Source organism: Caretta caretta, chromosome 3 (genome assembly GCF_965140235.1).
Source record: "Caretta caretta isolate rCarCar2 chromosome 3, rCarCar1.hap1, whole genome shotgun sequence".
NCBI classification, from domain to species: domain Eukaryota; kingdom Metazoa; phylum Chordata; order Testudines; family Cheloniidae; genus Caretta; species Caretta caretta.
In genome coordinates, this window is record NC_134208.1 from 150,708,084 (window position 1) to 151,251,981 (window position 543,898).

A 543,898-nucleotide genomic window follows, 5' to 3' on the forward strand; every position below is an offset into this window, starting at 1 on the left:
AATTAACCCCATTTTCCAAATGGGAAAACTGCAACCTAGAGCAGTTCAATCATTTGACTGCGGCCACTTTATGAACCAATGAAAGAGCCAGGAATATGAACTGAGTGAGTTCTGAAGGAATTTAAGAATGAAGTAGCTGAGCTGCTACCAAAAGGATCCAGTCTCATTTATATCAGCTACTATACCAGAGGATTGGAGTGCAGCAAACCCATCTTTAAAAAAATAAAAGTGCTGAGAGTGATCCTGGGAGTAACAGCTAGTGAGCCTTGCTTTCATACTAGGAAAACTGGTTGAAGTGATAACAGAATTATAAAATACCTAGATGAGGATATGGAAGGGACTAACCAATACAGCTGCTGCAAAAGAAAACCATTCCTCTCCAATCTACTAGAATTCTTTAAGCATGTCAGCAAATAGCAGATAAAGGAAAACTGGTTGATATAATTTATTTGGACACTTAATGACTTTGACAAGGCCCTCACAAGAGACAATTAAATTAAATAGATCTGGAGTGAAAGTTCTGTCATGGATTCAAAACTGGCTAAGAGACAGACTAAATAAATAAATAAATGAGGAATAAATGCTCAATTTTCAACATGGCAAAAGGTTAGCAGTGAAGTGCCCCAAGGTTCAATGCAGAGATCGGTGTTTTTTTGTATATTATCTATCTGGGAAAGGGAAATGAACAGTGAGTGGCAAAGTTTGCCTACGGTACAATATTATTTAAGTCAAGACTAGAGAAGACTACAAAGAAGTAGCCAAACTAGGGAAATGGGCAACACAATGGCAGATTACATTTATTGTTAAATGCACATTGGAAGGTATAATCATTTGAACTACATACACATTGCTAATTCTAAATAAAACCAACTATTCAGGAAAAAGAACTGAGCATTCTTGGAGACAACTCAGTGGAAACATCAGTTCAGTGTTCATCTGTGGTCAATAAAGCAAATAAAACATGGGCATGTATAAGAGGATTAGGCTAGAAAATGCCCAAATATTGTGATACCATTATCTATCTAAGTCCCTGGTGCACCCTCACCTGGAACACTGTTAGGCTCTGGTCATTCTCTCAAAAAAATGATATAGCAGAAATGGAAAGGCTCCAGAGATAAGCAATAAAAATTATTAGAGGCATGGAAAGACTGTCAACATTTCAGTCTCTTCCCATATGGGACTATTTACTTTATAATGATTATTGTGCCCCCTTTTATTCATAAAGGTGTGCAATAAATGCTAGAGAAAGGTACATTGGATGCTCCTATTTACCCTCTGTCATGGAATATCCCTTTGTTCTTAGATTATGAAAGTGAGAGACTAGATTTAAAAGTGATAAAAGGAAATGCCTTCTTACACACAACACCATTAACCTGTGGAACTCACTGCCACAATATTTCATTAAGGCCAAGAGCTTAGCAGAATTCACGAAAGGATGAGACACGTGTGGATAATGACAACATCCACTTTTGTAATATAGAATTGTTTCATATAATGCATATAAAATTGCATGATACAGGGGATAAGATACTTCCCCTGTGGACAGGTGTTACACTAATAGAAATGATGCCAACAGGATCTTGTAAGAGGGACAGGGCAAATTGCCACGTTTACTGTAAATACAACAAAATATTCCTATATGCAATTTCTATATAGACCCATTCACACACACAGACATTCACACACAGGTTCTACATAAAGGTTGTTATAGTTACCAGCCTAGATGTTGCTCGTGCCAAGTCACTGGCCAGGTGGCCTGGACACGAGAGTGGAGCCGAGTCGTTGTCAGATGCGCATCCGATACTCCTGGAGGGTGGTCGTAGAACCAGACTCAAAGAACACAGTCCCTGGACCCAATTTTTATAGGTCTCTGGTTCAATACAAGTCTATGGAAGTTGCTTCATCATGCTAAATTTATAACTGAGATGACTATCAATCAGCTCAATCAGCAGGTGGTACATCCATGACGGCTCCATGATGGCTAGGTGTTATCTTCTTGTTCTTCCTGGATGCGTTTTGGGTGGATTCCGGTTCTCCCTCCGGGGGTCATCCGGTTATCTCCACTTTGCATATTCTTCGGCCCATCGATATCAAGGTTGAAATTCTTAGGATTAGGCTGGCACCATTTACTAACCAATTATTTCCCTGCTTCAGGCTCTCAATTCCATGCACTCATCATTCATTCTTTTACTGAACAACACAATCTATGACTCTTGATTCATTTAACAAGTTTTATCCCACTATCTATTTTTCCCTCTTTGGGGAAAATGTAGGCATGACAAGTGGCCCCCGTGGGCGAAGAGCTTCAGGGGTTGTTTTAGAGAACAGCATTGTTTCCTCAAAGTTCTTATCACTTTCCAGCAAAAACTCTTTGTCCTGTACCGGCCTGAAATAATTAGCACTTTGGCCTTGCATTTGTTACAGAGTGAAATTCCACAGCATGGAACCGATGTTCATACCTTTTTACAATATCTATATACTCTTTTGTCTCTCTTTATTTCTACTACTACATAATTATAATTCTATCATACTTATATAGCTTTGAGGGTGACCCAACACAGGTTATTCCATAACCGTGCCCTGCAAGGTCTCTTGCACCTTTCTCTGTAGCTTCTGGTACTGGCCACTCAGAGACAGGGTACTATACTGGATGGACCACTGACCTGATCTCAGATGGCAATTCCTATGTCCCTGCATCTCTCGACTCCCAGTCCTGTCTTTTTACCACAAGGCCACCCTTCCCCTCATGTAAATTGTATGTAGGCACCCCCCAAATGACTGAATATTTCTATCAGCATTTTCTTCGCTCTACTGAGCAATTGAACTTGTGTTGCCCAGCACGATGCATGCTGCCAATTTTTACTTGCCCTGGTCACGATTTTGTGAGCACCACCGGTGCCAGAGCTATGGCTGGAATGGAAATTTTAATGATGTTCATAAATAAAAATCTAAGCTGTGCTTCCTGCACCTGGACAGCTAAAAGTGCATACTTAATTACTTGCCAACATGCCTCTTGGCTTCATTCTATTTGCCCCAGGCAAGCAGTTAACTGAGGTTTTTCTCCTTTCATCAAGATTATTTTTGAGTGAATTTTGTGCTAGTGAAAGGTGTTGGATTGACAGCTCTGGAGACAGAAGTCCTCTATTATGGGATAGATTTTGTGAAAAAAATCTTTAACGTTTTTTATTAGGTCACCTCGTTCATCCTTCTGACAATGCAGGATTGTTCTCTATAAAATATTCTTGAGTGATTCCCCACCCCCACTTGCTCTGCAATATAAATCCGCAGGTCTCTCCCATTTCTAAATTATATGGTTCTGATCCTCATCTTCCCCTTCCATCCTGAAAGGACAGGGAAACTCTGTGTGGGTGTCTCCCCATCACTGGAGAAGTTGATCAGGGAAGGAGAGGGTGATGCTGGAATCTGGAGTCAGCAGGGAAGTTATATTTTGTATTTTCACAATTCAGCTTCAGACACTGTGGGCCACGCTTTTCTTGGGTGACATTCGAACTTGTTCTGAAGTCTCCCTCCAAAGTGCTCTTTTCTATTTTGAACTCTAACACATTCTACACATTGATGGTGGGCTTTTCTCTGACCACCATCTTAGTATCCGAGCACTTCCTGAATTTAGCATCACACACCACTCTTATGGACAGTAAATATCATTACCTCTGTTTTAGAGATGTGACTTACCAAGGTCACATAGCAAATCTGCGGTAGAACCAGGAAAAAAAAATCCACATTTGATGCTTCCCAGTTCAGTTACCTTCACCACAAGACCATCCATCTTCTAGGGGATGGCACATCCAAATTCAAACACTAGCAAGTCCCAGGCTGGGGGGGGGCGGGGTACCCGAAGGGTAGCTGCATGGTGAAGTTGTTGACCAAGAAGATCCCTGAGCACCAAGACCTCTGTGGAATGTGAGGAGAAGGCCAGACACTCCTCCACTTAGCCTGTCAGCTGAGTCTAGTAATGGGCTCCTGGAGCTCTGAGGTCCTCTTAGCTCCTTCCCCTTCCACCCATCCCCAGAGTACAGGTTCTTCTGTGCTGACATCCTAACAATGTTTTCTCTGGGATAGGGTTCACCTTCATGTTGAAATTTAATCCAGAATTTGGGGTCCACTTGTCCTTAATTCTAGGAATAATCTGGAGGCCATTACAAGTTGCATATGAATAAGAATGCAAGCAGAGAAACTACACTAGAAATGAAAAAACAATGAGGAGTCCTTGTGGCACCTTAGAGACTAACAAATTTATTTGGGCATAAGCTTTCATGGGCGAAAACCCACTTCATCAGATGCATGGAGTGGAAAAGTCAGTAGGCAGTATAAATACACAGCACATGAAAAGATGGGAGTTGCCTTACCAAGTGGGGGATCAGTGCTAATGACCCAATTCAATTAAGGTGGAAGTGGCCTATTCTCAACAGTTGACAAGAAGGGGTGAATACCAAGGGAGGGAAAAATCACTTTTGTAGTGCTAATGAGGCCAATGCAATCAAGGTGGCCCATTTCAAACAATTGACGAGAAGGTGTGAGTATCAGCAGAGGAAAATTAGCTTTTGTAGTGACCCAGCCACTCCCAGTCTTTATTCAGGCCTAATTTGATGGTGTCCAGTTTGCAATTAATTCCAGTTCTGCAGTTTCTCATTGGAGTCTGTTTTTGAAGTTTTTTTGTTGAAGAATTGCCACTTTTAAGTCTGTTGTTGAGTGTCCAGGGAGACTGAAGTATTCTCCTACCGGTTTTTGAATGTTATAATTCTTGACATCTGATTTTTGTCCATTTATTCTTTTGCGTAGAGACTGTCCGGTTTGGCCAATGTACATGGCAGAGGGACATTGCTGGCACATGATGGCATATATCACATTGGTAGATGTGCAGGTGAATGAGCCCCTGATGGTGGGGTGATGTGATTAGGTCCTATGATGGTGTCCCTTGAATAGATATGCAGGCAGAGTTGGCAACGGGGTTTGTTGCAGGGATTGTTTCCTGGGTTAGTGTTTTTGTTGTGTGGTAAGTAGTTGCTGGTGAGTATTTGCTTCAGGTTGGAGGGCTGTCTGTAAACGAGGACTGGCCTGTCTCCCAAGGTCTGTGAGAGTGAGGGATTGTCCTTCAGGATAGATTGTAGATCCTTGATGTGCTGGAGAGGTTTTAGCTGGGGGCTGTAGGTGACGGCTAGTGGCGTTCTGTTATTTTCTTTGTTGGGCCTGTCCTGTAGGTGGTGACTTCTGGGTACTCTTCTGGCTCTGTCAATCTCTTTTTTCACTTCAGCAGGTAGGTATTGTAGTTTTAAGAACACTTGATAGAGATCTTGTAGGTGTCTGTCTGAGGGAGTGGACCAAATGTGGGTGTATCTTAGAGATTGGCTATAGACAATGGATTGTGTGATGTAGTCTGGATGAAAGCTGGAGGCACATAGGTAAGTATAGCGGTCAGCAGGTTTTCAGTATAGGGTGGTGTTTATGTGACCATCGCTTATTTGCACTGTAGTGTCCAGGAAGTGGATCTCTTGTGTGGATTGGTCCAGGCTGAGGTTGATGGTGGGGTGGAAATTGTTGAAAGCATGGTGGAATTCCTCAAGGGCCTCCTTCCCATGGGTCCAGATGATGAAAATGTCATCAATGTAGCGCAAGTAGAGTAGGGGCCACTTCCACCTTAATTGAATTGGCTTGTTAGCACTGATCCCCCACTTGGTAAGGCAACTCCCATCTTTTCATGTGCTGTGTATTTATATGTGCCTACTCTATTTTCTACTCCATGCATCTGATGAAGTGGGTTTTCGCCCATGAAAGCTTATGCCCAAATAAATTTGTTAGTCTCTAAGGTGCCACAAGGACTCCTCATTGTTTTTGCTGATACAGACTAACATGGCTGCCCCTCTGAAACCTGTACACTAGAAATGGACAGCTTCCAAGGTGCATTTTATCCCCATTATTAAGACCAGTATTGTCTGCCTTATTCTGACTGCCTGAATGAGTTGCCCTGCATGCTGGTCCTCCTGTTTTCTCCCATCTTCCTTGCTACTTATTCATATACTATTATGAAAGTGGACTACAGAGCTCCCCACCTAACGAGGTGACCAGTATGGCATACAGCATCCAAAGGGTTCCTATCACTAGGAAATACAGCTACAACAACTATGCAGAGTTTCCAGTTATAAGTCTGATTCAGGTTTGAGGGTCTGATATTTAACTCCATGTGCTGCATTTGTAAGGAAGTTTTGGCTGGCAGTTGAAAATTATGGGCCAAGTGTGCTCCCCAGGGGAATCCTAGTTCATCTATCCCATACTCCCTGGTAGTGCCTGTGTGCAGATTCTTTGCAGAGTATTCAAAACACAAGACTATATGCTGCTCTCAGTTACACCAGTGTACATTCAGAGTCATTAGCTGAAATCAATAGTTACTCCAGATTTACCCCCATTGCAATGGAACAGAATTCGGCTATTGTTTGCAAAAGAGAAGATAGTTATGAGAGGACTGGATAGACAATCTTGACAGTTCCAGAGAAAGCATTTGAGAGAGAAACAGGCTCAAGAACGAGAGAGCATGAACAGAGGCTAAGAAAGGAATCAGGTATTGAAGCAATTCTCAGTAGTGTCTTCATTATGCAAGAAGACGAAGACCATGTGGTGTAGATTCATAAGCCAGGACAAAAATACAAGCTGTGTCAGGTGAATGGACCAAGCCCAGCCACACGGCCTCCTTCTGTCGGATATTGTTACTCTGTGATTAACAGGACATGGCTTGGCTAGCCGCAGATACCAGGAGACTGTCCAGACCTGGAATTCTTTTAATCTCCACATTACATAGCAGCCTAGGAGAAGAGATGAGGTGTCTACCTGGGGTTCCATCCACATCATACGCACGGTGCTAGATCATGTACCCATTGCATTGTAACTTGGCACATTTCATACAGTTTCTAAGTGAACGATTTCCAGTGAAGTAACACAAATGATTCATTCCATCTGACAGTCTTTTGCATGTAAATATTTTATATTCCTATTGAATATTTTTGGATGATTATGAATTCTTGATGTGATGAGGGCCTTGCTATGTATGAGATGCAGGCAGCAGCAAGGACTCAGCAAGGAGGAAAAGCATCCAAGAATAAGAAATATGATATCATTTCGAAGTACAGATAAAAAGGAGCTTGGGTGAAAACACAGCACTCCCTTGCTCTCCCTTTCCCCTCTCCTTAACAGTTGAGCTTCAACTCTTGTGGACTCTGACTGGAACACATTGGAAGCAGCTTTGGACATGGATGGACTTACAGCTGTCCTGTTTTAGTGGCTTTAGTACTAGTGAAATGTATTGGATTAACAGCAGTGGAGACTGAAGATTTCTATATTATGGAGTGACAGTAGTTGCTCTATAGTTAAGTTTGCAGCTGAGTTTGCATTATATATCTAATTTAATGACCACCTCTAGAATACCTTGAAAGAGGCAGATTGGCCTCAGAAGTCAGTGAGTTAGGTCTGGGCCTAATGTAGATTTCTTCTGCAAAATTTGAAATGATTTGGACAAGAGATTTCCCATTTAGGACATACCCACAGAAAAAGCAGAGCTGAGACTGTGGCAGCTCCAGGTTCCTCATGCTACCTTCCCATGTGCCTTACTCTTGACCTGGAGGGACCACCTCAAGAGTGTCACAGACTGACACCAAAATGACTGAAGGTGTGAATTAGAACAGATATAGATATTTCTATTCCAGTTTCTGTGTAGACAACTTCTGAATCTCTCTGCTGTGACTGTCAAGAGTCAGGAGGACATCTACCTGCTAGGAAGTGGACTGAAATGGGTTGGCCATTTCAGAGAGTCCATTGATCCATAAGCTAATTGTTAATGACTGTGGGTGACCTCTGAGTTGGACCAGATTTAGACTTGTTGGCCTAGATCTGAAAGGCTATATATATCCCATTCCCAATCCCTTGCACATCCCGTCCCCAGGTCTGAGTTTCTGGTGCCCCAAGCAAGACTGAGAGGTATATGCATTATAGCGGAGTCTTTATAGCTCTGATTGTCCCTTGCACCTGATCACAGCAACCTGTAGCCTTAGAGGTGAAGTGGCACAGGAGCCACGCTCCTACCCAGACAAGCAAAATCCCCAGACTTATCCCCAGAGACTAGGGATCTCTTAGGCCCTGCTGATAATGTGGCAGAAACCAAGCTAGCAGCACATATGTGCAAGACAGTCATCTAATTTGAACAGGGCCTAAACCAACACAGGTTACACAGAAACTACAACTGTCCAGCTGGTTAGGTGAGTTCCAGCTGACTTCATGTAAAGTTTGCAAGCCCCTCACTCTCTGCCGGGGTAAGACCCGAACATCCCCACTCCGCCTCCTTATTCCACTTCTTTTAAAGAAAGAGTGCACCTTGGAGAAACAGCTAAATTGTTGCTGCTTCTCCAAGTCAAAGCTTTGGAGGATAGATTCACCCACCACCACTCAGAGAGCACTGAGAGCCAAGCCAGTGTCCATGGAGCACCCCAACAGCCACCACCTTTATCCAGCCTCCTGTACTTCAAAGGCAAGTTATCAAACTGCACACCTGGATTCATGGACCAGCAGCATCCAATGGGGAGCTCTAATATCACCATCACAGCTGAATGGGGCCAGATAAGGATTGCACAGGGGACTCTCGCTAACTTGCATCCATAATGTTGGCATCAACCCCCTGCACAGAACACTAAGCCTTCCGAATGTCTCCATGGTGCAGTACGGTGACTTTGTAGTTTAAGACTGATGAATTCACAGGTTATAAATCAATTGCCAGCATCCGGGCTCCCCTCTTGATGAGGGCTATTAACATAATGAAACTGAAGGGCTGTGAAGTCAGATAACAGACATCCGAGTCTTTATTTACCCAGAGATTTAAGGAGACCTTTCTTAGCTGATCTATGACTTTGTTCTGAGGTGTGTAAATAACACCCAGCAACCTCATACTGCCTGCTGGCACTGCCCACTGGGCATTATTTCCTTTCACATACACTCAGAAGTGTTGCACAGTAGCACAAGCAGAAAGGCTTCTTTAAAAATAGAGATTATATTGAAACTGTTCTCATGGCAAACACACACCTCAAGCCAGACCTCCTAAAACGCAGTCATAACGTAAATTGGACACTTCTGAAGGGATTTGCTACAAGTCACTGGTAGGACCAGGAACAGAACTTCAGATTGCCTTGGTTCAGCACTTGGACAACACTGCTTCTCAACAAACACTTCAAAGGGACTAAGCAGAACAGCTCTCCAGCCATACAATATGGGATTTATTTGCTATCCCCTGCTCCCCATCACAGGGGGTTAATTCATGTGGCGTAGCACTTGCATGCCTATTCCAGGGATAAATGTTGTCCCTCTCAACTACTATCTGAAGTGGTTCCACTAATAAACTCAAACCTTATGCTTCCTGCCTTTCCCTCTGCTTAAATACAGTTAAAGTGACAGGCTACATTGTCCTAATGCTCCAGTGGCTGCATAGAAGGCAGCAGGGGACTGGCCATCTGGCCTACCGCTTTAGTGCTTTAAAGAGCAAGCAGAGAGTGTCAGAGTTAGAGACCAGCACACTGGAGCTATTATAATCCCTGGACCCTCTGTCACACAGGAGCAGTTTCACAGTCCCATTGCATAGTGCTCCAGTGCCACTGGCAACACCAGTTAGAAATCAAAGATGACAGAGAAATGGGTGGAAGGCAATGCAAGTCAGCCAAACACCAGGTCCTCACGGCCAGTTCTAAGAGAGAAGCACTAGGAAATAAGGCTGCATGAGCTCAGAGATACCGATTGTACTGCACCCAGGCGACTATGCTGAGATCCGGACAGATCTCACGAGCCAAGCAGGTTCGGGGCCGGTGAGTACTTGGATTGGAGAATTTGAAAAACAAAAAATGGTACTGCAGGAGAGGACCAGGGACAGTGATATCCATCAAGGTTAAGACAGTCTCCTAAGATGCCTGGACGCTCAAGACATTTAACTGCACTGTAAGGAAAAATCTTGCACTAGGGTGACCAGATGTCCCAATTTTATAGGGACAGTCCTGATACTTGGGTCTTTGTCTTATATAGGTGCCTATTACACCCCACTCCCTGTCCTGATGTTTCACACATGCTATCTGGTCACCCTATCTTGAACGGACCACCAAGGGGTGGATTTGATGACTGAATTGTTCTCCTCTCTCTCTAACTTTTAGTATAGTTTCTGGGTATATATGCCTTGCATATAAACACCATTTCATGTACAACATAAGGCACAACATGAAAAGCTCTTTGGAGACCACACTCCCCTGGGAAGGTGTATCGCTAAGCAAAAAACTCTAGCAAGTCACCGAGGTACCTTGGGTATATATGCTGTAGCGCTCCTTCCAACATTAAACAAAAGATTCTCAGACACATGAGAACAGAGGATTTAAGTGTCAAAATAATGGAGGGATATTAGGGAATTTACTTGGGCTGAATGCCATATGTTTCATTTTGCATGAGGCTCAAGAATATTCCATTTAAGCTCTTACACAGATGGTTTTTACTCCACCCCACGTTGATACAGCCAGCTTTGTAGATTCCCCTCTGTGGGGTGGGAATGCTACCGGGGGCCATTTTCTGAAACTGACCCTCAATCTAGCTCTCTTGGAAAGAAAAAGCAGCTAAAATTGCTCTTTTTAAACATTTCTCCCGAAGTTCCGCTCTTATCAATATTTCATGTTGTGTCTTTCTAAGTCTCTGGTGCAATATTTGTTGTTTTGAAGCAGGAGAACTCAGTCTACCATCTGCAAAAATTTGGGACCAAGTTCTTTCTGGTACTTACTGTGTGGCGAACTTTCTGTCAAAGATTCATAGGTTCATACACTTTAAAGCTAGAAAAGACCACTATGATCATCTAGTCTGACCTCCTGCCCAACACAGCCCACAGAATTTCACCTAGTAATTCACTCTTCCCTACTATACATATCCTGAAGTCCAAACAAAGATGTGGATGGTTCTTTTAGCTCTTATTTCTATATTGCTGCTATCTATACAAGTTCTGATTGGGATTTTGAGCTAACTAAACCTAGTCGTCTATGCTGCAACGCTGGGACAGCGGACTGGCTGTCTGGACTGTGGGGTTCTAGTCTTAACTTGCTGAATGAGTGGTCTCAGGCAAATTACTAACTTCCACTGAAATCAGTGGAAGTTAAGAGCCTAAATACCTTTGAGGATTTGGACTTTAATCTGTGCTTCATTTTGGCCATCCGTAAAAGGAGGATGACAATGCTTACAGACTTTTATCAAACACTGAGGAAGAGGAAGAGCACTAGATAAAATGACCCAAATTCTCAGCTGTACTTGAGCTCTGCTCTGCAGAGCAGAGAGGAAAGTCTATCAGAAAACTGGTTGTGGGCTGCCTGATTCTTCAGTCAGTTCTTCACTGGCCCCAGGCATGATTCTAGCAGAAGTCAGGGTAAGCTGGGTACTACTCTGATGTATGGTAGCTGGCAATGGCCCCCATGAGACTGTCTGCCACCTGGGGAGAGCCAAAGCAGTGTGGTTCCTTCACACCTCCTTCCATGTTTGAACATTAAAAGAGAGGACACTCCAAGGGGGGGATTTGCTCCCGCCCCTGGCCCCACCCCAACTCCACCCCTTCCCCAAAGTCCCTGCCCCAACTCCACCCCCTCCCTGCCCCAATGGACCCTTTCCCCAAATCCTCGCCCTGGCCCCGCCTCCTCCCCTAAGCGCACCGCATTCCCCCTCCTCCCCACTCCCTTCCAGCCACGTGAAACAGCTGTTTCGTGGCGCAAGTGCTGGGAGCTAGGGGGGAAAAGTGGGCACTCTCTCTAGTGATCAACATTCACTTTCTTTCTCGAATGATCAACTCTTCTTTGGGGAAAAATAATAATGGCAAAATCCTGGACGTTTTTAGATATTTAAAAATCCCTCCCGGACGGCGATTTAAGAACCAAAAAGCCAGTCATGTGCAGGAAAATACAGACGTATGGTAACCCTACACATGCCCAGTATGCCAGGGATGGGAGCTGGTGTAGGAGCTAGCTATGTGCCAACTGAATACTAGGGGAGTCCTCAGCAGAGGCGATCTGGCCAGTTTCCATCCCCTTTGCACAGCCAGATAGGTACAAAGAGGATTAAGAAGGGTTAAGAATGTGGCCTAGTAGTAGTAGTACCCTTTCATTTACCTATGTGCCATTTTACTGTCATCCTTAACTAGGGTCTGCTTCATAATTAACTGCTTCATCCCCACATTGGAAATAAGGAGCCCGGCCATAATGGATAAGAAAATGGGCAGTACATGGCTGCAGACTACATTACAAAACTGCCCAGCAGAGAGAGAAAGGAGCTCACCTTATAAAAAGTCTGTCATCGAAGATACACTGGGGCAGTATAGCAATGCAATTAGTGAACTTTGCGTAAAGAAGAATGAAAGCATATTCCAGGATGTTACATATATCTAAGGTCCTAGAAAAAGCCTGGATGATATTATGGAGCAGCACTACAGCAAAGGTTGAAGTTAGCTTCCTATTTTACCATGAATCCAATTTTCAATCCCACCTCCCTTTTAGTTCCCCTAAAACAAACCCAATCTCCCATAAATTCCACATAGTACATCTAATCCCATGAAAGATTTTTTTCTGGGATTACTAAAAACCCTATGAAAAGGAACTTTGAAATGTTGGCGTTTTAAACACCCCCCTCTGGTTCAGTTTTAAACCTTTTTCTAGCCATTTTTAGCTCATCACATCTCCAAAATGGCTTGGCCAACAGCCTCCAACTACGTTGTCTTTCTGTGTTGGCCTTGCTGAAAAGAGCATTTTAGTCCTTTTTTCTGGGAGAAAGATCAGGTTAGTGCGGGAATTGCAAAGGACATACAGAACTGGTTTTACTTGTACAATGTAAATAAAGATTTATAAATATTAAGTGGTCTGCTACTGACTCTGCAGTTTTTGATTCTACAGCCACTGGGCTGAGCCAGGGCTAGGGGGCATGGATGGGGAGCATGAGAGCAGGGGGAAATACAGAGACACAGAAGTCCAGCAGAGGGCATGGAGGTGACTAAGAGGGACTCAAATGGCGGAGGAGACTAGAAGCACATGGAAGGCTGCAATGGAGCTATGCTTCCTGGTCTCAGGATGAGGGACTCTGGAAAAGGGAAGAAAAGGGGGCACATGGAGGAGGGCAGCAAACAAGTGGTGATTGAGGAGTGGCGTGAAGAGGATGGAGGGAATCTGGAGGAAAACATATGGACAGGGGACAAAGGGCACAGAGTGGAGCATGAAGCAGAGAACAGGAAAGGCATAAAAGGTTTGTGCATACATTGGACTGGGGGAGGCATGAGGGTCCAGGGGATGAAGGTGTGGCACTGAGGGAGACTGAGAACAGGGGGTGGGGGAGGGGATACTGGAGGAAATAGAAGGGTGCATGGAATGGGGTAGGAGATGAGTGTAGTAGTGGGAGGCTGAAAGGGAGTTTAGCATACTGGGAGGCATAGAAAAGAGCTGGGGATAGGCAACATGATGGTAGGGATGAGAGGCCAATGAAGGCATGGATGGGGTCGTGCAGCATTGCTCATGAAGGGCAGGAGCTGGGGCCTCTGAGGCATGGAGGGGTGTACAGAATATCAGGGGAGTCTTATCCATATTAAAAACCAGAAAGTCTCTAAATTTTCTGTGGACTCAAAACCTCCATTCTATCCTTGCTCAGTCTCCTCCACCTACAACTTTACCCAACGCCCACTGAGGCATAACTGAACTCCCTCTATCATGTCTGCAGGAGGGAAGCTCTGATTAGGTAGGCCTCATAAGATTGCTCAGTAGAGGGTTCCTCTCTTGCAGACCTTATACAGCAACCTGATTTAAACATCTAACCCTTATTAAGACCGGGATACTCACAAACAACATACCCCTCCCCGACGATAATCCACACATTCCATAGCACCAAGCAGATCAATCACTTCATTTCATAACAATATTCTTCTTCTCCACAAACACACACTCTGTGAGAAAAGTCTATGGAACTCTGTCATGATAACGTACCATGGGACTAGAATCCTTTTGGAACCTTTACTTCTCATTTAAAAAACACTATATGAAATCACTATGTCCATCCGTAATCTGGTGGTACCCACCTCTAGCAAGAGCCTCCTTGTTCACGTGTTTGTCAACACCTCTTTCAGTCTGTGGTGATCCCTTCTGGCAGTTTCTAGTGACACAGCCCTCCGGCCAAGTCTCACACAGCCTGTATGGAACACAACTCAAACAGACCCCTTCTGGGCCATTAGTCCAACAAAGTCTTTAAGTGCTCCTGGTGTTAGTAGGGAGCTGTGCCTCCAGGGCTTCCTCCTTGGTGACTCTTCGCCCACTCTGGTCTGTTCTGGCCCCAGCTCTCCAGCTGGGCCTCTTAACAGTTCATTTCTCTTCTGGGGGTTTATCACTGTCCAGTTGTAGGCCACTTTCCCAGTAGTTTATGGGGAGGCTCTGGGCTTGCTCACTACGCCAGATCCCAACCCAAGGACCCTGAAAATAGCAGCCATGCACCACCATGTCCCTTTAACCAAACTGCTTGCAGTTCCCCAGCCTTCCCCAATGCTTGACCCTTAGTTTAGGGACCTTCTGTGTTCAGGCCCAGCAGCCATCCCGGAATGTTTTCTCTCCTCCTGGTCCCTGCCAGCACTGAGCTGTCTGTGGTTCTGCAGTCCTCCAGCCCACTAGGAGCACCACCTTCACTTCTCAGGCTCCAAGCAGCAACTGAGCCTAGACTATACTGCAGCTCCTTTTATAATAACCTGCAACCCTCTGATTCGCTAGCCCCTTGCAGCCTCCCCCGATTGGCTGCATCCCACTCAGCCTATCTATGAAGCTTAGAGGACTCCTCTACTACTCTTTTTCTGGGATGGGTGTGACAGGACCCTGAGGCCTCCAGGGGGTCTCTGGGCCTAGTCCACCCCATTACACCATCTAATAGCGCATGTCTATTGCAGAACAAAACAAGGGGGCAATGTTATGTTTGGGTGCATAGCACAAATTGAGCAGGGTGAGAGTAAGTGATGAAGGATGATATGGCATAAGAGAAGTGGCTGCATCACTTAGCTGTTCATTTCCAGACTTTTAAATGTCTCGGTTTGTTTTGGAGTTGTAGCAGTATGGTAAAGAAAGGGTAATTTTAAAAAAAAAAGTATTCCGTTGACATGAACTTGCAGACTTAACTGTGTTGTAACCAAGGTTTTGTTTGTGAGAGTAATATTTGAGAAATATTATGTGGCGATGTAATTGCTCTTACCCAGAACTCATCCTTTGGTCAGCTCAAAACAGAGGTCTCCTAAACAGCAATCCTGACTGGATATTGGTAGCTTCAAACACTCCTACATGGTCACTGTAACAGTCCTCTAATCCTTAGGGGGTATTACTGCATGATGACCTGGCTTCACCACAACTTTTATTCTGAACTCCCACATAGTCACCTTGTAGGCACAGTAGAGGAACCTATATGGCTCCACATATTGCCCCTCCCCCCCCCCCACCCCAAGATCCATACTTCCTCCTTCTCATATCCAGCAAGTACATCCGAATACTGTCCAGGGACAAGTTCATTCTATTAATAGCCCATGAGTTCTTGTGATGCCCTCTGATGAAATCCACTCCCACTACGACAGCATTAGAAATATTGGTCATGACATCAGAAGTCCATTTAATATGTAGAGACCCCAAGGTCAGTGGGAGCTGGATTTCTTCTGTTATCTGTAGTGGCTGATGATAAATAGTCTCCTTTAGTACAATTTTTTTTCCTTTCAGCACTGGTGTTCTCCATGGATCAGCAAGCCAATCCTAAGTATATCGGGGAATCACTATCCTTTCAGGCATCTTCTCTCAGCACTGGGGGAAAGACCTTCTTCTTCAGGACTTGCACCAAGTGAAGGGCTGTTATTGTCAAATCAGAGAAAGCATATCCACTCTCCAGAGATGCAACATCCCCAATGTTATAAACCCTACTTCTATCCTGGTCCACAGCCACAGTGGCTGGTCTCTTCTAATACAGCCCATAAGCCAGGCTTCCTCTCAAACTAGTGGGTGTCAATCCAGTCTGCACGTTCCCTCACCACCCCTCCTCACTCTCTTTTCTAAAAACACGTGACCAGTGCAGATAAAATATGATTCCTCCCAAACTCAGACTGAAGCCACCCTTCCCAACCCCAGCCCAAACTTGGAGGCTCAGGATGGTTTAGATGTCATTACACATCTCTGTGTTTCCAGGATATTCTGGAAATGCCCCAAATAAGCTTGTGCGGATGAGATTTTTCAGCAAAGCCAGAGCTGAGGAAGCATCCAAACTTCTGGATGCCTGTCTGAGCCATTTCAAGCTTTGCCCAATCCCCTACCCGTTCCTTCCTCACTATCCCCCAGAGCGGAACTAGATGGAGGTCACACAGCTGAGCTGACCCCTGCCATGTGTTTAGTCTTTTCATTGTGTCATAACTGGATTAACCCTTCAGCTCAGCTGGACAAGCTGATTAGTTAAAGAACTTGTTTCATCCCTCTCTAGGGGTTTATTTTTCATCCATCATTTCCCCTCTTTAGTCCCACGGTAAATGTCAGTTTGTTTATCACTCTCCCCACTGCCACCCACAGTCCTTTTCATCTTCTCGTGGCTTCACTGACCTTCTTCCAATAGGGTTAGTTGCTGCAGAATGTGACTGTTCTGTTTGCACCTCTTCCAATATGCTCACTTTCCTTTCATCTCCAATCTCCAGACAATCCCTTCTGCTTGAGTTAATCTCTCAGCACTTTAGCTGCTTTCATGTTTCCTTCTGTTGCATCTCTCTCTAGTTATTGTGGCTCCATGCGCATGCACACACACATCTTAAGCCTGGTGTTTCAGCCGGCAAAATGGAGATAAGAGCCTTATCCGAGCACACCCCTCTTCAAACTCCCTGTTACCTCCTCTAGCCATGTGGTTGTGTTCATGAAGAGGGGGCGTGAGTGTCACATAACAAACACTTGCAGGAGTGCCCTCTTCTGGTGTGAACAAGGACTGCAGCTTTGAACAACAACCACTGAGGGCAGGTCAACACTACAGCGGGGATGGACGCTCTGAGATCGAACCACCGGTGGTCGATTTAGAGGGTCTAGTAAAGACTCCCCAAATCGACAGCAGATCGCTCTCCAGTCGACCCCTGTACTCTACCTCCTATGAGAAGAGTAAGATAAGTCAATGGGAGATTTTCTCCTGTCGACCCTCCGTGGTGTAGGACCCCCTGGTAACTCGACCTAAGGTACATCGACTCCAGCTATGTTATTCAAATTGCTGGAGTTACGTAGCGTAGGTCGACTTACCGCGGTAGTGTAGACATAGCCTGAGATTGGAGGGGTCAAGTCAAGTCCTTCCAGCCTCCCACTGTCCCTCATCCCCAGAGCCTGAGGGACCTGCCCAGGGCAATCTTTCTTTTCCCTTCCAGGTGGGTAGCAACAGCAGCAGCAGGGAAGCCTTTTCATGCTCCTGCTGGCATCATTCACTCAGCTCTGAAATTCGGACTCTCAGATCTATTTTTCCTTGCTCAGTGTATTGCCATTGATTGATGGTTTCCTGCATTCTGCCCACTCCCCTGCAATTGCCCTCCACTGTCCAGCCTCATCCCCCACATCACCAGTTCTCATTCACTTCCCCTCCCTTCTGTTCTTTCCCTTGTATGCCTTCTACCCCTTTAGGTTTCCTCTTCCTTTACCCAGGCCCCTCTCTTACTCCTCGCATCCCTCCCTTTCCCAATTCCAACCCTGAGTGCTCCCCAAAGAACAAAAGACACCCCCCCTCAGAACTACGGAGAAGTGAAACAGATGAACTCATTTTTTTAAAAAGGCATGGAACTAAGTTGCCTTGTGACTGCAATCACCCAGGTGACTTTGATTGTATGGTGGATCCTTTTCCACCACTACTCTGATGTTTTTCTTTGTAGATTGTGAGTTCTCTAGGGAAGCACTCATGTTTTCCGGTGTTTGTACAATACCCAGCACAATGTAGACTGGGGCCTATTTCCACAATATAAATAATAATAATAATAATGAAGAGTCACAACTGCAGCCAGCGTCACAGCTGCTCTTCGGGAATGAAACAAGAAAATCAAGGGAAGGATTTTAAAACAAACCAAATGAAGCATGTAAGGGAATGAATATTTAATGCTCATTTGCATGACTTCATCTTCTCTTATAATCTTGTATGTTTCTATAGCAGCATTCAGAAGGGAGAAATGGACACAGCTGGGGTGCTGCATATATATATTATACCCAAGGATCACTTCACCAACCACAGAAAGCATATAATTACTGCTGGATGGGAGGGAGCCCCCTTTGGTAGCCATGGCTGCGACCCGGCTGAGGCATGTCAAAAGCATTTACCCCTCCCCAGAACTAGTTACTGTCATGGGTTCTGCTCTTATCTCCATTGAGCATTTTGTCATTGACTTGAACGACAGCAGGAGCAGGGTCTTGGAGACAAGGTTTGGCTCACTGGAGAAAATGTACTAAATTCAGCACTGGTGTAAGCAGGTGTAACCTGCAGTGGAGTGGGGCCTGCTTAAACTGAACCTGAATTTGGCCCATAGCTTTTGTACTTATATTTAGTGGTATAACCATTTGGGTGGAGTTTATTTTTTTCTACTACCTGTGTGTACAACACCAGTACAGTGGGGATCTGATCTGGATTGGGCAATAGGCCACCTACAATATAAATATGACTCTCCTTTCTCTAGGCACCATCTCGATAAGGTTTTCCTGTTGGTATTTTGGTGCCACTTGCAAGTAGTCAAGGGGAGGGGAGAGAGTTGCTACAAGTACAGCAACCTTGTCCTCCTAGCATCAGACAGGCATCAAACATATTGGAGTGAATGGAAACTCAGCTGTCTGGGAAGCAGCTGTTATACAATACCTTATATTGGGGCCCATAACTGCAGCTGGGATCAGAGGGAATGGAGGTTCTCCAGAGGTTAGCTAGAGGGGCTGCTGTGCTGTATTTCCATTTGAGAGCCTTCCTCACTCTGAAAAACCATTTGTTATTTAGTAGGAAAATCAGATGTAAAGGGCGACTCTACCACGGGGCTCTCTCTGTGATAGTGGGCTCAGGAAAGATGCTCTTTGTGTTTCTCCAGCTCTGTTTCAGGTGGGCTGGAGCTCCCCAGGGCGTGGACAGACAGCCCTCTCATTATGCTATAATGATAGAAGCATAGGGGTGGAAAGGACCTGGAGAGGTCATCTAGTCCAGCCTCCTGCACTAAGACAGGACCTAGTAAACCTAGGCCATCCCTGACAGGTGTTTGTCTAACCTGTTCTTAATAACCTCCCGTGATGTGGATTTCACAGCATCCCTGGGAAGCATATTCCAGAGCTTAACTACACTTATTGTTAGAAAGTTTTTCTTAATATCTAACCTAAAACCTTCCTTGCTGCAGATTAACTAGACTACTTCCTGTTCTACCTTCAGTGGACATGGAGAACAATTGATCACTGTCCTCTTTATAACAGCCCATAACATATTTGAAGACTGTTATTAGTCTATATAATCTAAGCAAGATGCTTAGTTTGCCTAATTGCAGGCAATGTACATTTCTCCCTGTATTTACCACATTGTGTAATTCTGGTCCAACACCCAAATCCCTCTGCAAGGTCTATGGAAGAAAGGGAGAAGACCAAGCCTAGCAGGGAAACTTACCAGTGGTAAGTAAAAGCCCTACCAGTGCCCTACCAGTGACCATTTTGAGAGGGGGAAAGGGCCTAACTCTCTGAGAACTGGCTCTTGCAGATTTAGGAAATGAAGTCCCAGCGGAGAAGAGGAAGTTGGCTATTTTAGAAAGGTAACTTCCATTGGCCGAAGCACACTAGGAAATGGGGCAAAGCACTGGGCAGTTTAATAAAAAAGGACCCCTTTCCCATAGTGTGGCTGGATGTAAGTTGTGTATGGGCTGCCGGTAAACCAGCCTTGGGGGAGGCTAGCCCACAGGCCCCTCACCTTCTGCCTGAGGCCCTGCCCCTCTCTCTCCCCTTCTGCCTCTCCTCCACTGCAGGAGCCCAGAGCACTGCGAGCGCAGCCCCGGCTCCAGCCCAGGCCTCCTGAGTGCCCCAGCCCTGGAGCGCTGGGGGGCGTGGTCCCAGCACCACAAGCACCGGCCAGGCAGCGCCGCCCCTGGCTCAGGCCCAGCTGACCCGAGTCCCAGCGGCAAGCCAGCCCCCCCCCCCCCCCCCCCCCGCCCAAGCCCCCACCAGCCTGGGCCACCGAAGAGTAGGAAGTTAGGAACTGCAGGAGGGGATCTGGGGCGGAGTGTGGTTGGGGACATGCCAGGCTGTTTGGTGAGGCACAGCCTCCCCTGGCCTATGATACCCCCACCCATGAAGTTGTGCCTTATTCAGGGAGTCTACTACGGCTCCACTGAGCTTGGGGGTGGGGATTAGAGGAGTGCCTGACATGTCTTCAGCCATGCTTTGCTATTTGTTGTCTTGGAAGAATTAGACTTTAATCTGTGAATGTCAGACAAATTCTTGTTCTACTCAAAAACAAATGGACAAAAATTCAAATAATTTATAATTGAAATTTACAGAGAGGAAAAACTTAAATGTTTAAAATAATATGTGAGAGCAAATTAGTGTGTGTGAGGGGCTGCGTGAGTGGATGAGTGTGTGGGTGTTAGTGAGCTAGAAGAGAATTTTTGATGATACTTAAAATAAAAACATTAAGAAGCTAACATTATGAAATATGATTATTATCAAGCATGAATTTATGTTTGAACCGGGTATGAAGCTCAGCCTCTGCAGTCATTACACTTTGAATTAAGAGCAATTAGTATCTAAGTTCTTTCTTAAAGTTCCGGCTAGCAGAAAAATGTAAGTCAATTTTAAAATAAAATTACTTGGAAAGGAATGTCAATATTATATGTCAAAATTCAAAAAAATAAAAATAAAATCCTTTCGTTAAACTTCTGGATTTTGCTTTACCTCATCGGCATTAACAGATGTATGTTGACAATGTACTCATTTTCATTGTATGTGGTGTCGATAAATGTCTCCCTTTAAATTTCTCAGCTTCAAATTCAAGGTTCTTTTCACCATCTGCAAACTCCTCTTGGGAGATGAGTATCAAGCAGGGTTTTTCCTTCTCCCTATGCTATTCATTCCCTTTGAAGCATCTGGCACTGGCCACTGTCAGAAGACAGGATACTGGGCTAGATGACCATTGGTCTGATCCAGTGTGGCCATCCTTATGTTCTTCTTGTGCATCACCACCAGTAACAAAAGCTCTGTGGGTCAAATTCTGCCATCAGTGACACCTGTGCAACCCCAGTGTCTTCAAATTCTGCCCTTGGAGGCCCTTGTGCCGACTCATTGCCCTCAGTGGGTTTTCACAGGTATAAGTAATTGGAATTTGGCAAACAATTTTGTTAAGACTGCACAAGAAGAAATAGAATCCAACTCACTCCCCTGGAGTTATACTGGTCCTATAAGGATAACAGAAGGGATACAACTAATAAAAAAAATTATTTTAATCATCAAAGTAGCCAGATCTAACTCTGATACACATACAGGGGGTGGATCTGCTGAGTATGAAGGGCCCATTTTCAGAGTGAAGCCACACTGAGATCCTCACATAAATACCTTCCCTGTTCTGATCCCTCACCTTCCCCTGGCATCTGTAATAACTGGTTATATGAATAGCTAGGAAGACAAGATGAATCACCTAACAAAGAAAGGCATATAGGAGCTATGCAGCATGCAGATTGGTCTTCAAATGGTCAAACCCTAAGATCCTTTGAAAGCCCTAAGAGATTCTGGGGTTGAGCTCCAGCTAGCAGGAAGCCTCACTGCTTGGAGACTAATTCAAGATTCCTCTTTGAAAGAGAAGCAGCTCCACCGATCACCTAGAAGTCTTGCACCAGTCTGAGACTCCTGGATCTGATCCCTCCCCCTGCCAAGGAGGATTATGCCCAACAGTGTACAGTCCACTGCTTTGTCCTAGCTCTTTTTAAATGTCCTATGGAAGTGTGCTAACCTTGGGATTTTATTCTACAACCTAATACATTTCATAGTCATGAATTTCCCTTGGATATTCAGTTCTGGGCTAAATAATGTAATTTGCTGCTGTTCTGTGCTTTTACCTATTGTCCTTAATTTTTACCACTGTATTGGATACAAGTTGGGATCTTAGCAATGTTTGGATAGTCCTTGGCGAATCACCCTCAAACCGGGGAGAACAATCCCTTCCCCTCTCCTCACTCCCACCATCCAACCTTCCTATTACCCTCCGCTGCTCAGCCCTGCAGTGGTGAATATGTAAGCAGGAGATTTCCTGGAAAGCTCCTCTGTGCAACTGAAATGCCTTCCTCTGGAGTTTTCTGCTCCATTGTTCCGGGGGCACAGCCACGACCAGTGTTTTCAAAGTGCCGACGTGGCAGGAGGAGACTGGCAGATGTGCCCCTAGAAACATGGAGCTAAGTGGCATTATTGAATCTGTAATTTGCTGCCATTAGCAGGGGTCACTTTCAACTGCTTCCCAGTTGAAGCACTCACCATTCATTCCAGTTATTCCATTCATCTGGAGAGCTGGAGCAGCAGAGATGCCCTGGGATGATATCTGCCTGGGGACACAGCATGGAGTCTAGTGCTTTCCTCATGTGCCTCAGGCTCCCATCAGTGGATCCCCCGGCCCTCAAAGTATTAATTCAACTTTTTGGTCGTTGTGAGGTTTTTTTTGTTGCTTTTTCCCTGTGCCATGCCCACCGTTCCAAAGAGCGGAGTGAATATTTGATTGCAGTAATTAGTTAATCAGTAACTGGCATAATTTTTCCCTGATTAATGCCTTGAGTAATCATTGCAGCCTTGTCTGTAGGCAGTTCTGTTATCAGAGGCACTTTGAAAATAGCTTTGAAAAGATAGATCTGCACCCTCACAGATAAAATTAGAGAGGTCAGATGCTCCACCCTCTGGAAAACTGCTCCTTCATTTATTTTGATAGGGAGAAAAGGAGATCTAAGAATGTATTCCCCTCTCCCAATTCCCTGATCTTCTGTTCCCTATCAGTCAGTACCATGATGGAAGAACCTGGAAGAGAAGTCCCATCCACAGTCAGTCTTTCCGGCTCACAGGAGAATTGCTGACATGCGATGGGGCAGTCCTGGAAACCTGGGGCTGCACCAATGAGAAAACATTGACTGCAAAGGCTAATGCATTCATCTCCTTTGCATGTACCCCCTGAGGATTTTATCTGACTATCATTGACTGAGGACATCCACAGTGATCTAGCCCAGTCTGTATAAAACCTGGGGTGGATGCATCAGAAGCTGTGTAGACTTTAGTTCTTCCAAAGTCTTGGTCAGCAACATGGAGCGTATTTTCCCAGGAGGCATTTTGGTTCATGTAACAGTATGACTTAATGTCTTATCAGACAATATAGGCTACTGACCTAGTGATCCTTGGTGGGCTTATTACCATTAGCTCGATAAACAGATCACAACCTGCTTGAAGTTTCTACCATACGGGAAGGTCCGAAAGACATTCATCAGCATGTGGAGAGAGCCCGAGGCCAATGTCTCCTCTTTTCCTAGGGTTACCTAGGGAAGGGAGAGGTGGTTTGGATAAAGGAAGGACCAACCCAAGCTCCCCCGTGCACACACATACCAAACTCAAACTGAAGCCCAGTTCATAACCAGTGACCAGCTAATGGCACTGGAAAACTAGCTAAATTAGACAGAAACAACAGGGGAATTTCAGCTTTTGTGCACATAAAGAGGGGAAGGGAGAAAAGGAAGGCTCAAAGACAGCACGTGTGCTGCAGTGTCCAGAAGAGCTGGAGTCAGCTATACCCTAGAAGTTACTCCATGGCAGAGAGAATAGTATTATTCACTTCCCAATATATAGGATCCAAGAGCAATACAGAAACCAAACGGGGAACTTCTTTGTCATTTGCTGGAACATGGGGAAGGGGACTACACCTGGTAATAAAGGAACCGCCAGACGGTGACTGGATGTGACCCTCAAGCTGTCCTTCCCTTTTCTAGGCATGGAAGAACTAGGTCACTATGGCAGTAAATTCAGCAATAAGATGAACATTTATGACATATCAGTGAATTTCATTTTTGCTTACATGATTTCAGAAATGGCTCATGTCCTTAAAGCAGGGTTTCTGCATTAGAGATTCCTAGTACATATTCCAGCCATGTACAAGAGCTGGAGGCATCTGCAGAGGGAAAGATACAATATCTCATTGGCCTATTGCTCCCACACTCCTGAGGGAGCAGGGAATCATGCACCAGAGGCAGGGAATCATGGATTACTGTGCCCAAATATTCCACCTGAAAAAGATCTGCTTATAACTGCCCAGTGAACTAAGACTCCAATGAAGGATGGAGTTAGTGGATGGAGAATGCGGATTGCTGTCCAATCCCTTCTAAGGGCAATTTTGTATCATTTTGGGGACCTAACTTCACTGATATGGGAGGGACAGGGAGCAGTGTTAAATTTGAGGATATTTATTTCTGGCGTCTAGGGGGTAGGTCTGATGCACATCCTCCAGAACCCCATTCCTGGTCTGCCCTCTCAGATTGTAAGACATTCACAGGCTCTGGGGTATGGTTCCACAGAGATTGAAGATCCCTGTATCTGTGCAGTAAATAGAAAATCCATGCGCAGATCTTGGAGAAGAAGAACAATCCTACTCCACTGCCATTTTAAAAAAAAATATTTCTTGATGTTAATAACACCAGATCATATAAATTTAATCTGTGGGGAATAAAAATAATAAATAAATAACCTTTCATTTTGTATAAAGTTGTTTTCACAAAACCTGCGCTGTGGGTCAAGCTAGATCTGACCATGTTCACACACTCACTTCACTGACCTTGGCGCCACCAGGAAACAAATGTTGCTGTGTATGCCTGATGCTGGGTAGAGCTATGCTCATTCTTCTGAAGTTCCTTGCTCCTGTGACTCAGCTATCTATTGATTGTGCCTGTCTAACTCTGGCTGACAGAACGAGTGAAGTGAAAACATCTTGAGGTGGTATCTTTCAGATGGGAGGTACTACAGAACCAAAGGCCAGTCATGATTATTGTTGCTATTGTTGTTAGTTCCACGTTCTGCCCAAATTCCAGTTCAAGGAATTGCATTCTGCTGTCTTAAATTTACCATGTAGTTTCAGTTGGCTGATGATTCTTGTTCACTTCCTGTCCTGTCCTGTGCACTGGGCAGCAGCTGCTGTGTCCCACATTAGAGGAAACTTCATTTCAGTGGTGAGTGAAGCAATACCAGTCTGCATCATTTATGATCAGTTTGTTGAAGCCATAGAAATCTTTGGGTGGAAGTTGCTATAAAATGTCAGCCATCACTCCTTGTTTTACAGACCCTGGACTATATCCCCTCACACTGGAACACAGAAGTTGTCATAATTCCTCAGACCGCTAGTTCGAGACGTCTGATATTCTACATCCAGTAGTGGCCAATACCTGATGATTCAGAGGAAGGTGAAAATCTCCATAATGTACTTGTCTAATGCTACATATGGGTGTATGTGGATGGGGGAATTCCTTCCTGACCCTTAAAGGCAATCAGGTGATGCCCTGAAAAATGAGTTGATTGTTTTTACCCTGGGTTCCTTACATTAAGCAGCACATTAGTCCTAACCTGTGTAGCCTGGTGCCTTGATTTATGGGGCAGAGCCATGGTGTAACTCTACCTTGCCCAGAAAGCCACCAATATGTTTAATTCAGCCTCCTCAGCTAACCCGTAGTCCTTCCATACTTTCAGTGACTGTATCAGCATTCATCACAGAGAGTTCTCATTTAATTTTATTTATTGAGGGACTGATTTGCACAGCAGGGCTCTGCTTTGTTTATTCTCTGCTATTATCGTTGTTACCTTTAATGAAGACAATGAAGAATTTAAAATAATAATTAAAAAAAATTCCCCTCAGTTACCTTGGCAACAAGCTGGAGATTTTTAGTGCTGCCACAAATTCCATCTGTTTCTTTCTTTTAAATGACAAAACCACTTCCTCCCATTTCAGCACCAGAAGGAGGAGGTGAGGATCTCAAAGAGAGGCCAAGTTAAACTTCAGCTACCGAACAACTCACATGAATGACCTTTAAGGGAAACTCCTATCCAATCAACAATGGGACTAGGTGTCTTACCTCCAGAGCTCTGGGGTGAGGTTTTCTATAGCTAGAGATTCAGCACAAGCCTCAGTGATCAGGCCTCTGAGAGTTCTCTCCCTCACCAGCCTTCTGTCTCCAGGGCAAAGTGGGGGTCACAGTGCTAAAATGGCTGCACACTTTATCTCTGCTCAAACTAAACCAGACCCTTGCATCTGAACCCCTTGAACTTTGAGGTAGGCTGGACAGGGATCTGAATCCAAACTCAGTGGTCTGGCTGATTTTTGAAGATGATGGATGCAAGGGCAGGGAGCTCTTGTGGTAGGTGAGAGACAGAAGCTATATCACAACAAACTACTTTTATGGGCCTCTGTAAGGGTGGATTAGGCTAAATAGAGCATTGATCCACTAATATTTTATAATGCCAAAACTTCGCTCACTTCTATTTCCCGCAGGCCCAATGGATAGATTCTTGTTCCGGCCCCCTCTTCCCCAGACTCTTCCGCGCAGTCTGTCAGCACTCCTTCCTCTGTTTCCAGAAGCCTCTTTCACCTTCTTCCTTAGAGCCCAAGCTCTCCAGCGAGGCAGATTTTTCCACCTTGTACCCCAAAATGGACACATTTTCTTCCTTCTCAAGTCCTTAAGCATCTTGGCAACAAAAGCAGCCTAACTCACCCTTACAGATGACTGGCTGCAACCAGTCAGATGACCTGTCTACTGCTTTGCCTCTGACTCACAACTTAATCTGGAACCCCTTGGACTATGGGGTTCATATCCCAAGAATCTGTGGATTCTGCCTTAACCCACCCTGTGTCCATAGAAGTGCAGCAAGTTAACACTAGTGATGGGTCATCCTGAAAAGATTTGTGTTGGAAAGGCAGCTACAGATTTGGATGCTGTTTATTTGAACATATCCCCAGCCTCTTTGGATTTGAAATCCCCTGAGGAAAGGCTCTCTTGGGAGATTTGTCATGCTACCTCCTCCCAGCCAGGCTGAAAACACCAGTCCTGGTGTAACTGTTCTATGGACTTCAGTGGAGTTGGACCAAGGAAGAATATAATTCCACATGAATGGCCTCTCTCAAAATACTTAATTTCTTCCAATGCCAGCTGGAATCAGATCACTCAGAGGCAGCCCGAGACTATTTAATTAAAAAGTAAGTTAAGCGGTGTGATGCATGAACCTCTTAGTGCCAACTGACAAGGCGTACAGAGGGGATGCATAGGGGTTACTGCCGGGATGTCGTGGGTCTGGTATGCACATTCTAGTTCACCAAAGGGTGTGATATGAGGGCTCAAATAAAAGTGAGTATCACACTGGTCATCAATATCATTGTGAAATGCATGTACGGATGTTGTGTAAGGAGTTATGCATCAACACTGAAAATCATGTTCTTAAGGTCTATGTCTAGTGACTGGTCACCAGCAAAGGGGAAGAAACAGATTTTCTGGCAGACAAGAAATGATTATCTATCTGGCTGTTTACATGTAAATTAAGCATTGTATAGTTCACAATGGCCCTCTTCTTGCCAGTCTGAACTGAATGCTAATGAAGGATTGTGAAAACTTCAAAGGAAAAAAAAGTAGCAGGAAGAAGTAAACTGTGGGAGTATGGGGACGAACCCTATCTTCGGGTATATTTGGGGGACAGAGAAGACACCCTGGTATCCTTCACCTAGGAAGTAAACGGACAATGAGTTTGCTTCTTAGAAGAGGGGTTTCAGACAGGCTTGGTTGAAAACACTGGAGAGAACTTTGGGTAAGATAAGTTTCTTTAGACAAGAGGATAACTGGTTAGTTAAGATTAGTCTCTAGAAAGTATGTTATGATTTTGTTTAATATGTAACCATTTGTTTCCAATATCCTTACTCCCTATCACTTGAATCTCTTTTCTTTGATAATATACTTACTTTTGTTCTCACTATAAATATATCTCAGTTCTGTGTATTTAATAGAGCTATGTTCTAAGTGTAACTAACAAACTGTGCTGCACTGTTTCTTTGCGAACAGCAGGCCTGGAAATGCTGTGAATGTTCAGTAGATAAGGGGCTATGCAAAGCAGGGAACTCTGGGAAAAGGAGCCAGGGGCTGATGTGTGTCTTTCATTAACCTGTACAGCGAGAGCAAGACCTGGAAGGTGCTTGCACTGCCAGAGGCTGGACAGTATAGGGAGCTGATCCACAGCAGGCCTAGGCAAAACTTCCTCATGCTAAGGACAGGTGATAGTGAGGTTGCATGTGGACTGTTCCAACCCTCAGAATAGTTTGGTTTTTTTACATTAGTTTGCCTGTCCCTACTCAGTTAATTGGTTTCACCTTCACCTCTGCAGAAAGGAGCAAGTTTGAGGGTTTTTTTAGTGTTTTATTATGAGGTCTAAAATTCATTAAAATCCATCTAAAATATATATTAAGAAAATAATCTCACTTCCCCCCAGATCACCAATGGAAAAAACAGGGGCAAATTCTTCTCTCTTTTACACTGGTGTAAATCTGGAGTAAATCCACTGAGGTCCAGTGAGTTACTCTGGATTTCTACTGATGTTACAGTTCTCCCATAGATGTGCCTTTTGGTTTTGCAGCTGACGGTCAAATGAAGGATGGATCAGCAGGGCTCAATACTGGATGCTTAAGAGTAGGGCTAAAATCTCCTCAATAAACCTGCTTAATTGTTTGACGGTATATATGGATGGGGGCAGGAGAGTGGAGGGAGGAGCAAGTGAGGGAATTCTTTCATGGGCAGTCAGTTGATGGTCTGAAGCTCTGATGGCTCTTCTGATCTCTCCAAGGTTAATTCCCCCAGACCCCATGCCCTTTATTTCTTGCAGGTGAAGGAAGGAGAGAGAACTGGGCTAGATACTGATGAGCCAGACTGGAATCTGTACAGCATTATAAATAGCCACTTCCCTGCAAAAGGTGAGTTGAAGGCCCACGAAAACAACCAGGAAGCCAAACATAGCCAAAGGCAATCCCACAGAAAACACTAAGTATCTCCAGCATCCAAGAGGATCCTGGCCTTTTTCTTTCCCTTCAGCTCTGGCACTTTCATAGGAGTAGCTGTGCCTCTTCTGCAATCTCTTACCACCCTGGATTTTTCTGCCCTGCAATAGTGTTTGTTTTTTCTTACTCCTTTCACTTTCTTCCCCAACATTTTTCCCATATTGCAGTCCCTGCCCTCTGGAATTCTCTCTCGCACAGGCTATTTACTGTCTGGCCCTTTGCTTGTGCTCATGTAGAAGCGTTATCTATTCCCTTTGCCCTTTCAGCAAGGTAATGGGTTATAGCTGAAAACAATCCTATGCCTGTTTCATTCTGCCCAGCAGCCTCGGAGTTCACCCAGAGATTAGGAAACAATTCTAAGCAAATATGAAGTGAGATGCCACCAGGGCATCAGTGGTTAATATACCAATCTTTCACCTCCATTGATATCCTGACTACAGTTACAAATGAAATTAGTTTGGCGGACTCTCATCCTAGCCCTTATTAATGGTTAGCATAAAATCACTCTGACAGTAGTCTCTGCCAAGGAGAGGGCCAGGCATGGAACAGCAGGGAATGCTGCAGATTAGCATGAAGTTCCTTTGGAACAACAACATAAGGACTTGACAGTGTGATAGAAGGTGGTGGTGTAGATCAGGAATGAGGTACATCAGGACTGGAATAGCCGGGGAGGCTACAGGGTAGGGTTGAGATGCGTGGGTAGATGTGGTGTAAGGTGGAAGCTTGCACAGTGCTTACCCACTCTGTGCTAAACTTCATCCATTGGCATCACCCTCAGTTTACAAGCACCAACATTGTGGGGACAGTTGGGGTGTATGAGCCTCCTGCAGTGACATGGGAGTTTTCTGTGATATTTGTATGAATCCCAGGCATGCCTCAGTTGCCCTTTGTTCGTTGCACTTCTACCCAGCGGGTGCAAATGAGTTAACACTGCTCCTGAAACAGTGCAGGAGGCAGGCAGGGGAGGAGGGTATCACCTAGCTATCGGGATGGAATGAACAGTCAGTGAAGAACTGGCTGAAAACAACTCAAATCACCAGAGGGTCCCCCAAGACAAAGAGACATGCCAATGTCCAAACAAATCAACACCTAACAGCAGGAAACCCCAGCAGAGGAGCCCTGTGAACTGAGCTGGAGAACAAAGTGTCAGGTGACTGGAATAAGGACTGCCCTTTTGGAGGGACTCCAGAGTTCTGACCTGGAGGGAGAAGGGGAATAGGGGAAAGAGCCACAGATGAAGTCCATTACAGTTTGGGTGGCTCATCAAGGCACTATCTTGACCAGGCTGGACTATGGCTTAACCTCCCCCTCTTTTTGCTAATTTAAGAATTTTCAGATTCTGTGCGCCAGGTGACTAATAAGTTACCACCTTGTTTTTGAAAAAGGTGCCTGAGTCATTGTGAATACTCACCGAGAGCACTACACCGTGAAGGGGCACAGGACAAGCCTCCCACTGGAGTCTGGCCTGGCTGCATTTACTGCACAGAGCCACAGACAGGGATTGCAGGTGCCAAAGACCCAGACTTGGAGGCCACAGGCCTGCCCCGGTGGTACAGTGTGGATCCTGGCACACTAACGTGGGTCACTCCTGAGAGACCAGTTACAAGCTGGGGCATAGACCAGACCCTGGCACTCCATGACAGTTCCCCTTTGCCGAATGATTGTATCACTTGTGCTGCCAGCAGCTTGAGGAGCTGCTGCCAGAAAGCAGCTGGCAGACAGTGCAAGTTCCTCTCAGATTGGCAAACAGTTCCAAACCCCTCCCCTGCACACACCCGGGAGGTGAGATGGCATGTTTCTATTGGTCTCCTGGGGTTAAACTTTGGCCAGTCCCACACCACCTGATGAGCTGGATGGTCATGAAACATGACTGGGAATGTAAGGAATCTCACTGTTTATTACCCTGCCATTTTTCGTAACGACCCGACAGAGGCAGTGGATGACATATGGTTTACAGTAGAATATCCATCTCTGCAGATTTGTTTTACATTGTTATTTACCAAATTTGTCCTTCTCTAACAGCACCGCCACCGCTTATACAGAGTGTGAGGGGGGAAGCAATAAAGCTGAAGTGCAGCACAGTGATGTTCTTGCCTCTGACACAGGAATTGCCAGTGGCAAATCTGGCTCAGGCTCCTGATTCCTACAACGGCCGCTTACAGATCTGTCAGAGGAAGGCATAAAACCCATAATGGACAATTGTGCAATAACATGTTCATGGGGGAGGTGTACAGGAGAAAGGATATTTCCATCTCTTCATTGGTACCTTAGGGAATTATGAGATTGGGACTGGAGGTAAATTCAAAACAAACAGCCCCAAGTCACTGTTTTCCCACATGAGACAGAAGAACCTGCTCACATCAAAATTTCATCAGGTGTCATTATAGCCCAGAAAGAGCAAACAGCTTCTTCTAAAGAACCCTGATGCATCTTTAGAAGTTCAGAAAGTTTCCCATCACTTTTTACCCCTGCCATAATAAAACAGCCAGTGTGTCAGGGCCATGGCTAGTGGTTAGCAACCTAGTTCAGAGGTGTTATATTCAGGTTACCAGGAGCCTGTCGAACCAGTCCGAACAGGGTCAGGTACTAATCAGGTCACCAGGAGTCAAGCCAAAGTCAGAATATCAGGACTCAAGTAGGTCAGAGTTTGTAGCACCAGAGAAAGGATCCAAACAGCAGCTAGATAGTGCCTAGTTATGCTAACAACTGCCTGTGACTCTTTGGGTTTAAATAGGAAGTCCTGACCAATCAGAAGTATAGGTGTTCCTCCAATCAGGGACCAAGGGAAGCCTCCCTGATGTAGCTTCAGGTTTCATAGTCTCTACACCCAGTAAGTTGGTGGTACGAGCAAAGTCGTGCCAGTTAACTAGAAATCCCAAAGACCCCAGTTTGAAATCCGTGTGTCCTACTAGTCCGTGTGTGAGAGAGAGATTATTACTCTCTATAGAATCAAAGCTGCTCAACAGTTTATCAGCCCTATGCTGTCAACAAAGGTCCTCCTTTAACTCAAGAATTAGAAATTGAGGTTTTGCAGCAGGAAGATCTGAGTTCTGTCCCTGTTGCCCCTGTGAAATGCTAAGTGGCCATGGCAAGCTGCTTGGTGTCAGTTGTGCAGTCCTAGCTGATCACAGATTCAATACATGTATTTTTCATGATTTCCAGAAATGCAGAAATTGCATGAGAAAAAGATCCACTTTCCAAAAATTTCCATCTCAGTTTTGCAGACCTAAGAGGTTATAATAGTTTGGGGGAAAGCACCTAGACTTTTGAGTTATTCTGCAACCCTCCAAATGAAACCCATCTACCAAGTGGTTAACAGCAGCAAGAGGGGCTCCGTTCAATATATCTAGGGTCCTTCTTGGCAAATAACTAAAATGACTTGAGCCCCCATCCAGAAACCTGGGAAAATTAAAGGCACCCACCTGGGGTGCCTTTAAAAGACCAAGAAGCACTCTGAGACTCTGTAGAAACACAGAAATCTTTATTAGGGAAAAGGGAACACAGTCATAAACTTGGGAAAACACACAACAAAATATACATGCCATTACCTTACTCCTCCAGTAACTCTGGCAGTAACTGTCTGTCAGTAGTTTGAGTATTCCATAGGTAATAGTCCCCACACCATCTCAGCTGTCCACCAAACTCCACTCACAGTTGGGATCAATGAATAGCTGCAGTCCAAGTGTCTCTGTGTAAGTCTGTCTGCAGTCTCGTGGGAACTGCTTGGTTGGTCTGACTGGAGGCTCCACCTATAGGCATGCAGCAATTCCCCCAAAAGGGACATATTATTGGAGTTTAATGTCCCCACCCTACATACACCCACGTCATATATCGTTTGAAAGCTTTTTTTAGGCAAGGTGAAACAATGGTATCCAAAATGAGAAAGTGTCATTCGTGTGCACAGTTCCAAAAACACTGCAACACGACTCTGACTATAGTTTTTACTGTTTACGTTAATTTCAACATCTTAAACATGATGTTCATTTGTCAAAACTACAAAACGACAATGTATTAAAAGATTTGTATTGGTTTTGCATGGGCATGTATTATGTTTTCAGAAATGACGATGCTGTTTAGCGTGTGGCAAAAATGGCAAATATCAACATTTTGCAATACACCAACATGGAATGTGTTCACATTACATATTCTTAATTGTCAAACTATCTCACAAGTGATTATAATAGTTTTCTCTATTTTCAATGGAAATTTGCGGACCAGATCAGTCTCACACTGAAGTTTGTGCACCAGTAGCAGTAGATATCATGCTCACAGTTTGCTCTTCATAGTGGATAGTTATAAATGTACATGAATCCTTAATGGAATGCTTCTCCATTTTTAAGCTTCTGTACATACAGCGTAGCATCTAGTCTGCCTGGTAGAAGGTTTTAATTTGTAGCTGCCTATGCATGCAGTACTAGCCTTTGAAATATACTAGAAACTAGCTTTTTAGTTCTGTGATACTTATGCACAGGTCAGTTTTAGTGTTAGAGATGACAATACACAGCTTCAGACCGGGCTTCAGTCAACATGCTCACTAAACAAAAATGGCAATTTGATACTAAAATATGGATCGTAAATATAGTCTGTATACTTGTACAAAACAAAAAATGGTGGTATGGTAATTGCAGAAAGGAGGTGCGGCCTCCCGCCCTGTCAGAAGGGGAGAGACCTGAGATCACCCTCTGGTGGGCAGAACCAGGCTACCCGCGGCTGCTCCGCCAGAAGCAGAGGTGCAGGACAGGAAGCTGGACTCTAAAAGGCCAGCCTCCTAGCTCTGAAGGGGGAGAGCTGCCAAAGGAGCAGGACGTCTCTTCCTTGCTGCCGGAGCCCGGAGCTGAAGGAGACAGCTGCCCGACCAGAGGAGTTACCTGAATTGCCGGAGACTAGCAACACCGACGAACTGCCGGGGCTGCCATTGCCTGTTTACCCCGGGGAGAAGGAGGACGACCCCGGAACCCAGGTGCCCCAAACTGGGGAGGGTAGGAAGGAGTCCAGGGACACCAAATAGGGTTTGGCTGTGGAATAATTGTGAACTGGCCAGCGTGTTGTGGGCAGATCCCCGCTGACCTAGTGGCAAACTACCCCGCCACTAATAGGGCCCTGGGCTGGGACGCAGTGGAGCGAGAGGGCCTGCGTCCCCCTATCCCGGGCACCCCACATGTGGAGAGTGGCCACCTCCCCACTAAGAGGCTGGGAGGCCTGAATTGGTCTGGCGCCCACCACAGCTAGGGCACCAGGCGCATTAGCTGTCGCTCCCAGTTGAGAGCTAATTCCCCACCCTGAACCAAGGGGCTGTATCACACAGACTCAGCCTGAGCTACAAACTGTGAATTTCCCTGATTGAGGAACTGGGGCGGAGAGACTAATTAAGGCCTGGCTGATTACTGGCCAGGCCTGCTAACTGCTCACTGCCCTGATTGAGGTATTGGACAGAGGGACTAACTGCTACTTGGACTAATCACCAGGTGGACTCACTAGCTTTGAGCTGCGCCCTGCTGGAAAAACAGTAAGGAGGTGCGGCCTCCCACCCTACCAGAACTGGAGAGACACGCACCCCTCCTTATAGTAATGCTAACAATATACTTTGGGAATTTTACTTCTGCAGGGAAGTTACAGGACATAAAGGCATGGAGGCTATAAGCCCCTTAAAGCTTACATCGAAGAGAAAAACACTCTCCATAAACTTTGAAAAATGTATTAATTTGTCAAGAAAATCAAATGAATGAAATACTGTCAAAAGCCACCAGTGCTCCACAGAATTCTGTGATGCTGGCAGCAGAGGCCAGGGGAGATGAATTGTACTGGCGACTACTGGATGAGTTTTCTAGTTTAGATGATGTGCCATCAATACTCTATCACAGGGGTTGCTCGCAGAAATACACAAGCAAGACAAATTTGGCACATGTCAGAGTTGTATTGAACGCAGGAAAGAAAACAAACTCTGAATCTGATCGGTGAGCATCATGTTCACCCACTTCTATAGCCCCCACAGCAAGCACGTCCGCCAGTGATTGGTCCTGTTGCAGTGTTTGCTTGAGCAAAACACGTAAGAAGGACAAGAAACTTCATAAAATAGAAACATCTGAGAAAGCAACCAATCTAAGGGAGGCAGCACTTCAAAGAGGAGATGATGACATGTTGCACAGACTATCTGTGGAAGACTTGATTGCTAAGGATGCAGTTTATCACTCAACATGCCTTTCTTCCTACTTGAGTAAAACAAATCTTAAAGCAAAACCACCTAGTTACACTGCAACAATACAGTCATCATATGACATTGCATTTTATCAGCTGATTGAAGAGACAATGATCTTATGTACAACAAGAAGGCTCTTCTCCTGTCCACGCTGCTACAAAGATATAAAGCCCTACTTCCCTTACATGGAGAAATTCCAAGCTATTTCAGTAGTAAATTACAGGCAAGATTAGAAAAACCCTGTGGTTCTGTAATGTCATCCCATGCACAGCTGGGTGAGGCAAGTGACAGTCTATCATTGTTCTATGCGGCACAATAACATTAGCTGATGCTGTCCAAGCTGCTAGTAATCTGAAGCAGGAATTTAAGTCATCCAAATGTTTTATGGATGTTCTTCTGGCGAGTGAGCCTGATGAACAGCTTTTGAATGAAGAAGTGGCTTCATATAATTTCAATCCTTCTGTCTGAAATAGCCCAAATGAAAGCCCCAGAATATTATCCAAAACCAGGTGATTGTAGTTTACAGAGGCCAGCTATTTTTGTGTCCTAATTGGTGCAGGAGTTTGTCCTTTGGTTGATAAAGAGGCATATAATTCAGCCAGCAATGAATATCCTCCTTCAGAAGACATTCCGAGAAAGTGCTTTTCAACTGCATAGTATTTCACAGTTCCAAAATTATCATACCTATGCCCATAAGCCTTGCTGCACAGCTACACCATGAGTTTGGGTCTCATAATTTAATTGACATATGACACCTTCATGGATTCTGCATCTCTTAGTATGAACTGAGGCAGTTCATCACTAGTGCTGCAAGAACTGAAGTAGAAAGACTCCAGGGAGGTCTGTTCATTCCACATGGAATTGTACCACTTCATACCGGTGTAAATCTCATCCAGGAGGGAGCTGATGATATAGACATCTACAGAGAGACCGCTGGTGGAAAGAATACCTTCCATTCAATGGCTACAGTGGTATTTCAAGAATAGTCTGCCGATAGTCCCAGCACCACAAGAAATATCACTGAAGCACGGGAAAGAAAAGTCACTTACTTTCACAGGCAATCAGAGTCTCTTATGCAGTGTGCAGCATTTGAACACATCCAGAACCAGCTTGCCATGAAAAAGGACTCGAGAAAATCAACTGTGACGGTAATCAGAACAATCTGCTCTTCACAGAACTGTGTACATGCCAAGGCAACAAAGACTGTGGTAACCCACGTGCTCTTGACAGAGATCATGAGGAACAAGATGATGATAATGGTGTTGACTAGAAATGTCATCAGTGCTATTACATTTCAATTACACCTGTGCACATTTATTATTAGATTTTGTTTTACCCTTTCGATGATTGTTGTGATGCTTTGAAGTCACAAAGAAATCCAATTTTATGTTTTGAAATAAAACAGAGTAATTAAACTAACAGAAACAAATGCAAATATTTCAAAGTGGTCATTTTAATGTGTTGATGGTATCGTTGTTTATCCCCATTTTTATGATACTGGCACCACTTTACAGCTCCACATAACACTTCCTCTTAAAGTAGACATACTAAGCTTTCGAATGATGTATGATATGTTTAAAGAGGGCTTGGTAAGTCAACACTCGCCTACTAACCCCTTTTCAGCTTAGTGATTCAGCTTTATCAAGGCAGCACGTAGCCAGGACCTTACCAGAGCCCACTCAGCTCTAGTGCTGTTCTCTGTGAAAGCTCTCACAGTGAAGCCCTCACTCTGTTTTCTCTCACAGTGAACTTCTTTATCTACAGCAAAGTCCCCATGGAAGGGGAACCAAGAGCACTTAAGACCCTTGAGCATAAGAACATAAGAAAGGCCACACTAGGTCAGATCAAAGGTCCATCTAGCCCAGTATCCCATCTTCTGACAGTAGCCAATGCCAGGTGCCCCAGAGGGAATGAACAGAACAGGTAATGATCAAGTGAGCCATCCCCTGTCACCCATTCCCAGCTTCTGAGCAGAGTCCTGGTTGCTTCAGAATAAGCTCCTTGTCCCAAGGTAAAAGCTTTTTCCCTCTTTGAGCCCACTACCCCCCAAAATCCATGTTCGTGTATAGTCACGGTGACTGCCCAAGTGTCACTAGAGGAAGTGAGCAACCAGAGCCAGAGGGAGACTATGCAAATGAAGCTTTGTAGGGCAGCACTTTTCCCTTTTCACAGATAGCGGAAGTAGAGAGCTCTTTCCCCTCTGAGGCTTCTGGCCATGGGGCTTACACAGAGGTTGGGGGCTTCTCCCTGCAGTAGTAACCATGGCTCTAAATCAGATTTGTTATTGTTGCTCTACCTCAGCATGAAACATCCCAGGAGAGAAGGAGTGTGAACCGGTGACCTCAGGGTGGCCCTGCAAGTGGCCACTTGCCTCAGATTTCCTCTTAGCTCCTAAATAAACCCAGTACAGCTTTTGGAGTTTATGAATAGCCCTTTTTGCAGGCTTAATTTATTATCTAAAGTCCCACTACCATAAACCACAATGCCCCCAGACAGTACATTTGTCCCAACAGTACAACACCAAGTACAGCTCCAGCGTCTTGCCCCACCTCTCAGGCCTGTCTCCAGCGTCACTCACCACACCTTACCCCAGCCCCTCTAGCTGCAGTGCTTCTCTGCCCTATCTCCTTCCCAGGTATAATTCCAGCACTTGCCCAGAGACCTCAGCTGGCTCACTCCTCCATCATTCCTCAGCCTTCAGTCCTCCCTGGCCTTCTGGCTTCAGCTCCAAGAGCCAACAGGCATCTCCTTCTGCTGCTGTCAGCCATAGCTCTCTGGCCTGGGGAAATTTGCAGGTGACCCCTCGATGGCCTTCCAGCCTTCTGCTTTCACTGGCTCCACTGTCCCCCATCCAAGCTCTAAGCCCTCCCTGCTTATGAGTTCCCACTCTGGGCTCCTCTTTCTCAGGATTCTGGACTCCAAGGGACAGCCCTACACTCCTCATTATATCAAAGTAGGGCGCACCTGAACGGGAACCGGAAAGCTGGGCCTGACTTCATTTAAGGGGCCAGCTACCCTGTTACAAGGAGCTCCTGAAATCCTTCCTTATCTGAGGATCACCTTATTCTAGCTGATAAGAACAACAGGAGGATCAGCTTCCCTCTGAGTCCTCTTGTTGTCTGAGCCATGTCTCAAGTTGGGCTGAGAGGAGGAACTAAGAGTTGCAGAGGGGTGAAAATCCAGGCCTGGAATTCCTGTATCTTTTAATGCTATAAGCACAAGGTGAGCAGCAGCAGCAATGTGCCATTCTGGAGCCCACTGGGGTCTCTCCTGTATCAATCAGCTGAAAGAAATGGATCAGCCTACCTGAGACAGAGATCTTTTTGGCAAAAGTTTTCTCCTGTTGCTTTAGCTCCCCCAGTGGTAGTAATGGCAACAGTGAATGCTCTAGCGTAGACACTGGTCAGTGTTTTCAGCTGCGTTGTTTACATCTGCTTTGATCTGGTCTGGACTCACTATGTGGATATTATGTAAAGCCAAGTCCCATTATCTCTGTTCCCTGATATGGCTAGGAGCACACACGTCAGTGTCTCATAGCTTCTCTCTTCTCTATACACTTATTTCCAGTTTGTTAATCACTAGAATGGATGGATGGGAGGTGTCCTCATGTGCAGTGTTTAGCGGGAACGGCCCTGAGGAATTGTTTACACATAAGTAGGCATTTCCAGGTCTGCTCACCTTCTTTCGTCTGTTATAGACGGAACTTGTTAGCAGGTTTAGGAGTCCACAGCGGGTGTTGCACTAGGGTGACCAGATGTCCCGATTTTATAGAGACAGTCCCGATATTCAGGGCTTTGTCTTATATAGGCGCCTATCACCCCCCCCCCCCCCGCACCCCCATCCCGATTTTTCACACTTGCTATCTGGTCACCCTATATGGAGCCAGCATGGGATGGGAAACCGGTTACCTAGTGTGGTAGTTACCGATCTGTGTGGCGGGCTGGTTATTTCCATTCTCACTTAGGGTATGTCTACACTGCGGCCAGGGCTTGGGATTTGCTGCTCATGTAGCCACACCCTCAGTAGCTGCACTCTAGCTATCTTGCTAAACATAGTAGTGAGGCTGCTATGGCATGGGCTTCAGCACTGCCTGCACACGCGAGCATCTACCAGTGGGGGCCAGGGGCCACTGAAGCCCACACCAGAGCATCCTCACTGTTATTTTTAGCAAGACAGCTAGAGTACAGCTACTGTGGATATGTCTACTAGCGGCAAATAACAACCACAGCTGCAGTGTAGACATGCCTTGAAAGTCATAGTGGTAAATGAGGATACAGTTCTTCCTGGGACATTCAGGGACGAATTTTCAAAAGCTCAAGTGCCTGGAGCTGTGCACAATTGTGTATCAAATTTGCACACATAATCACTGTGACTGCATGCACCAGTCAGCTATTTGCAAACATCCATTTGCACACACAAATACCCAATTTGCACAGGCAATTTGTGTAACTGAAACTGCAAATTACACATACACACATCTGTACACATGACCTAAAGGTCCCCAAAAGGTCCCCCTGGCTCCTCTTATGATAGAAGGAAAGTGTGATCCTTTTGGAATAATTTACAAGTATGTAGATGAATATTTCAAGAAATCCATTTAACTGACACAGATCCCAAGGCACTCATGAGGAGCTGGGTTCAGCAGGATTAATTGACAGTCTAAAATTCATTTGCCATGTATTCATTCAGATATGTTTTTAAATCCATACATGATAGCACCTTGGATTGGTGTCATCAAGAAAGCAGATGGGTTTTGCTAGCATGCACCCTGGCTTCTTTGGCGTTTGGAGCCTGCTTCATTCTGTTGACAGGGGAATGTAGTTTCCAGTGTCCGGATGGGCTTCTATCGATTCACAAATGCAATAGCTCCCGCCCCAATTCTCAGGCACTAGACAGATCAGAGAGAAGAATTGTATTACCCAAAGGAAAATATAACTTGCAAGTTCTGAAACTTAGCAAAGGGCACCATTGAGAACAGGAAAGGAACTTTTCCCCCAGTCATAATTTATACTAATGTTTAGAGATCTCTAGTCATTTAATACTGGAGGCTGGATTGTCCCTACTGCTTTTCCAAGCAGAAAGGACTCAGATCCAGTGGATATCTTGGGAGAAGGAATCACAGAAAAGGGGGAGCAGCAGCTCCACAGCGTGTTCTTCTCCTGTCTGGGTCTCTGCAGAAGCTCCTCTGGTGGAGTTGCTGCTCTCCTAGACTGCGGGGATAACTCAGGATAGAGAAAGTCAAGATACAAGTATAATTCCTGGATGACCTGGCACGTTGCCATGTGGAAATATGCATGGGAGTTAATGTTCTTTGAAGCAGCACTGACTCATTAAATCAATGGGATGTGTGCTCCTTAATCCCATAGGCACCTTTGAAAATCTTCCCTTAAGTAATGTTTTGGTGGGAGTCACTGGTGGTGCTGTTACACGTAGTCATACAAGTTCTTTTTCTTAGCATGCAAATAATATACAGTTTTGGAAGAAATGATGTATTGTTGTTTGTTTCGTGATGTGCAGGCTTTGCAGGGGTGTGGCGGGAGGAGGGGGGGATTGTGGTTGTAAACAGCAAAAGAGTTTGCTCTCTGCCTTAATCTTTTTAACTAGAGTCTATTTTGGAAGCAGAGATGCTTCCTGGGAACTGGGCAGATATTCCCAAAAGCAGGGATTGCCAGCATGCTGCTTGCTCACCTCTGTCACAGGATTGTAGTATATAGAGTCAATAACGCAAGCTATATTAAGGAAGTAGCTAGACTCTGTGTCACTGATCTCCCCTCCAATGGGAAACCAACCCGCAAAGTCCCCAAATCTGCTTCCTCTCAGCAGAGGCGTGATAGTAATTCCCAAAAATATTTATTAATTTAACAAACACTCATTTGACTTGGTCTTAACAATTAACATACAGTAATTATTTTCTCATTTAAGAAATCTGGACACCCCTGTTTCTGGCCTGTTTCTCTTGACAGCTTCCTTCAGTTTCGGAGCTCACCATAATGAATCTGTGGGTCCGTAGCTCTTTCACATTTGTCAAAATGCTACACACTGCAATCATCTGAAAGTTCATGGCAATAGCAGGACTAGAACTCAGATTCCTCTGCTCCAGAGCATAGGCCCCTTACCATTTGAGCTAAAGGAGACGCTCTATGAATTAGTAATGGCATAGGGCTTATAACACAGTTTAAGAGTTCTGATTCCCTCCACCCAAGGTAGACATGCATATTTTCAGGTTCATTAAATTACTTTACACTTGGTGCCAGAAGCAACCACTAGCACTATAGAACTTTTGGTCCTCCTTCGCTGCTGGTCTGAAGACATCAGTAGTCTGTAATTGTGCAGATAACCTGGGCATATTACAGCTGTACTGAAACAGTCTCCTCTGCTACGATTTTCCTCATGAACAAATAAGGTAAAAAATCTGATGAGCTGGAGGGGGCCTGCGGGGACTTGCATGTGCCCCTTGTTAACAGATCTGGACTTAGGCCCTCTACAGGAGAATCTCAGCTCTCCTGTACAGTAAGTTTCTTGCCTTTGCTCTTGAGAAGATAACCTTGAAAATGTAACCGCTACAAACCAAAAACTAGGGTCAAAAGGAACAAGCAGTTATAGGGCTCTATGTATGCAGCAGGAGGAGGGAGTGGGACCTAAAGATCCCATTTCCTACATATACATTTTTAAAGTAAAATGAGTCCATTATGTTTAGGGTGCATCACAAAGAACCATCTCACTGACCCTCCCCGAAACCCATGTGCCAACCTGTGCACGAGAGGTGTGTGATCATAGCGGCTCGGTGACGGTTTTCTCTGGGGATGAGACTGACTAAAAATGCTAACGCCAGATCTACTGATTGAACTATTCAGCCCTTGTTGAGGTTGGGTCTGAGCCTGCTGCTCAGCTAACATGATATTACTATAGTAGCTGCTGTAAAGGAAGCTCTCCCCCCTGTGTTCCCCAGCGAATGGAGATCTTCCTTCGGCTCGCGACTGCAGGCCTGGGTTTGCATTCTGCCCGGTGCCTCTTTGAAGCCCTCAGTGGCCATAGTATTAACTATGAATACCTAAAATCTCAGCAGTTTTGTTATCTTAATATTTTACACTTCCCTAGTGCCTTTATTTTTAAAAGATCCCAATGCCCCTGACAATTCAAAAGCCAAACCCTGAGAGGTGCTGAGCAGCTACACTTCCCACTGAAATCAGTGGGAATTGCAAGTATTCAGTGCTACGGCTGGGAATTTGGCTTTATGTAACATGTAACTCCCCCCAACACTGAAATCAAGCCCTTCTAGAGAGAAACATGGAAGCTGTTTAGCAGTGCACAGGAATGTGAGCTTAGGACAGGAAGTGAGGAGCAGTACTGCATCCAACCGAAAGTTCAGGGAGGCTTTAAGGAGGCAGATTGTAATTACCCAGACAGGAATTTGGCCAGGAAATTCTGCCTACTGCCCCAATCTCTTTGGGGAACAGACTATGTCTTCCTGTATGTGGTAACAGTGCATAGTACCTTGTGGATGCTACCAGAATATGAATAATGCCACCATTCATGTGTTTCTATGGGGCACCATTGGTGCAAAGAGATAGGCAGTTGCATGCCATGCAGGGCCCATTGTCCTTGGTTCTTAAAAGCTCAGGAACTTTGCATTTTGTCTATCACATAGAATATAGAAGCTGGCTATAAACTGCTTCTTAGAGAGTTCCTGCACTTTGTACAAATGGCTATTTATGATATGCCGTCAATATTACTCCACAGAGACGAGTGTGTTGGGGATTGATGGAGCGCAGAGCCTAATTCATCAGTCTCTAAACAATCTCTAAACAGATTTTAATTGTGAGGCCAGATTTACTCCAGTCATCTGCATAGCAAACATGTCTCCTCGCTGAAATAGAAAGAGACTTGATTCAGGATGCTCTTCTGCAATGTATATATTGTATCAATGTCGATAAAATATTTGTCACCGCAAAATGTAAGCCTGTCTCCTGTATAACGTAAAGCTCCTGTGAAAGGCAATGCTACCAGATTTAACACTGTCTGAACTTCTCAATTTAAAATGAAATGAACGGGACCTGAAACAGCCACGCAATTAAAGGCACAAGGCTACAAATCCTTGCCTCTCTTCTTCCCTTCTTTATTGGAATGAGCTCAGTGCTGGTGAAAGTTGCTGAATTGACAGTTCTAATGACCTAAAGCCTTTATTTATCCACAGAACAGGGGCTGCACAGGCAGGGACACTGCAAGCTTCCTCCCCCCTCGCTCCCCCCATGCTGCCCTGCCAATGTGCTGCAGTCTAGAGGCAGATGGAGACGAGTTCACTCTCTGTGACCTATTCAGTCCTTGGCCTCTCTGCTGAGACTGCCAACATGGGAGCCAATTAGGACTAGCAGTGGTGGTGGCTTGAAGATATTGATGACTGTGCACAGAGATCCATCAACTCATTTCAAATAGCCCCAGAACAGCTTTTAGTCACTGCCTAGCTTAGCTGGATTCAGACCAGTGTACTGTGGTGTTTCCCTGCGCTATCCTGTCTTTTATCCCCATCAAATGTCTATTCTGATTGAACTTCCTGTTTACTACAAGAAATCATTTGCTTATTCCTGTCCACATTGACAACAATGACAGAATTGCTAGTGAAGACCCCTATATTTGGTGACTTTTATGGCAACACACCCTTGCTCACAATAGGGCCAGATCTTCAGAGGTATTTAGGCACCCAATTCCCATTGAAAACAATGCAATTTGGGTGCCTAAATACCTTTGCAGATCTGGACCATACAGTCACCTAAACTCTCCAGAACAGCCCTGCACTGTCACAATACTTGAGACTCAATACCTGGTCCTGCCACACTTCTCTCTCTCTCTCATGCACACACACATTGTTTCTCTCTCTCTCTGTCTGGTACGCACTCCCCCCCACCACCACCACACACACTCACCTCTGATTCTTTATGAGAGTATCCTCAGACCCAGCTTCCAAAGACTCTTTGCAGCTCTGTATCCCATTTTAACCCAGTTAGAGCAGTTTTGCTTTACAGTGCCTAAGGCACTTCCTAATAATATTTAGCTCAGGTTAAGAGTGTCCAATACAGCTTGACAGCTTGTTTACACTGGGGAGGTTCAGTTCCAGAACTCCCAGTATCCCTGCTCAGGTGAGAAATTCATTCTCTGGAATCAATTGCCTGGCATTTACAGGCACCATAGTTATTGTCTGTGAAAGTGTAAAGCTCTAACAGACCCATTTGGATTCAAATTTGCATATTTCTCCAGCGGCAGTATGTGTACCATTTGCAAATTTGTTGGGGGTTTTAGTTATCTGGACAGCTGATCTTGCAAAAAATTAAAGTAATAGTCCCTGTTAACTAATGGACACTGCCAGGTTAAAAATCTTATGTTCTCTCTGTTACAAATAACACCTCATAATCATGACAATGAAAGAGTTTTCAAAATCTAATTTTATTTTCACTCTTTCTGGTATGTGCTTGTTTTTAGCCTCTCTCTCCAATGGCCCATGAAAGCTCACTGATCAGTTTCACTTTAGCTTCTAGTCAATTTCACTTTTTGACTTTCATGCACTAACACAGCACAAGGCAGCAAGGGAGGATTAGGCTAGACATTAGGAAAGCTTCCTAACTGTAAGGGTAGCTAAGCACTGGAACAAATTACCTAGGGAGGTTGGGGGATCTCTATCAATGGAGGTTTTTAAGAACACGTTAGACAAATACCTATCAGGGATGGTCTAGATAATACTTAGTCCTGTCTCAGTGCAGGTGACTGGACTAGATGACTTATTGAGGTCCCTTCCAGTCCTATATTTCTATGAGAATAGAAATTGGGGAATGTTAGTTTATTTTAACGGAACTGTTTTCTTGGAATTTTTACAAGCAAATCAATGGGAGCATCTGTATTGGTCTCCAGCTTTTTGTTTGTTTGTTGGGACAGTAAGCTTACGTTTTACAGAAATCTAACTTTGGGGTCAAATTTGAGCTGATAGTATCCTTTTAAATGGCAGCCTCTAGATAGCAGCTAGGTGAATCTGAATCATTTAGCAAAGGACTCTTGTGCCTATAAAGGGAAGAAAAGATACGGACACCCCCTCATCTCTATTTCTGGCCAGTATTCTGGCTAGCAGGGCTGACTAGTTGAAACAATTTGAGGTGACTCTTGAGCCACTGGGCCAGTGAGGAGTTCTGCACAGTGTGAAACAGAGAGATCAGTCAGAAAAATAGAACAGAAGATCACTGTCAATCTTTCTGTGTCAATGTGGAAAGGGTTGTTACACAGGAAAGAGTGGGTTTCCTGGGTGATAGTGGACAGCCCAGGAATGACTTCCAACTCCTTGGTTTACCTGTCAATAGCCTTGCGGTGCCTTACTCGCTCTTCCCATTAATGGAGAAGTTAAACAACAATAATATGGGCATAAAAAAGAGAAGGTAGCTCAGCAACACAGGCTATAGTCTGGCAGTTAAATTCACCATCAAAACACCCTAATGTATTCTAGAGGCATTTTAAGTGCATTGCATTAAACACAACTGGTAATATAAAAGCAGAGCAGAAATATGGCTTTGATTTCCACGTTTGTGTTTTATTGCTCTGTTCTGAGTATGATAAAACATATGGACATTTGCATGCAAGATGGAGTATTTGGTGGCAGTGCAATGCAACTAGTAACACTCTTGCCTCCAGAAAGGAAAATTTAGGGACTCAGGGTTCTTCACCAAGTTCCTACTGACTGCATTCTAAGCTCTGGAGAGGAGCGTGCTCTAGGAGGACAGACATTTCTGCCCGCTCCCTCCAAGCATGACTCTTTCTGCCTAATCCCCTTCAACCTGTCTCTGTCCCAGTCCTGTCTCTTTCCCACCCCATAAATCCTTGTCCTAGTCCATTCTCTTCTGCTAGGCCATCCTGGTCTCCACTCCTCAGGCTTCTCATCCCAGTCCCAGTCTCCTTGACCACCAAGTCTTAGTCTCACCCATCCAGACTCCCCGTCCCAGATTTCTTGCCCAGCCATTCCCATCCTCTCTCACCCCAGCTCCCTAACTCCCATCTCTTTGCCCAGCCAGTCCCAGTTCACACCCCCTGGTTTCCTATCTCATCTATCTCCCCTACCTTGGCGTCCAGGTGCCCCCCTGCCCATGTTCTCTGTCTCAGTCCCAATTTCCCCACCACAGATTCTTTGTCTAGTTTCAGAGTCCCCACCTCCCCCCACCTCAGCTAACTGTACCAGTCTCCTTGCTCAGCCAGTCCCAGTTCTCATTAGATCCATTTTCATTCCTCCCTTCTCCCCACTGTTTCTCAACGCCAGTCTCCTTTAAAAAAAACAGGCTGAGTATGAAAAATTTCAGCCCAAATATTTAAAATTTGGCAAAGTTATAAGCAACTGAAAACAGGGTCTTATAAATGGGACATGTCAGGGAACCTTACTAATAGGCAGTTGTACCAACCCTGCCTACAACACAAAATAGTAAAGCTGAGGCACTCTCAAGGATTGATATGTCAGAAGAAGAGATGCTAGAAGAAAGTGATTAATTAAGTAGCAATATATCACCGGGCCCAAGAGTTCTGAAGGAGCGTAAGAATGAAGCTGTTGAGCTTCTAACAAAACCATACAATAAAACCAACTTCTAAACTGGAGGACTGAAGGGTAGCAAATTTTGAACTTATTTTTTCAGAAGACACTAGGAGTGATCCAGGGAATTATAGACCCAGCCTTACTCAGGAACCTGGTAACTCATTGTAACGATAATTTAACATATAATCATAAAACACATGATCAGGATACGACAGGGACCAACCAGCATGGATTTTTGCACAGGGAAATCATGTCTCACCAATCAATTCGAATTCTTTGACCTTTTCAGTAAAATGGTAAAGGAGAAGTAGTTGATGTAATTTGTTTGGACTGCTAAAAAGCCTTTCATCGAATCATAGAAATGTAGAACTGGAAAGGACCTCAATAAGTCACCTAGTCCAGTCCCCCGCAGTGAGGCAGGCCTAAGTGTTATCTGGAACATCCCTGACAGGTGTTTGTCTAACCTGTTCTTAAAAACCTCCAGCGACCAAGATTCCACGGCCTCCCTAGGCAATTTGTTCTAGTGCTTAACTACCCTTACAATCAGGATGTTTTTCCTAATGTCTAAGCTAAATCTGTCTAGCTGCAATTTAAGTCCATTATTTCTTGGGCACAATTTATCACTTTCCGCTTTATAACAACCTTTTACATATTCAAAGATTGTTATCATGGCCCCCCTCAGTCTTCTCTTCTCCAGATTCAACAAACCCTTTTTTTTTCAATCTTTCCTTGTAGGTCATGTTTTCTAGACCTTTAATTATTTTTGTTGCTCTCCTCTGGACTTCCTCCAAATTCCATCTTTTCCCCTGTGTGGTACTCAGAACTGGACACAATACTCCAGTTGAGGCCTTATCGGTGTTGAGTAGAGTGGAAGAATTATTTCTCGTGTCTTGCTTACAACACTTCTGCTAATACATCTCAGAATGAACTTCGCTTTTTTTGCAATAGTATTACACTGTTGACTCATATTTAGTTTGTTAGCTACTATGACCCCCAGATCCTTTGCTGCAGTGCTCCTTCCTAGGCAGTCATTTCCCATTTTGTATGTGTCCAATTGTTATTCCTTCCTAAGTATAGTACTTTGCATTTGTCCTTTTTTTGAATTTCATCCTATTTATTTCAGACCATTTCTCCAGTTTGTCAAGATCATTTTGAATTCTAATCCTGTCCTCCAAAATGCTTGCAACCTCTCCCAGCTTGGTATTGTCTGCAAATTTTATAAGTGCATGCTCTATGCCATTATCCAATCATTTATGAAGATATTGAATAGAACCAGACCCAAGATAGATCCCTGCGGGACCCCACTCAATATGCCCTTCAAGCTCGATTGTGGCCCATTGATAACTACTCTCTGAGTACAGTTTTCCATTCAGTTGTGCACCCACCTTATAGTAGGTTCACCTAGGCTATATTTCTCTAGTTTGTTTATGAGAATGTTTAGAACACAGCAAATCTGCTGCTTTGGTGATGTGAATCCAGAATCTATTGTGCCTGCAGCGTGGGAAAAATTCCCGTGGATGACAGTGGTGGGCAAAGTGAATGATGCAATGGAAACTGATGTCAACCCTGGTGACCAGAAAAGTCTTGAGCCGTGCTGCCAAGGTCTCCTGGAAGTGAGACTATCAAAAGCCTTTCTAGAGTTGAAATATATCACATCCACTGCTTCCCCATCTAGCCACAAGGCTTGATACCCTATCAGAGAAGGGTACTAGGCTGGTTTCACACAATTTGTTCTTGGCAAATCCATGCTGACTGCTATTTATTACCTTGTTTTCTTCTGGGTGCTTACAGATTGATTGTTTGATTATTTGCTCCATTATCTTTCCTGGTACCAAAGTTAAGCTGACTGGTGAATAAATCCCTGGGTTGTCCTTATTCCCCTTTTTATGGATAGGTACTCTATTTGCCATTTTCCTGTTCTCTGGCGGCCTCCATGAGTTCTCAAAGATAATCACTAATGGCTCAGAGATCTCTTCAGCCTTAAGTATTCTCGGCTGAATTTCATCAGACCATGCTGACTTGAAAATATCTAACTTGTCTAAGTAATTCTTAACTTGTTCATTTCCTATTTTAGCCTCAGATCCTACCCTATTTACACTGATGTTCACTATGTTAACCGTCCAATCACTGCTAACTTTTTTGATGAAAACTGAAACAAAACCAGCATTTAATACTTCAACCATTGCTGCATTTTCTGTTATTGTCTTTCCCTCCTCATTGAATAATGGGCCTACCCTCTCCTTGGTTTTCCTCTTGCTTCTCATGTATTTGTAAAATGTTTGGGATTTTTTTTGTTACCCTTTAAGTCCCTAGCTAGTTTAATCTCATTTTTTGCCTGGGCCTTTCTACTTTTGTCCCTACATGCTTGTGGGGTTTTTTATATTCATCCTTTGTAATTTGATCTATTTTCCACTTTTTCCCACTTTGACTAAGTGTCTCACCAGCGAATATTTAGACAACTAAGTAGCCATAGAGTGAGAGGCCAAGTACTGTCACGGATCAAACACTGGCTAAGAGAAAGAAAAAAAGAATAGGAAAAAAAATGATTAATTTTTATCCTGGCAAAAGACCATCAGTGAGCTGCAACAAGGTTTTGTACTAGGATTTATGTTTAATATAGTTATTAGTGATCAGGAAAATGGAGTGAATAGCAAGGTGGCAAAAACTGCAGATGACACAGATTTATTTAGGTTAGTCAAGACTGGATGAGACCATGAGATCTGGTGTGTGCTCTGGAGCTGCTCTAATTTACACCAGGGGCCACACTGGTCTCCAGAGCAAGGCAAACTCCTGAAGGTGCAAAAGTACTGTAAAGCCATCTTGGCCCTACCTCCTCCTGGTCTGCATGTGTTGTGCCACATCTCTGAGGCATAAGCGATTAAAGGTACAGCTGGACCCTGGGTATACATTTTCTCAAAATCACAAATATTACATTATGGACCCAGGTTCATCCCAGGTGTAAGACCACTGAAGTCAGTGGAGTTTCATCAGAGATTACTTTGGTCCAATATTTATGAAGGGCTCAGCCTTGCAAGGTCCCTCAATTGCCATTGCGACCCTTATATAGCACCTGTCAGATTAAAGTGTTAAAAGGAGAGTTAACTATACATTTCAAAATACATCTCCCCCAGCAAACTCTTCCCTGTGAAACATTCAGGCTCCAAATACTAGTCAACTCTAATTTTGCCTTATTGTAGAGGACAAAACACTGGAGCAGGACACAGGAGACTCAGGCTCCACTCCTGGCTCTGGCCTCTTCCCACCTTGGAAAAGTCACTTCATCTCTCTAGGACTTAGTTTCCCCATCTGTAAAATGGGGATAATGATACTGACCTAATTTGTAAAGGGCTTTGAGATCTACAGTTGAAAAGTGCTATATAAGAGCTGGGGATTATTACTAGGCTGGACCCTTTGCATGCAAGCTCTTTGGCTCCAGGACTTTGATCAGCCTATTTGCACATAGTACAGAACCAGGTATATTTACGGTGCAATATAAATTATAATTTTTTTTATCAGTGGTCACCTCAGTTCAGGCCCTTTGTCCCTACCCATTTTTGAGGGTGGTTCCTTAAATTTCCTATGGGGAGAGGAAAATTCAGAGAGGCTCAGACCAAGCTGCTCAGGAGGTTAATAGTTTTATTATCTCTGGTACCAGTGCTTTTGAACTCCCACACTAGCACAGCCATGGACGGGGCATCTCCTTCCCCAGCAGCTGGCAACAACAGGATGAAGCTGGGCTCATATGCATAGATCACAGCTCCCAACCTGTCAGACTTGCCCCCAGGTTTAACTGCTCCACAAACAGATAATTGATGGTGGGTTTCGGAATCCAGCAGGGCTCTCCGCACAGTGGATGACAAATACTCCCTGCCCGCCCATGAATATTTCATTGCAGAAAGCAGTGAGCAGACAATTAGAGGCAATTTTCCTGGCCCTCAAAGTGTTTGGTTTCCTTTCTTGGGATTATCCTCTATGTTCCAGTAAAAAGGGATGAGAGCATCACGCAGATTCCCAGGAGAACGTCCTCCTGCGGAGCAGCCCCAAAGGGGTGGGTGGAAAAGAAGGGAGAAGAGGCAACATGAAGAACGAGCAGCGTAGATCCGCAGGGCGGTAGGGCCAGAGGAAAGGCGTGTCCAAAATCTAACTTGCAATGAGATTTATAAAGCGCCACAGTTGTTTCAGAGGCTATGGCCACGTTAAAGATCTGCTGAGCCACTGCAAAGAGATGGCCTGGGATTCAATCCCCTGCACTGCCCAGCTGCAGCATGAAAACTGCACTTCCAGTTGCCCCTCATCTCCTGGACGCATCATTTATGGAACAGGGGCTGCTGCCAAAACCACCCAGATGAGTCTGCACATTGAGCAGCTGCTACTTTCCCTCTCCTCCATGTCATTCTCCTCCCCTGCCCACACACATTGTCCCAAGGGGATTGCAGATACAGCAGAACGTGGGGACGTGTTTGCTCAAAATCCCTTATGTTGCAAAATTCATGCCATTCCCCCTCTCCTGACTACTTGGCTGGCTCCTTTCTTGGCCATATATATGCCACCCCATGTTCTCCCCAGACTGGGGCCACACAACCCCGTGCTTCAATTTGGTAGGCCACATTCCCATATGAAAGTGCTGCCCTTTCATGTCCCACTGCCATCCTTTTGGAACTGAAGCTATGAACAGACGAATCCCAGCCCCCCTCCAACTCTCCCTCCCAACAAGTGAGCACCAAAGAAGGATCCCTTCTACTCTACAGTGACCGGTTGTCAGAGGGGAGAGGGATTATCCCCTCGCTGGCTATTTATAAAAGTTAACTGAAGCTGGAGCAGGGAGCATAGCACCCATTCACAAGGAAAGCCCTGGCTGCACTTTTCCCCACACTTGTTCATTTTTGCACATCCTATCCGTGGCCCCACGAAGTCACGAGACCTCCTCGGCAACCTCCTCCTGGCTCTGGCCAAAGTCTCCATCTACAATACCAGGAGGAGGATGTTGGACGAGGGGGTGCTCTGCGACTGTGGGGCCTATTTCCGTTCCTCCCTAGTTTCACGCGTCCGGGCAGAGTTCCACTGGGCAGCATCCGCTGGCTCCCTCGACAGCTTTGAGGAGCAGTGGGCCCTGTCCAGGGTTCTCTGCTTGGTGTCCCCATCCGCTATCCTCATTTTGAACCTTTGACCCTCACTCCGGTCCCTGTTTTTTCATTAGTTGTCCCCCGTAATCAGTTGGTCCCTGGGTCCAGTGGTCCCTCCCGCTAGGCTGGGGGAGGGGCCTTTAGCAGTGGGTGGGCTTGCACCCACCCACTTCCCGGGTTTTCCAATACAACAAGGAAAGCAGGAGGGTGGCTCAGAGACCACCTACTGCCCTATGCCATGGGTCCCTGTTACACGTTGAGTCAAGCTGCCCCTGCGAGAGTGCTGCATGACGATCCAACCACTGAATCCCCATGTGCTGTACGCCTCTGGAGTCTGAACAGAGTATAGACACTGACCCTAGCTTTAAGTCCCTAGACTTGCTCTCATGCTGCAGATTCTCTGTGTAGCACCTCCTCCCGAGAGCTGAGAGCCCATGGTCCCACTATCTAGCCCACGTGACCAGTACTAACCCCTAGATTCTCCCGTGCTTAAACACATCCTCTCCCAAAATTCCAATTGTGTGGGCTCTCTTGGGTCACAGAGTAACTCTTCAAGGGCACACAATAGGTGTAACACAATATACAAACCATCAGACCTTGCCCATGAGTCTAGAACAGTGGTTCTCAACCAGGAGTATGTGTACCCCTGGGGGTACACAGAGGTCTTCCAGGGGGTACATCAACTCATCTAGATATTTGCCTAGTTTTACAACAGGCTACAGAAAAAGCACCACCGAAGTCAGTACAAACTAAAATTTCATACAGACCATGAGTTGTTTACATTGCTCTATATACTATACACCAAAATGTAAGTACAATATTTATATTCCAATTGATTTATTTTATAATGATACGGTAAACAATGAGAAAGTAAGACATTTTTCAGTAATCGTGTGCTGGGACACTTTTGTATTTTGATGTCTGATTTTGTAGTTTTTAAGTAGTTTTTAAATTAGGCGAAACTTGGGATACGCAAGACTAATCAGACTCCTGACAGGGGTCCAGTAGTCTGGAAAGGGTGAGAGCCACTGGTCTAGAACACCATTGCTCTTCGATTTAAGAACACAAGAAATATATAGATATATAGAACAATTATAAACTCTACACATGTTTCCCTGCCTCTGTTTCCTCACCACTCTGGAGTTTTCTTTGGGCCTGGGGCTGAGCAGGAACGGCCACAGACATTTTGCTCACCAGGGCAGAAAACTTTTCACCGCGAGGACCCAGAACAGCTGAGCAAACAGGGCAAGCCACCAATCAGGGAAGAAAAAAAAAAGCCAGACTGTATAGCAGGACGTTGGCACCCAGGTCAACCCCCTGCTCACCCAGCCCTGGGTCTGAGTTCTCTAGGGCTCCCAGGATCCTTCTGTTGCAGCTTTTAGTTTGACTTCTCCCTAAGTCAGCTTCCTTTCTCTGACTTTGGTTAGTCCCACAGCTAAACTAGGCCCACCCTACTACAAAAGCCTGCTCATCTCTTCCCCCCTCCTGCCCAAAAGTCCCTGTGTAGCTCTCTTTGTGCGTTTTCCCCCGGCCCGTAAAGATGCTGTGGATTTTAAATGCCAGCAACAACACTTTGTTTTCTTGGTGCCACACTTGGGAATTTTCCATTCTCCAAATGCCTCACCAACCCACGGCAAGCAGGAGGAGAAAACTGGTTCTCCTGGGCTTCCTTCAGCTAACCCATTCTCCTAAGATGCCTCCATCAGATTAGGCAGTCGCTGAGTTCTTATGACCCCCTCTTCCCACTGCACCTGGTCTGGGAGGGACGTGACATAGCCCTTGTCAAGCAGAGAAGCCACATACACATCAATACTTGTGAGTGGGGTTGCAAAACATCCAGGTCAGGCTGGGTCTCCGGAGCTCTCCCCTACCCCTCACCTCTGCCTTTCCATTCCCCCCCCCCAAGCTCCAAGCAGGTCAAGATCAGATCACCAAGACTGCAGTGGGCAAGCACTAGAGAGTCCCAGCTTGCAACAATGGAGGAGTTTGGAGTCAGACAGGCTGACATTTTGTCACTGATTCTTTTCTCTGGTGCCAGGAGCAGCGGTGACAGGCTGTTTGGAGAATTGCACCTCGGAAGCAAGATGAAGATTTGGGGTCACAGTTCGACAACACCGTTGAAAAGATTGAAATGCAGCAATAAAGGGTGGCCAGATGGGCATGGCCTCAGGTGACAACTTCTTCCCCTCCCCCAATTAATATTATGCCGTGTTCAGGCTGGAAGAAGAAACCTACCTTTAGACCCTCCGGCATGCCTCACTAATGAGGCAGGACACAGAGAGGGGTTATCCCATCTCGACTGCTACCCTACAAGAAAAGCATCCCCTCCAAGCAAGGGACTAAAGGTCAAGGCATCTGGACTGCTCTGGGGCACAGTGCAAATGGATCTCTCAGGGTATGTCTATACTGCAATTAAAAACCCATGGCTGGCCCTTGTCAGCTGATACGGGCTGGCAGAGTTTGGGCTACACATTCGAGCTCAGGCAGGAGTCTAGGCTCAGTGACCCCCTGAGCGGGGAGACTCCCAGAGCTCAGGCTCCTGCCCATGACTGAACACCTACACTGCCATTGAACAGCCCCTTAGCCCAAGCCCCACAGGCTCAAGTCAGCTGACACGGGCCAGCCACGGGTATTTAACTGCAGTGTAGACATGCCCTCAGTGAATGATATTCTTGCTGTCCTGCTGGATTCTGCTGAGCATGTATGGTGAAGGAAGTCTGCCTTGAAAAGAGACCGAGGATAGCATATAACAAGGGTGGCCAAACTTACTGACTGCATACAATAATCTTCAGAAGTTCGAGAGCCGCAAGACATGCACAACCTGCCGAAAGGGCAGCACCTGCTGAGATGCGGGGCTTCTGCTCTGATGCCTCCCTGTGGGGCTTAAGCCCCGAGAACCCTCCCTGCAGAGCAGAATCCCCTAGCCCCACAACTCTGCCACAAGGTCTACAAGACTGGGGACTGCCTACTAAGAAAAGCAGACAGGCCTGTCACCAAAGCTGATCCGGAGAACAGAAGGGTGTGCTGTGTGCCAGGAGCTAAGATACAGGATGTGGATCAGAGGCTGAAGAGGATCCTAAGGGGAGTGGAAGAGAATCCACTCACTGGCCTTCATGTGGGAACAAATGATACTGCTAGATTCTTGCTGGGACACATTATGGAAAATTATGCCAGGCTGGTGAAGACATTTAAAGAAATGGAGATGTTGGTGATAGTCAGTGAAATTCTACTTGTCCCTAAAGGAGGAGAGTGAAGGCGAGACAAGATTAGGGTAATCAATAGATAGCTTAGGCAATGGTGCTATCAGGAGACCTTTGGGGTGTTCAACCACTGATAGTCCTTCACAGACAGGACTGTTCTTATGGGGCAGACGTCACCTGAGTAGAGAGGGAAACAGACCTCTGGGATGGAGGTTGGCACAATTGATTTAAAGAGCTTTAAACTAGGGACTTAGGGGAGATGGTTGGGAGATGCTCATGTAATCTCCATGCCTGATTCTACTATTGAGTGGGAAGAAAATAAAGTAGGAGAGGATACAGCAATGGAAAAAGGACCAACAGAGGGTAGGAGAATGGACAACATAAGAACGGCCACACTGGGTCAGACCAATGGTCCATCTAGCCCAGTATCCTGTGTTTCAGAAATGGGCAATGCCAAGAGGAAAGATATTGTCAATACCACTGACAGTAACAGTCAGGTAGGCAACACTGGCAGTAAAATGACTGTACCTAGTTGGGTGAGGAATCTGGGTGAAGCCAAGCAGAAACAATTAAGATGTCTATACACTAGTGCAAGGAGCCTGGGTAATGAAGTGGAGGAACTAGAATTATTGGTGCAGGAAGTGAAATCAGATACTATAGGAATAACAGAAATATAGTGGCATGGTAGTCATGACTTAAATACAGGTATTGAAAGGTACGTGCTGTTCAGGAAAAACAGAAATAAAGGTAAAGGTGGCGGAGAAGCATTATATATTAAGGACAAGGTAGAGTGTAAAGCAACTAGAACTGATGGGATGGATAAAATAGAATCTGTTTGGGTCGAAATCGCTTTGGGGAAGAAGGGTAACAAAGGCTCCACTGGGATAGTGCTTGGGGCCTCTAATAGTGGTAGGGCCCAGATATTCCTGGATATGATAGCTGAGAGATTTTTTCACCAAATAGTCACTGAGCCCACAAGAAGTGATGTCATTTTGATTTAGTATTGGGAAATATTATGTTCTTCTGTACCAGACATGTACTGATCACAGAGCTTGCAATATACACCAGATGTGTTCATCATAAGATCCTTTAATGCTCTGCCAGGTATGGCTGGAGTTCATTGAAAATCGGGATTTTACACATAGCACCACCCAACGGCTGAACAGTCTAATATCGTTTATCATTCCATTACAGTAAGCAGTGAGCACCTCATAGAAGAAATGGTTGTAGAGGACAATCTTGGTTCAAGTGATCACGAATTAATTCAGTTTAAACTAAATGGAAGGATAAACAAAAACAGGAACGCAACTAGGGTCCTTGATTTCAAAAAGGCAAACTTAAAAAAATTAAGAGAATTAGTGAGGGAAGTGAATTGGACTGAAGAATGGATGGATCTGAATGTGGAGGAGGTTTGGATTTACTTGTGTGTGTGTGTTCTTTGTGTTCTGTCCCAGCTCTGCACAGATAGTTGGCACAGCAAACCTCAGCAGAACTGTCCAATGACCACAAGACTTGGTTTAGTGGCAAAGGCGCCCGGCCAGGTTTATTGTTGACAAAGCACAGTAATAGCACCTGGCAGACTCTACGAGGATACTAAGGCATATATACCCATGACAATGGACGCAGCTCAGGCTGGGTGAATGGCTAAGGCAAATGTTCCAACATTTATAGGCTGAGACAACAGTCTAGGATAAACAGATTACGTATCACCGTACGCGTTTCATTACTTTTGTTACCTCCCCTCCTACTTTCTTCCTGATGTTTCAGCCAAAACATTCCTATTCACCACCTGTCTTTGTACTTCCCTGCTTGATGTTTCGGACAGAATATCACTATTCATCACTTTTGTCAAGTCATATTATCGTGTGCTAGGTTGGGGTGTTCTTGCGCTGGCCTGCTGGAATGTGGTCACGTATTCAGTGTGTTTTACCGGTGCTGGCAATACTGTGCTGAGTTCGTGTTCCAGACGCTGGCTTGCAGGCAAGCAGCTGCTTTTGGCAGGGCCTGACTGTTGCTCATAGCATAACTTTTGCTGACTTTGGTTCGGGCCTCAGGCCTTGTACCGGGCCCATGCTTCAGGCTCTTTCTTTCTACTACAGTACTCTATGACTGTAGAATGGCAAATGCAGTACCTATATTTAAGAAAGGAAAAGAACTGATCTGAAAAACTACAGGCCTGTTAGTTTGACCTCAATTGTATTCAAGATCTTAGTAAAATTTTGTACGAGAAAGTAGTTACGTATATAGAGGTAAATGAGAATTGGGATAAAATACAACATGGTTTTACAACAAGTAGATCATGCCAGACCAACCTGATCTCTTTTTTTCTGAGAAGATAGCTGATTTTCTAGACAAAGGAAATGCAGTAGATCTAATCTACCTGGATCGGAGTAAAGTATTTGGTACATTTCCACGCTGGAAATTATTAATTAAATTTGAGAAGATGGGGATTAATACAAGAATCAAAAAGTGGGTAAAGAACTGGTTAAAGGGGAGACTATAACGGGTCATATTGAAAGGTGAACTGTCAGGCTGGAGAGAGGTTACTCATGGAGTTCCTCAGGAATCAGTCTTGGGACCAATCTTATTTATTATTTTCATTAATGACCTTGGCACAAAAGGTGGGAGCGCACTAATAAAATTTGCAGATGACACAAAGTTAGGAGGTATTGCCAGAATATCATATAAGAAGATTTGGATGACCTTGAAAACTGGAGTGATAGAAATGGGATGAAATTTAATAGTGTAAAGTGCCTGGTCTTGTATTTAGGGACGAACAAGAATATTTGTTATAAGCTGAGGTCGTATCAGTTAGAAGTGACAGAGGAGGAGGAAAACCTGCGTGTATTGGATGATCACAGGATGACTATGAGTAGGGTCCTACCAAATTCACGGCCATGAAAAATATGTTATGGACCGTGAAATCTGGTCTGTTGTGTGCTTTTAATCTATACTGTAGAGATTTCCTGAGGAGACCAGTGTTTCGCAAATTGGGGGTCCTGACCCAAAAGGAAGTTGCAAGGGGGTCGCAAGGTTATTTTAGCTTACTTCTGCACTGCCTTCAGAGCTGGGCGGCTGGAGCAGGGCCATCCCTAGCCATTTTGGTTCCCTACGCAGTCCCCCCACGGGGGGCTCTGTGTGGGGCCCCAGGCCTTTGTGGGGGGGCCTAGGAGGGAAACCGCTCCCCAGCACAAGTCGGCGGAGCAGGTGGGGCCAGATCGCTCCACTTCCTGCCGCCTGGTGAGTGCATGGCAGCCAGGCCAACCCGCACTCAGGGGCAGTGGGAAGTGGAGTGACCCAGACCCAGCCCGCTCCGCTCTGCTCCCCTGGCTCCCAGCCTTGGGACTTGGGGGGAAGGGGGGAACAGCCCTCCAACACTCACCAGCAGCGCAGCTGGGAGCCAGGGGAGCCGAGCAGGCTGGGGTCAGGTCGCTCTACTTACAGCCACCCAATCCCTGTTGCAGTCCTCAAGGGAGTGGGGGCAGGGCTGGGGCGGAGCAGGGGCGGGGTCCATGGGGAAGAGGCGGAGCAGGGGATGGAGCAGCACACAGCTGCGTAGGGCACCAGGAAATTTGGTGCCCCAAATTTCCTGGTGCCCTACACAGCTGTTTACTTTGCGTATGGGTAGAGACGGCCCTGGTCTGGAGAGTGGCAGCTGTTGGCCGGGTGCCCAGCTCTGAAGGCAGCACCCTGCCAGCAGCAGCGCAGAAGTAAGGGTGGCATGGTATTGTATTGCCACCCTTACTTCTGTGCTACTGCTGGCAGCAGCTTTGCCTTCAGAGTGGGGCTCCAGGCCAGCAGATGCCGCTCTCCAGCTGCCCAGCTCTGAAAGACGGAGCTTGATAAGTTGTTTTAAGATGGAGCTTGATGAGATTGCCTACAAAGGCAGATGGCCCATCTGTGAGTGCTATTAGCAAATATCTCCAATGGCTGGAGATGGGACACTAGCTGGGGAGGGCTCTGAGTTACTACAGCAAATTCTTTCCCAGGTATCTGGCTGTTGGGTCTCATTCACATGCTCAGAGTCTAACTGGTTGCCATATATGGGGTTGGGAAGGAATTTTCTCCCACTTCAGATTGGCAGGGACCCTGGGGGGTAGGGGGGTCATCTTCCTCTGAAGCATGGGGCATGGGTCACTTGCTGGTTTGATCTAGAGTAAACGGGTGGATTTTTTGTAACTTAAAGCCTTTAAATCAAGATTTGAGGACATCAGTAACTCAGCCAGAGGTTAGGGGTCTGTTACAGGAGTGGGTGGATGAGGTTCTGTGACCGGCAATGTGCGGGAGGTCAGACTAAATGATCATGATGGTCCCTTCTGACCTTAATGTCTATGAGTAAGAGGAGACTCTTTCTGCACAGCTGATCATTTTATTAGTCAGGATCCACTGTAAGTTCCAGGCAAGTTCCAAGCTAGCACAGCAAGTACCCACTATATATATATAAGCAGGAGTATCCGGAGACATACAGGTAATGCACCTAGGGAGCCCAGGGCCGTGAGGCACCTTGCTACCACCTGCCCCTAGCGTGAGGAAGCCTAACTTAGTGTGTGCAAGTAAGCTCCCCAACTTCACCAGCTACAGATAACACACACATTCTCCTCCAGGCCTGCGCAGGCCCCGCTCTCTCTCTACAGGTTAGCAATAGGCACTTCCAGCCCCCAAGCATCTGCCTGGGGTGTCCAGCCCCAGTTCCACTGGACACTCACAGTAGTTACAGATCCTCTGTTCCCAGAAAAGCACTACACCCCAGCTTACCAGTTACACCTCCGTTCACTGCTTCACTTCACTCACAGCACTTAGAAATGTGTATAGTGAAAGCAAGTAAAAGTTTACTGAACACAGTATAGAGATTCTAATGGTAAAAGTAGAAGTATTGGAAATAAATGGTTACATAGACAATAAAATCATAGCACGTATTCTAGAACCAAGACTTACTTTACGAGTTATTGTTATGTCTTATAGAGCAAAACCTCCCCCCAAACCCTTCCAGCACATTTCAGACAGGCTTGGCTGTGATTCTCTGTTCATGTGACCAGCCCTGCTGTCAGCTTGCCTCCTCCACGGAAACGATCCAAAGTGTCTCGCTGTACCCTCACTTATACTGCCCCCCACAATCCATTGTTTTTACTTGTAAACAAGACACCCCCTGCTGAGTGTTTTTCCCTGTGCCTCTTTTTCTTGTCAATTTCACAATCTCTTGATTAGCATTTGGCTCAGGCCTTCCTTATGAAGTGGAAAATGCACAATAAGCACATGGCCAACCAGAGAGACAAGCGCCACTTCCTTACTCTCTGACAGGAGCATGTTTATCACCTTAACACATATACCTTAAGAATATAATTTTTAGTACTGATACATAATTCCTTAACCATTATCCATCCATCCAAACATTTTGCAATGATTTTGAAAATCAGAGGGCTATTGACTGTTGATAGAGACCTCACACACCGCCCTTTAGTAAACTTAATATGCATGCCTCTGACCCAGGGGATCCCTGTAAAACTCTATGCATGCCCTGTGCCCTCTGCCAGTTTGGACCAAGAGGTTTGTGGGTCATACATACAGGTCATGCAGCTTGCAGAATGTCAGGATGGCTCGGCCCCCTAATGGGTACAGCTAAGAAGAGCATCTGCTCGCTCCTAAGCATAGATCCCTTGGGTAACTGTACATGATTAAGCATGTGTCTGTGATTATTTCACTGTTATGCATATTGTACATCATTAGTGACGTTGGCCTTTTTCTCGGCCCCTATCCCAAGGAGCTCACAATTTAAAGTGGACAGTTAACACAACAAGGAGTGACTGACTCCAGGTATACAGAAAGGTGATATGTGAAAGGGAAGGAGAAGAAACCAAAGAGAACAAGGGGATATGGAATTCCACTCCTTCACTCTTGGGAGAGCATAGTTGGATTTGTTATTGTGGTCCTTTATTTGGGGGAGGGTATCTTTATTCATTTACTTGTTTGGGTGATTGGGAGAGTTGGTCAGAAAATGAGTTTATTTTTCCCCACAGAAATTTTTGACCTTCCATCAAAAAACCAAAAAGTTAAAAAAAATCCAGTTTTTGAACAAAATATTTTTAGTTTTTGGGTGTCTGGTTTTCTGAAAAGAAAAAAAAATTCAAGGAAAGCTGACATTCTGTAAACATTTTCATTTAATCAAGACCCAATTTTTCATCTAAAAAAAAGTTTATATGGAAAATGTTTGACCAGCCCTAATGATCAGATGCAGGAGCAGAAGCAGATACTGTCATAGCAGAGAATGTGTCTGTCTCTGACTGTATATCTCTCTGTGCGATTGGATGAATATTACGTGTCTACTCAAGTGACACCAAATCATTTGCATGTTGGCAAAACTGCTTGTGGCTTTCTTCCTTGCTTTCTAGGGATCAGAGCTGTGCCTTTTGATAGCCTGACACTATCCTCCCTCTGTGCAGAGCAATCTCACCAGATAGAGAAAACCCAAGGTTTGAGCATGACCTGCACTATCCTTTACTCTGACTGAATTCCATGCCAGGAGAACACATAGGGCCAAACTGAGAGGTGGTGAACAAGGTGGCATCAATTAGACTCCTCTCCATTCAGCTAGATTCCCTTAGACCTTCTCACCCACTCTTTAGATGGATAAGGCAGTCTAAATTGATGTAACTTACCTGCTGCGGGGCTGGAAGACGGTGTAAGTTTTTAAAGGGCAGAGATGCTTTTGCTTGCACGTTTTTGCACCCTCCCATTAATTGCTTCCTCTGCTACAGTCCTTGCTGCTACATCAGCTCCTCAGAGTGAGTTATACCAATTTTAACTCCCTTGGGATGTGTCTACATGTTTTTTTATACTATTGTCACTATATTGGTTTATAAATCAAAAGAAGCGGTACAACCCCCTTCCTGTGGACATATTTATACTTTCTAAAGGTTCTTATTCTGCTCTAGTTTAAAAAGCAGCGTGAGCACATTTAGATTAGTATAACTGTATTCACACTAGGGGTTCTACTGCTTTCACTAGAATGGTATAAAATCAAACCCTGAACTGAAATAGTTAAATCGGTACAAAGATTGTATGTAGCCCAGACCTTGGACTCAGTGGGCCAGTTTAAGAGGTAATATCTCAGGAGTTAGGGTGAAAGAATCTGGAGAGAGTCTAATTTGAAGTAACATTCCATACACCCTGAAGAGCCCGGATGATGATGGAAGTTATACCAACTCAGAGGCTTTCTGAACTCACCTGGGAATTAGGGTCACAGACCCTAACTGCTTGGAGCCACGTTGCAGGTTTAGAGGATAGTCTTTGACTATCTCCTCCTAGAAACACCTCTAAAAAGCAATTTGTGATTAAAAAACATTCTCTGCCTCCTGTCCCTCTGCTTTTGCTCTCACCTCTTCCTTTGGACTCTCCAACAGCCCCACTCTGTATCACCCCCTCTAGAGTGGAAGTAGCCAGCTGCTCCCCAGAGCTGGTGAGAGTCCCTGAAGCCACTGCATTCGCACTATCCCGCCACACCAAACAAAATGCAACATAATTTCATCTTTGTCACTTCACAGGCTCCTTCCCAGCCACCCTGATTTGTGATTTCTATTTCAGGTGCTCTGCACAGGAGCGTCGCTGATTAATTCCCCCTGTAAGAACTAAAAGTAGCTGTAATCCCAGGGCGGGAGGGAGGAGTGGGGGGAAGGGAACTTAAACATCCACTGTGGAAATAGACAGTATTAATTCTGGCATAGAAATCATGGCACTTGGCCTGGCTGCAGAATGACTTGATTTGTTTTTTAATGGACGTGATGCTTTGCTGATAAAAGCCCTGACGTACATTTTAAAAAAAAATTTTAAATGATTATTCGGTCATTACCTGTTGGAGGTTTCATTTGTAATGTTTATGCTCAGGCTTAGGATACAAGGAGATTAACCAACACATTCACACACTCAGCACTTTGTTAACTCTGAGGTCTGGGGAGGGGAAGGGAAGAACCAGTAAACTGGAGGGTCTCTAACCCAGCGAGAAGCCCTATGGGGCAAGGGAGGAAAACTAGAGAGCCAGGAGTCCGTGTTCAGTGAGAGCTCCAGAGCCAGGCGTAAGAGATACAGGGATGTGTGATAAGGCTTTTTTGGAATTAGAGATGAGCCCGATCCAAACCGCTGGATCTCAACACCCCTGCGCTTTGTGGGAATTCAGATCCAGGAGCATAAACCACCACTAGCTGAGGAGGCAGGCTGTTCCCCAGAATGCCAAACACCTCCAACTGGGACACAAACCAGGTAGTGATACAAACCACTGGGCCACCCCCACAGATGACATCTAGGGTGGTCAGGTGCCTGGTTTTGACCAAAAAGTGGACCTGACAGTCTCTGGTCAGATCTACTGACCAAAGTCCAGTTACTGTGGGCAGGGGAGGCGGGGAGGCACTGATTAATCAGCCGCGCTAACACCTAGTCTAGCCGGGGCTGCCTCCTACCTGTGTTGGGCAGCTGCATCTCCCAGCCCTGGCTCCACAGGCAAGTCCCTCCCAACCCAGGCAGAGATGGGGGAGAGAGGGGAAAGCAGCCTGTGATAGGGAGAGGGGGGAAAGAGGAGTGAATGGGGGAGGGGCCTCAGGGGGAAGAGGCGGGGCAGGGGTGGGTCCTCAGGGGAAGGGGCGGGAAAGGGGAGGTTCTGACACTCCTGCCGGAGTGTCTGGTTTTTAAATATTACAACGTTGGCAACCCTAATGACATCTTAATATAAGGGAAATAGCCATGCCTGCTAAGGGAAGATATTTCTAGGGTCTGGAAGGAAGGGAGCGTTAGGCCTGGGGATGAGGACAGGGAAGAGCTGTTCAGATGATATTTGAAATCAGGGATCAGAATATCATCCAAATAGTAGGAAACTAAATTATCACCCAACTCCAAATACCAGCCTAGTCGCCCATTCAGGTTATTTCATAATTGTCCACCATGGTGTTTCTGAATATGTGATGCTGACCATTGTCACAGACATGATACTGGAACACTGGTTTAATCTGATATGACAGTGCCTGTTTCCCCTAGTGCATAGTGAATATTAAACAACTTGAGTCCCCAGCATTGCTGTCCAGACCCAGCATCCATTTCCTCGTACCCAGAAGTGTCAGGAGCTGCTGCCCAAACTCACTGCCACCTTCTCTATTACCTTGAAGTTGCTAGGGAATTGCCAGCCCAAGCACTGTATTCTCTGTCTCAGGCAGAGAGTTTATGGTACACATTTTTCAAGTGCTGTATCTGTGGGATTTTGTTGCCTTGGTTTTGCTCTTGCCCATCCATTCCTGCAGGTTATCAGATCACTTTTTTTCTGCTTGTCCTTATTTTAAATTAAGTGTTCTGTTTTTGTTTTGCTGGAATATTTTTTGCTGTTTATTCACCTCCCTGCTGTATGGTAAAGAAGGGTAGGAGCATGTTTCCTACTGGACTCCATCCCTCTCTGCTGCCCAGACATTTACGTTAAAGGGAATCAGAGGAGGAGGGGATTGCGACCCAGAAAAAAAGGAAACCCCCTTTGAAGGAAGTAGAAAAGGAAGTTAATGAAACCTGGGCAAATAGCATGGTGAAAGTCAAATTACCCAAATGATCAAAAGTCCCACTTCAGTTCAAGTCAGGGAAACCTTTGGGCAATCAGAGGAAAATCTAGTGTGTCTGCAGAAAAGACAAAAGAAATCTAAAGGAGGAGATTAAAAGAGCCTGCAGATGCTGAAGGAATAAGTGAGCTACTCAAAAGTGATGTGCAAGAAGCAGACTACATTAATATAGTTATTACAAAGCAAAGAGCCCAGATGCAATCATCAAAGATTATGATGTTTCAGCGAGAGAGGGATAGGTCTCCGGATTGAAAATTTAGGTGGAATCCGAGATCAATATCTAGGATCTGGAGTTCAAGTCCTCTTAGCAACTCAGCCCAAATGTAGTCATGTATTCTGATTATGGGTGCCAATACTCAATAAATAGATAGATTCCAAAGCTAAGTGAAAGTAGCAGAGGAGCCAGGCCTAAAAGATTGGAACCCAAGGAGCAAAAATTAGGATCTAAGAAGATTTAGAAGGATGAGTAAAGATCCTGATGAAGATCTAGGCAATAGAGGGCAATGCAGCAAAATAATATGATTAGCTACTAAAAATAAAGGTCTCTGAGTCATACTGTTGTTGATCCAGAGGCTTCAGGAGGAAATGAAAACCCCAATGAACACATACAGTGATGAGATCCAGAGACGAAACACTGAGAGCCAAGAAGATGAAGGGGTCAGAGCTGGGGGCAGAGCATACATGCTGTCATGTTTTGATACCCTTTTCTCCTGATGACTCAGTGAGGTCCCAGTAATGGTGGGAGCTGCGTATCTTCCTACCCATCAGAAAGCAGGAGGGGGGAGTACGACACACTCAGCTACACCAAAGTCAGCAGAGTGCGTAGGACAGAGGGAGATGAGGTGTGATGATTTTAGCCCCCCCTCCCACTCTTACTCAGACTGGCTGGCAACGGTCCAGTGAGAAGTCCCCTTGACATAGTTTTGGGTATGTAGAAAACCCAACTGGCTTCCCTGGGCTCTCCCTCCTCCAACCTAGCAGTGCTCAAATGAATAATGATTCTCCTGGAAGGGGGAAATCCCGCCCCTGAACATCCAGGGCCAGAGCCTGATTCCACTTCCACCAGGGTCAATCCAGAGTTAACTTCAGTAGAGCATCTCCAGATCTACATCAGTGTCACTGAGATCAGAATCAGGCCCTCAGTAATCTCCTGAGAAGTGGAATGTTATTCCTTCCTCCTCCTCTTCTGTATTTTTCTGAAGTTGGTAATGCCATTTACTAAATATATTACCATGTGCTATTTACCTCAGCCTGCCACTTTGCGACCTTTGCGTGCCTTCCCTCCCTGCCCTTCCCCCCATCCCATCCCAGTGCGGAAATTTTACAAATCACTGCTGATTAGACTCACCTAACATAGGAACATGCATCATCTAGATACCCTCTTCACAAACTGCCTTTCACCTCAAGGACACACACACAAAAAGAGGCTCCTGCCGGCTGGTCTGCTTCTCACCGTGCACAAAGGATGTGTGAGAAAAACTCCAGACCCAGCAGTATATTGATCTAAATTAAACACACACACAAAATCTAATTGAACTGACAAGGAACTGGTGGTTAAAGGCAGAAAATTAGGTCTGTTAATATAATAATGAACAGTTGTGCTTACTGTCTGTGCCTCTGACATTTCATATTGTCATCCCACCAGTTAATCACCACCTCTCCCCCTTTTGTGGGAGCTAATGGGTTTTCATCCATTCGCCCAACGAGGTAGCTCTCCCACTGTTTGACAGTTACTAATATATTCTACCTGTTAATGAGACACCAGGCTGGAGCAGCACAGGTGATGGAGTTAATAAGTGTATCTCTCTCCACAACAATCATTGTCGGGCCAGGCATTGCATGCTGCATGCCAGTTTGCTGTAGGCTTGTCCGCTCTTCTTTTAGGTGTATTTAGACCCACATACTTGGCCTGATCCTCCTCTCACATGGTGTAAATCAGGAGTTATGCCATTGAAACCAGAAGAGCTCCAAGACTGCTTCAAAACAGAAGAGGAGAATCGAGTCCACTGTCCATCATGTGTGAACTGGTGGATAGAGCACAGGACTGCCGCTCAAGACTCCTGGATCCTATTCCTGCTGACTTCTGTGTGATCTTGTCCAGTACCTGCCATATAGCAGCTGCAGAGACAGTGCAGTACACTATGCTAGAATGTTACATCGTTCTGTCTGACATCCATTTACTGCACTAGGTCTTGAAGTTTTATGGGCATTGAGTAAAATACGAGGCTTAGGTTTTTTCAGAGGTGCTATGCACTTGCAGCTTCCACTGTCTTCAGTGGTAACTGCAGGCGCTCAGTGCCTCCAACAATCAGGTCCCTCAGACGTTTTTTTAATGCACGGCAGGACTCATGAGATTGCTGACCAGCTGACACTTGTCAGCTAAACAAGAAGTGATATAATACAATCCTAATAATTAATACTTGGATCATACAGTCTTTTTCATTCGAGGATCTCAAAGCACTCAAAAGTAAGTAAATATTATCCCCATTTTATAGATGGTGGCACTGAGGTACTCAGAAAATAAGTGACCTGTCCATGGTCACACAGTGAGTCAGTGGCAGAGTTGGGACTAACACCCATAAGTCCTACTTCCCAGTTTCCTGTTGTAACAGTTCTTGTTTTCACTAATAGAGGCAGTGTGGAGAGACTGGGTTTCCGACTCATGGGGATTTGTTTGTTCTATCCATCTTCCATGCTAACTTGTGCACAGGTTGCCTCCGCTGCTTTTCCGATAAACTTGGTTAAATCGCTTGAATGGATTCTTGACAGCAATAGTGTAACAGAAAGGGCAGTATCATTTCATAGGGCAGCTCCCCTGAGATCTTTCACTGACTCAGAGCCTTTGAAATAAATGTTCCATTATCCAGAGCAAATCCCACAATGAACTACCCGCCAGCAATATATACACAGTGCATACCTACTTTGTCACCAGCAGCAAGGTGTGTGTGTACCAAAGTGATTGTTCCTGCATCCGCTCACCACCAACACCCAAGATGGGACAGGACAGTCGCACTTCTGGCTTCACAGTCAGGTTCCGCAGAGTTGATTGATCTCCATTGTCTATGTGGAGAGGAGGCAATTCAGAGACGGAAGAGAAGAGCAGAAGTCCTGGCAGCTACCATGAAAAACAAAGCACAAGGAACTGGATCACTGGGGAAAAGGAATTGGCTGTGGAGTGGCCTAGATTGCTGGTTTGAATCCAGCACAGGCTGGTAGAAAGTACAAAATACACACTGTTACCATGAAGATAAGAGCAGCCATACTGGCTCAGACCAAAGGTTCATCTAACCCAGTATCTTGTCTTCCAACTGTGGCCAATGCCAGGTGCTTCAGTGGGAATGAACAGAACAGATAATCATCAGTTGATTCATCCCCCATTGCCCATTCCCAGGTTCTGGCAAACAGCGGCTAGGGATACCACCCCTTCCCATCCTGGCTAATAGCCATTGATGAACCTATCCTCCATGAACTTATCTAGCTCTTTTTTGAACCCTTTTATAGTCTTGGCCTTCACAACATCCTCTGGCAAGGAGTTCCACAGTTTGATTGTGCATTGTGTGAAGAAATACTTTCGTTTGTTTTAAACCTACTGCCTATTAATTTCATTGGGTGACCCCTAGTTCTTGTGTTATAAGGAGTAAATAACTCTTCCTTATTTAGTTTCTCCACACCAGTCATGATTTTATAGACCTTTATCATATCCCCCCTTAGTCGTCTCTTTTCCAAGATGAAAAGTCCCAGTTTTATTAATCTCTTCTCATATGGAAGCTGTTCCATAGCCCTAATCATTTTTGTTGCCCTTTTCTGTACCTTTTCCAGTTCCAATATATCTTTTTTTGAGATGAGGCGTCTACATCTGCATGCAGTATTCAAGATGTGGGCATACCATGGATTTATGTCACGGCAATATGATATTTTCTGTCCTATTATCTATCCCTTTCTTAATGATCCCCAACGTTCTGTTCACTTTGTTGACTGCCACTGTACACTGAGTGGATGTTTTCAGAGAACTATCCATAATGACTCCAAGATCTCTTTCTTGAGTGGTAATAGCTAAATTAGACCTCATCATTTTATATGTATATTGGGATTATGTTTTCCAATGTACATTACTTTGCATTTATCAACATTGAATTTTGTCTGCCATTTGTTGTCCAGTCACCCAGTTTTGAGAGATCCTTTTGTAGCTCTTCACAGTCTGCTTTGGATGTAACTATCTTGAGTACTTTTATATCATCTGCAAATTTTGCCACCTCATTGTTTACCCCTTTTTCCAGGTCATTTATGAGTATGTTAAACAGTACTGGCCCCAGTACAGACCTCTGGGGGACACCACTATTTATCTCTTTCCAGTCTCAAACTGACCATTTATTCCAACCCTTTGTTTCCTATTTTTTATTTTTTAACCAGTTACTGATCCATGAGAGGACCTTCCCTCTTATCCCAGGACAGCTTAAGACTTTGTTTAAGAGCCTTTGGTGAGGGACCTTGTCAAAGGCTTTCTGTAAATATAAGTACACTACACGGCTGTTCAGTATTTTGTGTGAAGTGACTCTGTGGCTCTCAGTCCATTCTATGAATACTTCTTCCACCACCACCATGGGCACTAGTTCTCCAGTCTTAGCCGAGAGGCCAAGGACTGCCACAGAGACTGATCATCCTCTAGGGGTAAGTGGGAAGATCAGTCTCTGTGGCAGTCAATGCTAAACCACAGTGGAAGGAGAATTTGCACTGATGCTGCATGTGCTGTAATTATTGTGGGAATAAAAAGAAGACCTCAGTCCCAAGAGCTGTCAAGCCATTAACAAAAATGATCAGATACTACCAAATCTGCCCATCTCAGACTTATCTGAGCAGATGTCTATTATAGCAACACAGTTGACCTTGCCAGGAGACATGGCTGAGTGGCAGGAAATGCCAGGGAAAGCAGGCTCAGCAGGAGGAGAACTTTTCACTTTGCCATTCATATTTCACTGTATTTATTGCCAACATAAACAAAACTCACTTATTTTCTTGTGTTCATACCCTAAAGCTTCCTGATCTTCAAGCCAGGTTCACCTTAGGAAATAAGCGTTGCTGTATTGCATCAGGGCTCCATCTAGCCCAGTATCCTGGCTGTGACAATGGACAGCTGCAGATGCTTCAGAAGGAGGTGCAAGAAACCCTGCAGTAGATACATATACAATAACCTGCCTGCACATAGAGGACCTTTCTTCCTATCACTTGTGAGAAGTTGGCTTACGCCACGAAGTAAGAGGATTTATATTCCTTTTCATGTAATTGTGGATGTTGCGGTTGTCCATATTTTGGTCCAATCTTTCTTTCTTAATCCTGCTTAGCTCTTGGCCTCAGTGATATCTAGTGCTAATGAGTTCTGCAGAATATTTATACATTGTATAAGAAAAAGATTTCTTTAGACCAGTTTTTAACGTGTTGCTTTTCAGTTTAATTCATTGCCTCCTTATTATTCTATAATGAGAGGAAGTAAATAGGAACATCCAATCTTCCCTCCCTAGACCACTCATTATTTTGTATCTGACTATCACTTCCCCTCTTATTCACCTCTATAGAAACAATACCAGTCTTTTCAGTCTTTCTTCATTCAGAAGTCTGTCCTGGACTTTGATCACTCTTGTCACCTTTCTCTGAATCCCTGTATTTCTGCTAGATCCTTTTTGAGATAGACTGTCTAGAACTGAACCCAGCATTCCAGGTGAGGGCATACCAGCTATTTCTATAATAGCATTCTCATATTCTCTGTATTGTTTTTTGTCCCATTTCTAATGGATCCTAGCACTTTGCTTATTTTGTTTTACCATCACAACACATTACATACAGGGTTTCATTGAGCCTTTTCTTCAATTAAAGAAGAACACAGAAATGTGAATGAATAGTTTAAATGACCTTGTTCCTGGTTGATGATGGCTCCATAATCCTTTACAGACAATTTGCTTTGTTTAGGTTACTGATCTCCCATTCTGTGTCCCTCCAGTTGCCTGTCAAATACACTTCCAACTTCCACTGTCTATTTCTGAGGATGTTTGAATTCCCCAGAAGCTCAGCCTGACCTCGTCAGTTCCTTTGCACGCTGATTTTGAAAGCATGGGTACTTTGCTCCAGTTTATATACACATACATGCCACCAGCTGCAGCTCAAAGTTGGAGCGTTCTTAGCTTTCCCCACTGTAATTTTCAGTAAACCCTCTGACGCAGGCTGGGGCTGCTGAAACCTAGTTTCTAAGCCAAACCTTCCTGCAGCCAGAGACAGGCTGTTTGCTTCAGACCTAAAGACAAAATAAATCTCTCTCCCCTGAGAGAGGAGCAATATTAGTGGGTGACATTCAGTCTCCTGCAGGGAGGAGAAATCAGTCAAATAGCCAGCTGCAGCTGCCCTGGCAGCTTGAGCTGGTCAGGTTTCGCTTCAGTGACTTGGACTGATAAAATCCAGAGGACAGTCAGCAAAGGCCACCGAACAAGCAGGGACAGCAGAAATATTGTTTGAGAGAGAGAGAGAGAGAGAGGACAGCAAGGTGTGTGCGCGGCGGGGGGAGGCGGCAAGGCAGGAAAGAGTGCTGACTCAGCAGCCCTGGGGTGACAGCACCACAGACAGCATTAGCACACCGCTCCTGGGGGATAGCCTGTCTAGAGAGACGTTTTAATAATATGCTCCCTTCATCACATGCAGGCTGTGTCCCTTGGCCCGCACGCCCTATGAACTGCTCCTGGGCTGGAGTCAAGGGTTAGGAGGATCAATATATCTGAGATGGGATGAGTTTAGGGGCGAATTAGCTGCTTTGTCAGTCAACCACCTTGTTTCAGGGCTGTAGTCCTGACTCTGTGGAATGGAAGGAGTGGTGGGGTCTGTGGAATCACAGACCCCCTCAGGGGACAACTGGTCCCTTCCTTTCCCATCATGTCAAGACTGATCTCAGTATCCCCAAATCAGGTCTCAGCCTGCAATAGCCCCAGTAAGGGCAATATTACCAACTTCCAGAGCAACTACTTCTTCACCTGAAGCATTCAGAGACAGGCAGCTTTTCTTGGGCCCTTCCAGGACTAGAAATGAGTGCAGCCTTGGCCCCCACTGGGAAGCTGGTAATTTCTCCTTCCTGGTGGGTACAACTCCCTTTCCGAGCTTTACAGGAATGTGAGCTAACCGTCTTTAAAGCTTCAGGGCTTGATTCTCATTCAGTGCCTGTGCTAGATCATTGGGGCCCTACTCAGGAATATACTGGGGGGCCTCCCACACAACACATACTAATAATTAATAGGGGGCTGCCTTGAGCTGCTGGGGGCCCTAAGCAATTGTTTAGTCTGCTTATGCCTAGCACCAGCTCTGTTCTCGTTTACACTAAGGTCCCTTTAAAGGACCATGACAAAGTAAAGGGGCCTTTCAACAGGAGTAACTGATGTGACCTTTAAGGCCTATTTACACTGTCAAAATGGTATAAAGGGAGCATAGTGTAAATGAGAATCAATCTCATGACAATTTTATATACAGGACACCAGTTACTGTCCCGGCCCAAATTCTAATCCACCCAAGGCTTTGAGCAGGGGTAATTTAAAGGAGAAGAGAAAGGAGAAATTCCACATTTGGGGGGAAAAAAGAAGGAAATATTACTCTGACAGGTTGATTTTAAAAATATCACAAAAAACAGTGGCTGTTTGAAGCTGCTGAGGGGTTTGGAGTGTTAGAATAAGTCACAGGGAGAGGACTGGGTGGGCCGGTGATGTGGTTCTAGATGGGTTCTAAATTCCACCAGGGCATACCATAAAGATATCATTTGGATACTGATTCCAGATATAAGGCATCTTTATAGCCCGGTTTTTTAGAAAATCTTTTTGAATTTGTATGAAGCAGCACAGAGACCCAGTGGATTACTGATCATCAAGAGTTATCCTTCCAGGATAAGATAATCAGATTCATAGACAGTGTAAGCAAATATGTCAAGCAATTACTTGGTACAGCCCGCTGTAGCAATTGGTCACATTAGGGATTTAGGTATTAACTGTGCTAGCTCAAACGTCGGCTCAGTTTGGATAATTTGGGGAGTATTTATGTATTTATTTATTTTACTGCGAGAGCAGGTGCTGCAAGGAGGGCAAGGCTGTGAGCAGTGTTGTGATTTTGCTACTTTAGGTTCCTGATAGGTACTCAAGGCACCAAACTGAACATCTAACCTGTCAGGTCTGGAGATATCCTTGTGTTGTGTGTGTGTGTGCTACACAACTTTCTGTCACCTGCTCACTGCCACTGGCAGCAACTCTTCTCTGACGTCCCCTCTTACACATGCAGGGGCAAATCAATAGATACAACTTCTGTGTTCGCAGGACTAGGTAGTGGATTCACTCAGTGCCATAGAGCAGCAGCTGTTCTGTAACAAAACAATTCTGTAGCCTCCAGACTACAGATCTCTCTCTTTCTTTGCCTGTCAATTGCCCCACTCTGTGGGCCTCTCAAAATGAAATACATATGGATTGCGAGAAGTTTGTCACCAATTGTCTAATTTTTGAGGGACAGGGATGGATCACCAAAATACTAACCCAGATATACTAATGCTGACCAGAGTACAAGACTGTGGTCTGTGCATGCTGTGTTGAACTGACCTATTCAGAGACACCACCAGTAAGTAGATGTCTCAGGTGCAGTGGTATGAGACTTTTCAAAAGATGAATGTGGGGAATGGGAAGAGAAGTGCAGGAGGGAGAAGTTCACTTAGACAATTAGTGGTCACTTGTACTGACCATTCTCCTCCCTACCATCCATCTCACTGGTATCTCCAATGCTCCATTCACCGGCTCCTTTATCAGCAATGAAAGCAGCTGGGACACAAGTGGATCAGCAAAGCGGTAGCATCACCTCATAATTAACTAAATCATCTCTCACCTGTAGCTCTAGGAAAGGGTTGAGAGAGACGTGGCAGCTTGGGGTCAAATTCCAGATGCTAGGTAGGTGACTTTCTGCAGCTTAGAATTCGGCTCATTAGTGAGGGAAAGGAGATGGGAGTGGGGTGTCCTCTAATAAGGGAGAAAGGAGGATCTGCAGCATGATTCCCAGCCAAGCTCAGGACTGCTGAGGAGGGCGCCAGTGGGATTTTGGCTCATCTTGCAGAACTGCTGTTGCCTTTGGACCATGAGGGCCCCAGTTAGAATCTTAGCAGCAGTGAAGGGCAGGACAACTCCTGGCTACTAGGGGACTCTTTTGTGGTTAAGTCCTCTCTGTGTCAAGTCACCATCAAGCAGTGAGGAAAGAAAGGGATTTGTTAATTCCACTATCTGGGTAATGGGACATGAACCCACACAAACTGTCTCCTTCCCTGGCTTTCTGTCTCAAACAAACTGGCTGGGAGAGCAGGGCGCTTCAGGCTCCCTGTTAGCAAAGCTGCTTATCAGCTCTAACCAATATTATTTGCTTTGTATAGGGTCCCTGATATCAAAGAACCCCAAAGCATTTTATAAACAATATACAGAAGTCCCTTCACTCATCGTACAGTCATCTCTAGGGATGGGGATTAGGTATAGTAGCTGTTCAACAACATACAGCAGCTTAACATCAGAAACGAAGAATGAAACTACCAGAAGAATGTAAGTAGTAGAGTGAACTGCCTGAGTTAGAATTAGACCAGAATACCAATATCCTTAACTCTTGAGAGGAGTGCTTGGGGATCTGTAATGAACTGAAGAGGTCAGTGTTTTTTCTCTCTCTCCTCCAGAAAATGATGCCTTTAACAGCACAGCACCCTCATGCTGTCATGCTGAGACATGCGTTTGGTAGTGACTCAAAGGGAAGAGCACACAATGCATAGACTGAATTATCACCACCATTTCCTGCAGCACCTGGGGTTTTTCTTAGGGATCTCCCATCCAAGTACTCATGCAGAAAAATGCTGCTTGGCTTGTGTGGTGGGATGAAAGCAGAGCCCAAAGGGGCATAGGTGCTACTACACAGATCATAGAGCACTCAGGTGCTACCGTGGTGATCGCCACAAGAATGTCGACAAAGAAATAGTCTGTCTTCTCTCCTGTAGCCTCTTCCCTTCCCAGCTGGCACTGGCCACAAGTATCTCCTGGTCCCTGAACCTACCTGCCCCAAGCAGCCAGATTGTTGTTCTCTACCTGCAGTAGCCCTGACTTTAAAACATTCTGCAAGTCAACTGGTCCTGTTCTAATTGTGCAAGAACTTGGAAAGGTCACCAGAGATGAGCCAGTGAGGTCAGCCGTCCAGAGTTCATTCTTGAAAGGTCCCTGGGCAAAAAGCTGAGGATTGATACCCATTATCCAGGGTTTTTTTCCCCAGCTGAGTTCTCCACCAGTTTGGGAAACCTCCTTGCAGTCTCAGAGCTGCCACTTTGCTATTGCTATTTCCCAAGTCATACCTGACTAGCTAAAAGTTTTATCAGCCACAGCCATAAATTACCATGACAGCTTCTAGAGATACTCAGCCCTTTCATCTCCTGCTCATTTCCTCTCTGTCCCTCGCCATTGATCAAACCTGCAGAGTTTCAGACTGTTCAAAAGCAAGAACAAAGAGAACTCCAACCCCATCTAATTGAGACATGGAGAACGTTAAGAAGCATTTGCAGCGTGTGTACTCCCCGTAATTAAATCAACTCCTTGATATTTCTGATAATTTTGCTGTCTTGTTTTTTTTTAACCAGCATTATGATTAATATCTGCAGCGGTGTGCTGCCATTTCAACATTGCAAATATCCCAAACCTCCCTTACAAGACTTAGGCTCAAGTTTCTGCTTGAAAGGAGCGAGAAGACCACAAGATGTACTATTAATCAATGGGTAATTCAGTCAGTCTTTGGGGGGGATCTCAGAGCCTGGCTTGCTGCAAATATGATATCCCCCATGGAATGTAATAAATATTTGTATTGTATGTGCTTTGTACCTGAGAGCAGAGCAGAAAGGCTGAGTGGGAGGGGGACAGAGGCCTGAAATGGTATCATTATACTGCCTGAAGGTCATTGAGTGTGTCTGATGAGGAGAAAAGGCAATGAAAGCCCATGCTCTTCCGATGTGTGGCTCAAGGGCTGTAACAGGCACTGAAAAGCTGATACTGGAGAGCAAAGGTTGTGTTTCAACCCATTAAACCCTGGCCCGACTTCCAATGTCAAAGAGGAGATGGATGATGCCTCGCATTCAGAGATTTCTGGGGCAAAAATTCAGAGGCCTCTAGGTGAGCTTTGAACTGGAGGATTGTACCCTAATTGAGGCTTCCCTCCATACTATCATACATTTCTTGAGCATCTTTCATCCCAAAGGATGCCAAAGTCCTTTATAAATTTAATTATAGGAATCACTGCATTGATCAAAGAAATGCAGCCACTTCTGGAGGGACACACTACAGCTGATTAACAGCAACGCTACACCATTTACAACACAAGGTGAAGAAGAAGCCTATAATTCATTTGAAACAGTAGGAAGAGTTGAGACAGGCAGAATGCAATTACCCAAGTTATAAATTAGCAAGGACTCCAAGGCTAAATCCCTAACTGTTGTGAATGTTTGCCAAAGGGTCTCTAATTCCCGGGAATGGTTAGGGCCTCAGTCTTCAGAGTAGCAGCCGTGTTAGTCTGTATCCGCAAAAAGAAAAGGAGTACTTGTGGTACTTAGAGATTAACCAATTTATTTGAGCATAAGCTTTCGTGAGCTACAGCTCACTTCATCGGATGCATTCAGTGGAAAATACAGTGAGGACATTTATATACACACAGAACATGAAAAAATGGGTGTTATCATACACACTGTAAGGAGAGTGATCACTTAAGATCAGCTATTACCAGCAGGAGAGCGGCAGGGGGGGAAGGGGGAAGAAAACCTTTTGTAGTGATAATCAAGGTGGGCCATTTCCACCAGTTAACGAGAACATCTGAGGAACAGTTGGGGGGGGAAATAAACATGGGGAAATAGTTTTACTTTGTGTAATGACTCATCCACTCCCAGTCTCTATTCAAGCCTGAGTTAATTGTATCCAGTTTGCAAATTAATTCCAATTCAGCAGTCTCTCGTTAGAGTCTGTTTCTGAAGTCTTTTTGTTGAAGAATTGCAACTTTTAGGTCAGAGATCGAGTGACCAGAGAGATGGAAGTGTTCTCCAACTGGTTTATGAATGTTATAATTCTTGACATCTGATTTGTGTCCATTTAGTCTTTTACGTAGAGACTGTCCAGTTTGACCAATGTACATGGCAGAGGGGCATGGCTGGCACATGATGGCATATATCACATTGGTAGATGTGCAGGTGAACGAGCCTCTGATAGTGTGGCTGATGTGATTAGGCCCTATGATGGTGTCCCCTTGATAGATATGTGGACACAGTTGGCAACGGGCTTTGTTGCAAGGATAGGTTCCTGGGTTAGTGGTTCTGTTGTGTGGTATGTGGTTTCTGGTGAGTATTTGCTTCAGGTTTGGGGGCTGTCTGTAGGCAAGGACTGGCCTGTCTCCCAAGATTTGTGAGAGTGATGGGTCGTCCTTCAGGATAGGTTGTAGATCCTTGATGATGCGTTGGAGAGATTTTAGTTGGGGGCTGAAGGTGATGGATAGTGGCGTTCTGCTATTTTCTTTGTTGGGCCTGTTCTGTAGTAGGTGACTTCTGGGTACTCTTCTGGTTCTGTCAACCTGTTTCTTCACTTCAGCAGGTGGGTATTGTAGTTGTAAGAATGCTTGATAAAGATCTTGTAGGTGTTTGTCTCTGTCTGAGGGGTTGGAGCAAATGCGGTCGTATTGTAGAGCTTGGCTGTAGACGATGGATCGTGTGGTGTGGTCTGGGTGAAAGCTGGAGGCATGTAGGTAGGAATAGCGGTCAGTAGGTTTCCGGTATAGGGTGGTGTTTATGTGACCATCGCTTATTAGCACCGTAGTGTCCAGGAAGTGGATCTCTTGTGTGGACTGGTCCAGGCTGAGGTTGATGGTGGGATGGAAATTGTTGAAATCATGGTGGAGTTCCTCAAGGGCTTCTTTTCCATGGTTCCAGATGATGAAGATGTCATCAATATAGCGCAAGTAGAGTAGGGGCATTAGGGGACGAGAGCTGAGGAAGCATTGTTCTAAGTCAGCCATAAAAATGTTGGCATACTGTGGGGCCATGCGGGTACCCATAGCAGTGCCGCTGATTTGAAGGTATACATTGTCCCCAAATGTGAACTAGTTATGGGTGAGGACAAAGTCACAAAGTTCAGCCACCAGGTTTGCCGTGACATTATTGGGGATACTGTTCCTGACGGCTTGTAGTCCATCTTTGTGTGGAATGTTGGTGTAGAGGGCTTCTACATCCATAGTGACTAGGATGGTGTTTTCAGGAAGATCACCGATGGATTGTAGTTTCCTCAGGAAGTCAGTGGTGTCTCAAAGATAGCTGGGAGTGCAGGTAGCGTAGGGCCTGAGGAGGGAGTCTACATAGCCAGACAATCCTGCTGTCAGGGTGCCAATGCCTGAGATGATGGGGCATCCAGGATTTCCAGGTTTATGGATCTTGGGTAGCAAATGCTGTAGTTTCTTTTGGTAACCCTCAGTGGGATCAGAGGGTAATGACTTGTAGAAAATGGTGTTGGAGAGCTGCCGAGAAGCCTCTTGTTCATATTCCGACCTATTCATGATGACGACGGCACCTCCTTTATCAGCCTTTTTGATTGACTCTCACCTCTGCTGGGTCACTCGTTCCACAATTTATGAGATTAAACAAGGGCCCAGCCAGAGGTGGATAAAAGGGGCAGTCAGTATGAGTTTGCATGGCCCAGAGGCACAGCCCTAGGAGTCAGGAATCCTGGGTTCCTTCCAGTCACAGCTCAGCAAGTCATGTAGACCAACATTTCCAAAACTTAGTGCCTAGACAAATGTAGGCACCTGAAGCAGTAGCCTGATTGTCAGAGGTGCTGAGCAACGTCAGTGGGATCAGAGTCAGTCCTATTGTAACTGAGACAACAAGACTGATAGAGCCTTTGCTGTCTTCAGGCTTTTATTCTTCACCAGCTGGGTCTAGTATTGGTAGAACAACCCAGCAGACTCTAGCCAGCCCACACAGAACAACAACAAGTCCAGGAGAGCAGCTGCAAACACCACCTGCTGCATTGTCTGGGGACTATGCTTCTGTTTGGTTGCTGGAGGTGAAGCTCCTGATCACAGCAGCAGGAGGGAGTTCTCTGGGGGAGATCAGGCCACCTGCAATCACCCCGTCACTTAAATGAGCTAGGGATAAAAAGATGACATGCTTGGTCTGTTCAAAGGACATACAAAGCACCCATGCTCAGTCTGTGGAGTAGTGCTGTAATTAGCTGTTGAAGAGACCAGGTTATGGTTTGGGTGGCAAAGCAATGAGGCAAAAGCCCAGCCTGCTCGTCACCTCTCCCTTTTTCCTCCCAGGCATCTCTAGACCTACACAGCAGCAAGAAAAGAACCTCTTGTTAGGAGACTATTGTTCAAACCTTCCAGTCTTCCCACCAGGCTCTCAAGGCAAGCCAAGTGAGTAATCTCAACAAGTGTGTTGAATTGAACAGCCCTGACCTACTGCAGTAAGGGCCATAAGGATAGAAAGTCTTGCAGAAGCCTAACACAAGAGTATTTTACCAGGCTCTACACATTGACCCCAGGCACTGCAATGAAAAGGCCACACTTTGCCCCTTTTTGATTCCAAAAGTATTAAGGGCCAAAGGCTTACGCCAAGTAAAGAGATTTAGAAATAAAACACAGCAGCCTGGGCAGTTCCATACAAGGCTGCAGTTTCATCCTTCAACCCAAGTCATCCTCCTCCTCCTCTGCAGAATAATTCAGAGCTTCGGGTTTTTTATCTGCTGTAATCTGGGTTTGCATGAACCAGCCCAGCCATTAAGTAACACAAGGGAGATAAAGAACAACAAGGCATCTTTGTGCAGATAAAGCCTCGGTGGATTAGAAACATCTCTTCTCTGTGCTACCATGCTATGTAAATGGAGAAGTGGCAGGTGCCCTCCTTTCTCACACATATGCATCTCACTGTCCCCTTTAAAGGCTTCCCAGAAGACACAGTATGGCTAGCCTGGCATTCACCTGGATGAGGAAAGCCATGCTGTGTCAACACAACACTGGATAAAAACTGAGCTCCAGAATAGACTTTTCATGACATTTACTAAACCTTTTAGAAGTTTTCCCTCTTTCTGCACTAAATATCAGTGGCTTAAGATAATCTGTGAACCTGTAGAACGGCCATTAGGCACTCCCCAGTGGCTGGGTTAATTCACAGTAAATTACAGTCACTACCAAAGAGATTGCAGGGAGGCTGGGAGGAGATTAGAAGCGGCAGGCAGTAAACCACTGTAGCATTTACCAAAATAAGAAAACAGAACAATAATCAAACCTGTCTTTCTTTTAAGGAACAATGGAGCTGGGAATATAGTCATTTCCAAGCTCTAGGGCAGCAGTTCCCTAGAGGCCACTCCATCAGCAGATGGGGTCAGGGCAATCCCAAGTGTGCAGAGGACACTATTTTACAAACTGGCATCCTCTGCATGGCATGACCTTCTACATATGGTGTGTGCGAGGTGACACCATGCAAAAGATGACATTTTAAAATGGTGTCCTCCATGTTGTCTGGGGTCAGGGGAAGCAACCAATCTGAAAATGGGGACATGCAAGGGAAAAATTTAGGAATCGCTGCCCCAGGGGATACTACTAAGATAGGGGATCAGCTCATGGATCAGCATTCATGTTGCACTCCCCGACAGTACCTGGCCCGGGCCGGCGAAGCTAATGATCCAACCATTGGACCAAATTCAGTGATGAATCCCGGTCATCTGCTACCTGAGGCATTTTGCGCATTTGCTAAGAAGGAGGGGATCAGCTTTGTGGAAGTTCCTGAATGATAGTCCAGGGTCATCACGCAAATAAAAGAAAAGTGAAAGGAGAGCCAGGCATCGGCCAGCCCCACTCCATCAACAACCTCCCTGGCATCTCCCTTCCTTCTTTTTTCTCCCTCTCCTCATTCTTTCCACCACATCTTTTCTGCACTCCCTTTTCTTTCTTTTCCCCTCCATCCTCTTCCTCCCCTAACTTTCCCCATGTGTCCAATCTTTCATTCTTCATCAGGAAGGAAATGAAGCTTTTCACCTCTCAAACCATTGTCTTTCTGCCCAGCCAAAATTCTAGGCAAAGCCCAAGCCTGGTGGAATTGCAGGGGCCTCGCCACAGAAACCTTTCTCGAGGGTGTAACACTGCCGTGCTGTGGCGCAGGTGAAAGAAGCTTTGTGTCACCCCTTCAGTCCCTCCTTGTAGCCAGAAGTCCCTGGAAGTTCCCTTGAAACTGAATGAGGCCTTATGGGCTGGAACCACACACCAGATTTCATGGAGCCCACTGTATTTGGTTCTGAAGCCAGCCCTCAGCTGCTGGATATGTAGTGAATTCCCATCCATGCAGTCAAAGGCCAGATGGATGCTGTACTAGATCTGCAGGGACCTGGGAAAGGGATACCTTGCAGGATATTGTAGGACCTGGGTGGGGACCATTACCAATCAGATGGGGTACAAGGTTCTCCCAGGAAGCACAAAGCCACACCAAAATTTGGGGCCTACTTTTAGGAAAACATTCTACAGCTTTCTTCATTAATGAGCCACATCCCCAGAGCTTACGCTCAGGGTCTGGGGCTGTTACTATAGTATCTTTATAAAGGCAGATTTGTAAGGTTTCACTTAGCTACCAGGGAACTTCTAGGGGAAGGGGATGGGATTCAGACCTAGGTGGTTGAGCTAGTACCCTAACCAACTCCACGGCGGGGAGTCACTGTGAGTGCTTTGGTAGTGTACCAGGTGAACCACCAGCTTGGAGACAAGCACTGCAGGCACTAGTTCTTCAGGTTCTAGTCTTCGGTGAGTTCCCAAAGACATTCACACACTTAGAACGGTAAAGAAGATCCCTTCACTAGGGCTGCCAGAAATAAACCCTGCAAAGTTCCTAGGCACACTTGTGTAATGGCCACCACAACCACACACAAAAAAGAAAGAACTTCAGCAGGGAGACCAGTCCAGAGACACGAAGGTAACAGCATCCTAGTGCAACCCTTCCACACTGCTGCTACTAGCTCCTTGCCCACACCTGGGTGCACCCCATCCAGTTCTCAGGCTTCCTACCCCAGCTCACAGGCTGCTCCCTCACTGCCAACCTTTCGCCCACAGCCAACTCCACGGCTAATGGCTACAGCCAGCTCCTCCTTGAGCCAGGTCCATTCTGACCTCTGGGTGTACTTTCTTTCCCTGTGCTGTGGAAGTTACAGAGTCCTCTACTGGCTGGATGTTGAGCTGGGAGTTAACACAATGTTCAGTGATGACCTGCAACAGGTTCATTACAATCCTGTTAGCCCAGTGATACCCGGACCTCCGTGGTTCAGGATTCAAATTAGCGATCAACATTCCCCAAAAGAGCCACAATACTGTGAATGACAGGGAAAACATTTAGTTTTTATATTATATATTGTTCTCACAGTAAATAAGTTAATAACTTAGTGCAAGTTGATAACAATTGGTAAATAACATAGTAAAAGCATCCTGATGGGTTAATAATTAAATCACATTGTGTTTTAATAGCATGCGGTGCAAAGAGCTGCAGGAGGCACATTAAAGAGCCACTTGTGGCTCGCGAGCCTCAGTCTGAGTTTCACTGTGTTAGACCCTCCATAGAAGTTAAATACCTGCTGAATTCACATCTCAGACATCCATCCCAGCAAGAGCACAAGCAGGCAGCTGCTTAGAAGGGTAACCCCCTGACTCCTGCTCCATCTGAGAAATCAATGCAAGGCAGCCACCTAGAATGTGGCCCCATGGAAATTCAGGCCCACCACCACCCGGCCTCTGGGCTTCCAGCTGTTTTCATCTGCATTCTCCATTCTGCAGCTACTCAAATTTAACTGCATCAAAAACTAATTTGTGCTGCCTTGTTTTCTTCCTGAAAATATACATGTTAACCTATTGGGAAGGCTTCCTTTCTGCTGCCAACCGGTATCAACAGTCAATCACAATCTGTCAACATAGCAATTTTATCATCTCAGACTCAGGTAGCAATGCAATCACCATGGGAACCAAAATAGTAACTATGGAATAGCTACCTTAGTAACAACAACAAATATGCCGGTATAAAATGGCAGTTGTAGTAAATTTTGGTTAACACTTTAGAAATTAAACAGTAGCTATGTGAAACCTGGAGTTTATAAATTCAAGAGACCTCTCTGGAGAAAAGGGCTTTTTAAAGTGTTGCAAAGTTCTAATCTTGATGCTGACCAACCGTACTTCGGGCTGAAAGAGGTAGATGCAGAGAGAAATTGGTCTTTGCTTTGACAATGGGTTCATTTGTTTTCTATATAATATGTGTTTGTGGACGTATAGGCTCTGTAGTGCCTAAAGAGGCAACTTGCCTTCCTGGCATATAGATTTCAATTGTGATGTTTAAATGCAGGGAGGGTGAGGGGAGGCTATTTGTTTCAGAGAAATTAGCCACAACACCTCCTTTAGTCTGTGTGAAGATCCAAACGAACTTGAACTCCTGGTGAACACCAGGAATGAAAACACAGAAATTGCTATACGAGAATAGGCTACTGGTCCATTTAGTCCAGTATTCAGTCTCAGGTAATAGCTCATATCTGATGCTTCACAGGAAGGAGTAACACACACACACCCCATAATGCACCTCTCCAAATATGCAATGCTGTATTTTGGAGGAGAGGGATTTTTCCCTGACTTTGTTGTATGATGACTTTGTTCCCCAAAGCAGGATAACAGAGTCCAAAAAGACCAGGCGTGTTTAAGAAGAGTAAGTGTTTAGTTTGTCATTTTAGGAGCATTGGCACACTCAAAATCTTTGTCCCTCCAGGCCTTTGGCCTCCATTCGGAGGCTCTGAAATGAAAAAATAAATAAATCTGGGTTTTCCTAAACATGTGTGGTCTCTACGGTCTCGGTCAGTTCTCCTAATGCTGTTCAGCACAAGAGGAACGTGACCCCTTTTACAGTAAGAGAAGATGAAATGGTTAATTTCCAGGACTCCTTTTTCAGTACTGCATTGAGGAGATGGCCTACTAAGCTAAGCATCAAGACTCCCTAGAGCTAGAGGTTCAAATCCCAGCATGGTCCTCTCTGCCCTTCATCTTTCCAATGTAGATAAATAGAGTTCCATGCAATTAGAGTCACTAAGACACTTTGAAAATCAGGCCATAGGATTATGCAAGAGCATTGAAGATCCCATGATACTTTTTGCCACTGTTGTTCTTGTGCCCCAGTCCGTTAGCTTCTGGCCTCCATCCCATGAATGGCTTCATTTCATTGGTGCTGTAGCGCTTATATCAAATTTGTGAAGCCCTTTGGACTAAAGGGGACAAGAATAATTGTTAATATTATCACTGTTTCTTTCTTTCTAAAGTAAGAGGTCAATGATTCATGTGCCTCAAGATTAGGATCCACTGAATTCAGCAGTTAGCAAACAAACACATGTCACATTCCTAGAGCTGTGGTTATTGAGACAGTCACTTTGTGACAAAGGCCAGTGGACCAAACATCAACCTCCTGTTCTAATGAATGATCCCCACAAGTCAAAAATAATCATTTGGAGTAGTACAAACAATTTATGTGACCTTCAGTATAGAACAGTTTGTTCTAGCAAATTGTTACCTAGAGAGAGAACATCTAGAGAAGTATAATATTCAGGAAGGCTGGAAAGATTTTCACACCTCACACGTCCCAAATCTTGGGTTATAAACCGAAATGTACATGGACCGTACTATTGCAACATACTTGGAAACTACAGCTAGTGCAGAATGTGGTCACCCCCCTGATTAATGGTGTTTGCTACAGGGAAAAAATTACATTGGCTCTCCAGCAACTGTCTGGCTATTTATTCACTTCTAGGGGCAACTCAGCATGTTGCCTATGATTTACAAAGCACTACATGGCGTGCATCCTTCCTCTCATTCTAGGTATCACCATAGTAGATAAGATTCATGGAAGTTAAAGCTACCTATATTCAAGAGTCTGGGGATAGGGTGTTCCCAATGGAGAACCCATGCCTGGAATCTGCTTCCCCTGTTGGTTCTACAGAGCCTGAATGAAAGGTGAATAGGGAAAGGCCATAGTAAAAGTTGCATGTGTTTATTTTTGAGCATGTGTCTTGACACTTGTCCCTCTTGCCCATAAAAAACTTTGTGCAATATATCGATATATTTGCTCTACACATATTCTCCCTCCCTCCCACACACAAGAAAAGCTACTCATTTGTGCCCACTCACCCAGCACAATGAGGTTCCAATGCTGTCTGGAGCCTCCAGACACAAGCATCATACAAATTGACGATAGAGGAGCATTTCTTGTCTCCTCCCAGGCAGCTACCTTTTCCCTAGACTTTGCCAGCTGAAGGTGACTGTTTTGAATGCTCAAGAATTCTTTGCATCTGTGCCTCTTAAGACAGCTTGACATTAGATAGACTAGCCACAAGGAATTGTAAAAGACTAATTAACCTCAGTCAGTGTTTTCCGCAGTGCTGGCCTTACCATGAGGCGAACTGAGGCGGCCGCCTCAGGTGCCAAACTGTGGGAGCGCCACTGGGACCCAGAGTGTAGAAAATGGTGTCTGCTGCTGGTGCATATGTATTCTCTCTGCTCTAGATGCACGGAGATGGTGGAGCGCTGTGCTGGAGGAAGGAGGGCACAAGAGACATAACAGGCAGGCAGGAGAAAAGGTGAGAGGGAATAACAGAAAGCAGCAGGAGCTACAGGGAGAGAGAGGAGGAGAAGGAGCCTCTTATGTACCCCTCTAGTACTCCCAGGAGCCTGGACTGATTAACACCAGGTTCTCAAGGAGCTTCCTGTTTCCTGCTGCTTCCCTGAACCCACTTGAGGAGAACAGGCAGTCAGCCGAAGTAGTAGGAGCCAGTTAGGCCCTTAAGACACTGATCTCTTCCCTCACTCAGCCCCTGCTACCACCCTGCTTATTTGTCCCCTTCAACTGAGTGTTGAGAGCCATTATAGCTGGCACAGAACAGCAGCCATGAGTGAAGGAAGAAAATGCCCCTCTTGGGCAGCATTCAGAAAAAGAAAGAAAGCTTTTCTACCTAAGCAGGAAGGAGCTCTCCTGAGATACATAGACACAAATGTTCACGGTGAGCCTTCCAGCCCCAGTGAGGATGTGATGGGTGAGGAGATACCTGATCTTCCAGTTAGTCAGAGTGCAGGTGACCTGGCAGCAATCCCTATCTCCATCTCAAATGGCTCTAACCATACACATTCCTGAAGAAAAGTGGTGGAGGCACAAGAAACAGCTGCTGCTGAGTTTAGTTCCTTAAGTCTAGATGATCCAGGACTGTGGACCCCCTTGAGCAGTAGCCTGAGGGACTTCCTTGTACTGCATGGGCCACAGCAAGTGAAAAACTTCATGTTCCCCAAAGACAATGAAAATAGAAGTTTCCATCTGACACATTACTGGCATGAAATCCCCAATGGTGACAAAGTGGAGAGGCCATGGCTTATGTACTCAAAACCCCAGAATGCTGCGTACTGTTTGTGTTGCTAACTCTTCCAGTCTAATGTTCCAGCCACATTGGGTTCTACAGGAACAAAGGACTGGAAAAATCTGGCTAAAAATCAGGCATGCCATGAGAAGGCAGCAAATCACCAAAGAGCATTCCATAGGTGGAAAGAGCTTGAGATAAGACTAAGGTTAAAAGCTACCATAGATGATCAGCATCAAGAGAAGATTGCATCAGAGTCTCTTTACTGGCAAAATGTTCTGAAAACGCTCATTGCCATTGTGAGAATGCTTGCTAACCAAAACCTAGCACTGTGTGGCACTTCAGATCAGCTGTATGTGCCAAACAATGGAGATTTCCTTAAAACTGTGGAGCTGATGGCTGAGTTTGATGCTGTATTCCAGGAGCATCTAAGAAGAGTCACCACTCAAGAAATGTACACACACCACTACCTTGGAAAAACAATTTAAAATGAGATCATATAGTTACTGGCAACAAAAATCAAACAGAAGATTGTGGCAGATCTGAAGTCAGCAAACTATTACTCTGTTATTCTGGACTGCAAACCTGACATCAGCCATACAGAACAAATGACTTTAATGGTGCATTTTGTAATAACAACAGAATCTAGTGAAAATGTCCCTGCAATGGTGACTGTCAGAGAGCATTTTCTAGAATTTATTGACATTGATGATACTACAGGAGCTGATATGACAAATGTGCTTCTTAAAAAGCTGGAAGATACGGGAATTGCGATAGCTGACATGAGAGGTCAGGGCTACGATAATGGTGCCAACATGAGAGGAAAGAACAGAGGAGTGCAGACACGGATCTGAGAGTTAAACCCTCAAGCTTTTTTTGTCCCATGCAGTTCTCATTCATTGAACTTGGTGGTCAGTGATGCAGCATCAGCTTCTAGTGAGGCTGCTGAATTTTTTAATGTAATTCAAAACATTTATGTATTTTTCTCTGCATCGACTCATCGGTGGAAAATTTTGAAGCAACATCTTTCTGACACTGAAGCCACTGAGTGCCACGTGATGGGAAAGTCGAGTGGAGACAATAAAGCCTATCAAACACCAAATTGAGAAGATAAATGATGCCATAGTTGCCATTATGGAAGATAATGCTATGACAAGAACTGTTCATGGGGGAACAGTGGCAGAGGGAAATGGAATCAGCAGAAACATACATAACTTCAAATTTCTGTGTGGCTTAGTGTTGTGGCATGACATACTGTTTGAAATAAATGTTGTAAGCAAGAGACTCCAAGGTGTTGGCCTTGATGTATCTGGAGCAATGGAAAAACTGGACAAATCAAAGTCATACCTACAGTCTTACCGGTCAGATACGGGATTTCAAAACGTTCTGAAGAGTACACAGAAGTTGGCAGAGGAACTTCACACTGAAGCTATTTTCCACCCATTCAAGAATACAAGAGTCACCGAAGAAGACAACATTTGGATTATGAGGCACAGGATAATCCCATAAGAGACCCCCAAACAACAATTCAAAGTTGAATTCTTTAACCAGGTGCTACATTGTGCAATATAGTCAGTTGAAGAACGTTTCATGCAGCTCAAGGAACACAGCAGTATATTTGGGATGTTGTATGATATTCCAAAACTCCTCACTATACCTGAAGAAGACCTACACCAGCAATGCAAGGCACTAGAGACAGTGTTGACACGTAATGACATGTGCAATATTGATGCAAGTGATTTAGGTGATGAACTGAAAGCCCTTTCAAGATACATTTCAGCAGGATCAACTCCAAAGGCTGTTCTGGAATATATGTGCACAAATAAGATGACCACCTTCTTTCCAAATGCTTTTGTTGCTCCGGGCATACTTCTAACACTTCCTGTAACAGTTGCCAGTGGAGAACACAGCTTCTCCAAGCTGAAGTTAATAAAAACACATCTATGCTCCACAATGACCCAGGAGAGGCTGGTTGGCCTTGCAACCATCTCAACAGAGCATGAGCTGGCCCAGACTGTGGACCTTCAGCAGGAAGCAGTTCAAATCTTTGCAACCAAGAAGGCACGGAAAGCACCACTTTGATTATTCAAACAGATAAAAATGCCAGTGTTTACTATGCAGACAAGAAAAGTTACATTTGCTGTTCAGGCGTTGGAAAGTTAAGTGTTACTTAACATTTTTGAACAAGGCATTTTAAGTTCTTAGATCTCCTTTATTGGGGTAGGTAGCAGAGCAGTACCATGAAAGGAATAGAACAGGAAGAAGGCAGAATTGAGACCTTTCAAAGTTTTGGCCCAAGTAAAATGGGGGCATCATTTGAGTTTCCCACCTCAGGTGCCAAAATGTTGTGGGCCAGCCCTGTGTTTTCCTTTTTTCTTATATATTTCCCCATGTAAATGCACCACCACATATTCAACCTCCCTAATCCCCTGGTAGGTTACATCTACAATTTTTAATTGTATTAAGGAACTTTTTTTTCGCCATCTTGGTTTCCTTAAGTTGTACTTCACCTTCCATATTGCATTCCCCCTTCATGTTCTCCCTTTGTCTATAATCTGCCTAGCAGCAGCATTTTGGCAGGAAGTATTGGCACCTTTTGTACATTTGGGTGGGAAAGGGTCAGGTGACCTAGAGAAGCCTGCCTGGCGACTAAAGGTGATAAAAGGTTACAGGCGCCCTGTGATGGCAGCTGTCCATCAGAGAGGCAGCCCAGTGCTAAGGTCTATTCCCTGCTGAAACAGCATGGCAAGTTGAGAAGGAAGAAGCTAGAAGATTGTTTACCTGATCCTGTCCTGAGTATCCTGGTGTTCGTGGTTCCTGTCCCTTAATGTTCTGTGGTCCTGGTGGTGTCCTGAGTTCCAGTGTGTCCAGGGTCCTGTGTAAACAACAAGAAGAATGGTGATGTGTTAATCCCTTTAATTTGTCTTACCCACCCCTGGTGTTGTATGGTTTTGAGGCCTTGGCTTAACACCTGAGTGGTTTTCCTCTTTGCTTACTCAGTATAGTTGTTGGGGGTCCTTTAATAAACTATTATTTGTTTTGCACCTAATCCTGCCTCTTTGGTTTCTTAGGAATAAATCATTAAGTGATGATAGATGCGGGAGGAGGACGGGTTTGCAGTCAGGGGGTTTGGTCTTAATTAGGGTTTCCAGCTCTCTTAATAGTTAACAACAGTATAGTGAAGTGAGAGAATTCTGGATGTTTGGGGGAAAGGGGTTGAGCCCGATAATAAGAGGGGTGGTTTCCTACAGCCCATGTTCCTCTTACCTAATCCTAAAATTTCTTGCCTGCTCCACATCTGCCTATATTTGAAAACTACACACAGAGAGATTTGGGGAGGAAAAAAGACAGTGGTGGGGGTGAGAACATTCCATATATCCCCCTTAAAATCTACTGAATTGGGGAAGGGCAGAGTGGAACAATGATAGCTATTCTGGGAAAGGAATAGGACCCCTTAGCCTTACCTAAGGGTCATTGGAGTGCAGAGTAATGTAGCGCATAAGAAAGAGAGTCCATCTCTGTATCAGGAAGGCCATACTGGCCATGGGAACTGGCAAGAAAAGGCTCAGATCCATTCTGAAATGCTGTGAGCACCATGGGAAAGATGCATTCAGTAAGTGGCCATTTACCTTTGACATCTCACAGAAAACATTTCTGAAGTCACACCCGGGTCTGTTACTTACTCCTGCAGTTATAGCGCAGTGTTGTTTGTGACAAAAAAAGTGACTAATTGTTGCTAATTTTTTCACTCTCACAACATCTGTTCAAAATAAAGAGCCAAATTAGAAAGACAATATATGCATCAGTCTGGAAGCATTATACTGCATATGCTGACTGCAGTCAGTCAGCCCTGGGTGTTACTTGCTAATGCTTACCAGCTGCAGCTAGGTATTATGGACATTTGCCAGCTCTGCACAGAGGGCAAAGCTGGTTACAACCTGCTCCATGCTGGGCTCATGGGCTGCGGTAGGCAGGCACCCTAATTCCACACTAGTGGGGCAGGGAGTGCTGGGCATACAACCCACTACATGCAGGAGACATGAGGGGGGCAGGAGTGTGCTTCAGCTGCATGCAGGTGGGCACAGGGCGTGGCAACCAAGTGACCTAGTGTCACAGACCAGGGTGTGGGTAGTCAGGCCTAGCAGTCAGAGCAGTGGTGGTCGGACACCAGAAACAGCACCAAGAGGTCAGAGCCAAGGGTCAGGCCCGGAACAAGGCAGACAGAGAAGCAGTTGTAGCTGCAGGCATAAATGTTGAGCTACTGCTGCTTACCTTAAATGCAGACCTGTCGGCTCCTTGTACCCAATCACGTCATGCTGCTGCAGTGCAGCTGGGCTCATTAACCAGCCTGAGGGCTGAGCCAGCTAGCCCCAGGCCCAGGTCAAGGAATGCAGACCCATAGTTCCTGCAGATGGAAGGCAGTGTTGTCTATATACCATACTGAACAGCAGAGAAAATTCAGAGCTGCCAGTTTTGTGCAGTGCCATGTGTGACATTTTATGCATATTATATGATGAACTAATTTACATTTTTACAAACTAATTTACCCAGAACCATAAATTTCAGCTTTAAATAAATTGTGTGGATTTAGCGCTGGTGAAAGCATTTGCTTGACAGCCTTGATGAATGAAATTCTCCCTTTATTTATGAGACAGACGTAGGGCAAGCTCCACTCACACACTGCCCTGCCAGCATGTTGCAGCCTTGATCTGGTAGACAGAGGCACAACTTCTTCTAGGAGTAACAGGGATAGTTCAGTCTCCATGGCCCATACAGTTCTTTGTCTCTCTATAGCTAATCAGTGCAGAGCACGGTGGTAAGTTTGTGAAGAGGGCACTGGAATTGAGCCCACCAAACTCATCATGCTTGAATTTTCCTTGAATTTAGCACAATTAATAGATTGTCACAGAAGCTAGAAATGAAGGTTGTCAGAAACATGACAACTAAGCAGCTGTGAACTGCAACAGATGAATAGCTCCTAGAAGATGCACCTTCCCAGTGCCATGCACAGTGCCTGCCAGCACTTCTGTTATTTAGAGGGTGCTTTCTAGAAGGTGTGCATTTCTGTTTACAGATACAAAACTAAGGCAAGGTCCTTGATGTGCTGTTTGAGTTCTAATCAATTGAACGGTCCTATTATGTTGACTTCTTGGAAGCTCCACCTCACACACCACCCATTCGTGTCTTTCTTGTAAGTTCAGTAGTGTAGGAGAACGGGGTGCATATGTGCCTGTCCTCAGGTGGATGGAATCAGACATATTCAGCTGTGTAGCATAGGCTCCATACTGCTAACAGCTAATGGATGTTCTCCTTCCGCAAAAGTGATAGGGGCTCATGCTTTTGGAGAAGCGGGGTCTGGGTCCTCTCCCTGCTTTGTTTGTGATGGTCTGAGAGGCCAGGGTGTGTAACCTAGAGACCCCCATTGTCTTGGATTTGTTAAAGTCCTCTAAACGAATCGTGGTCAGGCACAGGAGTGGCAAATGAGAGATGCATGATGGAAAGTTAACCAAAAGGGAGAGGATTTCAAGGTGTTGTGTAAAAATAAAACACTACCCTACATAACCCCATGCCACCTACAAGAACACACTGAATTGTAGGTGCACCTGTGCAAGCCAGTTGGCTCTAGTCTGCTCTTATTATTCTATGCAACCTTTCAACATGACTCTTGACAGAAAAATTACCAACTTTAATGCACTTATGACTTACACAGTTCATTTGCACCTGTATCTAATTTCAGACTTGCTGGAATAACAGAGCAACTCTGTAATCAAAATATGAAAGAAAGAAAAAAAAACAGAGCTGCCAGTCACTAGCAGCTGCAGAGGAAAAAAGCTTTACTTTACAGTGTGAGATGTAGGGAAATCTTTTCAAGCTGGAGAGACAGTCGATTCCAGAGAGTTGCAACAGGACGCAGTTATTTCTTTTGGAAGAGACGTAAACCTAAGATCATGGCCCTTTGTGCTCAGTGAAGATCCCATGGCACTTTTTCATCAGAGTTGGGATGGCAGTCCCATACTCCTGGCCAAATTCCAGTGCAGATAATTACTCTCTAAATGCCCCTGCAGATTCATTTGGAGAGGTTGTTCTAAACTGTCAAAGTTGCTGTGCACTATTTAAAGGCTACTACCTTTCATGCACCAAAGGTTGTGGCATTTAGATAATGGGTGAAGTGACCCCTAAAGAGTATATAAATCAGTTTATAGAGCACTTTGAGATTTTGGTATGAAAGGTGCTATATAAATGTTAGCCTATCGTTATTCTCAATCTTAATAATGTGTGTGTGTGAGTCAGAGAGGTGTACAATTAAGCAGAGGACTGGGAATCAGGAAGTCCTGCATTCTAATCCCAGCTTTGTCACCAACTCCCATCTCTGTAATCTTGGACATGTCACTGAATGCCTTTGCCTCCATTTCCAGTGCATAGAATGGGGATAATTCTTATTGACCTGCCTTACACGGCTATTGTGAGTTTTAATTAGTTAGTGCCTGTGGCTTGTTTTAAACATGAAGGGAATCACATAAATTCTACGTATTATTAATATCTTCAGTACATACTGCCCTACAGCAGTGGATACATACTAGAATAATGCTCCCTCACTGAACCAAGCCTTGCTTCCCATAGTCTTGCATATCACTCATTTGCAAAGACTTGCTTTAGAAATGTGTTGGTGGGATGCCTGTCCATTACAACTGAAATTAAAAGATTAAGCCATGAGGGGGAAAAGGCCAGCCTCCACCACTGGATGCTCATGCAGCCCAAAGGCAGCATATTCATTACACGAAGGGTTGTCTCAATACTAGACTGCAGTCCCAGGAGAGTGTTATTCACTCACAGAGGAACATTGATGCAACGGGTGACTGGAGGCCAACACAGATCTCCCCATCTTGCTGAAATTCCCCCCCACTGATATCAAAATGCTCTTGCTTCAGGGTTAGAGTAGCAGAGTCGCGGGGAGGGCTGTGCACTTCAACCCTCAAAGCTAGTGCTGGAACCAACACCCTTGGAGCGACCCAGAGGTGGAATGTCGGCAGCTCAGAACAGAGTGTTGCGCTATTTACACAGGAGCTACTCAAGGGAGCAAGGTTTGCCACATGCTGCAGAGCACTGGCACTCTGCTGCCTTCAATTAGCTCACCCAACCTTCGAAAGGAGATTCAAAAGGACTGGTTCATAGCAGGGACCCACAGCACTTGAGCACTGACTCTGTTCCTCCTCATGGTTTCTCTGCCAGATAGTCCTTATATATTCCTGATGTCACTAGAACAGGCAGATAGCACTGAGATGGATCCCTCTGAGCTACGGTGGCTCGTAGTTAGGCAATAATTACCTACGGTCCATATTCTTGAGGGACAGGCACCCATGTTCACTGATCCTTGTCATGGGATCTCACTCCAGAGCAAGCCCCCACATGTGCTGCCCCAGGGCTGCTGCTCCAACACAACTCCTGTGTTGTAGTCTCCTCTAGCTCGCACTGGCTCTCACTGATTTTGGTTTGTAGCACGAGGTTTTAGGCCTGGAAACTATCAAGGGAGGTGGCCTTCTCTTCTAATTCACCCGGAGTCAATCACTGTGTGGGTCTGCTGTGTAGTTGTTCAGGCTACTTCCAGTACTGCAGCATTTATCTTGAAGCCCATCTCAGTGAGTATACTTCGGAATACACAGCCTGTTGTTGAACCACCAGCAATCCCATCAGAATGGTCTTCCTTGAGATCTGAAGTGTTAGTCAGCTCACTTGTTTTGATACCAGCCCCTCGTTATGGGCTATCTTATTGCATATCTCCACAAATGTTCCCGTGCCCTGGCCATGCACTCAATATGACTCTGGATTTGCTTTCTCCATAACCCAGGTTCTTCTGCCGAGGGGCCCAGCGCAACTGCTTCATTGGATCACCCCTTGAGCTCACTGGCCTTAGTCTCCCACTCCCTTTCCAGGGTAAGCTTGAGCTTCTCTAGCTCCTAAACTTTGGCTACAGCCCATTCCCACTTGTCCTTGTCATGGGAGTAGCAGTTCTTCTCCAAAACTAGTAGATACTCTGCCTCCTTTTTTCTGCCTTCTAGGAAGGCAATCTTATTCTCAAAGCCTCAATTCAGTTTGGCTCCTTCACATGCTGCTCTTTGAAGTGGTTATTCTCAGCCTGCACCTGCTTCACCTGGCTCTGCAGCCTTAATTCCTGGTGCATCTCTTCTTGTAACACTCCTGTAGTCAGGCCTCAGGTCTATCACAGCATCAGCAGGTGTAAAAGACTTGCTTTCCACCTGGTTCAGCCTTCCTGAGCTGCTATTCAAACTGAGTGGCAGTTCTATTACTTGTCTCCATATGTGCAGAATGTTTTCATTGCCAAATAGAAGCTTCTTAAATTCACTGGCCAGTATAGAATAGTCACTTTCCCATGCCACGCCCTTTCCAGATCTGCTTCTACCTGCTTTGTTCATTTGTGCTGTGCCATCAATGCTTCCGGGATTGCTTTTCTTTAATTCTAGGATTTACTCTTCCCGCACCTTTATCTGACCATCCAGGTTCTAAGTAGAAATCCTTCATCTGGGCCTGCAGTTTATGAAATTGTTTGACAACACCAACCTTGTAGCCAGCACTTCCTCGACTCCCCAGAAACCTGAAGTCAGTTTCCAGCTGGGTGCCCTCTGCCATGTAACCCTGCTGTCCTTTACACCTGGTTTCCATAACAAGATAGTCAAAGTCCCCCAGTTCTTACCGACTGGGGCTGAGAATGGAGTCGGGGTACCTTCCATAAGCAACAGGGAAGTTGAACCCTCAGGACAACTTCCCCCATTTAAGTTTACACCTCAGGGTCTGTTTCCTTGAATACTCACTATGGGCCTATTCCAGCAGACTCTAGTCTCCCCATAGGTACAGTTCATCCACCCAAAAGACCAGCTTTTAGTAAGGAGCGATCTTTCTACATGCCCCAGTTTCTCAAACTAAAACTGATGGTCCCTAGGGTCTCATGCTTTCTTGCCCCAGAATGGGTCCTCGCAGTTCTTTGTTTAGACTGTAGTAGTCTGTGTCCCACTGGTTTGGGGCATGACATCTCTAATAGTCAGAAACGCCCCAGTTCTCTTAGTACTCTGGGCATCTGGGAAGGCCTCACAGCTATTGCTCCCATAGGGACAGACCCACTTTACATGCCCTGCCTGCCTGTAGTCAGCATGTGATCAGACGAGCCCCACATCTTCCTCCTTGTCGTCTCATCCCCATTGCCTCAAAAAATTAGGAGGTGCCCTCCCACAACTGTTGCTGGCCCCCCTTATATAGATCTGGGAGGGAAATGTTTCACCACCAGGAAAGGTGTTTGTGTCTCGCTGCTCAGATATCCCTCCTTGATGAAAGGAGGACTGACAGCCAACGTCTAGTATCATTCTGGGGCCCCACCTCAAAACAAGCCCCCAAATATGGCAAAGTTGCTGCTTCAACATACCCTCTACTGGCAGAATGTGATATTGCAGCACATTTTGCCTCAGTTTCCCCCCACCTTCTTTTGACCTACTCTGACCATAGACGTGTCCTGGCCCTCCAGCCAGACCACTTTGCAGAGTCCAGCCCCTTCTAAGGCCACTGAGTCCTGTATCAAAGTTTGACAGAAATATATAAAAACCAAACCTTTATCCCAAGTGGGCTCAGCAGGTCGCCTTTTCTTCACAGCTGCACCTTGACCACTTTAGTCTGTTCCCCATGCCTCGTCCCATGCGCCCATGCCTCCAACAACCTCACTGTTCAGGGACTGCCACAGTTGCCTTGCTGGCAGTCTCAACTGAGAGGCCAAATACTGAATGGTCCATGGAGACTGAATGTCCCCTAATCACTACAAGCAGTCCCTGCAGGACAAGGCTGAGCCACATTAATGATACAGGGTGTAGGAGGAGTTCCTTGTACCTCCATAGCCAGAGCTAACAACCCAACATTACAGTCTGAGATGCAAAATCTTTAAATAGGTTTTGCAGCACTTGCTGCCACCATTGACAGAGGTGGATGTGACTGTCACTCGAGATTTGTAAGATTATTTCCTTTAACTTCCCAAACAATTAGTACCGTTGATGGAGCAGCATAGTTTCTGAAATCTGGAAAGGGAGGAATGCCTTTGTTTTGTTTGTGGGGGGGAGGAGTTTGCCCTCCCACCTACTCTATCAAATGAAAGTGATTTAGGGACCATTTTGTGCACACACAAAACCCACACCCTTTTGCATCTCAGCTGACAACCTACATGCTTTTTTAATTAAAATTTTATTGGCTTTTCCATAAAAAATGAAATACCTACAATAAGTGAGCACAGTACAGTTCAGATAACAAGCAGTTTGTTTAGTTATCTTGCAGGAGATTATTTCTGTTATCATTGGCAAGTTGATTATTGTAATTATTGAAAAAGAGAGGGCTGAGAAAAAGAGATCGTGTGAAAGGAAAACGGGGGAATTAAAAGATGGCAGTAAAAGATAATAATAGTCTCCTTTGTTCTTATTTTTTTCCTCTTGACAACCTACTGTACATGCTAAATCCCAGTTGAATGTTAGAGTCCCCTCCTGTTGCTAGCAAACACCCCATCCCCCAATAACAGTAGGTCTTTAAACCCCTGGGTGCCTGCAATTAACTTTTATACTGAAGAACACTAGGAATTGTCTCTCCAGTTAATATTACAATCCTTTGAATATCACAGAATGTTTCCTTTCACCTCTTGATTCTGAGCCCACTTAAGATTTTTAAAGAGCTATAGAAAATCTGTGACTTATATGTACATAAAATTATATAGATATATGAGAGGGAGGGAAAGACTATATACTGCACAGGGAAGCAAGGCTGCCATCACTTCTGGGGCACCATTATCTAGTGACCAAAGTGTGAGACTGAGAGCCAGGAACTCCTAGGTTTTAATCCCAACACTGGCAGTGACTTGCTATGTTATCGTAGTCAAGTCACAAGGGGTCTATTTTTCAGAAGTGATGAGCATCCACAACTCCAGTGAAGACAAGCGCTCTGTAGCTCTGAAAACAAGGCCAGCATGAAGTCTTCACCACCATATGGCATCTCTTCCTAGAAGAAGAAAAGGATCTCTGTCTGAGATTACATTTCAATGGTTTACTGGACTATAAAGACACATTTATCACAAATGATAAATAAGTGAATCAACTGATTCTATGCAATAGTTCTGTATTATAAAAGTGTATTGAATAAGGTCTTTTATGAAAGCCTGCAACACACTGGTGATTAATATCATTGTGAAATGTGTGCATTAACACTATATGAGGCATTATGGATACTCACTGATATTATGCTTTAAAGTCTGTGACCAAACACAGGGCGAAACATGTTTTCTCCCAGACAGGAGGAAAGGCAGCCAGCTACTTGTTTCCTATGTAAAGTAAGCATTCTGGAATCAAAACAATGAAAGCACCATATATATATGAATCAGCAGGAGAAGGAGAAGTCAACGGGAAGGAAAGAACAGCATGAGGCCATCCTGCCTCTTAAAACAGGATCAATGAACTCTGAGAGCGATAAGGGGAGACAGAGCCATTTGGGCATCATTCACCTAGGAAGACAAGGGAAACCAGTCCCTTGTACTTCTGTGGAAGGTCCTGACTGACAGAAAATCAGCCACGGCTGGAGAGGAAAAAAAATGGTAATAAATCTACTTTGAACCAAGACCATAGCCTGTTAAGTCCTAGTCCTAGAAGCGTATTTTACTTTTATTTGCTTGTAACTATTTTGTCTTTATTTCTTTGAGTTGAACTCATTTCAAACCCCTCTCCTTTTGCTAATAAACTTGTTTTAATTTTAATGCAAAGTAACCCAGTGCTATATTTGAATTGAAGTGATTGTTAAGTCCAGTTAAAGTGATAAGCTGTGCTTTTGTCTCTTTAAAGGAGCGAATGAACCTTATTACTTCTCTGAATGTTCCAGAAGAGGACTGGACATTTCAGGGCAGATGGTTTGGGGGAAATTCAGGACTGGGGTTGTGTGGGGGTCACCCTGCAAGTAATAACCAAGACTAGAGAAGATCAGGGTGAGGCTGTTGTGTTGTGGCAGGCTGCTGGGGTCAGAGTGCTGAACCAGGGCTGCACAGCACATAGACCCTCAGGGAACTGCATGCTTGTCTGCTGGCTGTTGGTTTCTGGGCTATGAGCTACAGGAGCGCAGCATTTAAAGCACCCACGGTTACAGGGAAGGCAGTGACACAGACTCTCACGGGTCTGTGTTGAACCCCAAAACATCACAGTGGCTTTAAGGCACCTTTGCATCCTCCTGATCCTTGTCTGTTCTGGGAGCTGGTGAGGCCCTGGTGTAACTGAGATGGCTCTGGTGGCCTAAGTTACAGTAGCCTCCCATAATTGCCCGGTGTGTCACAAAACTGCCTGGAATTTCTGCAGTGCTATGTCCTTCCCCAGCTCCACTCCTGACAAGCTTCTTCCTCCCACCAGGGCTTGTAAGGGCATCTTCTGCAATGTCTTCACTGGGGGGGGATCCATGCCCATCTGCTCTGAGCCTTTTATGAGAAGTAAAAGGGCCAGAGTGGGTTTGAGGCGCTCACCCCTTATGTTTCAGTTTCCATATCAGTACAAAGGGGATAATACTTACCTACCTGACAGGTGTGAGGTTTAATTAGTTAGTGTTTATCCTATGCTGGGAAGATAGAATGTGCAACAGATAGTGTGTTTGGTATTTTAGTATGTGGCTGAACTGTGGTTCCAATGGAATAAATAAAAGCCCGTTTATCTGGGGAAAAAACTATTATCCTTCACAAACGATAGGGTTTTCTTTCTTTATTTTTGCTTTTTAATAAACCCATTAAAACAGCTAAGTGTACTCCTCACACAGCCTGTCCTAATCTATACAGGTTCTTCTACAACACATCACCATAGTATCTGAGAACTTTCCAGTAGAGCTGTAAGCAATGTAACTAACCTCTGCCACGTGTGGCTTGTTCTCTCATCCTCTCCCTGGGGGCAGATTTTGGATGTACAGTGGAGTGTTTTGTTTTGGTTAGGGCTTTTTATTATTATTTTATGTACATGTTCTTTGGCTTGGACAAAGCAAGTCCAAGAAGTACCCCTGGCATTTGCAATAAAAGGTGATGAGGTTTGTGATGGCCCTTGCCTCCTGTGTGTGTTTATTCCACAGTCTCACACTGGCCCCTGAGAAAGTTCTGACTCCCACACAGACGAGCTTCATCCTTATTGTAAAAATTTTCACTGTGCCAGAGGAACAGAGTTAATGACCATGGCCTTCACGCCAGAGCTTTAGATGGTGTTTTAGATATCCTGGGCCAATACCATTGAGTGTCTTGAAGATAAGAACTGAGATCTTAAACTTGACTGGCTACTCTGTGGGAATTGGGAAATCAGTGTTAGGGGCAGAAGATGGGTTTGATGTGCTCACTGTAGCCCATGTGGGTGAGGAGATGCCCTGCAGCATTCTCTACTAGTTGGAATTTCCTAAGCGTTGATGGCTTCACGCCCAGGTATATTGCATTGCTGTGCAGAAAAGTGTTACAAAGGCATGCATAACTGAGGCCACCCCATCATCCACAAGGATGGGATGGAGTTTCCTAGCCAATCAGGGAGGGTAGAAAGCATTACTCATGGATGCTGCCACATGAGAGCTTGACATCAGCGAGAAATCCAGGAGCATACCTAAGCTACAGATTGAATTGACCAATTGTGTGTGTGTGTGTACCTTCAACCAAAGGAAACTGGACTGTGGCTGCAAGCCCTTCACAGACCTTTGCCCACCAGCATCACCTGTCTTGTGTGGTTTCTGCTTCAGCCAACTGTTTTTCATCCATCATTCATTCATCTCATTTAAGCACCCATCTTGATAGTAGCGGTGTGCTCATATGTGATGACGGATAGGTGCAGCTGTGTCTCATCTGCATATTGCTAGCACTTGAGTCCATGTCGTCTGATCAATTAAGTTAGAGGCTGAATGTAGATATTGAATAGGACCAGCGAAAAAACTGATGCTTGAAGGACTCCCACAAGTGACAGGTCTAGTGGTGGAGATGCATTTTCCCCATTACTACTCAATGGGTGTGTCCCTCCAGGAAGAACTCAGACATTCTAATATATTACCCTGGACCCCTGACACCTCTCTCAGGCGAGACAGCAGTATCTCATGGCTGACAATGTCAAATACTTCAGAATGGATGTCTTCCCTCTATCCATTGACAGCAGAACATCATCCATCAGTACCAATAAAGCAGTTTCAGTTCCATATCCTGGCCAGATTCCAGATTGAGCCTTTGTATTATTCCAGGAATGCTGGTAAGAGGCAAACCTCAAATAGGTCCAAGGGTCATTTCAAAAGCAGCTAGACAGGCAGATGCATCTCTGAAAATTCTCCCGGCAGTCCAAACCTCAAGAAGCTGACCCACAGAGCAAAAACAAGAAATCAATGCTATGCCCTTTACTGCTCCGTTGTGGTAGATAAATACAGCACTGCAGACCTTGCTCCCTAATAAAAGGGTTTTTTTTCCTTTTGGAATATTTGATCTTTGCTTCCCTCTCACTGCTGGATGACCTGAATAGCGATGTCATATAAAGCTCTAAACTGAGCTGCAACTTTCCATTCCTTCCAATGGAAAGGGACTCTTAACAATCTACATCCCTTCAGCTACCTGAGCTCCAGAAAGCAAAAGCTACAGCCCAGTTACAGCCTTTTATGACATCATTATTCCTGTCCTCCAAAGTTCTTGCCAAGGACTTCCAGCTAAGAGAGGAAAGTGAAGATTTCACATTCCTAACGTAAAAACACAACAGACAAACACAAGAAAAGTTCTTTTTAGAGGAAAAACCAACACTTTAAGCTAATCTTTATGCATAATAAAGCAGAAAGCAAAACAACTTGTTCTTGTTTTGGAGGTGGAAATCTGGTAAAACTGGACTTTCTTGTGAGACTTAGGGTACTTTTTGCTTCAGATCAGGATGTGATTAGCGCAAGAAATAATCCTTCTCACATTATTTCACTGTGCTTCTTCCTCTGGCCCCAGCCTGAAGCTGGACGCACAGAAATGAGAGAAAATGGAAAATATTTCAAAGCTCAAAAAAAAAATTTTTTTTTGAAGTTCAGCTCACGCTTTGGATGCATGATCATGTCACTTTTTATATTTGTGAACTGATTTGCTTGTGTGTTTCTTGCCATTTTTATATTTTGTCCATGAAAATATTGTAAAAACAAACTAATAAGAGTGAAAAATAGTAAGTTTTATGTATATTGCAGGAACTTGTATATGATGCAATTTGTTAGGATCTTTGTCATTCCTGCAGCAGCGTGTCAGGTTCATCTTCCACTCAGTCATCGAGTTACAGTTTTATGGCCCCGATTTATAGTGTTGTAAGTTTAATATAGTGGTGTATTGTAAAAGGGCTTTTTTTTTAATTAATATTTTAGACCCCAGAAAAATACCACAAAGGCACATGGCAAAAAGCGTGATATGATTTATAGGGTACTTAGAATATGGTCTGTGGAGTCTGTTCCCAGTGAGGATTCTGGAAGTGATTTTGGCCCCATCTGCCTTTGGCACCATCCACACTGACAGGGACTGAGCATCAGCAGCCCAAACAAAAGAAGGGGATACAGCAATGCAAAAGAAAAGCTTTTGAGGAATGTGGAGAGAAAGCACAGTCCATACAGGAATCATCCCCTCCTCTGGGACTCTGCTAAGGCCTCTCAATTCCAACTTGGAGCAACCCTGCTATTTTAGTCCTGGGCCCCAATCCAACTTTGCCAGTGTACCTCAATCCTGCACCTCTACCAGTTCCTGCTATCCTAGTCCGAGCTCAGCTAGTACACCTTAATCTTGACTTACAGCACACCTTGCTAGTCCTGCCCCCAACCCCAGCTTTGCTAATACATCTAATCTCTGATCTGCAGCACCTGCTACTCTTTTATCTTTGCCTCCTCATTAAATCTGCCATTGCCCCGAGTCTTGTCCTACAACACAGCCTCCCCTCCGCTATTCCAGTCCTGGGTTCTCCGCACACAGCTCTGACTATCTCAGCACTATTCAAGCCCCTAAGACTAGCTGGCCAAGCATACTGAACCATGTTGAATTATGCAGTGATTATGTGATGGGGCAAACGTCCACTAGGGATTTATCAGAGGCAATTTCTTTCTAATCCAAAGTTATGTAGGATAAATCCAGTTATTCTACGGCCTCTTTCCTTCACCTTCACCAGCACAGCACATTGGAGGGGATGCTAGGGAGTATGATATGTTCTGCATACATTAGAAGGAGCCTGCGGCTAATTGTAGGCCTAAAGGGACTGCAAATCATATTAGAAAAAAAGAAGTGATGTGGAAAATAGACAAACAGTACATTAACCTTAAGGATCTAATTTATACCGACAGCAGTGAGTTACTCTGCCCTTAATTCTTTGTTTGCCTAGACACTGAGGGAGTCTCACAACAGTAAAGAATTTTCATACCAGAAGAACTTCAGTGCCTAGGCACGTAAGGGTGTGGTTCTAATGAAGTGACCGGTGTATGTGAGCGGCACTGTCCTCTGCTGGCTGCAATATGTCAGACTGGCTCAAGTTTACATAGGCTGTCTGCACCGCCTGAACTGGCGGAGCTGCTTCTTTCACTTGCCAGGTAGAGGGGCGAGCAGTCACGGGTGCTGTAGTCCCTGATGCCTTCTTGGATTGGCTGATGGCTGGGGCGTTTGCATGTGTGTGGCCATATGCTGACTCACACTGAACCTCAAATACTCTATGTTGATCACAAGCTCCGCTTCAGCTGGCGGGGGGAGGCCCTGTAACACAGCGGTACGGGTACGTTCACCCCAGACCTCTTCCCTCTGCTGGCTGTGCTAGCTGAGATGCTCACTGGGTAACAATCCATCTTCTGAGAACAGAAGGCCCTGCCGTCCCATCCCGATTCCATATACCAAACATCAGGGCTCACACATTTGGCAGCACCTGTCATGCCTGCCCATATCTGCATTATATTCACCCACTTTGGAAGGATGCAAGGATTGAAGAAGCAGGGGCTGAAGGGGGAAGAGGAAGGGCAGAATGGGGAAGGTTCCCCTAGCTAGTTTGCTCCAGTCTCTGGGCCCTTCAAACAACTCACACAAGCAGATTCTACTTGTCCAAACCCCAGGATCCCTCAGCACTTCCTCCCCTCTGGCATCCTACCCCTAGAAACTGGGAGCCCCAGGCAATCTACTGACTCTACCAGCCTCCAGAGTCACCATTGCTTCTCCTCACTTCCTGCTCCTGGGACACACAAAAACTAGTCTCCTGCCTTCCCCCACATCTTCTCCTACTGCTTAGGGAAACCCTGAGGGAGTAGGCAGACATTTTTTTCTCACCAGTAAGACATGAAGCTGCACAAGAGCTGGCAGATGTCCATGAGGCTAGCTAATTACTATGGTGTCTGCATAGCCATTGGATGTAGCCCCCCCTCCTGCCCCCCCCATCGCTTACCAGTTAGAAAAGCAGCCTGGGCTTCATCTTAGTGTGGGCTGAAATTTGGCATTTCTGCATTTAATTTCCTCTGTTTTCTAACTGTAGCAAAAAAAAGTTATAAATAAATGGAAAAAAATAGAAGTGCACATCCCTGGGGTCTGGTAGTAAAAGTGCATTGACTAGCTGGCAAGGGATCTCCTGCACACATCTGGGACATATCTGGCACACCTGGGACACATCTAGGATTGCTGTACACACTTGGTACACATCTGTGACTCCAGAGCCCATCTGGTCTGGGACTTACCTCGGACTTCTGAGTTCTGCCAGGACTCACCTGAGACACCTGAGAACATCTAGGAAACTCCAGAAAGACCTGCAACGTTTCCAGTGCTTTCAGCCTTCCAATTTTCTATTCTCTAATGACTCATTTTTCCCACAGCCTTTCAGGATCTGACAATGCTGCCTGCAAAACCAAAACTTGCCTGACATTGGAGACGGTGTCACAGAAGCAAACTGTAAAAACAAATCATCAGGAAAGTGCATCTGGGACAGGGAAAGAAGTACAGCTTTTGCACAACAATACACTCCCTTGATTCATTCTGAACACCTGCTCACCCAAACAGTAGCCCACCATGCCTACACACCAGCCATTTCTCCCTCATTGAATTCCACTCCAGCTCTACTCCCTGAACCTCTCTGTCAGCTTCATCTCCTTGCCTCGCAGACCAATTTGTCTGACTGCTTGTAATTAACTGTTGATTATTGTGCAAAGCACCAGCAAGAATGTCCAAAGCAGATCATTAAAAACAGTTAGACCAACAGCAATGGAAAACAGCTTGCTGCCAGGGAAGGGAAAGCCGTGCGTGGCAGGCAGATGATCTTTGTTTAATGAGGACTGAGGCAGGTTGCTCACTACCAGCAGGGGGCACCCTGCACTGGGGGAAGAGTCTGACCTAAAAAGGTTTGATGATCATGAGTGACACTGTTACAAGTCTAGGGAAGAAAGACACCCAAGAGTTTATTCTCCAGTTGGATAAAGCTAATGAGAGCCACATGGCTAAAATGGTGTGTGATACCTTGGGAACATGAGTGGGGGCTTAGGTTCAGAATTTATACATTCACCAAGAAACAGGAGAAGACCCTGGTTTTCAGTGCAGGCTATCAACATACCTCATCCTCACCGCTGTCTTTCTACAAAGAATTCTAATAAGCTTTGGGACTGATCCACTGCTTTATAATTTCCAAGGACTGTGCAGAGAAGAGGTTCAAGATAGCCGTTGCCATCCCATCATTTTTAAAGGTCGGCTGATCAGGTGAACTTCTTCACCTGTGCACAGTCCCATGAATGAAAATATAAACAAGAGTTGAGCAAGCTCCAAGTTAAGTCTTCAGGTGAGAGCAGAGTGTACACCTGTGTCTGGGCAACAACTCAGAACAAAATGGCAGCTCTCTCTGCTGCTACACCACCCCCTCCTAGCTACCAGCACTAGAGGTGTGGCCAGGGAGAGAGGGCATGGCCAAGCATGTCAGGACCCAGCTAATCTCTGGGGGTCATGTAGGTAGATTGAAGCAGGATGCTCTAATTAACACCAAGGACCGGACTGGTACCCAGATAGTCCCAGGACTGGGATGGAAGGAAGCGAGCAAAGCAAAGGTAAAGCAAATTTTCCTCACGGGCACCTCATACGGTGCTGGTACTGGTACCAGGGCTGGTGGTGCCACTCGTACTGTACAGCCCGACCCTCATGGCCCTTCAAACCTCGTTCTGCCGTTTCCCAGTAACTTTGCTGGGTGCATTTAAGGAATCCAGCTTTCTGCCTTTGATAAAAATAGCCACCTCAGTGTCTCTTTTTAGACAAATTGTCAGTGGAAACCTTTTAAGAAACCATCTTGCTGTGAAATACACTTCTGTTGCTTGAAATAAAGCATCCAGGCAAATGCTGGAGCGGATAATACAAAGTGCCTCCTCAGTTCTGTGTCAACACAGATCATTTTTACACCATAGCAATAGACAACACAGGGCGCGGGGCAGGAAGGGGAGAGAGCCTAAACAGAAACCAACTAACTACTTATGATAAATGTGAACCTTGGAGACCAAAACACTGGAGATGGGTTTTGTTCTCCCTGATTACACAAAAAGAATTGCCAAGCTCAGGATTTATACATGCTATGAATTTAGCTCTGTCCTCAGACTCCCAAGTGGCTGGGAGCTCATGTCATGGAGGTTTCAGAGTAACAGCCATGTTAGTCTGTATTTGCAAAAAGAAAAGGAGTACTTGTGGCACCTTAGTCTCTAAGGTGCCACAAGTACTCCTTTTCTTTATGTCATGGAGGGGTTTTCAGTTGCATCAAGGCTGGGCACCAGTGGGAGGGTGACCACATTCAGACTGAAAACAAGTTTCAATCTGTCCCTAGTACCAAGTGGAAAATAAGGAAAATAATTTTCCTCTTCAAAAAATGAACCATTTAACATGAACAGTCTGGTAGTTAATCCCTTCACTACTGAGCTTGCTCCATGGGAAGTCATGAGGGCAGAACTGGGACGAGCCAGGGTTCCACAGGAATGCTGGCGAGGCACCAGGATGGCCTACGACACTAGGGTTGCCAATTCTCCAGGATTGTCCTGAAGTCTCCAGGAATTAAAGATTAATCTTTAATTAAGGATAATGTCATGTGATGAAACCTCCAGGAATACATCCAACCAAAACTGGCAACCCTATATGGCACTTGAGGCAGCAATGAAATTTCATTTGGCCTCACATCCCCGGGCAGAGGCAGCACCAAAATGCATAAACTCCCTTTAACTCTGGATGGAACCAAAGTACAGTTCTGCACATTTGGCTGCTGTGTAAACCAGCAGCAGATGAGTCAGAAATGTCCTTTTTACTAGAGATTTTTGTCAAAGCTGTCCAGCACTGGACGAGGAGGTGAGCCACGCAATGGCAGGAACCCCTGAAGATATGGAGCATGGTTCTAGTCTCACAACACTGGTTTTACAACATTGTACCTCCACTGACTTAATTGGAGTTACTCCTGATTTCCACCAGTGTCAGTGAGAGGGGCATCTGTCCCTCGGAGACAGAAGTTTGGTTGAGATTATGAGTCAGAAAGTTGGATTGTTTCTCTAACTCTCTTTGGCTTAGAAATAGAGCAGGAAATCTCATGAGAGCAAGAGGCAGGCACATGAGGAAGAGGAAATCTCATGATGAAATATATTCACCGTGATCCTGAGCTGGGACACACTCTTGGATTATTAAAGGATCATCAGTGCCCGTGGCAGGGAGGCAGATGCTGGCAATGGGACAGAGGCGGGGAGAGAAGGAGGAGGCTTAGTAGCGGATTGCTACTGCCTGCTGCTAATAGACCCTAAATTAATTTAGTCCCAAGGGAGTGGCATGCTCCTCCCTCCTCAAAACTGCCTCCTTGTGAGGGAAGTGGGGTGATGTCTCACACCTGATTGCTACTGTTAAGTTTGGAATGCAAATGGATTCCCATAAAAACGATTCACCATCTGCAGCTCTGTAATACCACCCTTCTCCATTGTGTTTCTACTGAAAATGCAGTCATCAAATGCCTGCTGCCATTCCATAGCCTTCTTAGGAAGACTGATATTCCTGCTATGCACAGCCACACAGAATGCCAAGATGTAACAGCTGCCAGCCACTTACTGGATCCTGCAGAAGAGTCAAGAAAAGGAGCCACAAATGAGAGCTGAGGCAATCCACGTGATCTACGAGCAACCAAAGGAGAGGATGACAGGCTATGGCAGCTAGCCAGTCCTCATATGTGTCTGCAACAAGGTCACTATTAAATGTAATGGCCCATCAGTTGTCTTTTCCTGGGTGGTGCAAGGCTAGGTGCTTGGAGCTAGTCTCATCTGGCTGGGAGACAGCCCCTCCCTGTCTGACCGACCACCTCCCTGTTGTGAGATTTGGAGCTGAATGTTGCAGCCAAATTATGAGCATAGTGTTATATCTACACAGATACGTAAATTCATAACCACAGTCTGTATACATATCTCACAGTGGCCATCAAGTTCAGAACATTACAAGCTTTCACAAAAGACCTTATACACAATAACATTGTTTACAACCAGTTAGAAAAACCTGAAATGTGTCCTGGACTGAACTCTGATGATGTTTTTAAAGGTACATTGATAGAATTCTGCAGCTTGAAGACATGATGCTAGATGCCACAGGAAAATAACTATCCCATGAAGCCTATTGCTTTGAAGGAAGCAAGGCTTAAAATCACATTAGATGTTTGTTTAAGGACTAATGCATTTAGCAATTGTAAAACCTAACTGTAATGTCTTGTTGTTTGTCCACTAAATCACATTAGGCTCTAGCAGTGGGATGTACTTTCTGCTTTCCCCTGCTGTTTCTGCTTCATAACGCTGAGTTTCTCACACATCTTTGCCTCCGGCTTTATACAGTTTGTATTTTAGACCTTGTATTTGTCTGGGTCTGGTTCAGGGGGACCAGAAAGATGTCTTTGAAAGATCTGTTCACCACTAGTCACTCAGGAGCAAAAAAGTCAGGGTGTAGATTCAGGTAGATCAGGAAAAGAGAATAGTATTTCCCTAGTTAAAATTAAAAAGGCAAAGTGGGATAATCAATAACCACCATCTAGGCCAGAGGTGGGCAAACTACAGCCCACAGGTCACATCCAGCCTGCGGGAGCATCCTGGCCAGCCCTTGAGCTCCTGGTGGGGAAGGCTAGCCCCTCGCCAGCAGCCTCAGCTTGCCATGCCGCCAGGGCTCTGGGCGATGGGGCCGCGAGCTCCTGCCGGGCAGTGCAGCTGCGAGAGCCGCCGGCCTGCCCCGGTGCTCTAGACTGGGCACCAGCATGGCTGGCTCCAGCTGGGCGGTGCAGCTGCCAGTCCTGCTGCTCTGAGCGTCATGGTAAGGGGGCGGGGAGTGGGGGGGGTTGGATAAGGGGTAGGGAGTCCTGTGGAGCAGTCAGGGGACGGGGAGTGGTTGGATAGACATGGGTGTCCCGGGGGGCCTGTCAGGGAGTGGGGCAGTCGGGGACAGGGGGGGTTGGATAGGGGTGGGATCCCAGGGGTCGGTTAGGGGTGGGAGGTGCTGGGAGTGGGCAGTCAGGGGACAAAGAGCGGGGGGGGGGGGGTTGGATAGATCAGGGATTCTGAGGGGGGCAGTCAGGGAGTGGGAAGTGGCAGATAGGGGGAGGGGCCAGGCTGTTTGGGGAGGCACAACCTTCCCTACCTGGCCCTCTATACAGTTTCAGAACCCCGGTGTGGTCCTCAGGCCAAAAAGTTTGCCCACCCTGATCTAGGCACTGTCTGTAAAGAAAATATATGGTTTTAATATATAAAAAGCTTTATATAAAAAGCTCACAGTTTCAGTTTATGTTGTAGTCTCTTGAACCACACTGTCACTGGGGAAAAGAGGCCACTGTTAGCCCTTTTGTATAAGTTAATCCCTGACAGTGAAAACAGATGGATAGCTTGCTTATGGAGTCTGCTGTAGGGTGGACTGAACCTATGGCCAGAGGTAGGAGCTCCCATAATTTATTATAGTGTGACATTATGCTCCAGAGTCTTCATAGAAATATTATGATATGAATGTGGCATAACTAAGATATGTTTTATGCAAGATGGGTCATGTGAGGTATCATTAGAAAGGTTATGATTTACTGAATGTGATTATCCAATTTGTATGCATGAATCATTTCTGTATCTGAAGTTAGGAATATTGACTATGTAACAATTACAACTGTGTGTGTACTTGGGGAACGCCCACCAGACAGTATGCAATCAGCCTGGATCGGCCATTACGAAGGACAATAGGACCTTGAAGATACTAATCTCCCTCCTTCCTGAGAATTTTCCTGGGATGCTGCTTTGACACTGCAGGGTCATGTGATCATGTCACTTGGTATAGAATACCATCTTGAAATGTTGGTACTTTTCCACGGGAAGGGGATGAGGGTCAAAACTGGGAAACAAAAGATTCCCGCCATATGCAAATCCTATTTAAGGCTGGGGAGTGAGTTAATCTTGGCTCTTCTCCTCCACCTCTCCACCCAAGAAGGAAGACTGCTGAAAACACCTGAAGAAACAAAGGAACTAAACTGAGGGAGGTAGCGGTTGAGCTCGAGCAAGACAGATCAGCCTGTAAAAGGAATCCCTGGAGATTTAAGCTGCAAGCCATGCACGTTTACCTTCAAGAAACTCTGCAACCTGTTTGAAACAACATTTAGGGTGAGAAATTATTATTTGTAGTCAGTATTCCTTAGTGTATTAAGCTTAGTTTGCATGTTTTGTTTTATTTGCTCAATAATCTTCTTGGTTTTGTTTGCTATCCCTTATGATCACTTAAAATTTACCTTTTGTAGTTAATAAACTTTTTTTTTGTTTACTCCAAAACCCAGTTTGTACAATTCATAACTGGGGGGGAAGCTGAGCGTATCTTCCTCCACATTGAGGGAGGGAGCAATTTCATGAGTTTACGCTGTATAGATCTCTATATAGCACAAGACAATACAGTTTTGGGTTTATACTCCAAAGGGTGTGTGCACCAAAGTGCTGGACAATTCCCCGAGCTGAGTCCTCCTACTCAGAGTTGATTGCAAATTCTGTGTGATTCCACAGTTGGGTGTGTCCCTACCTGTGTGTGTGCTGGAAAGGGCCTGAGAGCCTGTCACAGCAGCATAGAATAAGGGGAACCCAGGCTGTTGGGACAGGCAGGCTCAGCGGGACCCCAGCACATCAGGTGGCACCCCGGAAGAGAGGGTCTAACCCATCACACATAGTACTGCTAAACTGGGGAAGAATGACACCCTGAAGACTCAAAACCTCTTATTTATCTTCAGGGCAAGCTTCCCAAACACACCACTACCTGCCAACATGCCTTAACCCTCCCCTGGAGCAGCCACTTCTAATGGGGAGAGAGTGGTTCATGACTCTTCATGACTCAAGCAGGTAGCCTGTAGCTTATCTGCTAAGCGTGGCAACCAGCTGGCAATTATGAGGCAGTTTCTATTTTGTGGCCATGTCTAGTAGGAACTGGCCTGAGAACTCCAGATGGACAGATCCTAGTGTTCAAAAATCCTGAGACTGGTCCCAAGAAATCATGAGACTGGCTTAAAAATTGACGTTTTTTTAAAAAATTAATTCAGGGTTCTTTTTATTGGCCTTCTGATTTTATTTGCCTTGAGTGATATTTGCTCCACAACCAGGAGGGCTAGAAATTTACTTTTTAGAAAGACAGAATGGACAAAAAAATGAGGAGTACTTGTGACACCTTAGAGACTAACACATTTATTTGGGCATAAGCTTTCATGGGCTGAAATGCACTTCATCGGATGCATGCAGTGGAAAATACAGTAGGAAGATATATATACACAGAGAACATGAAAAAAATGGGTGTTGCCATACCAATTGTAATGAGACTAATCAATTAAGGTGGGCTATTTTCTGCAGGAGAAGAAAACTTTTGTAGTGATGATCAGGATGGCCCATTTCAAACAGTTGACAAGAAGATGCAGTTGACAAGAAGGTGTGAGTAACAGTAGGGGGAAAATTAGCATGGGGAAATAGTTTTTACTTTGTGTAATGACCCATCCACTCCCAGTCTTTATTCAATCCTAATTTAATGGTGTCCAGTTTGCAAATTAATTCCAATTCTGCAGTTTCTCGTTGAAGGCTGTTTCTGAAGTTTTTTTGTTGGAGAATTGTGACTTTTAGGTCTGAAATTGAGTGACCAGGGAGGTTGAAGTGTTCTCCGACTGGTTTTTGAATGTTATAATTCTTGACGTCTGATTTGTGTCCATTTATTCTTCTGCGTAGAGATTGTCCAGTTTGGCCAATGTGTACATGGCAGAGGGGCATTGTATACATTGGCCAAACTGGACAATCTCTACGACAATTTTCAACCTCCCTGGTCACTCAATTTCAGACCTAAAAGTCACAATTCTCCAACAAAAAAACTTCAAAAACAGACTTCAACGAGAAACTGCAGAATTGGAATTAATTTGCAAACTGGACACCATTAAATTAAGATTGAATAAAGACTGGGAATGGATGGGTCATTACACAAAGTAAAAACTATTTCCCTATGCTAATTTTCCTGGAAGAATCTGGCTCCCAACATCTAACCTTTATCTCAATGGGAAAAGATATTTAACTTTGAAGTCTACTGACAACCTCTCAAATGCCATTGTTAACCATTTCACTGCTAATCACCATATCCAGAACATCCAGCTAATGCATTTATCCAGGGCAACTGATGCCTGGCTTTAAATGAGAGTCAGGCCAAGCAGAAGAGAAGAGAAGAAAAACACCAATAGAAATTCCACAAATTTGGGGTCTTCTCCTCACTGCACCTGCCAATTTGAAATAAATGCTTCAGAGATCCAAGGTAGAAGCTCCCTACAGATATCTCCAAATCTCTCACTGATTTCAGCTGCCCTCTGTAATATATTTGAATGACATGGGGGAGCTGACAGATTCCCCATCACAAGGCATCCAACATTTGACTAATGAGCAGCATCAGGAAGCATGCCCTGGGCCAGGGAAAGAGCTTCCCAGGGTCTTTTTTGGAAAATCCTGCCTGCCAGCTGTTAATGGATGGGGTTGAATTACTCGATGAATGTTAATGAGCCTATTATGAAAAGCACTTCATCATGTGACAAAGGTGTATTTAATAGTGCTGAAAGGTTTCCCAGAGTAAATTTTAAAAGGTCCTAATAGTGCAATGAAGACTCCATTAGTGTATTAATTACAATGCATCCAGATTTCAGCTCGGCTGCTTCAGGAATGCAGGATTCAAAACGCCCAGCAAAGCCAGAGGATGAGACCGAAATCACCAAGAGTCTGAGGAGGACAGAGATGTAAGCATTCATACCAGGAGGCAAGAGTGATCCTCAGGGCTAGATAAAGAGGCTGGGCTATATAAAGGGAATAGGGAGGCACATCATGGCCTCCCAAAATGGGATTGTAGTACTATGGCGGAGCAGACTAGCCATGGTACTTAAAGTTTCTCTCTGTCCTGTTCTGTAGAGATTCATAGAGTTTAGGGCCAGAAGGGACCATTAGATCATCTAGCCTGGCATCCTGCATAACCAGAGCATTACATCTCCCCCCAGCTTACTGTGTTCTGCCAGTAACTCCAGCCCTGGGCACCGCCTTGATTTTCTTCATTCACACCTGCCGCCTATGTGTCTTCTTCCCGCTGTGCATGGAAAAATCATCTCTCCCTACTTGCCAAGCCACAGCCCACGCCTCATTCAAATCCCTCCTCAAACCTCAGTTCTGCCCTGGCATCTAGAGACCGTGAATTCATTCACAACAGACTGAGATATCTAAAGAATCCTCATGAGCTGAATATACCCAAGGCCAAGTAACCATGTGCTGCTATTGTTGTAAGCCTTGTACTTCTTCACCCAATGCCACTCTGTTCATTGCCCTCATTTGTGGCATCGAGTTTAAAATGAGACTGCAAAGCTCTTTGGGGCAGGAACCTGGTCTTTGAACTGAGAGCCCTGTAAAAATAATAATTGCCGTTCAATACCATGTTTCAATCTTTTTCAGTGAGAACAGGTGCAAAGAGAGTCGCCACCCCCTGTAAATGGCTTTTTGGGTGCTGGGCTCTCCCGTATGCAGTGCTTGCTGTGGGAAGGGGAAGTGATGGTCTGTACAAGATGTTATTGTACAAGTCAAGAAGGTTACTAGGCTTTGCTAAGCAGTGGAGGGGAAGGGGGTCTGTTTAGGGAAGAGAGGGGAATTGAAATAGTCTCCTTTAACACCACCCAGGCTCTCAGCTGGGATGTAGTTATCTTCACAGCCTCTAATAATTTCAAGGAGTGCCATTCACATTCTGAATAACAAATACAATACTTCTGTCTCCCTATAGCACCTTCCATCAAAGCACTTGGCAGACTTCCCAAATCAATCCTCATAACACCTCATTGCTGCCTTTTTGCAACTGGGGAAACGGAGGCACAGGAAGGTGAAGAGACTTGCCTCCGGCTATACAGCAAGTCAACGGCAGAGATGGAAATCCATCTCCTTGGTCCTGACTCCTTTCCTTTCTCTAATGGCAAACCACACTTCATCAGCGATTAGCTATCCTGCATAAACAGTGCACTGAGCGTGTCCCTGCTCTGCAAGCCCTGTTTCCTGGTGGGTGTATCTCATGACAGATTCCAAATCTCCCCCTCCCCTCCCAGTCTACAGAATGTTAACTCTGGATCTAAAATTCCAATAGCTACTACTTGCCATTCTATCAAATGGGAGGGGAAAGCAGATTCATCCCAGCTCTGCCTTACAGTGAATGGAGAACTGCCCTGAACACAGGCAGAGCCCCACTCAGGTCCTTTTGGCTCATCCCCTGACCCTCACGCCATCAGAGTCACATAGAGTAAACTCCAAGCTTATTAGTAAACAGCACCAGTGAACATTAGAGCAACGGTTCTCAAACTGTGGGTCGGGACCCCAAAGTGGGTCACAACCCTGTGTTAATGGAGTCACCAGGGCTGCCTTAGACTTGCTGGGGCCCGGGGCCGAAGCTGAAGCCCAAACACCACCACCTGTGGCCAAAGCCCAAGGGCTTTAGCCCTGGGTGTCGGGACTCAGATTACAAGCCCCTGTCAGGGACTGAATCCCTTGGGCTTTGACTTTGCCCCACCCTACCCCAGGGCTCAGACTGGCTCAGGCTTCAGTCCCCCCTCCTGGGGTCATGTAGTAACTTTTATTTTTGAAAGGGGGTCACGATGCAATGAAGTTTGAGAACCCATGCACTAGAGAAAGAGGTTCCAGTCGACCAAAAATTCCACCTACTTGTAGCTAACAGCAGGCCAACGACAGCTCCAGGAACCTCTGTTTTATACTCCGGTTCCAGTTGTAAATCATAGGAACCCTGACAGATTTCATGGGGGAAACAATAAGCTTCCTGCTGTTTGTCATGGGTGACCAGAGAAGCACATAAAACCACAAATAAAGCCATTTGTATTGCTAAATGAGTCTTGAGTGGGGTAGGTTTTTCGACAAAATATAAATAATAGAAATTAATTTGTCAGTCTGCGTGCGGGGCCTAGCCTGCTCCATGGCAAAACGCTGAGGAAAGCTGGTTGAAATAATTATTCTCGACTTAAGCAATCATTCTTTTTATTTCTGAAGGCTAATGGAGTGAAAATGCGGCTTTTCAGACCTTTGCTAATGACAGAGTCAGAAATAATGATCGGGGACCCTTATGTTCCTCTCATAATGAGGAAAGCAACATGAAATGATAGGGATTCGAGCCCTGAACAATCGCTCGCTCTTTATTTAAAAGGCAAATGGAGCATTCAGATGAGTTCTTTAGGTTAATGGAGCCACAAATAGGGTTTTGGGGCATGGATTTTTCATAGATAATGCAGCATGGGCAATATCTTCTCTGGAGGACAGAAATATTTACAGATGTTGGGATTTCACTGACACAGAGAGCAAAGGTAATAGAAGCTGAGATGAATTCTTCATTTCCTTCTCACTTCCCCAGCATGGGGGTACGCACGGTCACATGGCACAGAGCCACTAAGACAGTCTGCTGTGCGTGCCTGTCACGCTGCAAACAGTGGGGAGACAGGGCAGATGCAGTCCACAAAATATTATCTAGGGCTATGCTATGCGGGCCAGTGAGGGGCAGCCATAGAGAGAAGAAAGAGTGTTTGGGAGGAATTGCAGGTGACATTACAAGCATAGCTCCCCACCATGCCCTTTATTTAACATATACTGGAAGCTGTTCAGGTGAGGGGAAGACGAAGTGTGGGCCTGGAAAACCTCTCACCCGTCACCTTCCCTTTTACAAAAAGGGTGCTCGTATCTGTTACCTTGTAGGTACAGAAGGAAGCTGGATACCGGCTCTCTCGTAAGACTCAGACAGATGCACTGTTCTGGTGCAGGTCTCTGTTTAATTGCCACAGCGCTCAGGGGAACAAGTTCATGTTTCATACATGGTTCTTTTCATGACCCTCAGTTCTCTTGTCAGGTGGTCCTCAAATAACATATCCTGGGGCTTCATGTCTGCACTTGTCCAAGAGAGTGGGCCCAACTCCTCTCTCACTTACACAAGCTTTACACTAGTTTACTATTGATTTCAAGGGAGGTACTTTTGATTTACAAGGGTGTAAGCAAGAGGATAATCAGGCTCAGGGACAATCTCTGCCTCACCATCCTGACTCCGCACACACATATAGAGAGTACTAAGGGAGATCAATGCCATAATCTTAGCTCCCTACAATGGCAGAGTCATTACAGTACTTCACATTATGATCCCTTAATTTCAAGTGCTTTAGTAGAGGGTTAAAAATACAAACACTAGTACATCCATTTAATTGATTATACAAAAGTAGGAGACAATGAATAAGTTCTGAAAGAGACAATTAGTACAATTAACAATCTCAGGCAATATATTAGTCCATTCAATTCTAGACCACAGGAGTTAAAAAGAGTGCTTTAAACAGTCAGTAGGCTATTTGTAACTCGGTATGTATCATGATCCGATCTCCTGGAAAGAAATAGATAATGGTTCAAAGATATATTTAGTTTTATCAAAGCCAGTTTGGTGTTTATATAAGAAAAAGGAAATTTAATTCCATTGATCTGTCTGGGTTAATGCCAAAAGAAACTAATTTGAGAAATTGGTTCAGTTCTAGGGTACCTATTTTAATAAAGCTAACTGCTTTCCTTGCACTGGGAGCTCATCAGCTTTCACAAGCTCAGCACCATGGGTCTTATAGAATCATAGAAATGTAGGGCTGGAGGAACCTTGAGAGGTCATCAAGTCCCGCCACCTGTACTGAGGCAGGACCAAATAAACCTAGACTATCCCTGACAGGTGTTTTCCAATCTGTTCTTAAAAACCTCCAATGATGGGAATTCCACAGCCTCTCTTGGAAGCCTATTCCAGTGCTTAACTACCCTTGTATTTAGAAAATTATTCCTAACAACTAACAAAGCTCCCTTGCTCGCAGATTAAGTGCATTACTTCTTGTCCTACCTTCAGTGGACATGGAGAACAATTGATCACTGTCCTCTTTATAACAGCCCTTGACATATCTGAAGACTTATCAGGTCCTCCCCCCCACCGTCACCTTTTCTCAAGACTAAATATGCCCAGTTTTTTTAATCTTTCCTCACAGGTTTTGTCAGTGAATGGAGGGGAGATCACTAAGGCACACACACACTTAATAACTTCATGTCATACGTATTCCAGGAACCAGCACAATGTTAAAACTTCCATGGATACGTGTCAACCAAGCCAGCGTGATTCCTTGCTCCTAGATGTATGACCTTGTTCTGGACTGTATTAAAACATGTTTTCTTTGAATGGGCCTGTGATGGAGTCCACTGACCACGATGGCATCTCCTGCTGGCCATCACAGAGATTAGCTCTGCCAGCCAGTGCACCCTCTCCTGGTGGTGCCTTTCCTGTCATCTTCTCCACCTGCAGACCCACCTCAGCCCAAGTACCACAACTTCCTCTTCATGACTCGGCCCTCTGGCTGTGTCACAATCTGAGTTTCCCCCATCTGGGGGTGGATATCACTGTCTACCAGTCAATCCAGTTCCCCAGTGGCAAATGGGGGGGGGGGCAGGGCAGGGAATCCAGGCCTGCCCACTACTTTAAGGTGCCAACCCAGGGACCATATAGATAGCAGCCTCCTTCATTTCCCTGGGCTACTTCCCCATGGCCCCAGCACCGTCTTTGCCCTTTTCTCAGGGCATTCAGCCAGCAGCCAGCCAGGAGCTCCTTGCTCCCCCTGTCCCTGTCAGCAACTGCTCCATCTGAGGTGCTACCCTTGCTACAGCCTACTAGGAACACAGTCCTCACTCCTTGAGCTCCCCACAGCAATTGACCCTGCTCTGCCCTGCAGCTCCTTTTGTACTAAACCTCTAGGCCCTGACTGGCTGCTTTGTGCAGCCTCTCTCCAATTGATTGCTTCCTGAGCAGCCTCCTTAGGCTGAAAGGAGGACTTACACACACACACACACACACAACCTTTCTGGGATGGAGTATGGCAGGTCCCCAAGGTCTCCATTAACCCCTTCCACTTGGGTGTGGGGTGAACACCTTATCATAAGGCCCAACTCATCCAGCAATCCAGATCACTCTGTATGTCTGCCCTGACTTCATCATTATGTACCATTGTACTAACCTTTGTGTCATGTAATTTTTTTTTTAAATCAGCAGTGATTTTATATTTACTTTGAACAGCAGCAGACCTAATACTGATTGCTGTGGAACCCCACTCAAAACATCCCCACTCAGTGATGACTCCCCACTGACAACTGTTTTGTGAGATCAGTCAGCCAGTTCTTAATCCATGTAACATGTGTTTTGTTGTATTGCTGGTGGAGTAATCAGGACATTGTGAAGTACTACATCTTACAAAGCCCTACAAAAGTATATCACACCTACACAGTCACTTTATCAACCAAATTTGTAATCTCATTAAAAAAAATGAAATTAAATTTGTTTGGCAAGACTTATTTTCCATAACACTGTATTAAATGGCATTAATTATATTCCCATTCTTTATTGATTGAATATATCAACTTTTCATTTATTTTGCTCGTAACTTATATCATGCTAATTGGCCTATAATTAGCAAGGTCATCCCATTTACCCTGTTTTAATTTTGGCAAAGCATTAGCACTCTTCCAATCTTCTGAAATTCCTGGATATTCCAAGATTTATTAAAAAATTAATATCAGCAGGCCAGAGTCTCCTCAGGCAACTCTTTTAGGACTGTTGGGTAAAAATTATCCAGGCCTGATGATTTTAAAATGTTTATACCTAGTAGATGTTATCTAACATGCTCCTTAGTTACTAATGGGCTGGGATATAGTTCATCATCCTCATTTGAACTGAGTAGATCCTCCTGCTTCTTTCAAACTATAGAACAGAAATACCTTCTAAACACTGCTCCCTTTTCTGCATCATCAATAAATTTACCATCTCCATCTAGTAATGGGTCTATGCCATTTTATTCCAGATATACTTTAAAAACTCCTTGTTGTTATCCTTGATATGGTCAGATCTTGGCTTTTTCCCTTTAGCTTTCCTTTTGCTATCAGATTCATCCTCTTCTCCACCCTCAAACAAAAAAGCTGCAGAGAATTTGCAAATAATGTTACTCTGCCTCCCCCTTCACAGACAGAACCCCCTCCCAAAGGGATGGGGGCAGCAGAAAACCTGAGGGAAGGAGAGTCCAGGAAATAGGGCAGAGGTAGAGATCTCCCAACCAGTGTCCTCAGATCCACAAGATTTTTGCCGCTTTCAGCACATCTACAGGTTAGGAGAATCCGACAGAGAGGGGGCAAACTGTAACAGGAGAAAAATTCATAAGTTTCAACTCTCACCAGTTCCATGGCCAGTTCTCACAGTTCTCTCCCATCCACAGGGGAAAATGCAGGCTAGAGAGGTGAAGGGACCTGCTGACTGTCACATAGTAAACCAATGATAGAGGCAGGACCAGACCCCACAGCTCCCAACTACCACTCCTGTGCCTTCTTTACAAATCATCCTCCCCTGCTTACCGTTCCTCATTCCAGACCACCTACCCTATCTTGTCTGCACCTCCACACTTGCATCTAAATGAAAAGCTTTCCAACACTTAAAATAAATATCTGCTATGAGAAGCTTGTTACAGTAATAACACATTCACTGCACACTCACCACATCCTAATAACTAGAGTCTCACAGAGAAATCCTCCTAAACCAAAAAAAATACCACAAGAAGTAATGACAATGTTCAACAAAACCCTCTGTAGCAAACAGGAAAATAGAAAGATTGCTTGACCTTTAAATACTGTAAATACATCTATGGTGCCCAAGGAACTGCTACATCCCAGAGCCTCCTGAGCAAATAGCTGATCCCCCAATAAAGCTATCGTCCTACATGTCTCTGTGTAACAGCCCCGTGGCAGAACTCAGCTCCTGCCAATGAGAGAGACAGGGTTAGTTGGAGTAGTGGTCTCCAATCTTTTTGAGTGTGCTAAGTCACTAAGCGAAGTCCTCAACTGGAGCAGCCCATCTCCTTCACCTCTGCTTCTGCTGTGGTCACTAGCCTGCTATGAAGGTTCAGCTATTCCACAGCTCAAGCTTGAGCCCCATGACGGGTTACCGTATGTACGGAGTAACGGGATAGATTGTGGCTGTGTGCCAGGGCCCAGCACACTAAGGCAGGAAGTGGGAGCCTGGCTGACCAGCCACAAAAGCCTAAAGAACTAGCCCTATTACATGTAGCTATGGTTAGAAACCACTCACTGAAAGGTGAAAAGAGTTAACGTCCTGATTATTGAGGTCCCACGCTCTCAGAGCCAACAGACACTAGGAGTGCTACAGAAGTGATGATCACGCTAGGGAAAGGTATCCGGCAGTGCTCTCCAACATTTACCCCACAAGGACCAGGGGTCACTCAATGAAATGAGCAGGCAGCAAGTTTAAACCAAACAAAAGTGGAATTTGTTGCCAGGGAATGTTGTGGAGGCCAAAAGTATAACTGGGTTCAAAAAAGAATTAGATAAGTTCCTAGAGGATAGGTCCATCAATGGCTGTTAGCCAAGATCATCTGGGATGCAAACACATATGCTAGATGTCCCTAACCTCCAACTACCAGAAGCTGGGACTGGATAACAGTGGATGGATCACTCAGTAATTGCCCTGTTCTGAAGCCCTCTGGAACCCACTGAAGCATCTGGCATTGGCCTCTGTGGGAAGACAAGATACTGGGCTGGATGGACAATTCGTCTGACCCAGTATGGCCATGCTTATGTTCTTAATAGCTCCTTGTGGTTGATGCTGGGAGCATCATTCACAGATTTCAGGCTTTACCACAGGAGTTAAAGATTTATACTCTGTGGTAGTATTATTGCAAATATATACTCTTTCCAAAACTCTGGCACAGGGTTGGGCAAACTACAGCCTGTGGGCTGGATCCAGCCCGCCAGCCATTTTAAGCCAGCCCTCAAGCTCCCACTCAGGAGCAGGTGGGGCACAGGGTTGGGGGCCGCTCCACACGGCTCCCAGAAGCAGCGGCATGGTCCCGCTCTGGCTCCTACATGCTCCAATGGCCCTGCTCCTCCAGCGCTCCAATGGGAGCTGCAGGGGCGGTGCCTGTGGACGGGGCAGCGTTCAGAGCCGCTTGGCTGCGCCTTCGCGTAGAAGCTGGAGAAAGGACATGCCGCTGCTTCTGGGAGCCGCTTGAGGCAAGTGCCACCCGGAGCCTGCACCCCTGAGCCTCTCCCCACACCCCAATCCCCTGCCCTAATCCCCCTCCCATCCTCTGAACCCCTCAATCCCAGCCCAGAGCACCCTCCTACACCCCAAACCCCTCATCCCCAGCCCCATCCCAGAGCCTGCACCCCCAGCCGGAGCCCTCACCCACTCCCCCTGCACCCTACTCTGCCACCCCAGCCCAGAGCCCCCTCCCGCACCCTGAACTCCTCATTTCAGGCCCCACCCTGGAGTCTGCACCCCCCAACCAGAGCCTTCAGCCCCTCCCACACCCCAACCCCAATTTTGTGAGCATTCATGGCCCACCATACAATTTCCATTCCCAGACGTGGCCCTCGGGCCAAAAAGTTTGCCCACCCCTGCTCTGGCACTTCCATTCAGCAGATGGCAATGGGGAACATGGTTGCTCAATCAATGTCAATCTTTTCTCCAGGCCAGGAGGCCCTGGGTGGGCTGTGGAGGCAGCATGCTCAGCACTGGGGCAGAGGGGAAAGGGTGCTTGGAGTCAGCAGTTTCACCTGTGGCCAATTTTAGGAGCCATTTGGCTAGGCTGAAAACATTTCCATCCAGTAGTCCTTAAAAACACAACAACAAAACACCTGGAAGATGATAATCTGAGCAAGTCTAACCAACACTATTTCTGCAGAGGAAAATTGTATCTTTCTAATTTCTCAGAATTCTTTGAATACATCAGTAAAACAGTGGATAAAGGAGAACCAGTTTACATAATTAAGACTTCCAAAAGGCTTTAGACAACGTCCCGCACAAGAAGCTACTAAAGCAGTGGTTCTCAACGAGGAGTACATGTACCCCTGGGGGTATGAAGGGGTCTTCCAGGGGGTACATCAACTCATCTAGGTATTTGTCTAGTTTTACAATAGGCTACAGAAAAAGCACCAGCAAAGTCAGTACAAACTAAAATGTCATGCAATGACTTATTTATACTGTTATATAGACCATACACTGAAATGTAAGTACAATATTTATATTCCAGTTGATTTATTTTATAATTATATGGTAAAAATAAGAAAGTAAGACCTTTTCCAGTAATAGTGTGCTGTGACACTTTTGTATTTTGATGTCTGATTCTGTAAGCAGATAGTTTTTAAGTGAGCTGAAACTTGGGATACATAAAACAAATGAGACTCCTGCAAGGGGTGCAGTAGTCTGGAAAGGTTGAGAGCCACTGAACCTAAGTCACCATGCGGTGAGAGGCAAATTATTGTCTGGATCAAACCCTGGGTAGGAGACAGAAAGCAAAGCGGTCAAATTTTCATCATGGCAAAAAGGTGATTAGTAGGTGCAGCTAGGTTCCATCTTAGATCCTGTGTTGTTTAATATGTTCATTAATAATCTGGGAAGGGGGTGTGGGTAATGAAGGAGCAACATTTGCAGATAACATGAAGTTATTGAGGTGAGTCAGGACCTGAGAGGACCATGAGAAACTTCAGAGGGACTTAAACAGACTAGGTGAATGGGCAACACAACAGCAAATGAAATGCAATGTTGATAAATGCAGAGTAATGCACATCGGAGGGAAAACTTTAAACTACCGGGACACTTTCCAGGTAGAGGTGGACAGGCATTTTGTAATACAAAATACTGATTGATTAGATGAGTAAAGAGCATTTCATGGCACGGACGGACGGACACCCCCTGGTGGTCAGGGCACACCCTTACAATGCCAGAGACCCAGGTTCTAGTCTCCCATCTGCCCGACTCAAGTATCTTGGTTCTGCCTTGATGCAGAACCAGACATCTTTTGAAATCTCAAAGTTTTTTGGAATGGGAAAACCATTTCCAGCCCTGTGCTACTTACAGGGTTCTAAATTAACTGTATCAGCTCCAGACACGAACCTGGTCATCACTGTAGACAGCTCAATGTGCAGCTGAGGTACCAAAAAAGGCAAGCCGAACAAGGCATCAGGGTGTAAGCATGAAATAGTGAACCATATGCCACTATGTAAATCAATGGTGGAGCCTCGTCTGAAACAGTACAGGCAACGCCTGTCATACATCTCAAAAAGTATATTGCAGAACTAGAGGCATTTCAGAGAAGGGCAACAGGAATGATCAAGGACCTGGAAAAAACTCTTATCGGACAGAAGCTTGAAAAGATTGGGCTTGTTCCTTTAGTCAAAGGAGATTAAGAAAAGGGGACATGATAAAAGCAGATAAAATAATGACTGGTCTAGAGAAGATAGATCAGGAGCTCCTGTTCTCCCTGCCTCATAACACCAGGAAACATGCAAGGAAATTAAAAGGTGGAAAACTCAAAACTGATCAAAAAACATTTTCACACAACTTGTAATTAGAAGGTGGAATTAATTGCCATGGGAAGTTGTTGAGGCCAGAACTTAACATGATTCAGAAAAGGACTGGATATTGATATGGAGATCAAGAACTCCAGAGCTGTCATAATTAATTTTAACAAACACTGCAAAAGGGACATAAAACCTCATACTTCAGAGTTTTAGCAAATCTCCAATTATTAGAGACCATGATGAGACCTAATGTGGGGGGCAGATTATCCCACATCTGCCTATTGTGGCAGCCTAACACCTTCCTCTGAAGCATCAGAGACAGGGTATTGGACTAAATGAACCTAAATGATCCAGCTGTTCATGTTCCTTCTTGGCTACAAGTTTTGCTGCAGCGAGGCAGAGAATTGAGTGTGTGTTCATCTGTGTAATCCTTACATTGCCTTGAGGAACAGCACAGCCCCTGAGAAACTAAACACTCTAGGGAAAGAAGCTTACCTGAAGCTATGAGTAAACCCAGCTGTCAAACCTCTGGCACAAATTTTGTCTGTTTCCTCTTCCAAACAGTCCAAGGTTTGGGTGCCTTTGTTCCCAGACCTGTACCTGAAAGATAAAAGAATTAGCAGGACTTCTTTAATCTCTGTGTTCTCCCAGATAAGTATATTAGAGGAATTCGATAGGTTAGAAAATATTTATTTTGTATTTAAAATGAAAGCGCATCACACTGTGTATTCCTGTATCTTGGCAGAGACAAGACTGAGCCACACTGTCCCCTACACCTGACTGCAGGGATGAGTGTGTCATTCACTGTGTCCAACTTGGGTAAATGTTAACGAAGACACTGGCCTGTACTTTAAGCACAGTTTATGTCAGATGTTCTATAGAATACGTGAGTTCTGAAAATTCCCTACAGAGCTGTGGTTAATTTCCAAAATCGTTTCAGGAACTGGCCTGCAGTTCAGCATGCAGGGAACCCGCATTCAAAGTCTGAGTGTTACCCAGCTACTGATTGAGGGGACAGATCTTTGCAATGCACTCCTCTGATGAGTGCCAGGTTTGGCCTCGATGAGCTTTTCTTCAGCCACCTCCAGCCTCCACTTACTCTCAACTGGAGGGAAGGTCATGTAGTGCCTGAGGCAGAAGGAAGTGAAAAGGGGTGGGGTGGGGGGCTGCGAGAGGGGGGGATGAGTTATTTCCAAATTCAAATAAAACATGGGTAAGAGTTGGGATCAGTGCACATCTCCACTGCAGGCTATGTGGCTACTGTGGGCTAAGAAGCTTCCTCTCTAAAGGCTGAATAGAGTTTCCACAGTTTCTCTTCCATAGGACCCCTTGTAAAGATCTAAGTGCCAGGTGTACCCACAGCCAAAGTCCCAGGTGAGTCCACATGGACTCCCCATGCCCAAAGGAAATAGACTTCCAGAGAAGGAGGCTGCCGATCCTGAAAGGAATCTCTGCATGGACTATTCTTATGACTAAGCAGAGGTGGGAGATGCAGTTTGTGCTCTTCACATCTCAGCAACACGGGGTTTCTGTGTTCACCACTCCCTTGTGCAAGGGGTGGAACATGTCAGCCCACCTAAAGAGCAACTACAGCCCCAGGGCCAAATTCTTTCCTCAGCTACACCTGCACAATCCCACTGACTTCAGTGAAGTGACCGCACTGTAAGGGAGAGGATACTTTGGCCCAGTCAGGATTTAGGGGATTGAAATGATATTAAGCCCATTGTTTCAAGAACTATGTTTAAACACTGTTTTATAGAAGGGACTGGCATATTTTCAGATCCTAGTGCAGAGCATCTCTTGTGCCTCAGTTTTCCCCCTCACCCTTTAACTATCTTATCTATTTAGACCATATGCTCTTTGGAGCAAGGACTGTCTCTTACTACAAGTTTGTACAGTGGCCAGCCAATAGTGCTACCATAATGTAAAGAATAAATAAGGCTTTATACATGCTTATTGTAATAAACAGATATCTTAAGAATGGAGCTTCCCACTGAGTCACTTCCAGAGAGGTCTGCACTAGAGTGAAAAAGCTGCATTTGCCAAAGCAGACATCCTCCAAGATGTCACCATTCAAACTGTCCCTCCAGACTTCCACAGTCCCTCTGCCCTATGGGAGGAAACACCATCCTAAAGTACAGGCACCCTATCAATTTGACAACAGGGGCAGAGGGCTACATCAGTTTAGATAAAAGCACTGATCTCAAGCCAAGCTTAAAAGGTGGGTTATTGAATTAACTGCCTCCCACCATTTGTCTATCACTTTCACTTGTCTCCACACTCCCCGGTTACAAGGATGAATAAGCAAGTTACCCAACCCTAGAAACCTCTGTCCGGTAAGCCCTCCCAGTGACTGAACATCACACGCTCTGCCAGGGCACCTTCACCAACTGCTTTTCTTTTCTTTTCTTGCCTTATTCTCCCAGTACAACACAGCAGAGAACAGGAAGAGCACCCCAGCTCCCTGGCTCAGACTTTTATACTGCTTGCTATCTTTTCCCAGCTGTCCAGTTGGTCAGCTAATTACCTGGCTAGCTCATCAGCCTCTCTACGGGTGCAAATGATCCCCACTAAACATCCAAACCCAATCAGATTATCTAACTCCCTCCTGTTCTAACTGCACCCAGTGCCCTGTGAATTCTTCAAAGTGGCTCCCAAAGGGGCTCTATTTGTAGCTGCTAACAGCACCCCCTGTCACAGGATGTAGCATCTCAACAGAGATCAGGACAAAAGACAAGAGATAGAACATAAAGGGATCTAAATACTTACAAGCAGGAAGGGAGTAAGGCTCAGCCTGAAGCAATAGCAGTCAAAGGCAAAATGACCACTATAGGGCTGTGCTTGGTTGTCCCCCTTAGATTTAAAGTACCAGCTAGCAGGAGAACCTGGTTGGAAAGTCTCCGGTCAAAGAGTAAATTCGAATAGGGAGTTGGTTGATAGTTGGTTGCTATACACCAAAGATCACAAAATATTCAGGTTGCTTTTAGGCCCAAGAGACCAGTCACTTACCCCAGGTCAATTTGTACCTTAGATCTCTTACCAAAAGCCACTAGTCTTGTAATACACTCACTGAAGGTTTATTAACTAGGAAAAAGAAGTGAGAGAAGGTTAAAGCAGGCAAACATACATACACAAATGAGTTACAGGTTATGGTTTTAAAGGGTGACAGAGTTGTAGTAATCTGTCAGCTCTGAATGTCTTTTAGGGTTTACGCAAGTTGACTCTGGGGATCTCAGCTTCTGTTTCATACCTCTGACCCTGTGAGAGTCCAAACAGCAAGAAAAAGATGAAAAATTTTCTTGTCAGCTATTTTTATTTCCTTCTTCCAGAAATCAAGCTGATAGGACGAGCCCTCAGTGTGAAAGGGCAATTAATAAAGTCTTTGTATTGTTATGTCCCACAACGGCCTATTTAGTTTTGATAGGCCTTCTTATAGGCCTTTTTGATAAGCAAAAGATGAATGCTTCTGATTGAGTTCACAGTTTCAGACCAAACATTTATAAAGCAAATATCTAAATATTACCTTATAGCACCTGATAAAGATGTTATAAGTGAGCTTAACACCTGGAGCAACTTACAAGCATTTGATAACCTCTAACCGATAAACACATTGTTATAAGTTTAATACCATCTTCACCATCCTAACACACAGGTGAAACAGACTAGTTTCCAGCAATGAATTTGTCAGTGCTGAGCTGAGGCGTAAAGCCTGGCCAAGAGTTGGCACCTGGGGTCTGCCAGCATCACACCCACTTTCAAAGCATTTGGGCTTGTCTCATTGGCCAAAACTCCACCTGCAGCCTCCTGAATTCTGTTCAGCCTGAGTGGGTTGGGTTTCCTTTAACAAATCGACCCTTCTTGCCTCTGGTTCAGCATTAATTGATTGGAGATGCTTTTAACTGTTCCTTTTGGGTGTATTAATTTTTTACAGATCAGGTTTAGTTTGATGAGGCAGGAAACCTGAAACTGTTCCTGGCATCTCTTATGTACTTAGAATAACTGCTCTAATGCATCCAGAGGAGCACACAGCAGCAGAACTGGTAATGGATAGGGCTTGGGAGGGGGAGCAGTTGGTGGAAAAGGGGGGAGGGGGCCCATCGGTGGTCACCTATCCATTTCCAAAAAAGACAGCAGTAAGTGATTGCTTACCTGCGTTGTCTTTTATATTAAACAATTTTCCCAGCAATGCGAGCTTTTCGATCAGGCTGAGCTGCTGGCATTAACAGATATTAAATACACTCAGGAGAAATATGATCAAATGTTTGAAGTGTCTAGTAAATGTGCTGTTAGCCATCCTCCCAGGGAGGCTTAGTGCAAGCTATTGTGTTTTGCTGAATGAAAGAAAGGCTGGAATATTAGGCAGGGAATCCAAAGGCAATTTTATAGGCAGTGTTATGAGGGTCTGGAACACATTGCTAAAGGATTGGAAGTGTTTCTATTAGAGCCATCAAATTACTTGCTATTCTTAAACATTGAAATGGCATTTTACATTTTAAAACCTCCTGGCTGGTACCTGAAGAGAATAAGAGGCAAAAGTTCCATCCTTTACGACAAAAACCTCCTCACCCCTACTCAAAGTTGAACTGTGACCTGCTATTAGATCAGGCAAAGGATTCCTGCTCACTTCACACCCAGAGAGTAGCAACAGATACGTTGCTCTCTCAGACATAACTCTATTGAAGTTGGTGGAGTTACACCAAGGATCAGATTGGATGATTGTCAGTCCTCTCATGCTCTCAGGAAGATGGCCTGGATCATCTAATGGGCCTTTTCCTTCTGTGATTTGTTCCTCCAATAGGATTTGCCACCTTTTTAGTTCTGGAAGTGATGGATCACTAGCAAACCACCATCATCAGAACAAAACTATTTTATGGGAAGGCAATCAGTAGAAGAGAAGCAGGATAGGCTGGAGTGAAAATGAAGTGAAAGGGTGTCCAAAAAAAGGCAGAGAAGCTACCCATTGAAGGTGTATGGACTGATTGTGTCTGTTTCACATCCCATCTGCAGCTCTAAGGTCCATGAGAAGGAATCTGGGGCCACTTCCTCTTGTTGATACGCCAGGAAGCGATCTATGTCTGGGCTTTTGGAAATGTTTGTACTGGGCAATGTAAAAATGCCCTCACAGAAGCATTCATATCTTACAAATGGCCTCTCTATCCCTTCAGGACTGTTCCACCAAGTCATCAAAAATAAAAAAAACAAAACAAAAATGTCATGGGGTGGGGAGAGAGTTTCCAAATTTCTCTGGGGGAGGATGGCTGTTGTTTACACAAGAGATCCCTTGTGTCAGTAACAAATATCTTACTTTTCTGTAGTGTTTTTTTTTTATCTTGAACGAGCCCAAAGTTCTTTATAAACTATTCCATATACAAGAATCAATTCACTCAAGAGCAGCCATCACAGGGCTGGACACAGCAGCTATTTAACAGAGCACAGCATTGCTGTGGAGTATTTTAGGACTGGAATTGAAGAATTTTATGCCAAGCTGAACCTGCATGTGGAGTTTAGAGACAGACTTAAATTGCTCAAGTTGGAATTTTACCTGAACCCTGGGCTAACACACATCTACTCTGGGGGAGGGAAAGTTTCCAGAGCTAGCATACTTTCTTCTGTAGGAGGAGACAGTATTCCAGGGTCTCCAATGGCCACAAGTCAGACCCTCAGTTTTATGTCTGACTTAAAGGACTTAGGGCCTCCTATAGATTACACCCGTTTTACACCAATGACTCCACTGATTTCAGTGGAGTTACTCCTCCTTTATGTCAGTGTGAGAGCAAAAATAGGGAGGAAGGATGATGTCTTGAAGTCATTGGCTTGATACTTTAGTAATCTGGGCACAGTTCCTGATTCTGTGAGTGATTTCCAGTGTGACCTCGGATAAGCCACTCAATTGCTCTAGATCCCCATGTGTAAAATGGGAATAATGATATTTACCAATCTCACAGGGGGTTGTGAGGATAAATTCATTAATGTGTCCAAGATGCTCAGCTACTATCATGATGGTGGGCTATTTATGTAGCTAAAGTGAAGAGATATATAGAATCCAGCCCTGGGAGTACGGCACCATTATTCTCCTCTGCCTTGTGTAGTTCTTTACGCCAATATAAAATGCTACCAAATCCAAATTCTTCATTCCCTTATGCCAGTGGTAGCATTTTACACACTCCCTGTCAGGTCTGTGCTGAGTGCAGCTTACCCTACCACACACACAACTGGTTAGGTGCATTGTGGAGGATTTTAAACCACTCCCAGAAGCAGGATATCCAAGCAGATGGACAATTGTCTGATCCAGCCAGCAAACCCTATGGCCCCGTGTTTGTGGTAGTTCTAATTGCAACCCCCTTCCATTCTCAACCTCTTTTCTTTCACTCAGAATGTGACAGATCTGGATAGATTTGAATCATAGGCGTCGACTCCGTGGGTGTTCTGGGGATGGAGCACCCAGGGGAAAAAAAATAGTAGGTGCTAGGCACCCACTGGCAGCCCCCACCCCATCAGCTCCTCCCGCAGTGTCTCCCGCCCGCCAGCAGGTCCCACAGATCACCTCCTTCCCCTCCTCCTCCCAGCACCTCCCACCCCAGCTGTTCAGTGGCATGCAGGAGGCACTGGGGGTAGAAGGGGGTGGAGCAAGGGCTAGGTGCACTTGGAGGAGGGGGCAGAACGGGGGAGAAAGAGGCAGGGCTCTGGTAGAGCAGGGATGCGAAGAGGTGGGGTGGGGGCTCGAGGGAAGGGGTGGAGGGGGGCAGGGCCTGGGGCAGAGAGGGGGTCAAGCATGCACGCACGTTCACACCCCCAGCAACTCAGAGAGATTTGAATTAGGGGCTGTGATGGGATGTAATCCCCACACTGGCCCTGAGAGGGTATATTAAGCCCAATTAACTACCCAGGCTGCACCTGGAGGAGGAGCCAGGGAGCAGGAATTGATTAATTAAACATGAGGATCAGCTGGGCAGGGAAAAGCTTATATAAACCAGGAAGCTGGTAACAAAAGGGGGCTGTAAGAAGTCAGGCTGGAGTCACTCACTGGGAGGCTGGCAAATCCAAAGAGAAAGAGTAGGTAGAAGAAGGCTTAGGGGAATGGCAGCAAGGAATAGCAGTACAGGCCTTAGCTGCTAACCAGAGGACCCCTGTACAGGATCCTGGAGTGGAGGACAGGTTTGGGTTCCCCTGTTGACTACTAGGGAAGTGGCATCAGCAGTAGAGTGAACTAGAAGAGTGCCTGGGTCATTGTAGGAATGACAGAGACTTTGAATGACTATACCCCAGAAAGGGGGAACATGTATGGTGACCTGGCTGGAGGGCCGAGTCAAGAAAAGGAGGCTGCAGTTGCTGAAACAAGAGGGACTGTAAGGTGAGATAGGACAGGATAGACACCACCAGGAGAGGGTGCAATGCCTGACTAGAGCCAATCCCCAGGACAGCCAGCAGGAGGTGGCTACTAGCGTTGTGTGAACCCTATGACAGCTGCCATATGTTATATATTTTCCTGACCATTATCTCCTATAGCAAATGTACTTGGGTCTGATGATCGCCATACAAATGATAGTAAAGGGGTCTTAAGTTCTTACATCACTTAGGCACTCTTGAAAATTTTACTCACTGTTCCTGTTGAGCTTTCATTTCTAGAGCTGAGCAGGAAACCATTTTCCTGTCCCTCAGAGTTTTGCGAGTTTGACATTTTCTTCCTCCACCCCCTTAAATTGGGATGAAAAATCAATCTTGAAGTTTGCAGGAACTGGAGAAAAAAACTTTAAACATTCAGTATGTTGTGGGTTTTTTCAATTTTTCCCTTTTTTTAAAAAGCCTTTTATTTAGTCATTTTAAAACTTAGGTTTCAAAATGAAAAGTCATTTCAAAATGAAAAACCAGAATTTTTCACTCTGAAAATGTTGTCATAATGAAATATTTAGACTTTTTTTTTTTTAAGTTCAGCATGTTTTCAAGTTGGGAGATTTGTGGAAATCGATCCTGATTGGTGAACTGTTTCTGTTTTGACTAATTAGCATTTCTGATGGAAAAATTGTTTCATTGAAAAATTCCCGACCAGCTCTATTTGTTTCTCTTTACTCACCTCCCTATTACAGTTATACGTCTCTCTGTGCCTCTGACACTTACCTCAAACCCTGCGAGACCAACCAGCACAGAGCATTTAGGAAAGCGAGGATCATGAATGCCTAACACAGAGTACCCTGAGCAGTAGACCAGGAGGGAGGGAATGTCATGAAACAGAAACCATGTAGGTCTTGCAGCCCTGGGGAGAGACAGCACAGAAACCTGGGACTGGAATATAGGCATTTGAGTCACTTCAACACTTGCTGTTTTCTTAATGATTTTCTGACAGGACCGCATCATGCAGGCAGACAATGCAATGGCTCATTTCTCAACAGCCAGCTCCTAGGAGTCTTTGTTGCAAGTATCTTCCTCTTAATAAGTAAACCCTAATAGCATCTTAGACATTTCCCATACCCTCTGGGGGGAGTTCCTGAGTGGCCTCTTACCCAAATGGAAGAAGCCTTGATGGTCTGGAAACGGTCTATTCCCATAGACCCATCCAGCTGAGTACACAAAATACTACCACCTTAAATGGAGTAAGTGGTTTGGTGGCATGGTTCATCCAGGGGTTTCACTTTATAGTTTGAAAAAGAAATTGGAGGAGAGGGAAAAGTGCTTTTGGAAACCTCTGGAGAAGAAGCACTGGAGCAGGGAGAACAAAATCTGCTCTGCAAGACTTAGTGCAATGCCATGTTTCCATTGCAGTGAAATGGAGGGCAGCTCCTTCAAGACTGGACAGGTCAAATCCATTCCAAAAATCAGGTCTGTTCTGGAGAAATCAGGATAAGCAGCATTGTGCAACTTGAGGTGCCATCTTTCAGATCAGAGGTAAAACCAAGGCCCTACCCCCTTGGTAAAGATCACATGGCACTTTCTTCAAGACACAGGGTGTTAGACCCTGGGATCCTAGCCAAATCCCCAGTGAAATCTAACATAAGCCAAAGCGGAGCAAGTAAGAAAAGAATTAGCTCTCCTCCTCAGGAACAAGACTAACAGACTAAAATTAAGCAGCACATTACAGGCAACTAAAAAAGATCTTGCTTCCTCCATTCTCCTCTACTGCTTTCAGGTGTTTTTGGATGCCCTCACCCTGCTGAACAGCTCATAAAATGAAGGAGAGTGTTTGATTAGAAACCTTTGCAAGGTTAGAGAAAACACCTTTCCCTTTAATGAAGAACAGTCTCTATCTGTTTAGCATCCCTCTCGTGTGTCTGTAACAGATACAAGCAGAATTGATTTTCTTCCCTTCAGAGCTGCTAATTGAAGGCCCGCTCTGATGTAATGGTACCAGTAAAATTTCCACTTGTCATCTCTGTTTTTTCCCATTGGTGCATGCCGCTCCAGTACAGAGACCCCTAAGGGAAGGGGGGGAGGCTTAGGGGAGAAGTAGTGAGAAGGGCTGATTAGTCAAAAATCGGTATAAAGAAACTGAATATCTAAGGTCGTACTGCAGGCAGGCATTTAACAGCCTGACAAATAGCTTAGTAAGTAGTGTTTCTAGTAGTCCCTGCCATCTTGAGCTGTGGTCCCATCAGAACACCCAAGCAAAGCAGCACTGGCTTTGGTCAGAATGTGGGTGGAAGATTCCCAAGGAAAACCCTGGATGCTGCAGATTGAGATGGATGTTGCTAGAAAAATACAAGATATGATTATCAGCCTGATCTGGTTCAGAATGGTGTTTGGTGAGCTATGCTGGTAATTGGGTGACCAGCTAGCAAGTGTGAAATCGAGACTTGAACACATTTACTATTCAGGCCTGGTCTACACTTAAAACTTAGGTCAACATAGCTAAAGTGCTCAGGGGCGTGAAAAATCCATACCCAAGAGCTATATTGTTACACCGACCTAACCCCTAACAAAGCATTCTTCCGTTAACCTAGCTACCATTGCTCCGGGAGGTGGCATCCCTCTAGCAATGGAAAACCCCTTTCTGTCACTGTAGTCTGTCTCTGCACCAGGATGTTACAATGGCCTAGCTATGGCAGCATAGATATGCCACTACAGCACCCATAGCAGATACAAGGCCTAAATCTTTGACTAAAGAACATGTAGTAATGAGATCAACCACAAAGCACCTCAAGAGCAAGACCCAGTCTTAGATGAAAACTGTTGTGGTTCCCTGTTGCACCTGCAGGCCCTGAATCTGTAGACACTTCTACTGACCGTCATTAGGAGTCTCATTGGACTCTATGGGGATGCTTACATGAGTAAAGTTACTCCTATGTGCAAGTGTTTGCAGGACTGAGCCCTTTGAGTAAGACCATTCCTGGGAGATTCTGAGCCCCTGCTACTCCTGGTGAAGTTCCTGGGAGTTGCAGGGGCTCTCTCAAGATTTGCCCTGCGCTCTTCATAAAAACAGAATTTCCAAAGTCTTTAGAAAGACTTACTACTGCTCATCTATCTTCATGGCTGTGCAGGACTCTCAGTAGAAGTTGCCATTGCACTGATGCTTCTCAGGCAGGAGCTCCAGCATGGGGAATGTAGAGATAGGACTCCAAGAATGCAGAACCCCTTTGAATGCACAGGGAGAGCTAGGATTTTTTCAAAGCTGCAGTAAGATAAATTAAGTTTATTAGTTAAAACAAATTAAGTTAGCTGAAAATGTTGAAAAAGCAATAACTTCTGTTTTTCTATGCATTCATATAGAAGCTGCCATATCAGTCCTGTCCTACACTGCACCAGGCTATAAAGGCAGCAACTTCCTAGCTAAGTTTTTGTTTTAAATATATATTTTGAACATTTTTTAAACTTTGTGATTCACTCTTTGGAGCTAGCTGTAGTGATTAGACCAACCAGTTGGAGTGATTAGGGAGAATTGCAGATGTTTCTCTTTCTCCCACCCCCACCCCATGAGTAATTACACCACTAACCAGGCTTAAGACTAAAATTTTCAGAACTGACGTTCCCAACCCTTTAAAATCAACTTTTCTGGGTCACTCACCTGTTAGCTACACAGTGCTTGGCTCAGAAGTGCAATATAAATAAATAAAAGATAATGTAAGTAATTCAATTCCAATTCAAGCAAAATGAACCTGAAAGAAATGAGATTTTCTTGTCAAAATCATTCCACTTTTCAAGCCCTCATTTTCCTAACAATGCTTTAATAACTGTGTTATTGGAATGACTAGCTTAGCAGGAGACATTAGAACTTGTCAAGGTTTCAGGGTAGGAGGGAAATGAGGTGGAGTGATTGCAGGTTGTGGCCACGCTGGGCTTTACACCAGTGAAAATAACAATGTATCAATTTAGGACTATTCCCCGCCTCAACTCTATTTACTGGAAAGGAACAATGAAGACTGCTGGCAAATTAATCTTGCTGGAAGTCTGTCTATAGGGCTCTGACAGAACAGAGGCTCCTAGTGCTGCCTACTGTACATCTTTGACCATTAAGTGTCAGTGCTATTGACCCTGGGGAGCACTTAATGGTGCCATTTATTTTAATTTCATATCACTTTGCACCAGTTCTTTAGAAACACAATTGCAGGAATTGCTTTACGTTGAGTCAATACTAGCTAGACAGCTTGAAGGCAGCATACAGGTTTCTTAAAAACAACATGCCCAAAATGTGGGGCAAATCTTATTTTTTAAATTATGTTGGTTTGCAAACTCTGGAATTTTTGGTGGGCTTTTTCCTCAAATAAGTTTTCCCAAAAAGTGCTATTTCCTTTTCTTAAATTAATTGGTGCCCGTTAACCAATATCAGATTTACTATGTAAAACGTATACAATGCCTACACCCAGCTACCCCAAGGCTAATGGACTTTCACCAGCACTAAAGTTCAAGTTGGTTTACAAATAGAAAATAACAGGAAAAGTAGGCCCCTGCTACCTGGTGTGCTCACCTGGGGATAGCATCTCAAGATACTGCATTCAACTATGAGCATCTCAAGTCCAGAATACATGTCTGCTTGTTTAAAATCCTAACTCTAGAAGACACTCAGGCACCTAAATATCTTTACGCATATGGGCCAAACTCCAAATATCTTTGAGGATCTGGGCCTAAGACACCATGATGACCGGGCATAGAATAACCAAATAGAAGACCGGAAATATCTTGACAAACTGAAGGAATCTAGAAAAAACATTAAAAGTGACTGAGGGCAATGGCTTTTGTGGGAGCATAGAGAGGCTTTCATGTGTGTGGGGGGGGGAGAGTTTGTGGGGGCAGGTATTGTGTGTACCACTGCCCTTTAATGGGTGAAATCAGAATGGCACAAGTATATGTCAGCTGGGCACGTCTATAATAAATAATTTACTCAGTGAATTTCACTTTTTTTCTGTTTATAAATAGCACATGGACCACTTTTTTTTTTCTCAAAAGTATTTTAAATTTGCCAAAAAGTTCTTGATCTGTAGTCCATTTACAAACAGTCTGTTGTGAAAATTGAATATCCGACATTTCAGCTGTTTTGATTGCCCCCATAGGTGACACAGTATGGTTGTGTTCTCTGATTGAATGAATATAATTCTTAGTATCAGGTTTCCAGGGCAAATACATTTACAAATTAAAAATTCACCTTCTGTCACTATTCCACAATATACCATTAAAATTCCTGCCAGTGAACTAATTCCCTTGAATCCTATCTACCAACGTCCAGAGGAGGGATATAAAGTTAACAAAGACACAAAGAAGGACACACCAATGTTATTTCTGCTGGAGATACACTGCTGTGGGAGTCATTCCTGTAGTGTAAACACCTCTTTCTACAACTACACTTTCATGGATCTATGTTTCTGATGTTAAGTCATTTTCAACAGTAAAAGCAAGGGGACACGACATTTGTGTGAAATGCAGATAGTTTTGAGATCCCAGTGAGTGATGTGTCTCAAACATTTCTGAGTGATGCCTAGGTTATTTGTGGAGAGCCAAACCAACAGGGGTGCAAACAGAGTGTGACCTACTATACCTTGGGGAAGTGTCTTGTATGCCCCATATTCCTAATTTTTATATAATTGTGATCTTACCTTACAAGGCATGCTTTATATGTATCAGGGGAAAGGTTATGATCTGTTGAAAGTTATTTCTCCATCCATATACAGTATGTGCATCATTAATGCGTATGAAGTTATGAGAATTGTGTTGTATGGTTGTAACTAAAACATGCTGTAAGTTGGGGAATCAGCCAGATATTAGCTCCCCAGAGGCAACAGCAGGGAAAGTAACCAATACCCGGGAAGGGTGTTAAACAACCCATCAACAACCATTGTCCAGCAAGGGAGCTACAATTCAATGACTCACCTGCATGAGGCCACACCAGGGGAATTGCTCAACCTTGTCTGGAGACTCAACAATGCTACCAGACATGCCAGGACTTGTGCTCCCCAAGCACATAGGACTGAGGGTAGAAAACAGACACTGTGGCCACATGCTGGGCCTTTCTCCTTCACCCACCTATGCTGCAAGCAACAAGGACACTCTGAAGTCTCCAACTGAGGGGACTGGCCCAGATTTCAAGGGTGAAACCTGTGTGCTATGAACTGCAATGTCCAGTGGGGTGAGAAAAACTGCTCAGTCTAGTTGTTGCCCAGTCTAATAGGGTTGAGAGTTAGACTAGACTAGGTGCTTGTATTTTATTTCTGTTGGTAACTAACTCTGACTTTTTTCCTATCACAGATTTTAAGTGATATTAAATCTTTTGTAGTCAATACATTTGTTTTACTGTTTATCTTTACCAGTGAGTTCGTATGAAGTGTGTGTCAAAAGTGCTCAGGTTTTACAAAGGCTAGTGTACATCCACTTTCTATTGATTAAGTGGTGAAGCAATTAATACATTTGCATTGCTCGTCTTGAGCAGTGCAAGACAGTATATTCCTAGGGTACAGAGCTGGGGGGATTTGGCTGGTGCCTTTCCCTGTGTGGTTCACGAGTGGCTCTCGGCGCATTCATGCAATCTAGCTGGGTGTTGGTCTTCACATGTGGTTGTGCTGAGTGATAACAGCACCTGGAGGGGTTTGCTGCTGGTCACTAGCAAGGCATTGTGAGAGGCAGCCCAGGCTGGAGAGAGTTCAGGGGGCACTGTGGTCCCACAGTCCCAGGCTCCATCTGGGAGGATCCCATCACACAGAGTCCCAGCAAATTCATTTAAAAATGCAAACAAATATTGGTGGTAACTTGGTGACAGTAGCCTTTCTCGTCACAGGCCCTACTGGGCTAGCAGCTCATGACAATTCTCTGGTTAGCTCCGGTGGTAGGGGGGTCTGGTTTCCATTCCTGCTGATGCTGTGGAAATCTGAATGCCCAGGCTGCACAGCACAGGGATAACCATTCAATTCCCTACAATTGGTGACCACAGATTGGTTACAGTATGTAGCACTGGGCTGTCTCCAAATACTTGAAGGAGGGGGATTGTGTAGGATGGCACAGGGATCTATAGCTAAGGCTCTTCTACACTAGTGAAACAACTGACTCAAGGGTCCCATCTGCAACACATTTGGGGCCCATTCACACTACTTATTTTAACTAAGTTTTAAATGGGTTCCCCTGACTGACCTGCTTTTGAAGTGTGGATGGGCCCTGATAATAAAGAGATGAAATTGTACAAAGAATATTTTAGGCTGGATATCAAGAAAAAATAACTCTCTAATGGTGATATCTGTCGAGCTGTGGAACAGACTCCCAAGGGAAGGGTTGGAAGCTCCCTCACTGGGGGCACTTTAACTAAATGGTTCAAACTTGGGGAAGAGAGGGGTGGATGGATAGACACCCTCGTAAGTCTTTTCCTCTGTTATCTGTGATTTTTGTTTATAGCACCTAGTGCAGTTCTAGAGGATGCACCTTCTCTCCTCAAAGTGAGGAAATATACAGCTGCCCCTTTCCATTCCGTTACACCACTGCCTCCACCCATATATGGCAAGCTGTGGAACCCACACCTGTCTGCACCCCTCTCAGAAAACAGCATCCCACCCCACAACCCACTCTGTGCCAAGTGACTTGCTTCAGCAACCCCCTGTGCTCATGGTTTCCAATGATGATCCTACCTCCTACACCGTTCCTCCAACTGGATGGTTAGAGTATGAGCCTGGAGGTCTCCGCAGAGCTGCAAACCCACAAAAGGATCGTTGACACAAATGAAAAATTTTAAATGAAAATCCGCTCTTCCTCCTCACTAAGAAATGATTCAGGGAAAACACAAACCTTGTCATATCAGAAGGATGGCTTAGTACTATACTCCTAAATGGGAGATGATTGAGTCTTAATCCCACTGAGTGAAACTTGACTAGTTCCTATTAATAGTTTATTATTTCTGATAGCGTCCTCTCATCCAAATCCTTTGTACATCATTTATATGGGACTGTTAAGTGGCAAAGCAAAACCCACTTGAAGAGGCATTTTCCCATTTTAATAACATTTTCACACACTTCCACTAAGCTAGTCACTGATGCAAACCCAGTGTCCCTCTTTTGCACCAATCAAAATTAAAAAGTAGCTGATCTTCAGGGGATGTTGCAGACTGAACCAAACACAGCAGTCTCCTGTGGTGGACACCAAAGCTCCTGGCTAATCACTGCCATTCACTTATCAATGTGCTTTGTTGTAATTTAATATCAGATCATTATGCAAATCACAGGATCTGAGTATAACTATTACGGCTAGTTGTGTTTACAAGTCACAAAGCAATCCTCTTTTGGACTTAAGAACATAAATTCAGCCATACTGGGTCATAGAATCATAAAATATCAGGGTTGGAAGGGACCTCAGGAGGTCATCTAGTCCAACCCCCTGCTCAAAGCAGGACCAATCCCCAACTAAATCATCCCAGCCAGGGCTTTGTCAAGCCTGACCTTAAAAACCTCTAAGGTCAGACCAATGGTCCATCTAGCCCAGTGTCCTGTCTTCTGATGGTGGCCAATGTCAGATGCTTCAGAGGGTGTGGCATGCTGTACTTCAAAGTAGCACCGTGGAACTCCCATATTCCCCACTGTCATATGATATGTTTTGTACAATGCATTCACATCATAGCAAGGATCTTTCTAGCAGCTAGAAGACAGAATAAAAGTCAGTGACATCATCACTTGGCCTCACACACACCCTCCATCTCAACACCTGGAAGATTGTCCAGAAGACAGACTTTGAACTAGGGAGATTAGTCCCAGGCTGGAAGGGAGTCCAGTCTGTGTATTTAGGAACTGTAAGCTGCTTATACCATCTGTTAGAGTGAGAAACTGTTTGATTCAAATCTTGCTTAGTCTGTTTAAGTTAAAATTTAGATTGCAAATTTATTATTATTTCTTAGGTAACCAGCTTTGATCTCTATGCCTGAGACTTATAATCATTTAAACTCTACCTTTCTGTAATTAATAAATATTTTATATTTCATCTAACACAGTCTGCTTTTGGTTGAAGTGCTTGGGGAATCTCAGCTCAGGTTAACAAGGACTGTTGTACATCCACTACCCTTTGAGTGGCAAATTAAATTTTGAGCTTACACTGGTCAGGCTTCTGACCAGTGTAAGACGGTACAGTTCTGGGGTGTAGGGCTGGAGCTGGGGGGAATTGGCTAGAGCCTCTCTATTGTTGGTTTATGAGTGGCTGGGAGATCATTCATGTAAATCAGTTGGTTGTGTCCCTGCCTGTGGATGGCTGTGTAAGTGCAGTGCCTGTCAGAGGCTTGTAGCTTGACATCAGCATCACAGTGTGAAGGGCAGCCCAGGCTGGTGGGTTTGGAGGACTCAGTGGTCCCACAGTCCAGGTTGCATCTGGGGACCCTTCGCAGAGGGAAGGAAAAGGGCAATTTATTGAGTGAGCCATCCCCTGCCATCCTGTCCCAGCTTCTGGCAGTCAGAGGTTTAGGGACATCCACAGCACGGGGTTGTGTCCCTGACCATCTTGGCTAATAGCCATTGAGGGATCTATCCTCCATGAACTTATCTAATTCTTTTTTAAACCCAGTTAAACTTTTGGTGTTCACAACATCCCATGGCAAAGAGGTCCATAGGTTGACTGAGTGTGAAGAACTATGTGCTTAGGTTTATTTTAATCCTGCTGCCTATTAATTTCATTGGGTGACTCCTGGTTCTTGTGTTATATGAAGGGGTAAATTACACTTCCTCATTCACTTTCTCCATGACATTTGTCAAGGTTCCTCCCCCACTCTGAACTCTAGGGTACAGATGTGGGGACCTGCATGAAAAACCTCCTAAGCTTATCTTTACCAGCTTAGGTCAAAACTTCCCCAAGGTACAAAATATTACACCCGTTATCCTTGGAATGGCCGCTACCACCACCAAACTAATACTGGTTACTGGGGAAGAGCTGTTTGGACGCGTCTTTCCCCCCAAAATACTTCCCAAAACCTTGCACCCCACTTCCTGGACAAGGTTTGGTAAAAAGCCTCACCAATTTGCCTAGGTGACTACAGACCCAGACCCTTGGATCTTAAGAACAATGAACAATCCTCCCAACACTTGCACCCCCCCTTTCCTGGGAAATGTTGGATAAAAAGCCTCACCAATTTGCATAGGTGACCACAGACCCAAACCCTTGGATCTGAGAACAATGAAAAAGCATTCAGTTTTTACAAGAAGACTTTTAATAAAAAATAGAAGTAAATAGAAATAAAGAAATCCCCCCTGTAAAATCAGGATGGTAGATATCTTACAGGGTAATTAGATTCAAAAACATAGAGAACCCCTCTAGGCAAAACCTTAAGTTACAAAAAAGATGCACAGACAGAAATAGTTATTCTATTCAGCACAATGCTTTTCTCAGCCATTTAAAGGAATCATAATCTAACACATACCTAGCTAGATTACTTACTAAAAGTTCTAAGACTCCATTCCTGTTCTGTCTCTGGCAAGAGCAGCACACAGACAGACCCAAACCCTTTGTTTGTCTCCCTCCTCCCAGCTTTTGAAAGTATCTTGTCTCCTCATTGGTCATTTTGGTCAGGTGCCAGCGAGGTTACCTTTAGCTTCTTAACCCTTTACAGGTGAGAGGAGCTTTCCCCTGGCCAGGAGGGATTTCAAAGGGGTTTACCCTTCCCTTTATATTTATGACACGCCCCCCAAATCTCAGCTAGGGTGAAACACTGGCTGGGATTTCTTCCTGGAGCTCTAGGAAAAACAGAGTTAATAAGACACATGCATCTCTAAATATACTACCAAGTACATAAAGACTAACAATATTTTCCACATCTCAAGGACGATTTTAACCAGTTGACTCTGGGAAACTTTCACGGGAGAGTGCATCAGCCACTTTGTTAGAAGCTCCTGAGATGTGTTGGATGTCGAAATCAAAATCTTGGAGAGCTAAACTCCACCGAAGAAGTTTTTTGTTAGTTTCTTTGACGGTGTGAAGCCACTTCAGTGCAGCATGGTCGGTTTGCAGGTGGAAACGCCGTCCCCAAACATATGGGCGTAGCTTTTCCAGAGCGTAGACAATGGCGTAACATTCTTTTTCAGTGACTGACCAGTTGCTTTCCCTCTCAGACAGTTTTTTGCTGAGAAACACTACAGGGTGGAATTCTTGATCAGGTCCTTTCTGCATTAAAACTGCTCCCACACCATGCTCGGACGCATCTGTGGTTACTAGGAACGGTTTGTCAAAGTCTGGGGCCCTTAGTACAGGGTCAGACATGAGTGTCGCTTTAAGCTTGTTAAAGGCCTTCTGACACTTTCCGGTCCACTGAACAGCATTTGGCTGTTTCTTTTTGGTTAGGTCTGTCAGTGGGGCAGCGATTTGGCTGTAGTGCGGTACAAAGCGTCTGTAATAACCGGCCAAGCCTAAGAAGGATTGAACCTGTTTCTTTGACTTTGGGACAGGCCACTTTTGGATAGCGTCCACTTTGGCCTGTAGGGGGCTGATAGTTCCTTGACCCACCTGGTGTCCAAGGTAAGTCACTCTGTTTAGGCCTATTTGACACTTCTTAGCCTTAACAGTTAGTCCTGCCTCCCTTATGCGCTCAAGGACTTTTTGTAGATGTTCCAGGTGGTCTGCCCAGGAATCCGAAAATATGGCCACGTCGTCAAGGTAGGCGACTGCATATTCTCCTAATCCTGCTAGGAGACCATCTACAAGTCTTTGGAAAGTGGCGGGTGCATTTCGCAGCCCGAAAGGGAGTACATTAAATTCATACAGCCCGAGATGTGTGATGAAGGCTGACCTTTCCTTGGCAGATTCATCTAGCGGTACCTGCCAGTACCCCTTGGTTAAGTCCAAGGTAGAGATGAACTGGGCCCGTCCCAGTTTCTCTAATAGTTCATCTGTGCGTGGCATTGGATAGTTGTCTGGGCGAGTTACAGCATTTAGCTTACGGTAGTCCACGCAAAAACGTATTTCCCCATCTGGTTTGGGAACTAGAACCACTGGAGATGCCCATGCGCTGCCAGAGGGGCGGATTACCCCCATCTGTAACATATCCTGGATCTCCCGTTCTATAGCAGTTTTAGCTTGAGGAGACACCCGGTAAGGTTGGACCCTAATTGGGTGAGCATTACCTGTGTCAATGGAGTGGTATGCCCGTTCAGTCAGTCCTGGGGTGGCTGAGAACGTTGGCGCGTAGCTAGTGCACAGCTCCTGGATCTGCTGTCGCTGCATACGCCCAAGGGTCATGGAGAGGTTCACCTCTTCCACACCACCACCACATTTCCCTTCGTAGTAGACACCTTTGGGCCACTCAGCGTCGTCTCTTCCGTGGGCTGTAAACTGACAAACCTTTAGTTCTCTGGAATAAAAGGGCTTTAGAGAATTAATATGGTACACCTTAGGCCTTCGGTTGGAGGTGGGGAATGCTATGAGATAATTAACAGCTCCCAGGCGCTCCTGGACCGTGAATGGCCCTTCCCACGATGCTTCCATTTTATGGGCCTGGAGCGCCTTTAAGACCATGACCTGGTCTCCTACTTTGAAGGAATGCTCTCTGGCATGTTTATCATACCAGGCTTTTTGCTCTTTTTGAGCATCCTGTAAGTTTTCTCTAGCAAGGGCTAAAGAGGTTCGGAGGGTGTTCTGTAGGTTGGTTACAAAGTCCAGAATGTTAGTTCCTGGAGAAGGTGTAAATCCCTCCCATTGCTGCTTCACCAACTGCAATGGCCCCTTAACCTCACGGCCATATACAAGTTCAAATGGGGAAAACCCTAAACTGGGATGTGGTACAGCTCTGTAGGCAAAGAGCAACTGCTGCAACACTAGGTCCCAATCATTGGAGTGCTCATTTACAAATTTACGTATCATGGCCCCCAAAGTTCCATTAAACTTCTCCACCATGCCATTTGTTTGATGGTGGTAAGGAGTGGCAACCAAGTGATTTACCCCATGAGCTTCCCAAAGGTTTTTCATAGTTCCTGCCAGGAAATTAGTCCCTGCATCTGTGAGGATGTCGGAGGGCCAACCTACCCTGGCAAAAATGTCTGCTAGTGCCTGACACACACTTTTAGCCCTGGTGTTGCTTAGAGCTACTGCTTCCGGCCATCGGGTGGCAAAATCCATGAAAGTCAGTATGTACTGCTTTCCTCTGGGTGTCTTTTTCGGAAAAGGACCCAGAATATCCACAGCTACTCGCTGAAATGGAACTTCAATGATGGGGAGTGGCTGGAGAGGGGCTTTGACCTGGTCTTGGGGTTTTCCCACTCTTTGGCACACCTCACAAGACTGGACATAGGTAGAAACATCCTTGCCCATTCCCTCCCAGTGGAATGACCCCCCCAAACGGTCTTTGGTCCTGTTCACCCCAGAATGGCCACTAGGGTGATCATGGGCTAAGCTCAAGAGCTTGGCCCGGTATTTAGTTGGAACTACCAACTGTCTCTGAGGATGCCAGTCTTCCTGGTGTCCACCAGAAAGAGTTTCCTTGTATAAAAGTCCTCTTTCTATAACAAACCTGGATCGATTAGAAGAGCTGAGAGGCGGTGGGTTGCTCCGTGCCGCCGTCCAAGCTCTCTGGAGGCTTTCATCTGCTTCCTGTTCGGTCTGGAACTGTTCCCTTGATGCTGGAGACATCAGTTCCTCATGGGATTGTGGACCTAGGCTTGGTCCCTCTGGAAGCGATATAGGGGATGGAGCTGTTTCTGTTGACTGTGAACCGCTCTCCGCTGGTGCACTATGTTGGGATTCAGGCTCCGGCTGAGCCTCTTGGGTCGGGTTATCGGCTGCTGCAAGTTCAGGTTCGGTGGGGCCCTCTGTTGTTGAGGTTGCAAGTACTGGATTCAGTGCTGACACGGGGTCTGGTGTTGGTTGTTCGGCTGGTTCCGGTTCTGGGACTGGTTCCGTCTGGGTCTCTGGGACTGGATCCACTACTGCTGTTGCAGACGTTGGCCTGGGGTCCAGGTCCATCACCTCTGACTGGGTCCTGATAGAAGTTTCCGGAACAGAGCTAGGCCTCACGGCTTGTTTAGCCTGGCTGCGGGTGACCATTCCCACCCTCTTGGCCTGCTTCACATGATTGGCCAAGTCTTCCCCCAACAGCATGGGGATGGGATAATCATCATAGACTGCAAAAGTCCACATTCCTGACCAGCCCTTGTACTGGACAGGCAACTTGGCTGTAGGCAAATTGAAAGAGTTGGACTTGAAGGGTTGAATCGTCACTTGGATCTCTGGGTTGATTAAATTGGGGTCCACTAAGGAAGCATGGATAGCTGACACTTGTGCTCCGGTGTCCCTCCACGCGGTGACCTTCTTCCCGCCCACACTCACAGTTTCCCTCCGCTCCAAGGGTATCTGGGAGGTATCTGGGCCTGTGGACCTCTGGTGTGATTCCGGTGCAATGAACTGTAATCTGTTGGGGTTCTTGGGGCAGTTGGCCTTTACATGCCCCAGCTCGTTACACTTAAAACATCGTCCAGCTGACGGGTCACTGGGGCGAGGAGGGTTGCTGGAGAACGGGGTGGTGGGACGATAAGGGGTCTGGAGGGTTCTTTGGGAGGTAGGTGGGGCTTTGGGCGGCCTCCGGTAATAGGGTGTGGTCTGGGGTGGTCCCTTCTGGTCTCCACTCCAACTGCGACCAGTTTTCTTCTTCTCTGCCACCTCCACCCATCTGGCTCCAATCTCTCCTGCCTCGATTACAGTTTTGGGCTTCCCGTCTAGGATGTATCTTTCTATTTCCTCAGGAACACCCTCTAAGAATTGTTCCATTTGCATTAGGAAGGGCAAATTTACTGGAGATTCAACACTTGCCCCTGATATCCAGGCATCCCAATGTTTCACAATGTGGTAGGCATGTCGGGTAAATGACATGTCTGGTTTCCACCTTAGGGCTCTGAACCTCCGACGAGACTGCTCGGGTGTTATCCCCATTCTGACTCTCGCCTTGGATTTAAACAGTTCATACTTGTTCATGTGTTCTTTAGGCATTTCAGCTGCCACCTCAGCTAAGGGTCCACTGAGCTGCGGCCTCAGCTCTACCATGTATTGGTCAGTAGAGATGTTGTACCCAAGGCAGGCCCTTTCGAAGTTTTCTAAGAAGGCCTCAGTATCATCACCTGCCTTGTAGGTGGGGAACTTTCTGGGATGGGAAGTGGTACCTGGAGAAGGATTGCTAGGGTTTGTTGGTATATTCTGCTGGGCCTTTATCCTCTCCACCTCCTCCACATGCTTCCTCTCTTTTTCCTTCTCCTCCTCCACATGCTTCCTCTCTTTTTCCTTCTCCTCCTCCACATGCTTCCTCTCTTTTTCCTTCTCCTCCTCCACATGCTTCCTTGCCTCCATTTCCCTCTTGTGGGCAGCCTCCTGTACCTCCTTCTCCAGCCGCATGAGTTCTATCTGTCTTTCATGTTCCCTTTGTCTTTCCTCAGCCTGAAATTTGGCTAATTCCAGCTGTAGTTGAGCTGAGGATTTGGTCATTCTAACCTCTCTGTTTTTAACTAACTTTACACCTGAGGTTTAGAAATAAACAAACAAAACTTGGCTGTAAAATTTTGCTGTGCTGCAATAGAATACCTATTCTCTGATAGTGATTGTCAGCCTACAGAAAAAGACAATTCCCTTGTCTCTGCTCTGGGCCCAAATTAAAGCAAAAAACCTCCAACTGCTTGGAAACCTGCTTACCCAGCCCAAAGAAAAAGCAAATGGGTAGAACACACACCCCCTATTTACTTTTAGGAAGAAAAGAAAAAAAAACCTCTGGATTGGAAGATTTCCCTGCAGGAGTTAAGTACCCTGCCTCCAGGCAAAAAAAAACCTGCAATTCACAAGATAATCCCCTTTTGTCTCTGCTTGGCCACAAAGCAGAGAGAAACCAAGCTGCTTTCAGTTTCAAAGCTGCTTTCTGGACTTTCTTTCCAAAGAAAAAAAAATTTTCCTTTTTAAAATCTGTATTTCTAGTTCAAAAAATCTCAACTGGATCTCAAATGATTTCAGGTTAATCCCACCACTGTGCCACCATGTCAAGGTTCCTCCCCCACTCTGAACTCTAGGGTACAGATGTGGGGACCTGCATGAAAAACCTCCTAAGCTTATCTTTACCAGCTTAGGTCAAAACTTCCCCAAGGTACAAAATATTACACCCGTTATCCTTGGAATGGCCGCTACCACCACCAAACTAATACTGGTTACTGGGGAAGAGCTGTTTGGACGCGTCTTTCCCCCCAAAATACTTCCCAAAACCTTGCACCCCACTTCCTGGACAAGGTTTGGTAAAAAGCCTCACCAATTTGCCTAGGTGACTACAGACCCAGACCCTTGGATCTTAAGAACAATGAACAATCCTCCCAACACTTGCACCCCCCCTTTCCTGGGAAATGTTGGATAAAAAGCCTCACCAATTTGCATAGGTGACCACAGACCCAAACCCTTGGATCTGAGAACAATGAAAAAGCATTCAGTTTTTACAAGAAGACTTTTAATAAAAAATAGAAGTAAATAGAAATAAAGAAATCCCCCCTGTAAAATCAGGATGGTAGATATCTTACAGGGTAATTAGATTCAAAAACATAGAGAACCCCTCTAGGCAAAACCTTAAGTTACAAAAAAGATGCACAGACAGAAATAGTTATTCTATTCAGCACAATGCTTTTCTCAGCCATTTAAAGGAATCATAATCTAACACATACCTAGCTAGATTACTTACTAAAAGTTCTAAGACTCCATTCCTGTTCTGTCTCTGGCAAGAGCAGCACACAGACAGACCCAAACCCTTTGTTTGTCTCCCTCCTCCCAGCTTTTGAAAGTATCTTGTCTCCTCATTGGTCATTTTGGTCAGGTGCCAGCGAGGTTACCTTTAGCTTCTTAACCCTTTACAGGTGAGAGGAGCTTTCCCCTGGCCAGGAGGGATTTCAAAGGGGTTTACCCTTCCCTTTATATTTATGACAACATTCATGATAGTTGCCCTTCTCTGAACTTTTTCCAATTCCAATGTACCGTTTTTGAGATGATGTGACCAGAACTGTTCACAATATTCAAGGTGGGGTGTACCATGGATTTATATCATGGCATTACAATATTTTCTGTCTTATTTTCTATCCCTTTCCTAATGGTTCATAACATTGTTAGCTTTTTTGACTGCCACTGTATATTGAGCAGATGTTTTCAGAGAACAATCCACAATGACTCCATGATCTCCTTCTTGAGTTGTAACAGCTACTTTAGACCACATTTTATATGTATAGTTGGGATTGTGTTTTCCAATGTGTATTACTCTGCATTTATCAGCACTGAATTTCACCTGCACTTGTGTTGCCCATTCACCCAGTTTTGTGAGATCCCTTTGTAACTCTTCACTCTTCTGCTTTGACTTAACTATCTTGAATAATTTTGTATCATCTGCAAACTTTGCCACCTCATTGTTTACCCTCTTTTCCAGATCATTTATGAATATGTGGAACAGCACTGGTCCCTGTAAAGGTCCTTGGGGGACCCCACTATTTACCTCTCTCCATTGTGAAAACTGACCATTTATTCCTATCCTTTGTTTCCTGGCTTTAACTAGTTACTGATCCATGATAGGACCTTCCCTCTTATTCCAGGACTCCTTACTTTGCTTAAGAATCTTTGCTGAGGGACCTTGTCACAGGCTTTCTGAAACTCTAAGTACACTATATCCACTGGATCACCATTATCCACATGTTTGTTTGACTCCCTCAAAGAATTCTAATAGATTGGTAAGGCATGATTTTCCTTTACAAAAGCCCTGGTGATTCTTCCTCAACATATCACATTCATCTATACATCCAATAATTCTGTTCTTGACTATAGTTTCAAACAGTTTGCTGAAGTTAGACCTACTGGCCTGTAACTGCCAGGATCACCTCTGGAGTGTTTTTTCAAAATTGGCATTACATTAGCTATCCACCTGTAATCTGGTAGAGAGGCTGATTTAAACAATAGGTTACATATCACAGTTAGTAGTTCTACAGTTTCATATTTTAGTTCCTTCAGAAATTTTGGGTGACTATCTTCTGGTCTTGATGACTTACTATCATTTAATTATCAGTTTATTTCAAAACCTCATAGATTTTAAGGCCAGAAGGGACCTTCATGATCAACTAGTCTGACCTCCTGCACATTGCAGGCAACAGAACCTCAACCACCCACTCCTGTAATAGACCCCTATTGGCTGAGTTACTGAAGTCTTCAAATCATGATTTAAAGACTTCAGGTTACAGAGAATCAGCCACCCTCATTACCACTACAAAAGTGATTTTTCCTCCCTTAGTATTCGACTGTTAATTGATTTGTCTCATTAGCACTGACCCCCCCACTTGGTAAGGCAACTCCCATCTTTTCATGTGCTGTGTATTTATACCTGCTACTGTATTTTCCACTCCATGCATCTGATGAAGTGGGTTCTAGCCAACAAAAGCTTATGCCCAAATAAATGTGTTAGTCTCTAAGGTGCCACAAGGACTCCTCGTTGTTTTTGCTGATACAGACTAACACGGCTACCACTCTGAAACCTGTAACTATTTAAACTAGTTTAAACCAGGAAGTGATCCATGCCCCATGCTGCAGAGGAAGGCAAAAAAAAATCCCAGGGTCTTTGCCAACCTGACTCAGGGAAAAATTCCTTCCTGATCCCATATATAGCAATCAATTAGATCCTAAGAATGTGGGCAGGACCCAACAGCCAGACAGCTGGGAAAGAATTCCCTGTAGTATCTGTCAGCCATTCCTCCCTCACAACTAGCGTCCCATCACTGGCCATTGGATATATTTGCTGCTAGCAGTCACAAGTCAACTATATACCATTGTAGGCAGTCTCACCATACCATCCCTGCCATTAGCTTATCAAACTCAGTCCTGAAGCAACTTAGGTTTTTTGCCCCCTCTGCTCCCCTTGGAAGGCTGTTCCAGAACTTCATTCCTCTGGTGGTTACAAACCTTCATCTAATTTCAAGCCTGAACTTGTTGAAGGCCAGTTTATATTCATTTCTTCTTGTGTCAACATTGGCACCTTAACTTGAATAACTCCTCTTTCTCCTTGGTATTTATCCCTCTTATGTATTTATAGAGAGCAATCATACCTCCCCTTTGTTTGGTAAACAACCCAAGCTCTTTGAGTCTCCTCTTGTAATGTAGGTTTTCCATTCCTCTGATCATCCTTGTAACCCTTCTCTGTACCTGATCCACTTTGAGTTCATCTTCCTTAAACATGAGAGACCAGAACTGCACAAAGTATTCCAAATGATGTTTTACCAGTGCCTTGTATAATAGTACTAACACTTCCCTATCTCTACTGGAAATATCTTGCCTGATGCATCCTAGGATTGCACTAGCCTTTTCCACAGCCACATCACATTGGTGGCTCATAGTCAACCTGTGGTCAACCAAAACACTGAGGTCTTTCTCCTCCTCTGTCACTTCCAATTGATAATAAGTTTATAGCAAAAAGTCTTGTTGTTAGTCCCTAAATGCACTTTGCACTATTAAATTTTATCCCATTTACACAATTAAATTAGGCTTGAATAAAGACTGGGAGTGGCTGGGTCATTACACAAAGTAAAAATTATTTCCCCATGCTAATTTTCCCCCTACTGTTACTCACCCCTTTTTGTCAACTGTTTGAAATGGGCCATCCTGATTATCACTACAAAAGGTTTTTTCCTCCTGCTGATAATAGCCCACCTTAATTAATTCAGACAGCTGCAGCAGCACAGGAGCCAGCAAACAGAGCTGTAAACAGGGGAGCTTGAGTGGGAGTTTGTAAGGGGAGTTTGTCTTGTGGTGCTTGTTTGGGGTTTGTTTTTGCTGTGGGTGGTGGTGTTTTGGTGTGGTTTGTGTTTCCCAGATTAACAGGATTTAGGTGGGAAGGCTAAGACAGATACAGAGGCAGCAGTGGGAGTGACTCATGTCATGGAAGACACAATGAAGATGACTGGATGTGGAAGCTGCGGTATGTACATGATCCTGGAGGGGGCACCTGGTAAGAGTTTTGTCTGCATGAAATGCCGTCTGATAGAGCTGATGGAGGAAAAGATCCAAGGTTTGGAGATGCAGGTGGAAAGTCTGGTTGAGTTTAAGAAGGGGTTTGAGCAGATTATGGAGCAAAGACATGAGGTATCTGAAGGGAAAAGCTCAGACTTGCAGATGGAAGCAGGACTGGGGAATTCTGTGGGGAGACTGGGAGAGGAAAGTGGTCAGTGGAAGCATGTGACTAAAAGAACCAGGCAGATGAAAAGACAGGCTAGTGAAGGAGAAATAGAGCTCCTGAACAGGTTTTCAAAGTTTGAAAATGAAGAAGGGGCTCAACAGGTGGTCACTGAAGGTGGAAGGGCAAGGAAGAAGAGAAGAGCGGCTAGTCCTATGGGAAAAGGGGAAGAGTCAATGGAGACTATCCCAAATATGAGCCCCAGGAGGATACAGGATGGGTTGAAGAGGATTACAAGGGAGAATAGGAATGGAAAAAACTTGCAGCCAGAGAGAACAGGGGATAGACTGGAGAATAGCAGAGTCACCAGGAAAAGGCAGGTCTATATGATCGGGGACTCTTTACTGAGAAGAATAGACAGGCCTGTAACCAGAGCTGATCCAGAGAATAGAAGGGTATGCGGTCTTCCAGGTGCTAAGATATGGGATGTAGACCTGAGGTTGAAAAGGAACCTAAAGGGAGCAGGAAAGAATCCCCTAATTATCCTTCATGTGGGAACAAATGATACAGCTAGATTCTTGCTGGAAGGTATTAAGGGAGACTATGCTAGGCTGGGGAAGACGCTTAAGGAAATCGAGGCTCAGGTAATCTTTAGTGGGATTCTGCCTGTTCCTAGAGAAGGGCAACAAAGGTGTGACACGATTATGACTATCAACAGATGGCTTAGGCAGTGGTGCTAAAAGGAGGGCTTTGGGATGTATGGCCATTGGGAGGCATTCATGGACAGAGGACAGTTCTCTCGAGATGGACTTCATCTGAGTAGGGAAGGAAATAGACTTCTAGGATGGAGGCTGGCACAACTGATTAAGAGAGCTTTAAACTATGAATTTGGGGGAGATGGCTGGGAGATGTCCAGATAATCTCCACGCCGGATTTTAGCATTGAGAGGGAAGAAAATGAAGTAAGAAAGGATACAGCCATGGGTAGGAGAATGTATATAAGGAGGAAGGGCAGTGTGGATACCAGACTAATAGGTTATACTGGCTGTAGAATGACCGTGTCTAATAGGGTACAGAATGTGAGCGAGGCCAAACAGCAAAAATTAAGATGTTTGTACACCAGTGCGAGGAGCCTAGGTAACAAAATGGAGGAACTAGAGCTACTGGTGCAGGAATTGAAACCAGATATTACAGGGATAACAGAAACATGGTGGAATAGTAGTCATGACTGGACTACAGGTATTAAGGGGTATGTGCTGATTAGGAAAGACAGAAATAAAGGTAAAGGTGGTAGAGTAGCATTGTATATCAATGATGAAGTAGAATGTAAAGAAATAAGAAGCGATGGAATGGATAAGACAGAGTCCGTCTGGGCAAAAATTACATTGGGGAAGAAAACTATTAGAGCCTCCCCTGGGATAGTGCTTGGGGCATGCTATAGACCACCGGGACCTAATTTGGATATGGATAGAGCCCTTTTTAATGTTTTTAATAAAGTAAATACTAATGGAAACAGCATGATCATGGGAGACTTTAACTTCCCAGCTATAGACTGGAGGATGAGTGCTAGTAACAATAATAGGGCTCAGATTTTCCTAGATGCGATAGCTGATGGATTCCTTCATCAAGTAGTTGTTGAACCGACCAGAGGGGATGCCATTTTAGATTTGGTTTTGGTGAGTAGTGAGGACCTCATAGAAGAAATGGTTGTAGGGGATAATCTTGGTTCAAGTGATCATGAGCTAATCCAGTTCAAACTGAACGGAAGGATTAACAAAAATAAATCTGCAACTAAGGTTTTTGATTTCAAAAGGGCTGACTTTCCAAAATTAAGGAAATTAGTTACGGAAGTGGACTGGACTGAAAACTTATGGATCTAAAGGCAGAGGAGGCCTGGGATTACTTTAAATCAAAGCTGAAGAAGCTATCGGAAGCCTGTATCCCAAGAAAGGGGAAAAAATTCATAGGCAGGAGTTGTAAACCAAGCTGGATGAGCAAGCATCTCAGAGAGGTGATTAAGAAAAAGCAGAAAGCATACAGGGAGTGGAAGATGGGAGGGATCAGCAAGGAAAGCTACCTTATTGAGGTCAGAACATGTAGGGATAAAGTGAGACAGGCTAAAAGTCAAGTAGAGTTGGATCTTGCAAAGGGAATTAAAACCAATAGTAAAAGCTAAACACTGAGGATGGAGTGGAGGTCAAGGATAATGTAGGCATGGCCCAATATCTAAACAAATACTTTGCCTCAGTATTTAATAAGGCTAAAATGGATCTTAGGGATAATGGTAGCATGACAAATGGGAATGAGGATATGGAGGTAGATATTACCATATCTGAGGTAGAAGCGAAACTCAAACACCTTAATGGGACTAAATCGGGGGGGCCCAGATAATCTTCATCCAAGAATATTAAAGGAATTGGCACCTGAAATTGCAAGCCCATTAGCAAGAATTTTTAATGAATCTGTAAACTCAGGGGTTGTACCATATGATTGAAGAATTGCTAACATAGTTCCTATTTTTAAGAAAGGGGAAAAAAGTGATCCGGATAACTATAGGCCTGTTAGTTTGACATCTGTAGTATGCAAGGTCTTGGAAAAAATTTTGAAGGAGAAAGTAGTTAAGGACATTGAAGTCAATGGTAAATGGGACAAAATACAACATGGTTTTACAAAAGGTAGATTGTGCCAAACCAACCTGATCTCCTTCTTTGAGAAAGTAACAGATTTTTTAGACAAAGAAAATGCAGTGGATCTAATTTACCTAGATTTCAGTAAGGCGTTTGATACCATGCCACATGGGGAATTATTAGTTAAATTGGAAAAGATGGGGCTCAATATGAAAATTGAAAGGTGGATAAGCAATTGGTTAAAGGGGAGACTACAACGGGTCCTACTGAAAGGTGAACTGTCAGGCTGGAGGGAGGTTACCAGTGGAGTTCCTCAAGGATCAGTTTTGGGACCAATCTTATTTAATCTTTTTTTTACTGACCTCGGCACAAAAAGTGGGAGTGTGCTAATAAAGTTTGCGGATGATACAAAGCTGGGAGGTATTGCCAATTTAGAGAAGGACCGGGATATCATACAGGAGGATCTGGATGACCTTGTAAACTGGAGTAATAGTAATAGGATGAAATTTAATAGTGAGAAGTGTAAGGTTATGCATTTAGGGATTAATAACAAGAATTTTAGTTATAAGCTGGGGACGCATCAATTAGAAGTAACGGTGGAGGAGAAGGACCTTGGAATATTGGTTGATCACAGGATGATGATGAGCCGCCAATGTGATATGGCCGTGAAAAAAGCTAATGCGGTCTTGGGATGCATCAGGCGAGGTATTTCCAGTAGAGATAAGGAGGTTTTAGTACCGTTATACAAGGCACTGGTGAGACCTCACCTGGAATACTGTGTGCAGTTCTGGTCTCCCATGTTTAAGAAGGATGAATTCAAACTGGAACAGGTACAGAGAAAGGCTACTAGGATGATATGAGGAATGGAAAACTTGTCTTATGAAAGGAGACTCAAGAAGCTTGGCTTGTTTAGCCTAACTAAAAGAAGGTTGAGGGGAGATATGCTTGCTCTCTATAAATATATCAGAGGGATAAATACTGGAGAGGGAGAGGAATTAGTTAAGCTCAGTACCAATGTGGACACAAGAACAAATGGATATAAACTGGTCATTGGGAAGTTTAGATTAGAAATTAGATGAAGGTTTCTAACCATCAGAGGAGTGAAGTTTTGGAATAGCCTTCCAAGGGAAGCATTGGGGGCAAAAGATCTATCTGGCTTCAAGATTAAACTCGATAAGTTTATGGAGGAGATGGTATGATGGGATAACATGATTTTGGTAACTAATTGGTCTTTAAATATTCATGGTAAATAGGCCTAATGGCCTGTGATGGGATGTTAGATGGGGTGGGATCTGAGTTATCCAGGAAAGAATTTTCTGTAGTATCTGGCTGGTGAATCTTGCCCATATGCTCAGGGTTTAGCTGATCACCATATTTGGGGTCGGGAAGGAATTTTCCTCCAGGGCAGATTGGAAGAGGCCCTGGAGGTTTTTCATCTTCCTCTGTAGCATGGGGCACGGGTCACTTGCTGGAGGATTCTCTGCTCCTTCAAGTCTTTAAACCACAATTTGAGGACTTCAATAGCTCAGACATAGGTGAGAGGTTTTTCGCACGAGTGGATGGGTGAGATTCTGTGGCCTGCGTTGTGCAGGAGGTTGGACTAGATGGTCATAATGGTCCCTTCTGCCTTAGTATCTATGAATCTATGAATTCGTCTTGTTACAGTTGGTATGGCAACACCCATTTTTTCATGTTCTCTGTCAGTGTATATATACAAATTTTATTAGCCTCCTCTGTGGACATCTCAATCTAGGACAATTCCTTAGATTTCTCTCCTAAAAAGAATGGCTTATGTGTGGGAATCACCTTCATATCCTCTGCAGTGAAGATGGATGCAAAGAATTCATTTAGCTTCTCTACAATGGCTTTGTCTTCCTTGAATGGTCCTTCAGTACCTTGGTTATCCAGTGGCCGCACCAATTGTTTGTTTGGCAGACTTCCTGCTTCTGATGTATTTAAAAAAAATTTTACTTCTTCATCGCCCACCCCTTTCTCTATTCAGATGGGAGCAGCTACAGTTGAAACACCAGGTTTAAGTGAAGGTCTGGCTCTAAAGTTGACAACCCATGAGTGAGTCAGAGATGAGGGAGCCTGAAGAACACGTAAATTTTAACACTTCTCTGCAGCGTTTGTTGTTATTGTGGACAAGATCATCCAAGCAACTTCTGCTTCTCAGATGGTAGAAGAATATGCCCCAGCTTGTAAACACAGATATATATATCTATTGTGAGGAACAACCGGGGATTAATGGATTCAAAGACTAATTAGTTCTCTTTAACCTCCCGAACGGGCTATGTGGTTTGGTGGAGCCCTCATTCCTGATGCTAAAGAAATGGACTTCAGACACAACTTTTCCAACTGATAAACTTTATTAATACCCCTCAAATTAATAATAAAATACATCATTAAATACCTATCTCTAAATTTAATATAAAATGTCCTTTCCATCTTAGAATAACATAATCAGTTCAACTGAATTTATATTTATCAGGTTAATGTCAAATAAACAAATAGTTCCGGATTCTCCACCCCACCCAAGCAAACTTCATCTACAGTGAAGGGCCAAAATCAGCTCCCTGATCCACTGCTGGTCAAACCTGGCAGAAGTTAGGGAACTTATGCTAGTGGAGAACTGGCATAGCCGTGATCTGCTCTGCTCTGCTCTGTCATTCCCCCGACCCCCCTTCACTCCCCTGAGACACCTCATCTACAGGGCAGGAATACAGGCTCTGCTTCATCCATCTACACCAGCCTTATACTATGGGAGTGTTTCCTGTGCTACCCAACTAACAAAAGCTGAACGCCTCCTCAGGAGAGCAAAGCCTATTGTACCCCCCTTGAACTTCACCATGTGTTGCTGAAGGCCCACACATCTTAACGTATTCACCTTCTCCCCACCCCCATTAGCCTTTTGTCCTTCCCCAAGGGGGCAACCCACACTTTGGGAAGCACTGCCCTTTTCAAAGAGAATTCTTTACTGACCATTTCTGCCTTGAACCTGTAGACTCTGCACCACATGAGCAGCAAGTAATCCATTCCATAATCTCAATAGAAATCCTATCTGTCTAATAAAGTGGAAGGCAAACTCCGTTTGTACAACTATAAGTCCTCCAGCGAACAGACTTTATTAGTGACAATTGACTAAGCCTCTACACCAGGCAAAAGGCTTCAGTAAAGGAAGCACTGACTAGCATATAAATAGATATATTAATATGTATTATCCGTGCCCTGTATATAAATATGCATTAAGCACCAAAAACATTAAGTACAAATATTGTAACAGTGATATAACCTAAACTGGCCTATACCTTAATCCTGTTCACTTATGCTAAGTACCCCATAACACCATTTTTTTCTTAAGTAAGCATTTGGCACAGAGAGGAAACTTGACGAAAATCAAGATACTGTCATTCTATATTTTAGTACAAGCTAGGGAAGTACCTTCACGGATCGGTATGTGGAATGCTAGTATCCAAAAGAAAGATAAGGAAGGAACAGAACACGTTAGAGAACTGGAACAAACTGATGGGTTGGATTTTAGTGATGTGTAAAGAAATGTGTAACCTGTAAAATCAGATAAATAGTCCCAGCTGAAATGTGTAACTTGGGGGCACACCTTCTGCGTAAGGGAAATGTGTCGTCACTGCATGGAACTGCTCTGCGGAGACTGATATCATATAGAACTTTTTTCCTGTACCATCTTAATAAATCTGACTGGTTAATTTGTCTCTTGAGTATATTTCATAATGAACCGTAAGAGTGGTCTAGCAATTGACTATACAATTTATCAGTAGAAGGACAAATCAGTCCGAAGTTTAAGGCCACTAACATTTGAGCTGCTCTTCTGATAAGGCTCTGGTTCCATATATAACTGATCCCAGCTCCCTCACCATCACACCCACAATGGAGTTTCTGGGCGAGGGGTCACTGAAGCAGTAGGGGACATCCCTGGGAAGAGACTGAAGTACAACACCTACCTTTTCTGGGTCCGTACATCATGAGGCAGAGAAAGAAGTCAACAGGCAAGGAAGAGAAAGGCTCAGAGAAGGAAGTGCCCTTGCCCTTCTAACATCCTCTGTGAACTTCAGAGGAACTTCCTCAATCTGAGGCACAGTTCATACAGAGGTGCAAGCTACCCCCCGCAGCCTTCTATTTGACACTTCCGTGATGAGCAGAAGGGAGAGAAAGAGAAGTTGACCCACAAGAGTCATGCACTCTGTGTAGTAATCAAGATCAGAACTGCACTTGGCATCCATGACTTTTGCTCCTTTCAAAGACCCATTAGGGACACTACTGGCATCAACCAGCCCTCTGCCCCTGTGTGCCTAGGATACTTCCTAAACGCTGACAGGTTTCAGAGTGGTAGCCTGTATCAGCAAAAAGAACGAGGAGTACTTGTGGCACCTTAGAGACTAATAAATTTATTTGAGCATAAGCTTTCGTGGGCTAAAACCCACTTCATCCATCCAGTGAAGTGGGTTTTAGCACATGAAAGCTTATGCTCAAATAAATGTGTTAGTCTCTAAGGTGCCACAAGTACTCCTCGTTCTTTTTCCGAAACGCTGTGAGCTGCAGGGTTACAGACCTCATTCTCTTTCCTATAGATAGGCACATGCAGCACCAAGTTGTTTCAGAATCCTATTCCATGGAGAACATCCCATCTGTACTGAGCATTATAGAGGGCACATACATACTCCTCTGAGGGAACCAAGGGGAGCTGATGCAGCCTATGAATATATGAAATATACCTATTCCATGAATACAATGGCTGTAGGTGAAGCAAATATGGTATTCACAGCTATGGTGGCTAGACACCCAAGATCCTGCCACAACTTCCACATCCTGCCATTCTCCCACATAGCATTTACCCAATTTACAGTGTGAGCCCCCAGCCTCTGCAGTTCAGTGGCAGTGAGGGCTCGAACATTTGCCTAGCAAATTCATTCTTGAAGGGGAAGAAGGGTCACTAAGGTGTCAATTACTATTTAGTAGGATCCTACACAATTTAGAAATGGAATACTTAGGGCTCTTTGTTTACTGAAAGTATTTCTCTCTGTCTGAAACATAAAAAGAAAGTAAATACCTAGTCTTGGATATAAAAAGCCTTTTAATTGTAGGTGCATATAAAAGTGTTTTGTCTCTATATTGAACTGGTGCTGTAGTTGATTGAAGGACATAAGAACATAATTGAGGAAACAGTCTTGCAGGTTATAATCCCTTTATGGGCCCAGGTTTTGAAAAATTTATTTCTGTTTGCAGGTTGAAATTGAGCAAATCCTCAGAAGGCGATATTTTAGATTCAGCAGCTTTCTCAGTTTATGCCAGTTTTGCAGGGTGAGGGTTATACTCCGATTGTTTTTAGCCATATCAGGTAATTCTTGTTTTCGACAGGAGGCTGAAGAAATCAGGCTCACAGGAGACATTCTATTCTGGTCACGCCTTTGCACAGTTAACACTTGTCAGCTGGAACCGTAGGGCCTGATCCTCCTCTGCCTTGTACCTTGTGTAGTCTTTTGCACCTACACAGAGAGGATATTAAATGCTGCTCCTTGGAACTGGCAGCCACTTAGCACAAGGCATAAATTATAACTCAAGAGGCAAGGAAGTGGTGAATCGGGCCCATTTTGCCATAGCTCAGATTGCTTCACTGTCTTGCTAATACCACTGCAGGTTTCAAAAGTGGAAGACTAGGCGTTGAGGGCACTCAGTACTTTGCAGGTTTAACTCCTTGGCTCTTTACTCTAGAGAACATGTAAAAGATCTAAAGTGAATGAAATTCCCAGGACATAGAGCAGTGATTCTTTTGGAAAAAGACTTGCATGGTTGTGCTTAACAGGCCATCACCTGACCACAGGAAGCAGCGGAGGGGGGAAGGGAACCTTCTTCCTTTTTTGGCCCTCTCCGTTGAAAATACTCATTTTGCCTTAATCCCCACAGAATCATTACCTCATTACAAGGAAAGAAATCCTGCCATGATGAGAGTGGTCCCTCAATCCCTGCTAGATACCCTCTTCTGTCCCCAGGAGGAAAATTGCTTTCTTATACATTTTGAACCAAATGTACTGAAATGACAAGCAATAGAATAATTACTAGAGCTGTCCAAAGGATAACATAGTCTGTTTTACAGCAACTGTAGGGGTTTTGAAAACTGTTTTTTTCAGCATTGGAATCAAAACCAAAGACAGTGTGTGTTTACTTACGGAGAGCAATAGATTCAGCCATAAAGTTATCTTTAAACTTCACTTGTTTGGTTCTGAATTTTAGCAATTACAGAAGCTAGAGTGTGAATTCATTGGCACAATGGAGGTTGCCCTGGGGGTCAATGGTTCCAGTGTAGCAAGATCAATGGGTCCTCCCCTTTTTTGAAAGATATAATGCAGGGCACTTTACTCTCACACACTTATAAAAGCTCAACACAGAAATCTGACAATGCCTCTCACTCTGGACCTGCAGCAGCCCCTGCTATTCCAGTCCTATGCTCTCCATGTAGTTCTGTCAATCCCTCTTGATCCTGACCTGTAGCCCCTCCCCACTGTATTCCAGTGCCACCCACTTACAGTTCTGCTAGTGCTCCTCAGATCCAGTGCTGCAGCCTCTTTGCTATTTCAGTCCTGGACGCCCTTCTAAGGCAAAGTCTACACTTAAAATGCTGCATCGGCACAGCTGCACTGATGCAGCTGTGCCACTGTAGCTCTTTAATGAAGATGCTCTATGCCAACAGGAGAGGCGATAGCTATTTCAAAGGGAGAAGCTCTCCCACCAACTTAGCACTGTTTACACCAGGGGGTAGGTTAGTATAACTACATCACTCAGATCAGGGGTGTGGATTTTTCACACATAGTTATACCTCTGGAAGGCCATGTCTACATGAGCGAGCTTACAGCGGCACAGCTGTACTGATGCAGCTGTTCTGCTGTAAAATCACTTGTGTAGCCGCTCTGTGCAGACGGAAAAGAGTTCTCTGGTCAACATAATAAAACCACTTCCACGAGCAGCGGTAGCTATGGCAGTGGGAGAAGCTCTCCCACCAACATAGTGCTGTGCACACTGGCACGTCTGTTGGTGTAACTTATGTTGCTTAGGGGGGTAGGTTTTTTCACACCCCTGAGTGACAGAAGTTATACTCACAAAAGTGGTAGTGTAGACAAACCCTTAGTCTGTACTGTAGACCTCAGACTACCTCATGAAACTCTGGTTCCCTCATGGAAGTTTAAGTGTATCTCCACACAATTTGGTATAATTGGCATTCTCCGAAGCCGTACCACATGAAACTTAAGGAGCTGAGGCAAGCCTACCAGAAAACCAGAGAGGCAAACGGCCGCTCCGGGTCAGAGCCCAAAACATGCCGCTTCTATGATGAGCTGCATGCCATTTTAGGCGGTTCAGCCACCACTACCCCAACTGTGTTGTTTGACTCCTTCAGTGGAGATGGAGGCAACACAGAAGCAGGTTTTGGGGATGAGGAAGATGATGATGATGAGGTTGTAGATAGCTCACAGCAAGCAAGTGGAGAAACCGGTTTTCCTGACAGCCAGGAACTATTTCTCACCCTGGACCTGGAGCCAGTATGCCCCGAACCCACCCAAGGCTGCCTCCCGGACCCGCCAGGCGGAGAAGGGACCTCTGGTGAGTGTACCTTTTTAAATAGTATACATGGTTTAAAAGCAAGTGTGTGTAATAATTCATTTGCCCTGGCATTCGCGGCCAGTACAGCTACTGGAAAAGTCTGTTAATGTGTCTGGGGATGGAGCAGAAATCCTCCAGTGACATCTCCATAAAGCTCTCCTAGATGTACTCCCAAAGCCTTTGCAAAAGGTTTCTGGGGAAGGCAGCCTTACTCTGTCCACCATGGTAGGACACTTTACCATGCAAGGCCAGTAGCACGTAGTCGGGAATCATTGCAGAACAAAGCATTGCAGTGTATGTTTGCTGGCATTCAAACAACATCTGTTCTTTATCTCTCTGTGTTATCCTCAGGAGAGTGATATCATGGTTACCTGGTTGAAATAGGGTGCTTTTCTTAAGGGGACATTCAGAGGTGGCCGTTCCTGCTGGGCTGTTTGCCTGTGGCTGAACAGAAATGTTCCCCGCTGTTAGCCACGGGAAGGGGCGAAGGGGGAGGGGCTAGCCACGTGGTGGGGAGAGGCAGAATGCGACCTTGTAACGAAAGCACATGTACTATGTATGTAATGTTAACAGCAAGGTTTACTGTGAAAGAGTGTACCCATTGTTCTATAAAATGTGTCTTTTTAAATACCACTGGCCCTTTTTTTTTTCTCCACCAGCTGCATGTGTTTCAAGGATCACAGGATCTTCTCCTTCCCAGAGGCTAGCAAAGATTAGAAGGCAAAAGAAACGCACTTGCAATGAAATGTTCTCTGAGCTCATGCTGTCCTCCCACACTGACAGAGCACAGATGAATGCGTGGAGGCAGACAATGTCAGAGTGCAGGAAAGCACAAAATGACTGGGAGGAGAGCTGGCGGGCTGAAGAGAGGGCTGAAGCTGAAAGGTGGCAGCAGCGTGATGAGAGGAGGCAGGATTCAATGCTGAGACTGCTGGAGGATCAAACTAATATGCTCCAGCGTATGGTTGAGCTGCAGGAAAGGCAGCTGGAGCACAGACCGCTGCTACAGCCCCTGTGTAACCAACCGCCCTCCTCCCCAAGTTCCATAGCCTCCTCACCCAGACACCCAAGAACGCGGTGGGGGGGCCTCCATCCACCCAGCCACTCCACCCCAGAGGATTGCCCAAGCAACAGAAGGCTGGCATTCAATAAGTTTTAAACTTTTAAAGTGCTGTGTGGCCTTGTCCTTCCCTCCTCCACCACCCTTCCCGGGCTACCTTGGCAGTTATCCCCCTATTTGTGTGATGGATTAATAAAGAATGCATGAATGTGAAGCAACAATGACTTTATTGCCTCTGCAAGCGGTGATCGAAAGGAGGAGGGGAGAGTGGTTAGCTTACAGGGAAGTAGAGTGAACCAAGGGGGGGGTTTCCATCAAGGAGAAACAAACAGAACTTTCACACCGTAGCCTGGCCAGACATGAAACTGGTTTTCAAAGCTTCTCTGATGCGCACCGTGCCCTCCTGTGCTCTTCTAACTGCCCTGGTGTCTGGCTGCGCCTAACCAGTGGCCAGGCGATTTGCCTCAACCTCCCACCCCGCATAAACGTCTCCCCCTTACTCTCACAGATATTGTGGAGCGCACAGCAAGCAGTAATAACAGTGGGAATATTGGTTTCGCTGAGGTCTAAGCGAGTCAGTAAACTGCGCCAGCACGCTTTTAAACGTCCAAATACACATTCTACCACCATTCTGCACTTGCTCAGCCTGTAGTTGAACAGCTCCTGACTACTGTCCAGGCTGCCTGTGTATGACTTCATGAGCCATGGCATTAAGGGGTAGGCTGGGTCCCCAAGGATAACTATAGGCATTTCAACATCCCTAACGGTTATTTTCTGGTCTGGGAATAAAGTCCCTTCCTGCAGCTTTTGAAACAGACCAGAGTTCCTGAAAATGTGAGTGTCATGTACCTTTCCTGGCCATCCCACATTGATGTTGGTGAAACGTCCCTTGTGATCCACCAGAGCTTGCAGCACTATTGAAAAGTACCCCTTGCGGTTTATGTACTCGCCGGCTTGGTGCTCCGGTGCCAAGACAGGGATAGGGGTTCCGTCTATGGCCCCACCACAGTTAGGGAATCCCATTGCAGCAAAGCTATCCACTATGACCTGCACATTTCCCAGGGTCACTACCCTCGATATCAGTAGATCTTTGATTGCGTTCGCTACTTGGATCACAGCAGCCCCCACAGTAGATTTGCCCACTCCAAATTGATTCCCGACTGACCGGTAGCTGTCTTGCATTGCAAGCTTCCACAGGGCTATTGCCACTCACTTCTCAACTATGAGGGCTGCTCTCATCTTGGTATTCTTGCACCTCAGGGCAGGGGAAAGCAAGTCACAAAGTTCCATGAAAGTGCCCTTACGCATGCGAAAGTTTCGCAGCCACTGGGAATCATCCCAGACCTGCAACACTATGCGGTCCCACCAGTCTGTGCTTGTTTCCCAGGCCCAGAATCAGCGTTCCACCGCATTAGCACCATTAGCACCATGATGCCCACATTGCCAGGGCCTGTGCTTTGAGAGAAGTCTGTGTCCATGTCCTCATCACTCTCGTCACAATGCTGACATCACCTACTCGCCCGGTTTTGCTTTGCCATGTTCTGGTGCTGCATATACTTCTGGATAATGCACGTGGTGTTTAATGTGCGCCTAATTGCCAAAGTGATCTGAGCAAAGGCTCCATGCTTATCGTGGTATGGCGTCTGCACAGAAAAAAGGCATGGAACAATTGTCTGCCATTGCTCTGACGGAGGGAGGGGCGACTGACGACATGGCTTACAGGGTTGGCTTACAGGGACTTAAAATCAGCGAAGGGGGTGGCTTTACATCAAGGAGAAACAAAAACAACTGTCACACAGAATGGCCCCCTCAAGGATTGAACTCAAAACCCTGGGTTTAGCAGGCCAATGCTCAGCCCAATGCTCAACCCACTGAACTATCCCTCTCCCTGGTATTTCAGGCAGGACTGAATCTCCATTAAACTTTTCAAGGTGCCCCTGACAGACCTCACAGAAACGATTGTCGGCCGTTGATTTCACAGAGGGAGGGAGGGGGGAGCAAATGAATACAAAACAAATCTGGTGTATTTCTTGTTTTGATCCACTCCATCTATCTTTTACACCTTTTGGCTGGCAGCAGACGGTGCAGTAGGACTGCTAGCCATCCTCATCTCCTGGCTGCTTGGCAAAAGACGGTGCAATAGGACTGCTAGCCATCCCCATCTCCTGCCTGCTCGCCATAAGACGATACAATAGGACTGCCGGCAGGACTAACGAGAATGTCCTGGTCGAGTCACTCCTAATTTAGTCCCTGTGCCCATGTCTGCCCAGGCGCTCCTGACCGACCTTACCAAGGCGGCCAGGAGCACCTCGGACATGACGACGATAGTTATGAGGCCTATTGCACCGTCTGCTGCCACAAGGCAATGGATTGCTGCTATGTAGCAGTGCAGTACCACATCTGCCAGCACCCAGGAAACGTATGGTGACAGCGAGCTGAGCGGGCTCCATGCTTGCCATGGTATGGCATCTGCACAGGTAACCCAGGAAAAAAGGCGTGAAATGATTGTCCACTGTTGCTTTCACGGAGGGAGGGAGGGCCTGACGACATGTACCCAGAACCACCCGCGACAATGTTTTTGCCCCATTAGGCATTGGGATCTTAACCCAGAATTCCAATGGGTGGCGGAGACTGCAGGAACTGTGGGATAGCTACCCACAGTGCAACGCTCCGGAAGTCGACGCTAGCCTCGGAACTGGGGAAGCTCTCCGCCGAGTTAATGTAGTTAGAGCATTTTGTGTGGGGGGACATACAATCAACTATATAAAAACGATTTCTAAAAAATCGACTTATATAAATTCAACCTAATTTCGTAGTGTAGACATATCCTGAGAAACAGCAATTGCAGAGACACCTGTTGAAATAAAAGGACTAGACTGAGATCTAAAACTCTTTGCCATGAACAAATTCTGTTCTTTGAAGGTGCAAACATAGCAATTTGGATGTAACATTTTCTCTTGAGTTAGAAAGAACTATTGAGATTCCTGGGACCCAGTGCCCTGAATTACATTGTTACAATGAACTCATGCAGCATTTGGGTGGCTCATTGGGACCTGCACAGGTTCTTTATGTAATGTAATATTCCTTGAAGAACACAGGAGATTAAATTGACCTTAATCACAGTGCTTCAATTCCTCATTTGCAAAACAGGTACAATATGACTTCTCTATCTCATCGAAGTGTTGTGGGGCTAACTCTCAATGTCTAGAAGGTGCTCAGATACTATGGTGTTGGTACCATACACTGTAAATACACACATATATAACTGACTTGTTACGATTAATTATTAGAAGGCAGCATTGTCTAGAGCAAGGGTGGGCAAACCTTTTGGCCTGAGGGCCACATCAGGGTGCTAAACTGTATGGAGGGCCAGGTAAGGAAGGCTGTGGCCCCCAAACAGCCTGGCCCCCGTCCCCTATTGGCCCCCTCCCACTTCCCGCCCCCTGACTGTCCCCCTCAGAACCTCCAACCCATCCAACCCCCCTGCTCCTTGTCCCCTGACTGCCCCCTCCTGGGACCCCCTGCCCCAAACCACCACCTCCCCGGGATCCCACCCCCTATCCAACCCCCCCTGCTCCCTGTCCCCTGACTGCCCTGACCTATCCACACCCTTGCCCCCTGACAGGCCCCCTGGGACTCCCACGCCCTATCCAACGCCCCCTGTTCCCCAACCGCCCTCTCCCAGAACCTCCGCCCCCTGCTTTCTGTCCCCTGACTGCCCCCCGGGACACCCTACCCAACCCCTCCACCACCGCACGTGCACGCGCCACCGCCACCCCCTTACCATGCCACTCGGAGCGGCAGGAGCTCGCAGCCCCACTGCCCATGCAGTGAGGTGAGGCTGCGGGGGAAGGGGGAACAGCGGGGGAGGGGCTGGGGGTGAGTGTCCCAGGCAAGGAGCTCAGGGGCCAGGCAGGACGGTCCCACGGGCCGTAGTTTGCCCACCTCTGGTCTAGAGGTTAGAGCAGGGGACTGGGAATCAAGATGCCTTGGTTCTTTCCCCAGCTCTACCCTTGACTCAGTGCGGGCCCCTGGCAAGTTACTTCTCCCTCAGTGTCTCCATTTTCCTATCCATAATATGAGGACAATAATAGAGACCTATATCCCAGAAGGGTCGCGAGACTGAAGTCATTCATGTCTGTAGAGTGTTTTGTGATTCCTGGTTGAAGGTGCCAGAGAACTGCAAAGTACTAGTCGTATCATTGCCTTGTGAGAGCCTAGCACAGCTGTTTCTGAGTCTCTACTATTCCAGCACAAAAGCAGGGATGGCAGAAGTTGCTCTCATCTTGGCCACCCTTGAGCAAGCCCCTGCTCGCTCTTTAGGACATGTGCTTTGGAAAGTGAGGACAGGGCATGTCCAGGCCTGTGCCTCAAGCACATCAGCCCCAGGCACTTCCATGACTCCAACTGCCACTGCTCCAGCCACTCTTGGAGCCTATCGCTGATCATTCAGCTGGGCAAAATGGGAAGCACGCAAAAGCAGAGGCAGTGAGAGAATCCACCAGCTGCACTGCAACTTTGTCCTCTGGAGCTTCCTTTGCTTGCCAGGCGGGGGAAGTCACTCAGTGCCTGTTGCATGCATCAGAAAGCCAGGCATGACAACTGACACCTCTCCGAAGGCTGCTGCACCCGTATTGCAGGTTCAGAGGCAGCCAAGAACTCGCATCCCCGATAGCAAAAAGCTACAAGAGTAGTTGGAATTTTACAGGCTCCAGCATATCCCTTGACTCTGAGGAGGATTCATAAACTGCAATCAGACTGGGTCTCTTGTGTGGCAGGCACTGGTCAATGCCCTGCTGGTCCTGGGTGACCGGGTTTTTGCTCTGTGTCTCATTTTGCATGGCCCCATTGTTTATAGTACGTGGCTTTTTACACATAGTGCTCTGTGCAGTGCCCTCACTGAAATCTCTGTATAAATGTGAATTCAACAGCCATTATACTCCCAGCAGCAACAACCCACATTCAGTGCCTCAGAGCCTGTTAATCTGTGATGGTCATAAGGCTACTTATCTCCTGCTCTTTTCAAATAGCTCAGCAGTGGATACAAAAGAGAAATGGCAGGAGCTATTCATCTCTGCAGTCTGAGGGGTTTTTTGCTGCACTGTTGCTATATTACCAAATGTCACTTTTAAAACTAATGGCAACATTTCCAAGAGAGAGAAGAGATGAATATCTCCTGGGTTTCTGCAAGTGGAAGACTCTTGGCCTAGAGGAGAACAGCTATTAACACAGCCTGCATTCTGATAGTCTAGCAAGCTTCGCTGCCTATTAGCTAATTGATGCACCAGTGACCTGAAAGATCTGGTTCAAATCACCTTTGGGCCCATCTTTAGCTCTGTTACATCTATTTGGTGGTGAATCTTCATCTCTTTCTCTTGGCTCCAGCCCAGAGGGAGAGAGATACAAGAATAGTAATTTAAAATGGGGATGTTCAGATACCACAGTGATAGCCACTGCTATAAAAAAAGATAGCGATGGGATCCAAGAGATTTAAAAAAGAATTATTCCAGAGGCATGCTAAGGAAGACAAATGAGAACTAAAAATGTGCAAAGGAAATAAAATACTAAAGAAAATTAGCATTTGGAGTGTATTGGGGTTTCTGTTCCCATGGCCCTAGCGGTGGAACATTTGAGGAGCCAACCCATTATCTCTCTCCCCTTTAACCTCTGGGGTCCCATATGGGAGCTATCATCCTTCCCAGCTACAGAAAAGTAGTGGCAATAGGGTTTTAATCAAAGAATTAAAATACGGGGGTCCAGGAGCAACTCTCTGTATTTAGAGGTTTCAGAGTAACAGCCGTGTTAGTCTGTATTCGCAAAAAGAAAAGGAGTACTTGTGGCACCTTAGAGACTAACCAATTTATTTGAGCATGAGCTTTCGTGAGCTATGAAGTGAGCTGTAGCTCACGAAAGCTCATGCTCAAATAAATTGGTTAGTCTCTAAGGTGCCACAAGTACTCCTTTTCTCTCTGTATTTACTTTTTCCTCTAAATAGGTTGTTTTCCCACACTGAAGTTTTGAGAAAGAAACCACTCTTGTGTGCTTTTACGGATTTATAAAAAGGCTAAGCAAAAATAAGTTTAAGCAAAATATCTCTAACTAATTTACTTTCAATTTCCCTAAACTCATTAAATATAACAATACAATGATCAAATCAAGGTTACAACTGAAATTCAATCAGTAAATCCATGGATCAATTTATCTGTCTCACCAATTACTACAATGAGTAATTAAATCAATGTACAAGGTTACCTCAGGAATTACTTCAATACCTCACAGGACAGTTAAGGAAGAATGAATTTCTTTTAATCTAATTAATTGGCTTAAGAATCTGCTAAGAACAGAAGCTGACTCTTGCCTTAAGTTTCTCGGAACACGTAAAACCTATGTTGGACTTTATTTACTTATGGATTGAACCAGTTTTGAAACTGTTCAAGTTGAGTTAATCCACTTCTAAAATGCTAGCATATACATACTGCAATGCACCACAGCAAATTAACTCCACACTTACTGTGAATTTTGGAAGTTTGCTGCCCATCACTTTTTACATGCCTCCAATGGCTATCCCACACTGCTTTGAAATCAGCCATTTATCTGTCTGTTTACCTGTGTGCTCCCCCTGCCCTGGTGTCAAATTCCCAGGTGTCAAACCCTCCCCTCACCCTTTAAAAACTGACAGTTTTTGCCCATTTTTTCCTGGATTTAAATGAATCAGCATTCTTGTGATACTACAGCAATTCTACTCCACAAACCACACCACATGCCTAGGAGCTGTGCTGAAACTCTGGATCTCATTGCCATCTGGAGAGAGGCATCAGTGCAGGAAATTCTTGTGGCCAGGGACCATAATAAAGACCTGTTTATGGACATTGCAAAGCAGTTGTTTGCACAGGGTTATGACCAGGATGCATACCAATGATGGGTAAAAAGCAAGCAGCTCAGGAGAGTTTACATTAAAAAGAAGGATGCAAGGAAGACACTGGGCAGGGAATGTGTGATCTGTCCATTTTATGAAGAACTGGACAGAATTTTACACAATTATACAACCATCCAACCCTGACAGGTTGGGGATTCTGCTGTCAGCTCTCTTCCCCTCCCTCCCCACCAGGGCAACCAGCAACACTCATTGGAGGCTGAGTGGGATGAGGATGGAGAAGAGCTGTCCTCTAGCTGCTCAAACGGCTGAGCAAGCGTCTGCATTTGGGCCTCCCCATCATGAAGGTTTCCTTTCTTGGTCTTACAAATATCATATCACAATACAACAACATGATGCTACAACATTTTTTTCTGCTGCTTCCAACCTATTCCACAAACAGCACCATCTCCCTTTCAAATGGCCAAATGCACACTTGACTCAGCAGCTGCAGAATGACAGTCAACCGTTACAAAGTTCCTTCCTTCTGTCCAAGTGGCCTGTGAATGCTTCGTTAACCAGGGAAGAAGGGGATAAGCCAATTCTCCCAAGATAACCAAAGCAAGCTCACCACCAGTAATGCTCATATAGTTCCTCGGGGCAAACAGTCCTATCTCCATTAATACAAATACAGCTGAGTTCCAAAAGATCCTAGCATCATAGGCCCTTCTTCCTGACCATCCTGCATTTATGTTTGTAAACCTGCCATGGTGGTCAACCAGCTCTTGGAGCACCATGGAGAAATAACTCTTTCTGTTTATAAATTCTGTGCTCGGATGAAGGAGTAAATGATAGGCACATGGGTTCCATCAATTGCCCCAATACAGTTTGGGAACCCCCCATGCATACAAAGTCATAATAATTTCCTTAGTATTACCCAGCTTTATAACCTGGTACAACAGTACCTTTTTCCATGGTGTGACACACCTGCATGACAATGGCTCCAACAGGTGATCTCCCCCATGCTGAATCAGTTGGCTATGGAACAGTAGCATTCAGGGATGGCTAACCACCCATATGGCAATGGTGACCCACTTCTCCATGGAAATGGAGCATCTCATGTTCGTACATGTTCGTACACTGCAGCTCCACAGTCAGTGCAGCACAGATCTCAATCAAGATTGCCCTCCCATCCTGAAATTCTCTCGCCGCTACTGATCTTCAGAATGATCCTTTCCTACCAATCAATGCTGGTCTACTAAGCCCAGAAACAGTGCTGCACAATGTGGGGCTGATCCAGGAACTGGACCTCTAGAACCAACCACTCGGTGTCCTCCTCTTCCCCCTTACTCTCGTCCCACTTCCACCACTGCTGCCCCACCACATAGCACTGCAATGGGCGGTCTCCAAATCTGAATTTGTCCGGCTTGGAGTGCCGAAATACAACCCAAGAAGCCTGTGTGTATTTGAGGCTGCCACCATAGCGGAACGGCATATTGCTGGGTCCATGCTGGCCAACAGCAGTTCGACAAAGGTGCGAGCCAGCACAGAAAATAAACACGGTATAGAGACACGGGATTATCCAAAAATCTGAAATCACCTGGCTTCCCACAATTCATAATGAAAACAATCCCAGCATGCAACGCTGCTGCACGGTGAAGTAAAGGATCACAGGACACCCTCCAAGAACACAATCTTGTCAGTTTGCAACAAGCTGCATGCACCTTGTGTACACACAATGCAAACTGAAAACTGGAACAGGCATTCCACGTGCACACTATTGGTTCAGCTTCTATACAGCACTTTACCAGACACATAGCAAAAAGCTTCACAATAACCCCCCTCTGCCCATGTGGACAAACCTTTAGCTCATTCCTCTTCCCCTACTAGTACAGCGTCAATGTCTTTCTGCATCTGCTGGCACTTTTACACAAATACAGAAGTGATTCTTAAATCAGACACTTAGCAGGTTTGGAATAACATGCTTTTAACCCAAACTAATCTCTTACTAATTAAACAACAACTTGGGAGTTTTTTAGTGTCTACCTGGAGAAACAGTTGATGACTCACCAGATTCTCTACTAGAATGTTGCAGAATTCAAACAAAAGCACTATCATGTCATCTTCTTCCAGAGTCGCTAACTCATCTGGTCAGTCTGAGCTGAGAACTAGTTCTGATGTTGCAAGTAACTTGAGCTCATTTTGCATGCACAGAGGTGGTCTTTTTTCTCTCTTAGTTATAGCTTCAAACTTGTCAGTCTTTCACATCTCCTTCTCCGGATGGCCAGTCCAGGGAAGAGAGCAGGATACAACTTCAGGTGTCACTAATGTAAGAGAGACCCCTTTTCTTTCTACAGGTTTTAAGTCTTTTGTAGAGGTCAGTGTCCCCTTGCTACACCTCAGGGACCATCCTTGTCCAGTTAGCGATTCTAGCATGTTGGTTATAGTTCATCATGGACCAAGAATTAGGTATTTTGATATGAGGCGATAGTAGAAGTCCACCTCAAACTGGAATCATTTTCCTGAAAAGTCTGGTGGTGACCAAAAACAGATATCCTTTTTGTAAGCAGGCCCAAAGGAGAAGGAGTTGGTAACAGATCTCTGCTTAGGCCAGACATAAATAAGTGTCTTAATTGTCTCAATATAATTAATAGCTGGTCATGATTACACATTCGCTTGTTTTCACTCATCTTCAGGACAGTCAGTAAACATGACGAGGGAAGAATCATAGAATATTAGAGTTGGAAGAGACCTCAAGAGGTCATCTAGTCCAACCCCCTGCTCAAAGCAGGACCAACACCAACCAAATCTAGGGACTCAAAGGTGGGGGCAGAGTTTAGGGTGAGTTAACTTATCCTAAATAACCTTTTGACTACAAGCCAGAAATGCTAAACTTCACCATTTAGCCTACCAATGTTGCTCAGGCCTAAATTAAAATATGGCAATATGCTCTGTTTTGCCTGAGAGCTCCCCCTCCCCTCTGCTCAAGTAGATATCACAGCATGGCCAAATGCTTCAAACTCTCAGTGCAAGGAACCAGAAAGGGGACTGAAACCCAGGGTTTCTGAACGACAGACCAGAGTGCTACTGACTAAGGACATGGCTACACTTTCGAGTTAGAGTGCATTAAAGCAGCCCCGTGCGCTCTAACTCACAACGCATCCACACTGGCAAGGCACATAAAGCGCCTGGACTCCACGGCTAGGGCGCTCCTGGTAATCCACAAGTGGAATAACGTTTGATGCACCCCCCACTGGAGTGCCGCAACACCAGTGTGGACGCCCTAGTCTGTTAATGCGCTCTGACCAGCCTCCAGAAGTATCCCACAATGCCTGTTCTAGCCACTCTGGTCATCACTTTGAACTTTACTGCCCTGCCCTCAGGTGACCAACGGTCAGACCCTCCCTTTAAATTCTCTGGGAATTTTGAAAATTCCCTTCCTGTTTGCTCAACCAGGCGTGGAGTGCTCTCAGCGAATCTTTCCAGGTGACCATGCCTCCATACGCCAGGTGATCCCCAGTATGGAGCAATGGCGAGGTGCTGGACCTCATCAGTGGTTGGGGGGAGGAAGCAGTCCAGTCCCAGCTGCACTCCAGCCGTAGGAATTACGATACCTTCAGGCAGATATCAAGGAACATTATGGAAAGGGGCCATGACCGGGACGCACAGCAGTGCAGGGTTAAAGTGAAGGAGCTGTGGAAATGCCTACCGCAAAGCCCACGAGGCAAACCGCTGCTCCGGTGCTGCCCCCGTGACCAGCTGTTTCTACAAAGAGCTGGGCGCGATACTTGGGGGCGACCCGACCTCCACTCCAAGTACCACCATGGACACTTCAGAGCCCAGTTCAACAAGGCAGGAGGAGGAAAATGGGAGCAAGGGTGCTGAGGAGGAGGAAGACACCCCGGCATCCCTAGATACATGCAGCCAGCAGCTGTTCTCAAGCCAGGAGGAAGGTAGCCAGTCGTGGTGGCCGGTGCTTGGGGAAGGACAAACACCAGAGAAGGTGCCCGGTAAGTGGCTTTTATTTTGTTGTTCGGTGCAGGCTCTTGGGGCGAGGAGGGTTAGGGCTGCATGCATGCCTAGATGTGGAATAGAGCGTTGATGTGCTCTCTCACATCGCAGTAATCAGCCTCAGTGATCTCTTCAAAGGTCTCATCCAGGAGTTGGGCAATGCGCTTGCACAGGTTTCTTGGGAGAGCCACTGTGGTCCTTGTCCCAGTCTGGCTAACGTGTCCATGCCACTGTGCCGTGAGGGGCGGGGGGATCATTGCTGCACACAGGCAAGCTGCATATGGGCCAGGGCAGAAGCCGCATTGTAGTAGAAGACCCTACCTTGCTTCCCAGGTCACCCTCAGCAGCGAGATATCTTCCAGGACGAACTCCTGTGGAAAATGTGGGGAGAGTGTTCAGCATAGCGCCCCCCTGCAGCTGTTGGCTCTCCCCAAGGCACAGAAACCCAGAGGGCAGTACAGCCATGAAACAATCAGTGCCCCTTGACCCCGTGCTTACTCACCATTTTGGGGCTCCCTTGGGTTATGTGTGCTCGCTTTGGGATGGGCAAGTTATGCTATTGTCAGATTTCAGAGTAGCAGCCGTGTTAGCCTGTATTCGCAAAAAGAAAAGGAGTACTGGCAGATGTGATTGCAGAGCCATTGGCCATTATCTTTGAAAACTCGTGGCGAACGGGGGAAGTCCCGGATGACTGGAAAAAGGCTAATGTAGTGCCAATCTTTAAAAAAGGGAAGAAGGAGGATCCTGGGAACTACAGGCCAGTCAGCCTCACTTCAGTCCCCGGAAAAATCATGGAGCAGGTCCTCAAGGAATCAATCCTGAAGCACTTAGAGGAGAGGAAAGTGATCAGGAACAGTCAGCATGGATTCACCAAGGGCAAGTCATGCCTGACTTATCTAATTGCCTTCTATGACGAGATAACTGGTTCTGTGGATGAAGGGAAAGCAGTGGACATGTTGTTCCTTGACTTTAGCAAAGCTTTTGACACTGTCTCCCACAGTATTCTTGTCAGCAAGTTAAAGAAGTACAGGCTGGATGAATGCACTATAAGGTGGGTAGAAAGTTGGCTAGATTGTCGGGCTCAACGGGTAGTGATCAATGGCTCCATGTCTAGCTGGCAGCCGGTGTCAAGTGGAGTGCCCCAGGGGTCGGTCCTGGGGCCGGTTTTGTTCAATATCTTCATAAATGATCTGGAGGATGGTGTGGATTGCACTCTCAGCAAATTTGCGGATGATACTAAACTGGGAGGAGTGGTAGATAAGCTGGAGGGCAGGGATAGGATACAGAGGGACCTGGACAAATTTAAGGATTGGGCCAAAAGAAATCTGATGAGATTCAATAAGGATAAGTGCAGGGACCTGCACTTAGGATGGAAGAACCCAATGCACAGCTACAGACTAGGGACCGAATGGCTAGGCAGCAGTTCTGCGGAAAAGGACCTAGGGGTGACAGTGGACGAGAAGCTGGATATGAGTCAGCAGTGTGCCCTTGTTGCCAAGAAGGCCAATGACATTTTGGGATGTATAAGTAGGGGCATAGCGAGCAGATCGAGGGACGTGATCGTCCCCCTCTATTCGACATTGGTGAGGCCTCATCTGGAGTACTGTGTCCAGTTTTGGGCCCCACACTACAAGAAGAATGTGGATAAATTGGAAAGAGTCCAGCGAAGGGCAACTAAAATGATTAGGGGTCTGGAACACATGACTTATGAGGAGAGGCTGAGGGAACTGGGATTGTTTAGTCTGCAGAAGAGAAGAATGAGGGGGGATTTGATAGCTGCTTTCAACTACCTGAGAGGTGGTTCCAGAGAGGATGGTTCTAAACTATTCTCAGTGGTAGAAGAGGACAGGACAAGGAGTAATGGTCTCAAGTTGCAGTGGGGGAGGTTTAGGTTGGATATTAGGAAAAACTTTTTCACTAGGAGTGTGGTGAAACACTGGAATGCGTTGCCTAGGGAAGTGGTGGAATCTCCTTCCTTAGAAGTTTTTAAGGTCAGGCTTGACAAAGCCCTGGCTGGGATGATTTAATTGGGGATTGGTCCTGCTTTTGAGCAGGGGGTTGGACTAGATGACCTCCTGAGGTCCCTTCCAACCCTGATATTCTATGATTCTATGATACTTGTGGCACCTTTGTTAGTCTCTAAGGTGCCACAAGTACTCCTTTTTCTTATGCTATTGTGTAGACTGTGCTTGCCCTTAAGTACGGGGGAATCATTGTTCTATCTGGTGTGAACAATGCTGCCTCTGTTAAGTGTTGCATTTTGCCTTTACAGATGCAACCTTGAGATCTCAGCCATCCATGTTATCATCGGCCAAAAGACTCCAAAGAATTAGGAAGAGGCCACGTAGAAGCAAAGAGGCTATGATGCATGAAGTCCCTTAACGAGAATCTAAAAGCGCAGGAGTGGAGGGAGAGTGAAAGGAGGATCCACCAGCAGAATGAGGAGCACGGGCACAAAAGCACGGAGCTTTGGCAGCAAAGCCATGGAGTGCCAAGCCAACTTGATCCAGGCGCTCGTAGCCATGCAGGTGGAGCACTACTGCACCCATGCCCCCCTGCAGCCCTTGTCCCAAAACTCTTTCCCTTGTGCCCCCATGTCACCTCCAACCCACTTTCCCCAACATCCAGGTTCTTATCACCACCAGCTGCCTACAACACCTGTAGCTTCACCACCCAGCCCTGAAAACTACAACCCGCACCCACTGCATTCAACCCCCATCACCATGCAGTGTAGCCATCCTGAAGTGCAGCACTCATTGCACAGCACTCCAGACAGGAAGGCTGAGCATGATAACAGGACATATGCAAAGCTGTGATTGTACCGTTCTCCACCCCACCCCCTTGCCCTTTCTGTTTCCCAAGCAGTTGTGTTTCTTTTCAATAAATGCATTTTTTGGCTTTGAAAACATTCTTTATTATTGCATAAAGTAAAAGATACCTTAGCCCAGGAAAGCAACAGGCACTGCAAGTCAGCATAGCAAACACAGGTTCCTACTAACATTGGAACCACTGCACTTCACTTCCGTGCAGGGCATCAGACATTACTGGTGGCTTTCAGCCTCAAATTGCTCCCTCAAGGCATCCCTAATCCTTGCAGCCCTGCGCTGGGCCCCTCTAATAGCCCTGCTCTCTGGCTGTTCAAATTCAGCCTCCAGGTGTTGAACCTCTGAGGTCCATGCCTGAGTGAATCTTTCACCCTTCCCTTCACAAATGTTATGGAGGGTACAGCACGCGGCTATAACAGCGGGGATGTTGTTATCGGCCAGGTCCAGCTTCCCATACAGAGAGCACCAGCAGCTCTTTAAACGGCCAAAAGCACACTCCACAGTCATCCTGCACCAGCTCAGCCTGTTGTTGAACCGCTCCTTGCTGCTGTCAAGGCTCCCTGTGTAGGGTTTCATGAGCCACAGCATTTTAGGGTAAGCGGGGTCTCCAAGGATCACAATGGGCATTTCGACTTCCCCTACAGTGATCTTCTGGTCTGGGAAAAACGTCCCGGCTTGCAGCTTCCTGAACAGGCCAGTCTTCCGAAAGACGCTTGTGTCATGCACCTTTCCAGGCCAGCCTGCATTAATGTAAATGAAATGTCCATGGAGAGCCACAAGCACCTGGAGAACCACAGAGAAATACCCCTTCCAATTAACATATTCAGAGGCTTGGGGGGCTGGTGCCAGAATTGGAATATGTGTCCCATCTATCGCCCCTCCGCAGTTAGGGAAACCCATTTGTGCAAAGCCAGCCACAATGTCATGCACGTTACCCAGAGTCACAGTTCTTCTGAGCAGGATGCGATTAATGGCCCTGCAAACTTGCATCAACATGATTTCAATGGTCAACGTTCCCACTCCAAACTGGTTAGCGACTGATCAGGAGCTGTCTGGAGTTGCCAGCTTCCAGATTGCAATAGCCACCCGCTTCTCCACCGTCAGGGCAGCTCTCAATCTTGTCCTTGCACCACAGGGTGGGGGTGAGCTCATCACACAGTCCCATGAAAGTGGCTTTTCTCATCCGAAAGTTCTGCAGCCACTGCTCATCATCCCAGACTTGCATGACTATGTGATCCCACCACTCAGTGCTTGTTTCCTAAAAGTGGCATTCCACGGTGCTAAGCATGTCCGTGAATGCCACAAGCAAACTCATGTCATATGCGTTACTCGAGTCGATATCGTCGTCGGAGTCCTCACTGTCACTTTGGATCTTAAAGAGTAACTTGATTGCCAAATGTGATGTGCTGGCAAGACTCATCAGCATACTCCTCAGCAGTTAGGGCTCCATTCCCACAGACTGAAAGGGAAGACAGAGCACACAGTACAAAAAATGTTGAAAGATGGCGCCAATTGTGGATGGAAGCACAGGGATTGCTGGGATGCGAACCAATGCATCACGGGGCATTGGGACAGGACCCAGAATGTCCCGCCCCCACCCCCACCCCCTACCCACAAGCCACAGCGCCAGAATGGGAAGAGGTGCTCTGTGGGATAGCTGCCGATAATGCACCGCTTCCAGTGCTTCCACAAGTGCCACAAATGTGGCCACGCCAGTGTGCTTGCAGCTGTCAGTGTGGACAGACTGCAGCGCTTTCCCTACTGCGGTCTCCGAAGGCTGGTTTAACTCAAAGTGCTCTACATCTGCAAGTGTAGCCATACCCTAAAGCAGGTCAGATTCTATAGATGTAATTAGGGAAATGCTCCAAATACAGGGCAAGGTGCTCTGTGTGCAGGATGAAGTGCTTCACACGTGGAATGAACTGCTCCAGATGCAAGGCAGGGTGTTTCAACTGTGGGGCCAGGTGCTCTAGATGCAGGCCAGAGTACTCCACAGGTGTGAATGAGGCACACTAGACACAGGACAAGGTGCTCCCGAAGCCGTGCTGGTGCTCCAGAGGACACTGTACACCAGGTAAGATGTGAAAAATCCAATTTTATTTTTTACATTACTAGCAACTAAATGACTTTCCATTTCCTGTAATTAGTGGTTTCATTTTTAATCATTTGATTAGCAAGGAGCACTTGATCAATAAGGGGAAGGTGAGGACTGAAATACAAAGAGCTCATTGAACAGCACACAGTCCTTTCCCTGCTCTATTGGCTCATTTGTCATATTGTTTTAATGAAAACAATGCTGGTTCACAGCACACAATAGAAAATGGGTTGGGGGCAATGTTCCCTCTAATTTTTGACAGGCCGTGTGCGCAAAAAATGTCTTCTTTGCAAATGGTTGTGCTTCAGTGCAAATGTTTGTGCGTGCGGTGTTTCACCGTGTGCGTGGGGTTTAAGATCTGTGTGCACGTGCACACGCGCACAGCTTAGAGGGAACAGTTTTTTGGGGGTATGTGCCAAGTGCTCCACTGCAAAGCGGGGATCTCTGCAACCTTCCGTTTGGAGCTACTGGGAAGCATCAGCCTGACAGCTCCCCCCCTCTGGAGTCTTTTCAGCTCCTCCCCCTGGGAAATGAATTAGTGGTTTCCCCTCTGCCCACTTGCGTTTTCCAGGAGTCATGGAGGAAGATGGACCCCCCTAGTCTCCCAGGAAACAGATCAGCAACTTACTCAGCGGCATTAACATTTGCATTTGTGGAAGGTACTAGAAACTGGGTGAATCCCGTTGCTTGGAAGGAGTGAATTGGCAGGGGAGGGAGGGTTTGCAATACAGAAGAATGGTATCAATGGGTAGAGTCCCCACACCATTCCCCACCACTCACCTCACACTAGGTCCTTGTCCAAACATTCATTCCCTTCCAGGGGCTTGCCTTTATTGTTCAATAACATAACAGAGCCCTAAGGCAGGAATGTGCTTGCAACATGAAGGGCTTTTTCTCAGGGTCTCTCTAATTCTCTCGTCTGCTTCTTTTTTTTTTTTTCCTTCACATCCCTGTGTTGGAACTTGAGACCCACATTAGCTGCATCTCTCCATAGGGTTCTTCAATCTGATACCTGGTTACAGAGATCTGAGCCCTTTCTGGAGGGGCTGTGGCTGGGTTTGGCAGATAGCTGTAGGGGTATTGGGTTGTCAAAGATGTGCGGGGATGGTTAGTCCAGGGTCGTCTTAGAGGAGATACAAAAAGATTGGGCATGTGGCAGGGGGAGGAGGCAGGAGCTTCTTGAGGAGCCCTGGGAGGTTTAAGATGCAAGTTAGAGGCAATAATGGCTCCCACCCTGCTCTGAATGGAATACACACACACACAAAATATTAGGTCAAACTTACCCTCCTTCCTGAGGTTTGGTTTTACTGGCAACTCAAATAAAAAGCAACCACACATGAACCTCAGCCTAAGCTTTCTGCCCAAGCTTGGCTGCTCCCAAGGTCCTCCCTGAAAGTCTTGTCTCTAGCCCTTACATCCTAGCTGGTGTGAACTGAATCTACTGCTGGAGTGACTCAGCAGTAATTCCACTTCACTTCCATGCAGGGTTACAGCACTTGATAACAGGATGGCTCAATAGATGAGTACCACAGCCCTAGGCAAGGTCCTTTAAGCCTTGTCGTCACTATGAAATTGAACCATTGCTGACAGCAGGTGCTAGCTACGTTGGCAGCTGAATAAGTGCAGAACAAAGTTTAGCTATAAGCATAGACAACGCCAACCTATGTTCAGCACGGGTTCACTGCCATCCATAGTCAGCAGCAATTCATTTTCCTGGTGTAGAGGCCAGCATCTGTCTTGTTCTGAGGCTGAGGCCGGAAGGTTAGGCTACTGAAAGTAGAACCTGGAGGTGCATTCATGAAGACGACTAATAAGCACATCAAATTTTTAAGGGTTAATAGTATAAAACTTAGGCCAACCCTGGGAAAGACAGTTACATGGTAATTGTAACTTGTGAGTAGAAGCAGCTTGAAAAAACTTGCAAACATCCCCTGGCTGGGAGAACTGCAGAGAGCTTGTTGCCACCACTCAACCCAGTCTCCAGCTTTGAACAACTCTTTGAACTGAAAAAAGAAAAGGAGTATTTATGGCACCTTAGAGACTAAGCAATTTATTTGAGCATAAGCTTTCATGAGCTACAGCTCAGAGCCTCTTCCTCCAAACCCCTGCTTGAAGTACTACAAACTCTGTGGTATCAATATGGGCAAACATTCTCCTTGAGCCCTCACTGGCCCAGGCTACACTAGCCTCCCCTTCCCTCCTCCCTCCAAGAAAAGTTTCCCACCTTTGCTACCACCACTGTAGCACTACTAATGGTAGCAACTGCAGAAACTCTAGTGGAGACGAGGCACCAGTGGTGACCTGTTTTACTACCATGTCATTCAGACCTGCTTTGAGCAAGGTTAGGCGACACTGTGACGAAAATGGTGGCAGCTGGAGCTGAGCCGGTGGAAATCTTTCAAGGAAAAATGCTAGTGTAGGAACTGCCACAGACTCTGCTAAGCCAGGTTAGCATTTCACACATTAAGGAATGACCAAGGAGAGCAGAGGTTTTCATCGCCTCTCTTTCTCTGGTGCCCAGGCTCCATCCACCTAAGAAAACCCAGCAAAAGGCAACATTGTGCTTCTTGCTGTGTAACTTTAATTCCTATTGAATTTTTGCAGCCCCAGCAATATATAACAATAACGAAAACAAGACAAGACAAAATTTAAAAAAAAGCCAGAAAGAAGAACACCTGGAACAAGGCTCAGCAACATAAGATAAAGTGCGCTCCTGTTACTATTGATCCCCTTGACTTGGTCCTTTCATTCATAATCAAAACTGATCAAAGTAATGGAGATAAAGGCAATTTGAAGATATCTTGAGAAAACAGGCCAAACGCTGGCCCTCGGATGTGTACGCCTGGAAAGCAATGGCCAGAAGTGGGAACACAAAGACCAATGTTAGATAGCAAACCTGGCTCCGCCTTCAGTTCCATGAAGCTGACACTATCTGAAGGTCAGGTACATGGTAGCTGCCTGCTCTCATAGCATCTGGCTAGGTCCAGAGTGCTGTGCCAGTTGGGCCCACAGTGCCACATTTTCATTATGGAGCGGGGTGGATTGCTTGCACAGAGCTTGATTCTCTGTTGTGATCTGCAATACTTGGGTTCAAAGCACAGGGAGCTCCTCCTGGGAGCAGTCAAGCTGTTCAGGCATCTCCAGTACCCTCTGGGGCAGGGATCGGCAACTTTTGGCATGCGTCCTCCGCTACTGTCAGTCTCAAGTTTGACCCTGCTCTGACCCTAGGTCGTGACTGCCCTTGTCAGGACAGTTTTCCTGGACCACCCTAGCTTGTGGTGAAGGCCTACCCTGGGAGACCCTGTAGCAGCAGGCCATTACCTGTCCAGCATTCCCCAGAGCAAGGATCGGCAACTTTTGGCATGTGGCCCATCAGGGTAAGCCCCTGGAGGGCTGGGCTGGTTTGTTTACCTGATGCGTCCACAGGTTCAGCCAATCGCAGCTTCCACTGGCCGTGGTTTGCCATCCCAGGCCAATGGGGGCTGCGGGAAGTGGCGTGGGCTGAGGGATGTGCTGACTGTCCTTCTCGCAGCCCCCATTGGCCTGGGACGGTGAACCTTCTCTACAGTGATCAACTTCCCATCAGATGTAGACAGAATCCAGACACTGTGTGAGAGAAAATTCACCATTTATTCCCCAGAGGATGAGAGAAATCATGAAGCAAGAGTTCAGGCAATCCTAGAGCTGGGATTAAAAGAAATCATTTAGTGACTGGAGGAGCCCAATAGTGCTGGTCCCTAAGCCTGATGGAATCACTTGTTTTTGCATTGACTTCAGGAAGGTCAAACCCATATTGAAATTTGATCTATACCCTATACCACGCATTGATTAATTACTTGATTGGCTAGGTGATGCAGAGTACAGTAGCATCCGAGATCTGACCACAGGGTTATGGCAGATCCCCCTCACACCTAAGTCCTGAGAGAAAATAGCTTTTGCCACTCCTTTTGGTCTTTTTCAGTTCCAGACTATGCCGTTTGGATTACATAGGACCCCAGCCATGTTCCAGTGACTGATGGATCAGGTCCTCCAGTCCCATAATAGCTATGCCGCCGCATACCCAGAAGATGTAATAATCTATTGTTGAATCTAGGAAGACCAGCTGTAGCTGCTGTACTCAAATCCCTCAAGGTGGCCAGAATGACAGCAAACCCCACTAAATGCCATCTGGGCAAAAACGAGATGACTTACCTCAGGTACACCCTGAAGAAAGCCAAGATGTGAGCCTTTGTGGATAAGGTGAAGGCCCTCCAGACACGTCCCATGCCAACCTCAAAGAAACAGGTATGCCATATTTTAGGACTACCCAGATACTACCAACATTTTACTCCCAACTTGGACCACCGTGGCCCCTCTTACAGTTCTCCTTAGAAACAACAGCCCAAAGAAGATGGAGTCAACCAAAGCTTGTGAAGAGGCCTTTCAAACTCTTAAGGTCCATCTCTGCGAAAAACCTGTCTTGTATAGCCCTGACTTCACCAGGAACTTCCTGCTACAGACTGACATCTCTAATGTGAGATTAGGGGCCATTTTTTCCCAGTTGGTGGAAGGCAAAGAATACCCCATTCTCTACGTTAGTAGAAAATTATTCCCAAGGGAGAAGACCTACTCAACAGTTGAAAAAGAGGCACTGTCAGTGAAGTGGGCAATGGACTCACTCCGATATTACTATCTTGGGAATTATTTCACTTTAGTCACCAACTAGGCCCTGCTATGTTGGCTCCATGCCATGAAGGACACAACCCCCAAATTATGAGATGATACCTGTCCCTGCAGCCCTTTTCCTTCTGTGTCCAACACAAGGCCGAAAGAGCACATGTGAATGGTGATTTTTTTTTCTCGGGATAGGGGAGAGCTGGCAGGGGAGAGATGTACCCCAAATGAGGTTGATGGGATGATGTGTGATGGGTCAAAGAGGCCCCATACCAGCAGAGAAAGAGTTAAGGAGATCCTTTGCACCCAGCTAGCTCTGACCTGCTATCCCTGTGGCCTATGTCAAGCCCAGAGGAGGAATAAAAGGAGAGAATGTAGCTGAGATTTGGGCTGACTGGCCAGGAAGGAGGACAGAGCTCTGCGTCTCTGCCTGAAAGGAGCTTCACCTGCAGAAGTAAGGAGAAAGGCCTGCCAGCTGGAGCAGCCTCTGGGGAGGAATTGCTAGACCCCAAGGAGCGAGCCATACTTGAATCAGAGACTGTTTAGAACCAAGCCCGAAGGAAAGGGCAGGGACACCCCTCACCCTCCAGAAGACAGTGGAATGGCCCAGTGTTGAGTTACATTTGTGTTTTGTTGTAGAATATTTTGAGGCTGAGTTGCTCATCCTCACTCAGAAGGGGAATAAGACTGAAGGGACAATTATCTTGTGACCTAAAGCCCACCTCAGTGGACACCAAAGATAGACTTCTTCCCACCCTCAACCCTTCCACGAAGACCCATGGCCACACTCGGGCACCCAGAAAGTCCTCCAGAGGGTTTGGCTTCATATGCACCACTCCACTCCCCTTTCTGCTGAACCATGCATGAGTCCCAGTGCCACCCCAGAAATAATCCCTTGGCATCCTATACGGCTGCTTACTTAGCCTACACCTCAGGCTACTGCTGCCTGTGAGAGTTCATCTCTGCTGCAGCTTCTAGGAAAAGACTGTATAAATATAGTAATTAAAATACATGATAGGAGTAAAAATGGGCCCAGTTCATCCCTGATATGGTTCCATGACCTTAGTGCAGTTACAAAGAATTTAACACAACAATTTGAATTTTTGACTCATGCGGCCTGCGGGACCGTCCTGCCCGGCCCCTGAGCTCCTAGCCTGGGAGACTAGCCTCTGGCTCCTCCCCCGCTGTACCCCCTCCCCCACAGCCTAACCTTGCCGTGCGGGCCGCGAGCTCCTGCTCCTCCGAGCGGCATGTTAAGGGGGTGGTGGCAGCGCGCATGCGTGGTGGTGAGGGGATTGGGTAGGGGTTCCCGGAGGGCAGTCAGGGGACAGGGAGCAGTTAGGACCAGGGGGCAATCAGGGGACAGGGAGCAGTTGTATGGGGCGGAGGTTCTAGGGCGGTCAGGGGGTGGAGAACTGGGGGGGGTTGGGGGTGTGGATAGGTCATGGCAGTCAGGGGACAGGGAGCGGGGGGTTTGGATGGGGGTGGGATCCTGAGGGGGGCAGCTTGGGGTGGGGGGGGTCCCAGGAGGGGGCAATCAGGGGACAAGGAGCAGAGGGGGTTGGATGGGTCAGGGGTTCTGAGGGGGGCAGTCAGGGGGTGGGAAGTTGGTGGGGGCAGATAGGGGGTGGGGGCAGGCTGTTTGCGGAGGCACAGCCTTCCCTTCCCAGCCCTCCATACAGTTCTGCACCCCGATGTGGCCCTCAGGCCAAAACGTTTGCCCACCCCTGATGCAGAACCTAGGCAAAAACAGTGGCCCCAATTCACAGGTAAAGATGAGCTTGGTAGGGGGAGAGAAAAGTGACTTTATACCACCTTTGCATTCACTCGGGGGCTGGCAGGGAGTTGGAGCACCCACAGGGAAAAATTGATGGGTGCTCTACACCCACCGGTAGCTCCCCGCCCCGCCCCAGTTCACCTCTGCCGCGTACTGCTTCTCCGCCCTCCCAGCACTTCCGCCGCAAAACAGCTGGTTCGCGCAGCAAGCGCTGGGAGGGACAGAGGGGGGAGGAGGAGGAGGAGGAACACGGCGCATTCGGGGAAGAGACGAGGCCAGGGCAGGGATTTGGGAAGGGGTCCAATAGGGGCAGGGAGGGGGCGGAGAGGCACGAGCACCCACTGGCACCAAGGAAAGTTGGTGCCTGTGTTCGTAGGAGGGATCCTAGAGAATTTCTCCTTCACAGATACCCCTTCCCAAAAATACGTATTAGTGACCCAATGATGCATGGTGCTGAGCACTACCTGAATGTGCTGAATACCTCCAGTTCCCATGGAAATCAACGGGAGCCGAGGGTGCTCAGGATGAGACCCAAGGACATTGCCAAGTCAAGACTCAAAATATGATTTTAAAATATACAAATGTCACAGATTTTTTAAAAAGTAGAGTCCAGTTAGTAATAATATTCTCCAGAATATGCTTTAACCTGAAAAACTACTGAGGTGCTAAGATCAGCATCCCTTCAAACCCAAGGCAGAGGGAGACTCCGTCTGACCCACCCTAGTATCAGTTTATGAGGCAGGCCCACTACAAAAACAGCTACGGGAACTTCACCCTTTAACATTAAATGCCAAAAATGAGCCAATATATCAAAGCAGGTGAAACATCAGGATGAAATGGCCTAAATGGTGTAATTAACCCCCAAAGAAACAATTCCATGTGTTGAGTATGCCATAAGTGCTGCCTTTTCCTTCCCCCCCAAAGATCTCTCATTGTGTTATCTCATGCATTATTAGCGATACTGGACCTTTATCTGTGGCTCCTCTCCCTGTCACAGCCCTGCACATCACACACTGATATTGTTCTTTCCTTCTAGCTTTCATAAAGGATGACATTTTTGACATCCACCTTCTGAGCAAGGGGGAAAAAAAGCAGCAGCAGCTATTCCAGGATGAAATACACAGACCCAGCTAGTTAGCAATCCAAAGCGCTAGCGGACAGGTGACATCTCCTGTCGATTTCTGCATCAGACGGAAGGGAAGTGAGCCTGAGTGGCAGTGAGAGACTCTCTGGCAGCATGTGTCACCTGGTGAGGAGGTGATTAAGAATTCGCAGGCACCTTCAAAGTTTTCCAGAGCTTATTTCATTCTTTTTAGGTCTGATTGTCCTTTTTGGTATTTGAATTACAGGGCTCCCTGGGGCTTCCCTGCAGGAACTAGGTGCTCAGGCTGTGAAACTGCTCTCCCCTGTGGAACAAAGCCCTAGAGCAGTTAGACAAACTGCACAGTGCAGGCTGGAGACCTGAGAAGGAGAGGTCTCATCTTCGAGTGTATCTGACAGACAAGTGTTCTTTTGGATCCCGTCAACCTCCACATCTAGATCTGGTAGGTCTCACTGTGGACATAGGTGGCTTCTGCCTTTCCCACATTTTTCTGGTGAAAATCAGAAAATACCCAATAATGCACTAAAAAATACTGTGGTTCCCTGGGGAGGTTACCGGGGGGAAAGCAGATGCCTTGGAACAAATAGTGGAAACTCTGGCTCCTGAATTCTGTAACATTATTGGGCAGCACCAGATGGCACGAGTTGGTTCATCGGGTAGAGAGATTCAAGCAAGTATCTCTATGACGACATCATTTTCCTAGGTGCAGTTGCTGCCTACCGGTTATTCACAAATATAGTAACCATTAAATAACACCAAAACTTTATAAGGTCCTGCCTCCGTTTTGACACTTCCTGTGGTAAACTCCTACTGGAGTAAGATGTATTATAACTGAGAAAGGACCACAGGGTTATTCTGCTTCTCAGTAATAGGAAACTGTACATTAAGGCTAAATAGAGCACAATGTGTTTATTTTAAAACTTTACTCAGTCTCCATCCCTAAACCTCCATTAAGGTGCAAATGCATGAAAAGGTGGCTACAAAATTTTTTCAAGCTAGACAAAGTAAAGCAGTTGCAAGTAACAGAATAAATTAAATTCTTGTGGCTCAGAAAGAAACCCACACTGATACATCCACTCAATCTGCTGTGCATCCTGCTGTTCTGAGAAAACTGCTCTGAGGGACGACATAGCTGGGAGTGAGGGTGGATCAAAGCTGAAGTCAGGTGTACTGCATTTCTGGATCCAGAAGATCTGGGTCAAGAAAGGCAATAGCCTTCTAGAAGACAGGGAGAGAATGATGTCTTCCAAAACTAGGCCTCTACTGCAGTATCTTTTACTGACATTCCCCTAAAACCAGGACGCTGGAGCAGTGAAATTTACTGACACTCACTCCCGTAATGAGAGGTTTCAGAGTAGCAGCCGTGTTAGTCTGTATCAGCAAAAAGAACAGAAGTACTTGTGACACCTCAGAGACTAAATACATTTATTTGCGCATAAGCTTTCGTGAGCTACAGCTCACTTCATCGGATGCATGCAGTGGAAAATACAGTGGGGAGATTTTATATACACAGAGAACATGAAACAATGGGTGTTACCATACACACTGTAAGAAGAGCGATCAGGTAAGGTGAGCTATTACCAGCAGGAGAGAAAAAGAACCCTTTTGTAGTGATAATCAAGGTGGGCCATTTCCAGCAGTTGACAAGAACATGTGAGGAACAGTAGGGAGGGAAAATAAACATGGGGAAATAGTTTTACTTTGTAATGACACATCCACTCCCAGTCTTTATTCAAGCCTAATGTAATGGTGTCCAGTTTGCAAATTAATTCCAATTCAGCAGTCTCTTGTTGGAGTTTGTTTCTGAAGTTTTTTTGTTGAAGAATTGCAACTTTTAGGTCTGTAGTCGAGTGACCAGAGAGATTGAAGTGTTCTCGACTGGTTTTTGAAAGTTGTAATTCTTGACATCTGATTTGTGTCCATTTATTCTTTTACACAGAGACTGTCTGGTTTGGCCAATGTACATGGCAGAGGGGCATGGCTGGCACATGATGGCATATATCACATTGGTAGATATGCAGGTGAACGAGCCTCTGATAGTGTGGCTGATGTGATTAGGCCCTATGATGGTGTCCCCTGAATAGATATGTGGACACAGTTGGCAACGGGCTTTGTTGCAAGGATAGGTTCCTGGGTTAGTGTTTTTGTTGTGTGGTTGCTGGTGAGTATCTGCTTCAGGTTGGGGGGCTGTCTGTAAGCAAGGACTGGCCTGTCTCCCAAGATCTGTGAGAGTGATGGGTCGTCCTTCAGGATAGGTTGTAGATCCTTGATGATGCATTGGAGAGGTTTTAGTTGGGGGCTGAAGGTGATGGATAGTGGTGTTCTGCTATTTTCTTTGTTGGGCCTGTCCTGTAGTAGGTGACTTCTGGGTACTCTTCGGGCTCTGTCAACCTGTTTCTTCACTTCAGCAGGTGGGTATTGTAGTTGTAAGAACGCTTGATAGAGATGTTGTAGGTGTTTGTCTCTGTCTGAGGGGTTGGAGCAAATGCGGTCGTATCGTAGAGCTTGGCTGTAGACAATGGATCGTTCGGTGTGGTCTGGATGAAAGCTGGAGGCATCCTAGCCACTATGGATGTAGAAGTCCTCTACACCAACATTCTACACAAAGATGGACTACAAGCAGTCAGGAACAGTATCCCTGATAATGTCACGGCAAACCTGGTGGATGAACTTTGTGACTTTGTCCTCACCCATAACTATTTCACATTTGGGGACAATGTATACCTTCAAATCAGCGGCACTGCTATGGGTACCCAAATGGCCCCACAGTATGCCAACATTTTTATGGCTGACTTAGAACAGCGCGTTCTCAGCTCTTGGTCCCCAATGCCCTTACTCGCACTACACTGATGACATCTTCATCATCTGGACCCATGGAAAAGAAGCCCTTAAGGAATTCCACCATGATTTCAACAATTTCCATCGCACCATCAACCTCAGCCTGGACCAGTCCACACAAGAGATCCACTTCCTGGACACTACGGTGCTAATAAGCGATGGTCACATAAACACCACCCTATACTGGAAACCTACTGACCGCTATACTTACCTACATGCCTCCAGCTTTCATCCAGACCACACCACACGATCCACTGTCTACAGCCAAGCTCTACGATACAACCCCATTTGCTCCAACCCCTCAGACAGAGACAAACAGCTACAAGATCTCTATCAAGAGTTCTTACAACTACAATAACCCTACTGTTCCTCACACGTTCTTGTCAAATGCTGGAAATGGCCCACCTTGATTATCACTACAAAAGGGTTTTTTTCTCTCCTGTTGGTAATAGCTCACCTTACCTGATCACTCTCGTTACAGTGTGTATGGTAACACCCATTGTTTTATGTTCTCTGCGTATATAAAATCTCCCCACTGTACTTTCCACTGCATACATCTGATGATTGCTCAAATAAATTTGTTAGTCTCTAAGGTGCCACAAGTACTCCTTTTCTTTTCACTCCCATAAGTAGCCCAGCAGGGTAGTAGTAGGTTAATATCTCTCTAACTAGTTTAGTGGTACAGCTATCTAGATGTACACAGACAGAAATTTTGCCCTAGCAGTCAGGGAAAGACAATTAGGTCAGATTCTTATTTCCTTTATACTACTGTAAACGTGGAGTAACTACACTGAATTCAGTGGAATTACTGTAGATTTATCCTGGTGCAATGGTTCCCACAGATTCGATGGAATTACTACAGATTTATGTTAGTGTCACAAATTGTGTTAATTTCCTCTAGAAAAAGAAAATTAAAGATTATTAGAATCCAGATTATTCCTCTCCTCCCCAGACAAGCAGCAGAGCTACAGAGCAAGTATGATTTTAACTGTGACAGTTAAACAAAAAAAATGCTCTCTTCGTTATCATTCTAAATGAAACTTAACCTCCTTCCCCTCACTGGACTGACCCATATTGAGTTAGCCAATTATATCTTACATTTCCATACCACCTTTTATTCCAAAGGAGCCAGTGGGGGCTCTAATCCAGAATTTTTGGTGGAGGAACACTGTACCTCACCTTGGCGGCACATGTGCTCATTAACTAAGGGCACTTTTGGTTTTGAAAGCAACCCTTAGTGCTCTCTGTAGCTGCTGCTGCTGCTTTGGAGCCCTCTACTGGAATGTATGCACGTGCACAACTCAATTAGGGGCCTGGGAACAGCTGCCGAAGCAAAGATCCTTCAATCAAGTGGAAAAGGCATTTTACTCGCTGCGAGAGGTGCCGAACACTGGAATAAAAGTCCATTCATTTCATTCCAATACTATTTCCCCATGTTTCTGAGTTGGGCAGTGCCCCAGCTCTCTCAACAGCAGAATTGCCACTGGAAGGATCACAAAGCAATTTACAAACAGCACCCCATGCACAAAAATCGTTTCACCACCACCCCACCTTTGTGGTGAAATATGGTAGCTCTCTATCAGTGCACAGCACTACTAACCAGCCATTTAGTAGAGGAATGGAAGGACACATATCCAGTTGAAATTGTTACAGAATTTTAAGTAGGACGGACATAATTTTGCAGAATGAGATTTATCCAGGCTAACATTGCTGTTCTGGGGTGACCATATAACTCACAATTGTTGGGGCAAAACTCCAAGCACTAGATAAATGGTTAACCCAGGCAAATGAAATCAGAAATACCGTACTCAGAAAACTGCTCTGAGAAATGACCCGGCAGTGGGTGAGTGAATCAAAGTTCGACCTTTTCACCATTCTCAATTTACGCTGTACATATCTACCATGTAGAGGAAAATGTTCCCTTTACGGCAGCTGGCTCTCTGCTGCTTCCATTTCAGCCAATAGCTGTGGTGGCAATAGCAGTGAGAATATTAGTCAACAGAATTAATTATGTAACTCCTACTAAGAGTAATAGAATTGGAGTTACTCGTCAATTCCTGCACCTCAGTGGGAGAGAACATAGACTCCCAAGGGCCTGTGATGGGGTGTGCAAACTTGAGCTGGGTACCAAGAACCCTCACTGTGAGGAAGAATGGTTTCAGAGTAGCAGCCATCTTAGTCTGTATTCGCAAAAAGAAAAGGAGTACTAGCGGCACCCTAGAGACTAACCCATTTATTTGAGCATAAGCTTTCATGAGCTACAGGAGTGAGCTGTAGCTCACGAAAGCTTATGCTCAAATAAATGGGTTAGTCTCTAGGGTGCCACAAGTCCTCCTTTTCTTTTTGGGAGGAAGAAGACTACCTGCTGAACCCAGCTGGGGTTGAAGATTTAATTGTCTTTTCTTTTGCTATCTTATATGGGATTTGGAGACTTTGGGGGAAATGGATGGTAGGAAGTGACCAAGGCAGGCAGCTCTGTGGCACTCCAAAGCACTTGACATTGTGATCTGTCATAGGGCCCTGGGTCTGAGTCCAGTGGCATGGGAGGGCCTGGGCTTCCATACCAACTGCCCTAGTTGCAGGAGGGGCATAAGCCTCATTTCCACCCCACCTTGCTCTCTGGTAAGGAGAAGGTAAGGATGACGAAAACCCTGTGGTGACAATAAGCCACAGACAAGGGCTATGAACTGGACTTAAGGCTCTTCCTGCTGAGAGGCAAGGGACTGGAAACAGGTGTGCTAACCAGTAGGCAACCTGGCCGTCTGAGGACTTTACTACAGGGCCAAATTAATATCTGGTGTAATCTAACTGACTTCAAGGGATTTACAACCAGATGTAAGTTTAGCCAGTAGTGTGAGTAATATAAACCTACTGTTCTGATACATCTGATGAAGTGAGCTGTAGCTCACGAAAGCTCATGCTCAAATAAATTGGTTAGTCTCTAAGGTGCCACAAGTACTCCTTTTCTTTTTGCGAATACAGACTAACACGGCTGTTCCTCTGAAACCTGATTCCTACAATCAATCACACATTGAGGGGAAAACTAGATTTCCTCGACACCAGAGGTGACACGTGGTGGGGGAGGCACGTTGGGTCACATCCTCCCCCTCCCCCCCCCCGATTTCTGCCTTCCATTTCCAACCAGGCATCCACCAGCAGTGGGGGGCTTGCGGGGCACAGCCATCGCAGTCCAGGGGGATCAGCAGAAGCAGCTGGGTCCCAGGGCTCTCCGTTGAGGGACCATCCAGCTGCGCAGCACACTGAGACCAGGCAGGGCCATTTGAGCAGACAGTGGCAGCAGGCAGGACAGGGCTGTTGCTGGTGCCAAGCAGCGGGGAGCTGGGTGGGGAAAGATGGGAACCAGTAGATCCCATCTCTGGCTTCCTCAAACCAACCATGAGTGCTGGGCTCTGCAGGGGCTTCAGCAGCAGTGGAGCACGGCCAGAGGCGTCTGAGCAAAGGAGGGCGCCCCCAGCAGAAGGAGCAGCCCAGCAAATGGCTGCTGCCTCGAGCACAAAGTCTGAGGGATGGAGCAGCCCTGTGCTCGCTGGGGCAAGGACCCGGGGGAGCAGGACAGCAGGGCTGGTGGGGGAGGAAGAGGGCTCTAAGCCCCTGCCTCAGGGGAATGCTGAAGAGCCTGCACGTTTGGAGCTTCCCCCAGCTCCACTCCAGCGCTCATCAGAGGGGCGGAGACCAGAGAGGCTCCCCCTTATCAGCACTGTGCGGGGCTCACCTCCCCCAGCAGCATCCCATGCAGGAGGGTCTTGGGCTTTCCCAGGGCACTGGCCTGGCCACAGGTAGCAAGGAAGGAAGGAGCTTTCCAGACAGGTTGCAAAGTACGCAGCTACGTGGGGCACCAAATTTCCGGGTGCCATATACAACTACGTGCTGCCCCAGCCCCTACTTTCGCCTCTTCCCCATGGGCCCCGCCCCCTCTCCACTCCTTCCCCTGAGGACTGCTGCAGGGGTTGGGGCCGTGCACTCACCAGGCGGCGGTACGTGAAGCAACCCGGCCCCAGCCCGCTCCGCTGGCTCCCAGCCGCGCCGCCAGTGAGGGCTGGGGGGCGGTTCCCTCCAAACCCCAAGGCTGGGAGCCAGAGGGGCAGAGCAGGGCGGAGCAGGCTGGGGCCGGGTCACTCCACTCCCCGCAGCCCCGTGAGTGCGGGGTCGGGCCTGCCCTGCACTCACCAAGTGGCAGGAAGTGGAGCGACCTGGCCCCAACCTGCTCCACTCCGGCGGCTCACGCAGGGGGGTTCTCTACTGTGCAGAGAACCAGCCCCTGGTGGGAGTACTCAGCACCAGGGTCGTCCCTAGCCATTTTGGTGCCCTACGTAGCCGCCCCCTGCAGGGGGTGTGTGGGGCTGTAGGCCTCCGTGGCGGGGGGGCTGGCGTTGCCCCCCAAGCCTGCTCCTGCCCCTGGGAGTCCTGGTGCTGAGTACTCTCACCAGGGGCTGGGTCTCTGCACACTGCTGGGAGCGGGATGCACCCTGCTAGAGATTTATGGAGGAGCAGTGGGTCTGAGAGGGGCAAAGCAGGAAGGAGACGGTGAGAAGGAGAGCTGGGGGAGGATGCAATGAGGAGGGGAGCATGTAAAGGACTGATGAGTGGGTAGCAAAGGTGACACGAGGGGTGGTCAGGTGCCCTCTCCCTCTATCAACAGTTACCCATTGTCTCTGCTGGCACATTCTGTCTGATTTAAGTTTCATATGAAACAAAGTAATTAGATATGTTGCATGGAACTGCAGAGAGAGAGCAGAAGAGAATGCCAAAAGGTGTCACTTCATTCTTGGGGCAGAAATATAGTGTTTATTTTCTCTCCGCATGCATGAGCTCTCATTTAGTTTCAGTTCTTAGCTGCCATCAGAGCTCAGTGGAAGATGCATATCATTTTAGGAGGATCCTGGTAGATGGTACCAGCAGAGAGCCATTTCACACACAGCAGTTTCACATTTCAGAGCAGCAAATAACTTTAAATTATTTCTGAAGCAATTCAGTTTGAATCAGTGGAAATAAGTTAACAACTGCAAAGATGAGCTATTTGGCATCAATGGGAGGGAGCATTGTTTAGTGGGTAGAGCACAAGTATGACACCAGTCCTACCACTAACTTGCTGCATGACCTTCAAGTCAGTGGAAAACTAACATGGGGATAATGATACCTCCCTGTGATGGGTGATATAGACCCTTAAGGGGCCTCATGACCTTGATACACCACTGTCCCAGTTTCCTTTATAAAGAGAGATGGCACAAGCTAGCCTCGGATAGGGTGATGCCAGGAGAAGCTAGACCTAATGAAGTCCTTGCATAGCTCAGGGAAGTTGAGGGAGAACACCTGAATCCCTGTGGGAGCCTGACTCACTATAATAAAGCAGCTGGCCTGCATTAGTGGCAGATGGGCTTATAGGGAGGGGGGTCATCTCCAAGAGAAGAAGGCTACCAGCCAGAACCTCTCTCCATTCATTTAGGAAGCTCTGGAAATATATTGGGGCAGGTCAGCCTGGGAATCAGGCTCTAACCTGCAGCTGGGTGCAAATTGTAAAAAAATAAGCAAGGGGACTCACACCAGCACTGCCCCACACCTTGCCCATCTCCCTCCATCCCAGTTCCCCTACTTCTGGGTTTAAAAAGAGAGAGTGCGTGAGCCCATGGGGGAGATTGAGGAGAGAGCCAAGAGGCGGAACATAGGCTATGGTGTGGGTGTCTTAGATGCCCCTTCCCACACCTGGAGGCAAAGTATGAGTTGAGGGGAAGGGGAGTGCTGGGCCAAGGAGCACCAGCATGAGAAGCTGAGCTCCCTTCTGCCTCTCTTTCCCCCACCTCCACTTAGCAGAGGGCCCTGGCAGTGGCAGCTCCTTACTCACTCCTGCAACTTTCCCCACTGAGTGGTGATGGTACATGCTCTAGCTCCCCCTGACAGAGTTAAGGTTCTGGAGTACACTTGGGCAACCGTTCTGAGTTTTGGCACCACTGGCTGTGGTTGGCCAGTGGCACCAACAAGCAGGGAGGGGAGGGGGCAATATGGCAGTCAGCTCCTGAGAGGTCGGTGTGCACAGCCCCACTTCTAGCCCTGCACTGAAGGTTATTTGTTGCATATGTAACCCACACACCTCCTGGGTGTAGTGTTCTGTTCCATCTAGTGGCACCAAGACCGCCTAGAGAGAGAAATTAATGAGTCTGCTCTACAGCCTTAGCTAACAGCCTTATGGCTTTTAGCTCATGCAGTAGAGGCTCACGTACTAAGCTCCAGAGGTCTCAGGTTCGATCCAGCCTGCCGATGACCAGGGTCTGCTGGCATTACAGATAGATTTGGGTTGGACAAGGCAGCCCTGAGAGATGGAGACGGGTGTTGGAGTCAGAGTACAGGGCCTTTGTTTTGATGTTTTCTAAAGCTACTGAGTCCTCTCAGAGAAGGAGGTTTTTCTTTTGTTTAATCTGCCACTCACTCATCTGGCGACAGGTGTATATGAGACACTGGAAAGTCTAACTGTTCATTGAGCTGGTAGTCTGAAACCAACTAACTCATGCTAGAATAGATGGCTGGATTCAAAATACCTGGATGCCTTGCAGCCAGAAGTTTGAACCCAGCAGGGCCAACTCAGACCATTATTCCCAGGTAGCTAAACTGAGTTCAATGTATCTGTCTGTGAGCCTTTTGGGGAAGACCTTTAAAATGTGTGGATTGCCTAGATAGAATAGATCCTATAGCCCTTCTTATATAAAAACTGGGGTTTCCCGAGTGTCCTTAAGGAATGGTCCTCTAGCTGTGCTCCAGATATTTCATTGGTAACTATCCTGGCTGGGGTTGAGGTTCAGGGGTAGATGAAGAAACGTAATGCATAAGATACAATGACCTATCTATATTCATACAGGGTAGGACAAAATCCAGAGATTTTTACAAAGTAGGTAGCTGCACAGTCTTACCTGCTCTGGCTTCAGCTAACCACTGCCTCATTTTCCCCTCATTCAGGTTGGCTCTCCTGACCTTCCCAGAGTCATCATTGCTATGGCCAAGTGTCATTCCAGGCAGTTTTCTTCAAGTGTAAAACATCAAACAAGAGCAGTTCCTCTGCCAACTCTGGGCTAGAGCAGCCAGTCTTTCCCACTTGCTTCTCTCTGCTGCAATGACAGCATGATATCCTTCAATCCCCCTGATTCAGGTTCTACTGGAGGAGCCCCTCTCAGCCCTGCAGCTGCTCTCCCCTGAGCTCTCTCTGCCCTTTATAAAAAAAACCCCAACACCTGACCCCTTTCCAGCTGATGTAGAACTAGGGAAGGCTGGCCCCAGGACTCCTAGCTCTGACAGGAGCAGGCCCCTGTATTACACTCCCCTTTACATTGATAGAAGTTTCCCTAAATTGGGACCTCAGGATTTGGCCCTCCTTTGTGAAGTGCTTTGGGATGAAAGGTGTCAAATAGAAGATTACTATTTAATAATTAGGTGCATGGTCAAGAACAGTACATTAGTGAAGAATAAAGTTACCCTGAAGATTCAGCACAACTTGCATGCTTGTCTAACCCAATATACAGGTTACTGAGAAGAGACTTGTGCTGAGTGAGATTGGGCTCGTCTTTTTTCCCCCCTCCACTAGTTTATACGCAAGATTTTTAAAAAAAAAATCTGGATTAAATGTGGCTATTATGACCCTTTCAGGCCAGATACCAGAATTTGTGCGGTTTCCTAGAGGCTGATTTCCTCAGTGTAGTCCTCCTCTGATTGTACAGTCAGCAGTACTTCAAGCCTATGACATTTGTAACGGGAGACAAATACAGTACCATTAATTTAATTTTATTTACATTTCTGAGTCATTTAGGTGGAATAAATTGAACAGAAGTTGATTGAAACTGTCCTGCAGGACTGACTTTAAGCACATTCAGACGCAGAGTGCTTTATAAATAATGGCAGCATTTAGTACACAAAAGACACCCACTTGGACTGAAGGATTTGCAGGAGTTATTAGCAGATGAGGGAAAATAAGCATTGCCAAGAACAGAGCTATGCTGAACTCTTCTGCTTTGGAAACCAATTTTAGCTGCAGGCTTGTTTAGCAGACACCCCGCTGCTGAGTGCATTGACTCTCTATATACTCCGCTACATAGTTCTGCCTGCTGACTATATATGGCAGGTGTATGAAGCAGTAAAATACAGGCTGCTGGGGCCTACATTTGAAATGTAAACACTATGCCAACAGGAGGGGTTCTCCTGTAGTTAATCTAGCTCCCAGAGAGGAAATAGAATTCTTCCATCTACACTGATGAATAGGTCAGCTTCACTACACCACTCAGAGGATTTTTTCATCTCCCTGAGCGATGTAGTTAAGCTGACAATTTTCTAGTGTAGACCAGGCCTAACACAGGCCTGTAGCATAATTACATCAATACTCTGGTAAGCTATTCAAGAGACCCCAGTGTAAGAGGAAAGAGCGGTTTGTCCCAAATCTGTGGGTGGTAGAACACCCCCTTTAGGGTTCATGGGAAGCACACACATGAGAGTCCAAGTATCCCCTGACCCTAGAAGGTGCCGCAGGGCACCTGTTCAGCAGGCTGGTGCTCAGCCCTCCAGCCGAGGCCTCTTGACTGTCTCATCCCCACTTAGGGTCCACAGTGAAACCACAAAAAACAGCCCACAGTCAGCAAACTGGGCTAAAACAAAAGAAAGAGAAAGAAAAATCTGCAAGCAGCAGCTCCCTCCAGGATATGGGCCTCTCTTACTTCAGAGGGGCCCTGGGAGTATCCCTGCCCACTTCAGAGACCATTGCAAGTCTGGGTCCTTCCCCGTCCCCTCAGGGATTCTGTACCCTTCTTCTGTGAGGGCAGGAGCTCTCAGGTTATCAGTCCCTTCTTCAGAGCTAGGGAGCTTACTCCATCCCCTTCCCAGAGTTGCTCTATTTAAGTGGAGTTCCCTCCTTATAACACCTCCAGTCCTGGCATGATTTGCAGGTGTGGTAAGGGCACAGCTACTGCAGCCCAAAAGCACTCCTTAAACCCTTCTATGCTAGTGCATGGGTTTACGTACCCTGACACAGAGGCGTTATTACCATAGCACCTAGGAGCTATCACTGGGGCCAGGACTTCACTAGGCACTGTACAAACACAGAACAAAACAATGGTCTTTACCCCAAGGAGCTTAAAGTCTAAGTATAAGACAAAAGACACCAGACAGACCAGCAGGGGAATACAGGGCAACAATGCTGAGCCAGCAAGACAAGCAATGGTCTCAACACACCATCAGTGTAGTCCTTGTCAAAAGTTTTTTGTAGGCATCGCAAGAGCTCTGAGGAGGGTTTTGAAGAATAATGGGGTCACTTTTCTGATGTTTATAGAGAGCTACTCCCAAGTTCAAGGCAGTGAAGGAGAAAACACAAAGGTACTTTTTTGAAAATTTAATAAGTGGTTGATGGAAGCTGGAAGCATGGCCCAATCAGAGGCAGGAGTTGACACCTCATTAATGAATGAGAGATGATAGGTAGGTGGGGTGTGATGGCTTATACAAACAGCATACTGGACTATGGGGTGTTAATGACCTAATGTGGGCTCAGGGGGCTCTGCCCTATCGCACCTGTCAGGATTGAGGGAGGATTTTAAGAGGGAGAAACCAGCTCAGTTGATAGTAGTAAAGAGTGTAATTTTCATCTTTATGGAGAGCAGGTACATGTAATTAACAGTTTTAAATTGTTGGGTTTAGTGTTTGATAATAAACTAACTTGGAAGACCCATATAGAAACTATTAAAAACAAATGTAAAGGCAGAAATAATCTGCAAAAGAATGATCTGGTGATTAACTGGGGAACAGATAGGACAGTGCTGATAATGCTATACAGAGCATTAAGATGATAAGTCATAGATTGACCTGGTGTCAAGCCTTTAGTTCTATGTTCAGATTGGAACTTAAAAAAATTAGATTCAATTAGGCTCAAGTGCTAAGAATTGTGTGTGATGCATTTCTTACAGCACCTCTGTATGTAATGCAGGTAGCTATTAATTTAAGAATGAAAATGTTAGAGCTGACATTTTGGGCTAAAGTTGAGTGAAATAATGCAGATGAGCTTACTGGACAAATATGAGGATTGTTGGGAATTACACAGATGGAATATAGCCTGACACAAACTCAGTCATGCTATAAGGGTTAAAACGTGGGTAAAAGTGTTAAGTGAAAAGGAAATACTAGAAGACATTAAATTATACCTGGAAAATCATCTCTCCAGGTGTGGATTTAGAATTATATAATAAAATAGAGGGAAAGAAAGTCATCCTATAGGATGGATAAAGTTTGAGTTTATATATGGTAAATATGGTCACCATTACCAACAGTATACTGACAGCTCTAAAGATGAAAAATCAGGTAACATAGAAATAGCTGTTTGCATCCCTGAGTTTTAAGAAATCTAAAATAATATTTAATTGTTTAGCCATTATGACAGCTGAGCTGGTGGGAATAATATTAGCACTAAACTGACTTACCCAGCTATTATCTTTCTGGATTTGTTATCAAGTTTATTGGCAATTAAAAAGGGGTACCTCAGAAAGCAGGAGAGATCTAATCGATATATTGTTTTTGACAACAAAATTAGCATGCTCAGGCATGAACATAGTACTAGCATGGATTCCAGCCCATGCTGGGACACCTGACAAAGAAATAGCAGATAAGGAAATAATGCTTTGAAAAAATGAAGAAATTGATATAAAAATTCCTTTGAGTTAGCAGGAATTAAAAATTTAGTTTAAAAAAGAATGGCAAAAAATGTGGACCAAGGAGAAAAGAGGAAGAAGATTTTAAGAATTATGCCCCAAAATAGAGGATAAGGTGGTACTCCAAGGTTGTGAAATAAAGTGCTCGTATTTAAAATGTTAACTAGCTACTGCGTTTTGAATAATAATTTATATTTATTGAATAGGCACAAAGACGGATTCTGTAACACACTTGGTTAAAGAAACAGTTGATCACCTGCTATGGGAATACAGGGAGTGTTCCCAGGAAAGAAGGGTTCTTTATGAAGAGTGTAGACACTTTAAAGGTGACAGAATATACTTTGAGGGATTTAGTGAGAGTATCAGGGAAAATGGGGTTACATTTTCTTAAGAAGATAAAGCAGGGTACGAAAGCGTAGTGGCATGAAGGAAAGAATATAGTAGGTGGCGGATACAGACTCAGTAGACGAGTCTGCTTCACCATAAAACAGAAGAAGTTGTTGATGGCAGATGGAGGAGAGAACACATTCAGCCCTCAGCTTCTGGAGAAACTGCTGAATGAAGACAGGAGCTCCCAGATGACTGCTATCTCATGGACCGTCCCTGAGTGAAGGGAAGAGGCAGATGCTGACTCACCTTGACAGGGACCATTCCTCTCTTACCTGTGAGCTCAATTCAGGGCCTTAGCCTGAGTGCTGTCTGAGAGAAGAGAGCCTTAACCCAACTTTGGGATGAGTGATGTGTGTTAATTCCCCTTGATTTTGTTTGTTGACTATCCTGGAAGGAGACTTTAAAGTGACCTGGCTGGAGGGCCAAGTCACAGGAAGAAGCAGACCACCGCAGTGCTGGAACAACTCTTGGGAGGGGGAATCTGAGGGGGAGAGAGCTGCTATGCAGCACCTGGCTAAAAGGAGGTGCTAGCAGTGAGTCAGCCCCTTCCCATGTGGATAGGCTATGAAGGACTTCAAAAGTGAAGACATGTAGCTTATAGGGGAGCCAGTGGAGAGATGCAAGGGGAGGTGTGGCACAGTGTCAAGGTTCCTTCCCCACTCTGAACTCTAGGGACCTGTATGAAAACCTCCTAAGCTTACTTTTACCAGCTTACGTTAAAACTTCCCCAAGGTACAAATTAATTTTATCCTTTGTCCTTGGAATAACCACTGCCACCACCAAACTCTAACTGGGTTTACTGGGAAACATAGTTTGGACACGTCTTTCCCCCCAAAATCCTCCCAACCCTTGCACCCCACTTCCTGGGAAAGGTTTGGTAAAAATCCTCACCAATTTGCATAGATGACCACAGACCCAAACCCTTGGATCTGAGAACAATGAAAAAGCATTCAGTTTTCTTACAAGAAGACTTTTAATAGAAATAGAAGTAAAGGAATCACCCCTGTAAAATCAGGATGGTAGATACCTTACAGGGTAATTAGATTCAAAACATAGAGAATCCCTCGAGGCAAAACCTTAAGTTACAAAAAAGACACACAGACAGAAATAGTCATTCTATTCAGCACAGTTCTTTTCTCAGCCATTTAAAGAAATCATAATCTAACGCATACCTCGCTAGATTACTTACTAAAAGTTCTAAGACTCCATTCCTGTTCTATCCCCAGCAAAGCAGCATACCAACAGACACAGACCCTTTGTTTCTCTCCCTCCTCCCAGCTTTTGAAAGTATCTTGTCTCCTCATTGGTCATTTTGGTCAGGTGCCAGCAAGGTTACCTTTAGCTTCTTAACCCTTTACAGGTGAGAGGATTTTTCCTCTGGCCAGGAGGGATTTTAAAGGGGTTTACCCTTCCCTTTACATTTATGACACACAGTCAGAGTGAAAGGCTAGGGAAATTATCTGTGCAGCTGCATTCTGAATGAACGTGAGTGGGGCAAGATTGCATTTGTGAAGACCGGAGAGAAGACTGTTGCCATAATCGAGATGAGAGAGGATGAGAGCTTGGATAAGAATATTACCTGCTAGGACGGATAAGAAAGGTTATATCTTAGAGATTTTTGCAGAAAGAATCGTCAAGATTTAGACAGCCTGCATGGGAGGACCTAGAGAGAGGTCCAAGTTGAAGAGGACATCCAGATTACAGGTCTGAGGCACAGGCAGAACAGTGGTGAGGTCCACAGTGATTGAGAAAGGAAGTAGCAGGGTGAGAACATTAAAAGCTCTGTTCTAGCCATGCTGAGCTTGAGGAGTGAGGAGATGTCAGAGACGAGATGACATTTTAGTTTGGACAGGAGACAGCAGAGCGGTAGATCTGTGAGTCATCAACATAGAGAGGGTAGTTGAATTTGTGTGTGTCAGTTAGATTACCCATAGATACAGTGAGGGAGAAGAGAAGGGGACCAAGGACAGAGCCTTGTGGAACCTCCACAGAAAGTTGGAGATGGGATGGAGAAAGATCCTCCAAAGGACATGCTGAAAGAGGGATTATAGCGGTAGGAGAACAACCATGGGAAGACAGAGTCACAGAAGCCAAAGAAGGACAAGATTTGAAGAAGAGGAGCATGATCAATGGTGTCAAAAGGCAATGGTCAGGTCAAGGAGGAGGATGGAGTCCTGGTTCTGACACTGGTGAAAATGCTTTCAGTGGAGCACCAGGGGCAGAAGTCAGAGTGAAGAGGGACTAGGATGGAACTGAAGAGGAGGAACTCCAGACAGGGACTGCAGGCAGCACATTCAATGAGCTGGCAGACGGGGTGGTAGAGCTGGAGTTAGGGTGACCAGATAGCAAGTGTGAAAAAATCAGGATGGGGGTGGGTGGTGATAGGCGCTTATAGAAGACAAAGCCCCGAATATCATAGAATCATAGAATATCAGGGTTGGAAGGGACCCCAGAAGGTCATCTAGTCCAACCTCCTCCTCGAAGCAGGACCAATTCCCAGTTAAATCATCCCAGCCAGGGCTTTGTCAAGCCTGACCTTAAAAACCTCTAAGGAAGGAGGTTCTACCACCTCCCTAGGTAACGCATTCCAGTGTTTCACCACCCTCATAGTGAAAAAGTTTTTCCTAATATCCAATCTAACCCCCCCCCCCATTGCAACTTGAGACCATTACTCCACGTTCTGTCATCTGCTACCATTGAGAACAGTCTAGAGCCATCCTCTTTGGAACCCCCTTTCACGTAGTTGAAAGCAGCTATCAAATCCCCCCTCATTCTTCTCTTCTGCAGACTAAACAATCCCAGCTCCCTCAGCCTCTCCTCATAAGTCATGTGTTCTAGACCCCTAATCATTTTTGTTGCCCTTCGCTGGACTCTCTCCAATTTATCCACATCCTTCTTGTAGTGTGGGGCCCAAAACTGGACACAGTACTCCAGATGAGGCCTCACCAATGTCGAATAGAGGGGAACGATCACGTCCCTCAATCTGCTCGCTATGCCCCTACTTATACATCCCAAAATGCCATTGGCCTTCTTGGCAACAAGGGCACACTGCTGACTCATATCCAGCTTCTCATCCACTGTCACCCCTAGGTCCTTTTCCGCAGAACTGCTGCCTAGCCATTCGGCCCCTAGTCTGTAGCGGTGCATTGGATTCTTCCGTCCTAAGTGCAGGACCCTGCACTTACCCTTATTGAACCTCATCAGATTTCTTTTGGCCCAATCCTCCAATTTGTCTAGGTCCTTCTGTATCCTATCCCTCCCCTCCAGCGTATCTACCACTCCTCCCAGTTTAGTATCATCCGCAAATTTGCTGAGAGTGCAATCTACACCATCCTCCAGATCATTTATGAAGATATTGAACAAAACCGGCCCCAGGACCGACCCCTGGGGCACTCCACTTGACACCGGCTGCCAACTAGACATGGAGCCATTGATCACTACCCGTTGAGCCCGACAATCTAGCCAGCTTTCTACCCACCTTATAGTGCATTCATCCAGCCCATAGTTCCTTAACTTGCTGACAAGAATACTGTGGGAGACCGTGTCAAAAGCTTTGCTAAAGTCAAGAAACAATACATCCACTGCTTTCCCTTCATCCACAGAACCAGTAATCTCATCATAAAAGGCGATTAGATTAGTCAGGCATGACCTTCCCTTGGTGAATCCATGCTGGCTGTTCCTGATCACTTTCCTCTCATATCAGGACTGTCCCTACAAAATCGGGACACCTGGGTCACCCTAGTTGGAGTTGATGAGGTAAGTAGCATCGAGGGTGAGGTATTTTAAGATGTCAAGTATCAGGAGGTAGTCATGTTAGTCTGTATCCACAAAAACAACAAGGAGTCTGGTGGCACCTTAAAGACTAACAGATTTATTTGGGCATAAGCTTTCGTGGGTAAAACACCACTTCTTCAGATGCATGGAATGAAAATTACAGATGCAGGCATTATTATACTGACACATGAAGAGAAGGGAGTTACCTCACAAGTGGATAACTAGTGTTGACAGGGCCAATTCGATCAGGGTGGATGTTGTCCACTCTCAACAACAGATGAGGAGGTGTCAATTCCAGGAGAGGCAAAGCTGCTTTTGTAATGAGCCAGCCACTCCCAGTCCCTATTCAAACCCAAATTAACAGTGCTAAATTTGCAAATGAATTTTAGTTCTGCTGTTTCTCTTTGAAGTCTGTTTCTCAAGTTTATTTTGTTCAAGTATAGCTACTTTCAAATCTGTTACAGAATGTCCAGGAAGATTGAAGTGTTCTCCTACTGGCTTTTGTATGTTACCATTCCTGATGTCCGATTTGTGTCCATTTATTCTTTTACGTAGGGACTGTCTGGCTTGGCCAATGTACATGGCAGAGGGGCATTGCTGGCACACGATGGCATGTATAACATTAGTAGACGTGCAAGTGAATGAGCCCCTGATGGCGTGGCTGATGTGGTTGGGTCCTCTGATGGTATCGCTAGAGTAGATATGGAGACAGAGTAGGCCATGGGGTTTGCTACAGGGATTGGTTCCTGGGTTAGTGTTTCTGTGGTGTGGTGTGTAGTTGCTGGTGAGTATTTGCTTCAGGTTGGGGTGCCACCAGACTCCTTGTTGTATTTTAAGATGGGAGGGATGCTTGTAGTATGAGGGGAAAGAGCCGGTGGCAAGTGAAAGGTTAAGGAGGAGGTAACAGAGGAGATGAGAGTGGGCATGAGGGTGATCAGGAGATGGGGTGGGATGGGATCACTGGGGCAGGTGGACTGGTTAGAGGAGGAGAGCAGCTGAGAAACTTTTGTGTCTGTGGTGGAGGAGGAGAGAGTTGTGGGGGGAAGGAAGGTACAACCAGGAGAGAGAAAAGGTCACATCCTTTTTTGTCAGTTTTCTCTTGAAAGAGATTGACAAGATCCTGTGCAGAGAGAGCGGAGATTGGAGGAAGGAAGGGTTTGAGGAGCGAGTCAAAGGTTCTGGGGTGGAGGGTTTCTTTTTTCATGAGTCTGAGCCCCTCTCCCAAGCCCCCTATGTGAGCTGGGAGTCCCTCCCTCCCTGATGGTGTCTGAGCCCCGCTCCCTGCTCTAGTGTGTGCACCAAAATCTGGGGGGCCCTGCCCACCTTTGAGGGTATACCCTATCCCCCCCTCCCCACACCTTGTCCCTGTCATGTGAACCATGTTCGGGGGGTGGGCTTGCCTTTCTGAACAGAAATGAACAGACAGGCCAAGTGTGGGGTATGACAGAGGAGGCTGATAGGATACTAGGCCTTTCTGAGCCCCACTCCCTGACCCCTTCATAGGATCTGAGAGTCACTGCCCCCTGGTGGTGTCTGAATATTGTTTCTTGCCCCTCTGTGTGTGCTGGGAACTGGGAGCCCTGCTAGCAACTACATTGAAAACCTCTCAAAGCATGACAATTCTCCCCGTTCCACTATACCACAATGAACAGGATGGGGGAGGAGCACTGAGGAATCACATGGCAATTGTGTGGCCAAGTAGAAAGACCACAGGACGAGGACTATGCCTAGCTCTGGCACTGGCCAGCTGGGTGGACCTTGCCACGTCACTTCACTTCTGTGTGCCTCAGTTTCCCATCTGTAAAATGAGAATGATGTAAAGTTCTTTTGCAATCTAATGATGAAAAGCACTGTGCAAAAGCTCAGACTTTTGATTTTTACCTAGCCACAGTAACACATCAACTGCAAGCCTAGGGGAGAACTACACATGCCTGAATAACCACTAACTCCTCCCAACAAACATTTCATTCTGTTTAAAAACAAAAGAACACTAGGAAATTAAATGGCAAAAAATAGTTAACAGCAAATTCAAGTTGCCTGGTGATAGCTTGTGCCCTTCCACAATGTCGAGTTCAGCCAAACTCAAACTTCTGAGAAGCCAAGAAATACAGATTTAAGGTAAACTCCCATGCAACCTTAACTCTGACCTCTTTGAGTGATGCCCCACAGCATTCAACACACACATTCTCTGGGATCCCTCCGCCATAATAGCAGGAGCAGGATAAAGAATCAACAAAATGTGGTAGCAGAAGTGGATATTGCAGGGTGGGACAGGAGCAGAATTTTTAAAAATGTTGTTTGCAGTGTGGGAGAACCTGCAGGATCCCAGTTTCATCACACCCCTCCCACCCTGTTTGCACACCACTGCTGTAGCTCAAGAAGAAAACATCTGCAAAGTACCAGGGCCCCCTATTTTTTCCCCCATAGTTCACACATTGGTGAAAAGGCAGCTGGGCTTGTGGTCCTGAGATTCAATTAAGTTGAAGTAGAGTTGTTTAGCTAGGAAGATGGCAGAACTGAAGGAGGGGATCACTAATTTGTAATGGAAGAAGTCAGCCTGGTCACAGGACTTCTGCCAGAGATGCTCTGCAGCATGGGTGCAGGAAGCAGATGTTGAGATAAGCCAGGACTGGAAGTTGACAGGGCAGATTTTGTGATTTGGTGGGGCGAAGGGAAGGGAAGGGAAAGAGTCCAAGGTGGAGGACAGTGACACATGGAAAGAATTAACAACCCCATTAAGGGAAGAAAGGGCAGCAGCAAGGGGAGGGCTGAGAGCAAACAAGAAGTTATCAGTGCTAATAGACTGGAAGTCACGGAAAGGCCAAGTGACAGGGGATGATGGAGGGGGCTGATGTGATACTGAAAGAGACCAGGTGATGGTCAGAAAGAGGAAACTCAACAAAAGAAAGATCAGAGAGAGTAGTGCTTGGGGAAGACCAAGTCAAGCAAATGGCCCTTTTGGTGAATGGGGGAGTTAAACTAGGGCTGCAGGTCAAATGAAAACAGGAGGATGAAATGTACAGTGAAGGGATCAGGTGGGTCATCAACATAGCAGTTGAAGTCACTGTGGTGGAGTGGTGGAGACTGTGAGGAGAGGAAGGCTGATGGGGAAGAGTTGGGTGGATAGTAGATGAAGGCAACGTAGAGTGGGAGAAGAGTGGAGATTTGGACGCAGTGCTATTTTGAAAAAGTGGCAAGGGGAAGGAGGGCAGGGCTGGAAGCAGCTGGAACAGGAAAGGAGAAGCCCAACACCCCCCACCATCTGATAAAGCACAGGGAGTATGAAGGAGAGGCCTCAGAGTGGGCAGCTGCAATGGCAGTGTCAGATGAAGGGATCTTGTCCTCTGAGACCTTTTTAGAGATGGAGTATGAGCTCCAGAAACAGGAGGAGAAGGGGTGGGGGGAGGAGTGGTGGGGTGGGAAGTTAGGTGACTGGTGTCAGGAGAGGGGCAGAGATGGTGGGGAAGGGTGTGGGAAGTCAAGAGAGCAGGAATGGAGGCAGAACTAGGGGTGGGGCAAATTTCACCAGAGGAAGGAAGCAGCAGAGATGGGTCGGGATGTGACATCTGGATTTGTGCTCATGGGAGACCAGGATGGAGAGGAGTGATGCAAGAGCAGGATCAGGACGGGGAATGGAGAGGACATGGTGGAGCTAAACTCAACTATGCCTGATCTTCCACTGGCATAAGGTTCCTGAGGGACCATATACCAGCGAGGGGAGTTAGGGCTGCGAAGTGACTTGTGCCAGAGCCAGCTGCTGTGAATCAGAGAGCCACAACTGGCTCCATTTACTGCCCCCATTCCATCCAAGCAGAGCTCAGACAGGGTGGAGAATCAGGGCCCAAGGCTCATCTTTCGTAGTCTGCTATTCTAACCACTTACATGATACCCCTTGCAATGTAAATAGTGTACAGCATGCTAGGGCTACTAATTTCATAGGCCTTAATTTTGGGTGCTCAACTTGAGACACCATGTACCCAATGTTTTTCAAATATTCTGAGGACCTGCAGCTCCCCTGAAATTGAGGGTGCCCAACACTTGGGGGAAAAAATCAGACCTTACATGTCTCACGTTTTGCACCCAAAAACTGTAGCACTCAAAATTATTGACCCTTTCTTATATTTCTGGCCTAGTGTTTTTGAACCAGAACCACTGACCATGAGAGATGCATACATTTACTTTGATAAATAAACTTGCACTCTATTTGCTCCTCTGTTGAAGAGAGTCCCATAAACCATATAAGAATCACTGTAGTTGACGCCATATGCGGTGGGAAGGGACAGTTCCCTAGCAAACTGGAGGAGGAAGTGGGCTTTTTCACCACTAATGCTCCTGATTTTCCAGGGATAGAAATGAGTTAAATGGGTCTCTGAGGTCACAGCATCTTCATGGGTGGCTGGTAGGTAGAAAACCATTTATCTCCTATCTAGGTATTTACATGGCACCCATCTCCATAGAATCCAAGCATGTCACAAACATTAATGCATTTATCCTCAACACCCCTGTGAAGTAAGTAAATATCATTATCCCCACTTTTACACCTAGGGCACTGAGATACAGATATACCCAGACACTTGTCCAAGCTGACACAGGGAGTCTGTGGTGTAGGGTGGACTTGAACCCCAATTACCTCCATCTCAAGCTAATGCCTTAACCATAAGACCCTCCTTTCTCTTTTTGTTGGAAGTGGAAGACAGTATCTAAGCCACGTCTCTGACACATTTTCCCGTTCTGACCATCACCACTTTTCTCTTCTCTGAATTTATGATGATCCAGCTGCTGATCTTTAGGCACTGATGTGGTGATGCAGGTTCATCTGTGGTGAAGGACATACACTACTGGATGCTGTTGGTAGCGGAGTCGGTGGTGTCTTACCCCCTCTCAAAGTGATCTCATGTACCATTGAAAAGGAAGGAAATAGGATGGATCACTGCTGGACCCACTAGGCAGGACACTGGGGGGTTGGAGTTAGCCTTTACTATTCTGGGGGTCCTGTTGATTGGAACAGTAAGACCCTAGGTGGTCTGATCATAAGTTAGGTACAGGGAGGGGTTGCCCTACCCCAGGAAGAGAGAAATAGAAAAAGTGGGGCTGTGGTTTCTATCCATTGCCTGGAGGAACATCCTACTGTCATGCAACTAGGGTTGTTTGTACTGTTCCAGTGTGAAGCCTGACTGAAACCCAGTAGTTGCCCCAGAGAGTATCAGAACTGTGGTCCATCTAGTCTAGCAAGCTCTGTGGCAGTGACCATTAACATACAAGAAACTCAGCAGTAGACATTTATGGAATAGCCTGCCCATAGAGCAAGGGTTTTTTTTAATTTTTTTCACATACTGATCAGCTTAGGCCCTGAAGCATGAGCGTTTATATCCTTTTATGACAAAAGAAAGAAAAGTTATTCTATTTAATAAGAACATCTACAATTACATTACCCATAGAAATGTCTAATCCTTTTTTGAGTCCTACTAATCTCTTAGGCTTAATGTTATCTTATGGGAATTAGTTAATTATGCACTGCATAAAAATTTATTTCCTTTCATCAATTTTAAATGTTGTTGCCTTTCAATTTCATTGACTGTCCCCTTGTCTTTTTAGTATGGGAGGGTAAATAAGAGTCTCAAATTTATCTTCTCTCTGTCATTCATTATTTTGCATACATATATCATGTCTACTTTAGAGAAGGTATGAATAAGAGGAAATAGTCCAGACTTTTTGGCCTTTCTTCACACAGATGTCTTTCCAAACCTCTAATAATGTCCACTACCATGTATCTGAAAACCCCCTATTTGTGCTATACTTTTCTTGAAATAGCAGGACCAGAAGAGAGCACAGGTGATTCTGTGCCAATTTCTATAATGGCATTACAACAGTTCCAGTATTTTCTAAACAATTCTTTATGTATACTAACATTATTGTTTTTTACCACTGCATATTGAAGAAGTTTACGTTATTGAGTAGTTTAAATTATCCCTTCCAACTTGCATTGTCTGTGTTTGTCAATAATGGTTTTCATCTGCCATTGTGCTATCCATTCACAAGGTCCCTCTGCAGTTCCTCACAGTCTTCTGTAGATTTAACTAATCTCAACAATTGTGTCAGATACAGATGTTGCCACCTCACTGTTAATTCCCTTTTCCCAATCATTAATAAATATATAAACACTGGCCCATGTATGGAACTGTGAGGCACCTCCAGGGGTGAAAGTAAGTAAAAGGACTTACCACGCTGGAGTCCTGAGCAGGGAGCGTGGCCTTAACCGGAAGAGGCAGGGCTTTTGAATATCACGGCCCTTTAAATCAAGATTTAAAGGCCCCGGGGCTCCAGCTGCAGCTGGGAGCCCCGGGGCCTTTAAATCACCCCCGGAGCTACCAGCTGCAGAGGCGGCTGGGAGCCCCAGAGCTAAGGGGTGATTTAAAGGGCCTGGGGCTCTGGCCGCTGCTACTGCAGCAGAGCTCTGGCCCTCTAGATCAGCGGGGCTCTGGCGGCGCTTTAAAGAGCCTGGGGCTCCGGCCGCTGCGGGGAGCCCCGAACCCTTTAAATCACCGCCAGAACCCTGCCGCCGCTACCCCGAAGCTCCAGCAGTGGGGCTCGGGTGGCGCTTTAAAGGGCCCGGGGCTCCCTGCAGTGGCCGGAGCCCTGCTACCGCTACCCCAGGGCTCCGGCAGCGGGGCTCGGGAAGCGATTTAAAGGGCCCTGGGCCCTTTAAATCACCAACCTGGGGAAGCCAGTCCAGTCTGGCACGGCATACTGGCTCTTCCTGGTATGCCGTACCAGTTTACTTTCACCTCTGAACATGTCACTGCAGAAAACTAGTTACTTATTCCCATTCTGTTTCCTATCTCTTAGTTTCTGATCTACTACCAGACTTTGCCTCTCACCCCATAGCTACTTAGTTTCTTGAATAGCCTCTTGTCAGGGAATTTGTCCAAGGCTTTCTAAAATTCAAAATAAATTTCTCACCTCACCAATACTAAGTTGTCTACCATGCTAGCTTCCTGAAAGTAGTGGTGCTAAAGGCTAGTTCTTGCCTGAAGTTAGAGAACTGGTATGGGGCATAATATAGAAACAACAGAGGGCTGGATTCAATACAAACCTTCCTCTGGCTCCCACACAAGGTTGATTACATTAATATTTTTTGCAGGGCTTGTACAGAAAGCCGAACACCCTTTTCAGCGAACCTAGCTGTAAACTGATCACAAGCCAAAGATGAGTCCCCTCTCCGCAGCTGTCTGAACCATTAGAGAGGCATGTGTTGTGCATGCCTTTATTTTTCTGGTTTTAATCTGCAGTGTGCTGACAGCTTCAGAAAGATCCCTCTTAATGGACTTTAGTAGCAATGCAGCACTAAACTTATATAGCACCTGCCATGCCAAGGCATCCCAGCGGACTTTCCAAATAATAGAGTTTAAAGCTTCTGCTTTCACGTGCCAAAGGCAAAGCTCAAGAGGGCAAAATTAAGTTTGGATTTTAAAACACTGACAGGCTTAGCATTATTAATTTCAAGAGGGGAATTTATCACTGCTAGAGAGGATTGTGAGGGAGAAGCCAAGGGGAGGATTAGCACAGAAAGCTCTGAATCAACTTGTAACCATATACACTGATTGGAATCATTCACACCCCGGTGACAAACTCTCAACATTCAGTTATTGCTTATTTACAAACAGTTTAGCCTGACATAGTTAAAACAAATCACCCACAAAAGGGGGCAGTAAGTAGTGCTTTGCATGCACTAGAAAACCACTTGAAGTTTTCAGATAGCCGCTTTCATGAAAGGATCTCAAAACACTTTATAAACACTCATGAGTTAGCCTCTCTTTGCGCCCCCCCAAAGGAAAAGTATTATTATCCCCATTCCACAGACTGCAAAAGTGAGGCATAGAGCAGTCAAGAGTCCAAACAAATCACTAGTAGAAACTCAGGAATTCTGGTTCTGACCATCCTTTTCTAATCATAAGACAACAGTCTTCCTAAAAGCCAAGACACGATGAGCCTGATTTTCAGATTAATGTAGGCCCCAGTCCTGAACACACATACAGAGGTGTTTAATGAGAGTGTTCACTGTAATAAAGCTAAGCCCATGCTTATGTGTTTGGAGATAAAAAGAATTATTTTTGATTTACACTAAGTCATTTGAGTTGCACAATTTAAAACCAGTGTAAGCGGAAGGAAAATCAATCTGATTTTTCAGTTGTAGATAAAGTCTGGAAGACAAAGCATGCCATTTGAATGGAGGATGCCAGAGCTTGCTGAAATTTCAGGAGTCTTTATAAATGCAGGTCCAAGTAAGAGGTTTTACCTTTGATAATGACAAGAGAATTTGTTGCTCAGCTATACAGAAGCAGCTGATGAAAACTACTTCTGGGAGATTACATCTGCACCATTCAAGACAGCTCCCATCCTTTGCATACAGCTGTTGGAAATATGGCAAGCAATTCCTGAACATGGCAACTTTTACATATCTTTATATTCAATATCTTTGAAGGTTAAATGATTTTCCAGTTGGCCACAGGTATTATTTCAGACCCAAAGTTAATTACAGATCTAATAAGTCAGTGAGCAGCAATTAGTGCATGAGGCTGCAAGTTCCCAACTGCAACCACTAAGAATTTCCAAGCCTTTTCCAGCTAGGACAAAAAATGTGTCCCAGCTGGAAGCGATGAAAATTATGAAGAATTTTTATCTTGGAATTAAGGCAGTTTTCCCTTCTCCATTTCAAGATTATCCTGCTTGATTTTAAAACCCTTTCCAGTCTTGTTCCTTCTGTCTCATAGCCCTTGTCTCTTTCTACTGTCCCTCTGCTCATATACCACCAGCCTCTTTGGCATCCCATCACACAAGCTCTTCTACAGCTCTTGCCATTAAATACCAGACTCTATTTCTGCACCTCTTTGATTTTTCATCTACTTTCAAATCTTATATGAAGACCTCTCTTTTCTTCTCCTGCTCATCCCTCTTACTTTTTCTCACTCTCCTTTTAGAGGAATGTATTATTTAATTCTCTGCGAAGCATTTTGGGTTAGCTTATGTGAACAACAATGTAAAGCAAATAAAGTTGTTGGAAGTCAGTCGTGTGACTGAGCAGAAACAGCACACAGGCTAAGTCAACAGGGTTTTTCCTCCAAAGAAGAATGTTTATAACCAGAATCAAATAGATTTACATAAGCAAAAAAACCCCAAACAAACAACAGTCCCAGCCTGGGACTCAACCTAGTCCTATGCTCCACTTATAGACCCCACCCTTTCCCAAGAGGCATTTCCTTTCTCAGTCTCTGGAGCAGCCAGTGTACAGTCTTTTGGCACCTATGCAAGAGAAGAAGGAGGCTGAGCTGAGGTTGACCCCTGGTTGGCTCAGGACCAGGTAGTGCCCCTGCACCCTGTCTATTGTAGTTCATTGCATCATATTGTTGTGGCTTCCTTCTGGCTGCAGAAATAACACCTGATTCTGTGGAATTCAAAATGCTAATGCTACCAAGTTCTGCAAAAGTTATGTGGTGGCAGAAGAATGTTCCTGGACATGTCAGACACTATTTACTGAAGATCCAGTTCTGATAGCCTTACTCTGTGAGGGTATGTCTACACTACGGAATAAGGTCGAATTTATAGAAGTCGGTTTTTTAGAAATCGGTTTTATAAATTCGAGTGTGTGTGTCCCCACAGAAAATGCTCTAAGTGCATTAAGTGCATTAACTCGGCGGAGCGCTTCCACAGTACCGAGGCAAGCGTCGACTTCCGGAGCGTTGCACTGTGGGTAGCTATCCCACAGTTCCCGCAGTCTCCGCTGCCCATTGGAATTCTGGGTTGAGATCCCAATGCCTGATGGGGCTAAAACATTGTCGCGGGTGGTTCTGGGTACATATCGTCAGCCCCCCGTTCCCTCCCTCCCCCCGTGAAAGCAAGGGCAGACAATCATTTCGCGCCTTTTTTCCTGAGTTACCTGTGCAGACGCCATACCATGGCAAGCATGGAGCCCGCTCAGGTAACCGTCACCCTATGTCTCCTGGGTGCTGGCAGACGCGGTACTGCATTGCTACACAGTAGCAGCAACCCCTTGCCTTGTGGCAGCAGACGGTACAGTACGACTGGTAGCCGTCATCGTCATGTCTGAGGTGCTCCTGGTCACCTCTGTGAGGTCGATCAGGAGCGCCTGGGCAGACATGGGCACAGGGACTAAATTTGGAGTGACTTGACCAGGTCATTCTCTTTAGTCCTGCAGTCAGTCCTATTGAACCGTCTTATGGTGAGCGGGCAGGCGATACGGACTGCTAGCAGTCGTACTGTACCATCTTCTGCCGAGCAGCCATGAGATGTGGATGGCATGCAGTCCTTCTGCACCGTCTGCTGCCAGACAAAGATGTAAAAGATAGATGGAGTGGATCAAAACAAGAAATAGACCAGATTTGTTTTGTACTCATTTGCTTCCCCCCCTCCCCTGTCTAGGGGACTCATTCTTCTAGATCACACTGCAGTCACTTACAGAGAAGGTGCAGCGAGGTAAATCTAGCCATGTATCAATCAGAGGCCAGGCTAACCTTCTTGCTCCAATAAGGACAATAACTTAGGTGCACCATTTCTTATTGGAACCCTCCGTGAAGTCCTGCCTGAAATACTCCTTGATGTAAAGCCACCCCCTTTGTTGATTTTAGCTCCCTGAAGCCAACCCTGTAAGCGCCCCTCCCAGCGTCAGAGCAATGGCAAACAATCGGGCATCTGAGAGTGCTGTCCAGAGCAGTCACAATGGAGCACTCTGATGGGGCTAAAACATTGTCGCGGGTGGTTCTGGGTACGTGTCGTCAGGCCCCCGTTCCCTCCCTCCCTCCGTGAAAGCAAGGGCAGACAATCATTTCGCGCCTTTTTTCCTGAGTTACCTGTGCAGACGCCATACCACAGCAAGCATGGAGCCCGCTCAGGTAACCGTCACCCTATGTCTCCTGGGTGCTGGCAGACGTGGTACGGCTTTGCTGCACAGTAGCAGCAACCCCTTGCCTTCTGGCAGCAGACGGTGCAATACGACTGGTAGTCATCCTCATCGTGTCCGAGGTGCTCCTGGCCGCATCGGCTGGGAGCGCCTGGGCAGACATGGGCGCAGGGACTAAATTTGGAGTGACTTGACCAGGTCATTCTCTTTAGTCCTGCAGTCAGTCCTATTGAACCGTCTTATGGTGAGCGGGCAGGCGATACGGACTGCTAGCAGTCGTACTGTACCATCTTCTGCCAGGCAGGCAAGAGATGAGGATTGCTAGCAGTCGTATTGCACCATCTTCTGCCAGGCAGGCAAGAGATGGGGATGGCTGGCAGTCGTACTGTACCATCTTCTGCCGAGCAGCCATGAGATGTGGATGGCATGCAGTCCTTCTGCACCGTCTGCTGCCAGCCAAAGATGTAAAAGATAGATGGAGTGGGTCAAAACAAGAAATAGACCAGATTTGTTTTGTACTCATTTGCCTCCTCCCCTGTCTAGGGGACTCATTCCTCTAGGTCACACTGCAGTCACTCACAGAGAAGGTGCAGCGAGGTAAATCTAGCCATGTATCAATCAGAGGCCAGGCTAACCTCCTTGTTCCAATAACAACGATAACTTAGGTGCACCATTTCTTATTGGAACCCTCCGTGAAGTCCTGCCTGAAATACTCCTCGATGTACAGGCACCCCCTTTGTTGATTTTAGCTCCCTGAAGCCAATCCTGTAAGCCGTGTCGTCAGTCGCCCCTCCCTCCGTCAGAGCAACGGCAGACAATCGTTCCGCGCCTTTTTTCTGTGCGGACGCCATACCAAGGCAAGCATGGAGGCCGCTCAGCTCACTTTGGCAATTAGGAGCACATTAACCACCACACGCATTATTCAGCAGTATATGCAGCACCAGAACATGGCAACGCGATACCGGGCGAGGAGGCGACATCAGCGCGGTCCCGTGAGTGATCAGGACATGGACACAGATTTCTCTGAAAGCATGGGCCCTGCCAATGCATGCATCATGGTGCTAATGGGGCAGGTTCATGCTGTGGAACGCCGATTCTGGGCTCGGGAAACAAGCACAGACTGGTGGGACCGCATAGTGTTGCAGGTCTGGGACGATTCCCAGTGGCTACGAAACTTTCGCATGCGTAAGGGCACTTTCATGGAACTTTGTGACTTGCTTTCCCCTGCCCTGAAGCGCATGAATACCAAGATGAGAGCAGCCCTCACAGTTGAGAAGCGAGTGGCGATAGCCCTGTGGAAGCTTGCAACGCCAGACAGCTACCGGTCAGTTGGGAATCAATTTGGAGTGGGCAAATCTACTGTGGGGGCTGCTGTGATGCAAGTAGCCCACGCAATCAAAGATCTGCTGATATCAAGGGTAGTGACCCTGGGAAATGTGCAGGTCATAGTGGATGGCTTTGCTGCAATGGGATTCCCTAACTGTGGTGGGGCCATAGACAGAACCCATATCCCTATCTTGGCACCGGAGCACCAAGCCGCCGAGTACATAAACCGCAAGGGGTACTTTTCGATAGTGCTGCAAGCTCTGGTGGATCACAAGGGACGTTTCACCAACATCAACGTGGGATGGCCGGGAAAGGTGCATGATGCTCGCATCTTCAGGAACTCTGGTCTGTTTCAAAAGCTGCAGGAAGGGACTTTATTCCCAGACCAGAAAATAACTGTTGGGGATGTTGAAATGCCTATATGTATCCTTGGGGACCCAGCCTACCCCTTAATGCCATGGCTCATGAAGCCGTACACAGGCAGCCTGGACAGTGGTCAGGAGCTGTTCAACTACAGGCTGAGCAAGTGCAGAATGGTGGTAGAATGTGCATTTGGACGTTTAAAGGCGCGCTGGCGCAGTTTACTGACTCGCTTAGACCTCAGCGAAACCAATATTCCCACTGTTATTACTGCTTGCTGTGTGCTCCACAATATCTGTGAGAGTAAGGGGGAGACGTTTATGGCGGGGTGGGAGGTTGAGGCAAATCGCCTGGCTGCTGGTTACGCGCAGCCAGACACCAGGGCGGTTAGAAGAGCACAGGAGGGCGCGGTACGCATCAGAGAAGCTTTGAAAAACAGTTTCATGACTGGCCAGGCTACGGTGTGAAAGTTCTGTTTGTTTCTCCTTGATGAACCCCCCCGCCCCTTGGTTCACTCTACTTCCCTGTAAGCTAACCACCCGCCCCTCCTCCCTTCAATCACCGCTTGCAGAGGCAATAAAGTCATTGTTGCTTCACATTCATGCATTCGTTATTCATTCATCACACAAACAGGGGGATGACTACCAAGGTAGCCCAGGAGGGGTGGTGGAGGAGGGAAGGAAAATGCCACACAGCACTTTAAGCACAGCACTTTAAAAGTTTACAACTTTAAAATTTATTGAATGACAGCCTTCTTTTTTTTGGGCAATCCTCTGTGGTGGAGTGGCTGGTTGGCCGGAGGCCCCCCCACCGCGTTCTTGGGCGTCTGGGTGTGGAGGCTATGGAACTTGGGGAGGAGGGCGGTTGGTTACAGAGGGGCTGCAGTGGCAGTCTGTGCTCCAGCTGCCTTTGCTGCAGCTCAACCATACACTGGAGCATACTGGTTTGGTCCTGCAGCAGCCTCAGCATTGAATCCTGCCTCCTCTCATCACGCTGCCGCCACCTTTGAGCTTCAGCCCTGTCTTCAGCCCGCCACTTACTCTCTTCAGCCCGCCACTTACTCTCTTCAGCCCTCCACCTCTCCTCCCGGTCATTTTGTGCTTTCCTGCACTCTGACATTATTTGCCTCCACGCATTCGTCTGTGCTCTGTCAGTGTGGGAGGACAGCATGAGCTCGGAGAACATTTCATCGCGAGTGCATTTTTTTTTCTTTCTAAGCTTCACTAGCCTCTGGGAAGGAGAAGATCCTGTGATCATTGAAACACATGCAGCTGGTGGAGAAAAAAAAAGGGACAGCGGTATTTAAAAAGACACATTTTATAAAACAGTCGCTACACTCTTTCAGGGTAAACCTTGCTGTTAACATTACATACATAGCACATGTGCTTTCGTTACAAGGTCGCATTTTGCCTCCTCCCACCGCGTGAACGGATTTTGGTTGAATGCCAGCAAACATACACTGCAATGCTTTGTTCTACAGTGATTCCCCAGTACGTGTTGCTGGCCTGGAGTGGTAAAGTGTCCTACCATGAAGGACGAAATAAGGCTGCCCTCCCCAGAAACCTTTTGCAAAGGCAGAACCGCAAATGCCAGGGCAAAGTAATCCTTTCACATGCTTGCTTTTAAACCATGTATAGCATTTTAAAAGGTACACTCACCAGAGGTCCCTTCTCCGCCTGCTGAGTCCAGGAGGCAGCCTTGGGTGGGTTCGGGGGGTACTGGCTCCAGGTCTAGGGTGAGAAACAGTTCCTGGCTGTCGGGAAAACCGGTTTCTCCGCTTGCTTGCTGTGAGCTATCTACAACCTCCTCATCATCATCTTCTTCGTCCCCAAAACCTACTTCCGTATTGCCTCCATCTCCATTGAAGGAGTCAAACAACACGGCTGGGGTAGTGGTGGCTGAACCCCCTAAAATGGCATGCAGCTCATCATAGAAGCGGCATGTTTGGGGCTCTGACCCAGAGCGGCTGTTCGCCTCTCTGGTTTTCTGGTAGGCTTGCCTCAGCTCCTTCAGTTTCACGCGGCACTGCTTCGGGTCCCTGTTATGGCCTCTGTCCTTCATGCCCTGGGAGATTTTCAGAAAGGTTTTGGCATTTCGAAAACTGGAACGGAGTTCTGATAGCACGGATTCCTCTCCCCAAACAGCGATCAGATCCCGTACCTCCCGTTCGGTCCATGCTGGAGCTCTTTTGCGATTCTGGGACTCCATCATGGTCACCTGTGCTGATGAGCTCTGCATGGTCACCTGCAGCTTGCCACGCTGGCCAAACAGGAAATGAGATTCAAAAGTTCGCGGTTCTTTTCCTGTCTACCTGGCCAGTGCATCTGAGTTGAGAGCGCTGTCCAGAGCGGTCAGAATGGAGCACTCTGGGATAGCTCCCGGAGGCCAATACCATCGAATTGTGTCCACAGTACCCCAAATTCGAGCCGGCAACGTCGATTTAAGTGCTAATCCACTTGTCAGGGGTGGAGTAAGGAAATCGATTTTAAGAGCCCTTTAAGTCGAAATAAAGGGCTTCATTGTGTGGACGGGTGCAGGTTTAAATCGATTTAACGCTGCTAAATTCGACCTAAAGTCCTAGTGTAGACCAGGGCTGAGAATGTAGAACTGAAGTCAGTGGGATTACTTGTTCAGTAAGGTACTGCCCAGTGTGAATAAAGGTGGCAGATTCAGACTGCAAGTGGAAATTATTAGTTCATTTGCATCTCTTGTTCCCTCTAGCATTTTGGTATGACAGTGATGAGGGGACATGTGTTATTATAGGTGCCCAAGCAGTACGGAGGCTTGGCAACAAGGATGGGTCTCTGTGGGTGGCAGAGCTCAAGCCATCCTGCAAGGAGCTGAAGAAGGAGCAAGAAAGGACAATGATGAAGGTCAAGAATTCTGCACTCTACCTTTTCCCACCATCACTTCCAAAGCAGGTGCAAATAGTCAGGACAATAGCTGATGACTGTCCTCAGTAACAAGGGAAGTTAGCCTGAGGTGGATCATTGACACCTCCAGTGAGCTGGGAGGTCAGACAGCAGCAGGAATGAAGTAGGCTTGCAGGTGCTGCAGGGGATTGACGTGTCTTGTGAACTGGCTCCTCCTGAGAGACACTGCCCCCCAGATGTTCTGGTTTAACTTGGATTTAAACTTGGAGAGTGGTCAGTTTGGATGAGCTATTACCAGCAGGAGAGTGAGTTTGTGTGTGTATGGGGGTGGGGGGGATGTGAGAAAACCTGGATTTGTGCAGGAAATAGCCTGACTTGATTATCATGCACATTGTGTAAAGAGTTGTCACTTTGGATGGGCTATCACCAGCAGGAGAGTGAATTTGTGTGGGGGGGTGGAGGGTGAGAAAACCTGGATTTGTGCTGGAAATGGCCCACCTGATGATCACTTTAGATAAGCTATTACCAGCAGGACAGTGGGGTGGGAGGAGGTATTGTTTCATATTCTCTGTGTATATATAAAGTCTGCTGCAGTTTCCACGGTATGCATCCAATGAAGCGAGCTGTAGCTCACGAAAGCTCATGCTCAAATAAATTGGTTAGTCTCTAAGGTGCCACAAGTACTCCTTTTCTTTTTGCGAATACAGACTAACACGGCTGTTACTCTGAAACCTGCCATCTGTCTGTTCATGCAGCCTGGGGCCTGGGAAGCAGCCTTTATACCTTAGGAGCTTGGGGGTGGGATTTATGCTCAGAGTTTCCAGGGAAAATATGGAACATGTGTAAGAATGTTTGCCCTGAATTCCAAGTGAAGTGAGGAGAAAGGGTGTTTCAGGAGAGAGGGAGGATGCCAGGAGGTTGGATAAGGATATGCTTTGCCCTGGAGGGGGATTTTAGTAGTTTCACGCATATTAGGATACATAGGATTTATGCACATCTTGTTATAAGAATCCATAGTGGCCTTTTAGTAACATTCATTCATCCTCCTATTTCCCCACTTATGGCTGTGGCTGTCACATGTTGCATAATTTCTACCATTTGTTCATAGGTTATTTTAATTTTTTTTTGTAATTTTCATTTTGGAGGACTTGTGTGTTATTCAGTTTTATCCATTTTATCCACATGGAGGAAGGACCTGATTCCTGCCGCAGGAGGTAGGAGTTCCTATGGTTAGGTTTGCAGAGAGAGCCTGCCCTGCACTCACCCCTACACTGATGGCTCCTGTCCTGCAGGGACGGACCCAGCTCCCCTTTCTGGGTGTTGTGACCTGACATGCAGGGTCACAGTGCCACTCAGTTTTGGCTGGACTGCTCCTCTATCATGATGACAAAGGGGACAGCAGGACCAAATTTGAGTGTGGCACTATGAGCCCATGCACCAGATCACAATGCCACTCATTCAAATTTGGTCCAGTCACACACACAGCTGTCATGACAGAGAGGTGGCAGGGCCAAACCTGAGTGGCACTGTCACCCTGTGTGCCAGGTAGCAATGCCCGGAGTGGGGAGCTGGGTCTAGCCCCCCAGGACAGGAACGGCAGGAGCTGCCACTGTGGAGTTTCATTGTATTTAGTCTTATGCATTATTTTATAGAATCATAGAATCATAGACTTTAAGGTCAGAAGGGACCATTATGATCGTCTAGTCTGACCTCCTGCACAACGCAGGCCACAGAATCTCACCCACCCACTCCTGTAACAAACCCCTAACCTATGTCTGAGATACTGAAGTCCTCAAATCGTGGTTTAAAGACTTCAAGGTGCAGAGAATCCTCCAGCAAGTGACCCGTGCCCCACGCTGGAGAGGAAGGCGAAAAACCCCCAGGGCCTCTGCCAATCTGCCCTGGAGGAAAATTCCTTCCCAACCCCAAATATTGCGATTAGCTAAACCCTGAGTATGTGGGCAAGACTCATCAGCCAGACATCCAGGAAAGAATTCTCTGTAGTAACTCAGATCCCACCCCATCTAACATCCCATCACAGGCCATTGGGCATATCTACCACTAATAGTTGAAGATCAATTAATTACCAAAATTAGGCTATCCCATCATACCATCCCCTCCATAAACATATCAAGCTTAGTCTTGAAGCCAGATATGTCTTTTGCCCCCACTGCTTCCCTTGGAAGGCTGTTCCAGAACTTCACTCCTCTGATGGTTAGAAACCTTCATCTAATTTCAAATCTAAACTTCCTGATGTCCAGTTTATATCCATTTGTTCTTGTGTCCACATTGGTACTGAGCTTAAATAATTCTTCTCCCTCTGTGGTATTTATCCCTCTGATATATTTATAGAGAGCAATCATATCTCCCCTCAGCCTTCTTTTGGTTAGGCTAAACAGCCAAGCTCTTTGAGTCTCCTTTCATAAGACAGGTTTTCCATTCCTTGGATCATCCTAGTAGCCCTTCTCCATACCTGTTCCAGTTTGAATTCATCTTTCTTAACATGGGAGACCAGAACTGCACCCAATATTCCAGATGAGATCTCACCAATGTCTTGTATAACGGTACTAACACCTCCTTATCTCTACTGGAAATACCTCGCCTGATGCATCCCAAGACCACATTAGCTTTTTACACGGCCATGTCACAGTGGTGGCTCATCATCATCCTGTGATCAACCAATACTCCGAGGTCCTTCTCCTCCTCTGTTACTTCCAAGTGACGCATCCCCAGTTTATAGCAAAAATTCTTATTATTAATCCCTAAATGCATGACCTTGCACTTTTCACTATTAAATTTCATCCTATTACTTCATTTCATTTTATTTCACATTTGCAAAAACCACAAGGCTCTAAACTCTTCAAGGCTGCTACTGTGTCTTCTTGTATGTCTCTGCAGCACCTGGTGCATTATGAACAGGGCCCTAGGCACACCATGACAAAGGGCTCCCCACAGCTGTGCACCATGGTCCTGCTGCCCACATCATAGCCCCAACTCCCATGTGGGAAGGAGAATAGGCTACATGGGTATAAATCACCTATATACCAGTACAAACATGGGTTTCACACATCCTGGATGAGTGCTCTAACCACTGGCCTAGAAATTATAAGGGTAGCAGAAGCTTCTCCTCCTTGCAAGAAATGGCTTAGGCACCTAAGCTGCCTGATTCCAGGAGTGAGGTACTTGGTGTAGATTGCTCACAGAGATAGGTACCTCCTTGCAGCCTGGATTTAGGTGCCTAATTCCATGAGGGGGGCAGGTCTTAGGACACACCCCTTTCATTGCCATTTCCCATTGTCTAGCTTAGGCAGCTCTCTGCCTACCATACTGGTTTTTGTGGATCCCATTCTTAGGTGCCCATCTTTCCCCATTCATTGCATAGGGAGCCCAGGTGCTTAACGTAGGCTTTGTGGATCCCAGTGTTCCTTGATTTTCTAGGCACCTAAAGTTAGATGTTGCAGTGGTCTACATTCCTTGTGTAGGAGGGCCATAGTGACTTGGCCTCAATCTGCCTGTATGCTGCAGGATCATGAAAGACACAGTAGGGGTTTGAGGCCATCTGCTCAGAAGCTCACTAATTTCTTCAAGGAGAAATTTGATATTGCCTGCTCTCTTCTTTTTTTTAGTTTATTTCAAAAACAAGAGGCCCCTCCCTGAAGTCCTCTACCCATCCAGCTACTGCTTCATCTCTCTATCAGAGTTAAAGATGGAAAAGATTAATTGATCATCCGGTACAGTCATCACCCTGCCAATGCAGCCATTACTCCTTTGCCTTTAAACTCCTTAAGTGAACATTCTATTCTCATGGTTTTGACTTTCTTTCCTAACAGGCTTTGGTTCCACCCTTCAACTCTTCCAAAGTATCTTCACCAAGGTCACTAATGCTCTCCTGCTGGCCAACCCTAAGGGCCTCTTCTCTGTTACCCTCTTGCTCTATCTTTATTATTATTATGGTAGTAGCACTTAGAGGCCCATCCGTGATTGGAGCCCTCTTGTGCTAGGTGCTGTACAAACACATAGGAAGAAACAGTCCCAGCCCCCAAAAGCTTACAAAAATGGACAAGATGGGCAAAGAGTAAGAGGGGAAACTGAGTCACAGCATTTAATCAAGATCACATATAAAGCCACAACTTTCTAGCTATTGCTTTTGACACATTTGGTCAGCCTCTCCGTCTGGAGTCTCTCTCTTTGGACATTCATGTCTCCATACTCACCTGGTCCTACTCCTAAAATCTATCTTTCTGCATCTTCTAGCTGTGCTGCAACAGTTCCTCATCCTCTCTTCCATCTCCATCCCTCAGGATTTAGTGCTTAGTCTTCTAGTCTTCTCTTTCTGTACTTCGTCGCTGGGAAACCTCATTGACTCTCATGGCTTCTGTTACCAACTCTGTACTGACAAATCTGAAATCCTCTTGTTTACTCCTCACATCCCCTTCTATTATTTCTCAATATTCCAATTGTCTTACTGCCATCACATTGTAGATGTCCTACTGCCAGCTCAGACTCAATATACTGAAATCCTAATCCTTTAATCCCAAACCCTCCTCTCTCTTTCTCTGCTGATGATTCCACTGTCTTTCCCATCACCCAGATTTGCAGCTTTGCTGTTATTGTTGATTCCTCTTTCTTCTTCTACCACCAAATCCTCTACTGCATTTCTGGAATTGATCCTTTCCTATCCATCCTTATAGTCAAAACCTTGTTGTTACGTTGGTCATCTATCCCTGCAACCTCCTCTTTCTGGTCTCCTGCTTTCCCCTCCGGTCGAGCTACAAAGCTGTTGTACAAACCATTTTCCTTTCCTGCAGCTCAGATTCTGTCACTCCCTTATTTGAATGCCTTCACTGGCTTCCCCTCATCCTCTGCATCATATTCAAACTCCTGGTCCTCAAAGAAGCTGAGGGAAGAGAAAAAGCAATTTATGTTCAAACTGAAAGTAACAGGAAGGCATCTATAATCTGAATCTTAGATCTTAGAATCTGAAGTGGCACACATTTATTCAAAATCACGCTATTTAAGATTCATTATTATTTGTATTACCATAATGGTTAGGAGCTCTTGTCATGGGCAAGGACCCTGTTGTGCTAGGCATGTGGTACAGACACAGACCAAAAAGACAGAGGAAACAACTCTAAATTATTTCCTCTCTGTTATTGGATTATATCCTTCTGGCATAAGATATTTTTCCAAAGAGAAATAAATGTAAACTATTTTTTAATCCTTTCATTTGTATATAAAAAGCAATTGCAACAGAGAGACTTGGGGATTCCATTTTTTATTAAGCAATACTGAATGATTTGTTAACTGCTGAACCAGAATTTCGCCTCCTGCCTTTAGTACTTCTGCTTCAATTCTGTCAGCCCCAGGATCTTTCCTCTGTTTGTGGCCTTTGATAGTTGTTTTAATTTCATCAGCTGTTATCGATCCCTCTTCTATTTCTAATTTAACGCTGGCATTTCTCTTGAACATGTGCATGATTGTCAGCTTTGAGCAGTTTAATAAGGAATGGAAATGTTCTTTCAGTTATCTGACTTGTTCTTCATGGGTTTTCAACATCTGTCCATGAGAGTCCCTGTTGGGCATCACCTGTGTTGGTCTGGTTCTTCCTGAGAAGTTGTCTGCTATTCTAGAGAGCTGCTAGAACTCTCCCCTCTCTTCTGCTTCTTCTGTCTCTGCAACAAAATCTGGGTTAAAGAACAAGTGCCACAAGACTGGAAAGATGGTATCATCGTGGCATTGCAAAAAGCGGGTGATCTTACTCAGGGCACGAACTGGAGATGTATTGTATTGCTATCAATTCTGGGCTAAGTACTGGCTATGGTTATGCTGAATAGAATGAAGAAGACAGTGGATGAAATATTAAGAGAAGAACAGGATAGGCTGTGTTCAGGTAGATCATGTTGTAAACGGACAGTTGCTCTTTGACAGATCATCAAAAAAGCTACTACTTGGCAAAAAATCCATTACAATCAACTTTAAGAAAGCATTCGATAGTGTCCCGCGAGAAACCCTGTGGAATACTGCTAGAAAGTATGGGATATCAGATAAGCTGATCAACAAAACATTAAGTTCACATGATGGAAGTAAATGCACAGTAAGACTGGATACAGGCCTGGTCATAGTTCAATATTGGGATTGAAGTTAGACAAGGATGTGTGTTATCACCAGTCCCTCTTTGCATTAAAAATACACTGGGTGGTGAAGTAGGCAACAAAAGGCATAATGGATGGTATGAAATGGGTTAGTGGAGATGAGCTGCAAGATCTTTACTTTGCTGATTACATTGGTTTACTAAGTACGACATGAAAAGGAATGCTTGCCCTCACATTGGAGGAAGAAGAGGAATAAGCAAAAATTGGATTGAGAGTAAATACAGAGAAAACCAATATGATTAAGGTAGGAAACTGGACAACAGATGAAAAAGATGGATGGAAGAGAAATTGAACAGGTAGAAGAGTTCTGTGCCCTGGGGAGCGTGATGACATCTGATGTGGCTAAGATAAAGATATTCATATGAGGTTATGGAAACAAACGCCACTTTTGGAAGGATGAACAACATCTGGTCAAACAGAGGTCTGCACGCCAAACTAAAGGTCGGATTATACCATGCAATGGTACTGAGCACACTACAGTATGGAGCAGAGACTTGGCCAATGACAGCAGCTAACAAAAATCAATTGGAGGCTGCCCATCACAGATGGCTGAGGAAGATACTACACATTTCATTGAAAGATAAAACAACAAATTTGAGACTGAAGGAGCTGATAGAGCAGGACATGTTAGAAAATATCATCAAAGAAAGAAGGCTCACGTGGCTGGGGCATGTGCACCCCATGGAACATGGGAGACATGTTGAGCAAGTATTGAATTGGGTTCCCCAGGGAGGAAAGAGAAAGCAAGGAAGAGCTGGGAGAATACAGTGGCACAGGATATTGAATATGCTGGTATCACCTGGGAAGAGGTACCACAACTAACAAACAGCCATAATCAGTGGAGGAACTGGACTGCCTCATGTGTCAGCAGCACAGGAGGAACTAAGGTCTAAGGTAGGGTAATGCTGACTGATGGTGGGGGGGAGGGGAGGAGATGGTGCTAGTGACTGGTTGGAAGAGTTGAACACCTAAGATGAAGGCAGGGGCTTTGAGAGACAGCACGGACCCTTGGATAAGGTACTAAATTAGGAGCTCAGCAATAGGGGTTTTATTCCCAGTGCTACCAATGCCTTGTGTGACCCTGAGTACTTCACTTTCTGTGGCTATTTCCCTGATTGTATAATTATATTTATCTTCCTTTGTAAAGTGCATTGAGATCTTCTGCTGAACAGTTATGTAAAAGCTTTACCCAGCCAGTCATTCATTGTCAGGAAATGCCCAGCACAATCGTCCTTGTTATCCATTCATAAACCTGACAGTTTATAATAGTAATAAAAGTTCCAACTTATATAAAACATATGCAGATTTAATTCTATGTGGATGGTTTCAATATTAGTCACTATCAAACCTGTGTAAGGTTTCTATTTGCCTCTCTCTTCTCCACCTTCTTTTATAAATTATGCCTAATCCTTTGGCTTTTTAATGTTTTATCTGGCCTTCTTAAATTGCTTATTTTACAATGCAACACTCAAAGTGCCCTGGATGAATGATGGGGAGGGCATAATAAATAAAACTATTATTCATAATATTTATGATGGCCTCCAGGTTAGTAATTTCTTAGCCACTAGTGACTGGCAGTGTTAAGAGCTCTCAGTTTCACACTGGACTGTAAGTTCCTCCAGCTAGCCATTAGCTGCCAGGAAATGTCATTCCTATAGTCATAATATAATAAAATATTAAATAATAATAATTGCACATTTGTAACACCTTTCCAACAAAGATTGAAGTGCCTTACAAACATGAATTATGCCTCAAAGCCCTTGCCTGATATAAGTCAGTAGGTCACCCCCATTTTACAAAGAGGGAAACTGAGGGCACATAGCAGTAAAGTTATTGGCCCAGTGAGTCAGTGCGATAGCTGGGGAAAGTATGCAGGAGTCTTGACTCTGAACCCCATGCTCTACCCCTTAAACCATGTTCCTTCCCTTTATTGTTCAAATAATGACAGCCATGTGTTATGATGGTATGACTGTGGAGGTCTCATATTAAACACAACTCTACAGGACTCACAACTCAATAAATAATGCTTGATCCCAGCTTGCTGCTTAGCCAACACAGCCATCACTGAGAGACAAATTGAAAAATTCAGTTAGCGTTCTACATTCTAACACCTTTTTCGTGAAAGATCTAACAAGTTTGCCACTGAACGACAATTAACACATGTCCTGTTTACTGCCCCTTTCAAAGCTCTCATATTTGCCATCATCAGAAGAGGGTTTTAAGAGAAGGGATCTTCTAAGAGACAGGATTTCATGGAGAATGATACCCAGCTGACTGGAGTGGGATAGAAAGTGGTGATTATTTCAATCAGATGAAGAGTCTCTCTAACAGATTGGCGCCACAGGAGTCGCTTCTCTCATTTTATGGTAATTTAGATCTTAAGATGGGAAGGAAGATGTGCAGCACTTGTGACACACTCCACCTGCTCCACTGTGGGGTTGTGCATGTATACCTCAATGGAGCAATCATGCTTGTATGAAAATAAACACCACGAAAATGGTCTGATGTATATGCACAATCTTGTCTAGCAGATTTGACAAAGAGAAAGTTTGAGAAACAGTTATGCCAATTAATGTTTCGAGATCAAGAACAGTTTTGTCTCTCATCATGGTCTGAGCCCAAGCCTGAGCCTGGGAGGTGTCACTAAGGCTGATCATGTGAAGAACTGAATTTCCCCAACTCCTATTGATTTCAGTGGCAACTGAACGCGCACAGCATCTTGCAGCATTGATGCATTAGGACCCATTCCTGCTCCCCTGGAGTTGTAAGACAAAACTCCCACTGACTTAAATGGGAGGCTGTGATCACTTCCCTTGGGAGACTATTCCACAGTCTCACAGACTTCTGTTAATACACTTTTCCTGATATTCAACCTAAATATTATTTTTCTTCATCCCTTTATTAAACTCCCTTGTACTACTTTGAAAAATTCTCTTCTCTCCTTGTTTGTACCTTTCATACATGCGTAGATGGGTATCACCTGTTTCCCAAATGTAACCATTCCTTAGCCAAGCTGTTTCACTGTTCCAGATTTCATTTGTTTTGGTTGCTTTTCTGTGTACTCCCAACAATTTGTCTGCATCTTACTATAAGAAAGTGCCCAGAAATGAATACAGAATTATAGCAACAACATCTTCAGAGTCTCATAAAGAGAGCTTAGTATTTTCCTTGTCCATTTCATGATGGATTCATGTATGCAGTGCCAAAATTACATCAGCTGATTTTGCTGCCATAGTGCTAAATTGCTTCCCACTAGAGTCTCCTTCAGCATCATTGCTTTCCAAGTTTTCTTTCTACCATTAAGTAGCTGTTTTTCTAATTACTTTTTCTTACATGTATTTGTTCAGGTCAAATTGCATTTTATTATTTTCTGGCATATGTCAACCCTCTGTTGGTCTCTTGTCATATTTTTTCTGCTTACCCTGATGTTTACGATCCCCGCCCAGTTTAGTATCATGTGTGAATTTCTTCAGTTTGTTGTTTGCTATTTTCCAAATCATTACTCATGTTAAATAAGACTGGACCCAACACCTAGACACTTTTCCTCAGCTTGATACCTTGTAATGATCCTTTGTTTATGAACCTTAAGCCAAACTTCAGCCTCTGCGACAATACTTATGTCCAAACCAGCTTGAATGCACATTCATGTAAGATGTTTGGAGAAAACGAATAAAAAATAAGTGTCCCCCTTTCTTTGTCAATTTGCTGAAACTCTCTATTTCCCTTTTTCTTTCCTAGACAGGTAGCTGTTCCCTGGCACCTGCTAGTCCATCACAGGAGAGGGAGTTCAGAAAAAAAGGTTGGGAACCACTGACCGAAAAAAAATAAAACTCATCTTGCTTTTCCCATTGGACAGTGTATTCTGCTTCACCTCCGGTCATAGACTTTTGTGCTGAGGGGCTGAAATCCGTTAAATAACTGCATCATTGCATCCCAGCCCTTGACTGCACCTACTGCTGAGTGAAGTGATCCATATATAGATGGTGGCAAATTGCTGGCTTTCTTTTCTTGGGGTGGGGGTTCAGGGCACCATTTCTTGCCCCTGAACTGGGGTGTTAACTGCCCCACTAGCATCCTAGAGGAGGGGAGTGGAGAGGGAGGGACCTGGGCCCGCCCTCTACTTCAGTTCCCAGCCCAGGGGCCCTGGGGATAGCAGTAAACCACTAGAACTAGCGGTTTCCATGGGCTACTTCCCTCTCCTGCCCTTCTGCTTGTGGGGCTTCCTGCCCTCCCTCTGCACAAACCAGGTGTCCCTTTACCTAGGGTCTTGGTCTTCTTAGCCCACCACAGCACTTCTCCAAACTCTCCTCTGCTTCCCTCCAAACTGCTCTCTACTCCCACATCAATCCACCCTGTTTCAACTCCTCTAAACTGCTCTTTGATCCAGCACCAATCCTCTCTGCTTCAACTCCTCCTCTTGTCTGATTGAAGCAGAGTTTTTTTTATCATGTGATTGGCTTCAGGTGCTTTAATTAATTTATAGCAAACTTTCTTCCCTCTACAGGGAATAAGGCTCCCTTCTAGCCCTCTCCTGCTGCCCTCTAGTCTGGGCTTTCCTTGCTTTTTGCCCCTGCTTTCAGCTTCCCCCCCCCTTTTTCTTTTTGTTGTTTTTCTGCTGCTGCTTGAGTGCTGGTCGGCTGCTGGCCCCCCTGCCCGCCCTCGGATGCTGCTACCGCTCCAACTGAGGCCCCCTGAGGGGGGAGGCTGCTGACCCGCTCCCTGGAGGGGGGAAGTGGAGGGACCCAGCCCCCAGACCCAGCTGCTTGCTGTTTGTTTATGGACCTGTCTCCGGCCGAGAGAGTCTCTTATCATCTGTTCCGGCATCCCTGGAATGCTGCAGCTGCAGAGAAAGCCCGGAAAAGACAGGGAACAAGCTGTCCACCGGAGGAACACCGCCCGGGTAATCTACACATCGCCATGGAGGGGGCCTAAGACTGAGTAACTTTCGAACTGTGCTCTCATGTGTGGGGAGGCCTTGACTGTGTCTTGACTGTGTTTGTAGGGACACAGGGTGCGGCACGGAGCTGCCCCCTGATCCATCTGTGTCCTCCCAACCCCCACACTACTATCCTCACCACTGCTCCCTCCACCATCTTTGCTGGCTGTTTAACATCTGCCTCTGGATTCAGCTGCTTGCCCTGATTCCACCGTGTGGGCCAGAAGCACCAGACAACCAAACAGGACTCTCTGTATGAGCGTACGTTGGTTCATGTGCTCCCCCACCCCCGAACTGTCCATCTCACAGCTTGTCCCTGTCTACCTGACCCCAACTCCTGTTAACCACCTGCCACTGCCCCCGCTGGGGCATCGGCAATGGAGGGCACCGGGGTGACCTCCGCCACTGCCATGCCCATCACCTCCCCAGACTCTAGGGGAGCCCCCCCAGCCAGTGGGAAGACCAGGGCAAGAAGAAGGGGAAGGGCCCCGCTAAAACCACCAGGCCCTCCGTGGCAGGGGCCACCCCCACTGCTGCGGCCCCGCCACCGACCCCGGCATCCTTCCCCGCTGCCTCCTCCACCAGCTCTGCGGGTGTCCCTCCCTCAGCCCCCAGGACGTATGCCCGGGGGGTGGTAGCCCCCACACCTGCTGCCTTGTCATCTCTCCCGCCCACCGCCTCTGCCACCATCAATAGCGGCCGGGGCCCCTTTCCCACCATGACAAGGAAGCATGGTGTCCGATGCCTCCTGGTGCCCGCCGCGCCCCACGTGGAGACCTACGTGCGGGCGTTGGCGAGAGTGGTGGGGCCCTCGGCCATTGTGGCAGCCTCCAAAATGTATGGGAAGGTCGTCTTCTTCTTAGCATCGGAGGCTGCTGCCCAGGAAGCGGTGGAGAGGGGCCTGGTGGGGGGGGGGGTGTTTGTCCCCCTAGAGCCACTAGGCGTCTGCCTGGTCCTGACCTCTGTCCATCTATAAAACCAGAGAGAGGAGGTTGGCCGATGGAGTTTCCTGTGACTGTGGGGCCGTTTTCCGATCCTCGGTCCATTCACGTATCCGGGCGGAGTTCCTCTGGGCGGCATCCACCGACTCCCTTGATGCTTTTGAGGAGCGGTGGGCGCTGTCCAAGGTTCTCTGCTCGGTGTCCCCGTCTGGTTCCCTTTGTTTGACCCTTTGATTGGGGGAGAGAGTAAGGGACCCCAGCCCCAGCCCCAGCCATTGCACCACCACCTTAGAGGGGTCCATTCACACGTGGGTGCACGTGCCCCCCCCGGACTGTCCACCCCACAGCCTGCCCCTCTTGTTGGGTGTTTTCAAAGGAGGGAATTGTTGATGACACTGGGTGTGGCGCCAGATAACTCGAGGGGGTGGCAGACCTTGAGAGTCGATGAAGCCCCCTCGCTCTGGGCCACTAGGTAACTCGGAAGGGTGGTAGACCACGAGAGTCGAGGAAGCCCCCCGCCCTGGGCCCAGGCAAGCTTGAACACTTCCCTCCCCTGAAGCTAATGAGAAAACAAATGTGTTTGGTTGCTGTGTTACACATTGCATATGCTGTTGTTTTTGTTTTGTAAGTGTGTTATGCAAATAAAAACACCTTTTTTTGCTTCAAAAAAAAAAACCCACCCTCCTGCTGCCCTCTGGCTATGCTATATATATAGTGATACAGCATGGGTCTTGCGCTCTCTCTCTCTCTCTATATATATATACACATACACACACACACTTTGTATGTTAGTTTATAAAGTTTGTTGGGTGCTTTGAATGAAAAGGGCTATAGAAAGCGTTAATTATTAAGGATGCTCTTCTGAAGGTCAAGGCTGTGACACAAGGGGAGCCCTACTGGAGACAGCACACTGAACACTAGGTTCTGGTGCATTATTATCCACTACCTTAATTTCCTGTCAGCCCAATAGCCCCCCCACCCCCCACTTACTTTATTGAGACAGAGAGGAGGAGAAGAGCTCTAATATCTGAGATTAGTATGTTCTACTGCCGCAGTGATATACCACAGGCAACTTGTTCCCATCAATTTGAAGTGGACCAATATGCTAGTTTCAACATGGATTTTTGGATATGGTGAAGCTTAAGATCTTTACAAAGACTTAAAATAACATGGGTAGGTTAAAATTTTATATATTATATATATATATAAATAATTTCCCCAGACAAAATACTGCGCTGAAATAGCGTTAAGATGGAGTGCACATATCGGTCACTTAAGTTTAAAAAAATTATGGGAATGTTGTAATTATCCCCAAACTGAGCATTAGAAAATTAAGTAATAATAATATTAATTATAATTAATAATAGGTAGCTGTTACGTAGCATTTTTCATCAGTAGATCTCAACACAGTTTACAAAGGAAATTTGTATCATGATCTCCATTTTATTGAGGCTTGGGGAGGTTAAAGCAACTCATTCAAGTATCACAGATCTGGTCAAGCACCTCCTACGGCTGACTCACCAGATTGCTGGTTCCTCAGGTATTTTAAGCCTCTGGAGTCTAACAGAGCTCATACACTGTCAATCTCTTGGGATCCTTAGACACACTTTCTGGGTGCAGATCCTCTATCTATCATCCCATGCTGAGAGCAACAACCACACAGTCCCCTGCCCAACCCTGGCACCAGTGCTGACTCCTCAGACTCCCCCATAGCTTAAACACACCCTTTCCCAGAATCCCACCAAAGGTCTGAGCCTTCTGGTTTACCTTTTCAAGGGGCCATTCAGTAGGTGTATCATATAACACACAGACACTTTGCACAGATTCTAACACACTGTTGCCCTTTAATCACACAAGAAATACATGGATCTATAAAAAAAATAAACCCTACCTGAATTTCCCTGCCTCAGTTTCCTCACCACTCCAGGGCATTCTTTAGGCTTGCCTCAGAGACCTTTTGCTCGGTCCAGACCTTTTGCTCGAGTATACAGCTTGTATTCTGAAAAATAAAGCCTTGTCTCCCTCAGTCAGCTTGATTTTTCTTAGCTTGGCTAGTCCAACCCCTTTCTTCCTCTTGCCCAAACTTCTGGCTTGTCTTCCTCAGTCCTTTCCCATGAGTCCTTTTTAAACACCTGTTTTGTCATGTCTGTTGCTTTGTCTTGTTTGGGAATTTTCCACTCTCCCAATGCCAGCTCCTTGCAGAGGGAGGGGGAAAGAAGTCATTTCCCTTAGGATGCAGTTACTCTTTAGCATAACTATCGTATGGTCAAAGGACATTCCTAAAGTTAAGTACTCTACATTGTCCACAATCTGGTGCGTAACTGCTACAGGCCCTGTCCACAATGGTGGATAGCACATTTACATAGGCCATTCAGTGATACAGCAAGAAACCCAAAGAGAAGTCTACCAGGTGATGTTTCCAATTATACAAAGATCTGTACTATGAACTTCATGTAATTTTAAAAATAACTTTTAAGGACAGATTCCCCAGTATGGGCACCAAAGCTGCACAAAGCAGCCAGAGTGCACCAGCCAGTTAAGATGCATCACTAAATTGATGCAAATAGCCAAAGCATATTGGGGAATCTGGCTCTTAATTTGAAATTGTCTTATTGGTTTAGAGTGCTGTGTGAGTGAGACTGGTGCTTTATAGACTGAGAGCCCACTTTGAGTCCCAATGTTGTGGTTTAGGAGCTCATAGCTAGGCTTCTGCCACAGCTCTCCTGGCACTGTTGCCTCAGTGTGCAGGGGTGCTCAAGCTGCAGTGCCACAAAGAACCTGTCAAGCACCGGTTTCAGAGTAGCAGCCATGTTAGTCTGTATCCGCAAAAAGAACAGGAGTACTTGTGGCACTTTAGAGACTAACCAATTTATTTGAGCATAAGCTTTCGTGGGCTACAGCCCACTTCATCGGATGCATAGAATGGAACATATAGTAAGAAGATTATATATATCTATATCTATATACACACACACACACATACAGAGAACATGAAAAGGTGAAGTAAGAGGCTAATTAATTTAGATGAGCTATTATCAGCAGGAGAAAAAAAAATTTTGTAGTGATAATCAAGATGGGCCATTGAGACAGTTGATAAGAAGGTCTGAGGATACTTAACATGGGGAAATAGATTCAATATGTGTAATGACCCAGCCACTCCCAGTCTCTATTCAAACCCAAGTTAATGGTATCTAGTTTGCATATTAATTTAAGCTCAGCAGTTTCTTGTTGGAGTCTGTTTTTGAAGCTTTGCTGTTGCAAAATTGCCACCTTTAAATCCATTACTGAGCGGCCAGAGAGGTTGAATTGTTCTCCTACCAGTTTTTGAATGTTATGATTCCTGATATCAGATTTCTGTCCATTTATCCTTTTGCGTAGAGACTGTCCAGTCTGACCAATGTACATGGCAGAGAGGCATATATGCCATCCTGTGCCAGCAATTACATTGGTAGATGTGCAGGTGAACGAGCCCCTGATGGCATGGCTAATGTGATTAGGTCCTATGATGGTGTCACTTGAATAAATATGTGGACAGAGTTGGCATCGGGCTTTGTTGCAAGGATAGGTTCCTGAGTTAGTAATTTTGTTTTGTGGTGTGTGGTTGCTGGAGAGCATTTGCTTCAGGTTGGGGGGCTGTCTGTAAGCGAGGACTGGTCTGTCTCCCAAGATCTGTGAGAGTGAGGGATCATTTTTCCAGATAGATTGTAGATCTTTGATGATATGCTGGAGAGGTTTAGTTGGGGGCTGAAGGTGACAGCTAGTGGCGTTCTGTTATTTTCTTTGTTGGGCCTGTCCTGTAGTAGGTGACTTCTGGGTACTCTTCTGGCTCTGTCAATCTGTTTCTTCACTTCAGCAGGTGGGTATTGTAGTTTTAAGGACGCTTGATAGAGATCTTGTAGGTGTTTGTCTCCTTCTGAGGGATTGGAGCAAATGCAGTTGTATCTTAGAGCTTGGCTGTAGACAATGGATCGTGGTGTGTGTCCTGGATGGAAGCTGGAGGCATGGAGGTAAGTATAGCGGTCAGTAGGCTTCCGGTATAGGGTGGTGTTTAGGTGACCATTGCTTATTAGCACAGTAGTGTCCAGGAAATGGACCGCTTGTGTGGATTGGTCTAGGCTGAGATTGATGGTGGGATGAAAATTGTTGAAAGCATGGTGGAATTCCTCAAGGGCTTCTTTTCAATGAGTCCAGACGATGAAGATGTCATCAATGTAGCGCAAGTAGAGTAGAAGCGTTAGGGGACGAGAGCTAAGGAAGCGTTGTTCTAAGTCAGCCATAAAAATGTTGGCGTACTGTGGGGCCATGCGGGTACCCATAGCAGTGCCACTGACTTGAAGGTATATATTGTCCCCAAATGTGAAATAGTTGTGGGTGAGGACAAAGCACTGATGCCCAGACTAGTATACAGCCACCAGATCTTTTTGGATCAGTTTTCAGCAAGAACTCTTGACAGGTGTTCTATTTCCCACATACCAGTCACTGCAACCAATAAAATTGTTGCATTCAAATTAGCAGTAGAGGAAAGATGGTGACTGGTTGAATTACCTCTGATGTCAGAATGGCCCTACATAAAGTGTTACCCAAACTGTTGACCTGAGCCGGTCTGTAGCCTATATAATCATAATGATTAGATTCACCAATCTTTAATAATGTAGTGTAATTGCAATTTAATTTCTCAAAATGTAGCTTATAGATAAGATCTCAATTAATGTTAACTAGACAAAAAGTATGAAGTATTTGTGTTACTCCATTGTAAAGATAATTCAAGACAAAGAAAAGACATAGGATGATAAAATTCTTAAAGGATCCAGTTTTACCCTGTAATTTATAAACTAATGATCAGATTTACTTGTACTCAAAGAGCAAGTGCTGTAAGTTTGGAGAGGATATGCTGTATTTATCATACAACATAAAAAGGTTGAATCCAACCCTGCTTTAAATGCAAAACAGAAAAACTTTAACTATGGAATTGCAACCAGCATCTCCATAATAAACTATATTAAAATGACCTTACATTGTTAATCACAATACTAATACTTTTCACTTACGTAGCACTTTTCATCCAAGGATCAAAAAGCGCTTTACAATAGTGAGTCAATATCATTATTCCCATTTCACAGATGGAGAAACTGAGGCACACAGAAACAACTTATTTGGGATCACACACCAAGTCTATGTCAGAAACACAGTCCAGGTCTCCTGACCTCCAGTTCAAATACTTAAATGCTAGAATGTCCCATTTTTCTATCGCTAGAGTGCTCTAAACTTGTAACGGATTATTTTAAAAATGTATTTTACTCTTCTGTTTATGCTGCTTTACTTTTTGCAATTTGTTCAGCTCAGACAAGAAGAAAGACTAGTCAGTTTTCCTTCTTCAATGTCAGTTTAAGGCTGGGTTTTTTATGCGCGGTGTGTTATGTTTGCCATACATAAAGGAAATATATGCATTTTCAGTCTAGATTACTTTTATTTTACATCAAGGAAAACAAAGAAAAATTAGAAAATGTCCAGGAAAGAGAAAGCAAAGTCTCTCTCTCTCTCACTTTGTAAGTCACACTATCTTGAATCTTCTCAACCCTGCTCCCAATAGACAAGCAGGTAATCTTTAATCTTAAGGATGCAATATGCAGAAAACAAAGTCATAAGTATAGACACCACAAATCATTTGTACAGTGCTGCACTCTTTCAGTAGCAAATACTAAATTAATATTTATTTGTTAACAAAAAATTGTGTTCCACTGCAATTGAAAATTAAGAGTTATTTCTCAGAAATATCTGTTGTGGTCTTAGATTTGTATAGGTTTGTTCTTACATCACCTACATTTGGGGGCCAAATTTAATCTGATTCTGTACTTGCAAAGTACAAATGGTTGAGAGGCTAATCCCTCTGCCAGATTGGTTTAAATATAATTTTCATTTAATTTTAGTCACCTCTGGATGGTTTAGGTGCCTTTTGGCAGAATTTGGGGTATGGAGTGGGGAAAGTTTTGAGGATGACAGATAGTCCAATGCTCCTGTCCGAGGACAATGAAACTCACAGGAGCACGGAGAAAGGAAGGGACCGGGTAGGATCCACACCGTGCGGAACAACGAGTCCCCAGACACACCTCTGGGGTCATTAAACCCTTGCTAAGCAGTGGGGCGTGTTGTGGGGAGGGGGTCTGGGCTGAAGCTGCGGGGGGGGGGGGGAGCGACTCGAGGCAGACAAAGACCCTGGGTCTTGCGGGAAATGGTTCAGGGGATCGATGAGAGTCAGGGTCGGGCACCCCAGGGAGCGAACCGGCCCCAGCATCGCTCGGGCACTGAGCGGACAACGGGCACCAGCCCAAGGTCACACACGGGGTGGGGGCGGGGTGTCCGGACGGAGAACCCAGGAGTCCGGGCCCGCAGACCCGCCTCTCAATCACGAGCCCCTCCAGGCGCACGAGGCCCCGGGCGGCGGCGGGGTCTGAGTAGGGGACGCCGGACCCACAGTGGGATGCCGCGGCTGGATTTCACGCCGGGGGAACCTCCCGCGACCAGGCGGCTCCGTTGCCACTTCCGGGTTCCCCCTAATCGCGCATGCGCCACCCGCCAACCCTCACCCCATCTCTCAGGCCGAGGTCCATCTTTCGGGGCCGTACCATCTCGTACATGTGGTGGGAGGGAGGCCTCTCTAGATACTTCTGTTGTCCCCGCTGCCCCTGAACCCTCTGAGGCCGGATGCGACTCGTTAGTCCTGGCTCTCGGCGCCCTCAGCAGTTACCGTCTCCTGGCCCTCGCCCCTGCTTTATTCCAACCTCCCCCACCGGAGGACGATGGTGCGGGCCACTCCCACCTGAGCGAGCGGCCGGGCGATACCATCCCGCGCACTACGGGGGGAGGAGCTGGGGGTATTGTTGGGTCAGGGGGTGCGCGCGGTCCCGCGGCGAGAGTAGGTTCGTCACAGCCGCCGCTGAGAGGGAGGGGCGCCGCCCGGAGCTCAGTGTCCCCCCAGGCCTCGCCGGGCGCGGCTGCTGCTCCCGTTCCGTCCCCTCCGCTACCGCCGCAGTGGTAGCGCCCGGCTCCAGCTGACCGGCCTGGAATCCCGGCTCCGAGCCCCGGACCCTCCGCTCCTAGCGACCCCCCGCCCCGGCCCCGCCGGAGACTCGGACCTGCCATGGGAGACGCCGGCAGCGAGCGCAGCAAGGCGCCCAGCCTGCCGCCCCGGTGCCCCTGCGGCTTCTGGGGGTGAGTGCGGCCGAGCGGGCGGGGTGAGGCCCGGGGGAGGAGGCCGGGCCGGGGTCTGGGCTACACCGTGGGGCTGGGCAGGACCAGAGCAGGGCCTGGTGGCTAAGGCCAGGGACGGCAGAGCCGGGTTGGGGCTGGGATTACTGGTCTCCTCTCGGGCCTGTCACGAAGGCTGCACCACCCCCCTTCCCCACCCTAGTCTGGATTGCTTCAGGGCAGGAGCGTGTGGCCCTTGCTGTGCGGGGGTGCTTCCCCTGTCAGAGGGGCCCCTCCCCCAGGCATGTGACTGTATTTGCTGCATCACAGAGGGGCTGTGATGGCTGGCTCCTGATTTACAAGTACAAGTGGCTTAGTAGGGGTGGCGACAGTCGTTAAATCATCCCAAAATATCCCATCTGTATTCTCGTTTCAAGGCATTGAATAGCTCTCCGTAGTGGGGTCCCCATCTGTGTGTGTCTGTGGCTTGTATTAGTCATCACATTATTATTATTTAGTCATCCCCATGTGTTACCGCCTCCCCACTCCCCCCCCCCCCCCAGCTTTGACACCTTTGTCTGGGCTTCTCCATGGCCTTTAGAAATTGTAGAGAATTTCCTGAAGGGAGCAACTTCAATGTCTCTCTCTGCCCATCCCTCCAGATGTTCTATTTAATTGATACTAACACACCTTGTTTCTGAGCCCCCAGGTGGAATAATTGTGACATCAGCAAAGTGCCAGGCAGGCAACTTTCTTGAATTCTTTCAAGAATTTTGGTCTTTCATAGATATGACTAGCATGTAACTTAGGTCCCCTTTCAGTCTGTCCTGCTTTAGGTCTGTAAAGAGCCATATACAGCCATGTATATATGATTAGTAGTACAGAAGGTGTCCTGTTGCCACTTTATAAAACCTTCCCAGCAGGCCTCATGCTAGGGATGGTCCATGTCATCTGCTGGCTAATCCTGTTTTTTAGGGGAAAAGTCATTCCTCTGTGCTGGAGGAAAAAAACATAACTGCCCATTTGATTCTTCTTTCACTTTCTGGGCCATGCCTGGTAATGATGTTTCCATTATTGGTTTTTAGCAGATATATTGTGGCATATGGAATGTGCTGGCTGAGACATGAACAAAAAGTGTCTTTAATATGTGTGGTGAAAATGTAGGTCCCTAAAGTTCTTATTTATGGAGTGTTCAAAAGATATGTAAATGGGTAGAATTGTGGGAGTCCACCTGAGACTTATACCTGTCTATGACTGTACCTTCTTGGGATTTATATAATACAATTTAAGGTACTTTGGAGGAGCGGAAGGACGCATATTAAGAGTGATTTAGAACGGTCACTATTCAATAGGCTACATTTGATGATTTTATTGGAATGGCAGAATTCTAAATTAAATCCCATTTGTGAGTTATGATACAAGTCTGAACTTTGACAAATATGATGATTCCATTGGGAGTGAACCTACAAGGCATATTGTAAATATACAGTAAATTGTTACTTTATTTTTGATTTACTAGGCCCCTGTATTCATGCCTCATGTTTTCTATAACATGACTGAAAAAGAGTTGCTACTATTTCCATTATGATGTGCTGGCTTCTGTGATCAGTGATGAAGTACAAAGGCACTGAAGGAGTTATGAAAACTTCAGCTCACAGCTCTTTTCATGCTGAACTTTGTATTGAGTTCAGTGTCCTGTGTTTGTGACATCAGTGTATTGTCATGAAAAAAATCTGGTACCTCAAATGGTGCAATGAAGCTATGAAGAAAATGGCCCTTTAAAGATGCTGCCTATATATTGATGGATATTTCTCCCCATCACACAAACACCCATCACAATTGGGACTAATTTCCCCCCTTTTGAAGGGATGTCGTTCCAGCAGTTATTCCTCCAAGGTAGGGTTGAAATACTTTGGCAGTGGAACAGTATGGAAAAGTTCCCCTTCTCTACCTGTTGTGTTGATAAACAGGGCTTCAGTTTCTCGTTCTGTCAATCTGGCACCTTTCCAGAACACAAATATACTTTATCAGAAGGAAAAGAAAAGAAAAGAGAAAGATTGTTTTATCAGAGGCTCAGACTTTTCCTCATTGAGTTATCAGAGGCTGACATTGTTAAGCGTCCTGTAGAGTGGCTGGCTTGTGTACATGTGTAGTTCTGATCTCTGAAGACACACTTGTCCTCGTTTTCTTTGTCCTTGTTTACACTAGAAATGGTTTGCTGGTAGAGCTGTACTGCTGTAGCTATGCTGGCAAGTCCTCCTAGTGGAAATGCAGCTTATCACCAGCCTTGGGAGGAATCTTGATCCTTGTACTAGTGGATAGGCAGTAAGTGGTGCACATCTCACTCTTCTCTCAGAAACCTTTGGCTGTTCAGTGTTCCCCACTAGTCTAATGATCAAGATTTCTCTCAAGGCTGCCCTTGATCCTGAATCACACTTGTGGTAGAACAATGTATGCTAAGCCAATGGGCTAGTCTGGACTCCAGGAAGTTGGTCTTGGCTAAATTTGAAAAGGTTGTAATTATTTTCATGTGGTAAAACATAAAAGTTCTGTGTAATGTTTAGTACTAGCTTTTGCCTAAAGTGAATATTCTCTACAGTAATCCACAAACATTTGGCATGGTAAGAAAAATGTGAAAAGGAGCATTACAAATAAAGTAGGCCTTTCATGTAAAAATACTTGCTGTTGATCCTAACACTCAAATCTGTCTTTAGGTGAACTACAATGTCAGGAGTTCAGGAAACATACATTTTAAAAAGTGATGTACAAGGGGGGGGTGAGGAGGAGGGAGGATTCCATATTTTGTTGCTGATTTCTGATGCATAAAAGTCTGAAAAGTTTAAAAAACTTTTGCTTGTTTTTATATTAGAAATTTAGGTTCTGTTTAGGCTGGAAGACTCTGTGTTTACTGGACGTTTACTAGAAAACTAGTAAAATGGTGATGATACAAGAGACTGCGAACTGAACAACTGAGAGGGGAAGGGATTTTTTGTCAGACTATATGTAAAACTTTCTTTAAACATCTATTTAAGGTCAATGATTAACAAAGATTAACATGTATAATTGATGTTAAAGCTCACAATAACAAGCCCTGAAAGCTCCCAGAGGCCTTCTAGCAAGACCTTGACATTCCTTTTTTCTAAGGGGGAAAAACAAAAAATACCTTTTCAATTATTCTTTATGCATCATTTAAAAAAAAAAAAAAAAAGGAACAATCCCTTTAAATCCTTAGGTCAAGTGGAGCATTGGGTTGAACATTACATTTTAATGAATCATTTCAGGTATCCAAACAGACAGCCTAAATCTGCAAACCTAGTCTATAATAATCACTTAGAACTTCATTTACAAAAGAATTTATGCTTCCAATATCTTCGAAATACCTTCACTATTCTTTCCTTCCATTATTATAGCATGTCATAAGCTTTGTTGAGTTTCAGGCAGTGTGAGCATTGCAACATACATTTGGGGTTTCAGTTGTACTGGATTTACGTTCTTTCAGTTTCTTTTTGGAATCACAGACTGCAGGTTGCATTGGTTGTTTTCTTTTAGAGCTGCAGATTTCACAAACATATATCTTATGCCATACGTACTCCAATCAAGCCATCTTTCTTGGTACCTAGAGGTGTTTTGCTCAAATTTAGGACCCAATCCTGTTATGGATATCCTGTGGGCAGATTCCAATTGACTTTGGAAGGGCTTTCTCTACACAAGGACAGGAATCCATTTGTGCAGAGCTCATTGCAGAACTGGGACCTTTGTAAGTAAGCAGTCATATGCATGGGTTAATATTACAAGCTGAAATACCAGTTGGACTTATAGGAGTTGATTGTGGGGAAGGGAGACGTCAAAGAAATAACTTGACAACTTTATTTGTGCTCTAGTGAATATTTTTATTTCCTTTAAAGCCCATACCAACATTGTATGCAATGCCTTAGAACCAGAAAAGAAGGAAATATGTTAATAAACATAAAACAAATGAATTCCATTCTCAAAATGGTGGCTGCTAGCAGGAAGTTGATTAAAAACACAGTATGATTAGTTTGATTCCCATCTTATTTCTGGCAACTTATAAGGTACTGTACTCTGCCAAAGCTGATGGCAATACTGCTTTGAGAACAGGCCAGCAGGGGTTTGGTAGGATGTTACCACTTATCCTGCCTCTCACTGACACTGTCTCCATCCTATACATGATGACACATTCAGCCCCAAGCTTTCTAGTGTCCTGGGACAATCCAGAGCTTACTTCTGAATTTGAATTTTCTAGTTGTTAGTACATTACCATGCTGCTGTCACATTAACCTGGCCCTTTTGTGATTGTCTAATATAGTATGAAGCAGTTGATCAACAGAATATAAATTTCAGTTACATGATTAATTTCTGACTATGGATCACTGAAGCATTCCTTTTTTCTAATCAAATAAGTTGTTTCTTTTTTTTTAAATAAAGAAAGTCCTTTGATTTTCACAAAGCTCTCTCTGGGCACTGGTTAACTTGGAGATTGAAGCTTTTTTTTTTTCCTCTCCAAGGACCCTGGGTGATCTTTTTAAAAATAAAAGGAGTACTTGTGGCACCTTAGAGACTAACCAATTTATTTGAGCATGAGCTTTCGTGACCTACAGCTCACTTCAGACTAACACGGCTGTTACTCTGAAACCTTTTTAAAAATCACTTCCTAATTTCCGGAGTCCACACCTGTCCCCATTCTTACCTAACTAAAGGTGCCTTTGTAAGCTTCATTTTGTTTTGTACTGGAACACCACATCCTTGCCACCTAAACCAGGCTTGAATAGACAGTAGTAGAAATATACACGTTTCTGTGAAAATGCTTTTCCACTGCGACGAAGGTGGTGCAATGGATTAGTGGTGCCTTTCCTATCTGGAACCTCAAGTTCTGGAGCAAGCCATTAGAGAATGAATTGTTGATTTGTTCTAGTTCACATCAGAACTACCATACAGCTTGTTACAATTTGTGTTGACTGGAGTCTTCAGTGAAGACTGGACTAGAATGGCAGTGAATACTGTAGGTCGAAGTTGAGGTGCATTGGAGTTACTGTGGGTTGATGGTGATGTTGTGGATCAGAATTGAGGAGTATTGACATAGCTGTGGTAAGGAAGCCTACTTTAGGTCTAGCTCTAACCAAAACTGTTATTTCCTCACACTAAATAGGGTGAATTGATTTAAATCCATAGTAAAACATAAAAAAGCTTAAAAATCACTGCCTTTAATCACTGTTGATTTTTTTTTTTTACTTAAGTGAAAACTCATTTTCCGATAGGAGAGCCAAAACATAAGCTGTCTCCTTTCTTTAAAAATTATTTTATTACAAAGGTTTATGGGGTACCTACCTATCAGGGGGCACTTTACAAGGCTTAAACTGAGTAATTAACATGTCTTGAGTTAGTGGTTAGGATCTGATTTTGTGAGTGTGTGTGTATCTGTGTGACAAATACTTGAATGTAATATTTCTGGTTTACTAGGTATGAATTCATTAACACTGATCTCTTAGTATCTTCACACGAGTGTTTCAAAGTACTTTATAAATAAGGCTTTACAACAGTTGCTGTAAGCTAGATATTCTCTTCTGTTCTTTGATTTCCGTCCATTTGCTTAGCAGCAATGATGGTGCTGAATTAAGTCTTTCCACCACTTTCTGTCTTGCACCAGCTTAGTGGCTTTGTAATTAGGTATTATATTGAAATGGAGGAAGCCTGTAAGAGAATGGGTTGATCCACTGGACTACCAGCAAGTAAAGAGAGTAATTAAGGATGATAAAGACACTTTAGAGAAACTAAAATTCTTTGCATCAGTTTTCATCATAGAGGATATTGAAGATGATCAGAGACATGGGAATTTTTCAATATGGGGGGAAAATGAAACAGTCTGGGATTCTTTTATCATGTTCTCCCTTTGAACTAGAGTTTATATAAAATAATGACTAATATAGAGCAAGTAAGTCAGATGCAAGGGACATCCACTTAAATTGAAAGATAGTAAATTTAAAATTGATAAAAGTAGATACTTTTGAATACAGCACACAACCTGTGGAATTCTTGCCACAAGGTATCAATTTCAGGACTGGAGCTAAACTATTTCAAAAGTATGTTTGTTGCTGAAGTTGAACCATTGAAATGGAAATTGCTGGCCTATCACATAGAGCCATATTTTGTTGAAGTAGTAAACCAGCTTTCTCTACAGAAATCTCTTCTCTGTGGATATAGGAAATAACTTCTTCATTTGGACCAATGAGTTCAAAATTGGAGAAACAAAAATGAGAGTAGACAAAGCAAAAACATTGAATTTGCTGTTCTAAAAAATGAACAAAAACCAGATGGCATATGAAAATATCTGGTTTAAGAAAACCCATTGGTATGCTTGCTGAACTAGAGATCTGTTCATCTCTCCAGTTAAGCCAGGGGGTGAAAAATCTAGTCACCTAAACCATGAATTTCTCCATAATACAAGCTTTCATATAGAAAAAATTGTTGCAAAGATAACCTTCTGAATGTAAACTGACAAGGAGCAAGTCATTTTCACTCTACTAGTTGGTGAAGCTTGGAGCAGTTTGGGAGCACTAGAGTCATTTTGTCCTAGACCACCTACGGTCTTTCTTATTAGCTTCTGAACGGTATGTGTCTGGTATTTTTTCAAACTGTGGTAAGCTGAAAGTATTGTGACTTGAATAATGCTAACATTTGCTCCATAGTGAGAACTACAAAATGTTTCTTTGGTTTTATACTGTTTAATAACATAGACTATACTACTGTATAATATGTGTCACTCAAGAACCTGACACTGGTTTAGTGCTGTAGATATGTCACGCTTTACATATTGAGTCAATTGACTTAATTGGAGGTGTTTTTCAGTTCATTTTAAACTATTCTAACATCTTATAATGAACATAGTCCATGAGACAAAGGGTTGTCAATGTACATCTCAGTTTTAAGGAAGCATAACTTTCATAATTAAAAGGGATATTTAAGTTTGTCTTCACGCTGACACCAAACTCTCACAAATGTTTATAAAAACTGTTCTGAACATGGAGCTCAAAGGATTCTAATACTACATCCTTGAAGTAATGAAAAGTGGAGGCTTAAAAGCTAATTTTGCCTTCAGAGTCATGTCATCCTTTTGACTAAGGAAGGAGTTGGCCATAGAACACACAGGTTCCGCTAGTGTCATGAAATGAGTCGGTTACATATTTTCATTGAGGAGCTTGGTTTTGATTTGAATATTTTGATTGATTTGGCATGGAAATTTCTCTCAGATTTGAGAATGGCTTCGAAATTAGATTACTTTATCTATAAATAAATGCAAGTCTCTTTTGGCAGCACATAAGTGCATATATCAGAGATGGATCCTTTTTTCTGTTTATAATCTGAGCCTGAAGCTGAGGAATGATTGTCTCCTCTCCTCTCAAATTAACATTTTTTGAAGATGGATTAGTTAACTGTAAAATAAGTACACTGGTGTACATATCCTGCAGATGTCTTAGGAGAATGGCATGCAGTGAATATATGTATATGTGTATATGTATATATTCTATAATGTTGATTGTGATCATGTGATGAGATCGTCTTTTGGGCCTCAGAAGGAAGCCATGTGTTCAGATAATCTGGGGACAAGTGAACTCGTCTGATTTGTTGCCCCTCCCCCCGCCCTTTTCTTTCTCTCTCTTTTTTTTTTTAAAGAGAAAATGGCACCCCTCCCACTTGTCTTACTCAAATGACTAAGAGGATATTTTTTTTCCTGTCAATACAGGTTGGACAGGGGTTACTGAAAAAGAGCCCTCTTAAGATTTTTAGAAGAAATTGTAAATGGGATGTGTGATTGTGGGGTTACAGATGGCTTCTCCAGATGCGAAACATTCTAAAAGGTCCAGGTCTGAGTATTTCCTGATCTATTATTTACAAAACAAAATGACCTGCAGGGGCCTGAGAGAATATGTGGGCAAATATAGCTGGAGACATTGCCAGTGACAAATGCAAAATGATTCTGAAAATGAAGCCTCTGTGTGGATGACTAGCACCTTATGATTTCAGGTAGAGGTTTGTCTAGGTGCCAGAGCTGACAGTGATATCCAGTAGAACTTGCGTAGTGTCTGTAGACTCATGCAAAAACAGCCAACTGCTACTTCAGATTTTAAAGAGATACCATCATATTAAAAAAATCATATGGCCAGATCCTGCATTCATTGAAGTCATTGGGAATCATAGGTACACAGGAAATGTAGGATTAGTCCCATATATTGTAAACAGTTCTTTAGCTGTGTTACAAATTGTGCCTTAAATGAAGAGTTTTCAAATGTTCGTAGCAGGGAATGCTATCATAATGGAGAGCTTGACTCAGATGCTTCCTCTTCCATTCACAATTGTGTGTACCACCATCGCTTTTCTCACTGGCAATTGAATAACATCCCTGTGGCAACTACAGCACCTGTGAACATGGAAGAGTATGTTAGAAAAGTATTTAATTATGTTTTAGTTCCAGCAAGTATTCCCTGGGCTCCTGGTGTTCTGACAGCCCACAGTTTGGGAACCCCACTGCCTTAGGTGGTTAAAACAGAATCGTAAGCATCCTGTTCACTTTTCGCTATTTATCATGCTCACTTCTTGCATTCTCAACTTGAACATGAAGATGAATGCAGGCAGTTAGGTTTCAAGTTCAGTGCTGTAGTGTTTGGATTGTAACCACTTCAGGGAAATATTTATTTGTTTTAAAAAGACTGTTTTTATTGGCATTTAAATAATTTTGAAAACATTTCTGTTGGACATAGGTTTTATAAAAGCTTGTTTTTACAAAAAATGTATTTTGCCCAATTTGAATGGCTCTAAATAAATAAATAAGGATGATAAACACTTGTTCTATGCAGACTCTTCTGTAGAGAATAAATTGTACACGTGTTCATGCGTGCATACTGTTTTTTCTAAAGCAGTTTTAAAAAGCAACCAGGCAAACTGATAAAAAGGGCAGGGAGCATTGTTTGATGACTTTAGTAAGAAAGAAAAGGAGGACTTGTGGCACCTTAGCGACTAACCAATTTATTTGAGCGTAAGCTTTCGTGAGCTATAGCTCACGAAATCCGATGTAGCTCACGAAAGCTTATGCTCAAATAAATTGGTTAGTCTCTAAGGTGCCACAAGTACTCCTTTTCTTTTTGCGAATACAGACTAACACGGCTGTTACTCTGAAACCTTTAGTAAGAAACTGATGGAACTGAATTCCATTCCCAGCTTTTAAACAGACATAGTCTGTGACCTTGGATGAGCTGCTTAACATCTGTGCCTTGGTTTCGTCCCTTTAAAATGAGTGTGTTTATCTATCATGCCACTAATGTTTGTAAAGCACTTTGAGATCCCTGAATGAAAATTGCTATATCAGTTCAAAGTATCTTTTTTTTTTTTAAAAAAAAGAAATAAGCAGTACTAGAGTGAGAGCAGTTAGAAAAATACAGAATAGCTCTTTATCATAGAGAATCCAAAGTCCTGTCTCATTGGCTTAAACACTAAAACAAGGTCTGCTTTCACAATATGCACATATTACAGAGATTGGCCTTGTCACCATGACGGCAGTGTTTTGATCTCTAATTATATGCTGTTTGTGAAAGATGTCTCAGAGTAAGTTACATATGTATTTTTAAAGTATGCAAAGCTGTCTCACTTACAGAGGAATCCCACAGTATTTGAAATTGTATGGTTATCCTAGCTGTTGATTAGATACTATTTTGGTGCAAGATGTCATCAATATCATGCAGTCTAGCTTGTTGGAGAATCAATTATATGTCTTTGAAAGTGGTGGTGGTGTTGTTTTTTACTTAACAAAAATCAATTGCAGGTCATTGAAACACATTTTTAGCTTGAGAAAGGAGCTTAGGCCTGATATTGCTGATAACAGCTTGCAGGAGCAGGTGTTGATTTTAATGTTAGACAAAGTAATACTTCTTATTTTATAAATGTGCTGGCATTACTTTTTAGTGTGCATCAAGAATGAAGGAAGTGTTAAAATATAGCAATGACAAAATTAGTTCACTGGGTTTTTAGGAGAACAGTTTTTGGTTTTTTTTTGTTTTTTGTTTTTCTTTTTAACACAGAAGATCTTAGTACAGATTTGGCCCATCCTAGAGAACTTCATCCAATCTTTACATCTGGGATGCTAAGTAATTTAAAAAAAACAACAACAAAAAACAATTCCCCCCCTTATCCCACTCAGTGCTGGCTGGCTATTGGAGAATACAGTTTCTAAAGCTGGACTCAGTGTGTGTTAACACACTTGTTGATATATTAATGACTTTTGGTTTTTAGCTCTATCGATAGTATTTTAACAATGATTGGTACCAGAAAAGAATTTTCTGATTTTAGTTTGGTACAGCTTTGATAGAGTATTCATCAGTTTTACATCCAATGGTTTCCTTTTTAGAATTGATCTTGAGTCCATGCTACCTTGAAAGAGCAAGAGCCTTTTTGAGCCCCTCCTATAAAAAGTTTGCTCCAATATCAGTGTTGAGGATCCTGTGTCAATCTTTGTTGTTCAAATTTTGTATAGGAAAATCTGGTGCTGGAAAAGTCTTGACACTTATTCAGTCTCCTTAAAGTTTAGAAGACTGAAAAACTGTTCATTGCTTGGGGTTCCTGAAATCTTTCTCAAACATGGAATGAGTAGTTGGTTTTGGTATAATTAATGCAGGGCACTTACGATGGATCAAAATATGCTTAGTAGTCTCCCTATATGCTAACTTGTCATTTTTGAACGTTGTGTAGAAAGCAATTTATAATCACATTTGAAATCTTCCAGTATTTTTGCTGAATAGTGGGGCTCTGCATTTAATACTGATGTACAAAATAAATGAAATTGCCTTAGAAATAATTCAGTTAATTTGATGAAGGTTAATTTCTTTTTAGTTTGCAAAATAACTTTCCAAACCTCATAACTGCCTGTGGTAGGAAGATGGAATATTTTTAATGCTTGTAATTTTTCTCTCACGTTTTCTGATAGCATGCACCTCTGTTTATTTAGATGGATATTAGATGTAGGAAGTGTGCCATTTAATGCTTGCTAAACAATTCATTTGTTTCTCTGGCAAGTAGTTTCTATTGGTTGAGTAGCTGTTTCTTTTTTTTAAATTTTCAACCTGTGTACTACACCCACAAGTAATTTAGTAATTCCTTCCCTAATGACCAGGTAACTGGTGGTTCTACTAAAAATGGCCTGGGGCCTGGAGGAAGGACGCTCTTCTTCCTTTCTCTGGGCAACACTTTGACTTTAGTGTTGGGTACTTTGCTGATATAGCAGCAGATTTTTTTTTTTCTTAAAGAAAATGGAATTCAAGAAATAAATATTAGATCTCACCTGGGAGTAAAATCAAAGACCAGTAGAAATGTTTCCATTACTTTTAAAATACCAAAAGAAATAGGAGAGACAGGTAATAGGTAAGGTAATATCTTATATATCCGGGCACCAACATGGTTACAACACCACAGCAAACAGAAATAATCTCTGAGCAGTATTGTGGTACTATATGAGAAGCTGAAGGGGAAATTGACTAGTCTCTCTTCTTCATCACTCAACTTGAATAGTGAAAGTAAATAGCATAGTGAAAAGTAAACACTATTAATATAATTATTTCACTTTTAATAATTGGTTTCAGAGTAGCAGCCGTGTTAGTCTGTATTCACAAAAAGAAAAGGAGTACTGGTGGCACCTTAGAGACTAAACAATTTAACTCCTTTGCTTTTTACTTTTAATAATGTGTCCCTTATTCTTATGATCCTGAAATCACCTGGGCTTCTCACCTGAGCAAAGTTACTCACATGCATAAGGGTTTGTAGCATTGGGCCCTAAGTGTCCTGGCTTTGATTTCTGTGACTTAGTATTGGTCTGTCTCGCTGGTCAGCCCACTACTGAGCAAGACTACCCTGTGATTTTTCTTATTCAAATTTGGCTCTATCTGCTAGTGGAGTCTGGGTTCTTAAATAGTTTTAATCACTTCTTACAATTATTTTGACCTCATTTCTTACAACAAACCAATTAATATTTTTAAAAAAGGAATATTAATGACATCCTATTTAAATTAAGTTGTGACTCAAAGCATATTTTGTCTTGGAGAAAAAACTACCCTTAGATGACCCTTATTTCAAGGTGTCTTATCCTGACCTGTGCCTTTAAAGTTTCCACAGCAACACAGCAGAAACAGCAATTGACAAACCTAAATATATGCAGTGTTTGAGTTAATTTTGCTATGGGAAGCTTAACCTTTGAATTTCTTAAGTAGTATAAAGTTCACGTCTCAATCTTAATGTTGCATTAGCATAGCTTTTTACTGCATTTGTGATGGTGTCAGGAGGTAGGTCTGACTGCAGTCTGACAAGGTGCGAATGAAATTTTAACAAGCCCTTTGCTATTTTGATGCTTTCCTTCCTCACTGCTTGTTTTGTATGTGCTCTGGACTTGTGAACATCTAGACCATGTACACTTCTGTAAGCCATATACTGTTTAAACAAAGCATTGAGTGGGTAGAGAAAATGAAGAACTGAGCTTGTTTCCTTTTCAGGTTTTTGGGTCACTTGACTTGGGACCTGACTAAATATACACAGTCAGGTGACCACCTTTATATTATAGCTATATAACATGTTGAGCCTGATTACTTCTGTGTGAGTTTAGATAGTATTCTGCAATGAGGTATATTAAGATTTGCTTTTGAAATAGTGCAGTAATTGGAAACCTAAACTGGACAGAATTAGGCCAGATGAAGGCTTTAGGTATTTGCAGTGGGTGCTTTAAATCTATTGCTGCCTGACAGGCAGAGACTAGTGGATTTTATTATAATTTTCAACTTTATTTTTCAGAATTTTCAGCTCAAGTAGCTGAAACATCATTAAATTCTTGAAGCTGCTGATGCTGGAAATTGATTTGGTTACCTTACTGGTACAGAGGTTTCTTTTTAATGCCGTCACCTCAGTTTGCTGATTTGCTAATCAGTTTCTGGCTTTGGTTAAAATACCATTGTTGTAGGCTTTAACTTAGGATATATAACTGGAGTTCAGCTGTAACTAGCTTTTATAACTGAAAATAGAAGATTTTGCAAGTTATGGAGAACCTCAATTTCTTTATAATTACTGATCAAGGATCATCATTGCAAAAAAGAAATGGCCTGTATGCAATCTGTCATTGTTTAGATTGATCGTGTGCAATTGAGGGTCGTTATAATAATAATAATACATAAGAATGTTAATGTACAATGATCAATTTTCAGGAAGAAAACATCCATGTTTGTAAGAAGTTTCTGCAGTTGAGACCTAGTTTTGATGAAATAAGTCATTCTGATAGCGTTTCTGCTGATCAGTTTTGGTTTTTAATTTTTTAACTGTAAAACTTAAGATATTTTAATCAGTAATTCTTCAGTAAATGAATGTGCCGGAGATACTTGTATTGTTGATGATTAGCAGTTGTCTCTGTCTCAGTCCTACCATGCAAAAATGGAGCACCAGAGGGTTAGGGCTTGGGAGAGGGGGATTTTCCTGGCACTTACTAGTTAAATAATCAGTAATGCTTTTCTTCCTCCTGCTGGGCCTTTCTGTCTCTTACATATTTTCTACAATCATTTTGCTTGCTAGCTGGACAGACTACCACACTTAACTGAAAATGCATGTATTCATATCTGCATCTGACAACATCATCTTGTTTCCGTTAGTATCATGTGGTGCAATTTGTCACAGATCAGACTGTGGATATAAAAACATTCTCATGGTGAAAGTTGTCTTTAGGGCAAGATATCATAGTCTGAGCTGGCAGCTCCACCTATAGTTAAGATTGTATTAAGTACATATTGATTCTAGCTGTGTTAAATGCAAACAGTTTTGAAAACATGTAAACTTCCCGCCATAACAGGACTAAGCCATCTCATGTAAAGTTCAAGCTGATGAAGACGCATCCAGGAGGACATTTGAGACAAGCTGAGATGTGGGATTGGATGGAGGGGGGAGAAAAACCACAGCCGAACTTCGTTCTAATAATTTTTTGTTAATATTTTTATGTAGCATCTAGTAAGTGTCATAATGTTTCATGGAGACTGTCACTCTTGACCTAAAAATATAAGGAAGTTTTTAAGGCAAGCTTGTGATGGGCTAGTCACTCAGTTTGAAGAGATGAGTCATCACCGATGAAAGAATATCATTTCCACTCCACCACATTCTGCAGATATGGAGGTTTGAGGCAGGCAGGATAAAGAGAGGGCCGCAACTCAGGGGAGTAGTGTGAGCAGGCGGAATAGCTGTTTTGAAGCGAGAGGTCGGAAAGTACAAGTTCAAGAGGATTTGATACTCATGTATTTGTTCAGCCTACAGGAATTGCAATCTTCAAGCTTGGTGATAGCAAAGCTGTGATTGACATCTTCGTTATTTAGATTGGAATTAATAGGATGCTATAAGCTGAAAAGTTCTAAAAAATACTTATCCAAAGGAAACTAGTAGTGTGTGAACGCTCTCTCTCCACTACAGAATGGAGAAATAAACAACTTTGAAAAGTTATGGGCAAATTACAGGTCTTGTGTGTTTAAACTTAAGTCATTATAGCTGCTGCCTCCATTTAAAACAGACCATTATTTTGAAATAACTTTTTCTCTGACGCAGGAGAGATCCTTTACTTTGCAACTCTAGCGTATCACAGAAGATAGATTAGGTGGTTAAAAATCAATGGTTTCCCCACTGTGCTAACAAAGTTCCATGTAGCTCGAATAATAGCATTCTGTATGAGGTAATAGAACAGGGGCTCATTTTTGTTTGTTACTGTTTAATATCACTCTGTGCATGGTTACAATGTCTTTGACTAGCATTTTCTGAAGCCCTCAGGCTTTGGGGTCAGCTGAAGCCCTCAGGCTTTGGGTTCAGCCCCAGGCCCCAGTAAGTCTAATGCCAGTCCTGGAAACCCCATTAAAAATGGGGTTGTGATTCCCTTTGTGGTCTTGACCCACAGTTTGAAAACTGCTACTCTAAACACTTCAAAAAAGTTAACTTTAAAGAAAGCGTTCATGCTGAATTATTAGTCACATTTTATATAGTTCAGCATGTATGAGGATTTCTGCACAAGCCACTTGAATGCTGGCTCCTCTCACTTGTGTCAGAGGATAAATCCTCTATTTTAAGGCAATGCATTTCAGGTGACCTAGTTCACTTCATGATCTCTCTGTCCTCTAACCATCAAATTTCAGATCTTGTGTGTTTGCGTAAAGTTTAGGGACAAATTTTAAACTGGCAATGTCAAGTGGCTAGGCCCAAAATTGTATCTACTTCATAAATATGCAGATGATCCTAATATTTCTACACTAACTTTTAAAAGCTCTCATATGCTATGTTTTTTTCAAAAAGCCACAACACACATGAGCAGCTCTACCATGACAAACCAACGTTCATGTGCAGTATAGAAAATGAGGACTACTTTGGAACAGATTTCATTTTCAGATTTCTAAAAAGTTACCCTAAGCTGTGAAGGGGCGGGGATGTTTTAGATCTTCTCAGAGAGATCCTTGATAGTTTTATTTTTGTAGAGAAAAGTTCTAGTGGAGTTTGCTTAGTACAGGAGGTTAAGCTTTTGTATTTCTTGGTGAATTTTTGATAGAAAATACTATCAGATGCTTAAAATGTAAAGGGAGGGTGATATACTATAGAAGGATCTGAAATAAAAGCAAATGAAATTTGTGGATTTAGACCATGGTCATGAATGTAATTTCTTTGAAGGGACACTGATTATATCATAAATGTTTAAACTATTTTTCTTAGTAGCTGTTAGTAGCACACTTGAGTATTAAAACTGAAAACTAAAAAGGAAATATAACATTTCACCATATAAGTTGCTTACTATTTACATGGCTCTTCATTTACATAATGAAAATAGATTAGGCTAACCAGTTTTACTTTTGTTTAGTCAGTTTAACACACAAGTTTTCGTGCCTTATCATAGCACTATACTATTTGGGTTTTAAAAACTACTGGGGAATAGTTATTTAATAAACTGGTTCTCATTGGAATTAAATAACAATCCTGGGAACACTTTTATTGGCTTTACCTTATTTATTACTACTTGTTCATGTATCCATGTGCTATGTGCTGTACAGATACAGTCCCAGCCCCAAAGAGATTAAAATCAAAGGTAAAAGCTTTTTTTCAGTGAAAACTCAATTTTGCTAAACCTAAACTTGGAGCAAAGTTTGACCTGAAAACAACTATATAAAAACTGCGCTATTTTTTTTTACTTTACAGGGAGCCAACTGTCTTCTAAAACTAGAAAAATAATGTATCGTGTAGAAGTTATGTGAAGTTGTCAAGTATATTAATAATTCAAAGCCTTCTGCATAGAACTGCTCAAAATGCTAAAATGGAGCAGCTACTGCAAGTAATTGGATATGGGAGGAGTAATTTGGTACAAATAGACCAGGAAGTGTCTGAGCTGAGCATGCATCTGAATTTGGCCACAGCCGTTCAGCAATAAGGTCAGGAAAAACATGAGATTGAAAACTGAATGAGTGATTTATAACAAGTTTAGAGACATTTCTCTGAGTGCAAAGCTTGTTAGACAAAGGTAGACAGATACTTCTTACAGAGAATGGTCACATCACGTCTAGTTCCAGGTGGTGGGTGATGCAAGAATGCTCTGCATTTGGTATGATACTGCTTTTCACCTAGCGGAACAATCTCTGGATTCTAGGGGGACAATTTGACATGCTGTGCAGTTTTGGGGCAGTGATTGGAAATGTTGGATAGCTGCACAGGAAATGCTGCAAGGAGAGGCAATCAAGTCAGCAGGCACCATTGGGTTTTGGTTAATTGTGAAAAGAGGGTAGATCAGTTGAGAAAAGAGAGAGGATCCATCCCAAACTTCTAGATATGTAAAGCTGAAGAAAGGTGAGGATGAGATATAACTACACCCAAAAATCTCGGGGAGATCCTATCCCAGCGAGGCAATTTAAAGGAGATTGTGAAAGAATTGTTAAGCTCTTTTTGAAGAATGCCAGATGATGACTGTTTAGGATATGTGTGTAGGGCCTATATATTATATCTTCTGTCTAGTGTCCACAACAGTTGGGGTTAGATTTGGGGGCAGAAAAGCAGTCATGAATTTTTTTCTCTTCTTTCCTCTTTCCAACCATTCGGCAGGGTTCCTTCAGAGAGTGGACTCAGAAAGTTATATACAGTTGGGCAGCACTTTAGGGAGCCACTGCATATAGCCTTGCTCTTTCACCCACAACTGCTACTTCATCCAACACTGGATTAGCTGAATCTTTTAAAATGATCAGCCATAAAATAATATTGTCTTTTTGCCAGTAGGTTTCAGAGTCAATTTTGTATTGATGAATGGGGCAAGTCCTGGAGGATGGGTAGGGTTGCCAGGTGTCCAGTTTTCAACTGGAACGCGTGGTCGAAAAGGGCCTCTGATGGCTCTGGTCAACACCACTGACCAGGCCGTTAAAAGTCTGGATAGCGGCGCAGCACTTCTGGAAGCAGCCAGCATGTCCCTGCGGCCCCCAGGCATGGGTGATCAGGGAAGCTCTGTGCGCTGGCTCCGCAGCTTCCATTGGCTGGGAACTGTGGGCAATGGGAGCTGCTTGGGGGGTGCCTGCAGGTGCGGGCACTGCACAGAGCCATCTGGCTGCTCCTGCGCCTAGGAGCCGAACATGCCAGGCGCTTCCGGGAGCCATGCGGAGCCAGGACAGATAGGGAGTCTGCCTTAGCCCCACTGTGCCATGGATCGGGAGCCGCCTGAGGTAAGCACCACCTGGCTGGAGCCCACACCCCAAACTCCATCCCAGCCCCAAATTCCCTCCTGGAGCCTGCACCCCAACCACCTGCCCCAACTCTGAACCCACTTCTGCACCCGAAACGCGTCATCCCCGGCTCCATCCCAGAACCCACATCCCCGGCTGAAGCCCGCACCCCCTCCCATACCCCTACCCCAGCCCTGAGCCCATTGCCACAGTCCGAACCCCTTGGCTCCAGCCTGGAGCTTCCTCTTGCATCCCAAACCCCTCATCCCCGGCCCCACCTCAGAGTCCGCACCCCCAGCCCAAGCCTCATCCCCTCCCACACTGCAGCCCTCTGCCCCAGCCCAGTGAAAGTGAGTGAGGATGGGGGAGAGCGAGTGACGGAGGGAGGGGGATGGAGTGAGTGGGGACAGGGATGGGGCCTCTGGGCAGGAGGCAGGGCAAGGGTGTTCGGTTTTGTGTGATTAGGAAGTTGGCAACCCTAACAATATGTCCATCAATGGCTATTAGCCAAGATGGACAGGAATGCAACCCTAGGCTCTGGGTGTCCTTAGCCTCTGATTACCCAAAACTGGGAGTGGATGAGGGGATGGATCACTCGATGATTCCCTGTTCTGTTCATTCCTTTTGAAGCATCTGGCATTGTCCACTGTTGGCAGACAGGACACTGAGCTAGATGGACCATTGATCTAACCCAATATCGTTGTTTTCATGTACTTAAGACATAGTTTTCTAGTGGCTGTTATTTCAGGCTCTCTAACAACTCAGGAGAGCAATTTTGCATCTGCTCATGCTTAGGAGGCTCTTATCATAGCTGTAAAGATGAGAAATTTATCTCTGCAAAATGTACTTGTGGGGGAATTCTGCACCAAAAAAATAAAAATTCTGCATACAGTTTTTTAAAATTCTGCATATTTTGTCAAAGTTTAGAGAGAGTGTAGTTCTCAAAGGAAGAGTATACTATATTAAAAAGTAAATGACTCTAAAACCACTGAATGGAGGACAAACTGCTTAAGATAACTGAGGCGAGCATTTAAATTATAGGAAGATGAAAACTGCAGCATTTTTATAGAGGGAGGTATTTGAAGGGCAAAAGGGGAAAAATAAAGCCCAAATCTGGAGTTATTAAAACCAATAACAGACTTTTAATTTAAAAAAAAAATCTGACATCTGAAAAAAAGATCCAGTGGGGTCATTAAAAGGGCAAAAAAGTAGGCAACTTCTAGTTCCTAGAAAGGAAATGGCATAAGAGTTGGTAGTTGCACATCAGAATTTGACAAGGAGCATGTTAATATCCTTGGATGTTTGTGGATATTGGCGAATAAACTGTAGGAGATTGAGGGCAGAATGATGGAGGAAAGGTGTACCCTCTTCTAGGGAGCTGGTAAAGAGTGGAGTCTTGCTTGGTGTTCTACTGAAACTTGTATTTCATAATATTTTGTTTAATAACTTATCTGCAGATATTTTGAAAGGTGCCTATTTGTAACAGCTTTAGGTGTCATATCAGTTACACCAATTATTATTAAAAAAAAAAAAAGTACAGAAAAAACCAATCAGTCTCTCATCTAGTGGATCAAATACCCATGAAATTGAAACCGTCTTTTATGCAGGCTGAAAGAAGTGAATAAAATAAACATCATAAATGAATAAATGTGACTTCTAAAGTTCTAAGTTTTCATTATCTGAGGTTTCTGAACAGGTCAGAAAATGTGTATGTTTAAAAATATTGTCATTCTAAGGTCATATCTACATGGGGGACACTCCAGAAAGTTAATCCAAACTAACTAAAGATGTGAAGTTATAGCACATTAGTTAGACCTCATTAAACCCCTTGTGTGGACTTTTTCATTCAGAATTTAAGTGGCCGTAATTCAGTTTAGTTTAAACTTGATTTTGAGGGCCTCCCATACAAGCTTTGTGAATATCTGTTCAGACACCTTAGATCAGGTGCACTTTAAGCTTGGATGAACAATAGCGAAAGATGAGGCTGATTGTCACTTTAAAGTGCATAAAATAAACATCTTAAATAACTATTTTTGACTTTAAATTTCTTAGTTTTCCTCGTGTTCCACTGTGTCACTTAAAGTGACATAGCCAAGTTAAAAAATAAAAACATCTTCCTATTTATGTACCAGAGGCCAATGTGGATCTTGTTTACTATTAGCATTTTCTGTGGAAGACTTCACATAGCATTTTCAAAACACCCAGCGGATTTGATTTAGGTGCCGAAGGCCCATTGAAAGTCAGGTGCCTTTGAAAATTTCCCATTCAGTGCTGTCGAATATTTTACCTCCCTGGCACTGCAGCCTGTACTCATATGAGTAGTCCTGGTGAAGTCAGTGGCTAAAGACTTCAAGGACTGGGCCAAAAACCAGTATTGCTCTGAATAGGGTTTTAGGTAACATTCTTATTATGGGTTTCAGAGTAGCAGCCATGTTAGTCTGTATTCGCAAAAAGAAAAGGAGTACTTGTGGCACCTTAGAGACCAACCAATTTATTTGAGCATAAGCTTTAGCTCACTTCATCGGATGCATCCGATGAAGTGAGCTGTAGCTTATGCTCAAATAAATTGGTTAGTCTCTAAGGTGCCACAAGTACTCCTTTTCTTTATGCTTATTATGCTGACTATTCAGCAACAGAATAAAAATATTGTAGGCTCAGGCACATTAACTTTTCTCACTGCTTAATATAACTCTTCATACAAATGTAGTATTTTGAATACTCCTCCTTAATCCTCTGCCCCCTGATTTTTAACAGCTTTAAAATAGATCCGATTGGTGTTGTAACAGCTGTCACAATGAGTATTTATTATAATTTTACACATATAGTGACTTTTGTACAGCAGTATACCAAAATACTAATATTTTTGCGCTTACTGAATAGGTTGGTTTTAATGTTACGTTAAAGTTGCAAACTTAAGCGTTCAACTCCAAAGATAAGGTGGAATGCCCAGCATTAACTTTGCCCATTTTGTGTGTACACATTAGAATGGACTGTAATTACATAATCATATCCTAGTTTTCAAATAATACTGTTCAAATATCAAACTTTTGTCTACAACCTTTTCTACAACTAATGTAGCACTGCCTTGTAATTATTTTCATTATAGATTTACAGTAATTTAATTGCCATAATAGTCTAATATATCTGACTTTTTATATGTTCTCCTTTCCCTTAGGTATGTATTTTAATAATGTCAGCATCCAACTGTTGTATACATTTTAAAAGGATATTTTTTCCTTTGGAGACTGATGCATCACTAAACGGTAATTTATTATTGTAGCTGCTCACAAGCTGTTTCTTCCAGAAATACGCATCCAGTGTTGTATTAACAGTGTATTTATGACTGCGTCTTTGACAGTCTCTTAAGTAGCAGTGTATCTAGTTTGTATTTTCCATGTGACCTATCCCAATACTATCTTGAGATATAAAGTCTGCTGCAGTTTCCATGGTATGCATCCGATGAAGTGAGCTGTAGCTCACGAAAGCTCATGCTCAAATAAATTGGTTAGTCTCTAAGGTGCCACAAGTACTCCTTTTCTTTTTGCGAATACAGACTAACACGGCTGTTACTCTGAAACCTATCTTGAGATAGATTACTTTCTCCAAGTATTGGCTGTACTTTTAAAATATATAGTGAAACTTTTTTAATGAGTGAAAATATTCTTATGCTACTGGCTGGAAATACCTATATATTTCTAACTAGTTCAAAAAGAAAAGAGTACTTGTGGCACCTTAGAGACTAACCAATTTATTTGAGCATGAGCTTTCGTGAGCTACAGCTAACTTAAATTGGTTAGTCTCTAAGGTGCCACAAGTACTCCTTTTCTTTTTGCGAAGACAGACTAACACGGCTGTTACTCTGATAACTAGTCCAAGTAACTTTAAAACTTTTTTCCATAAATTAACTTAATATTTGTGTTTACAGTAAGATTTATTAATGACTGATGTACATGTTATTTTCTTGGAGTTGGACATACACAGTACTATGAGTTGTTGGATTTGTGTGTGTCTAAAGTAGTATGTTTAAGAACTAATTTAAATAAACTGTTTTGTAGTGCATGCACACACAAGGAGCCAGAGTAAAGGTTGCATGTGCAACCTCAACTCTAGCAATAGCTGACTTTTCAATGCTTAACCATGGAACCTTAATGTTGCATGAACGTAGGTCATTAATTTCATATTTAATTTCCTAGGTTTTGTAAAATGGCTAAATCGTTTTGCCCAAACTTAAGGAAAAAAAATCTGTTAGGCAGAGAACAGGGCTAGAAAGCTCCAGCCACAAAGGTTAAATTTTGGGAAACCTTCAAAGTCTGAAAAGAGGGTTTTATAATGGAAATAATTTTGCAGCTTTTGCTATGCTAGGTTTGCAGTTCTTGTTACAATTACAAAGGGGATTACTTCACCCAACACTGCAATGCAGCCGCCTCCGAGGTGAAAGCCATAAGTGTTTAACAGCAGCACACAGCAACACTCTACAACACTTCAGGACAAGAAATGAAAAAATCTTGTGCATAATTGAAACTGCAGGGGGGAATTGGGTACCACAGTCTAGTTTTTTCCACACTAAGTTCTAACCAGAATCTGGGGTTAAAACACAGAACCTACGAAACTCAGAGTTGATGCTTTTTGGTCCAAGTTAAGGATGTTATACCTAGGATTTTCATCCTGTCTTTGACCACACAATTATGTTCTCAGGCTTCTGGAACACTTCGGTGCAATGAAATGAGTTAAGGATGGTGTGAAAAAGCTCAGGCTTACGTCAAGACAGTCAAGCTTATTTTAAAATTACTTTGCTATGCTTTTCTAAAGAGTATGACAATGTTTGAGATCTGTGTGTGTCTTACTTTTATAATCATGGTAAATAAGTAATACTTTTGTTTCAGAGTAACTGGGTTTGAACTATTCTAATATTTTGCTTTGGTTTACAAATAACAAATTTTCTTTGCAACTGATTAGGCTGAGCCTAATGTGATTCTGAAGCTCAACTATATTAAATGCAATTCCTCGCTCCTCAAGAAAGCTGTCAGTGCAACATTGTTTATGCACTTAATATTAAAAAGTCAGCAAATGTAGGAAGTTATTATTGTCACAGCAATGCCAGCTTAACCATGTTTTAATTTTAATTGTACAATCTTAAGGGGACCTGCAAAAGAGCACAAGCCCTATTTTTCTTTGTGTATAAAGGTACTGACAGGAAAAAAAAAAGGAAAAGCCTTTAAACTTTATCTGTGTATATTTTGATGGCTGTACCCTAGCCAACCTTAAAGAATAATCTTTGTTATCTTAAAAAAAAACAAAAAACACCAAGATAAAAACAAGAAAAAAAAAGTTAGAGCTTGCAGGATAGTTCAGAATGCAGCAACATCCCCCCCCCCCCCCCCCACTTGCTCCTGTTCTTGATATTAAGCCTGTGGGGAGAGGGTTCTTAGAATCATAGAATATCAGGGTTGGAATGGACCTCTGGAGGTCATCTAGTCCAACCCCCTGCTCAAAGCAGGACCGATCCCCGACTAAATCATCCCAGCCAGGGCTTTGTCAAGCCTGACCTTAAAAACTTGTAGGGAAGGAGATTCCACCACCTCCCTAGGTAACACATTCCAGTGTTTCACCACCCTCCTAGTGAAAAAGTTTTTCCTAATATCCAACCTAAATCTCCCCCACTGCAACTTGAGACCATTACTCCTTGTTCTGTCATCAGCTACCACTGAGAACAGTCAAGAGCCATCCTCTTTGGAACCTCCTTTCAGGTAGTTGAAAGCAGTTATCAAATCCCCCCTCATTCTTCTCTTCTGAAGACTAAACATCCCCAGTTCCCTCAGCCTCTCCTCGTAAGTCATGTGTTCCAGTTCCCTAATCATGTTTGTTGCCCTCCGCTGGTCTCTTTCCAATTTTTCCGCATCCTTCTTGTAGTGTGGGGCCCAAAACTGGACACAGTACTCCAATAAGGCCTCACCAATGTCGAATAGAGGGGAACGATCACGTCCCTCGATCTGCTGGCAATGCCCCTACTTATACATCCCAAAATGCCACTGGCCTTCTTGGCAACAAGGGCACACTGTTGACTCATATCCAACTTCTCGTCCACTGTAACCCCTAGGTCCTTTTCTGCAGAACTGCTGCTGAGCCATTCGGTCCCTAGTCTGTAGCAGTGCATTGGATTCTTCCGTCCTAAGTGCAGGACTCTGCACTTGTCCTTGTTGAACCTCATCTGATTTTTTTTGGCCCAATCCTCCAATTTGTCTAGGTCCCTCTGTATCCTATCCCTACCCTCCAGCATATCTACCTCTCCTCCCAGTTTAGTGTCATCTGCAAACTTGCTGAGGGTGCAATCCACACCATCCTCCAGATCATTTATGAAGATATTGAACAAAACCGGCCCCAGGACCGACCCCTGGGGCACTCCACTTGATACCGGCTGCCAACTAGACATGGAGCCATTGATCACTACCCGTTGAGCCCAACAATCTAGCCAGCTTTCTATCCACCTTATAATCCATTCATCCAGCCCATACTTCTTTAACTTGCTGGCAAGAATACTGTGAGAGACCGTGTCAAAAGCTTTGCTAAAGTCAAGGAACAACACGTCCACTGCTTTCCCTTCATCCACAGAGCCAGTTATTTTGCTTGCTCTTGGTGAATCCATGCTGACTGTTCCTGATCACTTTCCTCTCCTCTAAGTGCTTCAGAATTGATTCCTTGAGGGCCTGCTCCATGATTTTTCCAGGGACTGAGGTGAGGCTGACTGGCCTGTAGTTCCCAGGATCCTCCTCCTTCCCTTTTTTAAAGATGGGCACTACATTAGCCTTTTTCCAGTCATCTGGGACCTCCCCCGATCACCATGAGTTTTCAAAGGTAATGGCCAATGCCTCTGCAATCACATCCGCCAACTCCTTTAGGACTCTCGGATGCAACGCATCCGGCCCCATGGACTTGTGCTCGTCCAGCTTTTCTAAACAGTCCCGAACCACTTCTTTCTCCACAGAGGGCTGGTCACCTTCTCCCCATGCTGTGCTGCCCAGTGCAGTAGTCTGGGAGCTGACCTTGTTCATGAAGACAGAGGCAAAAAAAGCATTCAATACATTAGCTTTTTCCACATCCTCTGTCACTAGGTTGCCTCCCTCATTCAGTAAGGGGCCCACTCTTTCCTTGACTTTCTTCTTGTTACTAACATACCTAAAGAAACCCTTCTTGTTACTCTTAACATCTCTTGCTGGCTGCAATTCCAGGTGTGATTTGGCCTTCCTGATTTCACTCCTGCAAGCCCAAGCAATATTTTTATACTCATCCCTGGTCATTTGTCCATTCTTCCACTTCTTGTAAGCTTCTTTTTTGAATTTAAGAGCTGCAAGGATTTCACTGTTAAGCCAAGCTGGTCGCCTGCCATATTTACTATTTTTTCTACACATCGGGATGGTTTGTCCCTGTAACCTCAATAAGGATTCTTTAAAATACAGCCAGCTCTCCTAGACTCCTTTCCCCCTCATGTATTCTCCCAGGGGATCTTGCCCATCAGTTCCCTGAGGGAGTCAAAGTCTGCTTTTCTGAATTCCAGGGTCCGTATTCTGCTGCTCTCCTTTCTTCCTTGTGTTAGGATCCTGAACTCGACCATCTCATGGTCACTGCCTCCCAGGTTCCCGCCCACTTTTGCTTCCCCTACTAATTCTTCCCGATTTGTGAGCAGGTCAAGAAGAGCTCTGCCCCTAGTTGGTTCCTCCAGCACTTGCACCAGGAAATTGTCCCCTACGTTTTCCAAAACTTCCTGGATTGCCTGTGCACCACTGTATTGCTCTCCCAGCAGATATCAGGGTGATTGAAGTCTCACATGAGAACCAGGGCCTGCGATCTAGTAACTTCTGTTAGTGGCCGGAAGAAAGCCTCGTCCACCTCATCCCCCTGGTCTGGTGGTCTATAGTAGACTCCCACCACGACATCACCCTTGTTTCTCACACTTCTAAACTTAATCCAGAGATTCTCAGGTTTTTCTACAGTTTCATACTTGAGCTCTGAGCAGTCATACTGCTCTCTTACATACAGTGCAGCTCCCCCACCTTTTCTGCCCTTCCTGTCCTTCCTGAACAGTTTATAACCATCCATGACAGTACTCCAGTCATGTGAGTTATCCCACCAAGTCTCTGTTGTTCCAATCACATCATAATTCCTTGACTGTGCCAGGACTTCCAGTTCTCCCTGCTTGTTTCCCAGGCTTCTTGCATTTGTGTATAGGCACTTGAGGTAACCTGCTGATCGCCCCTCTTTCTCAGTATGAGGCAGGAGCCCTCCCCTCTCACGCGCTCCTGCTCGTGCCTCCTCCCGGTATCCCACTTCCCCACTTACCTCAGGGCTTTGGTCTCCTTCCCCCGGTGAACCTAGTTTAAAGCCCTCCTCACTAGGTTAGCCAGCCTGCTTGCGAAGATGCTCTTCCCTCTCTTCGTTAGGTGAAGCCCGTCTCTGCCTAGCACTCCTCCTTCTTGGAACACCATCCCATGGTCAAAGAATCCAAAGCCTTCTCTCCGACACCACCTGCGTAGCCATTCATTGACTTCCACGATTCGACGGTCTCTACCCAGGCCTTTTCCTTCCACGGGGAGGATGGACGAGAACACCACTTGCACCTCAAACTCCTTTATCCTTCTTCCCAGAGCCACGTAGTCTGCAGTGATCCGCTCAAGGTCATTCTTGGCAGTATCATTGGTGCCCACGTGAAGAAGCAGGAAGGGGTAGCGATCTGAGGGCTTGATGAGTCTCGGCAGTCTCTCTGTCACATCGCGAATCTTAGCTCCTGGCAAGCAGCAGACTTCTCGGTTTTCCCGGTCGGGGCGGCAGATAGGGTTGGAGAGGATTGTGTTGTGTTGTCTGCATGTGTCTTGTTGGAACTGTCCTATCAAACTAGGCAGAGGACGTACATCATGACGACACAACAGAGGCATGCTTAACTTTTTCATTTTATTATCCAGCCATTTTTTTTTCAACTTAGACATGACCATTCTCTGAAATGGGTACTGTTTGCACACCAAATTTCCAAGTCCTGCTGTTTGAGTGATTTCTTCGTTATTGGGTAGGCAGGAGGTGTTTTATAATAGAAAATATTTTTCAACCTTAACAGAATTTTTGGTTGGTAGTTCATGAGGAAATTTTCATACCTTAAAGGCAAAGGTATCTGTGCAAAACTAACTTCAGAATTTACAAACCTTCTCCCTTTCCTGTCCGAATCTGTTGTTGCATGATTATATTGTAATAGTGCCTCAAATGGCTATTTTCTTCATTGTCTGGCCTCACAATGATCTTTATTTTCAGTCTGTCAACTTTATTACCATAATCAATACTTGGTCACTTCCAGACTAGGCTACCTCAGAGCGCTCTACATGGGACTCTACTTTAAAACATCCTGGAAATTAAGGTAGGCATAGAATTTAGTAGCTGGCTATCTCTTTGTGAGTGTGACACCAGTGTTCTGGGATTTCTATTGACTGACTACAGGTCTCTGGGTCAATTTTAAGATGTTAGTTAAGGCCTCTTATCACAATCCTGATGAGCTCCTCGTAGTGAGTCCACATTAGGCTTCTGTGTTGGACCCAAGCCTTGGGTCCCACATTCTCTTTGCTTGTTGGGCAGAGTTTTGACTTTGGGTCTCTAGGTATGCACCCCAAGTGCAGACCACTTGTCTGACACCCCTTTTGGAAATGCAGACTCTGCAGTCCAATTGCTTAGATTCTGAAACTAGTGCTGGCTTGCTAAAGCCTCTCCAGTAACTGTTGCATGCTCGCAGAGTTCCACTGAAGCTGTGGCTCCTCGTTTACTGTTTTGCTCTTTTGGGGACTAGGTGACAGTGTGAGCAAGGAACATATGAACTCTGCAAAGGAATTTCTAGACACTCTCTTTCTTTATAGAGAGAGCACAAGAGAGATATAGAACTATAGAAAAGTAACAAACATATGTCTTCCAGGATTCTTTTACACCCCTTTTCTTCTTCCCCAACCTGTCTTCTGGTTCCGGTTTGTCTCTGCTTGAGCACACAGAAGCCCTCCTATTTATAAGCACAGTTTTAGTCATGAGTCGCAGGGTGAGACCTGGTGCCCTAGCTGTAGTGTATTCATATGCACATCTCCCTTTGTCTTGCAGGCAGGGTAGATCATAAACCTCATTAGCAGATCATCAGTCTTTCCAGGGAGTTTTTTCTTGTCCTGCTAGGGTGAGGTTATTCAATTGTTGATGGTCCTTAATGTCTGTCCCATTCAGGGACATACCCAAATGCCAATGCCCATGCACACCCAGAACACGAGGTATGATGCAAGGGTACAGTGAAAGATAGCCAGAAGGGAAGGGTATAAAAACCTGAGGCAATGTCTATACTACACAGCTTTTAGCGACATGGCTGTGTTGCCACAGCCGTGCTGCTAGAAGTCGTGCAGTGTAGCCACAGTTTGTCAGGTCTCCTGCTGACAAAAAACCTCTACCCCCAACGAGCGGCATTTGCATTGTTGGCAGGAAAGTGACAATGTGCTGTTCACACTGGCACTTGTCTCAGCAAAATTGTCTTTCAGGCTTTTTTTTTTTTAAAAACATCTCTGAAAGAAAAGTTTTGTTGTTCAATTGCCCGTGTAGACATAACCTAAGTCCATAAAATCAATCTGGCATTCATAGGTTCACATAGATTCCCAAACTGTAAAGCCCAAAATTGTTTGGGACCTACCTATGTGAGAGGCTGCATCTTTTGCATGTAATACTGCCATAGCTCTGGTCAGCAGAGATCCTCGGGCAGTGCATTCTCCTTGAAGTTTTTGACATTCATTCCTTCTCAACTTGGTCTGATGTAGCCAGTCTGACTTTACAAGCACACTGCAAGGCCTACCTCTTTGGTGAGGGAGGATTTTAATAATGGTGGATATTTTCTGGTCCAGTGGGATTTTTTTTGGATTTGTTTTTCATCTGTTTCATTTCTTTTCTAGTTTGGGGGTGAGGAAAAGCTGCTGTTTTTCCTCATGTCATTGCACTTTAATTATGTTGAAGGCACATATAGCTCACAACAGGTGTCTCTTTAGTTATCAATCAAAATAAATCAATAATGCCTGGGGTCCTCTCTACACTGCAATTGTGCATCGTTAGTGCTGGTAGCAATATGGCTGTCCCCTGACACGGTTACAACACTGTTAAAAGTTGTAAATGGAATAGAACCATTAAATAGTATAAATAGTAAATTAAAATAACATTTTGAAATTTAAAACAGAGATAATATTGACTTGTTTACAAAATGGTTTAGGTATCCTTCTAAAATCTAAATCAAAATGTTGTCTTCCAAAAGCATATAAATTCCAATTAGACTCAGAGGATAAAGGGAGTGGAGAGGGGAAAAGGTCAATAGCTGCCCCTCTAGTTAGTGCTGATTGCTAAACCACCTTGCTGCGAACTCAAGGTCATTTGAAGTGTTTGCTGATTGCAGAAATGCAATCTTTATTTACTGTACTTTCCACTGAATAAGTGCATGAAACTTCTGTTGATTCATGGAGTTTGTGTGCATGTATCAAGCAGAGAATAGGCCCTTAAAGCCCCAGGAGTCCTAAAATTCTAAACATTCCAGGGCATGGTACTTGGCATACTGAGGTTTCAACAGCCTCAGTATTAAATGTATTGTCCCATCCACACTGCTGTGTGGTAGTGTTTTAATTGTAGTGTAGATGGAGGCGTAATGTAAACTGGGGCTTTTATATGACACAGCTCGGAGGCAATGACTTCCCCAGTTCCCAGCGGGTGCTTGACCCTGCCTTCACCCCACCTGTCACTTCCTATTCTGTCCCCACCCTCCCTTGCCCATTCCACCCCTCCCCCTGCCTCTTCCTGCCCCCGTTACTCTGCCCCTCTCTCCCCAGTGCCTCCTGCACACTGCAGAACAGCTGATCGTGGTGGGCGGGAGGCACTTGGAGGGAGGGAGAGGAGCTTATTGTCCTGGCCCGCCAGTAGGCGGGAGGGCAGGGAGGGGGGCAAGGGAAGCAGCTGATCTATGGGGCTGCCGGTGGGTGCTGAGCACCCACGTAGTTGGCACCCATGACACAGCTTGCTTAGAGAAGGCCGTTATTCTGCTATAGGTGTTCCACTTTCCCCTGACCTTTGAATTGTTTGAAGCCCTTCAGTAAAATCGTATCGTTTTTCATATCATATTCTATAAATGCCAGAAATACAGTTATGGCCACTGACCATCAGCAGTAGAGAGGTGAGAAGAATTTTTCCAAACCTTTTGGCCTGGTATATAAAGGGCACCACATTATACATCAGGGACACTTTACCAGAAACCACGATGTTCACTTGGAAAGTTAGTCATATTCACAAAAATTCTTTTTTAACTGTTTAATGCCTTTGTACAAACTGAAAAGTATTGGATGACTTAAAACAAAATGTTCACTTTTGGGAGCAAAAGGCAGTAAGAAGGGGAAGGTCAGGTATGGCTGACTGGCCCATTGACAGCTGAGAGGAGAAAGATGGTTTAAAACTCTTTTTTTCACTGCAGATCATTCTGTTGATATGATTGTTTGAAAAGCTTCTGGGCTTCCCTGTGTGCTTTGGAATGAAATGCTCATGGTGTGTTACAGGAGCAAATCCTTCCATCGTTGTGTAATTGGTTTACTGGGGGTGTAATAGAGACAGAAAGATGAATGCTGCCATAGTGTACGCTCTGTGCACAGTTCACTTGAATAGTAGCAGAAAATGCAAAAGTGGATATACCCTTTTGGCTCCCCAGATGGAACTGCTGGCATCAAGATAGTTCTAATGCTCCAGCTGACAGATGAACAATTAAATCATTGACAGATACTGAATTAGAGATACAAGTCCAAATAAGACCTAGAATTACTTGCCTGTCCCCTAGCTTTCAGACTCCTGTTTAGTGGGATGTAAAGAGAATGAGCCTAAATAATTAAATTATTCAGACTACTTAGTTTTCATAGTGAAAATAGTGTTTGTTCTTTCTGCAAAAAATTGAGTATTGGTATGGGGGAGATTAAAAAAAAAAAGTTAAATGCCCCTTTTGGAACTCATCAATTGGTATATAACATTAGTCCCTGTTCATGCTGCTCCATGTGGAGCCTGTGAGTAGCTTTGATACTTTAAGTTCTCCGAATCACAGATGGTTCATTCACATGTAGGGAAATAATTATAGGAAAAGTTAACTATCTTAAGGCTTATATTTCAGTTGATTGACGAGTGGAGGATATTAACACTGTTTTAAAGGTAACCTGTAAAGGGAAAAAAATCTCTTGCTTGCTGGTTTAAACTGCCTGAAGGCTTTTAAAAACACAAGCAGGGTTTTTACCTTATGAAATATTAGTAATATTAAGTCTTGTCTTCCTTGGTGTTGTTGGATTTAGTGGAAGTCTCTTGAACTGATGTGGGCAATTTTTCAGACCTTAAAGGGCTGGGGAATGTTTCAAAAGATATACATAGCTTTTCTCTTCTGTGTTGGTCAAGGAGTTTTGATTATCTCCTATTTAACTCAAAAGATTTAAACAGACTGACCAAATATCCATTCTGCATTTGGTTTTTTGGATTTTATTTTTCTTGTGATGTCATTTCCCCTAATTCTCTAGTCCTCCAAGGAGTTCAGCAAAAACAAGAAATTTGTTTACCTGGTGGTTATGTTAAAAAGATGAGCAGGGGGGAAAAGGTTCAGACTTATAAATTATTTAAAAGAGGAAAATAAGTGGATATTTATTTAATAGATTATTGGTTCCTTTCTAGTACTTGTTGGGAAAATGTCCTGGTCTGAGTCTTTTTTGTTTTGTATATCTGCAGTTTAGTCCCATAGTAATCCAAATATTTACTTCATCTCATCTATCTAAGTTAATATTGCCAGATTTCCCTGTTCTGGTTACACACAACAAATGCTTCAGTACATGTACTTGGGATAAACTTTCTGATGAGCTATTTTCAACAAAAAAGGAACTGAGAATTAGTAACTATTTGTTTCCCATAGATAAATCACGTAGATTATGTTGAGGGCTGGGTTACTGTATTGTAATGCCCAACATAGACAAAACGTAATTCAAGTTTGCAGTGTAAATGGGACCAACTAATGATTTAACTTAATTTTTGCAATACTGTGGGATATTTGGGAACACTGAAATCATGGCACAAGACTTACTCTAATGTATCCGCAAATAAATGTGTTAGTCTCCAAGGTGCCACAAGTCCTCCTTTTCTTTTAGTGGATACAGACTAACATGGCTGCTACTCTGAAACCTGTTCTAATGTATCTGTCTGGCACTAAAGTGTGGTAACCTGACTCTGTAATGCATTTCTCTTGCATGATAAATGTCCCCCAGTACTACCTCTGGTTCACTTGGTCCAGTGTTAGCACCAGCTTGAGCCATTTTGCAGTCACGTCCTTAGTTATAAAATGTTTCACAGAGGTTACATTACCTTGAAAATTATGAATGTTCAGTGTAAATGGTTCCTCTCTGTCTTGTAACATCCAAAGCCCTATACTTAAATGTTGTCTCTCCATGTTCTTATACTGTGCCCATCCCTGTGGTATTTGAGCACCTTCGTGCTCTTGATTAGAGGGCTGCTGGATTCTTCAGTAAGAACTTGGTATATTGAATCATTTGATTTGGTATCTTCAGCAGTGTGCAATTCCAAAGGAAGGCGAGCAGTGCCTACAATGAACATAACCAATTGTTAAGTGCTATAAGAGTGGAGACACCTCTTCCTCATTTCCCTCTGCATGTAGGCAGCTGATGCCCTAAAGTATGAGAATAGATTTTTCCTCATGTAGTGTTGTCCTAGTTTTACAACATTTGCAGTTATTCATGCTCAAAATAATTATTCAGTCCTTTAAATGTTGCTGGATTATTTATCTTCATTATGTCCGGTGTCAGTGGCTCTCATAGGTTGATTATATGCTATGCAGAATTGGGCCGGATACAAATGTAATGCAAAAAGAAAAGGAGTACTTGTGGCACCTTAGAGACTAACCAATTTATTTGAGCATGAGCTTTCGTGAGCTACAGCTCACTTCATCGGATGCTCATGCTCAAATAAATTGGTTAGTCTCTAAGGTGCCACAAGTACTCCTTTTCTTTTTGCGAATACAGACTAACACGGCTGTTACTCTGAAAAATGTAATGCAGTTTGTTACCATAAAGAAGAATTAACTTTAAAAACAAAGCTAAGTAAATGGTACTGCATTGGAATTGAAAGCAAAATCCCTGTACTTTCCACTTGTGGGATTTTTTTTTTTTTTTTTAAGAGTTGCATAATTGTCATTGTTCAGAGACTAAAACATTTGGTAGAGCTTTTCTATCCCTCTACCCAAGCTTCCTTATTACTACTACTAACTGTAGGGAAAGGTGAATGGACAAAAGTCATTAGGGAACATAATTTAAAAAAAAAAGCTTTCTCTTCCCACTTAGATTATATTGCATGGTAATATTTCTTTGGTGTTCTGAAAATTTGTTTGTCTATGGCTTGCGAAATTAATTCTATGGGCTTTTGATATTAACCAAACTGTACTCTACATCTGCTTTCCTGGTCTGTAGAGAACCTGTAATTCTTTTCTCTAAAAACTACTTTGTTCTGCAACTAAAAACAGAAAAATTGAAATGTGGAGATTGTAGCATTTTCCCTGAGTGAGGTCACTTAGACAATGCAACAGTTTGCCAAGGAAGGTCATTGAAGCTCTGTCACTAGAGGGGTTCTAGAGGAGGCTAGATAAAGCCCTTAATATAAAGCAGGGGTTCTCAACCTTTTTCTATCTGAGGCCCCCCAACATGCTATAAAAACTTCATGGCCCACGTGTGCCATAACTGGTTTTCTGTATATAGAAGCCAGGGGGTAACAAGCGGGACAGTTGCCTGGGGCCCCGTGCCACAGGGGGTACCGCGTAGCTAAGTTGCTCAAGCTTCTGCTTCAGCCTCGAGAGGCGGGGCTCCGGGCTTCAGCCTCATTCAATGGGGCTTTGGCTTTCTTCCCTGAGCTCCAGCAAGTCTAAAGATGCTGGTCCTGCTTGGAGGGCCCTGTGAAACCTGCTCGCGGCCCCCAAGGGGGCTCCGGACCCTTGACTGAGAACCACTGTTATAAAGGACAATTCTGCATGAATACAGGGGAGTGGACTGTGAGACCCAGGAGGGCTTTTCTAGCCTCTGGTTCCGTTAACGTAAAGTAAAACCCTGCCTGTCTATATACCACCTCTGGAGAGGTGTTATAAATCTTTAAAGCTTCCATTAAATTTTTTATTTTATTTTTAAAAAATGGAAAATTTTAAAAGTTAAGGCTGTTGACGTTCCATTTAGACCATGGAGATTTCTGCGTTGGTTCACCTGTTGCCTTGAGTATCTATGAAATAGGAATCCTTCAAGAGCTGGGTTACAAGATGGGAATGTCGTCATGACAGGTGTCTGGCCAACCTTTTGGCCTGGTGACTAGCTAATTGAGCAATAAAGTTTGATGGTGAGGCCTGTGTTCTAGTTCACCAAGCTGGTTTGGGCTCTGAGTACTGCATAGGTAGTTCATTGAGCTCCTGTGGACACAATGATTCATATGGCTTTGTAGTAAACTAGAAACTATCGGTGAGTACTGCAGGGAGTTTAGTTCAGCTTTCCTTGTCAAGCAGGATAATAGCTGCAATGTGGGGTCTTGAGCATGGTGGGTTAAAGGTTGATAAAAATTGTTGAGTCTTAAATGGAGTGAGGGTACCCTATCCTCTCCTCATCTACACATGAGGAGGTTAAAATATAAGACCTGAAGTCTTGCAAACTCTCAGATGTTTATTTTGTAATTTTACTTTCAGATGCGATATAAAACTTGAATTGGGGAAAAAAATCAACCACCACCAGTCCTTTCAGCCATGATTTGAGGTCATAAGTTCGCATGTGCTTTAGTCTATGTAATCCTCCCTTATTAGGCGGACACTGGGGATGGCCACAATAGCTGGCATGCTTCTCTTGTAGATCCAGTAGTGTAGTGCTCTCTAATAATTCTGCTCTTGAGCTTTGGTCAGGGTTTCATCAGCAGTATTGTAGAGTTTGCCCTGCCTCAGTTTGCACCTTCCTGTTATTCAGAGAGAAAGTTATATAGGAAAGAGTCATTTTTCACATGGTTTCCTGTGTCAGACCAATTATGTTGTAAGCTTTGTAAGTGTGTCAAGTTTCACTTCAGGGTAAAACCTGTCCAGTAGTTCACGACAAAGTGTTAAAAGCAGAATTGCAACACTTGTCCATAATGCTTTGTATTTCTATCTGACTACTAAAATGTGTCTTCTCCTCTGGTTTATTTAATTGAGAAATTTCATTAGACCATTCAGACTAGCAGGGTGGATAGAACTTGCTAATGTCTGTCCATTCCTCTGTATTTCCCTTCACCCCAGTGTCGAAGATAACAAGGGAAGAATAAATGGGCATTTAACCGCTGGAGAAGAATTGCATTGACTTTCAGTGAAGTGCAAAAGAGGGGATATGTAAGGATAAATGTCTGTAGACTTCTTTTTTTAAAAACCCAATGTTTCTCCATTCCCTCAGATGCACATGTTAGAACTGGAAGCGTATGCAACTAATTTAAAGTGTGCCACAACTGAACACAGAGCAGAGAGACTAGCTCTTGCTCACACCGAAACAAAGCAACGGAGGCCTCCTAAAAGTCCTACACCATGCATAGTTTAACTAAGAATGTCCTATTTGGAAAAGTACGTATATGACCTCTGTCACAGCTCCAGGTAACTGCACCTGTGCTTCCCCCGAGTGGTCCATCAAGGGCTCCTAGCTCTCAGCAGTCACCTCTCTTGGGCAAAAGGCCTATGTGTCTTCCACCTAAAAGGCAAATTTTCCAGGTCATGCAGTTTCCTGCTGACTCTGATATTCCCAGCAAGCCAGACTACCTAAACAGGCCAGTATCTGTGCTTTGATTTCGCTCCCAAGGCATACACATAGTTTAATTGCCAGTAGACTTCACAGGTTACTCTTTATAAGCAAGTACATTTGTTCTTAAGGTGTAAGGAGATGTTACAACTTAGGTGAATTTACCTAGTTCTTCCCCCCCCTCCCCCCCCGTTCTTAGTTCCTGGAGGAGCTGTAGTCACCTTCCCCCATAGAATTATATCAGTGTAATGCAGGGAGATCTCCCAAAGATATTGCAGGAAATTACCATATCTCTCACAGCTTCTGTCACCATATTATCTGGTGCCTCCCAAGAATTTAAAAATAGAAATAACATCAACGCTCTCCTTTTCCAGCCTGTATGAGTGGTAGCTTGATTCATTTATAGCATGTGCATGAGAGAGAACAACCTATTTAGGGATAGCGAAGTTGAAGAAATTAGTTTTGTGTGTAGTTATGATGGTGGGGAGAGCTTCTGTGCGCCCCCCTCTCCCCCCCTCCCACCGCTCCCCATCCCCTGCATGGTCTATTGCTTTTTAGAGTGAGTTCCATGATGCTAGATCCAGCTCCTGTGGAAATTATCTGGTACTCAGGAGCCTTGCTATATTCGTCAGCGGGTTCACTGTTCTAGTGGAATGTAGCATTCATAGTTGCGGGAGGAGAGACAGTCCCTTGAGTAGCTAGAGCTAATCTATGGAGCGCTTTAAATATAGGGACAGAATTGAATTTGGACTTTGTATTCAGTGGGAGCCAGTGCAGAGTGTGAGTGTTGGGGTGATGTGTTCACAGCAGTCTGAGTTGCTAAGCAGACAGATGACAGAGATTTTTACAAGTTAAGAGTTTTTTCCCTGGCATGAGGCTTTATTTGTGTATAGGAGTTCACTGTTAATTTCTGTTGCACCTGTTGTTTTGGCAGCTGGGCTCTATGTTAAGGGCTGCTAGTACAGAGTGGCCAGGAAAGGTCTGGGCATGGTGAACTGCTGAGGTTGAAAGGACTAGAGAGGCTCATGTGAATGTCATGGAGATGACTGAAGTTCTGGTGGAGATGATGGTTAACAGTCATTTAGTTAACAGAACAACCAGTTAGTTGATCATTTGGAAGTGTCAGTCTTAAACTTAGCTTTGAGCTTTTTTAGGATAGGAAGAAGTTGTGAAAAATAAATTTTGAAGCTGATGAATATACTGCTTAGGTTAAATTCTTTTCTCATTCTTTATTGGAGAGTTACATATTTTTCCAAAATGTTTCCAAAATAACTAGTTGAGAAAACTAGTTACCCTTTTAGTAGATGGTGACAGTGAATAGATTTTTGTCTTTTTTTTTCTTTTTTTTAAGATATTCTGCTTACTGTTATGAGAGCAGCTTTTAAACTTGGAAAACATTGCTTTGTTTAATAATATACATGAGTTTAAGTCTTAATTAGACTGTTGTAGTATTTACAGTGGAAGCTTAAGTATACAGTCATCTGTACAGTAGACATATCCCATTAATGAGGGTTATTTCTATATCAAATATTTATTTTTAAGTGTTTCAGTTCTGAGTGACAAAAATTATAGCAGAATAGTCTCATAGACTTGCTCATATACCACATTTACTCAGTAAATCCAGCTAATCTTTAACTTTGGTTTAGTGCATAGGTTGCTAGTCTTCAGTAGTTTTAACAGAAGTGAATCTATAAGGTCTTTATAGAGGGAGCTCCTTTTCATTGTGTATACTAGCTTTTTGGACTGGGTTCACTGTACTAATCATTAGTCCTTTCATATTTGGACTTCCAAGGAATGTTGTTACGCTAAAGGAAAGTAGACAGGCAATCCTGTGAAGTTAATATGAAGTTAATTAGTGAAATACTAACAATATTTAACTTTTTTTTGCTTTTCCTCTCTGCACTTAACCCATCCACCCCACCCAAAAGATTTTAACAGCCAATGAGAGAATTAAGTAATAACATTACTTTGGCTCCTCTTATTTCAGATGTACAGGTACCAAGTACCTATTCTTGTCAGTACAACTTTTGTGGTGGGAGAAACAGAGAGTTACCCTGCTTGCCTGCCTCTTGAAAATAGCTTCTTGAGAATGGCTGGATATTATGCATTCCTTCTGAATACTCACTCTCAGACAATATTTTCCTGGTTATGAAAATGGCTCAAGAACATAATAAGCTGTCGACACTATGGGGTGTTAAATGATTACCGGAAGACGCTTCCTGTCTGAAGTAATTGTATCCTAGGCAACATAACTCTGGAAACCAAAGGCTGAGATGTGTTAACTCAGTATACAGTTATTACAGTGTGTTCCCTTCCTATACTGAAATGCCTAATTGTCTCAGATATATTTAACTAGGCTAAACTAATTTTTCCACTGGAAGCAAAGTTGAAAATGTTGGAGCAGCATAAACAGCTGGATCAAATGAGAAGCTGAGACAGCTGTTCTTCATAGGCACATGGCTGGTGAGTTAAAGGGAAGCAACAAATTAGAATATAGTGATTTGCTTGAGGTGTGGTTTCTGAATGCTACCAGAGAGTTGAGTCATTAATTCTCCAGCATCATATGCTCTGGCTGACTCCATTCTATACCAGTATAATTTGCACGAAGCTCACATGTGAGTACTCAAATTGAAGATGCATAAAGCTGTTGAGCTCTGCAGCTACCGAAATAGCCATTGCATGCCTAATTTTAACCATTGGTCAGAAAATCCCATTCAGCGAGATTGAATGAGATAGGAGAGCCAATGATTCTTTCCCTGGAAGAGCTTCAGAGAAGGCAAGCCTGGTGGCCTAAGGCATACTAATGGTCTTGCATAAAGGAGAGTGAAGAACAGAGGGTCCTAAGGAGCTGGGAGGTGCAGAAGGCCTCATGTGCACCTAGGAAGATGGTTGTTTCAGTAGTAGAGGAAGCCCTACAAAGAGGTTTGGAGAGGGTAGAAATGTTACAGTGGGGTTAGGGAACAAAGTAAATCAGTATCTCTGTCCCCTGGTGAGTAAGTTTTGAAAGTTTTTTTCAAGCCCCACTTGTAATGTGTATTTGCTCGAGTCCTCTTGTTCGGTAGAAATCATGGAACAAATTTTGCTCTAATACGTCCACACTCCTGTAGCACTTTTTAGGACTCTCCCCTGTTTAGCTTATTAATGCAGTGGCAGAAGTCTGTTTTGATATTCAGGAGACCATTCTTCAATTTCCTTTCCTGGTCTCTTGTTTTCTGGGTTGGCAAGCTATGGGAATGTTGCAGTCTATTGCTTTTATAGCTGAAGAGTGATGCAGCTAGATGATAAAGGAATGGTGATGATGGAATCCAAAGGAAGTGGCACTCAGTCTCCTTGCCCCAAAAGAGCACTGACCGTGGTGTTTGTTCATTTTTATTTATAGGCTTCTCTATAGCACTTATCACTGTAATATCAGAGTTTGAAAAAGATAGATTAGTGTATTTTCATGATGTTCCCTGAAGTAGGGAACTGTAATCTCCATTTTACAGGTGGGGAGATGAGCCCTAGAGAGGGGTGGTGACTTGCCCCATGTCACACAGGAAGAGCTAGGATTAGAACCCAGATCTCTTCAGTTCCATTCCAGTGCTATGTCCCAAAACTATTTTTTTCTCTTGTTTCAGAGTAGCAGCCGTGTTAGTCTGTATTCGCAAAAAGAAAAGGAGGACTTGTGGCACCTTAGAGACTAACCAATTTATTTGAGCATGAGCTTTCGTGAGCTACAGGTGCCACAAGTACTCCTTTTCTTTTTTCTCTTGTGTGAATCCTGCAATGTGAGTTAATGAAAGCATCTTAGATCCTTTTAAAGTTAGTCTGATTCTTCCATTCTTGGCTGTTTAGAACCAATCTATGCTGCAGAAACAGTGTTTTCTTGCCAGTGTGGAGAGAAAACATGGTGCTAGTGCTGCATTAGTGAATGGTGTTTTAGCTTGTATCATAAACACACTGTTCGAGATCTAGAATAAAAGGGTTATCTAATCCTGTATCTTTTGACCATGCTGTAAGAGAAAACATAAGATACCCCTAACCATGGCTATGTGCTTAGTATGGTTCCTTTTTGTAATATAGGTAAGCCCTTGGAACATTCTTATTTAGTCTCATGAAAGGGCTAAAGAAGCAGTTTGATTGGACAGTGAATTTTGACGCATGGCTGTTCGCAACTGGGTTAATACATCTGCCACAGGGATCAAAACTCATGTGCTCTGTGATATTTCTCTTCTTTCCATGTGACCCAATGCCCAGTTTCATTCTTGACTTCTTGAAATTAGAGACCTGGAGTTAAACTATGCAGAATTTACGATTGCTGCATTTTATATATATGGTCAATATATTTTTCCAAGCTAACAGAAGATCTGAGAGAACCTTAACTATAGCTGATATAACCAGCACCCATTGTGTCATCTTATTTGGCAAATAATCTGTAATAGCAGTGATACTATTATATTGCTGTGGTATATTAGTCATTTAGGGACATCCTGAGCTGGTGTAAATTGTCACAGCTCCTTTGACTTCAGTTGAACTACATTTTTCACAAGTAGAGCATCTGGTTCATTGTGACTACTAATGTACTAGGCCCCTCATTCCTTCTGTGCCAAAGAATTAAGATCATCTGAAGATACATGTTTAGCCTAAATAGTGAAGTATTTTAATTATTTTAATTTGTGCAGTAAGAGTGTGGCATGGTAAAAAAATTTTTTTTTTACTTTTTGCTTTTTTCATGTAGCTTTAGGTATAAATGTTGCTTCTAGACTTCAAAACAGTGACAGTCCTGAGGTATGGGGCTAACTTTCTAGTACTATCTGCTCATAAAATTTGTTTGTCTCAGAAAAGTGTGTTTTTATTTGGCATATATTGGAAATCACATGAAATGAAATCATAGCTTTCCCTGTGCTTAAAAAAAAAAAAAAAAAAAGAAAAAAGCCTTATCAGCTCTGATGCACCAACAAATAGCTTTTAGTTAATTGGAAATAAACTTTGTAACCATAGAAGATTTTGACTTAACAATGTGAATTCTTAAGAACACGGAAAGACAAAAGTCCATTGTCTTAAAATGGTAACAGTTGACAAGTATGCCATTTCAGTGCATAGTGAATATAGATTCTTGTTTCATTTGTTCCTAGCAATAGAGGCTGCTCATTGGAAAGAATTGGTATTTAACAAGTTGAACTAAGGCATTTACAGCTTTTTTTTTATTCATTAGGATAAAATGTGTTAATGAGTTACTTTGGTATTGCCTCCTGTTTTAGTAGTTCTAATAAGGGACTTGAATTCTGTAAGGAGGTGACCTATTACTTCTACATCAATGGGACAAATTTTGGATTTTTTTTTTTTTTTTTTTTGGTATGGAGGATATAAATTAGATTTTTCTTATGGGAGAAATCCGTGTGTAACTGATTTAAAAAACAAAACAAAACACAGAGGTGCCTTGTACAGACTTTTTTCTTTCTCTTAAGAGCAGTTGTAAGTGCTGCTTTATAATAGACTAACCTAGAAATTGTTGCCTATAACTTGTCACTGCTCATATTTCTGACTGTACTAATGATGCTCATTGTTTTCGTGTCAGACTTCTACATGCATGCACCTTCTGAATTTTCTTCATGGACAATCTGCCTAACTCTAGGCTTAGATTAATTTATTGTTTTGCAGAACACTTCCTGTTCATTAATATCTGTCTGGCTTGTGACTTTTATTTTTTTGTTTCCTCTTTCTCATGGGGTCATGAAAGATTTGGGTCTGTGTTGTTTGTTACCTGAGCTGTTTATGTGGTGTGTGCTAAATTTTACTTTAGATTATTTCATCCCCGCTGAAACTTGCCAACTTGAATGTTTTTGACTTTTATTTACTTAACACATAAACATTGTTGTGATTGTCGTAATGTTTTATAGTATACCTAATTTCTGTTATGATTTAGAAGTTGCTGTGTTCTTCAGAATGAAGTAAAATAATTGCTATTTAATTATAACATCACAGTAGTGACCCTGAAGTTAAGATAAAGAGGAGGCGTTCTTTTGACACCCCTCCTCAGCTGCTAACTTCCAAACTTCCTTTGTTAGTCCAAAGGTGAATTTGTTTATGCTATAGTCAATTAGGCAGTCACTAGAAGCCCAGTTCTGTAATTTCTAGAGTGGTTGCTGAAGTTGAAACATGTTTGACTAACTCTGATGCAAAGTGTTAGTAGCAATTGTATCCCAATTAAAGAGAACAGTGTACGTAAAAAAAAAATCAGTTTAGCCAAAGACAAGTGTAGCAGAGTATTTTAGTGGAGTTGGTGATTGTATAGACACTATCCTTCTCCCCATTTGAGCATTCCTGAGCATTGTTTTTTTTATAACAATCACTTGGGTCCACGGGTCTCTTTTGAAGTTATTTCTAACTCCTTATGCCCAGATACTCAGCGGTGGTGTTCACATGGATTGTGGTCTCTCTGTAGGAGAAGCAACTCTGGCAATGAGACTTTGCTTGTTTAGTGCAGAAGGGATCCACGTCTCAACAGCATTCTGTTCCCTGAACTTACCTTCTCTCACATGTCTGCATAGTGTACACATGTGGCCTGAAAGTGCCCTTTTGGCAAGCTGTGGAAATCTAAAAGCCTGTGCCAACTAACAGTGAAATGTGCCACCTCCATTGATATCCTTAAGTAAAAAAATTGATTTTAGTATAACAGGCTGTACATAGTAGCTGGTACAGTGTTAACCAGGAATACCAGATAGTTTACATATCCCTTATTATACCCTTTCCCCTTAAATGTCAGAAGAGTTGAAGTGCTATATTTCTCTTGTACAATGAGTGCATCACAAAGCTGGCTGCAGAGAATTAAAGACTTATCCGATAGCTCCCAAGTAATGATAGCACTAGATATAAAATTGACTTATGAGTCAAAATCATTGTTCTAGTAGTTAAAGAAGTTTTAAAGAGATGTGTTAGCATAAAATTAACACTTTGTTCATTACTTGTACATTTCAGAAAGAAGAAGCTAATAAGATGTAATTGGAAACACCTGATTAGGGTACTGCCTTTGCTTTTCAAGCAGCTTTACCTTGTAAGCGTAGTATTCAAAGACAGGTTTCAGAGGAACAGCCGCGTTAGTCTGTATTCGCAAAAAGAAAAGGAGTACTTGTGGCACCTTAGAGACTAACCAATTTATTTGAGCATGAGCTTTCGTGAGCTACAGCTCACTTCATCAGATGTTTACCGTGGAAACTGCAGCAGACTTTATATACACACAGAGAATATGAAACAATACCTCCTCCCACCCCACTGTCCTGCTGGTAATAGCTTATCTAAAGTGATCAACAGGTGGGCTTGGAGAGTGGTCAGTTTAGATGAGCTATTAGCAGCAGGAGAGTGAGTTTGTGTGTGTATGGGGGTGGGGGGGATGTGAGAAAACCTGGATCTATGCAGGAAATAGCCCGACTTGACTATGTAAAGAGTTGTCACTTTGGATGGGCTAGCACCAGCAGGAGAGTGAATTTGTGTGGGGGGGTGGAGGGTGAGAAAACCTGGATTTGTGCTGGAAATGGCCCACCTGTTGATCACTTTAGATAAGCTATTACCAGCAGGACAGTGGGGTGGGAGGAGGTATTGTTTCATATTCTCTGTGTGTATATAAAGTCTGCTGCAGTTTCCACGGTATGCATCCGATGAAGTGAGCTGTAGCTCACGAAAGCTCATGCTCAAATAAATTGGTTAGTCTCTAAGGTGCCACAAGTACTCCTTTTCTTTATTCAAAGACAGAAATGTTTAAATAACCTCAATGGTGTCACTGAGCAAGAAAAATGAGGAAATTAAAAGTTGAAGCTGCCATTCTGTCCTTGATTCACCTGGGTATGGCTAGGTCATAGAGATCAGTATGAGATATGTATGTGATACAATACTACAGAGTGAACTCTGGGTTCATTCTTGACTTTTTGCTTTTGTTTGGGCCACCCTTTCACTATTTTGTAAATGTTCTCATTTGTTGTTGAAGCTGCATCAGTTTGTGGGGAGTCTGTTTATTTTTAGGAAACTATATTGAACGGGATGTATCAGAATATAAAAGCTCCTTTTGACTGAGAGACTTGTAATTATTATTCATATTTAACCTACATTCAAAGGGGGAAGTTCCCTGAAGCATAAACAACTTGCATGGCATCTGTTCCTCATTCTGAAGTTATAACCTTTACAAAATGCTGAATATGCCTATAAATATCTAAAATTTTCTCCATGTTTACTTTGTTCATTGAAAATGTATTTTCTTCAATATTCATGTTACAGATAAAGATTTGTTTCCTCTGAGTCTTCTCCTGTAATTTTTAGTGACCTTATATCTTCACCTGTATTAGTCTCTCAGTTCTGCTGCATGTTACAACATACATTAAAAGAATCATAAGGCCATGTCTTGGTGCACAGGGAATTCAGCATTTAAAGTTGAGATTGAACTTTTGTTAAATTTCTCCCCTTTTCAGTTAATTGTGGCTTTCTTAGCTTCTTTGTGAATTCCACACTTGACTTTGGTCTAGAAATTAATTTTTTTGCAAGATTCTGTAAAATCTGTGTAGTTACCTGGCTTCTGCATGTGAGAAATTCCCCATATATTATCAGAAATTTTGCAAACAACTCAGTGATGACTGTACCAGTTTTCTTCAAACATGACTTGCTTTGTAGATCTGAATGAGATTATTTGGGGAAGGGAGTACAGGGATAAGGTAGGTATTTGCAAGTCCCTTATCACCTTATCTGAGTACCTGATCTAAGGAACAAGGTAATTGGATATTGTAAAATCTCAGAGAGATGGTTGTGTCTCCATGGAGGCCACATGTAGGTGCAACAGCAGTATGTAAAAATTTATGCTCTAGAGGAATAAGTGGAAGGTGAGTAGGCCAGAACTTGAGTTTTATTCCCACCTTTGCCAGTAAGAGCTATTCATATTCTGTACATACGTAGCGCGTGCACACACTTCCTGTATCTTTTGCTTCTTTTGAGCCTGGAGGGAAGTGAAGTATACAGGTTATACATTAAAAGATTGCAAGTGATTTAAGGAGAGTGAATGTTTGACCGTAGCATTTTCTGCAGGGAAGCTGACTTCAAAAAGAAAATGCAAAATAGCAATGTGGACCATTTAGACTCTGCTGGAAGAGGATGACTTGGTCTGCTTGGTAGTTGTTACTTTCTTTGGAAATACAGAGAGAGCTGTCTCAGCCTTTCATCCTCAATTTAGATACATTGAGCTCTATGAAGTTCAGGCAAGACCTTAACTGAAATTCTGTCAGCTGTGTATAGGTGTCAGGGCCAATGATGCATTCTCTAAGAGTAGGGGGTTGTTCTGCTGTCTGTGTACATTTCCTCTTTCTGCTGTTGTGCAGTGTCCTGTTGGCTGGCTGGCTGCTGGGCTTTGCCACAGAGGCTGGTGCACTTCATTGCTTCTGAACATGTAAAATTTATGTAGTGCTTCAGTATGAAAGATGCAATATAAATGCAAAAGAATACTACAGTATACACAATTAGTACATGCTAAATCAGAATGGCTGCATTTTGGGGACATATCAGCGTGCTTTTTGAGTAGGAGAGACTGGCAAGAGGCCATCACAAAAGCATTTTCTGTCTTACTCCCCATTCCATTCAAAATCCAGTTCAGTGTTCTAGTCCAGATGATTAAAGCCTTTACTCAGGACCTTGTCTGTTAACTCAAACATTTTGCATCTACAACCTACCAAAACTCTCCTGCATTAGTAAGGAACACTAACATGGTTGGTGTCCCGAATTCCAGGAGTCAGAGACAGAACATTCATAGTAGAGAGCTCCAATCTTGATCAACACAAGCCCAATCACTTCTAGAGCACAAGGTGAGACAGAATTTCTTTCAGGTCTTCCTATCCAGGGGAGGGCTAAAGAACCATTTTATAGACCTCATCTGTGCTAGAGAAATCATCAAAAAGTCCCTCTGGTATTTAATGCCATTTCAGCTGAATGAGATTTATCGTTTGTAGGAGCCCAAGTGTAGGCAGCTCCCCTGACTACTTGCTACAGATTCCGCAGCAGTGTTGAAAATGGGGTTGGCAGCTAGTTTTCTTTTCTAGAATGGATCTCACTACGCTGCTAACATCAGTTCATCTGAACTAAAGTTACACCAATGTGATATCTTGTATTAATTTATCTAGTGTAGAAAGGGCCATGAAGAAAGTGAGGAAAAAGGGAAGGAAAGCATGAAGGTGGGAATGTCCTAAGTAAAGAATAACTAACCAAGTATTAGATATCTTTATGGAACATTTTATTTCAATTTGTGTTCTATACCTAGTTACTATGATTAGGCACTTCAGAAATCTATCTTGGTATTTATAGGAAACTGATTTGTTTCAGGGGGGTCAGGAGTGGTTTGTTAGGAATGGCAGCTGGAGGTGCCTTCCAAAACAGAAAGAGATGGCTCCTGCCTGCCCCAATGGTACCGAGTTACTTAATTAGCACAATTAAGGCAGAATTAGCGTACATTTTATTATGGGGATGGATTTAGCTATTGCCAACTAAAGTGGTAAAACAGGAGTTAAATTTTAAGTGCTGAGTTTTTTTAAAAAAAATCTAAATATCTAAAGTGATTAAAAATTAAGGGATACATATCCTGCCGAGCAATGGTAAAGGGTGTCTGGATGCTTAGGAGACATTAAATTAGATAGTTCACGATTATGGAATTTGCAAGCTTCATTGGTAATCCTTTCTCCTTCAAAAATGCAAAGAATATACCATGCAAAAAACCCCTCTTGAATGCAATGTCAAAGCAGTGAAGTCAAGTAATCATATCATGAAAAAAGAAAAGGAGTACTTGTGGCACCTTAGAGACTAACCAATTTATTTGAGCATGAGCTTTTGTGAGCTACAGCTCACTTCATCGGATGCATACCGTGGAAACTGCAGCAGACTTTATATACACACAGAGAATATGAAACAATACCTCCTCCCACCCCACTGTCCTGCTGGTAATAGCTTATCTAAAGTGATCATCAAGTTGGGCCATTTCCAGCACAAATCCAGGTTTTCTCACCCTCCACCCCCCCACACAAATTCACTCTCCTGCTGGTGATAGCCCATCCAAAGTGACAACTCTCTTCATAATATGCATGATAATCAAGTTGGGCCACTTCCTGCACAAATCCAGGTTCTCTCACCCCCTCACCCTCCTCCCAAAAACCACACACACAAACTCACTATCCTGCTGGTAATAGCTCATCCAAAGTGACCACTCTCCCTACAATGTGCATGATAATCAAGGTGGGCCATTTCCAGCTCAAATCCAGGTTTTCTCACCCCCCTACCCCCATACACACACAAACTCACTCTCCTGCTGGTAATAGCTCATCCAAAGTGACCACTCTCAAAGTTTAAATCCAAGTTAAACCAGAACATCTGGGGGGGGGGGGGTGGTAGGAAAAAACAAGGGGAAATATGCTACCTTGCATAATGAAAGACAGTTAAATATGAAAGGTCAACCTTAAATTTGTCTGTCTGGGTTTGTACATTTAACATTGTCCCACATTATAGTATCATAGTGACAAATTTCAATTAGGCTTTCTTATAGAAGTATATAGTTTCCACATTTTTCAGGCTGGCTCATCAGGGTGTATGAGTTGAAGCTTGAATGCTGCTGATGCTTGAACTAGTGATGCAGTGGGGATCCAGCTACAGCTCAAGTTAACACAACTTATTAGCTGTTAATCTACTCACTCTGTGGGCTTGTCTACACTTACTGGGGGGGGTTTCGACAAACGGCGATGGATGCATCGGCGGTTAAATTGACCGCCGATCGTTCTCCCCCGTCGACTCCTGTAATCCACCTGAACAAGAAGCACAAGGGGAGTCTATAGGAGAGCATCTCCTGTCGACATTGTGTAGTGTGGACCCTGCGGTAAGTAGATCTAAGTATCTCGACTTCTGCTACATTATTTAGATCGATCTCCCCCTGTAGTCTAGACAAGGCCTGTGTTGCTAAATCACTGTGAAGTGTTTCCGCAATGTGACCACTCTCACTTGAGTTAGCCTAGCTCAAACGTAGTATTTGGAAGGTATGTCTACATAGCGACTGGGTGGGTGTTTCCCAGCACATATAGGCAGTCGTGCCATCGGTGCCTGAGCTAGTATGCCAAAAATAACAGTGTGGCCTCAGTGGCATGGGCTCCACTAGGATTGTACTTGGATGGCTAGCCCAAGATGCTGCTCATACTGCCTCAGCCAGACTGCTATTTTTTAGAGCACTAGCTCAGGCAGAGCTCTCATGTGTCTGTCTAACCACTCTGAGACGCCCCCTCCTAGTTGCTGTATAGACAAATCCAGAATGTAATAACTTGAGCTATCTTGCAGTACAGACAAGACCTCAGACTTTTTTAGGTCTACTCAAAACTTAGTGATTTAGAGCATTCACTATCTCAGTCTTTAGGCGGTATTCAAGTTTAAACATTCATAACTTTAGACGATTGAACTCACTTTCCTCAAACATGAATACGAGACGTGGAAACATGCTGTGTGTACTATAACTTACTGTAAGGTGGTGGTTTCCCGATATGACTGGTGCTCTACACATGTTTAATAGAAACTAGAATTTCTTACTCTAGTCGGTGCTTGTGGTGCCACCTATAGTTAAGCTTGCCTCAGCACTTCCCATTATATTATCCTGTTTTCAGTTGCTTATAACTTGGCCAAATTTAAACTGTTAAAGTTGAAATCTTCAAGTCCTGGTGTCTCCTTAAGGCTGAACTCTTTTTATGGAAGGCATCAGCAGATGTTTCCAAGAACAAGATTAGGGAAAAATGCATTTTTGCATCTTTTTACAACCATGTCTTTGAGAAACTTTATCACCACAATGGCTTGCAGGGACTTGAAATTGGGGGTGGCCTTTGTTTCAGAGAGATACCTTTTTACCTTCTTATGAAGGGACAGCTACCTCCTCATCACCCCTTTATGCTCGATGTGGGTCTGTAGGCCCTTGTATCGATTTCCCCTTCACATGTTCCCAGGAATAATTTACCAAAGCTTCAAGTATCAGGGGGTAGCCGTGTTACCCTGTATCCACAAAAACAACAAGGAGTCCAGTGGCATCTTAAAAACTAACAGATTTATTTGGGCATAAGCTTTCGTGGATAAAAAACAACTTCTTCAGATACATGGAGTGAAAATTACAGATGCAGGCATTATTATACTGACACAGGAAGAGAAGGGAGTTACCTCACAAGTGAAGAACCAGTGTTGACAGGGCCAATTCGATCAGGGTGGATGTAGTCCACTCCCAATAATAGATGAGGAGGTGTCAATTCCAGGAGAGGCAAAGCTGCTTTTGTAATGAGCCAGCCACTCCCAGTCCCTATTCAGGCCCAAATTAATGGTGTTAAATTTGCAAATGAATTTTAGTTCTGCTGCTTCTCTTTGAAGTCTGTTTCTCAAGTTTATTTTGTTCAAGTATAACTACTTTCAAATCTGTTACAGAATGTCCAGGAAGATTGAAGTGTTCTCCTACTGGCTTTTGTATGTTACCATTCCTGATATCCGATTTGTGTCCATTTATTCTACGTAGGGACTGTCCGGTTTGGCCAGTGTACATGGCAGAGGGGCACTGCTGGCACATGATGGCATATATCACATTAGTAGACGTGCAAGTGAATGAGCTTCTGATGGCGTGGCTGATGTGGTTGGGTCCTCTGATGGTGTTGCTAGAGTAGATATGGGGACAGAGTAGGCAATGGGGTTTGCTACAGTGATTGGTTCCTGGGTTAGTGTTTCTGTGGTGTGGTGTGTAGTTGCTGGTGAGTATTTGCTTCAGGTTGGGGGCTGTCTGTAAGCAAGGATTGGCCTGCCTCCCAAGGTTTGTGAGAATGAGGGATCATTTTCCAGGATAAGGTGTAGATCATTGATGATGTGCTGGAGAGGTTTTAGCTGAGGTGATGGCCAGTGGTGTTCAGTTTTCCTTGTTGGGCCTGTCATATAGTAGGTGATTTCTGGGTACCCATCTCGCTCTGTCAGTCTGTTTCCTCATTTCACCAGGTGGGTATTGTAGTTTTAAGAATGCTTGATAAAGATCTTGTAGGTGTTTGTCTCTGTCTGAGGGATTGGAGCAAATTCGGTTGCATCTTAGGGCTTGGCTGTAGACAGTGGATCGTGTGATGTGTCCTGGATGGAAGCTGGAGGCATGTAGGTAAGTTCTGGTTCTCCACTTTAGAGGTAACTCCCTTCTCTTCATTTGTCAGTATAATAATGCCTGCATCTGTAATTTTCACTCCATGCATCTGAAGAAGTGGTTTTTTACCCACAAAAGATTATGCCCAAATAAATCTGTTAGTCTTTAAGGTGCCACTGGACTCCTTGTTACCAAGGCTTATGTCCAATAACAAACCCCTTTCCTGGGGGCTGGTTTATTAAAACAAACCCATTGTAAAGCCTCTTCCTACTCACCCCCAGTCTCCAGCTGGGCTCAGCTCCTCTTACTTGAGGTCTCTCAGGTTCCAAGCCTCTCTACTTAGTACAGTTATCAGCCCTTCCCAAGCTCTATGGAATCAATCTGTTTCCTTGAGGTTGGGAGGTTGCAAAGACCCACTTCTTGGGCCTGTGTCTGCTAGACTGTCTGGTCACTCCTCCAGCAGTTTCCCCAGCTCCTTTCTTCTTGAGTCTTTTCAGCAGCTCTCCTCTTACTTCACCCTCAGTGCATCCATTTCCCTTAAAGGTCAAGGTTCCTTCCCTGCCCAGTTGGGTGGCAGGTAGTCAGTCATGGGTGCACTGGAACCCTTGCTCCCTCTTAAAGGGCTCAGTCACCCGTGACACTTCCCTTTGAAAAAAACAGTCACGTTTGGGTAATTTATAAGACTTTGAAAAATCCCAATTCACATGTGCTCAGTAGAAACTTGTTATAGATTAGCAGCTAAATCCCCCAAAGTTGTCTGCACTGGGCATGCTCTATCCCCCCACAACTCCTTCATGGACTGGTTTGGACTCAGTGTGCACCTTCCCCACAGTGACTGAATATGCTCCAACTGAGAGCTGAGCAGGACTTTCCATGCAGTTGCTGCTGCTGGCTTTCGGAGGCCTCTGTAGCACTGGAACTGAGCAGGGTTTGAAAGGTGTGCAGACATGGGGCCATACATTGAATAATGAGGATAAAACCAGATTTGAATAACTTATTGTTCAGTGAACATGTACCGAGTTTCTAATGTGCTGGCGGATGGTCCCCCTGGCTCTGCCCCAAGCCCCGCCCCTACTCTACTTCTTCCCCAAGGCCCCACTCCTGCCCTGCCTCTTCCCGCCCCCACTCTGCCCCCGCCCTGCCTCTTTCCACCCTGTTCAGCCCCCTCTCCTGAGCATGCCCAGCTCTTGCTCCTCTACCCTCCCCCCCAGTGCCTCCTGCAGGTCATGGAACAGCTGATTGTGGCAGGTGGGAGGTGTGGGGCAGAGGGGGAGATGCTGATAAGGGGGCTGCCGGTGGGTGCTAAGCACCCACCATTTTTTTTCTGTGGGTGCTCCAGCCCTGGAGTCAGTACCTATGGTGAACACCATTTCTGCTGTGGGCTGAATGAAAGACTGTATTATAATGCATACCTACTGAAAGACTGTATTATAATGCATACCTGTATTATAATGCAAAGGGGCCAAATTAAGGCAGCTTTCACAGAGCTCTTCTTCAGTAGACTGTTTTTAAAGCGTGAGCACAAGGGTAAAGTTAAATTTGAGCTTTCATCATTAACTATATTATTTCCTGACGTGTGCTTCATTTCTTAACCTTACCACTGTATTAATGTTATCAGTTTCAGTTTGGAATTTCTATTGCAGTTCACTCCACTTTTTAATTTAGCAGACAACAGTTTGAACTGCTTATTTGAAACCCTTTACCATTGGCATCCTCACTATTCAATACACTGTTCCCAAATTTTACTCTCACTTTATAAGGAAAGTTAAATGGTTCTGTTAAGTTGTATACAATTTTATACAGAGTATCCAAGGGGTTGATTAAGGGTCTAATTAACAAAATCTAATTATCCTCCTCCCTATACAAGGTGAGGTGTTACTGTGCTGTGGATGACACTGATGAAAAGCAATATAAAGAAAAACTAAAATACAGGGTTAGGTCAATTTTCTTCAACACTAAATCTACTGGCTTACTCGGATAAACATATACAAACATGGGTTACAGTATTGCTTTTACTCTCTGCAAAGATTCAGCTCAGCAGATTCTTCAGCGGAATTATAAACCTTTGAAAATTGCTGTATAATGGAAATGTTGACAGACTATTAGCTACCGTGGTACAAATGCACTGCTCTAACATACATCAGGTTGTCTCAGGTTGCTGAATATATTAAACAATATGTCCATTACATATGCAGTAAGGAGGCTTGTGTATAGTCTTTGTTGCATGTCTTGCCATTCATTAATTATTAAAGTATTTCTCAGACATATGACCTCTGACATGCTGGATGGGTATCATTCAGTGAGCTAAGATGTTTAGGTTGTAGCGATCCTGCTGTATAATTGCCATTCTGGAAAAGGCCCAGGAAGCATTTAATCACCATTCCAATTACAGTGTCGTTGAAGCAGATCAGAGTTTTTTTTACTGCCAATTCATTGCAACTTCTAAGTTGTAAAAGAACTTGTGTGCTTCATTTCTTAACCTTACCACTGTATTAATGTTACCAGTTTCAGTTTGGAATTTCTGTTGCAGTTCACTCCACTTTTTAATTTAGCATACAACAGTTTGAACTACTCATTTGGAACCCTTCACATGGCATGCAGGAATGTATCAGGACTTATGTACACGGCACAGCAAAGCACACTAGTGGGATGATTTGTAGAGAGCACTAACGTGCTGCACTCCAACTGCCCTGCGTAGATCCTCCTGGCACGCTCTAAAAGATATCTACTATACATTAAACAGTCTGAACTGTTTGAACTTTGAAGTGCACCAGCAAGGTCTGCATGGGACAGTTGGAATACAGCTTGTTAGTGTGCTCTACAAATCACACCCCTCTAGTGTGCTTTGCTGCCTGCATAGACAAGCCCTTAGTCCCAATAAAAATGCAGATTCTGGGATTTTCCAATTGTTCTGAAATCGTATCTAGTGTTCAAATGTATATCAAGTTAACTACAATACACACACGCACCCTGTCTTCAAATAGAAGATTTGAACCAGTATTTAGGAAAATCTGACTCTACTCAGGCATTGAAGGAGTGCATTGAGCATAGAAAAATTCTTATGCTTTTTAAGAATGGAGAGGTGCACCTGTCCTGTCCTGCCAGGGGTGTAAGTGCTTACAAAGTAGTATGGGGTGGGCAGACTATGGCCCGTGGGCTGCGTCCAGCCCATCAGACCTTTTAATCTGGCCCTCAAGCTCCATTGCTCCAATCCACCCACCTGGCACTCCCGCTGGGGAGTGGGGTTGGGGGCTTTCTCTGCTCCAGCGCTTCTGTCGGGGAGCAGGGTTGGGGGCTCCTGTGTATTCAGGACCTGCGTGACAGGCGTGAGGGCACTCATGTTACTCCAGCTGCACAACCTGAACGTGCCTCACGCACCATCAGAGCCTGGAATGTGCAAGCCCACGTGCCTGCTGTTTGTTGGCTTACGTGACTCTGATGTTTTAGTAGTGTTAATTTTCCATTGTTGAGGATAAAACAAAGAGTAGTTGGCCAGGGAGTGCTCAGTGGTGGTTTTCATGTGGGAGGAGATTTCTGAGAGCAGGACACTGGTGAATCTCAATGAGTTCCAATGACTGGAAGCTGACGCCCGACAAATCCAGACTAGAGAGAGAGGGCATGGAAAGGGGGTAAGTTTGATTTAATTATTGTAATACATTGTTATGATATATTTATAACAGTAAATAAGGTTTTATGTTTATTTCCACTAAAATGAATCTTCATTAAATAAAGTTTATTTGAATATCTCTGAATTGTTAATTTCGTGAGCATTCATGGCCTGCCATACAATTTCCCCACCCAGATGTAGCCCTCAGACTAAAAAGTTGCCCACCCCTGCAGTAGTAGCACTAGGTCAGCTGTTACTGGAGAAAGGTTAAGAAATTTTCTAGCACAGAGAAGGTTTGCGGAGCTGAGTTTCTTACATTGCTTATTAGCAGTGGGGAGGAGTAATCTGGTATTAGTTTTTCTGAATGTTTTTAGCTTCCTTTCACCACCCCTTTATTTTTTAAACAGATTTTCAGTCCACCGTGAAACATGATTTCATGGCATGTAATGGAAACCATTAGTTTCTCTGAGCTACAACTGACACTGCTTTTCAGCAAATAGATTTCATTGGAAAAACAGAAGGTGTTTGGATATTAAATAGATTTCTGTATATCCCTCCTCAGTTTCTTTCTAATGCTCAGAATTGACCATTTACATATTCTTGAAGTTCTAGATTGTCTTCAGTCTTTTAGATTTAAGTTACTATACTTACGCACAATACATCTAGCTGAGGATTTGCAGTTAGGATTTTAGTCATGCTCGCTGGTGTAAAGAAGTGGGATTACATATTGTGTCTGTAATTTATTGCAAAAACACTGGCAGGTACTGAGTGGGGTTTTGTGCCTTGAGTTGTACCGCACTTTATGATAATGCTTAACCACACTGCTAGTAATAAATAGAATACTTAGTGGAATAGTGAATAGAATCCAGTAAACTGCTTTGAAATGTTGTTGTTGGAGTGGATGAGCTCAGATCTTAATACAGTTTCAGTAAGGGTAAGTAGAAAAGTGCAATCAGTAGTAACAGAATTTAAAGAACTCTTCATACTGCTGTATGTCGTTCAGATTGCCAGTAAGTTATAATACCAATCATAGGTGCTGACGCCGTGGGTGCTCTGGGGCTGGAGTACCCATGGGGCAGCTCTCCACCCCACACCAGCTCACCTCTTCCTCTGCTCCACCTCCTCCCCTAAGTGCCCCTGCTGGGTCCTGCTTCTCCCCCTTCCTCCCAGCAGTTGCTCTGCGAGCCTGGGCGGGAGGGGGGAGGAGGGGGAATGCGGCGCGCTTGGGGGAGGAGGTGGGGCCGGGGCAGGGATTTGGGAAGGGATCCAATAAGGGCAGGGAGGGGCGGAGTTGGGGCAGGGGTGCAAGCACCCACTGGTGCCGTCAAAAGTTGGCACCTGTGATACCAATATATATTTGAGATTTCAAGTATGTTAATTTTCACAATTATAGTTCCCCTCTGCACAGCCTTCATTTTCCATTATGGTCCTTCGCCATAAAAAACCCCCCAACAAAACAACAAAACTCTAGTTTAGGCTGGAGGTTGGTTTATGAGGCTTTAGCCTATAAAAGCCTTTTTGCCTTTTTTTTAAAAATCTGATGGGGGGGGGGAGTATAAATGTTGGTTAGTGAGTTAAGATTTTAAAATGCAGTGTGTGTGTGTGACGTCATGTGTTCACATATGTGCTTCTAAATCCTTAAAATGGCTTCTTCATCTACTGGGGAAATTTGCAGGCATTAGCAGGGAAAGTGAAAGAGGGGGTTGCCAGCCCTCCAGGAGTGTGTAAATATCACTGTAATTGTAGTTTTGCTTGAGGGCAGACTTGTAAATTTCTTCCTCTATCAAAGTCCCTATGTTGCTGCTGGTACTTTCTCCTCTATCTGTTTAAAGGAATATTGTGTTCTCTACTACCTGAACTTTCCTTTAGCCAGTGAGGCCCATAGAAATGTTACATCTGATCATTCTCTGTCCTTGGGGATTTTCCAGCTGCCTTGAAGTATCCTCTGCCTCTAATTTTCTATGTCATGCCACTTGACCTGGGTAGCTTGTTTCACTTTATAGTTCCTGAATCCACAGGGTAACTTTACATCAGTTAAATGGTTTCTTTTCTGACACTGTACCTTCCAATTGGTTTTAACTTCACAAAAAGAAAAGGACGACTTGTGGCACCTTAGAGACTAACCAGTTTATTTGAGCATAAGCTTTATTTGAGCTGTAGCTCATGAAAGCTTATGCTCAAATAAATTTGTTAGTCTCTAACGTGCCACAAGTACTCCTTTTCTTTTTGCGAATACAGACTAACACGGCTGCTACTCTGAAACCTTTTAACTTCATAGTCTCTTTAAGCCAATACCATTAGTTTGATTTGATTTATTCATATTTGTGGATATCTGAATACTAACTTAATTTACAACCTACCCTTGTAAATAATTTATCTATAGAAATCCATTGTTTAACAGACACAAGTATGCAATTCTCCATTAACTATCACTAAGTGCGAGATTGACTCTTGTGATGCAAATGTGAGGTTAGAAACCTACCAGCAATTAAACGCACAGTCCCAGATTCCCCTACAGGATCAGTCCTCTAATGTACATGACCTATTGTGCCATATTTATAAAGCTTGACTTCAAAAGTCAGGCTATGTCTACGCTACCTCAGTAAGTCGACCTATGCTACGCAACTCCAGCTATGTTATTCACGTACCTGGAGTCGACATACCTTAGGTCAAGTTACCGCAGGGTCTACACCTCTGCGGGTTGACGGGAGAAAATCTCCAGTTGACTTATCTTACTCTTATCATTGAGGGTAGAGTATAGGAGTCAACTGGAGAGCGATCTACAGTCAATTTGGCAGGTCTTTCCTAGACCTGCTAAATCGACCGCCAGTGGATCGATCTCAGACAGTCTATCCCCACTGTAGTGTAGACCTGCCCTCAGGTTCTCTCTCCCCTCCCCCACCATTCTTTATATATACAAGCAGTCTTTAACTCAAAGTTTCTGATAGAGGCTTATGGATTCAACGTTTTTTTTTTTATTTAAATGTTTTAAGAGATTATAATAAGCTTAGTCCTTAACATATTTTGTACTCAATTCAGATTTAATTTTAAACAGGTTTATTTGTAAAAAGAAAAACCATAGTATAATTTAAATAAAATTAAGAAATCCTTGATTTTTTTTAATCCATCCTGCATGAGATTCCCCATTTCTGTATTGACTTGGAGTTCTAGAACCATGGTACCTACCACCTTTACAAAAATAATTCAGCTGAACTTTATGAACAACAGTAGTGGCTTGCTTTTTCTGGAGATATATTAAGAATTTTTCAGTTTCAGCCTTATCTTCCAGTGTTTTGGGGAGATGGGTTAGCTATTAATAATTTACAGTGAAATATACAATGGAAACCTTTAGTCAGTTTTACTTCGTTAAAAATCATAACTTCATATTGCACTGCATAGAAACAGTATGAGACTTCTGTGGCATTACATACCTGATCTTGCTGGAAGTGGGTATAACTATGTGTAACTGGTATACATATACATGTTTAGTAGTGGGGTATCCAGGTATACCAATGTGTAGCATTTAGTAGAGGTTTTTTGTTGCACACCACTAAAATTTAAAAAAACCCACAACTGTGTATTTTGCTTTCAAAATATTGATTCTGTGACATCTATGCTGTGGCCTTAGTTGAATTGTTGTCTAACTCAAGATTACTCTGTTCTTCTGACTTCCACTCCTGTGCTCTAACCAAAAGAAAGCACTGCTTTCTATTTAGTTGTTTTGTTGTGAGCTCGGTCCTGCTTCCAGTGGAGTGGGTGGCTAGACTTCTGTTGACTTCAGGAGCAACAGGATTGGCCCCGTGTTATAAATGCCCGCCCTCCCATCCCTTCCCCATTTGCCACTGTTATCCACAGGCTGGTAGTGGTGTCCATTTCCCTAGTTAAGATCCAGATTCATCAAAGCATTAACAACGTACTTAAGTACACTGAATTCTGAAGTGACCTTTTGTGACGAAAGGCTTGTCTACACTTAAATGCTACAGTTTAGACACTACCTACATCATTGGGATGGATTAGGGTTGCCATCTTGGTAATATTTAAAAGCTGGACACTCCAGCAGGAGTGCCAGAACCTCCCCTAACCTGTCTCGTCCCCCTGAGGCCCTGCCCACATCCACTTGTCTTCCCCCCCAACTCCTTGTCGCTTGCTGCTTTTCCCCTTCCACCCTCCCCACCCTCGCCCAGGTCAGGAGGGACTTCCCTGCAGGGCTGGGGCTGGGAATTGCAGCCTGCCGACACAGGTAGGATATTGCTCCAGCTGAGGTAGGGGCTGGCGTGGGTGATGACCTAGCACCTCCCGGCCTCCCCCGCCCGCAGTAACCAGACTTTGGGTGTCATGTCAGTAGATCTGACCGGATACTGTCAGGTCTCCTTTTCGACCAGACTTGCTGATCGAAAACCAGGCACCAGGGCCGCCCTAGGAGGGATACTCCTGTTGGCCTAGGTTATCCACCTCCCTGAGAGGCAGTAGCTAGGTCAGCAGAAGAATTCTTCTGTCAACATAGCACTGTCTACACTTGGGGTTAGGTCAGCTTAACTATATTGCTTGGGGGTGTGGATTTTTCACACTCCAGAGCAATGGAGTTGGGTGACCTAGCTTTTTAGTGTAGATCAGGCCTAAGTGTGAATTCAGTGGAACTTAAGTGCTTTGTTGAATTGGGTTTTAAACACTATTGCCCCCCCATCCGAAGATCTTCCATGTTATGTTAAAGAAAAATGATGGATTGACTGGAATCAGAGTCTGGTGGATTTTGGTAGGATGATCTGTTTTTGCAGTGAGTACTATGCAGGTTACAGCTTTGTAAGAAAATTGTTAAGTTTCTCATCAGCTTGTGTTAATGTATCCAAAATAAACAGGCCTTTTTAGGATTTTGCTTTATCTTTTATTTCTTGCATTGGCAGTTTCATTCCTCTGATCTTCTGGCTGAATGCAACTTCCATTTCTAGAGTGTTGCTTTGATTCTAAATCTCTTCGCTATCCTGCTGATTCTGGTTCTTTCTGCTTTGTTTTTTCAGTTGCCTTGCTGCATAGCACTGAACTGAAATTTAGTAATAGAGACTGGATCCAGAATGTACAACCTGCTCAACTTGTTCTCTATTCTTTTATTTTATTGTGGGGTTAAAGAAAAGGATGTGCCAAATATGTAGTAGCACATCTCCTTTCTTCAGTGTGGTTTGACCACTGTGATCTTTCCTTCTTATGTGAACGAGAAACTGAAAGATTCTGTACAGTGACCTGAAGTTATTCAGCCAGTAAGATGAATATGTGGGGACTGTTTCATAGCACCACTTGTTCAGAACATCCAGCTCCTGTGCTGGGAAAGTGTGTCCTTTTTTTTCATTAACATAGCAATATATTTCCTTCCCTCTCCATGCTTTTTCTTAAAAAAAAAAAAAAATCCTATGAAGAGTAGACTTTGGATTGATAATTAGCAGGTGAGGCAGGTTGGTTATGCCTCTGAAAGCCTTCTTTCTCATTGCCAGCTCTGAAGTGATCAGTATGAACCACCCCTACTCTGCCTTGTTTTCTCTTGACTGCCATTTGGGGTTTGGTGGTTTTGCAGAGACGCTCCTGCCTGGCATATTGAATCAGTCTAGAATGTATAACTCACAATCAGTGAGTACGGGACTTCAGTATGCTAATGCTGTAGGTGTGGGCTCACCTGCTGTTTTTAATTGCAGTTTTTCTGAAGGTAGATAATCTCTGTAGAATGTCAATGCACATATTCAATATCTGGGTCTGTATCAACCAGATGATGTATTTGTATGGTTGGATAGAGCGGCTCTGCTTTTTTTCCGCCCCTACGATTTAATGTTTCTCCTTCGCACATACCACTCATATTTAAAATTAGTGTGTGTGTCTGTGCATCTCCTGCTATAGCTGACAAGTATGTTTGACTCATACCTGCAGTAACCTGTATTCTATTGGGATTTTTAGTCAATTATAAACCAACTTTCACCTTTGCAGAAAGTCAAAAGCATCTTAATGTCCTGAAATGCCTGGCACAAAGATATGAGTAATCATATCTGGATTTTCTCTATGTTACAGGAAAATAGTTTAAAATGCCCTATTTGCAAAACACTTAGAATGTTTCTATAATTCCATCAGGAAAATACTTAATCTGAGAAGTAATTGGTCTGAAAAGACACGTATAGAAATACTTGCCATTTGACACTACAGTGGTCTCCATTGAGTGCCTAGATTTTTATAACATACATAAACTATGCAAGTTGTGGGTTCTTTTTCAAAATTCCAGCTTTGTTTGATTTTAAACTAGAAATGTAATTATTTTGGTAGGCTCCATTGTTTTTGTTCCCACATCTGTCTTTACCTTTAGAAACATAGATAATTTAGTGCTAGTGAGACTTTCCAGGTAGACAGCCCATGAAAAGTGAGCTCCTCTATTTTCGGAACTGGTCTAGCATGGGCAGTTTTGCTATAACCTTGCTTACCAGCATGTACTTCAACCCTGCTCAGAATGGTGTTAAAGTGCTTTCTCATGTAACCCCAAAATGTGCCTTTTATGGCGTTTGGTCTGAACCAAATCAGGAATATTGGACAAATCAAATCCTGCGTAGTTTGTGTAGAAGAAAACATGTCAACATATTTCCTGAAATGTTACAATGGGAGATTGCCAGTCCTGAAAACCTGTTGCTGCTGCAGGGAGCTGTCACATTCAAGTGGAATAATTCAGCTTTTCATGTCTATCATACCTGTTATCCTACAGGTTATTTATGAATGCTAGGATAAATGTTTGGAAGCCATGCTTTGAAAGCTCTTTCCCAAGTTGAAGAAAGATTGTCAAATGAGATTCTTTCCCACCCTCTGCCCCGCCTTCAGTTCTGCCAGCCCTTTGCCACTGATGACTTGTATAGGTGCCTAGCCATTTAAATTTTTGTCCCCTCCTACCGTTGTTTTCCTTCTGAAAACTCCTGATGTATTGCTTAGAATTATAATAATGAATTTTTAGCTCTACTCTTTTTTTTTTTTTTTTTTTTTCCCCTTGCCCTAGGTCCAGCAAGACTATGAATCTCTGTTCCAAATGCTTTGCTGGTAAGTGCACTAAAAGGTTTTGTGTTTTTCTTCGACTATCTAAATCACGTTGTTGCCATCTCTTTTGGGGTTTATGCATGGGGTTCAGTTTTTTCAGTGTGTGTGAAATCAGATTCTCCTCACTTTGGTTCTTCATTTTATTTGCTCAGGTTTGTTGAAACAATCCCCAATATTTAAAGCAAGAGCCTCTAGTATAAACATGCCCATCAAGCCTTCACCCAGTGAAGATAACAGAAGTCTGGGATGCCCTTGAACTGTAGAGCTCCAGTCTTAGTGCAACTCGTGTAAATTTCACATAGCTTTCCAAATATATCAGTCTGGTTTGGCATTTTGAATTCAGTCGGTCACATTTTTACTCTCCTACTAAACACCAAACTCTTGCATAGATGAAACTATAAAAGGAAGAGTGGCGGCTATGGAAATCAGTCCTGCGGCCCATGTGTATTTAATATCCAATTTGTACATTAAATCATTGGTTGTTGACGAACAGGCTCAACCCTAAGCTCTGCATCATATTTTCCTGTTGCAAACTTGGAGAATGCTGCGAACTGTTATCAACCTTTTGTCAGTCTCTTGTAGCTTGCACCCTCTTGCATTAACTTTCTCGATTTTGAAATCATTCTATTGCCATTCATTATACTAATGCCACTTTACCATAATTAAAGTTTTTCCATTGTTCCATGCCTTAAAAGAATCTCCTTCAAGGGCTAGAAGTAAATATTAAAAGCTGAGGCAAAAAAACTCAGCCTTATTATGGTTTAGATTCTTGGCTGAGCCCTAAAACTAAAATGTAATGACCCATTAGAACTTTTTTAGGTTATTCATTTTAAATGCATAAATCTATGTTTGTTGGTTTGTTTTTATAAATTTGAGCTAAGAGTGCATAAAGTACCCACCAAATTCCTTTTGGAATTTCTCTTTAAAGTCTAGGAAGACCCTTGCTTGGTGGATCATAGATAATATACAAGTTCACCATACTAATTTCATAAAGGAATAAAGTACCACAAACTTCTATGTACATGAGTACTGAAAAACATGCAGATTTCAGATTCCAAGTAAGTATTAGACATACAAGTATGTTTAAGTATCAAATATACACTTTTATATTTGAGAGGAAAGGGAGGTGAGGTAATATCTTTTATTGGGCCGACTTCTCTTGGTGGAAGGTACAGGCTTTTGAGCTACAAAGAGCTGTTCCTCAGATCTGGGGAAGTGATACTCTGCTTCCTTCCCCAGTCCTGCAGAAGAACTCTGTATAGCTCAAAAGCTTGTACCTGCCACCAATAAAAGTTGATCCAATAAAAGATATTGCCTCACCTACCTTGTCTCTCTCGTATCCTGGGACCAACACAGCTGCAGCAACTCTACAAACAACCTGTATATTTAATAGTTAGCTATAAACTGACAATTTTGCATATCTTGGAGTTAACAGAATAATCCAGGCTGTACAAACAGCAGCTCAACATGGAGTGGAGCTTCTTTAAACTTTGATTTGTATTGATTTTTCTTCAGAAGAAAACAAGTTTAAGATGTATTTTCTTCCTGTTCTGCAAGTCTTGTTTGAAAAGCCCTTCCCCTCCGAATAAGTACCCTGCATATGCAAAGGCTTACTCACACTGCGAGTGATATTGTTCAAACCTATATGTAAAAACTTTAAAATGTCAAGGATCCCTTAGAGCCATTTTAGTCTCTTTTCTAAAATACACTGTATTATGTGAATTTAAAGCTACAGAATCCATTAGACCTTGACAGTCTGGGATCAGTGATCAGATTGCCACTAGTTATTACTGACAGGGAGAGAACTGATATTCTAGGAGTGCCAAACTTGCTTTTGCTGTCTTAGGTCCCAGTTATGTCTTTTTGGTAATCTTCATATGGCAGGAGTCTTCTAGTATTCATTAACAGGTGATAACTAGCACACTTTCCTCTAATACTTTCCCTCTTCTTTTTTTTTTTTTTTTTAAAGCGAGTGACTAATTTTCTGTGGATTTTTTTAGCGTAATGTTGTTGGATTTCAGCCAGACCATTAAAATAGGAAGGCAAAGACTTGTACTCTGCTCCTGTAAATTGAACCACAATAGTTATCAAGAAAACCATCAAAATCAAAAACCATAATTTAGACCCCCCAAAAATGCCAAGGATTCTTCCTCTTACATTTTTGTGATAAGGTGGCAAGCTATAAACTAATGTGTTGTAGCAGTTTTGCATGAGGGGGAGAATTTGTGAGTGTTATTACTTATCTTGACCCTTGTTTCCTTTCTCTTTCATTTTAGAAAAAAGAAATCCACACAATGAAAAAGGTTAGTAACTAGGCGGTTAAGTAACTGAATTAAAACAAAAAATGGAGGGCGGGTCTCTTCTGTCCCCTTTCTCTGAGGGGGAAAAAAAATTCCACTCTAGTAGAAGGTAGAATTTTAAATATATCAGGTGAGGAGGGCAACAGGCTACTGAGGAAACAAAACATAATTGCTGGGTTTGCATTGCAGTATAAATTACAGAAACAGTGTCTTCCTGCCTTCCTTTACCTTTTTTGCCATAATTTCAATCTTGCCAAATTATATACAAGTTCCTGAATATATAATCATGATCTGATATGATCTTTCTTTCCCTGAAACATTCATGGGTATTACATAATTAGTCTTCAGTTGTGATAAGAAATGGGATTAAATTGGCACAGATCTGGTCAGAGCAAAGGGCAATGCCCAGGAGCTGTTCTTTAATTCTTGTTTGGCCAAATACTAACAACGGCTAAATGACTATGGGGATGAACATATGGGGTGATCTGGCAACTTGTTTGTTTAACCTGTGGTCGGTCGAAAAGAAAAAGTAGCATGATCATGGGCTAGGAGCCAGGAATTTCTGAGCAGTATGCTAGGCACTTTATAGACAAGTGTGAAGATAAACCCTTTCTGGTAGAAATTGAAGTACTAACCTCGAAAGGCTTGAAAGTTCACAGGACTATTCAACATGACCACAGATCTAGCATTTCTGGTTTAATTCTTAGTTCTTAACTTGCACAAAAAGGTTTATGAAACTCTGGAGAGAAGAGTTTGAAATTAACAAGAAATTTTTTTTGAGAAAAATCAAACCTGTCTTAGTTAAGAATTAGTAAAAATCACAGATCCTGAAATGTTAAAATGCTTTCAACAGAGACTCTTAACATTAATCCTGGGTCAGCAAAGTACTTTATAGTGTGCTGGTCTTCATTTTGTAATGGTGCCTAAAAGCTATCTATACCCCACTGTCTCCAGTAGAGGTACTGTAGGGTGAAACCTTGATGTTGAATTGTCACAGATGAATTAACTGTAGATTGCTAACCTATAATAACTTTAGACATCTCACATATCCAAACTAGAAACTAAAGGAGGTTTTGGAATTAATTGAGAAACTTAACAGTAACAAGTCACCGGGACCAGATGGCATTCACCCAAGAGTTCTGAAAGAACTCAAATGTGAAATTGCGGAACTATTAACTACGGTTTGTAACCTGTCCTTTAAATCAGCTACTGTACCCAATGACTGGAAGATAGCTAATGTAACGCCAATATTTAAGAATGGCTCTAGAGGTGATCCTGGCAGTTACAGACTGGTAAGTCTAACGTTAGTACTGGGCAAATTAGTTGAAACAATAGCAAAGAATAAAATTGTCAGACACCTAGAAGAACACAAATTGTTGCGCAAAAGTCAACATGGTTTCTGTAAAGGGAGATCGTGTCTTACTAATCTATTAGAGTTCTTTGAGGGGGGTCAACAAATATGTGGACAAGGGGGATCCAATGGACATAGTGTACTTAGATTTCCAGAAAGCTTTTGACTAGGTCCCTCACCAAAGGTTCTTACGTAAATTAAGTTGTCATGGGATAAGAGGGAAGATCTTTTCCATGGACTGAGAACAGGTTAAAAGACAGGGAACAAAAGGTAGGAATAAATGGTAAATTTTCAGAATGGGAGGGGTAACTAGTGGTGTTCCCCAAGGGTCAGTCCTAGGACCAGTACTATTTAACTTATTCATAAATGATCTGGAGAAAGGGGAAACAGTGAGGTGGCAAAGTTTGCAGATGATACTAAACTGCTCAAGATAGTTAAGACCAAAGCAGACTGTGAAGAACTTAAAAAAGATCTCACAAAACTAAGTGATTGGGCAACAAAATGGCAAATGAAATTGAATGTGGATAAATGTAAAGTAATGCACATTGGAAAAAATACCCCCAACTATACATACAATATGATGGGGGCTAATTTAGCTACAACTAATCAGGAGAAAGATCTTGGAGTCATCGTGGAGACTTCTCTGAAGACGTCCACGCAGTGTGCAGCAGCAGTCAAAAAAGCAAATGGGATGTTAGGAAACGTTAAAAAAAGGGATAGAGGATAAGAGAATATCTTATTGCCCTTATATAAATCCATGGTACGCCCACATCCTGAATACTGCGTACAGATGTGGTTCCCTAATCTCAAAAAAGATATATTGGCATTAGAAAAGTTTCAGAAAAGGGCAACTAAAATGATTAGGGGTTTGGAACGGGTCCCATATGAGAAGATATTAAAGAAGCTAGGACTTTTCAGTTTGGAAAAGAGGAGACTAAGGGGGGATATGGTAGAGGTATATAAAATCATGATTGGTGTGGAGAAAGTGAATAAGGAAAAGTTATTTACTTGTTCCCATAATATAAGAACTAGGGGCCACCAAATGAAATTAATGGGCATCAGGTTTAAAACAAATAAAAGCAAGTTCTTCTTCACTCAGTGCACAGTTAACCTGTGGAACTCCTTGCCTGAGGAGGTTGTGAAGGCTAGGACTATAACAGGGTTTAAAAGAGAACTGAATAAATTCATGGCAGTTAAGTCCATTAATGGCTATTAGCTAGGATGGGTGAGGAATGGTGTCCCTAGCCTCTGTTTGTCAGAGGGTGGAGATGGATGGCAGGAGAGAGATCACTTGATCATTACCTGTTAGGTTCACTCCCTCTGGGGTACCTGGCATTGGCCACTGTCAGTAGACAGGATACTGGGCTGGATGGACCTTTGGTCTGACCCAGTATGGCCATTCTTATGTTCTTATGAAATGCTATATTGTCATACTTTTTCAAATTGGAATGTAGAATGGTAAGTGAGAAAATGCAAATGGATAGGTAGACTAGGTACTTCATCGACACCACATTCTATACCATTACTACAACCTGTCCTGTCAATTTGGCAAACTGTTTGTGCTCAGTGCCTGAATTACTAGAGACTGTGGGATTTTCAAAAGCATCTAGCATTGGCCTAACTCTGCTTCCACTGAAATCTGTGGGACTCTTACTGAAGACTTCAGTGGGAGCAGGGTTAGGCCGATGCTGATTGTTTATGCAAACCCACTCTTAAATTGTAGGGTCTTTCAGGCAGGGACTGTTTTCCTATATATTTGTATAGCACCTGGCATAACAAAGTCTAAATCCTGAGACTCTGGGCACTAGTGCAAAACAAATAGACCTCTCACTAACACCAACTATTTATGTGTACTCTTTCCTTAAATCATTATATAAATATGTTTCACCTTTAGTCCATTTGCTCTCAGACTAGTGGAAGGTAGTTGTTATGGAGCAGACAGGAAAGGAAAAGGAATGCAGGCAATGGTTGCAGCTTGCCCAAAGGCTAATACATGAAACTAAAGGTAAGTGCCATAGTACAAGATTGTATGGTGGGGAGATGCACAGAGACCTCTGGAAGTAGAACAGAATAATTTAAGAACATCAGCGGGATAAAATATTTCTAACAAAACTCTTGAGGGGCTTCATAGTGCTTCTCAGTGAGGCTATAATTGAAGGTATGTATGAGGGAACTAGACCCAAGCTATCTTCCATCTCTAACTTCTGATTTAAACCATGCTACAAGATTTCCACATTTACCTGAACCACTATATCAGCATAATTCGATTCAAGAATATACTTCTTTCTCTGAGCTGTGCAGGCAACATATTATGTACATGTGGTGAGTTCTCTAAAATTGTCAGAAAAGACTGAATGTCTTATCATAGAATCATAGAATATAAGGGTTGGAAGGGACCCCAGAAGGTCATCTAGTCCAACCCCCTGCTCGAAGCAGGACCAATTCCCAGTTAAATCATCCCAGCCAGGGCTTTGTCAAGCTTGACCTTAAAAACCTCTAAGGAAGGAGATTCTACCACCTCCCTAGGTAACGCATTCCAGTGTTTCACCGCCCTCTTAGTGAAAAAGTTTTTCCTAATATCCAATCTAAACCTCCCCCACTGCAGCTTGAGACCATTACTCCTCGTTCTGTCATCTGATACCATTGAGAACAGTCTAGAGCCATCCTCTTTGGAACCCCCTTTCAGGTAGTTGAAAGCAGCTATCAAATCCCCCCTCATTCTTCTCTTCTGCAGGCTAAACAATCCCAGCTCAGCTAAACAATCCCAGCTCTTGATTGCTGGTTCACTGTCATTTGTTGCTTGAAATAGTGTGTGCATGTGTTCTTGTGCTACCATCTTGACAAATAAAATCCTGTTTAATTATGACCAAAATCTACAATAGAGTAGAAATCATAGAATATCAGGGTTGGAAGGGACCTCAGGAGGTCATCTAGTCCAAAATCATTATTGCTGACCACCAAACTGGCAATATGTATCAATATGTATGCAGTGGCTATATGTCAGACTATAAAGTTTTGTTACTTGAACACAATATTGATTTTTATTTTCCCTTCAATTTGAGGGACGCATATAACAAGGAAAGAGGGATAAAAAAATGGCACTGCTTTCTCTAAGGTGGGTTCATATATACAACATACCAATGTTCTGCCTTGGTTTTCATCTTTTAATGTAGATCTAGAAAACTATAAAAGCCATTTCAGTGGCAAATCTTTATTCCCCAGAATTCTTCTGCATCCCAGATTGTGCAGAATTATTAAATTAATTTCTATACACTTTTAACCCTGCCACTCCCATTGAGGAGGCCCACTGCTGTAGTAGATTTTTAAGAACTAGACATGACTTGTTTAGAAACTCATTAAATGACAGGAAGAATTACTCTTCAGTAAAACCAGAAATTATCCTTTCATCTGTCTCTCTGAATGATTTTCCTGGATTTACAATGGTAGCTCCACCCTGCTTGTTCTAGGCTGCAAGAGACTGGAATCAAGGTTGGGTTCCTTCATGGCAATGTAAAGCGACCACAGGGATGACCTGACAAACACTCTTTGGGGGTGCATTTCCAAGTCGCTTTTTGGAGTCAGTAAACTGCAGAGCAGATCTTCTATCAGTCTTTTGGCTTGCTGTGTGGGAAACAATTCCAACAAAAATACAAGCATTTTCAGACTGCTGTTTCATATCCTGTAATCTGTGCTATATAGTATTGCACAATAAATGGCAAACCATTTATGTACTTTGTTCCTCCCTTTGCCCCTGAAGAAAACTTCTGTTTCTAAATGAAATATCAAAAAATCCAGTGTGTTTGCGTTGTCTAGGTGCTTACCCTCTCTACTGATGTGCAGCCTCATGTTTTAGTGCTCTGATGTTGAAAGAGCAGCAAGAAATATCTACAGCGTAAAAGCAGCATTGTGTCTGTACGCAGACACCTTTTTTTAGGAGGGCTGCAGTATGGTGTCTGTGTTAGTCTCTAATATAAGCTGGCATCTCCTTTTGTATTGCTCCATTAGACTGGATCTTTGATAGTGGTGGGTTCCCATTGTATTCATGTCTGTCTTAGTGTTTCTAGCATACAGAATGTTTACTGCAAGACTGTTAAAGCAAATTCACTTGACTAGCATTTGAGAGACTGGCAGTATTTTTGTGTTCCAGTCCATTTTGTATTACACATTCAAACTGATAAGCATTCTTTTGAAAATTGTGTAGCCAATCACACCGCTCACCATGGTAACTCTAGCTTAGGTAGCCTGGAAATACCCATCTACAGGGTCCTGAAGCATCATAGATATTTATTTAGCATTCAGCATATCTTCATTTGCTCTTCTATACAGCCCTCCCCAGTTGCAGGTTAAAGGTTTGTATTTTTAATGGGAAGAGAGAGAAGAATGCCACAGAACTTGTAAACACTCAGAGAATCCAAGCGTATATCAAACCTTACTAAGGAGGAGAATCGTGATTGTGAAAAAGAATTAAATGGAAGCTAAATAAAGGATTTGATTGGGATTTGGTTTATTGACACTCTTAATTTGCATTGTCTACCCTCAATTCCTTTTACCTTGCTAGCTGGCCCTTATCATTTTGCGCCATTAGCAAGACTGAAGCCTCTGCAAAGTGTGACGACCCAGGTGATAGCATTGCCTGGTTCATTAAAATGGGCTAATATTTGTAGTCATGTGGGAAGCATTTACTACTCTTCTAAATGCGACTTGATTAGTGAATCATAAGCAAACAAGACAAAAGATAAAGTCCTAATGTTTTGGAGGAGAAATACTTATGTGTAGGAAACCAGTTCATCCAAGTATAGTTGCATTCCTAATTTAATTTAGCTCTGGTTGATGAGGCAACCTGTGACAAATTATGCTGTAGAAGATTTCCCCCTACGTGTAGCCAGAAATCAATATGTGCAGGGTATAGGATGGGCAGAAGGGTACTATACAGCAGTTTTTGAGGGGTGAATATAATATTTTGGGTTACTCAATGAGGTGAATATAATTTACATCTCTTTCAAAGGTGGGTCCTGCCGTCTTCTCTATAGCCATGACGCAGAAATATTACTACGGGGTTCTACACCCTAGTAGCAGAATTAGTGTAGTACTGGTGTGAGGTGGGAATTGGGGATCCCATTTAGGGGTTGTGTACTCCCTGCATGCCAAGAGCCCTGCTTAATGAGGGCTCCCTGTATACAAATATGCAACAAAGATTTTGGGAGCCTGGCTGGTGGCTCAGCCACTGGGCTGATCTGCAAGTTATCTTCTCTCTCCTTTCTCCCCTCTCCCTCATGCCACCCCTTTCTTCCCCAAACAAAGTAGTAAGGGGTGTATAAACATTGTGGGAGGCCATGGCCACAGAGTGGATCTACTGCTGCACTATAATTGGTGGGAGGAAGGAGGATTCTTTATGAAGCCTGGCACTCAAGCTGTGCATGGGCCCAGGACAATTCATATCTTCCTATCTGGATGTCCCCAGCATCAGGAAGATGGCATTTCATCTAGTCACATTAAAAAGTGTCTCTTCACAAACATAAAGGCTAGAAATACAGCACTCTTACAATGGGAACTTTTAAATTTTGTAGCAATTGATGGGTAAGCCTTCAATGCACTAAAGAGAGTTTCCTACTGGCCAGTAGATTTAGCCTGTACTGAATGGGGTTAATGTCTTCTCATGAAGATATTAAACCTCTTTGTGACAGGAATCTAGATATGTTAATGCTGTCATGCAAGGTATGTGAGCCCTTTTGTTAGGGGAACAACAAAGCTACCAGTTTAAGAGGCCATGATGAGTTCCATTACACTTGAGATCCAGTATTGCTTCAATGTTTTCATAATTCCTATTTAAGGAGACGTGGAACTAAGATCACAAAAGATGATTGGAATGATTTTTAGCTGTTGCGACTTTGACAGCCTGGTAGTTTGAGGCTCATTAATGTAAACCATTACAAATTGCACTTTACAGTTAACTAGAAGTGTGACCTCTACTAGGTGCTGGCTGCCTGAAAAGACTGCAATGTCTGTTTTTAATTTTTAATATGTTTTTGTACCTGAATAATTTTATTGCTTGGTATTTTCCATGCCTATTGTTATCTCAAGGGCTGGCTAATTCCACTAACTTTGACTGCAGAACGGAGCACCCTTTTTGCCTTTTGTTTTTGTTTAATTTTTGTACAAAGAGCTGTTCTTTTATTTTGTCTTGTACATTTTGTTGTTTGTAGTGAAGAATCCATTTCCTCCTATTTCATAAATATATTGTTCATCTAACTTCTAGCTCATTATCCTCTCCATGCTGCCTGCTGAAACACCAACTCTAATTTAGTCCCTTGTGTTCTGGTTCTCAGGTGATTTAAAAAATGTTTAGAAGTGTGACTTAATTGCATTGATGTTTGCACATTGTCAGCATGAAAGCAAAGACGAGTTACATATTTAGACAGTGCGACCCGCAGGTTTAATTCATTAAGCCTTCTTGTTTGTAACTCCATTCTCTTTTACATGTGTGCATAAGGTGGGGGGAAGGAATCTCTGCTATTCATATTTAGCAATTTGGGTGAGTTATGGAAAAGCCTGTGCTCTGTTTTGTGTATTTGCTCATTTGGAAACCTTGTGTAGCTTATAGAGACACTGGTGATTTGTTCCCTAGCCTCCCTGTGGTGTTTGTTCCATATTACAATCTAATTCCACGTCCGTGTCGTGCACTCCTGAGCCGTTAATTTGTACATTTCGATGCAGTTTGTTTCATCGTGTTTTTTGTAATCCAAACTGAATGTAACGAGCTGTGTGCTTTGGGGACCCAGCCTTGCCTTGCCAATTAGAACAAGTGGTTACTGAGAGAGAGTATGTTTTAAATAAAACATGGCACCTCTGAGTGGGACCAGGTAGCCTTCGGGGAATAAAAGAAAGTGTTTAACTCTTTCTTTGTGAAAAGAAAGAGGTCCGTATCTGAGCACATTTTTAAACCATTCAATTCGTTCCTTAAAGATATGGGATTCAAATCCATGTTTTGTCACTAGGATAGAATTTAGTTTGTCATTGGAGATACCTGTTGTTCAGAGCTGTGTGTTGAATATTTAGAAATGCAACGGGATATCTGTCTGGTTTACTGCATGTTTTCTAGGATCTGAGCCACTAATGCTGTGTGGAAAATTATACAGGGCACAAGCAGCTAAACTCCCTCTTTTCCCTTGCACCTCCAGGTCTGGGTCTGGGTTTGGACAAAAATTGGTACCAAGTGGAAAAGGAGCTAGGTGGAGAGGTGTTTTGCAAAACTATTCAGAAATCTAGCGACAAAAAGTGCTAAATAGGGTTATTTTTTACTACATGCTAGATGAACCTGTTACCTTCTTTGATCCAGAAACTAGTGTTAAAGCTAATGAATTACCACTTAGTTCACCTACAAGGAGTCTAGCTTCATTTTGGGAAAAACAAATTAAATAAACATATTAATAAAAGTGCAGGTTTCTCTTTAGTTTGCTGACACAATTCCAGTCTATAAGGAAATCCTCATTGCCATTCCATTACTTAAGGTAACCCACAAAAAGCAGTTTTGTGCTCTATTATTATACTTGCATCACCTGCCAAAACTATCAGCAGTTCTGCCTGCCTTTGTTTTTGCAGTGATTGAACTCCTGCTGAATTCAATCAAGACACAACAAAACATGGAGGTTAGCTCTGCTTTGCCTTCCTCCTCTTCACCTAGATTACATCTGCTTTTACACCTTAGGTATGGAAGGAAATCAGACTCTTTACCACCTCTAACTAAGGACACTGAGTGAAATTAGGTGAGTAGTCATCGTGATAGACCGAGACAACATTTCAGCAGCCATTATTATAAGCAAGGAGAGACCACAAACAAAACTTTCCTCGGGGAAACCTTTTAGCTCAGCAGTGTTTTTAAAAAAAAAAAAAAAAAAAAAAAAAAAGGTACTGAAAGCTAGACATCTCCTGAGAAGGCTGAATCATGGGCCAGAGGGGCTCTGCAGAATTGGGTACCTGGACAAAAGTGATCTGGTTATAGAAACTTACGTAAGTAGTAGATGGCCAATAACGAGAGCCCCCTGAAATTCTTTGGTTTGTTCTTAGGCAATTTTGTCGTCTTTTGTTTTTTTCCATTTTATCCATAGAGGGAGGAGGGTGTCGGGTCGTGCCTCTGAGGGGATGGCAGACCTTGGGGGCAGTGTTTGCAGAGCAAGCACATGCCACATTCACTCTGCAGTGGCAACTGCCATCCTGCGGGCCTGGGCCCAGCTCCCCGGTACGGGTGCTGCGACCCCTGGGGTTGCTGCAACACCCACTCAAATTGCCTCCCTCTCCCCCATGACAGAAGGACAGCTGGGCCAAAGCTGAGTGGTGCTGCAGCACTGCAACCCCATGTGCTAGATTGCAACACCCATAACAGGAATCTAGGCCCACCCCTGTGGGGCAGGAGCCACTGTTGTATGGTGAGTTTTTTGTTTTATGTTTTCCATTTTAGTTCATGTTTTGTATTTTCAAAAAACGTGGTCTACTAATAACTCATCAGTGTTTACCTGAGAGGAAGGATGGTGTCATGTTTAGGGTACTAGTTTGGAACTGGGGAATTCCGGGGTCCAATTCCTTGCTCCACAGCAGGACTTCTGAGACTCCCTGGGTAAGTCATTTAGTCTTTCTGTGCCTCGGTTCCCCATGTGTAAAATGGGGATAATAGCACTTCCCTAACTCACAGGGGTATTGTGAGGGTAAATACATCAAAGATTGAGAGGCATTCAAATATTACGGTAATGGAGCCATATAAATACCTAGCAGAGATCTGCCTCTGCACACTTGGAAAAAGGAAAAAAAAAAAAAAATCTTGTGGTATAAGAAGCAGGCTTATGGAGGAATACAGCCAATGCAGCAGGTATGGGTTTTTAGTCAAATGACCTTTCACGATACTATGTGTCACCTCAAAAGTTAGGCCTCTACTGGGTTGTCAGTTCAGAATTACTAGATTAAACTGCTCAAGTCTAGGAATAGCAGCTTTATACTTGAGCTCTACATACACAGATCACTGCCCCTTGAGCTGTGGGACGCTCTTCTGTTTTCTCAAAACTAGTCACCAGAGGGCAAACTATTCAAACGCATTAGCCATTACAGTTAGATACAATTAGTAACTTTGCTTAATTACAACCTGTTTTTTCAAAGGTAGCCTATATATAGGTTTAGAAGGAGAATTAATTAGGTGAAAAGAAGGAATAAATAACTAGCAGTTTCTGACCTTGAATGGCACAAGCCAGCATTTCCAATCTGGTTAACCTTTTAAAAGTATCTGTAATTCAAACTTCAGATCTTCAGAACTTCAAATTCAAAGTTGATCTATTCTCAAACATTACAAAAAATTTCCCCTTAGATTTCAGAGTAAACTTGACAATGTTGGAGCCACATCAGTTTTAATAGGCAGAGCAACATGGGGGCTACAAAATTTCTTAATGGTATCTGGCCGCAACCGTAGCTGTATAAAGACTAGTCTCTAAGGGAAACTAGGAATTCCTGTGCTAGAGTTGTTTCAGCCTCCAGGATTGTGAGAAAAGCCATGCTGGAAGAAATGTACACAGCAAGAACCTAGCACTGTAGCTATTGCGAATTATATATTGGGGTTTTTCTTTGCAGAGAGCATAGGATGTTGGTCAAACCCGCTTCCAACTTAAATCCTTGACCATACAAGAACCCTGTTCTTCATGGATGATTGTGTGTGTATATAGTGCAAATGGCCAGGCAGTGTATCATGTGCTATTATGACAACTGTTTTTTTTCTTGAAAGCCTTTGAAATGTGTGTAATTTAAAAAAAAATAATTAGCTATGAGCCATAGGCACCATGGTCTGTCACTTAAATTCTGCAGAAGGCATTTTAGGTAAATCTTGCCTCTTTGCCCACTAATTTTGGGTGCCCAATTTGAGATACCTAGGCCCTGATTTTTTCAGTGTACTTAGCATTACATAGCACTTTATATGTTAAAGCAGTGGTTCTCAACCACGGGTACATGTACTGATCGGGGGTACATCAATCCATGTAGATATTTGCCTAGTTTTACAACAGGCTACATAAAAAGCACTAGCAAAGTCAGTACAAACTAAAATTTCATACAGATAATGACTTGTTTATACCGCGCTATATACTATACACTGAAATGTAAGTACAATATTATATTTCAATTGATTTTATTTTGTAATTATGTGGTAAAAATGAGAAAGTAAGCATTTTTTCAGTAATAGTGTGCTTTGACACTTCTGTATTTTTATGTCTGATTTTGTGAGCAAGTAGTGTTTAAGTGAGGTGAAACTTGGGGTACGCAAGACAAATCAGACTCCTGAAAGGGGTACAGTAGTGTGGAAATGTTGAGAGACACTGTGTTAAAGCTCCCATAGACTTCATTTGCATCTGTATGTTTAGCATTTCTGCAAATCAGGATCCAGATGTCTTAACTGTAGCCCTCAGAAAATGAGGAACACACAAGTAGCAGCTACCTATGAAAATTCTGGTGTAAGTGACTTGACCAACATCATCTAGGAAGTGTGTGGCAGAGGCAGGGATAGAATCGCATTCTTCCTGCCTTGTTCGCTACACACTTTCCAACTTCAGTTATAAATTAAAAGAACGGTTGTGAAGACAACAGCTTCATTTCATTCGGATTTCATTCCTGGAGCACCATCTATATTTTGTCCTGAATAAGGCAGAGGTCCTTTGGAAAAATTAATTTCTTATTATATATGATGATAATTAGGGTGTATGTGCTCAGTATGGGGCCAAATTATAAAGTTGTGCAGGCACCATCAATTCTGGCACTTCCTAACTTTTGAATGCTTAACTTTTAATAATCTTTTATGAGGTGTTTTTTGTAATAATTTCTGACGTTTTTCAAAAAGTTACCAGAACCCCATCCCTATAAATTGTCATGTGGAACCACCAATATTATTAACCCCAATCATTCAAAAATCATGAGTCAGGCCTCAAATTATGAGACTTAAAAAAATGAGTTTTTTCTTTGGATTCGGGTTCCTTAGCTGTTAGGGTATACACAGGTTACATTTTCAGTCTTTTCTCCATACGTGAGATACCTGTTGTCTAAATAAAAGCTGAGATTCTATTGTTATCACTAGACTACAGGAGCTTGGAGCTTTAAGAAAAACACCAAATAGCAGAGGAATTTGTGACAAAATCTTGGAAGTTAATAACATGGAACCATATAGACCTCCAAATTGGTCATCAGCAAGGTTGGAGTTGGAACCTCTAAATCCAAGACATGAATGCTTGAGCACATGAATGCTTGGCAATGGTGATAGTAGGTTGTCTCTGTGGATAAGCTACTAGAAAGGAATGAGACACATTTTGCCAGGGGTTTTACAGCTATTTGCTGAGAGTAGAGGAATGCTGAAATTTGGGAATTCTGGGTTCAATTCCATGTTCTGGAGGGCAATGTGATTTAGTGGTTATAGACACTTCTATCCCTGTCCCCTCACAGTCTGTCCCCATCGGCTTCTATCCCTGTCCCTCTTGGCTCCTCTCCCCCTACATTCCAATCAGTCTTCCTGGGTGCCGGGGACAGCATTGAGAGCACTGTCTTATTGTTTCTTTGTACTTTCCTGTTGGTCTGGCTGTATCCATCTGTTGTCATTTGTCTTATACTTATTGTAAGCTCTCTCAGGCTGGGATAATCTTTTGTTCTGTGTTTGTACTGCACCTAGTATTTTGGGGTCCTAATCCATGACTATGGCTCCTCGGCACTATCAGAATACAAATAATTAATAACACAGGAGAGAGTGTCTCCCTACTGTCAGTTCTGGTGCCCAGTGGCACATTAGTTCCCGATAGGCTGGAGGAGCAATTGCAGAAGTCCTGTTCAGCCCTGAATAGTCCTGGACCATGCTCTGTTGGAGTAGAGCATGCTTAGTGTGAGGATGGAGCCTTCTCTGTAGAGAAGGAATCTTCAGAGAATCTTGATGCCAAACTATAACAAGTTTCTCATGAGCATTTGCAAACAGCAATTTTCAGAGGCTTGAAACTCAGCCAGACTTTGAGAAATTTCACAGGGACAGCAAAAGACACTTCCCTGAACCTGAGGCGACTTTCCCTGTCACAATACAATTCTCTCTTCCAGAGTGTGGAGACAGGCTATCACTTCTCAGTGATACAGCTGCAATAATTTAACGTTCACGAAATGTATCTTTCCTTCCTCTTTTCTCTGAAATGGCTCAGCCATTTTAACTGAAACTCTTCCAAAAAATTCGGCCTGGGGCATACACGTGGCCTGGAAAACTTCAGCCTGAACCATTAAAGTTTGGTGAAGTCTCAGCAACTGAACACAGGGTCTTATAATGGAAAGTGTTAGGCAACTTAAATATGGATTGCACTGCCAGTTCTGGCTGTAAATAATAGTGTTCAGTACTGCAAAGTAAGCTAGGCATTTCATTTCTATGTCAGAGGGAGAAAACATAAGAGGCGACATACTGAGTTGGACCAACCATGGTGCATCTTGCCCTGTATCATGTCTCCAATAGTTGCCCATAACAGAGCTTCAGGGGGAGTGTACAGAACAGGGCAATTATAGAGTGCTCCATCCCATCTTCTGGTAGTTAGGAGGAATGGACACTTGATATTTGCAAATCACCATAGATGTTTTTGGTGTTTTATAGCAGTAAAATTGTACGTTTGAGTAAGTCCATGTAAAATTAGTCACTTGTTTTAGACCTTTTTGTATGTCTTATTTTTGCTAATCAGTCCTTCATATGTGTTTCACATTCCCTGTCTTTTGCCATGGTTTAGGGAACTGCATTTCACATTTATTAATTGTCACTGATTAAAGCATATTTTTTTGAGTTCTTTAGGTGGAATCAATCAGGTATGCAGGAGACTGGTATGTCACCAAACTGTATTGCCCATTACTCCTGGGGAAATTCTGCACCATGGTGCAGTGCAGAATTTTGCAGAAATTAATGTTGTGTGCACAGAATTTCCTTTTTCCCCACAGAAATGGGCTGCAGTGCTGCTGGCTGCCCCTAGGAGCCACTGGACCGGGCAGAGCCTGATTCACAAATAAAAGACAAGGTGGAAGGGAGGGGGAGGGAACTGGAGGGTTCCCAGCCGCTGAAGTTCCTGGGATGCCCTGAAGGAAGGAGGCACCGGCATGCAGGAAACTCTGTGCAAGCTCAGGACCCAGCATCAGGCTAGTACTCCTTCTGGATCCCTGGGCTCTGGGGGGTAGAGGTTATGAGTATTGGGCTGGGTGGGGGCCTGTAGCTGGCCTGTAGAGGGTACAAGTGTCTGGACCCATTTTTGGTCAACAAGGTGCTTGAGCTGAAAACCTCCTTGGTATAAATGAGGTGGCTGGTGGTAAAGTCTTCTGTTAAGGCCCCCATACCTTTGAATTTGCTCCACCTCTGCAGCAAAATAGCCAATGTGCTGACCTTAATGGCATGTTACAAGGCTAGTCTCATCTTTTTCTTGCTTTGAGGACTACAGGGATTTTTCCATGGTCTGAGTAGTGTGTGGGTAGTATACATTGGAGAGGCTTGAATTTTGTTTGGATTTTATTGCTAAAATGCATTTAACTGCTTGGGGTATTTGTGTCCTGGGACAAATTTGAGGAGTTTGTTTATTTCGTCAATTTTCAACTGTCAGTGATGCCCATAGCCTGATGGTATCTCCTTTTTTCTGTAGTTAGCATAACTCAAAATAAATACATACCATAAATGAATTACTTTCATGCTGTATAGGATTATTGAAACTTAATGTTTATGAAACCCTTGGAGATTTCCATATCAGAGGTGGTCTATAAGTGTAAAGTATTACATTAACAGTGCAGCAAGAAGTCAGTATATACTGCAGATTCCCAATCCTTCAATAGCATGATGTGTTGCATGTCAAAACTGAGGTGCATTGACAGAGCTTTGGAGACGAGCATCTGTCCGCATGCAACACAAGTTGGAGATAGTCAGTGGGTGCTTCAGTTTTAGGAGTATTAATTCACCAAAAGTAAACTTGCCTTCAGAGAGAGATGCTTAGAAATACTTAAGAATATACAGAGTAGAATAGGTATCATTTATTTCCCAGTAAACTCTGCTTACCTCAGGCCAAAGTTGTTTTCAGTGAACTAAGTCAACATTTAGAGATCCATTTCTCTTCTTTATCAGTAATGGTGGCGGTCATAGGCTTTGCCCTTTTACCTAAAGGTGCTGTTTATTTTATGTCTTCCTTTTGAAGCAAAAAGAAAGGAAAGATGTGTACTTGGAGGCAAATGCCACATTCTGGTTTATTTTCAGACTGAAAAATGATATCCATTTCTGCTTGTGCTGTTATCTGCCATTGTATCCCAGCTGTGTTTAGTGTAGCTTTTTCTACCCTTATTAAACAAGCTCTCATTCACCTATGTTGACATGTGCTGCCTTGCAATGTGTGAAGAAGTAGAAGGTTGATCCCGGTATAGATGAGAACACTCTTTCACTGTGACACTTTCTGTGTGCATCAGCAATACTTCTGTATTACTTGGAAGCAGTTCCACTTAAGACTTGTGCTGAAGGTTCTTCAGCAGCAATTTAAAAACTACATTTTGACAGTACAGGCTACTTTTTTTTTTTTTTTATTGAGACTCGCTAGCATCTAGAGAAGACTGTGATAGATATAAATAAACCTGGAAACACAGAAGCCCTTAATGGTAGCTTCCATCCACCTACTTGCCCCATGGCAAGTTAATGTAGAAATCCCTGAATAAATTGAAATGTGTGCGTTTTTTCTTTCATCGTGACCTGTTAGCATGAGAATTTTAAAAATATGAAAAATCGTTGCATATCTGAAAACTCCATTGTTATGGCGCCTCGGATAAACTAGAAAGGCTTAGCTTCAGTTATAAGTAGCAGTCATTTGTTTTGACATTCTGAGCACATGAATAGCACAGCTGATGCATGACTGCTAGCCAGATGTAACTGGATGGGCACCTATAACAAGGCCATTTACTCTCTTCTTTTTTTTAATTGGACACTTGAATTTGTGAACCACTGAACTGAAGCAGGGGGAGTGTTTCTAAATCCAAAATCAGATAGCCGACGCTACCTGAAAATCAATCTACTTGGTAGCTCTGGGGTAGCATTAGGTCTCTAGTGAATTTCAGTCCATTAGACTTTTGCGCCTGAAAAGGTCTTGATGTGTTTAAGACAGAGGAAAAAAAATATATATATATAGGGATATTCACTGAGTAGGTTTAGAAATGAAGAATTGTGGGAAACTTTTGTCACAAAACCTGTTTTGTTTTCTTGGTGGTAACCAAGGGAGCTTTTTGGATGTAAAGGTCAAATTTCATGTATTTGTTCCTATTTGAGGCTCTCTGACAGAATGAAGGCTATTTCGTTCTTGATTTATAAGATATTTACTGTGAGTTAGTATGGCATAAACATCTGACATTGAGAACACTTCTTCTGTCTTCCACTGGCCCCATTCAGTAAGTGTGTGTGCGCGCGCAGGGGGAATGAGACATTTAACTTCTCTGTGTTTTTTCTGTAGATCCCACAGCAAAGTACGAAAAGTCCATTTACAAAAGTACAGAAGTAATTGTTTTGTTTTTAACATGAAACCGTTTTCTCTTCTGAACAACTAACACCAATAAGCAACTCCCTGTAGAGAGAGAATGAGTTGTCAGTTGTGACCCCCTCCCTACCCACACCTGAGCCCAAGAAATTAAATCATACCTTATCCTACAGGGATGGAAAATTCATTGCTCACTCAATTCTGACTTTTGAAAATGTTATTACTGGTACTTGATATTTTATCCCCTCTTAAGGGATTTCAGAAAAAAGCACTTACAATGTTAAATCTTATGCAGCATTACGACAGCTTGTTCCCCTTATGGTGGTAGAGATGGAGTTGAAGGGAGTTGTAGTGTGTTAAATCGATACCCTGCTATTTTGTGCAGTACTGTTTACTGGCTACTCAATGGACAACTCTTCATCCAACTGATACGTTAGCTAACCTATTTGCTCTGAAATGCAAAACATCTTTTGACAGTCAAGCACATGGATCCTGGCAGCAGAGTACTTCAGAGTTAAAGAAATTAAGGAAATAAGCGTTTCTGCAGAGGAACATGTGGTGGGGATGGAGCAATTTTTTTATGCACTGTGACCTAATCAAGTTTTAGCCTCTCTTAACAGAGACTGTTTCAGTTAGGGAATAAAAATCAGTATTTGCTGGTTCCTTTTGTCTGTAAAACAGGCTGTTTACTGTATGAGCAGTATGGAGCTGTCTAGAACATATATAACCCCTGAAAACAAGATCGATAAGTGTGCATATGCACACTTATCAATCTTCACAAGCTCCTCTTTAATGTGTTTTGTAAAGGTTCTATCAGGAAAGGGGAATTTCTGAACCTTTCTGGAAGCTCACATTTTGAATAGTGTTTTTAAAAAAAAAGTAACTTTTCTTTGAATCTTAACCACCAAACCCACTTTGTAGCTAACACTCTTTGCTTCTTCCAAACTGAGGCAGCGTATCGTGTATTTTTTCCTGTTGATCACAAATGTGCCTGAGCAAATTTACCAAAATTACATGTTAATGCTAAGCTGATACAATATTTATTCACTGTAGATGTGTTGACCCAAATCACACCATCCAGTCTATTCAGACTTGTAGCCCACTCCATTGCTATATAGAGATGAAATAAATATCTTTGAATATTCACTATAAAGAGTTTTATACAAATTAAGTGACATGACTTTTCACCCAACATCTAATTTTGGTATCTCTCAAATCTTTAAATTACCTAACGTAAAATTCTAAAAAGTGAATTTATCAAATCCCAAATTGCAATTAACACCTTTACCAAATGGAAAGAGTTAAGATACAAATGTCATAATTACTGTCATACATGCTTAATTTCTACACTATCTTATATCATGGTATGGGAATTTTTCATGCTTTCACCAGCCAGCTATATAGTCTTGCTATCTACCTTTGTTATGTGCACATATCGAAAAGTTGCAGCCTCTGCATAGTAAAGAGCACAGTGCCTCACTCCAGTAAACACACCCAAATGAGCAATTGATGCATGTGTCTCTGGGTGAATAACAAAGTATGTTCTATACATAACATATCCAGTGTTATCCAATCTGTGTTTTATCACAGATTTGTTAGTGCAAAAACCCTGCACTAGACAGACAGAAACAGAAACAGATCCACAGACTGGATCAGCAAGATAATGTAAAAACAAATGTTGAGCTGTTCAAATTGCATAACAAGTGTGGCGATGGTCAGAAAAGAAACTGTGAAAAATGCTATGCTGGTGTTCCATATTTATTCTTCCTCGATGACTTCCATATCAAATCTGTTCAGTTTACAAGTCAAAATAAGATTTTTCTAACTGCAGCAGTACAGGCTCAGCCAGGTACTGTATCTGAAAATCAAGCTGTGTTCTTTTCTGGCTTATGCCACATCACCAGCAATAAAGATTCTGGAACTGGAGTTTTAGTGGTAGTTTAGTCAATATGTGATGGGGAATAGAACATGGCTTGCTTTGCTACAGTGTGATGGTTCTGCAGTAGTGACAATAAAAAAAAACTTTAAGTAAACCAAACAGATATTACTTTGAAAATGCATAGGCATCATGTGCAACATCAAGATATGCTTTTTACTCACTTTGCTGACCAATATCCATCCTTTGACCATACTGCAACCCATTTTAATATGATGCTAACGCTATCAAACTGTGGAGTCCATACTGTTGAAGTGATCACAAGGAAGATGACTGAGTCAGTGATGCTTGTTAAATTGCACAGTATGAACTTGACTAAGTTTATTAATGCTGTCATTATGCCTATGCATTTTGCGTAGTGACAAAACGGCTTGTATGAATTAATATTAACCAAGACTTGCACAATTTTCATGCTAAAATTTGTTAGCACTGCAATTTTAATCAGCATGATGTATGTAGTGTGATAAAATACAGTACTTATAAATCAAGCTTTGGTATGGCTGTTAAGTATATCAACAGAAAATGTTTATTTTTATATTTATAAAGCAGCATCTAGCCACTGATTTCATACAGTGTCTCAGGACTGGGTCCACCAAAATAACATTAGCATCCAAAATCATTTTAACAGTTTATCTTGACATTCTCCTGACAGCATCATTCTGCTTTCACTTGAAGAAAAAAAAGTTGTGGCTTCTCAGTTGATTAAAATGTTTTTTCTATCCTCACTTTGGTAGGGAGCTGATTTCAGCCTGTTAATTTCCATTATAGCTCTTGAAAATTTCAAAAGGTGAAATTCCAACACTTGGTGTCTGCCTGTAGGTGACTTGTATTTTGGAAAGTCTGAATGAAAATGATTCCGCAGTAGTTAGTGAGGCTTGTGTATGAACTTTTCAATTTATTTAAAAAAAATTTTGACTTTCATTGTCAAAAGTTTTAGTGCAGAAACAGGTTGGGGTTGAAGTTGGACAGGGAAATAGCCCTTATTAAAGAGTCGTAGTATGGGGTGATTTAATTGGGGATTGGTCCTGCTTTGAGCAGGGGGTTGGACTAGATGACCTCCTGAGGTCCCTTCCAACCCTGATATTCTATGATTCTATGATATGGACTTGTCCCAGGGTAAATGGATTTTGACTTGATATAGGTGTGAAGCCTTGGATATCAGACAGAGCATGTGGAGAAGATAATTTTTTTTTTTTCTCCCCTGTTCTGAGCTTGCAAAATGTGCAGCTAAGGACTGCTGCCTTGTGGATGTATAGCTACTTAGCTATGCACTGAATGTTGCAGGATCACATTTTAAATATTTCTGGGAAATGCAGCGTCTAGGGGCACAGCTACACTAGAGAGTTTACAGCGGCACTGCATAGGTGCAGCTGTACCACCGTGAGTCCTCTAATGTAGCCACTCTGACGGGAGAGAGCTCTCCCATCGGCTTAACTACTCCAGCCCCTGCGAGCGGCAGTAGCTACGTCAGCGGGAGAAGCTCTCCCGAGGACATAGCATTGTTCACACCGGTGCTTATGTCAGTGTAACTTAAGTTGCTCAGGGGGTGATTTACTCACACCCCTGAGCAATATAAATTATGATGACATAAGCTGTAGTGTAGACATAGCCTAGGAAAAGGACTTGCCAAAATGTTGCTTTAACATATGGTTTTCCTGGACCTTTGCATATTCCACTGGATTGAAGTTTGATCCTGTTGAGGGTTGCCAGTTTTGGTTGGATGTATTCCTAAAGGTTTCATCACATGACATTTTAAATTAAATATTAATCTTTAATTCCTGGAGACTCCAGGCCAATCCTTGGGGGTTGGCAACCCTAATTCCTGTTCCTTCCACTGACCGGTCTTAATTCCTAAGTAAAGCTTTTCATGCTCATTCCTGTCAGAGGTAGGTAAATATCATTTCCCCCCTTTTACAGATAGTGTAACTGAGTCCAACTCCAATTGGTTATGTACATTTAGATGCCTAAATTTCTGTAATATTTATACTGCACATTTCCAAACTTTTTTCTGCTTCCCTTTTTCAGGGTGAGATAACTAAAGCTGAATGTCAATCCATTTTTAGTTTTAACGGTTTTTTGCTAGAAAGGACAACAAATGTGCTTTGACTTCTCAGGAAGCTGTGATAAGTTGTCCTCTAGACATAACTCTGAGACCTTTACCTGCAGAGTAAGGGCCCAGATCTATTTTTTCCCCCTTACAGCGGTGTAAATCTGGAGAAACTTCAATTGAAGTAAATAGAGATATGCAACTGATGCAGGATCAGACTTGGATCCTACATGCTTGTCCACTTGACCCTGTGCTTCAAATTATTATGAGTTAATTCCCAAGGACATTGTGAAATGATTTAGACTCCAACTCAGTTTTCATTAGAAGTTCTCTAATGCAAGAAGTGTGATCTCATTTCTGCCTTTGTGTAAGTGAGGGAGAGAGAAGTCAATAGAACTCACAGATATTAGAGATGGAAAACACTTTTTGGGTCATCTAGTCAGGTACCTATCTCCATCTAATATAGAGTTGTTCCTTACAGTAGATCTTCTAATGTGTGGTCCTGTCTGTGTTTAATTATTTTAAGTGATGGGGTTTATATGATGTCAAGGTTCCTCCCCCACTCTGAACTCTAGGGTACAGATGTGGGGACATGCATGAAAAACCTCCTAAGCTTATCTTTACCAGCTTAGGTCAAAATTTCCCCAAGGTACAAAATATTCCACCCTTTGTCCTTGGATTGGCCGCTACCACCACCAAACTAATACTGGTTACTGGGGAAGAGCCGTTTGGACGCGTCTTTCCCCCCAAAATACTTCCCAAAACCTTGCACCCCACTTCCTGGACAAGGTTTGGTAAAAAGCCTCACCAATTTGCCTAGGTGACTACAGACCCAGACCCTTGGATCTTAAGAACAATGAACAATCCTCCCAACACTTGCACCCCCCCTTTCCTGGGAAATGTTGGATAAAAAGCCTCACCAATTTGCATAGGTGACCACAGACCCAAACCCTTGGATCTGAGAACAATGAAAAAGCATTCAGTTTTCTTACAAGAAGACTTTTAATAAAAATAGAAGTAAATAGAAATAAAGAAATCCCCCCTGTAAAATCAGGATGATAGATACCTTACAGGGTAATTAGATTCAAAACATAGAGAACCCCTCTAGGCAAAACCTTAAGTTACAAAAAAGATACAAAAAGAAAAGGAGTACTTGTGGCACCTTAGAGACTAACCAATTTATTTGAGCATGAGCTTTCGTGAGCCACAGCTCACTTCATCAGATGTGTACCGTGGAAACTGCAGCAGACTTTATATACACACAGAGAATATGAAACAATACCTCCTCCCACCCCACTGTCCTGCTGGTAATAGCCTATCTAAAGTGATCATCAGGTGGGCCATTTCCAGCACAAATCCAGGTTTTCTCACCCTCCACCCCCCCACACAAATTCACTCTCCTGCTGGTGCTAGCCCATCCAAAGTGACAACTCTTTACATAATCAAGTCGGGCTATTTCCTGCATAGATCCAGGTTTTCTCACTTCCCCCCCACCCCCAAACACACACAAACTCACTCTCCTGCTGGTAATAGCTCATCTAAACTGACCACTCTCCAAGTTTAAATCCAAGTTAAACCAGAATATCTGGGGGAGGGGGGGTAGGAAAAAACAAGAGGAAACAGGCTACCTTGCATAATGACTTAGCCACTCCCAGTCTCTATTTAAGTGCTTCCGCCGACGTGCACGGGCTGAAATTGTGGAAAAGCAGCATCACTTGCCCCATAACCTCAGCCATGCGGAACGCAATGCCATCCACAGCCTCAGAAACAACTCTGACATCATAATCAAAAAGGCTGACAAAGGAGGTGCTGTTGTCATCATGAATAGGTCGGAATATGAACAAGAGGCTGCTAGGCAGCTCTCCAACACGAGTTTCTACAAGCCATTACCCTATGATCCCACTGAGAGTTACCAAAAGCAACTACAGCATTTGCTCAAGAAACTTCCTGAAAAAGCACAAGATCAAATCCGCACAGACACACCCCTGGAACCCCGACCTGGGATATTCTATCTACTACCCAAGATCCATAAACCTGGAAATCCTGGGCGCCCCATCATCTCAGGCATTGGCACCCTGACAGCAGGATTGTCTGGCTATGTAGACTCCCTCCTCAGGCCCTACGCGACCAGCACTCCCAGCTACCTTCGAGACACCACTGACTTCCTGAGGAAACTTCAATCCATCGGTGATCTTCCTGATAACACCATCCTGGCTACTATGGATGTAGAAGCCCTCTACACCAACATTCCACACAAAGATGGACTACAGGCCGTCAGGAACACTATCCCCGATAATGTCACGGCTAACCTGGTGGCTGAACTTTGTGACTTTGTCCTTACCCATAACTATTTCACATTTGGGGACAATGTATACCTTCAGATCAGCGGCACTGCTATGGGTACCCGCATGGCCCCACAGTATGCCAACATTTTTATGGCTGATTTAGAACAACGCTTCCTCAGCTCTCGTCCCCTAAAGCCCCTACTCTACTTGCGCTATATTGATGACATCTTCATCATCTGGACCCATGGAAAAGAAGCCCTTGAGGAATTCCACCATGATTTCAACAATTTCCATCCCACCACCAACCTCAGCCTGGTGTTATTAGGCCCTGTGATGGTGTCCCCTGAATAGATATGTGGACACAGATGGCAAAGGGCTTTGTTGCAAGGATAGGTTCCTGGGTTAGTGGTTCTGTTGTGTGGTATGTGGTTGCTGGTGAGTATTTGCTTCAGGTTGGGGGGCTGTCTGTAGGCAAGGACTGGCCTGTCTCCCAAGATTTGTGAGAGTGTTGGGTCATCCTTCAGGATAGGTTGTAGATCCTTAATAATGCGTTGGAGGGGTTTTAGTTGGGGGCTGAAGGTGACCGCTAGTGGCGTTCTGTTATTTTCTTTGTTAGGCCTGTCCTGTAGTAGGTAACTTCTGGGAACTCTTCTGGCTCTATCAATCTGTTTCTTTACTTCTGCAGGTGGGTATTGTAGTTGTAAGAAAGCTTGACAGAGATCTTGTAGGTGTTTGTCTCTGTATGAGGCGTTGGAGCAAATGCGGTTGTATCGCAGAGCTTGGCTGTAGACGATGGATCGTGTGGTGTGGTCAGGGTGAAAGCTGGAGGCATGCAGGTAGGAATAGCGGTCAGTAGGTTTCCGGTATAGGGTGGTGTTTATGTGGCCATTGTTTATTAGCACTGTAGTGTCCAGGAAGTGGATCTCTTGTGTGGACTGGACCAGGCTGAGGTTGGTGGTGGGATGGAAATTGTTGAAATCATGGTGGAATTCCTCAAGGGCTTCTTTTCCATGGGTCCAGATGATGAAGATGTCATCAATATAGCGCAAGTAGAGTAGGGGCTTTAGGGGACGAGAGCTGAGGAAGCGTTGTTCTAAATCAGCCATAAAAATGTTGGCATACTGTGGGGCCATGCGGGTACCCATAGCAGTGCCGCTGATCTGAAGGTATACATTGTCCCCAAATGTGAAATAGTTATGGGTAAGGACAAAGTCACAAAGTTCAGCCACCAGGTTAGCCGTGACATTATCGGGGATAGTGTTCCTGACGGCCTGTAGTCCATCTTTGTGTGGAATGTTGGTGTAGAGGGCTTCTACATCCATAGTAGCCAGGATGGTGTTATCAGGAAGATCACCGATGGATTGAAGTTTCCTCAGGAAGTCAGTGGTGTCTCGAAGGTAGCTGGGAGTGCTGGTCGCGTAGGGCCTGAGGAGGGAGTCTACATAGCCAGACAATCCTGCTGTCAGGGTGCCAATGCCTGAGATGATGGGGCGCCCAGGATTTCCAGGTTTATGGATCTTGGGTAGTAGATAGAATATCCCAGGTCGGGGTTCCAGGGGTGTGTCTGTGCGGATTTGATCTTGTGCTTTTTCAGGAAGTTTCTTGAGCAAATGCTGTAGTTGCTTTTGGTAACTCTCAGTGGGATCATAGGGTAATGGCTTGTAGAAACTCGTGTTGGAGAGCTGCCTAGCAGCCTCTTGTTCATATTCCGACCTATTCATGATGACAACAGCACCTCCTTTGTCAGCCTTTTTGATTATGATGTCAGAGTTGTTTCTGAGGCTGTGGATGGCATTGCGTTCCGCATGGCTGAGGTTATGGGGCAAGTGATGCTGCTTTTCCACAATTTCAGCCCGTGCACGTCGGCGGAAGCACTTAAATAGAGACTGGGAGTGGCTAAGTCATTATGCAAGGTAGCCTGTTTCCTCTTGTTTTTTCCTACCCCCCCTCCCCCAGATATTCTGGTTTAACTTGGATTTAAACTTGGAGAGTGGTCAGTTTAGATGAGCTATTACCAGCAGGAGAGTGAGTTTGTGTGTGTTTGGGGGTGGGGGGGAAGTGAGAAAACCTGGATCTATGCAGGAAATAGCCCGACTTGATTATGTAAAGAGTTGTCACTTTGGATGGGCTAGCACCAGCAGGAGAGTGAATTTGTGTGGGGGGGTGGAGGGTGAGAAAACCTGGATTTGTGCTGGAAATGGCCCACCTGATGATCACTTTAGATAGGCTATTACCAGCAGGACAGTGGGGTGGGAGGAGGTATTGTTTCATATTCTCTGTGTGTATATAAAGTCTGCTGCAGTTTCCACGGTACACATCTGATGAAGTGAGCTCTGGCTCACGAAAGCTCATGCTCAAATAAATTGGTTAGTCTCTAAGGTGCCACAAGTACTCCTTTTCTTTTTGCGAATACAGACTAACACGGCTGTTCCTCTGAAAAAAGATACAGAAATAGTTATTCTATTCAGCACAGTTCTTTTCTCAGCCATTTAAAGAAATCATAATCTAACACGTACCTAGCTAGATTACTTACTAAAAGTTCTAAGACTCCATTCCTGGTCTATCCCCGGCAAAGACAGAATATAGACAGACACACAGACCCTTTGTTTCTCTCCCTCCTCCCAGCTTTCGAAAGTATCTTGTCTCCTCATTGGTCATTTTGGTCAGGTGCCAGCAAAGTTACCTTTAGCTTCTTAACCCTTTAAAGGTGAGAGGAGCTTTCCCCTGGCCAGGAGGGATTTCAAAGGGTTTTACCCTTCCCTTTATATTTATGACATATGAGTAATTTCCTGTTTTGTAATGTATAACCAGCGGACTTAAAATTGGGATATAAGTAGAACTGTTTAGAAATCAAATCTTCCATTCTGTGGGAAATTGCTGCTTTGAAATTTGTTTAGATTCTAAATCAGAATGAAAAGCTGAAATTTGAAAATTTCCTGTGAAATTCAGATTCTTAATTTTTTTTCTGAATTGTCAAAACATTTTGTTGCAATAAGGTCTAAATGTTATGATATAAACTATAATATATAAATATGTACATTAGTATATCAAAAAAGAATCAACGTAACATTGAAATGATTCATTTTGACTTCCTCACTTGTCAAAACAGATATTTCTGTTAAATGTTCCTGTTTCAGCAGTTTTCAATTAAAATCTATTCCACTGAAATTTTTTTGACCAGTTCTAGATGTGAATTTGTTTCCTTTTTACATTTTCTATTGTTTTTGTTAACTCTACTATTTTAGTCATTTCTGTAGCGGATACAATCATAACAGCAAAATGCATGAGTTTAATTAGCAGTACACGGTTATCTTTTGCTTCTTTCCAGTTATTTGTTATGAACATGCTACTAGAGATACTAGGCTTAACTTTTTTTCCTCCTTTTAAAAACAAGTTTCTCTTTCCACTCAAAGCGGCAAAGACAGGTGACTGCTCTGTGGGCTGCCAAATGTAAACCAGTTAAAGTAATGCCGAGTGAGCTTTAGAACTATGCAATGCAGCTTCCCTTAGAGCTGTTAGTTGGGGACAGGTGCTGTAAATTCTCACAGCGTATGGTTTAATGAAGATACCACTTAACTGAAAATGGACCTAAATTATTCATACAACTTACCAACGTTTTATATCCATTAACAAGGTGATAACTGATTAGAATAGAAAAAATGTGGCAGCTGTTCAAAAGGAAGTATTTTTGCAATTGCTTGTTTTCACTAATTGTTTGGGCTTTTTCTCTTAGAATTCATTTGCTAATGCTTTGCCCTTCCATTATATGTGGCTTTTTATTACCGTATAGTGCATTCTTCCCTTGCTTGGCTTGTTTGTTATCACTTGGATGCATAGGTAAAAATGCAGGGATATTGTTTCTCTGATTTCCCTTATTCTTTTCTCCCAATCTACACTATTTTTGTGAGGAACCTGGTCTGGCTCTTGCAACCATCTGTAAGATAGGAACTATAGCCTTTTATTTCCACTATGAATTTGAATCTGTCCCGGGTTTGTAATGAGTAATTTCTGTTGATGGGCTTGCGACCAGTGAGTTGCTGGTAACAATACAGGTTTTGCCAGAGGTCCATGTTGCCAAAGATACCGTCACAAGTGACAACATTGTTGGCAGTCTAGCTGAGGGCAAGGACTGAATAGAGATGGATAAGGAAGCCCACTCTGACCCATCAGGTAGTGGCTAAATTACCTTTTGGCATAGCAGTGTAGGGAATCTTTTGTTACCGTTGCTTATGCTGCATCTGCTGTGAGGCTATACGACTTGTCTCCAGAGCTCCTTTTTTTAGTGCTCTCCATTTAGTGGTATTGCCAACCCCAAGCCTTCAAAAATCATGAGAATGGTTTAAAAAAAACAACTGATTTTATAAATGTTTATAAATGGTTTATAGAAGTCTTTTCCTTTGCTATCTGGTTTGTGAGCTCTTTGGGTGTACTCATTTTCCAGATTTTCTGCACAACCACGAGGAATGGAGAATTAGATTTTTATTTGTATGTATGTATTTATTTATTTTTAAATAAAAGCTGAGTCTCCTGATTTCAGAATCCGGGGCTTAAGGAAAACACCAGATATGGAGAGACCAGTAGTGAAATCTTTAGAGTTTGCAACGGTGCAGTATTAATTTATTTAGTTGGTGAAGTGATTCTCTTTGTTGTTTTCCTAAAATTAAGGGGAAATTTCTGTTAAAACTGGCCTAACTCCAGGAATTAGGGAATCTGTTTTCTCTCCCCGTTGTTGTCATTCTGTCTAAATCCATTTCAGCATTCTTTTCTATTTCAAAACTCTGCATGGAATCCACTCAGCCCTTTGACTTTGTATTTGCCTACTCTACCTCCTCACTAATCATGGAAATCTCTAGATTCTTGGGCATTCCCATACTAAGGTGATGAAGGTCAAATAAGTACCTACATGGAACTCTCTTCAAAGCTGGAAGGGCTACAAAAATGAAAAACCAGTTTAACTGCCTGGAAGTTTATAACTCCAAACGATTGAACGATTTCCTGTCTTAAAATCTTGGATTAAAACACACCTCTTCTCTTTATCGTATGGTTGACTGCACCCCACAGATCTTTACCATCCTCAATTGTCCCTTATTCCATTAGTGCCTCTATCTAGTTTTCAGTTATGTCATCTTTAATACTTGTAATCAGCTTTGTGTTTGTATTCAATCTTGGTATGTTCTTTTTCCTTTATGCTGGTGCAAGTCACTGTACCACACTCTGTAACACGTTATGTCTCCTCTAACTCATCTGTGATAAAAACACTTTGTGATCCATCATATGAAGGATGCTATATAACAAACTGTATTATATTATACTGATCTGTCCTTATACCTCTTGAGGCAGTTGTGGTAGCCTGAGTGCTTGTTGATTGCTTGCTGCTGGGGGTGGGGGAAGGTTGCCAACTTTTTTTTTTAAGCGCTAAAACCCCACTGTAAACAACAGAAGCAGTCTGTAAATCTCAGGAATATAATTCTCCTCTTGGCCTGGTTGTTTTCTACAGGCTGTTTACTTCAGTCACTTTAGACTTGTATGCTAGGTTTATGGGAACTCTTTCTGCTTCTAAAAGGTTTTTACCCATTTGAATCTTTTACTGCAATGGAAATGGGACTTCCATGACTTTTGCAACAGTGTGAGGGAAGGGCATGGAGCGGTGCTGTTCTCAAGACCGAGCCCAGCTCAGCTTAAACTTTCCATATGTACAATTGCTTTTGACCAAGCACAGAGAGACTTGCCCACTGGATAAATCAGTCCAGCTCTGACAGAGTATACTCATGTGAAGGCCAAAGCTTGCACGAACGTTCACTTTCAGATGTACTTTAATGAAGAAAAATCTGTTTAACACTGAATGAAAACTTGAAGCAGGCTTTGTCAGTCTGAGGGTAGTCTTCCATATTGGGTACATAGCAAAAGTCAATAGCATGGAAAGGATAACTGGAGAACTATCAGCACAAGAGAAAGAGGGAGTGATAATAGGTACTAGAATCTTAAAGAACCTTTGCAAGCAAGGTTCACAGCCCGTCTATGGGCTAAGTATGTAACAGTATAATAATGTGATGAATATTGCATAATGTGAGACCCAGTGTTGCCTTGCATTTGATAAGATTGTTTTGACTTGAATTTTTTTTTAAAGTTGTAACGAGGCTGCTTCTGGAGGGACCCAACTGCGAGTGCCAATTCAGGACAAATTGCTTAAAGCAGGGCAGTTACAGCCCCAGGCTGGGGTTTCCATGCACACCAAGGCAAACCAAACTGGCCAAACAGAGAAGACTTCGGTTTTACCCCAGTGGCTAACCACAAGTCACGCAAGCAATTCCCGTAGACACTCCAGTTTCCCAGTATCACCACCAGTGCCGCTCATTATGGGGAACAAATGGTTATGAAAACCAATACCCCAGTAAAAGAAAAAGGGTTCTCTCAATCCCAAAGGACCAAGCCCCAGACCCAGGTCAATACACAAATCGGATCTTACCCACAAATCACGCTGTTGCCAATCCTTTAAAATCTAAAGGTTTATTCATAAAAGGAAAGAAATATAGATGAGAGTTTGTAATTGATTCCACTTAACCAATTCTTACAGTAATGGCAAAGTTCTTGGTTCAGGCTTGCAGCAATGATAGAGTAAACTGCAGGTTCAAATCAAGTCTCTGGAGTACATCCACAGCTGGGATGGGTCATCAGTCCTTTGTTCAAAGCTTCAGTGTAGCAAAGTTCCTCCAGAGATAAGAAGTGGGATTGAAGACAAGATGGAGGAGCTGCAGCAGCTTTTTATATTCTCTTGCCATGTGATCTTTCTTTCTTTGTTCCAAAGACAAGCTGTCCATCACATGGCCTGGAAAAACCTCAGAGTTCTGTCCATAGGCAGGTCCCTGCATACCTTGCTGAGTCCCAAGGGGTGTCTGCCTTCTCTCAGTGGGTCAGTTGTATAGGTGATGGTCCTTAATGGGCCATCAAGCAGGCTAGGCAGCGCTGACACCAACTTGTCTGGGGTGTCTCCCAGAAGCATAGCATAAGTTTGGAATACAGACCGTATAGAGCCAATACTTATATCTCTAAATACAAAAATGATACATGCAAACAGATAGCATAATCCTAACCAGCAAACAATAACCTCGTCTTAGACACCTTATTTGACCCCCTTTATATAAGATTTGGTGCCACTACAGGACCTTGATTGCAACAATATTCTATACGGTCCCAGTTCAAGTCAATAACGTCACATAAGTACAAAATGATGATATTGATATCTTAGTCTCTGGATTATGTCATTAGGGTTGCATTTAAGCTGCCAAAATGGGACCCTTTAATTAATCACAGGTGCCCCCTATGTGTAGCTCCGCTGCTGGTAGCACAAGCAGAAAGCAGTATTGTAGATGGGACTTGGGTGCTTTTACCACAGTTATCTAACTCAGCTATGAGCAGAGCTAGACAACACAGTAGAAGAATTTCTTGACTTCTGTATACACTGCCGCTTTCTAGCTGTGGAACTGCACCAGTGACTACTGGTGGTGAATTAGTCATCACTTTTCCTGTGTAGATATGGCCTAGGCTTTCTCTGGGAAGGCTACCTCTGATATGTTCTATTCTGGGTCTCTGTTTACAGTTGGCTTTGGTAAAACCTCTCTATAATACCACTTACTGTACTTCACTCAGATTTCTTGACTAGAGAGCCTTAAAGTGGAGGTGAATTTCCTGATGATTTTTGAAGCAAGAGGGAGGCTTCCTGCATGAAGCCACTCTGACCCTGCTTTTCCACCCCAGTTTTGCTGCTGAGGAGGAACTGAAACTGTGTGTGCAGCTTTATTTATTTATTTTTTGCTGTGTACATTGATATCCATTGTGCAGTAAGGTATTAATAGCCCCTCAGACGGGCCCTGCCCTATTAGCAAGAATATACAGTGTTACAAAAATGAATTTGTCAAGAGTTTTATGGCTCCATGAGCTATTGTACAATATTAATCCTGCTGCAGTGTTATTAAGTCATTTTTCATCTCCCCTCAAATTAATGTTGACGTTTTGTTACTGGATTTGTTCTTGTCCCCAGATTAAAACGTAAAGGAAAAAAGCTTTCCTGCCAGAATATTAAAATTAATTGTAGGATAAGCAGTACCTTGCTTGAAGTAGAATACTCCTAGAAAGATTGTAATGTAAATTTGTTTCTTTGCTTCCTGCTTGCTTTCTTGCATGGAAAAGTGCTGTAAGAGGCATTAGGTGAACAAAGGCCAAATTAAAACAAAGGTGAGAGAGGGCAGATTCTTGGGACCTTCTGCTGTAGTCTTTCCATTCCGATTTTAAAAAGCAAAGTGACTCTTAGGAGACACTATAAATACTATTTTCTAATACTTTACAGTTCACACCATTCCATTACTGATGCTGTACTTTCTTTCCCACGGGGTTGATGGGCAGCAGCAAGTAATGAATATAGGTATGTTTGACTTCAGTATATGATCTGGGATGTTCCTCCGCTTCCAAGGAGCACAGTTGTAACAGCTTCTGGTGTTTTGTCTTCAGCCTGGTCTACACCCAGAGTTGCACCTGATTAACTCAAGGTGTGTTTTTAAAATCAATTCATTTAGCTAGTGGAAGAACCCTGTGTAGATGCTCTGAATTCGGTTCAAATCAGGTTTACAAATGCGAGCTAAACTAATATATGCCAGTTTTAGACTAATGTAAATGTGTCCAACTATGGGTTTGCATCAGTTTAAAAACTGAATTTAGTGAAACCATTGTGTCTCATGTAGAAAAGGCCTCAGTTTTTTGATAGTAACATTTTGTCATCCTCTGATGTGCATGCATTTAATATTAGAATGCATAAAAAGAAACGTTATGAATGGCACAATCCTTTTTACAAGTGGAATAAGAATGCAGTTTTTTCTCTGTTGCATCTAGCTCCTGTAATGGGGTACAAGCTAGAAGGTATGAAACCAGAGACTGAGTTAAGATGAGCATGATCTGGAGCTCAGCGTAGCTGCTGATATATGTTCTGGGTTTTGTCAGGATGCTGAAAGTGTGAGACTTTAGTGTCCTCCCCATGCCAGATTTCTCCCCCTAGGGTGACCAGTCGGGACAGTCCTTATTTTTGGGTCTTATATAGGCTCTTATTACCCCCCAGCCCCGTCCCAATTTTTCACATTTGCTGTCTGGTCACCGTATCTCCCCCTCAAATAGTTCATGAGCCACACTGTGATGTCTTCACTTTTTAACAGTTATTGAAGTATTGTAAGAATTGTTTATATAATTTTAAAATACTTACTTATATCGCTATTGATAAAGTGATGCCGTTGCAGCTACCTGTGAGTGAGTGGGGTTCTCTCCATACACAAAGTTTCTTTATTGCAACCTGTCACACTTCACCAGATGGAGTGCAGGTGTTCAGTTTGGTTATGACCTTCATGAGCTGAAACTAGCCATTTTAAATGATTACCTGAAACCTCATTCTTCTGCGGAAATGTATATTTGCTATCATGTCTCAAGGGAGTTGTCATAAATATAAAGAGAAGGGTAAACCTCTTTAAAATCCCTCCTGGCCAGAGGAAAAATCCTCTCACCTGTAAAGGGTTAAGAAGCTAAAGGTAACTTTGCTGGCACCTGACCAAAATGACCAATGAGGAGACAAGATACTTTCGAAAGCTGGGAGGAGGGAGAGAAACAAAGGGTGTGTTGGTATGCTGCTTTGCCGGGGATAGAACAGGAATGGAGTCTTAGAACTTTTAGTAAGTGATCTAGCTATGTATGCATTAGATTATGATTTCTTTAAATGGCTGAGAAAAGAATTGTGCTGAATAGAATAACTATTTCTGTCTGTGTGTCTTTTTTGTAACTTAAGGTTTTGCCTAGAGGGATTCTCTATGTTTTGAATCTAATTACCCTGTAAGGTATCTACCATCCTGATTTTACAGGGGTGATTCCTTTACTCCTATTTACTTCTATTTCTATTAAAAGTCTTCTTGTAAGAAAACTGAATGTTTTTTCATTGTTCTCAGATCCAAGGGTTTGGGTCTGTGGTCACCTATGCAAATTGGTGAGGATTTTTACCAAACCTTTCCCAGGAAGTGGGGTGCAAGGGTTGGGAGGATTTTGGGGGGAAAGACGTGTCCAAACTGCGTTTCCCAGTAAACCCAGTTAAGAGTTTGGTGGTGGCAGTGGTTATTCCAAGGACAAAGGATAAAATTAATTTGTACCTTGGGGAAGTTTTAACGTAAGCTGGTAAAAGTAAGCTTAGGAGGTTTTCATGCAGGTCCCCACATCTGTACCCTAGAGTTCAGAGTGGGGGAGGAACCTTGACAGGAGTCAATAGACTTGTGGGGTGGGATTGAGGGAATAGTGATTGCTCTGCTTCACTTCCATGGCAGCCCCAGCTGACACATGTGGAAACATTGGTCTGAAGAAGATCTTGCTCTCTTCCTTTAGCAGAGGTTGCTGAAATGCAGACCAATAATGGGAGGATTGGGAATATTTCTACTGAAAGGATGGGTTTTGTGCCTCATTAGGCAGAAGTGATCCTCTCTGAGAAAAGGATTATAGGAAGGATTATATTCAATGTGTCAGAAGCCATAAAATTAATAGGATAAAAATCAGAGATGGCAGAGACCTGTTTGGACTACCATCCTGCAGACTCTATGGTATTTTAATCTACATGTTGCATGTGCCTTGGTATGTAAGAAACCTGCTTGCAGAGGGCAAGTGACCAAGTGGTATTGAGAGTTCTCACAAAGATGAAGTAGCAGCAAAATAATACGGCTTTGCATACACCCACCCAGTAGGGTTGCCTGAGAATGGTAAAATGTGTACCCCTCAGAGCATGAGTATCACTCTATCAACAAGGGAGTGACTTACACTTATTTCTTAACTTGTTCAACAGCCGAACACTTTTCTCTGAGCCAAATGGCTCACCCCTGTGTTTGTTTTTAGAAAGTTTATAAAAATTAAACTTGAGAAGCTTGTGCACACATTAGCGATTTTTAAGGTCTCTTCCAACTGATAGGTAAGTAGGAGCTTTCTAGGAATAGGAGCCATGAGTGACAGAGGTTTGCTGATTACTTCTGTTTTCTTCTCTCTCTCCTCCTGCATTGTGAGACCTTCACAACATCTCAGCTGCCATCTGCCCACAGGGAGGAAGAATCTCATAGGGCCATGACTTGCTTTATAGCTGATTATTGTAGTGTACTCCTGTAGCATTATCAGTTGATGTCTGTTTTCTCTAACTCATCCCCTTAGGCTGAATATACTTGTGTCTTGATCTTAACCCAGAAATGATTTTTTTTTTTGTAAGTTGCAGAGTACGCTTTGACCTGTGTAAAAACATGTGGAGAGAAATGGGAAGCATTTCTCAAAGAACTTCTTTTTCAGGCCTGTATTTACTCTCTGATTATTCATGCAACTGTAACTTCCCACTCAACATGTACATAGCTTTGACTAAGGATTGTGTGCATTGCTTTGTTTGAAATTTTTCTTTTGACCTGTTTTAAAATAGAGTGCATACTGGGTTATGATTTTTCCTTCATTTTAGCGTCCTGTTCTCACACATTGAGCCAGAGGCTCCAGAGGAGATACTGGAATTACAGGCCAGTAAGCCTAACTTGTGTACTAGGCATATTGGATTGAAACTATAGTAAAGAACAGAATGATCAGACATATAAATGAACACGATCTGTTGGCTTTTGTAAAGGCCTCACCAATCTATTAGAATTCTTTGAGGGAGTCAACTAACATGTGGAAAAGGGTGATCCAGCTGATAAAGTGTACTTGGACTTTCAGAAAGATTTTGACAAGGTCCCTCACCAAAGACTCGCAAAGTAGGCAGTCATGGATAAGAGGGCAGGTCCTCTCATGGATCAGTAACTGGTTAAAAGATAGGAAACATAGGGTAGGAATGAATGTTTTCACAGTGGAGAGAGGTAAATAGCAAGGTCCCACCTAGAAAGTGTAACTTCGCTTATATGGCACTAACAGAGTGCTAGATGAGATGATCTTTCGCCACTATGCAGCTCATGAATTCATATTATGTCTAATGTGTTTCTGTGGACTGCATCTGGTTGTAGAACCAGGAGTTTTACACAGTTGAATTTTGGTTTAAATCATACTATAGATGTTTTTATTATTAATTATTATTATTCAATATAACTAAATGTTGCTTTCAACAAACTAGCAGTGATAGTTGTGCAATATGATCCTCTCCTCCCTTCAGCTGCTGAATACACTGAACCAGGATACCTCACAGAAAGAGGGGCAGAGTTCAAGGTCTGACCTTTTGGTTTCCAAAAGGCAGTGAATTGTGCTGCCGCCTATCTCTTACTGACAGTTCATTCTTGGAGATATTTTCCTTTTTTTCAAACTCAACAGCTTTCATGTCCTTTCCTTTAGTTTTTGCTTCAGAAAGGGAGTGATACATACAGATCTGTCAGTATGCTGGTATGTGACAATAAGCATTAGGAGGAAATCTCCAGATCACTGGTAGCTTTTTGAATAGCAGTTGTTAATCTTTGATGTGTGATATGGTGCCTGTCTTGAGTTATCAGTGGTGAGAGTTCTTTATAAATTTGAGGTGCTGTGGCAGCCATCTCTCTTTAAACTCACCCTAACCCATATCCACATTGTTAGGTATCGGAAAACGATTGAATGAAACCTCACTGAGAAGCAGATGTGTATTAAAATGTTAAACAGCATGCTCTTATTGTTTATGCTATATGAGAGCAAATAAGTTAAATGTTAAAATTTGTTATTTGCTAAGCTGATAAATCATTTTTGATAATACTTCTCTCTTCTCTCTGTCCTCCTTCCCCCACATACTTATAAATGGCAAATGTGATTAGCATTTTTTAAGCAACATTTTCTCCATCTGTGCTGTCTGTTTAAATTATTTGGGTATTTTCTTTGAACTCTTTTAAAATGGGGTTTCAGAACGATGTTTTTTCTCTCCTGAGTTAAGTGTTTTAAATTTGTTCACCCGTGAAATGTACTGAGTTATGTTTAGAATAAATGTTTGTCTGTATCTCTGCTTATCTGTTCAGAGAAACAGAAAATAAGTCTGAACTCTAAACTAACAATACTGGACCTGCGTTTGATTTGACTTTTTTTCTGACTAAAAGACTTGGGCTGGGGGAAGAGTGGATTATGAAGTCAGAACAGATAGCTAAAGGGTGATGGTTGTAACTAACTCTAAAGCGGCTCCTTAGGGAAATAGTGCGTGCAATTAAATTGTTCTTTTTATTCAGTATTACAATTGTATATTCTCCATACAGAGATTGTGTTGATGAGCTCTTATTTCTCTGCCGTTAGTGGAAATGAGTTAGTAAGATGGACAGCTCAAAGCACATCTTACCTCAGAGCTCCCTCCACAGGGCAGAAAAGGTGAAAAGTGTATACATTGAAGATAAGTTTTGGGAATTCAATGAAAATGTGAATCCTTTCAGGAGACCAATCTTAACATTACTGTACATGTTAACAAAATCTAAACTGATGAATGTTTACAAATTGTCAGTCTGTCCTGCTAGTACTGTCGTATTTTCACGTGAACGCTGAGTGAAAGCGCTGCCTTTGCTTCTGTAGAATTTTAAGCTGTGCTGGCAAATGGTGTCCTCTCTGCAAGCAAACTGAATCCATTCAGTGACGAGTAAATTACAATAGAGTTAGATTAGTGTCAGATTGCTGGCTTAGTATAGCATCACCGGTGATGAAAATTGCAAGTCAAATATTCATGATTTTTCAGGTTTACTAATCAGTATTAAGATTTTTTACTATTTTGAATAAATTTTCATCTGGAGGTTTAATAAATCAACTAATGATAGGATTGGTATCCACTAGCTATCTTCCTTTTGGAATGGACTAAGGAGTTACTGGAGTTTTATTGTCCACTTAATCACTTGTATTGTAATGACATATGGGGACCATTGTGCAACCCAATGTACAAACATAGTAAAAAGATAGTCCCTGCCCTGAAGCGCTTATAGTGCGAGTATAAGGGGAAAGAAACTGGTGGATACAATAGACCAGGAAAGCAAAGGTCACAAATGGAGCTGAACAAGAACTGGATTTTCTGTTTCATGGGAAATTCTGTTATTTTGAAACTTTTTCCATTCTGAAATGAAATGAAAATAAATTTGGAAATATCCCACAAAACAAAATTCTGAAACAAATAATTTTGAGAAAATAGAATCATTTTGTTCAGATTTTGATATTTTTTATTTTTAAAAAAATGACATTATAAAATATAAAATTTCTTAATAAAGTCATTTTGAAACCAAAGATCGAAACATTCCATTCTGAAACTGTCAAAAACTGAACTTTTTGACCTTATCAAACTGCATTTTTATTTTTTCCTGAGACAGTTTTATTGGAGTAGACACTTTTCCATGAAATGTTTCATTTTTGAGAAATCCGCATTTTCGGACAGAAAAATGTTCTTTTGGGAAATCTTCCAAACAGGTCTAGTCGGAATGATCAACAGAACGATCTTCATATTTACAAGTTGGGGGAACTGAGGCACAGGGTAGATTAAGTGATCTGCCGAAGATCACATGGGAGAGGCTGCAGAAGAGCTGGGAATTTAATTCACGTCTCCTGAGTCCCAGTAACTTAACCATAAACCGTTCTCCCTCTTATTTGGAGTTCAATGTATGATGATGTCTCCACTGTGATCTGAACAGGAATTTTGGTGAAGGAAGGCATGTAACTGAATAGGCTATCTTAACTTTTGACCTGTAAGTGGGTAAAGTACTGAAGCTGCTGCTACTTTGTTCTATACGGTTAGTATTTGTAAACTAGTATATTGCTCTTTACAGAGAGAAAGACAGCTTCATTCCATGGGACTTACAGTCTGCATTAGACATGACATAATGCATATCCTCCCATGTTTTAGACTTTTAATTCTGATATTAGGTTGGTCTTAGTGTGGAGGTCATTGTTGGAGAGTTTGCGGAACATGCACTGAATACTGAGGATATAGCAAACTGGAGTAGCTAGAACGTGTTTTAAATGTAAATGTGGTGCATACTGAGGTTTTTCTCAAACTCCCTGCATTCTCTTAGGGCTCAGTTCTGCTCCCATTAAAATCAATGACAATTTCCATTAACTTCCATAGAAGCAGACATGACTCCATGCTATCCCCAAACTCATGCCTTAGTTGAAGACACTCTTTCTGAGATAAGGCACTCACTTTTATTTCTTTCCTGCCTGCCATTGACTTTCGTGGCAGTGCAAGTCTTGAAGTTTAGACTGAAACAAAATAACTCTTTTTTTACTTGCTTTGCGTTATAAGATTTGATGTAAATTGGAATAGAACGGGATTCCAGCTATATTCTTTGGCAGATACACAGAAAAGGCTGAAAAGGCTGCCACATCTGTAGACCATGTATTTGTAACACTAACCTTGTGAATTCCATCAAAACAGATGCTTATTAAGCACGTATATACATCTATTGAGCACTTCACTGCATATTGTCACTCTGTGCAGTAATTCAAGGCAGTGAACACTTCTTACTGGGGTCCTGGATGAACTTAAGCAGGGTCTGTACTCCTTCATAGTCTTTTCTGTCAGTGGATTTCCCAGTCGTGTGTACTTTACAGCTCCTGCAGCCATTTAAAAAGGGAGGAAAAGACTTGTTGAGTATGGCTTGAAATGCACATCCCAAACTGATTTGACAGTTGTAAGTGGAAACCTCCCTACGCCTGCTTCCAGTGGAGTAACACTTGATCAGCTGTATTGAATGTGACAGTGAATGAATGGGAGAGTGAAAGGTGAGGGTAGAAAAGGGAAGGTGACAGTATCATAATGCTGGAGACATTTGTGAGAGAATATTAGGTCTATTGATGCATTGTGCTGTGTCAAGGGCACAGAGGAATCTATTGACTCTTGGACAGATCCCATTAACCAGTTTTTTTGCTCAATTTAGAAAGTTTCTTGGTAGAAATTTAATTTGTTAAACTGACACACAAACCTTTCCCTCCCTTCTATCGAGTTGGTACAAGGATATGAATTTGTATCAGGCCTTATTCCAAGTTTTTAATTCAGATCTTTAAAATAAATGTCAAACTGAGTTGCCTTGGGCAACTCAAAGTGTACATTAGTGCAGTGAATTCCATTTGGCCCTTGCTCTTGCATGACTCTGTCCTGCTCCATATTAATTCATGGTCAAGTCTCCAGTAAGGATCTCCTCATGGGAAGCGCCACTGGAAAGTTATCAGTCAGACTTACTTAGTTTAAAAAAATAAATAAATTATTCACATGTCAACCTCTGAGTAGTAAACGCATAATCTTAAACGTAACTTTTCAGATTCCTACAATCCATCATCACTCTCCTAGTGCAGATTTTGGAATGTACGTACTTCAAAGTTACTTTGTTGTATGATATGGTTGAAACTGATGTTAGTTTTTGCAGCTTGATACACAGAAATAACTTAATAATAGCACAGTAACAATAACAATAGCTTATAGTGCTTAAATCAGATATAAATCATCTATTTCAAATGCACTTAATTCCTTAAATATTCATATTGATGGGATCTGTTTATTTTGTGCCCTTCTGTTGTGAATTTCTCATTTGAAGCAGCTGTGATTTCTATTTTATTGTTCAGTTTAGATATGGCACCTATTTTAATTACACTAGGAGTACAATACAAAATTTAATGCAACAAAATCACTAACGAGCCCCTCATGTCCCTAAAAAAATCTCCTCAGAAGCCAGGAAGGTAGATGGGCCTTGCAGTGTGCCCAGAAGTTAACAAATTTGGGCTGGGAGGCAAATAAGGGAAAGCAGTTACACAAGGGGACCCTTCACCAAGAGCGCCCTGCCAACAGCTCCCAGAGATACAAAAGTAGGGACTGTTGATTCAAACTTCCCACCTGCTCTGAACAGTCACAGTTTTACAGAGAGACAGGTCTCTAAGGATATGTCTACACAACCTGCCTCTCTGCCTGGGTCAACAGACCTGGATTAGTGGAGGGAGGGATAGCTCAGTGGTTTGAGCATTGGCCTGCTAAACCCAGGGATGGGAGCTCAATGCTTGAGGGGGCCATTTAGGGATCTGGGGCAAAAATTGGGGATTGGCCCTGCTTTGAGCAGGGGATTGGACAAGATGACCTCCTGAGGTCCCTTCCAACCCTGAGATTCTATGATTCTTGTGCTGCTTACACTAGTGCTCTAAAAACAGCTGTACAGACAGTGCTTTTGAAGTTGCGGCTTGGGCTGTGAAGCCCACTTCTGCCCCCCACCCCCCTTCCCCAGGCTTCAGACCCTGAGCTCCAGCCCAAGCCACGACTTCAAAGCACTGTCCACACAGCTATTTATAGAGCACGGGTGCAAGCCCCACTAGCCGTAGTCTGTCAGCCCAGTCTGTGAGGCTCGCTGCCACAGACTGTGTAAACATACCCTAAAATAATCGGGACCCAAATCAGAAAAGGGCTTTATAGCTCATAATCAGCATTTTGAATTGACCCAAAAATGATTTGGAAGCCAGTGCAACCCACTAGAGCTAACTAATCAGTCAGTCATTTTGCACTATATGAGGCTGTGGTGGATGAGGTCCACATCCAACAGGAAAGGTTGTACAGTCTAGCATGTGGAAGTGGCCACTGTTATCTGGACAACGAGAAGCAGTCAGGGATCCAGGAAAATCCTCTAAGTTGTGAATTATAGCTCCTCCAGCAGACACTGTTGTCTGGTTAGGGCCTTAATTGGCTAGTTTTCATGCAAGAGACCTATCCCTGGCCAGATATTTGGAAAGCTAAATATCTGTACAAGCTAGCTCCAAAGAAATGGAGACTTGAAGAAGAATATTGATGGCACTGCCACCCAGATCATCTTCCTTAGCGGTTTAAGAAAGTTTTCAGGGCAAGAGCTGTGGCAAAACAAAACCCTGTGGGACCTCAGATGAGGATTCAGAAGATAATAAGTATTAATAAGATTAAAAAGACATTTTAATGTATAACTGATTGTGGGCAGGAGGGTGGAAACTACATCCCTCCCCCCAAACATCAGCTGCCAACTTGGTAACAATTCAATGTTCTGCAACAACTTCACAAGAGCCCTAATCAAGCTAAGGCGCAGCTGTCTGTCTGTCTGTCTCATAGGAACGTGGCTGTATAACTACGAACCTGCCTATATGAAGTGTCTGGATTGCTATAAATCAAATAAACATGGGAATGGGACAGGGAAAACCTTAATGGTTTTAAAGTCTAATAAACTTTCAGTTCACGACTATCTAGCAAACCGTTAGCATGCCGTCCTTTTACAGAGAGGTGTTCTTAAAATACTTTAAACACCGTCCTAAAAAACAAAACAAAGAAAACAAATGAGCTTAGCTTAAGATTCCTTTCTCCCAGCTCCCATTGCTGCAGTTTCGGAAGAGTGTATAAAATTGACTGTCTCCCTCTGTCCCCATTGCCTGAAAACAGAGTTCAAGTTGTTCTGAGACACGTCTGGTTATGGAGTTATTTAATTTGTTTTATTCAGACTTTTAAATCAGACCTTGCCAAAGACCCAACAATATGCAGTCCTCTCTCCAGGGGCCAACAGTTAACTCTTTATACCAGTTCCCATTCTGTTGAAGCAACGGCATACCTCCCCGTTAAGGAAATCTGCAGAATAAATCTTACCTGTCGTCTAAACCTTCAAAGGGGATAGAGATAGTTCAAGAACGCACACAGAGCAAGTATACTGTATTTTTCCATAGTAAAAAAATTCTGTAAGTTCTTCCATAGAGAGGGGTTTTTGCTGACCTGGGTGTGATTAATACTTTTATATCAAAATATTATGTATAAAATACATATAAATAAAATGTAGAGGTGGGAAAGAGAGAGACTAAGGAAATCAATATATATTTTTACCCTATAAAAGGTCAATCCAGGTATAGCTGTGGGAACTTCTAATCTCAGACCCTAACCAATTGCAATACCCCTGTACTGAAAGGTAGAATAACTTGCTTTATACTAAGCACTATGGCTCCAAATGATTTCCTCTAGTGAGAGCATCTCATTTCAAATATTCATACTTGATTGAATTCTAGGTTGTTCTTTTCAGTACTATTAGGTTTATTTTATTTATATATTGCTTAATTTCTAAGGTACTGTTTCTGTGTGTGTGAAAACGATGCATACAATTTTTTACTTGCACAGGACAGCAAAGGTAATCCAAAAGAGAACAGATTCAAATTTGTAGTATGAAAGGTTTTAAAAAAAAGAACATTGCTGCACCCTATGAAGACAGACACACCCATACAGCCTCTAAAGAGAACTCTGTGTCTTAGTAGTAAAGTACGCAGGCTAATATTTATTCATTGGAACTTCCAAGAATTATAAAACTTGCCTGAAGTAAAATGGTACTTAAGTACAAGCTAAATACTTCTCTTAACCCCCTGGAAAGCATGCTGACTTATGTGCCACTTCTAGAAATGTTTACTCTATCAAGAGTTCTGTGTCTTATACACATTATTTGGGGTATTTTCTGACCTTTAGGAGGGTACAAGGTACCAACAAAGCTACTATCGGCCCAGAGTGCTGGGTCTTCCAACACTGGTGGACATTGTTTTTCCTTTAATTCTGTTCTATTCAGGTTTTTATAAATTCTGCATCACCACAGTTTGTGAACAGAAGTGAATTAAGCAATTTGGCTAGCATCTGTCACATGTAGTTTATTCTTTCTCTTCCTTTCCCTAAAGGAAACTTGTGTTGAGGGTATTATTATTTAATATAGGTACACTCCGCTGTGCGTTGCATTAGCAAAAGCAAGGTCCAAAAAGTGTGCTTTCAACTTGTGGTGGTGGTGAAGTTCGGTGAATTTTAGTTCCGAAAGGAGTTCATTCCACACTCCTGGACTGGTTGTTCGGAAAACTCCTGTTCAGTGCAGATCATTCAATGCAGATCAGCTTTACCCTTGCTATAGGCAGTTCCAGTGTGACTGAATAATCAATTGTCCTTATTCCTAAGTTTTAGGTGTCTTCCAGGTACCATGGGCCCAAACAATTCAATTTTCTGAAAGACAAGGACTGAGACCTTGATTTTGACGTGATATTCTCTGAGAAGCCAGTTTAGAAGATAGGTCTGATGTGCTTGCAGTAGCCTATGTTGCTAAGGAAACAAACTCCTGCATTCTGTACTAGTTGGGAGTTTTCTGTGGGCTTGTAGCTTCATGTCCAGCATTATTATAGTCCACCCAGGTGATGACGAAAGTATGTCTGGCAGATGATCTGGCCTCAGACATACATTTCTGATAGAATCATTGCTTGTGGTGCATTGTGTGGATGCTGCTACATGAGAGCTCAAAGGAATATCGCCCCTCTGTCCATCGACATTAAGAGATTGATCATCAGCAGTGCATTAATGTTTCCGTTCCATGTCCTGGCCTAAATCTCTGGATTGTTCTAGTTTTGGATATGTGCTGCCTCTAGATGAGTTTAAAGGTGGCTTTTGGCTAACTTGATGTGGAGTGGTGGATAGCCAGTCCAGTATATACATGGTGGGATTTCTTCTTTATTGGTCACACTGTTGCATCTTTAAAGGAGGAAGGGAAGACTGCTTCACTGAATGGGACATTGGTTATTTCAATCAGCAGATATATCAATTGTGCATGATTATTGTCACCAACTCAGAGGGGCATATGTTGGAATCACAGGTCTTTGGTAGCGTCTCCTTGAGATTGTAAAACACTACTTACGGAGTGAATGGGCTGAACTCAAAGAATTGAGATAGGTTGTGCTTACATCCCTGCATAGGGAGGAATGGATCCATGCAGCCTGAGAACCTTCCTGTAAATGTGGATAATCATTTTCACTTAAGTAGGAAGATAATTTTTAACAATCTTGGTGCTGCGTTCCACTGTTGACTGTAGGCAGGGCTAATGAAGCAGTTACCAACGTGAATAGCTCCTTACAGTTATGATTTGGCAGCTTCTTGGAGGTGGGAGGGGGAAGAATTTCTACGTTTGAAGAAATTATTTGTTTTTAGCCTGTCTGCATTAGATTTCAACCACTGGAATTTAAGTGTTTGTCCCCTTCTGTCTGTCGCAGGGTGTCTAAAAACCAGGGGGATCTGTTGGGCTACATCTACACTACCGCACTTACAGTGGTCCAGCTGCTCCACTGTAGTGCTTGTGGTGGAGACGCTCTAAGCCAACGGGAGAGACCTCCGCTGTGGGCTTAATAATAATAATTCCACCTCTGTGAGAGGCAGCAGCTATGTCAGAGGGTGAAGCTGTGTGCACTAAACATAGTAGAATGTTTAGTTGAATTTATGTTGCTCAGATGTGCAGATGAAAGCCACTTGAGGGAAGAGGGCAGCGGTTACGCTTTCTTCTGGAAAGGAAAACCAGCAAGCGACAGGCAAATACACGGTATTGGGTTTGCAATCAAAAACCTTCTAGTCAACCGCCCAACTGAGCTCCCCATTGGCATCAATGAGTGCCTTATGATCCTCCGCATCCAACTGGTCAATAAGTCATTTGCCACTATCATCCGTGCATATGCACCAACTCTTGATGCTGAAGAAGAACCAAAAAAAATCCTTCTACACTGACCTTGATAACATTTCGTCATCCATTCCAAAAAACAGATAAGATAATCCTTTTAGGGGACTTTAATGCAAGAGTTGGCTGAGATTCTAACATATGGAGTAGCACCATTGGGAAGGAAGGAGTGGGCAAGACCAATTCCACTGGCATCCTTCTACTCAGCAAATGTGCAGAGCATGACCTTGTGATCAAACACAATTTTCAGACAAAGCAACAAGTACAAAACAACTTGGCAACACCTTCGCTTAAAACAATGGCACCTCCTAGACTACGTGATTGTAAGAACACAGAATCTTAAAAATGTCCAAATCACCCATGTCCTGAGAGGCACCGATGATTGCTGGACTGACCACCATCTGGTGAGGTCAGTCATGTCCATCAGGATTGCATTGAAATGTAGAAAGTAATTGTAATCACACAGACGGCAATACAACATCCAAAGACTTCAATCCTCAGTACACAAAGAGAACTTCCAAATGCTCCTCAGTGAAAAACTGGCCATATGTACACCTTGAAATGACAGCACAAGTGTTGAAGACTGGGAATCCCTAAAACAGGCCACCCATGAGGTTTGCGAGGAATCTATTGGCCTTGCTACCTGCTGCCATCAGGACTGGTTTGACGACAACAACATTGAGATTACAGCCCTTTTGGACCAGAAGAGAAAAGCTTTTTGAGACTGGCAAAGCCAACCACTATCCAGTCAGAAACAGCTCCTTTCCATCCACTCAAAGCTGAAGTTCAAAGGAGGATCCAAGAAATCAAAAACAAATTATGGGAGAACAAAGCAAAAGAAATCCAAACATTCGCTGACAGAACTGATATGCAGAGGTTTTTTTCTGAGACAAAGACTCGGTATAGACCAAGCACATGTGGCCTCACACCTCTGAGATCAGAAGATGGTAGTACCCTTCTTAAAGATAACGAATCCATCAAGGAACACTGGAAGGAACACTATCAAAAGCTTCAAAATCAGGGGAGGGCAAACTACGGCCCACGGGCCAGATCCGTCCCATCAGGGCTTTAATGCCTCCCGCGGGATTGTCAGCCCCGTGGCACAGCTAGGCTAAGGCAGGCTCCGTGCCTGCCGTGGCCCCCTGCCTTTCCCGGAAGCGGCCGGCACCACGTCCCTGCAGCCCATGGAGGGAAGGGGTGGTGGCAAAGGGCTCTGGGCGCTGCCCTCACCTGCAGGTACCACCCCCGTAGCTCCCATTGGCTGGGAACGGGGAACATATCCTTCTGGGCGCGGCGGGGGGCCAGGGCAGGTAGGGAGCCTGCCTTAGTCCCGCTGTGTGCCATTGCCACCGTGGAGCCGCTCAAGGTAAGCGGCGCTGGGCCAGAGACCGCACCCCGAACACCTCCTGCACTCCACACCCCAACCTCCTGTTCTGAGCCCCCGCCACACCCCTCCCGCACCCCAATCCCCTGCCCTGAGCTCCCTGCCACACTCTGCACCCCTCCTACACCCCAACCCCTTGCCCTGAGCCCCTTCCTACACCCCTGCATTCCCTGCCCCAGCCCTACATTCATGGCTCTGCATATAATTTCCCCACCCAGATGTGGTCATCGGGCCAAAAAGTTTGCCTACCCCTGTTCTAAATCGAGAATCAACTGTGACTGATAAGCTCTCGTCCCCTAACACCCCTACTCTACGTGCGCTATATTGATGACATCTTCATCATCTGGACCCATGGAAAAGAAGCCCTTGAGGAATTCCACCATGATTTCAACAATTTCCATCCCACCATCAACCTCAGCCTGGTCCAGTCCACACCAGAGATCCACTTCCTGGACACTACAGTGCTAATAAACGATGGTCACATAAACACCACCCTATACCGGAAACCTACTGACCGCTATTCCTACCTACATGTCTCCAGCTTTCACCCTGACCACACCACACAATCCATCGTCTACAGCCAAGCTCTGCGATACAACCGCATTTGCTCCAACCCCTCAAACAGAGACAGACACCTACAAGATCTCTATCAAGCATTCGTACAACTACAATACCCACCTGCGGAAGTGAAGAAACAGATTGATAGAGCTCGAAGAGTGTCCAGAAGTCACCTACTACAGGACAGGCCTAACAAAGAAAATAACAGAACGCCACTAGCCGTCACCTTCAGCCCCCAACTAAAACCCCTCCAACGCATTATTAAGGATCTACAACCTATCCTGAAGGATGACCCAACACTCTCACAAATCTTGGGAGACAGGCCAGTCCTTGCCTACAGACAGCCCCCCAACCTGAAGCAAATACTCACCAGCAACCACATACCACACAACAGAACCACTAACCCAGGAACCTATCCTTGCAACAAAGCCCTTTGCCATCTGTGTCCACATATCTATTCAGGGGACACCATCACAGGGCCTAATAACATCAGCCACACTATCAGAGGCTCGTTCACCTGCACATCCACCAATGTGATATATGCCATCATGTGCCAGCAGTGCCCCTCTGCCATGTACGTTGGTCAAACTGGACAGTCTCTACGTAAAAGAGTAAATGGACACAAATCAGATGTCAAGAATTATAACATTCATAAACCAGTCGGAGAACACTTCAATCTCTCTGGTCACGCGATTACAGACATGAAAGTCGCTATTTTACAACAAAAAAACTTCAAATCCAGACTCCAGCGAGAAACTGCTGAATTGGAATTCATTTGCAAATTGGATACAATTAACTTGGTCTTGAATAGAGACCGGGAGTGGCTTAGTCATTATGCAAGGTAGCCTATTTCCCCTTGTTTTTTCCTACCCCCCCCCTTCCCCCAGACGCTCTTGTTAAACCCTGGATTTGTGCTGGAAATGGCCCACCTTGATTATCATACACATTGTAAGGAGAGTGATCACTTTAGATAAGCTATTACCAGCAGGAGAGTGGGGTGGGAGGAGGTATTTTTTCATGCTTTGTGTGTATATAATAAGATCTCCTACACTTTCCACAGTATGCATCCGATTAAGTGAGCTGTAGCTCACGAAAGCTTATGCTCAAATAAACTGGTTAGTCTCTAAGGTGCCACAAGTACTCCTTTTCTTTTTGTGAATACAGACTAACACGGCTGTTACTCTGAAACCATTGACACACTCTCACACCCAATCTGGGAAACTCTTGCCAACCCACCAACACCTGAGGCGGTCTGCAAAGTAATTAAAGAAATGAAGAACAATAAAGCACCAGGTCCTGATGGCATACCAGCTGAAGTACTGAAAGTGGGAGGAGAAACACTGACTAACAAACTTCACTTGCTGCTCCTCAAAATCTGGCGCACCGAAGAAATCCCTGCTGACTTACGTAATGCTAACATTGTCCCCATTTTCAAAAAGGGAGATAGGGCTGTCTGTGGCAACTATAGTGAGGCGTTGCCCTCCTCTCCATCACTGGGAAGATCCTTGCTAGAATCTTACTGAATCACCTGCTCCCTCTTTCAGAGGAAGTGTTTCCAGAGTCCCAGTGCTGCTTCAGACCCTGATGAGGCACAACCAACATGATTTTCGCAGTCAGGCAGATCTGGGAAAAATGTCAAGAACAACACTAGGAGCTGTATATGGCCTTTATCGATCTGACCAAAGCCTTCGACCCTGTCAACCATGAGGCTCTGTGGAAAATCATGTAAAAGTTTGGCTGCCCAAACAATTTATCAACATTGTAAGACTCCTCCATGTCCAGATGACTGCCTCCATCCTGTGCAGTAGCTCTCCCTCTGAGCCCTTTGTCATCCAAACTAGCATAAAACAAGGTTGTTTACTGGCACCCACCCCTTTCTCCATTTTCTTAGCAGCTATGAAAACATTTAACCCAAGACCATCTACCATAGGGCATTGGCCTCCAATATCGGATCGACAGCAACCTCCTCAACCTTCCTCATCTCCATGCCAGAACTAAAGTAATATCAGCAACAATAACTGAATTCTAGTATGCAGATGATTGTGCTGTAGTTGCACACTCTAGGGAGGATCTACAAACAGCCCTTAATTGCTTCTCTGAAGCTTACAAAAGCCTAGGGCTAACTCTGAACATCGGCAAAACAAAAGTTCTCCATCAGCCAGTCCCCAGTCAATCATCAGACCCAGCAAGGAAGATCTACGTCGACAAAGAAGAACTGGAAAATATAGAACACTTTGCCTATCTTGGCAGCCATCTCTTACTTTGGGCAGACATAGACGTCAAAATCCAGCACAGAATTCATTGTGCCAGCCTTGTCTTTGGTAGACTGACTCACCAGGTGTTCAACAATCAGGACACCAGAACACATACTAGACTTTTACTTCATAAAGCAGTGGTAATCCCAACTCTCCTCTATGGCTGTGAGACTTGGGTGACCTACAGAAAACACCTGAAAAGCCTGGAACGCTAGCACTTTCTTCTGAAAATCCTCAACCTAAAGTGGGAGGATCATCGCACTAATGTCCGTGTTCTCACAGTGGCCAACATCTTCAGTGTTGAGGCCCTGATTATCCAGCACCAGCTGAGGTTGTGCGGGCATTGTATATGCATGCCTGATGTACGTGTACCAAAACAACTGCTGTATGCCCAACTCACTAAAGGAGAAAGGAAACAGGGAGGCCAAAAGAAATGCTTTAAAGACACCCTCAAGATAAACATGAAGAGATGCTTCTCCTATGATGCTCTGTTCTTTTTTGGTTATATTTTGTAAGTTGATTATATTTGATTTGATGCTGTGTATCTTTGATTTGAGGGATGGAAGAGACTTGTTTCTGTCTGGTGCATCAATATTGGCAGGAGAAGGATGGAGAAAAAAGGTGCTCAGCTACAGAAGTACATGTAATTTGGCCTCTTAGATTCACTAATGGAAAATTTCAGAGTAGCAGCCGTATTAATCTGTATTCGCAAAAAGAAAAGGAGTACTTGTGGCACCTTAGAGACTAACCAATTTATTTGAGCATAAGCTTTCGTGAGCTACAGCTCACTTCACTGGATGCATTCAGTGGAAAATACAGTGGGGAGATTTATATACACAGAGAACATGAAACAATGGGTGTTATAATACACACTGTAAGGAGAGTGATCACTTAAGATGAGCTAATACCAGCGGGGGAGGGGGACCTTTTGTAGCGATAATCAAGGTGAGCCATTTCCAGCAGTTGACAAGAACGTCTGAGGAACAGTGGGGGGGGGGGGGGGAGGGGGAGATAAACATGGGGAAATAATTTTACTTTGTGTAATGACACATCCACTCCCAGTCTCTATTCAAGCCTGAGCTAATTGTATCCAGTTTGCAAATTAATTCCAATTCAGCAGTCTCTCATTGGAGTCTGTTTTTGAAGTCTTGTTGTTGTAATATTGCGACTTTTAGGTCTGTAATTGAGTGACCAGAGATATTGAAATGTTCTCCAACTGGTTTATGAATGTTATAATTCTTGACATCTGATTTGTGTCCATTTATTCTTTTACGTAGAGACTGTCCAGTTTGACCAATGTACATGGCAGAGGGGCATTGCTGGCACATGATGGCATATATCACATTGGTAGATATGCAGGTGAACCAGCCTCTGATAGGGTGGCCGATGCGATTAGTCCCTATGATGGTGTCCCCTGAATAGATATGTGGACACAGTTGGCAACGGGCTTTGTTGCAAGGATAGGTTCCTGGGTTAGTGGTTCTGTTGTGTGGTATGTGGTTGCTGGTGAGTATTTTCTTCAGGTTGGGGGGCTGTCTGTAAGCAAGGACTGGCCTGTCTCCCAAGATCTGTGGGAGTGATGGGTCATCTTTCAGGAGAGGTTGTAGATCCTTTGATGATGCATTGGAGAGGTTTTAGTTAGGGGCTGAAGGTAATGGCTAGTGGTGTTCTGTTATTTTCTCTGTTGGGCTTGTCCTCTCCTTACAGTGTATATGATAACACCCATTGTTTCATGTTCTCTGTGTATCTAAATCTCCCCACTGTATTTTCCACTGAATGCATCCAGTGAAGTGAGCTGTAGCTCACAAAAGCTTATGCTCAAATAAATTCCTTAGTCTCTAAGGTGCCACAAGTACTCCTTTTCTTTTTACTTCCCTGAGGAATGTGATAGACAAAATAAGGAAAAAATAAACATAAGAGAGCAGATTAGGTGGGAATGAAAATTGGCAGAGAACTGGATGGCTGTAACTCTTAAGGGATCGGAGTACAAAGAGGATATCCACCATCTCGTTGTGGAGTTTAGGAAAAAGATGAATGATAGAAGCACGATCAGTGATTTCTCCTGATGACAGCCTAATTTACAAAGAACAGGGAAACCACAAATTGGTGACAATCCTAACCATTAGGATTACAGACCAAATTTATGTACCATGTGCGCTTTAGGTGTATATTTAATATTAGTAGCTGAAAGCCTGTGCTGACTATAAATTGTGTGTAAAGGAGTTGAAAATGGCTGAGAAATTAAAAACTGGCTGGTAACACTTTGACTTGGTGATGTTCTGAACAGGAAGAGGTCTCAACCATGCTTATAGCTGTTTGCATTGCTTCACACTGGCTCAACAGACATTCTGGGCTTTAGAGTGACCGTGATAATCCTGAAGTTTTATTATATAGATTAAAAATGGAAATCTGCTATTTGTTGTAGAACCTAATATAAACTATGGAGCTACTGAAAACTTAAATATTTAAATTATCTTCTCTTATGGATGTAATAGCTTGTTGGTTTGATTCATCTTGATTTTATATTTTTTGGTATTCAGAATTAAATTTATATCCTGTTCATGAATTGTAATCTCCTTCTCACCAACTTTTCTTGTGATGTCCTGTAATCTGAAATTTTCAAAATTTACGTATATAGGTTGTGCCGTAAAACCTTACTTTGATAGTGTCATTTTTTTCGGTGAAAAAGCTTTTATGACAACTGCACTCCTTCTCCCCACCCCACTCCTCCAAAAAGCTATTTCCCCTCTATAATTTAAGATGGGAGAATAGCCAAAATCTCTCTGAAGTTTTCTAGGGACCTAGCTATGTTAATCTAACTTTCTGGGCAGGTGTTGAAGAACCATCATGATAGCTCAGTAGTACAAAACCCCGATACCTATATATAGTCCATTGTGGTGTGTGCTATCTGTTCGCTAATACAATTTGCCTAATTTATTAGGTCTGGTATATTTAGGTGCAAATTATGAAACCAAAAGTACTACTGCTGCTTAATCTGCAAAGTTTCTCAATTATGACTGTTCTTTGCCTCTCCACAAATTTTTTGAGGACCAATCCATTTGTGACAGAAAGTTGCAAAGAGGAGCACAGGCAAAGTAAATCGAGTGGGAACCATGCTATGACACTTTCACCATTCTAACTTGTCCATGCAACTTTATCTATTCATGTTTATTGCTCCAATATCTGTTTGAATATATTCAGGTTTGGAGAAGTTGGTAGTTGGTTTAAAGTAATTTTTTGAGTGACACAATCGCTCTGTCTAAATCAGTGACCACAGGGGATGTATCTGATGTAGCAGCTAAATATAGACCTATGTTTGCCTGTTAACTAATTGCGCAGTAGTGCTCAATTTTTATTTTTTTTGTAGGAGGGAGAGCATCAGGACATGAGAATGCTGACTGATATTGAGTTTAAGCTGTTAAGGGATGAACATTCCTTAAAATGAGGGTTCCTAAAATGGGAAAAAACAATGCTGGTATTTGGAATCTCTCCTTGCCATTTTAATAAAAGATTTGATTCTGTAACTTCAGAGCTTTTACAACACTAAAGCTGCATCAAACAAACATCCAGGCAAAGCATGTTCCAAGTCCTAAAGCAAATCCAGGCTGTTCGCACATTCACAAAGAATCTCAGATGAACTTATTCAGCCCTCAGGCTATGTCTAAACTATGAGCTAGGAGTGTGATTCCACACACACACACACACACACACCCCTCTCCGCTTGGAACACACATTTGCGCCAGCACGAGTATAAATAGCCGTGTAGCCACAGTATCATTGGTAGCGGCAGCAGCGGCACAGCCCAGCTGTGTGGAGTATAAACCCACCAGCTTCAGGCGATGAGCGCGAACATGAGAATCACACCCCTAGCTCATAGGGTAGAGGAGACATAGTCTCAGTCACACGGAGCCTCAAGAGCTAAATGCTGGGGAAGGCGTTTTTGCTTCTAGCAGTACTGTGCAGGAGTTCTTTCCTTGGATATATTTGTCTACTCTAGTTCTGACCAAAGCAAGTCAATGTTTAGAAGTATGAAATGCTTTTGTCAGCTTGTTACAAAATGGTGTACCGATTAAAGAAAACTGCATGTAGTCTATTGCAGGTTACATCAGATCAACAGCCTTCATTTAATTTGCCTGATTTAAGCGTCAGGAGCAGAATTTCTGTTACTCTTGAAGAACATGTACATTTACATGGGAGCAGCATATCATCCTGGCAATATCAAGTTAAATCAAGTTAAACTTCCAGTTACAATTTTTATTCCATCCTATGGGATGGCCACTGGTTTCTTGTGAGTTGGGAGGATTGATTTTATTCAATAAATGTCAGTATCTCTCCACTTCTCCCTTCACTCAAAAGGCCACTAAAATAATTATCATTTGTTAATGTTCAGAGCAGGAAGCTTTTAAAAAAAAAAGTTGCTTGAAAGCTAATAATGGTCCATGTGCCACCTGCGTGCACGCTTGTATGTTACTACCCTCGAGCAAAGAATCCAGTTTTCCAGGTCTCTCTTGTTTTTGTTTGTATTACCGTAGCACCTAAGAGCTCTGGTCGTGGGCAAGGATCCCATTGTGCAATGCACTGTAAAAATACAGAATAAAGACTGTGATGCTTACATAGAAATTAAGAAAATAAAATAATCTATTTCTCAGTTAAATAGACATAACTTATGGAGTCAAGTGACAAATTCTCATTCTGAGGGCTGCTCTTCAGTGGCCTCCACAACCAAGATATGGAGTACCTCCCTACCTCTGGCGGACAGCGTGTTCCTCTTCCACACAGAGGGAGGCATATATGGGTGGTGTCCTCGACTAAGTGATAGTAAAGGAGGAGGGCACACAAGTAGCCTGAATGAATCTCCAGGCTAACTACTCTGAAATAACTATTAACTAAGGATAACAGTGAAGGTGAAGACCTCTTCTCCCCATTGACTTCCCCTGCAAGCCTCATGCTGCTCCAACAAGTTTTATATTTCCCTGGGGCTGTAGTAACCTTTGCACAGCTCTTATGTGGGAAGAGTAAGATTCTGAGATCTGTTCATGGGTGATAGAGTTGTGCACCTTATTTATTTGGTCGTACCTATGCACCCATCCCCACGGCCTGGGTATAGTGCCCGTTCTCCCCTACACCTTCTACACTGAGTACTTAGGCTGGCTCCACTCCTGCAAGACCATTTGAGAGCTCTGGCTTTATTAGTGAAAAGAGATTGGCTTTGGCTTTGTACCTTCCAAATGCAGGTGTCTGAGGCAGGAATAGAGTTTTACTTCAGGTTTTAATAGCAACAAACATCTTTTCATCCTCTGTGTTTTACAAGGATCTGAGCATATTAAATCAAATAATTATTCTGGCTGCAATGATGGATTTTAAAAATCATTTAATTAACATATAATTATTGAAATTTGCATAATTAATAAGCTGTAGTTTGCCAAAAGGCAAGCTTTTACTACTGATGAACCTCTGTTTGATCAAGTTCTCAATGTTTTAATTCTTCTAGATGAAAAATTAAAAACGGTGGTCTAATAGTACATTCATTTTCCATTAGTTGATCTATATAATATGGATGGAAGATAAAATACATTTAGCAGTTAATTATAGCAACAATAAGAGAATTACAAAACAATTTAATTTTTGACCATTTCCTTTCATTGACTGGGAATTCAACTCACTTATACATTTGTTTTATATCTCTTCAGTTTGTAGGGTTTTTTTTATATAAATGGCTATTAACTCCATAGCGATCATAATAAGGAAGCAATATGGGTAATGGTTATGACACTCCCCAACTCGCTCACTAAAGGTGGAGCTGTGAAATCGGATACTATAAGAACAGCTAATATCATTTTGGCTTCATACTTCAACGGCTCTGAGTTGGAATATCATGCCCTAGAGAAAGGTCAACTTAATCCTCTGTGTTGTGAGTAGTAAGTAATTTATATAGTGTTTCCAGTAGAAAAGCAGTTTAATGGACCTGCAGGTAATGTTTAATAACTGAGAATGTAAGTTAAATTGACCAGCTGTTACATGTGTCTGCACTTGCTGTAATGGCATGTGAAATTGTGAGAAATTTCACACATTTTGCTTCAGTTTATTCTAATTGTCCTCTCACAATTAAGAGAACACCATTTCTAAATTAAATGTAAATCCAGGGTTTATTGAAACTCAGTGTTCCTCAGTATGCTCACTCATTTTCAGGGCTGTGTTTTGAAAGTACTGCATAAAACTCCTTAACACTCAGCTGAAACAGGTCTTCATTGCAAATGGCACACTGCGGTAAATTCAGACACAGCTTTTCTTTTCTTTGCACAAATGAGGTGCATCCGGGTAATCTATTTACTGATTTCACTTGGAAAAACTTTCAAAATAATAGAAGTCTGATAATATATATGTTAGTGTGTATATAAAGTCTGCTGCAGTTTCCACGGCATACATCTGATGAAGTGAGCTGTAGCTCACGAAAGCTCATGCTCAAATAAATTGGTTAGTCTCTAAGGTGCCACAAGTACTCCTTTTCTTTTTGCGAATACAGACTAACACGGCTGTTCCTCTGAAACCTGTTATATATGTTCAGGGCTGTTTATAAAGAGGTTGGTGATCAGTTGTTCTCAATGAGCCAAGATAGTCAAGAAAGCAACCCCATGCTCTGGGTGTCCCTAAACATCTGACTGCTTAGAAACTGGGACTGGATGATGGGGTGGATCACTCGATAAAGTGCCCTGTTCTGTTCCTACCTCTGAAGCATCTAGCACTTGGCACTGTTTGAAGACAAGATATTGGGCTAGATGGAGCACTGGTCTGAATTAATATGGCTATTTTTGTGTTCTTAGGTACAAGGAGGACAAGAGGTAATTGGCTTAATCTGAAGCAGGGGAGATTTAGATTAGCTATTAGGAGAAACTTTCTCATTATAAGGATAGTTAAACACTGGAATAGGCTTTCAAGGGAGGTTGTGGAATCCCTTTCATTGGAGGCTTTTAAGAACAGATTAGATAAACACCTACGTATACTTTGTCCTGCCTCAGTGCAATGGGGTTGGACATAGATGTCCTCTTGAGGTCCCTTCTAGGCCCATGTTTTTATGATTTCTATGAATTTTAGAGGTATTTCAATGCTTAGCACATTCATTTTTTCCTCTTTCCTGTGTGTGTTGCTTGAGAAACTGGCATGAAGAATCATCATTAGTGTAAGTCCTCAAAGTCCGAATCTAGTGACCTGACAAATGGTTGCCATGGAGAGGATTGTGAGGTCAGAGGATTGACTTCAGTTTTGAAGGAAGAAACCAGCCGTAGCTGGAACTCTGGAAAAAAAAAATGTTCATAATTGCATAATGCAGCAATGAAGGGGTTATTTTCCTTTAATTAAAAATAATCAGAGTACCATTCAGGATGATTCCACATCTGAAGTGTTCTGTGAATCATCCTGAATTTATCACACTGAATATCACTGACTTAAGCCCAGAAATATTTTTTGTTTACCCAGGAACTTGCAACATGCCCATCAACTTAGTATCTTGAGTGTCTTTGTGTGTAGATGGATGGACGTGAACAAAGTCTCTCATCTGTCTATATGTGAATTTGTGTGTGGTGTTTGAACTACCGGTAGTTAGTCCCTATGGTCTAACTATGCTCGCACTGTGGTCTGGTGACTGGGATACTGGATAGGAAGTCGGGAGATGTGGGTTCTGTTCCCAGATGGACCCCGATGTGGTGTGGCCTTGGGCAAGGCACTTCATCTGTAGATTCTGAAACACTTAAGAGTCAAATATTATCCCCATTTTAGAGAAAGACACAGTTGAAGTGTTAATAATGCTTAGCTCTCATAACATTATCTCTATCCTGACAAATGGAATAATTAAATATTAATTAGCCCTTTAAGGTAGGCTACCATGATTGTTTCAGTTGAACAGTATTATTCAGCATTTCCATTACTTGTGCATAATGTCATAATAGTAGTAATGGTGTGGTTTGATAATCATTCTGCCATTGGAAAGTAGCCAGCAAATGACCCTCTTTAATCTGATAATTCTACAAACTCATCTGAATTACTTCACTTGGTTAATTTAGTGCCACGGGGCAAATATTTGCTAAAGTGAACTACTTAAACGACAGGAGCAGTCTCCACATAATCTCTATCTTGCATGCACTAATGTTTGGTGCTTTATAAGTGATCTTTCACCATCTGTCTCTGTGAAGGGGTATCCTTTCCCCAACACAGTCATCTATCTGGTGTGAACAGTACAGTATTTATCTCGCAGCCCACAATCTGCAGTTTAAATATCCACAAATTTGGAGTAACAAGTGAGACAATATTACATTCTTTAATCTCTATTAGACATCTGCCTTGTGTATGGTTATCAAAATCTTGAACTGAATGTTTCTGTAACTAGTAGAGCTGGCCGGAACAGTTTTGCCAAAATGATATTTTTGTGAAATAAGCTATTTCATCAGATGTATCTTTTATGAAATTGTGGGGAAGGTTAGAGAGAGAGAGAGAGAGAGAGAGACGATAGCCTGCTGCTTCGGGCACTGGCCTGAAATGTGGGAGACCAAGGTTCAAGTACCTGCTCTGCCTGATTCAGAGCAGAGTTTTTCACCCCAGAACACTCTGAATTAGGGAGAACAGGGATTTGAAGCTGGGTCTCCCACATCCCAGGCCTGTGCCGGAAGTGGCAAACTGTAGAATGTGACACACAAATGCACACACGTGTTTTTGACACGACCTAATTTTCACAAAAATGTTCAGATGGCTTTGGTTTTGTTCTGCTGTGAAATAAAAACAAATTTTGAAATCTCAAAAGTTGTCACAAAATGGAATTGTGATCCTCCGGTAAGGATTTCTTAGAAGTGTTTTATTCAGTAGTTGTTTGACTTGAATAGAAAACATTAAAGAAAATGTTTATAAATGTATAGTCATACTTCTGTGTTTTAAAAAATGTACCACATTCTATGCGAGTAAAATACAAGTTGGTGATAGTAAAGATTTGATAAGCACTCATGGGATGGATGTCTGCATTGCTTATGAATGTTGAAATCACAAGGGAGTTATATAGGTCATCCCAAATGATTAACAACTTTGTGCCATGCCATACCACCGTGTATTCCACATATGGCACATTCAACAGAGAATATATTTTAGAAATATTAAAGCATTTATTGAGATTACTACTTGTATCCCACCACTTACTAAGCCAGGCTTCCTGATGATCAGGAGTCCAACTTTAAAAGGCTCAGAGAGGAGAATTATAACTAATACATTAAACATCTAAAAATAGCCAAAAATAGCTCTTGTATATTTAAAAAATTTCTGCAATAGTAGTAAGTACATTGGCCTATTGGAAATGTTAGTGGGTAGAGGGTAGTTGAGGTGCATGAGTGTAACTTATCTGATCATATATACATTGCTTCTGTGTGTGCGCGCACACATAATACAATATTAAACTAGTTGAGATCTAGTTGGTTTCAATTAGCCATGATTGTTAGGAAAATAAGCAGTGGTGTATTGTGGTTTTTCTGGGGGGGGGAAGTGCAGTGTTAAATAATAAACTGATCCTGGGAAAATGTAACCGGTCTTGATAAAATCACTGTTCCTAAAGTTACAGATACAGTCATGACAATAAAAACAGAAGAAATGGAAGGAAAGGTTTGAGTACAAAAGGCTCCAGCATACCCTATGAAAACCGTGATAGGGACACTTGCTGTGTGTATCAAAGGGTTCTGGAGAGAGTCCTCATTACAGTTAGATAAATAGCAGCTAAATGATTCTTCCATTCTGTAGTAAATTAACTAGAACTGCTAAAAATGTCTTGCATGCATCTGTCTGTACAAATACAAAATAGTAAAAATTAACGGCTGGTGGAAGTCTTTCAAAATCCAAACAGACTAATAAAAGAAACAATCTAAGGACAGTTTATTAGCATATGTTAATATATTGTGGAGGATTTTCCCTATTCTTGATGGTTTATAGAACAGAATATCCATAGGAATTGCTGTTTCCATAATAGGCACACATTTTTAGATTCTGGAAAAAATTAGTTTTCTATCATTCATCCACATTGTTGTACAAATAATATGCTTTCTTGAATACTTTTCCTGGTTAGCAACCCAATTTAATCTTTCCTTCTAGAAAATTGTTAGAGAGGGATTCTCTAGGAAATCAAATTTAGGGTTGTCCTTTGGGGTGTTATTGGGTTGGTTTTAAATGGTGCTTTGCAAATTACTGAAATTTAGAACCAAAAACCACTGCAGAATTTTAGCGAATTTGCAAAATAGTTAAAGGATGTTGCTGTATTGGGAAGAAAATTAGGGTATGCCCAAGCAAAATAGAAACACTTGAAAACATTGTAGTGGAAAAGAGAGCCCAAGACTTGCTAATTCTGATCTTTCTGGCAAGATACAATTTGCATGGGGACGTTCCCAGTGAAGTACAGTATTTCACAATTTAGGCTGTAATATTGTCCCATGTATAATAAAATCTGGATTGTAGTATATACATAGAATGATGAGCCTGCATGATAAGTAACCCAAACATCTCATCTTTGTCTGAGAAGATGCTCTCTGACACCAAGAAAACCTATGTAGATTTATTAGGGCTGTCAAGCTATTAAAAAAATTAATCTTGATTAATTGTGCAATTAATTGCACTGTTAAACATTAATAGAATAGCATTTATTAAATATTTTTGGATGTTTTCTACATTTTCAAATATACTGATTTCAGTTACAACACAGAATACAATGTGTTCAGTGCTCACTTTATATTTATTTTTTATTACAAATATTTGGACTGTAAAAAAAAACAAAATAATATTTCAATTCACCTAATACAAGTACTGTAGTACAATCTCTTTATCATGAAAGTTGATTTTACAAATGTAGAATTAGGTACAAAAAACTGCATTCAAAAACAAAACAATGTAAAGCTTTAGTCCACTCAGTCCTATGTCTTGTTCAGCCAATTGCTCAGACAAACAAGAGTGTTTACATGTGCACGAGATAATGCTGCCCTCCTCTTGCTTATATTGTCACCTGAAAGTGAGAACAGGCGTTCGCATGGCACTGTTGTAGCTGACATTGCAAGATATTTTCATGCCAGATGCGCTAAAGATTCATATGTCCCTTCATGCTTCAACTACCATTCCAGAGGACATGCGTCCGTGCTGATGACAGGTTCTGCTTGATATGATCCAAAGCAGGGCGGACCAACACATGTTCATTTTCATCATCTGAGTCAGATGCCACCTGCAGAAGGTTGATTTTCTTTTTTGGTGGTTCGAGTTCTGCGATTTCCGTATCGGAGTGTTGCTTTTTTAAGACTTTTGAAAGCATGCGCCACAGCTCATCCTTCTCAGATTTTGGAAGGCACTTCAGATTCTTAAACCTTGGGTTGAGTGTTGTAGCTGTCTTTAGAAATCTCACATTGGTACCTTCTTTGCGTTTTGTCAAATCTGCAGTGAAAGTATTCTTAAAACGAACAAGATGTTCTGGGTCATCATCAGAGACTGCTATAACTTGAAATATATGGCAGACTGCGGGTAAAACAGAGCAGGAAACATACAATTCTTTTGCAAGGAGTTCAGTCACTAATTTAATTAACACATTTTTTTTTTCAATGAGCATCATCAGCATAGAAGCATGTCCTTTGGAATGGTGGCTGAAGCATGAAGGGGCATACGAATGTTTAGTGTATCTGGAACATAAATACCTTGCCGTGTCGGCTACAAAAGTCCCATGATTCTTATCTCCCGTAACGTAAACAAAATTGTTTTTGTTAGAGTGACTGAACTATAAGTAGGACTGAGTGGACTTGTAGGCTCTAAAATTTTTCATTGTTTTGTTTTTGAGTTCAGTTATGTAACAAAATAATTGACATTTGTAAGTTGCACTTCCATGATAAAGAGATCGCACTACAGTACATTTATGAGGTGAATTGAAAAATACTATTTCTGTTGTTGTTTTTACAGTGCAAATATTTGAAATAAAAATAATATAAAGTGAGCACTGTACGCTTTGTTTTGTGTTGTAATTGAAATCAGTATATTTAAAAATGTAGAAAAATATTCAAAAATATTTAATAAATTTCAACTGGTATTCTATTGTTTAACAGTGAGATTAAAACTGTGAGTAATGGCGATTTAATTTTTTTGAGTTAATCGCATAAGTTAACTGCGATTAATCAACAGCCCTAAAATTTATATTTAAAAGTGCACTTAAAATAGGCCAGCGTGATTGCCTGATAGCATTGTGGTGTTCAAGAACAGCTTCTGAGGTTTTCCTTAGTGGACTACGAGCTTCAGATGGATAGTTGAAATTTAACACTTGGCCTATGGAAAGGAAGAGACTGACACATGCTTCATACTTGGGCACCCTCTAATGGATGGTTGAATATTACTGCAGCCTTGAAAGAACATGCTACTATTCGGTTCAGGATAAGAAAAGTGATTAATGTAGCCTCTTATAATTGAGGAAGGTACAGCTTAGACATTGTCATTTCCCATGAAAGGGAATGTGAGCTTTCTCTCACACAACCGTGTCCCTTCCGCAGCTGAGCCCCACTTGGGTTCTTAGGACAGAGGGATAACTGCAGTGAGGAGAATATTAAACTCAGGATGGATGAAGGATTATTTTTACTTCATGTAACTTGAGACTTACATCAGGCTATGTGTATTGCTTAGTCCCACTTACAGGGTGTTGCAAACAATTCAGAAAAACTTCTCCATACCAAAAATTACAGGAGTTTGATATATCCTCAGACTGTTTTTCTGTGAGCAAAAGTTGTGTGTAGAAAGAAAGTAAGTTGTGGCACCTTAGAGACAAACAAATTTATTTGAGCATGCTCGGCGGTTCCAAAACTATGCGCTAATAAATTCGTTAGTCTCTAAGGTGCCACAAGTACTCCTTTTTGCAGATTATAGACTAACATGGCTGCTACTCTGAAAGTTGTGTGTGTTAGTGTGGTCTTTACAGACTCAGGACACAGTGTACAGCAATGGTAATATGTGGTGTTGTAGAAGCAGGACCGGCTCTAGGCACCAGCAAACCAAGCACGTGCTTGGGGTGGCAATTTTTTTTTGCTTCGGCGGGACTCTGGCTCCCCCCCCCCCCTTTTTTTTTTTTTTTTTGGCTTTGGGTGGCAAAAATCCTACAGCCAGCCCTGTGTAGAAGTATACAAAATGGAGCCTGATTTCTGTATGGGTTGCACAATTAAAAGTTTTTGAACTTAAAAATCAGTGCAGGACCTGGGGGAAACATTAGAACATTTTAATTCTGTGCTGAGTTCTGCCAGCAAATTTAATTATGAAAGATCATTGAGGTTAACATTGTTGTTGTTCTTCCCTCATGGGTAACCGTTTTTGTTTCTGTTTTTTTTTTTAAAAAAGAGCTTATGTGGGTCAGGTTTCAGAGTAGCAGCCGTATTAGTCTGTATCTGCAAAAGGAAAAGGAGTACTTGTGGCACCTTACAGACTAACACATTTATTTGAGCATAAATTGTAGCTCACTAAAGCTTATGCTCAAATTTGTTAGTCTCTAAGGTGCCACAAGTACTCCTTTTCTTTATGTGGGTCACTTGCTGTAAACTTTCAGTGAATAGGGTCTCTGCTTTAATGGGTTCTTTTAATGAAAGAATATTAACAAGCTAAATATGTGCAAAATAGATTCAAAATACAAAGACTGATCAGGCCACTTAAGAACAGCTCAAATGTATGGTTAGATTCCTGCCCTCCCCCCCTTTTTAAATCAAGTTGCTGCTTTTAATGAACAGGATGAGATTGTTACAGCTAAGCACTTTAACTATGAAAACTCTGATTAGGTCATATTTATTACAATGAAAACCATTGCATAGCTTCTTATCTTACAAATGTTGGTGGTTATACTGCTCTGCACATCAATAGCATTCACTGCACTTCTTTCATCTGAAGATCTCAAAAAACAATCAGTGGATTAAGCTTTTTACCAACCTTGTTGGGCTAGCTTTGCAATATTCTGCTTGCCCGAGGATGAGACTTTTTATAGTTGAATGAAATATTAGATTATCCATCATTGAGTATATTTTGAGCTCAGGTACAAGACTGTGTTATGCCCACCTCACAGATTGGGAAACTGGGCTATTAAGTGGTTAAATGACTTTTCCACAGTCACACAGCAAATTAGATGCAGAGCTAGGAGTTAAAATGCAAATCTAAGTCATCTAATGTATTTATCCTAAGAGTTAACTGCTTACTTATATAGGGGGTAGGGTGGAAGGCATTTGAATTGAAGCCAGGGTTTGCCATGGGGGAAGATGGTAATAGGAGAATTTATGGGTAAGGCAGGAGAATTTAGTGTGTTGAAGCTTTAAAAAACAAGCAAACAAAAAACCTTGTAACTAATAAAATCTAAACCTATCAACCTGATAATTTTGTATGTTGTATCCTGTTTCCTCACCTTATCTTATCAGTCATTAGATTGCATGTTCTTCAGACAGGAAATGCCTTTGCTGTTTGGCAAGTGTCTAGCATATTTTGGGCTCTGCTGGAATCTAAATAATATTAATTTGCAAACTGGACACCATTAAATTAGGCTTGAATAAAGACTGGGAGTGGATGGGTCATTACACAAAGTAAAACTATTTCCCCATTCTTATTTCTCCCCCCTTACTGTTACTCACACCTTCTTGTCAACTATTGGAAATGGGCCATCCTGATTATCACTACAAAAGGTTTTTTTCTCCTGCTGATAATAGCTCACCTTAATTGATCACTCTCGTTATAGTGTGCATGTTCTCTGTGTATGTGTGTATATATACGCACACCTCTACCCCGATATAACACAACCCGATATAATGCGGGTTAGCATACAACACTGTAAAGCTCTGACATGCTGCTCTGAGCAGCATGTTAAGGGTGCCAGGCCAGGCCGGGGCTGAGGGGTTAGATAAGGGGCAGAGGGTCTCGGGGGCGGTCAGAGGCTCCCCCCCACCCCCAGGGTCTGGGAGGCAGGAGCTGTGTGGGGGGGTCACTTTTGGGGGCCCCGCAGTCCCAGAGTGACCAGGGGATTAGCGGGGAGCCGGGAGCTGCCCGCTCCGCTTCCCTCGCCTTGGCCCCAGCCATGTTGCTCGGGGGAGGGGGCTTGGGGGAAGGGATCCCCCCCACACTCACCGGCAGTGGCAGAAGTAGAGCAGCCCGGCCCCAGCCCACTCCAGTCCGCCAGCTCCCCGCCATGGCTCTCTGCTTCCTGCCGCAGGTGAGTGCAGGACCTTCCTCCCCCCCCGCCCCCCAGCGACGGGGCCGGGGCAAGGAAAGCAGAGTGGGCTGGGGCTGTGTCACTCCGCTTCCTGCCGCCGGTGAGTACAGGGGCGTCCTTTCCCCAACCTCACCGGCGGTAGGAAGCAGAGCTCCATGGCGGGGAGGTGGCGGAGTGGAGCAGGCTAGGGCCACGTTGCTCTGCTTCCCGCCGCTGCTGGTGAGTGCCTGTCGGGGCGGGGTGTGTGGATAGGGGTCGGAGCAGTCGGGACAGGGAGCAGGGGGATTGGGTAGAGGGTGGGGTCTGGGGGTGATTAGGGATGGGGGTCTCTGGAGGGGGCGGTCAGGGAACAAGGAATGGGGGGGGGCAAAGCACGTTCGATATAACGCGGTCTCACCTATAACTTGGTGAGATTTTTTTGTCTCCTGAGGACCGCATTATATCGGGGTAGAGATGTATCTTCCTACTGTATTTTCCACTGCATGCATCCAATGAAGTGGGTTTTAGCCCACGAAAGCTTAAGCTCAAATAAATTTGTTAGTCTCTAAGGTGCCACAAGTACTCCTCCTTCTTTTTGCTGATACACACTAACACAGCTACCACTATGAAACCTAAATAATATATTATCTCTTGATTCTCACTCCTATACCGTAACAGTTTGAAGAGTCTTTGTTACTCTTCATGTTACTCTTCCTGTTAGCTTTTCCATTGGCATGTAGGAAGCATGGTTCAGTTTCATTCCTACACCCACTCCACAACTTGATGGGAGCTGCATGTTCAAGCCAGGGTTGGAAAATGTTTTGTGTCACAGTGGTAGCACCTCTGAAGTGGCCAAAGGTAGGTGTCCTTTGGTATCTGAAGGAGTTAACTGGAGAAAAGAAATTGGAGACTCATGCTTACCGTGGTAGATCTAGGAAAACAGAATCTCAAGGTTCTAGCAAATGTTTACTGTGATATTTCTAAGTCATACGTGCTTTTTAAAATTTCATCCTGGGCTTTTAAAGTTTAGGCCATAATTAGTAAACTACTTTGACCCTTCTAGTTAAGATATTTCTAAATCACTTAGGTGCTTCTGAAAACGTTACCCAGGTGACTAATCCTATACATTCTGTAACTCCTAAGAATTCCATTTACGGGACTAAATGTATATTAGTTCTTGAAATGATAAATTAGAGGACAAATGGTATGCTCATCCATTGTGAGTTCTGTGAACAAGCAAGCAAGACAAATGAAAAATAAGCTGTGTTTCCTGTTTGGCATTCAGTTAGTCAGGCAGCTTTTCCATTACAGAGTTACTTCGGCTGGTATTTGAGGCTGGTTATTAGTGTGCCCAGTGAGCCATGCATTCTTGGGGTAGCTGTGTTTTTAAAACAAAGTCTGAAAGCTTGATCTGCTTAATTCCACTAAACCAGAGTTCCTGCTTTTGGAGGCACTTTAGCAGAGCTTGTCTTTTCACTTTGTGCATACAGAGCTTCAAGATAAACAAAGCTTTCAGAATAAACATGCATTTCAGATTTTTCTGTTATCTTTTGGGGGCTGTGGAGGGGGAGATAGAATCAATAGGAACAAAATAACTAAAGAGACAAGGAATTTTATCTCCTGTCTAACCTAAAGGAAAGAACTGAAAATTGTATGACCTCTTGGAGATTTTGTTCAGTACAGGGATTTCCCTTAGTGTTGTCTCCTTTGCCCTGGATAGATGCCAGGATGCTCACAAATCTTCACAACTGATAGTTTAAAAAGTGGTTTCATATGTAAAGTGTTTTATTTTAAAAACAAACCCATCCCCTTGAGAGGCCATATGGTATGTTCCACAGATTACCTCTCTTCAAATCACTTCTAGAACCCTATCTGTTCTAAGGTGTCTACCAGTTTAATATTCATACACCCTTTCTTATTTGAACTGTACCCATTTGTGCTTTTATACCGTAAACTCTTTTGGACAAAGGCCTAGTTTCATTTTCTGTGTTCTGTATGTTTTGTTAGCTGTGAAGGCCTTTGTATGTACTGTATATGAAATGTAAATGGTAGATTAACTTTTTTAGATACTACTGTTCATAAAAACTAACTTATTTTTTCTCCCTAAAACTACACCATTGCAACTCTTGTCTGTCTAAACTAGCAAGAAGTGTTACTGATTTCAGTCAGGCTAGTAACATCTCCACAGACCTGATAAGTCTACTGATTTCCCCAGCTGACTGCTGCTGCTTAGCCCAAAGTACTGGCAAACACAGCCAATCTATTGCTTTTTCTAGTGCTGGGCTCCAGTCCCAGTGCAGGGAGACTTTATATGAAATTGCAGTGATCTGCATTTAAGTATTCTCTATCTAGATGGTCTAAATGCAGATTAATCACATTCAAGTTTGAATTTGCTAGACCATCTTTTGGGGCTCTGCTCAGTCTTCTCTGAGGTCGGAAAGCAATTTTTTTTCCCCTCAGGGCGGAAAAAAGAAGATGCCCAAGGATCCAAAAATATTTAGAATGCAGCCTTAATATGCTTCTACCAGTTCTTCCTGAAATACCTGTATAGATATGATGAACATGGCTTCACAATTCTGTATTTCCTTTTTCAGTATTAGGTTTGTTAGGCTGGAACTGAAAGGGATTTGTTTCCCTCCTCCTCCTCCACCTTGGGGTTTGTCTGTGTGAAAAAGAGAATAAGGAAATTGAATATTGCAAATATGGCATGGAAATGCATTCAGTTTCCTCACACTGGCACTAGTTTAAATGTAAAATGAAAAGGAATATGGTATTAATGTTTATGCCTGAATTCATGCAAATATATGGAGAGGTTTCAAAATTTTAAGACTGTGCTTGTTATGAGAGCAGGGATTCTCACCATGCTTTGCCACTTCTTATTGAAGAGTATCTTGTGGACATCTTCTGTCTCATTTGTGGTCATGCATCATCCTGTACCAACCACTGCAGTTGCCGATGTGGAAAAATATTTAGCTGTGTATTTCAATTTATTTGAATGTGATGTGTAAGATAATGCTCCCGTTAGAAACTTGACTGCATACTATATCCTGTATTCTATTATATACATTTAATAACACACAATGGTATTAAAGCTATACATTTAATGAACTAAACAGGAGTAACCGTGTAGGTGTAGCCATGTGCTCCTGTGAACAGATGTTTGCAGGATTGGGCCCTTCATGTGTCAAGGCTAGCTTTCCCTTTTAGTTTCTGAGGTTTTTGAAAGGGGAAAGGAAAATGTTGACTGCTAGAATTATAGACCTTGTAAACACCTTGAACCAACCAGCACAGAACTGGTTATACATATCTGTAAAATTAACACTTCCCCCTATAAATGTACAATATAAAATTTTTAAATATGCTTGATTTGGATAAGCTTTGATAAAGGCCCTTTTATTGTAAAGAGTATGTCTAGGGGCTAAGTTTAAAACTGGAGCCTTATTTTCCCTGTTAAGGCTTTCAAAAAGTGTCTGAATTTTTGCCCAGTATAACAATATTCTTGAGTTTTGGTTAATACGTAATGCAAATTAGTGAAGAGGATTTGCTCCAACTTTAAAAAACAAACAAAAAAAAACCCCACTTGGTCTGAGGACCAGACAGTCTTTATTGCAAAAGGTGATTATTATTTTTAAATTGAAAATGTGAAACAGGGTTTATGATGTTTTTTCAGCCTTAGCTACAGAAATCACAATTGGTGAGTGCTATTATTATTGCATGCAAAATTTCCATTTTATAATGAGGATTTATTTGTTCAATCATGATAAAATATAAAATGCATTGCTGAATGTGGCCCCCAACCCAAGTTTCTTAAATGTTATCATTGGATGTGATTTATTACTATGGTTATTATAATAACGTAATATGCATGCTGCAGTAGCACCCTTAGTTGGGACTGGTGCCCCATTTATGTTGGCCTCTACACAAAGATATTCCCTGCCCTGAAGAATTTGATCTAAGAAAAGTGACATACAAAGGATGGGGTATGGGGGCGGGATACAGTCAAATACATAAAATGCTTACCTTATTTTTTTAAAATAACCTTATAAGATGTTGACTGTCCTTACTGCCTCTCATAAGTTAACGGGAAGAATCATTTATAGTACAGCCACGTCCAAGAGTATCTGAAGAAAATGCAGCATGGTGCTATTGTTATTAAATGAAAATCTCCTTTTACCTCAAACAAGTCTTTGACATACTGTGTCACAGATCCATGTGATAACATTTCCTTTGCAAAACAGAAGCAACTGCTAACTTTTGCACTGAAGCAGCAGGGCTAACCAGAAAGACTTGTGAAATTAAAGACTGCCATCTCCTTGAAAGCAAATGCAAGAGATGCACCTTACCATTTTCGCCCTTCCTCCCATTATGAAGTCTCATATTGTCCAGATTGCTGTGGATCCCCTTACTAAATGAGTTTTGTAGCTCTAAGTTAACTTTCTGCCACTATCGTTTCAGGCTGATGACTGTGGGTGTTTGTGTATCCATTAAGCACGCTGCCAGGACTTGTCCACCACTTTCTACCTCTCCCATTAAACGGCTGTCAGCCGGTTTACAGAGCTGCTCTCTTGCTCTGCATTAATTGCTGCAAGCCACTGGACGCAATGAAAAGCATCCATAAAAGAGGAGCACAGAGTTGGCATAGAGGTTGCTAAAAGTAAATAGAAATGCCATGAGCAGTTAGGTGAGATTTCATATGTAGTCATATCACTGTGGTTAGCAGAAAGGAGGTGTCAATTTTTTTTTAAATTCTTCCTTTGCTCAACTAACCTCTCTCCTCCTATTCCTACCGCCCAAAAAGGAAATGGTGTAGATCTAAACAAGTGCATATTGGTGGCATCTTGGATAAAGCACTCTCATTAAAGTTGTATATAGCACCCTGCTGAGTTTTACGATTGGTTCTGAAATGAAAATCTGTTAGAATTAGATCAAACATTATCCCAGCTGAGATAAATAATGTGAAGAAGGTTAATGATTTGTCCATGAAAGTCAGCATATAAAAAGTTTACTACAAGGATGGGGTTTTCAAAGGAAATAGTCTGGCAGTTGGATGTGGGTTGGAGAGGCTTCACCTAGTCTGCTTGCCTTTGAATTAGGTAGAAATAGCATGTAAAGTATATTTTCAGAACTGGACGTTTTAGGCTAAAGAGCTTTGTCTAATAAAGAGGCCTTTCAGCACTCACTTGGATGTTACTTATATGTATATGGGTTTTTTTAAAATGCTGAATTCAGAAATCTACTTATTCCTAGAAGTTCTAAACGAGATTGTGGCCCATTATGCTAGGCACTCTATAAATATGTACTGAGTCAGTCATTGTCTGAGGAACTTAGTCTAAAGAGACAAGATGGACATATGATGAAAGGGGAAACAGGCACACAGGTAAATTGATTTGCTCAAGGTCATACAGCTGGTCAGTTTCAGAGCAGGGACTAGAATGCACGCTTATTAAGAACTAGTCTGGGGCCCTATCCCGCCTCCCAAGAATTTCTGCTGTAAGAATTTTTCTGTCTTCACTTTCCTTTCCTTCCTTTCCCTACCCCTTCACATTTCTGCAGAGCTCTGAGTTGCTTACCCAATAAACCGCCTTCCTGAAGACCCACATTATCTATCCATCATCGTAGCCAAAGATGACAGGCTCTTTTGGAGGTCATCAGTGCTGCATTTTAAATTGTTGGGGAGTCTAACATTCAGTGATAGAAACTGAAAATGAAGGGCCTTATTTGTTCTAATTTTTCCTGGGAATTTATCGGTATTTATTACTACAACAAAGACAGCTGAAAATTGGTGAAAAAATTAGTAATAATTTTTCTAGGTAAATATCGGGGTTATTTTGGTGAACGGAAGGACGGGGGGAAAGTATTCAGCAGATTAATACTTTGATGAACAGAATTCAGTGTGGTTTGCTGCAGAACTAAAACAGAACTCAAAACACAATGCCACCTCTGAGTTGAAGAAAACAATATGTCTTTTAATCCCCCAATAAAACTTTTGAATACTTCCTTGTGTTCTGAAATGTATTCTGATGCAGATTTGCATTTTCTTCCCATTTTAGTGTCAGATTTTTAAACCGTTATCTGCTAACAGCTTGAAATGTATATGCAGTGGCATGAGATTCATCAGTATGTTCAGATGTGCACGCGCTTCAGAGCTTGCATGCGTGCCTGTTTGTTTGTTGTGTATTGTCTAAACTAATATATAGCTTTACTTCAACAGGCAGCTTTGTATATGCACACAACCTAATGTATTATAATACATATATCTCATGCAATGTACTGTATGTTCTTAATAACACAAGTTATTTTTTATATATTTGAATAATACAAAAGTAGGGCGAAAATCGGGCTGGGAGAAACAAATACTTGTAAAACCCCAGATTTTTTGTTAAAAATCAGTTTAAACTGAAAACGAAGGGGCTTAATGACAGCACACTTTTCTTCACAACCTCTTTCCCCTCAGGAGCTAAGGTTGCTGCTTCCAGTCATGAAAGAATTAGTTTGTCTTTTTTAAGTCTTAAATTGTTGTCAACTACTCAGACACAAGTTAATGTGTTTCTGCATTTTTCAGAGATGTAGGGTGACCAGATAGCAAGTGTAAAAAATCGGGATGGGAGTTGGGGGGTAATAGGTGCCTATATAAGAAAAAGCCCCCAAAATTGGGACAGTCCTTATAAAATCGGGACATCTTGTCATCCTACAGAGATGCTATGTACAAATACAGGTATTTAAATTTAATCCTGGAGGTGAGAATAAGAAATCTGATTTGTCACAAGCTTTTTGATAGGGGACTCAAAATGCAGCAATTTCAAATTCCTTTTAGGGCCAGATTTCTCTTGCTTTATAGACACAGTGGCTTCATTGTTACTTGAAAAAAACAAAGCTGAATTGCATTCAAACCAGCTGTGGAGGGAGGAAACTGCTAGACACAAGGCCTAGCAAATGACACTGACGTTTATTGTTCACTGTTAGAATGTTGCCAGACTATTTTGAATCCAGCAATTTGTAACACTGTAAAAGACATCAGTATTCTTTTAAGTTTTGTCATTTATTATTTGGCCTAAATGACTAGCGATTAATTTTTCCTTTTCAAATAAGATGACTTAGATTGTTAATAGTCCCTTGGTAAGAGATCACTATGGGACTTGAATGAAGCAGAGAACTTTCGCTAAGGGTTCTTTATTATGCAAACATGAAAAAGCGTTCTGTACACGAAGGCCTGGAGTATACAGTGGGTCAAGTTGTGCGTTTTGGGCCAGGGAGGTGCAGCTCCATTGACTATGTTGATATTATGAATTGAAGAGCAGAATTGGACCTAAACGTCTTGCATGATGAAATTCTGTTATTGCAATCAAATGGAAAGAACTTCTGTGGTCTTGTAGAAAATGTAGCAAACGTTCAAACATAAACTGGGCTTCCCATGTTCACCAGGAAGGTATGTTGTATGAGTGGGTTATTGAATGCACACATTAACTGCTGATCATGTAAAGAGATTATATATATAAAGAACAATGTATTTTAGGGTTAGGTTTATGTATTTTGAGTATTTTTGTGACTATTTTTAGCAGTTGTTGCTTCCTTGTCTCCCATGAATCTATGATGAAAGTTCAACAGTCGTCTGCATTGTGATGTTGCAAAATCTATTAATTCTTTGAGTTCATTGTGACTTTCCTGGAAAAAGACAATTGCTGTTTTAAGCATGACTTTTAAAAAAAAAAAAATCCAGTGTCTCATACTTTCTGGTGGGAGTTGCTGTCCTAAAGAAAGATGAATTTTGTCTGTTGGATACCCTATAATTTTTCATAATTATTCTTGATGTTCTCACCCAATAAACAAGACTGGCAATTTATTTCTATCCTCTGAGGAAGCTCATAGTTTAATGGATGAAACATCAGACATAATGAAGAAAAATGGCTTGCTGTACACACCAATGTAAGAAATGCATCTTTATGAACTTTACGTGTTCAGACTTAGATATAGTCAAAAGGTCCACTTTAGTTTCTAAATTTCATCTGTCCTATGCATTTAAAAATACCGTTGCATTTCACTCCCGTATGAACCAAAAAATAACTTCCAGTTTTTCCTTTCCTTGCCTGTATTCCTTCCCAGATTTAATCTAATCCTATTCTGTACAAACTTTCTTGTTTGGATTACATCTTAAAATAAAGAGCTGTCTTTCGGGTATCTGCATATCCTCTCCAGAGGAATATGCATATTGTCAATCACCATTAATTGCCGTTAGATGCCCACAGATTGAGGGAAGCATATCCCAAACCACTTTAGTATTGTGTTCCACTCATGCAATCTGTAAAAGTTGCAATGCAAAGCTGTTTATAATTAAATTAACCTCCAATCAGAAAGAGAAAACGTGTTAAATTTTCAAAAATAGGTAGGTCCCTGTTCAAAGTGACTTGTGAGCTCCTATTTGCCTAAGTCAAGAGGACATAGGTTCCTGAATTTCTTAGGCGTTCTTGAAGGTTTTTCCCTGTATATAATGCTGGTTTGCGTTTTAACAGTGAATTGGAATACACAAGCTGAAGGCTATTTAAGAATCTAAATAGAATAGGCTCAAATAATAGCGAATAGAATAGGCTCAAATAATAATATTAGTAGCAGTACTGTGGGAAAAATAGGTCTCCAGTCAGAGAAGAAGGGATGGTCCAGTGATTAGGGCACTAGTCTAGGATTTGGAAGCCCCAGCTCCCCATTTATAAAATGGGGATAATAACACTGTCCTACCTCATAAGGGTTTTGTGAGGATGAATATATTTAAGATTGTGTGGCACTCAGATACTAAGGTGATGGGGGCTATACCTATCTAAGATAGAACCAGGAATGTGTTGAATGCTGTAAAAACAAAGAAAGACAGTTTTCTGCCCGAAAGAGCTTCCAGTCACATGCACACTAATACAGAATTCACTTCCTCCTTTTTTATTTGCCAAAACCAGCATTCAGAGATCTGTTTTCCCTGCTTTTGTACAATGAAGAATGACAGATACCTTCAACAGTGTGGAGACTTGCTCTGTTCTAGGTCCCCTCAGTTCTTTGGGGTAGGGTGGGGGGCTCAAAATCTTGAATTCAAGTCTTACCTGCTAAGCAAGAGAGTAATTTACTTTCTAAAATTTTGTTATGTACAGTATTTGTAATTTGATTGCATGTCTTTTGTTAATTAGAGATCTTAAATGTTTTGTTTCGCTATTGATAAATCAGTGCAAGTCACAAGCAGAGTGGCCTGTTGCAGAGTTACAAATCTAACTTAAGCATGTTTTGAGTTAGTATGTTCATTAGTGCATGAACCTGTAACTGAAACCTTATGAATGGATGAGGAATTGAGTTTTGTTTCCCTTATGTCTAGACTGTGATGTAGTTGATATATCCCTTTTACAGGCACCCATTGTTCCTCTTTAGTGAACCTTGACTCAGAAATCAGAAGTTCAGCTTTTAAACCAACGTAATAACTCTAAATCCAGTGGTCCCCAAACTTTTAATGTCGCATCCCTGCCCCCCTTTTGTAATGCAATCTGTCCGTGCCACCCTGGGAGCTGCGGTCGGGGCCCAGCGTTGGGGGCAGAGCTGGGCTGGATGGTACTCCCTCCCTGACCCCTTGGGCGGGCTGGTCTGGACCCCGAAGTGTCCCCCATGTTCCTCCACACCCCTTTAGGGGACACACACCCCGCGGTTTGGGGTCCGCTGCTCTAAATTCATTAGTGTGTTAAGACAAAAGTTCCAGATCTCATCAGCTCCAAAGAGTTTATCAATATAAATTGTATGTCCCTATGGTTTTTTTCCCCCCAGTGTCCATCTTCCCCTTCTCTTCTGGATTTTACCAAATTAGAACTCAACAAGTGCTTTGGGCAGCTGTTAAATGCCGATATGTTAGCAGATGGTCCTGTTTTTATTAGTCATCAGAGTTTATCTTTCATAAATCTCTCTGCCCCCAAAAGTATTTATACAAGCACATAGCATGCATACGTGGAGATCTTCATCAGACAACAAAAGACACGCAAGCAGGTTTTTTTATGAGTCTGCTTTGTCTGGTTATATTAAAAGAAGAAATTTTAACCTTGGATAAATGCTTCTTAATACCTGGAAAGATCTCCTTTGCAAAGTTCTGTGATAAACCATTCTCTGTTCTTCTAAGCCACACTCTTTTATATACAGAAATATTTTAATAGAGATATATTGTTTGGTTTACTTAGAATTAAACCTATAAAATATTAATGAATGTACCAAGGTTTTAAAACCCCAGTGGTGTCTGTGTAACTTATCTGACTTTGAGTATCGGGGGAGAGTCACAGAGAATCAAAGCAAAATTTTGAAGAAAAACTGTTCTTCATGGCTGGCTGCCTTGGTAAGTATAAAATATTAATATTTCTACAAAAGGCTGCTGCTCTCAACAGAGGCTATGCAACCAATCTGGATATCTGAGGGGAAAAGGTTCTGAATCAGCAAAAGCAAAAGAGATCTCACCGAGGCAGCAAAAGTAATTCATGCTAGCAGAGCTCTCTGAAGCCAAATGCAGTGGTTGCCACTCTTTTGTGCTTTCCTTTACTCCCTGTGGAGTGTTCTAGATGCTCATTGCTTTGGCAGCTTCCCACTCTGTGTGTAAACAAGGGTGGTTTGAATTAGTTTCGGGTTTTTTGTGTTAATTGTTCTAAAATACCAAGCAGAACCTTTTGTAGTTTTAAGGAATACCTTTACTTAGCATAAGAACACAGCTTGTGTTTTAGATACTCCTGTTTTCTCCTGTTTCCTACTGTCATCACCATCATGGCACTTGGTCTCATCATTCAGAGAATTATTTTTGGCAATTCCTTTGGTTGTTTCCCACTTCTAACATCCTACTTGAGCTAGTCAAAACAAACCACATTCTACCCCACCGGGATGCAAAGAAGCAGAAAACCTGTCAGTTAAGGGTATATAGTACATTGAACATCAGCCCATTCTCTTCCTTTGTTAGAACTTTATTGAGCAAGAAAATTTGTGATGGATAGGCTAAGAGAAGAAAATAGCAACCTCGGACCCAAATGGACATAGCTAGTAATAAGCTACAAGAGACAGGCTTGTTTTAATATGCTGTTTGAAGCACTTTCTGGCCAAAGTCTGGCAAATACTTAAGATACTAAGATAACTAAATGGCAGAACAACAAGTTCTGTCCTCTTCTTCCAGAATTCCATATCTCTTTCAAAAGAAATAGAGTGTGACCAGAATTTAGGGTGGGTTCAGACATGGAGACAGATGACCTGGAAAGTGCAGAATCTCACCAGGGGCAATAGAGAGAGTTTCCTTGCAGAAGATTTATCTGCAGATCTCCTGCTGAGAAGAGTTAAGTCCAGAATGCAAAGAAAATTCCAGTAAATTTGTGTTCTTGGAAGTACCAGGAGTAGAATTCTTGGTTACCTTCTTCCCGGAAAATGGAAAAGAATGGCTATTATCCAAAATTTCTTGTATTCGACAGTAGTGCTAGAAATTTGGCTGGGCCAAAATAAATGAGTTCTAAGGAGTAGCCATTGCATGCCATTTCTCATCTAGGTATCCAAGTCAAAGGTGACACAGCACAAATCTCGTTATCACCATGTAAACTTCTGGCATTGCCCGCCTAGCAGGTGTGGGGGCATGAGGAGTACTGGGATCAGGCTGGCCTAAACTCATAAAGGTTGCTTGAAAGGAAGGACCAGAGTGTGGACAAAAGTATCTGCTCAGAGTATCCAGAATGCTATACAGAAGGAGTAACTGGAACTCCAAAAACAGAAGAGCTTTTTGCAAAATGACTTAAGAGTGGAAGATCTAGTAAATCCTTTTCTCTGGGGCCCTTGATTTAGTGAGGAGTCATCTAGGAAAGTGTTTCTCAATAATTAGTCCATGGACCAGCACCAGTTCCTGAAATCTCCCTGATACAGTTTAGGAAGGCAACAAACTAGACCCGGTATCAAAAAGGTTGAGAAACACTGGTCTAGGGTGTTGAGAGGATGTGTTCTTGCAAAACTCAAGTGTCTTCTCCATGGCCTTCTCAAGAGCTTCCCCCTCAAAAGTGTTACACCTCAGTAAGGAAGGAAGCTGTCAACTTAGATTTTGCACTTCTGAGCTGTAGCTTCAGCCAAATGTGTCTTGGGGCAACCATAGAAACTCTTCTGGATCTGGCATTGATGCTAGCTCTGTTCAAAGGCTTCATAACAGAGATACAAGAGCTCAAGCGGATCCACATATCCTTTTAATCTGGCTCTGCATGGGAGAGTTAGCGTATGGACTGAGAGAGACTTTTCTAGGTCCACTTGGAGGGCCTTGGAAATTGGAGTTAGTGGCAATTCTGAGGGTCAAAGGGTACCTAACAAGTCCTGTGTAGGACAAGCTTGTAGCTATACTTTTGTATCCAGTTCTTATTTTTGAAAATGTGGTAATCCCATAAATTTCTTTTCTCAAGCAGAGAAACCTTTTCTCTAACTGTTCTTCTAACCAGTCAGTTCTATTCATTTACAATCCTCTGTAATTTTTCAGTTTGTGTGAAATAAAGAAATCTAGGCCAGGAGGCCATACTTAAAATAGTGTGTGAGTAAGACTTATAGAATCCACTTGTCTGCTGGATAAATGTAAACTTTATGAGGGTGATGAATTGGACACAAGCATCAGAGATACTGAAATACATTTTTTGGCACATTTGAATATGGGGTGAGCTGATGAAAATCAAAAAGGCTTTGTCTTATTTATAGAATGGTCTTGATAAGTTCTTGGTATATGTAAAGTTCTAATAATAGGTGCCCCTCTCTTCCATCTAATTTTATTTTTATATCATAGTTAAAAAAGAAAAGGAAATGAAAATGTAGAACTACAAATTTCGTGACTGTTTTTTGTTAAATAAAAGTAACATGCAGTATACACAAATGGTATTTTTAAAGTTTTGTTTGGATGGCCTTGTCTAAGCTCATTTGCACATGCTGATCCACATCTACTTTATCTGGTTCAAAAGGTGAAGCCCGATGATTCCTGGGGAGTGCTTTTTATCTCTTGGGGTAGGAAGAATTTTCAAGTACTAATTTTTACTCTCATTTGGAAACAAATATGTCAGTTAAATGTCAGACTGAATTTTAAATTATTTATATCTCTAGGTTTGTATTTGTCTGTCGAGTCCAGGAACATACTTGAGAATCAAACTGAAGGGTCACTGTTCCATTTATATCTGCCAATTTATATTATAGATTGTGCTAGCTTTTAAAGACACTAACACTGCTTAAAGAGCAAAAAAACTGCATGGACACTGATGTCTGCTCTGCGTTTTATCAAGATGCAGGCATTACTCTGAAAGGGTTATGCATATTCCAGTATTCTTCCAGTGTGGGGCATTTCTGCAGTTTCAGCAGTAGTTTTCAGAAATGTCTCGTGGGCAAATGTTCTGATATTTGTACTTGATATTTGCCTAGACTTTATTTTGTGGATTTCAGATGAGTCTTAGGAGCTAGGATGGAATCTCACCTACTTAAGGTTACTTCCAGACACTGATCCCCAGGTCAGCAGCATAACCTCCTACAAACAGTTATTTTCCTCTTGTTTGAACTACAGTGTTTTTATAATATTAATGGAGAAGTAACCTGGGTGTGAACTAGAGAAAGATCTGTGAAGTGGCTGAATTTGAGCAAGATACACATTAGAAAAGGCAAAAAGAAAAGGAGTACAGTGTATTTTCCACTGAATGCATCCGATGAAGTGAGCTGTAGCTCACGAAAGCTTATGCTCAAATAAATTTGTTAGTCTCTAAGGTGCCACAAGTGCTCCTTTTCTTTTTGCGAATACAGACTAACACGGCTGCTACTCTGAAACCTACCATTAGTAAAGGTAGACATGTTAAAGCACAGAGCCACACTTTCAAATTCTGATTTTTAAAAACAGATACAAATGATGCTTTTGGAGATATTTCAGGATAAATAAACCACCCAGGTTGACGGTTGTAGCACTCAGTTCTTTATTGCATCAGATGAGCTGAATGAATTGTATACTTTCAGTCTACTCTCACTGAACTTGTAAGGAAGACAATAGAAATGCACAAGTACTTTCTCAGGAAAGGAACCACGAGTTAGTTTGCTCTTTGTAGAGCCAATGAATTATTTTGGTAATCTCATCCTAGCAGTTAGATCTCCACCTACCTCAACCACCATGTGATCGAGCATAATTTGGTATAATAAACATTTTCTGCTTAGGCCTGGACAGGTTGCATGTGGCAGCAAATCAAGTTCCACATCCATTGGCAATGCTGCGTGTGCGGTCAGTGGCAGAATAATCACTATATTCTTCACTCTGCACTGCTCCAGCCAAGATAGTTAAGGCATTGTACAGCTGAATTAAAAGAAAACAAAATTAACAATGACAAACATAATAAAATTGCCTTCCTGTTTTTTCAAAGTTGAAAAGAGACGTTAGTGGTCTGGCTGAGCTTGAATCAGTTTCATCTGAATTTGAGCCAGGCACACACTTGTAAAGGAAGACATAAGTTTTTTTAAAGTTAAATAATAAGTTCTCCTTCCCACCATAGTCGTTCAACTATTCACCCTATTCATCTTCCCTACTACCTCAGTATACTGAAACTTCAACTTGGTTGTCCTTACGCACCTCCCTGCTGACTGTAAACCCCTTCCCTTTGTGTAAGTGATAGGATAAATATATGAAATAAGTAGCTGACTTTGACCTGTTGTCTGATTCCTGGCTTTGTCGCATATTTCTTGTGTGAATTTGGACAAATCATATCTCTTTATGCCTAAATTTCCCAAGCTGCAAAATAGACAGACATAATACAGCTTTGCAAATTATCATGAAAACGTAGCAAGATGGGCTCAAAATCTACTTACCAATGATGAATAACCTAATACATGATTCAACCGTGGTGGGGTGGGGGACACCCTCAGCTGAGTAAAATATGGTAAAGATGGGACAGTACTCCAAATATGGGGAGGGGTGGAGATTTAATTCTTTATAAAGCATTTTGAGATCTTCAGATGGGATGTGTTATAGAAGGTAAATTATTATCTCCCATCATCAGCACCCGCTTCCTCCTTCTCCTCAACAGCAAGCAAGTCTTTGTATTTTAAAACTTTATTTAAACTTGCAAGTTTAAATAATATGGTATGGTTAGGAATCACCATTGAGGAAGTATATTTCCCTCTGCTGCATTAGTGGTAACGTATTAATACATACAGTTCTGCACAGAATATAATGGCTGCAGCGACACCAGCATGGCTATCAGTATAAATCCAATAGCAAAGTAAAATGAATGTGCATCCTAATATTAAATGTATGGGAATAAAATCTTATAATTGAAAGTTGGGTGTCTGTAACCACAGTGTTTATACCTGCTGCAGCTGACAGGGTTTGATATGGTCTTTGGGAATTGAGGACCAAGGAGACAGTCACACCAGTGGTGCAACCAAGATTGTATTATGCTCTGAACTGAGAGATTTAAATTGAGGAACAGACTCTAGATAGCAGTTCCTGAGTGCATTGCCAAGGTCATGAATTGGTTACCCAGGGAGGAGATGGAAATGAATGTATGGGCTGCATTTCTGCTGCTAGTTTATTCTTAGTTATTGTTAAAGTCATCAGAAGAAAGCTAGAAAATAACTAGGAACATTCCTGCAGAAATGCTCCCACAAGTCAAAGTGCAAGAGGGTCACACACATAATGAGAGATCAGAGATTAATCTTTATTGTGCTTGATGAGACTCAATAGAGTTGTTTTGGAATATCTGTAATGCATAACTAGGGCCCTATCAAAGTCATGGTCCATTTTGGTCAATTTCATGGTCATAGGATTTTAAAAATTCTAAATTTCATGATTTCAGCTATTTAAACCTGAAATTTCACGGTGTTGTAATTGTAGGGGGCCTGACCCAAAAAGGAGTTGTGGGGGGGTCACAGGGTTATTCTGGGGGGGTTGCAATACTGCTACCCTTACTTTTGCACTGCTGCTGGCAACAGTACTGCCTTCAGAGCTGGGCAGCTGGAGAGCAGCAGCTGCTGGCCAGGAACCCAGCTCTGAAGGCAGAGCTGCCATCAGCAGCAGTGCAGAAGTGAGGATGGCATGGTATGGTATTGCCACCCTTACTTCTGCACTGCTACTGGCAAGGCACTGCCTTCAGAGCTGAGCAACCAACCAACAGCTGCCGCTCTCTAGCCACCCAGCTCTGAAGGCAGTACAGAAGTAAGGGTGGCAATACTGCAACCCCCCTAAAATAACCTTGTGACTGCCCTGCAACTCCCTTTTGAGTCAGGACCCCCAATTTGAGAAAGGCTGGTCTCCCCCGTGAAATTATACAGTTTTCACTGGTGGAGACCAGATTTCACGGTCCATGATGCGTTTTTCATCGCTGTGAATTTGATAGGACCTTATACATAACTAACTTTGAATTCTTTAAATTTAATATGTTGTTTGTTCTCCAAGACTTTTTAACCATCAATGTGGAATCTAATTTTGGGTGGAAAAAGAAAAGGAGTACTTGTGGCACCTTAGAGACTAACCAATTTATTTGAGCATGAGCTTTCGTGAGCTACAGCTCACTTCATCGGATGCATACCGTGGAAACTGCAGCAGACATTATATACACACAGAGATCATGAAACAATACCTCCTCCCACCCCACTGTCCTGCTGGTAATAGCTTATCTAAAGGTTTCAGAGGAACAGCCGTGTTAGTCTGTATTCGCAAAAAGAAAAGGAGTACTTGTGGCACCTTAGAGACTAACCAATTTATTTGAGCATGAGCTTTCGTGAGCTACAGCTCACTTCATCAGATGTATACCGTGGAAACTGCAACAGCTCACTTCATCAGATGTATACCGTGGAAACTGCAAGTTTCCACGGTATACATCTGATGAAGTGAGCTGTAGCTCACGAAAGCTCATGCTCAAATAAATTGGTTAGTCTCTAAGGTGCCACAAGTACTCCTTTTCTTTTAGCTTATCTAAAGTGATCATCAAGTTGGGCCATTTCCAGCACAAATCCAGGTTTTCTCACCCTCCATCCCCCCACACACAAACTCACTCTCCTGCTGGTAATAGGCCATCCAAAGTGACAACTCTCTTCACAATGTGCATGATAATCAAGGTGGGCCATTTCCTGCACAAATCCAGGTTCTCTCACCCCCTCACCCCCCTCCAATAACCACACACACAAACTCACTATCCTGCTGCAGTGGAGGAGGTGTGTCTTTGCTGATCCACAAGTAGCATTCATTCAAGGGAGAGGTTTGTGCACTTTCATTCTCATTTTTCTTAGGCTTATTTCTGCTTTCCCAGACAGGTCAGCTTTAACATTGGAGCAACTCAGAGTAATGGAAAAACTTTAACTATATTGCGGCATCGCTTAGAGAATCCTGCTCTAGTGTCCAATGTATAAAGGAATTAGCAGACCTTGGATATATAATGTGTTAGATATATTTTCAGAGACCTTTACTGTAGCTAGTTAAGTATGAATCAGTCTTCCCTTTTTTCTAAGTGATACATCCAGGAAATCTTTCTGCCGTCTTCTCTTCCCCAATATTTCCCCATATCCTCCATGTCCTGTTCTTCTCTGCCCAAAAGAGCTGTAAAGTCTAAGCCGGGGTGGCCAACCTATGGCTCCGGAGCCACATGCGGCTCTTCAAAAGTTAATATGCTCCTTGTATAGGCACCGATTCTGGGGCTGGAGCTACAGGAGCCAACTTTCCAATGTGCTGGGGGGTGCTCACTGCTCAACTCCTGGCTCTGCCACAGGCCCTGCCCCCTCTCCATCCCTTCCCACCCCCTCCCCTGAGTCTGCCATGCCCTTGTTGGTCCCCCACCAAAGCCTCCTGCACACATGAAACAGCTGGTTGGGAAGGAGGGGGAGACACTGATTGGCGGGGCTGCCAGTGGGTGGGAGGTGCTGGGAGCGGGGGGTGGGAGGGAGCTGATGCGGGGCTCCTGACATATTACTATGGCTTTTTGGCAATGTACATTGGTAAATTTTGGCTCCTCCTCAGGCTCAGGTTTGCCACTCCTTGTCTAAGCATATGTCTGCACTACAGAGACTATACTATGCTATGCCATTTACAATATGGGGTTATGACACAGCCTTCACTGCTACATTGGGTTTCTCCACTGGTATAGGAACACCACCTCCCAGCACTATGGTAGCTATGTCGTCAAAAGAATTCTTCCATTGATACAGCTGCATCTACTCTGTGGGTAGGTCGGCATAGTTACATCAGTCAGGGTGGTGGATTTTTCACACCCTTGGCCAGTAGAGCTATGTCAGCCTAACTTTTAAGTGTAGACTTGGCCTAAGATCGGCAAGATGCTAAACATGCCTTTTTAAAAAAACAGTCTGACTTATAATAGTGATTGTCTTCTAACTTCATATAGCAACCTTTCCCAAACTTTTCATAGTTGAACCCTGCTTCGAGAAAATTAAATCAGTTTTGCCTCTGCAACCCAGCCATGTTTTGTCAAGGTCCTATCCACTTTAATTTATAATACATTTTTCATGCCCCACCTTCCATCCTTTAGGAAACTAATTCATACAGGCTAGCAGCAAGGTGATGTTACTACCCAAGTTTTCTTCCTATTGGTTAAAAGGTAAGAGCAGAAACTACAATGTGTTTTGAAAAACTTCACATTGTTCTACTTGCTTTGTTACTAATATGGAAGTTTTTGGAACTTGTTCCATGCAGAACTTTCTGGGAGCTTTCATCTTGTTTTAGTTATGGTTAGGGAAGAGGGGATGTAGGATTTTCTTGCCTAGAGATGTAGTGGTTTAAGTGAACCATCCCTGACCTGTCTAGGTGCTGAAAAAGGTGGAAATTGAACTGCTGGGTTAGCTACTGAGTTTGGGGTGATAAATAGAAAATGACATTCCATTTGCAGTAGGTTCAGCTTGCTATGCAAATAAGTGTGAAGTGAACTCTCGTACAGTGCATATGCACAGCGAGGTGGTATTAAAGTAATTCTTTTATGTGGACTTGGAAGCTTATTCCTTACTGATGCTGATAACTGAAGACAGTGAATGAAATCATTTTATGAAAAGTCTCATGAAACTCATACTAATAGAAGGGCTTCCCCTGGTGGCACAGATGAAGTAGTTTAATCTGTTCCTACTATACTTGCTTATCCAAAAAGTGCAAAGGATCTGTTTTTACTCTTTGCTCCTGCAGATCAATTCTAACTACTTTAAAGGGAGTATGCTGGGGGTGTGTGAGAGAGAGAGAGAGCGAGAGCAGTGATTCAGCTCTGCCTGCAAGGATTATTCACACTTCAATTTACTTTACCTTTCATTACTTATTCTGAATTTTACCTGGCAATCCACTGTTACTTTCCCGTTGTAATGCCTATAATTGTTTGTACTCAGTGCACAGTTAGCCATTGTTTGAGTAGAAGGGCTTTTAACTATTTCTTTTATTTTACTAGATACAAAGTAGTACTGTGGGTATATTTTAATATTTTCCCTAAAAGCTTTCCACGGATGGTTGAATCAGTCATATCACGCTCCTGTAACATCTTTAGCGTTCATCTAAAGCTGCTGCATGGAACAATTATTAATAGCTCAGATATTTAGGAATAAGCAGAGTTAAACAAATACTATTTTAAAGGATACTGTCAAGTACTCTTGTAAAGAAGATTTTAATGTCTTTTGTTTGCTGTGATAAAACTGTAGGAAATTTAACAAACTATCTTAGAAGCTTGACACTGGCATTTTTTCCTGCCAGTTTTCCTCTCTGTTTGGTAAACATTTTGGGGTTTTTTTGCCTCTTTTTTTTTTTAATAGAACTGAAATCAGTGTTGCCTTTCTTGAACCGCACCTTTAACATGGAGAGCACCTTATAAGGCTCAGTCAGCTTTGTTTGTTCTTCATTGTACCTGATGATAGGACAGTCAGTGGATGTTTGTAAATTGCTGCTGCAGGGCCAACAGGAGGAGCATAAAACACCTGTGGACGCTACAAAAATAAGGTTCCCAGTTCCATGGCCATGAGACTGCTACACTTTTAGAAACATACAGCCTAAACACTGACCTCAGTGTCCTGATTTATATGCAGTACCGTAACACTGCAATAATTTAATTAGTGAAAAGTTTAGGCCCAAAATTTAAAACTCGGAGTTTACAGTTGGCACTGTATTGCTATAGAGGATCCATTTAAGGGATTTCAGATCCAATGGGCCCAACAGTAAGACTTGTAGTCCAAAGCTCTGGTATCTGGAAATTGCCAAAAGACCAGTTTCACATCTTCAGGAACTCGGGTGACACTGAGGGTATGTCTATGCTACAGAGACTATACCAGCATAGCTCAGTTGGCATAGCTCCTTAGAGTAGATGCAGCCTACAGTGACGGAAGGGTTTGGTGGAGGAATACCACCTTCCCAAATGATGTTAGCTCCATTGACATAGCTGTGCCTACACTGCGGGTTTTGTAAGCATCCTTAATTGGGCCGTGGTATGTTTTTTTCACACTCCTGACAAACATAGCTATGCCAGTATAACTTTCCAGTGTAAACTGAGCCTGAGACTTATAGGGCATGAGTTTGTGAAGCGATACGATCACTTTTCCAAACAATCAAACATGTAATTGTTTCTTTGTCTGTGATATATTGTTTATTTGTATTACCATAGCGTGTGAGGAGCCCTAAGTACCACTCTCTCCCTGTAGCCATGTCAGTGATGGAGAAAATACAGACAAGATAGATAATGACGCCAGCTTTTATCCTACATAATTTATGATTCACAACCTTTGGGGATTAAAAAGGTCCCTTCAACATCCCAAGGGCTACTTTGAGCTCAGACATATTTACTATATAATAATTATTTGGTCCAAAGGAGTTGCATTATCCAAATTTTCCACTGGAGGGACAAGAATACATAATTCTTGGGAGACCATTTCCTCCCACGCTCCCCCCCCCCTTTTTTTTTTTTTTTTTTGGCAGGGAGCAGAGGAGGGGGGTGATTGGTATGTTAGGAACATCTTTTTTTTTTTTTTTTAACCCAGAAATGTACCTTGGCAAATCTACTTATTTTTATAGTACTATATTTCATTTCACAGTAGTTGGAATACTTGAGATGAGCTACTTTTGTATTTTGTGGGACTGAATGAATAATAATGAAAATGCCTGTAATCTGTACCAGAATGAATTTAATTTTCATACTTTTTTTCCCCAACCAAACAATTTTATAAAATAGACAAAACGTACGACAGATCATACAGGTGTCCAATATAACACACTACCTTGTCATGTTTTCTTGCTCGCATAGGGTTATGTTTACACTGTAGTAGAGAGTTACCCTCGCAGCCTAGGTAGACAAATTTGCGCTGGCGGGGCTTGCAATAGCATGCTAAAAATAGCTGTGTGATTGTTGCAGCACTGCTGGAAACTTGGGCTAGGGACCTGAGCTCAGACCCACCCTTTGCCCTGAGTCTGAACTTGGGTGGCTAGCCCATACCTCTGCCAGTGCCGCAATGTCCACACAGCTATTTTTAATATGCTCGCGTGAGCCCCACTAACACAAGTCAGGCTGGGAGACTGGCTTCCTGATACAGTGTAGGCATATGCTGCGTGAGCAAGAAAATATGGCAGTGTAGACACACACCCATGAAGACTGAGAGAATTCTCCTTCTCTGCAGGCAGTTCTCTGTAATCTAGCACTGTGCATATACAGCAATGATGTTCAGTCCTTTTCCTAAGGAAGTATTCAAATGGAGAGGTACCTTCAAATATAGCAAGTAATTTAAGTGATAGCAAAGGTTGCCTGTATTGATGCTGTGTTCTGATTCACAGTGTTCCACAGTGAGAATTTAATGGGAATGGAGTTATTTTACACCTACTGAGTCTAGTGAAAAGTTTGCTTCGCTTGACCTTTTTTGGTTCATAAATATAGGTCAGTTTTTCTTTCCTTGGTAGTTTTTTGACACTTTGATGCATGGGGTATGGAAATTTTTGTACATGCATTAAGTTGGTTTTTTTCTTGCGGAACAAGCAGCAGAATTTTGAAGGACACTTCTCAACAGTAACAAGGATTAAAGTGCTGTCTCTTCTGAAAGCCACTTCTGGTGCAGGATGTAAAAGTTTTTGATTAATGTTTAAATCTGTTTCTTTTTAGCTGTTTGGTTTTTTAAAAATGAGATTGGCTGAAGAAGTAATTTCAGTAATTGGGTTATTTTCATCAGACATGGACAACCTCTTTCTGACACTTCTCTTAGTTTGTTCGTGCAATGTTTACTTTATTTCCAGACATCCAGGACTATATTGCTGAACATACACATTCAGTATTCAACTGCTAATACAGTTTATTTCTGAATTTTTGGAATCTTCCTAAAAATAACACTTTCTCCAGAGTTAAAAATTTTTAAACTTTGAAAGCTTTAGTTTCTAAAATATACTGTAAACTTCGATGTTACTACCCTTTCCCACCCTTTACAATCTCAAATATTTAGTAGAAGTTTGACTTCAAATATTAGTTTCACTTCCAGAATCCACTGCTTCACCATTTCGATCAGTTCATATCTTTTCAAATGTATTGGAGAGACCTTAACCAGATGGTTGGGACCTCACAGTCCATGAAAATACATTAGAGTCACTATCAGTGTAAATTAGACCTAAAAGTTGAATTTTATTAAAAACAAGTTTCTATGGAAAAAAATAAGACAAATGGAAATAATCCCAAAATTAAAAAATAAATCCTGTGAAATTAAATATTAACCTGAAATGGATCCTGAAAATACACCTAACTTAACTCCTTTCATTGTTCAAGCTGAGGAATACAAAAAGAAAATGGAACCTCAATAGTGACAAGAAAAATGAATCTTTAAAGCCCAGTCACTTTTAATAATCAACATTATTACTAGTAATATGCATAAGGGACACCATATATGATTAAGTAGTTTTTTAGAGTTAGTTTCTCCCCTTGACTCCTCTTTAGTCAAGATGTGTGAATAAATGACCAATCTTGGTCTTTTGTTTTAAATCGAATTGTATCCTAATTATTTGTGCTTTGCCAAATCAGGGAATGAGAAGCTATGTCCTTTGACTTCCTCTGGCTCAATAGGAGCTCTGTTCAGCTAGACTCTGATATCATTCCAGGGGGTGAGACCAACTGGGGAAATTGTGGCTGCCTGAAGAGGCTGCAAATGCTTCTATTGGCACTGGCAGCTGCTATTTAATAAAATATCTAAAAATTCTACCCCAGTGAGTTTTTACCCCAAAAAGGGAGACGTGCCAGGCACTCCATGAAATCTATTAGGGATTTCATTGTTGCTACTGATTTTATGTGGAAGGCGCTCAGATACGGCGGTGATAGATGGCTGTATAAAACTCTAAAATGGTCGACGGAACAGGAAAGAGGTATACTTGTGTGCTACTCTGCCACCCCCAAAATAATAATATTGTGCACTTAAGGAAAGGCAGTGAATAAGCTCAAGGTTTTCACTGACTGGATTTGTAAGAGCTGAGAAAATTAGGGAGGTAACATGGGAGATGAACCTGGCATGTTTTCCCCTCTTAGTAGCTGCCTGCCCGAACAGCATTGTATAAGTGACTGACTCCCTCATCCACACAGTGTCTGTGACTGCTGTACATGAATGAGGTGGTGATATGTGGTGAAAGGGGCCCTCAATGAAGGGCCAGTATAAATTGAGTCTCTCAAGGTAGTTAACATACTTTATCCTGGGCCCTTTCTTTGGGGAAAGTAACATTCCCTGTCTGTGATGGGTGGGACAAAGAAAAATGTTGTCTACCTCTCCTCCCCGCCCTTCTTTTTCTTTTTTTTTTTTTATAAATAATATTCCTGGGCCTTTTCCTCCTTTCCATCTCTCTTCTAGAGAGAAGTATAGGTTTGTACCTTTGCTGTTCTAAGGAAACAAGTGGGTGGTTGTGGTGTATGTTTAATATACCTAGAGCTTGATAACAATTTTTACTAACTTCAATGTGTAGTTAAGATACCTTAACTAGGACTGAGGAAAAGGCAAATGGCCAGCTAGCTGTCAGTTAGAACCAGAAAGATTCAATTTAACAAAAAGACTTTTTATCCCTTGTAAAAATTATTGCAGTTTATATTTGAGGCAAATATTTGAGAATGCTTGAACTCTAAATGAATCTCATTGACAGAAAATGAGGAAAATGTTCGCTTTAATTGGAACTGTGTTGGCTGGACTAGAGAAATTAATTTAAAAAATAGACATGTTTTGAAATTCTAGGGTTCTCTCTAGACATCAGAAAGGGCATGTCAAGGCGAGCTGTGAAGATACCAGCAGTACAAGAAAAGCTAATTGAAAGTTTTTTATTAAAACAATATTAGCTTCTACATGCCTTGTGATTCAAGTGTCCAGAGTAAATGTTAAGGATAATTAAATTCTGTATCCATCAATTAATAATCCAGTTTCCAAGAGCCCTCAGTTATTATGATATACATCTAGAAGTTCACTTCATTTTTAGTCCATTTCCTCAGACTGTCCCATGTTGCTAACTCCTTGATTTGTGTGTGCGTTTGCTTATCAAGTTATTCTAATCACAGAGAGAATTTTTTCCCTTGTTACATACTGCATTTTGGATGTCTCTGTATTCCATGAAATCACTTTGGAACTGTGGGTATTTTTATTCTAAATCATCAGTGTAGTGCAATTATTCTAGGTGAGTACTTATACTTCAAGAATCCTAGAGGTGAAATCATAGAAATTTAGGGAAGATAAAGTGACTGCAGTCATTTTATCCATTTTGTATGTGTCCCAGCCAATACAAAATTGATACCTGCAATATATTCTCTAGAGTTTATCTTGTACATGTTTTAAATGCCTATATACCAGGGCTTCCACCCCTTCACTTGAGTAGGTTCTACCAGGGTGGATTTGATTTAAATCAAATTGATTTAAATCATGATTTAAATCACTAGTCAGGAAGACTGGATTTAATAATGGATTTCTACATAAAAGTGCATTCTTGTTGGTTATTATAATCTTAATACATTTTCTTCACAACTCAGAGATAGATGTAGGTTTCATTTTTAGAAGGTACACGCTATACATTTTTAAAGTGATTTATTTTGAAAACTTTTCAGATTAGTTTTTCAGCTGTATCAGAAAATGAATGATTGTTTGGTTATTTCATTTACCAAAGGTAATTGAAGCAGATATTTATGAAGTCATTGGGAGGTGAACTATCTCCAGTTCAACAGGTTAATCATTAATATTTGGAGGATTTTCTTGCCATTCTGTATTAGGAGGAGAACATCACCACACAGACATTTAAATTATTTTATTTAATTAAAACGACGTTAGGTTTTATGGATTTTTTCTTCAACAGCAAACATATAATATTTTAACAAAACAAGCATATGAATTTTTGAATTTAGTTCAACATTCAAGTTTTTTAAAATCAGGTTTGTTTTTGTTAAAATTGTTTTTAACTAAAATAGTTAAATTAAATATTAAAAAACAAAAAACAAAAATTAAATCAACTATGTCAGCCAGGTCAACATGAGAAACTTAAAATATTGGCTTCTGCAGCTAACTTGGTTGTCTTTACCTTCATTTTCCTGTTTGTTCATAATCTGGAAAAGAAAAACAAGCTTTCCTGCTTTTTCAGGTCCCAAACAATTTCTCAATTTATAATGAATTAGTCCAAAGGAAGAAAATATTCTTTCTACACCGGCAGAAGAAGCTACTGCTGTTAAAAGTGAGATTATCACTTCAACAGTCTCTGAATCCAAGTGCTTAAGTGACTTCCACCAGTTCACTAGTATGACTTTCTTTAAAACATCATCAGCAAATATGTAATTTATTTGAGCATAAGCTTTCGTGAGCTACAGCTCAGCAAATATAATACTTGAATCTGATGAGGTTCAATAAGGATAAGTGCAGGGTCCTGCACTTAGGATGGAAGAATCCAATGCACCGCTACAGACTAGGGACAGAATGGCTAGGCAGCAGTTCTGCGGAAAAGGACCTAGGGGTGACAGTGGACGAGAAGCTGGATATGAGTCAGCAGTGTGCCCTTGTTGCCAAGAAGGCCAATGGCATTTTGGGATGTATAAGTAGGGGCATAGCGAGCAGATCGAGGGACGTGATCGTTCCCCTCTATTCGACATTGGTGAGGCCTCATCTGGAGTACTGTGTCCAGTTTTGGGCCCCACACTACAAGAAGGATGTGGATAAATTGGAGAGAGTCCAGCGAAGGGCAACAAAAATGATTAGGGGTCTAGAACACATGACTTATGAGGAGAGGCTGAGGGAGCTGGGATTGTTTAGCCTGCAGAAGGGAAGAATGAGGGGGGATTTGATAGCTGCTTTCAACTACCTGAAAGGGGGTTCCAAAGAGGATGGCTCTCGACTGTTCTCAATGGTAGCAGATGACAGAACAAGGAGTAATGGTCTCAAGTTGCAGTGGGGGAGGTTTAGATTGGATATTAGGAAAAACTTTTTCACTAAGAGGGTGGTGAAACACTGGAATGCGTTACCTAGGGAGGTGGTGGAATCTCCTTCCTTAGAGGTTTTTAAGGTCAGGCTTGACAGAGCCCTGGCTGGGATGATTTAACTGGGAATTGGTCCTGCTTCGAGCAGGGGGTTGGACTAGATGACCTTCAGGGGTCCCTTCCAACCCTGATATTCTATGATTCTATGAATGGTTTGTATTCCCAAACTGGGTCTCTTTTACGGCTTGCTGCTGTTTTAGGTTTTCCCTTCTAGTGAGAGAACGGTATGGTAGATCTCAAATCGATGAAGGCTACACTCAGAAAGACCTCAAGACTTCTGGAATATGCTAGATTTATTTGCATGAATTTGTGCTGACCCTGTTACTGGTGAGTGGCAAAAATGATACAGTAAGTTACTTTTCAACAGCTGACAACCCAGACCATGTCTTTGTATTGTGAGATAGTTGCTGTTAGATGCTAGGGAAACTACTTTTTCATCACCCAGTCGATCCATTCAGCATTGCACAACTACTGTGGAGCATGCGGTGCTGTGGAAATGACATTGTTTTCAGAATAGCTATATTAGAAGCCTGGCTAAGAGAGTTCCTATAGATACTTCTGCTCACATATATAAATCCATTTATTGTCTTGCTATTTTTCAAATATTTACCTTTGGAATTATTAGTTAATTAGACTTTGGATATAAAAACTCTCCTGTTAATCCCATTGTTCAACCCAACTTCTTGTTTGCTTCTGTTTAGCAATTACTCTTATGCACTGCTGCACTTCCCTTAGTAATAGCTGAATATACTAAAATCAGGGCATCCTGGTAATGAAGCAAGGATTTCCTGAGCCAAAATATCAATCTCACAAGATTATGTAGGGAGTAAAATAGCCACAAGGGAGAAGACTTGATATTTTTACTCATACGGAAGTTTCTCTTGAGAGGAGAAGGAAGATGAAAGTTACCTAAAAGCACAAGTGTCATCAAATTTGATACTGAGAGAAAAAATAAGTATGTTCTATGTTGTGTGTCCAGTAGTTGCACAAAAGTTAAATACGATATTTGTGAGCAACTTTTTATGCAGTTTAACCCAGATTCCTCGTCATCCAAGAAACAGGATGAATACAAGTACTTCCAGGAATACAGCTATCACTTTCACTTATATTTCTGACTCTAGTGTGATATAGTCCCACTGTTTGTGGTCACCTTCATTTTGCCTTTGTAGCATCACTTGTTTTTTGAGCTGTTTTGTCTCCCTTTCTGGTGTTTGAAGAGAAAAATTAAATGTGAAAAACCTAGGTTTTTCACATCAAATTACTGTTCTATCTAAACTCAAGTTAGTATTGCTGCTACATTGTGTTAGACGGAAATATAACAACATAGGGAGTGCAAGCAGACTTAAAATAAACAAAGACTGAATTGAACAGACTAGGGACCGAATGGCTAGGCAGCAGTTCTGCAGAAAAGGATCTAGGGGTTACAGTGAACGAGAAGCTGGATATGAGTCAACAGTGTGCCATTGTTGCCAAGAAGGCCAGTGGCATTTTGGGATGTATAAGTAGGGGCATTGCCAGCAAATCGAGGGACGTGATTGTTCCCCTCTATTCGACATTGGTGAGGCCTCATCTGGAGTAGTGTGTCCAGTTTTGGGCCCCACACTACAAGAAGGATGTGGAAAAACTGGAAAGAGTCCAGCGGAGGGCAACAAAAATGGTTTGGGGACTGGAACACATGACTTATGAGGAGAGGCTGAGGGAACTGGGATTGTTTAGTCTGCGGAAGAGAAGAATGAGGGGGGATTCGATAGCTGCTTTCAACTACCTGAAAGGGGTTCCAAAGAGGATGGATCTAGACTGTTCTCAGTGGTAGCAGATGACAGAACGAGGAGTAATGGTCTCAAGTTGCAGTGGGGGAGGTTTAGGTTGGATATTAGGAAAAACTTTTTCACTAAGAGGGTGGTGAAACACTGGAATGCGTTACCTAGGGAGGTGGTAGAATCTCCTTCCTTAGAGGTTTTTAAGGTCAGGCTTGACAAAGCCCTGGCTGGGATGATTTAGTTGGGGATTGGTACTGCTTTGAGCAGTGGGTTGGACTAGATGACCTCCTGAGGTCCTTTCCAACCCTGATATTCTATGATTCTATGAAGCCTCCATGGTGGAAAGAACCTTTCAGTTAGCGAATGGAGGTTCTGCATCAGATGCTCTTGTAATATGTTACTAGATAGTTGAGTAGTACAGGAAATTAAGCCTCTAATAGTTTGCTGGAAGCTTTGTTAGACTCCAGGTATGGTGAGCCACATTGCACATGCATAATGTAACTTTAGTATGTTGCATTAGGGAAATTGGATTCCTCATTTACTCTGGCTGGCCCCGCTCTTGCAAGGAATCTGCATGCCCGTGCTTTCAAGGCCCTTCACTATGTATGGCCATTTACATCTTTGACTTTCTCTCTTCCTTTCATGTCCTCCTTGCCTCCTCTGCTCTATCAACAATGCCAACCTTGCATTAAAACCCCTCCTAATAACTCAGTGAGTGAGTAAAGACTATAAATATGTTTTAAAAATAAACATTTACTAAATGTCCATAAATTGAGTATCCATATTCTGTCCATACCCACCCCACCCCTTCTGTTTGTGTTTTTTTCATTTTTTGCCTATATTTGGGATGGCCTCTACTGTATGTGCTGCTAGTTCACACGCAAACATGCTCATAATTACAATTATCTCACCCTCCCTCCCTTTCTAAATTTGTTTCATCCCCCAATTGCCTCTTATTGTTATTGTCAGCTGCTTGAGGGACTATTTTTTTTTTAACTACATGTTTGTATAGCGCCTAGCGTAATGGGGCTGTAGCGAAGTGAGACTCACCGGTGCAGCGCCTCCTGCTGGTTGTCTTGGGAATTAGCTCTCCAGCGTATGGAGTGCCCTTTGCAGGCCAGTGTCTCACCTGCCGCTGGCCCCGTGTCCCTCCCGGACCCCAGTGCCGTTTACCTTGGGGTTCTACCCCAGCAGTACCCCCTCGCTCTGTGTCTCCCCTCCCAGGGGAGACCCCCAATCCTCTAAGCCAGGGGTGGGCAAACTTTTTGGCCTCAGGGCCACATCAGGTTTCCAAAATTGTATGGAGGGCTAGTTAGGGGAGGCTGTGTTTCCCCAAACAGCCAGGTGTGGCCCGGCCTCCGCCTCCTATCTGACCCTCCTGCTTCTCGCCCCCTGTCGGCTCCCCCAAGACTCCTGCCCCATCCACCATCCCCTGACCCCCCCGGACCCCCCCCAGCCCTGACTTCCCCCTGCGACCCCATCCAACCCCCCCTCTCATTCCTGACTGGGTCCCCCCCAGAACCCCTGCCCGACCCCTATCCACACCCCCGATCCCTGACCACAGGCCCCGGAACTCCCCTGCCGTCTACCCAACCCCCCCGTCCCCTTACCGCGCTGCCTGGAGCACCGGGTCAGGCCGCGGCTCTGCAACTGCGCTGCCCAGCCGCCCAGAGCTTTGCGCTGGTGATGTGGCGCTCTGCGGGGGAGGGGGAACAGCGGGAGAGGGTTTGGGGCTAGCCTTCCAGGCCAGGAGTTCAGGAGCTGGGCAGGACAGTCCCACAGGCCGTAGTTTGCCCACCTTGCCTCAATGGCTACTGCCAGTCATCATCTAGCCCCTGCTCACGTGAAAGCCCTGGTGGTTTTTTCGCCTTCCTCTGCAGCGTGGGGCACGGGTCACTTGCTGGAGGATTCAATAGCTCAGACATAGGTTAGGGGTTTGTTAGAGGAGTGGGTGGGTGAGATTCTGTGGCCTGCGTTGTGCAGGAGTTCAGACTAGATGATCATAATGGTCCCTTCTGACCTTAAAGTCTGAGTCTGTAGTGGCCACTCATCATTGGCAAGGGGTTAGGACCCTCTGCCTTTGCCTATTCCCAAGCTGAAATTCTGCAGCCCCAGTACCTCTGTAGGTCTCCAACAAGGCCTGCAGCCTGGGGTTTTACCAGGCTGGAGCTCCCCAGCTCCCTTGCCCTATTCCCCAGCACTGCTCCGCTTCAGGTATCTTGCTCCCAGACAGCTAGCCCTTCCCACTCCAGGGCTAGAGAGTAAGACTCTTCCAACTCCTTGCCCCCAGCCCTCTTACAAGGGCCATCTGGGCGCTAATTAAGCTGGCTACACCTGTGGTCAGCTACTCACTCAGATGTTCACTGCTTTTCCTAGCCACAGCCCTGCTCCTGGGCTGCTTTTAACCCCTGTTCTGTGGGAGTGGGGCAGCTGCCCCACTACAGGGGCCCTGATCCTGTAATACAAATAATTGTCTAAATTCTACATTATAAACCCCTCAGGGTAGGCTCTTTGTCTGTTTACCTGTAAGCTGCCTAGCACATCCTTTTGAATAGTATAAAAATACTCATAATCCAGCAAAAAGAACAAGGACTACCTGTGGCACCTTAGAGAGTAACAGATTTATTTGGGCATAAGCTTTCGTGGGTGAAGTGGGTTTTAGCCCACGAAAGCTTATGCCCAAATAAATTTGTTAGTCTCTAAAGTGCCACAAGTACTCCTCGTTCTTTTTGATGATACAGACTAACGTGGCTACCACTCTGAAACCTGTCATCATCCAGTGTGGAGTCCAGTTGTCTTTCCAGGGTCAGAGGCTGTGGTTTTATTCAAATGTGTATTTAGGGCACATAAGTGAAAGTGGAAGATTGGAACGTAGCTTATTGTCCTAAATGCAGTCAAATATGAATGGCACTTGAGATGCTTTTAATATGCAGTGAAGCAGAAAAGTTCAATAAATAGTTTATTTTGATATTTCATAACTTGGAGCAAAACCCTGACTAAAAAATCTGAGGTAGGAGTATTAACTGTTTTTCCAGGCACTTAAAGAAAAAAATGAAATGATAGAATAATTTAAAATAAACAGTACAGTGTAGCAATTTAATGTCATAATAATCATATTCCTTCTCATACAGTACTTTCAACATATGCATTCTTTTAGACATTAACCATTTTCTGATTAGACTAGAATAAGGTAAAGTCTCTTGTGCATGTTACTGTGGTGCTAATGGATTGTTAGACATTTGCTGTAATGCTACCACGTTAATTTATGCTCTGTAAAAGAACAAGGTACTCTTGCAGGGAAAACTGTGTGCTCTGCACAAAAAATGCTGCATAAGAAGCAAATGTTCTCCAAATAACTTTTTTTGCTAGTTTACACCTCAAACGTCTAGTTGCTGTAGGAATGAAAAATCAAAGGACAGTGTAATTTCAGCAGTAAACCAGATTAATTAATTACTTGTAAGACTTTTGGTTAGGAATTTAACTTGGCTGATTCAAATATTCAGTTTTGGTAACACTAATACTTCTCATAATGCATTTCATCTGTTTGAACACACCACCCTGCTGGTTACAAGATCAATACTTATAATAATATCAGATATCAGAAACCTCTAACTTTTACTCTCAAAGCACGCAAAAGATAGTGCTTAAATTCATGGCCTTTTGGTCTCAGCTCTGCTGCTCTCGGTTCATTATATGGTAACAGGTAAAGACACTGACTTGTATAAATTCATTTATATTATAAAATGTAGACACAACTCTTTTTTCAGAATTCTCCCTCTATATGATAGATATATCGATATTGTTTGTAGTGTTAGGCATAAGTGCGCAAAGTTCATCTGACTAGCAGGTAATGTACCAGGAACCAAATGATCCTACATAGTTTTACATAAGTGTAGCAAATTACAGAAATTACAGCCACTTTCATAAATAACAAGGAGGTGAGGCCTTAAGATACTGTGCTGCAATATGTAATGTATTTTATCTGAAATGCTTGACTGAACTGAATGCTGGAACTGAGAAAACTGTTGTCTTATGGTGGGATGTCAAAGAATTTGAAGTACTTGCATAGTATTTCTAAGGCCACTGAACAGTTCATATTAAATCTTTCCCTTAGTCCTAGTGTTTGAGGATCAAATGGGGAAGTTGGAAGGTACACTAAATGTTTTCCCTTTACCTTATCTCTGTACACTGGGATTAGAGAGAGATGATTACACTGGTTTGATAGTCTTCAAATCACAGTTGGAGGCTGTGTGGTGTGTCTTTCTCACTTGGAGGACTAGAACATGAAGCCATGCTCATGCTTGTTTTGACTTGATGATGAATGGGAAGAGGGAGAATTCTGACTCCTGAACAACCTGTTTTAAGGCTGGAGTCTAGTTGATTCTCTCCATGGAGGATCTAAACTAATAACTGAATCTCTGCTGTCTGGAAATAAATGTTCTGAGTTAGATTAACTGAAGAAAATTAGAGAGACAAGATGGGTGAGGTAATATCCTTTTTTTTTTTTTTATCATCCTCAACATGAAGAAAATTAGTAATTCTAACTGATTGCTTATATATATATAGGTTGTTCCATATGGTGTGTGTGTGTGATCCTGTTGCATGTAAATACTTAAGTAACCTGAGATATCAAGACATTTTCCCTTCCTTTGACATTCTCAGATTATTAAACAGCTGACACAAGATAAGGCTGCATTTAGACTTCTCTCCCCACTAACCTAATTGTGCTACTGTAACATCATATAGGGAACAACCCTTAAAAATACAGTTAGTTTCCAAAATCTTGTCAGTTTATCCTGTTTGGGGGTTGGCAGCTGTTGGCTGTAAAGAAGACAGGAAGTTTCTGCCAGCAGCATTTGTTAAAGATGAAGGCAGCTGCATGCTGTATGGTAGAATTTTGTGACCGGGACCTGGCCCACAAGCTGCACTTTATGCATCTCTCTTGGATAATTTCCTTTTACTCCTTCAGGCAGAAAGTCTTTAGTTTGTGGGGTGGAAAAGAGAGAGTGAGGAGTATGCACATTTAAACTGATGCCAGTAGAATCCTGCACTTTGAAGTGTACTCTGTAGGGAGGAGGGCCAGTGCATAAAGTCTTACTGCTGGGGAAAGAGAACCTAGTATGGGGCAGACTGTGGGCCAAATCTGGAGTGTCAGATGCTTTTGAACAGACCACAAAATCTTGTTATTTACTACTTCTTATTATCATCATCATTATTGTTGTTGTTTTTATATTATTTTCTCTGGAGTCTGGACCTTGACTATACGTTGACCAAGAAATTTGGATCTTGACAAAAAATAATTCATTACTCTGATACTGACCTACTATCTTCCTTGTATACCTCTAAGTACTAGTTGAAACTCACCAGGGTACTTCTGTAGAAAGTTACAAAATAACATTTCAATATAGGATACTGGAGACTACAGAAGTATCAGTGTAATAAGGTAGATTTTTAGTCATGCATTATTTCGCATATAGTTCTCACTTTTCAGCATAGGGAAAGCAACAATGAATGTGGAGCAAAGAAAAGTCTTCTGTATGCAGACCATTTTCATTTAAATAAAGTTTTTTAAATGATAACAGACCACTTGGTTCTCACCAGCTCTTAGTCTGGCTTTGTCTTGTTAAAGCTATTAACTGAGCGTATCATCATATAGAATTTTACTGAGATTTTAATCAAAAGAATAAAAACTAGGTTGTTGATTAATCACAGTTAACTCATGCAATTAACTGAAAAAAATTAATCATGGTTAAAAAAATTAATTGCAATTAATCACAGGTTTAATCACACTGTTAAACAGTAGAATACCAATTGAAATTTATTAAATATTTTTGGATGTTTTTCTACAGTTTTAAATATACTGATTGCAATTACAATACAGAATACAAAGTGTACAGTGCTCACTTTATATTATTATTTTTGATTACAAATAGTTGCGCTGTAAAAATGATAAACAAGAAATGGTATTTTTCAGTTCATCTCATACAAGTACTGTAGTGCAATCTCTTTATCGTGAAAGTGCAGCTTACAAATGTAGATTTTTTTTTGTTACATAATTGAACTCAAAAACAAAACAATGTAAAACTTTAGAGCCTACAAATCCACTCAGTCCTACTTCTTGATCAGCTAATCGCTAAGAGAAACCAGTTTCTTTACATTTACAGGAGATAATATTTCCCGCTTTTTAGTTACAATGTCGAGTGAGAACAGGCATTTGCATGGCACTTTTGTAGCCGGCATTGCAAGGTATTTATGTTCAAGATGTGCTAAGCGTTCGTATGCCCCTTCATGCTTCGGCCACCATTCCAGAGGAAATGCTTCCATGCTGATGATGTTCATTTAAAAAAAAAACCTCGTTAATTACTTAGTGACTGAACTCCTTGGGGGAGAATTGTATGTCTCCTGCTTTGTTTTACCCACATTCTGCCATATATTTCATATTATAGCAATCTCAGATGATGACCCAGCACATGTTGTTCTTTTTAAGAACACTTCACTGCAGATTTGACAAAATGAAAAGACGGTACCAATGTGAGATTTCTAAAGATCACTACAGCACTCGAATCAAGATTTAAGAATCTGAAGTGCCTTCCAAAATCTGAGAGAGATGAGGTGTGGAGCATGCTTTCAAAAGTCTTAAAAGAGCAACACTCTGATGCAGAAACTAAAGAACCTGAACCACCAAAAAAGAAAATCAACCTTCTGCAGGTGTCATCTGACTGAGATGATGAATATGAACATGTGTCTGTCTGCTCTGCTTTGGATAGTTGTCAAGCAGAAACTGACCTCAGCATGGATGCATGTCCTCTGGAATGGTGGTTGAAGCATGAAGGGACATATGAATCTTTAGCACATCTGGCACGTAAATATTGTGCGATGCTGGCTACGACAGTGCCATGCGAATGCCTGTTCTCACTTTCAGGTGACATTGTAAACAAGAAGTGGGCAGCATTATCTCCTGAAAATGTAAACAAACTTGTTTGTCTGAGCCATTGGCTGAACGAGAAGTAGAACTGAGTGGACTTGGACTCTAAAGTTTTACATTGTTTTGTTTTTGAATGCACTTTTTTTGTACCTAATTCTACATTTGTAAGTTCAATTTTCATGATTGAGATTGCACTGCAGTACTTGTATTAGGTGAATTGAAAAATACTGTTTCTTCTTTACAGTGCAGATATTTGTAATAAAAAATGAATATAAAGTGAGCACTGTACACATTGTATTCTGTGTTGTAATTGAAATCAATATATTTGAAAACATAGAAAACATCCAAAAATGTTTAAAAACATAGTATTCTATTATTGTTTAACAGGGCGATTAATTACGATTAATTGTTTTAATCACTTGACAGCCCATAAAAACTCTTTCAGGATTGGCAGCATCCACCTAACTGTTTTGCTAGCAGCTTGGGCTTAACTAACTTCAGATAAACTCAACATTTCTGAATTTACTGCCCGTTTTTGGGATGTATGAGTGAGATCGAGGTGATCCATAAGTTACCTGCATTAACTGAAGCTCTGATTCAAAGAAACCAAATGCAATCCAATAAAATATATAGAATATATTTACACACACTAACAAGACTAATTCAGTTTGTCATTAATATTTGCAGCTGCACAATTAAAAATTGGAGCACTACACTTAATATGAAACATTTCATGTTTTTTAATATATACATTGTTCACATCAGCATTAAAAATGCTAAGTGTATGAAAAAATGGATCTTGCATCGTAGCTTAAACTATCTTTATTACCAGTACAATTTTCAGTAATTAGCTGTAGTTACATGTACTGAAGCTGTGTTCTGTTATTCATTATTTGTTAGTTGTATCTGTTGATTTCTGTCCAAACTACAGTTGTTCAACTATGTTAAGTAATTTAATGCCCTTGTGCTGCTGGATCTCTACTAATGTATTTTGTTTTCTAATATACAAACTCTGTTCTGATGCTGTGGGATCTTAATATCAACAATGGTCTGGTCTGGGAGGGCTCTTTTACATTTGAAAGACTGATTCTAAAATAGTAAACTCATGTTTACCATTTGACATTTTCAGAGCACTGAGACACTTTTTTGTGAGGCATATAAATACAGTGGACACACTTTCAAAAAGTAGGAAATTTTAAGAGATCTTTGTCAATGCTGTCCTCTGTCTTTCTAGTAAGCAGCAGAATCTTTGAAAATGGTAGAATTTAAGGGCTCCTTCTCTGTTACCATTTTACAGATAGATGCAGGCCATCAAAGATTGCAACTTGGATATGGGAACATAATGAGTGAGTGGAATGAATAGCTGGTTTTCAGTCCAATGTTGAGTCTTCCAGACCATGCTTTCACCACACTACTATTATTACCAAAATCAGAAATGTAGATTACATTAGGGAGTTCTGCTGTTAGATATTTACTTATAACTTTTTTTAAGGTAAGAAAACTCATTTAAATGCTGTGGGGTCTAGGGAAGATACACAATGAAGTTGTGGTGCAGCCAGTTCACATTCTAGCAGAACCCAGAAATTATTGTCTTACTGCAGAAGATCATTTGACCAAAAGCTTAAGTGATACATTTAAAAGCTCCATATGGAGCCTCTGTCTCTTTGATCAACCAAACACTGCAAAAAAAGCTAACTGCAAAGTCTGCTTGATTCAGATGGACCAACAGCAAAGATTGCATGCACCAAACTACTTAACATGTGGAAATCCCAGTTTCTATTTTAGACCACCTGCATATTTTTAATTCTGTGCATTTTGGTGATGGTTTTTGATGGCACCAGTCTGTCATCAGTAGGACCTATATAAAACCTTCTGCTGGCAATTTTTGAGTTGAATTTGTATTCCAAAAGCAGTGTGGTTTAGAAGAACTAAAATCTCTTCCAACTGCTTCGGAGCAGCAATTCCCACATTTTTCCTGCCTCCTTTTGTCTGCTTTGAAGAAACCATTACCAAAAAATAGACATGTTCAGTTACCACACAAAATGGAGCAAGTGTGAGTTCTTTGTGAGCTAATTGGTTTGCCAAATCTGCTAGCAGATCCTAATGAATAAAGAATACAGTTCTGAATGTAGGACATCGTAGGGCCACAATGGCTAGAAGTGTACAATTGTTAAGTAGACTCTGCTGCAGTCTGGCTGCTCAAATCTGCCAGCTGTTTCAATATTAAGCTTCTGGGGAATGACATTGCTGAATGATTAATTTTTTGTCAACCTTTTGTGCCCAATTTCAAACAGGAAGGTTTATCAGTGGGGTGTAAAAATGAATAGCCTTTCAGAAAACCCCCCAACCTTGCTGAGTGTGCACGCTGAACAAATAAATAGCTTTGGGAGATGTAGTGTACAGCCACGGTTAGTTATATTGTCATAAGGGGTCTGTCAGGACTTGCATTATATGGATTAATTTTTAAAGTTTTAAAATTCACCTGTAAATACTTTTTGTGGATGAAACTTAGTAGGCAGCACAGCCCAAAAGCAAAATATTTGTACCTGTTTTGCAGGGAGAGAATAAATCAGCTGAGAATTTTTGACTTGTAGGATGTTAATATTTTTCTTAATTTCTATTATTATAACTTCAAATTGACTTTTTAAATGGGTTTTTCAGATCACTGGTGTAGAATATGGAGTGTAACCATTATATATTTTGTTCCATTGCTCAAGGGTTGTAGGTACTTCCATTTCCGAGATGTGTACAATACAGCTTAATTGTTGTGCAGTGCTTTGCATATAAATCCGTCCTAAAACATTTTTTATCTAATCTCTACTCTGTCCTTCCATTTGCAGGTAGAGAACATTTAGTGCAGGCAGGATGTACACCATGAGTGCCCAAGTTTCCCTAGCAAAGCGTCAGATTGGTACTCAGCCAGGAGCTCAAGGGCCGTGCTCACAGTGAATCAAACATAGCTGCCAACAGTTCTCATTTGACCAAGACATTCCCAGGGTTTCAAAACCCATCTGTGACAACTGCTATCCCTGCCAATGTCTCAAGACTGTGCTGTTGCAACAGGTGAAATTTTTTCTCTGAGCTGCTTCTTGCTAGGCAGGAGCCCCCTCAGTCCCTGGCTGATTCCTCTCTAGCTCAGCGGCAGAAGATCCAGCTTCATGCCCCTGGCAGCTCACTCTTGGGCCCTGTCTAGATTAGGAATATAGATTGTTTGAAAATGTTAGCTAGCATGATTTTAAACATGATTTTGCAGCTACTCTGGACACAGGTAACTCCTTTAAAAATATATTAGCTGGCTGGAGATACTATATGTATAGGGATAGGCTAACTGAGAGCCTAAGGAGTGATCTCAATTAGCTAATAATTTTTAGAAAAGTTCAGCTGTGTTTAAGTTAGTGTTTGAAAGGCATTAAAAGTGTTAGGTAACATGTTTTTAAACACTACCTGTTTTCTTAGTCCAGGTAAGCCCTGTGTCTGCACTAGGTGCTAAGTGGTGGTTAAAAATATTGTGACAAAGTTCGTCCTCTGCCTCAGTGGGTCCTGCGCTTATTGGTGGATTTGCTTGCCTCAGAGATTCACGGCAGCCCTCAGTTTGGCCACTCTTGCTAGTGGCTCAAACCTGCCGTCCACTCAGCTGACCTCATCACTGGCCAGCATGGGGAAACGGAGAAAAATCCCCTCAGTCTCTGTGTCTCACCTAGTGGGCCGGGGAGAGGGCAGATCCCTTTCCAATTTAGACCTTCCCTTCTGGTGTTTCTCACAGACCAGGTCAGCTCCTCCTGTGTCCGATCAGGAGTTTGGCGGATGCGGGGGGGAACCCGGGCCCACCCTCTACACCGGGTTCCAGCCCAGGACCCTGTGGATAGCGGCTGTCCACAATGTTCCCTGTATCAGCTGCGTGACAGCTACAACTCCCTGAGCTACTTCCCATTGCCTTCTCCCCAACACCTTCTTTATCCTCACTGCAGGATCTTCCTCCTGAAGGCTGATCATGCTTGAACTCTTCACTCCTCCAGCAGCATGCCTTCTCACTCTTTGCTCTTGTCGCGCCCCCCTCCTAACTGATGGGAGGTCCTTTTTAAACCAGGTCTGCCATATTTGAATCTAGAAAGCTCTTAATTGGCTCCAGGTGTCTTGATTAGCTTTCCTGTCTTAATTGGTTCTGGCAGGTTCCTGATTGCTCCAGGGCAGCCCCTGCTCTGGTCACTCAGGGAACAGAAAACTGTTCATCCAGTGGCCAATATATTTGCCTTCTACCAGACTCCTGTATCCCACTGGTCTGGGTCTGTCACAATATGTTGACGTGTATTGGCTAACACTTTTTTAAAAACACCTGTCATTTTCCCAACCTAGTCAAGTCTTGTCTTTTCTCTCCCTCAGCAGCTCCACCTCTGTTGTGGACAGCTGAGCTGCTACCAGGATAGGAACCTGCATAGGTGGGGGTCCTAGGAGAATCCCTGGGCACAAAAGGGCAGGAGGTGTATGGTATGGGTGGGTGGAAGGCCATAAGCATCGGGAAAATTCCTGGAGCTGTGAGAAGCAACTCTTTAACACAGCAGTTCTCAAACTTCATTGCTCCATGACCCCTTCTGACAACAAAAATTATGACACGAGCCTTGGGGGGGGACCAAAGCTAAGCCTGCCCAAGCCCTGCTACCACATGTGGGGGGCCCAAAGTCCAAGGGCTTCAGCCTTGGGCAGGGGGCCTGTAACCTGAGCCCCGCCATCCAGGGCTGAAGCATTCGGAATTCAGCCCTGGGTGGTGGGGCTTTGGCTTCAGCCCGGGGCCCCAGCAAGTCTAACTCCAGCCCAGATGACGCCATTAAAATGGGGTCGTGGTCCATTTTGGGGTCCCAACCCACAGTTAGAGAACCGCTGCGACTTTTCAGATAAGCAGAACCATCTGGGGAGAGTTGGAAGGTTTTATATGCATTTTAATTTATTGTTCTCTGCCTTTTCCTCACACCTTTCCAAAAGCGAAGCAACCTGAAATTAATCAAAATGCAAATATAACCTTGCAGCAGACCCCAGACCCTATTTTATTTGGAGAATTGTCCCTTGCAATTTGTTTCAAGTATTAACAAAGTATGAGGAAATGGAGGAGATTGCAAACTCTCATCTTTCATATAGATATGCAGCAGCCCATGGAGGGTACAGGTCTCAACATGCAATGATTTGCCTTGATATGAGTGGCCCAGTTGCTTGGCTAGATCTGGAACACTGCTTGCAAGGACCTGTGGTCTCCCCAGTTCTCATCTGTTTTAAAGATGAGAGCCCTGTCTCCACAGGAATCCATGGGCTGTTCGACTGCTTCTTATCTACAGATGGAGTACAGCTGGGGCGAATGAGCCAAGTCTGAGACATGGAGGAAAAGGTTAAGGACTGAGAGGCCCAGGGAATAAGCTGGTTGTCATGTATATCTGAATGTTAATGCTAATATTTCCATATTTATTAACATGTATAGCATCAGCAGTATGCTAGATGCTTTATACTTGTATAAAGACATAGTACCTGTCCTAAATTGCTTACAATCTAGGTACCATAAGCATTGTATGTTAGAGAAAAGACATGGAAAGGCGAGGTAAAATAAAAGATTTACAAGATATGTCTGTGGAGAAAATTAAGCTGAGGTTTTTACTTGGTGCGGGAAGAGTGAAAGTTTATCTGCAAACAGTTTGCATTGCCAGTACTTTTCTAAACTTTTCTTCACAGTATTCTGTTGCTACAGTTGAAATGTGAAGAACTATGACTTCACTGCAGTCTCTGTTAGAGGGTGAGGGTGGAGAGGGAGGGATGCATTTCTATGCTCACAATTTTATCTTTGCTATTTAGCAAATATGACAAAAGAAAAGTTGGGGGAAAACATTTATATTTTTACTTTTATATATTTGAGTTTTCTCCAGTATAAATAGAGTATATAAGGAGCTTTCTCTTGTTTTAAGGGAACTTGACTATGTATAGCTTTGCAAAAAGCGGATAAAGTGGGATGGTTATGATGATTGTCTGCCACGGTTTGCGAAGTAGTAGTGTAGAGGATGGAGGATTACTCATCATTTGAGAATATTAGAAACAGCAGCAGTGTGATAGGAAAATTGTAGGGTTAGGTATTAAATCCCTCACTTAAGTGGTGTCTAGGTCCTGGAGCGATTATCCAAAGAGATGGCTTAGGGTTTGTCTGCACCATGTCACATTAAGGACTATGGGGATGTGAACTGCAGAGCACACCAAAGTGTTGCTCTTTAACTGACCTCTGAGGATGCTGCTGACACAAGCTAAAGGGTACCTAGTTCACATTAACATAGTCATCTTTCAGACAGGACTATGCTAACACAAACTAGGTACCTTTTCATTCTTGCCAGCAGTGTCCATACAGGGCAGTTAAAGCACAACACTTGGGTGTGGTCTGCATGTCACGCGCCTGTAGTCCGCAATGTAGATGTAGCCCTAGACACCTTTAGGAGAGAGATTTAAATAGCAGGCTAGATAAACTGTTCAGAGAAAGTAATATAGAGGCAACGCCTATTTCCGTCAGGTAGGCTTTACTCTGGCTTACCGTCTCTAAAATTTCCCACAGTTTTTGCCACCAGTTCAGCTCCATTAGTGGGAACAAGGGCGGGGAGCACTGGTATAGACAAAATGCCAGACAACCATTGCAGGCATTTTACTCATGTTTATATAGGTCTGCTCAGAACAGGGTTAGACCATACTGTGCTTACAGTGCTCACAGACAACCAGAAGTCCTGTCTACTCTAACACTCCCATCATTGCTACCCTAGTGGAACTTTACTGGTCTCAGTGGGAAACATTTTTCACAACACCATTGTGTAAATATTCTTATAGTTGGATTGGATAACCCAGGGAATCTCTTCCAGTTCTTACCTCATCAGATGCATACTTTCTCCTCACTTAGTTTTTAGCTGTTTATACAACAGCATGTATGTTAAGTGTTAGACGTTAAACACACAAGTAAACTTTGGATGCTCTGTTAGACCAAGATCCCTGGAACAAGGACTGTCGTCGTCTTTGTGTAGTGCTAACCATTCTGTCAGTACTTGTCAATAACAAGGAAATTCTAAACTGAAGTTTCAAATCTGGGATAAATCAAAAACCTTAAGGCTACTTCAGCATTTTATTCTACAGTATATCCATGGAATCAGTTGGAGTGATGTTAACCCAGACCGTGTACTCATTGCATTTTGGACTATTTTCATTTTTTCCTCTCAATTCTGCTGCTTCAAGCATAAAATGAAGTGAGTAGCCTTCATACCTCATTCCACTTTCTCAACCTTGTTTTTGATAGATTTCCAAAAGAAGCAGCCAGATGATGACTCCACTCCCAGTGCAAGCAACAGCCAATCAGATTTGTTCTCTGGAGAAACAAACAGTGACAACAGCAATACCTCTCTTACTACGCAGACTGTTCACTCCAGCCAGCAACTTTCGACAGAACTGAATGTAACTTCACTGAGTAAAGAGGAATGTAAGTGCGTGAGCCTTGAGGAGGGGAAAACAGAGGAAACCTAAACATCTGCTCTTTTCTCAGTGCCACTTATTACTGCCTCTTACTAGAAAGATATGACCTCTCTTTTGGGGAGGAGGGAGTTAGAAAATAATCGTGAAACTCAAACTGTTGGGTTTAATCAAAAATGAACAAACAAAAAAGGTGCCACCATGATTTTAGAAACTATTTTTATACTGATGTACAGCTATTTGAACTTTAGTCTTGCTGATCTTGATTGACTCTAAGACAGTTTTACCCATTTTTATGAAATTCTGTCCCTACATTACTACAAGTAAACTATTGTATGCTGTGGCATAGAACCCCGAATCTTAACAATTTGGTCCATATATCATTATTTTAAAACCTTTTTAAAATGGCTATGTGCAGTAACATAGGGTTTGTTACACTAGTGGTGAATCTCTCACAGAACTGACTGTGGGATGATCTTTGACCCCATCTCCCTGGTCACGGTTCTCTGTTTATCTACAGAACTCTTACAGACCAGAATCCTATCTAAAGGCAGAGGTAAAGTGTTCAGATGTGGCGTGCTAAAACTCTGGGCTAATGTCTGCCTTCTTTCAGGAAAATTTATTCTAAATTTCTATATAAGTTAATGCTGTGTGTAATATATTGAGTTACAAATTTTACAATACGTTACACTCGTAAATAATGTGTGATTCATAGTTTCATTTTCTTTAGACTGAAGTCTTACTTTTTTGAAAGGTGGGCTGTGGAAAGAATCGCTCTTGCTCTTAATACCCTGGTATCTAATGAATGGCAGATACACATGCACATTTCAAGGAGAACATATTTCTATCCACTTCTTTTTCAGTAGGGAAGATTCTGGAGATGCCAGCGTTCTTAAACACTTGGAGGAGTTCTTTATAGTAGTTGCCTCAAAGTGCCAGGGCTGAAGGAGCTTTGATACATTGCCTTTGTTGGGTTTCAGTTTTGTTAGTTTGAGTGATTTGAACAAGGCCGTATGTATCCGTATGGATTGGTCCAGTAAACGATATTACCTCGCTCACCTTGTGTCTCTCATATCCTGGGACCAACCCGGGTACAACAACACTGCATACAAGTATGGGATTGTGACAGTTTATTTGTACTAACTGTAACATAAATTTAAATTAAAATTAGATTGTACTATGCTACGAATGCAGTATTTGGGTACCCTGTCAGTACTATGGCAGGCAGAAATGGGCACTTCCTATTAATTAAACTCCAAGGCACTCTGATATCCGTTGCTGTAATAAGAGTTAATTTGCAACGTGACTATTGTTGTCTTTCCTTCACACACACAGTTGCTGGCGGCCACGATCCCATCACTTCCCTCCGTCCAGCGCTTCTCCATGGAAAACCCTGTGGGGTGCTGTAAAAGCAGTTCTTACAACACCTTTCCTAGAGAATTCAACAACACCTTGGGCCTTCTCAGGTCTGGGGCCTTCAATCCCCTGCTCACTCATAACCCAAGATCTACCATTTGGTGATACAGGGCACTTCTTCCATGCTGCTGGGCCAGGTTTTGTGAAAATGTTTTCATTGAGACTTGAGTTGGATTACAAGGAATGTGTGTGGGTGTGGGGAGAGGGGAATTAAAGAAATAAAGTGTTTTCCATCCCTAATAGCTACACACTCATCAATGGATGCTCCAAGTGAATGATATTAGGCAGTACAGCCAGTAGAGAACACTTGAAAATATTACCTATAAAAATTGTTTTTTACACCTTCCTGCTGGGATGGCTTTAGTTTAAGTGCAAAACAGTGAGATTTATTTACAGTTCCAGCTAGCTCTCTCTTCCCCTCCCCCCACCTCCCTAATGAAGCTCAAACTAGTGTCATTTATCAGAGATAATTATACAACAGATGGAGCTTTTCTGATGGATAATGGTCTCAAAGTGGAAGGTTCTTTCCCATAATGAAGAATACCCAAACTTTAAATGTCTTTTTTTATTTTAATTTAAAGGTGGCTTTTTCTGTGCATTACTTATTTATTTTGTAGCTAGCTCTATAAAGCATACACCTCTCTCATTACAGCAGTGTTCTTAGAAGATTGATATTTTGCAGTACAGTATGATGATGTACAGCTGCATGCTGTACTGAATAGAACTGCAGTAATTCACCAGGAATCAATGTATGGGATCATTAAGTTAATCCCTATCAAAGTGTGGAAAGATTGGAGTGCTCAGAAGTGTTCTCTTACAGTAACTGCTCAGGCTGCAGTCTCTGCCCTCTCCTCCCTTTTCATGTCTTCTCAATCAGTCCCACATCAGGGCATTTGCCATGGTTGTTGAGTCTGCAGGATAAACAGATAGAACAAAACTGCAGCAAGTCATTTTGGTAATTAACAAACTCTATTCATCATGTTATATAACAAGTAAAGAGAACCGTACAAATCTTCTGTGATAAGATTCATATTTTATGTGAAGGGAAAGGTGTTTTTGGTTTTTTTGTTTTTGTTTTGGTCTTTAAGGGTGTCTTTTGTCCTCTAAATATTCAGTGAGTGGTCTAGGAAGAAGTTCCTAGGGTTAGATTTTGCAGGAGTTCAGTTTGTGATGATATTTAAATACGATCTCTTGCTTTTTTTTTTTTTTTTTTGGTAACTCTGATTACTTTTCCTGTGAGAACCACATTTAATTTCTAGCGTCTTCTATACAGAGCCAGATTACTGCAGGTTTCCATCTCCTGCCACATCAAGGTCAGAACAGTCACCTGACCACTGGAAGGCGGTGCTGATTGTTTCAGGTTCGACCAGTTTGCTGATTAATAATTCTCTTGCAGAATGAGGGTAGTTCTTTGCGGGTTACAGACTACGTACAGTAGTACACCCAGAGCAAAGGCTTTGTGACTAATTTAGTCACTTATATTTTGGGTACATGAAGCACTACGTTTCCTTTACAAGATGCAGTTACAACTTCGGGGGAAAAAACAGTTTTAAGATCTTTTTCAGGTGTTACTGCATTTTTCTCCCTGGCATCTTCAGGCTGGTCAACACAGTTTTTATATTGGTTTACCTATATTGATCTAGAAACGTAGTCAATTTACTGAAATAGGCTATACAGATATAAGCACTTTGATAGCAGCATAAACTTTGACTGCATTAGGGGTTGCATAGATTTAACTATATCTGTTTATAAACAGATATAGTTAAATCAATAAAAACTATGTAGATCAGTTCTTCTAAATCTGGATACTTCTGTTTTATCCCCCTTTCCATCCTTTGTTTAGGCTGCCCTAACATTACTTGGCCAGCACTAGCATAGGATTTGTCTGTCGCTCTGGAGATGACTAGCTAGGCTTCTTAGCAGGTGGCTATCTGAAGTTAATCTCAGGGGAGGGGAGCACTGAAGGAGGCTTTTTTCCCCCTAAACACAATCTAAAAATCTTCTTAAGGTATGGTTCTCTGTATTTTGGTAAAGAAAAGGTCACACTAGATATGGAACAATTTCACTTAATTTCAGCCCTTCATCTCCTCCTTTGGGGCTGTCATATTGTTTTCCTTTTTCTGTACAAGTGGAGCTAAAGCTGACACTATGCAGGCTTAAAGCTAACTCTAACTTGTCATAAGACAGGAAAAATGTCAGTGTGAAAAACTGACTTTGGCAGCCGGATCAGGTTTGATATTTCAGTAGTTCTTAGTTTCAAATGATGTGGTTTCATTTTAATTATGTGCTTAACTTCTTCCTGGCCTTGAATTGCAAATACCGTAATCAGAGAGGGAAGAGAAGGATTGCTTTTGTTTCTAGAACAATTAAATGCATTATATTCCAATGCTTAAGATGCTTTTTAATTAAGATATGCAAATAGACTTTCTACCAGATACATATGCCTCTGATGTGGAAGTGTAGATGCAGAACAATTGTTAAAGGTTTAGGCCAGAAGTTTCAGTGGTGGCCAGTGACTGTGCCTCAATTTTTATGTGCCCAACTTTAGACGCCTTGGTCCAATTTTCAGAGGTGCTGAGCATTCGTAGTTCTTAGTGGTTCCTCAGCACATCAAAAATCTGGCCCTAGTTGTGTCAAGCTGTACACCCAAAGTCACTGGCCACTTTTGACTATTTGATTTCATGACTCATAAAATAAAAGTTTTCTGTGTAGTACTCATGCTAGTGATGTTACTCTTAGACTAAGCATTTTTGACTGTGCTAGAAGTAGTGAAGCAGCCTTGGTAAGTGTAAAAATATTCCAGGGAATTTAAATATATTTGGGTTTCATGTACTGTAGCTGAAGGCCAAGGCTCTCTATCAGAGAGCTTTATCAGAAGGGTGAGGTGTATTGTTTTTGCCTGTTCTCCCAATGCAACAGTTGGATGTTTAGATTGAGATTCTTAGTGTGGGAACTTGCCTAACCACTGTTTTATAAAATGCAATGCATGCCTACTGTGCTTGAAAAACAATGACTATTTTCTTTATTTCCATGCTCCCAATGAGACTTGCATCCCAGTCTTTCCAGGTCTTTCAGGATGTCTGTGTGAAGAATGCACACAGATACACACATCCTTCTCTGCAAAAAGAAAAGGAGGACTTGTGGCACCTTAGAGACTAACAAATTTATCTGAGCATAAGCTTTCATGAGCTACAACTCACTTCATCGGATGCATTCAGTGGAAAATACAGTGGGGAGATTTATATACATAGAGAATATGAAACAATGGGTGTTACCATACACACTGTAAGGAGAGTGATCAGGTAAGGTGAGCTATTACCAGCAGGAGAGTGGGGGCGGGGGGGGGGGGGCGACCATTTGTAGTGATAATCAAGGAGGGCCATTTCCAGCAGTTGACAGGAACGTCTGAAAACAGCGGCGGGGAGGAGGAATAAACAAGGGGAAATAGTTTTACTTTGTGTAATGACCCATCCTCTCCCAGTCTTTATTCAAGCCTAAGTTAATTGTTGCCAGTTTGCAAATTAATTCTAATTCAGCAGTCTCTTGTTGGAGTCTGTTTTTGAAGTTTTTTTGTTGAAGAATTGCCACTTTTAGGTCTGTAATAGAGCGACCAAAGAGAGAGAAGTATTCTCTGGATGGTTTTTGAATGTCATAGTTCTTGACGTCTGTTTTGTGTCCATTTATTCTTTTACGTAGAGACTGTCCAGTTTGGCCAATGTATATGGCAGAGGGGCATTGCTGGCACATGATGGCATATATTACATTGGTAAATGTGCAGGTGAACGAGCCTCTGATAGGGTGGCTGATGTGATTAGGCCCTATGATGGTGTCCCCTGAATAGATATGTGGACACACTTGCCCCATAACCTCAGCCGTGCAGAATACAATGCCATCCACAGCCTCAGAAACAACTCTGACATCATAATCAAAAAGGCTGACAAAGGAGGTGCTGTTGTCATCATGAATAGGTCGGAATATGAACAAGAGGCTGCTAGACAGCTCTCCAACACCACTTTCTACAAGCCATTACCCTCTGATCCCACTGAGGGTTACCAAAAGAAATTACAGCATTTGCTCAAGAACTCCCTGAAAAAGCACAAGAACAAATCCGCACAGACATACCCCTGGACCCCCGAGCAGGGGAATTCTATCTGCTACCCAAGATCCATAAACCTGGAAATCCTGGATGCCCCATCATCTCAGGCATTGGCACCCTGACAGCAGGATTGTCTGGCTATGTAGACTCCCTCCTCAGGCCCTACGCTACCAGCACTCCCAGCTGTCTTCGAGACACCACTGACTTCCTGAGGAAACTACAATCCATCGATGATCTTCCTGAAAACACCATCCTAGCCACTATGGATGTAGAAGCCCTCTACACCAACATTCCACACAAAGATGGACTACAAGTCGTCAGGAACAGTATCCCCGATAATGTCATGGTGGCTGAACTTTGTGACTTTGTCCTCACCCATAACTATTTCACATTTGGGGACAATGTATACCTTCAAATCAGTGGCACTGCTATGGGTACCCGCATGGCCCCACAGTATGCCAACATTTTTATGGCTGACTTAGAACAACGCTTCCTCAGCTCTTGTCCCCTAATGCCCCTGCTCTACTTGCGCTACATTGATAACATCTTCATCACCTGGACCCATGGAAAAGAAGCCCTTGAGGAATTCCACCATGATTTCAACAATTTCCATCCCACCATCAACCTCAGCCTGGACCAGTCCACACAAGAGATCCACTTCCTGGACACTACAGTGCTAATAAGCGATGGTCACATAAATACCACCCTATACCAGAAACCTACTGACTGCTATGCCTACCTACATGCCTCCACCTTTCACCCAGACCACACCACACGATCCATTGTCTACAGCCAAGCTCTACGATACAACTGCATTTGCTCCAACCCCTCAGACAGAGACAAACACCTACAAGATCTCTATCAAGCGTTCTTACAACTACAGTACCCACCTGCTGAAGTGAAAAAACAGATTGACAGAGCCAGAAGAGTACCCAGAAGTTACCTACTACAGGACAGGCCTAACAAAGAAAATAACAGAACGCCACTAGCGGTCACCTTCAGCCCCCAACTAAAACCCCTCCAACGCATTATTAAGAATCTACAACCTATCCTAAAGGATGACCCAACACTCTCACAAGTCTTGGGAGACAGGCCAGTCCTTGCTTACAGACAGCCCCCCAACCTGAAGCAAATACTCACCAGCAACCACACACCACACAACAGAACCACTAACCCAGGAACCTATCCTTGCAACAAAGCCCGTTGCCAACCATGTCCACATATCTATTCAGGGGACACCATCATAGGGCCTAATCACATCAGCCACCCTATCAGAGGCTCGTTCACCTGCACATCGACCAATGTGATATATGCCATCATATGCCAGCAGTGCCCCTCTGCCACGTACATTGGCCAAACTGGACAGTCTCTACGTAAAAGAATAAATGGACACAAAAGAGACATCAAGAATTATAACATTCAAAAACCATTCAGAGAACACTTCAATCTCTTTGGTCACTCGATTACAGACCTAAAAGTGGCAATTCTTCAACAAAAAGACTTCAAAAACAGACTCCAACAAGAGACTGCTGAATTGGAATTAATTTGCAAACTGGCTACAATTAACTTAGGCTTGAATAAAGACTGGGAGAGGATGGGTCATTACACAAAGTAAAATTATTTCCCCTTGTTTATTCCTCCTCCTAGCGCTGTTCCTCAGACGTTCCTGTCAACTGCTGGAAATGGCCCTCCTTGATTATCACTGCAAATGGTCCGTCGTTCCCTCCCCTCCCCCCCGATCTCCTGCTGGTAATACCTCACCTTACCTGATCACTCTCCTTACAATGTGTATGGTAACACCCATTGTTTCATGTTCTCTGTGTATATAAATCTCCTCACTGTATTTTCCACAGTATGCATCCGATGAAGTGAGCTGTAGCTCATGAAAGCTTATGCTCAAATAAATTTGTTAGTCTCTAAGGTGCCAAAAGTACTCCTGTTCTTTTTGCAGATACAGACTAACACAGCTGCTACTCTGAAACACATCCTTTTCTGAGCGTCTGCTCTCTGATAACACCAGACAAAACCAAGGTTCCGAATAATTTGTAATTGCTTCAGGTTTTTGCCTTTTGCTTGAGTAAGTCAAAATTGCTAAACTGAGTCAGACATGACAACTTTCCACTGTTTACTGTTAAAAATTATTTATATTACTGTTGTACTACTTGGTCTGTACACATAGATGTAAACATCGGCCATGAATTTCAAAAGTGGCCAGAGATTTTTGGGTGCTTGCATTTCTGGATGTCCAATTCGAGACACTTGAAAGGGGCTGGATTTCGAGGGAGCAGGTGCTCATCACTTTCCTAAAATTGGAGGCCTTTACAGTGTCTCCAAATGGGCACACACAAACACCAGTCAGTATTGCAAATCTTGTCTATGGTCTTTGCCCTGAAGAATTTTCAGTCAAATATTTTGAGCAATATATGAAGAGTAGAGAGAGACAAATATGTTAATTTGTATATACTTCTGTAATTTGTCAACTGTGTAAACAAATATAGACTTTAAATCCGCACCCGGCACTACTTCTCAGTCAAGCAATCAAGAACGGATTGATTTCTGAAAGGTGATTGTGGGAAAGAATTTTACCCTACTTTGTAGTATAAAATTGCAAATCCACAAATCTGACGATTTCTCCCAAAGCAAATTTCTAGCCTTTTCTCTGCAAGGAAGGCAGCAACTATTAAAATTGTGCTGGATTGCAACAACGGCCTGTCATATGACAAGATGGTTAATACTGTAATTAATTGCATTCCCACTCATAATTGACAAACGATGCAAGTAAAACAGTGGCCATAAGATACACTATATGAAGTTTTCCCTGTGAACACACACGATTGACTGTTATCAGCCCACATGCTGATACCTAAGTTTACACATCTGGGAATTGGCCTAAGGCAGCAGTTCTCAAACTGTGGGTTGGGACTCCAAAGTGGGTCACAACCCCATTTTAGTGGGGTCACCAGGGCTGGCTTAGACTTGCTGAGGCCCAAGGCCGAAGCTGAAGCCCGAGCCCCACCACCTGGGGCCGAAGCCGTGGGGCTTAGGTTACAGGCCCCCTGCCTGGGGTGGAAGCCCTTGGGCTTCAGTTTTGCGCTCCCCCTCGCCCCCCGCCCACAGGGCAGTGGGGCTTTGGCCCTCCATCCTGGGTCACAGGGCTCAGGCGTTGGTCCTCCCTCCAAGGTTGTGTAGTAATTTTTTGTTGTCAGAAGGGGATTGCAGTGCGATGAAGTTTGAGAATCCCTGGCCTAAGGCATTCTCATTAGAGAGCCCTTGACTCTCAAACAGGGGTGGGCAAACTTTTTGGCCCAAGGGCCACATCAGGGTGCGAAACTGTATGGAGGGCCGGGTAGGGAAGGCTGTGCCTCCCCAAACAGCCTGGCCCCCGCCCCCTCCCACTTCCTGCCCTCCTCAAGCCCCCCCAATCCAACCCTCCCCATATAAGCCCCCCTGCCCCGCCCCAGAACCTCTGCCTCATCCAACCGCCCCCTGCTCCCTGTCCACTGACTGACCCCCGCCCCTTACCCAACCCCCCAACCCCTTACCATGCTGCTCAGAGCAGCATGTCTGGCAGCCGCGCTGCCTGGCCAGAGCTAGACACGCTGACGCTCTGCGCTGCAGGAGCGCGCCGCCCAGAGCGCTGCCCATGCGGCTGCAGGGGAATAGCAGGGCAGGGGCTGGGGGCTAGCCTCCCCGGCCAGGACGGTCCCACGGGCTGTTGTTTGCCCACCTCTGCTCTAGAATATACTTCTCTGGTTAATGTTTGTCAGTGCTGTAGTCTGTTGGCACATTGTAAACCCCAACTGTTCTCAGGCTTTTTGACTGAACTAAATGATTGTGAGAGAGCTGGAACAGTTTTAGTTAGGGGATGATTCTTTAGTGTACATTTTAAAATGGATGCACGCATGCTCAGTGTCTAGCACATCTTTAAAATGTAAAAGTTAAACACCATTCAATCTTTCACCTTTAGATGGTAGCAAATTTTCTTCTAATTTTAGCACAATCCATTTTTCCCCTCTTAATTTGAGAATAAATAGCGTCTGCCTGGAGTATAACCCATATACTCTCAAAATTGAAAACTGATGGAATTATGGGAGAGTAGGTTAAAAAATCTTTTTTAGAAAAATGAGAGTTGAGTTAGGCTCCTGGTTTTGGGACTCAATGCAGAACAAATGGAACTAGAAATTAGAAGCAAGTGAGTGTAATGTACACATCAGGCCTTGCCTTTGCTCTGTCTATGGGCAGTCCAAACCTGCCTTGTGCAAATTATGGCAGTAGGATCTTCCATGGATTCTACTTTTATCCCTGGAATCCAAGTTCCATTTAAAGAGAGTTTGTAGGTCTGTCTTCTTAACATATCATATGGACTGTTGCTTTATGCCTTAAGTATGTAGATGGGCTGAGGAGATGGCACATAGGACTATGAAATTAACTCCTTTTTATGTCAGTGACATGTTAATTTTTAAGCCTAATTAAAACCAGCAAAATTCTACGACTGTTGTTTCCTCAGATTTATGCAAATTTTGCAGTGCAGATTTGGCAGTACATTGTGTCCTCATTCATTAGACTGAAGGGCCCAAGAAAGCTGAAACTGAAACACATTTGTATGAAAGTGTGAATAAAGCAACCTAAATCTAATACTAATCTATGGCTTTTAATAATGCAGTTTTTAAATTGCAGTTCTCAAAAGCACCTTGCAAACATTACATTAGACCTCTGAAGTAGCGAAGTTGTGACATGGTTCCCAGGGTGCACCCTGGACTGTGGGACTGCTGAGCCAAAAACCATTAACCTGGGGTATCAACTGTGATGCTGATGTCAAGCTACAAGCCTCTGACAGGCACTGCATGTACACAGACATCCACAGGCAGGGATACACCCAACTGTGCTACATGAATGGTTTCCCAGCCGCTCATGAACCAACGATAGAAAGGCTCCAGCCAATTCCCTCAGCTCCCCAGTCTTGCACCCCAGAACTGTACCATCTTGCACGGGTCAGAAGCCTGGCCAGTGTAAGTTCATTACCTAGTTCACCACTTCTTCATAGGAAAGTGGACACGAGGGGTAGGCAATGGGGGCCAGGGGCACCAAAATACAAATTTGCCCAGGATGCCATTTTCCCTAAGGCCAGCCCTGCAGAACACCTTGCTACAAGCACTAAATAGGTCTACCAGATAGCAGCAGCAAAGACTTTCTCTCTGAAGACTTTCTCTTTGAAGATAAAGAAAAATCCACCAAGGTGAATTAGGGCTAACTCATTAGACTCCGCTAAAATATTCATATCTAACCCTTTTATCTATGCTTAATAGGGGTGTAACCTAAAGATATGTCTTCACTGCAGATGGGAGCGTGTGTCTCAGCCTGGGCAGATAAACTCGTGCTAGGAGGGCTTGAGCACTGCACTAAAAATAGTTGTATGGATGTTGTGACTCAGGCTGTTAAGCCTAGGGGGTCAACTTGGGTGGGCTTGAGAGCCGAAGCTGCAGCTTGGATCACGACGTCTGTCTGCCTGAGAGGCACTCGCTCCTAGGTGCATTGTAGACATACCCCAAATTACTGTGCAGCTTACTCATTCGGCAGCACGCACACAGTTCTCACAACTCTGAATGTTTTCCTGCAGAAAGACAGTGCTATCTCTGCAGGCTAAACTTGCCCAAATTTGGATTCCCTCTAGTTTATATCTTTTTATGTATTTGTTCCACTAATCGATGAATCTTTTCAAACTTGCTTACACAGATAAATTAGGTACATCTCTACTGATTAGGAAATGCACAACTAGATTCGTGGTTTTGGCAAGTTTCCAAAGCACTGGTCTTCCCAGTAATGCAATACCCTCAATATATTTCCTACAGCTTCACAAAATCCCTATTTACTATACGAATATCCCAAGAAATCCAACACTCCTTAGATTGCTAGATACCCCCTCCAGGGAGTGCACATGCTTTCAGCATCTAAGTAGGAACTTTCTGGGATGCTAGCTCCCTTCCAGCAGTGAAAGGTCAGACCAAGGTTCAGATGTACACTGCCCTTTTAGAGCACTGTGAACAGGGGAAATGGAAACTTTGTTCTCCTGTATCCTTTTCACTTCATGGTCATGTGTGTTCACTATTTTAGTTAGCACGCTTTGAGTCTATTCATAGCCCTGGTCTACACTAGGACTTTAGGTCGAATTTAGCAGCATTAAATCGATGTAAACCTGCACCCGTCCACACGATGAAGCCCTTTATTTCAACTTAAAGGGCTCTTAAAATCGATTTCCTTACTCCACCCCTGACAAGTGGATTAGCGCTTAAATCGGCCTTGCTGGCTCGAATTTGGGGTACTGTGGACACAATTCGACGGTATTGGCCTCCGGGAGCTATCCCAGAGTGCTCCATTGTGACCGCTCTGGACAGCACTCTCAACTCAGATGCACTGGCCAGGTAGACAGGAAAAGAACCGCGAACTTTTGAATCTCATTTCCTGTTTGGCCAGCGTGGCAAGCTGCAGGTGACCATGCAGAGCTCATCAGCAGAGGTGACCATGATGGAGTCCCAGAATCACAAAAGAGCTCCAGCATGGACCAAACGGGAGGTACGGGATCTGATCGCTGTATGGGGAGAGGAATCCGTGCTATCAGAACTCGGTTCCAGTTTTCGAAATGTCAAAACCTTTGTTAAAATCTCCCAGGGCATGAAGGACAGAGGCCATAACAGGGACCCGAAGCAGTGCCGCGTGAAACTGAAGGAGCTGAGGCAAGCCTACCAGAAAACCAGAGAGGCGAACGGCCGCTCCGGGTCAGAGCCCCAAACATGCCGCTTCTATGATGAGCTGCATGCCATTTTAGGGGGTTCAGCCACCACTACCCCAGCTGTGTTGTTTGACTCCTTCAATAGAGATGGAGGCAATACGGAAGCAGGTTTTGGGGACGAAGAAGATGATGATGATGATGAGGTTGTAGATAGCTCACAGCAAGCAAGTGGAGAAACCGGTTTTCCCGACAGCCAGGAACTGTTTCTCACCCTGGACCTGGAGCCAGTACACCCCGAACCCACCCAAGGCTGCCTCCTGGACCCAGCAGGTGGAGAAGGGACCTCCGGTGAGTGTACCTTTTTAAATACTATACATGGTTTAAAAGCAAGCATGTGAAAGGATTACTTTGCCCTGGCATTCGCGGCTCTCCTGGATGTACTCCCAAAGCCTTTGCAAAAGGTTTCTGGGGAGGGCAGCCTTATTGCGTCCTTCATGGTAGGACACTTTACCACCCCAGGCCAGTAACACGTACTCAGGAATCATTGTACAACAAAGCATTGCAGTGTATGTTCGCTGGCGTTCAAACAACATCCGTTCTTTATCTCTCTGTGTTATCCTCAGGAGAGTGAGATATAATTCATGGTCACCTGGTTGAAATAGAGTGCTTTTCTTCAGGGGACACTCAGAGGAGCCCATTCCTGCTGGGCTGTTTGCCTGTGGCTAAACAGAAATGTTCCCCGCTGTTAGCCACAGGGAGGGGGGAGGGTTGAGGGGGTAGCCACGCGGTGGGGGGAGGCAAAATGCGACCTTGTAATGAAAGCACATGTGCTATGTATGTAATGTTAACAGCAAGGTTTACCCTGAAAGAGTGTAGCCACTGTTTTATAAAATGTGCCTTTTTAAATACCACTGTCCCTTTTTTTTTCTCCACCAGCTGCATGTGTTTCAATGATCACAGGATCTTCTCCTTCCCAGAGGCTAGTGAAGCTTAGAAAGAAAAAAAAAACGCACTCGAGATGAAATGTTCTCCGAGCTCATGCTGTCCTCCCACACTGACAGAGCACAGACGAATGCATGGAGGCAAATAATGTCAGAGTGCAGGAAAGCACAAAATGACCGGGAGGAGAGGTGGCGAGCTGAAGAGAGTAAGTGGCGGGCTGAAGACGGGGCTGAAGCTCAAATGTGGCGGCAGTGTGATGAGAGGAGGCAGGATTCAATGCTGAGGCTGCTGGAGGACCAAACCAGTATGCTCCAGTGTATGGTTGAGCTGCAGCAAAGGCAGCTGGAGCACAGACTGCCACTACAGCCCCTGTGTAACCAACCGCCCTCCTCCCCAAGTTCCATAGCCTCCACACCCAGACGCCCAAGAACGCGGTGGGGGGGCCACCGGCCAACCAGCCACTCCGCCACAGAGGATTGCCCAAAAAAAAGAAGGCTGGCATTCAATAAATTTTAAAGTTGTAAACTTTTAAAGTGCTGTGTGGCATTTTCCTTCCCTTCTCCACCACCCCTCTTGGGCTACCTTGGTAGTCATCCCCCTATTTGTGTGATGAATGCATGAATGTGAAGCAACAATGACTTTATTGCCTCTGCAAACGGTGATTGAAGGGAGGAGGGGAGGGTGGTTAGCTTACAGGGAAGTAGAGTGAACCAAGGGGTGGGGGGTTTCATCAAGGAGAAACAAACAGAACTTTCACACCGTAGCCTGGCCAGTCATGAAACTGGTTTTCAAAGCTTCTCTGATGCGCACTGCACCCTCCTGTGCTCTTCTAATCGCCCTGGTGTCTGGCTGCGCGTAACCAGCAGCCAGGCGATTTGCCTCAACCTCCCACCCCGCCATAAACGTCTCCCCCTTACTCTCACAGATATTGTGGAGCACACAGCAAGCAGTAATAACAGTGGGAATATTGATTTCGCTGAGGTCTAAGCGAGTCAGTAAATTGCGCCAGCGCGCCTTTAAACGTCCAAATGCACATTCTACCACCGTTCTGCACTTGCTCAGCCTGTAGTTGAAGAGCTCCTGACTACTGCCTGTGTACGGCTTCATGAGCCATGGCATTAAGGGGTAGGCTGGGTCCCCAAGGATACATATAGGCATTTCAACATCCCCAACAGTTATTTTCTGGTCTGGGAATAAAGTCCCTTCCTGCAGCTTTTGAAACAGACCAGGAACTAGAGTTCCTGAAGATGAGAGCGTCATGTACCTTTCCTGGCCATCCCACGTTGATGTTGGTGAAACGTCCCTTGTGATCCACCAGAGCTTGCAGCACTATTGAAAAGTACCCCTTGCGGTTTATGTACTCAGCGGCTTGGTGCTCCAGTGCCAAGATAGGGATATGGGTTCTGTCTATGGCCCCACCACAGTTAGGGAATCCCATTGCAGCAAAGCCATCCACTATGACTTGCACATTTCCCAGGGTCACTACCCTTGATATCAGCAGATCTTTGATTGCGTGGGCTACTTGCATCACAGCAGCCCCTACAGTAGATTTGCCCACTCCAAATTGATTCCCAACTGACCGGTAGCTGTCTGGCGTTGCAAGCTTCCACAGGGCTATCACCACTCGCTTCTCAACTGTGAGGGCTGCTCTCATCTTGGTATTCATGCACCTCAGGGCAGGGGAAAGCAAGTCACAAAGTTCCATGAAAGTGCCCTTACGCATGCGAAAGTTTCGCAGCCACTGGGAATCGTCCCAGACCTGCAACACTATGCGGTCCCACCAGTCTGTGCCTGTTTCCCGAGCCCAGAATCAGCGTTCCACAGCATGAACCTGCCCCATTAGCACCATGATGCATGCATTGGCAGGGCCCATGCTTTCAGAGAAATCTGTGTCCATGTCCTCATCACTCACGGGACCGCGCTGACGTCGTCTCCTCGCCCGGTATCGCTTTGCCAGGTTCTGGTGCTGCATATACTGCTGGATAATGTGTGTGGTGTTTAATGTGCTTCTAATTGCCAAAGTGAGCTGAGCGGCCTCCATGCTTGCCTTGGTATGGCTTCCGCACAGAAAAAAGGCGCGGAACGATTGTCTGCCGTTGCTCTGACGGAGGGAGGGGCGCCTGACAACACGGCTTACAGGGTTGGCTTCAGGGAGCTAAAATCAACAAAGGGGCTGGCTTTACATCAAGGAGTATTTCAGGCAGGACTTCACGGAGGGTTCCAATAAGAAATGGTGCACCTAAGTTATTGTTCTTATTGGAACAAGGAGGTTAGCCTGGCCTCTGATTGATACATGGCTAGATTTACCTCGCTGCACCTTCTCTGTGAGTGACTGCAGTGTGACCTAGAGGAATGAGTCCCCTAGACGGGGGAGGGGGGGGAAGCAAATGAGTACAAAACAAATCTGGTCTATTTCTTGTTTTGATCCACTCCATCTATCTTTTACATCTTTGGCTGGCAGCAGACGGTGCAGAAGGACTGCATGCCATCCACATCTCATGGCTGCTCGGTAGAAGATGGTACAGTACGACTGCTAGCCATCCTCATCTCTTGCCTGCCCGGCAGAAGATGGTATAGTACGACTGCTAGCAATCCGTATCGCCTGCCTGCTCACCATAAGACGGTTCAATAGGACTGACTGCAGGACTAAAGAGAATGACCTGGTCAAGTCACTCCAAATTTAGTCCCTGCGCCCATGTCTGCCCAGGCGCTCCCAGCCGATGTGGCCAGGAGCACCTCGGACACGACGAGAACGGCTACCAGTCGTACTGCACCGTCTGCTGCCAGAAGGCAATGGGTTGCTGCTACTGTGTAGCAATGCCGTACCGCGTCTGCCAGCACCCAGGAGACATACGGTGATGGTTATCTGAGCGGGCTCCATGCTTGTCGTGGTATGGCGTCTGCACAGGTAACTCAGGAAAAAAGGCGCGAAACAATTGTCTGCCCTTGCTTTCACGGAGGGAGGGAGGGAGGGAGGGAACGGGGGCCTGACGATATGTACCCAGAACCACCCGCGACAATGTTTTAGCCCCATCAGGCATTGGGATCTCAACCCAGAATTCCAATGGGCAGCGGAAACTGTGGGATAGCTATCCACAGTGCAACGCTCTGGAAGTCGACTCTAGCCTCGGTACTGTGGAAGCACTCAGCCGAGTTAATGCACTTAATGCACTTAGAGCATTTTCTGTGGGGACACGCACACTCGAATATATAAAACCGATTTCTAAAAAACCGACTTCTATAAATTCGACCTTATTCCGTAGTGTAGACATACCCATAGTTCCTAAATTTTTTAAAAATGTATTACTTTATTATTAGGCTCTATGCCATTGTGTAGTCAGGCTGGTTTCAATCCACTGCGTATCTCCCCTGCTGGTTGGTAGACCAGGAAAACCATTCTGAGAAATCCCCGGGACTGAGTCAGCACATCAGATTGAAAAGTATTCTGGGTTCAAACACTGTGCCTCCTGTAATGGCAGAAAGAGAAGTTACTTAGCCAGATTTCCCACTCCCCACAAACTTCTTTGGAGTCTATATAATGGGTTCTGAATAAATGGGGAAAGGACCTAGTATGGGTCAGGGCTTCTGCTCCTCATAAAAATGAGCTATTGTTCAGCTATATGAAAAGTGGAACATGTATGTAGTAGCCCCAACAGAACTACTTTCCAGAGGCTTCTGACTAAGGTGTCAAGAATGTATATGCTCCCAAAAGTGGGGATCTGTGCTGTCCATCTATTCTAACTACAGTTATTACGGTACCAAGAGTAGTCTCTCTTTCCCCTGAGATAGCACATTGTCATCACTTAACAAATAACACATAATAATCTCCTTTTATATATTTAAATTTGATATATTTAAATTTGTCAGGATCTCTAATTTTAAATAAAATTATTCTGGTGAGGAAGCTGTTGTACGTGCTTGTAACATTAGAGTATTAAATTAATGTTGACAAACAAGAAAAATACAAACTTTTGTATCTGATAGATCCACTTTAAAAGACATTCTAGCAAGTGCCTTAGTCACTAGATATTTTACATTAGTGGATTTTTTAATCTTTATTTTTAATATTTAGGTAAAATTGTTTGTCTGAGGGTAGTATTTTGACATACTAGTATGTTTAGTTATGCAAAGGTAAATCAGCCACCAGAATATGATGGAGTGAAATTGACAAGGTATTTAAAAGAGATTATGCATTTCTAATTAGTCCACTGTGCCTGTAGATAGAAATTAATTATATTGTTATGTAAATGTCATGCTAATTAAGAAATAATATTGAAGGTGTAATAAATCTGCAAAAGAAATAGGTAAGTTAACTATTTTTTATGTTTTTATTAATATTTTATAGAGTTACAACAGAAGCTGGTAGAGAAATGTTTGATTATTGACCTACAGGCAATTTTTAGCTGACTGACTGCTTCACAATTCATTTTTCCTAATTGATGTCTTTAGTGCACTATGTTAACATTAGCCACAGTGGGCTAGTGATACCAGGAGCCAACAATAGCCAGGCATTGCAAATGTATTAACAAGACCTTGTGTGTATATGTATGTACTTTAGTATTTTCAAGGTTACAAAGTGCTTCTCTTCTGTAGTTGCCCTCCCTTTATTTTGAGTGCTGGACTGTGCAAACCCAATGACATTGTCAACTCTTTTGTCTTCATAGTGAGTCTTGCAATATTTGAAGCTGCAGCTCCTGGAGTCATATTACAAGGGAAGCTCAGCTTTCGTTTAAAAAACAAACAAACAAAAAACCCTAGAAGGCACATAAAAAGATCACAAACTCTTTAAAATCTTATGACTTCTCAGCTAGCCTCATGATTTTTATAAATGATTCCCCCTTGCCCCCAAGTACCCGCTTGCAGCTGGATGCCCTAACGCTAGGATTACCATGCTACTTCCCAACTTGGGGCCCCTAATGGCTCCATAATAGATTTTCTTGCCTCCATAATACTCCTCCTCGGGGCCAGTTTGTTACAAAAACATATAGTGACAAAAATGCATAACAAAAGTCCCCAAACAAAGTCCTTTTATTATTTCCAGTAATGTGATCCTTAAAATCCCATGACATCTAGTCTGCCGATGTAGCACATACCATGCTCTGGTGTCTTCCATCATAGCTTGGCTCTTCAGCCACCCCAGTCCTTCCAGCTGGAGTGCAACCTTGGTCTTCCCAGAAGCAACCCCCCTGCTCCCCCTGATCTTCACCAGGCAGCATCCATCACTCCCCTTGCTCTGTTAACCTCTCCTCTCAGAAAGACCAGCAAGGAGGCTCTTCTGCTGCTCTTTGGGAGGTCAACTGGCAAACCCCTCTGCAGATCTCCTGGCTTCAGCCTTCTTCAGGCCTCTGGATCCAGCTTGGAAGTCAGCAGGCAATTCCCTCTGCTGCTGTCCTGCCTTCAGCTCTCTGGCTTGAGGAGGTCAGCCAGCAAACCCCCTCTCCTGCTTTCAGCCTTGCCCCAGGAACCTCTGACAGCTTCCTTCAGGAACTTCCCACCTCCCTGATTCTCCCTGATCCTTTCTAGCCCCAGGTACTGCTCTGCCCTCTTAATTGGCCAAACTAGAGCACCTGGTCTGGCATAGGGCCCTGGGCCTGCTTCATTTAAAGGGAGAGCAATTAATAGCTTCCAGTCATTTGGATTATGCTAAGAATTGGACAACTAGAGTGTTTCATGTGCAAAGTGCGTCTACTGAATGAGCATTTTGTGACCCATAGTTAAACACACCAAGCACTGATTCCAGGTACTAAGATTCTGATACTTAGAGGGACATGTTAACGTAAACCTACTTGTTGTAGTGGTTAAGTGAGGATAGTCATTTAACTTCAGTTTCCTACACAAACTGTACTAATTTCAGCCCAGTGAAAAATACACTGCCTGTTTCAAATAGTATAAAGATCTCTGAGTTAGTTGTCAGTATTACAATGGATTCAGCATCATGGTTTCCCCATAGAATTGCAGATTCGAGCCCACCGTACACAATTATGCATGACTACTTTTAATGGTGGAACAAAAAACAGCTGTAGAAGAAAGTGCTGCAAAGGGCATGCAGACTTCATCGGTTATGAGGCACTCTGGTGTATTTGCATGCAAATCCCAAGTTACTAGTTGTTGAAGCCCTACTACTATGCAATACAAAAAATCAGACCTATCTGAACATAATATCTAATGAGGCAATAAACAAACTCCTATTGCACTGCAGCAAATGCAAAAGAATGAGAAATAGTTGCAATTTATTCTGCTTTGCTTAAAAATGGCAAGTAAAAAATCCTATATTTGCCTGGGTGCTGAAAGCCCTACCTGGTGTAAATATTTTACTGTACAATAATCTTGATCTCAAAGGCTCCATCACTGTAGAAAATCAATTTTTCTTTCTATGAAAATTGAAAGAATGTAACTAAATGACATTTTTTAATGAAAAAGGTATTTCACTCGAAACCAAAGCACACTTGCATGGAATTACATCACTAGAACTGCACACTGTTCCATGTTGTTGTTTACATGTAAACAATGGATGTGCACCGGCTCTTTAAAATGGACACTGACAAGTCAAATAGACCTAAAATTGAAGGTTTTGTATATTTCCAATAGCAAGTTTTTTTGGTATTTGTTCTAAAAATTCCTTTGCAATATAAATATCCAAAATGTTGCAACTTTGTACTAGTGTTTGAGTCAGCTTGTAAAAGGCTCTTCAAATGGTTATCAGGTCTGTTTGGGGATTCTTTCATCCCCTTTTTCCAAAACACTAGTGCATTACTTGGCATCTTGGACAATAGCATTAATAGTGTAAATTATCTGACCTCTTAACGTTTTCATTTTTAATATTCTAACAAAGTCTAACACAAGTAAAGAAGCTGAATTCTTAAATGATTTGAACTTGACAGTGTCTTGTTAGATTTACATTTTGATTTACCTTGAAATCACTTTAAAGGTGACCTGTCAAGGGGGAATAAAAATTGTGCTGTTGAACTAGTTTCCACAGGTCGGCTTGAGGACACCTTGAAGGACCAGGGAACTCAAGTGGGATCTACTTCTTCCCTCGTATGAGAGGCTGGGTTCTGAAATCTCAAAATCTTTTGAGAGCTTTGATCCTCAGTGTTTTTTCAGAAGCTTGAGTTAAACAGATGTTCAAACACAGCAAGCAGAATTGTAGGTGGTCTGACTAAAAATGCCTTCCTCTCTGTTAGCCATGTTTCTGTCACCTTTTATAAAGCTATAATCCCATGAGTTTTTGCAATATAAACAGAGTTGGCAAGCAAAATCTGACATTTCTGTAGTAAAAACAGGTGCAATTATAACATGAGAAAAATTCAGGCTGCCTTTTTATAAAACATAAAGAAGCAAAAAGGTACAATTAGTTTCCATCGTTGGTCACTTTTACCAGTCCAGATTTGAAATGGTTTGAAAAGGGAAGACTACAATTTGTTCTAGCAACAGTGCTGATTTCAGGACACAGAAATATTGGATGACTAGTAACAACTGAGGACTTCTGTACTCTGCTCAGCAGTTTGGACTACAAGTATGTGAATAGCATTGCACACCAAAGTGCTGCACTATAACTCCCATTTGGATGCTGCAGGCGCGAACAAAAGGGTTCTTAGTTTGCATTAATGTAGTGCTATTTGAAGATGAATACATTAAATGTGAACTAAACCTTTTACTTCATGTCCACACAGGGCCATTATAGTGCAGGACTTCGGTGTACATGGCAGTTCATACCTCTGTAGTCCAAACTGCCTGGCAGCATAGACATAAGCCCAGTTAACAGCACATCCCAATACTTGGGGTCAGGCTTATACTAACCCCTTGCTTTAAACTGAATTGTTGGTATTTCCATTGCCAAAGTCTACTAGACCAGACTTAGTTTCAGGTTCTAGGTATGTAATATCATCCAATTATCCAAGCTACAATGTATTATTACTGTCAGTTATGCTTTCTGTCAATTTGTCTTGACTCAGCTATATGATTTTATTTGTGCTTTACGGCAACACAGTAAATATACTGAATTGGGTTGTTAGTTTAACAAGATCTCTGGAGAGCTCTTCCATGATGATGAATGTTGAAATATGGTAGGAAGCCTAAAAGCAATTTACCACCAAACAAATACCAGATGAGTGGGCAAGAGTCCAGAACCTGAAAATAAAATTTGTCCACAAAGGTAATGTAGTATATGTTTGTGTTGAGATTATACGTAAAACCAAACTTTTGACCACTTGTGGTGATTAATGATCCCATGACACTTCTTCCATTTTTGTCAATATTATGTCTGTATAACTTCTTCCAGCAGTTTCAGCTGGATATGCTGTTCTCTCTTCCCATCCTAAACTATTGTGTAGTTTTGCTGTATGCTGTTCAATAGTATTGCATTCCACCCAAAGAAAAGTACGTTCCCATGGTGGGAGAAGTGATTTTTAGAAATGGGACAAAATCTAGGCCTGGTGAAAGTAGGTTCAACTCATTAAGTCTATGATCTTGCATCCATTTACATAACCTGCTTGTAAAGCCCTTGTGGGATGTAAAGCGCTATAGAAATATAATGCAAACCTCCTATTGACTGACTTCAGGGGAACCAGGATTTCACCCCAAGGTCTTTTTGTGGATTAACCATAGGAGATCCCAGCTCTGTTGGAATGTAGAATCACCTTTGCCAGTGTATTTCTCTAAAGATATTTCTTACAAAATGTTTACAGCATATAAAAAAAGTGTCATCCTAATATTTAATTGTAAGTCATATTCAGATATTAATGGGAAGGAAGGGGTGGAGGACAAAGAGCTCAATGAATACTGGACTCTCAACACCCATAAATTCCCAGGACATGTGTATGTTTCAGTACCTGTACATCCCTAGACATAACTCTGATTTGGTTTATCTGTAAGAAGATGGCAAATGCTGAGAAGTAATGTGTTTTGGGACTGACTTTATTCTCCTTTTCCAGGTGGGCCATGCACAGGTACACCTCATGTCTCGTTAGGTACACCAACCAAAAGATCCTGTGACTCTGGTAAGTTTTGCTTTCTATTCGGCTTTGCATAATATGTAGTTGTACAATTACAAGTGAGTGTAGTACGTATACCAGGAGAATAGCAGTGGAAAATAAACCGTGGTGACCTGCTGTTGAGAGTAACAGCTAAATCATTAACATGATATAACCATAGAAAAATACAAAAGTAATCTTGTTGCTTTAATCGAATTTAGATGGAACCTATGACAGTCCCACTTTGAAAGAACAGAGCAGAGTTGGTTGCACCCTTCCTAATTGACCTCACAGTACATACAAGGAGGAACTGATGTTTGCATCAGTTGAGACGGGGGGTAAACCTGATTCAGATCAGTTGTTGCAAACCCTTCCATGCCGTTGTCTCTATATTTAGGAGTAAGCACCAATATTCCAGTACTGATGGCTGAATGGGGGCTATTCCTGAGCATAGTTAAGGACTCCCTCTCTTTCAGGAATTAGGGCATTCTTCTTCTGCTGTGACTCTTGCAGGAAACGTTTCTCAGTTTGTCAAAAGCTAAAACAGGACACTTCTACTATTGCCTTTTTTTCTTACGTCATCCCCCTCTTCCAGTCATAAAAGACCAAGATGTTTCTGTCCCATTTAGATGCTTCTAAACAAGAAAGTAAGTTTGCCTCTTTATCCCTTTGCCTCTGTCTCTACACAAACTAAGCTCAACTGCATATGTTTTCCTTCATACGGTAGCTGCTGTAATATTTAACTAAAATTTAGATTGAAGGGTGGTTAAATAACTTTCTGGATAGATGGTCTTGAAAATGATAGTGGAAAAGCACTATGTGAATATTAAAAATGTGATCATAATTAGCATAATGGCAAGATTACAGTTTGGCATGCCATATGGGAGAAGCAATATCTCCTTAGATTAGATTAAGGCAGATGGAACTATTAGACATGTTGAGAAATGTCCCATTAAACATTAAGATGTTTTTCCCAGTAGCTTTCTTATTCCAAGTCTATGCTAGTAATCTAGAGAGATTTTTGGTCCCTTTATTCTGGTATATTTGTCATATGCAATGTTGTTTTAGAAGCTATCAACAAAAATGCAAAGAGAACTTGCTGTTTGGGTTACCAGTCTCTCCTTTAGTATAATAGCCAATTGAGTAAAGCAGATTTGTTTTGCATTGTTTGTAGTTTTCTTATTTTCCCCAAGCCTCTTTTTGAAAATGCTTTCCGTTCACTGGTCAGGGTCTATGTGATTCAGTTGTAGTCTTTCACTCTACTGAAGGAGTTAAAAGGTTACTTTCTAAAGAAAAAAATCATAATTACCCACAAAAATGCCAGTATTTTAAATTTCACATTTTTGTCACTATTTATGTTTTGCTTACTTTTAGCATTTCTCCTAGGTCTGACAGTGGAAATAAGCTAGTCAATTCAAGTTTAAAGTTCTCAAGTTCTTGCACAATGTGGGAAGGTCTAGCTTGCAAGCAATTCTTTTTGGGTGCAAGTAATACAGGAAATGTAGAATTTTTTTTTTAAAGCACCAGTTGTAATAATTAAAAAAAAAAAATCTAAGTTTTGTTAAAATTACTTTTTTCAAAACTTACATTTCAATCAAATTTTCTCAGTGGTGCTTGAAGAAGAAATGGCTGTTTTCTGGGGCAGTGTTTCGGAATCCAGTTAAATAAAAATATTTAATAGTAGTGTGGGTTACAAAGAGGTTTACTATATGTATATAAAGTCTTAAACTGAGCTGGGATTGAGAGGTGGGCTGATAAGGCTACTGGAGGTGAATGTTGCATATTATACTCAAGATAACTGTAGCCACATTTCAATTTGTGTGCTTGTTCCTAGGAAGTTGGTTAGTTCAGTGGATAAAAACTGTATATACTACACTTTGCATAAATACTTCCTTTTGTAAGAATCCTGCGTTTCCTCAGGTCTGAGCTTTAAAGAAGAATGTTTTGGTGTGAGTTCATCTGCATCTCTCTCCCCCACCCCAGTGTAGGTTTTCCCTTAGGTCTGCAGTATCAGTATTTGAGAGAGAAAATTAGAAATTTGACCTACTTATGTAATATGCTGGCTCCCATCAGGAGAATATTAAGGAAGACATAAACCTTTCACATTTTATTAGCATTTAGTGTAACCATTGAAGAAAGATCAAAACAATAAATCTGTCAAGACAAGGAAAAAGTGTTTTTTAAAAGAATAGTTTTTACCCTGTGCACTTGTCAGCTTGGATTCTGGAGCAGCCCTCTGACAAAAAGTCACATTATGACACCAAATAGTGTTTTTCTCCCTTTGTCAGAATTGATGGTCTGGTTGTAAAAGTATTTATATTCTGAAGTGTGTCCAAAGGACAAGGATTATGATAGAAAAGAATGAAAAGTCTAAGAATGACTAGCTGGGGCGAGGCCTTAAAGGTTTTGAAGAGCCAGACGTGTGAGAATGTTGTAGAAAAGATGTTGGGCTCTGGCCTGCTGAGTGGTTTTTTATGTATCTTAATTTGTCTTTTATTGGTTAGAATTCATGTCCAGATTAATGGCTGACATTATTGCAGTAAAGCTTTTTTAACTCAGGTTGGCATCCTTACTCCTTTTATACTCGTGCCTTTGTCATGAAAGTACAGTATTAAATAGCATAAAAGGATTTTATTGCTCTTCTGCTATATGACTCTAAGACTGAATATGTAAATCATAACAGCTGGATTTTAAAGCATTTTCATACAATTTAGAGATTTTCTGGAAAGGTCAGTGAAACTCCTTGAATGCACTCTGCTAATTCTTAATTGTGCTTGAAAAAGAGAGTGCAGTAGAAACAGATCAGTTGCAATAATGATACAAACAATCCACAGAGTTTATCCATATAGTTGTGCCTTACTCCACTTCTCATGGGAGGTCATGGAAACGAAGGATTTTCATATCATATAAAGATATGTGTGCACGTCATTTGTAATTTTGTCTTGGTGCTAACATATCAGAACTTTATTTTGCATGTCAGGTGGTACTTTTATGGTCCAGAGTTTCAGTTTTAGGAGTATGCTGTATGCTTCTCCTTGTTTGGGGCTCAATCCTACGAGGTGCTGAGCCTCTAACACTGATCTTTAAATTTAGGCATGTGCTTAAGTGTTTTGCTAGATCAGTGCCAAAATGCTCAGCCCCTTGCAGGATTGAGCCCATATTGCCTGAGATGACAACCTTTTGGGAACTGCTAGCACAGACAGTATGGAAATACCAGTCAAATGAATGGCTCCTTGGCTTTGGCTGTGGCTGAAACTTCCTTTTTATGATCACTTTTTATCATCCCTTACACGTCTAGTAAGGACAAAAAGCTCTGGTCTACCATTAATTAGATATTCTATTGCTCTGCAGTGGTAAAGTGTCTGAGCTAACAATATAAAAAAGGTTAGTGACGGATTTTTTTATTATAAAAACAACTTTGAGAGGTTTTTGTTGTTGTTCCAATTGACCTTTTGAGGTGCTCTTTAAGGTGCTCTTTAGTGTTTGACTGTTGGAGGGCACTGTGTTAGCAATCCAACCTTCCTAGAGCCTTCTCACCAGAAGGAATAGGATGCTAGAACAGCCACAGAGCTGCGTTATAAATCTCCCAGCCCTGGCAATTATAGTGCCCATTAGAGACACTTTTTTTACCCGGCTCAGTTCTTGGCTATACTAATAAAACAGCGCATCAAGCAAGGCTGTAAATAAAAGTTATTACCTAATAGGTGGGCGCTGAAGTGGAACGGACGGGAGCTGAGGCATGGAGGCCTTATTACTGCTCATCAGCAATTATAAACAGGATAAAGTGTCTGGGACTTGCACTGATGCAGTGAGGGCTAATAGAGGCTGGAAGATGACACTGTACCATGATCGAATGATGTATGTTGATGGGTTTTTACTGCCTCATCTTGCTGCCTATTTCTGAGATGAGTTGTATTATCTGTTCCATACTCCCATATCTATCTGGATAGACAGATCAGTTTCCTCTGTTGCCAGAAGGTGGTCTGACGTTTGCTGCACATATACGTTTGCATTAGTTTTGGAAACTGGTATCTAAGAGCATTTTGAAAACCCTTTTATGATTATTGTAGATTAAGATCCTAATTGTAAATACTGTAATCGGCATGTAAACAGTTTTAAGGGCCTACTGCTGCAATTTTAGGATGTTGTTTCAGCATCACTATAAGCATATTCTTGCTTAATTTTGACCTACAAGTAAACTGATTTCAGAACTGCTACCCACATTTTGTGGCTGACCATTTCATCTGAATCCTCTTCTAGACTAAATGATGCACTGTCTGGACTGGATTCCTAACCAGTGTAGTTGAAGTCCCAAAGAGATGAGTTGTATCTTAACCTATATTGTACTAGTAGGTAAAATGATTCCCAACAATGGTGCTAATGTGCAAACAGCAGCTGTCACTGCGTGAGAGCTTATGTACACAAACATTTAGTTCATGGTAAGCTGGGGTGTAAATCTACCCCTCACATGCCTGCCATGTGCTAAGTGTCCATGTGGTAACTGTTGCCACACACTAAAAGTTCCCTAGTGCGCTTTGATCTACTCCCATTTCAAAGTGGGAAAGATCAAAATGCACTAGGGAACTTTTAGTCAATGGCAGGATACTGAGGGGTACGTTTACACCCTAGCTCACTGCAAACTAAGTATTCATGAAGAGAAGCCCTGAGTTATGGAAACAAACTGTGGCTTTTACTGCAAAGCTTTTAAAGAGCATGTAAACACCTGATACTTAACAATATCCAGAAAAAAAAGCCTTTTTTCTGATCTTCCATCATTCACCTCCATTGAAATCTCATAAACCTTTATGACTGGTGATCTCTTCAGAAAAGCCACAGAGGAAATATAATGCCATTGAAATTAGCCTTCAAACTAGAGGATCCTGAAAAGACGTTTGCCAGCAGCCTGATACTTCAGGTACTAGTTGCTCACACTGTTTGTTCCTGGGCTATGAAAAACATTTAGAAATGTTTCAGAGTAGCAGCCATGTTAGTCTGTATCTGCAAAAAGAAAAGGAGTACTTGTGGCACCTTAGAGACTAACAAATTTTGTTAACATTTAGAAATGAAAACACATGGTAGCAAGTCAGAACATTCTGGCATTCCTCTCTTGTCTACCCAGAAATACACACACTGGAAGTGTTTCTAGAACACATGCGGATAATCTCCATTCCAGAAAGAGCTCCTCTTTCTTATCAAGCCATCACAGCTACCCATTAAGGATGCTGGTGAGAGAGAAATTGATCAGCATGTAGGCAGTGGTCTCGGCACACCAGAAGCCTAACCATTGTCGAGTTTTTTGTAAGCAGTATGGCAAAGAAGAGTTCTGATGAAAGATTTGATTGATGATAATGAGGTGGCTTTGTGGCTGTTTATGGGGAGTACCTCGTAAGTGTGATGGGCATAATGGGAGAAAGCATGAAGATGGTTGTTTGGAAATTTAACAAGTGGTGATGATGGCTGGCATCATGGGCCAATTGGAGGTGGGAGTCAATATTTTGATACCGATTGAGAGAGAAGTAGGGAGATAGGCCATGAAAGGCCTTGAGAGTGAAGACAAGCAACTTATGTTTGATGACATGGAGAAGGGGGAGCCAGTGGAGGGATGCAAAGAGAGGGGTGACACGGTCAAAGCGATGGGCTAGGACAGTGATACTCAGACTGAGGGTCGTGAGCAGCAAGTGGCTCTTCAGTGTGTCTTCTGCAGCTCATTGCAGCACTTGATATTAAATACTGTGTGTTTTAATCTATTAACCAGTCAGGATGCTTTTACTATGTTATTAAGTAGTTGTAGTTGATAAAATAATAATACTTTCGGTCATTCTGCTGTGAGAATTATATATATAAATATTTCCTGTCATACTGTTTAAATATAAATATGTAATATTTGAGTAAATGAAACAATGAATTCACTCTACTGTCGCCCTTTTGGATAATGTCGATTGCTAATTTGACTCCTGAACCACTGAGGTCGGAGTATCACTGGGTTAGGAGAATGGCCTTTGCAGCAGCAATCTACATGGACGTGAGCAGAGCAACATTGCTTTTGTCAAGGCCAGAGAAAAGGATTGTTCAGTGATTGAGACGTGTTGCTGGTTTTCCCCCTTCTAGATCATTTATTAAAGGTAGGACTAATGCATACTGCACCTCACTAAACATCTGCCCCACCTCTACATTGCCATTTCCCATTACGCTTTTTATCGTCCTTTAGGCCTTCTTCAATCCATGTGACAGGAGTCCTATCCAGGTCTGCGTGAATGAAGTTTGTAAGATTTTGAGACTATCAAATTTTTCACTTATACTCCAGATATGACATCATCTTTCTGTGAAATGATATTGTGATTAAAAAATCATTCCTCAGATCCATTGAGAAAGAGGAGTGGACATTACCCAATAAATTTAAATGTTACGGTTAAAATCAGAGAATTTAAACTTACAGCACTTTGCCATGGGGGATTTCATATTGAGATTAATTGTCTGAACAGTCAGTGCCTCTGTGGGTTCAGTTAACTAGCCTTCCACTATAGCTGTGTAATTATTTTTAAAGAATACACATGTATACTGGTATAAAAGCTTATTTGGCCTTATGCTCCCCGCAGTTCTGAATTCTCTGTTTCATTACCAGTATCCACCCACAGACTTTCAGAAAGCTATTCCCAAATAGCAGAACTACAGCTCAGAATTTTAAATAAACCACATCTCCATTTATTCAAGGGACAGGGAAATTAGAGTTGCATGTCATGCATTTCCCACCTATACCCCTTTTCCAAAACTTATTAAAAATATATATTAGTACAAGATAGGGGTAGCTGAGGGCTTGCTTTTACTTCAGATTGGGCTAATTTGTCTTGGCTGCCTTAGCAGGGCAAAATAAAGAATGTAGCAAAGAATCCTTGAGTCGTTAACTTGAACACAGCCAATATCCGATTGAAAAAATCCGTCAGGGACTTTGCTACTGTCAGCCTGAAGGGGCTGAGTTGATTTCACCACAGAGTGCTACAGTTATTAAGCAGTGGCTTGATTATCTGTCCAGATCTGTAATAACTCTCTTACCAGTGGGCTTAAAAAATATTGAGAAATATAGCTCTTTATCATTTTCAGTGAGCTATTTTAGTGTGCTAGAGTATATTTTTTTACCAGTTCAATATTAAGTAACTATCCTGGAACCATTAGAAAACGTGACACTTATCTCTTGCTTCTTCTAGTACTGTGTTTAAATTTAAAGTGTATACAACATAGAAGGTAATTGCTGTACTTCTAACATGGGGACAGTGTCCCAAAGGTTTTATCTTACTCTTGGGTAAAGCCTCAAAATCTAAGTTTAGACATTTCAGACAGCAGCAGAGACCTCCAGGTAAAGCTTTTTACTATTTTCCATTTAGGAATTAATTTGCAGTGAAACCCTTTAAAATGTACAGATATAATCTTGGAGTCTTCTGTAAATCTGTTTAACGGAAGTACGAGGCTTATTAATTCCTTGAATGGAAGGGATGGGAAGTAGCAGATATTGTGTTGAGCCTTAATGATAGGGGTCCCTCTAACTACATGCTTCATATGCGGGGTATTCTCTTTCTCCAATTTCTGTAATCAAATTATGTGAAGTGTACAATTCTCAAGGTTTACTCTGCTGCTCTCTGTACGTTCTACAGTCTGACTTAAAAATTGTCCCATTTTCTAATAAGATACGCAAAAAAGCATCTGCAATGTAAACCTCCCCTTTTCCCCAATCGTACTCCCACAAACTTAGCATATCAAATGTAATCTGAAGGGAGCAACTAAAGACTGAACTAAAACCCTGCAACACTTGAATAAAGAACCAGGAGTGAAACAAGTCAAAACAAGGTCCATATGTGTATTCCCTGAACTTCAGTTTCATTGTTCTACTTCTCCTCCAGCACAGAACTGGGCACTTCATCATAAATCAGTGTTGATGCTTCCCAAGTCTCTCTCTTCAAAATGGAGTATACGTTTTTCAGCTAAAGCTTGATTTTTGTTTTACTGCAGATATCTGTAAGTGTAAGCTATCTACACACCACAGCAAAGTCTGCTTCTTTTCCTAAGGATAGTGCCCCAAAAAACAAAGTGATCCAGAGAGAATGTGATTTTAAGATAATGCTGATTGGAAATTAAAGTAGTTGGAAAACAAATCAGCAATTTAATTTCAGAATCTACTCTCAAATGCATTAAGTAGAATATTTATCAAAATAGAAGAGTTTATACATTTTTATTCTTTACATTAATGACACAGCGACTCATGGAGTGACAGTCTTTCATTGCAAGATAACTATCATTAGGAACATGTCACCTATTCTATAGATATTCACAAACCACATTTTGAAGAGACAATGCAGAAAGTGTTTTGCTCAGTAGCAATCAGGATAGCTTTTCACAGCTCCTCCTTTGCTGCATCTGTGGTTTTGCCTTGGAAATCCTTTGATATTCCAATATCAATCGGATGCATTCGGTGGATGCAACTGATGAAGTGAGCTGTAGCTCACGAAAGCTTATGCTCAAATAAATTGGTTAGTCTCTAAGGTGCCACAAGTCCTCCTTTTCTTTTTGCGAATACAGACTAACACGGCTGCTACTCTGAAGCACACAACTCAGTATTTTGAGGCAGGAAGGAGCTGCCTGTTTATATAAACTTGAGAGCATTCGCAGAATTGTAATGTTACAGCTTGCCTACCCATTCTTTCCAATTAGTACAACATTTGAGTAGTTCAATAAATATGGGATTTCTCCCAGTGACTTCAAGGGAAGCAGTTAGGCCACTGCTGACACTTTTCAAAGTTCCCATGTTATATGTACAATGTTGATTCGTGATTTTGTACTACACAAGCTGAATAACCCTGAGTCCTATTTCTATATAGAATTGTTGACTGGAAGGGATGTTGAGAGGTCTTCTAGTCCAGTCCTCTGCCCTCAAGGCAGTATTAAGTATTATCTAGACCAGGGATAGGCAAACTTTTTGGCCTGAGGGCCACATCTGGATATGGAAATTGAATGGCGGGCCATGAATGCTCACAAAATTGGGGGTTGGGGTGTGGCAGGGTGTGAGGGCTCCGGCTGGGGTTGCGGGCTCTGGGGTGGGGCCAGAAATGAGGACTTCAGGGTGTGGGAGGGGGCTCCGGGCTGGGCGTTGGCATGCGGGGGGCGGAGGTGAGGGCTCTGGGTTGGGGCTGGGGATGAGGGATTGGGAGTGCAGGAGGTGTTCATGGCTGGGACTGAGGGGTTTGGAGGGCAGTAGGGGGATCGGGGCAGGGGTTTGGGGCACAGGAGGAGGTCGGGGTGCAGGCTCCGGATGGCACTTACCTCAAGAGGCTCCCAGAAGCAGTGGCATGTCTCCCCTCTGGCTCCTACACAGCGGTGTTGCCAGGCGGTCCTGCAGGCTGCCCCATCCGCAAGCCCCTGTAGCTCCCATTGCCCGCGATACCCGGGTGGGGGTAGGAGGCAGCGTGTGGAGCCCCCTGGCTGCCCCTACACATAGGAGCCGGAGGAGGGACATGCCGCTGCTTCTGGGAGCCGCAGCACACGTGGAGCAGGACAAGCCCCCAACCCCATTCCCTGACAGGAACTCGAGGGCCGGATTAAAACATCTGCAGGGCCATAGTTTGCCCACCCCTGATCTAGACCATCGCTAGCAGGTGTTTGTCTATCCTGCTCTTAAAAACCTCCAATTATGGAGATTCCATAACCTCCATAGGCAGTTTATTCCAGTGCTTAACTACCCTGAAAGGAAGTGTTTTTTCTAATGTCCAACCTAAACTGTCCTTGCTGCAGTTTAAGCGCATTGCTTCTTGTCCTCTTCTCAGAGGTTAACAACCATATGCATATGTAAATATGCTTAGGTCTTACAGTGATTGGTTCTCTTTAAATACTACAGATGGATGGGATGCACGTGATATATATGTGATTGCATCCAATTGCTTTTCAGAACACCCCACCGTTCTACTTGTATGACCTCATCCCGTTCCTTACTTGATCACTTTACTCGAGTCTCTGCTCTGCCTCTTCTCTGACCTCTCTACTTTTGTCTACACTTGTCCTGCCCTACCTATTTTGAACACTTTCCATGACACAGTTCATTCCCATTCCTTAAACCTCAATAGCACCCCTCCTTTTAGCTGAACTTTCTATAAACTATTTTGTGACCTAGTGTGTTGTGGAATTTCTATTTTTTAGAAGGGTTTCAATGTTTTTGAGCACGAAAGTTCTAATTTTTATGAATGGAAAAGAAAACCTCTTACAGGTTATTTTTATCATTTTTTCATTGGCATCTATAAAACGTTTTTGGGAAGCTAATAGTTCAGTTTTACCGCAAAGGAAGTATTACTACTAGCCTTCCAAAAGCTGAGGAGATGTCACTCTCTGCTTTGCTGATAAGCTGAATGTAAGAATCATATGGCATTCAATTTCCCAGCTGTAACAACTTCCTTTAACCTCCCTGGATTACCATGGAATTTCTACACTGGATAAATTGCCCAGAACTATCAAGGGTCATCACAAACCCAGCATGGTACCTGCCAATCACTGGTTGTTACTATAGGTGCATGGGTTTGCAGCTGGCAGCTGTTTTTAGACAAGCATCTCCGCTGCTTGCATCTGTAACAGACAACAGACAGCTGGTGCTAGACTGAATGTTTGAGAAGGCTCTCCATCTTCCTCCACATTCATAAACTGAGCAGCTATTTTGGGCTCTAGAGGTTTGCAGTGTCCTTTCTGTCAGGTGATTTGGAAAGTGAGACAGTAATTCAGACTATTTTTGCTTATAAACAAGGTCAATCTTTTCTTCAACTAACAACAATTCAGGTGGCCATTGCCTTATAACACATTTAACCTAACTGAAATCCCTCTATTAATCCATCAAAGGAGCTCTGTAATGCAGGTGCCTGACTACATTTGAACATGCATATTAACTGAATCAATTGGGTGTGTAAGTAACAATATGTAAGAAATTAACATTCCCAGATAAAGACAGGCATGACACTAATGGAAGTACATGATGGGCTAGGGGAGAATGCCTCCTACCACCAAACAAACTGTAGTGCAGGAGCCCTCTGTAAGATGGCACAATTGTTCAACGACAGTAGTAAGCAAACCAATTTGACAAGATTTATTAGCATTTAAAGGACTACCATGAAGTAAAAAAAAAAAAAAAAAATTTCCAGTTTTACTAATCATACCTTAGATTAATATTTCAAGAGTTTTAAATACCTAGTTTAGTTTTCACTTGTGCTGTTTACTACCTTCATTTCATTCATCTTGGATAGTGGAGTTAGATTGGTATGTTTCATTTCATGAGAGAGATGGTAGCAACCTCATTAAATTACATTCTACTACAGTATGCTTCTTTTCTCACTCGGGATGGGGATTAGGCAAAGCAAACTGCTGAAAGTTTGGAGGGAGGGAGGGAGGAATGAAGGAATCTGCGGTGTACACTTCCCCCCCTTTTGGGTTTGTCTTCTTTCCATTTCCCCTCTACAAATTGTCATCCTCTTATGATTGCCTTGAGAAGCTTACAATCTACATTTAAAAGGTAATGTCCTTATCTTCCAATTTGTCTACAGAGCACAATGGAAACTAGTGACCCTATGTACATAAATTGTTTGTATATATTTTAAAAAAACAAAAATATTAAGGTTTCAAAATTAAGTACTTAAGAGTTAAAAAGATTCAAGATCATGCACATAACCTTAATTCTGCCCCATGTGCACGTGAATGCATTACTTTTGAATTTAATAATCACATATTCTCAAACATACCATACTATTTTAGCTATGCCTGCGTAGCATTTTGCATTGTATTTCCATTCACACATACATATACTATTTTCATTGTCATAAAAGTCTAGCATGCCATTGATTTAGACTTGTATAAAAAAAAGTCTTTTTCTGTTAAGTATCTTAATTTAGTCAGCAGCCAAAGACTACACATTTTCCTCCCAGCCAGCTACACAACCTTCTTTTCTTCTGACTTGAAGGACCTAAAGGATGTTAGCAAGGCTCATTTACCTAAGGTTGTAGGAAAAAGTATATTTGAAAATCAGTCCATAAAAATGCAGATTGACAAGCAGTTATAATTAAAATGACATATGCAGCTGCAACTTTGCTATATTCTGATGAGAGCTTAACCATGTATCTTTGGCTTGGTCTATACTAGGAATTTACTTCACTATAGCTTGTGTCTCTGAGGTGTGAAAAATCCACACCCCTAAGAGATGTAGTTACACTGATCTGACCCCCCCAGTGTGGACCAGCAAGGTCAACTGAATTCTTCCATCACCCTAGCCACCGAAGAGGGGCGTTACCCATGCTGACGGTAGGCACCTCCTGTTGGTGTAAGTAGTGTCTACTGTGAAGTGCTAAAGTGGTGCAGGTGCAGTGGTGCAGCTCTGCCACTGTAGCATTTGAAGTGGAGACAAGTCCTTAAAGTCACTGAAATAGAGATGTGGGGGGTTTTGGGGGGTTTCCTAGGTAAAAAAAAAATTCTTGAAGTAGAATTGTTTGGTTAGATTGTTTGTAACTTGTCCTGGGACCCACCTAAGAAGAGGCAATTCTTGATTTAGTCTTAAGTGAAGCACAGGATCTGGTCCAGGAGGTGAATATGGCTGAACTGCATAGTAATGGCGAACACAATGTAATTAAGTTTAACATCATTGTAGGGGCGAAAGTGTCAAGGAATCCCATCACAGTAGCATTTAACTTCAAAAAGGGGAACTACTGAAAACTGAGGAAACTAGTTAAATGGAAATTAAATGGAACAGTTACAAGGGTGAAATGCCTGCAAGCTGCATGGAGACTATTTAAAAAAACACCATAACAGAGGCTCAAACTATATTTATACCCCAAATAATAATTTTAAAAAAAAACAGTAAGAAGACCAAAAAAAAATGTTTTCATGGCTAAACAACAGAGTAAAAGTGGAGGTTAGAGGCAAAAAGACACTGTAGAAAAACTGGAAGTCAGATCCAAGTGAGGAAAATAGAAATGAGCATAAGCTCTGGCAAGTCAAGTGTAAATAAAAGTATAACAAGGCAGGCCCAGAAAGAATTTGAAGAGCAACTAGCTAAGGATACAGAAACTGACAGCCCAAAAAAAAAAAAAAATTACAGCAGAAGCAGGAAGCCTGCCTAACAGTCAGTGGGGCCACTGGATGATCAAGGTGCTTAAGAAGCACTCAAGGAAGACAAGGCTGTTTTTTGTTTGTTTGTTTTGTTTTTTCTGGTTTTGGTTTTTTGTTTTTTGTTTTTCTTTTTTTGGAGTGTTAATGCCAAGCTTTTATTCAATGCCCGTTACAGACTTTGGAGGGGCTGGGTGTTGCGGAAAAAGTTAAATGAATTCTTTGCATCAGTCTCCCCTACAGAGGATGTGGGGAAAATTTCTACACCTGAACCATTCTTTTAGGTGACAGATCCAAGGAAATGTCCCAGCTTGAGGGGTCAGTATTGGAGATTTTGGAATAAATTGATAAATTAAACAGTAATAAGTCACCAGGACCAGATGATGTTCACCCAAGAGTTTTGAAGGAACTCAAATATGAAATTGCAGAACTACTAACTGTGCTATTAACCTAACACTTAAATCACACTCTGTAGAGATGATTGGAGGGTAGCTAATGTAACAGCTGTTTTAAAGAAGGCTCCAGAGACAATCCTAGCAATTACAGGCCAGTAAGTCCAACTTCAGTACCAGGCAAATCGGTTGAAACTACTGTAAAGAACAAAATTATCAGACACACAGATGAACACAATATGTTGAGTCAACACAGCTTTTGTAAAGGGAAATCATGCCTCACCAATCTATGGAACTCTTTGAGGGAGTCAGCAATCATGTTGATATAGTGTACTTGGATTTTCAGACAGCCTTTGACAAGGTCTCTAACCAAAGGCTCTTAAGCAAAGTGTAAGCAGTTAGGAAAGGTCCTCTCGTGGATCAATACATGGTGAAAAGATCTAATAGTCAGTTTTCGTATTGGAAAAAGGTTACTAGTGGGGTCCTCCAATGATCTGCATTGAGACCAGTGCTGTTCAACATATTCATATATGATCTGGAAAATGGGGTGAACAGTGAGGTGGCAAAACTTGCAGATGATACAAAATTACTCAAGATAGTTAAGCCTGAAGCTGACTGTGAAAAGTGACAAACAGATCTCACAAGACTGGGTGACAAAATGGCAGACGAAATTCAGTGTTTCTAAGTGCAAAGTAATTTACATTGGAAAACATAATCCCAACTATACATACAAAATGATGGAGTCTAAATTAGCTGTTACCACTGAAAAGGTGGTAATGCTAGGAACCATTAGGAAAGGGATAGATAATAAGACTGTAAATATCATCATGCCAATATGTAAATCCATGATACGGCTACATCTTGAATACTGTGTGCAGTTCTTGTTGCCCTATCTCAAAAAAGATATATTAGAATTGGAAACGGTGCAGAGAAGGGCAACAAAAATGAGAAGGGGTATGGAACAGCTTCCATATAAGGAGTGATTAAAAAGACTGTGGCTGTTTGTTTGGTAAAGAGATGACTAACGGGGGATATGATGGAGGTCTACAAAACCATTAATAGTGTGGAGAAAGTGAAAAGGCAAGTGTTGTTTACCTCTTCACATAACACAAGAACCAGGGGTCACCCAATACAATTAATAGGCAGCATGTTTAAAACAAACAAAGGGAAGTACTGTCACGGAGTCCCCAGGCGATGCTCTTGAACTGCTCCCTACGAAGCCAGGCAGGACTCTGGTGAAGTCTCCTCTCTGTGAGCAGACTTTCTGCAGGGCAAGAAGCTCACACCTTATCCCACCACCTAGAGACTTAAGAAATGCCTAGGGGAAACTGAAGCACCCCTACAGTATTCAGAGGAAACATTAAGAACAGTCCCACTTCGTCACAAGTACTACTTCACGTAGTCAACCTGTGGAACTCCTTGCCAGGGGATGTTGTGAAGGCCAAAAGTATAAATAGGTTCAAAAAAGAATTACATACATTCATGGAGGATAGGTCCATCAGTGGCTGTTAGCATGTAACCCCATGCTCCAGGTATTTCTAAATCTCCAACTGTCAGAAGCATCTGGCACTGGCCACTGTCAAAGACTGGATACTGGACTACTTGGACCATTCATCTTACCAAGTGTGGCAATTTTTATACTATGAGAACATCCTGTCCCAATCGCTGTATAAGGCAGGTGTGGGCAAACTTTTTGGGCTGAGGGCCACATCGGGGTTGCGAAACGGTATGGGGGGCCGGGTGGGGAAGGCTGTGTCTCCCTAAACAGCCTGGCCCCTGCCTCATCGCACTTCCTGTCCCCTGACTTCCCGCCTCAGAACCCCCGACCCATCCAACTGCCCCTGCTTCTTGTCCCCTGACCGCCCCCTCCTGGGACCCTCGCCCCCTATCCAACCCCCCCTACTCCCTGTCTGCCCTGACCCCTATCCACACCTCTGCCCCCGACAGGACCCCCGGGATCCCCGAACCATCCAATCCCCCCCTCCCCACTCCTTGTCCCCTGACTGCCCCCTCCCAGGACTCCCACCCAAGCCCCCCGTCTCCTGACCCCCTCTGCCCCCCTAACCTCTGCCACATCCAACCATCCCCTGTTCCGACTGTCCCCCAGGACCTCCTGCCCCTTATCCAACCCCCCCACCCTCTTACCATGCTGCTCAGAGCAGCAGGACAGGCTTATTGGAAAGCCTGGGAGGTAGGAGGGCGCAAGCCGCGCTATACAGCGGCATTGCTGCGGGGGAGGGAGGACAGCGGGGGAGGGAGCACAGGGGCCGAGCAGGACGGTCCCGCGGGCCGTAGTTTGCCCACCCCTGGTATAAGGTGTGGAGGGAGAGATTCCCTCCTGCAAAGTTTAAGCCGTGTAGCTTTTACAGACTAGGCAGTGAATGAAAGGGCTCTGATAAATTTTTCACTGTGCTGCAGTTAGCCATTCACACATGAAGTGCAGCCTTCTGTAGTTTCCCTCCTGTTGAGCCTAGTGAGAGAAGGTCCTTTTCAAAATGTGCTGCGCAGAGTGATTTGTATCAGGTTTGGTCACATCAAACCAATTTTCACAATTAAACTCAGTCTCAGCTAATTGCCAGTGAAAACTATTTCCCTTTTGAAATTTTGGGTTTTTTAACCCCACCTTTTTTTAGTGCCAAAGCAATTTAAAATTAGATCACCATTTTTTATAATGGAGAAATTTTTTCCCCTTACTCTAAACAGATTAATTTTGAGCCAAACTTAGTTAAACAAAGTCCCTCACATTCATAAAGAGTGAAGCCTAGAAATTTCAGCCCAAAAGATGAGTTTCACAAAGCTTATAAACAATAAAAACTGGGGTGGTTTGAATGAAAACTTGAAGTAAGTTTAAATATAGCAGTTCCTGTCACTCCTGCTATAATAAATAAGGTTTCATTTTCAGGTCAGTTTTGACCCAGTCCCCTCAATAACTTCTACATTTAAAAAAAACCTCTTCTGCCTGAAATTTTGCATATGTGATCTCCTGACAGATTTGGGCAGGGAGAGGGTTAGGAGAGGGTCAGAATTTGAAGTGGATTTGTCCAACTGTTTGAAAGGTGTGTCAAAAGACGTATTTTACTTTTGGAAAGTCTTCTAACAATTATTTAATTGTGTATCTAAAACAGCTTGGTATAGGAATTCCAAACTTGTTGCACTCAGTAGGACTCAGGACAAATGCATGTTGAACTGTTTTGTAGTTAATGTAAAAGTTATTTGTTGTTTCTGGGTGCTATCCAAAATCTCCAGAATGGTAATTTTCATGAGGAGTTCTCTATTTTATTCACTCCACAGAAACAGAAGAGGATGCATAACAGAGTTTTTGAGTTCTGCAGGGATTCCTGGAGAGTCTGAAAATATTAAGTTGTACAGGAACTCTCTATATAAGTTTCACTGCATCAAGTTTTTTTTTAAATCTTTCCCCCCAAAAAACCCCTAATCAAGTTCTCAAAGTTCTAAAGCGAGAGGTTATAAACAGATATTAATGTGAATAATAATGCTAGAATACTGTAGTAACCTCAGAAAACAAATACTTAACAGGATGGGAAATTGGACTGTTGTATTAATATAGATGGAATAAAAGTGTCAAAGATTTTAACACGCTCCTATCACTGTCCAACGTTAAACAGTGTTAAACAAGATTTGGGGTTTGGTATACAGAGACCTCAGCCTGCTTAGTACCATGACAAACACAACATTAAAAATTTACTTTAATCATTTATTAAAGATACAGAAAAGAAGGAAAAACAGTTAAAGCATTTGAAATATAAAGTATTAAATAAGGCTTTCATTTTAACAGGATCCCATGTTCCCTTTTCCGTTAGCTGGAGAGTTTTTTCTGTAGAAAGAACTCCCCTTTGTCTCATAGTCTCTTAGATGGTATGAAAGATTGTATTAACTGTCCTTTTGGGGAAAAGAGAGAAAATGCAGCTTCCATCTCTGGTGTTGACTGTCACTTGCAACCTCTGCTGGAAAAACACAGGCATAGCACATGGTCTTACCAGCCACTCCGAGAACTGATAAACTTATACCAGCATTGGGCTGTTAAATCATAGCTTTTAGCTGCCTCTCTGGTCACAGGCTCACAGCAGTGTTGCAAAATACACAGTCTTGGCAGCCTAAGCCTGACTCTTATTAAACAGGTTTCAGAGTAGCAGCCATGTTAGTCTGTATTCGCAAAAAGAAAAGGAGGACTTGTGGCACCTTACTAACCAATTTATTTGAGCATAAGCTTTCGTGAGCTACAGCTCACTTCATCAGTTGCATCTGATGAAGTGAGCTGTAGCTCATGAAAGCTTATGCTCAAATAAATTGGTTAGTCTCTAAGGTGCCACAAGTACTCCTTTTCTTATTAAACAGGAGTTAAAAAATTAGAGGAATAGGAAAGAGAAGAAATATGGAAAGGAAGGAAAGACACACAAAGGGGATGATGTGTGTGTGTGTGTATGTGTCAATCACAAGCCAGATGGTACTCAGGATTTAGCCTGAGCCACTGGAGGTGGTGATGTCATCTTGGGCAGACTCTGGTCAGGACACCTCTTAGGATGAGGATGACAAAAGCATACCCGTGTCATCCAGTGAATCCTGGGGTCCCAGGAAGAGGTGGGCTGGCGGCCATGATGGTAAAACTTACTCCTCTCCCCCTCTTTTCTGTCAGCAGTTATCCCCCTTTGTTTCATCTCCACTCATTTCCCTCCAAATGTATTTTCTTTTTAAGAATCCTGAAAGGGAGTGATGGGTGGAACATTATTTTGTCCATGAATTAGGTCTAATTTTGACCACCAATTTTGGTTCACTGTCTTCTGATTCCGTGCTTTCCTTGTTTACCAGGCATAATTTAATATACTCCTGGAGTTATATCAGGAGGCCTTTTTGTTTGAACTATTTCAGTCTCTGTCTCCATTTTCCACCTGTCAAGGCTGAATCCCCACTCTGGCACTTTGAGTACAGAAGGTGGGGGCCTGCAAGGATTTTAAAAATTAATACTGGCCACTCCAGGCTTGTATTTCATTCCCAAGGTTACAGCTTTTCTCTGACTTTGGCTTGGTAAATGCTGCCACCACCAAATGCAAAAAACCCCATTGAACCTAGGAAGGAGCACTTGTGAATTCCTCCCTGTGGGGTACCCTCAAGCCCTTTCACCCCCCTCCGGGGAAGAGCTGAGAAAGGAAACAAAGGAAATTAGCTGTTGCCACCAGCTAATTAAACAACACATGCACTAACCGCTTAGGGACACAAAAATCCAATCCTGTTCTTAGAAAAGGTAAAATTTATTAAAAACAAAAAGAAAGGAAATACATTTGGAACTTAGGCTTTTTGGTAGATCTTAAAAGAAACCATTACAAAAATTAAGCATCAAGATAGCTCTCTTGAGGTTCAGCTTAAAGTTTACAAGCAAAACAAAAGCATCTCGGGCTAGCACAGAGGAGATCCACAAGCCAAAATAAAGAAATAAGCCTAATCGCGTTTATTTAAACATGCCCTGTCCAATGATTTCTTCTACGTATGGAAGATGAATTTTTATACCTGGTTCAAGACTTACACAGCATTCCTGCTTATAGCATTGCTGCTCCATGTCTCCTTCTCCAGAGAACAACAGACAAAGGGAAAGTTTTTCTCCTATTTTAAAAAGTTCTAGCCTTCCCATTGGCTCTTTTGGTCAGGTGGCCACTCCTTTTCTTTTACCAAAGGGCTTGTTAACCCTTTACAGGTAGAGCAAGCAGAGAACAGACCAAGAGGGATTTTACAGCTAACTGGCTGGCTGGGTGTCTATCAAAGGGAGCTACTCTTTCCCCGTCTCCCCCCTTTCATGTATCACACCACCTTTTCCCACCAACATTTATGGTTGTAGGTTATTGTGACACTTTATGAACTTTCACTCACTTTTCACAATTGAGCTCACAATTAGGGTAAATTTGTAGGCCCAGTTATCACAGCAGGACTTCTCATTAAATGTTAGTAAGGAAATGTGTTGTGGATAGGGGTTTATGAGCTACAGCCTAGAAAGATTGAAAAAAGTTGCATAAAATAGGAGTTGTCAGGATAATTTTATGTTATGGTAGGACTTTTGGATGGGCAATTTAATATGGAAGGTGTTCAGATACCACAGCTAAAACCTACATCTCTATCTAGAGTGCTAGGTCAAAGTACCAGAGAACAGTTATGATTAAGGAATCTGTGAAGACCCCAAAACAAGAACCAAAGATCGCTAGTTTGGTAAAATCTTGGAAAAAACCCTAGACTAGGTCAGACTAGGCTATTGTTACACAAACACTAAATTTGTTTAAGACATGGTGTGCGGTATAGTACTTCTGCGTTGGTTTACTTTTAAAAAGGGCCTATCAGACACATGCAAATGAGCTGTTGGTGAGGGGGACAGAAGTGTAATAAAAGGCCATTACTCATTTGTTTCTAACTTTCTGTATCTCTACAGCCATTGTTCAATTTGTTGTTTGTATCTAACAGAAAATGTTTTGGTTTTGTTTTTTTGGTCAGAATTTTATGTTGTGACAACCATCTGTTTTGCAAATACCTGAAGGGTCACCATTCGGCCTTTCTACTTTGAGTAGGCAGTGAAGGCGAACTAATATAAATGCTATGTAGATACAGTAAATTCAACCCAAATGAAAAGAGGGAGGGCCCCATATTGGTTAAGTGACCTCTCCATCTAGAATTGCCCCTTTGACTTGCCCTACCATAACAGAAGCAGCCCTGATGGGTTCTAAAAGGAATTCCTTCTGCGTCTCAACCAGGATGATGTGGATCCTGCAGGGAGAAAAATAGGAGAGGATCCTCAGGACTCTGACGTGGACACCTGAACTCTATGGGGAAAATTCCTGAAAATATGTCCTATAGAAATCCAGGGAAATAAAAAGTAAATTGGTTCCTTGCTGAAATGGACAATACGAAGGAGTTGAACACCAGGATATCTGACCCGCTTTCAAAATGCAGATTCTGGTTGTGTGGGGGGAATATCATCCACAGTGTAATTACCAGGGTTTCAAAATAATTGTCATAATACATATAATAATAATAAATGTGACAATACATAATATGTATCAAAGGGGAGTAGGGGTTGGAGAAGTTGCTGGAGGAAATGGCTACGAATTTTGCTATGCTCCAGTCCCCTTGAATGGTTGAACTTCCATTGCTACAGCAAACACGCAAATACTATTTCAAACAGATGTGTTAACTTTAACTTCACTTGAAATATACGATACAGTTTATTTAAAGAAAAAGATTCTGGCAAATGCAATAGTAAAAATCAGGTAATTAGGCTGTTTCCTCTTAGATATTCCTAATGTGTAGTTCAGCATATCAGGAGAATGATAATCCCTTGCTTTAAGACTAGCTGAAAAAAACTGCCTATATTTCTCCAAGTCTCTGTTGTGTTTTTTACCTGTGACTATGCGGGGTTCTTTGTGGACAGAGGTTTTAACAGCTTATGCTCCTTTTTAAATGGTCTGAGGAGAGATAGCAGTGATGTGTGAGGGTTCATTAATTATTGCTCTTACCGATGTTTGCACAGGCAGTTGGGATCATAAATGTCAATCTGTCAGAGTGGGATGGGTTCAAAAAAGCCTGATTGAGTTCCTCAAAAGCTGTCATGAAGCTAGAGATTAAACAGATTAATTTCTTTCTTAAAGCAAGCAGCAAGGGAAGGGATTTCCTTTCTCTCCTGCTTCTTTTCCTTCTCTTCCCCCATCCTCTACATTTTCCAAGCACTCACCTCTCTGCTGCCCTCACAGTCCCCTGGCAATGTCAGGAAAGAGCCACAGTGATTGTTAGTGAAGCCATGTATGCGCAGTCTGCAAACTCTGCTGTGGAAGGAGAGTGACTGGAAGACTGGGATTCAGTTCTGACAGTCCTGGCATGATTTATTTGGAAATTACGAGCTGGAGAACATAAGTAACGAAGACAAGATCTGTGACAGTAAGGAACAAATGTGAGTTTCTGTTAGAGACCAAACAGAATTTTTAAGAACATTGCTCTATTTGTTTTTCTACTCAACTCTCCAATTTAAAACTTGCTCTACTAAATTACCAATCTTCTCTCACTTTTAAATGAGTCTGACAGAGAAGCTACAATTAGAAGAATCTGCATCCTTAGAGGTAGATTAGAAAAATCCAAATTTCCCATCTCTAAATGTGGAGTTGCAGTTAGTGAAAATGGACGACAGAGTGATGTGTTCCTCTGTAGAGGAGACTCCTCATGAAACCTTGGGATAGCTCAATTATTTAATTTTGCCTTCCTTCACGAGAATAAGGTTTTGTATTCTTACACCTGCAATTAAGAAACGGAAAGCTCTCTCCTCCCTTTCTCTACCAGGCTGTGTTAGAAGTAGAAAAGAATTGACCTCCAGAATGAACATGAAAACTTACTATTTTGTTTTTTAAACACCCTTGTCTGTTGGTCACATGCCACCTTGTTTTGTAAGAACATGTCAACACCTGAAAGCATCCACTTTGTTGTAGCCCTTCTTGATTGTTTAATTGCTTTAATTAGAATTGACTCTTGACTTCAGTGGCTTCATCAGTTTTATCCAGTTCCTGCAGCTCCTCTAACATGCTGTTGAACGTACCTGTGTCTTGCATTTCACTATCCTGTCACTAAAACTATACGTAAACTATTTCCATTCATTGTCTGCTCACTATACTTTACTGATGCAAGATTTCAGTACGTGTTTTACTTTAATCTTTTGGAAGGCAGGGTGATCTGGGGGAATGAACACCAAGTTGAGTCATGGTTCTGAATTCTAATGTCAACTCTTCCACTGACTGTGTGGGCAAGTCATTATCTCCCTGCCTCAGTTTCCTCATCCTTAAAGTGGGGATAGTGCTTCCCTGCATTGCAGTTTGTCGTGAGGGTTAGTTGGTTTTTGTACAGTACTTGAGCATGTAATACTCAATATAATTTCTAAGTAATCAGATAACTGAGAAACGGGCTACTGTCCTTTAAAATTAGGCTAAGCAACCTCTCTGTAGTCTAACAAAATAGTGTTTAAACCAAGCAAGCCAGGAAGATATGGGCATCTAAAAGGCTTTATTTCTAAATCTTCTCTCATTTCTATTATGAGCCATCTTCTCTATATATTTGATTAGTCATTTATTAATCAACAGGAAATGTGTAATTTAATATTTGGATGTAGTTAATTATACAGTTGCAAGCCTGACCCTGGGCAGCTGTTTATCTAATTTAGGGGGAGCCTTTCCACAGGATTTGGCTATATTAACTAAATTGGATACTGCTTGGCACATGGATTTAAATTTCTCATGGAGACTTCATAATAAACCAGTAGGCCACTGTTTGTTCCATTAACTTAATTTAAAATGCAAAATTGACTGTTGAGAAGAACCAGAATGGCTTATTTTTCTCAGAGCAAAGATATGTGTGAGGTTAACCATTTGGGAACAGCAGTGTCGAATGTTGCTCTGAGTGATGAATCCTGGCAGGTAGGATAGTTCCTGTTATCCCCAACTGTTTAGCCGTGAAGAGGTGTACTGTAGTAGGCTTCATTATTAAACACAGCATGAACTGGGCTACTGTTCCTGTGGAAAGGAGTACTCCTAGCACATCAGGTGTATGTTACCCTCAGAATCCAGTATGCCCAGCCTAATATCATTAGGTATAGTGAAGACAGTGGAATTGATGCAGGTCTGCTGCTCAGGAGTCTGGCTTAGTTAGGATTCTTGGAGCCTGTTCAAAGAGCCTTTGTCATGGAACTTCTCCTACATTGCTGCATAGAGGTGGTTTGAGGTAAAATGGTGCCATTCGATCCATAACGACAAAGATCCATATACTCCTGAGGGTATTCTGCGCCAAAAAATTAAAAATTCCGCACACAGTATTTTAAAATTCTGCAAAATTCTGCAGATTTTATTTATCAAATAAATATGGAGGCTCCAGCATGGTAGTGGGGTAATGGTACTCTGCAGGGGGATTCAGGTGAAGGTAGTTGGGGCTAAGGGGGGGTAGGGGTCTGGGTTTGGGGTGGGAGATAGAGCTCGGCAGGGGGGTCTGGGTGTGGGGGCCTCATTGGGGTGGGGATCTGGGTGTGGGGGACTCGTCAGGGTGGTCCAGGTGCAGCGGGAGTGGGGCTTATCGGGTGGGGCGAGTGTTCGAGTGCGGGGCGGTGAGGCTCAGCGGGAGAGTCATGAGGGGGTCTGCATGCATGGGGGTTGGGCGGATGGGGGAGCAGCTCCCTGTACAGGGATCCCTCCCCCTGCAGCTGAGGAGTGATGGGCGCAGGAAGTGGGGGAAGGGGTTGCAGGGGGGAGTTGGCAGAGCTTTCTGCAGCTGTGGGAAAAATCTGGGGGTGGGTCTGACCTGCTCCTGGATTCCATGCCAGGGAAGAGGAAGTCTCATCCTCCCCAGCCCAGCCAAGACTAGCAGCTGAGCCTGGCGCAGGGTAGGTGCCACCAGCCAGGTCTTCCCCAGTCCCACTCCCTACCCCACAATGATTTACCTCTCTGCCAGCTGTCCTGGGCACCCAAAACATACTGCTGAAAAGGGTCTCATGACTGCTCTTGTGGTTTCCCTTTGCTTCCCTGTCAGAAAGTCATTTTTCTGCAGAAAAGCAATGAAATCTGCGGGGAATATAAATTCTGCACATGCACAGTGGCGCAGAATTCCCCCACGAGTAAGCATCCATTTCTCCATCTTCCCTGCTAGATTCTGTCATGGCCTCCTTCCTTGTGGTATCTGAGTGCCCAGAGAGCACTTGTTTGTTTGTTTGTTTATTTATAACTTAAGCACCAGTCATCTATACAAAACAGATTAAAAAGACTGATACAGAAAAACAGATGCATTTAGAAATCCAGAAGGAATCGCTTTAGGTAAACTTATTTAAATGTAATAAGTCATTCATTTGTGGGCCTCACAAAAGTGAATCTTTTGGTGGGATATGAATGAGCTGTAGGTCCCCTGTATACTGGTCTAGGAGGCAGGCACCTATGGATACTACACACAGAGCAGCATTTGAGGGCAAGAAAATAGAGCAGTTTAAATTGTATATGGTGGACAAGATGGGAAGTCATTGGTGCAAGTCAGAAGTGGGGTGAGATGGTCTAATTAGATGAGAGAACTTTGGCTAATGCATTTTGGACAGATTGGCTGGGAAGAGGCGCAATATGGAAAATAACAAGGGTGTGGATAACTGTTTACGCTGTTGTGCTAATCCTGTAGAGTGGCTTTGTTACTTGGGTAATGATTCGCTTCCTCACCCCTTTACAGGGTGTTCTGGCAAGCACAGGGCACTGAATTTGGTCCTAAAAATATTCTTGCTGATGAAAACTTTATTTTAAAAACTGGTTCAGCTCACACAAATTAAACACGTTTTCCATCATCATAGTGAACCCACAATAGCATTTTAAAATAAAGCTGTTTACAGGGCCAGGGTCCTGCCAGGAAGCATTGTTTGTTCTGTCTTGTTGAATGTATGTTTTTACAATTGGTGTCGCTACAGTAAGATGGATTTTTCTCAGACCCCATCCTACACTAGGATATTGACCCATTTCAACACTGGCTTTCAGCAGTGGATCTACTTGAAATAGTACTGCAGACAGTTTGATTTGTAGTGTAGATGGGACAAAACCACTTTCAGGAAGTTATTGAGACTTGGTTCTGCTGCAACAGCACTGTTGAATTAGGGTCCCCCGCCCCCCTTATTGCAGGCCTGTAATGTTACAGCAGAGCTGCTGTTCAAAATATTGTCCACTTAATGTACCTTTTTGGAAACAAAAGCCTTTTGTTCCTGTTCAGGGAAAGGTTAACTTCTGAGGAGGTGGATGTTGTATCAAGGGGGACTGTGGTTGCAGAAATGAAATGGAAGAAGAAAGATCTGATTTTTGTTTTAAATATTATATTGTTTCTAGGCCTGGGGGTGGGGGGGAAAGGGTACCTCAGAATCTGACAATATTGGGAGACCGTGGTGTCTGGGAACGCCTGTTCTCTCCGAATCCTGGATTCCCAACAGAGGATTTTCTCCTGCACTATCTCACCTAAAACAAATGGTTTCAGAGGAACAGCCGTGTTAGTCTGTATTCGCAAAAAGAAAAGGAGTACTTGTGGCACCTTAGAGACTAACCAATTTATTTGAGCATGAGCTTTCGTGAGCCACAGCCACTGATGAAGTGAGCTCATGCTCAAATAAATTGGTTAGTCTCTAAGGTGCCACAAGTACTCCTTTTCTTTTTGCTAAAACAAATGCTTACCTAACCTTTTTAGCCTGAAGGAAGTTGGTAGTGTGAAGAGCATCCCACAGGCAAGATGGCAGGTTTGAGAGTGGGATCCATTCATCCTGGACTTTTCTATAGTGCCAATCACTGTGGTCTGACAAAATGTCATGTGCAGACAATTAATTAGCTTCTCATTCTTACGACGGATACACTAACAACTGAAGCATCTGCGGATTTACATCCTCTAAGAGTAGCACGCTTTCTTATAAGAGGAAATGTATATGAAAAAGGTTATTAATGGAAGTAGTGTTGTGCCTAGTTTAGAGAGAGAATCCAGGAGTACTTTGAATCTATAGCATCCATGGGGTTAGTTTATCTTGGTGATGTGTAATCATTTACATTTAGATTGTTATCCTTGTAGAGAAAGGGAGGCACAGTATGATGCTTTTGTATTCCGCCTTCAGTTTTCAGAGCTGTAGCTAGCAGGCTGTGCCTTAAAGCCTCTGTTCTATCCAGCCAGGAAATAGGCTGAACTCGCTTTCAGTTGGCTTTCATCAGAAGCCTCGTTCAGTTGGTTTGTATAGGGGGAATAAAGTCATGTAGGAGAAACTAAATGAAGCTTACAATTGTTTAGGATGGTGTGCGTGCTACATGTGTCTGTGTACAACTAAGCTGTGGCCGGGAGGAGTTATCCAGTTTATTTGATTTTCAGTATTGTGAGCCAGGAGGGGTCCTTGTAGGGAACAAAGATAATTGCTCCCTTAGTTGGTGCCTGTTTTGACTGCTGAAGAATGTATATATGCAATAGAACAGGAAGGAACATAATCCTTGCAAGTGACCCCAGATGCAAGTAATAGACCGTTAATCTTTCTAGAACAGGACCTCAAAAAGGAGGTTCTATCATTTCCCCCAAATGTTTGTTCTGAATATTACAGATTCACAGTCAGAGAGCGAGGCTTCTCCTGTGAAACGGCCACGGCTACTGGAGGACAGTAATGACAGGCCTGAGGAAACCAGTCGATCCAAACAGAAGAGCAGACGCAGGTGCTTCCAGTGCCAAACAAAACTGGAGCTAGTACAGCAGGAATTGGGATCATGTCGCTGTGGTAAGTACTGGTTGTCAATACTGTTAAAATTAAGCTTTCTGACAGAATGACATTAGGTACCGTTGCACGGATGGGAAAATGTAGCAGTCCTATTCAGACCTTTTAAAGATAAATTTGAGAGAGAGGATCTAGCTTTCATTGGTGGCAAAAGTTACAGTTAATACTGTCAGATCAATTTCCACTAATGCTCTGTCCTTATGTAGAGCCTTCTACCAAAGGAGCTCAAACCATTTAACACGCATAAATGAATGTAGCTTCATAACTCCCTGTGAGGTGGATGAATGTTATGCCCACTTTACAGCTGAAGAAGCTTGAAGCACAGAGAAGGTCAGTTGACTTGGTGAAGATCACACAAAAGTCTGCTGCAGAACCTGGAGCAGAAACACAGGTCTTCCTCTGTCCTGTATGTAAATTACAAGACAGTCCTTTCTCCCTATATAAGAATCCTATCTTTAGATGGGTCTGTAACTTTCCAAAAAACCACCCCTTTCCTTTGTGCTGAACGTTTCTATTCTTGATGTCATCCCAAAGGAGACTGTTCCATAAGTTGAGGAAACTGTTCAGCTATTTGAGGTTTTTTCGGGGTGGATGCTATTGCCTATGCTGACCACTAGCTTGTCTCCATTCAGACTACTCTAAATCTATTGGATTTTGGAACTTGTATTATTACATGGACAAGTGATGAATGCGGTAGACACCATGGGAGAAATTGTCTCATCCACACAAATACAATTGTATTTGTTGTAATCAATTTGCAATACACTCATTAGACGTGGTTACAACAAACACATGGTACTTTTATTTGCATAGTAATTTTTTTCATAACACAATCATGTATCAACTAAGTTTGTGCTTCCTGCATACCACACTTCCTAATCCTGTTGATGTTTATACATTTGGTGAAGTTTGCTACTTGTTTCATGATGCCTCACTACAGTAATTGAGTGCTCAGAGGACTTGTAAACACAATGACACCTGTGGCATTTGGACCAATGCACTCTGGGATGTCCTACTACACAGAACTGAGAGGAAGTATTGTCCAAGCATAGTTAGGGGGTCCTATCTTCAATATGAAATGTCTCCTGGAAGTAAGTGCTACAAAGACAACCCTGTACGGCCTAGAACTCTGGTAAGGATGAAACATGTTTAACTCCCTGGTATTGGGTATTGACCATAGGTGTGTACAGAAACTACATGGAAAATCAGACAAGCCACTAACTGCTTATAAAATCAAAAGTTATGGTGTAGAGATTTTAATGGAAGCTGATTGAAAACGCAGTTCTGGACATGCACAGTAAGGCATCTGGTGAGATTTTCAGCAAACTACTGCAGCCCTGCTCTCTGTGACATAGCTTGGTACAGTTTCTCTTCCCAGCAGGATGGATGCAGAAGCTGCAGCTCTTAGGCTGCATTTGTCACAATTTGAATGAGGGAGTTTGTAAATGCCTGCCTGAAATACACACAGAAAAATCCTCCCTAACATCAAGGTCAAGAGAATTTTGCAAGTATAAAAATAAGTGGATTGTGTAATTTTAGAATCAGCAATTTTTGCTGTATTCTGCAAATTCTAAACTTCCATTTAAAAATAAGTTCTCATATGAAGATAAAGCCATCACACTGGCAATCAACATACTGTTGACCTATCACTGCTAGTTTGGTAGAAAAGTATTTCCATCCAAACAATAGAAACTGCAAATGTGAAAATGTACACCTCCCCCACTATGGATATGTCAGTGGTAGAGATTTTATTGTCTAAGCCAGTGGTTCTTAACCAGTGGCAGTATACCTCTGGGATTATGCAGAGGTTTTCCGGGGGGTGCATCAGCTCATCTAGATCTTTGCCTAGTTTTGCTACAGGCTACATAAAAAGCACTAGCAAAGTCAGTACAAACTAAAATTTCATAAGGACAATGGCATGTGTATATTGCTCTATATACTATACACTGAAATGTAAGTACAATATTTAACTTCCAGCTGGAGGATTTATAATCATGGTAAAAATGAGAAAACAAGCAACTTTTCAGTAATAGTGTGCTGTGACACTTTTGTATTTTGATGTCTGATTTTGTAAGCAAGTAGTTTTTAAGTGAGATGAAACTTGGGGGTTCACAAGACAAATCAGACTCCTGAAAGGGGTACAGAAGTCTGGAAGGGTTGAGAGCCACAGTATAAGCATCTTTGCACTGTCTGGTTAAACAAAAGCGGCAATTAGATGCCAAAATAAAAAAAAATTGCAACATAAACGACAATGAAGTTAAAAATCGTATTTTTTTAAAAAAAAGATCCTTCCCTTAGTTAGTAGCTTCATGTTATTAAAATTGATAAGTATTTAAATCAAAGGCCTTGTCTATATACAGATTTTGTACCAGTATAACTATTTCAGATAGGGATGTAGTTTTTTTTTACTGAAACAGTTACGTTGGCACAGTGTTCTCTGACTGGTTTTTGAATGTTATAATTCTTGACTTCTGATTTGTTTCCATTTATTCTTTTACGTAGAGACTGTCCGGTTTGACCAATGTACATGGCACATGATGGCATATATCACATTGGTAGATGTACAGGTGAATGAGCCTCTGATAGTGTGGCTGATGTGATTAGTTCCTATGATGGTTTCCCCTGGAGAGAGATGTGGACAGAGGTGGCAACGGGCTTTGTTGCAAGGATAGGTTCCTGGGTTAGTGTTTTTGTTGTGTGGTATGTGGTTGTTGGTGAGTGTTTGCTTCAGAGACCAGACAATCTCTACTTAAAAGAATAAATGGACACAAAATCAGACATCAAGAATTATAACATTCAAAAACCCGTTGGAGAACACTTCAGTCTCCCTGGTCACTCGATTACAGACCTAAAAGTTGCAATATTACAACAAAAAAACTTCAAAAACAGACTCCGAGAGACTGCTGAATTGGAATTAATTTGCAAACTGGACACCATTAAATTAGGCTTGAATAAAGACTGGGAGTGGATGGGTCATTACACAAAGTAAAACTATTTCCCCATGACAGGTTTCAGAGTAGCAGCCGTGTTAGTCTGTATTCACAAAAAGAAAAGGAGTACTTGTGGCACCTTAGAGACTAACAAATTTATTTGAGCATAAGCTTTCGTGAGCTACAGCTCACTTCATCGGATGCATTCAGTGGAAAATACTGAAATTCCACTGAATGCATCCAATGAAGTGAGCTGTAGCTCATGAAAGCTCATGCTCAAATAAATTTGTTAGTCTCTAAGGTGCCACAATTACTCCTTTTCTATTTCCCCATGCTTATTTCCCTCCCCTACTGTTACTCTCACCTTCTTGTCAACTGTTAGAAATGGGCCATCCTGATTATCACTACAAAAGGTTTTTTCTCCCGCTGATAATAGCTCACCTTAATTGATCACTCTTGTTACAGTGTGTATGGCAACACCCATTTTTTCATGTTCTCTGTGTATATATATCTTCCTACTGTATTTTCCACTGCTTGCATCCGATGAAGTGGGTTTTAGTCCACGAAAGCTTATGCTCAAATAAATTTGTTAGTCTCTAAGATGTCACAAGTCCTCCTCGTTCTTTTTGGTGATACAGACTAACACAGCTACCACTCTGAAACCTATACCAAAAGAAGCAGCAAAAGCAGCTTAACATTTCTTCAACATTTACAAGTTGTCTTTTTCCCATAGTCACCTGCCCCAGCACTAGAATTAACACTAAACATGAGAGAGAGGTAACTGGAATATGCATGCCTTTTCTTTGAATTTGGGTGTTTCGTATTTTGTTGCCAATATATTTTTAAAGAAAATTCTCCCAAAACGTTTGTTTTTTCTCTGGAAGGGTAGCATTAACAATGAACCCTCAAGAGACAACTCCTCCGAAACAAGGTGCCTGTGGTTTTTCTTTTGTGGTTACTGCATTTCCACTCGGATAACCCATGTGCTAGGGAGAGGATTTGTAATATTTGATTAGGCCATTGTTTCATCAACTTGGGTATGCTGCCTCCAGCAGACTTGTTTGCATGAAGATCTGATGCAATACTGCCTGCTATTATCGGGCATGCACTGAGCAGTCAGATGAGCTGTATATGCAGTGATCTTTCCCCATCTACCCTGAAGTTCTGAAGCGAGCTGTGTCTATTTCTGAATATTTCATCCACTGAATGACTGTCTAGAAGCTCATTAGATAATGCTGTATGCTAAGCAAACACCTCTGCAACCCATTACCTCATGCAGATTTCACAAATGTGTCTTTCACAGTCTGCCATACCCAGGAACTTACGCTCTCAGAGTAACATTATTGCAATGTTTACATTCTGAACAATGCATGGCTTTACTTTAAGCAGTTTCTGGTGGTTTACAAATGCTTGTAAAATGCAGTTTTTGCATTAGCTTAGAGCTTATATGGCCTTGCTTACCAGTGTCATCTGAACTAGATATCCAGAGCTTACACCATAGTTTTACAGTTTCCAAGTCCTAACGATATGATGCTTCAAGCCTGTTACACCTCTCCAGGTGTAATCACTCTCCTGCAGGACACTGCACTTCAGAGAACTGGGGCCAGACATGCCCTTTATATTGCTCCATTGCTCCCACTGCCTCTCAGATAGCCAGGCATTACCATGGATCCCATTTCATTGACACTACATGGAACTTCAGACAAATTTAACAGTGTGGTAGGGTTTTAGGGGTGGGGGGGAGGGAAACAATTTACTACTGAGAAGGGAATCCCAATAAAGATACTTTAAGCTCAAACACAACATTTCTCAGCTGTAGAAATATTGTTTTTTACATGTTCACAATCTTTTTTCATTCCCCTTTCCCTCTGTACAGCTTATTAACTGCTGACAAGAAATTCACAGCTCATAAATAATGCTTAAGAGCCATTGCTATATAAATTGAATGTGTTATGAATTGTGATGGGCCTTTTTGTAGCACTCTGTGCCTAAAGCAGGAAGAACAGAGGATGTCATTTTCATTAATTTCTAATGAGGTGCCAATTAAAGGCAAGGAAGGCGCTTAGAAGGGAAGAGTTACAGAGCTCCCCTGAATCCTCTACCCTGGGGCTGTCATATGAACACACTGCCAAGCTTTCTCTGAAAATTCCATTAAATTACAACCTCATCCAGAGTGCACACAGACAAATTCCGCTTCCCTTTGATCTTCAAAAGAGCAATTTGTAAGATGAGTTCTGAGCTTTCTCTCACAGTGAACTGGAAGAGGTGATAGGAATTGTTAATTGCCAATGCACTTTGCAGGCTTCAGTGAGGAGGCGAAATTTGAAAATGACTTCTCATTCTGTGCCTCTCTGACTGGATAACCTTTAAATTAACAATATCTGAGTAACACCAGTTTCCTATGAAACCTTTCTAGAAGCCAGTTACACCAGGCATGTGTTCAGACAGATGATTCTAGCACTGTGTGAATCCTTGAATGGTTTAGTTTCCCATGATGGATAATGATTGCATAAAAATACTGTTACTTAATATCTGGTTCAGTGGGCAAGTAGATCAGCTATTACGTTAGGAACCTTATCTCCCAAAGTGTATTTTAATATAAGCTTTCTGCCAAGAGTGTAAGCAACACAGAATTGAGCAGTGGGTCATGTCTGCTTTGCAAATCAAACTGCCAATTCAGTAGGAATGGTGAGCAAGGTTGCCAACCATGAGCAAACTTGTTGACTAAAATTAGAGACAGTAAAGTTGTCAGTAAAAATGGCAACATAACGTTGAGAGTTCTTCCTTTTTCCAATGTAAATTTCCCAACTGATTATTTGTAGAATGGATTCACAGGCTTTTCATTAATGATTTGATAAGATATATGTGGCCATTAACTGAAGCTGTACACATTTTCAAAAATACATTGAAATTATAATAATCTAAATTATGGAAGCTGTTTGCATAGAAAATATTGCTTAATTTTATGACCATATTTCTCCACACAGCAGATGAATATTTACAACTAGTGAACTGTTTAGTCACAAAAAATTGATTCCTGGTATCACTTGATTTTTAAAGTCAAACCATAAAAGCCCGTCAAGGTCTTTGTTAACAGTGTTAAATTTACAGTGGCTTTCTGGAGTGGTATAAAATCACAGGAACTGTGAGCTGAGCTTCTCTCTCTGTATTAAAAATCTCATATAAGACTTAAGGGGATGGCTTAGGGGATTGGCAGTAATGGGATTTCCCCTCTTTCACCATTTCAAATCCAGCCTTGGTCAGCAGTTACAGAAAAATTACTACCATCCGCTGGCTGTTCTGTGGTCCCTGTGTGAAATGAATTAGTGCTCAGTATTCAGTTCCTAGTGGACATACATGTTCATATCCCAAACCCTTCCTCCCCCCGTAACAACCGTCTTTCATTGGCATTCTGTTAGCAGTCCATGCAGAAGCTGTTACTGAATGGCAGCTGAGACTGAGCTTCCCTTTAGCCCCTCGTGATGGTCCGTCAGACTAGTACTGCTGTTGCCTGTCCAATATCTTTTCTGTCAATAGGTGTCTTTAGTCTCCCTGACTGTCAATCCAGAACCTAGCCTTAAAATGGGGGCAGAGAGAGGGAAGAAATGTGAAAACCTTCCATTTAAGGCCCCGTCTATGTTTAACAATAACCATGAGTAAGCACTATTTTGAAACAATGTAGAGCAGTCATATAGAAGTAGTTTCTGTCCACAAAATTGAGAAAAAGACACGTTATAACCATTAGGACCTCTGTTATAATCCGTATCAAGGTAAAACATGGCTCCTTCCCATGGTTATAACAGAGGAGAGAAGATACCTTTTAAAATGTGCCTGAGTTACAATGGTTTCACAGTGTTTAAACAATTATTTTTGTAGTGTACTTGGGACAATATGGCAGGTATTGTATTCTGAGATATAAATCTAGAATGAAAATTGGCCCAAAGAGTAATGAGTTCTCTGGACTGCCAGGGTAGAGATTCAGCAGTGACTCGCAAATTCAGTGTCTGATGGCAAAAGCTAAATGTACTTTGTCATTCAAGTGCAACCTTATTTCTGTGTGGCACTGGCAAGTTAAAGTCTGATAATTGACTTGTGGGTTTTAGAGTGATAGGATTATAAAAGCCAGGAAAGTAGAGCGCACATAGAGGTACAGTACCCCTTTAAAAAACAACCAATCAACCAAAAAAAGAATGCACATCAGTTTTGCTTTTGGCATGCTTCATGTGATTATGAATCTGTCCACTTTTTGCTTCATAGACTCTGTCACTCTTGTTGTCTGTCAGAATCTGGATTATCCATTTAAACACTGGGCTAGAAGAATGTGTATTTAGCCCCAAACTGATAAATCATGTATGCAGCCAGGTGCAAACTTCTTCTGGGGATGCTACCACAGTAGAAAAGTAAACATCTTTCTGATGGCCTGTTTAGGGCTCTTCTCACGGTAGTACTGGTGTAATTGAGGTAGGAAATAGGTAGTATGCACACAGACTAAAAGATGATGTGATTCTGGTAATAATTTAAAAAAAAAAAAAAGACCATTACTTGTATTTTACCTACTTAGCAGGAGACGTAATGTAGTGATCTTGAACATAGGAAAGGTAGGTGAGACCTTCTAATTTCAACTCTGACACTGGATCCTTTTGTGGCTTTAGGTAAGTCACTTACTCAGTCTGACTCATTTGCCTTGTCTGAAAAATGAGAGTTTCCAGGCTCCTTGCCACAGAGCTGGGAGCCCTGGATCCTAAACTCTGAGGCTTCTGGCTCAGCCATTGGCTCCCAGGGGTTTCTAGACTCTCAGTTCCTTATCAGTCCACTAAGGCTGATAGGATGCCAGGAACTGAGAAGCCCTGGGAGCCATAGCTGAGCAGGGAGCTTAAGAGTTTGGGCTCAGGCATGTGTGTGATCTTGGTCTTATCAGTCACATCCTGAACCAGCAAGGGTTGGAAGTACTGTGTAAATTCAGCTTGCTTCTCAGGGAGGGGAAGAAAGTGATCTTTCATCACTCTACAGCTCTTTTTGCATACCTTTCCAGCACAAGTGGGCTTCTGAATGGAACTCCATCCAGCCTTCTTCTGCCAGAAGAAAGAGGTTACTATGACATGGATCCCTGAAGTAGGAGGCAGGAGGGAAAATCAAAGTGGCACTTGGAGTCCTCTAAGTGGAAGAGGGAAACAGAACATAAAATAGATTACACTGAGTTTTCAGCCTAAATTTAGAGCTTTTTGTCTCAAATGGTTTGGTCAGCAGCTCTGACTATTGTCAGGGGATTAATCAATTTACAGCAACAGCTGTAGACAGCTATTTAAATCCAGGGCATAAATAATCTAATTGAGAAAATGTGTTGCAAGTTAAAGCACTGGAGTCCTGATAGGCATGTGAAGGTTTAAGGTCAAAATACCTGGAGCCACATAAATGCCCTGGATTTATGCAGCTTGCACATTGCCTCAGCATGGAATCTTGTCATGATTTATTCTGGCTCTTTAATAGCCTTATCTGACTTCCATTTTCATTGGTTTGAAAAAAACAGAAGGTACACATACTTTATCAGATCACTTAGTATTGCTTGCTTGTTTTAATTAAATTATTGGATACACTTTGGCTTTTAATTGAATCCTCAACTTTTGGGAGGAGTGTATTAGTAGAGATTAACTTGGTGTGCAGAGACTTTGAGAAGTATGAATACTAAACCAGAGTCAGTGCAAAGTATGAAATGTTCTACACCCAAGAAGCCTTACACTTAATGCCCCAACACAGATGCTCGGGTGGCTGTATCCCATCCACTTTACCTTTCTCAAGAGATATCAAAGCCTTTGGCACATAGTGATTGCTACTCTATATGGGGCACAGACCCCTGGAATATTAGAGCACTACCAATTCAGTCATAGACTTTAAGGACAGACGGGACCACCAGATTGTCTAGATTGACCTCCTGTATAACACAAGCCACCAACACCATCCAGCACCCGCACAGTAAACCCAACAACCAAAATTAGAGCCCGTAGGAAGCTAAACTATTCTGTGCCTCAGGCAAAGAATGGGAGGGATCAAGGTGTACCAGTGCCCAAGGACCCCGCAATGGTAGGGAAATAAATAAGTGAGAGATACATGCCAGGATTGTTTGGTAGACTTGCACCCATATGCTGCAGAGGAAGGCAAAAAGCCCCAAGGATTCTCCCCCAATCTGGGAGGAAATTCCTTCCCAACCCCACATACAGTGGTCAGTTAGGTGCTGAGCATGTTAGCAAGAACCAGCCTGCCAAGCACATCTAAGAGAGAGAATGGTTGGTGCTACCTCCGAGCCCTGGCCCTCCCCAACGTTTCACAAGGAGATTTTTTTTTTAAATCCCCCAATGTATAAATTTCTTCATGACCCCCTGCTGGGGTGGCCAGATGAAACCCTGAAAGATGCGCTTTTAGGAACATAAACCAGAAGTGAGCCCCAGGGCTGTTGAGCTCTGTCCCATTCCATGACAAGCAAACCTGTCATACAATTGCACTCATGAATTTGACCTGTTCTCTCTCAAAACCAAGTTTTGCCCCCACAACTTCTTTTGTGGGCTGTTCCAGAACCTGACCCCTTTGAGGGTTAGAAACCTTCTTCTAAATTCCAGCCTTAATTTGTCCATGGCCAGTTTATATCCATTTGTTCTTGTGCCAACATTGTCCTTTAGCTTCAATAGCTCTTCACTCTCCCTGGCTTTTACCACCCAATGTACTTATAGAGAGCAATAATATCCCCGCTCAGCCATCTTCCAAGCTCCTTTCATAAGAAAGGATCTCCATTCCCCTTATTATTCTCATAACTCTTCTCTGCACCTGTTCCAGTTTGAATTCAACTTTCTTGAACATGGATGACCAGAATTGTACACAATATTCCAAATGCATTTTTACTAGTGCCTTGTACAATGGCATTAATACTTGAGATGCCTCATTGCATTAGCCTTTTTCATAGTCACAGCACAGGGGTGATTATAGTCATCCTGAGATCGACCCACCTACCCAGGTCTCTCTCCTCCTTTGTTGCTTCCAACTGATGAGTCCCCAGTGTGTAGCAGAAATACCTATCAGACCCTAAATGCCTGACCTTGCACTTCATACTATTGAATTTCATCCCGTTTATGTCACTCCAGATCATCAAATCCTCCTCTGCATTGACGATGCCCCCAACTAACTTTTGTATCATCAGCAAATTTCATTAGCACACTCCTACTTTTTGTGTCCAGATCATTAATAAAAAATATTGACAAAGATTGGTCCCTCAACATATCCTTGGGGAACTCCACTAGTAATCTCCCTCCAGTCTAATAACTGACCTTTCAGTACAACCCAATTACATTCTCCCCTTCAGTTTGTTCCTTATCCACCTTACAATTCTTATACTGATCTCTACCTTCCCTAATTTGCCTAATAATTTCCCATGTGGTACCTTGTAAAATGCTTTACTGAAGTCCAAGTATATTAGATCTACTGTACTCCCTTATCTAAAAAATCAGTTATTTTCTCAAATAACTGGCATGATCTACTTCCAGTAAACGCATGTTGCTTTATATCCCCTTTACCATTTATCTCCATGCTTTCCTTCACCATTTGTTCTAAAACCTTGCATATTACTGAGATCAGACTAACAGGTTTGTAATTGCCCAGATCACTTTTCCCCCCTTTCTTAAGTAGAGGTACTACATTTGCTTTTCTCCAGTTAAATGGTAATATCACCAAATAGACAGATTTATTACAGATCCTGGCTATCAGACTAGCAATCTCAGATTCCAGTTCTTTCAGTATTCTGGGATGGAAATTATCCAGTCCACTGATCTGAGTTGCATTAAAGCGCTTTAAGTTTTTCTTCCATCTCACTTGTGGTAATTTCCATTTCCATTAGCCATTCTGCTTTCATGCACATTTTTCGTTTTATCTTTATTGAAATCCGAGGCAAAGTATTTATTTAGTTTTGGGGCTATACCTAGATTATCTTTAATCTCCTTCCCAAACCTCACTGCATAGCTGCCCAACTTCATCCATCCTTATTCTTTTTTTTATCCAGCTTGACTCTTGGCAATTCTCATTTTATTCCTACCTTTTCTAACCTCCACAATGTAGCTTTATTTGCTGATCATCCCCTTCTTCCATTCCCAATAGACTCTCTGATTACTCCTAATAACCTTTTTAAGGTGGTTATTTATCCAGCTGGGTCTCGAGCCTTTCTCTACAAGTTTTTCCCCCTTGCTTGTGGTGCAAATTTCAGATCATTTTGTATAGTTCATTTGAAGAAATTCCAAACCTCTTCTGCATTTAAGTTGTTGAGCTCTTTAGTCCAGTTGACTTCTTTAACTATTTTCCAAAGTGTCTGGTCTGCCCTTTTGAAATAAAAACTCATAGTTGATGTTTTGATTATCCTTCCATTTAATTTAATCTAAATCAACTTGTGACCACTCGATCCAAGGTTATTTCCTACAACTAGCTCTTCTGTGATGTCTTCACTACTAACCAAAACCATGTCTAAAATCGCATCGCGTCTTGTTGGTTTGGGGCAGTTTGATGAAGAAAACTGTCTGTCACATCCAGGAATAACTGGGCTCTACCAGTATTAGTAGCATTTATTCTCCAGTCTATGTCTGGGAAGTCAGTCTCCCATTTACACAATTCTCAATAGTATTTCTCTTTCTAATATTAGAGGTATCTATCCATATCTAAGTCTGACTCTGAGGGTCAAAAGCAGACTCCTAACACTATACTAATAGAACCTATTTTACAGTCTTTCCCCAAAGTGATTTTGACCCAGACTGACTGTTTTGGCCATTCTGTTACTTTGTATTTCTTTACAGTTTACTGCTTCATTGATTTGACGTGCTATTCCTCCACACACAGCTTTTACCTTTATTCCTCTCTCTCCTAAATAGCACATACCCATCAATACCTGTATTCTAGTCATGAGTGTAATTCTACCATGTTTTTGTAATCCCTATAATATCTGTTTTGAACAGACTTCTTGCATTCATGTGCAAGCGTGTCAGTTGTTTCCCTCTGACCTCATGGCAGCCTTGCACCACTGATGGCTTTTTGCCTATATGTATGGTTGTGTGGGTTGGCTTAGGTCCTATTTGCAAGAGAGGGAAGAAAACAGAGCAAATCAGAAGGGAAACATGCTTCTCTTTCTCACTAGGTTCTTCACCTCTCACTCTCTTACACACCATCAAGGGTATCAGAAGAGACATATTTTCTATCCAGTATGAGAACTGCAAATCAGCAGTACTTCCTAACTATCCTGAGGCTCTGAGGCATAAACTTTCACTTTGCATCATAGATATCATGGCATGATATGCTTGCCATGTGAATCCAGGTTGAGACTTGTTTGCCTGCAGCCTAGTGGTGCTCCAGTCCTAAAGCATGAGTGGGAAGACTCAGAGAAACATTATGATGCATCTTACGCTCTCTGATGTCTTCCCCTTCTGCTGATTTCAGTTCAGTTATCACTTTTGTTGGTAGCTTCTAATAAGCACTCAGTTGAAAAGAACATCTTTAAAAAGACAAGGAAAGGCTAGTTACAGTGATCACAGGCAACTGTGGAATAAACAAGGTCACCAGCCCATCTGTTGGTGCTGTCTGTGTTTCCTGGAACATGTGCGGCTGGCTGTGTGTGTGTGTGTCTGTCCCTCTGTAGAGGCAAATTAACTTGGGATCACTTGATAAGCTCTAAGATGCTTTGCATTAATATCTAGAAACCCTGATTTCCAGCATTAAGGAGTTAGCACCACCACCACCACCCCCCGCCAGTTCTGCTCTTGGAATAGAAATGATAAACATATCACTATCTGTGGCAAAAACTGCCTTGGGCCATTTCTCCTGGAGTTTTAAAAATTATATTAATTTGGATAAAAAGCTTTACCATAATGTGACTCATCTCTCTTCTCAGGGCGAGGTGGATGTGGGGAGGGGTGACAAGATTCCCAGCAAAAGCATGTTGAATGCAAAAGTTTTACCTTTATCCCTAGCACTTACTCAGAGTCCCTGCCATTTATAAAGTTTGGGGAAACAGGAGATTAGTTTGGCTCATTCATTTGCAAAGGTCAATTTTTTGGTGAATTATTGTGATTTGTGGGCTTGTTGGGTTTATTTTTCTTCTTTCTGTAAAATGTCATTAAAAGTGAATGTTGCTGGATTTGTGCAATGAAAGCAGACATTACCAGCACAAAGCAATTCCTACAGAAGAGAGGAAAAAAGGTAATTATAGTTTGTGCAAGGATGGAACTGTCTGGAAGGAGACAATAAAAAATGTCAGCAGAAGAGAATATTTTTTTTAAAATTTAAAGTGACAGTGCGCACAAATTGCATTGGGAGCTTCATTAAGCTGGACTGTAACACAATTTTATTTATTTCCATTGTTGGCTGCTCTTTTAGAGCAGTCTGATGGAGAGTATCGGGAATAAACTGGATCACAATGGCATCTATAGAGCAAGAGTTTCTCAAGTACTCTGTACAAGTCTCTAGAATGTTTGCTTTGTATCTTAGCTATTTCTTCTATTTTTACATTTGTCTTATCTGGTCCATTTTCCTTCACTTGAAAAACCAGCAGATTACGCCTATTTTAGGATTCCCCTAATGTTTAGCTGCTTTAATGCCAATAATATCTTTTAAAACAAATTAAGTCCTCTTTCCCTTTGTAAGGGGGAGAGTTGCATAAACACTCTGCTTTGGGGATTACTGTTACCTTGCTATGAATGATGTCTAACGATCTTAAACAGTACAGCAGCATTCTGTATCCGCAGTAGGAAGTAATCTCTTCTCTGCTGATTATCTGCCCTGACATGCACTATACTGGATAACAGGCCAGTCATTTCCAACCCTGTAGAGTAAGTTTAATTCTTTCTTAGCCATGTAAAGCCCAGGGATGGAGGAGAATGTAAAACAGATCTGTTTTATTCATGGAACACCTGCAGCTTCTCTGCCCTGCCATAGGCTTAATGAAATAAAATGTATTAAGATGCTTTAATATATCTCTCTGTTACAAATTCTGTCTTGGGCAGTGGGTCAGTAGACACAATGTAATCCAGGTATTTTTGCTGATGGAGTATGAACTGCTAATGCTTTCCAACAAACCACTGACTGTAACCACCTCCTGTTACAGACATGTACTTAAAAATGAGCTCTCTGGCCTCCTAGCTGTCCTGAGCTTCTAGGAGTTTCATTCCAGAATGAATCTATATTTTATATGTTTAGAGTTCGAGATTATATATATATATATATATATATATATATATATATTTACATTATCATTCAGCCATGACATTTGTCTCTGTGGATAGGAATTTTCATGTTTGTCAAAAAATTTGCTAGAGCAAAGCTGTTGTGCAAGCTGATTATTGTAGAGGAAGATGTGATCTCTAAATTAGCTAGGACCAGTCCTGTGCCAATTTGGAAATCAGTACAGTGAATACAACTGGGAGCCAGTTTAGGGAGTGGCAGTTGGAACTGTGTGTCTCTGGTAACTTGGTACCAGGCATGATTCATTTTGAAAAAGCTGTAGTTACCTCAGGGCATTTGCCTGCATTCCTCGTTAAAGAGAATTAATAAATTCCAAGGCCAGAAGAGACCATTGTGATCATCTAATCCAATCTTCTGTATAACACAGGCCATAGAACTTCCTCGAAATAATTCCTAAATCCTATCTTTTAGAAAAACATCCCATCTTGATTTAAAAATTGTCTGTAGTGGAGAATCCACCATGACTCTTGGTAAGTTGTTACAATGGTTAATTACTATCACTGTTAAAACTTGATATCTTAGTTCCTCCAGTCTGAATCTTTCTAGTTTCATCTTCGAGCTATTGGAGCATGTTCAATCTTTCTCTACTAGATTGAAGAGTCCTTTATTAAATATTTGTTCCCCAGGTAGGTATTTATAGACTCTAATCAAGTCACCCCTTAACCTGCTCTTCGTTAAGCTAAACAGATGGAGCTCCTTGAGTCTATCACTATAAAGCTTCCCCCAAAAACTGCAGTAGTCAAACCTGAAGGCATGAAAACATGGATCACAATGGCCAGATCAGTATCTGGTGTGATTGGGGTCCAACAGTTTGAGTGCAGATACCTTCAATGGTGGGTGTTGTAATGAGGGTGAGTTCTTCCAAGTACTACTTCTTCCCACCAACATCATCTCAGTCTTGTTAGGGTTCATCTTCAGTCAGCTGTTCTTTATCAGGCACTAATTTTAGCCAAACAAAACTTGGAGGAGATGATGTTAGCATCTGGTAAAGGAGGTATAAAGCTGGGTGTTTTCTATTAGCATAGAACATAAGAACAGCCATACTGGGTCAGACCAGAGGTCCATCTAGCCCAGTATCCTGTCTACTGACAATGGCCAATGCCAGGTGCCCCATAGGGAATGAACAGAACAGGTAATCATCAAGTGATCCATCTCATCGCCCATTCCTAGCTTCTGGCAAACAGAGGCTAGGGACACCATCCCTGTCCATCCTGGCTAATAGCCACTGATGGACCTATCCTCCATTAATGTATCTAGTTCTTTTTTGAACCCTGTTAGTCTTGGCCTTCACAACATAGAATCATAGAATATAAGGGTTGGAAGGGACCCCAGAAGGTCATCTAGTCCAACCCCCTGCCCGAAGCAGGACCAATTCCCAGTTAAATCATCCCAGCCAGGGCTTTGTCAAGCCTGACCTTAAAAACCTCTAAGGAAGGAGATTCTACATCCTCTGGCAAGGAGTTCCACAGGTTGACTGTGCGTTGTATGAAAAAATACTTCCTTTTGTTTTAAACCTGCTGCCTATTAATTTCATTTGGTGACCCCTAGTTCTTGTGTTATAAGAAACTAACACGTCCTTATTTACTTTTTCCAAACCAGTCTTGATTTTATAGACCTCTATCATATCCCCACCTTAGTCATCTCTTTTCCAAGCTGAAAATTCCCAGTCTTACTAATCACTCCTCATTTTGAAGCCGTTCCATACCCCTAATCATTTTTGTTGCCCTTTTCTGAACTTTTTCTAATTCTAATATATCTTTTTTTGAGATGGAGAGACCACATCTGTGTGCAGTATTCAAGGTGTGGGCATACCATAAATTTATATAGAGGCAATATGATATTTTCTGTCTTATCTATCCCTTTCTTAATGATTCCCAACATTCTGTTAGGTTTTTTTTGACTGCCGCTGCACATTGAGTGGATGTTTTCAGAGAATTATCCACAATGACTCCAAGATCTTTCTTGCGTGGTAACAGCTAATTTAGACCCCATCATTTTATATGTACATTGGAAAATATAATCCCAACTATACATGCATTTATCAACATTGAATTTCATCTGCCATTTTGTTGCCTAGTCACCTAGTTTTGTGAGATCCTTTTGTAGCTCTTTGCAGTCTGCTTGGGAATTAACTCTCTTGTATCATCTGCAAATTTTGCCACCTTACTGTTTACCCCTTTTCCCAGATCAGTTATGAATATGTTGAATAGGACTGGTCCCAGTACAGATCCCTGGGGGGGATACCACTATTTGCTGCTCTCCATTCTAAAAACTGACCATTTATTTCTACCCTTTTTTCCCTGTCTTTTAACCAGTTACCAATCCATGAGAGGACCTTCCCTCTATCCCATGACAGTTTACTTTGCTTCAGAGCCTTTGGTGAGGGACCTTTGTCAAAGCCTTTCTGAAAAGCTAAGTACACTATATCCACTGGATCTCCCGTGTCCACGTGCTTGTTGACCCCCTCAAAGGATTCTAGTGGATTGATGAGGCATGATTTCCCTTTACAAAAACCATTTTGACTCTTCCCCAACAAATTATTTTCATCTATGTGTCTGATAATTTTGTTCTTTACTATAGTTTCACACAGTTTGCCCGGTACTGAAGTCAGGCTTACCAGCCTGTAATTGCCAGGATCACCTCTGGAGCCTTTTTTAAAAATTGACGTCATACATTAGTTATCCTCTAGTCATTTGGTACAGAAGCTGATTTAAACAATAGGTTACAAACCACAGTTAGTAGTTCTGCATTTTCACATGCGAGTTCCTTCAGAAATCTTGGGTGAATGCCATCTGGTCTTGGTGACTTATTGTTTATCAGTTTGTTCCAAAACCTTCTCTAATGACCCCTGAATCTGCAACCATTCCTCAGATTTGTCACCTAAAAAGCATGGCTCAGGTGTGGGAATTTCCCTCACAACCTCTGCCTTGGAGCCCACATTGTCTCACTAGCACTCAATGGCTCCATATAGGTACGGAATGGTACAGGGGAGAAAACTAAAACTTGAAGGCCCTTGTGTTGGAGATATAACTGTCCATAATGACACTCTAGCAGGGGTTCTCAAACTTCATTGCACCGTGACTCCCTTCTGACAAAAAAAATTACTTCATGACCCCCAGAGGGGGGACTGAAGCCTGAGCCCACCTGAACCCCACTGCCCTGGGTGGGGAGGCCAAAGCCTGAGCCCCACCGCTCTGGACAAGGGGGCCAAAGCTGAAGCTCAAGGGCTTTAGCCCCAGGCAGGGGGCCTGCAACCTAAGCCCCACCACCCAGGGCTGAAGCCCTCAGGATTTGGATTTGGCCCTGGGCAGTGGGGCTCGGGCTTCAGTCCCGGGCCACAGCAAATCTAAGCCAGTCCTGGCGACCCCATTCAAAGCGGTTCGCAACCCACTTTGGGGTCCCGACCCACAGTTTAAGAACCACTGTTCTATAGGTTCAGACACAGGTTATGCTCATATGGTTCCAAATGCTCCTTTCTAGCAGAACTCAGAGAGTGATGATGGGTAACTACTTCTCTTCTCTGAAGGCCCTCACCTATGGGATCTTGCAGGTGTCCAGATTATCCCCTATTCTCTTCAATATTTACCTGAGACCATATGAAGGTAGAGTGAGAATTCATGGGCTCCAATGCCAATAGAATACTGACACCCAACTATACATCTCAGCCCAGGTCTACACTACAAACTTTTGTTGGTCTACCTATATCAGGGGTGTAATGAGGTGTGATCTCTGACTGACATAGCTGTGCTGGCAGAAGTGCCTAACATGGATGCAGTTATATGAGCAAAACTGCAGTTTTGCCAGTATAGATTATTTCGCCAGGAAGGGATGGTTTTATTATACAGGTACAAAGCATAGTTTTGCTGGCATACACTCTAGGATCACTTTCCTGGTATAGTATCCTGGTATAACTATACCAGCAAAGTGCTCCTAGCATAGACGTGACCTCATTCTCCTATGATACTACCACTACTAAGATTTAACAATTTCTACAAGTTCTCAGTTCCCGGATGAAACAGCAGCTAGCTCAAACACAACCCAGGCAACACAGAAACGATGCTGGTCAGCAGAGGGAAAAGCTTTGAGGAACTAGCTGAGACTCCATCTTCCTGCATCTACCTTTCCATTGAAAGCATACCGTGTACATTCATCAAAGTGGTGCAACGCCCCACAGTACTGTTTGACTATCACATAGCTTGGATAATCAGGTACCATCTGACTCAAACTTCTTTTTACCTCCAGCTTGCTAGGAAACTCTGCCCCTTCCTGCCAGGAGAGGACCTGGCTCAGTCATCCATGCATTAGTCACCTGAAGGCTTGACTACTATAATTCACTATATCTGAAGCTGAATGTGAACACTGTAGAAAGGCCCCAGACAGTACAAAATTCAGCTGCCTGCCTCCTGCATAGTTTTGGTTCATGTGAGTACTTACAGCCCATCCTCTGGACCTGGCACTGGCTCCCAGTCTATTTTTTATGCAATTTAAAGCCTTGGTCCTTATCTTCAAAGAAAATCAGTGGATCAGATCTCAGCTTCACCTAAGAACTGCCAAGAAAGTTGTGCTCCTCTGTAATAACACAGATCACAAAACTCACCACATACTATGTGAGAGCTTGGGGATAAAGCTTCTCAATTGAGGGGCTCCTACTGTGAACCAATTTCCAGCGATTAGATGAATTCAGGGTCTGTCCTACTTTTAGAAAGTGCTTCAAAACCTTCTTTCATAAAGCTTTTCCAGAATACCCCTTCCCCCACCTCTACCCCCAAAAAACAAAGCTAAAAACTCCCAAAAAGCAGTTACTACCCCCAGCCAGCCACAAACACGTCGTCACTCAAAGCAGTTTTCTATAATCCAAAAAGAGAAGAGCCAGGAAATACATAAGTCAAATAGAGACTTTGCTATTGACCTTTTTTTTTTTTTTTTTTTATGAGGAGGAAGTTCAATATTATGTTGATGAGCAGCAGTACAAAACCCTAAGATAAAAAAGAACTGAGACATCTCAGGGCAGTTAGATTCATGCCTGCCAGCCTCTTGGAGAGTGTACTGGAATCTGGTGGCTTATAGTATCAAATGCCCCAGAGAAGTCCCGAAGGATGAAGATGAATGTTTTTCCATTTTAAATGGACAGGAGGCCATCCCCCACCAGAGCAGCAAGTGCTGTCTATGCTGTGCTCTGGATTGGGAGGAGTCCAGAAAGTGCAAAAGAAAGGTGGTACTGGAGACACATTTTTGGCTATCTTCTATACTAGTTTGATGGGGGAAGGATGGGATAACCAGATGACACTACATTTTACATGGTAAAGCTCATTTCCTTCCTCCCTCTGACCCACCCCCCGATAGGAGAGGGGAAGAAAAGTTGTGAAGGGTGGTCAATTGTTGTGGGAAGGGAAAAGGTGCCTTCAAAAGTTTACTTTATTAGTTTTAGGGATTACATGGGACGGAATTGCTGCAGTTTAGCTGTAATGGAGTGTGGTTTTGAGTTAAGTCAAGCGCACCTAGAGTGGCTGAACAATAACTCTTATTCTGTATAAATCTTATTGTGGATAAGAGGGGGAAGAGGTTAAAGAAGGAGTTGGTCTAACGTTTAAGTGTCACGTTTTCAAGAGCTCAGGACCTAGCAGTTCCCATTCATCTCTAGGAACCTAAATGGGAGTGGAGCTGTCTCAAAATCTGGCCCCCGTTGTAAGTGCTGAACATACTTGAAAATCCATTCCTGTATGCTTTAGCAAAGATTGTGTGTGTGACTAAACTTCAGTGCTTCACACTAGAGCAACTCTTGATTTGCAAACTTTTTCTGTGTACTTATGATCTGGACATGCATACAAATGTACTGTCTGCCGATATAAATAGGTCTGTAATTTTGGTCCTTCAAAAGTATTGGTCTTTTTACATTTTGCAGATATTTTAACCTCTGTTTCTACATTTTATGCTTGCACATAATCTTTATATAGAATTCTATGTAAACACACACACATGCACTACTAGAAAATACTGCATTTTGGCATGTAATTCTTGCAGTACCTTCATCTCTAAGGCATCTAGGTATTTTTAGGTTCTGCTTGAACGTCTGTTGATTAGAATTTCAAATCAGCAGGAAAGTAAAATTTCTTGCAAGAGAGGTGAAAGAAGCCAGAACATATGGAGCAGAATTCTGCACAGGAATAAGTCTGTGGCTTTATTAGACCACTTTTGAAGAGGCTCCAAATAGAATATTTGTGAGGAAAAAAGTGTGTTATTAATTAAAATTCAGAAGTGGCATGAGCTGCAAATTCTGGTGGCTTTGAATTTGTGCCTTTTCATTCAGGAATAAAGCTGACAAACGACAGCAGTAGTGTGAAGCTAGGACTGAATTTAAAATGTCAAGCACTCTGACTTTGGCTGTGAATCTTGGCATCGCTTCCATTTACCTATCCAGGGAAGCTTCCCCTTCAAAGGCTGTAGGAGGGTTGATGATGCATACATATTTTGGGCGGGGAGAGTCAACTTTCAGAATGGTTTGTGCATATGGCCACAATCACCGTGCATAACTTTGAAAACTAACAGGTTGCTGTAAGAACCGGTATTTCAGGAGAGAATTGCTCACTTTCGCTTTGACTAGTGAATCAAGTCTGAACATTACTAATGTTTTCAAATTTATGACCCAGAAAATATTGTTACAGTTTTTATAGCATTTTACAGTCAGGTATTTTGTCAGCTTAAGCTAATGAGGTTTTTGCAGTTCTGTGAATTGAGGTGTTTGGAAATACTAAAATAAAACCCCACTAAAGTGGAATTTGGGGTTTTGTCTTAACTTCGGTGGATGAGTCTACAACTCAGCACATTTGCTATGAAAACTTCAGGGTAAGTCTGAACATTTCTGATTTCTACAAAAACTAAAGCTTAAAAGTGCTGAAAGTTGAGCAGTTATTCCAGGGTAGTTAGGTCAATGTGCAATTGCTTTTTTGCTAATTTAGGCTTAATCTTTGAGATGGGGCATTGTCTTCAATATCTTTAAATCACCATGCAAATTACGGCACTACATAAATATTTAATAAGAATAATCTTTGTTGACACTTGTACTTGAGCAATTTTTCTTTCTCTTGCTAGCTTCTCAAGACATGCTCATATCCCAAAAAAAAAGGGTTTTGTCATGACAGGTTTTTGGATTCTTAAACACAGGGATTGGCATTTGGAAATGTTTTCTCCCTTTCTGTTTAACATGGTAGTTAGTCACTGAATTCCTCATATAGATATTTATCAGGAATATCCTTGAACTTCTCCAGTGGACTCTACTACTGGAAGATTGAGGTCTACAGATCTGCCAAAAACCTGTAAGAGAATACCCAGTCCTTCTTGCTGTAGCTTTCAGTTGCTGGCTTGCAATGAGGGTAAAACTGTTGGCTTGCAGTAACACCTACAACACCTACTCTGCAAAAAGGGGCATGTTCCAGGACCATATTTCCTTCCATTGAGTTATCGTGACAAGAAAAGGAATTGAACTGAATTGATGCCATTTGAGGGAATTAAGAACCCTCCAAAACTCCATCCTGACTTTTTCCTAGTGAATTACTATGCAATGTATTTTAATTGTTTCTAATGCTTCATGTATTACTTTGCTGGTATTTTTAGCAGCTAGCTGCTTTCAAAACTCAGAAGTCAAAACGTCAAGAAGAATTAAATGTAGGTTTTTTTAGCACTTTGGTGGAAGCTCTCAATAGTTATTGTTCCATATTCCTGTCTAGTGATGTGAACAGCTTCTTACCTAACAGGGACTCAGCAGCATTTCACTTTCACACAGAGTAAGAACAGAAGTCTGATGTGCTCTCCCATCTTAGGTACATAGAGCTGCTTTAGTGACCTCCAGCTGAAATGTGCTTTCTCCAGCAGAGTCCTCAGGAAGAATGAAAAATGAAGGGCAGACTTCACAGCTGTTCTTTGCTGCCTTATAGACTTTCTTTGAATGATGCTTCCACCATTTTCAAGATCACTTGAAATGGCATGAGTACTCTAGAGAGAGATGTTACACCAGGTGCAGTCCTAGCTCTCAGTGTCCCATTGAAGTTCTAATTAATGTAGCAGAAGCCTCGTTTTGATGAATTCCAGAGAATAGCTCCTTACTGCACTTATAAGTAGGGCCCTACCAAATTCATGGCCATGAAAAACGCGTCACGCACCATGGAATCTGGTCTGCCCCCGCGAAATCTTGTCTGTTGCGATTTTTACTTCATACTATACAGATTTCACAGAGGAGACCAGCATTTCTCAAATTGGGGGTCTTGACCCAAAAGGGAGTTGCAGAGGATCGTGGTGCTGCCTTCAGAGCAGGGGGGCCAGAGAGCGGCCGCTATTGGCCAGGTGCCAAGCTCTGAAAGTAGCACCCTGCCAGCAGCAGCACATAAGTAAGGGTGGCATGGTATTGTATTGCCACCCTTACTTCTGTGCTGTGGCTCTACCTTCAGAGCGGGGCTCCTGGCCAGCAGCCACAACTCTCCAGGTGCCCAGCTCTGAAGGCAGTGCCACCGCCCGCAGTAGGGCAGAAGTAAGGGGAGCAGTACCGCAACCCCTCCTACAATAACCTTGTGACCTTCCCACAACTCATTTTTGGGTCAGGCCCCCTACAATTACACCACTGTGAAATTTCAGATTTAAATAGCTGAAATCATGAAATTTATGATTTTTTTAAAATCCTATGACCATGAAAGTGTCCAAAACGGACCATGAATTTGGTAGGGCCCTACCTATAAGGTATAAATGCCTCAGTACATCTTTCCACAATGCTGCATTAGATGAATGTAGTGTAGAGAGCACAGTACATAGCCTATTCCTGACATGAAGTGTAGCACATTGAGATCTGCCACCCGGAGCTGAAATCGTTCGTTTTGCTGTATTTTTGCTATGACTCTGCTTTTGCTAAACTAGCCTTAGCTGACAGATATTTTTCCCCAGCAAGAAGTTTTTTGCTTGTTAAAGTGGACTAGCAAAGGTACTTCTGCATTTCTGTACTATCCTTTAGGAGAGACAACCCATATCCAGTATCTTTCAGTAATGAACTTAACAGTAAATATACCACAAGAGCTCATTAATCTAACTCTGCTTTCTAACCAAGAGGGAGCTCCTGTTTCTCAGGAAATGGTTTCATCTCTAAATCTGAACTGGTTTTAAGGATAAGAGTAGAGATAAACATATTGGCCTTCTCTCCTAGTGCAATAAATTAATAATGTAATTGCTGTCAAAGTTGATGAGCCTGGGACTGGAATGGGCACTCCCACACACAACCGACTACGTAGTGCCCACCCTGATTCCCAAGGCTAGTGAAGCAGGGAGAGAATACAGAAGCAATAATACAACTGTGAACTAGTGAAAAATTCTTCAGAACTATGTTGTTATACAACCTAGCTTCGATAGGCTGATGCATGGCTCATTTAAGTTCTTAGGGACTTTTGATAATGTTATCCTTTACCTATCTAAAAAGCCCAATGCATAATGTAAAAGAAAAGCTAATAATATAAAAACTTGTCTTAAGTAAAATGTTAAAAATCCTGTATTGGATATTGGTTTTTTAATGATGGGATTTTTTTTTATGAATTCAGTTGTAGGCATTATCACTATTCTGTTTGAACAGTCTGTAAATTTTCCAGTTTTTAAGGCATTGTTCTCACTTGCACATATTTATAAAAAGCAAAAGCCCCGGCAATAAGAGATAGCTGAAAATAGTTTAGATCATTCACTGGCCCACTAGAATAGTGAGACTCTAAATTAACAGAATCCACCCAAGAAAAGCATCTGGATACCTTTTGTGGACAGATTGATGAATTTCTGTTCAGTGTGCAGTTGTAGTTTTTTTTAAAAAACATGTTAGGAGACATGAGGATTGAATGGAAGAATAATAGATAAAATATTGATGGAATATCTTTATGTAGGATACTGTGTAAATTACTGCTCACCTCGTCTAAGAAAGGATGTTGCAGCATGAGCGGGGTCTCAGAAAAGGGTGGTGAGAATGATTGGGGCTTAGAAAAACTGATATGTGGAGCATGAAAATAATGGGATTGTTTACCTTAGGAGGAGACAAAATAAGATAGGACATGATAGTTACATAAAACAATGGTCTAGAGCAGTGGTCTCCAAACTTTTTGGATCGCGCATCCCCCAGGGCCAGCTCTAGGGAAGCGAAAAAAAAAAAAAAAGAATGGCTGCTGGCGTGCGGCCAAAGATGGGGCAGGGAGAGCTGAGCAGCCGCCAGCGTGCCACTGAGGAATCAAAGGTCCAGGAGCACAGCCGCCAAAGTGACGGGGGCGTTCCGGCGGTGCTCCTCCTGCTGTGCACCTCACTTTGGAGACCACTGGTCTAGAGAAGATAGAGTGAAAGCTTCTGTTCTCCCTGCTTCATATCACAAGAACAAGGAGACAGTCAATGAAGCTGAAATGTGACAAATTCAAAACTGATAAAAGGAAATACATTTTCACACAATGCATAATTAGACTCTGGAACTCACTGCCACAGAATGTCATTGAAACCAAGAGTTTTAGCAAGATTCAAAGAAGGATTGGACATTTATATGGATAGCAAGAATATCCAGACTTGTTAGCTAATGATGATATAAAAAGAAGTGGAAAGGATATGAAACCTCATATTGCAGGGTTTAAGGCAATTTCTAACAGGGATTAGGATGAAACTGTCATGGTGGGCAGATTATACCATATCTGTTAATGCATGGTTTCTTGCACTTTCCTGTAAAACATCTGATGCTTGCCACTTTCAGAGACAGGATACTGGACTAGATGGACCTCAGGTCTGATGCAATATGGCAGTTGCTATATTCCTATGCCATCCAATTGGTATTGGTTCAGCAGGCTGATGTCCTATTTTCAACAAATGGAGAAAGGAAATGCCAATCTCAGTTGGAGATGTTCCCTACCCCAGAATGTACACAAGAGAATCAGGCAAGTAGCCTGTTAAGTTGATACCCAAGGGCATTCTTACTTAAACCATCTTTACCATCTGACCTTGGAAGTGCCTGGTACTTCCTGCATATGTCTGCTGTGGATCAGCAGTTGAGAATAAATAGGGAAAGGGATAAAGGTTTTATATCCTAATTTAGCTGAATCATTGTCTGTTTTGTTAAATAAGATACCTTAAGTAAAGGAAACTCCATTTTTGTTGCTGGTATCCCAAGAATACATGCTCTGCACAAGGTAAGGGTGTGAAATATAGCGATGTGAACTAATGTAAATGTAAAAAATGTAGCAGGTGTCATCGAAACTGCAAGCCAAAATAAATCCATTCTGTCTTCAAGTTAGTTTTGCAAAAATAATCCCTCATGAGATTTTTTTTTTGTATCGGTTTTCTTAAGGATCTTACCAATGTAAAGGTAATCTATTGGTTCTTTCATTTCTATAGTGGTGTCTTGTAATATAGGTTTACAGCAGCGGTTCTCAAACTGTGGGTTGTGACACCATTTTAATGGGGTCGCCAGGGCTGGCTTAGACTTACTGGGGTCTGGGGTTGAATCCCGAGCCCCACCACCTGGGGCCAAAGCTCAAGCGCTTCAGCCCTGGGTGGCGGGGCTTCAGCTTTGGCCCCCCTTCCTGGAGTGGTGGGGCTTGGGCTTTGCCCCCACCCCAACCTGGGGCAGCATGGCTCATGTGGGCTCAGGCTTTGGTCCCCCCTTCTGGGGTCGTGTAGTAATCTTTGTTGTCAGAAGGGGGTCATGGTGCAATGAAGTTTGAGAACCCCTGTTTTAGAAGCTTGAAATAATTGTTGTTTTAATCCGTTCTGATTGCTTATGGAGAGGCACTAGCTAAGTGTTCTGTGGGAGGCAGAATGATGTCCTTTGAGCTATCATGCAGGAGGGATATTGTTGGCATACATTATATTGTACTACTTTTCAAATGCAGTGGATTATGCCATCCTGGTAGCTGTGTGCTGCTGTTCTGCCATACTGTATCAGCCTACTACTACTTACCATCATACAGCACTTTTCACTTGCAAAGGCCTTTAGAAACACTACTTACAATGTCCCTGTGAGGTAATTATTATCCTCATTTTACTGATAGGGAAATGGACGCAGAGAGGAGATTTGTTCAAAGTTACCAAGTATCTGTGTCAGAGACGGGATCTGAAGTCAAGACTTTTATACTCACTCTGATGTTCAGCCCACATCCCGAGATGAGAGTTCGGTTTCCAGTCTCTCCCTAGATTGAAAAAGACTAGGTGCTGAAGAGGCTTTATTCTTCCCCTTTGGGGGGAAAAAAGGCTGCCTTTTATCATTGAAGTGCAGGGCTCTGGATGCCTGAATGGTATTAAGTAGCTGGGAGAGGAAGGAAGGGAGAGAGAAGACTGACCCACAGTCAGAAGGATAATGGCATGACATAGCATCGTGAGGAAGGGAATCCTCTGGGTTCTGACAGAGAGTGAGGACACCCTCAAAAAGAGAATGGCATTCAGTACAAATAGACTGGGGAAATCTGGGTTCTTTTTCCAGCTCAGTCACAGGGTTGGTGGTGCTAACAGAGTCAACATTTTTAAAATAACTTCTGATTTTGAGTGCCATGGTATTTGGGTCCCCAAACTGTGACACCATGGACAGCATGCTCAGCACCCACAACTCCAAAAGAAGTCAAAGGAAGCTGAAGGTGTTCAATGCCTCTGAAAATCAGACCCTAGATATTTCCAGCTGGGCATCCAAAATCAGAGACTAATTTAGAAAATGTTGGTTTTACTCTGTCTCATCTGTAAAATAGGAAACTTCCTTCCTCACAGAGGGGTGGGTTGCAAGAATAAATTACTAATATATGACTCCAACTCAGATATGCCATAGAAAATTTCTGTAAATGTAGGTGTAAATTATGTTGTCTCCCATTGAATGTGTATGATACAAAACAGCATGGAATTTAAAGTTGTTCATACCAATATTTGTGACAATATCATGAAAACAAATGAAAACGTGAAGTTTTCATTGATCTTGAAACCCCACTAATCCCCAGCATAATGCTGTTCTCCTGGGTGACATAGGATTCAGCCATTTCAAGGGAGTCCTTAACACAACACATTCTTTCCTTCTCCTTGGCAGGTTATGTGTTCTGTATGTTACATCGCCTGCCCGAACAACATGACTGCACGTTTGACCACATGGGACGTGGGCGCGAGGAAGCCATTATGAAAATGGTGAAACTGGACCGGAAAGTAGGGAGATCATGCCAGCGCATCGGCGAAGGGTGTTCCTGAGTGCGAGACTCTGCAACCAAATGCTGTTCTTAGTTCACTAATGTTAGCCTTATTTAGGACAAAGTCAGCCAGACACCTTGTACTGGGCAAGTTTCAGACTACAGCCAATCAGTTTCCTTTCTTTAGCCAACCGTCCTGGTACTGTAGTTTAGGGGTTGATGGTGGTTGAAATTGATTTCTGGCTGGTTACAAAGGTGCCTGCTAGCCAATGTATAAAATTAAAACATGAAGAAATATTTTTTTGAGCATGGCTAGTGGATTTAAAACACAACAAAACAAAAAATCCAAAGGCTTCTGTTATTGCTGGAGTCAAACTCTAAAAGCCTTATGCTGGAAACCTTCCAGCTGCAGAGTTAAAATAAATAGCTGAGTAGAAGCTGGTGTAAAAGTTTGCTATGCACACGGCTTTCAGACAAACTGTGTTTAATGTGCAGCCTTTCACCTCTTCACTTCTAGTAAATCCTGAAGAGGTGAAACTCCACTAAAAGCAGCAGTGGTAGCTGCTAAGCCCGGAAGACCTGACTGGTCATCCGTGCCTTCATCACGTGTGGCTCTTGAGGTTAGGCAATGTCACCAGCATCAGGGATTCTGTTGGGGAGGGAACATCTTTCTGATTCTTCCCAGGAAGCCAAAAAGAGAGGAGGACAGAGATTCTTATGAAAAAAATTTATATCTAACTTGCTGCAGAGATCCTGTTTTTCTTCATTTAAATTATGGTGATCTCATTTTAAAGCTGGTTCCATCCTAGAGCAGTAAACAGTGTATATTCTCTACATGGCATCCATAGAATTTCTAAGCGTTGTTTGACCAGATTCCACGGTTGTTATGTATGCTGACCAGTGCTGCCATTCCCACCGGCCGAAACCTGATTGGCTCTTGTTTGCCTTTTGCTAAGTGCAGGTATCTGATAATTGATCAAATAAGGCTAATTCACAGCACAGTAGCCAAGGCTGGATTCTACAGACTGACTTTCTGTAGCTAGACATATATATTGGGGGGGGAAAGGACATATTGTAGCAAACAGAATTCAGTAACAGTATTGGGGAACAACCAGGAAAGCATCCCTCATCAGCTTGAGTTTTAACAAGATAATCAAATGGGCTATGTCAGCCTTGTTTCTATGCAGCTCGATGCTCTCATGAAAATCTCTGCCCGCATATATTGCAAAGCAAGTGAATGTGAAATGCATTACATGGAATAGAAAACTTTGGATCTGTTGTTTAGACTTATGCGCGCTTTCACACTGAGCCACATAGAGCTGAACTGCACAGATCTTGTTAGTTTGTAGCAGAAAAAAAAAAGAGAGAGAAAAAAAAATCAGCATGTCTCCTGCTGCAGACAAAGTTTATGCAGGTCAAGAGGATTCATGCTGATTTGTCTCAGTAGTCCTATGTGGATATGGTTCCCTGACCCAAGTTAGTAAAGCATTAACAATCAGGTAGTTTAGTAGAAAAACTGGGATGGGGGGGAGGATTTTGTATAGTTTTGAAAAATTGGGCTTGTGTAAAACTTCCAAGGGGTGAAGTAGCATATTGTCACTCCAATAATGGTGTGTGGGGAAAGAGAGCTTAAATAAGTCCTCCTTTTTTCTGCATGTGTTAAAGGTAAATAATTTCATACATGCCAAATTAATTTTTAGTTTGGTAGCCAGATCAAACCATTTGATGAGACATTTTTTTAAAAATACACTCAGCATCAGACTGTATTAGTGTGATTTAATCATGAAGTAAATCAGAAATGTTCCATCATTTGTAAAATGCAAGCTATGTAAACCAAACTATTTTTTTATTATTCAAGGTTATGGAATCAGCAACAAAATTTCCAGCTGTATTTTCAGGAAATGGTCCCACTCCATCCTGGTGACAAGGCAATCTGAGGATATTTTTAACACTTGCCATGAAGAGTTTAAAAACCATGGATTTCAGCTGTTGCTGAGATACGCACTTTCTTTTCCTCTAAAATCATAGCATAGTCTTTGGTGGACATTCTGATTGACACACAAGACTCCTCCGCATTAATACTGATGATGCTGTTTATCCCTCCTACTCCTTTAACCCTGTTATAAATGCACAGTTGGTTTCAAGGTGGCTCTTAAGAGAACACTACTCAAAGTTCATGTGGATTATGGGCAATATTCACTTTAAAAAAAAAAGTGGGGGGAGGGGTTGTTCCTTCTGCAGTATCTGTTCTGTGAAGTTTGTTAAACGTAAAGAAAGCTTAAGTTCTTGTATCTTTAAAGAAAATCTTATTTAACCCTTTTGTGTTCTAGATTTACTTACACATGTAGCCTAGTGCTCAGTTTTAGTTTAACATTGTGAAAATATTAAAAGACTCTTGTAACTTTATTCTTTTTCCTCCTGCTAAAAAAAAAAAAATTAAACCAATCAGACTAAAGTTTGAATTCCTCTCTGACTATTCCAGCAGGTCATGTTGATCTGCACTGTTTCTGCTGTTTATGAAATGTGAATGGGGGGGGGGGGGAACCTCAGCACTGGGCCAGTGATTTCAAATTGTGTTTAAAGTTGGTGGGAAGTGGGTAGTATTTTCTGCCAGTCATTGGAGCTAGCACTTCTGCAGAGTTCAAGTTTAGCAATTTCTTTTGTAAGCAACTCTAGTTTAACCTCACAAAACTTTATTTCCTAATATTGAGATTACAGTAGATTTGTCACTTTTATCAAACAAGTTTCTTTGCTCTTAAGTCCTATGCATATGGTACTGCACACTGCTACAGAGGTATGAGAAGTAAAGAATGTCCTCTAAAGTAAATGTATTTTGACTGATTCTTCACCTGCAGTAGCTGTATGCTGAATGTAAAGTTCCATAGTTATGAGATGTTCAAAATTGGTAATTAGGAGCTAAACTATATAGATTAGATCTTACAATGCCAATAACAATGGAATGTGTTGAACAAGGAGACAAAGTCAAACTGGTACTATTTAAATTCAATTTGGAATTGAAATTATGCCTGAATCATGGGACATGTACCCCTATTTTTTCCTGAAATGAACACTGTACTTTCAAAGATAAAATTGTGTATTGTGGTTCTTGCACACCACTTCAGTAGTATAGCAAGGTTAGTCACACTTAGAGATATCCCAGCTGCTGTTGGTGTAGCTCCAAGGATTGAGCCAAGATTTCAGAAAAAGAGGGAGATCTCTCAGCTAGGATGAGCAGTCTTGAGCCCTAAGTCCAAAATCCTTTCTTGCTCTGTATCTGCAATTGTCTGACTTGCAACAATAAAGCTTTTTTAATTACAGAAAATGAATTTAGCGCTGTGAAAGTGCTAGCATCATGCAAGTGTACACATGCAATTATACTTCAGTCTGAAGGTGTAACAGTCCCCTGGTGCTGTATCCTCAGAGCCAGTCAAAAATTCAATTTTAATTTTTCTGATGACAAAATTGGGTGATTATTTCTTGTGAAAAGTTTGTCAGTTTTTTGACCAACTCCAATCCTCTGAACCCTATTTTGACGTTGTGCTAAAGTGAGCTGACTTTGTGGCACAAACTAAATTATGGAGAATGAGAACAATCATCTCTCTCTCTTTCATGTGAATGATTTGTGCCTACCTCTCCAAGGGTGAAAGGTACATGCACTCAAACCCAGTTCTCTGCCTTGCAATGTTTATTTTTAATAATGGTCTCCCAAAAGGAAGAAAACGGGAATCTGTTATAAAATGCAAATTTTATAATGGATTCCAGATGCTCCATCAGCAAAATCATTAACAGTACCCAGACAGCATGGTCCTTGGTACATTATTAAATACATACAGCCATAAATCAATGCTCCTTTGTCACTGGGTATATTAACTGAAATTGCCACTCAGTACAGTAAAAAAATGGAGAGAAGCTCAAACTAGAGCGTCAGGAGGTCTGGGATAGAACAAATCTTTAGAGCAGTGGTTTTCAACCTTTTTTCATTTGTGGACCCCTAAAAATTTTTGAATGGAGGTGTGCACTCCCAGGAATCATAGAATAACAGAGTTGGAAGGGACCTCTGGAGGCCATCTAGTCCAACCCCCTGCTCGAAGCAGGACCAATTCCCAGTTAAATCATCCCAGCCAGGGCTTTGTCAAGCCTGACCTTAAAAACTTCTAAGGAAGGGGATTCTACCACCTCCCTAGGTAACGCATTCCAGTGTTTCACCACCCTCCTAGTGAAAAAGTTTTTCCTAATATCCAACCTAAACCTCCCCCACTGCAACTTGAGACCATTACTCCTTGTCCTGTCATCTGCTATCACTGAGAATAGTCTAGATCCATCCTCTTTGGATCCACCTTTCAGGTAGTTAAAAGCAGCTATCAAATCCCCCCTCATTCTTCTCTTCCGTAGACTAAACAATCCCAGTTCCCTCAGCCTCTCCTCATAACTCATGTGTTCCAGTCCCGTAATCATTTTTGTTGCCCTTTGCTGGACCCTCTCCAATTTCTCCACATCCTTCTTGTAGTATGGGGCCCAAAACTGGACACAGTACTCCAGATAAGGCCTCACCAATGTCCAATAGAGGGGAACGATCACGTCTATTTCCCTCGATCTGCTGGCACTGCCCCTACTTATACACCCCAAAATGCCATTGGCTTTCTTGGCAACAAGGGCACACTGTTGACTCATATCCAGCTTCTCGTCCACTGTCACCCCTAGGTCCTTCTCTGCAGAACTGCTGCCGAGCCATTCGGTCCCTAGTCTGTAGCGGTGCATTGGATTCTTCCGTCCTAAGTGCAGGATTCTGCACTTGTCCTTGTTGAACCTCATCAGATTTCTTTTGGCCCAATCCTCCAATTTGTCTAGGTCCCTCTGTAGCCTATCCCTACCCTCCAGCGTATCTACCACTCCTCCCAGTTTAGTGTCATCCGCTAACTTGCTGAGAGTGCAATCCACATCATCCTCCAGATCATTAATGAAGATATTGAACAGGACCGACCCTTGGGGCACTCCGCTAGATACTGGCTGCCAACTAGACATGGAGCCATTGATCACTACCCGTTGAGCCCGACAATCTAGCCAACTTTCTACCCACCTTGTAGTGCATCCATCCAGCCCATACTTCTTTAACTTGCTGGCAAGAATACTGTGGGAGACCGTGTCAAAAGCTTTGCTAAAGTCGAGGACTAACACGTCCACTGCTTTCCCTTCATCCACAGAACCAGTTATCTCATCATAGAAGGCAATTAGATTAGTCAGGCATGACTTTCCCTTGGTGAATCCATGCTGACTGTTCCTGATCACTTTGCTCTCCTCTAAGTGCTTCAGAATTGATTCCCTGAGGACATGCTCCATGATTTTTCCGGGGACTGAGGTGAGGCTGACTGGCCTGTAGTTCCCCGGATCATCCTTCTTCCCTTTTTCCAGTCGTCCAGGACTTCCCCCGATCGCCATGAGTTTTCAAAGATAATGGCCAATGGCTCTGCAATCACATCCGCCAATTCCTTTAGCACTCTCAGATGCAACGCATCCGGCCCCATGGACTTGTGCACATCCAGTTTTTCTAAATAGTCCTGAACCACTTCTTCCTTCACAGAGGGCTGGCCACCTCCTCCCCATGCTGTGCTGCCCAGTGCAGTAGTCTGGGAGCTGACCTTGTTCGTGAAGACAGAGGCAAAAAAAACATTGAGTACATTAGCTTTTTCCACATCCTCTGTCACTAGGTTGCCTCCCTCATTTAGTAAGGGGCCCACACTTTCCTTGGCTTTCTTCTTATTGCCAACATACCTGAAGAAACCCTTCTTGTTACTCTTAACATCCCTCGCTAGCTGCAACTCCAGGTGTGATTTAGCCTTCCTGATTCCATTCCTACATGCCCGAGCAATATTTATATACTCATCCCTGGTCATTTGTCCAATCTTCCACTTCTTGTAAGCCTCTTTTTTGTGTTTAAGATCAGCAAGGATTTCACTGTTAAGCCAAGCTGGTTGCCTGCCATATTTACTGTTCTTTCTTCACATCGGCATGGTTTGTCCCTGTAACCTCAATAAGGATTCTTTAAAATACAGCCAGCTCTCCTGTACTCCTTTCCCCCTCATGTTATTCTCCCAGGGGATCTTGCCCATCAGTTCCTGAGGGAGTCAAAGTCTGCTTTTCTGAAGTCCAGGGTCCGTATTCTGCTGCTTTCCTTTCTTCTTTGAAAACCATTGTTGTATGGTAATTACAACCTTTTGTGGACCCCTCAGATAAGGTCTGCAGACACCCCCAGTTGAAAACCACTGCTGTAGAATATCAGATTCAATTCTGACTCTAAACTTTAACATGGGGGCACATCTACAGCAATGTAAAAAGAGAGAGATTTACACAAACAAGTCACCATTCCTTAGACTGAACTCTGCTTACTGCGGTCAGCATGTTTTGTCTTATTAGCCAAACTTTTGTCCGCTATGATGCTGCCCTCGTGGAAAAAAAAAAACCACAAGAAGGGCATGTTATAGCCTTCAAATCAAAAGGAGATGTGAGAGGAAGAGCTCTGGGCTGTCTAACCAAGAAGTATTGCTTTTGTTTAACAGAGTGCACTGGGTGTGTTAGTTTCATTTGAAGGAAGTGAATGAGTTCTTTACTTTTATGCAAACTCCCAAGGGCCTATCTGTTGATGTACTCTCCAAGTTAGCTGGATATGTGGAAGTAGTGTTTCGTGTTCTGCCAGAGCACACTCTTCTACTACACTGATTTGCAGCATTCCCAATAAGACACAAGATGTATCAATTCTCTTCTTTTTGCAACCCTCAGAATTTAAGATCAGGCAGGTTGAACCGGGAGCTGTGTTCTGTAACGTTCATGAGGCACCACAAGCATACAGATGGTGGCATTGCTCCAAGGACATCGGACACATCGTGGAGGTGTCCTGTCTAATCTGGATGTGGACTATGACTTTTTTATAGACTCCCCTCACTCCTTTGGAGGTGCCAGACACCTACAGTATACCATGTCCTGCAGGCTGTAGATAGGAGTCAGCAAGAGGAAGAATAGAATGAAACCAGAATAGAGAATGTACAAAACCTACATGCATATACAGTACTAGCCACTTGCATCTTCTGAAGTCCATGATCACAAAGGTTATCTTACACATTACCAAAGTGCCAAGCTATGGTGTGAATTTACTTTTTTTAAAAGTACCTGAATAGTGTCCTGGTGTCTGATTCAACACCTGGAACTCCATTTATGTTCAAAGTAAAATGGGAACATGCTTATATTTGGTCTAAAAACAAATGTTGGTTTTTACTGTTTAATAGGGATTAAATTTTGCTACGAGTTTCCTGTTTTGCTACTGCACTTACAATATATTATACATTCCCTAATGGACAAACTATGCATAACTTTGGCAGATAAATTATATACCGAATTCAAAATAGAAAAAAGATTAAACAACTGAAATATTGGGGAAATGTTTGAAAATTCAGTAAGTGCACTCTAAAACATTTTTTTAAGATGGTGATAGATAAGCTTTGAAGGCATTGGTTTAATCACAAGCACAAAGTTTCTTTCTGTTGGGTCTGTTCAAGGGGTGCAGCTAAAACAAAAGGAAAATTAGCTACCCAAGGAAAAGTTTCCTAAATGAGCTCTTGGACTATTGAATATAGTCCTCTAGACAACTAGTGGAAGCCTGGCTGCTTAAATCTATTGAAACCAAACTGAATAACGGCTTGGGAGGATTAGATTTTTATCTGTAAATGTTGATTTCACCCTACACATACAAACCAACAAAACTTCATAACTGAAATTTACAGATGGGCAAAATAAGAAAAATGCTGCTTGAGAACTTTCATTAGAGTTTGATTTAAGGATATTTACTTTGTATATTGACATGTGATGTTGACAATTTGTTTTAATGGTTATAAAGCTTTAAACTTATTGAATCTCAACATCTAATGTCATTAAATGATGATTGTTTGATCTCTTCTCTCTTCCACTGCCCCATAATTTTTTACAACTGTGAAAATTTAAAGCAATAAAAATGCTTAAAAATAAACACTGGTATTATCCATTGAAATTACTAATAAATAAATAAATAAAACCACCCTGAATTCTACCTCGCCTAACTATATGGAATAATCCACTTGAGCTAGAGGACAAGTCTGATCGAATAGTTCTTTTCCATCTCTTAATTCCTGATGCACTTTGCTAATGAAGATGGGGAGCTAATCAAAGTCCTTGACTTTTTAGAAAGCTACTTTCTTAAAAAGAAAAGGAGTACTTGTGGCACCTTAGAGACTAACCAATTTATTTGAACATGAGCTTTCGTGAGCTACAGCTCACTTCATCAGATGCATACCGTGGAAACTGTAGCAGGCTTTATATATACACAGAGAATATGAAACAATACCTCCTCCCACCCCACTGTCCTGCTGGTAATAGCTTATCTATGGATGTAGAAGCCCTCTACACCAACATTCCACACAAAGATGGACTACAAGCCGTCAAGAACACTATCCCCGATAATGTCACGGCTAACCTGGTGGCTGAACTTTGTGACTTTGTCCTTACCCATAACTATTTCACATTTGGGGACAATGTATACCTTCAGATCAGTGGCACTGCTATGGGTACCCGCATGGCCCCACAGTATGCCAACATTTTTATGGCTGATTTAGAACAACGCTTCCTCAGCTCTCGTCCCCTAAAGCCCCTACTCTACTTGCGCTATATTGATGACATCTTCATCATCTGGACCCATGGAAAAGAAGCCCTTGAGGAATTCCACCATGATTTCAACAATTTCCATCCCACCACCAACCTCAGCCTGGTCCAGTCCACACAAGAGATCCACTTCCTGGACACTACAGTGCTAATAAACAATGGCCACATAAACACCACCCTATACCGGAAACCTACTGACCGCTATTCCTACCTGCATGCCTCCAGCTTTCACCCTGACCACACCACACGATCCATCGTCTACAGCCAAGCTCTGCGATACAACCGCATTTGCTCCAACCCCTCAGACAGAGACAAACACCTACAAGATCTCTGTCAAGCTTTCTTACAACTACAATACCCACCTGCAGAAGTAAAGAAACAGATTGATAGAGCCAGAAGAGTTCCCAGAAGTTACCTACTACAGGACAGGCCTAACAAAGAAAATAACAGAACGCCACTAGCGGTCACCTTCAGCCCCCAACTAAAACCCCTCCAACGCATTATTAAGAATCTACAACCTATCCTAAAGGATGACCCAACACTCTCACAAGTCTTGGGAGACAGGCCAGTCCTTGCCTACAGACAGCCCCGCAACCTGAAGCAAATACTCATCAACAACCACATACCACACAACAGAACCACTAACCCAGGAACTTATCCTTGCAACAAAGCCTGTTGCCAATTGTGCCCACATATCTATTCAGGGGACACCATCACAGGGCCTAATAACATCAGCCACACTATCAGTGGCTCGTTCACCTGCACATCCACCAATGTGATATATGCCATCATGTGCCAGCAATGCCCCTCTGCCATGTACATTGGTCAAACTGGACAGTCTCTACGTAAAAGAATAAATGGACACAAATCAGATGTCAAGAATTATAACATTCATAAACCAGTCGGAGAACACTTCAATCTCTCTGGTCACGCAATCACAGACATGAAGGTCGCTATCTTAAAACAAAAAAACTTCAAATCCAGACTCCAGCGAGAAACTGCTGAATTGGAATTCATTTGCAAATTGGATACTATTAATTTAGGCTTAAATAGAGACTGGGAGTGGCTAAGTCATTATGCAAGGTAGCCTGTTTCCTCTTGTTTTTTTCTACCCCCCCCCCCCCCCCCCCGATGTTCTGGTTTAACTTGGATTTAAACTTGGAGAGTGGTCAGTTTAGATGAGCTATTACCAGCAGGAGAGTGAGTTTGTGTGTGTATGGGGGTGGGGGGGATGTGAGAAAACCTGGATTTGTGCAGGAAATAGCCCGACTTGATTATGTAAAGAGTTGTCACTTTGGATGGGCTAGCACCAGCAGGAGAGTGAATTTGTGTGGGGGGGTGGAGGGTGAGAAAACCTGGATTTGTGCTGGAAATGGCCCACCTGATGATCACTTTAGATAAGCTATTACCAGCAGGACAGTGGGGTGGGAGGAGGTATTGTTTCATATTCTCTGTGTATATATAAAGCCTGCTACAGTTTCCACAGTATGCATCTGATGAAGTGAGCTGTAGCTCACGAAAGCTCATGCTCAAATAAATTGGTTAGTCTCTAAGGTGCCACAAGTACTCCTTTTCTTTTTGCGAATACAGACTAACACGGCTGTTACTCTGAAACCTACTTTCTTAAGTAAGCAAACAAATTTGGCTGAAGGTAGAGAATGCTAAGAGAACTGATCTACTGTGAATGAGAATGGAAAGTGAGAAAGATTTGTTTTATGTCTGGATAGTGTTTTTAGTCCATACTCTTCCAGTATTGTTCAGAATTTCTTAGTAATCCTACTTCCTTTATTTTTTAAAAAAACCAAAAACCTGAAACGAGTAGTTGCCAGTGCAGCATATTGTGTGTGGGGTTTTAAAAAAAAAAAGCCTGTGTGATCAGCACTGCAAAGATAATCAAGATTTCTTTCTCTGAAATAAATGTTTCCATAAATGCTGAAATTCCCAACAGAATGATCTGTTACTTTTCAAAGGAGAAAAAGCAAACTTCTGAGGGGAGAAATTCCCTGTGCTCAATGGGCTGGATTTAGAGATTATTTTAAATTCCTGTAATTTTACATCTTGGTCTGCCCCCTTCAGCATGTAAATTACCCCAATTTACATTCAGGCTCTCTAAAGCCTTATCTAGGCTAGGATTTAAAGGTGTGATGATAAAACATTCTAGCAAACATGTTAGTCTCATGTAAACAAGACAATGTGTACTTAAACTAGCTGGCTGAGTTAAAGCCTAAACTCCCGCTAGGGTTCATCTCTACCAGCTAATGCATGTTAAAATTCAATTTGCTCAATCTGAAGTTTTCAAAATGTTACTTAAAACAGTTTTAGCTAAGTTTCAGAGGAACAGCCGTGTTAGTCTGTATTCGCAAAAAGAAAAGGAGTACTTGTGGCACCTTAGAGACTAACCAATTTATTTGAGCATGAGCTTTCGTGAGCCACAGCTCACTTCATCAGATGTGAGCTGTGGCTCACGAAAGCTCATGCTCAAATAAATTGGTTAGTCTCTAAGGTGCCACAAGTACTCCTTTAGTTTTAGCTAATGCACCTTTTACTCTAGTCTAGACAAGTCCAGTGAGGTTCTTACCTTTGAGTTGGCCCAGAATACATCTCTACACATGTACAGTTTGTGCATGCTGAATATACAGAAAGGTAATGAAGGGGGAAACCCGCATTTGAGATGTTTGGATGAAATCCTTATTAGTTAAGCATTAATTAATTGCTTACCCAAATTTATGTTCACAGCCACCAACCAGCGTGCATACTGTTTCTTTCTGTTCCTGGATCGCTACTGACTTGGCTCCAGGCAGTTTCAAAGGGGCATTCTTTGTGTGCTTTGGTTAGGCAAAGAAATGTTTGTTTCCTTGTAAAGTAGAGGCCTGAGTGAAGCAGGACCTACCTTGTTTGGAAGGAAAACATAAATTCATTATATTCACACATCCAATCACCAGCCCTTGTCTCAACAGATTTCCAGGTGGAAAGTGGCCTGCCAATGATACCTTTGTCTTCCCTCATTTTTCTGCTTGCTTATGGCCTGTGGCTTCTTACCTACTACTATTGACTTCACTTACTGGAAGGGCCTGTCTGAGCTTTTACTGTCTTCACTCATCCAGGCCTGCACCTATACTAGAAAATGCTATACCCGTTTTAAAGTAACGGTGCCACTAGCAACTCACCAGTCACCTTCAGTGCCTAACAACCTTTCTCGGTGCTCCCCAAATCCGTCTCTTACTCTGCATGATCACTTTCATAGTAAACTATAGCTGAGGGCATGGTGATATACAGTCAGTCAGTCAGTCCTTAGAGCAGTCAATCATGTCCATTAATATCACAGCAGCAAGACTTTTATTGCCAATCAATCTCAATCTACTTGTAAATGAAGATCTTAATTCTTAAATGCTAAATTACTTAGTTGCTGCTCTTTAAAGGACGATGTAATGGTCCCTTCTGGCCTTGGAATCTATGTTTACCCCATTTTCAGAACTACATTAATAAATATACGTCACTGAACTTATGAAATTCCAGACTGAGCTCAATCTGGCCCCTTAACTTTTATAATGTTTGAGCTTTTGGTGTGCTCAGAGCTAGCAGAGGGGCTGGTGCTCACCTCTTTGTACCCTGTACCCCAGAGATCTCAGAAGCAGCCCACCATCTAGGAGTTACAGTTTTATGAGCAAATGTAAAACACTGGGTTGAGCTTTAGTCCTTGTATATTATATTTGCAGTTTCTAACTAGGCACAGTAAGAGGTGTCAAAATATTTATGTGAAACACTGGGTTGTGCATAAAGAGGTAAAACGTATTAATCATGTTAAGCAGTACAACCCTGATCTGTGACTGGCCTAGCAGGGAACCTATCTGCTGCAATGCCTTTCCCCTGACAAAATGCTATCTGGCTGAAAGGAGGAGGAAACATGAGGAAATTAAATGGTCTACAACACTTCTGAGAATACACCACAATTGCTCATTCATGGACACAGTGTTCCTGCACAACTTATTTCAATTATCATGAAATGAAACTTAAATGATGCTATATCTATGCAAACTACATATCCCGAGCAAGGTAAAGTTAAATGCCGTCTAATGCAATCTATCATTAACTTGCAATGTGCGGAATCCTGAGTCAGTCACTTCACCTTTCTGGGCCTCAGTATCCCTGTCTATATAATAAGCTTATACCACCTCACAGGGTCCAGGGCAAGGACTGATTGATTAACATTTTTCAGCATTTTGGAGGTGGAAAGCACTATATGGTGCTAAGTATTTATTACTGAGTATTAAACATTTTGCTGCCTACTGTACCAGGCATGCTGGGCAAAAAGCACCTCTAGCATTGTGTTGTGTGTTGGGGTACATCAGAGCATTCCTTGAGGATTTCAGTTAAACAGGTAAATTGGAGGATTTAACGACATAATGAACAAAATCAGGATCACTGCAGCACAAAATACTGGGTAACAAAATAGAGACTTTTGACCTTATGTTTCTTTGCTGGCTATGGGTTCCCTTCACACTCTTAATGTTGATTTTATGGTGTGAATATTATGTTTTAGATGAATTAGTCAGGAAATGCAATTTGTGGCTGTAGTGTAATCACTGGGCAGTCTAGTTCTGACTATATTAGGGTATATAATGACTTTGTTAACAGCAGTAAAGTCACAGTGGAATGACAGTAAATTCTGTGCTGTAATCCATGCTGGAAGTGTTTGCACAGGCTCCTTTGGGAAATTTACCTTTTGATAGATTGCAAATTTCTTAACTTTCTGGGTTTAAAATAAAATATTTTAATTGATGTGGGGGATCAATTACTTAACTTGAAAGTGTGAGCACTACGAACAGGGTTTGTGAGCATTTCAAGTTGGAAGTTAACCTAAAACTAAGGGCTTGTCTACACTTACTAGGGGATCGACACGCGGCGATTGATGCATCAGTGGTCGATTTAGCGGGTCTAGTGAAGACCTGATAAATCAACCGCAGAACACTCTCCTGTCACCATAGAATCATAGAACCACTATACAATCAATAGTAACAGGTACGTCTGTTTCTTGCTTTCACCCACCGCAAACCTATTCTTTTGGTGATAACTTTAATCTATGAGTCCATAGCATAGTGTGAACCCCGCGGTAACAGGGGCGGCAGGTTTGTATAATTTTTGGTCGTGCCCCAGAATGGGTCCAAGTCCCACCCCCTCCCCAAAGCTCTGGGAGGGAGTTTGGGTGTGGGGTCTGGACTGGGGAAGGGGGTTGGGGTGCAGGAGGGACAGGCCGGCCACTTCCGGAAGCGGAATGGGCAGGAAACTGCCTTAGTCCCATTGCACTGGCAGTGGGGGCCCCAGGCCCTTTTAAATTGCTTGAGGGTGGCAGGCAGGGCCGGGATAGAGACCCTACTCCAAACTTTGGTGGAGCCGGGCCCCTATGCTCTCATATTAGTGGAGCATGGGCACCACACACCCATACAACTCGCTACCCCTGCACGGTAAGTAGAACTAAGTATGTCGACTTCAGCTATGTTATTCACACAGCTGAAGTTGCGTACCTTAGATCGATCTCCCACTGTAGTGTAGACAAGGCCTAAGACTTGTCTTCTGATTCTCTGACTCCCATCTTTGGAAGTGCTGCCATTTTAGCCTTCTAGCCTGCAGCCACTGTGTGTTGTCATTGGCTTTGCCTGTAAAGCACCCCCTGTAGGCTTATGGTGCTACAACAAGACATTTATGTTATGCTATGCTAGCCCTGCTTATTAAGTCGATTGCTTCTATCCAGGGATATTGTCATTTTAATGGACTTAGTCCACTTGATGTGCCTTTTACCTTATTTTCAGAATGTCCGATTAAAGCTTTTGTCTCCTCTTGTACAATAAGGATGAAATTCAATAAAGACAAGTGCAAAAGTACTGCACTTAGAAAGGAAAAAATCAAATGCACAAATGGAAAATAATAGGCTAGGCACCAATACTGCAGAAAAGCATCTGGGGGTTACAGTGGATCACAAATTGAATATGAGTCAATAGTGCGATGCTAAAAGGACAAATGTCATTCTGGGATGTATTAACCAGAGGGTTGTAAGTAAGACATGGGAGATAACTGTCCTGTTCTATGCAGTGCGGTTGTGGCTGCAGCTGGAGTACTGTGTCCACTGTACAGTGCCACGCTTTAAGAAAGATGTGAACAAACTGAAGTGAATCCAGAAAAGAACAAAAATGTTAAGAAGCTTGCAAAACATGACTGACCTATGTGGAAAGTTGAAAGAATTGGGCATGTTTCATCTGACAAGAAGGCTGAGCGGGGACATAAGTCTTCCAATATGTTATGGGCCATTATGGAGAGAATGACAATTGATTGTGTTTTGCGTCCACTGACGCTAGTACATGTAGTAACTGGCTAGTTCTGCAGCAAAGGAGATTTAGATTAGATCTCCAGAAAAATTTTGTAACTTAGTTCAACACTGAAACAGGTCACCTAGGGAGACTGCGGAATCTGTCATTGTCTAACCTGTTCTTAAAAACCTTCAAACACCTGTCAGGGATAGTCTAGGTATACTTAATCCTGCCTCAGCATGAGGGGGCTGGATAAGATGACCTCTTGAGGTTCCTTCCAGCCCTACATTTCTATAATTCTATGAATTCATGCCTCTACCTGCATTTTTCATTGCTGTTGCACTCATACAATTGTACCCATCCTCACTTTGCAATTATTCAGTGAAAACTCAAAAATAATTTTCCTAGTACAACTAAACTAGAATTTCTGAAGTCATTTTACCATAGTAAAGTCCATCATGATTAATTTCCTGCAGACCCTGGGAAACTAGGAAAGAACTATTAGCATCAGCAAAAAGGTCAGGAACACTAGCCTAGCATTTAAGCCAAAATGGCTAAAAGCTTGGTTTTGTGATCAGGTCTGTCACTCTCTCAATTTACAACAGGACCACAGAGAACTGTAAGGACAGAATTACACACACATATCCTCCCCCAAAACAAGGGAACTAGACAGAAGGCAGCTGCCAATTAGGTGGTGGTTGTTTTATTCACAAACAACGTTTTCCATAACCTCCATTTCTTGATGTCAACAAATGACAGTAATAGAGATAACAGCAGGTCTCTCTGAGTGCAGAGGTAGCATTGGGTCTCAAATGATGGACAGGTGAGTGGTGTGTGCCAGATGGCCTTAAAACCTGTGCTCGCTCTGTATGGCTGCTCTCTGCAGTGGTATGTAAATAGGGGACATCTACAAAGCTGTGCAGGAATGGGAGGGGTAGGGTTTGTAGAATGACTACTCTTTTTTCCCCTTGTACCAGGATTTGCGTGAACCTATAATAAAAACAAAGTTTAAAAAAAGCCCAGTCTTTTTGCACTTCCTTTGCCAGCTGCAAGCAAGTTTCATTTCTATAGACTTCATTATAGACTCTATAGACTTTCATTTTCATTAGACTCTTCAAGGATGTCTGGTTTAGCAGAGCACTTGTGGGGTTGTTAAATAAAAAAAATCAGGGCTTGGTGCCCCAACAGTTCCACTTTTGTCTTCACCAAATTACTTCTAGTGAGATCAATACACCATACACAGAATCACACTGCACAGATCTAATCAAATGGAGATTCTGAGCCAAGCACACAGAAGTGAAAGGAGGGTATTTTGAACTAAAGGAATAGACTATTGTAAATTGCAATCAAACCCTCCCCTCCCCCCCTTTTTTTTAAATTGGATATTTGAGAGAGCTAATGTATTTTGAGGAGGCTGCTTTTTCCACAACTGGAAACATTTAATTGACTCCTCTTTGTAACACACGGACCCAGAAGGGTCTGTGATTTCCAGAGCTGAGCTAAGCATGCCAGCTACTCTCAGGCATCCATCCTTCAAGACTGAGCACTCTTTCTCCAAAAGGCTGTAGTATAACTAAAGTCAATCCATACATTTCTGATCAAACCAACCTACACAGCCAGCAGCCAATTCCATTTTATGTAAACACAAATACATTTACAAACGCTAATATTTTTTGCGGAGGAAAGAAGTTGGGGAGTGGTACATTTCCACCTAAACCAATGACCAACTGCTGGTTTTCCTGCTGGGTAAAAATATTAATGAAAAGTGACGCAAAACTCTACCCAAACCTAAATTGGTTTTATGACTTGAAGATACTCAAGTAACAATGAAACAAGGCTGTGGCCACCTAGCACTTCTTGAGTGTCTCTCTGCTGCAAATACATTTCAGGAGGATCTTCTGCTCCAGCGAAGGCCCAGTACATCTGAACTGAAGGAGAATTGCCTGTAGCTCACATTAAGCCTGCATTATTTTCAGTCATGGCGGACTTCACAGAGAAAGTTATATTGACTGTTTTGTGTGTGAGAGAGACTTTCCTTCTAGTGCACATGTTCTGAATGGCCTAGTCTGCATGGAGGACTCCTTCTTTCAGAAGTATATGAGGAATCAGCACTGTGGCAAAGGAAGAGACTCAGCATTAGAAGAAAGAGGACTCTTAGAGCAGTGTTTCCCAACAACCGGTCCACGGACCAGTGACAGTCCCTGAGATCTCCCTGGCACAGTTTAGGAAGGCAGCAAGCCGGTCCATGTTATCAAAAAGGTCGAGAAACAATGCTCTAGTCTAGAGGAAACTGTTAAAGCTCCATCAAGCTGAGCCCAGTGGGAATCCTCGGTTTCTTTCTTTGGGCAAGTCCTGAAATGCTTGCAGCTTCTTTATAAAGCCTAGTTTGGTTGATACTGGACATTAAAATAGCTTGCCCATAACATTTGCCACTTTGCTCTATGGAAAATGGTCCTTTTTTCAAAAGACAAAGGCACAGGTGAGCATTTCTGTTCCAGAAAAGGCAGCACTACATGTGGCTCCTCTTTAATCTGAGTGGCTAGTTTAAAGTTCAGGGCCCTGAAATTGAACAAAGTCTAACTGGTCTACCCCATTTTCATGAAAAACTTCTGGTTTCCCAATCTGTCTAGGCTCTTTGTAATTGTTGCTCTACCAGGCCTGTAAGTCATCTTTGAGTCCTTTCTGGGAAACTTCCAGCTCTTGTTTTAGGTCGTCTTAAATTCATTTTGTGACATCTCCAGCTCCTGTTTTAGTTATTGCTTTTAGCCATCTTCGATTTCTGCAAGCATTGCCTTAACTTGCTCTAATTTAGTTCAACAGGAATATCTATCCACAATCTCTCCCTGGAAACCAGATCCCATACTTCACACACATGTTCCCCTTTTTAAACCGAGCAGCTACTCAAAGTTCAGGGCCCTGGGATGTTTCAGATGGAAGCAGAAATTGATGACTGAATCTGGTATTTTCTTTGTTACGTAACTTAGATTGATTCCCCTCCTGCACCTCCCCCAGTGTAGACCAGGCCTCAGTCTGGGTCAGTTTCTTGTTTGCCCACACACTCACCTAGTCAGAACACACCCGCACACACGGTTGAACCCTCTGCCCACAAGTTGTGAGTTTCTGTGAAGACTCCATTAATTCTCTTTTTTAGGTGTAGCCCCTTCACTGTCTTTTGCAACTACCTTGAATGAAAGGCATTATTCACGAATCATTTTCAATAAGGTTTTAAGTCAACCCATAATGCCACATGCAGACTAGCCAACTACCAGCAATATTGTTCTGCTCAAATCTGTTTATAACTAGGAACAGAAGCGCTGAAATTCTGTGTGAAAGACTCCTGGTACTGAGTCTAGCCTGGCCACAATGTGGAAATCCCTCCGAGAAAGTCTGGGTTCCCAACACTTCCTGATTAGAGAGGTGATAAACTGCTGCAATTTAGGATGATGCCTTTCTCCAAACACTGAGATCCTCCCCTTGCACACATTATCCTATCCCGTTCCAGGGGTTCAGTTACCTCAGAGCACTAGCACCAATACATCTCGCTACCTTTTCACTGAGAATATCCCCAAATGGTCAGCCCACCACTGGGACATTAGTTCAAGACTTATCTTCACTCATATGTCATGCTTCTCAGAGCCAGCTATTTCTCTAAATACAATCCTCTTCTCATCACCTGGCTTGGTTTCTATGAAGTCAAAATGTAAACCATTTACATCTGTACAGCACCATCTACAGAAACTTTTCTGAGGATTATAACTCCTTTGGGTAGAGCTGTCTTACTGAGTAGCTTGTACAGACCCAAGTTTATCAGAGTTTAAAAAAAAATTCATGTAGAAAAATCCCCAAATGCTTTATGCATGGGGATTTTATTTTTTAGGGTTTATTTTTAGCATTTTTTTTAGTTTTACAATGAAAAATTGGTTTTTTTTTCAGAACTCTCTTTAAGGTACCTTAGTGAACTTTAACATAGTAGTGTTTCAAACAGCACTACGCTAAAGTATGCTAGGGAACCTTTACTGTCCACCAGCAAGGTCCACATGGACCCATTAATGCACAACATGTTAGTGCACTTCAGAAAAGTCACACCCTGCTAGTCCACATAACGGCTCTGGGCAGACAAGCCCCTGAGATACAAGTAACCATTTCTGGTGTTTACTGGATAAACACTTATTTTTTATATATAAGTGTATGTGAGTGTTTATTGGTTAGAACTGAAAATCAGAAGCCTCATTGATGAATTACACATAGATGAATCATGGAACACATCAGCTGTTTTACAGCACAAAACAACACTACACCTCAGTTTGAAATAGGAAAAAGCAACCCTGTCTAAATGAAACAGCAGGCACCACTCAGGGAAGAGTGCCCTGGGATTTTTAATAAGGATACGTGGACAAGACGTAAATTTCACTTCTCACATGAAACATGGCCTCTCCAGAAACACAGAACCTCTCCAGGCAGGGGTAGCGGCGCTGTATTCAGAGCAAGTTGCATCACCTGCTGCACCTGGGTTTTCCTTAGAGCTCTCCCCTGTAAGTCCTGATCAGGCTTGACCCTGCTTAACTTATGAGATCTGACAAGATTATAGCCCAAAGTGGTCTGGCTGCAGGCCAAGGCTCTCCCTAATCCTAATACTACTGCTTATGTCTGCAGAACTTAAGTCGCTCGTGGGGGATGAACAAATCACCCCCTTGAGCGACATAAGTTACGCAGTCATAAGCACTGGTGTGCACAGTGCTAGGTCTCCTGTTGGCTTAAAGCAGCTACCTTAGCGTACAGTGGTGCAGCGACAACGTTGCAAAAGCACCAATGTAAGCTCTCTAGCGTAGCCATGCCCCAAGTCAAAGTCTGCTCTCATTTGTGGAGTCAGACAGTATTCCCTAGCAACACTCGGCTGTCTTTCAGCCTGAGGCTATGTCTACACTGCGCACCTTACAACGGCATGGCTGTGCCGCTAGAGCTGTGCGCAAGGGGCAGCTCTACCCACGCTGTCGCTGCCATGGCTATTGTTCTCAAGCTACTGTTACAAGAGCAAAGCTAGCTTGGGCAAACCAAGCCATGTGTCTTACATGCTGCAAATCGCACCTCCTGACTGCAGCGTAGCCATACTCTAAGTGCGGACTGTGCCACCCCTCTCCTCACACCCAAGCACCGGCACCCGCTTCACCACCACAAATGCAATGTACTTGTCTTCGCTTTTAAGACTCTCCATAGTTTAGCCGTACCCCTACCACTCTGAGCCATCACCTTTCCTTCACTCTGCCAATGACACCAGTCTTTAACATTCATTAGTCTAGGGGGTGGGCAAACTTTTTGACCCAAGGGACACATCCGGGTATGGAAATTGTATGGTGGCCATGAATGCTCATGAAATTGGGGTTGGGGTGTTGGAGGGGGATGAGGCCAGAAATGAGTTCAGGGTGTGGGAGGGGGCTCTGGCTGGGGCAGGAGTACGGGGGGTGGGTGAGGGCTCAGGCTGGGTGCGCAGACTCTGGGGTGGGGCTGTGGATGAGGGGTTTGGGGTGTACGAGGGTGCTCCATGCTGGCACCGAAGGGTTCAGGGGGCGGGGTGAGGGTCCGGGGTGCAGGAGGGTGCCCAGGCTGGGATCAAGGAGTTTGGAGGGCGGGAGGGGAATCAGGGCTGGGACAGGGAGTTGAGGCATGGCACAGGGTCAGGGATGCAGGCTCTGGGCAGCGCTTACCTCAGGCAGCTCCTGGAAGCAGCCGGCATGTCCCCCCTCCGGCTCATATGCAGAAGTGTGGGCAGGTGGCTCTACGGGCTGCCCTGTCCACAGACGCTGCCCCTGCAGCTCCCATTGGCAGTGGTTCCCAGCGCTTGGGGCGGGGGCAGCATGCAGAGCCCCTTGGCTGCCCCTACGCATAGGAGACAGAGAGGAAATATGCCGCTGCTTCCAGGAGCCGCACGGAGCGGGGCAAGCCCCCGACCCTGCTCTCCAGCGGGAGCTCGAGTGCCGGATTAAAACATCTGATGGGCCGGACACAGCCCATGGGTCGTAGTTTGCCCACTCTTGCATTAGTTCAAATGTCCCTCAAACACCTTCATGCTTTTTCCTATGCTCCCTCTTATGCACGGGAGCAGTGCCCTCTAAAATCTGAAAAGCCGTATACTCTAACTCCAGATTCCTCCTCACCTCTGCTATGCTGTCTACAAAACATGGGACAATAGCTGGACAGCTAGCGTGGTGGCTTTATCCCCGATCTCTCTTCTCCTATAGTGATGTAAGCTCTTTGGGGGCAGGGAGGTCTTATTATTGTGTGTACACAATACCAAGTACAATGGGATCTTGATCTCAGTTGGGTCTTTTAGATGCTATTACAATACGAATTCATAACAATAACTGCAGAAAGGAGCTAATACTCCTCCTCTATGTGACAGGCATGTTGGGAGGATTAATTGATGTTTACAAACCTCTTTAAGACCCACAGATGAAAGCCACTTTCTGATGCATAGGATTTATTATTCTGTGCTGTGCTTCAGTTCAGAATCCAAGGTTAGCATTTTTTCTAGTTGAAAAAGATTTTTATTGTATTGTAAAATGAAAAACAAAGTGAAACAATCAGCACTTTGTGCTTTATTGTGAAGGCACAAGCAGCTCAGAAATGGGATCACATTACTGAAATGGCTGTATCTGAAGTTATGTACAATAGAAAATGTGACCAAATTCAGTGATCTCTTATTCCATTTAACTGAAGTAATTAGTAACTGGCCTGCATAGGCTAAAGCAAATTTCTCTTTTTCTCTACTCTACATTTGACTGGCTTGCATCAAAACTGTGTAGGCCATTATAGTCCTGCGCAGACCTAACCAGCACTGGCAGTGTGCACCACCGGGTTTTTAAAAAACTAAATAAAAACACTAGGAAGCCTGTGACATTCTCTGCATTTAAACTCCTCTAACTTAATCAGCCAATGAAAAATTAGGCCCATTCCCTCTCCCCATCATTTGCCATTATTAAGATGAGGTCAATTCTTGTACAAACCTCTCCTCCTGAATCATCCACCACTGCTCTCCCGCTTAGAAGAAAATCCTTGGGTGAGTTTCTCCACTCTAGCTTGCAGAGCTCAGAGGGGAGATGATGCTGTTTAATGATGCTAGTTATGCCATACATGGTCTTGCTGTTTCTAGGAATAGATACACTCAGACATCAATTAACATCTAATTGCTAGAATTACTCTTGTTCCTCTGCTGTAGACGCCACAGAGATCAAACCAGACCCATTTGCAGTTCTATTTTTAATTTAGTGGAATTACAGTTTTTTCATCCTGCAAAAAATAATTAAGTGACATGCTGTCCAGAGAATACACAGTTCAGGGATCAGGATGTTTATGAGGAAATGAAACAGGCAGGAGAAGCTCATAATTGTTTGTGCCAACGTGAAGGTTTCATTGTTATTGCAAGACTCTCCTATCCCATGCAACTCCCCCTACCACCATTTCTCTCTTCTCTGCCTTACAATCTGAACGATCTTCTCTGGGCCGAGATGGTGAAGCTGGGGAGAGTGGCCTGGAGGGGTTTGAAATCAGTTGTAAATTATTTCCCCTTTCCCTAATTCACCGGGTCAGATGGTGCACAGTGCTGCATTCCATTTTTGGTGGAACAATCTTTGATGGGAGGTGAAAAGACAAGGGAAGACATTTCTTGTACCTCCTGAGCCCATGAAACAGTCTCCCTCTTACCCTCACTCCCTATTGGCAGCTGCCAAAAGAAGCTATAAGCCAAAGCCACAAACCATTTCACATCTCTGTTATTCAGCTGCACTGGTGGACTTTCCCCCTGACTGACTGGGATAGATTGTCTCCTTGCCCAGACCAGTTTTGACCAGATGCACCTATGTCTTGTCAAAGCTCCCCATTTCACAGCATCCAAGCTGCAGTGGGGGCTCACATGCACCTGAATGAACAGGGAGTGGAGCTGGGCTCGGGAATTCGAAGTGCCAACAGATTGGATTATTCAGCATCAGAACATGAGGACATAGGGAATCCCATACACAGTGAGCATTCAGCAGGCACCTGACAGTCAGAGGTCCAGGCTCAGCTGGCTTTCTAAGTGGGACCCAGGGCCCAGGCCAGGGACTAAACCACCAATTGGGGCAGTGTCATTGCACCCTTTATATTTTAAAGCACTGAAGAGGGATATGGCCCCTCAGTCCATTTATAGTTTGGAGCAATGGGCTAGATTTCTTCTTCTATCAGAACAAAACTTTTGCCCTGATGACTCTTCCAATTTCAGAGGAGGCTGAGCCACTGCTTCCCTATTATTTATCTCTAGTGACACCAAACACTTCCCCAAACTGCCCTGAAGAGTTTGCAAACTAGATTAGACATGAGGTCTGGGGCTGGAGGAGGGAAGATATATGCCATCAGCCAGAATGGGGTTACTCAGAAAGGCTTAGTGCACAGTATGGGGGGGTGGTGGTGTTTGTTTCCAGTAAGTGGGTGTTTTATTGCCTAATCTCATGTAGGCATCATGGGCTTTGTCTGTAACTCAGCCATCAGTAGCTGGCAATTGGCATAGCTGCACTGGCGAAAAGCCAGGTAGAAACACGAATAGCCACAATTTGCACTGGCTGAGCATACTCCTGTCTGGCATCAGGATAAATGCTACTTCTGCAAATCACAGGTTTGCTTGTCTATGCTATAGGTTTCTACCGATGCAGCTACACTAGTTCCTGGATACCAGTGTCTGTATCTGTGTTGATCACAAGTCCACAGTCCTTATCTCTCCTGTCTGTCTGTCATCTCCCAAATCTGGCCCCTCAAATGATTGATAGCATCAGCCTGTTTCTTCCAGCTACCAAGACCTAAATGCAGCAGTCACTCTTCACTGCCCTCTCATAAGGACAGATTCCCTCCAGGAACCCAGCTTGAGGGATGGGTGTGTGTGAAACCAGCTACCACTCATATGTTATTCTTTTCAAAGGAGCCAATTTGGAAGTAAGTAGAACAAGGGGGGTAGACACCAATCAGCTCCTTGTCAAAAAGGATGAAGAGATTCTCAAAACTAGACTGAACAAAACACCAGAAAATTAAAATAGAAAACACTTCTGCCTTGACATTAGATCTGGTAAAGAAATTTTCAACAGAACAGTTTTTTGTTGGACAATGCTGATTAAACAAAAATGACACTTCACAAGTTGTGGTCAGGAATATTGTAACCATGTGGCCTTTTCATGGGAACATACCAGTTTTGACAAAAATTCGCTCACATCCAAGGTGGAAGTCCTGGTCAAAACCAGAGACAAAGATTCATTCACCCCAGTATAGCCTTGTGGTTAGGGAACTCAGCTGGGTGTAGGAGACCAAAGTTCAAACCCTTGCTCTGCCTGAGTCAGACCAGGGACTTGAACCTTGGTTTCCCGCTTTCTACCTAAGTTCCCTAACCACCAGGCTATTAGCTATTCTGTGTGGGTTTTTCTCAATCTCTCCTATTTATTGGAGCAAGGACTTGAAACTGGGTGCCTAGTTCTTCTTCTCTTATTTCATCCCAATGCAAAAGAGGAAAATCTTGAAAATTTTCAAGGGACAGGAAAATCATTTTCCTGACCTGCTTTAACTGGCCCCTGGATAGACGGATAGGGCTGGGATGCACAGTATCAGCTTTCCTATGGCGGGGAAGGAAGTGGAATGACTGTCCTTCCAGAAGATCAACCTAGATGGAGTCATCACTGAGCAGCTTGAGCTTCCAGGCTCAGTGAAACCAAAACTTGCTACACAGGAGTCTGGCATTGAAGGAAATTCACAAATTTGATCAAAAGAAAAAAAAAAAGGGCAGGGCAGGGAGGCATGTGAAGACACAGGTTTCTATTGAGATCATCTTTCCCTTCCCCGATATTGAAGACACCTCTCCTCTATTCTGAGGATCTGTTTCAACCCATTGTCCCCCCGCCCCCACAACACACACACTTATAAAAAAGTTATGGCGTGGTGCCCTTTAAACCCAGACTCCGAGTCCACCTCTCTTATGATGAGTAAGACAAGGATAAGATCCTCTCATACAACAGAATAAGGGCCCTATGTGACCTCCTGCATCCTTGGACTGGGATAGCATTGTAAGACAGATTCCTCTGCTTGGCAGGACTTTCCTGGAAATGGGTCAAGTAAGTGTGAATATGCTTGTTCATGAAAGAGAGATGCAGTCTGTAATAATCTGCACTGAAACAACACATACAAAAAACAGGTCTGTGATGCAGATCATAAGGTACTTAATTTACACAACAAAGGAGTAGCAGTAAAATGTCCATCAGTTGCTCCTCCCAACCTCCTTTTAATTAGGATCTTAGTCTTGGAATGGGGGGAGAGGGGGAGATGGCACCCAGAGCATAAATCAATTCCTAGCTCTCAAAACATTAAGCAGCTATTCCAATTCCATTCCAAGCCTCTATGCACCGCTGCCAATGCATGTCAATCCTGACCTACCACCTCAATACTGCTACTTCTCTTCTAGAGTCCCCCAACAATGCACCTTCAGTGCTGTCCTAAAGCAACCCTCTTCTCCTGAAGTCTTGGACCCTTCTTAGAGCACAGCCTTGCACCTCAGTACCAACCTGCTATACTCCACAACTGTACCACTGCTAATTCACGTCTAGTTCAATAATTCTGACTAGCAGCATCCATGCTCTTCCAAACTAGGGTTTCTCTGGAACAGGCTGATGTTACATGATCAAATGGAGACTTCAATGAGGCCACCCCACTGTACTTTTGTCTTCTCTCACAGAAGACATGCCTTCCTTTAAAGTCTGACATTGCAATGCAACAAGAACATTCAGAAAATGGAACCTTTTGCAGCATAAAAGTCTTAATGCTACATCCAGCTGTAACAGCCACTAAAATGCAGAAAGGAAGAACAGTTCTAATTGGACCAGCACTTGACTCACTAGGATGTCACTTTTCTATGAGGAAGTTTGCCACTGGTTGCCCGAAAATAGGTTTAGAGAAGAAAAAGAAGACTACAGAAAGGCAAATTTCAATACACTGTGGGTGTATTTAAAATGAAGCAATAAACTTTAGTGTAAATCCTACAAACATGAACACTGCTTCAAAGCAGTAAGCCACATTCAAATGTATTCCAGGGAATAAAAGCCAAGAGATAGAAGTCTCACTCCTCTACTTCTTCACAAATCCCAAAGACAGGAGCTGAGACACTTGTGATTTGCAGATAATCACCTCAGTATTTCAGAAGAACAGAGATGGATCTGAACCCCAGACTCAGCACAGCAGTAATGTTAGCCAATGATGCAGGAGGTCACATAACCAGGAAAATTCTAAATACATGGAAGAAGAATTCAAATTGCAAGGAAGAACACTGCATAAAAACAGATTTCTTGTAGCTTATAATATGCATGGAAACAAGTCAGGCGGTGTAAACACTGGCAGACAGCATTTGAATGAGCATAAACATGATTAAATCACTTTACATAGCATTTGTAAACTATGAAGACGAAGCTTTTATGGAACGGGAGCAAAAGTTATGCACAGAAACAAATTTCTGCAGTCTACAGGTTGGCACAGGGGATTTGGAGGGAGGACTTCCGAGTGCCATTCCTGGTTCTTCTCCTGACGTCCTAGGTGATATGTGATTTAACTCTTTTACCTCAGTTTCCCATCTACAGAACGGAGATACTGAACGATACTAATGTTCAGACACCTGTTTAAAGATATTTTACTAGGCTTGTCTGACAGGGGCCTACATTAATTTAACTTATTTTTATAGTCATTTCTATTGTACTTATCAATTGTATTTGAAGTCTTCACAATTTTATTCAAGACATCACAATCTCATACATTTCAATCACCAAGTGCAAATCATTATTAATTAATTGCTTGCCTCACTGCCTGTTGTGCACACCATTACCCAGTTGATATATGCAAATGCCGCTTACAAATGCAGATACAAGGTGCTGAAGGCACACCTAGTGCATGTACATTTGTGGGTCTGAAATCTTTGCACAGTAGCTTTGAAAATGCAGCCCTTAACTTTCATTACACTTACTGATGTTAGTGTAAGTCAGCATGAATACAAGTTTACCTGTCTTCACTAACAGAGAAAGCTGCAAGTTGTATTGTGAGAAAAAGTCATCTAGCCATTTAAACTGTGGGGCAGAATCATTGAAACCCACAGGCAACACATACATTAGAGAAGGGCATCATTTGCCTACTTGTGTAAATCCTAACTGAAAGATAATGTAGCAGATGGAATAAGTTTTAAAAAGAGCCCCAACAGTTTAGTTCCTACCCACTACCCCTCAAATTAACAGGCATTTTATTGTTCAACCATGTGTGTTGTAAGGAGTCAAGTCTGAGCAAAAGGCAAAAACATGAAAAATGACAGAAGACAACTAAGAGCTAGATCCACAAAGGGGATTTTGGCATTGCAATGCTTAGCATTGCAACCCCTAACACCTGGGAGCCTTGCTGTCCAATGGAATTCACACCCCTGAGAGAGGCACCCAGATTCCCAATACAATTTATGGGGAGAGTTAGATGTCTAAGAAATGGATTCACAGAAGTCAGCAAGCAAAGCATGGAGCTGCCCAAGCTAGCCAAAAGTGAAATGCAGAGGAAAGTGGCAGATCCACAAAAGGACAGGCACACCTGAATGAAGGGAGATGCCTATCTTCAGTCAGAATTCACAGCTGTGAAACTTCCCCGGGAGTTAAGTACCTAAACCAGTTCAGCCTTTACTTATGAGGAAGAGAAAAAGAAGAAAAGGCTGGGGGTTGGGGGAGAAAAGAAGAGACAACCCCTTCCCCCAAACACACATCCCATTACAGCCAACAGCCCAGTGGCTAAAGCACTCACCCAAGTTGTGGGAGAATAGTTTTCAAAGTCCTTTTCTGCCCAGTTTGGAGCAGAGATTTGAACCCAGCTCTCCCACATTGCAAGAAAGTGACCTTACCTGGGCTACTGAATATTCTCAGGTGGGCTTTTCTCAATTCCTCCAGTTAAAGCTGTTCCACTTCGCATACATCATTAAATTTTCACCAGGGCGCCCAGAGAAAAAGCAAAAGATTGAGGGTATGTCTACACTGTCGATGTTAAAGTGCTGTCGTGCTCACGGCTCCAGCACAGGGAGAGAGCTCTCCCAGTGCTGAAATAAAACCACCTCCGCAAGGGGAATATCTACCAGAGCTGGGAGCGCGGCTCCCAGCACTGGTGCACTGTCTACACTGGCACTTTACAGCGTTGAAACTTGCATTGCTCATGAGGTGTGTTTTTTCACACCCCCGAGTGAAGAAAGTCTCAGCGCTGTAAGTGGCAGTGTAGACAAGGCCTGACTATATACCCAAGTGGTTAGGACACTCGCCTGGGATGTGGGACAGTCAGATTCAAGTTCCTGCTCCAATGAATATTTAGTTAGTTTAATTTTGTATAACTGCTTCAAAAAGAGAGACTCACGCCACAACACCCAATAGTCAGGGCACTCACCTCAAATGAGGGAGACCTGGGTTCTTTTCCTTGCTCCAAATCAAGGAAAGAGAATGCAAAGGGTCTCCCACATTCCGGGTGCGTGCTCTAACCACTGGACTACTGGATGGACACACACGTCATTTGCACGGGGCCTGATTCAGTAGGTGGGTTCAGAGCATGCCTACTGTATCAGGCAAGAAAAGCAGTGGAATGCCTAATTTCAGAAACCCAGTAGGGCATACGCATGAGCTAGGGCACTCAGCTGTTTGATGGCATCAGGACTTAGGTGATTTTGCACATGCCCACCAGCAGAAATTTAAGTGCACACAGGATTAGGTGGCAGCTAAGCAGGTGGTCTGAGGATCTCAGTTATGCCTAAATGTTGGACTTAGGTGCCTATAGTGGCAGTAAGCCACTGAATTCCCTTTGTGGATCTAGCCCGAAGTCCAAAAGTATCTGCTACACCAGAATATAGATGGGTAATTCAGTCTATCATGTCTTTTGCAAGCAAAGACAAAGAGGTACCATAGTTCCTTGCTCTTCATTAGAAGTTAAAGGGAACAGCTAAACACCATCTTTGCAGCCAGGAAAACATTGCAATCCCTCAGAATTAAAACAAACAAAATTTTTTTTAAAAATGATCAACTGTTATGAAAGTCATGATTAGAGAAGCAAAGATAACAGATAAGAAATGAACAAATCACAGGGAATGTCTTGTAAATAAATGTAACGACAATGGAATTACTGTCAAATCAAATTATACAAATTACAGGTCGTAAACAGCAGCTCCAAAGCAGCCCAATTGATTACTCAAAATGAAATGAGAAACAACAAGAAGAAATCTCCAGCATACTAAGCACTTTCTTATCCCATAGGCACACTGCATCATCCTTCTACAGCCAGCACAAGCCAAAAAACACAATCTGTCTTCTGCACAGGAGGTGCCTGCCAATCAACAAGAGCCAGAGAGTCACCCAGAGCAAAAAGCCAGGGTAATGCCCCCGAAGATTATGTCTACACTGCAGCATAAACCTGTGTTTGAGCCCAGCCTCAAGTCTAACTCCCCTTCCGTCTACATTGCAATTGCACTAACCCAGTGCTCGGACCAGGGTCCCAGAACCCTGCAGGGCTGGAGGGTCCGAGCTCAAGTGAAGCCGAGACCCAGGGTCAGAACTCTACTGCTTTGCAGAGTAGCTGCAGCCCTGCTTGACTCAGGTCCTACGATTCATCCAGAAGTATCCCACAATTCCATGGGACAACTTCCTTACTCCTCTCTATCCCAACAATCTGCAATCCTCCCTGTTGAAAATAGAAGCCATCCCCCTCCTTGGAGAACAGTAGTAGCTCAGGTCAGTGTTAACCCATTCTCTTTTGATCACCAATCTTCTCAGACAGCCTCCTGAGTTTGCAATGGGTTTGGTGGGCTGTTCAAACTTTTACTTTGACTCAGAGTCTGCAGACTACAGTGTGGAAGCCATAGCTCTGAGTTCAAGCACAGTTATATCTTGGTTTAGATACAGTGTAGACACTGAAGCCCAGGGTACCCTACCACAGGTCAGTTGACTCAAGTCTCACTAATCCTGGGCTTACACTGAAGTATAGACCTACTCATCGACACCCTCAACAACAGAACAAGATAATACACCATTAGCTTACAGAAAAGGTGTTACACTAAGGGCTGACTTACACATGAAAGTTGTAATGCTTTAACTATACCAGTATAGTCAAAGCAGTACAACCTGCAGGTGTGGGGATACAGTTATGCTAGTATGAAAGTGCTTACATCGGTATAGCTTATTCCCATATGGAAAGGGAAATAAACTACACCGGTATAAGGCACCTTTACACCAATATTACATCCCCCAAGAAGCTGTACCAGTATAACTATGTCGGTTAAAAAAAAATCACTCCCCTGACATAGTTAGTGTAAACCAGGCCTATGAGGAAGTGACAGGGCTTCCACTTATTCAAAAATTTGACCATCTTAAAAATTATTAGCCTAACAAGGAAACCTTCTGGAGCCTAAAACAACTATCTGCCCCTTCATCCATCTACAAAAAATGAACATATTTATGGTGATAAATTTTCCTTATATTCTTTCAAGGTACAAATAACAAGATACACACAAACCCTTGCCAAGCCATAGTGCCCACATTTCTCACTTGCACAGTAAAGACTATTTTAAGAGTCACTAAACTAAACTGTCCTTGGTCTGTGCTTGGTCAAGGAGCCATTAATATGGAACAGGAGAGAAAAATGTTCGCAAGGTCCATCACGTGAAGGACCAATATAACCAGTCCCTTATCAGCAGGGCTACCGGATCCTCTGGAGCTCCCATCTGACTCATTCTGCAGGCCATTTCAAAAGAGAGACCAATCCAGAGACCATATCCCCAACCTCTTCCAAGTCCCTCATCTTTCCCACCTCCCAAACCCAACCAGCCAATTAAGGTCCTACCTTGTCAGCAGTCCTAGCAATCCTTAGTTCTCAAACCTTCCATTGCTGTGGGTCCGACCACTGGCCATGGCCTGCGAAGCTACGACTGAAGTGTAACATCAGGGAGGTTGCTTGGCTGGAAAGGTTCCCTACTTCCTCCCCATGCCCTCGGTGGCCATTAAAAACACCCCACACAAACTCAAGGCCCTGCCTCAATTCCTCTGTTGCCACCTGTCCGATAACATCTCCCCCCCTTGAGCTCATTCTCCCCCTGGTTGCTCTGCCTTGGCCAGCTCTTGCTCCCTCGCCACCCCCTACAACCCCCCTCTCTCTAGCGCCCCCCAGGTCCAGACTGCTCTTTCCTGCCCCCAGAAACCCACGCTCCTGGCCAGGGCTGAGCTTCCTTCCCGCTCCCACCCAGGACCGCCCTTCCAGCCGCTCCTTCCCCAGCTCCCCGCGGCCCGGGAACAGGCTTCGCCTGGCCGCAGTGCACGCGCTCGCCCCTGGCTCATCACCCGGCTGGGCGGGGGGTGGTGACAGGCTGGCGCCTTTTGTCCCCCACCGGCTTCAGCTGCGCTGCGGGACGGAGCCGGCCGGAGGCCCAGGCTGCAATGAACGGCAGCGGCCACTAGGTGGAGCCGGCGCGCACCTTTCACTCAGGCACGGCCAGCCGAAGAGCTGTGTCTTGCACTCTCTAGGCATGCGCCGAAAGTAGTAGCTCAGCCCCTCTGCAGCCAGGCAAATGCTGATTTTGTTGCAGTTCGCTTCTGGCTTTACGCAAGTGAAGAGTCCCAGTTAATTCAGTGAGCGTTTAAAGAGCCCCAGTGATGTACCTAATACATCCTTGGCATTTCATTCATTAGAACAGAGCAAATCACACAACAAAAACCCTGAAAAGGATTCACACAAACTTGACAAACGATTTTGCTTTGGCCAGGCTCACACCACTTTTCTGTTCATTTGCCGTGAAAACTCAAGAAATGGAGGCCTACTCGCTTGAATGCTCATGGCACAGAAACTGTACACTAACCCCTCCACTCCCCAATAGTCACACCAGTGGGGTATATTCTATACCAGAGGAGCAGGCCCCCGACTCAGACAGCAAGGAAACATGGTTACCAAAACTGCTTGCTGGAGCCCTGGCACTTAAATGAGCCAAAATTATTTTGTGATCAGTGACGATGATGTTACAACAGATGACCTACTCTGCAGGAAGGTAAAGCAGGTTGCTGGGTTTCTCCACCCCTGCCTCTGAGGAAAAAAACAACACTTTAGGTATGGGGGAAAGAATTGTATGGTTATGATAGGGCTGGAGTGATGCTGGATACGAAGGCAATAGCTGGGCATGCTCTGAGAGGGGTTATGTATAGAATAATGAAACAAAATGAACACTTGGGCAGGAAATGTGGGGAGGCTGAGGCAGCAGCGTCTGATCACTTTATTAGAGAAGAGGTCTGTAGTCATGGGCCAGAAAGAAGTCTTAGTGAGGGGAATGGAAATGGGGTTTGAAAGTAGTGTTCCAACTTTCTATTTGCAAAACCCGAATGCCCTTGCCCCACCCCCCTGCCCCGCCCCTTCTCCAAGGCTTTGCCCCCCATTCACTCCAACCCCCTCCCTCTATCACTTGCTCTCTCCTACCCTCGCTCACTTGCTCATTTTCACCGGGCTGGGGCAGGGGTTTGGGGGTGCAGCACAGGATAAGGGCTCCGGCTGGGGGTGTGGGCTCTGGGGTGGGGCTGAGAGATTTGGGGTGCAGGAGGGGGCTCTGGGCTGAGGGATTTGGAGTGTGGGAGGGGACTCCAGGCTGGGGCATTTGGGTGCAGAGGGGGTGAGGGTTCTGGGACGGAGTTTGGGTATGGGAGGAGGCTCAGGGCTGGGGCAGTGGGTTGGGGTCTTGGAGGGGGTGCGGGCTCCAGGAGGGAGCTTGGGCAGGAGGTTGGGATGCAGGAGGGGGTTTGGGCTCTGGGTGGCACTCACCTAAGGTGGATCCTGCAAATGGCAACATGTCCCTTCGGCTCCCAGATGTAGGGGCAGCCAGGTGGCTCTGCACGCTGCCCACGGCCGCAGACAGCACTGCGGAGCGAGCGCTCAGGGTGGCACAGGGGCAGTGTGCAGAGCCTCCCGGGCCGCTCCTGTGCCTAGGAGCCAGAAGGACATGTTGCCGCTTCCAGAAGCTGCACAGAGTCAGGTAGGGAGCCTGCCAGCCTTGCCGACCGGACTTTTAACAGCCCGGTCAGCGGTGCTGACCAGAGCTGCCAGGGTCCTTTTTTGACCAGGTGTTCCAGTCGAAAACCGGATGCCTGGAAACCCTATTTGAAAGGACTGAGAGCCTAGAAAGCTGTTCCAGATAGATCCTTCTCCCATTTTGCCTTAACACACATTACAAACATATCAGAAGATAGGGATAGAATGAAGTTTGGTACTGGAGAGGAACAACAAGCAAGGGGCCAAAGCTAGCTTGCCTTACTGACAAATCAATGGATCTAGTGACATTATTTATTATTATGTATTTGTTTATGATAGTGACCATGATGTGTTAGGGACTTTCCAGACATTTCAGTGAGCAGGCATGGGATGACATACAGCTGATTAGCTCTCAGAAGAAAAATATTCAGGAAAGGAAATTTTGTGCTGTTGATTTGGATGCCTGCTCCCACGCCTTCCCACCATCTCACTTCTCTCACCCTTCCTTCAGGTAGCTTCCTTTTGATTTGCCCTGCAATTGCTTGGTGATATTAATCTAATCTACATAGATATTTCTAATGTGCCCATGAGCTTGGTAATCTGGTAAGAATGGCACTTTCTCCCAGGACAGATACATCACCATTCTTTTTTACAAATACTCGTATGTTGTATTTGAACATCTGTCCTGTCTAATAAAATAATTTGTTTTATTTTTTAATTCTGCCTGTACAAATCACACTGCACTGGTGCTGACAAGACTCTAGCTGCTTTGGGGAAAGTGATAACCAAAGGGTAAGATTTAACACAAATACCAAAGGCTATCTCACAAACCAGTACTCAGTATAAGCCTGACTGACATAATTAATGGCAAGGAAGGAAATTAACTGGCCTTACTATGTCAGCCACCAGTGGGGAGAAAGAGAAATTGCCCAAAGCACATTTTATAAGAGACTTATTCTGGGCTACAAGGAGTCCTGATCAGATTCCTTCTCCTTGTTTAGTTGAGGATCAGAGAGCAAAAAAATAACCTTAAGCATGTGATCATATTAAGCTAACAATGACAACCTCAATATATCACCTTGTCGTTTGTCTGGCAGAGAAGATAAAGATCAGAAAGCAGAGATAGTTAAATAATTGGCAGGATTTGTTTCCAACTCTTTGCTTGCACTGCACTGGGTCTGCATTTGTTTGTAATGTTCTGCAATAAATTATGTGAAAGGAAGAAAGAAAAACAAACACTTTCTACTTTGACTTCCTTAACAGCGTGAAGTCTGCAGTTCACTTAAATCTCCCTTTGAGTTCTCGGCCGGAAAAAGGTTATTTAACTCACCTCCTTTATTTTTTAATAAAATTGTCTTTAAAATATATGAGGCACATTGAAGGGGACAAGTTGTATGAGGACAGAAAGTGCAGAGTCAGCTGAATAAGCTGCTAAATGCAATAAATAAGTAACAAGATGAAGCAGAGGGCTTGGGAAGACGTGCTCACAAAGATGTGGAGAAAGCCCAGAGAGTTGTCTCACAAGGAAGGGAAAGGCTACCACTCTGGTCCCAGACTGACATCCAGTACCGAGAACATGGAATAGAAATCTGCTACTTTCAGGGCTGGGGCAATAAGGCAAGTCTAACCGCAATCAGTTCTAAGACAACAAATCTTAATGTCCTACACTGGGGAAAGAGAATCAGTTTCAAGACACTACAGTGATAAGCATCATTTGACTGCCCTACACAAATAGATTAGACTCAGATTTTAGCCTTATAAAAAAAATACCACATTTTCCAATGATCACTAGCACCAATTCAAGCAAACCTGGGCCCCTGCAAAGCTATTAAATTAGATCCCCTGGTTGCAAGGTCTGAGTTTCACTATGTGACATTAGCCCATCCTTGCCCCCCCTCCCCCGCCCCCAGACTCCTATAACAAGCTAGGAGTTTAGACCAACAATGGGAGAGCAAATACTAATGTGTGCATAACTATGTGTATGTTTGTGGAAAGAAATGAACAGAAGAAGTGGGAGTGCACAAGTCCATGGGGCGGAGTTGGCGGATGTGATTGCAGAGCCATTGGCCATTATCTTTGAAAACTCATGGCGATTGGGGGAAGTCCCGGATGACTGGAAAAAGGCTAATGTAGTGCCCATCTTTAAAAAAAGGAAGAAGGAGGATCCTGGGAACTACAGGCCAGTCAGCCTCACCTCAGTCCCTGGAAAAATCATGGAGCAGGTCCTCAAGGAATCAATTCTGAAGCACTTAGAGGAGAGGAAAGTGATCAGGAACAGTCAGTATGGATTCACCAAGGGCAAGTCATGCCTGACTAATCTAATTGCCTTCTATGACGAGATAACTGGTTCTGTGGATGAAGGGAAAGCAGTGGACATGTTGTTCCTTGACTTTAGCAAAGCTTTTGACACTGTCTCCCACAGTATTCTTGCCAGCAAGTTAAAGAAGTATGGGCTGGATAAATGGACTATAAGGTGGATAGAAAACTGGCTAGATTGTCGGGCTCAACGGGTAGTGATCAATGGCTCCATGTCTAGATGGCAGCCGGTATCAAGTGGAGTGCCCCAAAGGTCGGTCCTGGGGCCGGTTTTGTTCAATATCTTCATAAATGATCTGGAGGATGGTGTGGATTGCACCCTCAGCAAGTTTGCAGATGACACTAAACTGGGAGGAGAGGTAGATATGCTGGAGGGTAGGGATAGGATACAGAGGGACCTAGACAAATTGGAGGATTGGGCCAAAAGAACTCTGATGAGGTTCAACAAGGACAAGTGCAGAGTCCTGCACTTAGGACGGAAGAATCCAACGCACCGCTACAGACTAGGGACCGAATGGCTCGGCAGCAGTTCTGCAGAAAAGGACCTAGGGGTTACAGTGGACGAGAAGCTGGATATGAGTCAACAGTGTGCCCTTGTTGCCAAGAAGGCCAGTGGCATTTTGGGATGTATAAGTAGGGGCATTGCCAGCAGATCGAGGGACGTGATCGTTCCCCTCTATTCGACACTGGTGAGGCCTCATCTGGAGTACTGTGTCCAGTTTTGGACCCCACACTACAAGAAAGATGTGGAAAAATTGGAAAGAGTCCAGCGGAGGGCAACAAAAATGATTAGGGGACTGGAACACATGAGTTATGAGGAGAGGCTGAGGGAACTGGGGATGTTTAGTCTACGGAAGAGAAGAATGAGGGGGGATTTGATAGCTGCTTTCAACTACCTGAAAGGGGGTTCCAAAGAGGATGGCTCCAGACTGTTCTCAGTGGTAGCAGATGACAGAACAAGGAGTAATGGTCTCAAGTTGCAGTGGGGGAGATTTAGGTTGGCTATTAGGAAAAACTTTTTCACTCTGAGGGTGGTGAAACACTGGAATGCGATACCTAGGGAGGTGGTGGAATCTCCTTCCTTAGAAGTTTTTAAGGTCAGGCTTGATAAAGCCCTGACTGGGATGATTTAACTGGGGATCGGTCCTGCTTTGAGCAGGGGGTTGGACTAGATGACCTCCTGAGGTCCCTTCCAACCCTGATATTCTATGATTCTATGATTTGTGACAGGATTCAGCCAGTGTAGTGTCCCTGGTCAGCATGAAAGAGCTCATCCACAACACCATACAGCACCAGACTACAACCAGCAAACATCATGGTGTTTTAATCTATAAACTGGGGCATGCATGTGACTAGGTTTGGCAGCACTGCATGAGCTAGTCCTGGTAGTCATACAACACCCTGCAGTTTCAATTTCAGTGATTGAGAGCATTATTGTAGAAAGCTGTACTACATTTACTGAGACATTGCAGACATTGGGCTAGATCCTCAGCTGGTATAAATCAGTTTAGCTCCATTATTTGGCCTAATATTTTGAAAGAGGAACAAGGTGTGATACAGAGGTCCCTTGGCCCCAGATGGCAAAGGGTTCCCTGTTTTATACCAGCAACTCCTAACAGGCCTGACCAACTCACTACACTAGCACACTGCTTTCACAGTGTTTATCTATAAAGAATGTCATGGAAGAACATAGGAAAGTCAGGATCACACTGGTATTAATATTATTGTGAAATGTATGTACTGACACTATGTAAAGAGTGATGTGTATATATACTGGAAAATATGTTTTAAAGTCTGAATCAAAGCAGGGTTGACAAACAGGTTCTTGCAAGACAAAGGACATATATTCACCTGTCTATCTCAGTTCCCATTAATATTATGCATTGTAAACCAACTCAGTGGCAGCCCAATTTACATATGAAGTCAAGAAAGGGATGGGAAGACACTGGAGACTAAACCACAGGATACTGTCCTGTCTCTGGGGGCAAAAAAAGAAACTTTGAAGAATGTACAAAGAATGCAAGGAGACATTTTGTTATCCTTTCACTGAGGAAAACCGTTGACGTGCTTCTTGAACACTTGGATCCTGGTTTGTCTGAAACCAGCTAGCTCTGCAAAAAATTGAAGCTTGGGGGAAGAATCTACTCTATTATATAGGAAAAGGAATCATTGATAAGTGTAGACCCAGGTTTGTGTTTTATGGTTTTGTTTTATATGTTACCATTTCTGTTTCCATCATTAGCCTTTTTCACTTCTCTTAAATCTTAACCTTTGATAATAAACTTGTGCTTGTTTTCACAATAAATACAGATATATCTCCGTGCTGTGGTATTTTATAGGAGTTGATCCTCAGTTGAATCAAACACATTCATGGGTACACTGTCCCCTTGGATATAGCAAACCTGCTACTACTGTGAGTGTTCAGTGGAGAAGGGGTTGGACACTACAGGGGAACTATTTAAAGGGGCTCAGGAACTGGGTTGCATCTATTTTTAACCTGCAATACAAAGTAAGAGCTGGCATTGCCCTAGGGAGATTTTTTGCATGGCTAACACACCAGAGGTGTCAGGGAGCTGACACCCATTTAAGCACAAGAAATTCTCCCTCTCGCTGGAGGAAGGGGAGCAAGAAGGTGATTCACAGTCCTGGGCACCCCAAGAACTGTTATACTAGGGCCAAAGTTTTCAAACATGGCCGTCTTAAAGATAGGCAGCTAAATCAAAGTGACCTGATTTTCAGAGGTGCTGAGAATTCTCAACGTCCATCGAAGTAATAAGGGCACTTTTACTTGGGTACCTAATGATGGAAATAGAACTTTAGGCACCCAAGTTTGAACATTTTGACCTGGATTTTTAAAATGCATCAGTTTGATACACAAGTTTCAAGTGGCATGTGGAGAAAATCCTCACTCATTTCCCCACTAATACTAACAGCAACAATGCTTTGTCTTAGTTCGTCTTTGTTAGCACCACAGGGTGCTCTGGAAATTAATGGGGCTGTTCTGTTATGTTAATAGCTGGCTGCTCATTAATAGAGCTGTCCCCTTTCTGTGCAGGGGGACGATTGATAGTTGAAAATTCTGACACTGGCAGTGGAAAGCCCTTTTCTCTTTTCCTCAAGAGGGAAAAGCCTATGAATAGATTTATTTTACCATGAAAACACAAAAGAGCCCATGGTGCATTAATTTTTCATACGGAGAGGATATAAACAGGTTGCATGTTTAAATAATTTACTTAGAGCCCTAGAAGAGGTAACATTTTGTTTTTATCTAACTCATTCATTTTTTTGAGAAATAGGCTACTGCCAGCTCTGGAACTTTTTCCAGTGGGTATACTCATACAGACTTGGTGGAACCATTTGCCAATAAACTTTAACCAAATATGTGACTGATTAATAAATCATCATCACCGTTAACCAGAGCTATGAGTTAGCCATACAGAATAATTCCTTTGTATTTAAAAACAAAATGGAGGTGTAATGGACTGAATTCTAATAGTTCTTCTCTTTTGGTCATCATTTTTTGTGGGGAGGAGGTGAACACTGATGAAGGATTCCCAACCCTTGACTGGCTAAGCAATAAGACATGGTTGGATCTGATAATTTCTCTATTATCACTTATAGGATTAGAAATAGGCTAGAGTGAAAAACCGAACAAGAACAGAAAGTCCTTGAAAGGGAAAGAAAAGTTAAATATATAATAACATAAAATGAACAAAGTGGGAGACTTGTTTTATTTGCCCTATGTAACACTGGTCTTTGAACATCCTCCAGGGCAATCCCTTCTTTCAGAAATCTCAGCACAAACAACAATGCCCAGTTCCCAGGAAACATCTCAGTTTCAAGACTTGACTCTAGTTGGAGAGATTAAGGCAGACAACAAACTCTCCTGCTGCTTCCAGTAGGTCCCCCAACAAGAAACAACATCACAAAAGTAACAATGCAGCATCTCTTCCAAGACTGCACATTACTTGCACACTAAGAAAAAGAACTTTGCTTTGTGTAACATCACCACTTGGTTTCAGAGTAGCAGCCGTGTTAGTCTGACTTGTGGCACCTTAGAGACTAACAAATTTATTTGAGCATAAGCTTTTGTGAGCTACAGCTCACTTCACCACTTGGTGACTCCCACCATAATAAGGATAGTAATAGTGAGGCAGCAGGTAGGAACGCGAGTGTCTTCAGCCACACTCTGTTAAATTAGACAGCCTAACCACATACAAAGTGCCTCTGTCTATCCTAATCATAAGACTAAGGGCTTATATCAGTGTCTCATATTGTTTGCTATAAAATGTCTCGTTTAAAAGAACAGGATAGAAAAATCATGCGGTTTCAAGATCCCAGGCCACAACACCACATGGCAGATGGCACATGGCAGGGTGTGTGGTTATTGTGAGGTAACTGCATCACCTTGGTGAGAAAAGACCCCAGCACCCAGGGAGGGTACCTATCTGTATGCCCACATGCTGTTCTGATGGGGATTTCACAAGTGCAGATTAGACATTAGCTATGTTCCCAACAATCACATGACCTATTGTGACCTACCGTGTGACTAATGTGCCTAATCAAATAAGCCTGAATTCCAAATAGCAGATATTGCAACACTCTCAACCATAGTTTCTGAGCAATTCCCAGGCTGAAATATGTTCACACAAAACATTCGAGGAGTAATTACGAACAGCAGACTCATTTGTAAAAATTGTGATCCATTTGCAAGGAATTTACAAACAGAAGACAGGGCTAAACTCAGTGGATAAATAATTTGCTGCAAATACTTTGGCCAGCTCTAATGTGTCAGGCTGGAACAGCTAACATCACCCTCCTGTGTATCCACAGAATACACCTGTAAAGACACCTACAGCAGATCGAGATGCAGCAGAAACAGAAGGTTCAGTGTCCTTGGTACCGAGAAAGTTAATGCAGTGCCTTGTCAACTGATTCAGATATAAGACATGGACCTATGGGCAGGAAACAGAGAGCGATAATAGAACAAAAAGGCAAGCCAAACACTCTACATTTCCAAAAGAACAAGCACATGTATTTATAAACAAATCCGCTGTCCGGCTGGATCTGTTTACCACCTGCCTTATCTCAGAGTCACAGCTGAAATAACAAGGGATTTCAATGCTGGCAGGTAGTTTTAAATATGAGTCATTAAAAGCCAAGGTGACTTGGCAATGGGAAATGTCTGCTGTAAAACACACTAATGCAAGTATCGGAGACTGAAATGTAAAAATGTCCTCCGTTCTGGCTGGTTTGTTGTTCAGTGCTACAGCACTGATTGAGTTTGATGTGCTTAGCCCTGAGGAGGGGCAGAGAGGCAGATGGGAGGAGAGGCAAGGCCAGTATACAAACCCTGTAAGTTAAAGATGGAAAAGATCAGTATTAAGTCATATACTACATCCCCTGTGGGCCAGGACAAGACTGACTCTTGTTGGGGTGTCTGAAAGGAGCTGCAGCTCAGATGCAGGTGGGAGGAAGAACTTGTGCACAACATATCACTCCCCAAATTAAACAAGTACTAGCCTTTTGCATGACTTCATTTCTAGATCCTGGTAGATTCAAAGGCCCGGTGCCTGCTTCTCTCCTGCCAACTGTGCCTGACTGAGTCCTGTTCACAGATCCTTGCTGAGAGGGCTGCCACCTGTCTGGCAGAGGTGATTAGTGAGAAAGAAAAGGGAGACTCTCCTCCATTGACCATTGTAGGCAAAGGCTGAAACCTCCACCAGCCCTCAAGGCAAAAAGGGGTAGATGCTGTAGATGCTGATCAGCGGGGGGAGTCACCTCTGACCCCCATGATGTACACACACCCTTCCTGAAGGCTACCAGTCTCTTACATCCTCTGAGGAAAACCCACACTCATCCTCTGGCTCCCGGATTTTGCTTTTTCTCATAAACATAATAGAGCAGATAGATATTCAGTGAGATGGAGGATATTTAGCTATAGCCTGCCTGTTGATATTCATTCTAAAACCTTACCCACCAGGGTGAAGTAGCTGGGGGGAAGGAGGGCTATTACCATTCATTTTTTCTCATATATACAATAATTGACTCTTCAGAGAAGTTGCACTGATACAGAGGTATCAATCTGGTTCCCAGTCTCTAAGGCCTGGTCTACACTACGGGGTTAGGTCAAATTTAGCCGCGTTAGATCGATTTTAAAATGAATGCGTCCACACAACCAACCCCGTTCAGTCGACTTAAAGGGCTCTTAAAATCAACTTCTGTACTCCTACCCAGCAAGGGGAGTAGTGCTAAAATCGACCTTGCTGGGTCAAATTTGGGGTCGTGCAGATGCAAATCAATGGTATTGGCCTCCAGGAGCTATCCCAGAGTGCTCCAATGTGACCACTCTGGACAGCACTTTGAACTCTGATGCACTAGCCAGGTACACAGGAAAAGACCCAGGAACTTTTGAATTTCATTTCCTGTTTGGTCAGCGTGGCGAACTCAGCAGCACAGGTGACCATGCAGTCCCCCTTAGAATCGCTCCAGCATGGACCAAAAGGGAGACACTGGATCTGATTCCTGTATGGGGAGAAGCATCTGTGCAGGCAGAACTCCAATCAAAAAGAAAAAATGCTAATATATTTGCCGAAATCTCACAGGTCATGTTGGAGAGAGGCTACAACAGGGACACACAGCAGTGCCGCATGAAAGTTAAGGAGCTGAGGCAAGCCTACCAAAAGACAAAGGACGCAAACGGTCGCTCCGGGTCAGAACCCTGTACATGCCACTTCTATGATCAGCTGCATGCCATTCTAGGAGGGGACCCTACCACTACCCCACCACTGTCCGTGGACACCTGCAAGGGGGGAGTCTCACGCAACAGGGAGGAGGATTTTGTGGAGGAGGAATAGGAGGAGGAGAATGTGCAGCAGGCAAGCGGTGAATCTGTTCTCCCTGACAGCCAGGACCTTTTCATCACCCTGGAGCCAATACCCTCTGAAGGCAGGATCCCCGACTCTGAAGCTGGAGAAGGCACCTCTGGTGAGTGCACATTTCTAACTACACTACAGGCTTTAAAAGCAATAGTGTTTAATGTTTGATTTGCCCTGAAGAATTGGGAAGCATTCGCAGCCAGTACAGCTGCTGGAAAAGTCTGTTCACGTATCTGCGGATGGAGCGGGAATCCTCCAGGGACATCTCCATGAAGCTCTCTTGGAGGTACTCTGAAAGTATTCTGGAATCATTGCAGCACAAAGCATGACAGCGAATGGTCCTGGGTTGTGGTTGCATTCAAGCAACATTCGGTCTTTATCTTTCTGTGTTAGCCTCAGGAGAGTGATATCATTCATGGTCACCTGGTTGAAATAGGGGAATTTTTGTAAGGGAACAGTAAAAGGACCCTGTTCATGCTGGGCTGTTTGCGCTTGGCTAAAACAGATCATCCTGGAGACTAGCCACACGGGGGGTGGGGGGAGGTGTGCGCTGCACATCCCTCCAAAAACCACAGCCCCTCCTTTTAAATGTGAAACCCAACCCATTGCTTACTATGGGAAGGGATGGTGTTGCAGTTTGAAACCATCCCCACATGTTATGTGTAAGAAGCCAACCCCGCGTACACTTTGCCTTACCATGGCTGCATGGAAACTGAATTCTGTTGCCCAGCCGTGTGTGATGTGTCACCATACTGGCAGGCGTTCAATATAAAAGGCAAAATGCGACCTTGTACCTAAAGCACATGTGCTGTCTGCTGTGAATTGCTTGATCACTGTGAAAGAGTCACCCTTTTGTTCTCAGAAACGTATCATCTTAAATTTTACTCTCCCTTTTTATCTCCCCCCAGGTGCAAATGTTTCTAGGCTCCCCCTATCATCTCCGTCCCGGAGGTTATCGCAGATTAGAAGGCAAAAAAACGCACTCCCAATGACATGTTTTCCAAGCTCATGCAGTCCTCCCGCACTGATAAGGCACAGCTGAATGCATGGAGGCATTCAGCGTTAGAAGCTAGGAAGGTGAGTGCAAGGAGCAGGTCATTAAGTGAATGCAAAGAGCAGAGGCAGAAGCACAAAGAGGGGAGGCAGGAGGCAATGCTAAGGCTAATGGGGGAGCAAACGGACATGATGAAGTGTCTGGTGCAGCTGCAGGAAAGCCAACAAGAGCACAGACCCCTGCTGCATCCATTGTATAACCATCTGACCTCCTCCCCAAGCTCCATATCCTCCTCACCCAGACGCCCAAGAACGCGGCGGGGGAGACTCCGGTCACCCAGCCACTCCACTCCAGAGGATGGCCCAAGCAACAGAAGGCTGTCATTCAAACAGTTTCATTTTTGTAGTAGCTACAATAAGCAATGTGGCCTTGTCCTTCCCTCCTCCCCCACCCCACCCGGGCTACCTTGTCAGTTATGTGCCTTTTAAAAAAAAATAACAAAGAAAGAATGCATGGTTTCAAAACAATGGTTACTTTATTTCGAAGCAGGGAGGGTGGTTGGCTTACAGAGAATTAAAATCAACAAAGGAGGCGGGTTTGCATCAAGGAGAAATACACACAACTGTCACACCGAAGCCTGGCCAGTTATGCAACTGGTTTTGAAAGCCTCTCTGATGCACAGCGCACTTTGCTGTGCTCCTCTAATTGCCCTGGTGTCTGGCTGCTCAAAATCAGATGCCAGGCGATTTGCCTCAACCTCCCACCCCGCCATAAACGTCTCCCCCTTACTCTCACAGATATTGTGGAGCGCACAGCAAACAGCAATAACTAGGGGAATGTTGGTTGTGCTTAGGTCCGACCTAGTCAGCAAACAGCACCAGTGATCTTTTAAACATCCAAAGGCACATTCTACCACCATTCTGCACTTGCTCAGCCTATAGATGAACTGCTCCTTACTACTGTCCAGGCGCCTATGTATGGCTTCATGAGCCATGGGAGCAAGGGGTAGGCTGGGTCCCAAGGATAACTATTTGCATTTCAATATCCCCAACAGTAATTTTCTGGTCTGGGAAGTCCCTTCTTGCAGCTGCTCGAACAGCCCAGAGTTCCTAAAGATGCAACTGTCATGCACCTTTCCCGGCCATCCCACGTTGATGTCGGTGAAACGTCCCTTGTGATCCACCAGTGCTTGCAGCACCATTGAGAAGTACCCCTTGCAGTTTACATACTGGTTGGCAAGGTGGTCCAGTACCAAGACAGGGATATGCATTCCATCTATCGCCCCACCACTGTTAGGGAAACCCATTGCAGCAAAGCCATCCACTATGACCTGCACATTTCCCAGAGTCACTAACCTTGATAACAGAACGTCAATGATTGCATTGGCTACTTGGATCACAACAGCCCCCACAGTAGATTTGCGCACTCCAAATTGATTCCCGACTGACCGGTAACAGTCAGGCGTAGCAAGCTTCCACAGGGCTATCATCACTCGCTTCTCAACTGTCAGGGCAGCTCTCATCTTGGTATTCCTGTGCTTCAGGACGGGGGAAAGCAACTCACAGAGTTCCAGGAAAGTGGCCTTACGCATGCGAAAGTTTCGCAGCCCCTGTAAATCATCCCATACCTGCAACACTATGCAGTCCCACCAGTCTGTGCTTGTTTGCCAGGCCCAGAATCGGTGTTCCACTGTATCAACCAGTCCCACTGCCACCATGATGTCCCAACTGCCACATCCCATGATTTCAGGAACGTCTGTGTCCATGTCCTCATCAAAATAGTCCTCGTGCTGGCGTCTCTTAGCCCGGTTCTGCTTATACCCCAGGATAATGCGTGAGGTGTTTACAATGCTCACAACAGCAGCGGTGAGCTGAGTGGGCTCCATGCTTGCCATGGTATGGTGTCTGCAGGAGAGCAGAGTTGCAGCGGAAGCGGTGGATGACAACAACATGGAGAAATTTGCTGTTGAGACTGAGCTCATTTACAAGAGCAGGAGAGCAGAGTTACAGCAGAAGCAGTGGATGATGATGGTTAGCAGTCGTACTGCACCGTCTGCTGACACAACAGCAGCGGTGACGGTGAGCTGAGCGGGCTCCATGCTTGCCGTGGTATGGCGTCTGCATGGAAAAAAGGCACAAAACGATTGTCTGCCGTTGCTTTCACGGAGGGAGGGGCAACTGACGACATGTACCCAAAACTACCCGCGACAATGTTTTTGCCCCATCAGGCATTGGGAGCTTAACTCAGAATTCCAACGGGTGGCGGAGACTGCAGGAACTGTAAAGGAGTACTTGTGGCACCTTAGAGACTAACCAATTTATTTGAGCATGAGCTTTCGTGAGCTACAGCTCACTTCATCGGATGCATACCGTGGAAACATAATGTCTGCTGCAGTTTCCACGGTATGCATCCGATGAAGTGAGCTGTAGCTCACGAAAGCTCATGCTCAAATAAATTGGTTAGTCTCTAAGGTGCCACAAGTACTCCTTTTCTTTTTGCGAATACAGACTAACACGGCTGTTACTCTGAAACCTGCAGGAACTGTGGGATAGCTACCCACAGTGCACCGCTCCGTAAGTCAATGCTAGCCATGGTAGTGAGGATGCACTCCACCGACTTAATGCGCTTAGTGTAGACATACGCAATCGACTGTATAAAATCGATTTCTAAAAATCGACCTAATTTCATAGTGCAGACATACCCTAACAAACAATAGCGCTGGGGGATGTGTTTACCAAAGTGACCAGAAAGTATATGCCTCTGCCTCATTCTTTGTGTAACAGTAACCAAGCATTTCTGATATCAGATCTGACCTGCTTTTCTCCCTCATGTCTCTCTGAAGCAGAATGTGCATGAGCTGAGCTGCCCAATTCCAGGGTTAAAAGTCAAGTTGAAAATTGAGAATAATGCTTTGCATTTCCAGCCAATCATCTCAAAGCACTTATCAAATATTCATTAATTCAGCCTCACAAACCTCTATGAGATAGGGCAGAACCATTATTCCCATTTTACAGAGAAGAAAACTGAGGCGCAGAGAAGGGAAGTGACTCACACAGTGAGTCAGTGGGAGAAACAGAAACAGAAAACAGAAATATAGGAATTGCCATACTGGATCAGACTGGTCCACCAAAGCTTGATACTACACTCATTGAATTCAACAGCAAAGCTCCCATTGACTTTAATGCTGCAGAATCAAGGCCCTAGTCCAGTATCCTGTATCTCTGACAGTGGTCATCACCAGGTGCTTCAGAGACAGATGTAAGAAACTCCACTATGGGTTATTATGGAATAACCTGCTCTCACGGGCAGCTTCTTCCTTGCCCCCTTCAGTTAATGATTTGTTTATGTTCTAAAGTATGAGAGTTTATATCTGTCACAGCTACAGGGCTAAGTGCACCTCTGCCCCTTTCTGATCTCCCTGAATGTACCCCCTCAGACATTGGTCCGCCTGCCTTTAAGTCTCTCTGGGTGGCATTTTACAGTTCTGCCACTCTGAGACTTGGTACAACACCCCACCTATGCCAACTGCTTATTACCCTGCAGGCCCAACTGGGTTCAGGCACCTGCAGTTCACTCCTTTGAAAGTCAGCAACCAATGATATATAGTGACCATCAGCCTTCTTAAAACAAAAGCAATAGGAACAGAACTTTAGGGGAAAAGGATTTTCAAAGAACAATCTACACATGTGTCTCTCCTTAAGTTGTACCATCCCATGTTGATGACCTAGGCAGGCCTAGTTTCTCAAGACCCCCTAGGGATTCCTGTATCTGAGACAAGTTCCTGTCGTAGATTTCCCTCCCCCTACCAGAGTTTTTTGTTCTCCTGTGTCTGGTGGGTTTTCTTGGCCATTTCTGGTCAAGCCAGTTTTGTAGTGTGTCCATAGAAAGAACCATTGAAGCTAATAGTTCTGGCATTGTCCTTTACCAACTCTTAAGTGATAGCTACCTATCAGCAATCTTAAGCAATTCTTTTCCTTTCTGCCTGTGTCCAGACAGTCACCTATTGACAGGTTTCAGAGTAACAGCCGTGTTAGTCTGTATTCACAAAAAGAAAAGGAGTACTTGTGGCACCTTAGAGACTAACCAATTTATTTGAGCATGAGCTTTCGTGAGCTACAGCTCACTTCATCGGATGCATACCGTGGAAACTGCAGCAGACTTCATATATACACAGAGAATATGAAACAATACCTCCTCCCACCCCACTGTCCTGCTGGTAATAGCTTATCTAAAGTGATCATCAGGTGGGCCATTTCCAGCACAAATCCAGGTTTTCTCACCCTCCACCCCCCCACACAAATTCACTCTCCTGCTGGTGCTAGCCCATCCAAAGTGACAACTCTTTACATAATCAAGTCGGGCTATTTCCTGCACAAATCCAGGTTTTCTCACATCCCCCCCACCCCCATACACACACAAACTCACTCTCCTGCTGGTAATAGCTCATCCAAACTGACCACTCTCCAAGTTTAAATCCAAGTTAAACCAGAACATCTGGGGGGGGGAGGGTAGGAAAAAACAAGAGGAAACAGGCTACCTTGCATAATGACTTAGCCACTCCCAGTCTCTATTTAAGCCTAAATTAATAGTATCCAATTTGCAAATGAATTCCAATTCAGCAGTTTCTCGCTGGAGTCTGGATTTGAAGTTTTTTTGTTTTAAGATAGCGACCTTCATGTCTGTGATTGCGTGACCAGAGAGATTGAAGTGTTCTCCGACTGGTTTATGAATGTTATAATTCTTGACATCTGATTTGTGTCCATTTATTCTTTTACGTAGAGACTGTCCAGTTTGACCAATGTACATGGCAGAGGGGCATTGCTGGCACATGGTGGCATATATCACATTGGTGGATGTGCAGGTGAACGAGCCTCTGATAGTGTGGCTGATGTTATTAGGCCCTGTGATGGTGTCCCCTGAATAGATATGTGGGCACAATTGGCAACGGGCTTTGTTGCAAGGATAAGTTCCTGGGTTAGTGGTTCTGTTGTGTGGTATGTGGTTGTTGGTGAGTATTTGCTTCAGGTTGCGGGGCTGTCTGTAGGCAAGGACTGGCCTGTCTCCCAAGACTTGTGAGAGTGTTGGGTCATCCTTTAGGATAGGTTGTAGATCCTTAATAATGCGTTGGAGGGGTTTTAGTTGGGGGCTGAAAGTGACCGCTAGTGGCGTTCTGTTATTTTCTTTGTTAGGCCTGTCCTGTAGTAGGTAACTTCTGGGAACTCTTCTGGCTCTATCAATCTGTTTCTTTACTTCTGCAGGTGGGTATTGTAGTTGTAAGAAAGCTTGACAGAGATCTTGTAGGTGTTTGTCTCTGTCTGAGGGGTTGGAGCAAATGCGGTTGTATCGCAGAGCTTGGCTGTAGACGATGGATCGTGTGGTGTGGTCAGAGTGAAAGCTGGAGGCATGCAGGTAGGAATAGCGGTCAGTAGGTTTCCGGTATAGGGTGGTGTTTATGTGACCATTGTTTATTAGCACTGTAGTGTCCAGGAAGTGGATCTCTTGTGTGGAGAGATAAGGTTGTGTGGTTAACACCTATTGAGTTAACTTATTATATCCATACAGTAAACACCATCCCAATATGGAGGCCAACATACAGTGTTCACAAATTATCACAGGGAGCTCTATATCCATCCCAATATCCCAACTAAAGCTGTTATTTATCCTGTTCATTCTGGCTGTGGATGTTCTCATTATCAAAGCCTTTTTGAAAGTCCACATAAAGTTTCTCCCTTATCCATTATTATGTTGATATTCTCAAAAATTCTATATTAGAGTAGCATCATTTTCCTTTACAGAGGCCACTCTGATTTGCCCTTGTCATATCATGTTCACCTAGGTGTTTAAAAACAGAACTGTAAATTACTCAGGTATCCTGAATTCCGATCTGTGCCTTCACTATAAGACTGTTCTTTTTTTCACGGATTATATTTTGCTTAGTACTAGATTCAGATTCCAAAAATTCTAGAATTTGAATCAGCAGAGCAAGTTTTTGCTAATACACTTAGATGAGCCACGATGACAGTAATAAAATTTAACAAACCTGGTAGAGCAGTTTCTAGTGGTGTCTGGAGAAACCATTCTCTTCCTGGTGGGGGGGAGGGGAGCGGAGGAGAAAAGGTACTTTTATTTTTAAGTGAATATTCTTCTGGTGAAAATGATAGACAAATAATCCTGGATGTTAAAGTCCTTTGAAGCAGTATAAGCTCTATCCATGCACTATCACGATCAATTGGCCTCAGCTCTGAATTGCAGGGACATACCTTGGTTTTTTAAAAGACAATTAGCATTGAATGGGATGGTATTTATTGTGATGTGGATACCTGCCCACCGGGACTGCGACTGAGATTCACCAAGTCATTTCACATAAGCCACCAAACAGCCATCTGAACTAATGACTTTGTGCCTTTGAGGCTGGATTTTTAGTCAGGCTTGGTGGTGAAATGTGGTTTATCCTATTCCTAATCTCTCAGCCTTCCAGAAGACCTCCAGTTTATTATTCAATAGTCTCAGACCACTGGTACTGAGGAACTATAGTAGTCTGGGGAGTTAGCCTATTCTATCCTGAATCTCATAGGGAAGGGAAAATGACAGAATTTGACTCTGTGTACATGAAAAGAGGAAACCAACAAAAACAGAGCAATAAAGTCCTATACAGGAGGAGAAGTTATATCTACAGCCTCTCCCTATATATGTTTTCCCATAGCATATCCCCTGGTGCCTAGACTCATTTAATTTTGGATAGTTTAGCTTTGCCCCTAAGAGATAAATTTTTCCAGGTGATGAGTACAAACAATATTCCTCTGCCCTTCACTAAAGTCTTCCATATGAGGATCTTTAAACCTATTAGTGCATTATGCCTGATAGTCTCCCAGAAAGGTAAACCAGTATTATATCTATTTGTACAGAAGGGGAAAATGAGGCACAGAGAAATGAAACAATTCTGTCAGGGTGGGCAGGGAGAATAAAACCCAAGGGTACTGAGTTCCAGTTCCCACCTGAACATGAGACAACTCTCCCTTAGCTATCAGAGAACAAGGATGGTCTGTTAGCATTGCTGGCGTGAAAACTTTGCTTTCCTTGGCAATATGTAGAATGACAAAGCAGCTGTTTTAGAGATTGATTACTTATTAATTGTAATGGCTTTTCCCTTCCTTCTACAGAACAAGTTCCCTGTTAGTGTTTGTGTTAGCGGAGGAGGGAAACTATTTAGAACACTGTTGTCCCTGTAGGTTTGCTATGTTCTCTCACAGAGAGAAATGTACCCTGGAGCAAATTAAATTTAGCTTGGTTCTCTCAAAATATTTGAATACCTTGGTTTTCTCTCTCATGCTTTTTCACTTTGTTGCCTCTAATCCAGGATACATATTTTAGTGTCATGTCTAAGGGGTATATCATACCCTCCCACAGAAAATCCCAATGGAGATGTAGATTTACATATGAAATGCTGCAACTGGGGCAGGTTGGTGGACCCACACATGGGGCTGGGGAGAGGCACTTCAACTGCATCAATGTACCAAGATTGATGGAACTATGGGATATCTGTTGAAGGCCTGCACTTCAATGCTACATCCCAGGACACACTTGTAGCACAGCTCCCTCAGAGGCTAATCTCCCCTATCTCTGCACAGATGGAATCCACAGAAGTTAACCCTTAGGTTGTTTCCACATGAGTATGCCGGGGGATGATGCTATGTAGACTGGCTCTCCCGCATCTTCTGCCCAACAGGATTTCTGTGCATTGGGAGTGCAGAATATGGGAGCTGAGATCTGAGAATTTTGCCCAAAGAATGTAACTACAGAGACACAGCACAAACTTTCTTCACATTTTATTGGCTACATTTCCCACTAGGTAGGGTTATTATGTTTCAAAGAGGACACTGCCAGAGGAAGTGGGAGGAGGGGTACAGTTGCGGAGTGCTGGAGAGGCGCGTGTGTACCTGGGGGGTGCTGGAGGGGCCTCACACTTGAGGTGAGGGGGCACTGTCGCTCCCTGTCATGGTGGCAGGCACAGAGATGGGATGCAGAGACAGCTATCAGTCAGCATGGCTCTCCCTCTCCCCCAGGCTAGGAGCTGCGGCCTGGGTGGGAAGGACCTGGCAGCTGTGGGGAACCAATCAGATGCGGAAGCCGGAGTGGGCCCAATCGGGGCTCTTTCTGAGCTGGAATGTCTGCTTCACAAAAACCCCAGACATTGCCTCTTATTTGAAAAATCCGCTCCGACAGAGGATCAAAAAAGAGGCAATGTCCAGGAAACCCTGGACCCTACCACTAGGGGACTTTCAAGATGAAAAAAATCCTCTGTTACCTCAACTCATGATGAATCATGAATCTTACAGACATGACTCTATCAAACTTCGCTTTGTTCTCTGCACATTTGTCATCTCTGGCGCTTCACTTATTTATACACAAATGAGACAGAGAGTTCCACTCTGGAGTGGAGCCAGTTTTACATTTCTAAGGGACTTGGAAGTGAGCAGGCAAAGAGCCAGCACTGAGAAAGCTACCAGGGAGGCCAAACTGACATAGAGGGAAATGGGCCAGGTCCGTCCAGGGGAGGTTAAAATCATTAACTAGAGTTTATAATGAAAATGCATTTCATATACTTTGGATCCTAACTAAAATGACTTCAAGGAGGACTGTAAATCACATACATATAAAGGAAGCATAATACTTTGGAAGGAAATGTCCATAAAATAATTTTTTAAAAGTAACTTACTCTAAATCTCTCGGTTTCTCCACGTTTATTCGGTCATCCTTGTTTCTGAAATGAACTGCCTCTTTTGCTGTGTGTAGTTTTCCTCTAGCTTATTTTGTTTTTTAATTCTCTTTTACGTTCACTTTCTCTCATACTTTTGTATAGCTGCCAAATTGGGCTTCTTTGCTTTTTGCCTTCCTGGCGTTCACTTTTTGCTGCAGCTTCTCATTTTTCTCTTTATTTCCTAATGACTCAAAAAATCGAGACCCTGACTGCCTGTGCTCATTAAAAATCCACTTTTTGCAAGAGTTGGATGATAAAACTGGTTTCCTAGTCAACTTTCAATTGCCATTTTCCCTATTTACTTCTCTCCAGATCTCTTCGCCTCACTCTATATTAGGGGTCTATACTGCTCCCCCTCACCATAATCTCTCTCCTTCTTGCATATTTCCCTTGTCCTTCTTCTCCTCTCTCCTCTCCTTTCTTCTCTCCCTCCCTTCCTAATTCTCCAGCCAGTCCCACAGCATGGCCTAAGAAACCCTTACCCCACAAACATGTTCAGAATGAAGAATCCTCCATCTAGCCATGTTTAGAGTGAAAAACACTCTTCTCCCTCTATCCCAATCATTGGCTGGGTGGCACAAGTCCCTCTCCATGCCACTTATGATTGTCACTTGCAACAGAAGAGACTAAAGAATGCCTATGGAAGGACACAGCCAGACTTATACAGGGGTTTTTGTTCACAGGTGGGGTCAGCTCCATTATCTGCTGCACTATGACTTTGCTGGGGCTCATAGAAGTGCTAACTGCCCAAAGGAATGATCTCAAGACACTGGACTGACCTTTTTAACCAGTCTTTAAATAGCTGCCCTTCCAGTGATGTTCAAATGACTAACTGACAGATAGCTTAGAAAACCAAGATAGATACACAGGCTGCCTTTCACAGATGGCAAAATTCAGGTATGGGGCCAAATTTTCAAAATGGTTCCCTCCCTTTGACAAGTATAATTTGTATTTGCAAAACACGAGCTGGTATTTTTGCATCTGCAATTATATGGAACCCACAAATTGTACTTGACCCTCTAACTACCCTATTGCAAGTACCAGTCTGTAGTTAGACATGCAAATATGTTGTTTTGCTCCTTCAGTTCTCTTTGCAGGTGCTTCTCCTACCAGAGGGGAAGCCTGGGTTCAAACCTTTTGAAAATTTAACTCAGAGACAGCATCAGTAACCTGCCTGATCCCCATGCAGTGTTAGTCTATGGCAAAAGTAAGATTAGGATTCAGGACTTCCTGGCTTCAGTTTCTTGGCTTAGACCATCAGACCTTGCTGATTCTTTCTCAAAGTCCAGATAATTCCACCTATAGGCCCTCATGTTGGTTGGTAGATTAGTTGACCTAACAGAAGATGAAAGAAATACAAAAGGGTGGTATTATGTTCTTGGTTTTTCTAGCTTCAGGCATTAATGAACACTAGCCTCACTGCAGTTATTCCTAGTCCATATTTTTACCAGTTGTTAATAACACTAGCAGTTGCCATCCCATCCTAGCTGTGATGACAGTTACTGTGCTAAGCTCCCTCTTTCTTTTAATGAATGAATGGGCACATTTGCCAGTTATGAATCTTCTTGCAAAGTCTCAGGCAGTCATGAATTTGGTAATTACAGCCCTAAAGACCTGGTCAGTCAAGTTTCACTGAATAAACTGAGCAATGCTGCTCACGGGAAAATACTTTGCCCTCATCTTGGGATATCGATATTCATTTCTCCTCGATAAATCAGATGGCAGCCATTTTCCTGGGAGAACCTAGTGTCTGGCATATGCTCTGCCAACGGAACAGTTCAACAGATGAAGTGGTTGTGTGTGCAATAAAAGGATCAGCCAGGAGAGCAATGGAAAGGGCCGGGAGTGTGGGGGATGTGGGAGCAGAGATGGCAGGAATATACATACGGTATATGCCCTGCTCTGAGCAGCAACACCCTACCCCCGACCCTCTACTTCAGCAGGGTCACACGACACCACAGACATCCCTTACCAGCCTGCTGTTGGCTTCCAGTTCCCACCTCCTGAACAGGGCAGATTTGGGCTGTTTTTTGGGGAAGCATAATCCCAGGCTGAGCATTTCACTCGTGATACAGCCTTACTTTAAACATCTTCATTATTTCCTTAGTAGAGTCAAAGTCCTGTTGTAATGGGACATTCTGTTATAAGGGACATTCAGAAGAAACAGAAATTGAACCACTGACATATTATTTGAAAGGCAGCCATCATAATCTGTTTTACCTCTAGATATGAATGAAAAAAAATTCAACATCCCAGCTAAGTAAGCTAAATTGTCAGTGAGCTGAAGAAAATCTGTATGCAGGGCCAATCCAACACTGTGAGGACTGGCTGCTTTCCTTAGATTTGAAACTGAAATCATATCAGGATATTATGCAAGTAACTGGTGTTTGTTGTGATTCCTGTTGTCGCCTAAGAGATCTTTCAGTAAGTCATTTAATTTTTGTACAACTCAGTGACCCAGACTGTAACATAGCCTCAAAGACATACATTTATTTTTCATTATTAGTGCTTGTTGACTAACTATGATCTTACTGTTTTCCCCCAATCCTTCCTTCCCTAGCACTTACCTACTACTTTGCTACTCCCTCTATGACCTCATGACTGAGATTAGATTGCAAACTTTTTGAGGCAGGGACATGTAATATGATTTGCGTTGTCCAGGTACTTAGTACACTTTTGGGTGATTTAAAATAAAATAATAATATGATGATGATGATGAAGATGACAATGGGAAAATTATACTGATTTACAGAATATCACAGGGTTTCATTAATTAATGGTTCTACAGTGGTTTGCTTCTGGTACACAGGGTTCTGGGGCATGTCTTGGAATTAAAGGTGCTAGGCTGTCAGTGGTTAAACTGTGAGCAATGAAGACCATATTTTTAAGCCGCAGTGTTGAGCTTTTAAAGTATTTTTTCTTATGCATTGTTTGTTTTATGCCAATATTTAATTGTATTATATTTTAAAATATTAGTGCAGGACCCCATGCCCATTGGTGGGGGGAGGAAAGGAGGTGCTATACAGATGGCATATATATCAGTATTTTTTTACTGAAGGAACAGGGAAAGGTAGAAGACTATGTTCTCTCTCCTGCTTTGATGGCATCTGCTAAGCAGCCACCTCTGTCACCCACCCGTAAAGATTAACCCCCCAGCTGACTGAGTATAACCACTCAGCTTGTGTCATGGATATTTGAGCACCAGAGTCTCTTGTTCAGCAGTCTCTTCCTACTGTTTCTTTGGTCTTAATTACTTTAAATACCCACCCGGTGGTTTAAGGCTTGCAAGTGGATCTCTACCCACTGCTCCTAGGATCTGAGACCTTTTCTATAAACTGTACATACTCTGCTATATCTGGACCCTGGAACAGTGCAGTTGTGCCTTTTGTCAGGATGGTGGCATTTCCTCCTTTGTTACAGTAGTCTTTATTTTCAAATATTTTGTTTATTTCTACACTATAGACATTTCTGCACTGTGTTGACTACTTCATATCCTTTTAAGGTGCACCCTTATCCCACCTATCAAATCCATCTCCATCTGAGTGCCTTGACAGTAAACCACATAACAGGTTTCACTAAGATTAAATGGAATAGAAACAAAACAATGATGCAGTTACAATGAGATCAGACGCATCCCTCAAAAGCCCCTGGGACTTCACAATGACTGTTCTGCTCCTCTCATCACTTTTGCCAGGGTTAGTTTCCTGCATGACATGGGGAAACACAGAGCATGTGGGAGAAATTCTGAGCAATCACTGCCCTCTCCATTTCTGGGCAGCGGCAGCAGCAGTGAGCTGACCTTATCTATCACTGATAGATGCTCCCCATAAATACATACAATGCAGGCAAGCGGCTGATATTGCAACTTCTTTGATAAAACTCCATGATTTAGTGTGTAATACAGTGGAGCTTACTGCGTACCTTTACTATAAAACTCAGGATTTACAATAGATCACATTTGTGCAACTTCACCACCAAACTCTGTGATTTATATGGGGGGAGGAATTGTGAGTAAATATAAAGCATGGTCTCTGCTGGTTTGAGCTGCCTTGTCACATCTGTGATAGATATTTTGCCAGTCATCTGTGAGACTAGGGGAGCTGACTCATACAAAGCCCTCTCCCCATAAATTAATTTATTCATACAGCTGTATCCCTACTTGTCAAGAAAGGTGTGTGAAATGTTCCATTTGTATAGGCTTGTATAACAGTGGGGACAAGTGCAATACCTATAACCAACCAACTATTCCAGAAGAGACCCTCCGATACCGTCTTTCACTAGACCCTTGTTTTTATTTTGTTCTTTTATTCATGTGGTGTTTTAGAAAATGGAAGGACTGACAGAGAAAGAATGGGCTGTGACTATGCAAGTAGCCTAGCTCTGAGGCGATACCTCATTCCTGACCTGCAACACTTGTATACCCACCAACATTCCCAATTTCTGCAGGAGGCTCCTGGTTTATTTGGATGCTATCCCATTCCAGGATTGCCTAGGAAACAACGTACGATGCAAAACAATTTTTCTCATGCTGTCATTTCTTTCTTACGATGTTTTATCATTGCTGATATGCCGTACTGTATTGCCTGACAACCTACATGGTGACCTCTCTCATGGTGCTGTTTGTTGACATCAGTGATGCCATTATATAAGGCATCAAATGTATTCCCTTTAATAACTTTAAAAAAAAACAGGAGAAATTTTCTAGTCCTCATGCTGGCAACCATATGCCCCTGTAATTCCCATCCTGAGCAGATACCTCAAACCATACCATGCTGTATTGTGATATGTCTATTAATTATTTACTGGATGAACCAGTAAACTCATTTTTCATTGTGGTCTAAGCTGGGTTAAACCCTGTTCTCTAGTAGTGAAAAGTCATTGCACTATCTCAATGCTCCCTTCCCATCCGAAGTGCCTTAGTTGGTCTATCTTTCCTTGAATGCCTTTGTCTTGGAACTCATCATCAGTATGAATTGCTGCCTTTATAGGATGCTGCTGTATGCTGCTGGATCAGCTTAAAGCAGGCCTGTATATGCTCCCTCCTCTACTAGAATAAATAGCATGAGGTCATGTTGTTACAGCATGATCGAGCAAAGAACCATGTGTTCTTCAGGATGGACTCAGTGAGCCAGCAGGCAAATGCCCAGGTTTGTGAAGAGAACTTTTTATTACCATGAATTATATTTGAAATGATGTTTTCCTTTATTAAAAATCTTTTAAGCTCCTAAATTTGACAGTGTACTTTAGATACCCCATTATTTTCATCTTGTGTGGGTGGCACTGTAAATCAATCTCTATTAGGTATTTCTAAGGTCTCCATTATAGAATATCTGCACATTATTCTTAAGTGTGTATCATGCTGTAAGTATCCTAAACTAAACGATTTGCTAGTCACCTCACTGGGGAGCCTTTTTACTATGATTCCCCAAGTTTTGCTGAGGAAATCTGTGCGTGGCAGTGACAAGCTGTCCTGCAGTGGCTCAAGGGCATGAGCATCAACCTCAGGGCAGACTGTTAAGAACTAGGACACAAGCCCCAAATTGGTTGGGAGTGCTATACTTAGATATCACCAATTATCAACTCTTCATGCACTATCGCAGCCATAAAATGGAGTCACAGACAGTTCCATTGGGTACTCTGATCTGTTTTGCCACCCAGGTAAGCTTACCTTTGTGATAGATGGTCTCTTACACAAAGGATCACAGCAATATTCACATTATTCCCAGTCCCAAAGGACCAGTCACTTACCCCAGGTCAACTGCACTTTAGATCTCACACCAAGGACAACACTTGTAGCCAATCCTATAATAAACTATCTAAAGATGTATTATATAGGAAAAGGAAATAAGAGAATCATTTACAAGGTTTAAGCGGGTGAACAGGCACACACAAATAACATCTAATCTTAAATTTCAAAAGGTAACAGAAGCTTCTATAATAAGCAATCTCTATATGTCCTTGCTTATGCCTAGGGTGACCAGATAGCATGTGTGTAAAATCGGGACGGGGGTGGGGAGTAATTGGCACCTATAGAAGAAAAAGCCACAAATATCAGGACTTTCCCTATAAAATCGGGACATCTGGTCACCCTATTTATGCCTAGAAAACCTTGCCCTTCCAAGTCCAAGCAGCATAGAGATGCAATTCCTTCTTGTTAGGGGTTTTTATTCCCTTCCTCCTGTGTGCTTTGAGCTGCAAACTCAGCTGATGTGAGTGATTCACTTGCTTGACTTGTTTTCATGGTGGGGAGAGAAGAGTAATCAACAAAGTCTTTTGCCCTCTTTAATGTTCCACAATACTTTGTCTGGTGTTGATGGGTCTTCCCTGTAGGACAGGACGTAACACCATCTGTTGGAGACTGCATTTCACACAGCCAATGTCTCTCTCCTGTCTGGTGATTTACACAGTTACAGAGGCTTACAATATAAATGCTCAAATATTATCACATAACATGAGATACACATGTAGCAAATGAGATGAATGCAATCGTTTAATGAAGACTGAACCCTAAACACATTTTTATAATGCTAATACCTATTTTAACGATACTAACACACAGGTGAGCCAGACTGATTCCAGAGACGCATTTGTCAGTGTTCAGTTGAGACATGGGTACAGTGGCATGAGCTGGCACCTGGTCTGCTAGCCTCACAGACAGCTGTATTAATGGGAGGACTAAGCAGCCCATTTGGGATAACTTTGGTTTAGAATGCTCCTGTTCAGTGTTTGATGCCTTCTTTTCACTCTTTGATGTTTCCACAGCTTCTCATTGCTCAAATATTCAACTTTAAAAACTCTCAGCAATTTAACACAGCACCCCAATGCATTTATAACTAGGGGATAATTAAATGAACCAGGCACACAACACTGATTTGCTAAGGATATTCCCTGTGAAAAATGTTTGAAAAGCAAAAGATAAACTCCTGCTGGAATACTCAAAGCAGCAGCTACAAAATACCATATGGGGATTGTGATGTTGAATATATCAGAGAAATCAAGAAAAAATGTATCTCAGAATAAGTCAACATACGGCATGAATCAGCAAGGCTCAGGCAGTTCCCAGCTAGGGCTGTGTGGTTCCTACACAGGTCACAGAATAAATCTTAATGCCAGGAAAAAACAAATATATGGAAGATCAAAGTTTGCATGTGTGCTAAAAGCAACTCAACATGTGGCCACAACAAGTAATCCATGAAACACAATGAACAGCCCACTACAGTCCAGACTGATGCCTCTGTTCCCCAACTGAAACCACAGGAGCACAGTCACCTCAATTCCTCAGACTGCAACCAAGTTTTATGACCACTAATAATTGCAGTTAAGCATGCTAATAAAACGGTCAGCAGAGCTCATGCTTCATGGCATCAATTGATCCCTTGAGGAGGTAAAAGAGGCATTTCTGCTTATTTAATATTTTTATACTATGCCCGTCACCATGATATCTATATATCTTAAGCTATATTTAAGTGTAAACATAGATCTCTCTTTGCTCCCCCTATTCTGTAGGGGATTGCCCCTGACATCCCTCCCGCTCATTGGCAGTACTGGACAATAGGCCAGGTACGTTACAGGAATCTTGCAGGTTCCAGAGTAGCAGCCATATTAGTCTGTATTCGCAAAAAGAAAAGGAGTACTTGTGGCACCTTAGAGACTAACAAATTTATTTGAGCATAAGCTTTCGTGAGCTACAGCTCACTTCATTGGATGCATTCAGTGGAAAATACAGTGGGGAGATTTATATACACAGAGAACATGAAACAATGGGTGTTACCATACACACTGTAACGAGAGTGATCACTTAAGGTGAGATATTACCAGCAGGAGAGTGGGGGGGGACCTTTTGTAATGATAATCAAGGTGGGCCATTTCCAGCAGTTGACAAGAACGTCTGAGGAACAGTGGGGTGTGGAATAAATATGGGGAAATAGTTTTACTTTGTGTAATGACCCATCCACTCCCAGTCTCTATTCAAGCCTAAGTTAATTGTATCCAGTTTGCAAATTAATTCCAATTCAGCAGTCTCTCATTGGAGTCTGTTTTTGAAGTTTTTTTGTTGAAGAATTGCAACTTTTAGGTCTGTAATCGAGTGACCAAAGAGACTGAAGTGTTCTCCAACTGGTTTTTGAATGTTATAATTTTTGACGTCTGATTTGTGTCCATTTATTCTTTTACGTAGAGACTGTCCAGTTTGGCCAATGTACATGGCAGAGGGGCATTGCTGGCACATATCACATTGGTAGATGTGCAGGTGAAGGAGCCTCTGATAGTGTGGCTAATGTGATTAGGCCCTATGATGGTGCCCCTGAATAGATATGTGGACGCAGTTGGCAACGGGCTTTGTTGCAAGGATGGGTTCCTGGGTTAGTGGTTCTGGTTGCTGGTGAGTATTTGCTTCAGGTTGGGGGGCTGTCTGTAAGCAAGGACTGGCCTGTCTCCCAAGATCTGTGAGAGTGACGGGTCTTCCTTCAGGATAGGTTGTAGATCCTTGATGATGCGTTGGAGAGGTTTTAGTTGGGGGCTGAAGGTGATGGCTAGTGGCGTTCTGTTATTTTCTTTGTTGGCCCTGTCCTGTAGTAGGTGACTTCTGGGTACTCTTCTGGCTCCGTCAATCTGTTTCTTCACTTCAGCAGGTGGGTATTGTAGTTGTAAGAATGCTTGATAGAGATCTTGTAGGTGTTTGTCTCTGTCTGAGGGGTTGGAGCAAATGCGGTTGTATCGTAGAGCTTGGCTGTGAACAATGGATCATGCGGTGTGGTCTGGATGAAAGCTGGAT

At 43.2% G+C, this 543,898-nt stretch overlaps 2 protein-coding genes across 5 annotated transcripts; both read left to right on the forward strand.

Moving 5' to 3' along the window:
* Positions 1-237,381: 237,381 nt before the first annotated feature.
* On the forward strand, positions 237,382-486,237 carry ZFAND3 (zinc finger AN1-type containing 3). 4 transcript variants are annotated; one of them, XM_048843489.2, is made up of 7 exons: positions 237,472-237,665; positions 297,973-298,013; positions 300,287-300,313; positions 406,704-406,883; positions 428,988-429,053; positions 455,643-455,813; positions 483,054-486,237. In XM_048843489.2, exons 1-7 carry the CDS (start codon positions 237,595-237,597, stop codon positions 483,206-483,208), a joined length of 711 nt encoding a protein of 236 aa, XP_048699446.1. In that variant the 5' UTR covers positions 237,472-237,594; the 3' UTR covers positions 483,209-486,237. The 4 variants fall into 4 exon arrangements, with proteins under 4 accessions (XP_048699449.1, XP_048699448.1, XP_048699446.1 ...); XM_048843490.2 differs by lacking the exon at positions 237,472-237,665 and adding an exon at positions 290,894-290,982; XM_048843492.2 differs by lacking the exon at positions 406,704-406,883 and having other exon boundaries at positions 237,382-237,665.
* Positions 417,478-420,587, forward strand: LOC142071439 (myb/SANT-like DNA-binding domain-containing protein 7). Its single transcript, XM_075126204.1, has 2 exons — positions 417,478-419,460; positions 420,049-420,587. Exons 1-2 carry the CDS (start codon positions 418,878-418,880, stop codon positions 420,132-420,134), a joined length of 669 nt encoding a protein of 222 aa, XP_074982305.1. The 5' UTR covers positions 417,478-418,877; the 3' UTR covers positions 420,135-420,587.
* Positions 486,238-543,898: the final 57,661 nt, after the last annotated feature.

Excerpts from the sequence above, each read along its gene's own strand:
- ZFAND3 (XM_048843489.2), top strand. The coding sequence starts at position 237,595 with ATGGGAGACGCCGGCAGCGAGCGCAGCAAGGCGCCCAGCCTGCCGCCC. Across the intron at positions 237,666-297,972 it reads TGCCCCTGCGGCTTCTGGGG|GTCCAGCAAGACTATGAATC; the intron begins GTGAGTGCGGCC and ends CCCTTGCCCTAG. Across the intron at positions 429,054-455,642 it reads CAAAAGATCCTGTGACTCTG|ATTCACAGTCAGAGAGCGAG; the intron begins GTAAGTTTTGCT and ends TGAATATTACAG.
- LOC142071439 (XM_075126204.1), top strand. The coding sequence starts at position 418,878 with ATGCAGAGCTCATCAGCAGAGGTGACCATGATGGAGTCCCAGAATCAC. Across the intron at positions 419,461-420,048 it reads AGGTGGAGAAGGGACCTCCG|CTGCATGTGTTTCAATGATC; the intron begins GTGAGTGTACCT and ends TTTCTCCACCAG.